Consider the following 523761-nt stretch of genomic DNA (forward strand, 5'->3'; position numbering starts at 1 on the left):
ATCTTTGAAAATGATAAAGGCAAAACATCATGTTCTACTAATAGAATTTTAACTTTAAATAGAGACTTCTAGGAGCTGAAGTTAAAATAGGAAACTTTGGGGACTTAAATTTCAGGATCAATTTGGTTACCTGGCAAGAAAAGGCACTAAGGTTTTTAATGCATCAGAGGATGGTAAACACAGGATATGTCCAGTGTGGATTCAAGCATTTAAAGTTGTGAGAGCCCAAGTTAAATTCCTGGTCCTGATGAGATGGCAACTTAAATCAGAAGGACATTTACTTTTAAACACCAAAAGAATGTATATAGATTGTATTATTGTTCCCAATTTTTCTCTTTCCTCCCTAAAAGAAGATTGTAATCCTGTGACTTGCCATGTGACTTGCAGTAGCACCTTCTCTATGGGAGGAATATACTTCCAATTCCACTTATATCAGGTTTCACTACATGACTTGTTTTAGTCAGTGAAATGTGACTAGAAGAAACACACAGGATGTCTGAGCAGAAGTTTTAAGTGCTATTACATAGTTCTGCCATAGTTCTCTTTTATGTTTGCCCCTAGAGTGACACATACCAAAGAAAATCTGCTCCTTCAGCCTGGATTCTGGAATAAAGGACACATCTGGAGCAGACTCTGAGACAATCCTCAGTTGATTTTTAGCACAAGCAAGAAGTAAATCTTTGTTGTTATAAGCACTAAGGCTTATAACAAAGTTTGTTACCCCAGTATAACCTAATGAAAGCTGACTAATAAAAAGTGATAACTTGAATAGCCATGCTTGCCACAGGAAAATATGAAATGAGAAAGAAGATGGGAGGAAAACATAAATTCTTGTGTCAGCAGCCCCACTCCCTCAGGCTGAGTGATTGATGAGCCTGGCAGTGGGCTCAGCCTCTGGTGCAGCATGCCCAGGTCAGTGATAGGTGGGTGGCTGACATGAGCAGCTCAGCTCTAGGTTGGGCCGCTCTCTGCCCTAGGCCTCTGGGGTTGCATACATAAAGACATAGCACTCAGAATATGCGCTTGACTATCCATGTGACATAGTCATCGAAGCTGCTATGAGAAAATATTTGAATCTCATGATCATTGTGTACGGGAAGTAAATGCATGAAAGTGGAATATTAATGTTCTTGGAAGGCTTCACAGGCAGCACTTTCTCAGCATCAAGTGGGGATTGCTCACTCTTGTCAAAGTGATGAGACCTCAGATTTTAGAAACCAGTAGGATTTTGACATATGTCAAAGAACATTTTGTAAAGGGCTGGATAGTAAATAGTTTAGGCTTTGCAAGCCGTACCATCTCTGTCACAATGATTTGACTCTCTACCATTGTACTGTGAAAGCAGTCATAAACTACATGTGATGAATCATTGTGGCTGTGTTCCAATGAAACTTGGTTTTTTTTTTTGGTTTTTTTTTTTAACAAAAACAGGTGACTGGCCAGGTTTGGCTTGCAGACCATGTGTTGCTGATTCTTGATCTAGTGAAAAAGAAAATAGAACATTGTTGTACCAACAATATCATAGTCAGCAGTTCGGTGTCAGTTAATGGGAAGTTGTTGTACACACCCCATTTAAAGAAACTTGAAATAACCATGCTCACTCAAGGAGCCATCATTACCATAAGTGGCATTACCCTGGGGAACTATCTGGAAAGTTTAACAGCAAACATTATGTCATCAAATCCATGAAGAGTCCAGATATCTTAGCATGGGTGATCCACAAACCTAATGCAGTTTGAGGACCCCCTCTAGAAGTGCCAACCAATGAGAGTACATGAAACATGCAGAGGCAACCATGAATACAGATTCTGAGAGCACAGAAAATACAAAAGTTGAGAAGTGAGTGTCTATAGAAATTCATTATTCTGCCTTGTATCACTGTGGAATATGCTCACTTAGTCCACACTTGGTTTGTCAGAAAGAACATTAGCTCTTAGTACATGTCAGGAGAGTAATTGTGAGTTGATTTAGGAAGGAAGCACTGGAACATGGAGTTATTTGCTGTATCTTGGCTTTTTTAAAATTTTACTGGAGAGGAAATATTTTTATGTCCCAAGAAAGGCTTTTTGCTTATTAGACAAGAAATGAGCTTAAATATTTTATATTCTTTCCCCCAAAGTCCGAAACATTTAAACATAAGTTTCTTGGGAGTTTTGGTATTTAAGTTTGTTGCAATCATGGATTGAACAGTCTCCTTGGCTTTTTTGCAAATCGTGCTGCTTTCAGAGGGTCAGAGTAGTGTTCTACAGCCTTGCTCTGTCACCGAGGCTGGAGTGCAGTTGTTTGATCATAGCTTATAGTAACCGTGAATTCCTGGCCTCAAGCAATCATCCCACCTGGGCCTACCAAAGTACTGTGATTACATGGTGAGCCACAGTGCTTGGCAGAGTTCTTAAACTAGGGAGCTTCAAGCTTTTGAGAACTACAGACTGATAGGCTTTAGAAATTCTATTAATTCTGGGGTTTGGCTCCTTAAAATGTACTTTAACCAATACTGCAGGGATTGTGGTACGGTGGTCATCGAAGCATGTGGCAACAAACACAAGGACACTGATCCCTTGGAACTGAATACAGGGCACTGGTGGTCTCCTTACTGTGCTACTGCTGCAGCTCTGGGGCAAAAATCTTACCTGTCAAGGCTGATGTCCAGGTTCTAAAAACGCCACAACGACAGTGCATAGTGCATATACCCCTGGTTTATTGATTGGATTTTATTATTTCCTACTGACCAGAGAATTTAAATTTAAGAGTACTGTTTTTAATTATGTGTGTATAACAAGTAACACAACCCATACCTATTTCATTTTAGTTTCTGAATATAAAATAGGGCATATTTTTCCTAATGTATGTTGCAATCAAACCAAAGATTTTTGTTGTTTCAGAGGAAATGCAAGTACCTCATGAGAAAAAACTTATTTGCTAATGTTATATTTTTGTCCAAGTTTTTATTTCATATGAAAAATAATTTTACCAAAACATAGAAATAAAACCTGGATCCCGCTGCCTTTCTTATGTTCTTAATTTCTAATGTTACCTCTTTGGGTTAGTATGACCCTTGAGTAGAGCAAGAATAATGACTTTGTATAACGGATATAATAGTATAAATTTGAAGATATCCAGAAAAGATATGACCTGGGAGTCATGTAATTCAGATAAAATTACATTCAAACCAACAATAGGTTCTATATAAATAAGAAATATGTATATAACACAATAAACTGAAGTCTAATTTATAGTTAATTAGTGATACTTTGGGCGATTTATGTAGAAGTTATATGTCTTGTATAGAAATGTAAAATCCACTATGACATTTACACGTGGAGGCATAGCAAAACCATCAGGAGACTTCGAATCAGATAAGTATTAGTCCACTTGCAGTTTTGCTAGTCACTGTCTGTGTGACTTTTCTCAGGTCAGCTGAACTTTCTGAGCTTCATCCTCCTCCTTTGTAAAGTAGGAAGAAAAATATCCATTTCATAAAGTTATTATAAAAAATAAATGGGACAATGTTTATAAAATATTAACATCACAGTGCTGAGAAAATTCAATTCCTTTACAAAATTTGACAACGTTCCTGAACTCTGAAGAGGAATATGTTTTTTGTTTCTCTATGAAGAAAATTTATTTTTTTTTAACTTTTATTTTGAGTTCAGGGATACATGTGCAGGTCTGTTATATAGGTAAAGTCGTGTCACAGGAGTTTGTTGTGGTGGATTATTTTGTCACCCAGGTATAAGCCTAGGACCTGTTAATTATCTTTGCTGAACCTCTCCCTCCTACCACCTTCCACCCTCTGGTAGGCCCCAGTGTCTGTTATTTCCTTCTTTGTGTTCATGAGTTCTCATCATTTAGCTCCCACTTATAAGGGAGAACATGAGGTATTTGGTTTTCTATTCTTGTGTTAGTTAGTTGGCTAAGAACAATGGCCTCCAGATCCATCAATGTTTCTGCAAAGGACATGATCTTGTTCTTTTTTATGGCTGCATAGTATTCCATGGTGTATATGTACTGCATTTTCTTTATCCAGTCTACCATTGATGGGCATTCAGGTTGATTTCACGTCTTTGCTATGTGAATAGTGCTGCAATGAACATATGTTTGCATGTGTCATATGGTAGAATGATTTATATTCCTTTGGCTACATGCCCAGTAATGGGATTGCTGAGTCAAATGGTAGTTCTGTTTTTAGCTCTTCAAGGATTCACCAAACTGTTTTCCACAATGGTTGAACTAATTTACACTCTCACCAACAGTGGATAAGCGTTCCTTTTTCTCCACAACCTTGCCAGCATCTGTTATTTTTTGGCTTTTTAATAATAGCCATTCTGACTGATATGAGATGGTATCTCACTGTGGTTTTGATTGGCATTTCTCTAATGATCAGTGATGTTGAGCTTTTTTTCATGTAGGCCACATGTATGTCGTGTTTTGGAAAGTGTCTGTTCCTATCCTTTGCCCCCCTTTTTTTTTTTTTTTTTTTGAGACAAAGTCTCACTCTGTTGCTCAGGCTGGAGTGCGGTGGTGTAATCTCAGCTCACTGAAACCTCTGCCTCCCGGATTCAAGCGATTCTCCTGGCTCAGCCTCCCAAGTAGCTGGGACTATAGGCACAAGCCACCACACCCATCTAATTTTTGTATTTTTAGTAGAGACGGGGTTTCACCATGTTGGCCAGGCTGGTCTCAAACTCCTGACCTTGTGATCCACCTGCCTCAGCCTCCCAAAGTGCAGGGATTACAGGTGCGAGCCACCACCCCCAGCCTGCCCATTTTTAAATGGGGTTGTTTTTCGCTTATAAATTTGTTTAAGTTCCTTATAAGTAATGGATATTAGGCCTTTGTTAGATGTATAGTTTGTAAATATTTTCTCCCATTCTGTAGGTTCTGTTTACTCTGTTGATAGTTTCTTTTGCTGTGCAGAAGGTCTTTAGTTTAACTAGATTCCATTTGTCAATTTTTGCTTTTGTTGCAATCGCTTTTGATGTCTTCATCATGAAATCTTTGCTTGTTCCTATGTCCAGAATGGTATTGCCTAGATTGTGTTACAGGGTTTTTATAGATTGGATTTTACATTTAAGTCTGTAACCTATCTTGAGTTGACTTTTGTATATGGTGTAAAGAAGAAGTGCAGTTTCAATCTTCTGCATGTGGCTAGCTAGTTATCACAGCACCATTTATTGAATAGGGGGGTCCTTTCCCCGTCGCTTGTTTTTGTCAGCTTTGTCGAAGATCAGATAGTTGCAGGTGTGTGACTTTATTTCTGGGCTCCTAATTCTGTTTCATTGGTCTATGTGTCTGTTTTTGTACCAGTACTATGCTGTTGTGATTACTGTAGCCCTGTAGTATAGTTTGAAGTCTGGTAGCATGATGCCTCCAACTTTGTTCTTTTAGCTTAGAATTGCCTTGGCTATTTGGGCTCTTTTTTGGTTCCATGTGAATTTTAAAATAGTTTTTTATAGTTCTGTAAAGAATGCCATTGATAGTTTGACAGGAATAGCACAGAATTTATAAATTGCTTTGGGCAGTGTTCTCATTTTAATGATATTGATTCTTCCTATCCATGAGCATGTAATATTTTCCCCTTTGACTTGTCTCTGATTTCTTTGAGCAGTGTTTTGTAGTTCTCCCTTTAGAGATCTTTCACCTCCCTGGTTAGCTGTATTCCTAGGTATTTTATACTTTTTGTGGCAATCATGAATGGGATTGCATTCTTGATTTGCCTCTCATCTTGACTGTTGGTGTATAGGAATGCTAGTGATTTTTGTACTTTGATTTTGTATTCTGAGACATTGCTGAAGTTGTTTCTCAGCTTAAGGAGTTTTGGGCTGAGACTATAGGGTTTTCTAGATATAGGATTATGTCATTTGTAAACAGGGATAACTTGACTTCCTCTCTTCATAGTTGGGTGCCCTTTCTTTCTTTCTCTTGCACAGCTGCTCTTGCCAGAACTGCCAATACTATGTTGCATAGGAGTGGTGAGAAAGGGCATCCTTGTTTTGTGCACGTTTTCAAAGGGAATCCTTCTACCTTTTGCCTATTTAGTTTGATGTTGGCTGTGGGTTTGTCAAAGATGACTCATTACTTTGAGGTATGGTCCTTCGATACCTAGTTTCTTGAGAGTTTTTAACATGAATTTTATCAAAAGCCTTTTCTGCATCTATTGAATTATGTGGTTTTTGTTTTTAGTTTTTATGTGATGGAGCACATTTATTTATTTTCATATGGGACCTTGCATCCCAGGAATAAAGCCCACTTGATTGTGATGGATAAGCTTTCTGATGTGCTTCTGGATTTGGTTTGCCAATATTTTGTTAGAGACTTCTGCATCAATGTTTATCAAGGATATTGGCCTGAAGTTTTCTTTTTTTTCAAATTGTGTCCCTGCAAGATTTTAGTATCAGGTTAATGCTGGCCTCATAGAGTGAGTTAGAGACGAGTGCTCCTCCTCAACTTTTTGGAATAGTTTCAGTAGGAATGGTTTCAGCTCTTCTTTGTACATCTGGTAGAATTTTGCTGTGAATCCATGGTCCTGGGCTTTTTGGGTTGGTAGGCTATTACTGATTCAATTTCAGAGCTCATTATTTGTCTGTTCAGGGAATCAATTTCTTCTTGGAGCAGTCTTGGGAGGGTGTATGTGCTCAGGAATGTATCCGTTTCTTCTAGATTTTCTAGTTTGTGTGCACAGAGGTGTTCAAAATATTCTCTGATGGATATTTGTATTTCTGTGGAGTCAGTGATAATATCCCCTTTATCATTTCCAATTTTGTTTATTTGGGTGTTCTCTCTTAGTTATTAGTTTAGCCAGTGGTCTATTGATTTTATTAATTTTTTCAAAAATCTAACTCTTGAATTTGTTGATATTTTGAATTTTTTTGTGTGACTCAATCTCCTTCAGTTTGGCTCAAATTTTGATTATTTCTTGCTTTTGCCAGCTTTGGGGTTGGTTTTCTCTTTGTTCTCTAGTTGTTTTAGTTGTGATGTTGCATTGTTAAGATATTTCTCTTTTTAATGTGGGTATTTAGTGCTATAAGTTTCCCTCTTAACACTGCCTTAGCTGTATCGTAGAGATTCTGGTATGTTGTATCTTTGTTCTCATTGGTTTCAAAGAGCTTCTTGAATTCTGTCTTAATTTCATTATTTACCCAAAAGTCAGTCAGGAGCATTTAATTCAATTTGCATGTAATTGCATGATTTTGAGCAATTTTCTTAGTCTTGATTTCTAATTTTATTGCACTGTGGTCTGAGACAGTGGTTGTTATAATTTCAGTACTTTTGAGTTTGTTGAAGAGTGTTTTACTTCCAATTACATAGTTGATTTTAGAATATGTGTCATGTGGTTAGAAGAAGAATGTATATTCTGTTGTTTTGGGGTGGACAGTTCTATAAATGTCTATCAGGTCCATTTGATCTAGTGCAGATTTCAGGTCCTGAATATATTTATTAATTTTCTGCCTTGGTGATCTGCCTAATACTGTCAGTGGGGCGTTGAAACCTCCCACTATTATTGTGTCAAAGTCTAAGTCTCTTTGAATGTGATACAGTTTGGATCTGTGTCCCAACCAAATCTCATGTTGAATTGTAGTCTCCAGTGTTTGCAGGTGGGGCCTAGTAAGAGGTGATTGGATCATGGGGGCAGATTTCTTATGAATGATTTAGCACCATCCTCTTGGTGTTGCTCTCATGATAATGAGTTCTTATGGCATCTAGTTGTTAAAAAGTGTGCAGCACCTCCCCTCACTCTCTCTCACTCTTGCTAATGGCATGTGAAATGCCTCACTTCCCCATTGCCTTCCACCATGATTAGAAGCTTCCTGAGGACTCCCCAGAAGCAGAAGCCACTATGCTTCCTGTACAGCCAGTGGAACCATGAACCAATTAAACCTCTTTTTGTTATAAATTACCCAGTCTCAAGTATTTCTTTATAGCAGTCTGAGAACAGACTAATACAGAAAATTGGAACTGAGGGGTGGGGCATTGCTATGAGGATACCTGAAGATGTTTAAGTGACTTTAGAGTTGTGTATGTAATGGGCAGAAGTTGGAAGAGTTTGGAGAGCTTAGAAGAAGACAAGAAGATGAGGGAAAGTTTGGAACTTCCTAGAGACTGGTTAATGGTTAAGACCAAAATGATGGTAGTGATATGGACAGTGAAGGCCAGGCTGATGAGGTCTCAGATGAAAATACGAACTTATTGGAAACTGGAGTAAGTGTCACTTTTGCTATGTCTTAGCAAAGAACTTGGCTGCGTTATGCCCCTGTCTAGGGATCTGTGGAATTTGGAACCTGTGAGTGATGGTTTAGGGTATCTGGTAGAAGAAATTTCTAAGCAGCAAAGCATTCAAGATGTAGCCTGGCTGCTTCTAACAACCTATGCTCATATGTGTGAACAAAGAAATGACCTAATGTTGGAACTTAAATGTAAAAGGGGAAGCAGAGCATAAAAGTTCATAAAATTTCCAATCTGGCCATGTGGTAGAAAAGAAAAGCCCATTTTTCAGGGGAGGAATTCAAGTAGGCTGCGTAAATTTGCATAAGTAAAGAGAAACCAAGCGATAAAAGCCAAGAGAATGGGGGAACCAACCTACTCAAGCCTCAGTAATGACAGACGCCCCTTCCCCCACCAAGCTCGAGCATCCCAGGTCAACTTCAGACTGCTGTGCTGGCAGCGAGAATTTCAAGCCAGTGGATCTTAGCTTGTTGGGCTCCATAGGAGTGGGATCCACTGAGCAAGACCACTCTGCTCCCTGGCTTCAGCCCTCTTTCCAGGGGAGTGAATGGTTCTGTCTTGCTGGTGTTCCAGGTGCCACTAGGGTATGAAAAAAAAAGCTTCACCTAGCTTGGAGTCTGCCCAAATGGCTGCCCAGTTTTGTGCTTGAAACTCAGGGCCCCAGTAGTATAGGCACCCAAGGGAATTTCCTAGTCTGCGGGTTGTGAAGACCATGGGAAAAGTGTGGTATTGGGGCCAGATAACACTGTCTGGCATGGCACAGTCCCTCATGGCGGCTTCCCTTGCCTAGAGGAGGAAGTTCCCCAACTCCTTGCACTTCCTGGGAGAGGCGATGCCCCACCCTGCTTCTGCTCATCCTCTGTGGGCTGCACTCACTGTCTAACCAGTCCCAGTGAGATGAACTTGGTACCTCAGTTGGAAATGCAGCAGTCACCCACCTTCTGCATTGGTCTCACTGGGAATCGCAGACCAGAGCTGTTCCTATTTGTCCATCTTGCCTGGGACCTTTTTGTATTATCTTTAAAGACTCATCTTTAGTTTGCTCAGCTTTCATGAATTCTGGAAACAAAAAGCATATCCCATTTAGAATCCTGCAACATAAACCCAATCTAAGCACATTATTGTTTTGTTTTTTATAAGTACTGTGTGTTCATTGTAGAAGAATTAAAACATGCAAACTAAGAAAGAAAGAATAAAAGCTATCTGAGAATGATGTTTTCCAGTTTCATCCATGTCCCTACAAAGGACATGAACTCATCATTTTTTGTGGCTGCATAGTATTCCATGGTGTATATGTGCCACATTTTCTTAATCCAGTCTATCGTTGTTGGACATTTGGGTTGGTTCCAACTCTTTGCTATTGTGAATAGTGCCGCAATAAACATACGTGTGCATGTGTCTTTATAGCAGCATGATTTGTAGTCCTTTGGGTATATACCCAGTAATGGGATGGCTGGGTCAAATGGTATTTCTAGTTCTAGATCCCTGAGGAATCGCCACACTGACTTCCACAATGGTTGAACTAGTTTACAGTCCCACCAACAGTGTAAAAGTGTTCCTATTTCTCCACATCCTCTCCAGCACCTGTTGTTTCCTGATTTTTTTAATGATGGCCATTCTAACTGGTGTGAGATGGTATCTCACTGTGGTTTTGATTTGCATTTCTCTGATGGCCAGTGATGATGAGCATTTCTTCATGTGTTTTTTGGCTGCATGGACTGTTGTGGGGTTGGGGGAGGGGGGAGGGACAGCATTAGGAGATATACCTAATGCTAAATGACGAGTTAATGGGTGCAGGAAATCAACATGGCACATGGATACATACGTAACAAACCTGCACATTGTGCACATGTACCCTAAAACCTAAAGTAAAATAATAAAAAAAAAACTATCTATTAAATCTACAAGTCAGAGATAATCATTGATTGCACTTTGTATAAAAATGTCTTTGCTACATTTTTTATTTGTATTTATACATAAAAACCCTTTAGTCACTCTAAAATAAATAATAACCATCTCTCTCAATCAACTGTACTTATATAATATAGGCATTATCTTTAGTTGTTTGCATATACAATAATTCACTTAACAACTCTATATTTTTAAGTATTTAGATCATTCCACTATTTTTGTTATTATTAAAATGCTGCAATTATAATCCCATTTATATAAAACTATTTCCTTCATTCGAATTCTTGTATATAGAAGTTTTTCCTGAATCCAAGCTCATTTAAAATCCATCATAAATTTCCATATAGAACTTTATTCTAATTTCTCCACTAGAGGCTTGTTTCTTTCTCTGCTTCTAAAACGTCATCTGTATACATGCAAACTCACTGTAGCTACCTTTGCAGACACGCAGCCCATAAACCTTGTTACTGTTAATGTTTCCCTAACATCCAACCTCCAATTCTATCAAGGTGTTTTTTTCTTTTAAACAATTGTAATTGTCCTAAAATAAAGTTTTTTTATAACTCATTTATTATTCAGACACTAATTGAGATTCTAATATGAGCAAGACATTATTGAAAATAGAGAAATTTAGTAACTCTCCACCCTCAGTCACAACTTACATGATTAGAACAAGGGTATAATGTTGGACGTTGGCAGGGTTCCTATGAAGGTAGATTTGCTCCTTTGAATATCACTCTAGTCTCAGAACTAAATCTCCATAATGGTCTCGGTTCTGGATATTACTCTGCCTGTCCTGTGTTGGACATCATGTTTTTACTCCCGAAACCTTTCCCCACTATTTGGTTCTAGCAGTTTTCATCCTGGCAGCTCCCAGAGATGCCCTACCTTGCCTAGCCCTCTGGCTGGCTTAGTCCCATTTTGAGCTGGCTTTTACTTCTTAATCCAGACCACTGTCTCACACTGAGAGATCTCCCACATATCTATATACATACTCCTTGGCTACATGGAACTTAGTTTTTATATTTCTATGCTAAGAATTGAAGTCTCAAGCTCTGGTGCAAATTCACACCTTCATTTATTCTTTCAGTACGTATTTACTGGATACCTACACTGTGCTTAGTGCCAGATGAACAGCAAAGCAAGGAGAGAAACAGATATGGCTCCTATCCTTGTAGAGCGTGCAGCCTTGAAGGGAAGGGATTCTGGCACCTCTCATTGCAGCACTTCTCCCAGGCATTTGTTAACAGAGATACAGATGTATCTATCATGCAATGTCAAATGTCATGAAGGGTATAAGCATATGTAACTGAAGAAGTATGGGTGTTCTGGAAGGAGATCTCTTCTGAATTGGGGATATCAACAGAGAATCTGATAATGATATTAAAGTTGATCTAGAATAGGTAAGATTCTTAATGGTAGAGTAGGAAAGAACATTTTCATTATCTCTCTAAGGAGTATTGATGAGAAAAACAAAATGAGAACATCTTTCCTAATTTTAACTCTTCCACTTTCTGGTCATCGATCCTTATTGGCCTGGTTTTGTCATCCGTAAGCTGGGTGAGTGATACTGCCCCGACATTCCACTATAGAGCTGTGAAGTCAAACCAAGATAATGTAATTGGATATATTTTTAAATTGTTCAGTGATCTACAAGCATAAGGAACATTTAAACATTCAGCGTTAGCATTCAGGTGTCAAGATATCAAATCATAATTAATAATTCTACCTGAAACTCATTTAAAGAAAATTCATCATAGGAAAATACAAGATACTTTCAGTGTAAGTTCAGCTATTATTTTGGCAAGTGATCTTTCAAGTTAGATTGAAGTTTTATGGAGTAATTTCATAAATTATATTACTAATTGCAGTAACTCTCATTAATGTATTGAGTACTCTGATAAATACCTTACATCAGTGGTCCTCAACCTGTTTGGCACCACAGGCCGGTTTTATGGAAGAAAATTTTTCCACAGGTGGGGGCGGTGTGAGGGGGAGGTTTTGGGATGAAGCTGTTTCAACTCAGAAAATCAGTCATTAGTTAGTTTCTCTTACGGTGCGTGCAATCTAGATCCCTCACATTACAATAGGGTTCTTGCTCTTATGAGAACTTAATGGTGGCCTGACAGGAGGTGAGGCTCAGGTGATATTGCTCCCTCACCTGCTGCTCATCTTCTGCTGTGCAGCCTGGGTCCTAACAAGCCTGATTACCTGTTCGTGGACTGGTTAGCAGTCCACTGCCTTGCGGTTGGGGACCCCGGGCTTACACGTATTATCTCATTAAATTCTCATCACAACACAGTTAAATAGAAACCACAGTCTTTTTATTTTACAGACAAGTATATTGAGTCTTAGCGAATTTGTGTGACTTGCCCAGTGTCACATGATTGTTAAGTGATATAACAAGGATTTAAACACAAAATTCTAAAACTCAGCAACCTATAACCACAAAAGTATATTACAAATAGTACTCCATCAAATAATTTACTTTTCAATTTTTAAGAGCTACTGTAATGATAGTGGTGGTGATAGTTGGTCTTTGTATTTTGGTGTGTTTTTGCAGTGGCTGCTACCAGTTTTTCCTTTCCATATTTAGTGCTACCTTCAGGAGCTCTTTCAAGGCAGGTCTGGTGGTGATGAATTCCCTTGGCATTTGCTTTTTTGAAAAAGATTTCATTTCTCCTTCCTTTATGAAACTTAGTTTGGCCAGATATGAAATTCTGGGTTGAAAATCTTTTCTTTAGGAATGTTGAGTATTGTCCCCCACTTTTATCTGTCTTGTAGGGTTTCTGCTGAGGGATCCTCTGTTAGTGTGATGGGCTTCCCCTTGTAGGTTACCTGGCCTTTCTCTCTGTCTGCCCTTAATATTTTTTCCTTCATTTCAACCTTGGAAAACCTGAAGATTATGTGTCCTGGGGTTGATCTTCTTATTGAGTATCTTAGTGCAGTTATCTGTATTTCCTGAATTTGAATGTTGGCCTGTCTTGTTAGATTGGGGAAGTTTCTCTGGATCATATCCTGAAGTGTGTTTTCCAATTTGGTTTCATTCTCCCCATCTCTTTCAGGTACTCCAATTAGTTGTAGTTTCAGTCTTTACATATACTCCCATAGTTCTTGGAGGTTTTGTTTATCCCTTTTCATTCTCTTTTCTGTAATTTTGTCTGCCTGCCTTATTTCAGCAAGATGGTCTTCAATCTCTGATATTATTTTTTCTGCTTGATCGATTTGCCTATTGACATTTGTGTATGCTTTATAAAGTTCTCATGTTGTATTTTTCAGCTCCGTCAGGTAATTTATGTTCCTTTCTAAACTGGTTATTCTAGTTAGCAGCTCCTGTAACCTTTTATCATGGTTCTTAGCTTCTTTGCATTGGGTTAGAACAACCTCATTTACCTCAGCGAAGTTTGTTATTACCCACCCTCTGAAGCCTACTTCCATCAATTTGTCCATCTCATCCTCTCTCCAGTTCTGTGCCCTTGCTGGAGAGGTGTTGCAATCACTTGCAGGAGAAGGGGCACTCTGGCCTTTTGGGTTTTCAGTGTTTTTTTGTTGGTTCTGTCTCTTCTTAATGAGTTTGTCTAGTTTCAGTCTTTGAGGCTACTGACACTTGGATGAGCTCCCTAGAGGAAGGGCAACAGCCAACACGGCAGCTGCTAGCTACCTAAGACACTAAGCGCCCCATGCGGGAAGGGCGGCAGCCATCGCTATGCCTCTAAGCCATGCTTTTCCCCTGCTGGAGCCAGGAAGGCTGGACAGTTTGGTTTCAAGGGGAATCATGGATCATCTTTCCTCAAGAGCACACTGGGTATAGCAGACAGTGGCCAGATTGCCTCTTCAGGCCAGACCCTGACCCTCCCTCCTTACTGGGTGAGGCCTCCTTGCCTTCTCATTTGGAGTTTCTTTTCTTTGAGAGTGATAAAAAATAGGCCCTCAATCTCTCCTAGTTTGTAAGAACTCTGCTAAGAAGTGTGCATTAGCCTGATGAAGTACTGTTTTTATGTGAGCTGACGTTTTTTTCTAGCTGACTTTAAGATTTTTTTCTCAAGCATTTCCCTTAGATAGTTTGGTAGATATATGCCTTGATGTTGTTCATTTTTTGTAGTATCTGGCATGCGTTCTCTGTATTTCTTGCATCTGGATATCTGTATTTCCACCAAGATTAGGGAAATTTTCTTGAATTATTCCCTCAAATGTGATTTCCAGATTGTTTACATTTTCTCCTTCTCTCTCAGAAATGCCAATAATTTGTAGGTATGGTTATTTTATATAACCCCAGATTTCTTGGAGACTTTGTTTCTTTTTTAAAATTCTTTTTTTTCTTTATTTTTGTCTGACTGAATTAGTTCAAAAGACTGATTCTTTAAGTTCTGAAATTCTTCTGCTTGATCTAGTTGATAAAACTTTCAATTGTATTTTAAAATTCTTTTTTTTTGGGGTGGAGGTGGGGATGGAGTCTCGCTCAATTGCCAGGCTGGAGTGCAGTGGCACGATTTTGGCTCACTGCAACCTCTACCTCCTGGGTTCAAGTGATTCTCCTGCCTCAGCCTCCTGAGTAGCTGGGACTACAGGCGCATGCCACCACACCCAGCTGATTTTTGTATTTTTAGTAGAGATGGGGTTTCAGCATGTTGACCAGGATGGTCTCGATCTCTTGACCTCATGATCTGCCTGCCTTGCCCTCCCAAAGTGCTGGGATTATAGGCATGAGCCACCATGCCCAGTCTAAAATTCTTCAAGTGACTGTTTCTGTTCTATAGCTCTGATTGATTTCTTTTTAAGGTGTTTACCTCTTCCTTTGTTTCTTGGATTCCTTTACAGGTTTCTTTGTGTTGGTTTTCAACCTTATCTTGAATCTCATTTAAGTTTCCTTGCAATCCATAATTTGAATTCCCCATCTGTCATCTCTGTGCCTCCACTTTGGCTAGAGATCACCACTGGAGAGCTAGAGTGAGCCTTTGTTGGTGCTACAACACTCAGAGTTTTCATGGTGGCAGAATTCTTATACTGGTTCCTTCTCATTTGGAAAGACTTGTATTGGGTTGTGTCTTTTGTCTTTGCTTCTGTAATCCTATGCACTTCTCTCAGCACATTTTTTATTGGGCTGTGTCATTTAAGCTACAAGCTAGTAGATGGTGTTTTCAGTTAAGAGTCAGCTGCTACATTAGCAATTGGATGTGACCTGATCTTTGTTTACTGTGAGGTGCTCTGTTGTTTCAGGTGATTGGCTAGACAGTAGAATGCCCAGTGTCCTAAGCTTCCTATTCCATGAAGGTGGCAGAACACAGCTGGGCAGAGCTGGTGCCCCTGGCTTACCCATGAATATCCCAATGGTGAGCACAAGCACCAGTCCTCAAGAGGGTGCTTGGGAGGAGCTACTGGTGAAGTGTGCTGATATCTCTGCAGGTGGATTGAGAAGGCTGCCCCAGCTCCCCATCCTAGATAGGCGGGAGCACAATCTATTTCCCTATCACATCCTGTTTTCCAGGGCTCGTGATTCCTAGTTCAGATGCACACTGTAGTCTATCTCCAGGCTGCAATGTGGTTGAGAGCCATGCAGAATGCCTGTTTAGTGACTCTCCATGGGAGTCATTCCAAGGTATAACCTCATCACTCAACCTGATACAGCTTTAAGGCTCACTGTTCTCCAGTGTGGCAGTACTGCTGCTTCCTGTAAAGAGAAGGCCCCATCTTTGGACCAGTGTGAGTAGGTGTTTGGTGTGGTGGTGTTGGCTGGTTGGGTCAGCCTCACCTCAGGCCCTGAGGTAAGTGGCTAGGGGACAGTAGAGTTGGAATGGGGTAGATAGTTCCCCCACTCCCAGGTCCCTAGATGACCTGATGTACAACATGTATGAGTCTTTCAGGGGCTGGACAATGGTCAGGTTAGCCCAGAATTCAGGCACTGGCTGTGGTGGGTAGGGGTCGGGCTGGCTCCCAGATCCCCAACCAAACTCTCAGGCAGGGGCTGGCCAACACATAGGTAGTGGAAGTCCAAAGGAATATCACAGGCCTTTGGGGGTTGGGTTCTCAGAAGGGTGAAATATTCAGGTGGGGGAAAGGTGGCTGTGCTCTGGGTCTTTCCCTGGAAAGGATGGGAACCCTCAGCTGGAGCAATGGAAACTGGTAGTTATGGGATGTGTGTGTGGGACCATTGCACTTCTCTCCCACCCAAACGCTACTGAACTTCATTTGGGAGCACACAAATGTGTCATGTTGTCTGTTACCTCTGGTAGTTTTGTCCCAGGGAAATGCAGTGCTGTGACCTACCACAGTGCTCAAGTGGGGGCAGGGTTGCTATGCTGGAAGCCCCAGCCAAACCTTGCTTGGTGAGGAGGAGCAGGGCAGTCCCACCACTCCTCCACACCACAACTGTGGCCTCTATCAAGGCTAGGGCAGCTGGCACTGGGCTGCCTGTTGGGCTCCCTATGGGCTTGAGTGGTGCCTCTGCAAAAACTGCAAGAGCCTCTCTGTGTCACTTTAGAGGCCCAGAGAGTTCGGGGGGTTCTCCCGTGCCCAGGATTGTGAGGGTCCATGTGGGAAGTCTGGATTCCCTGGGGGCTTTCACTCATTCAACCTTTTCCTGTGTTAGAGAGCTTCTCCTGGCTCCATGCCAGTCCTGGGTGTACAGCTACCTGGCTTTGCTCCTCTCTGTTCTCTGTGACGCCCCTGGCTTCCTTGGTGGATCCAGAAGTGATCTCTAATTTTCTTGAAGAACTACTCTTTACTAGCCACTTTGATTCCTCACTGTGAGAGCAGTGCACATTAGCTCCTTCTAGTCAGCTACCTTGAACCTCCTCTATTGATTTCAAGTGAAACTTCTTTTTTATTGCATACTGTTTCACAGATTTAATATTGTATTTCTGAGAAGATACTAATTATAGAAGTTTTCTTCATTGTTATTTTTTTCCTATTCCCTATATTATTACTGTTCTCTGAAAGTTTCTTTGTCCTTTTTTCCCTGTTTATTCTGGCATTTCATGCCTGAAGCTTTCCTCATGTATGGACTGACCCTCAGATACTGTTCAAATTTAGGAGTGAGGCACTCCAAAGCTGATAAGATCTTAGTATGAGTGCTAGTGTGAGTGCTTTTGTCTAGTTGGCTTCTCTGGGGAAAGACTGGCTGGGCTACTTCATGAAGGAAAACCCTGATTTATGATTTATAGAACTGTTTCTTTGGCCTGAGGGAGGAGTCCTCCAATCTCCTGTTTGGGAAATGTGAGCTTTATTGACAGCATTCCAGGACCCAAATTGGGAAAAAAGAAAGCAGGGTTCTATGATTCAAAATACAGACATTTACTTAGTCTGGCAGTGCATCATAGAGTACCACCATATCTATGTCTTGTGTCCCTGATTCAATCTCTTCACAGAGAATAAAGCCATTAGTTTTTGCCAGAGCCAATGAGGGTCGTGACAGGTAAACACTTGTATTAATTAAGCCGTGTTTTGTTGGAAGTTCAGTCAGTTCTCAGACAGTCTTCCCATCTCTGTACGCTATTAAGCAGTAGAAAAACTCCACATGTAGGAACCACAGAGAAGAAGCTGAGAATGGCAAGGCTAGCACAAGGGTGATTGTTTGGTTATGAGGATTGATTGATCTTTTTGGTTGAGTATGTTGGAAACTGAAAGGCAGAATGTGAGTAAACCAGCAGAAAATTAATTGCACCAACCTGGTTGGGAAGGGAAAGGGAACACAGAGTAGGTCTTGGTTAATGCTATGAACCAGTATCTATGAGAAGTGATTCAGTCAATGGGACACCACAGGAGTGCCTGTGGACCATGGCAGTGCTCCTAGACATCAAGGAAAAGATGTTTCAGGAAAGTGCTCCACGTTAGAATAGGATCTCAACCAGCAACTAGATGAACTAGATTAACTGTGAAACAGAATCCAGCCCCTGAGAGGAGGGGTAAGCTATGTCTCAGGAAGTACCCAACACCTCCAATCATGCCTGAGCCAGCTTAGCCAGCCCCATTAGAGTCCTGTGCTGTGAGGCTAAGAAGAGCCTAGTCACATTCATTGTGTTATTTATGATTTTGTTCCCATTTCTGGATAATGTGAGTTGGTGTCACCCTTAGGATTTATGAAAATGAAACAAAACAAAATGGTGATGTTCTGTTTGTTTGTTTTCCCAAATGCAAAAGGGCCTGCATTCTACCAACACAAGTATTCAGTCCAGAGCACTGTTGCTGGTGGCTGCTGGCTCTGCCCTGGAACCTCCATTACTCTGAGAAAGATAAAGGTTCTGTTCTTTGACCCAGCTGCCTGAGGCAGTGCTGCAGAATCAGAGGAGGGGTCTAGTAAAGAAAGAAATGTTGACCCCATTGAGCCAACTTACATGTAGTCAAGTAAACTTAGTTTCAATTGAGGGTATGCTCAATCTAGCTTATTCATTCCCAAACTGTCATTCAAATATATGTCTCTACTGCTTCCTCGTGAAGTAACTGTTATTGTAGGATCATATCACAAACAAGAGAATATTTTCCCTTGTTCTGATACCATAGAGAATGTCACAGTAGGGAAATAAATCAGCACAGGTATGGTGATTAGCCAGAAGACAGGTATGGAGAACAGACTGTAAGAATTTGAAATGAGTCAAGCTGACCTAAGTAAGAGTAATAAAATGGCTCAAAAGCTGCAGTCATTCTCTCTTAACTTTATGCCTAAGGCAACCAGGACTAATTTCCCTCTCTGCTCCTTGTCCCTTATTTTAAGATCTTATTCTAAATCTTTGCACTTCATGAAATGATGTGTTTAATAAAGACACAGGTACTTTTTATTTATCTGAATGAAAGAAATGAGGCTGCATTGGTATCAACAGAGAATTTTTTTAACAGAACATTTTTATATATCCATTAACATAGAGAGGCAAATAAAAATAGTGTAATGTTAAACTGTTTCCCCTCACATATTTTGGTTCAGAGACAAAAGGATATATTCTGTAGTGTTATTAGAAGGGATTTAGTAATGGCTGGAGGGGAGTATCTTTTATCTATGTAATAAAATATTTTAAAAGAGAACAATAATATAAAAAGACACTTGCTATTGAAAAATAGGAATACCTGTTATGTTATAAAATATATAGAAAATGTCAGCTATTGTTTTCAAAAATGTCATTCTGAAAAGCAAGCTTCCATGAAGGCATAAACATAAACAATTTTAAACCTTTAATTAAACAACATTTAAATGTTTAAACATAAACATAATTTAAAAAATTTATTCCTTTCATGAAGGCATAAACATAAACATAGCAATTTAAACAATTTTAAGCTTTTATTACAGCATAAACAATTTAAGTCAAATCTTAAATTGAATAGATTTTTCTCATTATGATAAATGTAACTAAGATACTTTTAGGTAATATATAGATGAGTTATCACTAATATATAGTGCAAGGCATCAGAAAGATTATAAAAATAATAACAGGTAAAAGTTGAAGCCATTTTTAAAAATGTAGACAGTATGTTGATACTGTGATACAGTATCAACACAGTAAGTGATATCTTCACAGTAAGTAAGTATCATCACAGTATGTGGTATCAACACAGCAAGTTGATACACTTCTTTAAAAATACCACAATTTACCAGAGACTTATCCATGAGAAATTGAAGGTCACTTGAGTCACTCCTGGTCAAGTAGACCAAAGCCTCTGCCCCATCAGCACCAGTGCCAAATTGACCACAATAATTTTTCTGTTTAAGACTCCAGGGAAACAGCACAGGATGCTACAACTTTCAACTAAAATTATGGAGTCCTGAAATGTTTTGGCAATTGGCCAAATACTGGTAAGTTCAGTGAAACATCCTAATTAATATGTGTTAGCTAAATGTTTACTTCTGTCAAACATGCAGTTACTAGAGCCAATGTGAACTTTTTGACAGGATGTTGAATAGGTCACTATTTTCCTATCTATATAGGAATTTATAAGGCAAAACTTCACCTATTGATACACTATAATAAGGAAGTGAATTGTTCCAAAAGAGTTTTTACATAAAATCTGAAGGTTAATGGTTAAACATCATTATTGACTATTCCATATAAAGCCTTTTACACACTTTTCTGCCACAGACGGCAGAATCTCAATCACAAAGTAAACATTTCTTGAAAATTCAGTGCTGCTGTTATGACTGTATTTATCAAAATGTCACTGCTGTAATGCCACATACAGAAGCCGATGTAGAATACAGGTCCATAAATAACCATGGAACACCACAGATCTAAAGTAATTCCTTCCTTAAATTTAGCTAATGAGCATATATTACTTTAATAATTATATATTTCTAAGATATTTCTTTTTTGAGAAATAAAAGAGCAGCATGCTTATATAGTGTTCATTTATTAAAGTATATACACATAGAACATACTGGGAACACATATGCTAAGATATTGTGGGGAATAATTCTGGAGGGTGGCAATTACTATATTATTTTCTGAAATAATTTTGATACTTTTAAATTTTTCCCAGGAAAATAATTTGCTCTTTTTAAAAAAGAAAAATTGGCCAGGCATGGTGGCTCACATCTGTAATATCAGAACTTTGGGAAGCCAAGGCAGGAGGATTGCTTGAGTCCAGGTATTCAAGCCAGCCTGTCAACATAGTAAGACCTTGTGTCTACGAAAATTCAAGAAAATTAGCCACATGTGGTGGTGTGTGCCAGTGGTCCCAGCTACTTGGGAGGCTGAGGCAGAAGGATCCCTTGAGCCCAGGAAGTCAAGGCTGCAGTAGGCCAAGGTGGTACCACTGCACTCCGGCCTGGATGACAGAGTGTCTCAATAAAAAAGAAAAAAGAAAAGAAAAGAAAAAGAAAGGAAGGAAGGAGGAAAGAAAGAAGAAAGAAAGAAAGAGAAAAGAAAGAAAGAAAGAAAGAAAGAAAGAAAGAAAGAAAGAAAGAAAGAAAGAAAGAAAGAAAGAGAGAAAGGAAAAAGAAAATTTGCCTTATTTCAGCCATTAAAAAAAAAAGTGAAACAAGACATGTTCGGTATCATGGCCAGCAGAAAAACATTGTGTGAATTAAATGCAGACGCTCTTTTCTCATCTTTGTCTCCTTTCTATTTTTTTGAGATGGAGTCTTGCTCTGTCACCCAGGCTGTAGTGCAGTGACACGGTCTCGTCTCACTGCAACCTCCACCTCCTGGGTTCAAGCACTTCTCCTGCCTCAGCCTCCTGAGTAGCTGGGATTACAGGAGCCCGCCACCATGCCTGGCTAATTTTTTTGTATTTTTAGTAGAGACAGTTTTCACCATATTGTCCAGGCTGGTCTTGAATTCCTGACCTTAGGTGATCTGCCTGTCTCAGCCTCCCAAAGTGCTGGGATTATAAGCGTGAACCACCGCGCCCAGCCTCCTTTCTTTTCATCTCCTTTCTCTTGACTCTTTACATTCATTCAGTCATTGATTCCAAAGTATTTGTAAAGCAGCTATTACGTTCCAAACACTGCCAGATTTTGGGTTTTAATGGTGAGTCAAAACATGGGTTCCTGTTCTCCTGAAGCTGACCAGTGGTGTGGAGTACAGGACTGTGGACAGATATTCACTAATTATCATGCACACTCCAAAATAAATGGAGAATGATGGCTATCCCATCTGAGGCTACAGGGCATGCCAGTAGCAAAGTGTAAAACACCCCATAGTTTGGAGGAAAATGCTGAGTCTGGTTAATAGCAGCTATAGCTAAGAATCACTGAGCAGATATCCGAAGCCCTTTTGGAGCCAGACATGGAACCAGGAGCTGCCTTCAGGCTTTAGCTTTAAAAATTATCACCAGGAAATAATAGTGATTTTGTATTCAGATTACTGAACCTAAACTTTAATGTTATATCTTCTTAGGGCTCATCTCTTTTTCGTTCTATTTTGGCACTTTTGGGGTTTTATTTTCTCCAGGTCTGTGATTATTCCTTATTATATGCTAGATAAGGGAATGTTATTTTACCAGTTCTCATTCCTTGTGTCTCAACATATGTGGAGTAGTAACATACATTTTTTTTTAAATTCTAGGATATAAACTCTAGATTACCAACCAACTCTGAACAGCTATTTTCCTTGCTGTCCTAAAAAGATAATGGGTTATATTTTCTGAACTAAAGTCTCTTGTTATTTCCTAAGTGCATAGCCAGTAATATATACTGATTTATAGGAATTCAGATGTTCAAAATAAGGAAGGAAAAGCGTTAAAGGTAGTGAGAAAGACAGATGTTGTCTTCATTTAATAGGATGAAATAAGTAAATGAGAAGATGAGTTTGTAAAGATTATGTAATAACTTAGTGGTGGAGGTGGTATTCAAACCCAGGCTTTTTGATTCCAAGTCCTGTGTTTTTTCTATAATGTATCTAAATCAATATTTAGAACTACGTTAATGTTGTATTTAAAATTTATGTAAATTAATTCAAGAATATGTGTATTTAATCTCTCTGAAGTTACATTTTGACAAAATTTTTCAATATTCTCTTCCTGCTGCACTGGCACTGCTTTTTCTGATCATAAATTTTTAAGTTGCCAATTTCAATTTTTATACTTGATTTGCAAAGAGATATTTGAATCATAAGCAGGATGAGTAAAGTTTCTGAAATAGCATTAAAGTGATGCTATTTTTCTGATTCTAGACATTCCCAAATAGTTGAATTATATTTAGACCAGAAGATGGCATAAGAGTTATAGCAATAGAAAATTATACACAATAGGATGGACTCCCTTAAAGGACTGCATTACAAACCAGAATCTACATTATATAATTCTCCTTTCTCATTAAAGAAAGCTTTTTTCCCTGTGCAAATTTCTCCTTCCTTTTAAATTACATAATGACTGCAGAAATAAACACCACACACACACACACACACACATACAAATTAAAGTTAAAAGTATCCAATCTCACAATCTAGAGACAGCTATCACCAACATCCTGGTGCCTGTGTATCCATGCTTTTTCCGATGCAATCAACCATATAAACTGCTCTACCAACTGCCACTTTCATTTAGCAACAGGTAATGGGTATTTGGGGGTTAAAAATGTTCTGTATGATCATTTAATGGCAGCATGGTGTTCCAGCGTAGCATGTACCATAATTTATTTCATCACTCCCTTACTGTTAGATAAGTAAGCTGTTTCCAGTGTTTTATTATGATACACAATCATGCAGTGATGATCCTTTTACATATATCTTTGCTCATATGTTTGACTAAGCAAAAATTCCTAGAATTTATCTTAGGAACAGAATGATTGGTCAGAAGATTGGAATTTTGAAGACTTTTCCAGGCATCATCAAATGGCTCTCTACAAAAGCCAATAATTTCTTTCCTTAGCAGTGTATGAAGGCCCCGCTCTCCCAACACCTACATCAGTCCTGCATATTATCCTGATACAATTTCTAGAAAGAATTTAACATGAAGTTTCTTTTTTAATTTTCAATGTTTGTGGGTACATAGTAGGTGTATATATTTGGGGTACATGAGATATTTTGATACAGGCATGCAAAGCAAAATAATCACATCATGGAGAAAGGGGTATCCAGCCCCTCAAGCATTTATCTATTGATTTGCAAACAATCAAATTACATTCCTTATTTTAAAATGTACAACTTATTATTGATTATAGTTACCCTGTTGTGCTATCAAATAGCAGGTCTTATTCATTCTATTTTTTTATACCCATTAACTATCTCCACCTCCTTCCCAGCCCCCAACTACCCCTTTTAGCCTATAGTAACCAACCTGCTACTCTCTATGTCATTGAGTTCAATTGTTTTGATTTTTAGATCCCACAAATGAGTGAAAACATGTAATGTTTGTCTTTCTGTCCCTGGCTTATTTCACTTAACATAATGATCTCCAGTTCCATCCATGTTATTGCAAATGACTGGATCTCATTCTTCTTTATGGCTGAATAGTACTCAATTATGTATATGTACATTTTCTTTGTTCATTCATCTGTTGAATGAACACAGGTTGCTTCCAGTTTTTAGCTATTGTTAACAGTGCTGCAACAAATATGGGAGTGCGGAGATCTCTTTGAGGTACTGATTTCCTTTCTTCTGAGTATATACCCAGCAGTGGAATTGCTGGATCATATGGTAGCTCAATTTTTAGTTTTTGAGGAACCTACAAGCTGTTCTCCATAATGGCTATACTAATTTACGTTCTCACCAACAGTTTACAGGGTTCCCTTTTCTCCACATCCTCGCCAACATTTGTTATTACTGTCTTTTCGGTATAAGCCACTTAACTGGGGTGAGATAACTCGTTGTTTTGATTTGCATTTCTCTGATGATCAATAATGTTGAGCACCTTCTCATATACTTGTTTGCTATTTGTGTGTCTTCTTTTCAGATGTCTATTCAAGTCTGTTGCCCCCCTTTTTTGATCAGATCATTAGATTTTTTTTCTATAGAGTTGTTTGAGCTCCTTATATATTGTGGTTATTAATCCCTTGTCAGATGGGTAGTTTGCAAATATTTTCTACCATTCTGTGGGTTGTCTCTTCACTTTGTTGATTATATCCTTTGCTGTGCAGAAGCTTTTTAACTTGATGTGATCCCATTTATCCATTGTTGCTTTGGTTGCCTGTGCTTATAGGATATTGTTTAAGAAATCTTTGTGAGGACAACGTTCTGGAGAGTTTCCCCAAAGTTTTCTTGTAGTAGTTTCGTAGTTTAAAGTCTTGGATTTAAGCCTTTAATCCATTTTGATTTGATTTTTGTATATGGTGAGAGATAGGGGTCTAGTTTCATTCTCCTGCATATGACTATCCAGTTTTCCCAGCACCATTTATTGAAGAGACTGTCTTTTCCCTCAGTGTATGTTATTGGCACCTTTGTTGAAAATGAGTTAACTGTAGGTATGTGGATTTGTTTCTGAGTTCTCTATCTGTTCCATTGGTCCATGTGTCTTTTTGTATGACAGTACCATGCTGTTTTGGTTATTATAGCTCTGTAGTATAATTAGAAGTCAGGTAATGTGATTCCTCCAGTTTTGTTCTTTTTGCTTAGGACAGCTTTGGCTATTCTGGATCTTTTCTGGTTCTATATAAATTTTAGAATTGTTTTCTCCATTTCTGTGAAGAATGACATTCACATTTTGATAGGGATTGCATTGAATCTGTAGATTGCTTTGGGCAGTATGAACATTTTGACAATATTGATTATTTCAATCCATGAACATGGAATATTTTTCCATTTTAGGTGTTCTCTTCAGTTTCTTTCATCAGTGTTTTATTGCTTTCCTTTCACTTCTGTTAAACCAAGTTCAGTCTAAACCTGCCTCCTTACATATTTTAAGTTTGGCCTAGAGGTTTCTCTGTACATCATGAACTATAACAAGTGGAGGTGTAAGTAGACCATAGCATACACTTGTGCCAATCACCGAATTTGGGCCCATCAAACGCTGTAACCAATCCAGCTGTTTCTGTACCTCGCTTCTATTTTCTGTACATCAGTTTCCTTTTTCCATCCATAAATCATCTTTCACCACATGGCTGCGCTGGAGTCTCAGAGCCTACTCTGACTTCAGAGGCTGCCTGATTCATGAATTGTTCATTGCTCAATTAAACTCCTTTAAATTTAATTTGGTTATAACACTTCTTTGGTGAAGTTAATTAATAGGTATATAATTTTGTGTGGCTATTGTAAATGGGATTACTTTTTAAATTTCTTTTTCACATTGTTAACTGTTGGCATATAGAAATGCTACTGATTTTTGTATGTTGATTTTGTATCCAGCAACTTTACTGAATTTGATTGTCAGTTTTAATAGTTTTTTTGTGGAGTCTTTATCATATCATCTGCGAACAAGGATAATTTAACATCTTCCTTTCTAATTTGGATGCCCTTTATATATTTCTCTTGTCTGATTGCTCTAGCTAGGACTTTCAGTACTATGTTGAATAACAGTTGTCTTAGTGGGCATCTTTGTCATGTTCCAGATCTTAGAGGAAAGGCTTTCAGTTTTTCCCCATTCAGTATGATACTAGCTGCGGATCTGTCATTGATGGCTTTTATTATGTTGAGGTATGTGCCTTCTGTCTCCAGTTTTTTGAGGATTTTTATCATGAAGGGATGCTGAATGTTATCAAATGCATGAAGTTTCTTATACAAGTTACATCTATACAGCTATACATAAAAATAGAAAAATATTTAAATTCTTCAAGAATTTTATTCACACAAGTGAATGAGTATTCTTATCGTTTAATAAAAACAACAAATACATGCTGGAACCCTATGTGTGTTATACTGAACATTTTCTGAAAGAAAGAATAAATGAATAAAAGAGATAGTAGTAGTAGCAACAATAACAATGTCACTTAGTATTTTCCAAGTGCTTACTATGAACCAAGCATTGTTCTAAAAGAATTAGAAGTAATTTAATTCCTATAATAAGGCAATTAACAGAAAAATTTTTCCAAAAAACACCCAAACTTTGCCTACTTGTGTTTATCTACTTATTTATCTAAGTATATATGTATCTATCTCTCTAGAAAAGAATTTTTCACATATTAAGGGATTGTTTCCTTGCCATCGAGGACAAAATACGAACTTGTAAGACCATATTTCATGCCTCAGTGGGCAGTATCCAATGTTGGGTGAATAATTCCATGATTGAAAGATTATATTCCATGCATGGAATCTGACTTTTCATGCTAAGGAAACAAGGTTCCATGTCTAGGAAAACCAACTTCCATGACCAAAATCTAAGTTCCATGTCTGGAATGTCAAGTTCTGCATTTGTATGGCCATGTTCCCTTTTTGGAATTTGTGATTCTGAACATGGAGTGTCAGTTCCCCTGCTTATATGGTCATATTCCATTCTTGGAGATGGAGATTGTATACCTTGAATGGCATATTCCAAAGATAATATTCCATGCTGGAGATTAAGATTTTATACATGAAGTGGCATGTTCCATACCTGAAAACACAGTTCTACAGTTGAGGGCCACATTCAACACCTGGAGATGTATGATGTCATACTGAGAAAGCCATATTTTATCCACAGACAGCCAAATTCCAAACATTTAGACTCAGATTCCATATTTAGGGATCAAGTGCTAAGACTAAAACATGTTGTTTCATTCCCAGAAGTACAGGTTAGGTATTTAGAAGTCCAGAGTTCAGATCTAGATGGCCAGGAACCATTTCTAGTGGGCCAAATGACATGCTTTGAGATTCAGGTTTCATCCAAGAACCTGAGGGTCCAAGCTTGGTAAAAGATACTTCACATATGTCATAACCTGTGGCATATCTGAAGGACTACTCCGTGCCTAGAAGACAAGGATCCATATGTAGAAGCTCAGGTTCTATACCTAGGTAAAGTGTGTATGCTTAGAGAGGCAGGATTTACTTCTGAAGAGACATTCCGTGTCTGAATAATCAGATTCTGTGCTTGGAGAGACAGGGTTGATATTTTTAAGGGCCACATTAAACACCTGGAAGGCCAATGTGCCTGCTTAGAGGGCTAGGTTTTATGCTGAAGATGATGGGGTCAAAGTTCTATGCCTTTAGGGCCACATCTCATGTGGAGGACCAGATTCTATGTTGTATGACCAAGTTCCATGCTTGGAGATTGAGATTTTATATATGACATATCAGATTTTGTGCCTGGGAGACTGGTTTCCATTTCTTAGAGTGGCAACATGTAAGGGGTCCCGTTAAGAGATCTGGGGCTAATCAAGGTAAGAGATATGACCACAAGATGCAGTAACACCCAATAAGCTTTATTGTGTGGTGCTTGGATAGGTTGGCATAGAGGGGAAGCCCCTACAGGATGAGTCCATCCAGAGGCTTATGGTGAGTGGGCCATCATCCAGAAAAGGTGGAGGCAAGGGAACCTCGGGTTAAGGGGATAGAAGAGGGAGCCTGTGTATCTAAGTGATGTTCATTCAGCAGCATAAAAGAGTGTCTCTGGGTCAGAAAACTCAGAAGGGCAGCAGCACTTTGGTGTCTTATAACCACAAGACTCTACCTTATCAATGGCTAGCAGATATTGGGTGTAGTTTCATGGAATATGCAAAGCAGGTTGGCCCTAAATGCCAAAATTCTGCTTGTTTTGGGAGCATTTTTTAAATAATTAAATGTGTGAAAATTTAAGTGTGAGATCAGTAGGCTTTTGAGCTAATGGTTCTCAACCAGCAGTGAAGAAATAACTTACGGACCAATACACAGAGGCCACCTTTGGCTCATTTATATAACACTGCATCTATAATTGAAATTCAGGTACCAACCATGTCTAGGTTGCCAGTTTCCACACTTGTAATATCAATGTTCCATGTTTGATAAATGAGAGTCTGCACACAAAGTGCCAGGCTGTATACTTGTAAGGCCACACATAGTTTGCCATGTGCCTTGCATGTGGAGTCATGTTCCATGCCTGGAATTTGAGACTTCATACTGGAGGCGCCAAGTTTCATGATCATAAGTTTCCATCTTTGGAGACTGAGATTCCACACATGAAGTGACATGTTCCATACCTCAAGGCACAGTTCTATAAATGGGGGGTCAAGTTCAATGTCTGGAGAACTACCTTCCCACACTCAAAAATTCAGGTTTTACCTATAGATGGCTAGTTTTGAACATGGAGAATTATATTCCATGTCTACAGTCAAATATCAAAACTGGAAGGCTTTATTTCAGACTTAGAAGTTTAGATCAGATATTTTAGGCCTAGATGATCAGATTCCATAGTTGTTGGGCTACATAACATCTCTTTAAATTTGGGTTCTACCACTAGAAGGCTATGTTTTAAGCCTGGAGAAAGAGACATCAAATTGGGTAGGAAGTCATGGTTTATCTCCAAGGTCTAATTCTATGGCTAGAGGCTCTGATTCACATCTTGAATTCCAGATTCCACATGAGATTCTAGAAGGAGTGATTCTATAGGAATGATTGTATGTGTGGAAAGGCAGGATTCACATTTGGATGGACTTTCCACGCCTATAAAGTCAGATTCTATACTTGAAGGGTCAGGACTCGCGTTTAAATAGCTACATTCAACACTTAGAGGACCAGTCTTCATCCTTAAAGGGCTGGGTTCCATTACAGGAAGTTTAGATTCTAAGAAAGTAAGGCTAAGTCTCAGTGGAGAACCAATTTTCATGCCTGATCTGGATTGCCATATTGCACAATTGTAAGACCTTGTTTCATGCTTGGAGACTGAGATTCCACACATGAAGCGCCACATACCATTCTTGTAGGCTCAGGCTTCATGCTTGGAGATTGAGATTTCACAATCTCTGGTTCACTGCCTAGAAAACCAGGTTCCACATCTTAGGGATACAACTTCTCTAACTAAAATGTCAGGCTCTGTGTCTTGAGTGCTAAGCTTCTCACATAGAGGCAATTTTCCATGCTTGAGGTTTAGGATTTTACAAATGGGATAAATGCTTGTAAGGCCAGGTTATATTCTTAGAGATTAAGATTCCACCTTTACAATACCATGTTCCATTCTCTATGTAGGGTCAGGTTCCATGCATGGAGGTAGAGTTTCCTCCCGTGAGATCCAGGTTCTTTGTTTGTAGGGCTAATTTTCATTTTCAAAGATTGAAATTTTACACATAGATATCAGGTCCCACACTTGTAATGTTAGGCTTTATGCATAGTATGATGGGTACAATGCCTGGGAAATCAGTTACCATGACTTGGCCAAAGACTATGATTGAAATGCCAAGTTCTGTGTCTGAAATATAAGGCTCCACACATGGGAGGCCAAGTTCCATATATGTAGGTTGAGGTTCTACCATGGAATGTCATTTTCCATGTGTGGATTTTGGGTACCCTCATAGGGAGTGTCAATTTCGTCCTTGTAGACCTAATTCCATGCTTAAAGAATGGATATTTAAAATGTGGGGTTCTAGGTTACATGCTTTTAGAGCAAGGTTCTATGCACAGAGATTGAAATTCCACAAGTTGATTGTCAGGATTCACGCTTGGAGATTGAGATTCTATGCATGGTGTACCAAGTATGATGCCTGGAATCTGTGTTGCATCTTTTATAGAGCCAAAGTCTATTACTGCAACACCAGTTTCCATGTTTGTAGTGCCACACATGTCATGCCATGTTCCATGCTTGTAGTCTGAAAGTTCACACATTGAGATCCAGATATCTTGTTTGAAGGGTTATGTTCAATACAGGGATCATGGCGATTCTGCATGTGAAGTGTCAGGTTTCTTGCTTTAGGGCCAAGTTTTATGTTTGAAGATTGATATTCCATACAGAAAGTTCCAGATTCCATATCTTAGAGACCAGTTTTCATCAATTGGACTGAAATAAACTATGTTAATGAGTGATGAGGAAATGTACATGCCAAGGTGCCATAATCCACACTTCTGCAGTCAAGTTTCATATTTGTATATTGAAAATCTACACATGGAGTGCCAGATCCTATCATTGTTGGTCCATGTTCCCCACATGAAACATTATATTCCAGACATGGTGAGAAATGTTGTGTGCATGCAGATTTAAAATCCATTTGGGTAGTAATAAGTTCCATGCTGGGAGACAAGTTTGTATGTCTTGGAGAGCCAAATTCTAGGAATCAAACCTCATGTTCCCTGTGTGGAATGACAGTTTTAAAATGTATGAAGCCAAGTTACATGTCTGGAGATTAAGATGCCAGGCATGAAGTACCATGTTGCATGCTTCCAACTTGATTATTTAAATTACACACATGGAATTCCAAGTTCCTTTTCTGGGGATGATGTTGACCATGCCTAGAGACCAATAGTCCATATATGACATGCCAATTTCCATGCTGCTAAGACCTGGTACCATTCTTGGAGATTGAAATTCCATATACTAAATGCTGTTTTCCATGCTTTTAGAAACAAGTCCATGCTTGGATGTTGAGAATGTATATGTGTGTTCAAAATTCCATGGCAGGGAATGAAGTTTCCTTGCCCTGGAAAGCTAATGGCTATACCTCACACCGCTGTTTAATGTCTAGAGTGCCAGGTTCCATTCAAATAAGACTAAGTTTCATGCTTGCAGTTTGAGATTATAGATATGGAGTGCCTGGTTCTATGCTCAATAAGCCAGGTAAAATGCTTATTGATATCAATTTCACATATAAAGTGCCAGTTTTCATTTTAATTGGGCAATGTTCCAACTGACCATTGGCATGGAATTTGAGATTTTAGACATGGAATTCCATGTGGATTTATATGGTTCTGGATCATGCTTGGAGATTGAGATTTCACACATAGAGTATCAGTATAATGCTTATAGGACATGATGCCATGTCTGGTGATTGAGATTTCAGACGTGGAGCTCCAAGTTGCATAATTTTAAGGCTAGGTTATATGCTTTGAGATTGAGATTTCACATGTGGAATGCCAGGTTAAATTCTTGTTGGGCCAGATTTCATGTGTGAAGATTGATATTCCACATATCATTGGAAGTGCCAAGCTTGTAGGACCAATTTCAATGCTTGGATATTGAGATAATATCCATGAAGCACAAAATATCACGCATAGTTGTACATAATGTAGTGCCAATTTACATAATTTGAGCATTAGGCTCCATGTTTTGAATGCCAGTTTCAGTACATGTAAGGCCATATCTGTCCCATGCATGGAGATTGAGATTCCACACATGGAATGCTAGATTCCATGCTTGTGGGTTCATGTTCCATCCTTGGATTTGATATTTCACACTAGAACTCCAGGTTCCTTTTTTTAAGGACATATACTATGCTCAGAGATTGAGACTCCTCACATAGAGAGCCAGATTCTTTGTTTTCAGTGCCAGCTTTTATGCTCAGAGATTTGAATTACACAAGTAGTATAACAGGTTCCATGTTTATAGCACTTGAGATTTAGATTCCTTACATTATATTGGACTGCCATAACAAAATATCACAGGCTGCATGGTTTAAACAACAGAAATTTATTTTCTCACAGTTCTGGAGGCTAGAAGTCCAAGATACGGTGCCAGCAAATTTGGCTTCCGGTTAGGGTTCTCTTCCTGGCTTACAGAAAACTACCTTCACACTGTGTCCTCCCATGACCTTTCCTCTGTATGCATGCAGGTAGAGAGTGATCTCTGGTGTCTTTTCCTCTTTTTACCCTGCTTATAAGGACACCAGTCCTATCGGATTACGACCCCACCCTATAATCTTCCTCAACCTCGATTACCTCCCTAAAGGCCCTATCTCCAAATACAGTCACATTGGGAGTTAGAGCCTTGACATATGAATTTGAGGGTGACATAATTTAGTCCATAACACATCCTGCACCAGGTATAATGCCTTGTAGGGCAGTTTCCATGTTTTGGAGAGTCAATGTCTAGGATTGAAATGCCAATTTCCATGACTCATATACTGGGTTTCAAGCTCATTTGGTCATGTTTCATGCTTGTAACCCGCACTGGAAGTGCCAGATTTCATTTGTAGGTCCAAACTCCATGCTTGGAAATTGAGATTCCACACATAGAATGCCAGCTTCTGTACTTGTATATTGGATATCCATACTTGGATATTGAGCCTCCATGCACAAAGTGCCAGGTTTTGTGCTTGTGTGGAGTTTCTGTCCTTGGAGATTGATTATATACATGGAATTCTAGGTTTCTTGCCAGGAAGACTGCATTCCTTATGTGGAGAGTCAAAATCTATGAGATAAATATAGATTTCCATGTCTTGGGTGTCAAGATACACACGTGATACATGTGAAGCCATCCTCTGTGCATTCACCTACTTGGACACTGAGATTAAATACATGGAATTCCAGGATCTGTGACTAGGAAACCAGTTTCCAAGTTCTGGGGAGTGTGTATGTACAGCTGAAATATGAAGTTATATACCTGGAGTATCATGTTTCATGCTTGTAGAGTCAAGTTCCATGCTTTGAAAATGACATTCTATGTATGAAGTGTCAAGTTCCAAGCTTGTAAAGTTAGGTTTTATGCATGAAATTTTAGAGTTTACACATTGCATGCTAGATTCTATGCTTGTTGGGCCAGTTTTTATGTTTGGGTATTGAGCATGCATATGTAGTGTAGAGTAGTCCCATGCTTGGGAGACATGAGACCATATCCTGGAGAGACAAATTTTATAACTCAGATGCAAGGTTCCAGTCTGAGGTAGCACACTTACCACAGGTAAGTTCATATCCCATACATGGGGATTTGGATTCCACACAGGTGTTGCCAAGTTGCATGTTTGTGGGGCCAAGTTCTTTGACTGAACATTGTGTTTCCACTAGTGGAGTGGCAAGTCCATGCTTGTAGAGTCAGGTGTCATACTCTGAGATGGAAATTCCACACGTCAGTTTTTATGATTATACTGCTAAATTCCATGTTTGGAGATTGAGATTACATATGTGTAGTGCAAAATTGGCGAGGTTTCGCATGTTGGATAGTCAACACATATTCTATACCTAGATGTCTATGAGCCACATGTAGAAGTCCTGGTTCCAGACCTAGAAGGCCAAATTCTATGCCTAGAGTAGTAGGATTTATATTTGAAGCTACTTTCTGTGTCTGGAAAGTCGGATGCTGTACTTAGAGGTCTACGTTCCATGACTGAATGGCCAGGAGGGACAGATTTCATGCTTAGAGGGCTGCTTTCCACTCCTGGAGATCTAAATTCATGCTTGTAAGGCTGAATCTTATGTGAAAAACCAAATTTTATGCTTGGAAAGGCATAATTTATACCTAAAAGACATAAATTAATGCCTTAAAAACCAGATCCATAATTTGTTGGTCAGATTCCATGCCTGAATGCCAGTTTTCACAAATGGATGACCATGCTTCATGCTGGGAAGGCTGGATTATGCATCTGAAAGTTTAGGCGTCATGCCTAGTGTGCCAAGTTCCATTCATGTACTAAGATTCCATAGCACAAAGGCAGGTTACATACTGCAGTGACTGCAGGGTCTCTTCCCATATCTAGAAGGACAGATTTTACACTTAGAAGGACAGAATGTATGCTTGGAGGAGCCAAGTCCACATATGTGGAGTGTGGTATATGACTGCATACAATTTTCCATGTGTAGAGGGTCCATTTTCACACTGAAGGATGGAAATGCATGGGGCCAAGTTTCATGCCCAGGTGGGAGTAGGGGGCTGTCATTCCATGCCTGCAGGACCAGATTCCATGCCTCAGAAACCAGGTTCCTATGAATGGAATGCTATTCGCGGGCTTGAAGGACCAAGTCTGAAGCATGGATTGCCTGGTATTGTGGTTAGAAGGCTAGGGCCCATGCTCCAAAATCAGGTAATCTAGCTACAACTGTATTCTAGCTGGGAAGGAGAGTTTACCTCCAAATTTATTGCTACAGAAATGGCCATTCTAATTACGACATTGAGGCTCTGTTTTGATGTAAGTGACCCAAAAAATGAGCAGAAAAACATATGAGGTCTGTCAGGTGTTTGTATGCAGTTGCACAGTTAAAAAGTGCCCACAATGAATAAATTTTAAGGAGACAGTGGAAGAAAAATATGGAATATTTTTGTTACATACTTCCAGTCATGACTGTTTGACTTAGTCATTAGACTGGCAATTACTGAGTGCTAACCATGAGTCAGGTGCTTTGCTAAGTCTATAGCTGCATTGTGTCATTTAGTTCCACAGGATAGGTTTGATTATTTGACAAACGAGAAAACTGTGACTCAGAAAGCATTTTACTGATTTTCCCAAAGTTTCCCAGCTGGTATACAGTAGAGCAAAGATATGAACTCTGTTACATTTAATGTATTTTAAACGATAATAGGTTATGTCTGCAGTGTTGAATGAGCCCAAAATGAAAAGTAGTTGGTGTTATTTCCCTTGCTGCACAGCAAGACACAGCTGCGTTTGTGGTATGATACCCATAACCTACATTTTGAACAGCAGAATAATCTTAAGTGGTATAAAAAAGAAATGGCATGTCAACTCCAGTAAGTATTCTTTCTAGCAGTAAAAAAACAAGTTCTATTCAACTTCAGAGGTATGAATTTATGGTATATATACATGTGATATTTATAATTAGTTCTTATAAGGCAGTTTTTATCCCTGAAGCACTTTATGAAATTAACTAATGAATCTTCATCATATCCTTTAGAGAGAGATAACTGTAGCCTATTTGCAAAGAACCTCTGTTATGGGGCTCAAGATGATTTATGAATACTATATACAACAATAAGCAGACTCAAGGCACTTCAGATACACACAAGCTGACATTGAGGATTTAGGATGCATTCATTCCCTAAGCAAATGTTTATTTAGTGTCATTACTATATAACCTAGGGGCTGATACCCGTAGGAGGTGAGACACTGTCTGCCTGGTTAAAGGCAGTGATCATGAGGGTGGGATGTTGTCTTTAGAAAAGACAACAAATCCCTGTTGACCTCTTTGATCCAAACATAAAATGACTCCGATGAGGGCAGTTTACCCAAGTGCAGAGACTTCTTCTTCCTTCTGCTCACATTTTCTAACCTGCAGAGTTTATTTCTGACTTGGATACGACTGCCTGGAATTTACAGTGCAATCCTCTGGTATTTGCATTTCTCATCGCTGGTGACGTTTCCCACTGCCACATCTCCCTGCTCATTTTCAGCCCTGTTCCAATCCCTAGCACCACCCTCAACTACAGTCTAAAAAGAATTAAACATCCCTAGCTCAGAGATCCAAGTTTTATTATTCCATCATCTGTCATGGTAGTCTAACACCAAAGTACTAATACTTTTCTTTTAACTATACTAGCGTCTTATCTTACTTGATGTTCCCTAGAAGCAGAGTCTGAAATGATTGGGCAAATAATTTATGGTCAAAATGCTCTCAGAAGAAACCAGTCAGGGAGCAAGAAAACCAGAATAGTACAGGAGTTTGAGCCATAGTTTAGGAATAAGTCTAGCCTCAGCCTGATCTCCTGACCCCAAGGGTGCAATTCTCATTCCAGAGGTAAGGGGAATATGTTACTAAAATATGTCTGTAGAAGTCAATTTTTGGATTGACTTCCCTCAAGGAGGGACCAGGTCCACAACTGAGATATCTCTAGGTAAGATGGTGCTCATCAGTAGAATGTTTGTCAGCAGCCAACACCTGCAGTACCTGGGGGACAGGTGCACTGGCCTGGCAAAGGGCGTCTGGGCAAAGCACCACCACCATTGGCTCCAGCCCACTTGGCACCACTCAGATTTATTTACTGCTTGTATTAAGTTTTCTCAATATACTCATAGCTTCTTCTGGTTTTGGTTTAGTCATAATTTCTGAGTAAAAATTACAAGATAAAGACTAGTGAGACAAACTACAGCCCTGCTGTTGCTATTGGTCCTGAAAAAGCAAGTGAAACTCATGATGACCTTTCTTTACCACTATTCTTTATTGCTTTCAATCTCAGTTCATATGTCTGATGGCCTAGGTGGCTTGCCTGCTGGCTGGCTGAGGCTCACATCCCTGAGGGTTCTGAGCCCTTGATTACCATGCCCTTATCAGGCCATAGTTGAATTTGCCCATTTTAATTGAAATTAAATTTAATTAAAATAAATTTAATAAAAATTAAATTTAATTAAAATTAAAATCTGTAAACGATATGTTGTAGGAGCAGTGGGTCCTCCCATCATCATGTGACCACTACTGTTCCTCTTTTACTATAAAGTGAGTCTCTCGGTCCAAGGCAATATCATATAGGATATCATTTTTTCTTAAAGCCAGTACTCTGGTGATGGTACTGGTTGAAGCACTATGGAAAGGGCAGGTTAACCCATATTTCTATCTCTTTTTCAGGGAAGAAGTGGTCCATGTAATCAAGTTGCTACCAGCTGTCTGATTCATCTCCTTAAAGGATAATCCCATATCAGGGGCTTAGGGGTGCCCTTTCTTATTGGTCAGATATTTAGCAGTGGCATTAGCTAGATCATCCCTGGTGAGAAGGTGCCTATACCTTTGGGCCCATGCATAGTCCCCATTTTTGAAACCACGCCTGCTCCATTGATGAGCACATTGCACAAGCACAGGGGTAGACAAGGACAGAGGTGACAGGCAAGAAATCTTATTCACCTGGCAGTTCAGTGCCTCATCTGCACTGAATGTTTTCTGGCAGACATTAATGTAGAATAAAGCTATTCACATTTTGTGCCCACTTCCCCAGGTATACCAAGGTGCCTTTTACTTAGACCTCATTGTCCCCAGTCTTCTTACGTTGCTTCTTCCAGGTCACTGATGAATCAGTGAAGCCATTTATCACTACCCATGATTCTATGTAAAGTCTTAACTCAGACCATTTTTCTTTCCACACAAATATATTCTGAGGTTCTCTATCAAAGAGCTCTGTTCTTTGGGAGGAGCTTACTTCACCACTGTCTTTTAGGGCCACCCATGTGTTAGGGTGCAGTTAATCATCAGTCCATTTTCAACCTGCAGAACATACTGGGCTAAACCAACTTTGAGCGAGGCCTGCATTTTTTCGTTCTCTGTCACCTGATCTTAGGGTGCCCTATAGACTATAGTGAGAGCTGAAGGAGAGGTATTGGTTCAAAAGTGCTGGATGTAGAAGGTATGACTCATCTGTTCTTCTAGATTACTCTTGCCTTCTAGACATACTGAAGCCCAATCCCAAATATTCCACCTTCCATTGAAGATGGATTTCTGCTGATCATATGACAGTGAGTCTGACAGAACTCAGTTCAGGGTAGATAGCTCAGGGTTTGTGGTCAACTAATGTCCCATAATCATGAGCTCACTATCCACTAAGGCCCATAAACATGCCAAAAGATGTTTTCTAATTCTTCATATAGTTCTCTGCTGCAGACAACATGGCCTGCATCCTGAACCTTAGGCATCTGTAATGTGATTCTCTTATTAGGCCTTGCTGGAAATTCCACACAGAAAGCTATACTACTGTGGAATCTGTTGGGTTATGTATTAGTCCTTTTTCACACTGCTGATAAAGACATACCTGAGACTGGGCAATTTACAAAAGAAAGAAGTTTAATGGACTTACAGTTCTGCATGGCTGAGGAAGCCTCACAATCATGGTTGGAGGCAAGGAGGAGCAAGTCACGTCTTACATGGATGGCAGCAGGCAAAGAGAGAGCTTGTACAGGGAAACTCCCCCTTACGGAACCATCAGATCTCAGAAGACTTATTCACTATCATGAGAACAGCACAGGAAAGACCTGCCCCCATGATTCAATTACCTCCCACTGGGTCCCTTCCACAATACAAGGGAATTCAAGATGAGATTTGGGTGGGGACATAGCCAAACTATATCAGATCATATGGCCCACTAGGCAGAGCTGCTTGTACCACAGCCTAAACCTGCTACAGAATACTTTCTTGCTCTGAATCCTACTTGAAACAGGTAGCCTTCCATATGACTTTATGAATGATTTGAAGCATTTCCACAAGCAATGTATGCTGCTTCCAAAACCCAAAGAAGCCTATTTAGTTGTGCTTCTTTCTTAGTTGTAGGGCGGACAAGGTAAAATAACAGGTCCTTCACTGTGAAAGAAGTGTTTGGCATATCCCACACTACTGACCCCTAAAAGTTTCTCCAATGTAACATGCTTCTCAAATGTTGCAGGGTTTAGCTCTCACCCTCTGGATTATGTGTCTTATCAGTGCATCTAGGGTACCTGCCAATTTATGTTCATTAATTTCAAATAAAATATCAGTAATATAATGGACTAACATTAAGGTCCATGGGATATTGAGATGATCCAGATGCTTTTGAATAATGTTGTAACAGATAACAGGAGAGCTAACTAGCACTGGAGCAAAACTGAGAATACATTGTCATCTACATCTTACTCACACCACATGGGAGTGTGAACAGTTTTTGCTCTTCCTTCTTGATGGCTGGAGGATGCATTTTCCAGATAAATAGCCACCTACCACGTACTAGAGACAGGAATATTTATCTCTTTTAGTAAAGACAGTACATTTGGCACAGATAGCTATTTGGCTAATTTTGCAGTATCTACGGCCATCGACTGTATTCAGTTCTTGCAGGGCCAACCTGATGAATTAAATGGGGATATGATGGAGTCTACCACTCCTATATCCTTTAAGTCATTGAAAGTGTCACTAATCCCTGCCATTCTACCCATAGTGTGATACTATTTTTTGTTTACTATTTTGAAAAGGGAAGTTTCAGGGGATTCCACTTGACCTTTCCTACTCCAGTAACTCTTGTTCCACAGGTGAAGGAACAAATGTGACAATTCAGCCAACTAAATATATTTCTTCCTATTTTACACTTATGAATGGGAAAAATGACCACTGGGTAGGTCTGTGGGCCCAGTGGACCAATTGGGTAATACACCCAAGACAGTACTCTACTTATTATGTGACCTCCATTGACTGCTGCTGTAATGTGGGAGGAGGGGCTTGTAGTGAGATTTAGGGTTTCCATGTGTTAGTGTCAGCTCAGACTCTATATCCAACAACCTTCAAAAACTATGGTATCTCCAGTGTACAATTACACAGTAAGTATCTGTAGGTCCCTTTAAGAGAATTATTGGGAGTTAATACTTGCTGTGGTATTGTGGGGCTCTTTCTTCAAGGTGGCTTAATTCCTCTTTTAATGATTAATTCTGAGAACTGTCTCAAGTCTGAAAACTGGCTGAGAGATGATGCCTTTCCTTTGGGCAGCTTGTGTTTTGTGGGAGTGTGTGTGTGTGTGTGTGTGTGTGTGTGTACAATTGGCTATCCATGTATCTTGCCTCTGAGAACACCATGTTTTATGAGCCATCTCCACAAATTCTCGAAGGCCAGGCCCCCTGGCCGCCATTCTGAACTTACTGCCCATAACAGTAATTATACTCTTCTTGTCTCTGGTAGTTACATGCTGTTGCCTGAGTTCTGCTATTCTGAGATCCATCATTCCCATTGTTATTAAGGAGCCCACTTCTGTAACAGTATCTTCCACTATCAACCTACAGGGGACAGCCACCATTGTGCTTGTCAGTGATTATAGAATCTCTCTCACCAGAATATTCCTTCTCGCCAAAAGAAATGTTCTTTGGCCTTTCCCAGGGAGTCAACTAGTGGATCTTCCAGTTTTACATAATAAATTTAGCACTCTCACTTCTCCAAAACTTTTGATCCCTATCAGGGGAACCCACCCCCAATATTTCAACATAGGTTCTTTCTATTTTCCGTAAGTGTCAGCTGGCTGAGAAATATAGCGAAAGAGGACAAAGAGAGGAATTTTACAGCTAGGCTGCCAGGGGTGACATCACGTATCGGTAGGACCGTGATGCCCACCTGAGCCTCAAACCAGCAATTTTTTTTAAGGGTTTCAAAAGGGGAGGGGTGTAAGAACAGAGAGTAGGTACAAAGATCACATGCTTCGAAGGGCAAAAAGCAGAACAAAGATCACATGCTTCTGAGGGAAGAGGACAAAGAGGAAAAGCAGAACTACTAATAAGGGTCCAACAAAGATCACAAGGCAAAGGACAAAAGCACAACTACTGATAAGGGTCCATGTTCAGTGGTGCACATATTGTCTTGATAAACATCTTAAACAACAGAAAACAGGGTTCAAGAGCAGAGAACTGGTCTGACCTCAAATTCACCAGGGTGGGTTGTTTTCCCCACCCTAATAAGCCTGAGGGTACTGCAGAGAACCGGTCTGACCACAAATTTACCAGGGCAGAGATTTTCCACACCTTAGTAAGCCTGAGGGTACTGCAGGAGACCAGGGCATATCTCAGCCCTTATCTCAACTGCGTAAGACAGACATTCCCAGAGCGGCCATTTATAGACCTCCCCCAAGGAACACATTCCTTTCCCAGGGCATTAATATTAATATTCCTTGCTAGGAAAAGAATTTAGTGATATCTTCCCTACTTGCACATTCGTTTATAGGCTCTCTGCAAGAATAAAAATATGGCTCTTTTTGCTCAACCCCACATGCAGTCAGACCTTATGGTTGTCTTTCCTTGTTCCCTAAAAATCGCTGTTATTCTGGTCTTTTTCAAGGTGCACTGATTTCATATTTTTCAAACACACATGTTTTACAATGAATTTGTACAGTTAACACAATTATCACAGTGGTCCTGAGGTGACGAACATCCTCAGCTTACAAAGGTAACAGGATTAAGAGATTAAAGTAAGACAGGCATAAGAAATTATAAAAGTATTATTTGGGAACTGATAAATGTCCCTATTAAAATGAAATCTTCACAATTTATGTTCCTCTGCCACGGCTCCAGCCAGTCCCTCCATTTGGGGTCCCTGACTTCCCACAACAGATCCCTGCCTAAACTGCCTGAGAGCATTCTTTTAAAATTTATTTACTTATTTATTTCATTAGTTAATTTAAAGATTTAGAGGGTAGCTGTGCAGGTGTGTTACATGGGTTTATTGTGTAATGCTGAGGTTTAGGCTTCTAATGATTCCATCACCCAAGTAGTAAACATGGTACCCAATAGGTAGTTTATCAACTCTCTCTCTTCTTTTAGAATCACCAGTGTTTATTGGCCCTATTTTTGTGTCCATGAGTACCTAGCATTTAGCCCCTACTTGTAAATGAGAACACATAGTATATGGTTTTATGTTTCTGTGTTTATTTATTTAGGATAATGGCCTCCAGCAGCCTTCATGTTGCTGCAAAACACATGATTTCATTATTTTTTATGGCTGTGTAGTACTCCATGGTGTATATATATCACATTTTTAAAATTCAGTCTACCATTCATGGACATCTCAGTTGATTCATGTCTTTGTTATTGTGAATAGTGCAGTGATGAATATATGAGTACATGTGTCTTTGGAATAAAATGGTTTATTTTCCTTTGGGCATATACCCAGTAGTTGAATTGCTGGTCAAATGGTAATTCTATTTTTAGTTCTTTGAAAAATATCCAAACTGCTTTCCACAGTGGCTGAATTAGTTTACATTCCCATCAATTGTATATAAGCTTCCTTTTTCTCCACAACTGTGCCAACATCTGTTATTTTTTAACTTTTTAATAATAGCCATTCTGACTGGTGTGAGATAGTATCTCACTGTGATTTTGATTTGCACCTCTCTCTCATTATTAGTGATGATGAGCATTTTTTCATATGCTTGTTATCTACTTGTATGTCTTCTTTTGAAAAGTGTCTGTTCTTGTCCTTTGCCTACTTCTTAATGGGGCGGTTTGTTTGTTTGTTTTATAAATTTGTTCAAGTCCCTAATAGATGCTGGATATTAGACTTCTGTTACATGCATATTTCTCCATTCTGTATGTTGTCTGTTTACTCTGTTGATAATTTCTTTTGCTGTGCAGAAGCTCTTTAGCTTAATTAAGTCCTGCTTGTCAATTTTCATTTTTGTTGCGTTTGCTTTTGAAGACTTAGTCATAAATTCTCTGCCTAGGCCTATGTCTACAAGAGTATTTCCTAGGTTTTCTTCCAGGATTTTTATAGTTTGAGGGCTTAAACCTCAAGGTTTAAACCTAAGCCCCAAGTCTTTAGTTCATCTTGATTTTTTATTTTTATATTTTTTTGAGACAGGGTCTTGCTCTGTCACCCAGGCTGGAATGCAGTGATGCTATCATGACTCACTGCAACCTCTATCCCTCAGGCTCAAGCGATCCTCCCACCTCGGCCTCCTGAGTAGCTAGGACCACAGGTGTGCATCACCATGCCTAGATATTTTGTTTGGTTTGTATTTTTAGTAGAGACAGGGCCTCACCATGTTGCCCAGGATGGTCTTGGATTCCTGAGCTTGAGAGATCCACTTGCCACAGCCTCCCAAAGTGCTGGATTACAGGTGTGAGCCACCTTGCCCAGCCTTTAGTTGATTTTTGTAGATGGTGAGAGGTAAGAATCCAGTTTCATCTTTTATGCACATGGTTAGCCGGTTTTCCCAGCACTATTTACTGAATAGAGTATCCTTTCCCCATTGTTTATTTTTGTCAATCTTGTCAAAGATCTGTTGGTTGTAAGTGTGTGGCTTTATTTCAAGGGTCTCTATTCTGTTCTGTTGGTCTATGTGTCTATTTCTGTATCACTGTTTTGGTTACTATAACCTGGTATAGTTGGAAGTTGAGTGATGTGATCCCCCTGGCTTTATCTGGCTTTATTCTTTTTTCTTAGGACTGCATTAGCTATTCAGCCTTTTTTTTTTTTTTTGGTTCTGTATGAAATTTAGAATAATTTTTCTAATTCCCTCAAAGTAGTCTTACTTACTACATTATCTGACTTCCTTAAAGAGCAGGACTTCAGGCTTCACATCAGGCCCCAGTATGGCAGGGCTCTAGTGTATGGAAAGAGAGAGGTAGCATCCAGGTTTCTGTGGACAGTTTATTGAATCTTGGACTCCATATGAAAATTCAGGTGCAGTACCAGATTCAGGAAAAGTACTCTGCCCCATGCCTGTGATGGTCTATCCAGTTCCCTTTACCAGGCTGTGTGCCAGTTCCCCAGCTGCTTTGGGTCTTTGCTACTGTCAGCTCAAATCTACATCCTGATAGGAACTTACTCTTCTCCCCATCTCCAAGCCCCACATGACCAACGCCTGGCTGCTGAGGCAGTATAGTGGTCTAATCTCAGTAGGACGGACTGGGGAGGGTGCACAAGTACCCCCAGAAAGAATGTGAGTGTGCCTCAGAGTAATTTGGAGGGTGCAGACTGAACTGGGAGGTGTGAATGAAAAGCAGGATGCAGGAGATTTTGTCAATATATGGAACTCTCCCGGTCTCCTGGTTGTTATGTCCTGGCAAAGGTCTCTAGAGCTACTCCTAATACACTTGCTTCTGGGATCATGCTTGGAAGCTTGGACAAAACTGTGGCCTACATAAATCCAGCAGAGATGGCAGAAGCGCTGTGGCTACAAGATCATCTAACTAGCATCAAGCCTCTTACAAACTGTATGATCTTGGGATTATTTAAATTTCTGAGGCTCAATTTTCTTGTGAATGAAATGGGGATAACAATAATACCTACCTCATAGCGGGAGAATGATAAATGAGTTCTGAGAAGGACATGTGATTCTAAAAGGCCCTGGCTCCATTTCAGAAATAAAAAATATCATTTTATCACTACTGTAAGAGTTCTTTGATGGATGCTATTTGAATGGGACTCAGAATATTGCCTCTTCCTACATTCCCCAGGGCTTTACTGAACTGTTGTGTTGGAAACCAATGCTCTCCCACCCCAATCCTGCCTCATATTAGTCTCTTTGGTTATGGCTGCCACCTCCTTCCTGGATCCCAGGTTCTGTCTGCTGGCCTCCACTCCCAGTGGGCAGATCTGGTTCTTAACTCCAGCCCCCTCTCAACTATCTCTCACTTCCTCTCAGTCTGCATTGGGTGGAAGTGGTCCCACCCCTGGAAGAAGTACAATGGAGTTTACTATGGTCTCTGTGCTTTGGAACTAATCACATTATGAAGCAAGAGCCAGCTTCAGAGCATAAGAGTCTTCAAAACCACCATGTCATTTCATTTATTCAGCTTCAATGCTTTAGAATATATTTGTACTGTATCGCTGTCTCATTTTGCAACTGAGTGTTATTTTCAAGCATGATTTGTTCATGTCACATAAAATGATAAATTTGTTCATTTAGAACTGCAAATTTAGTTATTCATGCTTTATGTAAGCAAATTAAATTTTTTTCTTTGGGATTCTTGACAATATTTAATATTATGTATTCTATCAAGGTGTTAAAAAGGGAATCTGAATTTTAAGAATCATAGTAAATTGCAAAACGGGTTTATTAATTTGGGGAGGAGAGGTGTTGCAGAAGAGGTGACATGTAAGCTGGGACTTGGAGGAAGAAGTCAAGTTCCCCAAGTGCAGATATGGGGTAGGGGAGAGCAGAGAGTTGGATATACTGGAGAGAAGATGGCGTGAGCAAAGGTGTGGGGAAGGGAAAGGATGGGGTTAGAATGAGACAAATCTACTGGTGCCCAGTTTGGAACACAGTCCAAACAAATGGCTAGAAAGGTATTATGGGGACACATCTATAGAAATCCTTTAATAATGCATTTTTGATGTATCCATGCTTCAGCCTTGTTGCTTCAGAGCAAATGAAATTGATTCATGTGTGATAATAAAACCATAGGTAATGTTATGGGGTGTTGATATACATGCCAAATCTTTTGAGGTTAGAGTCACAGTGGATCTATTGGAGAAAAGCAGACCCAAAATGAAAATTATTCTCTTCTTATTTATGACAAGTGCTATGGTATCATAATATGACCATCTATCTTAATGTGAAATGCTTAAAAAATAAATAACTGCAATATTTCTGATTATAAAATGTATGCAGTCATTTGTTGTAATTTTTAAATATGAAAAATATTTAGAAAGAAGGTCAAAAGTCACTTGAAATACTTTCATCCAGATGAAATGGCCATCAATGTTTTGCATTTTGGTGATCTTCCTTCCCAAAGTCTTGTGTGTGTGTGTGCGTGTGTGCATGTGAAGGTAAGTATATGTGCACATGTATGTGTGTGCATAGGCATGTATGAGCGTGTGTCTGGAAGGTGGGCTCATGGGGAGAGATGCAATCAGATTTTGCAGAGTCTTGAGAGCAACACAATGGATATTTGGGCTCAGTCTCAAGGTCAGTGATGGCCACTGAACATTTATGAGCAGAGTGAAAAATGAGATAGTATGTTCAAGATTGTTGCTCTGACTGTGACATTAATAGGGAAAGGAAATATGAGAGGTCAGGTATTTCAGGAGGAGGCTATAACTCTGGAGTTGAGGTACTCAGAGAGGTGAACTAGGGCAGAAATTCAGGCAGGTAGAGGGCTGTGCATCCCAGAACTATTTATGTGTTCAAATTCACAAGACCTTGTAGATGACCAGATTTGTGAGACATGAAGGGAATCAAAGATGATTCTTACTCTTCTTTAAAAATAAAAAGATGAAAATATTCATCAATGCGTGTCCTGTTCTCTTGCTCATATTGACAAGGCATTACAAAGAGATTTATAAAATTGCTTATTACATAAATTAATGATAATCAGCTTTACTGAGCAATCATTTTGAGCCAGAGGTCAGATATTTCATTTAATCCTCACAACTGTCCATGAAGTAAGTGCTATTATCACTCATTTTTACAGATTAAGAAATGAGGCACAGATAGGTTAAATGATTGACCTAAGGACACACAGTTCAGAAGTAAAAGAGCCTGTGCAAGACCTAATTCTCTCTCTCTCTCAAAATTTCACATTATAATGATGACTGTTATGGACTGGATTTTTCGCCACCCCACCACCCAAATTAGTTTGTTAAAATGAGGTTGCAAGGGTGGAGGTTTAATCCAATAAGGCTGGTATCCTGCCAAGAAAAGGAAGAGACACAAAAGCTCTCTCTCCACACACACATATAGAAAAGGTCATGTAAAGGCACAGCAAGAAGATAACTGTTTACAAGAGAGGAAGAGGGCCCCTGCCAGGAACCAAATCAGTTGACACCTTGATCTAGGACTTCCCAGCCTCCAGAACTGTGAGAAAATTAATTTCTGTTGTTTCAGCCCTCTAGTCTGTGATATTTTGTTATGGCAGCCTGAGCCAATTAATAGAATGCCTTCTAGTAGCAACAATCAAAGAGAATCCAGTGACGTTAGGGAATCCTTTTAAACCTAAAGCAAGTTTGCCAATTGGAAGATGAGCAGTTCACTTAAAAGAATTTTAAAAGTCCAACTTCTTAGATGTTAAGTATCAATGAAGGCTAGTAGAGCAGAACTTCATGATTACTTAGAAGTTTTTTTTTTATTTTTGAAATGATCAGTATTATGAATTTGTAAAGTGTTAATGCTTTTAAGCGAAAACTTTCTCCTTTCTTTTTTTTTTACAAAAGACAAATTTGAAGCTGGGAAGGAAATTGGAAGGAGGAAGTTACTGCTGTTGTTAAGCTCTGAGAATTTTCTCAAGTGTAATTCAGTCTGTAAATTGCTTTTGTAAACTAGATTCTTTGGAAAACGTTTGCAAAGATGTAAATAAAATGCTGTATTTTATATAGTACCTACACAGGATTGAATCTACTCACCTCAAGGGTGAACTATGATCCACAAGGACTAATTTTGTTCTTAAAAAATATTATAACAGGTTTATGTTGTTGGTTCTGAAATGTTTACTAGAAGAATAGCTGCATGAATAGAAGAATATGATTTCCAACTCGTGGAGTGTAAAGCAGCTTAATAAATCTAGTTTAAAAATCACTTTAAAATTGTTTCAAATAACCTTGGCTCACTCACAAGCTAAGTAACGTATTTTAGCTTTCAGGGGTTCTGTTTAGAGAAATTGTTAAGTGGTCCATCTGTTTTATATGTATTTCCCTAATTAGAAGCTAATTTGCACTGTTTAAGGGAAATGTCAAATGCATTACAGAAGTCCCTTTGCATATATAAAGGAGCAACCAAGAGCAGAAAATGGAAACCAGGGTGAAACTGAGTGCTTTTACCCTCTCGATAACTGCAGGCTTATGAAGAAAGTCATGACTACCACAACGCCTGCCAAGGTGAAGAGTGGGCACATTATGGCATTCACAGTATCATGCACCTGTCTCTCTTTACATCTCTTTGAGGTTAATAAAGTTCATGATACTGTACGCATAATGATGATCCTACTGTGCACGGGTTGCTGATTTATTCAACCAGTATTCACTGAGAGCTGGGACACAATGAACAAAACAGACAGGGGCTGCCCATAGAGTATTCGTGGCGAAATCTTCATCCATTATCATGAATCTCACGAAAGTCTTATGAAGTGGCTATTATTATCTGATCTTTAGAAATAAAATTAGGGCTTGGACAGGTTAAGTGACTTGCCCATGGCTCAGTGGCTGGCATGGCAAGGCTGGATGTGGCTCCCAAATCCTGCCCCTACTGCATTTCTTCCTAATGGTTCCCCAGGGTTTAGTAACAATCTTTAGGAATTTACTGTGAGATTCCTAAATGTCCCCATTAGTGTGAATAGGCCAAGTCTGAAATAAATTAGGCCTTTTTTTTTAGGACCTGGGCAAAACCCTTAGGGCCTCTATACAGAGTTGCCAGATCCTCTCTTCCATCTCCCTACATCTCCCTTAATTAAAAAAAAAAAGTAGATGCAAAATTATAATAGCTGTTTTCTGCATTTTCTGTGACATGGTAGCTTAATTCATCAAAGTTTAACCTTCCTTTTTGGGGGAGGCAGGGGTTCCTGTGCTTTGTTTCCCTAAGCACATCCTTAATTTGCCACTTGGTGACCCAGCCCTCAGCTCTGCCCACCTCTAGAAGCCGATGCTTACAAATCTTTCACCAGATTTTGAGGCCTCTCTGCTTTGTCTCTGTATCTTTTTAATCATCAATTCATGTAATTGGATGTTATGACAAGGAAGCAGCTAACATCATTCAATTTCTTACTCTGATGCCTATGTTCAGTATAAGATTTATTTGGCCTTTCCTTCCTTTGTTCATTCATTCCACATTTGAGTGCCTACCATGTGTGTAGCAACATACCAGGTACAAGATACAGATGAAAAATTGAGTTCCTACTCTGAAGCATCTCAGAGTTCAGACAGGCAGGCAGAGAAGATACTAAAAAATCATTTTTAAAAATATGATAAAGGACATGAAAGGGGTACGCAGAGAGTGCTATGGAAACGAGGAGGAGAAACCAATCCAGCCAGGGGGATTGGTGGGATTGGAGCAGGGAGGAGGCTCTTCTGCAGAGGAAAAGATGTCTGAGCTGATTCTTAAAAAGCCAACTAAGTGATGGGCCACATGATTAAGAAAGACACGTATTCTAGGCAGATAACGCCAAGGGCAACGGCCCAGGAGCATGGGAGAGCAGTGCACATCCAGGGATCTACAAGTAATGATAAATAGACACATTTTTTCTGTCATTATTTTTGTGCAGGGTTCTATGCTAAGTGTCTTGCATACATTATTTAACTGAATTCTCATCTAAACCCTGCGCAACAGGTACCATTCTTTTTTTTTTTTTTTTTTTGAGACGGGGTCTTGCTCTGTCGCCCAGGCTGGAGTGCAGTGGCGCAGTCTCGGCTCACTGCAAGCTCCGCCTCCCGGGTTCACGCCATTCTCCTGCCTCAGCCTCTCCGAGTAGCTGGGACTACAGGCGCCCGCCACTACGCCCGGCTAATTTTTTTGTATTTTTAGTAGAGACGGGGTTTCACCGTGGTCTCGATCTCCTGACCTCGTGATCCGCCCGCCTCGGCCTCCCAAAGTGCTGGGATTACAAGCGTGAGCCACCGCGCCCGGGCGGTACCATTCTTATTTCTATTTGAGAGTTGAGAAAAACAGAGGTTAAATAACATACCTTAGTGTTATCCAAAGATAATAAGAAGTTAGGCTGGGTTTTGAGCACCAGTCTTTTGAATATCATAATTTGCCTGCTCAACCACTCCATGCCACTCCAGTAATTCTGTGTGGCTAGAATGTTGAGGCTGGGAAGGAGGCAGGGAGAGAAAGGCAAGAGATGACACAGAAAAGGTGGTTTTAATTTAAAGGTTTCAGTGAGTCTCTGAAGGATTTTAAGCAGGTGTGTGCTATGCTTAGATGTGCATTTTAGAAGCCTCACTGTGGAAAGGATAAAGTACAGATGAGAAGAGAGCCAGATTGGAGACAGAGAAATCAGACAGGCAGCTGGGCACTGCTCCTGGTGAGAGATGACAGGTTTTTGGTTGCATATAGTGGCGATAGAGATGGAGAGGAGAGGAGTGATTCCAAAGATAACCCTTGCAACTGGTTAGAGAGAGGTGAGGATGGGATAGAGGTAGGGTGAAGGACAGTGAGGGAAGGAGTCCAAGATTATTTTGGGGTTTCTTTTTTGGATAAATTGGTGAAGGTTGATGTTATTCAACAAGTGATGGAGCATAAAATAATTAGGGAAAAATGATGAATTCCTTTTTAGACATGCTCAATTCAAAATGCCTAAGAAACGTTCATAAGAAGACGTGTACCAGTCAGACTGAAACATGAATCTACATAGTCATCAGCCTACACATGAAAAATCATGGGCTTGGGTAATATCAGTGTATGGAGGAAAGAAAGAGAGCAAGAATGGGAAGGGAGCAGATGAAGCAAGGGTACAATTTAGAAAATGTAACATCTAGAAGGCTAGAAGAATTAGGAGACTCCATGAAGATTAAGGAGAGTAGGAGGAACATGATCAGAAAGAAAAAGCAAGAGTTTCAAGAAGGAGGGGAAAATCTGGAGCATCAAGGACAATAGACAGCAATGTCTTGGTCATAGTGACCACCACTGCTTACCAGACCCCCATGTTCCAGACACCATACCCTACGGGGTACTTATGTGAAGTCTCTCTGTTCTTAACAACATGGTTGCAAAGCAGTGGTGCTGGTAGGGAAAACAGTGACTAACTGTTGAATACCTTCTCTGTGCCTACTGTTTACTAAGCTCTTTGCACACAATACCTCATTCTTGTTTTTACAGATGAGAAATTTTGCCTGTGATAAACATAAAGATAGGGAACACTAATTGTAACAACACATAGGGTTAAGGGAGGATACTAGGCACTGAGGATTTCTTTTCTTTCTTTTTCTTTTTTTTTTTTTTCAAGATGGAAGAGCTCTAAGTTGAGTAAGCCAGTGGCACACAGTGGCATAACAGAAAAATGTATCCTCAGGGTAAAATAGTTCATAGGAAGATCACCATTATTAGTTAATAATTTTGGCCCGTGGCACTTACTACTCCTGAGTCCTAATTTGGCCCTCTTCAGTTAGATAAATGGTCACACAGAATAGGCACTTATGGGGAGAAGTCTCTTTCTCTGTCCTGCCTCAGCCTTCACTGAAAACATCTGGTGTTACTCTTGTCTCACTGCATTAAAATTATCTATTAAAATAGTGTTTCCTTAAGTTGTGTATGTTCTGCAAAGGCAAGGCCAGTCCTTTGCATCATTTCCCCAGCTTGCCTGTCAGTTGCCTGGATTGAAGCAAGCAATCAATAAATGTCTGAAGAGAAATAAATGTTTTAAACAGCTATTTCCAATGACTTAACTATGGCCTTCTTTAACACTAGAAATTTAGATTGAATTTATCTGTCAGAATCCAAACATAAAAAACTAACTTTGACTAAGGTAAAACAGAAAAGAAATTTTTGGGAGATACTAGGTCTCTCAGAAAGTCGGCAGAAAGCCTCGAGATCAAGATTGGAGGACAGGGCTGCTGAAATCACAGAGTGCCATTATCCATTTGATTAATTCATCTTCAGGGCTCCCCTGGCACTGTGGCCACACTCAACACTACACTGTGAGTGTCTACTGCCATTAATAAACTTCCCTGCACATCCCTTGATTCAGATTTAAACACAGAAGCAAAGTGTCCTATCAGCTGAGCCTAGCTCTCAGCCTGTGCTCCAGCTACCAGAGAAGAGGGAGAGGGTCTTCTTCCTTTCCTTCAGAAGGGGTGAGTTCTGCCCCCAATCAGGAACCACACCATGGGGATAGGCACTTAAAGTGGAAGAGGATTTGGATCCTAAACTGCCAAGGCAACAAAAATGTCCACTAACCTGACTGAAAGGATTCTGAGTCATTACTCAAAAGGGAAGGATAACCTTCCCTAGAATTTAAGATATAAATAAAATAGATTCCCAGCTGTCTGAAATGGTTTAGATAATAGTTCTTCTACGAGGCAGAGATGGATTGAAATACAATATATTCCCACACAGCTATCATCTCCTGAAATGCTAGAAATATCTTCGTGTCAAAGTCTTATCATAGGAAGCCTGAGAGCTGGAATCTGGAATTACATTTCTATTTTTTTTAGGCCCTTGCTACAAAGAAGTTGCATTGCCTCCCTCAAGTCGGTTGTCTGCTGTTTGTGACTGATACTATGCACAGCAGTGCAGCATGTATGTTTCACAAAAATGTGTGAAAACTGCTTTCAAAAATTCATGCCGTCTAGATAAAAAGAAAACTATAAAAATATGTTTGGTTGCCACTTCGTAGAGCCTATTGAATTTGTCTGTGAATGTGACTCTAATTGCCATTGTTTCTACTAGAGCCTCTGTGAACATTACATTTCCATAAAAAGAGAAGTCAGTTAAAGCAGAATGTATTCCTGTGTTCACACAGGAATCATACTAATAAATAATGATCAGTTCATTGCTTAATAATTTATGTTTCTTCTTGATAGACCATTAGAGGAAATAAGCAAAGCCACAGGTACAGAAAATGTCATTCATTGTCAGTAAAGGGAAAAGGAATGTTTTTACTGAAGTGTTACAAACAGCTTCCTGCATTTGAATGGTGACTGCTGATTATTCTCCTGTTCTTCATTTATAATCAGAGAAAGTCTCCTTTATTAACTATTCTTGTTACCATGGGATTGGCATAAAAATATTACCACTTGTGTGGTTGAATTTGAGGGCTGAGGGACCCGCACAACTTGGGTTAGGGGGTCAGACTTAAACTGCACTTGTTGCAGAAAAATCTATTCAATTCTTCATCCAATGGCAGGAATAAACAACATGTTATTTTGATAAATTCAGTAACTTGATGTTAATGGTTGACAGCCCCTCTCCTTCTCGTGGTTTTTCTCCTTCAGTGATTTGAATGACCTGTGTCCATCTGTTGGGTTGACCAGTATGTTTTTTTAAAATGATTTTGTATTTATTTTGATGAACAGTTGTCAAAGAGAAGGGTCTATTCTCACAGTTCAGGTAAGGAGATTTGCAGTTAATGAGGAAAATACACATAAAGATGCCAGATGAATATTCCTAAAGCACAGCTCCAATCAATATCTCACCCCTGATTAAGTTTAATGTCTCTAACTCTTTACCTAATTAAGTCCAGAGTTCTATCCCCAGGCTTCACAGATTTTCATCCTATAGCCTCCACCTATTTTCTGAGATTTTATTCTACTTTTTTCCTGTACTGTATGTACAGCACAGTTAAGTTTGGTGATTCGTAATCCTTGCTGCACAACAGAATCACATGGAAATCTTCAAACAAACAAACATTAATCCACTGGGTCCACCATATACTAATTGAAAGTGAATTTGAGGATGAAGCACAGGCATCAGTTTGGTTTGTGTGTGTGTGTGTGTGTTTGTGCAGGGAGGGTTAGCTCCTTATTTTGGTTATCTATTGTTACAAATCCAACCACCTCAACACTTATTGGTATGAAACAGTATACATTTTATTATGCTCCCAATTCTGTGGGCCAACTGTTCTGACATGGCACCGCACTGGTAGTGTGGCTTTACTCCATGATGCCTGGGGTTTTGGCTGGGACAACTCACACGGCTAGGGATGTCTGCAAGAGCTGGAAGCTGGAGTCATTTGCAGGTTTCCTCATTGACATTTCTGCTGCTGAGGCTGGAATAATGCAAAGGCTCTGCTTAGCTAGACCTGTAAGGCAGGTGTCTACATATGCCTTTCCATATAGCTTGGGCTTCCTCAAAGCATGGTGGCTTAAGGTGGAAAAACTTCCTATATGGCAGTTCAAGAATCCAGGAGCAAATCCACTGTAAAAAGTGGAATTGCAAAGGCTTTTACGCACCTACCCTCAGAAAGCACATAGCATCACTTCTGTTCCATTTCATTCATTGTAGCAGTCACAATCCTTCAGATTTAAGGGGAGGGGACCCACTTCTCTATAGGAAGAATGTCAATGAATTTGTGGGCACATTTTAAAGTTACCACACACCCCGGGTGATTCCAATGTACAGGCAGAGTTGAGAACAATTGGATTCATTTTTTTTTTTTTTTGTAAGCACCCATCTGCAAAGGAGCAGTGGGACTTGGGTGAAGTGAACAAGACACCTAGGGTGCAAAATTTAAGAAAATCATTCTCAGGATCATGCAAGCACAGGATAGAGATTGAGGGCAAGTGCCTTCTTACATTCTGTGCTCAAGTGGCCCCACTTGCCACATCCTAGTCCTGACCCTACTACAGAGCAACTGTGTATGAATCATTAGGGTGAGGCGGACTTGGATTTCTGGACTAGACAGTAGTTTAGTATTGGGATTTGGAAAGCCCATGTAGGATCTGGGATTCTCTATGTTTACAGGAATCCCCAGTGGACTACTTCCAGCTTCCATGTGCTTTCCTGGTGCCATGGTTTGCTTAGGCTGTTCCTTCTCCCTGGAAGTGTTTTCCTTCTATTTCTATCAAGTATGGAGTATCCACTGATTTTTAAGGTCCATTTCATATACCACTTCTTTCATCAAGCTTTTATTGGTACCCACAGCCAGAGTGTAACCTGTCTCTCCTGAGAAACCCCTAGCACGTTTTATATGCCTTTAAGACACTCACATGTTGATCAGCATTTTGGTTGTGTATGGGCCTGTCTTATAGTAAGAATATGTTTACTTTTCTCCGAAAGCCACAAAATGGAGATCTGGATCCTCTTCACCCGTTCTCACTGGTAGAGGCAGAGTCTTGTTTAGACAAGGTTCCTTCTTTTTTGCCTTATCTTGCTCCCAGATAGCTCAGGTTTGTAACCAACACATACACATTTTAGATGCCCAATAAACTGGATCTCTCTCCTGATGAAAGGTGTGGTCAATTTCCTATTTTTACAGCCTTCGCAGAAGCCATCAAATATTGAATAATTACCCTGGTTTAAATGCTTAAACACAGATAAGGACTTCGTCTTTATTGTGACTTTGGAAAACTTCATGTCTGAACATTACCTAACAATCCTTGCCTCACAGCAAACGTTTCGAAGCCTACTCTAGGCAGAGTTCATAGCACCGCCTTTGTCAGCAGCACTGCCACAGGTAAGCCTCAGAACCCTCTGGGGTGAGACCAGCGTAACCATTTTACTGATGAGGAAAAGTGAGGCTTACAGGTTAAGTCCCTAGAGCGCAAGATAACACCGAATGGCTTAATCCCTACACCAAACCAGCTGCTCCTCGCTTGCTGTTATCCATGAACCCTGCCCCTGCCTTTGGGGAGGGTCGGGCAGACAGGCCACTGGGACCAAAAGCAAAGCAGGTAGAACCTCTCTGACTTCCTCCCTACTTATGGCATCCACTCAGGTGAGGCTGGGGGCGTCCTTACTTTGCGCTTTGGCTGCTCAGGACAAACGCCCTGCCATTCGTCCCTTCTCTCTGTCCGGACGCCCTCCTCCATCCCTGCATTTGGGGCCGTCGTGGGGCTGGCAGGGGTCCCAGGCTATCTCCAGCCTTGGCCGATGGCCGTGCTGGAGGCAGAGCCCGCTCCCCTCCGCGCGTTGCTAAGTGCGGGGATGACATGGATCCAGACGCCGTCAACCGCGGGAAGGGGGAGGCGAGAGTTGGAGCGCGTGGGAGCGCAGAGGCCGGAGGAGGGAGGAGGGACACCGAGCGCGGAGAGCGCGGAGGGAGGCGCGCGCGGGAGCGAACATCCTCCCGGATCCAGAGCCGGGCGGCGGCGAAGCAGCAGCTGCGGCCGCGCCCTTGCCAGAGCCCGTGCGTCCGCCTAGCCCCGCTCCGCCTGAGGCCGTCAGGGCTCCCGAGGATGGAGGATTCCCAGGAGACATCGCCGTCCTCCAACAACTCCTCGGAGGAGCTCAGCTCTGCTCTGCACCTGTCCAAGGGCATGTCGATCTTCCTCGACGTAAGTACAGATGGTGGAAGCTGGGCGGTTGCTTCCCAGCATCGTTCTTTTCCCGGAAAGGAAGGGGTTCGGCTCAGGTGCTGAACAGCCAATGCTTTGTCCCCAGAACACAGGCGAGAACTACCTCCTTTCCCTCTAGAGAACCACCGATGCAAATGCAGGAGGAACGACTGTCCCTTAACTTGCAGCTAGGGCTGTCCCAGACCTGCAGCTGTGGCTTAACACCCTTAAGAAAATTACAAAAGTTGGATTTTCCAACAGGCTGGGTTTCGTAGAAACACTATTGTAAATACAACAGGCAACATTTGAGTGCATAGGGCATTTCAAAGAGACACAAAGTGTGGGGGTGAGGTGGGGACAGTGTCCCAACTCATCTCTCTAATGCGCCCTATTCGCAGCCTTCACCCTCGTGGATGCTCTCAACCCAGCGAGGGAAGCAGCAGCGATTGAGATGCCCTCGTCATCCTCCCCCAGACCCCCTCGGAAAACAATTACTTTGAGCATATTTGTTTTTCTTTTTACAGCGGTGGGAAAGATCATTTTCATAATGGTTCTTTTTGTCACTGCCACCTCTTCTATTTTCCCTTTCTCTTCCCTGATATTCTCCTTCTCTGTACCCCTCCAAGTTCTAATTACTATTGTCGCCTCCATCAATTCTAGCTTTTAACTGTTTTCCCTTTGGTCCTATTTCTCACTTCAGTATCGACTGCCTGCCTTCATTACTCTGATCTTATCACATCCTTTCTTTTCCTTCTGTGCGGTTTCTTTTTCCCGTATGGTGTGGTTTCTATCTTTACAGCACTTTTATTTCTTATTTACTTCTCAATTTTGTTTTCCTCTCCTGCCTGCTGTTTCTGTTCTCTGTATTTTTCCCTCTGTTGCCTATCTCTTCTCTCTGCTTTGGGGTTTCTCTCAGCTGCTTGCCAGGCTCCGGGTCTCCCAGCCCCTCAGTTGTCACATTCATGCTGTTGCCGGAGGTCGTGTCTATCTCAGTGGGGACAATTCTGGCTGCTTCTTGTTTAGGAATGATAGAAAATGTCAAAGGACATGGAGGAGTGCTATGTCCTCTGTCCTCTACCCTTCTCTGAGTTATCTTTTCTTATTAAAATAAAAATGAGTGGGAGATGGGCCAGAAGCCAGATACATTTGTTTGTGGAGAGATGAAAATATGAGGAAATCAAATTATTAGTATCATAATGGTGAGGCAGAGATAAAGAGGATAGGAGGATGTGAGGTACTCTCCCAAGTTTATTTTGAATGGATTGGCTAGAATTGTTTTTAATTCTAGGGAAAGAAACTCCTATCAATAATTCAAACTGTTGCAAGGCAAATGATAGAAGCAAGGTTCAACTGTGTGTACTGGCGGCCTTCCCCCTTTATCACCTGGTGGCTCCAATTAGAGATCCAGGCATTCTGGGCTGGTCATCTCCTTCCCACCAAATCTCAGGTGTGGTCATTCCTATTCAGCTACCCAATCAGGTGGTTAAGTACCTTATCCTTCATGAGCATTTATCTCTGCGTGGCTTGGGTCAATCAGATGGTGTTATTGGTGCTCATGGCTTAACAGGCTTATCTTATTCAAGTTTTGCTGTTCAGGGCCATAAAGCACTTGAGGTAAGCTGGGAGAAGAGAAGGGCACCACAACATGCCTGAAAAGTCAGGGCCCCTGGAAATCATGTCAGTTATGAGGCTGACAATTAAGGGGCCATGGAGTTGATTCAAAGGGGACAAGTGGGGCCTCCATTCATTCTGACCTGATCTTCACTCTGTCCCCCATTGAGATCAAGTGCTTCCCTGTGCTTTTTAAAAAGCAGTTAACAAACCCCAGTGATAGTGTGGAGATGAATGGATTAAAACTATACAAATGGAAAACCATCCTCCTGACTCATACACCAGCCATTGCTTAAGTGTTCAACTGCAATGTTTTCGAAGAGAAAATTAAAATTTCATTTTTTATTATGTATGCATGATTGTTTCCAAGTCTGTAAACAAATAGCATCAGGTCCCTGTACTAAAGGAACTTGTAGTCTATGAATAGGGTGCTCTTGCCTTTTATATTTCAGAGATTTAAAAATAGAAATAGGAAACTGATTCCCTATGAGAGGTGTTGACATGCTTGTTTGTCAGTAAAATGCTAGAGTCTACAAAAAAAAACCTGCCATTGGATTTTGTCTCAAATGGAAGAGATTTTGTTTACACTTTTCTTTGAGTTATTTTGTGAAAAATCTAACACTGGTGAAATATGTGATGTGAAAAATGATTTGTTACTTAGGGATTTGTGAATTATTCATTTCTGGATCATACTGCTTTTAGCAAAATAAAATGTGAAATATACATGCATCACTTTATTTATTAGATTTAAAATATTCTAATGGCACTAGCAAGAAAGGTTACTTTTAAAATTCTCTTCATATTATAATAAATAGGTGATAGATATTACCTGTTCCAAACTGGAACAGGTAATTATCTGTGTGTCTTCTGTATCACACAGACAATTTCCAAATTTGAGGAAAACTTTGATTTGCAGTGCTTTTTATTGCAATGTCACTGGAATAATCAATCATTTAAGAAATGATGTAAACTGCTACTGAGAATACTATTAATGACATGATACATGACCAGCTGGTTAGAAACTAGAGACAGATTTTAACAAGAAAATCAGAGATAGATTTGCCACAACTGTTGACTTTTCCTTCCGCTTTCTCTCCAAATCAGCAATAGTAATTACTATGATACTTCCTTAGGCTGTTGTGAGTATGAAATAAGAGTTCATAGTTTAGAAAATGGAAACAAAGCAAAAAGTGTTGCATAAATTTGAAGTATTATGGTTATTTCAGTGCTCCACACTGAGTGCATTAAATAACAGTAACAGCAGCTAAATCCACAAACTGATGCAGGGACTATTTCTTCATAAATCTAATTTATAGAATTGTCTTGCTAGAATATGACAGAATTAAGTATCGGTTCATCATAAATACTCTTGAATACTGACGAGAGGCTTAGAAAACCTAGCACTGGTGCCAAGGTATGCCAGTGCATTGAGGCCGGAGCAAGCATTTGCATATGGCATGCCTGCCAGCCACAGGAGAGGGACTCAATTGGGTCCTGGCAACACAGAGGACCACGGGGATTATTATTGCTTTTCCTTTTACACCAATGGACTATCATTTCCCCGGTTGCTGCAATCCAGTTAACAGAAGAGGAGCTGTAGTTTGGAATACTAGTCCATGTAGCATGTGTCTCCTCTTTTGAGTCATTGCATTAATCAACTCCGCTACTGTGAAAAGGGAGAAAAACAAACCTTCAACTCATCCCCAAAAGCAAGAGAAATTCCCAAATGAAATTAGTTGCAACTTCATCCACCCAATGCCACTTTCCTTTCCCATCAGTTTTCTTTTGATTTTTAACTGGAAGGGAAGTGACTGTTCCCCACTTCACTGCTAAAGTGGGAATGAGGCTGGAAGGTTGTGAAGGGGATGAATGACTTTACTGCTTGTCTTCCCTTCCTTCTTTCGTCTAAGCATGCACACTCATGTACACTCTGAATGCAAGATACAGAGCATAGATGGTCAGGAACTTGGTGAAAACAAGAAATAGTTTCTTTTCACAAGGACACTTAATTCTGAAGCCCCGTATATGCTCATTTGTATGACGTGTGAGATGCACAGAGGAATGTCGAAGCCGAACGAGTCTTCCAGATGCAATGGTTCTGTGACTGAACTCTGTTATAGCCACACACCTCCCATCTCACCTCATTACACACACACACACACACACACACACTTGCTCATTTGCGTGAGATTGTCCAGTTCGGAGGATGGCAGCTAACCCCATCACTGTCTACCCTCATTGGCAAGGCAAATGTCACTCTTGTAGTTATAGGAAGCAGCAGAAATTGGGGAAAAAAATTTAATGCATGCTGGGCTTAATACCTAGGTGATGGATTGATAGGTGCAGCAAACCACCATAGCACACGTTTACCTATGTAACAACCCTACACATCCTGCACATGTACCCCGGAACTTAAAAAAATAAAAAAAAATTATTAAAAAAACACTTAGTCTTACTGTTATCATACATTAAAAATTGTTTTCCCACACTGGGCCTACCCTAGGCAAAATTGAGAAGATGAAAATATGTGCGCTGATTCCTTTTCTCCATCCATCTTTCAGTACCTGCTTCCCCTTATCCAGTTTCAGGGCAACCAGTGGCCTGGTAGTAAAACTACCTGCTGGAAGTCTGGGCCCACCCACCCTGGTAATGGGAGAGACTCCCATCTGACCCCAGGCAGTCTAATGATTGAGACACCTGGGGGACACCAGGCATTCTAATTGGAGAGACTCCCGCCGACCCTGCGTGGTGGGACTCCATGTTCTGTATTAGTCCTGAGTCCCTGCCTTATATTCTAGTTTCTCAGGAATCTACCAAGGGACTATTTCACCTCATTATCAAATCTTAACCTGATTCATGGTAGGAAGCACTTAGAAATACTAGTTCAGTAAATGATGATTGTGTCCATCTTTTAATGTTTCAAAGACAACATTTACATTTTAACACCTGCCTTCAATAACTTAAAGTGATGAACAAGGAATTTTACTTGAGGCCATCAAATAATATTTTTGAAATAAAGGAATCTATTTGATAATCTTTGAATTGTAGCAGAAACACAGTATTACCTGTCTTCAAATTTTAAGCCTGACCATAATATTTAAATTTATTTACCATCCGTCCAGTGGTAGCAACCTTAAGATCGGCTGACACAGATTATTCTGGTACCATAACATAATGAACTTGATTTTCATCCGCAGTACATTTTCTATTAGTCTGTGGGATCAGAGGCAAAATTTGCAGCAGAGACAGTTCTGTTCATATTTAATTACAAGAACTGTCTTAATAACAAAAGCTGCTGTTTTTATTTCATCTTTCAGAGGCTAAATGCTACTTGAGATTGTTCTTTATAAAATGAACAGAACAGAAGTCCTGGGTCCAACTCTGTGGTGTGTGATTATTCTATTCTAGTTACTTCAAAATCCGAGGACAAAATACAGCTTGAAATAGAATCTTAGAATGAATCAAAAGTAAGAAACAGGATGTGTTTCATGTCTCCCTGACTCTCAGCTGGGGCTCTATGGTTGCAGAGGACAGGAAGAAGCTGGTTGTGATAAGGGAATGAATCCTCAAAATCCCCTCTAGCAATTAACTCTATGGAGGAAAAATAATCTGGGTCTCATTTTGCTTTAAGCATAGCTCTTACTATTGAAAGCAGTCCTCCTGCAGTAATTACATTAATTTAGTAAAAAAGGAGGACCGTCTTCTTCTGCCTGCAAGTCTAGGTGATACCTACCTGTTGCTGGAAAAGTTTCATGGGTGAGATCTTTAATAGTAATACTAGTATCTTAAAACACATTGTGGCAATGATTAGATTTATCTATACCTCATTTCCGTGAAGTCGGCAGAATGAAAGGAGGATAATGTTTTTATAGTAGAAAGCAGTAAAACAGACAACTTGGGAATAAAAACGATTGCTCATGTTTCAAGCTGGCCAGCAAGAAGTGACGATCTAAATATAAGAATAGCTCTGGTTATTTAACTATAGCTACAAGTTACTTAGGGAAAAAAAATCATCCTTAAGGGCCCCTTCCAAGCAATTGAAATTTGTCTTTGCAATGTGCTAGTGGGGCATCCTCTTTGGTACTGTATATAACAGAGCTCTGTAGTATGTTATCCAGATTATTTTCTATTAGCATACCTATCAGGGCTAACTTCATTGCAGCTAGCAGGAAAAATAATGCAAACTGTTCTAAGATTGTTTTAAAAAATAATGTATTGGCTCCTGTAATGAAAAAGCAGAGATCATCTCATCAAGATTACTCAATCAGAGACTCAAGGAGTGCTATCTGGACCCAGTTTCTCCAACTCTCTGAACACTACTTTCCTGGATGTTGGTTCTTTCCAGGTTATATATTGTATTAGTTTCCTAGGGCTGCTCTAACAAACTACCACAATAGAATGTACTCTCCATGGTTCTGGAGGTGAGAAGGGCGAAATCAAGCTGCCAGCAGGGTGATGCTCCCTGGGAAGGCTCCAGAGGGGGAACTGTATCATGCTTCCTCTCTTGCTTCTGATGGCACCTGTCGGTACTTTGGCATCCTTGGCTTTCAGCTGCACCACGCCAATACCTGCTTCTTTGATCATATGGTCTCTGTCCTCTATCTCTGCATCTCTGAATTTCTCTCCTTGTAAGATCCCCAGTCATTGGACTTAGGGACCACCCAATCCAGTTATATTTTATATTAATGGGATTACATCAGCAAACCCTATTTCTTTTCTTTTTATAACTTAAAGTTTTATTTTAGATTCAGGAGGAATATGTGCAGATTTGTTACATGGGTATATTGCATGATGGTGAGATTTGGGGTACAAATGATTCCATCACCCATGTAGTGAGCATAATACTCAACAGTTAGTTTCTCAACTCTTCTCCCCAACCTCCCTCTTCCCTCTATTAGTCCCCAGTATATGTTGCTGCCATCTTTATGTTCATGTGTACCCAATGTTTAGCTCCCACTTATAAGTGAGAATATATGCAGTATTTGGTTTTCTGCTTCTGCATTAATTCACTCAGGATAATGGCCTCCAGTTGCATCCATGTTGCTGCAAAGGACATGATCTTGTTTTTTTTTTATGGCTGTGTAGCATTCCATGACGTATATGTACCACATTTTCTTTATCCAATTGACCACTGATGGGCACTTAAGTTGATTTAGCGTTTTTGCTATTGTGAATAATGCTGCAATGGACACATGAGTGCCATGTGTCTTTTTGGTACAATGATTTATTTACTTTTGGATATATACTCAGTAACGGGATTGCAGAGTCAAATGGTAGTTCTGTTTTAAGTTCTCTGAGAAATCTCCAAACTGCTTTCCACAGACTAAACTAATTTACATCCGCACCAACTGTGTATAGGCATTCCCTTTTCTCAGCAGCAGCTCCAGCATTTGGTTGTGTTTTTTTGACTTTCTGATAATAGCCATTCTGACTGGTGTGAGATGATAGCATATTGTGGTTTTGATTTGCATTTCTCTGATGATTAGTGATGTTGAGCATGTTTTCATATGTTTATTGGCCACTAGTATGTCTTCTTTTGAGAAGTGTCTGTTCATGTCTTTTGCCCACTTCTTAATGGGGTTCTTTTTTGTTTTTTGAAATACGATTTTTACAAATTCTGTGTATTAGTACTATGTTGAATGCATAGTTGGTGAATATTTTCTCCCATTCTTTAGATTCTCTGTTTACTCTGTTGATAGTTTATTTTCCTGTGCTCTAGCTCTTTAGTTTAATTAGGTCCCACTTGCCAATTTTTGTTTTTGTTGCAATCGCTTTTGAGAACTTAGTTATAACTTTTTTCTCAAGGCCAATTTTTTCTCAATGTCAAGAATGATATTTTCTAGGTTTTCTTATAGGATTTTAATAGTGTGAGGTCTTATATCTAAATTTTTAATCCATCTGGAGTTAATTTTTGTCTATAGTATTAGATAGTGCTCCAGTTTCATTCTTCTGCATGTCACCTACTAGCTATCCCAGTACCATTTATTGAATAGGGAATCCTTTCCCCATTATTTATTTTTGTTGATTTTGTTGAAGATCAGATGGCTGTAGGTGTACAGCTTTATTGCTGGGTTCTCTATTCTGTTTCATTTTTGTATCTTTTTTTTGTACCAGTACCATGCTGTTTTGTCTACTGTAGCCTTATTGTATAGTTTGAAGTCAGGTAATGTGATGCTTCCAGCTTTGTTCTTTTTGTTTAGAATTGCTTTGGCTATTCAGGCTCCATTTTGGTTCCATATGAATTTTAGAACAGTTTTTTCTAATTCTGTAAAAAATGACATTGGTAGTTTGATAGGAATAGTACTGAATGTATACAATGCTTTGGGTAGTATGGCCATTTTAACAATATTGATTCTTCCAATTCATGAGCATGGAATGTTTTTCCATTTGTTTCTGTCATCTATGATTTCTTTCAGCAGTGTTTTGTAGTTCTCCTTGTGGAAGTCTTTCACTTGTTTGGTTAAATGTATTCCTAGGTATTTTATTTTTTGTGTAGCTATTGTAAATGGGATTGCATTCTTGATTTGGCTCTCAGCTTGAATGCTATTGCTGCATAGAAATGCTACTGAGTTTTGAACCTTTATTTTGTATCCTGAAACTTTATCGAAGTCGTTTATCAGTCCCAGGAGGCTTTTGGTGTAGTCTTCAAGTTTTCTAGGTATAAGATTATATCATCAGTGAAGAGAGATCATTTGGCTTCTTATTTTGCTATTTGGATGCCTTTTATTTCTTTCTCTTGCCTGATTGCTCTGGCGAGGACTTCCAGTATTATGTTGAATAGGAGTGGTGAGAGTGGGCGTCCTTGTCTTGTTCCAGTTCCAGTTCTACTTCTAGCATTCAAGGAGATGCTTCCAGCTTTTGCCTGTTTAATATGATGTTGGCTGTGGGTTTGGCATAGATGGCTCTTGTTATTTTGAGGTATGTTCCTTCAATGCCTAGTTTGTTCAGAGTTTTTATCATGAAGGAAGGTTGGATTTTACCAAGGGCTTTTCCTCCCAAACCTCTATTTCCAGATAAAGTTACATTCATGGATACTGAGCATTAGGATTTCAACATTTGGTTTTGGAGGACACAATTGAACCTACAATATATCCAATAACAAAATGAATGACAGCAGTGCATTGCCTATATATTCCTAGGTTCAAAGTCAGCAGAAGGTAGAGTATGTCTCTCTCCTAACCACTCAAGCAAAACCATGGCCTGTCATTCACTGGCCCTAATGTGCTCATCCCTGAGCAGTCACCGTGACCAGAAGGATATGACACCATGTTTGTCAGATGTAAGTGCCCTGCCCAGCACTGGAGCACCTAGGCCAAGCATGTAGGAAAGGTTGGCTTTCCAGAAGAACATTAGAAATCATTACTAAAGAGTAATGGATACCAGATGGCCAAATAGTTCTTATACATCAAGACAATTTTAAATACGTCCAAGATAATATGATTAATAAAGTATAAATAAAGTAGATATAGCATAGACATGTGGTTACTCTTTACCCATGATGTATTATTTTTCTTTTATGTTTTGTTGAATCCCAGTTTTATTGAGGTATGATTGACTTACATTAATATGCACATATGTAAAGTGTAAACTTGAAGAGTTTTAACATATATGAAACCATTACCACATTCAAGATAATAACTATCTCTATCACCTGCAAAAGTTTTCTTACATCCTCTTGTAATCCACCCTCCCCTGCCCTGCCCATTCCTAGGAAACTTAATCTGTTTTCTGTCCCTATAGATTAGTTTGCATTTTTAAGAATTTTATATAAATGGAATTATGAGTAAGTATTCTTTTGCATCTAGGTTTTCTACTCAGCCTAGTTATTTTTGGTTCTATACAAGTTGTTGTGTGTATAAATAGCTCATTCATTTTTATTGCTCAGTAGTATTCTATTGTATGGCTATACCACAGTCGGTTTGTTCATTCATGGTTTGTTTATCCATGGACATTTGGGTCGTTTTCAGGTTTTAGATATTATAAAGAAAGATCTCAATTGGGAAATGCTTACTTAAAATTAGAATGTATTTTATTTAATTATGAATAAATTATGTGTAAGTGTAATGTTCACTGCAATATTTATTTAAAATGGTGATAAATTTTTTTCCTTTTTCCTTTCCAGATACTGAGGAGAGCAGACAAAAATGGTAAGACCAAAAATCTACAGTTTCTATTTATTAATCTTACATTTTATATTACCTTCTAAATAATAATCAGGAAAAAGGGGAGAGTCCTGGAAAATGACATATAAAATACTATCTTATTGTACTAGTGATCGTTTTAGATAAGTTTTAGGCCCTAAATATTCATAAGAAGTTGGCAGAAGGATTTACATTTGAAAGGAATGTTTATGCCTTTGAAGTGAGGAGCTCTGCCATACTTGGACTCTGCCTTTTCCTTTTCATGCATCAAAAAATAATTTTGTGGCAATAATAGCTTCTATTCATTGAGTGTCTACTGTGTGCCAGGCATTGGGCCAAGTGCTTTGTGCATATTATGTCCTAGAATTATTACAATACAAAGCTGAGACTGGACCCCAGGTCTGTATGACACGCAAGTCTGGACTCTCCACACTGAGCTTTATCGTGGCCTTGGGGATTTTACTGCACTCCCAGAGGGCTGGAAACCTGCATTGCTAGCTTTATCTCTATCCCATTGTTCCTGGCCACTGCTTTCCCATTTGAAGTGTATGCACTGGAAATGGTAATCTATAGCAACAGAAAAGTAGGAGATGGCAACCTCGAAGTAAAAACTTGCTCTGTTGATTTAATGATGACTGCACAACGTCTAATTATAAGTTGTCATAAGCAGTATGTTTTGACTCTATTATTCCACTAGAAACTTTGTCCCAGAGAACACCAAATAAAAGCTTGTTTTGTTTTTGTTTTTTTTTTTCTTTTTGCTGCTATACTGTAAGTACTACAGTAGAGGTATATTCTTGACAAGAATTTCTTGACAAATTTAGGATACAAAGGGTTCTTTCCCTTTTTTGAATCCCATTTCTTATCTATGGGGAGAGATTACAGGCAAAGTCCAGATCTGACAGTTTAAAGACATATGTTGTGGTCTATTTTACCCTTAAGCGGGCAGATCAAGAAAAGCTTGACTGACAAGACACACCTTTCTACACAAAAGATTATTAATCCAAGGAACAATGTAATAGCATCCCAAGTCCCAATAATATTTAATTGTGCTTGGCCATCAAAATATTTTCTCAGATTGTGTTGTGGTGATTGATATATTGTCAGTTCAAATGTGCTTTTTGTTCCCACTTGAAGCATTTCATTATTTTGCTTTTAGTTTTAGTTTTGGGGTTTTTTTTTTTTTTTTTTTTTTGAGACAGAATCTCACTCTGTCACCCAGGCTGGAGTGCAATGGTGGGATCTCGGCTTACTGCAACCTCTGTCTCCTGGGTTCAAGCAATTCTCCTTCCTCAGCCTCCTGAGTAGCTGGGAATACAGGCGCACGCCATCACACCCGGCTAATTTTTGTGTTTTTAGTAGTGACAGTGTTTCACCATGTTGGCCAGGCTGGACTCAAACTCCTGACCTCAAGTGATCCGCCCTCTTCAGCCTCCCAAAGTGCCAGGATTACAAGTGTGGGCTACTGCGCCTGGCCCATTTGATTACTTTTAAAGACAGAAATAATGATGGCATCATTTTGTCTTCTCATCTCATCCTTTGGTCTTTTGCCTGATATCCAGCCCCAGGGATGCCTGGTGTACAATTGAATAGCCCACCTGTCTCTATGCCACCTGCCTTGTATTTCAATAGTAGTCTCCAGCTCAGAAATGCTTTTGTTCCCTCTCCACCCAAGCTCCTAGTTTTCTCAGGCTATACTTTCATTTCCTAGACCCCAAAGCTCTGATTTAGGTCCACCCTTACCTTTGTATGTATTTCTCTTCTTTCCATCAGAATTAGCATAATCCACAGTCAGAATAAAAAGCACTGAACAAAACAATGCACATGATTCAATGGTTTATGATAACCTCAAATACCGTGCTGCATGAAGGGGTCACTTGCACTGGCAGACCCATGTCTCATATTTCCTCACCTGCCCCCGCTCTGCCTTCCTTACCACCTCTCCTAATGTCCATTCTAACATGCTGTCAGACTACCTGCCTTTCTGCTCTTACCTCTCAAAATCTTCCACACGTATCCTCCTCTGCAGCTGCTGAAGCACTCAGTTCCCCTGGGCACCCTCCATCTGCCACACTGTTATGTTACCCTGCTGTGACCTCCGCCTCCTATAACTTTCCACCCTCAGTCAGCTTGAGAACACTCACGCTTTGCTTACATCTCTGCTCAGAGACACCTTATCTGGGAAACCTCCCCCAGTTCCCTCAACAGGGCCCCACCCTCTCCCTGTGTTCTCAGCACAACTGGGCAAATTAGCACAATTGAGTGTTCTCAGCACTTTGGCACATATTGATTATTGTCCTTAAGGTGGAGACTGCTTGTTGGCTGGAGATTGTACTTCTCTAAGCCAAACATGCCTCTCTAAGGCAAGGAACATAAGTTACAAGTAGGTGGTATGCCCAGCCAGTACTAGATGATCAATAGACATTTGTTTAATGAATTAAGAAGAAAATACAGTATATATACTATTCAGCCTTAAAAGAAAGAAGAAATTCTGTCATTTGTGACAACATGAATGGAATTGGAGACCATTATGCTAAGTGAAATTAGCCAAACACAGAAAGACAAATACCTCTTATACTTCTATATCGAGCCTAAAACAATTGAACTCACAGAAGCAGGGGGTAGAATGGCGGCTACAGAGGCTGGGGAGTGAAAGGAATAGGGAGGTAATAGTTGAAGGGTACAAAGTCTCAGGAGGAATAAGTTTAATTTTTTTTGAGATCAATTGCACAGCATAGTGAATATAGCTAATCATTGAGTTCTGTACATTTTAGTATCACTGAGAGTAAATTTCTTCTAATGTTCTCATCACCAAGAAATCGCAAATATTTGAGGTGATAAGAGACATTAATTAGCTTAATCTTTCCACATTGTATTCAAAAATCATAACATCACTTTTTATCCCATAAATAAATACAACTATAATTTGTCAATTTGTGATAAAAAATAAAATAAAAAAGGATTGAGGATGTTCTGCTCCATTATTTCTCTCTCTTCTCTCTGTCCACTTTTCCCCCTGCCTTTCATCCCACCTTACTCTTCTCCCTCATTCTCAGTGTAAAGTTGAAGGGAAGCAGAGTCAGGCAGTTTGGGTTTGAACCACAAGTATGCCACCTAGGAACTTTATAAAGAGCATAGATAATGACATCTACCATGTCATGTGGTAATTATGAATAATAAATGAGGGACTATCCATAAACTTACTAGGCAAGTGCCTGGAATGTAGTAACAACTAAACACTTGCTCATTTTGCTGCTATTATGATTAATATTATCTCTATTGCTACTGAAAGCTTGAGCTGTTTTTTCTGCTGTGATGACTTGGCTATCTGAGATACTTTTTAACATTTTAGTTATTTCTATTTCAGTGGAGTTTAGTAGAAAAGAAAAATAAAGCTATTTACCTTATATGGAGTATTTGAAAGGGAAAAGGATAGTGGATAATCTAATGTAAATGAGAAGATACAAGCATATAAAAGTAAGCATCCTTCTGTACCATGTGTTCATGGCATTCTGTATTTGCAAATAGACAGCTGCTACATGTATTTGAGCTCTTGCTAACAGACCCTCATGTGATAGAATCCCTTGTGGACAGCATAATTGGTGACAGAATAACAAAAGGAAGAAGAGGCAATAGGCACTATAATTGTTCGCCTGCCCAGAGGACAGATTTAGCTTTTGGAATCTATCTGGCATCTGACAAAAAAGAGAAGCTGCTGGATAAATTGGGCGGGGTGGGAGGGATACACATTAGCGATTAGCTATAATAATGACATCTTGGAGAGATTTTTTTGGTTGGTTGTTTTTTTTAAATCATAGGCTAGGATCCTAAACATAAAGATAGCCCTCAGAGTAGGATTGCTTAGGAGAGATGCTAGTGCTTTGAGCCAAAGAGACCCAAATTCAAGTTTTTAGGAACATAAAACTTCTGAGAAAGCTTATTTACAGGTTGAATGAAAAAGGAAATGATACATGGGTATTTATACAATTTGCAAAAATATTTTTAAAATTTATATTTTATTTTAAAATATTTAATTGAGAAATAAAGGTCAAATATATTCAAGGTATATAATATGATGCTTAGATAAATGTATACATTGTGTAATTCTTATAATAATCAAATTAATTAAAACATTCATCACCACCCATCGTGTACATTAGAGCCCCAGAACTTGTTCATCTTATAACTGAAAGTTTGTACCCTTGACTATCATCTCCCATTTCCTCCACCCCCAGCCCATGGCACCCACTATTGTACTCTCTGCTTCTATGAGTTCAACTTTTTCAGATTCCACATGTAAGTGAGATTGCACAGTATTTGTTTTTGTGTGTGTGTGTGGGAGGGGGGCAAGAATATCTTTGAAATCTTAGTAAGAGGCAAAATGAAAAGCTTCGTAGTAGTGAATAGTACCATTGGATTCCTCTTGTTGATTTGCACTTGTTAAGGTCTGCTATCATTCTTGATCAGTAAGTAGGAAGGCTATATGGGTGGCACACTTGATCCCTGTTTAATCATTGTTCCCTCTAAGAGATTTTTATAGTTCTCCTCAGGCCTTTAGTCCAATCCAGCAGTCTGCACGTATTAAATTTGTGAGAGCAGAGATGGTGCCTATTTCACATACCCTCAGGTCCACCGTGGTGAGCAAAATGCCTGCTGCAACACAGACGTTCATAAATATTTGTGAATTATTTGTAAGAAATGCATAACCAACAATTTCACTGAAGAAATATAATCATATATATAATTTAATCAAACAAAGCACTGTTGTTATTTATCTGTTGTTTATTAATTAATAATGTTCGCTAAAATGTATGGAGGAGATATTACGAGCTGAGTCCTACCCTCTCTGATTTATATACATTGTCTTCAATCATTATGACAAGCCAACAGAATAAACAGTTTAGAGCAGTGGCGAGAATGTAGGCTTTGAGGTCACACAAGCCCATGCTTGGCTGCGCCTCCTTCTAGCTTTATGACCTTCAGCAAGTTGCTCAACTTCCCTGTGCCTCAGTTTCTGCATCTGCAAAGGAAGGATAATAATATTACTTCTCATAAAGTTGTTTTGAGAATTAAATGAGATTATGCCTCTGAAACACTTATCCTGATCTCACCTAGTGATAATTGCTCAATATTTTTAGCTATTTTTATTATTTTCCCTATTTTTTAAGTGAAACAAATGAAGCTCAGAGATGTCAGATGACTTTCTCCAGGTTACATTGTATGTTAACAGTAGCACAAGATTAGTGAACCCAGGTCTATTTCACTTCATATTTGGTGATTTTTTTTCACTTTGTTGTATATGCACCTATGTATGTATTTCAGACTACAAATATACAAATATAATTATAGTTAGAGCCTGAATTTTTATACATCTTGAATATGATGTTCTGGCGCTCCAATATGTGGTAGTTTAATTGATTTAATGCATTTGATGTTTCCTTGGTAGTCTGAATTATGAATGAATGACTAATACACCTCCAGAAAATAATGTTGGCAATGAAAATCCTAGCCTAAGAATAGTTGATGTAGTATTTATGTATTTAGAGATACTTTAAAGACTTCATTGGATTATGATCAATTCATTTAGAATTGATTATGTAAGAATTGGTAAGAGTCTTTCCAAACTGGTCACTTAAAGTTTGGTTTATTCTATTAACATGTAAAAATATGACCTTGAGTAGAAGCTGGAACAAAGGTTCGGTACATATGAGTATTTCCAATAAAGGCTGGGTCATCACCTAGCAACACTTCAGAGTCCCACAGAGTTCTGTGATTCTGTCTTTCGCACTTGGGAATAAGGCTGCCCTTTGATGTGAGCTACTCAATCAAGCATCACCACCCCACACTGGGCTCTCCAGACCCTCTTATCTTCTAATCGGGGCTCCTAGCTCTGAATAAAATGGAAAGATTAAGGGCTGGGCTCTAGAAATGAGTGACATTGACATAAGGCTCTGTATTTCATAATTCCTCATATTTTGCAAACATTTTTGGGAAAATAAGGAAACTGAGAATCAGATAACTTAAAGATTAGTGGGGTTCTCACATAGCTCTGTGCTCATATGTTAACTCTCAGGTACACGCAGATGCCTCAACTACACATCTACTAGCTCGAAAGTCAAAGCAAAGTCTATTAGAAGTGATTCATTTAAAAAAAATGCCCTAACAATGACCTTATTGAAAGAAATGGCTCCTCCACCACTGCAAAATATGTGGGAAAAACCCATGAGTGCAAGTTCTGACTGTAATGATTTTTTTAACAAAATAAAGAAAAATAAATTTTCTATTTTCATAGTATGACTTTTTTTTCTAAAATGCAAAGCACTTTCACACCCATAAATGTGTTACTTTTCTGTTAAAAGCAGAAAATGGAAAATTCTTATCTTTACATAGCTGGGTTTATCAGCTGCCACAGAAACAAACAGAAATTTCAGATTCACTTTCCTGAGCCCTCAAAATGGCTCCCATGGGCTGTCAAAGGCTCAAAAATCAGGTCCTGCTCCAATACCAGATCCTGGAGGGCACACAGCATAGACATCCCAAAACGTGGCTGCTACCTTAAGTGCTTTCTGTAATGGCAGTCTGTGGTTGTCATCCCAGCCTTCCTTTCCTTTCTGTTCCTGCAATTTAATCGTCTACTCTGCTCCATCTAGATCCCAGAGATATGTAGTATAATGGTTAAGCTTATATATGATTTTGCAGTCAGATTACCTGGGCTCAAATCCCCATTCCACTTACTGTGCAATTTGGGTAACTAAATTTCCCCACCTGTGAAATGGAAGTAAAGTCAATGCCTCTCTCGCAGACTTGTTGGAAAATTAAATAGATCATACACAGAAACTCTTGGAAAGGTGCCTGGCCCTTAGGAAGTTCTTAATAAGTATTATCTATTTCCATTGTTTCATCCTAATCCTTTTTTTTTTTTTTTTTTTTTTTTGAGATGGAGTCTCACTTTGTTGCCCAGGCTGGAGTGCAGTGGCGCAACCTCGGCTCACTGCAACCTCCACCTGCTGGGTTCAAGCAATTCTCCTGCCGCAGTTGCCTGAGTAGCTGGGACTACAGGCGTGTGCCACCATGCCGGCTAATTTTTTGTATTTTTAGTAGAGATGGGGTTTCACCATGCTGGTCAGGCTGGTCTCGAACTCCCGACCTCATGATCTGCCCACCTCAGCCTCCCAAAGTGCTGGGATTACAGGCGTGAGCCACCGCACCCGGCCTTTTCATCCTAATTCTTATTCTTATTTGGTGAGACTGTCAATCACAATGTCCTGGTGCTGAATTTTTCACATGGCAGCGCCCAGAGGTCTGTCCATGACCACCTTACTAAGACCCCAGAGCTGACTAGTGTTTGTTCTGCCTTTGCCCTGGTTATTCAGCTTTTCTTAGTGTTTGCAAACCAATAATCCTAGCTGAAATTCTCGTGTGTCTTGGAGTTGGTGCTTTGTGCCCAGCCACCTGACTTGCCCCTCTAGATGTGTCTCCATCTCAGGACAGGAACCAGCAACCAACCCTTGCTCCAACCAAAAGTTTCAGAGGCTTCCACAACTCTTCTCTTTCTCTAGTAATTCCACATCCAATCTATTAGCAGGCCCTGTTGGCTCCACTGTCAAAACATCTTCAAAGCCTAGTCACTTCTTGCTATTTCCAAATCTTCAACCCTAATTAAAGCCTCCTTAATCTGGCACTTAGCACACAGCAAAAATTTCCATATTAGAGCTATTGAAGACTTCAGAAAATCAGTGGCAAAGATGATAGAGATAAGAAAATGCATTTGATACTTTTGAATATATAAAGCAGACTTGGTAATTAATTGGAAGTGTTAAGTAAGAGAGATGAAGGCATTTACTGACGTGGACATTTGCAAGGTTGTGTGTGTTTCAGATTTCCAGTTTCTGACTTCAGTAACTAGATGGATAATGAGGCTATTAACTTCTTTATGGTTATGAAAGTGTCTTACATGTGAAAAGCTTGATTTTGTTGTAATATTGGTCACTTTTAGTTATGAGAGTTCTTCTGTGAATATCTGTTGATCTAGTAATAAGTGATATTTCTGTGTTTTTCTTAATATTCAGAATCACACCTAAGTTGTTAAAAAATACTGAAAAATGTAATAGCCTGTATATTATCAACTCTTTATGGCCATGAGAATATTGGTTTAGAATTTACAAGAAAATATTACAGTAATAACAGTAAATAATCTTATTAAAAGATTATTATGCTGTGCTAGGCATAATTTTATTTAATCTGTATAACAATATTGCAAGGAAGATACTGTCATCGTCCCAATTTTATTTATAAGTAATCTGAGACATAGGGAACTCATCCAAGGGTATGGAGTGAGTAAATAAGATTTGTATCCAGATTTTCTTCTAAACCAAAAGTCTTAGCACTTAACCAGGATGCTTCATTTGCTGTGGCTCATCTCTGTAGCAGAACTGTGCTGTTGAAATCTAGAAATACCAACATTTCCACATGGAGAATCCTAAATGATTCAGTGTAATTTTTAAAAAAAGACAAAAATATTTGAAATTATTTTGGCTATATTCCTGTTTTAAGGTGGCATGGTATGATGGAGAGTTGGAACTTTAGTCTGCCATTTGTTCATTCACTCATTCCTTTATTTGCTTAATATTTTGTGAGTGCTCCTTAAATGCCAGAGACTGTGCTAGATGGCGGGAATACAAAGACAAAAGAATACATTTACTTTAGCATACATTTACTTGGATGTGATCTTAGGCTAATTCATTAACCTCTCTGAGTTCATTTCTTCATTTTTTGAAAATAGGAATAATAAGAATTTGCAGGGCTACTGGGAAGAAAAAGCCAAGTAAATATAGTTAAAGTCCCAAGGATGTTGTTTAGAATATTGTGAGTAATTAAAACATGTCAGTTCCCCTTTGCCTTCACTAATTTCTTATAGGTCCTAAAGATATGATTTCTTCACTTGCAAACTAAGGAAGGCAGACTATAAAAAAACTGAGTCCTTACAAGATTTTACGTTACTAGGACAAATTACATACTTGTATAATAAAAGGAACTCACCTTTGATTTTTGCACATGGATTTGAGAAAACTTAGTCAATAAACTCTAAACTCTTAGAGATTTGAGGAGGGGTAAGGGGCATGGTGGTTGGGGACAACATTGTCCTCTGGGAGCTTAGCATCTTCTTGATAGATGAGTCATGCACACAGAAAAACTTGAATATTTTTCTTTTCTTTTTTCTTTTTTTTTTTTTGGAGACAGAGTCTTGCTCTATCTCCCAGGCTGGAACGCAGTGGTGCAATCTTGGCTCACCGCAACCTCCACCTCTCAGGTTCAAGAGATTCTCCTGCCTCCGCCTCCTGAGTAGCTGGAACTACAGGCACGTGCCACCACGACTGGCTAATTTTTTTTTTTTTTTTTTTTTTAGCAGAGACAGGGTTTCACTCTGTTAGCCAGGATGGTCTCGATCTCCTGACCTCATGATCCACCTGCCTCGGCCTCCCAAAGTACTGGGATTACAGGCATGAGCCACTGCGCCTGGCGAAAATTGATTAATTTTCAACATCAATGTCAACCGCACAATTCTGCTACAGCGAGGAGCTACAGCAAATGAAGCATCAATAATTTTCAATGCGTTCACAATGCAAGAGGCATCACTAAGCCAAATGAGTGAGAAAACACCCTAATGCACTAGAGGAGGAAGAGGTCTCTGGGATAGGATGGCCTAGGAAGGCTTATGGATTCATTGTCCTCAAATAAATCTCCAAAGATGAATAAAAATTCAGATAGCTAGCAGAAAAGAAAGATGATTATCAATTAGGACCAATTCAGTTTAAGTGACAAAAACCTAATTCAGATTAAAGTAAAACTGGGAAATTGTTGGCTCCTATAATTGAAAAACTCCCCAAATGATAAAGCTTTGAGTACAGCTTTATCTAGGTATTCAGAAATTACTCTCTTTATCTATCTCGTTTCTTATCTCTACATCTCAATTTTGGTTTGTGTCTGGTTAGTCTTCCTTTCAGGTAGGCTTTCTTACCGGGGGTGGCGAGATAGTACCTAGAACCCATCCCACCAGTTCAACACGTCAGAATAAAAAGAGAATTTCTCCTTTACATTAATTTTAGCAAAAATCTCAAGATTTTCTCTGATTTATCAACTAGTCACATGCCCATCCTTGAAGCAATAACTGAGGGTTTGGATGAAGTGGTTTTCTAGGCTTAGATTATATACACACCCCCAGAGAGGATGGGTACACCTCAAATAGAGTGGGAGAGAGAGCAGATGATCTCTCAAGCAAAAATCAGTGTTTCTACCAAAAGAAGAGAGAATAGATGTTGACCAGGCAAAATTAACAGATACTCCTCTTTTGGAGGATAAACTAGCTGAAAAAGCAGTGATTATCCAGTGAGAATGCAGGTATAGAGGAGGGGAAATGCAAGCAATTGGATTATGTATTGTACTCCTGTTTCTACCTCTAATGCCTGTGTTAAAATATTTAATTTTCATTTACCAGTGAAATTTGTCTACAAATGGAGTATTCTTCCCGTTGCTAATTTTGAATCTACATCCGCTACAAACTAAATATTCCTCCGACACATGTTTCATCTGTCATTCTACGAAAGCCTGAGTAAATAGAAGTGTTTTTTTCTTACTTTTCTCTTAGGCTCACATAAAATGTTATTGTTAATTCTCCATGGAAATGACATTCAACGGATTTTTTTCACTAAATTAGGAGCACATTCTCTCTAGCCACAAAAACTAATACACATTCATTCCCTCAGAATAAAGACAGTTTTTTTCATTTTCCCAGCACAATTCCAAGTGACAAAAATATTTTGATGTAACAAATGAGCTTTCCCCAAAAAGTATCTAAATATATGATGTGAAGTCAGTAAAGAGCCAAGCATTTGACTGAATTATTCATTTTTCTACCTGATAACTGAGCATTTGGTTGATTTTAAACCGAGAGCAGCTTTAATGACCCGCTTCCAGGAATGTGTCTCGGGAGGCGTGCTTTCTGGGACCTCATCTGAATCATTTAGCCTTGTCATATTTCAGTTTCCTTCCCCTCCTGAAAAGACAAATAAGAAGATGAAACTACTTCAAGAAATTATCGTGATGACTATAGTCAACAAAATTTAGACTAAAAGTGTCTCACAAGATAACAGGTCAAAATATACTTAATTGTGGCCGGGCGCGGTGGCTCACACCTGTAATCCCAGCACTTTGGGAGGCGTGGCAGGCGGATCAGGAGGTCAGGAGTTCGAGACCATCCTGGCTAACACGGTGAAACCCCGTCTCTACTAAAAATACAAAAAATTAGCCAGGGGCGGTGGCGGGTGCCTGTAATCCCAGGTACTCTGGAGGCTGAGGCAGGAGAATGGCATGAACCCGGGAGGCAGAGCTTGCAGTGAGCTGAGATCGGGCCACTGCACTCCAACCTGGGCAACAGAGCGAGACTCCATCTCTAAATAAATAAATAAATAAATGAAATTAAAAATATATATATATATATACACTTGTATAAGCAGTGACACATGAAATGAATTTCATTTTTCCAAATAATCTGTAAAATACATGGAGCCAGGGTAGAATGTCTAGAGTTAAGAAACTGAATCTGTTGAGTCTATTACTGAGTTAAATATATGTTATATTTCAATATCTAATATGAATAAGTATAACTAATTTTGCCATGTTGATAATATAGTCAGCTTTTAATATATTTTAATGTGTTAAAATATTTTAATGCTACATAATTTTCATATTTTATTATTATCATTATTATTTTAGAGACAAGGTCTCACTCTGTTACCCAGGCTGGAGTGCAAGTGGTGTAATCATAGCTCACTATAACCTTGAATTCCTGGGTTCAAGCAATCCTCCCTGTCAGCTTATTGAGTAGCTAGTACTATAGGTGCACACCACCACACCCAGCTAATTTATAAATTTTTTTTGTAGAGACAGGGTCTCACTATGTTGCCCAGGCTGGTCTCAAACTCCTGGCCTCAAGTGATCCTTCTGTCTTGGCCTCCCAAACTAATTTTTCGAAAAAGTTTTTATTTTAAAAGTTTTAGATTTACAGAAAAATTGTGAAGCTAGTGTACAGAGTTCCCATATAACCCGAAACCAAGTTTCCCTTGTTATTAAACACACTATAGTTAATTAGTGTGGTACATTTGTTGTAATTGATAAATCTATGTTGATAAATTATTTGTCAACTAAAGTCCACACTTTGTTCAGATTTTTCTTAGTTTTTGCCTAATACTCTTTTTCTGTTCCAAGATCACATCAAAGATACTGAGACTGCGTTCAGTCATTATGTCTCCTTAAGCTCCTCTTGGTTGAAACAGTTTCTCAGACTTTCTTTGATTTGATAATCTTGACAAGTTTCAAGGAGTACTAGGTCTGCTATTTTGTAGCATGCACTTCATTTGGGATTTGTCTGGTGTTTTTCTCTTAATTAGACTGGAATTATGTGTTTCAGAGAGAAAGACCACAAAGGTAAAATGCCATTATATCATATCAAGGATACATATGATCAATATGATTGAGGATGCTGATGTTGACATTGATGACCTGGCTGAGGTAGCATTTGCCAGCTTTCTCCACTGGAAAGTTTACTCTTTCACCTCTTTTCATACTTTACTCTGTAGGAAAGTCACTATGCCCAACCCACACCCAAGGAGAGGGGAGTTATGCTCTACCTCTTTGATGGCTGAGTGTCTCCATGAATTATTTAGAATCTTTCTGCATGGGAGATTTGTCTATTCTCTTATTTATTTATTTAACATTTATTCACAACATTATGGACACATGGATATTTATTGTATACTTTGGATTATAATCCAATATTACTCAATTTGTTTTGTTCTTCAAATTTTCCCTCTTTGGCCATTGGGAGCTCCTTTAGTTGACTCCTGTGTTCCTTTGACATACCCTCATAATTACGGGTGGCGGAGTTTTTACATTCTGGTATTAACAGAGGCTTCAGGCTCATCTTTTATAATCTCTACTCCAGTCCTAGAAAAAATTATTTCTCTGAGGAACTCAGGTCTTTTTTATCAGAGAATGTTATTAGAAACCAAGGTCTGGATAATTGTGCATTGTTACTGATGTGTCATCATTACTTCTAAGCCCTTTCAGCTAAGAAGCAAGGAAATACATATGTGTATACTAACCCATATATATGCACATATCTATAAATATTTCTGTATGTACCTGTAGGTATCTATACTGAGCTAAACATGAGTTTATATTAATGTCTCAGACTCTAATCCATTACCACATGGATCATTCTAGACTCCTATCTTTGCTTGCCCATATCCTGTTACTCAACAGTGAGAAAACTGGCTCCTAGCCTCAGCCACCTATTTACATAATTGTTTAATCCCAGTCTACATGTGTACCAGTATCAGAATGTTTAACTCATACCCTATGGAAAACAACTTCATCAACTACAGCACAGTCTTATATACAGTTTCTTTTGCCTTTAGCTTACAGACTTCACTATTTTACAGAGTTACTTAAGTTAGCACCACTCTCCCTCAATCCCTCCAGTGAGATTGTTTTGTACATTCCTAATACAGTTAAATTGTTTTGTCACATTCTGCATTCTATCCTGAGATTCCCTGAACTCTTAAATTATTTTTTAAGATTTTGCATGCATTAAAGTTCATTCTTTGCACAGTAAATTTCCATAGGTTTTGGCAAATGCATGTTATATATCAATCATAGCATGTCATACAAAATAGTTTACCCACCTTCAAAAGTCCTCTGTGCTTGTCCTATTCAACCCTCCCTCCAACCTCCCCAAACTCCTGACAACCACTGATCTTTTTGCTATCTTTATAAATTTGCCCTTTCCAAAAGATCATAAAATTGGAATCATATAGTGTGTAACATTTTCAGACTAGCTTCTTTCAGTTAGCAATATGGATTTAAGATTCATTCAAGCTTTTCCATGACTTCATAGCACAACTTTTTATCATTGTATATTTCATTGTGTGGATGTATCAGATTATTTTATCCATGTGTCTACCTCAGTTGAGCTACTTCAGTAGAGACATGAATAAAATAATTTGTTTCCCATTTTTTTGTGATTATGAATAAAGCTGTGATATACATTCACATGCAGGTTTTTAAGTGGAAAAAATTATCAAATGTTGGATAAATACCTAGGAATGTGATTGCTAGATAAGACTGTACCAAAATGTCTTCCAAAGTGGCTGTATTATTTTGCTTTTCTACCAGTAATGAATGTTTCCATTGCTCCACTTTCTAGCCAAAAATTGGTATTGTCAGTTTTTTTCAGGTTTTGTATCTCATTACTGTTTAAATTTTCAATTCCCTAATGACAATATGGAACATCTCAAATGCTTATTTGTCATCTGCATATCTTCTTTAGTATAGTGTCTGTTTAGATCTTTTGCTGATTTTTAGTTGGCTTTTGTTTTCTTACTGTTGAGTTTTAAGAGTTCTTTGTATATTATGGATACAAGTCCTTATTCAGGTATGTGTTTCGCAAATATTTTCTCCCAGACTGTGGCTTGTCTTTCATTCTCTTAACAGTTTCCCCTCCTCACAGAGCAAAAGTTTTTCATTTCGTGAAGTCCAATTTATTAATTTTTCTTTTATGATGTTGTATCTAAAAGCTCATCATTCAAATCACGGTCACTTAGATTTTCTCCTAATTTTTAATTTTAAATGTAGGTCTAATATCCATTTGAAGTTAATTTTTGCTATCTCAAAGGTGTTAGGTCTGTGTCTAGGTTAAATTTTCATACATGGATATCCAATAATTTATGCACTATTTGTTGAAAAGATGATCTATCCTTTCTTCATTGAAGTGCCTTTTTTCCTTTGTCAACAATCAGTTGACTATATTAGTGTGGGAATACTTCTGGACTCTGAATTCTGATCAGTTTATTTATGCATGTATTGTTTTGCAATACAACACTGGTTAAATTACTGTAGCTTTATAGTAAATCTTGCAATTGGGAAGTGTCCTCGAACTTTATTCTTCCTCTTCAGTATTGTGTTTCCTATTCTAGGTCTTTTTTTGAATCAATTTTTAAACACCACAGAGTACTTTCCTGGGATTTTGGTTGAGGTAACATTGAATCAATAGATTAAGTTGGGAAGGATTGACATCTTAATGATATTGAGTTTCCAACCCATGGACATCAGAGTATCTCATTTACTTACTTAGATCCTATTTAATTCCTTTCATCAGAGTTTTGTAGTTTTCTGCATTTAGAACTTTTACAATTTTGTTGGATCTGCACCAAACTATTTTTTAGCTTCGATTATAAATGGTATTGTTTTAAATTTCTAATTCCAATTGCTTATTGCTGAAATAAGTAAAGCGATTGACTTTTGTGTATTAACCTTGTACCATATGACTTTGGTATATTTGCTTTTTAACTCTAGGGTTTTTGTTTTGTGTTTTGCTAATTTGGGAGATTTTCTACATTGATAATTATGTCATTGTGAAGAAATATAATTTTGTTTCAACCTTCCCAATCTATAATATATAACCTTTATTTCTGCTTCTTGTCTTAGCAGCAGGTAGGACTTACTATATATTATTCAACAGGATTGGTGAAAAGGGATACTTCCTAGGATTTCTTCTCAATCTTAAGGAAAAAAACATCTGCTTTCCCACCATTAAGTATGATGTCAGCTATAGATTTTTTTTGTAGTTTTTTTTTTTTATCAAGTTGGAGAAGATTTTTTCTATTCCCAGTTTGCTGAGAGTTATTAATGGGTGTATGATTTTTCAAATGCATTTTCTTCATCAGTTGATATGATTTTTTCCTCTTTAGCCTGTTGATTTTGTGGATTACGTTGATTGATTCTTAAATATCAATTCAGCCTTCCATACCTGAATTAAATTCCACTTGATCTTGGTATGTAATTTTTAAGCATTGTTGGATTTGATTTGCTAATATTTTGTTGAGAATTTTTACATTTATGTTCATTAGCTATATTGCTCTGTTGTTTTCCTTTTTGTAATGTTTTTATTTGGTTTTGGTATTAGACTAATGCTAGCTTCATAGAATGAATTAGGGAGTGTTATTTATGCTTCAGTTTTCTGAAAAAGATTATGGAGAATCAGTATCATTTGTTGCTGACATGCTTGGTAGAATTTACCAGCAAAACCATTTGGTCTGTGCTTTATTTTTTGTAAGGTTATTAATAACTGATTATTTAATATATATCAACCTACAGAGATAAACTATTTCTCCTGGGCAGTTTTGTGTCTTTCAATGAATTGATCCATTTCAGGTAAATTATGAAATTATGGACATAGAGTTGTTCATAGTACTACTTTATTATCCTTTCAATGTTTGTGGGAACAACAATGATTAACTCTTCCTTCATTTTTGATATTGATAATGTGTGTTTTCTCTCATTTTTCTTGCTTAGGCTGATTAGAGGTTTGTCAAGTCTATCAGTCTTTTCAATCATATTTTACTTCTGTTTATTTTCTCTATTGTTTTCCTGTTACAAATTTCATTGATTTCTGCCCTAATTTTTATTATTTATTTTTTTCTGCTTATTTTGAATTAAATTATTTTTCTCTCTTTAGTGTCCTAAAGTCAAAGCTCAGATATTGATTTTGGATCTTTCTTCTTTTAACATTTCTTGCAGAGCAGTTCTGCTGACAATTAATTTGTTCAGTTTTATTTGTTTGAGAAGGACTTTATTTCACCATTACCTTTGAAGAGGTTATCTAGATTGTGATGTTTTCTTTCAATACTTTAAATATTTCACTACATATTCTTACTGCTTGCATTGTTTCTGACAAGAAGTCCACTGTAACTGCAATTCTTCTCCTTAGCCCTCTATAGCAGAGATGCTTGTTGTTTTCTTCTCCTTCTGTCTACATTTCCTCTTTGTCTTTGGTATGTTTCAGTTTGAATCTGATATACTCAGGTATGAGTTTGGTTTTGGGTGAGGGGAGATTTATCCTCTTTGGTACTCTCTGAGCTTCCTGGATCAGTGATTTGGTTTCTGTCATGAATTTTGTCTTGGCCATTATTATTTGAAATATTTCTTTTGCCCTGTACTCTCTTTCTTCTTCTGGTATTCCAATTACATGTAACACTTTTTCAAATTTCCCAGAGTTCTTGGATTTTTTTTTAATTCTCTTTTTGCTATGCATTGCTGTTTCAGAAAGTCCGTGTTTTAAAAGAATAATAATTTTAAATACTCACAAAAACTAGATTAAAATTGCCACAGGGGAGGAGAAATATTGACATTTCTATTGACCTATCCTCAAGTTCTTTCATTCTTTCTTCAGCTGCGTCAAGTCCACTGATAAGCCCAACAGAGGTATTTTTCATTTCTGTAACAGTTTTTATTTCTAGTATTTTTTCATTCTTTGTTAGAATTTTTATCTGTCTATTTACATTACCCATCTCTCCTTCCACATTGTGTACTTTTTTCCAGTAGAGCCAAATTAATCATAGTTATTTTAAATTTCTTGTTTCATAATTCTATGATTTGTGTCATATCTGAATCTGGTTCTAATGCGTGTTTTGTCTCTTCAGACTGTGCTTTTCCTTGCATTTTAGCATGATTTGTGAATATTTTTGTGTGTGAAAGCCAGGCATGATGTATTAGGTAATGGGAACTGAAATAAATAGGCCTCTAGTATGAGGATTTATGTCAATCTCATAGGATGGGCTGTGTTTAATGTTTGCTCTAGTGGTAGGGCCAGAAGCTTCAAATTCCTTTTGTGTCTTTTTGGTTTTTCTGTTGACTCTGACTTTCCCTAAGTACTCCCCCTCAAAAGGACTAAGTCTGGCAGCTCTTTCAGCTGTCATTCACCATTATCATACAGGAGTCCTTCTGTGGTGGTAAGGAGTGGGGAAGCAGACTTGATCTCTAAACTTATGATTAAATCCGAGTCTTTTTGTGGGCCTGTGTGCCTGGGCTGACACCTTTGCAGGTGTTTCTTAGCTGTCCATGCTCTTAGTTGAGGAAGAAAGGTTAGTATAAACTACAGTGAGAAAAATGCCTGTCCTCTCAGATGGGACAGGGCTCTGGTAAAGTCTTTGACCTGGAGAGTAGACCTTTTTTTATGGAGAACATTTGGGATATATTTCTTCATAACTCTTCCCCTTCCCCTGCCAGTGCCACAAAGGAATCTTTCTTACCTCCTCACTGTGAGAAACTGGTGAAGTTTCTGGAGGTAAAACCCACCAAAGTATGGAGGTTCCCCAAAGGCTGCACCCCCAGCAGTTTCTCCCTCTCATGCTCATCCACAATCACCCTCCAGCAATTCATCAAAACTACCATTAAAGGGTCCCTCTCAGTTTATGGCTACAGTAGCTTCTGTTCCAAATAAGCAGATCTTAGCTGTGATTCTCTGCTTTTACCTGTCTTTCCAGATTTAGGGTAGCAGTTTACCCTGACTTCAGTTGTCCAATGAGTTGAAGAAAAGTCATTGAATTTCAGGTTTTTCAGCTTTTTGTTGTTTTAAGGACAGGAATGATGACATCTAAGGCTTAATGTTGGAGCTAAAATCAGAAGAGGTATTTTATTTTCATTTATATATTGTTAGTAAGTTGTTTTGAAACAAATATATGACATGAAAAGATCAGAATGGGAGTAATTAAATTCAGTAATAACTTCAATGAGTTCATTTTGTTATAAGGATTCCATTATTATTATTGAACATGACGTTTTCATTTTGATAAACTATAATATTTGAAGTGTTCAAAAATGCTAAAGTAATACATAAGTGAAAAACCAGTGTTTTGAGAGCATAATCATTTTAAATGCTCACAAAAACAGGATTAAAATTGCTGTGGGGGAGGGGCAATACTCAGATCAGAGCTCTAGCTGTTGTCATGTTTGTGGATGCAGCTTGAAGGAGACATCAAATTAGTGTTTAAATAGTCTTTAAAAAAAAAAAAGAAGCACTAGTTTTAAGATTTACAAACCTGATTACCTAAAAAAAAGTCTGTCATTAAACATACCTTAAATACCCATTTTCTATGTGTACTCAATAAATATTTTTCAAGGAAGGGTAGAAAATGGAAATTAAAAACACATAAATGATCTTCACTTAGGAAGAGTGAACTAGTAAATCTATATCTACCATTGTTGAACTCTTATTATGTGCTAGGTGCTGTATTAAGTGTTTTCTATATAGCCTTTCTCTTAATCCTCTCAATAGCCAGGCATTTACAAAATCTGAAACTTAAAGGAGTTAGTTTGTCACTTCCAAAGTTCTTTCTGGACCCTTTTCTTCCTTGTTGTAGGCATTCTCCCTGGGAGAACTCACTCACTTCTAAGTCCTCAATTACTTGGTATTAGTAACTCCCAAGCATACACCTCAAGCCCCCATCCCCCACTGACTTTTCTAGACCCCTGTGATTCTACTACTGTGCACTAGATGCCTCCTTACTCCACAGGTACCCCTAATCTCAACATATCCAGAAGAACACTCTTTAGCTCACTCCATGCTTTTGCTCAGTGTTCTCTCTAGCAATGAATGATGATACCATCCATCTGTTGCTCAGTTTGGAAAGCAAGTCTCATCCTTGACTTACTTGCTCTCTCTCACCCATCACCTCTACCTGACCACCAATGTGTGGTGATTCTGTCTCTGCCACCTTTGATTTTTGCTGGACTTCTGCAATGCCCTGTCAACAGGTCTTCTCACAGCATTCCCCTCCACTCCATTCTACTTACTGCAACCACAGTAAGGTTTCCAAAATATGACTGTGGCTCCTGAGCACTCTTGGGGTAAATTAAAAACTGTTTATAATAATTTTGATGGTTTCTCATGTATTTCCTCTTCATATCTAACTCTGACTCCTCCTTCTATCCTCCAAATATATACCCTTTGGCTGAGTATACTGATTTTTCTTTTCAATTTCCAACCCAAGTCTTTTCTTGCCTCCTGGCCTTGTCATTTGCATTCCCTCTGCCTGGAGTACTCTTTCTCTTTAAAGATCTTCCTTCACTAACCCCTATTTTTCATCTGTGTCTCATCACAAGTGCCACTTCTTCTGGGAAACCTTCCCAATCCCTTTATAGCTGGACTTTCTTTTTTCTTTTTTCAAAATGCTCTCACATCGCCCTGTGTCTCGTAGAATCCCCCTTATTATATCGTACCATTTACTATGTCATAATTATAAGATCCATAAAAGCTTGTCTACCTAAAAGCTTGTCTACCTATGTTCTTAATATAAAACACAGTTTTTTGGCACATACTAGGACCTTGATAAACATTTGATGAAAGAATGGATAAAGTGCTCTACTAGCAAATGGCAAAACGTGTTAAAAACTCAAGATTTTTTTATCCCAAGACTGTGGTCTAAGCAACTGCACTCTGCTGCCTCCATCTCAAAAAATTATTGGAATTTGGAACATAAGGCCAGGATAATTTTTAAGTAAAGCAGAGGAGGGCCAACTATTTTCCGGATAAACTTGGACAAAGCATGTAATTCCAATTGAAAAAGCTGAAAAACCTGTACCCTTTGGTGGTAAAAGTTCAAATTTATTACCATAGGAAATCAGACCTCACAAGATTTGGCTATTCTGTGAGCCAAACAACTATAAATCAAAGGTTAACTCTGTTGTTCCATTTCAAAAGAAAATATCAACAGGAAAGTTGAAGTTTGAATAAAACGTTTCTAATAAAAATTTATAATTGCTTTATAAATACAGAATCATACTACAAGGGAATATTTTTCCCTTTCCTTTAAAAAATGTAATACTTTTGTTTAACATTAAGGCTCTAGTCTACAACTCTTCAAAAGTAACTCTTTGCAATTGCTTATTTAAAAGTGTGGCCACCTAAAGTGAAGTCTTTCAGGAATACTGCATGTGGTCTCAACAGGTTTTCAAAGCATAATTTCCACCCTTCAAGCCAAGACTATAAGCTAATGCTTCCTTTTTCTTTTTATATATTTTTTTCTAATAAGAGGATTTTTTTCTAAATAAAAGGCTTTTAGCCCCAGAGAATCATCAGAGCACTCATTAATCGATGCTTTTATTTGATAGAATGCACATAATTATAAAGCAGTATTACAGGGGCCCACCCTATCCACAGGGTGCACAGGCAACCCGAGTGCAGTAATAGTCTGTTTCCACTCACCTGAGAAATAGTAACCATTCACCAAGGAAAACATATTCCATCGTCAATATATACATATTACATTCACTACATATCATAGTGTTAGAGATGAAAATATCAGGTCGATTTCTGTTTTTTCTTTTTTCTTTCTTTTATTTTTTTTAATAGTACATGAAAAGGTCTTTTTCGCTCTTTAACCTCAGTCCAATTTGTGTCCAGTTTTTCAACCTGGCAATATATTTTTCATCAAAGCAAGGAGATATACAGTAGAAATACCACACTATGTCTTGTCTAGCATATCCATCAGGTTACATGGGGCTAAGTTTAAAACAGTCATATGAGGCATAAAACTACCTCACTCAAAAACAGAAACACAAAATTAGGCAATTGATGAGCCTGGGGATTGAACTTCATTTTGCAGTGGGTTGTTATGTCACCTGAATGGCTAAGCTGGGTTGGCCCGGGAGGACCCAGAAGATCAGGTCCCTGGATCTGTGCTTGATTCAGATCTGGATTTATTCTACCTCTAAGGCTGTGTCTGCCCAGTTAAATGTTGGCAAAAATTAACTGGAAAATTAGATTATTGTGCCTTTTGTGTTAAAAAGCAAAATGAAATACAATTTAAAACCTTCCAGGAGTATTTATATTTATATTTTTTGCAAATAAGGATTTTTTAAAAATGTTGTAGTCTGTAAGTCCTTATCTGAAAAAAATAAGGAATTCTATGATTAGGCTTATTTTATCCTTTATAATAAAAATTCAAATTTCTTGTCTACCCACCCCTCCATGCCCTCTGTGAGATTCTAATTCTCTGATGGGGCCTAGGAATCTGCATTTCAGCAGTGCTCCAGGCAATGTGTGGGCCATATTTTGGGGAAACAAAATGTTCTAGATGAATCTAGACGAGCTCATTCTATTAAATCAAATATTCTTCTACTCAAAGACAAATTCCACTTTGTTCAGTATAGAGTTGTTGGTAGAACTACGTTATAGGAGTTTCGTGACCCTGGACAAATTCCATCCTCCTTAAACCTCAGTTTTCTCATTGTAGATGGAAAGGATCTTACTATCATTTACAGTTATTTGGCAGCTTATCTGAGATAATTGAAAAACTAGCTCCCTGCACAGAGAGAAAGATGCTTCCCTCTCTTTTCTCGTCCATTCATTTCTCTAGGTTTGCTGCTGCTGCGTTTTGTACAAATCCTTTGCCTGTTATTAATGTGTTTCTTCCATCTCTGCTGATCTAGATTTTACCTGTTGTCCAAAGTCAGGTGTGAATGCTACTAAAACCCCTCAGGCCCTCAAGTGGAAAGAATCTTTTGTTACCCAAACTCCCATACAGTTAAAATACTTCTGTCTCTTATTGCATTAACCGTATTCTACTGTATAAAATACTTATAATGTCTGTATATATTATCTCTTTTATGATCTCTTTTATTATATGTTATCTCTCTGATTGGGTTTCACCTTTGTGCCCTACAGTAAGTAAAATGTCTTTGGCTTTAAAGGTACTCACTGATTTAAAGGGCATAGGAATGGACATAGTTTGTTAGACTATAATAACAACTCTGATATACATTTATTAAACACATCATATTTATCCTGCAATCTGCTAGGTCCTATCTGTGTTTGGTACCATGAAGGTAAAACATCTAAATAATTGACTCTGTGCTGAGCTCTTTATTTGGTTATGTGGACATCTTTCTTGTATGGCCTTTTAAATGGTTCATTAAATGTTAAATGTTTGTCATATGAATAAATGAACCAAAAAATACCTAGAACCTTGTAGACTTATATTTTATTACAGTGTACACATCTGTGTTCTGTGTCATATAAAGATATATTAAGTTATTTTTCTTTTTAACACCTTCAGCTGTTCTTTCTTTTTGAGTACATGTGTGTACATGCACAAGCGTTTGGGTGAAGTTTTATAAAGCAAAAGATAGAACAATGTACAAAATTAAAATAATTTGTGTCTCTTTGTTCTTGCCATTTCAGATGATGGAAAATTATCCTTTGAAGAATTCAAAGCATATTTTGCAGATGGTGTTCTCAGTGGAGAAGAATTACACGAGCTCTTCCATACCATTGATACACATAATACTAAGTAAGAAACTTTTTTATCACTGGATTCCATAAATGAGGCAGAGAGAGCGTGAATGCATTCATGTCCAGGAAGAAGAAAGGGAGGAACAATGTAGAGGGTATATTTTGCAATGTTTGCCTATGCTTAATTCTGAGATACATCTTTAGTAATTAAAACTGCTCTGAAAAATTGAATTTGAATCAGAAAATTAATGATCTTTTGTAGAAAGCTCCCCTAAAGTGTTTTTAGATTGTTCCCACTTTGCAGAATGTAAAGCCAAAGTATAAATTATAAATAAATATAGTTCTGCCATTAATTTAAAAAGTAGAATTTTGCCTTGTTATTGAGGCTTAATCTCAATTTGCTTTGTTTAAAAATTATTCTTAGGCCATTCTTACATTAACACAGTGAAAAGGAAGAATTGTAGCAGTTATCTGGACAATTCAGGTGTGCTGAATTCCAAATCACTGTTACCTGAGGACACAATTATCTCTGGAGAGCCAATGTATACGGTGATCCATTCTTTTACTTATTTTGCCTATATAAATCTCTCTTTTGTATTAGCATAACATTTCTGAAGTTTCTATTTATATTCTCACTATGCTTAAAAATATAAAATAATGAGGACTTTAGGGTATAGAGCAATAGAAATATGCTGCTTGTTTTGGGCAATTGAACCAAATCAGATTGTTTGTGACAGTCACAATTACAAAACCCTTATATGAAAAACCACCATTTCAGCCATGTCTTCAGACCTATCAGTGTGTCCATTGCTTGAAAAATCACTATCTTGCCTTAGGCAAAGTGTTGAGATGGCTCCAGGCAGTGAGCCAAGATGCCAAGAAAATGCTCTTGGGCTACATCTATAAACAGACATTTTTTTGAAGCTAACTATTAAGAAAAATTAAAAGATTAAATTCACTTTACTCAAGCAGTTGAATATTTTTCAAACAACCAATTTAGAAGTTTCTTGACTTCATTGGTGGGTTTCAAATTCTTCATCAAATGGCTTAAGTATTTTGTTGACAGAAACAGTATTCATGGGTAACTATACTCAACAATAACTCTAGCATATCAAGTCCATAGTAGGTATTGGTGGTACAACATGGAACCAGCTTACGGTTTTATGGAGAAATAGACCAATCAGCTGATCGTATCAATATAATTCATAAATGCTGTAATTGAGCTATGTACAGGACACTTTTGGACCATAAGTCCCAAAAGGGAGAAAATTTTAGCCCAATTTTATAGGCTCAGGGAACATTTACAGAAGCTGAGTCATTATGAGTGATTACAAATTCCTTAGGTAAAAAAAGGGGTGGGGAGAAGAATATTCTAATCAGAGGGAGAAGAATGAGAAAAGTCCTGGAAGAAGAAGGTGAAGAGCAGCAACAAGTAGTTTCTTACTACTAAAGTATCAGCTGGAAGGCTGAGAGTGAAAGATGAATCTGGAGAGGAAAGAAAGGACCAGATAAGATGGAATTTGCATTCTGTGTTTGCAAAAGTGCTTCAACTTTATCCTGAAGGCCAGGGAAAACTATTAAGGAACTTGAGCCAGGCTGCAACATCTTTATAGGTCATTGTGGATCTACTGAAGGACAGGCTTAAAGGGGTAATAGTTGACTCCTTAAATCGCTACTGGGGAAGAATGTTTATTTGTGAAAGAAAGAAAGCCATGTGGTACTTTACTGGGATATGATACTTTAAAGAATAAAAGAGCAGAGGCTCCCCTTGTGGCTTAGGTGTCCGACGTTGAGATGCTAATGCTTTGTTATGTATGCTGATTATTTCTTCCTCATTACAATTAGTATCGAAGTTTGGGTTTGGAATATTTATTGAAAGCCATAATAGTTCCAGAATTGGGTGTTATGAAGATTTTTAATATGTTACATTTAATTTATATTAATATTAATATTTATTCATATTAATGAAAAATAAAGTTTTCAATAGATCTTGTCAGCCTGTTTTGCTATTTTATTTATATAGTTATTAATTTGAATTATTTGGCATAGCTTTAAGACTACTAAATGTTAAAGAAGTATATGTAATGATTTATACAGTAAGTCTAAAGGAATAATTGTTACTATCAGTTTCTCTCATATGCATTAGTAACAACAAGTGTTTTCTGATCATAATGATGTTCAACTTTAATTTGGAGCTAAAGTGTATATTAGGTAGAGATTTCTGAATTATATTCATGAAATTCCTTTTTTTTTTTAAGAAGGGATATCAGTGTCAGTCTTTGATCTTTTACTGAGATTAATTCAAACGTTGGCACAGAAATTTTGGAGCTATATTTGAAGCAACTGATAACTTTTATCTTTGCATGATCCAAGTTTTAATTATTTTTACAAATGCACTATATATGCCAATTATTTTCTCCTTCTACTCGCCTTCTAAGAAGATAAGCTTTCCTCCAAATCCTGCCTCTGTTCATATCCCTGACCACTCTAATTTAATCAAGAGAACAGCCTGACCTGAAGGAGTCAGTCATACATAACCTGGACCAAAACAGTCAGACTCACTGTCTCACACTGTTTATGGTAGGCTGTGAAAGTCAGAGGCTATGAACATTTGCTGCTGAGGCCCCTGTGGCTACCCAGCTCCTTCCTTTCCTTATGTCTGGAGTTTTGACTTCACTTTGGAGTCCATTAAATTGGTATCTCCCTAATACACTGCATTTTCTTGAACTTGTTTAAGATTCTGTTCTTTGTGAAAGAATGTTCTAAGACAGTGTTACCCAATCACATTCCTGCCATCTCTAAAAATTCAAGTCTTTTTGCTACAAATATTATATTTGTCATGCTTGAGGAGTGACTTACCCACTTTGAGAATATTTGGAAAGAAAGAAGGAAAATAATAAGGACATATCTGGCTACTCAATTTTTTTCTTTTGTCTCATGAAAATACTCTTAAAATATTATACTTGATTATGAAAAGCAAATATTGTTCAGAAGCATAATTAGAGCTTGTGTCTATAGTGCAGTATAATTATTTTAAATATCAAAATTAAGTACATTATTCCTCATAAAATTACATTAAAAAAGCATCATGTAAACTTATAGACTTTAAAAGGTCATATTTTATAAGTTGCTTTTAAATGAACAAATGATAAATATACAGTAGTGTAATGATTTAAAAAAAAGTCTTAACAAAACAAAAATATATTGCCCTCTTCACACATGTTTAGATAGCAGTCATAATTCCCAAATCTAACTCTACTGGTTTTTCTCTTTTGTTTCAGTCATTTATTTCTTTAATCTTTCATTTTAAGAAATCAATATGTTCATTTGAGAAATTTCCTTAAGAGTATTTCACTGCAGCTTTTTTTTTTTCTTTTGTATGCCCTGGAATGACTTGGATCTCTTCAGTCAGGTTTTCTCTCAGGAATGCAAATAAATCCCATAAAAACAAACCCCGAATACGTTTAACCTCAAAATAACTATGCAAAGATTTCTGCAAAGATTTTTGTATATGAATATTACCAAGGTTGGAGATATTTCAGGTCTTAATCATAGAGAATGTTTTTAGTGCATTTCAAAACCAAACTACCTGTATCAACCACAGGTCCTTATATGCCAAGGAAAGTGTCTAGCAGTTGTAATCACCTTTCAAGACTGCCCAGGCACAAGCTTAAGCTCAATGCTCAGTATAATCTCATTCTAATGAGAATTCCATGAATCATCCTACTTGTTTGTTGCTGTATTAGAATCCTTGCGTAGTGACTGTTTGCCAGAAGTTACATTCCTAATCTATACATCCTGAAGATTTCATTCAGAGCAGCAACTTTAGAAGTGAAAAGAACCCTGAGTAAAAAAGTAAGAGAAATTTGAAGGCATGGGAAACCCAGCTTTCCATCACCTTTTAAATTATTAAATTGATAGATATTTTTCATTATGTTCAGACATTTGGAAAATTTTCCTGAGTTTTTCTTGCATATAGTAATTGATTGAGTGTAGAACAAAAGACCAGCTTCTTTCTGTGGATGGTACTTGGGATATTTTGCATGGCAAAGGAGAAGAAAGTCAAATATGTTTTTGTCATCAGGGCAAAGTATTACTGAAAACTTTGATTTTTCTCAACCTTTAAGAGAAGTGCATACAATTTAATATTCTGAAGTAACCTGAAGGATATCATGTCCACCTTATAAAACTTTCATAATTTCCCAGATTTTTGTCAAGCCTCATTTTAACTGTATTATTTCTGGGCCAAATATGCTTAGTCTTTCATTTTCTTTTAAAAAATTGTTAATCCCTCAATCATTTTAGTGAGCCTTATTGCACCCTTTCCAGACTCATTAAAGATGTTTTAAACTCATGTTTTTCTCTTATAAAGTTACTCTTCAGAAAAGATACTTAGAGCCCTTAAAATTTGTTTGTAAAAGAAACTAACCTAGCAAAAACTAAATCTATAGCTTGGTAGCTTACAAATTGGAACCATCACACCAGTTAAAGAGCAAGAATAAATAGAGGATAGATCATTAAGAGGAAACTTCCATGGTTCCTCAAAAGTGTTCTCATTCATCGGAAAGTTAGTCTGTCTACATTTTGCAGTTAACTATAGGAAACTATGATGAATTTAGCATAAATCCTTGTGATGTTAATTATAGCAGAAAAAGGGGAGAGATCCCCTGGAGACCAAAACCAATTTTCCCAGCACACTGCACTTTGGAGTTCCAGATTGTTAGGGTACACCAAATGGTAGACCAGATGGAAGTTTCACTTCTGTGTCAGAGAGTGAACATACAGAAAAGCATCCCAGGGCCCTCAGATGGGAGTCTGTGACTAGAGATAGATAACTGATATCTTCTGATCAAGTGTTCTTTATTCCAAGCTAAAACAATTTTTTGGGTGCTGAGCACTGGGATTTCAACCCAGTACTTGTTAAATCACTGAAGCACACCAGAGTGACAAAAATATCACCACCTACTGAAGGAGCATAGTCCATCTTGAGCTAGCTCTGAAAGTTTAAAAAGCTCTTTCTTAAACCAAACTGAAATCTGTCTCTCTTAACTTCTACTTGGTTCTGCTCTGTAGGGCCTTTCAGAATATGATTATTTTATGACAAGTCTTTCTAATATTTGAAGACAGTTTTCATGCGCCAATGAGATAAAGTCCCATAATAATTGGAAAGTAATGATTTCAAAGGATTTGTTTCAGATGGCAGAATTTTCCTCCTTTGGAAACAGAAAAAGTGCTTCACCTTGTATTTGTGCATGACAGATACATTCTAAAGCTTGATGAGTTAGGTGATGAAGCCACTTTCTTTCTTGAGTTATCTATTACATTGCTTAAGTGGACGTATGCTGTGGGCAGTAGAAAAAGAAGGAAGGGTCAGTGCTCATGGAATAGGCAGTAAGTTGTTCCAAAGAGCATGGAGCACAATCTGCATGACATTGCAACTACAAAGCTTATTGCAATTCCAATAGCGGACAAGAGAGATCTCCTGCTTAACACAGCTTATACCATCTTCAACTAAGCTGAAGTCTTGGAAAGCAGTACCAAGACTTAAGTTCCTGGAGAACAGAGCAGGCCACAGTCCCAGGTACTCAGCTAAGCAAGTGTGGTATGACTGAGAGACACACAGGAAGGAACAAGAGAAGAGAGAGAGATGGTGTGGCTATATGTCAAGAGAACAAAGTGAAGATCAAAGTCCAGAGTACATCAGACTAACATGCAATGAACAGACTGGGCTTGCCAGGCTTGGGTTTCAGCAATACAAATTTGGCTAAGGAGCCCTGGCAGAACTGTGCTCCAGGTATTCAGGCAAGCCCTGCACTGGCCATCAGTAAATTAGCAGAGAACACAGAGTCCAGCTAGAACTTCTTTCTATCCATGAACCAAGGCTTGGCTGTGGAAACTAGGCAGTGGGCTGATCTTTGTCCAGGCTTTAAGTAGCTTTCTTGGCATAAGTAGATACAGGCCAGCAGATGTATGCTGTTTTTGAGAGAGAGGCATGATTTTCAGAATGCTTTGCATGCCAGGTGAGGGATGGAGTCAGAGGAACCACAAAGCTGTAGAGAGAATAACATACTTTTGACAGATTTTTCTCAACTCCTCTTAGGCCCTAATTGAGAGAAGTCACAGCAGGGCAAATGATTTTGTAGTAGGCAAGAATTATTGGATGTGAGTGACAGAAACAAATTAAGCTGACTTAAGGAAATAATTGTCTGGCTCACAAGTCTTATAGGTCCAGAGACAGATTCTACATGTGCTGGAGGTAGCTACTCAAATGGTGTTGCTGAAAAATCTGTCTCCCATCATCTCTCACCTCTTCTTTTGCCTGTGTTAGCTGTTCTCTTGGGAGGGCCCTCTCGCTGAGAGGCCAAGATGGTTACTAGAAGCTCAAGGTTCATATTGCCACTGGCTTAGCAAACACTCAGAGAAACTGCTTTTATTTCCCAATAACTCTCAGCAATTCCTGGTTTTGAATTATGATAGCCTGGCTTAGATCTCATCCATATCCCTGGACAAATCACCATTTTCAAGAAAACATAATGCAAAATAGAACCAGGATGCTATTTCAGAATAAAGGTGAATAGATGCCAGGCAGGCAAAACTTGAGTCTCCCACAGATCAAATAACTGCTTATTCAGCCTCAAGGACTTCTCTTTACCCTCTCATATTTTAGAGGAAGATAATCTCCTTCCCCAAGAGGACAAGGGGCATGAAGTTTAAACTCCAGAGAGTTCTTACTAATTGTGGGATCAATCAGGAAAATCTGTAGCTATCTATAATGGAAAACACTGAAGTCAGGGAGAATTCTGTTGTCAGGCTTCCTGGTCCCACTGAACTGCCCAGGGTTCTATCCCCTGACACCCTCATCCTTCCTGACCATCTGATTGTTTCTATTCCCAGGAGTCCTGCTTTCCCATTCTCTTCCTACTAGAGCCATGCCTCTGATGCCCTTCTTTTCTCCTAATGGTCTTGACAGCTCTTTGTATCTTCAGCAACTTCCAAAACGTAGACTTTGTAACACCTGGTTTTCTTCTCCTTAGCCTTCCTCTGTAATCACCCCCTTAGTATAGATGTTCTGGGAAATTCTCACATATTGTGCTGTACTTATTTCTTGAGAATTTAAAAATTATGAAGAATTATGTACAAAGCTAAGAAACACTATTTGATTATATCCTATACAGGTGTACTTTTTACCACATTTTTAGAGGCTGAAAACGGAAGTCTTACACTTTTACCAGGACTCACTCTAAACTATTACTGGGCCTATGATTATTGATTCCATTTGGATATTAGAACTAACCTGTAGCCTTCGGATTTCCTTATCATTCACTGATTTTTAGGTCTACTTTTCACGTCAACAATTACTGAAACCCATTTGCTTGCTTTAACTGAAACCCATTTACTTGCTTTGAGAATCTTTGATAAGCTCACAAAGATGTGGAGAGAGAAAAAACCCAAAGTGGTTTTAAAACTCTTCTTTCCTAGGAAGGCATTTCACTGGCATCACTACCATCTCCTTCTAAATCAGGCCACTCCACAACCTGCAGTGTGGATTGGGGCACTGCATTCTTCCCTGGAGGAAGAGTGCAGAATTAACAAGCCAAATTCTGCCTCATAATTAAAAGATTAACAAAGTTTGGAGAATTTATAAAGGAAAGAATGTGAAAGGGATTTTTTCAAATGACATGGAAATGGTTTATTCTTAGTTATAATTTTTTGGAGAAAGAAAAACTGGTTCTAATTTTCTCTGACAAAAATGGTAGTCAAGTCAAATATTGTGTCAAGGCAGTTTCTATATAATTTCTAAAAATATTTAATTTCTAAAGGAAATGCTTAATTTCTAATTGAATAGGAAAATGCATTTATGAAGTGATTATGTACCAGGCAATTAACTTGCATCATCTTATTTAATCTTTAAAAAAAGCAAACAAACAAAATAAGAATGTATTGTCATTCATAGCCTACAGTTAAGCAATCTGATACAAAAAGTTAAATAACTTGTCCAAAGTTACACAAATATTATGATTAAGGGTCTGGGGTTTTCCCAGGTCTGCCTGAAAACGAAACCCAAGCTCTTTCCATTGCCATATCATCTCAATAAAATTTCATGTTTTTTGCTTTATATTTCATGTATCAGAAATCAAAATATTCCAAGGCAATTTTTAAAAATCACTTTCAGGTAATTTATCCTTGACGAAAAGATGGTTAATTCTCTCTAACAGTAGAATATATTTGATGTATACTATAGAGGTAATTGCTTTAATTGCTGCCTTTTTCTCTTCTCTTTTTATATCTGTTATGTAGGGTTTTTACAGTGTGGGAGTTGCTACAATGTAGAAATGTTATTCTTCTTTTCTGTGGACATTGTTTCCATTCTTTGCACATTTTCCCTCCCTCTATCCTACCTTTATACTTAGAAATCATCATCTACTTTTAGACTTACTTCCTGCCATCCTCCATCCCATCACTTTGCATTTGCCATATTTTCTCTATTGCTCTTCAGAGTACTCACAGAGTTTTACTGTTTCCTTTAATCGTTTGTATTAAGGGACTTTTCAAACTTTTTCATATCTTTTTTATATTTTCTTATCTAGAGAATTATTTTTCTGGTTTTCATCTATTCCTCCCCCCAAAAAAGCTTAAATTCTTTTTTTTAAATTTTACTTTAAGTTCTGGGATACATGTGCAGAATGTGCAGGTTTGTTACATGGGTATACATGTGCCATGGTGGTTTTCTGCACCTAGCATACATGTGTTTAAATTCTTTTTTAAACTTAATTGGACTCTTTCTTTCCATCAGCCATGAAAGAGTTGCCATTAGTGAAGTAAAATCAATTACTGCTCAAAATAAAAATTGTCTACTGAGGAAGCTAGATGAATGATTTATTCACATAAATACAGTTTTTTTTCTTTTTTTTCCCTATTTCATAAAAGTTATATTTCAAAATTTTAAGTACAATGAAGAATTTTCCAAATAATCAAAAACAGAGAAAAATTGCTGCTTGCAGCCATTTTACGAGCAATAATAAAAGAAGTTCTTCAGGCTGAAAGCAAGCAACCCTGGACAGTAATTCAAATCCACACAAAAAGAGATCATCAATAAAGGTAATTATATAAGAGATAGTATAAATTCATGTTTCTTCTTCTTCTCTTAACTGATTTAAAAAGCAATTGATTGTGTTGTCTATGATTTCTTTCAGCAGTGTTTTATAGTTTTCCTTGTAGAGATCTTTCACATCCTTGGTTAGGTATATTCCTAAGTATTTTATTTTATTTTTATTTTTTGGCAGCTATAGTGAAAGAGGTTGAGTTTTCTATTTGATTCTCAGCTTGGTCGCTGTTGGTGTATAGCAAAGCTATTGATTTGTGTACATTAATTTTGTATCCTGAAACTTTGCTGAATTCATTTATCAGTTCTAGTAGCTTTTTGGGTGAGCCTTTAGGGTTTTCTAGGTATACAATCTTATCATCAGCAAACAGTGACAGTTTGACTTCTCTTTACCAATTTGGATGCCCTTTATTTCTTTCTCTTTTCTGATTGTCCTGACTAGGACTTCCAGTAGTACTATGTTGAATAGCAGTGGTAATAGTGGGCATCTTTGTCTTGTTCCAGTTCTCAGGAGGAATGCTTTCCACTTTTCCCCATTCAGTATAGTGTTGGCTGTGGGTTTGTTGTAGATAGCTTTTATTACCTTAAAGTATGTTCTTTCTATGCTGATTTTGCTGAGGGTTTTAATCATAAAGGGATGCTGGATTTCTTTTTTTTTTTTTTTATACTTTAGGTTTTAGGGTACATGTGCACAATGTGCAGGTTTGTTACATATGTATCCATGTGCCGTGTTGGTTTGCTGCACCCATTAACTCGTCATTTAGCATTAGGTATATCTCCTAATGCTGTCCCTCCCCCATCCCCCCAACCCACAAATGCAGTTTTTTTCTTAAGTCATAAATATCCACCAGATGGATGAAATCAATGCAGTAAAATTGTAACCCCAATCTCTCTAAAATACATGGTGCTCACTTCGTGGACAGTTTTTTTCCTCCATTTCCAATGCCCCAACCAATTCTGTACATTTTTCTCAAGAATGGTCAGTTTAAGAGAACAGTTACAGTTGTTCTCCATGAATTCTTAAGATTTCAGAATTCTCAGCCAGGCACGGTGGCTCACGCCTGTAATCCCAGTACTTTGGAAGACTGAGGCAGGCGGATCACTTGAGATCAAGAGTTCGAGACCAGCCTGGCCAACATGGTGAAACCCCACCTCTACTAAAACTACAAAAATTAGCTGGGCATGGTGGCACGTGCCTGTAATCCCAGCTACTTAGGAGGCTAAGGCATGAGAATTGTTTGAACCCGGGAGGCGGTGGTTGCAGTGAGCTGAGATTGTGCACCACTGTACTCCAACCTAAGAGACAGAGTGAAACTGTGTCTCAAAAAAAAAAAAAGATTTCAGAATTTTAGAAATAAATGTAGATTACAAATAACCAAAAAGTCACTGCTTACTTTTGAAGTGCAGGTGTTTTCAAGAGCAATTTTTTAAGGAAACTATTTCCCCCACTGCTATAGTCTGAATGTATGTGTTTCTTGGAAATTTATATGTTGAAACTTAACATCCACAGTGATAGTATTAAAAGGGAGGGCCTTTGGCAAATGACTAGGTCATAAGGATTCCACCTTCATGAATGGGATGAGTGCCCTTATATAAAAGAGCCCTGAAGGAGCTTGTGTGTCCCTTCCACTTACGTAAGGATACATAGAAAGTGCCATTGATGAGTAACAAGCCCTGAATAAACACCAAATCTGTTGGTGTCTTAATCTTCGACTTAGCCTCTAGAACTGTGAGCAATAAATTTCTGTTGCTTATAAATTACCCAGTCTAAAGTATTTGTTAGAGAAGCCCAAAAGGACGAAGACACCCACAAACCAGATAATATAAACAGTACATAATTATTGTAAAAAGAGTTGAAAATATAGAAAATTAGAAGAAAGAGCATAAAATATCTGAAACCTCACAACCTTGAGATAATCACCAATAGCATTTGGTTACCATAGCTTTTAATGTGTGCATTCTATTTTAATCATGGAAAACTACTTGCTTTCAGATTTCTTTTCCTTTTCTACCCTCTATCCTTATACTATCCCCCATAACCAATCTTTATCACCTAAAGTGGTCTTGTGTATTTTTTTCTGTGTTTATGTAATCATATACACATCTGTATGTCTCATGAAAGCTTTCCCTTTCTTTATTAGTTTAAATTTTCTATTCTGCATTTTCATTGTAACATGGACTGCTCTCTACAGCACCTATATCATTTACAATTTTATATTTATTAGGGTGTTTACTTGATTGGGATTTACCGCTAGCCTAAATTCCACGAAGGCAGAGGTCATAACTATCTTGCTTTTCATTGATTCTCAGCATAGTGTTTAGCACATATTGCAAGCTCAATAAACATTTGAGATGATAAGAGATAAATTCCTGCTTCCTCAAATCTCATACTATGCACTTTGCCTGACTAGCCTTGCTCTTCTCCTTAGCATAGTAAAGTTTTCCAGGCATTAGAGGGCACTCAATGCCATAAAAAGCAGTATTGCTATGCAGAAAGAACTCAGACTTGCCAGGCTTGGGCTTATGTCCCTCCACTATCTGTCTATGAGGAGTTTGGGTGGTCATTTCCTTTCACTGGACCACAATTTCATTGGCTTTAAAAGAGAGCCAATGTAAGAACCCATTTTGTGGAATTTGGGACTAATATACAAATACTTGCCACGAAATAATAATAATAATTATTATTATTAAGATGTATTCACTAACCTTTCCTTTTCTTTTGGATCATTTGCTTTCTCCAAATTTCCGTAACTATAGTTTACACCTTCAAGAGGTACCATTTAATTATATAATATCTTCTGTTATGTTTGCTAATTGTTTCATTAGCATGTTAATCTTGTCTCCAAATATAATTGTAAATTCCTTTGAAGCAAGGACCATTGTTCTCTACTACTTCCAGCAATTGCTGTAATACATTCAATAAGTGCTTGGTTACTTGACTGATATAGAAAAAGGATACTTTCATTTGATGTAAGAAAGGCGTGCAAAAGTACATTGCTGGTGACTTTTAGAGTCTAGACCCTGCCTGACTGATCATAGAAAGAGTAATGCCATTAACAGATCTTATCAAACACAGAAGGAGAACTGATTCCTTTTGTTTGGGAGGAGGATAAATGATAAATTTGACTTTAGACTATCAGTTAAACTCAAGCACTTTTGAATGCTATTGCTATATTAAAATAGTTCTCTACTCTTGTGACTTAAAGGCCGTGAAATATAATTTTGGATGTAAATGTGGATTATTTTCATATTTTAACAGACACAAAATACGTTCAAATGAGGAGTTTCTTTTTCCTAATATAATTATTGGATCTTCGTTTATATGTTAAAAACAGTTTTCATTGCTTAAAAAGAAGCTCCAACATTGCTTAAAAAGCAGCTCCTGCTACACCGAATATTATATTTTCTGATCTCTTAAAAGGTTTCTCACTGGGAAAAATAGACTAAATAGCAAAAGCTTTTAGTAGTTAACTCAAAATATAAGAAGAAGAAAACTGGGCATGAGAATCGGCTGAACGTTATTGTTCTTGTCTCATTCACTAATGGGTTTAATGGTTTAATTTTATTTTAAGGTTTTCCTGGGAACTTATTTTTAGTTAACTTTAGATTAAAAATGGTAATTTAGAATAATTAGAAATCTACCTGTGGTGGGCCATAGGGTTTTGATCATTTACATAACTAACTTTTCCTCAATCTTCCACCATCCTCATTGCCGTCAGATTAAAATAAATTTTGTCTTCAGAGTGGCACAAAGAGTTTTTTTATTTTGTTTGAATTGTGAATAGTTTCCAAGTGAAAATTCAGTTTGTCAGATTTGACAACCATTATTCTAGTTGAGTTTGCAGCTTCCAAAAAATTAGTCATTTTTTCCCTAATTATTCATTTATTTATTCAACAAGCATTTATTAATCTGCAATGATATCATGTGCCATGTATTATGCATAAATGAATGAATATTACTTTATTTTTATGGGATGCAGACGTACTGATGGATAGAAAACTATTTTCCAAATATCTCATGAGGCTGATGTTTTGCCAAAATGAAGGCAATGGCTCATATTTACTATGATTGAAGAGCATAAGAAGCACTCTTGTTCTTTAATATTTCTATCTCTATGCTAGTCTTTAACTCAGGATCTTTGCAATAGTTAATTGTTGATAAAATGCACTTAACACATTTAAGTCATTATTTTTTTACAAAAATTAAACTGCCGAAAGTTATTCATGGGAAATTAACCTTTAAAAAATAGTTCCAAAAAGCCAGAGATGCCTGGGTACTGTGCTGATTGCAGGGAGGTCACCTGTGCTACTTTGGCCAAAGGCCAGCCATTGAGGAAATAATATAGAAGGGGCAGTGAAATCCCATTACAGTACATTTATCTGCCAGGGATAAGTTCCAAGACCCACAGTGGATGCTTAAAACTCCAGATAGAACGGAACCCTATGTATACTATGTTTTTTCCTATCTGATAACCAAGAGGGCTACTAAATGACTAATGGGCAGGTATTGTATACAGTGTGGTTACCTTGGACAAAGGGATGGTTTGCATCCTGGGTGCAACTGCAAAAGCTTTCTCCACACTATTTAGAACAGTGTGCAATTTAAAATTTATGAATTGTTTATTTCTAGGATTTTCCATTTAATATTTTTGGACCACAGTTGACTGCAAGTAACTGATACTATGAAAAGTGAAACCTTGGAGAAGCGAAAACTACTGTAATTGAAAAATGATTGATCAGGGTCCCTTCTGTGGATTCATCAAGAATCAAATAGGGACAATTACCATTTGACCTTTATTTTTAAAATACAAGTAGAAATAATAGAATTGTGTCTAGTGTCTCTGAGTCTCTTCCACTGGCTTCTCTCTCTCTCTGCCCTCTGTTGCTCTCTTGCTGTGATCCTTTTCCAAGCTTGAGCTTGACAAATCATTATGTCTGTACCAGACTCGTTTAAATTAGAATGGACTGTAAGAGGTTTCCAGTCATTGAGTTTTTGTTTTACTATTTAATCTAATTGTTTCTTTGCATTTCAACTTGTATTCCGAATTCCTCGCCCCAAATTTTTACCCTTTATATTTTACATTTCAAAATCTCTTTATTGTGCGTAGAGCTAATTGTGTCTATGTCCTGGTTGGCTCATAAAAATTCATAGGGATTGTGTCTTTAAAATAGAGCACAGTCAGAGAAACATATTCCAATGAAAAAATAAGGGTTTTTAAAAAATTAATTTTGTTGAATGTATGAAAAATTATTATCCTTGTATTTGATTGAAACTATTCACTAGGGTGAAGAAAGTACAGTAAGTCTTCACTTTACATCGTTGATAGGTTCTTGGAAACTGAGACTTTAAGTGAAACAATATATAACAAAACCAATTTTACCATAGGCTAACTGATGTAAATAAGAGTTAAGTTCCTATAGCATATTTCTAGTCATAAAAGCATCATAAAACCTCTAAATAAAGACCCAAAACATTTCTAATATTAAATATTGAAATAAGTGTGAGCTATATATACATTTAAGAAAGACTAATAAAAACAAATAAGACAATTATTTACCCACTTACTCCAGTTCAGGGTTGCAGGTGGCCAGAGCCTATTCTGGCAGTTCAGGCACCAAGTAGGCACCAGCCTTGGACAGGATGCTGTCCCATCACAGGGTGCATGCACACTCGCACCCATAGTCACTCAGACTGGGACCATTCAGATATGCCAGTGAACATAATGTGCACATCTTTGGAGGGGTAAGAGAAAATCTGAGTATCTGGAGAAAACTCACATAGACGTGGAGAGAACATACAAACTCCACACAAACAGTGGCCTCTGTGGGGAATCAATTTTTTCCCTTGTCTACGTTATAACAAAACAAAGTTGCGTGAAACAACTCTATTCAAAGATCTGCTATAATCTGTATTTCCAAACTCCTGACAGAAATCTCCCTTTCACAGTCAGCTGCTGTAATCTATATTTCCAATCCCATGTCAGAAATCTCCCTTTCACAGTCAGTCTACATAGGAAATTTCTGTCCTTGATTTGTTATTTAAAGTTGCTTGCACAAGATTTCTTAACCTGGGTAAAATCAACCCCTGGAAATTTAATATAAAATTAAATATAAAATGTTAGTGCATATTGCCTATTTTTATTTTGAGAAAAATAGGGAAGGGATGATTGATACATTTTATCAGACTTTCAGTGTTCTGTGCCAAAACAGCAAAGAACCACTACTCATCTTCTCTCTTAACTTCTAAATCAAATAATTAATCAACTTTTAATAAATCATTCTATATTTATCTTGCTATAACAAAAACAGTTTAAATATTGGAAGAGGCTACCACAAAAGGCTAGTGAAGTTTCTTAGGAATTCCTGGGAAGAGGATCCAGGAGATTAGGGAGAGAGGACACGGTTAAACTTGAACTCTGAAGTCAACCCAAGTCTAACTCAATTTGTGAAGTCAGTTGTGTATTGCCTATACAAACTGAGCTTGCTGTTCCTGGTGTTCTTCATGTGCAAGTTACTGTACCAGCTACTAGGGATATAGTGGTGGTAAACAAGGGATTTATAGTTTAGCAGAGAAAGTAGACAAGCAGTAACTTGATTAACTATGACAGGGAGGTATAGTGCTTTGAGGGGAACAGGGTGTGCTAACCTTATCATAACGGTTAGCCAGGACCTCTTAGAGAAGCCATAGAGTTTTACTAAGAAAAGGTATGAGTAAGGATGGAGATAGAGATGATGTTTTCAGCCAAAGAGAATAGCACATATGGAAGCCTGTAGACAGAGACAGTGTGGCATGTTAGAGAAGCTGAAGGGCATTCAGCATGAGCAGAGCACTGAATTGGGGTGGAGAGAGGCTAGAAAAGCCAAGAGGGGCCCTAACTGTAAAAGGCTTGAGAATCAGTAGGGTTATCAAATTTCTACCCTGAGGTCAGTGCCAAGCCATTGAAGGGTCTTAAACCTGGGAGTCACTGGATTAGGTTTATGTTTTCAAAAGATAGCTCTCCCCAAGGTGAAGATAATTGGTGGGAGAGGACAAATCTGGAGACAGCAAAACCAGGTAAGAGGTGCTTCACCTGTGCTTTAAAAAATGTTAGCTGGATTTTGAAAGATCTGAATCTCTAGTCTTTCTGATTTTGCCTAAATCTTTCTGATCTGGAAAGCTTTTGAATAAGAATTACCCTGATGCTGCAAAACAATAATAATAACAACAATAATAATGGTTAACATATATGGCTCAGTTTGCATAGGCAATACAGAATTGACTCACGGATTGAGTTAGACGTGACTTGACTTCAGAATTCAAATTTAACAGTCAGGGAGACTCCCTAATCTCCATAATAACATTTATGGATTACTAACAATAATAACGGTCAACGTAAAGTGCCAGACCTAAGTACTTTCCATTCATTAACTTACTTAATCTTTACAACAAATCTATGATTGACCGCATTTTGCACATAAGGAACCTGAGCCACAGTGAGATTGGGTCACTTTCTCAACATTGCCCAGAGAGTATGCACTAAGGCAAGCCACTCTGGCTCTTAACTGTTACTCTATGCAGCTTCTTACTAAATCCAACTTTGTCCACTGCCTTTGGAATCTGTCAGAGTGGTAATCTTCATTCTGTTTCTGAAGGCCCTGGCCGAGCAAATTTTTTATTGCTTTACTATCCTTCAGTATTAACTGGAGCTAATAATATTTTCTGGCAAGAAAATTATAAAAACTTATGAGCAAATTTTTAAAAGCAGTGTAGCCTGCTAGCCAGGGGAGGTGATATGTCAATATGTGAGGTTTGTTTGACTGGGGTTAGTAGTTCTTACCGTGCAGAACCACGTAAAGCACAGTCATTGCTCATTGCCGGCTCTTGGGTTAACAACAGGAAAATGGCGGTACCAGAGAAGCCAGACCATTCATTTAGTTCTCTGCACATTGTCCTAAGTCTTCTTTGGGGGGGGATGTTGCTGCTATTTGTGGTGGGGGGCACAGATATCTTCAATCAATAGAAATCAAATATTTCAGGAGGAAGAACAAAATGGTAGTGGTAAATCTATTAAAAAAAAAAAAAGTGACCAAGGCAGGGCGCAGTGGCTCACGCCTGTAATCCCAGCACTTTGGGAGGCCGAGGTGGGTGGATCACGAGGTCAGGAGATCGAAAGCATCCTGGCTAACATGGTGAAACCCCGTCTCTACTAAAAAATACAAAAAAAAAAAAAAAAATTAGCCGGGCATGGTGGCAGGCGCCTGTAGTCTCTGGTACTCGGGAGGCTGAAGCAGGAGAATGGCATGAACCCGGGAGGTGGAGCTTGCAGTGAGCCAAGATCGTGCCACTGAACTCCAGCCTGGGAGACAGAGCAAGACTCCGTCTCCAAAAAAAAAAAAGGGGGACCAAGTAGTTGAAGTAGTTCATTGGAAAATAGTGCATAGAAGTGACCTATCTTGGGCAGAGAGCCCTTCAAGATTAATATCTCCCTTTCTGAAGAGGCTTAGAAATGTGCACTCCAGTTGACAGGAGTTGCTTTTTCCCTCATTATGTCTTTAAGATGCAATGGTATCTTGTAAAATGGGTTTTCTTTGAAAACAGAGATTAACGTAGTATCGAGATGCATGAGGGTCAAAAGCAACTTCACATTTTTAATAATAGGAGAATATTGGAGGCCACTGAAGCTTGTGGGTATCACCTAAGAAAGGAAGATAAGAACTGCCATACCTGTTGGGGACTCTGCCTGCCTCTCTCCTCCTTAGTGTTTACTTCAGCAACAGTGAAAATGACCTGGGGATTTATTTTCAGGGACAACAAGGAAAGGGGGAACTGAGCATTCTGGGTTTCAGTATTGACAGAAAAGAATCCTCTGATGAAAAATGGGGAGGTGACAGCTCTGAGAATTACAGAAAAGCAATCTGAACCTTGGCATGAAAATGGCATGAGGAGGCATCTCAGGCCTGAGAAATAATTTGGAGGCTTTAATAGTCAGGAGCCCATGCAGTTCTCTAAAAGGTGGACCCTGCATTATCCTTAGCAAACTAACACAGGAACAGAAAACCAAATACTGCATGTTCTCATTTATAAGTGGGAGCAACATGATGAGAACACATGGACACATGGTGGGGAACAACATACACTGGGCCTGTGGGAGGGCGAGGGTGAGAGGAGAAAGAGCATGAGGAATAATAGCTAATGGATGCTGGGCTTAATGCCTGGGTGATGGGATAATCGGTGCAGTAAACTACCATGGAACACATTTACATATATAACAAACCTGTATATCCTGCACATGTACCCTTAAACTTAAAATAAAAGGTGGAAAATAATAATAATAAAAAGGTGGAGCCTGGGGAGTATTACATCATAGACCATTGGAAGCCTCCTAAAAGGTCCATCCACCTTCAACCTCAAAGGTCAACTTTCGTCCTTGGGCTTGAAGTTGTATACACTACAAATCTATATGCCTAACGAAAAGATGTGATGTTGCCTCTTTTTTGAAATTTTCCATTGTTTCTCATTCCTTAAAGATAGGTAGAGGGTAGGAGTGAGGGTTGGTTAAGCTGCATCTCACATGATAGAAGCTGTCTGCAGGGGAACATCATCAGCAGCTTTCAAGGACCTGGCTGTGTGGGTGGGCTTATTGGTTGCTGTGAGCTGTTTGTTTTATGTGGGCTGCCTGCTAGAGCAGCTTGTCTGCAGAGCTCCTTGCTCTTCAAATGAATGCTGGGCTGTCTGGCCTGCCATTGTGCACCATTAGAGTTTTGTGACCACACTCAGAGACTTTTCCAATGTAAGGCATTTTCTATAACAACACAAAGTGCCAAGAAAATGCTGTCATTTAGATGGCCAGAGATTTTTCTTTTGTTGTCTGTTTTAATGGATGTAGGAACATTATGCATGATTTTTATGGTATGTGCCTTGAGTTTCACTAAAGTTGCTAAGGCCTTTATGGGTATTGCTAATGGTACGTGATTATAAGTTCTAGAAAGGTTGCCTCAGAAAGTGGCAGGTAGGGATAGATGGAAACATGTAAGGTTTACTTCACTATTCTGTGTCCCTTTCACATTGTATTAGTCCATTTTCATACTGCTATGAAGAAATACCTGAGACTGGGTAATTTATAAAGAAAAATGAACTCACAGTTCCACATGGCTGGGGAGGCCTCCCAGTCATGGCAGAAGGCAAAGGAGGAGCAAAGGCACGTCCTACGTGGCAGCAGGCAAGAAAGTGTGTGCAGGGGAACTGTTCTTTATAAAACCATCAGATCTTGTGAGAATTATTCACTATCATGAAAACAGGAAGGGGAAAAACCCACTCCCGTGATTCAGTTACCTCCCACTGGATCCCTCCCATGGCACATGGGGATTATGGGAGCTACAATTCAAGAATTCAAGATGAGATTTGGGTGAGGACACAGCCAAACCGTATCACACACCATTTCTTTGGTTGAATAAGTGTATAATTGCTGGTCTCTTTTCCCCCATCATATATAAGACAGTTATGAGTAAACATCTCCCCTAGCAAAAGAAAGAGAAGGATCTTTTTATGCTTTCTCCTTCTGTTCTTTTTCTTTAAGTTCTGAAGCAACTATGATATGCAGGGTCATGAATAGAAGATCTTTAATATTGCTTAGCGTGTAGCAGAGAATGAATTCGTTGACTTTTCCTTGGCTCTATTGTCTATTGTTAGAGACAACTGACTATTATACGCTCATCCGCCAGAACAGCGAGACAAAGTGGGTGGCAAGACCCCAAAGATAATTCAACACTGAACTCTGAGATTTGCTTCATTTCGCTTAAACAGATATTTATTGAGCACTGGCTGCGGGCTAGAAACTGTGCAAATATAAAATCTAGCATCATTTTTGGACAGCAGTACTTCCTTTTAAGCTGGATGCTTCCTCTTGTATTTTTAGATCACTGACAATGTACATCAAGGAAAAGAAAAAATCCTTGCTTCTGACAGAGAACTTCTAGTCTAAATTCTTCATCTTGCATTTGAGGAAACTGAGTTCAGCAGAGCTAAGGGACTTCCCAAAATTATGACTGATGAATCCTAGCTTGGAACCCATGTCTCCTGAATCCATCCCTCCATCTTTCCTCTATTCTATACTGCTTTTTTCCTTACAGGTATAACAGATCATGAAACCCAGGTGGGTAGAAAAGGAAAATGGAACTTTTTTTTCCTGTAACTTAATTTCCATTTTAAGTCTTAATCCTACCAGATGTTAGAAATTTAATTTCAGTCAACTTGGGGTCACTTTCCTCCATGCCTTGGGATTGTATAAAAATCTGGGGTGTTACCTAGTGCAAAGTCATGAGAGAGGAGAGGCATCTCTTTCTCTCTGCTCAGTTCTCCATGATGCATCAGCAGGGGTGTCTTCATTCCCACTTGACCTTTGGTTAGTAGTTGAGGTAGGTCCCTGCACTTCCTCCTTTCTTCTTAACCTCCCGCCCTTTTCAAGTCTGCTAGCTCCCTCTGTGATGTTACCACTGCTCTCAGATCGTAAGGGTCCCTATAGTGTTTTCAAACCAGTCTCTAGTGCAAGTAATTCTTCAAAATTATCTCAGTCCTTCTGGCCAGACATACCATGCAGATGTGTCTGCTGCTCCCCACCAGGTTGATGGAAGAGAGCATTCTTTCTACCTGCAGATGGGTCACAGATCCTCCCTATTGTCAGATCCTACCTACTGTCCTTATGTCTAAACTTCTATAGGGCTCTCCCACCCACAACATCATTTCCACCACTGTTTTCATATTACAGGCTTGACCTACAGGGGAAAACAGCATAGATAACACCTTCTCCAGATGCACCTGAATCTAACCTCTCTTCACTTTCACTTTCTCTCTTTTGTTCTAGGGAATCTTTATCCAGTTGGGAGATGAAAAGGCTTGACTTAGTTATTACTGAGCTATGTTCTTCTAAATCTTTTCTCTTACACCTGGGTCTAGACTTTTTAAATTGAAAAGTTAAAAATTTGGCCCATTGTTTGAGTCAGAGTTCTCTAGAGAAACAGAAAAAATAGGATGTGTATCTATAAGAAGAGAGATTTATTGTAAGAAATTGGGTTACACGATTATGAAGTCTGGCAAGTTTAAAATCTGCAGGGTGGGTCATCAGGGTGAAGGCCAAGGAAGAACTGATGTTGCGGTTCAAGTCCAAAGGCAACCTGCTGGAAAATTCCCTGTTGCTAATGGAAGGTCAGTCTTTTTTCCTGGTAATGCCTTCAACTGATTGGATGAGGCTTGCCCACATTGTGGAGGGCAATCTACTTTGTCCATATTCCTTTGATTTAAATATTTACCTCATCCAAAACACCTTCACTGAAACAACCAGAATAATGTTTGACCACATGTGTGGGCACATTGACCAAGCCAAGCTGACACATAAAATTATCACATCCCTCTCCTGTCTGTTGCCTGCCTTGTCATTGCTTCTCTAAGATAACAGCAGCCTACTCAGTACAAGGAAATAATAGCAGGTGCCATGGGGTAAAAGCAGATGGAGAGAATTTGGTTTATATTTTTTAAAATACCTAGCATGCATAATTATATTATGTATTTATTTATTTTCACTTTTGCTAATTAGAACTACCCAGTATGCTACTTCATAAATATGTTTTCATTTTTGCAGAGGTTTTAATCTTTGGTTTTCCAAAAAAATAAAGCCTCTTAAAAATAGGTATTGGTTCATCTCCCATTGATTGCAGTATTTTGTATAAATAGACAGTAAGTTCCATTAATTGAAAATATTTCATTTTAAACCTCAAGGTACAACACAGTATTAAGTGAAAGCTATGCAACTTTCAAGTAGTATTTGTTGCCAGAAAAAAATTGAAGTGTAAATGCTTTCATTGAACTTGATTTTCAAAAAAACAATTTTTTGAGACTTGTATTTTTTGCCTTTATGCAAAATCAAAGGTCAGTAGTCAGGTAAAAATTATAGAAAAAATTTTCCAAAGTGAGGAATGGTTTTTGCTTTAAACAGCAGGTGGTTTTTCTTCTTTGAATATCATCTGTGTTCTTAATTTTAAAAGTAGATTTTCTCTGAGTGATTTTTGAAAGCCAACAAAGTAATACTTACATTTTCCTTTAAGTTGCTGGGAGACCACAGAGTTTTCTATCCTGAAGTGCCACCTGGTACATCTTAAATTATCTGAAGCAGAGCTCAAGCTGGGCTAAGGAACAAAAAGTGGCATATCCTTAATTACCACAAATGATACCTAATTACCTTCATGCCAGCTTTAATGTAATGCTGAACACAGCTGAGATGGTGTTTGATTTTAAAGTGAGTTACACAAGATTACCTTTCTGAACCAAACTGACTTTACCAATTTTGCCAACTTGCATTTTAATATTGCATTTCAGTAGGTACCCTTTTGGTCACTGGTATTTAATACTTTCCTAGGCTTCTTATGACAAAATAGCTTTTGGTTTAACATTGAAATTGCAGAAGTAATTATTTCACTGTGAATGTGCTTAAAGCTGCTCTTGATACTTCAAGTAGAAACAGAAAATAACATTTATTGCCATCAAAATGGAAATGCAGTAATTATGTCATAATAGATTGAATCTATGAACTTTGCTTGATCTCTGTTTAGATAAAACTACAATAGTTGTACAAGCCTCAAAAAGCTACCTTAGTAAGTGTTTTAGAGTTTTCTTATTGTAAGAGACTAGCTATGACTGGTCTGCAGTCTTTTGTAGCAAAAGATTTAAGATAGTGTATTAGTCCATTCTCATGCTGCTAATAAAGAAATACCCAAACTGGGTAATTTATAAAGAGGTTTAATGGATTCACAGTTCCACATGGCTGGGGAAGCCTCACAATCATGGCAGAAGGCAAAACAGGAGCAAGTCATGTCTTACATGGCATTAGGCAAGAAAGCATGTGCAGGGGAACTCCCCTTTATAAAACCATCAGATCACAAGACTATTCAATATCATGAGAACAGCATGGGAAAAAACCTGCCCCCAATGATTTAATTACCTCCCACCCTGGGTCCCTCCCATGACATGTGGGGATTATGGGAGCTACAACTCAAGATGAGATTTGGGTGGGGACACAGCCAAACCATATCATTCTGCCCTGGCCCCTCTCAAATCTAATGTTCCCACATTTTAAAACACAATGGTGCCCTTCCAACAGTCCCCCAAAGTCTTAACTCATTCCAGTATTAATTCAAAAGCTCAAGTCCAAAGTCTCATCTGAGACAAGTCCCTTCTACCTATGAGCCTGTAAAATCAAAAGCAAGTTAGTTACTTCCTAGATAAAATGGGGGTACAGGCATTGGGTAAGCATACCCATTCCAAATGGGAGAAATTGGCCAAAACAAAGGGGCCACGGGCCCCATGCAAGTTCAAATCCAATACAGCAGTCATTAAATCTTAAAGTTCCAAACTGATCTCCTTTGACTCTGTGTCTCACATCCAGGTCACACTGATCCAAGAAGTGGTTTCCCATGGTCTTGGGCAGCTCTGCCCCTGTAGTTTTGCAGGGTACAGCCCCCTCCCAGCTGCCTTCAGGGGCTGGCATTGTCTGTAGCTTTTCCGGGTGTACAGTGTAAGCTGTTGGTGGATTTACCATTCTGGGGTCTGGAGGATGGTGGCCCTCTTCTCACAGCTCCACTAGGCAGTGCCTCAGGTGGGGACTTTGTGTGGGGGCTACAACCCCACATTTTTCTTGTGCACTGCCCTAGCAGAAGTTCTCTATGAGGGCTTTGTTCCTGCAGCAAACTTCTGCCTAGACATCCAGGTGTTTTCATACCTCTTCTGAAATCTAGGCGGAGGATCCCAAACCTCAGTTCTTGACTTCTCTGTACCCACAGGCCCAACACCACATGTAAGCCACCAAGGCTTGGGGCTTGCACCTTCCAAAGCCATGGCCTGACCTGTATCTTGGCCCCTTTTAGCCACAGCTGGAGCAGCTAGGACACAGAACACTAAGTCCCTGGGCTGCACACAGCAGGGGCCTCTGGGTCCAGCCCACAGTACCATTTTTCCTCCTTGGCCTCTGGGCCTGTGATGGGAGGGGCTGCCACAAAATTCTCTGACATGCCCTGGAGACATTTTTCCCATTGTCTTGGTGATTAACATTTGGCTCCTTGTTACTTATGCAAATTTATGTAGCAGGCTTGAATTTCTCCCTAGAAAATGGGTTTTTCTTTTCTATTGCATTGTCAGGCTGCAAATTTTCCAAACTTTTATGCTTTGCTTCCTCTTGAATGCTTTGCTCCTTAGAAATTTCTTCCATCAGATACCCTAAATCATCTCTCTCAAGTTCAAAATTCCACATATCTCTAGGGCAGGGACAAAATGCCAGCAGTCTATTTGCTAAAGCATAATAAGAGTCACCTTCGCTACAGTTCCCAGCAAGTTCCTCATCTCCCTCTAAGACCCCCTCAGCCTGGACTTACTGTCCATATCACTATCAGTATTTTGAGAAAAGCCATTCAACAACTCTCTAGGAAGTTCCAAACTTTCCCACATTTTCCTGTCTTCCTCTGAGCCATCCAAACTCTTACAACTTCTGCCTGTTACCCAGTTCCAAAGTCACTTCCACATTTTTGGGTATCTTTACAGCAACACCCCACTACTGGGTACCAATTTATTGTGTTAGTCCATTTTCACACTACTGATAAAAAATACCCAAGACTGAGTAATTTATGAAGAAAAAGAGATTTAATGTACTCAGTTCCACATGGTTGGGGAGGCCTCGCAATCATGATAGAAGGCAAAGGAGGAGCAAAGGCACTTCTTACATGGTGGCAGGCAAGACAGCTTGTGCAGGGAACTGCCCTTTATAAAACCATCAGATTAGGCCAGGTGCAATGGCTCATGTCTGTAATCCCAGCACTTTGGGAGGCTGAGGTGGGCGGATCACTTGAGGTCAGGAGTTTGAGACTAGCTTGGCCAACATGGTGAAACCCTGTCTCTACTAAAACAAATACAAAAATAAGCTGGGTGTGGTGGCAGGAAAACTGCTTGAACCCAGGAGGTGGAGGTTGCAGTGAGCCAAGATCACACCACTGCACTCCAGTCTGGGTGACAAGAGTGAGACTCCATCTCAATCAATCAATCAATCAATCAATCAAATAATCAGATCTCATGAGACTTATTCACTACCACAAGAACAGAACACAAAAAACCACCCCCAATGATTCAATCACCTCCCACCCCATGTCCCTCCCATGACATACGGGGATTATGGAAGCTACAATTCAAGATAAGATTTGGATGGGGACACAGCTCAACCATATCAGACAGGAAATTTAGTTTTAAGTACATCCAGTAACAAGACTGCATCAATCTAATCAAGTACAGGCCTGGGTACAGTGGCTCATGCCTGTAATCCCAGTACTGTGGGAAGCCACAGAGGGGAGTCACTTGAAGCCACGAGTTCAAAACCAGACTGGGCAACATAGCAAGACCCTGTCTCTACAAAAATTAAGTAATTAGGTGAGCGCGGTGATGGGTGCCTGTAGTTCCAGCTACGTGGGAGGCTGAGGTGGGAGGATCACTTGAGCCCAGGAGTTCAGGACAGCAATGAGCTATGACTGGGCCACTGAACTCTATCCTGGACAACAGAGCAAAACCCTGTCTCAAAAAAGAAAAATGCTTTTTTTTTTTTTTTTTTCAGTTTTTGCCACGTTCTACTCATTTGTTCTACAATTGAGTGCTTCCTATATGCCAAACTGTCCAGATAAGGTTGACTTATAGGTTAATATAGCAGAATAATTTGAATTGTTATTTTTTAGATTTGCTATTATTATAGCAGAAGACCTAAAAAACTAGTTTTTTTATGTTTAAAGTTTCCAGTAATACTTTTTTTTTTGAGACAGAGTCTTGCTCTGTTGCCCAGGCAGGAGTGCAGTGGCGTGATCTCGGCTCACTGCAAGCTCTGCCTCCCAGATTCATGCCATTCTCCTGCCTCAGCCTCCCGAGTACAGTATTACTTATTTTTAACAAGACTATTAACAAAACGGCCATATTTGATCATTGTGTTTAGTTATAATTTCCATTTTTGTAATAAAATTATCTGCTTTTGCACTTGAACTCTTCAAAGCAGAAAGATAAGGGACTGTGGTCTAGCATTAATTTAATATGCCAGAATTGGTAAAAGGAAAGAATAATTCAATATACTCTGTCAAACAGTGTAGTCACCAATTAACTTCAAATCATTTAAATTACTTCTAGCTGTCAGCAAGGAAATTTCAAATCACTTAAACTTCTTCAAGTTGTCAGCAAGGAACAGAGAGAGAGAGATAAAAATGGAGATGTGGAAAATAGCTAGAGGGACAAAAGGAGCATAAATAAGGTGGAGGTAGGAAAAGACAATTACTTGTTTAATTTTAAGGCCCAGTTTCATAAATGCAAAATGATTCAACATGACTGATGAAGTTGATCTGGAAGAAGAAAAATTATCTTCTTTGATAGTAATGCCCCTTGATTGTCATCTCAGTAACTTAAAGATGGTCCTGTGCATAAAGGAGCACATTTTCCCACTAGGATATTGAGTAAGGAATCAGTAAAATTAATGAACAACAGAAAGAAGATTTAGGCTTGAAAAGATCTGGTGTAATGTCAGAGAGGCCTGGGGAACCAGCAGTTTGGAACAAATAGCAAATCCTGGAGAGACAGGGAAGATGAATCATGTAAAGTATTGTTTGTCATAAATACAGCGAGCTGATAAATGTGTAGCATGTGATGCAAGAACACCACGCAAATCAGAATGTATGCTTTATTGGACAGCTGAGAGGAAAGGGTACTGGATTAGTCACTAGGAAAACTAGGGTTTTGGTACTTTGTCTATATATCTTCTTACTGGGGTTTAAGCCTCTTTGTTTCCATTGAAATTATTACATTTCGTATGATATTGTGATATAATTAAAATATATAGTTGGTCTTTGTCCCTGGTTTCTGGCATAGAGCTTCTAAATGCCTTGGAATTTCCTGAGTGTTAGGGGTGAGAGGAGCATCTTTTGTTATGTATGGTAAGCCCCTTTCAACCATACCTGAGTTTATGCTAATAAGGTGAGTCTTGAAGGATGGGGCCTGGTTTGCCAGAGGAAACAACCAAGTGATTAGAGGGTCGGAACTTTCAGCCCAAACTCTCAACCTCCAGGGAGGATAGAGGGGCTAGAGATTGACTCAGTCACCAAGGGTCAATGATTTAATCAACTGCCTATGTAATGAGGACTCCATGAAAACACTAAATGATGGGGTTAAGACAGCATCCAGGTTTGTGAGCACATGCAGGTTCTGGGAAAGTAGTATACCCGAAGAGGGTATGGAAGCTCCATGCACCACTGCCCTCAATACCTTGTCTTGGGCATCTATTCCATTTGGCTGTTCCTGAGTTGTATCCTTTATAATAAACCAGTAATAGTAAGTAAAGTGTTTTCCTGAGTTCTGTGAATCATTCTAGCAAATTATCAAACCTGAGGAGGGAGGGAAGGATCCTCTGGACAGGACAGAAGTTGTGGGAAACCTGAGGACACTCTACCTGCAATTGGCATCTGCAGTGGGCTAGGGGCAGACTTGTGGACAAAGCCTATAACCTGTGGAGTTTGCCTAAACTCCCAGTATTAAGGGTCATAATTGAATTGTAGGACACTCAGTTGATATCCAGACTGTTGGAGAATTGCTTGATGTAAGGAAAAACCCCATACATTTGGTGTCCTAAGTATTTTGTGGGTATAGAAAAAAAAAGGGCATCTTTTATTTCCATTTTTAAATAAATTTTAGTTTTTAGAGCAGGTTTAGGTTCACAGCAAAATGGAGTGAAAGATACCGAGATTTCCCATATACCCCCTGCATCCACATATGCACATCCTGCCCCATTATTAACATCCCCATCAGAGAGTACTTTTGTCACAACTGATGAACCTACATTGACACATCATTATCTCCTCAAATCCAAAGTTTACATTAGAGCTTACTCTTCGTGTTGTACACTCTATGGTTTAGACAAATTTATAATAACATGTACCCATAATTAGAGTATCATAAAGAGTAATTTCACTGCCCTAAGTTCCTCTGTGGTCCACCTGTGCATCCCTCCCTACCCCCAACCCCATTTTGTTTTTAAATGTTTCTTTACTTCCCCAGTACACAGGCTCCAGTGTCACCTTCACTAAAATGAGTTAAAATGAATCAATATAATTTTGTTGTTGTTATTTTTAATTTTATTTAGAAAGTGGGTATTGTTTTTGAAGAGATGCATCAGTAGAAGCCTCTCCTCGATATGCTGCATGCTCACTCATTGGGATAAATACCTGATTTCACCTTATATGAATGCCCATTAAGAAGAGTGCAAGCTAACATCTGCAAAATTCCTACTTTGTACAAAGTACTGTTCTAAACATTCTATACTGTCACCTTCTTTAAAATTACCACCACTCATCGAGGCCCTGAGAAGTTCAGTAACTTGCCCATTATCACATCACTTGTCAAGGATGGATCAGGGATTACACCAGGACGTCATAGCTTCGAGGTTTATATTTCTCCATCATAATATTTTGTATATACACACTGGTTGTACCAGTGATAGGGACAGGAGGCAGAGTAATTCTAGGCAGAAGAGGCAGGTCCCTGACAAAACCCCACCCTCAAGCCAAAAGGCCTGAAACTGTGGCCCAAAATGAGAACCTACATTCTTGTTTTCCCGTTCAAATGTTGCCTTTTCCTAAACTACCCATGGCCCACCCTGCCTCCATCTTGTGCCTATAAAGACCCCAGACTCAGCCAGCAGAGAGGAGAAGCAGTGGGATATTGGGCTGGATATCAGACAGAAGTGGCTTGACTTCAGTGGGACAGCTTGACAGTGTAACTTTGGAGAAGAATCTAGCCAAAGACTGTCAGACTTCAGGGAAAGATTATGTGCCTGCCCTGTCCCCTTTTCAACTCCCCTTCCTGCTGAGAGCCACTTTCATCAGCAATAAAATCCCCTTCAATTTACTATCCTTCAATTCATTCATGCAACCTCATTTTTCCCGAACACTGGACAAGAGCTTGAGAGCCACAAGTGTGGATGCAAAAGGCTATCACACTGGCCCTTTGCCCTCGCTGGTGGAGGGCAGCCACCTCATGCGAAAAGGCAGAGGACCCACTGAGCTGTTAACAATTAAGCTGTCCTTGGATGCCAGAGCTGAAAGAGCACTGTAACACACCTTCTGGGGCTTCAGGGGTCAAAGGCAGCCCCCTTAAGGCTGCCATGGGGCCTGCATGGAGTTTGTTTCTGCTGGTGCCCAAAGCACTTGCCCTGGCTCCTGTAACCACTCACCTGCATGCTGCCTCCTGTGAGGGGTGGAGTGCAGCGGGTCTGAGTGAGTGGAGTTCACTCCTGCCAGTGCAGAAGCAGCCAGCTGGTTCCAGCACTCATGGACTCCAGTTCCTGCCTCTTTCTCTCATATGCTGTCTCCCACAAGGAGTTGAAAGCTGCAGGCTGGGTAAATGAGTCACCCCTGCAGTGAGTCCTGTGAATGGGTCAGGAAAATATCCTGCTTCACCAGCAATAAGTGGAATGTTAGAAGGAGCATATTTTGAGGGCTTCACATGTTTTCCCACTCATCCTAAACTTGGTTACACCCATTTTAAATAGAAAAAAACTGAAGTTGAGAATGATTGAGGAACTTGCTTAAATCTTTTTTTTTTATTTATAGCAGCTCACTAATACTTCTTAGAGTATTTTTTGATTTATTAGTGAGCTCCATTAGCAGCTCACTAATACTTCTTAGAGTATTTTTTTATTTAGTTGGAGAGAATACAATATTAAAATCTATACTCAATTTTATCTTTTCAACTTCATGTTTATAGAAAGACATTAGGAAACTAGTATTATTGCCAAACAACAGGGGTTTGGTCAAGGTCCAGCTGCTTGCTATGAAGAAAGCCAGTCATTGAGATGACAAATATTGCCAGGGAAGAAGGCTTTAAGGTGGGTGGTATCAGCCAGGAGATGGGAGATAAGTCTCAAATCTGTCTCCCTAACCCACTAAAAATAGGGATTTACATAGTGGGTAAGGAATGTAGCTACATAAGGGAAAACAGGAATTAGGGAGGAGTAAAGAAAAGGAATTGGTTAACAGGAAGCAGATCATTGGTTAGGCAATCATAAGGGATGAGGGGTTTAGTGTCTTGCTGTCTAGATGCTATTATCTGGTGAGTTTCAGGTCCTTGATACTGTCTGGGAGGCCTGAAGGTTGGTTTCCTGACAAAGGAACTCAGATAAGACAAATGTAAGTTTCAAGCTTTATGATGGGGAGCGTCAATTTCTATATTTATTCAAAAAATCTTGAACATTAGTTCTATTGGAAAATTGGGCTGGTTTTAGTCCCCCCCTTTCTATTATTGGTTCATCAATCATGGGGAATCTTGGTGTTGATCTTTTGGCTGCTTACTGCTGAGAAAGGGAGTGCTGGGATAATGATGAGGAATGAAAACGCTATGTCTGTAATTGAAGTACTCATGAGTACCTGGTCAGCATTGGGCTTGTTGGAGCACTGTGATCTGGGTGCTTTCATTAACGGTTTTAGAACAACATTTTAAGCCACATTTAAATATAAGACTAAGCATGATGTGTAAAACCAAGATAATTAATAACGTAGATGACCCAACTTTAAAAATACCAGGGAATCCTGAAAACCTGTCCCCTAATCCAGGTCTGTTCTCTTTTACATGTTATAACTGGGAGACTTGCTGTCTTATCCTTCAATATGTACTCCTACTTCAACTGATGTATTAATGTAGGTACAGCAAGATGAATTGGCAATTACATATATCCCTGCCTTGTTCAGTGAGCAAATACTCCAAAGCTATTTGGTTATCTAAAACTACTCTAGCCAAGGAGTCTAGAGACTTTTTTTGGGCAACAATAGCAGTCACTGTTTCACTTGCTATAATCCACAGGGTAATGGAGAGCTTTCTAAGTACATGTTAATGAGCTGCTACTCCCCACCATGGGAGTGTAACGAAAAAATATCTGGTTCTGTCAAGAATGCTCCCAGGCAAATACCCCTTGGGGACACCCTAATTGAGATCTCTCTCCAAGAGTCCTCTAGTTACCCTGGAGAATAATTTCAAAGAACTAGTCCAATGTCTGACCGAGCTCTCATTGTCTACTGTAAAAGGGGTGACAGAGTATCCTAATAGACATTGCCCTTTGTCTCCTTTCCTAGGCATCTATACGCCCAAGGCCTATTATCTTGTTTGCAAACAAACATGTAGCCCTCAGGAGCACACGTCACTGTATCTTGGGTAGAAGCAGTCATTCAGGCTATCTTTTCTAACCAGAGATCAGTTAGATTATTACCAAATCCAGAAAAAGCCAAGCCTGCCCAAAAGTCTTCCTGATTCCTTATATCCTGATCAAATGGAGTTCTGTCCGGTTCACCATCAAAGAAAAAAAGTGCTTGCCTTTTTATTTATTTATTTTAGGAAGAGTAAGGAATAGCCTTTCTGGGATGACAAATAGAAACAGGAGGTCTTCCTGGTCCCTGAAAGGGTCCATGTAAGGCATACTCATTACACTATTCTTTTAGGAGTCTTTGGATGTTCAAATGTGCAGATAGAGACATGCAAAAAGTTATGAACTGGTTGGATTAAGGACTCATTATGGTCCAGAACAGATTGGAACTTTGGGTCACATATCCAGCAGTGGGATAAGGTTGCTTATGAAGCAATAGCTTGTGAAATATGAATTAGTGAATTATCCTTCCATCTATAATCAGAAAGGATCTAGAGAACAATAACAGTCTGGAAAGCACATGTTCCTTTATGATTTCTTATGTAAGGTCTTTGGCTGGACTTTGAATATTAATTTAAAGTTGTAGGAGGGCTCACAATACCATGACTGTTTCCTCTGGAGAGATATTTGAGGGACTAGTTTTACCCAATTTTGGTGAATCCATGGCTTAACTTGTCAGGTGAGTGGGTGGTCAGTTGTGGTCACTGTTGGTCTTCAGCCTGGTGGGATTTCCAGGTTTTCAGCAGGACTTGGTCCCTCAGTTTCAAATAGTAGAAAGGCACATTGGTAGGGACCTGGAGCCTATTGGAAGCAAACTTAGATGGACTAGTTAATATATTTTCTATTTGTTTTATGTATGTTTGGGGGTGGGTAAAATCTTCAAGTGATAGGGAGTCCGGGGGTAAGAGAAATGGTTCCTGTTACTTAGGATGCACATTCTCCTGACCTTACTCCAAGCATAATGGAAACACAGTTACCACCCCTAGATTGCAGAGCTTGAGGAATCTTCTGGAATTAAATACAAAGTAAACATTTGGCAAAATCTAGACTAGTTTTGGCGACTCTGTTCAAGGTAACAGTTTCAGTCACTTGTTAACACATTTTCAAATTTTTTAAAGGGAGGAGGAATAACTGGTTTCCAATCTACTGACTTCATTACCATAGTAACAAATGTATTGTTCATATAGGTAGCAGAATGCATAGAATTTTTCTTTTTTTAAAAAAAGTGTATTTAATTTTTAAAAACTAAGTCTGAGTCTGAGAAATGATATCCCAAAGTCTAATCCAATCACCCTCAAAGCACCCCAGAGCTAGAAAGGATTTCAAAGGAGGATACAAACAAGATCAGCTTTTAACATTAGGCAAAGATCCATGGGTAACCTTCTTTAAACAATAACAAAAAGAGCTTACTAAAGTTGATACTTAAATATCTGAAGTAATGGAATAGTTCATATAGTTCAATAGTAATGGAACAGAAATTGAATAATCTAAACATTTTAAATCCACTCATGATTTTTATTTGGAACGTGTTTTGGTCTGATCAATGCACATGAGTGTGTTATTGTGGAAATTCTTTTGAAAACAAGACTTTAAAAGAACTACAGGTCTATCCAGCATCCCTAGGTCTGCCTGTACCCTTACCTCTAGCCTATACTTTGACCCAGAGTGCTGACAAAGTGCAGCACTTGCTACCATGCACGTACCAAGGTAGCTTAGTAAAACTGCCTCCTAAAGATGATCACCTCCCTTGTAAGATGACCGATTTCCTCTGAACTAAGTAAAGCGGCAACTTTTAGAAGGAACAAAAGACTTAATGAAACAGAAAGTTGTCTAATCTCTAAAGGTCTTAAAAGTAGGACTTGCCATAACTAATTAAGTGCTGACAACAGAAGAAATTCCAACTCCAGCAAAAGGAAGGATACACTATTGTGAAAGCATTCCCTAGGGTAAGCACAAAATAAACTTTTTATCAGAAAATATTTCATAAATTTTTACTTTTTTTTCAGAGCAGGAGTGGAGGTTTATTTAAAAAGGCTTTAGAACAGGAAAGAAAGGAAGGTACACCTGGAAGAGACCCAAGCGGGTGACTTGAAGAACAAGTGCCTAAATTTCTATGTTTTTACTGTATGTTTGGGTAACATAAGGCATCTAAGAGTATTAAATAAATATTACTCCTATTTGGCACATGGATACAAAGAATATTATGATACTATATATAATTATCTATCCCACTCCTACAGAAAACAATGCTCAGACACAGTGCGAAACAGCCAAGTTATATTTTGAGAACTAAAACAGATGCCACTTCTAATTCAAAACTAAGAAGAAAAACTGTATATTGTAGAACAAAGGCTTTTCCCTTGTGAAATTAATTTTAGTGGCTAACCTCTCAAAAATTTGTAAATGTATGACTTTGTAAAATGTTTTACTCAATATGCTTAACTAGTATATATATGCTTTTTAATGTGAAACACAGGAACATAATTTCTATCAGCAAGGTTAAAAATGTAATTAAAGAAAAAGAAATCAAATTTAACATAAAAGATGGGCAATAGAGAAATGTCATTTTAACCTTGATACCAAGCTACAATTCTTCCTCGGTCAACCTCTCCTATATTATATCAGATATTCAATTTATTTTCAATCTTTCATGAAATTGGACCTCTTACTCATTTAAAGAGTAGGAGAATTTACAATAATTAGTGAAAATTATTCAATTCTCATACATTAGTTATTTGCCTTTGTGGATATAAAGTTGTGACTCAGTACTTTATCAAAATATAGGTTTATGAAAATATTGGGAATATAAGATTGAAATTTAACAATTACATTTTTAGAACTAAACTGAGAATTTTTATTTTAAGCATGAAGCATAATTGTTATAGAACATCTTCTGAAACATCACTTGATTTTCAATAAAAACAACTTCACACAATGCAGAAACTATAATGTATCATCCTGCAACAATATCTTTACTTGTCAATCCTAATCTAAAATGTAGACAACAATGAAAATCTCCTTTAATAAATTCATAAAGTCTTATTTTTAACCACTACTGCTCTGTAGCAATAATTGAAGTCCCAATATGAGCACTGAGAATGTGATAATAAATTATCAAAGGCTGTATCAATCTTTAAATAAAGACACTGAAGCCTCTCGCCAACTGGCATCAGAGGTAGTAAGTACATAAGAGAAATGTGAGTAATCCAAGGAAGTCCCCTGAAATCAGCAGTACCATCTGCCACAATTTAAAACATTAAGTGTAAAACTCTTCTAATTATTGTATAGAAGTTCTATTTCACACTTAATATTGTTAAAATATTTGCAAACTTGTAAAATTCTCTATATAAAGGGTTTTGAACTTCAGCTAAACACTTCCTCATTGCCAGAAAAACATTTCTAATGAAAGAAAGAGAGTATATCCATGAATATCTGAGACTGAAGAATAAATTACTTCTTATGGTCATAGCCAATTACAATACAAGATAAAAAATTCCCAATTTGAAGAAAAAAAAAAACCAGCAAATGTAATTCCTCAGAAAGACCCCTGGAAGGACCAAACTTCTCTAGATTCCAAAGAATATTGGGGCCAAACAGCATTACAAAAGAATATCATTTTCTTTCATTCCATTGGCTTGTAACTATATTCAGACCAGTTTTGAAGAATGCACCCAAGTGGAGGCATTCCTACATCAAATCCTGTGTTTCCTTGATCACATTGACACACACACACATAAGCAAATAAACAATTACCAAAATACAATCTAACTGCAGCAGTGACTAACAAGCCACAAGAGTTCAAACTCAAACAGTTGGGATGTTTTTTACTCTCATGCCAGTCAATTGAGCTTTTCCAACCTGCAAAAAATGGAAATTCCTTTGGAATTCTCCAGATTGAGGAGTAGCTCCCACTGTCTAGTACCCATAAAAGACACTCACCTTTATGGATACAGATGTCAAATTTCAAAGCCTGTCCTACTTAAATAATCCCAAGAATATGATTGGGGCCAGCAGCAGTGAGGGAAGAGAGAGAAACACAAACCCACCTCTGGACGAATATAGCTGGGCAGCTGCTGGGAGGGTTTCCAGATCTCTCTAGCCTATGGCCACTGAGCCACAAGCACTGCAATCCAAGTCACAGCACCAGAATTTTATTGCTGAATGCCTGGGTGTTGGCCAAGCTGTGGTTTCTCACTGTATCGAAAGCTATCCATTGAAACAATGAGTATTGCTAGGGAAGAAGGTTTTAATGTGGATGATGTCAGCAAGGAGATGGGAGATAAGTCTCAAATCCACCTGACTAAATTTAGAGTTTTATAGAGGGGGGAAAGAATGTAACTACGTGTGGGAAAACAGGAATTAGGGAGGGATAAGGAAGAGGAGCAGGTCAACAAGAAGCAAGTGGTTGGTTAGTCAGTCATGATGGTTGAGGGGTCTAGTGTCTCCCCATCTGGATGCAGGGATCTGGTGAATTTCAGTTACTTGATGCTATCTGAGAGGCCTGATAGTTGGTTTTCTGACAAAGGAACTCAGGTAAGACAAATGTAAGTTTCAAGCTTTATGATGGGGAGGGTCAATTTCTATATTTATCCAAAAAATTATAAACATTAGTTCTGTGGGAAAATTGAGCTGGTTTCAGCACGATTCAGCCAATTGAAACAGAGCTCACCATTTTTTCTAATGTAATAAATACATATTTAATATATCTTTTTTTACTTTTTCAAATTTACAGTAATCCTAAAATAAGGATAGTATTATTTGAAGCTGAGAAAAACATAGGTACACGTAGATTATTACTGCACCAAAATGTTTACAGGGAAATATTCTCTCCTGAAGCCAAACTCCCACAGCAACTTTACAAGTGAGCCTCAGAGCAAGGAAATAACTTCGTTAAGACCATGCAGCTAGAGGACAAGAGTTGGGATTCAAACCTGATAAATCTGACTTTGAAAATTTCACTACCGGCCACCCACCAATTGTTCTCAACTTTTCGTGCATGTTAAAATAATCTGGGACCTTAAAAAATATCACTAGGCCAAGGCTGTACCCAGAAACAATTAAATGAGAATTCTCAGGAGGGTCATGGCCCTGGCATCAGTGTTTTTCTGTTTCTTTTTTTTTTTTTTTTTTAACGTTCTAGGTGATTCTAATGGGCAGCCAGTTTTGAGAATCACTGCACAATGACTCATCGCTATTCCTGGTACACTCCTAACTCCTAGAAGGCAACTGTATTTAAGAAGTATTTATAGAGCTCTAAAAATGATGCCAATACATTAAAAAACGTATTATCCATGTGTTCAAGAGCTTACTAAACCAGTATGAAGATAACAGATGTATTTATCAGCTAAATAACAATACAAGGTTGTGCTGTGTTGGTTGATTTGAAGACAAATGCTGTAGAACCTAGGGTTTCAAGGATAGATTTAGGACATCCTCAGATTACCATGCTAGTTTTTCTGCATAAGTATGTATTCAGTTCCAAGACTGATTGATGGATAGATGAATAAAGAGATTATTCATAGCTTTTGTCAGATTCTCAGTATGACCATTGATGCAGAAAAGGCTAAGAATTACTGCTGAGGATTCAGAAGAGGGAAAGCTGCAGATGATGCAGTGGTCAGAGAGATAATTGCAAAGAAGACAGAACACATGCAGGGCTTTGAAGGAGCCCAATATGATGATACGAGAGGAAGGAAGGAAGATCCAGAGTGGAGCAGGAATAAAGCTATGGAGGCAAAAATATTCCCCTAGTTTTAGGGTATTGTGAAGGAAGGTTAGCCTTGAGGCTCCTTGGGAAATTTGTAAGTTAAATGTCAGGGGTGATTTTTTCTTCCTTCCAGAGCACTCACTAATTAATAGATTGCTTTTATAAGACTGTGAGTGAAAGGCTCAGTGCACTAAGAAGATGCTCTAAGAAGACAGAAGGCACTTCTACAGATTGCTTTATTCTCTATTCAATATAACATTTGGTGACAGTCAAGTATCACCTCCAGTGGCTCCTCTGATTTCTGTGATGAGGACTTTATTACAAGTATTTCCATGTCCAAGGAGAATTAAAGGCATCCTCTACAATGTCTCCCTTGTCCATCTTAGGAGGGACAGCCAAGGAGAGGTTGACCCACAGGCAAGCTCTGTAAATAGGGACTTCTGTCTCTCAAGGTAACCTGATGTGACTGGTAGGGATGACACATAATTCCACATTTCCCTTCCTCTTTTGAGCTTCTTTCAAAGAAGCATGCATGGAAAATTTCATTGACATAGGGCAAGATATAAATATTAAAGAGCATCTCATGCATTTATTATCTTTACCTTGTCATATATATAAATTATCACTAGAAATAGAATAGGCTAGGCTTTGCAACACTGTCCTGTCCTCTCCTGATGAAAAGTAACCAATTCCATATGGTTAAGAGTAAAGGAAATGCTGTCACATGGCAAATGAACAGGAGTCTCTTACCCCTTTAGTCTGCTGAAGCATAATTATCTAAGTGTCTCTTGGAATAAGAGCTACCACTTTAGTGGATACTAATTATGTTTTAAGCACTGGGCTAAAGACATTGAATACATTCGATTATTTGGTCTTCACAAACCATGTTGTGAAAAAAATATTATTAACCTTAATTTCTACTTGAGGGAATTCTGGCTTAGAAATGTAAGTAACCTGCCTAAGATCACATATCTGGTAAATGGTAGAGCCAGGGCAAACCCAGATCTCTTGATTCTCTGCCGCTACAGGACACAGCCTTCTGGTACAGATTTAAGTTCAAGTTTGAAACATGATAGTAATACCTTGAGAATAAGATGTCATCTAATAGCGATGAATGGAGGATGTATTGGAGAGGGAATTGCCTGGGCTTAGGAGGAATAGTTAGGAACACACTAATGTAGTACTCTTTTCCGTATCAGATGCTTTTCAATTAGTTTGGAAGTGACCTGTTTTAACAGTTATATTCATTCAATAGAGATTCTATAAATTATGGTAGGAAACAATGTAGCTATTAAAAACAATGAAGCAATACTCTATATGGATAAAGATGTCTGAGATATGTTTTCAAGTAAATCAAACAAAATATAGAATATCCTGTACAGTTTTCTACTTTCTGATGAAATGGATATATGCATAAATTCATTAGTAAATATAAAAATAGTCATGGAAAGACACACATGAAACTGGAAATAATAGCTGTCCTTGTGTGGCCAGGTAATGAAGTGGGAGGGAAACAGAAGTTTCATTGGAGATACCTTTTTACCTTTTGGATGTTAGGCAATGCACATGTATTACCCATTTAAACACAGAGGTATTCTACCTATATGATGACACAGATGGAGTTCTCAATGGCAAGGTTGATACTTGAAATAAACTTACAAATTTTAGTTTTAGAAACCTTAGTAAAATGAGGTATTTTATGAAGCAAACCAATGACGTAAGTTCATTTATTGGTCCTGAAGGGACATATGCAGGCTATTGAAGGAATATATTGTTCAGCATATGTACACAGACTTTTGTACTTGTTTATGTTTAAATTAATATGTTTTTTCTTTGAGACTGAATTTTTAAAATATAAGATCACTAACAAGCCATATTTTGAGGTGATAAATTAATAAGTAGATTGGAAGAAATTCTATTGAATGTTGGAAATATAAAGTATATGAAAAGTCTAAAATGTTTTTACAAAGTATTCCCTTATTTTCCCATCCCCAACTCACATACAAAGTTCAGAATACCAGAAAACTTGCTATGACTACATGAGAAAACTGAAATAGATACCAAGTGTTTTGTTCCCACACAGTAATCTTCCTTCTCTTTCACTTATAATTAACATTTTACATTTTTAAACTTTATATATTGCTTAATTTTTGCAAAATCTTCCCCTTCCAGTAACATCAGTATATGTAAACCACAGAAAAATCGATTGTCCCCCTTTGTCCATCTCAAGCGCTTGAATGGATTTTGGTGAAAACCCAATACTGATTTGAAAGAAGAAGAAAAAAAAGAATGTACATTTCGCTCCCAATCTTCCTCTGCTATATTGAGCAATTTTCTGGTATGTTTCTACTTGCCTTTCTTATACTTTCTGCCTGGTGACAAAGACTGATTTCTCAAAAGCAAACCAATATTTGAAATAAGTCCACAACATTAGGTTTTAGAATACTAGTAGAAAGATCAAGCATGCATTTTATGAGGCATGCCAGATTCAGAATTATGCAAAACAATTTTTCACTGCATAAAAATAAAAGTATAAACATGCCCTAAACCCATCATTTTTCCTATTCTCTAACGTAACATTCTTATTTCTCTGAGTTCTTTTCAATTTTTCAAAAGATTAAGACATTTTTAGTCATAACAACCTTTCTTAAATTAGGACAATTTTCTGTTGCTTTTGTATACTCACAAAAATATGTGCATGAGTTTTCTGAAATTTAAACCCACTTATTTTGTGGAACCCCCTTATTAGCAAAAACTATATATGCCAAAACAAGCCATTTTATACAGAAATCCCACTAAGTAATAAGGAGATGAGAGAGTATTATTATATTTAATACTTTCTTTACATTATTTCCTATGTTTTTAAAATCTAGAATTATTTCTTTTTTTAGTTAAAATTGGGCTAAATTGGATTTTCTAAAATCCAATTATTTTAAGAGATCAGACAATGGAGACTACTTACTAATGGCAGAACAAGAAGCAGTTCTACCAGAAATAGAAGCCAATTTTTTTTCCATATTGTGCTAATGTTTCTGACACAACCCACATTTCTTGGAAAGAAATTCTGAAAATTAAAACAGAAGTATTAGAACCCATTTGAACTGTAGCAGCTATTTATATTGGTGTGACTCAAAGTGCGGGTAGCAGACTGATGCTAGTCCTCAAAGTGTTACTTGTTCATATTGAGATAGGAAGAAAACTTGAGTTATTTAGAAACTTTTATAGCAATTTGATATTGCTACAACATCCAAGCACACAATTTAGTAATTAGTTTTTATACTTTTCAACAAAAATATCAATCTGGCAGGAATTGGAAATGTAAAAATCTTATTCTTTACCACAGAGAGTCTGAGAAGCACTGCTCTGGAGAACATTTGTGAGACTCTGGAAGAGTTTCAGGTGGAGAAGGAAATGGATAAGAAACAACTCTCTGGTGGAAAAAAAAAGGAGGAAGGAAGGAAGGAAAGAAGGAAGGGAGAGAGGGAGCAAGGGGGAGGAAGAGAGGGGAAAAGATGGACAGAGGGAGGGACTTAAACTACTCAGCAACAGACACAAATGAACACAGTAGAAGACTGGAAATGTATGACCCATGTGAGGGAAAGATTAATTTTCCCCTTGATAGTGTTCTCATTGATTGTGAATTCTCTGTTTAAGTCAGCCTCTTTCCAGCCTCAGGTGACAGAACCCAACTCAATATAGCATAAACAGAATGAGATAACCCACTAACTTGCATAAGTGGAGACTCTTGGTATAAAGCTTGTCACAGGGATTCTAAAGATTTGGGGTCATTATTATTATTTATTCATTTATGCTGTCCCACTCCTTCTCCTACCCCTCTCTCCCATCATTTCTTTGTCAGGATTGTCCTATACTGTTTTACTGTAGTTGGGATTCTACCATATAGTGGGGAAGAGGGGATAGCTTTTGATGGCGCATGGCTTATGTCATCTTACCTTAGCCACTTCAGAGGTAAGGGGGAGCCTAAGAGAGCAGACATAAAATACCCAAGGAGTACTCTAACAGCCCCACTTATGCAGTGTGCTCAATTTTGTACCATTTCTCACAGCCAAGGAGAGAGGAGAATACATCTATGCACATGTCTGTGGCCAGGGTGGGTTAGACTGGAGTAGAGCACAAATGGAGAACTATGATCAGTAGCCCCACCGGAAGCACATTTTTAAGGGCAAGTTCCCCAGCGACAGGGAGATGTTCCCCAGCGATGGAGAGATGATGTTATAGAAGAATGGAAGAAGGGCTGAGCAGAACAAGCATGGAATCCAACAAATATGAGAAGGAGCAGGTGGTAGAAGACATAAGAAAAAATTCAATCAGGAAAATGAAAAGGGAAGAAGTGCTCATCCCCAGCAGCTTGAAAAAAATAAGACGATATGTTTTTCCAATTCCGTTTTCTCTCTCATACATGAGGTACTTGTTTATATATGAAAATAGTCTGACCCTAATTTGCCCCAGAATTAGAGAGGTTCAGAGTCTTGCTTACGGGACCTCCTATAGACTGGACTCCTATAGACTCCTGATAGAGGGGTGTGTGATGATCACTATACCCTCTGTAAGACAGACTTCAAGCCAACTGGGTGCCAAATGCTCTCTGATACAAGTCTCCATAGCCCTATATATATTTAGGCTCTGACCCACTCAGGGTTCTAGGAATAATTGTGGTCTTAAGCAGAAGGGATTTGAAGAGCACTATGTTGACAGCCTTACCTTATGTATCATCTTGCTTCTGACAACTGAGTATTTGTCTTGATTATAGGAACCAGTCTCCACTTCTAACCTGGTATGGCTTTCTAAGCTCACTGCACAGTTCAAGCCCCTATTTAATAACCCATACAATATCCTTGTTCCTCTAGAAGCAAGGCCTGTGTTTGTGCTAGGCCCTAGTGCTCAGATATGGGCTCAGTACTCTGGTGACTGAAACAATTGGCCCCTGCCTATTGGGCTATCAGAATAACATCTGTTTCTGATATCCCTTTGGTTGCATCTATTATGTCACCACATTCTTCTAGGTTAAATTCACCCAGTTCATAGAGCTCAACTCAGTTTAGTTGGTATCTGCAGCACCTGATCTATTGCAGGAGGCACATCTATTTCTAGGTTAGTGTTTCCTACAATCTTTACTGTCCCTTTGCTGTTAACCTGATTTTTATATGACCAATTACAAATATAATTCATGGAATTAAGAACAACTCAAAAATATCTGCAAGGTCAGATATTTGATCATTCTTCTAATCTCCCAATTCTGCATCTGTTGATTTCCATTGATGCCATTCTGTTTAGTGTGCCAGAACCAGCTCAACACATTTGCCCTGTTGATAATGGAAACATAATCTGCTCAAATTATCTTTATGAATTGAGAGATTATAATATTACTTTGTAAAATGGAGAACATAATGATGGCTGAGCATATTTGTTACTTGCTAGTCTGCCAATAAACCAATGGGTACATCTACTTCCATCAGAGTAGCTCAGCATGTTGCTTATTGGGTCAGATTCTCCTGCCTCAAATACCATTGTAAATGTCTTTGTAAGCCCCAATTAACACTTTTAGGCTATTAAGGGATGTAGCAGTGTTTAGCAGACTATTTTGCTGACCGAAAAAGATTCTTCTGCACTGGTAATATTCAGACTGATGGGTGAAGAAGAGAAAACTCAGTAAAACATGAGTTAGGACTCAGAATTTAAAGATTCATAATTAGGTTCACAGTGTATGGAAATTTTAGTTTTGAAGCAAAGGAAGCTAAAAATAAACTTAAATATAATCAGGAAAAGCAAAGGAGGAGTTTAAAACAGTGGTTTTTTAGTAAAAAGTCACAATCCTTTGTTCTTATTTATAAATTGAAGTGATACTGGTCATTAGAGAAATACAAATCAACGCCAGTTAGAATGGCAATCATTAAACAGTCAGGAAACAAAAGATGCTGGAGAGGATTTGGAGAAATAGGATCACCTTTACGCTGTTGGTGGGAGTGTAAATTAGTTCAACCATTGTGGAAGACAGTGTGTGATTCCTCAAGGATCCAGAACCAGAAATATCATTTGACCCAGCAATCTGATTACTGGGTATATACTGAAAGGATTATAATTCATTCTACTATAAAGGTACGTGAACCATGTATGTTTATTGCAACACTGTTCACAATAGCCAAGACTTGGAACCAACCCAAATGCCCATCAATGATAGACTGGATAAAGAAAACGTGGCACATACACACCAAGGAATACAATGCAGCCATTAAAAAGGATGAGTTCATGTCCTTCGCAGTGACATGGATGAAGCTGGAAATCATCATTCTTAGCAAACTAACACAGGAACAGAAAACCAAATACTGCATGTTCTCACTCATAAGCGAGAAAGAGAAACAAGGAGAACACATGGACACAGGGAGGGGAACATCACACACCAGGGCCTGTTGGGGGATGTCCTTTGCAGGGACATGGATGAAGCTAGAAATCATCATTCTCAGCAAACTAACACAAGAACAGAAAACCAAACACTGCATGTTCTCACTCATAAGTGAGAAGGAGAAATAAGGAGAACACATGGACACAGGGAGGGGAACATCACACACTAGGGCCTGTTGGGGGATGGGGGACTAGGGGAGGGATAGCATTAGAAGAAATACCTAATGTAGACAATGGGTTGATGGGTGCAGCAAACCACCATGGCATGTGTATACCTATGTAACAAACCCACATGTTCTGCACATGTATCTCAGAACTTAAAGTATAATAAAATAAATAAATAAACTGTAGTGATAAAGACAGCAAATCTGTAGAAAAACACTTCAAAGACAGACAACTAAGAATATTAACCTGAATGCAAAATTGTTTTGAGATCGTACTCTAGAATTGAGAGTTGGCATATAAAAGGGGGGTACTAGGAGGATTCTAAATGCCCAGCAGATATCAGACTGCATATCCCAAATATTTTTTATTTTCCTGATCAGTAAACATATTTCTTAGAAATTTGGATCATCAGAACTTGGAGTGCCCAATACAGAATAAAGTCAAAACAACTTTGACTGCCCCTAAGGATTGTAAATGAATGGCGTTAAATTGTATATGTTGTGGCTTTTTGCAAAATTGAGAGTCTGGTCCAAACTGACATATCAAATGCAATTTGTACCAAATAAGTGCATAGGAAATTAAATAATAAGAACAGAATAACTATGAAACTTACATTTTATGCTTCATACCTCTTACTTTTCCTGATGTCTTCTCTTTTTAATCACAATGTTTATTTTATTTTTCCCATTATGGATGAAACCTAATGATTAGAGAAAACAAAGATATGTGAAATTATAAAGACAGAAGAGCAAACCCACTGGAAGCCCTAGCATCCAGAAGCAATGTGGCCCACTGTTGGCTATTGCTGTTCATTTCTTCTGAGCCTTTAAAAATACATGTTTTCATCATTGTATATATGCCTTGATACGGTTTGGTTGTGTCCTCACCCAAATCTCATCTTGAATTGTAATCCTCATAATCCTGATGTGTCATAGGAGGTAATTGAATCATGGTGGTGGTTTCCCCTATGCTGTTCTCATGATAGTGAGTGAGCCCTCATGAGATCTGATGGTTTTATAAACATCTGGCATTTCCCCTGCTGGCACTCATTCTCTATCCTGTTGCCCTGTGAAGAGGTGCCTTCTGCCATGACTGCAAGTTTCCTGAGGCCTCCCTAGCCATGTGGAACTGTGATTCTATTAAATCTCTTTTGTTTATAAATTACCAGTCTCCGGTATTTCCTTATAGCAATGTGAGAAAGGACTAATGCATACTATTTTTAATCTGGCATAATATTTACATAACTTTTAAACATAGCTTTACCAAGTTATTGACAACCCTTTAGATACATTTTAATGATTTTATAATGATACATAATTTACCTAGGTATTCATCTAATGAGCATTATTTTGTTTTCACTCTTTTCAGTATTGTCAGTCAGGCTAGGATTAACATCTTCGTTCTTTACTCTTCTTTGGCATCTAGCTGAGAATGCATTCTTGTATAACAACCCACAACAATATGTTTACTATGTAACTAGCATTCATCTTTCCATTTAGCTTTTTTTTATAAATTTGATGGCATCACTAAAATGGAGTTTCTTGCTGTAAACATAAGAAGCAGCAGGAAAATGTTGCATGCTATCAGATGTACATTAGGCTTATCCATGGATTAGTATTCTTTTTAAAATTCTGTATTACTAAAGAATGGACATATATATCACAGTAAGAAATGAATTCTACTAGAATTCATCCATGTAAGCCTTCTGCAACAGTGTTTTACTACCCACCACTAACAACGTAGCACAAAAACAGCTGAATAAAGGAATATTTGAAGCCACAAACACTGTAGTATTTTACAAACTTTGTCTCTTATTAAGGAACAAGTAGAACTAATGTCATGCAGATTATTCTAAACTGCTATGTTGTATGGTATATTCCAAGTAATTCCATTTTCAATAATGGATTAGGGCTGTTCATTCTTTTGGAAATTCAAAATAAATCTCATTATGAAGCTGCAAATCATTCTGAGGAAAACAAATATAAAACCAAGATGAACTTTTATGTCCTTTTCAAGTCTGAACTGCTATGAAAACACTACGATTAGGAAATGACATGTTTTAATGACCAAAATGATTTCAATGATGCTATTAAAAATTTCTAAGCTATCTAATCTGAATCTAATACATTTTCAAGTTTTGTTGGTTTTTACCTCAGAATCTTTCACATCTATTCTTTTCTATCATTCCTAGACTTCTGAACTGTTACTGATCAAACTCCCTTATTAGGTATTGCTTTGTAGCTTGCAATCCAGATATAGGTATATAGATTTATTTGTTTATCAATTATACAAATGCACCACTGTAGTAACATTTATACGTTGTAAAATTATACAATGATAAATGAAAAACATTTAATAGTAAATATAAATACAAACAGAAGTTCAAATATTTCTTCTTGCCCATTCAGTAGCTGGCCTTGTATGCCACTTGGGTTATATTCCCCACTCTGAGAACTGGCCTGGACTGTAACTTGCAAACTGTTCTCTTGCCCCCTTTCTCACCCTTTTTGTGTCTGATACAGTTTGGCTCTATATCCCCACTCAAATCTCATGTTGAATTATAATCCCCAATGTTGGGAGAGAAACCTGGGGAGAGGTGATTGGATCATGGGGGTGGATTTCCCTCTTGCTGTTCTTGTGATTTTGAGTGAGTTTTCATAAGATCTGATTGTTTGAAATTGTGTAGCACTTCCCCCTTCACTCTCTCTCTTTCTCCTGCTCCTGCCATATAAGATGTGTTTGCTTCCTGTTTCCCTTCTACCATAATTGTAAGTTTCCTGGGGCCTCTCCAGCCATGCATCCTGTATAGCCTGCAAAACCTTGAGTCAATTAAATCTGTTTTCTTTATAAATTATGCAGTCTCAGGTAGTTCTTTATAGCAATCCCAGAATGGATCAATACCGAAAATTGGTAAGAGAGAAGTGGCACATTGCTATAAAGATAACTGAAAATGTGGAAGCAACTTTGGAGCTGAGTAATGGGCAGAGGTTGGAACTGTTTGGAGGGCTCAGGAGAAGACAGGAAGATGAGGGAAAGTGGGACTTGTTAAATGGTTGTTACCAAAATTTCCATAGTGATATGGGCAGTGAAGTCCAGGCTGAGGTGGCTTCAGATGGAGATGGGAACTGGAGTAAAGGTCATTCTCGCTATACTTTAGCCAAGTTACTGGCAGCATTGTGCCTCTGTTCTCAGGATCTGTGGAACTTTGAATTTGAGAGAGATGATTTGGGATATCTGGCGGAAGAAATTTCTAAGCAGCAAAGCATTCAAGATGTGGCCTGGTTGCTTCTAACACCATATGCTCATATATGTGAACAAAGAGGTTATCTGAAATTGAAACATATTTAAAAGGGAAGCAGAGCATAAAAGTTTAGAAAATTCTCAGCCCGTCCATGTGGTAGAAAAGAAAAAACCCATTTTCTGGTGAGGAATTCAACACTGCAGGAATTTGCATAAGTACAGAGGAGCTGAATGTTAACAGGCAACACAATGGGGAAAATGCCTCCAGGGCATTTCAGAGACCTTTGTGGCAGCCCCTCCCATCATAGGCCTGGAGGCCTAGGAGGGAAAAATCATTTCATGGACAAGGCCTAGGGCCCTGCTGCTCTGTGCAGCCTCAGGACATGGAGCCCTGCATCAAGGTCACAGCTGCTCCAGCTCCAGCCACGGTTAAAAGGGACCAAGGTACAGCTCTCGTTGTTGCTTCAGAGGGTGCAAGCCCTAAGCCTTGGCACCTTCTACATGGTGTTGAGCCTATAGGTGTGCAGAAGGCAAGAGCTGAGGGTTGGGAGCTTCTGCCTAGATTTCAGAGGATGAATGGAAATGCCTAGATATCCACTCAGAAGTCTGCTGCAGGGGTAGAACCCTCATGGAGAATCTCTGCTAGGGCAGAGCAGAGAGGAAATGTGTGGTTGGAGCCTCCACATAGAGTCCCCACTGGGGCACTGCCTACTGGAGCTGTGAGAAGAGGGCCATCATCCTCCAGACCCCAGAATGGTAAATCCACTGACAAGTTTCACTGTGTAACTGGGAAAGCCGCAAATACTCAATGCTAGCCCATAAAAGCAGCTACAGGGGCTGGACCCTACAGAACCACAGGGCTGAAGCTGTCCAAGGCCTTGGGAGGCCACCCCTCACATCAGTGTGGCCTGGACGTGAGATATGGATTCAAAGGAGATTATTTGGGAGCTTAAAGATTTAATAACTGCCCCGCTGAAGTTCAAACTTGCGTGGGACCTGTAGCCCTTTTTGTGTTGGCCAATTTCTCCTTTTTGGAATAGGAGTATTTAGGCAGTGCCTGTACCCCCGTTGTATCTTGGAAGTAACTAATTTGTTTTTGATTTTACAGGCTCAGAGGTGGAAGGGACTTGCCTTGTCTCAGATGAGACTTTGGACTTGGACATTTGAGTTAATGCTGAAATGAGTTAAGACTTGGGGGACTGTTAGAAGGGATGATAGAATTTTGCAATGGTCGAAGGACATGAGATTTGGGAGGCATAGGGGAGGAACGATATGGTTTGGCTTTGTGTCTCCACCCAAATCTCATGTTGAATTTCTAATCCCCAGTGTTGGGGAGGGACCTGGTGGGACGTGATTGGGTCATGGGGGCTTATTTCCTTCTTGCTGTTCTTGTGATAGTGAGTAAGGTCTCACAAGATCTGGTTCTTTGAAAGTGTGTAGCACTTCCCTCTTCACTCTCTCTCTCTTTCTCCTGCTCCCACCATGTAAGAGGTGTTTGCTTCCCCTTTGCCTTCTGCCATGATTGTAAGTTTCCTGAGTCCTCCCCAGCCATGCTTTCTGACAGTCTGTGGAATCATTAACCGATTAAACCTCTTTTCTTTATAAATTACCCATTCTTAGGTAGTTCTTTATAGCAATGTGAGAACAGACTAATACATTATCCAACCTCAACCCATCTGTCAGTGGCCTGTTTAAAGTGCAAATATGACCATGTTATTCACCTTTTAAAAAGTATTCTATAATTCCAGATTGACAGAAAGGTAAAGTAGAAACATCTTAGGTTATCATATGAGGCCTTTCATTGTCTAGTTCCATTCTCTTATTATTGATCTATGTTCTAACTAAAAAAACTACTCGGTTTTCTGAAATTGAATGCTCTTCATACTTTTAATTTTTATTACAGTGTTTCTTTTAACAAGAATGTGCTTCCTTTGGCTGCCTCCTCTACTACTATTCAGAGATTTAGCTCACCAATTTAACGTTTGAGATGTAGCTTGACAATTTTATCTTCTATGATATATTTCTGGACACCTTTTGCCAATTCTCTATTTCCCTCATAACAACTATTTTATTGCATTAAAATTGTTTATGTGCTGTATGAGTCTACCTCTAAGTTGAGATTCTAGAGACAAGTAATCTGACAGATTCATCTTTGTAGATATTGTAACCTCATACATCTGTGGCAGTTAGAATAATGCCTGGCACATAGCAATAAATGTTTGTGGAATTAATGAATGAATGGGAGTCCATACCAAAATTACTGGAGAAGACTTAACATATTCTACCTGGTGGCAAGTATTACTTTGCAAAAATATTCATTTAGTTATGGAGATATAATGTATCTAAGATCAAGTATTTAGTGTCTAGAATGAAATACCGAGTATAAAATAACTTTTAAAAATGAGTGACAGAGTTCATAAAAGTACCCAATGTTTGGAATGTTTATACCAATGCCTCTCCTGGTTAGCAAACCTGGCTACTACTTAAAGGACAACTGGATTAGGAAGAATATTTGCATTGAGCATTGACATGTGACAACTATATAAAGTCAAGATTTTCAGTTAACTAAACTAATATTTTCCGTTGCTCTTTAATAGCCTTCAGCATCTTTACAAGGTTGAGTTCTATTTCTATTTCATTTAAACTTTTTAAAACGTATGAATTACTGTGAAATTTTTAGGAAATTCCCATTTAGCATTTGCTAATATGATCATTTTTCTCCTTTAAGTTATCGTGTAATAAGTTATATTGATTTATTACCTGATATTGAACCATCTGCATTCCTGTACCATACCTTTCTTGGTAAAGGACATTATTCTTCTGATAGTCATGTATTATATTTGCTAACATTTCATCTTGATGTTTTGCATTTGCCTTCATAAGAGTAATAGGTTTATATCATTGATGAGTAATGTAATTTCTTATTTTGTTTTAGAAATCATATGAAATAAGCATTGAATCAAACTTACCTTAAAGGTTGAATTTAGGAAGGAAATTCTAGCATTTCTATCAAGTCAGGACTTATGATAGCTAACATTCATCAAGTGCTTATTTTCTGCCAATTACAGTTCAGTGCTTTATGTATTCATTTAAACCCTACAGCATCCCATGAACCAGAAATTATAATTACTGTCTTCATCTTGGGGCAGACGAATTGAGACACAGAGATGTAAAGTAGCCAGAGTCATATAGAAGGTAAATTGCAGAGTCAGGATTTGAACTCAGGCATTCTGGATCCAGAGCCTACATTCTTTACCAATATGCATTCTTTTCCCCATCATGTTGCAGAGGAAAACATAAATCTCAGGAATTATTTGTCTGAAGAATCTGACATAATCATTGTTAATTGACCTAAGACTATTTAAATAATGTAGAATTTATAAGAGAAATACCCTAACTACATACCATCAATTAATAATATAGATTGGAGACTAACTGTGTTTAACTATTTAAAAACATAGTTAAAAATATTACCAAAGTAATAACATTTTTTTTTGTTTCATCTTTTCAGTAATCTTGACACAGAAGAGCTATGTGGTAAGTGTTTCTTTAAGATCAGTCAAACCCATTACTTGCTTAAGAAGGAAAACGAGTATTGTCTGATATATATGAACCTTGGAATTAATGCTGTATATTAGGAGTTCAAAAAAAAAAGGAAAAATTAATCGAGATCTCAAGGGATTTATCTTTATCCATGAATTTTGCTCAAGCATGTATTTCACTCCAGAAAGAGTTGGGCCTCATTAGTTTGTTTACAGAAGAAGAATTGTTGTTACAATCAGTACATTAGTTTCACAAAAGCAAATTCTCCACAAGTTTGAATATATTTTTAAATTGATGTTTAATACAACTTCATTATTCTCTGCATGATATATTGTGCAGAGCCTTTTGTTACTATCTTACAAAGCTGTCTTCTTGAAATGTAAAAATAACTTTGTCTCATACCTGCCTAAACCATTCTGGAGTTGTAAATGTCACTTGCAAAACAAGTGATTCAATGGGGACAGATACATCTTTACAAATGCCTGGTTTAATAGCCTCTTCATTTATTTTCTTCATCTTTATGGTTAGAACAGTAGTTAAAGATTAGAAATATGGAAAGGTAAAATTTTAAAATTTTATTATTCTATGAAAAAATAGAACATTATGAGACTATTCAATTTGAAACAGCTATCTTTCTTTGAATACTGGAAGGTTTAATGTTTTATGTTTTAAGATAAATGTTTAAGATAATACTTTTATTTAAGTTCAATCTTATTGTCTAGGCTGCTGAAAACATTTTTGGTAGTTAGAGTTGAGTTTTGTCTGAGAACTCCTCATTGAAACTATCAGCACTTCCTGAACATCTTCTAATTCTTACAGTTTCAGAATTTACCAAAACCATAAAAAAGGCCATTTTCTTATATTCAGGAGTGGTTATTTTCCATTTCATCAAAGTGGTAGAGCAACACCAAAAGATGTTTTACGAGAACAAAATATCAGAATACAGGGTTTCAAGGCAAAAACTGAACAAAATGAGCATAATCTCCAACCACGACCTTTCAAATTTTCCAATGATTGTAATAAAACTCATGCTTCTTATCCTAGCATAGTGTCCATCTCAGGTTCAGGGAGGAAAATCCAATTGAAATTCAAGATATGTTTATGGAGGAGCAAGGTACTCCGGTACCAAAGCAGGTCATGCTTTTGTTAGTTATGAAATACCAACAGGGAAAATCATGCCATTCTTTCAGACACAGTCAGATGGTAGCATTGTGCACACATGGTTAAGTACCTGAAAGTGACCATATGGACCATTGCCGTGAGGCTTTATGATGAATAGCAGTCACCATAAAGGCCAAGTTGTGGTCCACTCTCATCTATGTGCACGCAGTCCTGGTTAGTGAAGTGAAAAGATAAAATGGAGAACACAAGATTATCTTGATAATTTCACTAAGGTGGCAGACCCACTTCCCTAAAATATCTAGCTATGTCAGGCCAAAGTAATTATTTCTGCAAATCATTCATTTCTATCTATTTTTTGTTTTTTACTTAACTTTGCCTGGGTAGGCCACAGCTGATAACAAAGCAAACTGTTATAAGGGCTTTTAAGATAAAAACACTAAGTGGTTCTTCTTTATTTGCTATGCTGCCTGCCTGTTGTCATTAAGGAATATTGTGTTATCCTCTATTTTCCCTTAAAAGTACTTCAAGTTCTACAGTGAGAACTCATGGACACAGGAAGGGGAACATCACACTCCGGGGACTGTTGTGGGGTAGGGGGAGGGGGGAGGGACAGCATTAGGAGATATACCTAATGCTAAATGACGAGTTAATGGGTGCAGCAAAACAACATGGCACATGGATACATATGTAACAAACCTGCACATTGTGCACATGTACCCTAAAACCTAAAGTATAATAAATTAAAAAAAAAGTACTTCAAGTTCTAAAGTATGATAGCATATCTCCACTTACTCCTCTGCTGAAAAAAAATTTTAAAAATCTGCCTTTTTTCTATAATGGAACTAGATTAGGTCCCTATCCTGTATTTATGGAAAAAGCTTTGGCTATGATTTTCCCCCTATAGCTTTAGTTAGGGAACTGGTATGTGGGGCTTTAATGCAACAGGAATTGTTCTGTGTGTTTTAAATCCAGTGATTGTATTCACAGTCATGTGTTATAATCCTCCCCCTCTCTGTTCAAGAATATGCATTTTAATCTCCAGAGTGTCATTTCATTTCTCATTATTTTGTGAATATAAAGTAAATATTTAAGTTGGATTCTAATCAAAGCCAAATGCTTCAGTGTTAGCAAGTGAAATATGTCAATTCACACCCGGCACAAATTCCCCCTTGTGCGTGGGAGGGGCAGAACTTGATTGGCATGAAAAGTAGATTTCATATGTTCTTTCCTAGAAGCCAATTAAAAGTTGCAGGTATGTAAAACTTTAATTCTGAGGTTTTTACTTAATTTGTCAGTTACTAAGTTAAGGACCTAGAATTTAAAATATTTATTTTGAAAAAAATGTCTTTGTAAGTTTAATTGTGAAAGTAATACATAACTACTATTTTTAAAATTTGACAGAATTATGTAGGCGTATAAGCTAATATGTCAATCCTCTCTGCCACTCATTGTCATCCCCAGTACTGAGCTTTACTATTTACTTGGAACATATTCTTCCAGACATTATTATGTGTATATTGACATTGACATATATGTATAAGTGTTGTTGTTGCTTTTTCCAACAGTGAGATTATACTATATGATTAGTGCAATTGCATCCCATTCTCCTTCATTTTATTTAAAGGCTGCATAGTGTCTCATGTACCTTAATTTTTTTCAATCAAGTTCCGTTTAATGGATTTTCAATTTGAATCCAACTTTCCATGGGAAAAACAGGACTGAAATAAATATTCTCATATACATTATTCTCACACTCATGTTCAAGTAATTCTGGATGGTAGATTCCCAAACATGTAATTCCTCAATCAAGGTTTCTCTAAGGTGCACACCCACCAGCAGTGTATAGAAGTGCCAAAATTATCCACTCTTCACATACAATTGTGAAGGCCTTCCTAAATGCGTTTTTTTTTTTTTTTTGCCATATCTTATCACGACCAGTCGATACATAACTCAGTTTTAATTAGGCAATTGTGTTTGAACTCTGGCATTAAAGCTTTGATTTTGTATTTCTACCACAATTAGCTCTAATCTAAAGCATTCAGGAGTATAATTACTACCTTTCCTGGCCCTACCCTGTTTATGACTGTTTTCATAACCTTACTCATTTTTACTGAACCGTTTTGCAGATCTTGAAGTTGGTAGTTAAGAATAGGTAGTTGAAATATTTATAGATGGGTGAAGAATAATTGCAATGAATGTGCTTGATCTGAAAGCCTTTCTGTAAGAAAGCTTTGTGAGCAAGGTTGAATATATTTAATAGTGTAATGTCTCATCTAGTCGGCTGTTATCTACCAAATATTAAACTATTTTAAAAGTTATATGAAGTCTATAAATAAGATGGATAAAAACTGGGGGTACGGGGGCCGGGCGTGGTGGCTCACGCCTGTAATCCCAGCACTTTGGGAGGCTGAGGTGGGTGGAACACGAGATCAGGAGATCGAGACCATGGTGAAACCCCGTCTCTATTAAAAATACAAAAAAAAAAAAAAAATTAGCTGGGCGTGGTGGCGGGCACCTGTAGTCCCAGCTACTCTGGAGGCTGAGGCAGGAGAATGGCATGAATCCGGGAGGCGGAGCTTGCAGTGAGCTGAGATCACGCCACTGCACTCCAGCCTGGGCGACAGAGCAAGACTCTGTCTCAAAAAAAGTAATAATAATAAAATAAATAAAATAAAATAAAAAAAACTGAGCGTATGGGAAACTCCAGAATAAAAGCTTATTCCCTTCATACCCAAGGTTCCTTTCAGTAGCTGTGCACTAAGCACCCAGGCTGCAGAGATTGGCAGAGCCCGGACAGTGCTCAGAGACCTATGCCAGCAAGCCTGGGTGCTGGGAAATCAGAAGGCTCTATGCCCTCCTCCAGACTGCTGTGTCCTCCTCCAGTGGCACATGTCACTGATGATTGAGATGTAAGAGAGTTTGAGTGTCGCTTATCTGCATCCCCTCAAAATAGTCCACATTTCTAGATCTGACTGACCTCCCTATTCAGAACATGCGGGTTTTAACACTCTCTCTCATCTCAATTACTTTCTTTTCTACCTAGTCTACTACTTGAGAAATTCTAACTGCTTGAGAAGTTTAGATGAGGCTCATCTAAACTCATGAGAATACTTTGTGAGACCAATTTCCGCTGAGACTTTTGTGGCAGCTGTGGGTCCTTTGCTTCTGACAGAATTATTAAGCTGACCTGAAAACTCAACAACTTGAAAGACTAAGGTGCAGGATAGAAAAACAAAACAAAACTGTAGTTTGGTAATGCAACACCACTGATTAAGTACAGAAAGGCAGGGAGAAACTAATTTGTTGTTAGCATTTTAGTAGAGAAGATGGCACACTGGATATCCATGAGAATATAGCCTGCTTCTTGACAGATAACAGGCCTACTACATCTGCTTATAAACTGTGCTCTACTTTTTCATCATACCTAATGTTCAGACTCTACTTTTCAATGATACTTCACTTAAACTGATGAGGATTGGTTTTCACACATTTCCGTAAGTGCAATATAACTCTATTTTGCTTAAGTTCCTGAAACCCACATACAGGTTTCAACAAAATAGGTCTTTTCTTCAGGAAGTTCTTCTAGTTACCAAAGGAAAAGAATTTTAAGGAATCAATATTTGTTCCAAATCATTCTTTCTAATGCCATGACTTAGACAACATACATTTGCCCTACTCACACTGGTATTGTGATTCAAATGAGAAACATCAGTCACAAACGTGAGAAACTTGGAATAGAACTTTAGTCCAAGCTCAGCCACTTCCAAAGATGTCACTATCCTTCCTTCCTGCCTGCCACGTCTTGGAGTTTGCAGATCTGCTGAAATTCTGGACTCCACCGCTCATTCCACTTCAAAGCTTTGGTATGGCTCATAGTCCTAGTTGTGTGATGAAATCCCTCCTGGCAATTGATGCCTCCCTTCTCTCTTGATGGTGTCACCAACATTCCCAAATCATCCTTAGTGCATCCCTTCCTTTTCTGATAGGAAAATTTGAGGATGTCACTCTCCTTTTCAAAATTGTTCCATGGCTTCCCATTGCCCATAGTGGTCTCGAATTTACTCTGCATCATAATCTCCTAGGGAACCTCGCCCTCAACCCAAAGATTGTGATTTACTAGATGAGACCTTCTCAGTTATCTTCATGTCTAACAAGTACCCTAGAGTAGTGTTTCTCAAACTTAAATAAGCCTACAAATCACCTGGGGGTCTTATTAAAATGCAGATTGTGATTCAACAGGACTGGAAGTGGGCCTGAGACACTAAGTTCTAACAAGCTCCTAGGTGAAACTAATGCTGCTGGTCCACAAAACAAACTTTGAACAGAGAGGTACTAGAGGATTCTGACGCAGGTGGTCAAAAACACTTACCTAGACTTGAGGATCAAAGAGCATTTGGCAAGGATTGTTTCCAACACATACAGCTTTGTCTCCCATCACTTTTAGGATTTGTTTCCTTGCTGCCTCTGATTCTCAAATATGTTCCAGCCCTGTTCTTTATGTCTTGGCAGTGCTGAACTACACATACTCCTGCAAACATGACAGGAAAACTGCTGCTTCCATGCCTTTCCTCTGAGTATCCAGCAGGTTAAGCCCTATTCATCTGTTAACTGAGCCATTGGTGGTGTTTCTCCTATGAAGCCCTCTCTGACTCACCCAGGCAGACTTGGGCATTCTTTTTCTTTCTTTTTTTTTTTTTTTTTTCAAAGACAGGACCTCGTTCTGTCACCCAGGCTGGAGTGCAGTGGCACAATCTCGGCTCACTGCAACCTTGGTCTCCCTGGTTCAAGTTCAAGCAATTCTCCTGCCTTATCCTCTATTTGGATTGCACCTTGTATCTGGGCCCTTGAACCATTGTCTTTAACAATGATTAGGTGTATTGCAGTTGTTCCTTGGAATGTTTATCTCTCGTCTCTGACTGTAGGGTTTCTGTCTTTTCACCTTTGTATTCCAAGCTCCTACAATAGCACCTAGCACATAAAAGGCCCTAAGTAAAGGTTTGTTAGGCCACAGAATGAGTAAGTGAACACTCGCTATGATGAAGTGGAGGGGAGTTATCTCTCTTTATCTATGTTGGATGTGTCTGGCTCTTTCAACTAACTTCCCTCTTTGAGTTTATTGGAGCCCCCTTGCCTTGACTGCCTGACCCATATCCCTCAGTGAATAAGTTATAAAAGAGCCTTAGTGACACTGAGCTGCACCACCTCAAAATAACCCTTACACTTAGATTTCCAACTTAAGCTCCTATCCACGACTTAAGTATTGTAATTCTCTTCCTTCTCAGTCATTTTCTTTACTATCTAGTGATTGTTCTATTTTTCTAACTTGGAGAGTTGAGACGAATAAATGGATGAATGAAGGACAGAAAGAATGAAGTCTAGATAGGTGTCAGCTCTGAAGCTTCTAGTCATTGTTTTTCTTATATGCTTTATCAGCATATGTCAGCATCTGTGTGCATAGGTCCAATTTCAAAGTGGAAAGACAACTTAAATTCTCTCCAGGAACCTCTACTAATTAAGCCAAATGTCTGTGAATGAAATATTTATTTTAAAAAGTGGCTTTACTCTCTCTCTCTCTCTCTCTATGTATATATATAAGAAAATATAAGAAAATTGGAGCACCAGCCTAGTGCATCCTATATATATCTATATATCCTATATATATCTATATATACATATATATATACACATAGATATATAGAGAGAGAGAGACTTGCTTTTTTAGCATCAATTTTTTTGTTTTCACTTTCTTTTTTTTCTTTGTTTTTTTTTTTTTTTTTTTTTTTTTAAGAGACAATGTCTCATCTGTAGCCCAGGCTGGAGTGCAGTGGCACTATCACGGCTCACTGCAGCCTCGACTTCCCAGGCTCAAGCAATCCTCCCACCTCAGCCTCCCAAGTAGCTGGGATCAGAGGCACATACCACCATGCTGTGTGGCTCAGGCTGGTCACGAATTCCTGGGCTCAAGTGATCCTTCTGCCTTGGCTTCCCAAAATACTGAGATTATAGGCATGAGCTTTCATGCCCAGCCTGTTTTCACTTTATATTTTTGTCTATTTGCATTTAAAAACCCTGTCACAATCCTCTTTGAGGCATTATATATACAAGTTTTTAAATAAAAATGAAGTAACAGCTTCACTTTTTGGCATTTTTCTTATGCTTTTTGCTTGTTTCAACATAGTATAGACTCGGTTCTGATATTCATTATTTTTCCAACTTATGAATATTCTACAGCCACATTAACTGCTTGCTGGCTGATGAAGAGTGTTCATTTGTTATAAATAATTGCACAAATAAAGTTAAACATATTTGTCAACCTTATCAAAAAGTCAACATTATAACCACAAATTAAAATGTTATTTTGAAGCAGGTATTTAAGGAGTAAATATTTTATTTATCTTCCAACTAATCACTTTCTAAAGAATCTTTATAAGGGATAGTTTACACCGCATTGTTTTTAAGGAATGCATTTTACTTTTTGTCAAAAATATGTTATTTGTTTTTAACCTAAGTGTATACAGACTGTATTTTGACAACCATGATCTGGAATTGATTTAGTGCTCACCTGTGTTTATTTTCTTCTCAAAAGAAGTCTGTACATTAACTAATATATCAGTCAATGGCACTTTCCAGTTGTTATTAATATCAGTATGAACAAATATTTCCTAGAGTATTAAATAAATTAATCAAGGCGGTTTCCATCAAACATGCTGAAATGTATTCCCATAATCTCAAGTGGCTTATATGTGATTATATTTATCATTTCAATTCAGTTCCACAAATACTGTGGCACATTAAAGAGAGATGGCAATAAACTACAGTTCATCCAAGGAAGGGTTCAGAGGAATGGTGAGGACTATTCATGTTTTAGTGTCTGAAAACCCTAGATCTTCTCAATATATAAATTTATGTTAAGCTAGTTTGCTTTCATTATAGAAATATATAGATTTCTATAAGTAAATATAAGATTTTGCATTTATATATATTTCAACTTACTAGTTTAGGATCAGTTCATGTTCCATACTTTTAATTTCAATCATAAATCCACTATATTATTTATTCCTAGCAACTGAAAAAAGTGATAGACTTTACTTTTCTCTGCCCAAATTGTTGGAAAAAAAAAAAAGATTGTGACAGGGACAGTTACATAGAAGGTGCCACAGAAGACCCTCTCATGTTTTGCATCACTGACTCTTAACCTTGAAAAGAGCTTACCTTCCTTAAATGTTTCCTCCAAGAAACAATAAAATGTAGGTTAACTTTTTTTCTAAAATTACTATCCCAGTGAGATCTATAATACTATGTTGTCAAAAACAATTTTTTATTGAAACATCCTTGTCAGTAGATCCAGATTCATTTTTCCCTACTTTTGTAGGAAGGAACATTTCTTCAAGGATAATGGTAATCATTCAGATTTCCTTTTCTTTTTTCTTGATGTCTTAGTGAAATGAGCAGATTGTCACCTTATTTAGTCTTATTTGGAAACCTTCCAGTTTTCACTTATAGCTGACATTTTGTTTTACTCATTTAAGGAGTAAATCATTAGTTGATTTTTTTGTTTTGTGTTTACCTAAACTCAAATATGAATTTATTTCAATATTTTCATTTTTCAGAATATTTTTCTCAGCACTTGGGCGAGTATGAGAATGTACTAGCAGCACTTGAAGACCTGAATCTTTCCATCCTGAAGGCAATGGGCAAAACAAAGAAAGTAAGAAAATGTTAATGTTTATTTTCTATAAAAATCTCTTCTATGCATTGGGAGCCAAGATGGCCGAATAGGAACAGCTCCGGTCTCCAGCTCCCAGCCCCAGCGACACAGAAGACGGATGATTTCTGCATTTCTGCTTGAGGTACCGGTTTCATCTCACTAGGGAGTGCCTAACAGTGGGTGCAGGACAGTCGGTGAAGCGCACTGTGCGCGAGCCGAAGCAGGGCGAGGCATTACCTCACTCGGGAAGCGCAAGGGGTCAGGGAGTTCCCTTTCCTAGTCAAAGAAAGGGGAAACAGACGGCACCTGGAATATCGGGTCAGTCCCACCCCAATACTGCGCTTTTCCAACGGGCCTGGAAAATGGCACACTAGGAGATTGTGTCCCGCACCTGGCTCGGAGGGTCCTATGCCCACGGAGTCTCGCTGGTTGCTAGCACACCAGTCTGAGATCAAGCTGCAAGGCGGCAGCGAGGCTGGGGGAGGGGCACCCGCCATTGCCCAGGCTTGCTTAGGTAAACAAAGCAGCCAGGAAGCTCGAACTGGGTGGAGCCCACCACAGCTCAAGGAGGCCTGCCTGCCTCTATAGGCTCCACCTCTGGGGGCAGGGCACAGACAAACAAAAACTCAGCAAGAACCTCCACAGACTTAAAGGTCCCTGTCTGACTGACAGCTTTGAAGAGAGTAGTGGTTCTCCCAGCACGCAGCTGGAGATCTGAGAACGGACAGACTGCCTCCTAAAGTGGGTCCCTCACCCCTGAGCAGCCTAACTGGGAGGCACCCCCCCAGTAGGGACAGACTGACACCTCATTCAGCCGGGTACTCCTCTGAGACAAAACTTTCAGACGAACTATCAGACAGCTGAATTTGTGGTCTCACGAAAATCCGCTGTTCTGCAGCCACCGCTGCTGACACCCAGCCAAACAGGGTCTGGAGTGGACCTCTAGTAAACTCCAACAGACCTGCAGCTGAGGGTCCTGTCTGGTAGAAGGAAAACTAACAAACAGAAAGGACATCCACACCAAAAACCCATCTGTACATCACCATCATCAAAGACCAAAAGTAGATAAAACCACAAAGATGGGGAAAAAACAGAACAAAAAAACTGGAAACTCTAAAAAACAGAGCACCTCTCCTCCTCCAAAGGAACGCAGTTCCTCACCAGCAACGGAACAAAGCTGGATGGAGGATGACTTTGATGAGTTGAGAGAAGAAGGCTTCAGACGATCAAACTACTCTGAGCTACGAGAGGAAATTCAAAACAATAGCAAAGAAGTTAAAAACTTTGAAAAAATATTAGAAGAATGGATAACTAGAATAACCAATGGAGAGAAGGGCTTAAAGGAGCTGATGGAGCTGAAAGCCAAGTTTCGAGAACTACGCGAAGATTGCAGAAGCCTCAGTAGCAGATGCGATCAACTGGAAGAAAGGGTATCGCAGATGGAAGATGAAATGAATGAAATGAAGAGAGAAGGGAAGTTTAGAGAAAAAAGAATAAAAAGAAATGAACAAAGCCTCCGAGAAATTTGGGACTATGTGAAAAGACCAAACCTACGTCTAATTGGTGTACCTGAAAATGATGGGGAGAACGGAACCAAGTTGGAAAACACTCTGCAAGATATTATCCAGGAGAACTTCCCCAATCTAGCAAGGCAGGCCAGCATTCAGATTCAGGAAATACAGAGAATGCCACAAAGATACTCCTCGAGAAGGGCAACTCCAAGACACATAATTGTCAGATTCACCAAAGTTGAAATGAAGGAAAAAATGTTAAGGGCAGCCAGAGAGAAAGGTCGGGTTACCCAAAAAGGGAAGCCCATCAGACTAACAGCTGATCTCTCAGCAGAAACTCTACAAGCCAGAAGAGAGTGGGGGCCGATATTCAACATTCTTAAAGAAAAGAATTTTCAACCCAGAATTTGCTACCCCGCCAAACTAAGCTTCATAAGTGAAGGAGAAATAAAATACTTTACAGACAAGCAAACGCTGAGTGATTTTGTCACCACCAGGCCTGCCCTAAAAGAGCTCCTGAAGGAAGCACTAAACATGGAAAGGAACAACCGGTACCAGCCACTGCAAAAACATGCCAAATTGTAAAGACCATCGAGGCTAGGAAGAAACAATAGCAACTAACGAGCAAAATAACCAACTAACATCATAATGACAGGATCAGATTCACACATAACAATATTAACGTTAAATGTAAATGGGCTATATGCTCCAATCAAAAGACACAGACTGGCAAACTGGATAAGGAGTCAGGACCCATCAGTGTGCTGTATTCAGGAAACCCATCTCACGTGCAGAGACACACATAGACTCAAAATAAAGGGATGGAGGAAGATCTATCAAGCAACTGGAAAACAAAAAAAGGCAGGGGTTGCAATCCTAGTCTCTGATAAAATAGACTTTAAACCAACAAAGATCAAAAGAGACAAAGAAGGCCATTACATAATGGTAAAGGGATCAATTCAACAAGAAGAGCTAACTATCCTAAATATATATGCACCCAACACAGGAGCACCCAGATTCATAAAGCAAGTCCTCAGTGACCTACAAAGGGACTTAAACTCCCACACAATAATAATGGGAGATTTTAACACCCCACTGTCAACATTAGACAGATCAACGAGACAGAAAGTTAACAAGGATATCCAGGAATTGAACTCAGCTCTACATAAAGTGGACCTAATAGACATCTACAGAACTCTCCACCCCAAGTCAACAGAATATACATTTTTTTCAGCACCACACCACACCTATTCCAAAATTGACCACATAGTTGGAAGTAAAGCTCTCCTCAGCAAATGTAAAAGAACAGAAATTATAACAAACTGTCTCTCAGACCACAGTGCAATCAAACTAGAACTCAGGATTAAGAAATTCACTCAAAACCGCTCAACTACATGGAAACTGAACAACCTGCTCCTGAATGACTATTGGGTACATAATGAAATGAAGGCAGAAATAAAGATGTTCTTTGAAACCAACGAGAACAAAGATACAACATACCAGAATCTCTGGGACACATTCAAAGCAGTGTGTAGAGGGAAATTTATAGCACTAAATGCCCACAAGAGAAAGCAGGAAAGATCCAAAATTGACACCCTAACATCACAATTAAAAGAACTAGAAAAGCAAGAGCAAACACATTCAAAAGCTAGCAGAAGGCTAGAAATAACTAAAATCAGAGCAGAACTGAAGGAAATAGAGACACAAAAAACCCTTCAAAAAATTAATGAATCCAGGAGCTGGTTTTTTGAAAAGATCAACAAAATTGATGGACCGCTAGCAAGACTAATAAAGAAGAAAAGAGAGAAGAATCAAATAGATGCAATAAAAAACGAAAAAGGGGATATCACCACCGATCCCACAGAAATACAATCTACCATCAGAGAATACTACAAACACCTCTATGCAAATAAACTAGAAAATCTAGAAGAAATGGATAAATTCCTTGACAAATACACCCTCCCAAGACTAAACCAGGAAGAAGTTGAATCTCTGAATAGACCAATAACAGGTTCTGAAATTGTGGCAATAATCAATAGCTTACCAACCAAAAAGAGTCCAGGACCTGACGGATTCACAGCTGAATTCTACCAGAGGTACAAGGAGGAACTGGTACCATTCCTTCTGAAACTATTCCAATCGATAGAAAAAGAGGGAATCCTCCCTAACACATTTTATGAAGCCAGCATCGTCCTGATACCAAAACCTGGCAGAGACATAACCAAAAAAGAGAATTTCAGACCAATATCCTTGATGAACATTGATGCAAAAATCCTCAATAAAATACTGGCAAACCGAATCCAGCAGCACATCAAAAAGCTTATCCACCATGATCAAGTGGGCTTCATCCCTGGGATGCAAGGCTGGTTCAACATACGCAAATCAATAAATGTAATCCAGCATATAAACAGAACCAAAGACAAAAACCACATGATTATCTCAATAGATGCAGAAAAGGCCTTTGACAAAATTCAACAACCCTTCATGCTAAAAACTCTCAATAAGTTAGGTATTGATGGGACGTATCTCAAGATAATAAGAGCTATCTATGACAAACCCACAGCCAATATCATACTGAATGGGCAAAAACTGGAAGCATTCCCTCTGAAAACTGGCACAAGACAGGGATGCCCTCTCTCACCGCTCCTATTCAACATAGTGCTGGAAGTTCTGGCCAGAGCAATCAGGCAGGAGAAGGAAATAAAGGGTATTCAACTAGGAAAAGAGGAAGTCAAATTGTCCCTGTTTGCAGATGACATGATTGTATATCTAGAAAACCCCATTGTCTCAGCCCAAAATCTCCTTCAGCTGATTAGCAACTTCAGCAAAGTCTCAGGATACAAAATTAATGTACAAAAATCACAAGCATTCTTGTACACCAATAACAGACAAACAGAGAGCCAAATCATGAGTGAACTCCCATTCACAATTGCTTCAAAGAGAATAAAATACCTAGGAATCCAACTTACAAGGGATGTGAAGGACCTCTTCAAGGAGAACTACAAACCACTGCTCAATGAAATAAAAGAGGATACAAACAAATGGAAGAACATTCCATGCTCATGGGTTGGAAGAATCAATATCGTGAAAATGGCCATACTGCCCAAGGTCATTTATAGATTCAATGCCATCCCCATCAAGCTACCAATGACTTTCTTCACAGAATTGGAAAAAACTACTTTAAAGTTCATATGGAACCAAAAAAGAGCCCGCATCGCCAAGTCAATCCTAAGCCAAAAGAACAAAGCTGGAGGCATCACGCTACCTGACTTCAAACTATACTACAAGGCTACAGTAACCAAAACAGCATGGTACTGGTACCACAACAGAGACATAGATCAATGGAACAGAACAGAGCCCTCAGAAATGACGCCACATAGCTACAACTATCTGATCTTTGACAAACCTGACAAAAACAAGAAATGGGGAAAGTATTCCCTATTTAATAAATGGTGCTGGGAAAACTGGCTAGCCATATGTGGAAAGCTGAAACTGGATCCCTTCCTTACACCTTATACAAAAATTAATTCAAGATGGATTAAAGACTTATATGTTAGACCTAAAACCATTAAAATCCTGCAAGAAAACCTAGGCAATACCATTCAGGACATAGGCGTGGGCAAGGACTTCATGTCTAAAACACCAAAAGCAATGGCAACAAAAGCCAAAATCGACAAATGGGATCTCATTAAACTAAAGAGCTTCTGCACAGCAAAAGAAACTATCATCAGAGTGAACAGGCAACCTACAGAATGGGAGAAAATTTTTGCAACCTACTCATCTGACAAAGGGCTAATATCCAGAATCTACAATGAACTCAAACAAATTGACAAGAAAAAAACAAACAACCCCATCAAAAAGTGGGCAGAGGACATGAACAGACACTTCTCAAAAGAAGACATTTATGCAGCCAAAAAACACATGAAGAAATGCTCATCATCACTGGCCATCAGAGAAATGCAAATCAAAACCACAGTGAGATACCATCTCACACCAGTTAGAATGGCCATCATTAAAAAATCAGGAAACAACAGGTGCTGGAGAGGATGTGGAGAAATAGGAACACTTTTACACTGTTGGTGGGACTGTAAACTAGTTCAACCATTGTGGAAGTCAGTGTGGCGATTCCTCAGGGATCTCGAACTAGAAATACCATTTGACCCAGCCATCCCATTACTGGGTATATACCCAAAGGACTATAAATCATGCTGCTATAAAGACACATGCACACGTATGTTTATTGCGGCACTATTCACAATAGCAAAGAGTTGGAACCAACCCAAATGTCCAACAACGATAGACTGGATTAAGAAAATGTGGCACATATACACCATGGAATACTATGCAGCCATAAAAAATGATGAGTTCGTGTCCTTTGTAGGGACATGGATGAAACTGGAAAACATCATTCTCAGTAAACTATCGCAAGGACAAAAAACCAAACACCGCATGTTCTCACTCATAGGTGGGAATTGAACAATGAGAACTCATGGACACAGGAAGGGGAACATCACACTCCGGGGACTGTTGTGGGGTGGGGGGAGGGGGGAGGGACAGCATTAGGAGATACACCTAATGCTAAATGACGAGTTAATGGGTGCAGGAAATCAACATGGCACATGGATACATATGTAACAAGCCTGCACATTCTGCACATGTACCCTAAAACCCTAAAGTATAATAAAAAAAAATAAAAATAAAAAAAAATAAAAAAAAAAAATCTCTTCTTTGAAAAAGATTTTTCTTGAAAATCATACCTATTTTCAAGTATAGATTCTTTATTATCACTGATAGTTTATTTTTCTTCATATTAAATGAGATATGTTATTCATTTGTAACATAATTATAAACACTATATGCCTAAGACTGTGCTTTGTGTTGAGGATACAAAGATACAAAGAGCTGTTAGAATAGCTCTCAGCCTGGTGGTGATACAAGTGTGTAAACTAAGTAGTATGTTTTCGATCTTGTCCCTCCCCAAATCCCATGTTGAATTGTAATCCCTAGTGTTGGAGGTGGGGCCCGGTGGGAGCTGATTGGATCTTGGATCACCATTCCCATGGTGCTGTTCTCCTGATGCTGAATGAGTGAGTTATCATGCGATCTGGTTGTTTAAAAGTGTATGGCGCCTCCTCCGCCGCTCTCCTTCCTCCTCTGGCCATGTGACATGCCTTGCTTCTCCTTTGCCTTCCACCATGATTGAAAGCTCCCTGAGGCCTCCCCAGAAACAGAAGCCACTATGCTTCCTGTACAGGCTGCAGAACTGTGAGCCAATTAAACCTCCTTTCTTTATAAATTACCCAGCCTCAGGTATTTCTTTATAGCAATGAGGGAACTGACTAATACACTAAGCATTACGGTATAGCCCAATAAGAAGCACAAGATAAGACATCTAATTCATGCTGGAGATGAGATGACACCTGAACACTTAGAGATAAAGGAAGTTGGTAGAGCTGGACAAAGGAGACCTAAACACAGGGAAGAGCACGTGCAGAGGCTCTGAGTCAAGAGGGTCACAGGACACTCTAGGAAATGAAGCTGGACAGTAAGGATAAAGTACCAAAGAGTGGCATGATGTAAGATGAAACTGGAGCTAGGGAGGGCCCACATCTTTCATGATGTCAGCAAAGCTAAGGATTTAGGCCTGTATCCTAAGTGCAAATAAATCAGCAAATAATTTATGCAGAAATAAAAACAAAAAAACTCATGCAGTCTTTCAAAAAGACCATACAAGAATTAACTTAGGATTGGGGTGGATAATATAGAGGAATAGGATCAGAAAGATGAGTCAGTAGGCTAGTTCATTAGTCTGGGTAAGAAATGTTGATATTTGGAAAACAATAAAGACTCAACTGAATTTTGAAAACTAAAGTTCAGAAAGTCCCCTAAAACTTCAAGGAAAACAGAAAATATAAGAAAATTGGAGCACCAGCCTAGTGTATCCTATATCCAAATAACAAATTCCAAAAAGAGAGAAAAAAAAAGGAAAGCAGGTAAAAAGTGGAATCAGAATACATTTTCTTTAGACCTCTTCAGGAATATTTGGAAACTGTATAATAACTTCATCCCTTGGAAACTTCTCTCCAGAAATGGCCATTAAAAATTTATCTGCTTTGTGTGTCTAGCTTCTTCTTGCTCTTCAAGTCTCATCTTAAATACCATGGCCTCAGAAAGGTCTTCTCTGACCGCTCTATCTAAAAACAAGAAAAGGTCATCTCAATCAGAGTAGATCATCTGTTCCTTGCTGGCAATTTATCATAATCAGTGAGTAACTGTGCAATGTTTTCGTTGTTGTTTATTTGTTGTCTGTAAAGAGAGAGAAGGGCAGTGACTGTTTTTTGGATTTTTTAAGATTTTTTTGTTTTGTTTTTGGTTTACCATGTTTACTCTGAACCTAGCACAGGACCTGACAATTAAAATCACACTCAAAAAATTTATTGATGGATTAAATTAATTGATTGGTTAAATGAACACACACATAGTTCCAAAAGCTAAATACTTTTGCTCCTAAAAGAAAAATTGCTCCTAAGTTAATTTAAGAAGCTTCCAGAATGCCTCTAATAGGAAGAAAAAAACAAGTTATATATTCTTCCTTATTTCCTCAGAAATATGCACTAAAATCATGTTGTTTTCCTTGTATTAAGACAATGAGATTTTGTGGGATTTAAATTGAGGTCAACCTGTTGTTTTGGTTTCTTAAGTTACAAAATCTTTTTCTTGGCACCGACCCTTAAAAACGCATCTGATTCATATTATACTGTTTAACCAAGAAAAACATATGTCTCTGATTTAAATTAAAAAGGAAAAAGAAAAAAAAGAAATAGTCAAAATTAAAATTAGAAAAAGCCCGTTTGTGTAATAGCTCAAAGATGAGTAAAATGCAAGAGTTTTGACGTTTCTCAAGCCACTGTTGAATAGACATTTTCTCCACACTGTCTAGCACATGGACCCTTCAGAATGAGAAATCTAGCATTTTTCTCTATATTTCTACACAGATAAAAAGTCCTGTCTCAGTAGGAAGATCTGATTGTTCTAGGCTTTTATGAAAAATGAAATACAAGCCTTTTGTGATCTATCTTGACTGGCAGTACCTCTGTTTGCAGTGTCAGAGAATGGATAAAATGGGATTTAGCTGCCTACCTTAAACTCCAGGAAGTGACTCAGGACAGATACAATCTGTCATTATTTTCCCTCCTCCTCCTTCTCCCTTGACCCCAGCCTTTTGTCAGATCCTCAAAGGCTACATGGATTATTTTACTTTGCTTGTTATTCTGGAACAAAACACCATAGGTCAAATTCCACATGGCCATTTGAAAGTCCCAAAGGTAACTAAAACCAGAACCCTCTGTCTGAATTTGGAATGTCTCACACACACACACACAAAAATAGCTTTGTCAATTAGTTTTTCTTCTTTCTACAGGGTAGAGGTGATAAGCTAACTTGCAGCATTAGTATGTGAAGTGCTTGTAATCTCAAAGCAAATGTAGAATTCTGATGCTACAGCTGAATTCATCATGTGCTATGTTATATAAACACAAATGGGATTTCCTGTTTATTAGTAGGGCTTAAAAGGAGATTATCATAAGCTAAAGTGAAGAATGGCATTCTTAAAATAATTATTTAGGGTTTGTTAGTTATCTTACTGAGTGCAGCTGTGAAATTTTCCAAAATTAAAATGTATATATATTTTTTTCTTCTGACAGTTATTTTTCAAACAAACACACCCTACAATACATTTTCAACAATTTTAAGAAAGAAATAGACTTAAATCCTAGCACTGCCGGGCCTCTGCCTCTCTCATACTCTCCTACATCTGTCTTCAGGATCTGTTGATTCTCTCTTTAGCATCTACAGATCCCTTTATCTCAATCTTTTCATCTCTCCTCTCTCTCTAGTTTTTTTATGTTGAGCATCTGGGCCTCCCAGGGCTCCATAGTCCTTTCACTAAAGATCACAATCATTTTATTTGAGTCTTACTGTGAAAAAGATGAAATAGCAATAGGACACAGAATTTCTATTTGGGACAAACATCATTACTATAATTTTATGTAGGACTTATTATTAAAATTTTCCCTTGTTTTAGGCAAAATATCCAAGCTGAAATGATACCATATGTGGCATAGTAAAATACCCTTGTAGGCTTATAGAAGGCAAGCATTTTAATTATTCATTACAGTTTCATTGCAATCCTTTAAGTATTCAATCCTTAAGTATTTAAAAATAAAATGAAAAAATTATTCTTGGACTTCAGAGCAACCAAAAAAAAAAAAAAAACACCTTTTAAACTGTTTATTTGACATCTTCTTTTTTCCTTGAAATTATCTGCCAAAATGGGTCTGCTTAGGGAAGAGGAAGTAGAGACTAGGAGGATGGAAAATAAGAGAGAAGTGTCTTGAGGTTGCAAGTTTGGTTGAATAGGACAGAAGCCCTGAGTCAGGCCCAAGCCTTGGAATCCTCCATGCAGCCCTGGCCAGACTTCTGCCCAACACCTGGCAAAGGGGACCTCAACGCCTCTGGAAAGGTTGCTCAATGAAGCAAGGAGGAACATGTTCTCTCATAGCAGACCCAAGTTATCCTGAAGGACTCTACAGTACCTACTTCCTGGACAGAGAAACCTCCATCTCTAACTGGGTAAGGTAGAGATAGAACTGAGATGAGAACCCTAACCCTTCTAATTCATGTGAGCATGACTTTGGGTGTAATTTAAAGGTGATAAAAAACCACTTTGAGTTTATTGATAGAGTTCACACAGTGGTGTAGATGATTAGTTCAGGCAAAGATCATCAACAAGGTGGTGGCTAAGGTGGATATGCTAGGAGGATGGAGGATACAGTACATAGTAATGTCTGGGCAGGCTCAAGACTTGCATTGGCACCTACCTGGCAATCATGTCACTGGTTCTTTCTAGCCATTGCTGCAGCCCCACCAGACTCTTGGTGACTGATCTGACTTCTCTGAGCCAAGTTGCCAGACGATGCCTAATGACTCTTCTTTCTTGCCAGGCTAGGGCTTCCGTGGCTATGATCAAAAAGAGGATGAAGAATAGCTGTCAATGCCAACTAGCATTCATATAGCACCTTGGAGTTTTCAACATGTTTTAACATACAGTATTTCAGTTACTCTTCATCACATCTTAGTAAGGAATGTTAGGCAAAAGTTAATATACACATTTCAAAAATGAGGAAACTGAGTCACAATGTAGCTAGTTGATTTATCAATATCCTAAAGATAATGAGATTTAAACCAAGTGATTCTCATTTAATTTTTTTTATTTAAGGTTTATGTCGTTCCATATGAACATGCTATAAATATGCAGCTGTAGGTTCTATCATGACACAAAACATTTCTGGTATTAGGTACCTTTGGTCTTTGAAACAATCAAAGTCTTTAGAGTTCAGCTGTGGCTCAGCAAAGGCATAAAGATTTTTAGCTTCTCTGTCAGAAATATTTTCAGTTTTGCTTTTGACAAATGAATAAGTAGGTGTCCAGAGCTTAGTGTAATATGTGAAGAAAATGTGAAAGAAATTATAGACAGAAGCAGATGATAATTAAATGCTGAAATCATAATTAAATCCTGAAATCAAAAGATGAAGGTGCATAAGCAAAGTTCTAGGCAAGGAAGTGCATATTTTTTATTATAGTTTGTTGTCATTAGAGAAATGAACTTAAATTAGAAAATAAGAGAAGTTACATACCTATGTCAAACAATGGATATTTAGCTTTTTACTTACTAGAATGAAATATATCCAAAGGAAAGGCTACTGTACTTGAGAGAATTAAGCAAAAATATTGGTCTTCTGGGCTCTGGATGAATTTATAAAGGATCCGAAAGCATTCCAATAGAAGTCCTACTGATTTTTTTTTTTTCAGATAGGTAACTGTACTATTTCTTGGTTGACACTTAAAATGCCATGTTTACTATTTGCTAAATACTTATAATGTACTCAGTTTTGTGTCAGAGCTCACTATTCTGTTCCCGTGGTAAACTGTCTTTTGTAGTATTAAGTATTATTAACACGTTATCTTAATTCTTGTATACTTAGATATATTTGAAAATGTAAAAGTGCAGGTCTTCTCTGTTCTCTCTCTTTTTTGTTTTTGTTTTTTGTTTGTTTGTTTGTTTTGTTTTTTTGGTGGAGACAGGGTTTCACTATGTTGCCCAGGCTGGTTTCAAACTCCTGAGCTCAGGTGATCCATCCACTTTAGCCTTCCAAAGTGCTGGGATTACAGGCGAGAGCCACAGCGCCTGGCCTGATTGTTCTTCTTTAGCAGAGATTTTTGCCCTTAGTTTGCCATGTTTGCATAAGTTTTATAATTGTTTTTTTCAATTCTGGGAAAAACTTTTATTGGAATTTTCATTAAATTTATAAAGTAATTTTGAGAGAATTGTCATCTTGGTAATATTTTTCCTTCCCATGAAGGCACAAATATATTTTTTCATTTATTCAAGCTTCTTTTTATGTCTCATTAAATATTTTTATGATACCTCATATAGATTCAAAACATTTCTTGTTAAATCAGTTCATATATATTTTATATTTTTATTGTTTTATAAATGGCCACCCTCTCTAACTTCCTAACATAATGGTGGTGGTATATTGGAAAATGATTAATTTTTGTATACACATTTGGTAACTAGATTAGCTACCATCTTGAGTAGCTGTTCTGTCCGTGACATGCCATTTATCATCCTTTACTGATATTACAGCTTGAACATCGAGAGCCTCTGCACCGTAAGAAACAACCCACCTAATCTCTCTTTTAGGGAAGTTGACCAATCTGTATATAGTCTTTAATGCCCTATCTTCTCCCATCTTTTTTATCTGAACTTTGAAGCTATACTTTACACCTATTGTTGTTACATAAGATTTCAAATTCTACTTCATTACCACAAGGCAGTAATAAACTATGACTTATACTTTAGAATCTTGTGTCTGAAAGGAACAAGATCATTTTCCACAAAACCAAACATAGTTTTAAAAAGCTTGAGTAGCAAAATTCCATAAATACAAACATGTAAAACATTAGCCGATTCTTACATATTTTTAACAGAAAAGACACAAACAAGTAAGTAAATAATGTATTTAATTAATTGGCAGTACATTGATATAGGCCAGAAATAAACTTGATGTTCAGAAAAGGGAGAGGTCAGTGCTCACTGAGTAATCAGATAAAACATCAGGGAGAAGGTGAGACTCAAATGAGTCTCAAAGAATGGGCAATTTTAACAAAGGAAAAATAGAAGAGAAGAACCTGCAGATAATGACCCTACTTTGACTTTTTAAGGAGGCAGCTATGAAGCCTAGTTCCATCAGAGGCCCTCTTTCATGTCCAGAAGAGGCTGTAGTTTACAGATGGAGGGGTCAGGTCGTGCTGACTGCAGTTGGTATTTCACCTTATTTACAGTTTCTCGAATGAATGTATAAATAGCAAACTGCGATCTTGCAAATAATCTTGAATCAAGGGGACTTAAAAAAAAAACTTAACAGATTGCTAGAGCTGTGGTAGGTAGAAGCTCCAGGTCAACTGCTGGTGTACCCCAAAGCCACAGAGGTCCCTATTAGTAATCATTTTTTTCATGACTGTTTTCTATTTTCAGACAGTCCTACCAATCCTTCCTCCCCATCCCAACCAGAAATAAGATACAGTGATAAATTATTTTTATTTTGTTTCACGTACCTATAATTTCAAATAGCCATTTTTTTTCCTTTGTAGGGATTTTCTTCTATTTATCTTACTTAGATTGCTAGCGGGAACATTTATTCCTAATAGAAAGTGGGAGTTAATTTTCTGCCTAATGAAAGGATGAGTACAAAGTACACTGTTCTATTTAAAAAGAAAAGCTGTTTTATTTTGCCCAAAAATATAGTTCTGAACTACAGTTGCCTGAGTGAATGTACAGCCCCATTTCTGAAGAACTGAACTTTGAAATTCTAAAAGCTAGATAAGGGAGAGAAGTTAATGCAGATATTCATGGGGGATAAACAGCACAGCATGTGATTCCTTCTGTCACGAGAATTAAATTTAATATGACTCATTTCTTTTGCCTGAAGTGGAAAAGTGCAGAAGGAGAGATTAAAAATTGGTCTGTGTTGTGTTTCTCAGATCTGATAGGCATCAGTTATTATCATGTTGAAGTTGTTCTTTCCCATTTTTATTTACAAAGAGGAAATACTAAATATTGCAAACCAGAAATACTAAATGTGAGAATTAATTAGTTTTGGCAAAGTCCTTATTTTCAAAATAAGTACATCCAAAAGAATGTACTTTCAAAAAGAAAATGAATATGTGCAAAAAAAGCTATTATAGGTGCTTCCTCTTGGCTGCAGGACAAAAGAGCTCAGGGCCACATGGTATTGTGTGACATCCCTTTGGAATGATTTATCCCGTGACCTGTCAGTTGTGTAATAACACATGGAATGTAGCTCTAACAGCCATGCAGGGTTACTGAATTGACTGAGATCTCTGGGAAACTTTCCTACAATTTCTTTGGATTTCAGTTTGAATTTCTGTTATGGATCATACTCACTTTTTAGGACTATCAATTATGCCACAAGCAGCCTAGTTTGTGACAGTATGGGAAGGAGATGTTTTCATCAGTTGTACATCTAGGTTTCAGAATACTGGCTGTGTATTATTACTCTGTAAGACTGAATGTCCATCTGGGAGACCACTTAGCTTTATTTTATGAACCAAAATAATAAAAATAATAATGTAATAGCATAGCTAACATCTATGGAGCCATTACCAGCTTCCAGGTACAATGCTAAGTACTTTTATTTTAGTAATGTATTTTATCCTAATCTTCTTGGGGCAGATTCAGTGATTATCGCTGTAAGTGTAATAGGAAACGAAGACAAAAAATGCCAGCTAATTCCCTCAAGGTCACACAGCTGAGATGTGGATAGCGATCTTAAGTTGATTCCCATGAATTGCTTTCTAGTCCTCCTTGGCACGAAGTTATTATAGTTTCTAGTCAATTTCTTGAGAAGATGACAAAAATTATGGCTGAGAAGACAGAAAATATACTGAAGGATTTGTTAATTGTAATCGTTATCTACTGCTCAAGTTTCTGTGGGTCAGGAATCCAAGGGTGGCTTAAGTGGGTGATTCCTATTCAGAGATTATCATGAGATTGTAGTCATTTTAAGGTCCTTGAGGAGTTGCTTTTGAGCTCACTCACATGGCTGCTGACACACTCCAAGGAAATAGAGTCAGCTATGTGGCTTCCATTTGTCACCACATGGGCCTCTCCATAGGGCTGTGCCTATGACATAGTAGCTGCCTTTCTCTAAAGAAGTGATTGTAAAAAGAGAGAGGAGCTGGGCGCGGTGGCTCACGCCTGTAATCCCAGCACTTTGGGAGGCCAAAGTGGGTGGATCACTTCTGCCATATTCTATTCACCAGAAGCCAGTCAATAAGTCCAGCCCACACTCAGTGGGAGGGGAATTAAACTCCACTTGTGTGTATATATCTTTAAAACTACCATAGTGGTCAACTTTTAAATTTGTGTGCGTGAGTGTGTGTGTGTGTGTGTGTGTGTGTGGTGGAGTGGTGGAAGAAAATCTTTATCTGTTTTTTTGCTCCATTTATATCTACCCCATTAAAAGAAATCAAATTGATTTTTGAAACTCTGACATACATGCCTATCCCTTATATTAGCTGAATGCTTCTAATATGGTTTGGCTGTGCCCTCACCCAAAATCTCACTTTGAATTGTAATCCCTACAATCCCCATAATCCCCGAGTGTCAAGGATGGGACCAGGTGGAGGTAATGGGATCATAGGGACTGTTTCCCTCATGCTGTTCTCATGATAGTGAATATGTCTCAGGCGATCTGATGGTTTTATAAGCGTCTGGCATTTCCCCTTCTTGCACTCCACCCTGCCACCCTGTGCATAAGGTACCTGATTGTCCTTTGCCTTCTACCGTGATTGTAAGTTTCCTGAGGCCTCCCCAGCAATGTGGAACTGTGAGTCAATTAAATGTCTTTTCTTTATAAATGACCTAATCTTGGGTATTTCTTCATAGCAATGTGAGAACAGACTAATACAGTAAAAATTCTGAAAGATAATGAGAATCAATTATGTTTTATCTTTAGAACTAAGCCACATATACAAGTGTATATATAATGAATATATATCAATAGAGCCAAAACATATATAGCAAGATGAAAAATACATTTTCCTGAGTTTGAGTTAATATTAAATATGGTCACTCTAAAACAAGTTTTTAAAGAAGTATTTTTAAACTATCAGCTTTCAAACAAAGAGGGTTCCAGATTTTAATGTCTGAAAATCCATGTCCCTGAAAAACAACTCAGTTTATTCACTGGTTCAGCAGAAATTCCATTCTAGGAAATGAAAGGAATCTAAGTTTTGCAACACAATGCCCTCAAGAGTCTCACCATAAAGCAAAATGGGTAATTTAGGACTATCTGCCATCCAAAACTTTAAGTAGATTTCATAAGAAAGGTTTAAACAACATGTGGTAAGACTAATAAATAGGAAAGCATCACTTTGTCCAGTAAATCTGGAAAGTTATCATGGAGTAAACAGTATTGAAGATAAACTTCAAAGAGTGGAAGGTTTATGGCTAAAGATTGCTGGGAAATAGTGAGAATGAAAGTCACTTCAAGGACAAGAAGTAATAGAAACAAAAGTGTGAGAAACACAATGCATTTTCATAGAAATTTGGGGAATACAGAGTGTTTGAAGCATTAAGCAATTTTGGACATAGTGAGTGTCCAGGCTGACAGGCAAATTGGCTGAGAAATTTAGCATTTAATCATTAAGCAGCAGAGGTATATTGGAAGTTTTTGAATAATGGAAATAAAGAAAGTTGGTCACATGAGGGTCAGTTAGGAAAGCTTTACTTCTCTCATATCTACTTATTTGCTTCCCAACTGTCACCTCTAAAATGAGGATAATGTTTAGTCATCATATTGATCTTTATTGTTTGTTTGTAAGTTTCCTACTTACATAATATGTAGCTATTCTACATGTTATGTCATTTTGTGTATATTTATATATATATTATCCTAGGTATTTCTATGAATTCTGAAGTGTTTTCCACAATTTTCAACAAGTATTACCTATTCCCATACAGAAAAAAATGTAATAGAACCAAGAATTTTTCTCATTTTAAAAAATGTCATTCTTGGGTGGGCGTGGTGGTTCACGCCTGTAATCCCAGCACTTTGGGAGGCTGAGGCGGGTGGATCACGAGGTCAGGAAATCGAGACCACGGTGAAACCCCGTCTCTACTAAATATACAAAAAATTAGCTGGGCGCGGTGGTGGGCGCCTGTAGTCCCAGCTACTCGGAGAAGCTGAGGCAGGAAAATGGTGTGAACCCAGGAGGCGGAGCTTGCAGTGAGCTGAGATCGCGCCACTGCACTCCAGCCTGGGCAACAGAGCGAGACTCCGTCTCAAAAAAAAAAAAAAAAATGTCATTCTTGATCTGATTCTTTCTTTGGTTGTTGACAGTCACAGAAGGAATTAAGAAAGACAAAGTTTAGGTTATTAGTACTGAATGCTGTCCTAGTCAAGATTTTTTTTCTTATTTTTTCCTTTTTTTTTTTTTTAGATAGGCTTTCACTCCTGCTGGGCAGGCTGGAGTGCAGTGGTGGGATCTCAGCTCATTGCAACCTCCACCTCCCAGGTTCAAGCGATTCTCCTGCCTCAGCCTCCCAAGTGGCTGGGACCACAGGAACACACCACTGTGCCTGGCTAATTTTTGTATTTTTAGTAGAGATGGGGTTTCACCATATTGCCCAGGCTGGTCTCGAACTCCTGGGCTCAAGCAATCCAACTGCCTTGGCCTCCCACATTGCTAGGATTACAGGCGTGAGCCACCACATCCAGCCTCAAGTATACTTTTATACTTGATAAAGTTTTATGTTTATCCAAACATAGCAGCTAAAGGCCAAGAATTTTTGGTTTATAATGATAGGCAAAATGGCAATTTTGCAAAATGTTCAGAAAATATTTGTAAGTATTTTTCTTGGTTTTCTCAGGAGCATCAGAAGACATAGCTTATCACTCTCTTCCTTACATGGTCATGTAGTTTTTCTATATTACTTTGAATATCAGCATTTCAATGACATAAAATTGAGGTGGGTGAGGGGTTAATGCATAGGTTTTTTCTCTATTGTGGGAGAGAAATGTGCCTTGATTTTCTTCATCGTTCAGTCAAATATGAGCATTAATAGCTATCTAACTATAACAAACATTGTTAATTTCCATTTTCATAAAAAACATTGGCTAAGTATCACATCCATCAAATTTTCTTTGTAACATATACAATATTTAAAATGATATTTTAACAGTAAATAAATATTTTAAATGAAAAAGAAATGACCTATGTGAGTATTAACCCCCCAAAAGGTGATTGTCATATTTGTACCCCCTTTAGATCTTTGTTGCCTTGTGCTCTTTGCTTTATCCTCTACCATCAAGTCAGTCACCTACTCCTAATGATTTTGTCCTTAATGTTGCTCACGTCCATCTTCTTCCCTCCCAACCCACTGTCTGGGCCACATGAGGCAGAGCCTCCTTGACTCGCACAGGGATTCCTTGTCACAGCACCGAAGTCATTATTTTTCATCCAGTGTTGTCTATAGACCATGCTGCATCCTGCTGAATGAGACGCCTTTCCAAAAAATAAGACTGTCCCTCACCTCCTTAAAACCTTACATTGGCTCCTCATTGACCTCAGGACAAAGTCTAGACTCTTTGCCTAGAGCACACAGGCCCACCCAAATCTGAGCCTTCCCTGCTCATCTGGTACCCTCCCCATCTCTCTAGTTCCACCTCTTGCCAGTCCTTACTGGATGATTTTCTCTCCAGCTATACTCAGCCATTTGCACTTCTCTGAGTTCCCCACCATCTCCGTCTCCCAACTGGATCTTGCCATATAGTAGTCCTTCCTTGTGGATGATATCACTCTGCCCTCCCTAGGTCCTTCCTCAGGGCTCCTCCAGTTACCTACTTGCTCTTCATCTGGCTGGTCCTCTAATATTCCTGGTGATACTACGGGACTTAGCTTAACTGTCACTTCCCCTAGGAAGCCTTTCTTGATCCTCCAAGCAGGGTGTTGGTGGGGGTAGAGGGGATATTAGGTGTTTTCAAACCACCTTTTGCACATCCCCATGGTAGCTCCTTTTACTTTTTACTTGTCTGTCATCCCAACTGTCTTGAAGTGTCTTCTCTCTCACTATATCCCTGACAACTACTAGTTAAGGCACTCAGTTAATTTTTAAAAATATATATCGGCTCCCAGGGGAGCTGCGGATGTGCTGAAGACCACTGATGATCATGAATCAATCACCTGGAAAGGAAGAGGGACTTGGCAACCACAATCCAATTCTGGACAGATGGACAGCCCAGATGGGTGTCCCTTCCAAGGGACTAGGGAGAACATGAAAAGGGAGCAGATTTCCAGAATACACATCCCCAGACTGTTTCTAAAATTTGGAATGATTGCTCGTCCAGAGCAACACAATACTCTTTCTGAACTCATGGGGTGAAAACTGTCTATCTCCATCCTGCCTGAATTCCAGCAGTGCAGGAGGCAATAAGGGCCCCCTGCAATGGGCCAGTTGGATTTTATGGCCAGCTGGGGAGATCTGGGAAAAAGAAAGAGATTAGCAGTTTTAATCCTAGTGCTCATACAGTTTTGTATTTTGTAAAGAATGCTATTTTTTTTAAAAAATTATAGGTCAACATCAACTATTCTCGTGGTTGGATTTTTTTCTTCAGTTCATTATGTTGAACTTGCCTTTTAAATGATTTTGCCTATGACACATCTTTAGTTCATGATCTACTCTGACATTTTGAGAGCTGTAACCAAGATTATAATGTGGCAGGACATGATAGGCATAGGTGAGTAATATTTTTAGAATTTCTTAGAAACAGAAGCTGATTTTCATGCTGATAACCTAAAAAGCAAGGAGGAGAAATAGACACATATAGCATAAATATCATATAAAGTGGAAAAATATTTAATTGTATATTTGTAACAGTTCCAGACACATTTTTTCTCACATAAATATTTTTAATAATGGTTATGCTAAACAGAGACCAATTCTTCCTTAATATATAAGGAAATACATGATATTAGAAGAATAAAACTATTTTTACTTCCTTGTTAATTCTGCCTTTGAGTTCTGCATCGGTCATTTATATACACTAAAATATGGAAAACTACATCTCACTCCCCAAACTATACAAATCAGAATATGTGGGATAAATGGAGAGATGTCTCCAGAAATAACAATTTCATACTTAGGAAAAACTTGATATGATTCCTAGCTCTGCTACTTGCTAGCATATGCCCAAGTTAATCTTTTTGCCTTCATTTCTTTCATTGTCAGATGTTGGGAGGATAAAATGATATAATGCATGTAGGGGGTCTAGTACTGCAAGTGCCCATAATAGGCACAATATAGGCATAATAGTCATGGGACTAGTTATCTTTCTACTTCCAAGGTCATTCTCAAGTTTCATACTTTGTTATTGGAAACAATTGCTAAACATGTGGCTTGGTGCTTTATATGGATATGATGGATTCTTTCTTAAAACAACAACCAAAATATTTTATTTCTATAAGGTAGAGGGGAGAATTCAACAGAGCAGCTAACTAATAATCTAAGTAAAAATTTGGAATGTTGACCCTTCAGAGAAAATTTTAACTGTCAGAATTTGACATCCTGATTTTTTTTAGATAAACAGATAATAAGTGTAAATGCTTCATGAGACTTCCCTTCATTTTAAGGATATACATTTCAGCTGATCTATGAAAACCAAATCAATAGTTTCATGAAGCACAGGGGCTTGCTTCTGGGAGAACTTCAGTCTGGTGAATGCATAGAGATGCATGTATTTCCCTGAGTGATTAACTAAGCTGCTGCTTATGGGCACAGACACATATGATTGCATAGAGGCACAAATGTCTGTTAACAGAATTATCAAAACTAAACAGAAATTAATGCATAAAAATATAAAGGAACAACTAAAAGGGAAGCACAGCACCTAGTCAGCCATCTCCTTGTTAATATGATGAAAACAGATCATCTGCAGTGACAGAACATATACTCCTACAACACTCTTGGAAGCACAAAGGAGGTATGTGAGACCTAGCTACCAAAACTATAAATAACTCCAGGAGCAGAACTCAGTGTCTCTGAATCCCAGAGAAAGAAAACAGAAAAAGTAGTCTCAACACTGAGGAAGCATAGAAATCTTTTGAAAAGCAAAAAAGAAACAAACCAAAGGCATGTATGTACAGAGCAGGTGCCACCTCAATTCAGTTTAATAGACTCAAAAAGCACCTACCGTGTTCAGAGTGTTGCCATGTGCTAGTAACCACAAGGAATATAATAGGAAACAAAAATTAGCCTCTGCTCTCCAATCAAATAATATAATAACAGCATTTTCTACTGTCTTGATCATTTTCTTGCGGGTTTATTTTTCAGCTGATAGAAAAAGTGATTATGTATTTGATAAAGAGAAACAGATTAGGAAATTCTGTGAAACCCCCTTCCTTGCCCCATAAAGTTAAATGAAAATTAGTCAGACTTGTGGCCTCTTTTCAAAGAGAGGAGTGCTGAGTGGAATTGGCCTGTGGCCATAGGAGAAGTATTCCACAGAGAAGTATTCTGTGCAATAGATCTGTGGCAGTAGCTGAAAGGGACTGTTTTCCTTCCTTTAATTCTAACTTTCTACTCCCTTTTATGTTTTCTCATGCAAATCAGAGGCACAATTAAAGCTCAATGAGCTGATGTCAGTAGGAGAATAATTTTTTCAAGTTACTCATTTTAGAACAAGTTTTATGCAAAGTCTGTATTTTATGCAGCCTAAGAGACATTCTGTAGATGAGTCTTAAGAATTTACCTCACACCCGTAATAGGTGTACTTATTCTTGTCGGGTGCTGTGTCATACCATGCATCCGTAAGTTGACGCAGAGGCTCATAAAAACAGCACTTACTAAAGCCTCCCTTAGCTATCCTCCACCTTATCCAGAGAAGCTTCTTCTTTTGGAAAATCAAGCAAAACAACTAAGCTAAGATATGCTTAAAAAGTTTGAAAAGAAAGCTGTAAGGAAATACAAGAGGAAGAGTTGTTAGATATGAGTTCTAAATTTCTTTTCAAAGAATTAATATGTTGGCCGGGCGCGCGGTGGTTCAAGCCTGTAATCCCAGCACTTTGGGAGGCCGAGGCGGGTGGATCACAAGGTCAGGAGATCCAGACCATCCTGGCTAACACAGTGAAACCCCATCTCTACTACAAATACAAAAAAATTAGCCAGGTGTCGTGGCAGGCGCCTGTAGTCCTAGCTACTCGGGAGGCTGAGGCAGAAGAATGGCGGGAACCCGGGAGGCGGAGCTTGCAGTGAGCCGAGATCGCGCCACTGCACTCTAGCCTGGGCGACAGAGCGAGACTCCATCTCAAAAAAAAACTAATATGTCAGTATGTTCAATTCTCTGCCTTCTACTTTTAAACTTAACTTCCTCGTAAAGCAATCTTTTTCGATTATCTACTCCACCCTGACTCATCCTGATTACCTACTCCACCCTGACTCATCCTGATTACCTACTCCACCCTGACTCATTCTGATTACCTACTCCACTCTAACTCATTCGGACCACCTGCTCCACCCTAACTCATTCTGATTACCTGCTACCTGCTCTGCCCTGACTCCCGCCAAAGCACTCACCCCTTCATTCTCTTTAAATTAGCCAATCAGAATTAGTTTAGCCTGTGCTGTCTAACCCTAGCCAATAGGGGAACTGTGTCCGGAATTGGTGGGTTCTTGGTCTCACTGACTTCAAGAATGAAGCCGTGGACGCTCATGGTGAATGTTACAGTTCTTAAGGCAGCGCGTCTGGAGTTGTTCGTTCTTCCCGGTGGGCTCGTGGTCTCGCTGGCTTCAGGAGTGAAGCTGCAGACCTTCGCAGTGAGTGTTACAGCTCATAAAAGCAGTGTGGAACCCAAAGACTGAGCAGTAGCAAGATTTATTGCAAAGAGCAAAAGAACAAAGCTTCCACAGCGTGGAAGGGGACCCGAGTGGGTTGCCACTGTTGGCTCGGGCAGCCTGCTTTTATTCTCTTATCTGGACCCACCCACGTCCTGCTGATTGGTATTTAATTATTATTTTAAAAATAATAATTAAAAAAAGAATTTAGCAGGTAGAAAGCAGCAATAAAATTTTCTACTTCAATTTCAAGCCAAATTATTGGTCTGTTTTGACAGGGCACTGATTGGTGCTTTTACCATCCCTGAGCTAGACATAAAAGTCTTCTACCTCCCCATCAGATCAGTTAGTTACAGAGTATGGACACAAAGGTTCTCCAAGGCCCCACGGGAGCAGCCAGACACAGAGTGTCGATTGGTGCATCCACAAACCTCGAGCTAGACACAGGGTGCTGATTGGTGTGTTTACAATCCCTGAGCTAGACATAAAGGTTCTCCACATCTCCACCAGACTCAGGAGCCCAGCTGGCTTAACCCAGTGGATCCTGCACCGTGGCTGCAGATGGAGCTGCCTGCCAGTCCCGCGCTGCGCGCTCGCACTCCTCAGCCCTTGGGTGGTTGATGGGACTGGGCGCTGTGGAGCAGGGGGTGGCGCTCGTCCGGAAGGCTCGGGCCGCACAGGAGCCCATGGAGGGGGTGGGAGGCTCAGGCATGGTGGGCTGCAGGTCCCGAGCCCTGCTCCGCGGGAAGACAGCTAAGGTCCGGTGAGAAATCGAGCACAGCGCCGGTGGGTCAGCACTGCTGGGGGACCCAGCACACCCTCCGCAGCCGCTGGCCCGGGCGCCAAGCCGCTCACTGCCCAGGGCCGGCAGGGCCAGCCGGCCGCTCCGAGTGCACCGCCCACCAAGCCCACGCCCACCCGGAACCCCAGCTGGCCCGCAAGCGCCGCGTGCAGCCCCGGTTCCCGCTCGCGCCTCTCCCTCCACACTCCCTGCAAGCTGAGGGAGCCGGCTCCTGCCTTGGCCAGCCCAGAAAGGGGCTCCCCCAGTGCAGCGGTGGGCTGAAGGGCTCCTCAAGTGCCACCAAAGTGGGAGCCCAGGCAGAGGAGGCACCGAGAGCGAGTGAGGGCTGTGAGTACTGTCAGCATGCTGTCACCTCTCAGAACGACATAGCAGCAGGGGCGACGTGGGTCAGGGATAAGAACCCCTTGCCCTCCCTTCTCCAAGTGTGCGCTCACCATTGTTCCTTCTATGTAGAAGTTCCTTGCTTTGATGAGAAAAAGAAAAATTTTTTTTTTTTTTTGAGACGGAGTCTCGCTCTGCCGCCCAGGCTGGAGTGCAGTGGCGCAATCTCGGCTCACTGCAAGCTCCGCCTCCCAGGTTCGCGCCATTCTCCTGCCTCAGCCTCTCCGAGTAGCTGGGACTACAGGCGCCCGCCACCACGCCCGGCTAGTTTTTTGTATTGTTAGTAGAGACGGGGTTTCACCGTGGTCTCGATCTCCTGACCTCGTGATCCGCCCGCCTCGGCCTCCCAAAGTGCTGGGATTACAAGCGTGAGCCACCGTGCCCGGCAGAAAAAGAAAATTTTAAAAATAATAATTAAAAAAAGAATTTAGCAGGTAGAAAGCAGCAATAAAATTTTCTACTTCAATTTCAAGCCAAATTATTGGCAACTCTTCCTCTTCTGTTCCCACAATCCTTAAGAGGATCCTTTGAGGGGCACAGATTTACTATAGGTCCACCACTTATCTGCGATTCCAAAATCCAAAAACTTCTGAAAATGGAATGTTTTGGTTTTGTTGTTGTTGTTTGGTAAACTTAGCACTAAAATCCATTGTGTAGCAAAACCTATTTTAATATTACGAATTTTGCTGCAAAACTACCAATATGGTCATTACAGGGTACTGCTCTAGACCCTGCTGTGGGTATTATATAATTACATGACATATGCTAGGTATTACCTCTCTAGACTCTGAAAAATTCTGAACTTTGAAAGGTATCTGGCTCAATGGTTTCAATAAAAAATTAAGATGGCTACATCATATATGTTATGGAAATGGATGTTCTAATTATTTTTTCAGACTATCAGATTGCATGCTTCAGCAATGCTGAAATGTAATACTATCTTATGTTTAAAAAACAAAGTAAAACAAAAAACTGTCAATTCTTTGAAAAGTTTATTGCATTTCAAAGAGCAGTCAAATAATATGCATAGACAAGTGAAAATTGACCCCTAGTGGTCTGGGGAAAATGTAAATGAATTTATTAACCTTTCAAAAATGACACTTTAGGAGACTCAACTGATAATGCTCATGGCAAGTGTGTTGGCATGAAATGAATGAAGAATGCCTTCATCTGTAGGCTTAATTTACTAAGAGAAATCAGGACTTACCTCCTGTAAGTCACTGTTGGCAGATGGTTTAAATGGCTGTGAGAGTAATCATTTGATTTAAAGAATAATTCCTTTTTATGTTTTACTATTGCTACAGAATAAGATTATCATCTCTTTATAAGCTTTTTATCCTCTGTCATTTTCTGTAGTAGTTTTCCTACTTATAGCCTGTATCTTCTTTGGAGGTAATATGACCTCAAATTTGTTCCTTGCATATAGAACATCTCTTTAATCAAATTACAGTTAAGAAAAGCCCATGATTACACACCTCACTATCAGGCTGCATTTTGAGTGATAGTGGAAAAATGAACTACCAAGCCTGGCTGCTCCCATAAGAATAAGTTCAGATAGGAAGGAAGTCAAGGCTCACCCCAATGCTCTCTCTCAAGTCTCACCTCTCCTCTTCCATCACTACCACCACTCAGTGCCCCAAATTCAAATTTAAAATATTGCCTTGTCTTTAGACTTGGAGTAGCACAACTTTTGTATTTAAATCAATATTGTCCCATTTCACTGAGATTAGATATCACATTAACCATTTGGGAATCTAAAACCACAGGACCCTAAAAAATTCACAAATTTGATATTTGGGGCCACCTAGAACTGACAGTCTCCAGAAGGCCTAAAACTTCAACAGAAGTAGCAGCTCCAAGTGAGTTTGAAGCCTAGTTGCTGCTTGGACTGTGCTTCCTGTTCCAATACCCCTGTCTTCTTCTCTTGCCTGGCTCATTGCATCTTCCAAAATGCCCAGTATCTCATACCCATCTGTCCTTTTCACACCTGATTCAGTGTAATTATTGAGAAAGAGATAGCTACTATTTATTGAGCATAATACATGATGACCACAGTGCATACATTATCTCAATTAGTCTTTTAGCCCAACTGCACTGAGTCACTCTCACAGTCAGGCACCTGGTACATGGTAGGTACTCAAGCTACTTTCCTCAGCTCTCTCTTCACCTTCCTAATAGTTCATTTGTCTTATCCCAACTGAGATTCGTTCATCCGGCACAAGTATTTATGGAATACTGTGTCTGCTCAAATCCTCTAGAAAGCAGAAGCCAAGTGCAAGAGACGTGTTGGGAGAAATGACCTTGGAAGGTAAAGGGGAGAGGGAACAGGAGCAGTGGGAAGATCCTTCAGGCTGCCCTGCAGGTCTGGCACCTGTGAAAAGAGGAAGAAATGGAAGTTGGGCTGGCAGAGAGCCTCTGACAAGGTTTTGGCTATGCCAATGGGACGCCCGAGGGCAAAGATTGCTCATAAGAGGAGTCCCCCCAGACTTACACCATCCTTAGTCCTTGGCAAGGAATACTGGAGAGAATGTGGCTTCAGCATGAACACTGCCGATCCCCAAGGTGTGGCAGCTGGAGATGGGCAGTTAAGTATGCTTAAAACAGTTTCTCGGCCGGGCGCGGTGGCTCACGTCTGTAATCCCAGCACTTTGGGAGGCCGAGGCGGGTGAATCACGAGGTCAAGAGATCGAGACCACGGTGAAACCCCGTCTCTACTAAAAATACGAAAAATTAGCCGGGCGCGGTGGCGGGTGCCTGTAGTCCCAGCTACTCCGGAGGCTGAGGCAGGAGAATGGCGTGAACCCGGGAGACGGAGCTTGCAGTGAGCCAAGATCGCGCCACTGTACTCCAGCCTAGGCAGACAGAGCGAGACTCCGTCTCAAAAAAAAAAAAACAAAAAAAAAAACAAAACATTTCTCTCTGTGGTACCTCGGTGACTGCCATAGTGTATACCAGGATGTGATTTGAGGAACATGGACAAAAATTCAAGAATCTGTGAAAATTCACCTTTAAAGATCCACTTCTCTTACTCTCAAAGGTTTTTCAGTCTTTAAGAGTCTCGTCTTTACAAGTTTTTAAAAGTAAATATCCCTGGGAATAGAAAGATCTAAAGTCCTAGTTACTAAGTAACTTAGCAGAGGGTAGTTAAAAGCTCACTAAGAGTAAAGAGATGGAACCCAAAATTTATTTGAGCTGGAGCCAAGTTTAGAAACTGTGGAACAGAGAGATGTGCAGAAAGAGATAGTGATGCACCAAAAACTAATTGCCTAGGTTTAGCTCTGCCGTAGTTTAAAATATGTTGATGCTCAAATCTTGTCCCTCATGTATGTGATATTGTACAGTACATTTGATTTTTGTATGTGTTTATTATACCTTGCTTTGATTCAGAAATGTTTACAATGCTTCCTTCATAAGAAACTGATAATTCAGGTGCGTGCTTGTTTCTTATACCAGCATGAAGCTAAACATAATAGTTTGAAACTATTGAAAATGTTGAGACATAATAGTTCTGAAAATAATATTTTCAGAATATTCTGGGACCTTAACTGGACAGTATGTAAGAAGGAAGGAAACATTCCTTCCTCCCTACAGTCTGATACACTAGTGAGAATAATAAGCATTACTAAACCAACAATGAGCACTCAGTGGGGAGCCTTGAAGGGTACCTTAGTGTTTAACACGGTGCTGTAAAGACATGAACCTTTCCCCTGCCTTTCTCTATCAGTAAACTTAGTGTTGCTGCATTTTCCTTATTAGAATTATTTTCATTTCATTAATAAAATAGGCAGTTGCTCAAGAGTAGAGCAGCTGACCTTAGTCTTTATATACCAATATGGGATGATTCAAGGGTCACGTGAAATGTCAAGCTATACACAACAGAACAAGCATAATTCTGTGTACTCTGAATCTTCCCACATTGATCACTTTTGAGGCCAGATAGTAACAAGAGAAGGGTAGAGTAGGCATGACAGAATTGCTTCACCAATGGAACAAAGAGGAAAAATGGTTCTTTTCTTCTCCTTCAACTCTAGATGAACCAGTGAACACAGACTTAGCCAGTTCCAGGATGGAAACTGAGCCCCATGTTCTCATTTCATATGTTTGAGAAAACAAACACAAAAGGGTTAATAGACTTGCCTAAAATCATAGTATGAGTTAATGGCAAAGCCCATAATCCAGTGTAGAATCTTATCCTCTATAAGGGTAGAAAAATATTATTCAGAATTGGGTAGAATTAGTTCTTTTCCTTCCAATCACTAAACTGTTAACACAAGGCCTCTTGGGAGCATAATTAAGACTATCACTGTAACCTTCCAGGTACAGGATTCTTTATCTGTTGCCATGGCAAAGGAGCAAAATCTAAGTCCCTGATTAAAATGAAGGCTTTTGTAAGAAATAATCAAGATCCCTGTCAGGGTTTCATCACGGTCTTATACTCTTTCTCATTTTTTATATGACCCCAAGCCTGGGGCTCAAAGTACCTACTTGAAATTTCTTTTTGTTGTTTGTATAATAACTGAATTAGTTTTGCTCCACCAGTTTCTTGATGATTTTTCAGTAAGATAAAGGTACTTTAATCCGTCTAAATATTTGAACATTTTTATTTCAGTGGTAAAAAATAGACTGAGGCAGAGTGAAGTTATAAATTAGAATCTAAAAATTTACCTTTCAACATTAATATTTTTTAGTGCTCCAATATAATACACAGAAAACCTATCTCAAATATAAAAGAGGAATATAAAATTATTAATTAAATAACTGGCAGCCTGGAGATATTCATTCCAGCATAGGCTTTGATAAATCTTTTCCTGAAGGCAGTTAAACCTTTTTGAGAAAAACCTTCTGAGGCTGATATGATTTAAGTCTCTCTGTTAAAAAAAAAAAAAAAATTGGTGTTTAGAAATTATGCTGCCTTTTTGCTACTCGCAGCTTAAATAGAAATTCAGCTGCAATTTAGATGATGTTTCCTTTCCTTTTTTAATTGCTGGTTTTCAGCTCTGAAAAGCTTTCCTTCCAGCAGTGCCCTCAAGGGCACAGTTTTATAATCAAGAGACTTTGCCCCTTGCAGCCTCATGAGACTAGAGACTAGAACCCGCTGTTTCTCTCCAGGTATGTTTAACACAGACCTGGGAACAATCAAAAAGCTTTTCGTGTTTTGTGCTTTAAACATCTTTTGATAAGAGGCTGCAGGAAAAGAACACCTGTATTCTAGTCTAGCTGAGGAGCGCTATGTGGTCTTCAGCAAGTCTCCTTAATTTATCCGGGCTTCCTTTTGAAAATGAGGAATTTGTATTCAGTGGTTCCTTCTAGCTCTATGTCTTTGGTGGATTTGCTGATTGCCTGTGAAATGTGGATAGTACGACCATTTGACCCTGAATTTTGTTTTTCGCTTCAACAGACTATGTACACTCTCTTCTTGTCATTAACTGAATAGTATCGGTCTCTCACACTAACTTGAGCCTTGTAGTTATATACATTTAATGGAGGAATGAGAATGTTCCTTCATTAGCAAACCCTATCTATATTAGTGTTTGGCTAAAACCTCGTTTGCACGCTCTTTATGGTTTTGTGTGTGTGTGTGTGTGTGTTAATGTTACATAAGTATTTGTTGAAGCATTTTAATCTATATTGCAAAAGGATGTTTTATTTCCTTCTTTAATGTACTTTGCACAGTTATATTTACAAAGGAACATTCTATAAATAGTATAGGTACTAATCCACATATTTTATTCTTTCTCTTAAAAATAAGAAAAGCCTGTTTTTTGAAACTTTTCAGATTGTTCTGTTATGAAACATCACTACTGGCTGGGTGTGGTGGTTCACACCTGTAATCCCAGCACTTTGAGAGGCTGAGGAGGGCGGATCACTTGAGGTCAGGAGTTTGAGACCAGCCTGGACAACAGGGTGAAACCCTGCCTCTAGTAAAAATACAAAAATTAGCCGAGCACAATGGCACATGCCTGTAGTCCCAACTATTCGGGAGGCTGAGGTAGGAGAATCACTTGAACCCAGGAGGCAGAAGTTGCAGTGAGCCAAGATCCACTGCCACTGCACTCTAGCCTGGGCGACAGAGTGAGACTCTAAAAAAACAAACAAACAAACAAACAAATATTACTATTAAGTTACATATGTAGAAAAGGAGTCAATTGAATTACGTTGTACTTACTAATGCAAAGGGGCTCTCTGTCTCTCTTCATGTGTGTATAACACACACATAAATTATATATATAATGTACATGTACACAAATTTTAGTTTATATTCTGTAAATGTTCAAGTTTATCAATAAACAAATATAAATTAAATTGACAATAAAGTATACTTCTATCAATTAAAAATGTTTAAAATAATAATGCCAATTGTTCAAAAACACAGGAAAATGAAGACTCTTAAACATGATAATGAGACTTTAAATTAGTACTACCTGTAGGAGGGCAAATTTAGTGACCTTCTACCTGCAGGAGGGCAAATGTGAGAAAACATGTCACACATTTTCAATTTAGGTATTATTCTACCTAGTAATTTCATTTCTAGAACATTAACTCGGAAATAATTTAGTATGTATACAAGGAATATTCACCATATAAATGTTAATACTAAGAAAAATTAGACAACTATCTTTAATTTATATTCAACAATATGAGATTGATGAATAAATTATAAATATAATAAAATATACTATTTGGCTATTAAAAACTATATCATATGTGAATACAATTGACTTGGAAAGATGCGTGTATTTTTATGTGCAAATAACTGATTTAAAATGTACGTGTAGTTGGTTTTGAAAAAACAATATATTATAGATATTTCAATAGCTTTATTGTTATAATTTATATACCATAAAATTAACAAAGTGTAAGCATACAATTAAATATTTTTATTAAATTTATAGTTATACAAAAACCACTGCAATCCCATTTTAGAACAATTTTTAAAAAATATTTTATATTGCCAATCTGCATTTTCTAATTTATAACATTGCTACTTCAAATGTGAAAGTTATCTATATTTTTAATTTAAAATTTTCATATAGCTTTATCTGCAGAAAAAAACATGTCACATGTCTTTTCAACCACTTTAGTCTTTAATTGTAGGTTTGTTATAATAAAAGTCAGTAGAGTTTTAAGGTAGTTAGTAAAACCAGTTGCTTTTTATTTGTTAATTTTTTCTGTGGATCAATGATTGCTTACTCATGAACAAAAAAGTCAAAACTTACCTGTTAGCTATCTAACTTTAGGCAGATTACTTTATCTCTTATGACAGGTTTGGGAGGTCCAAATAAATGAATCCATAGAAAATACTTAGCAACTTCTGTTTATAGCAGTTTGGGGGGGGATTCTTTCAACAATTCTGTTGCTGAAACAAACTAAAAATAATGGATAGAATATATTTTTACATTTCTGAAATGTATCCAAGCCCTGGCAAGAAAGCAAAGACTTCTCAGAGACCAAAATCTAAGTGAAAGAGGGAACACAAAGAACTAAGCAGTGCAGGGAAGCGGCTTTAACTCATTGACCTTACATTTCAGTTTTGAAAACTTTCAGCACTGGGGCAAGAGAAAGCATAGCCACCAGCACCCCACAAGGTAAAGATTCTGATAACATCCTTCTGCAAAAACTTGGAACCCAAAAGCCTTTACTCTTCCTCGAAAGGAAAGTTACCCCTAGTGATCCAGGGCACCAAATAAACAAAGGGGAAAAGAAGTCTGCCCTGAGAATTTATAACTACAAGCCAGCCCTCATGTAAATGTGCAGGCCAAATCCAAACTTCCTGGGTGGAGGGGAAAGCCTCAAGCTAAGAATGTAATTTAAAATTATTCCAAGATGATGGTGCTCCCAGATACTGGACAAAAGCAAAATCAAATTCTCTCTTAATCTAGATCTGGTATAATTTCCACAGATTAATCCTGCAAAGAATATGTACTGAAAGCAAAAAAAAAAAAAAAAACCTCAAAACATACTTCAGACAGTATTAAAAGACTCTATATATTGAAATCATCAGCTAAATAATAAGTATGTTAATGTATTTATATAAATATATGTGGGATTAAAAATAGGAGAAATGAGCAAGACATAAAAAAGACAAAACAAATTTGAGAAAGCACAAAAAGATTTGCTAAACATTTTAAAAATACAATAATTGAAATGAAAACATCAGGAAACTAGTTTTACAACTGATTAAATAGAGTAGAGAATTAGTGAACTAGAGGACACAACTGAAGATACTACAGAGAATGTGACTTAGAGAGATAAAGATCTAGAAAATAGAAAAGAAGTTAAGAGACCTGGAAGATTGAGTGGGAAGGTCCAATATACCTCTAATCAAATTTCCAAAAGAATTAATGAGAAAATTAGCAGAGAAGGCAAATAATAAAAAAATTGTATATCTACAAACCAACAATAGTTGGAACATGTATAGAAACCTAATTTATGATGGATCTGGCAAAAATGTATAGAAATCTTACTTGTGATAGAGCTGACATGACATATCAGTGCCAAAAAAAATACTGGACTGTTCAATAAATGGTGCTAGAAAAATGACTTATCTATATGAAAACAAAAGAGTTAAATTCTGAATCCATACACAAAAATCAATCCCAGTTTAAGACTTATATGTGTAAAAACTTAAGAGTTTTAGTACAGAAGAAAATAGTTTAATGACTAAAGAAGGATTTCTTAAAAAAGATACAAAATATAAACTATACCTTTAGAACATAGTATGGCATAACTTTCACTTTATTAAGTTGTATATCAAAAGACAGCACCTACAAATTGAAAAAACAGACAAACCAAGAGAATTTGCAAAACTTAACTACCAAGGGCTAGTGTTAAAAACATTTAAACAAATGCTATAAATCAATAAGGAAAAATTAGAGTACATAATAGCAAATGATTTGGCAAAATACAGGAACAGGAACTTCAAAAAGAAGCCAGGGAAAGTCCAATGTAGCCTATGAAGAATTACTGAAACTCTTGTTTGCAGAGAGTTGTAATGTACAGTGTTGGGCAATTGTGACTTATCTTAAGCCAAGTTAGTGCAGTGGTTCAAGGGGTCCATGCAGATAATTTAGCACTTGTACCTAGAGTTTAAGTGTCTGGTGGAAGACAGAAGAGCAGGGCTGCACAGTTAATAGCCACAGGTTCATAGGTAGTTGGAACAAGGATTCATACGTATTGTTTTAGCTGTGGATTTCAAGAAAGGAAAGAAAGAAAAAAAATTGCAGATTAATTGTTCTATTATTTTCTAAGGTTTTACTATATTGCATCTGGGTGCTGATTTCATCTGTGCTGCTGGGCATCTGCTGTGATTTCTGACTCTGAAGAGTCACACCTTTGTTTAATACTGGAAAACTATCAGCAATTGTCTCTTTTCTGTTCTCTTTGTTCACCTCTTAGAACTCCTTATATATAAGTTAAATACTCTCAGTCTCTTCTCTGTCACTTCTATTTCATATTGTTCACCTCTCTGCTTCAGGCTGGATAATTACTTCAGATTAATATTCTAGTTCCTAATTATTCTTCATCTGTATCTAATCTATTTCACATATCCATTGGATGTTTATTTTTTGGAGGTTCTTACTGCCTCTTTTGAAACCTGTCCGGTTTCTTGCTATAGTCTCTCACTCCTTTCTCCTGTTTTCCATTACCCTTTTTATGTCTTTGAACATCTGAAGCATATTACTGCGACTCTTTTTCATGATACTTTTTTTCTTTGTGTGATATGGATATGTGCGGATAGATTGGCATTTTTCCACTATTAGTTTATACTTGGCTGATTAAATCATTGGGGATTTGATGTATTTCTTTACGGAGAATATGTTTTTGTTTATGCCAGCTGCCTCAAGATACTACCAATACAGAACTGAGGTGAGTTAATCTCTCAGTTTTGGGCTTCCCTGAATATGCAGGTATAGGAGTTCGAACCTCAGACTGTTGAGTGGACTGAATCTTGATTTTAGGTTTTCAAGAGAGAGTTTTGCACTCAGAGTTAAGACTGAGAAAACTTATTTGTCATCTTCCTTTGTTCGTGCATAGAGTTTTTTTTCCAGCTCTCTTTTAGTAAAAATGTGGTCCTTTGAGTGTTCCAGCTTCAACCCCCTACCTTGACTCATCCTCTGTTCTTCCAAAAGTTGTTAAAATCTGGAACTTAAGAGTCTCTAGTTAAAGAAAATGCCTGCAGTAGAGCAAGGCCTTCAATGTAAGATTACCAGTCAGTCTCTTTCTCTGCCTCCTGTTCATTGTTGACACTCTTGGTTTTCTCTTATGTTCTTAGAAGCTTTGCTGTACATTCAAATAATATTTGCCACACTTTACCTTTTATAGTGCATTCTATAGAAGGAGTATTTTAGGATATTTAACTAATCCTAATGCCAAAATTGGAACTTTCAGGAATTTTCTTTAATGTAAATATTACCTTCCAATGTATCAATAAGATATGCAGAACTAATTTTAAGTAGTCTGTATAGTCATCTAGAAACCTTTTTTAGAAAGGAGTATGCAGGTAGATTTGAATAATCCACTTTTCCTTACATATGATATATGTATATATGTGTCTTCTCACTTTATTGCTCTGGCTGGAGTTCAGTGGTGCAAACATGGCTCACTGCAGCCTCGACCTCCTGGACTCAAGCGATCATCCTATCTTAGCCTCCTGAGTAGCTGAGACCACAGGCACATGCCACCATGCCTGGCTAATTTCCCATATCATATATATTTTTAATAATGAAAATTTGAGGGTCTTTACTTCTTATAATCCACCCAATTTTATGTGTGTGTGTGTGTGTGTGTGCGTGTGTGTGTGTGTGTGTGTGTGAGAGAGAGAGACAGAGAGAGAGAGAGAGAACTAGTAGACTGCATTGTTTTAGGTAGCTAATACTATGAACTCTTGACTTATTCTTCCGGATGACCATTAAGATTCCAGTTAGCTTGTGAGCCTGTCTAGATACCCCTAAAATGCCAGGAGACCTTGACACAGACTCAATGCTAAGAAAGGCAAGCCCAGGCTATGATTTCAGGCTATAGCCAGTCTCTTATATTACCCAGTCATTTTCTTGAACATATGTGAGAAATAGTCAGTTCTGTCTTTCAATCCTGACTTCTAAATGTGGGATATAGAACACAATAAAGTTACAGGTACAGACAGATCATCCACACCCCTTGCTTTCAGTCACGGGCCATATTGAAATGTAATAAAAAATACAATATATTTCACTAATTCTAGGATACATATGTTTCCTTTTTCTGACAGCTATGAAATTGGGATATATCTATCAATTGATGGTGCATAAAAGTTAACTGGTGACATTGTTATTTCCTTGTGGTATATAAAATACCAAAATAGTGGTGCATCTTATAATTAATGGCACTTTATATTTGATGAAGTATAGCATTTTGGTTTTTAAGTCCCACTGGAAAAAAAGTGTCTTACCTGTTTGTTATTCCGAGCAAGTTATCTATTCCCAAAGGTTATTTTTTCCTGAATAAAAAATTACCAGAATATTTTGGTATTCTTTCATAGTGAGCCACAAGGGAAAATTAAATCCAGAAATGTGTCAGTTTTCACATATTTATAAACTACTATTTTCCATACACTATGCTGTTTACAAATGCTTATAATATTTTAATGTTCAATTATTCTTCTGTCACAAAATTTGTTTAGATCAAAAGCAAGGATAATTTGCCTTTGAAAGCAGAGAGATCATATATGATATTTTGAAAAATGTATTTGTGTCTGACAAATTTAGTAACTTAGGCCTATTAACTCAACATATTATAGGACTGTGGTTAAAATAGAACTATCCATCTGACACATATACTGTTTAGGAATAGTAACATTACAAATGAATGTTATCCTTTGAGTATCATTTATGTCAACTTTGTCTCATGTCTATTCCACAAGCTTAAAAATGATATTCAAAGAAAAGTGTGTGAGCAATAAGGTGGAAAGCAGTGTATTTATGGAGAAGAAATTTTGGTGATATTTTATCATCAATATCAACAAATATAAATTGAATCCAATTTATGTACGAACATAGTTCTGTGCTCTTCATACTTAAAAACGTAACATTTGGTTCTATGTTACACTCCAGAAAAACGCACACTAGCAGTTGAGAAGATGGCATATAAGAGGTGACAAAAATTACTAATTTGGAAGTGTTTACAGATTTTCTTGTCCTACTGCCTGCCAAAGAGTCCTGTATTTTACAGTCCCTATCTGTCTACTCCACAGCTCCTCAAACATATGAAGATAGTATATTTCTACTAGACTGGTTCCTACACATACCTTAACCTTTTTATTGTAAAACAAAACAAAAAGGAAAGCCACACAAATCAAATGTAGAACTTCACGATCAATAAGGCAAACACTCTTGAATCCATCACCAAGATTTTAGAAACCTGACCTACCAGTTACCCCAGAAGTCTTTCCACATGCTCTGTCCCAATTATGATTCCTTCTTCCCCTGAAAATAACTACCAATGGATCCTTCTAGTAGTCGCTTCCTTGTGTTTTATTATGGTTTTATTACACAGATTTTCATCTCCAGAAACTGTAGTTAAATTGTACTCATTTTCTCTCTATTGCATTTCTTTTAATTTATAGGCTATTTTGCAATCCCTTTTATTTATATATTTTTACAGTTTATCCGTTACAGAGCCCAGAGACATGCTTATGCTCATGGTTTAGGCTTTACTGATTGCCAATCATGGTACAAGTAAGCACGTTCTTCTGAACTCTATTTTTGCTAGAAATTGTCAGCTAAATCCAGAAGCTAATTTGACAAAACTATAGTGGATAGTGTGTTCTCCTGTCAAGGATCACATCTTTTAGTTGTTTTTATTTTTTAGGTTGGCAGCCTTTGATACTCAGTGACTGAAATAGTGATCAGCAAACTCCAGCCATTGGCCAAATTCTGCCAGTCATATATTTTATATGGTCTATGAACATAGTCCAACTAATTCAGTATTATCTATGACTGCTTTCATGTGATCTCTTGTTCACAAAGTCTAAAATATTTACTGTCTAGGCCTCTACAAAAAAAAAAAAAAATGTTGCCTGGATCTGGTCTAGATCACCAGCATTTATGTTGAAGTCTCCCTGGTTGTTTTGGTTGTCTGCAGCTCATTTTCTAAGATTCCTGAGGAAGGGCTCATAGGAACAATATTACCTGAGTTTTAGCATGTTCACGATTTTTGGGGACGCTTTATACTTAAAAGACAATTTTTCCTGATACAAAATTCTTGGCTCTATTTTAAATATCTTAAAATATGTTACTACATTTTTTTTCTGGAATAAAAGTGTTGGTTTTGGAAAACCTTGCGGTAATCTAGATTTTATTTTGTTTTGTTTTTTACCCCATAAGTCATTTGCTCTATATGTCTCCATGCATGAATTCTTGCTTTGTCTTTTAAAGTCCAGCAATTTTACTAAAATATGTCTTGATGTGTTTGGTCTGAGTCGATATTCTCATATATATGGCATACTTTCAGTATTTAATATCAAATAATTTTATTTTAGGAAAACATTCTTGAATAATAGTTTCTAGTGTTATTTTCCTTTGTTAGTTTCTATACTTCTTTAGAAATTCTATTATCAGTATATTGTATGTTCTTTGTATATTCAACATTTGTCACTTCCTCTCAAATCCCTTTTATTTGTTTTCTTTGTTACTTTTGATTTTAAAAGCTTTCTTTCCTTTCATTTTCTCTTATTAAGGTATTACATGTAATGTTTATTTGTTTTTATGTTCCTTCTAATTTTGACTTAATTTTGGAAATAATACTTTTCTTCGATTACTAATTCTTTTCTGAATCCTATCACTTCATTTCTGAGTTAATCTAACTCTGATTTATATTTTTGTTCATTTCTTGAAATTTTTTTCTTAATATTTTCCAGCTTATTTTTAAATACTTGGTTGCACTTGGGTCTGTTTTGTCATCTTGTCTTTCTGGTATGCTTTCATTGTCTGCAGGGATGTTACTGTGCTTCTCATTTTTCTTTTTCTTATTATAACCTTGTATAGGATTTGACCTTAATATTTTTTTCTGCTTTTAAGAATTCAGTTTTCCTGAATTTTTTCAAAGGAAGTTGTGTTCAAAATTGTTTTTCTAACTTCACAGGGCTTCCTCTTAAGTGGTTTGTCTTATAGTACTGAAAAAATAAGGCAGCTTTTCTTCCAAGGCTTTCTGGCTCTGTTTCTCTCCCCAACTTTTTATCTGAATCTCCCTTTTTATTTCCTGTCTCTGTGACCATCCCTCTCAGTTTTGAGTCCACTCCTAGCTAATTCCTCAGTGTAGGTCCCTCCTGACATAGCCTTTGGAGTGACTGATTTTAAGAGTTCACAGGTGCTACACAGTTCTAATCCCTTTAGGCCTTACTAAGATTTTTGTGCTCTCTCATTTTTGTACTCAACCACTTTTGGATAAAATGACTGCCAGTTTCAGTTGCTATTCTCAAATTAGCCATTGTTATTCTAGTGAACATTTGTTGGCTACTTTGGAGTCCTCTTGCTCTCAGGTTTGTCTCATAACCCGTTGTGTTGCTTTGTTTCTGCCTACACATCCAGCAACATCATGCAATGCACCTCTTGTGGCTGTCAGTGATTTTGTCCTTACCCACCTGCAATTGTAGGTTGATGATGACACCTTGTCATCTAGTTTTGTTGCATTCATTGTCTATTGGAGCTTTTTGTTGTTGCTGTTTTCTAGTTGTTTGCACTGTTTTTATGTGAAGATTCCAAGGGTTTTATAAACTATGCCACCAACATGGCCATCTTCCCCACATTCTCCTGTTATTATTTTCTGGTTTCTACCCAACTGTGATACAGAACAAGAACTGGGCCTAGATGAGTAAAACCAGACTCATACAAATTTGAGGAGAAAGGAAGAAATCTTAGCTAATATACATATAAAGATATAGGAGAGAAAGGAAGAAAGAGGAGTAAAATCAAAGACTAAGAAAGAATTTTGGAAAGCTTCTGGAAAACAAGATGTTCTATAGGAGGATATGGCTCATAGAATTCAGAGGAGATAGAGGGGAATGCAAGAAGTACTGTTTATAAATTGTATCTGATTGTATCTATTATAAATTGTATCTAATTTACTAATTTACTATACTTCAGGAGAATCAAGTCAAGAATGGAAAAATTTTTGATAAATTTTGCACTTGAACTCTACGTATTAAACTTGACACTCCTCAAACACCAAATTCCATGGGTCACAGCTTCAATCTGGTAACAAGTATGTATATAAAAGGTGTACGTTTTTGAATAAGCAAGGTAGAAGATATGCAGTAGAAAATATGTGTCAAAAATAACTCAGGAAAATTAATATTTGTGGAGAGCCTGCTATGTGCCAAATACTAGCTACATATTTGTCCTAGCAATAATTCTGAGGTGAACTATTATCATGGCAAACAAACCCATGTCTTGTGAAGTTTGAGCCAATGATCTGTCCATTACACTTTATAATATCCTTTCTCCAATGGGTTAATAGCAATAATGAACATTTATCAAAAATTATGAGCTAGACACCCTACTGTGTGTGCCACATGCTGTATTTAATTTTAATACTCGCAACAAACTTATGATAACTATTCTTATCCGCACTTAAGGAAATAGGGATTTAGAAAGGTTGAATACTTTCCAAAGTTCACACAGCTGTCAAGTGGCACACACACTTAAGTGTGACTGTCTTCAGAGCCAGCTTCTTAACCACCACATTATGTTATTAGACACCTATGAATGTGACCTGGGTCCTCATCTAGTAGTTAATCTCAGATTTGGGCTGACTCTCTAGATGTCCCCATCCTCATACCCATGTGCATTTTCCTAAAATTCCCAAAGTTTGAAGAGGATTACTTCCCAGCAGAATGGGATTGTCCTTTAGGCAAAGACATCCAAGTAGTCTTATGTTCTTGTTAGGGTCTCCTGATATGAGACAGAGCAATAGGAGGAGCCAGAGGAAAGAATCCTACACAAAATAAGTTCTTGAGGACTTTAAGATGAGCCCTTTAAAGTGGAGTTTGTCAATGTAAAGGTCTTAATATAATTCATCTCTAAAGTATCTACTTATTTCAAACTACAGAATATCTGGTTAAGAAAGGGCTCAGAATTTATTTCAATTTATTAATTGTTTAATAACATTTAATCCAAAATTATAATTTTGTCTCCTCTTTCACTAATCTGAGAATCTATCATTTCCTTAATCCTTGGGAATCTGTAGTCTGAAATTATTTTGATATCTTGTTTTTTGCCATCTAAGGTTTACAAAGACTAGCTGGAATTAACCTCTGTCCATTATTAGGACAAGTAAGAGCCAGTTCTTTATTTTTCTATTTTTATAAGGCTTAAATTTCATATAGTGGTCTCCCAGTTTGGAAAAAAAATGTGCCATTTAAAATAAAAGCCTGAGAATATTTAAAAGAAGTGGGACATAGATAATCTGTGTAACCCACTTAGTATTTTAAAAAGTAATAATTGTGGATAGAGTAGAAAAGAGCAAACGACAACCTTATCTTTGTAAAGTTATTTTTTTTTTTCTGTTATAGAAGCTGTTGCAGATGTCTTACACAAGAATGGCGAGAGCTGCAGGGAGTTAATCCAAAAGACAGTCAGAAGCAGTGCCCCTTGCTAAATGTGATTGTTATCTGACCTCATAAACAAGAATACGCTAACCCTAGATGTCACTGACTTGATTGATTTCCAAACAGGGAAGACTGATGCTCTGATTTTCCTAATTAACTGAGATGATTCCATCAACCTGATGGGCAGAGCTTCCTTACTGAGAAATGATGTGAAAATTAAGATGCACAGACAGTTTTCTAAGAAACCTGATTCAAAGCACTATGCTTCCAATGCTAGGATTTTTGCTCAAATGAATTCTAGCCCTGTTCCAGCTCCACCAAAGGAAATATGTAGATTGAAATGTTTACATTTTGGCTTTCCGCAGACAAAAATGGAGGTATTAGTACTACTTTGTTCACAATTTCCACTTAATGATTTGTGTAACTAATAATTATCAATGACATGAATGAACATTATTAGGATCTGAGAAGTATAACGTTAGCTTTTATTTTCCCATATCCTTTCTGATAGACACGGAGGATTAAACTGTGTTTGAAAAAAAAAAAAGAAGCAAAATCTGAATAATGAGTATAATCTGTACATTTTTAAACTACTTTATTTTGTCTGTAGGAGTTCTTTCTGCCAGTCTCTCAAATACAGGTTCTGCTTAAAGGAATACATGCCTTATGCCAACATACCAGTCTTTTGGGGAATTAGGAATGCAAAAAATCTCTTTTTGTACCTTCGCTACCAACACATTTGTTGAGAATTAAAAGGGCCAGGCTTTGACATTTTCCAGCTTGTTATCTATTTAATTTTCCATCTGCTTCTTTTGCCACTGCCTTCCAAAGGAACATCTGCTGCATATCTGAGAAAAGGGAAGGAAGATTGGATCTGTGCCACCCGGGTCTGCAGTCTCAAACCTTGAGATCCAGAATAAGGGAAGGGAAGGAGACTAACAAATGGTCCAGAAAATAAAATGAGGACAAACAGTCTGTTAGAACAACGCTGTATTTTTCTTTATTGCAGAGCCCACATGACTGGGCAAGCCGGGTGGCAACGTCTACAACCAGCAAGGGCTGGATGCAGGGGGAGGCAGCTGGTGACTAGCCAGTGGCAAGAGCACTTCCCAGAGCTTGGACACTCCCTCTGCTGCCTGACTCTCCATGTGGGACCCGGTTTCTCACACATTTCTTAAGCATTTATGGGGCAGCTGCTATGAGGCAGTTTTGTTCTGAGTACTCTGGAGGCAGAGATGAATAAGACATAATCCCTGTGCTTAAAGAGCTAGCCTAAAATGGGGAAGATAGACAAATGAACAACAGATCACAATATCACAATGAAAAATTCTATATCCTATGAAAAATTCTATATCCTAGGTGGGGAAGAAATGCCACAGAAATACATAGAAGTGGAAAGATGTATTCCTAATCCTGTGAAGAGAAGTGGTGGTTCAAGGAGAGGAACATCTGTACAGAGACAGTGTTACAAGCTGAGTCTGGAAGGATAAGTAGGAATATTAGAAAACAAGTTTTTTTTTTCTCCTTATCAATGAGGGGTAGTATAAAACAGTAAACCTTCATGATTGATTCAAAAAACTTAATCCCCCAAACCTTAAACCCACCCACCACCCCTCTGAATGTCAAGGCATCAACACTTATATCAAAGAAATGTATCAACCAACTGGGTTCTGCCACTTTTCAGTGTTACCTACAGAGTCACTAGTAAGGTTATTAAACTCTCATCAGAGTGAGATAAGAGGGTTAACCTAATCATAACTTTCTGATTTGCTGTGGTGGGGAAATGATGAGTGGCCAGTTGTCTGACTTTAACTTTTCTTAATTATCTAGCTTTAACATCATCAAAATATTTGTATGTAAGATCACAATAGCAAATGCAATAAATTCTTAGAGTTAGGAGTGTATCTGCAAACCATCAGGTATGAACGAACCTCTACTCCACCGTAAGGGATACAGAAATAAAAGACATGACCTTTCTGTCAAAGAAGCTGAAACCTAATTGCAATGACTGGAATGTTTAAAATGGCTAACTATAATTTTTTAATCTCTTTTCTATAATTCTGACATGACAAATATTTAACATTTAAATGAGAAAAGAGTAAGGACAATGCTATGCTTTATTGCTCAGTAAATGTTTGCTTTCTTCATTTTTCAATGCAGTCTACAAATAAGTATAAAACTTTTTATCATTTGCTTTATATTAGTCATAGTATATACTGAGATGCAAAAATAGTTGGCATAATCCCTGACTTTGCAATTATATTTTATCTTCATTTTAATAAATTTTATTTTTTAAAATATCCATTGGTGATATGGAAATAACTGTGGGAAAAGACTCAAACACATCTTTTTTTCTATCATCACATTTTCTTTCAACCTCAAAGAAAAGCCTTCCTCAATTTTAAAAACTCAGAGAGAATTTTTTGAAGTTTTTTTTAACAAATAAATAGCAAGCTATGAGATCAAATTAAATATTTGGAATATTTTTAGCTTGACTTAACTCACCCAAAACTCTTAAGATTATTATAAGCATGTAATGGTTATGTTTAGTTTATGGTTAGTTTCTTAAATGGAGTTTAAAGTCATTGCAATTTTTAATTTTTAAATAGGACTATTATATATGGTAGATGTATTGGTCAGGGTTTTCTAAAGGGACAAAACTAATAGGATAGATGTTTATATGAAGGGAGTTTATTAAGGATAATTGATTCACACCACACGATCACACAGTAAAGTCCCACATAGGCTGTCTGCAAGTTGAGGAGCAAGGAAGCCAGTGGTGGATCAGTCTGAGTCCCAAAACCTCAGAAGTAGGGAAGCCAACAGTCCTGATGGCCCCTGGCAAACTACTGGTGTAAGTCCAAGAGTCCAAAAGCCGAAGAACTTGGAGTCTGATATTTGAGGGCAAGAAGCATCCAGCAAAGAAGAAAGATGAAGGCCAGAAGACTCAGCAAGTCTGCTCTTCCATCTTCTCCTGCCTGCTTTATTCTAGCCACGCTGGCAGCTGTAGTAGTTGGTACCACCCAGATTGAGGGTGGGTCTGCCCCTCCTAGTCCACTGACTCAAATGTTAATCTTCTTGGGCAACACCCTCACAGACACACCCAAGGACAATACTTTGCATCCTTCAATCAATCAAGTTTACACTCAATATTAACCATCTCAGTAGATAAGAAAATTTCCTGTGTTGTTCACCTGTAATGAATGGGCTTAAAAAGAGGCTGATGACTGAAACTTTTTACTATTTCGAATTGAGAAAGAAATGAGATTTTCTATGCTATTACATTATTCTTCTATTAGAAAAACTTCCAAAGTAAATTATATCAGGAGGCCATAGTCCAATTCTTCCTGAATTAAAGTTGATAGAAGCACAGAATATTTTTGAGTTGGAATGTATGCCAGAGTTACTTAGTGATTATAAGTGGGAAAACTGAGAACCAGGAAGGTTAAATACCTAAATCTTATTTGTTTGGGTTTATAACTATGCCCTAAGCTTCTCCAGCATATCAGGATTCGTGGTATTATGTTATCACCGTCAGTCGTTTTGTGTTTTGTCTTTTCAGCCACAAAAAAATTTTGTTTAGGGACAGAGACAAATAAATCTTTTCCTTGGCTGAACTTGAATATATCATTTCCACTCAAGACTCTAGAAAATCGGATTTCACTGGCTGGTCCCATGACCTGAAAGAGTGGCCCTGTCACCATCTTATTCCACACCAACCTGGGTTTTCGTTGTTGGTTCTCCCTGAGACTTTAGGAAGATAAGCACAGCAGGTGGTACCATCCACAGCTCACCCATCTACCTTGAGTAAGCTTGGCAAGTACACTTATTCAGTCTGCAGTGACCTCTGCAGTCACCCTGGGGCTGTTTCAGTGAATGCTGCTTTTGTAGCTCAGATGTTGTCCTAGAAATTAATTGTCAATGAGCCTCAGGTAAAGTTACTGAGGGAGAGACATAAGCAGATTTAGTAAACTGTTTAAATATTCCAAGCTTAACATTTTCTGAATTTTAAATAACTACACATAATTTTCTTTGTCTTCAGCATAATACGGATCAAGCATGATAAATATATCAGCAGTGAATTAAGCCAATTGCTGAAACATGTCTGCACTTTGTTGGTAATAGAGAAAATATATGATGGTGTGGTCAACATTCAAATGAGACATAGAACAAACCCTGAGTTACTCACATTCTGATATTTTTCCCCCCCGCCGGATATATATTTTTTCTTTTCTACAGATGTCTATTTTGCAACTCTGCTGGTTTTGTCCTTTTTCTTAATCTTGAGGCAGGTACATTGGGAGGCAAGATATTCCAGTCATTTCTGCAGCTTTTTTATTCATCTCCTGGTGGGTGAATGAGAGCGATGCTGTAGCCTCCAGGGCTCAACAGATCTTTTCCCTTCTCTCCACCCTTTCTTTCTAGGATCAATCTGGGATTGATGGGTACATGGTAAAAGAAAAAAAAAATCTTGGGTGTTTTTTTCTACCATACTTCTAATTGCATTTGTTTTGTCACCCTTAGGACTACCAAGAAGCCTCCAATTTGGAACAATTCGTAACTCGATTTTTATTGAAGGAAACCCTGAATCAGCTGCAGTCTCTCCAGAATTCCCTGGAATGTGCCATGGAAACTACTGAGGAGCAAACCCGTCAAGAAAGGCAATTTACATGTTTTCTTCTGATGTCTGTTTAGTGACTCTATGTTCATGAAAAAACAATTGAGAGGCATTGTACTTATACTAGTGAAAACTAAAAACGAGAATTGATATATTTAAAAAGAATGACAGTGACCTCCACTGGTTGCTTGCCTTATTATTTGCCTCTAAAAAGACCATTCCACTTTTTCTTTTACTGTCAGTCATTTAGTCAACTATATATATATATACACACACATATATATACACGTATATATATACACTATATATATACACATATATATACACGTATATATACACTATATATATATACACATGTGTATATGTGTGTGTGTATGTATATATATATATATATATATATTTCTTTCTTTTTTTGAGATGGAGTCTTACTTTGTTACCCAGGCTTGAGTGCAGTGGCACGATCTTGGCTCACTGCAAACTCTGCCTCCCGGGTTCAAGCAATTCTTGTGCCTCAGCCTCCCAAGTAGGTGGGATTACAGGGGCACACCACCACGTCCAGCTAATTTATTGTATTTTTTAGTAGAGACGGGGTTTCACTATGTTGATCAGGCTGATCTTGAACTCCTAACCTCAGGCGATCCGCCCACCTTGGCCTCCCAAAGTGCTGGGATTACAGGTGGGAGCCACTGAGCCCAGCCGAGTCAACAAATTTTAAGTGAAAATTTAGTAGATGGAGAAGACTTTGAAGTATTATGAATAATACAAAGATACATTTAACATAATGTCAATCCTTAAGGAAGCCTAAGTCTATCATATAAATAAGACATGAACGCAAAAACTATACTGCAAGGAACAAAGTGATAATAAATACCATAGAGAAGAGGAAATACATTGCCAATTGTTTTCAGAATAGTAGAAGATTAAATATGGATAGAGGGATGGAAGGATGAGAAAGTCAATTTCATGGAATTTCTCTATTTGAGCTTGTTTTGCAAAATCAAGAGATCAGTGAAAAAGCCTGATGGGAAGACAAGACTTGAACTGGACCTGTAGGATGAATTTGAATGGCAGAATGAGAGTCTCTCTAGAGGGATTCGTCTCACCCACCTCCTGTTACCCACCTCTCATCTGGCTCACTTCTCTTTGATTGTCTGGTCACTGATTGGACAGTAATTTCTCTGGGAAGCCTTCACTGCTCATTCATACCTCCCACTTCATTACCATGTATTCCTATAGTGCCTTCTATTTATATCTACTTATTTCAGGCCCTTCCTTGTTAATTTGGTGTAATTTTGAAAATGTGGAAATGATGGGAAAGACCCTTACAGACTACATGAACCTGGATATACTGGGGAGACCTGAGAATTCAGTAAGCCTAATTATTTCAGGAAATGGAGAAAAGTGAATGATGGAAATTATTTCAAAATTCAATGCCACCAATAGGTATCACTGAGAAAATAAGTAGTCATATTGCAATAGCTATATAAATAAAGGCACTAATGCTTAAGAGAAACTTATACTAAAAATATGCAGGGCAGACAGCAAGGTAATCCCAGTCAACAGTTGATATTTTTCTGAGTTGTCATTGCTTATACCTTGCAAGCTAGAGAAGCTTGCAAAACTCTTGCTCCTGGGGCATATTTTGGCAGATGTGTTACTTTAAACTTATAGATGTGCTTTATCTAACTTTCACATCTTAAATTAGAGAGAAGGAAATAGCAAGTTTTCTGAACAGGCTGATAATAGACTACCCTGTAGGACTACTTTTCCTGAAGAAATTAACTGATACATAATTATTAGGACATCTCCAAAATAGTGGAATTTTCAACCATGTGTTTACAATGTCAAAATGAGTGAGCACCACCAAATTCTAACAAAAAAGCCTGTAATTCCAGAATCTAATGAGCCCATGCAGCTGATTATCACAGGGAAGTACTCTTCAGCGGATCTGTGAAGCGTTCTCTACATCATAAACTTCCTGTTTTCACTGCATTGGGTGATTCCATACCAAATGGCAAAGTATAACAATTCACTTCAGAAAAGCAAAACCCACCTCCTCAGTTTTGAGCAGGGGATAACTGAATGTCTTGAAGCACAGTGAAATTGATTTCATGTTCTTAATGAGAAAAATGAGGCCTCCTGTGTTGTCTCTTTTGTTTCAACTTTCTGGAAATAAAATGGGAACTCCCTTTTTAGAACCAGTCATCTGCTACCTGAGAAGAGGCTTGAAAAAGTGCTCTACTCCCCTTCTTCACCTGTGCTTTTGTTTTTTTCTACAGTCATCCCCTGAAAACTTGTGTTCTGTGTTTACCACCATGCCGTGAATGTTTAATGAACAACTGTTCTTTGTGTTAGGCCACTGGCTAGCCTTGAACTCTTGTGACTGCTGCCAGCAGCTGCCTAGCAGCTGTGCTTGATGAGAAGGAGCATGACAATATAGACTTTAAGGAAAGTAGAAGGCACTAGAGGATTAATGAACCTTTTACTTCTGGATTTCTCAGTCAAAAACAGCTTGAAATAATGGGAAATGTTACACATCTGACTGCAGTTTAAGGGGTGCTGTTGTATGGCATTTGACTAAGACACCCAGTAATGACCAAATCCCACCCCAAATCTGTGATACTCCCCCTGAGAGGTTTATAAAGAAATGCATAAACAAGCAAACAGAAAATAAGGTACCACTATGGATTTATGCCCGTAATATCTGATGAACCAGACTGAAGCACGTGAATTATGCCCAAACCTAAAGGGGCTGTGTCTCCTCTCCCAAGGCTATATCTTCCTATCAGCTGGCCATCGAAAGTGAGGAGAGCCCTGGGACCTTCATCAGTGAGGAAAAGATAGAGAGAGAAACACTATACCTTTCCTATGATGTCAATCAAGAGACCAGTGAAAAAGCCTGATGGGAAGACAAGACTTGAACTGGAACTTTAGGATGAATTTGAATGGCAGAATGAGATTCTCTCTAGAGGGATCCATCTCACCCATCTCATGTTACCCATCTCTCATCTGGCTCACTTCTCCTCATCTGTCTGGTCACTGATTGGACAGTACTTTCTCTGGGAAGCCTTCACTGCTCATTTATACTTCCCACTTCATTACCATGTATTCCCATAGTGCCCTCTATTTGTATCTACTTATCTCAGCCCCTTCCTTGTTTATCTCCCCCATTAGACATTGAGTTTTTAAATGGCAGAGACTTTGCATAAGTCCCCTCTACTTACTACAACTGCATGGTAAACATATGAAAGTGAATGAATGAAAGGAATTCTAGGTGAAAGGAACGCTACAGAGGAGCAGTTGGTGAGGACCCAGAACACTGAGGAGACCAAGCTAACAGTCATCTGGGGTTCAGAAAGATCTTAAAAGCTAGACAGATGCAAACAAAAATTCACCAGTTTTGTGTTTGTTTGTTTGTTTTGAGACAAAGTCTCACTCTGTCCCCCAGGCTGGAGTGCAGTGATGCAATCTCAGTTCACTGCAACTTCCGCTTCCCAGTTCAAGCAATTCTCCTGTCTTAGCCTCCCGAGTAACTGGGACTACAGTCATCTGCCACCACGCCCAGCTAATTTTTGTATTTTTAGTAGAGAAGAGGTTTTACCATATTGGCCAGGCTAGACTCGAACTCCTGACCTCAGGTGATCTACCCGCCTCGGCCTCCAAAGTGTGGGATTACAGGCTTGAGCCACCGCGCCCGGCCAATTCATCAGTTTATGTTATAAAGGAAGATTTTGTGATGGCCTTCACAGTCAAGAGTTGCAACCTGCAGGTCAGGCACGGTGGCTCACACCTGTAATTCCACACTCTGGGAGGCTAAGGCAGGTGGATCACCTGAGGTCAGGAGTTCGAGACCAGCCTGGCCAACATGATGAAACCCTTCTCTACTCAAAATACAAAAAAATTAGCCAGGCATGGTGGCAGGTATCTATAATCCCAGCTACTCTGGAGGCTGAGGCAGAAGAATCACTTGAACCCAGGAGGTGGAGGTTGCAGTAAGCAGAGATCGCGCCACTACACTCCACCCTGGGCAACAAGAGCGAAACTTCATCTCAAAAAAAAAAAAAAAGAGTTGCAACCTGCAGGTATCATTAAAATCTCCAGGCTTGTGATAATTTGCTTTCCCTTCAGCATCAACATTACTTTGGGATTTAATATTTGTGAAACCTAGGGATACAAAGACTCTTTGGAATATAGCAAATTTAGGGAAGTCAACTATTCCATCTATCAGCCCCAGGGGAGAATCACACAGTATCATTCATCCGGCAGTAATGAGGTAGACATGTCATGTTGGGCAAAATGTCTGTGTCTATTCATGTAAAAATGGGTATTTGAGAGAGAAAGGATGTGTACAGCTGGAATGCCACAGAGGTGGAATTTTCAGATGGCATGCTACAACACTCTTTGTATCTGCCCTGGCAAACTGACTAAATGTGAATTACATTAATTCCATGTGTTCAGAAAGTACGTAATAGCTAATGACAAGAATAATAAGTATGTTATATGGAAGTTTCCCCCTAGGGGTCCCCTATTCTCTTACATAAAACTCTCTTCCTCACAAATTAAATTTCTGGGAATACAGTTTTCATTATATGTGGATTTCCTTTTTATAATGGAATCTGCAAGTTTGCTCTATTTCCCACAGTTTTTCTATATCCAGGAACGTAATTAATTCCTTCTTGACTTGAAAGTTATTTTTCTCCTTTTGATAGTTGTCTATTATAGAAGTGAGGAAAAGCTTTAATTTCACATACAGGTGGTTATAAAAGATTAGACAGCTTAGATTTCCTTAGGTTGAACGTAGAGAAGGATTGCTCTAATCACCTACTCCCCTGACCACCAAAGCTGCCAAAAACTTGGATTTTTTTTTTTTTTTTGAGATGGAGTCTCACTCTGTCGCCCATGATGGAGTACAGGGGCACAATCTCTGCTCACTGCAACCTCCGCCTCCCAGGTTCAAGCAGTTCTCCTGCCTCAGCCTCCCAAGTAGCTGGGATTACAGGTGCCTGCCACCGTGCCCAGCTAATTTTTGTATTTTTAGTAGAGATGGGATTTCACCATGTTGGCCAAGCTGGTCTCGAACTCCTGACCTCAGGTGATCTGCCTGCCTCAGCCTCCCAAAGTGCTGGGATTACAGGCGTGAGCCACCATGCTTGACCAAAAACTTGGATTTTTTTATACCATAGAAAAATTCATAGGGAGATTTAGTTAAAGATTGAAGATTAAACGTATGATTTCTTTTGCTCTCTCTCTAAACCCTTCAAAACATGACATTAAAAGCACCTGGATAAAAGGAGGCATTAACCTGCAAAAATAAGAATAGAAGAAGAGCCAAAGGGACAGAAACTTGGAAGGTGGAGAGAAGGTGAATCTAGTGGAAATTGATTTAGAAGCTCTGAGAAAGCTGAAACTGAAGCAGGCAATGTAAGAAGCCAAGATACAATATATTTGATATCATAGAACCTCAGAAAAGCTAAAGACTTGGCTGTACCATGTGGAACTGAAAATGACGATGAAGGTAGGGCTGATATATTGTTGGAAGCTCCACCCAGTGCTATATAGTGACTGCTCCTACCCGATCCTTGAAGAACCCCAGACATAAGCTGTCTGGAGAAGGTGAGCATATATATACCTGGCACAGCTGATAGGGCACAATACTAACAAAGGAGACACTAACTGAAAGTCACCATATTGAAGAGTGAGATGTAAAATCTCCTTCATATATTGTACTCCCAGAGTACTAACAACAGGGCTCAGACCCTCCAGTTGGGGCATGCTTCTTTGAGGGATCTGATTAATCCCAGAGAAAAGACTTAACAATGCCAATGGTCAGGGTTCCCTGAAGAATAGGCCCAGCCAGGCCACTGTACAGTGAAGACTGCAAGTTGGCAATCCCTGCCACAAACAAAGAGGTTCCAGTCAGACTCGTAGTTCCTCCTTCTAAAATGTATGGGGTCAACCAAAAGGACAAGTCAAACACAAGAAAAGAAACTTGGAAGAAACAGATAATCCAGAGAGCAGACAAAAAATTTCAAAAGAAAGTTTTCAATACCTTCAAAAACTAAATAAAAGATATTGCATTTATGAATTAAGGATAGAATGCTTTAAAAATAATATTCAAAGCACACAAAAGAGGTCTTGGAAATTATGATTGCAAAAATTACATTCTCTGAGGAAGGTTGAAATATAAACGTGTGAGGAAATCTCCACAAAGAGGTGAAATATAAGAAATAAGGAAACTAGAGGCTCAGTCCAAGAGGTCTACTGTTTGTAAAATAGCAATTCCAGAAAGAGAACAAAGCAGAAAAATTATCAAAGGAAGAATTTAAGAAAAATAGTCAGAATTGGAATATATGTGTCCAGTTTGATAGAACAGATCAAGAGCTCGTTATAATGCTAATAAAAGTCCAACACAAAACACACCATTATGAAGTTTCACAATACTGGAAACAAAGACAAGTGTCTAAAAACTCCCAGAGAGAAAAACCAGGCCATATGCAAATAATCAAGAAAACACTAGATTTTTCACTAGTGACTCTGGGAGATAGAACACAATGGAGCAAATTTTTCAAAACAGTTGGCAATCTAGAAATCTGTATTCCATAAAACCATCAATAAAGTAAGGAAGATGTTTATTCATGCAATGTTTCAAGAATTTTACCTTTCATTATGCACCTTTTCTTATGAAGCAATTAGGGGATATTTTCCACCAAAACAAAGGAGTCAGGTAAGAAAAAAATGAAATCTAGTAAAAGGGGGATCAGAGGTCATCCAACACAGGAGAAAGGCTAAAGGAATCTTCCCTAGCTGATAGATAATGAAGATTTTTGGATGAGTACATTAATCTTAGATTTGTCTTAAACACAGAAGGTTATATCTTACACACAAGGGATTATATCTCCTATAAAGAAATCTTGTTGGAGGCAGCTTAAGTATTATGTCCTTACAGATTTATCATAGACACTCTTTCTTTTTCATATATTAAGTGCATATTAATATAATAAACTATTGCCAAGTCTGCCTCATAGACCAAGATGTTTGTTGGAGATCCAGCTACCATGTTCACATTCCAACCAGGAAAGAAGATTAAGAAAAGACAAAAGGGCTCCCTTCTAGCTGAATCTGTACTTTTAAGCAGCCTTCCTGGAAATTCCTTACAGCATTTCCATTTGTATATCATTGGCCTGAGCTTTTCATATTGTGAAGTTAATAGATAAAGCCTAAAACTAAAAATTAAAGACATAGCAATTTAAGCATGTTATATACTGATAATTTAGAAGGTGTTTACTTTCATATCAGTATATAACATATACTGTATATAGTATATAACATATACTATATATAGTATATAACATATACTGTATATAGTATATAACATATACTGTATATAATATATATTTTAACATATACTACTTTCATATCATAACATATACTGATATGAAAGCAAACACCTGCTAGAAAGTGTTGCCTTTTTGAGAGAGGAGTGGGAATATGATATGGGGGTGAAAGCAGGGAGCTCCTGTTTCTTGAAATAAGATTTATAGAATCATTTGACTCCTAAAAATATGTGGATGTATAGCTTTGATCCAAAAAATTAAAAACTGAATTACAGAAAAAGTCCATAAGTGTTTTCAAATTAAACAAAATACAATAGCTGCATACACATGTTTTTCCACTGGAAGTTGACCAACAAAGGAAAAAAGCCTACCTTAAATTACAATTTTTACTCAGAATTTTAAGAATAAAGAAAGCTCAGAATTCTCTTTCTTAGGTTCACATACTATAGTACCAAATTACGTTGGGTTTCTAGAGCATTTACAAGCAGTCATTCTCATAAGTTTTCATTTTGCTGCACTATAAAACCTTTATGACTGACGCATGAAGATCTCTTCCCTGAAGGAAGAGACTGAAGCACTAACATTAAGGTTAAATGTTCTCTGTTGATCAAGGCAAGGGCCAGCCAAGCCAGAAGTTCTGTCGATTCAATGGCCTGGAAAACGATCAAGCCGCCGAGTCCAGAGACACAACAGCTTCTCCCCAAACAGCCCTCAGTTTAATGTCAGCGGTCCAGGTAACATACCCTTCATTTGTTTTTCTTTGTCAAAGTCTATTTATCTTGCGTTTTCCAATTGATTATTTTAACAAACAACAGATAAGACAATAGTAATGGAAAACTTTCCTTATACCAAGTAAGTTTGAGACAGAAGCAGTGAAGAGTGTAGGGTATGAAGAACTGGTGAGCCTAAAATCAGCATGGTCAAAATCCTAGCAGTTGTGCCTGGAAAGCACACAGAGAGATAGTGAATAGGGAAGGCAGTAGCTCCATCAGCTAACATCTAAAAGCCTTGATGTCTATAAGGACTCCCCATCATCTTGAAATAAAGGGACTCTACCCTAATATGCTCTAGATCTCCAAGCCTCCCTAAGCCTATCCTAAGTTCATTTGAGGAAAGGATCCTTGTTTTCATGATAGGATTAGTCATAGCTGGTGTTTTTGAAGTTTGTAATGTGATGTAAGATTTACTGGGCCAAACCATACTCATAATTGTTAGGTTATTAAATTTTAACTGTGTCACCATTTTAAAATCAATTTGAAATATGCAAACTCATGTTGCTAAATATTGGAGTAATTTTTATAAAGCATGCATATATACATGCACATATGTCACTTGAACATGTCATTTTAACAAAAATGAGTCTTTAAATATCTAATATTCAGAAAATCAAGGTATAAGCTATATTCTATATTTTCACCAACTGTACTTGAAAGATTTCAGAGTATTTTCATGAATAAAGCCTTATTTTATCTTGACACCTGATAAAATAGATGTTAATTTCCCTATTTCTCCATTTCACAGGTAAGGAAACAAGCCTGGGAAGTTAAGTGATTTGTCCAAGGTCATATGGAATATTAGTCCATTTTTATTGTGAAGCAACCTTAAAATCTTGATGGTTACACCTGTAGATACTTGTTTTTCTCTCTCATGAGTCTATGGTTGGTGATTTGGGCAATTTCAGTTGAATGTGGTTCCAGGCTGTATGTAGGCTGAGTTCGACCCCACTCCTCATGTAGCCTCCTTCTGGAATAAGCAACAACTGGAGCATTTTCTTCTCCTAGTGGGTGTCAGAAGCACATGCAGCCAGCCCAAAATTATACACGCATATTAAAAACCATTGTTTTATGTACTGTGTGCATCTTGTCTGGTACCTCTCCATTGGCCAAACAAATCACATGTCAAGCACGGTAACAATGGGAAGGGAAATGTGCTTCATTCACTATAATAGGAGATACTGCAAAGTTGTGGTGCAAGGGTATATACAGATACTTCTATAGCAGGAAAAAAGTGAAGAATTGGGAAAAATAATACGATCTACCACATGCGACTAGAAAATGACAATGCTAAGCTCCTGAGGTAACATATAGATTGTTCTTTCCATTTTAACCATTTAGAAAATAGTCCAAAATATCTTTCCCTGGGTCTTTGATGTGACAGCCACCTTAAATTATTTTGGGAACAACCTAGATTAGAAATATTGTATTAGAATTTAAAAAAACATAAATTTTCTTAGTATATTTATAATATTTTCTCCAATCAGCCCTTTTCTTTTCTCTCTCTCTCTCTTTTTTTTTTTTTGTAGCCACTTCTTTGTGGCAGTGCCAATGCTCATTTTTACATCATAATTTGGGGCTTTGAAAGGTGCTTCCTCCAAGAAGGCAGGTGGAGAAGTAAATTCTGATGACATCACTCTCCCTTTATAATTTAGGTCTTGTCTTTATTGCATTCAAAGCTAACACAAGGCTTTATAGTCTTGAATTCAATCACATTCTGATTTCAAGAAATATTAAACAATACTACTTCAGCAAATGCCTATGAAAACATTTTTATTAAGCTACAATCAGTATATACAAATATGCCAGGATGTTTGTGCACGGGCTCAGATCATAACTCTTCTCTTTGCATGATAACGTTAATAAAAACAATAATAGTAGCAGAACTTCTATAATGTTTAACTTGGTGCTAGATACACACACACACACACACACACTACATACCAACAAATACATATGTATGTATATATCATATATATGAATATAGATCAACAGGCTCGTCTGTACTCTTAACCACTATGCCATGATTATAGTCCATGTATATATACTCAAGTTAGATCCTGGGAAAGGAGACACCAACTATCTTGCCCTTATGCTTTTTTTTGATCGTAGCAATTTACACCTTGCTATGGTCAGGGGTATGATTTCACTGGCTCTTGCCACTGCCCTACAAGTAAGTTTAGAATTGTTGATTGATGCTTTCCTGTTTGCAAAAGAAAACCAACTACATCATGGGGTTTTATAAATGGCTCAGCAGGATCTTTTCTTTGAATATCAAAGGCCAAATAGGCAATTACATAAAAAACAGGCCTGCGGAAGTGAACCCCCGGGATGCATGGATCTATGGAAATCAATACCTTAGAAAGCACTCGTGAATACATTTAAAAAAATGACCAGTCAGTGACACTGCATCTTTCCTTCAGGGTTGAAGGAAAGCTCTGATATAACCAAGCATTTCTTCTCTGTCTAAAGTTTAACATATTGCCCTCATGATTCCCCCTGGCCCCAGGCTTATTAGAAGAAGACAACCAGTGGATGACCCAGATAAATAGACTCCAGAAATTAATTGATAGACTGGAAAAGAAGGTAGGTGCTTTCTTTTCTTTATTCTCTCTTCCACTCTTCAAGATATTCTTACCCAATATTCCTCATTGCTTTATATCCATGACTGCCCCATAGATAGAATAACAGCCAGGATCCCAGTGATTCTATGAATGGCTGCTTAGTAGTTATTTGAGGTTTTTGTTGTTATTGTTAAATACAGAAGCTTACATTAATTCTCCCCCTACCTCCCACTCCCAATTATATTTAAAATAGGATGTGGAGTTGAGAGTTAAATAAATCTACTGCACTGCCTGGCTCTTACATTTTCAAATGAACTAGGTGACAGTGTGCTTGAATGATGCTAATGACAGCTCTTAGGGATAAGATGTTGAAGGGATAACAACTTATTAAGGGATAAGTTGAAGTCTTGGGAATGTTTCAAATTAATTCAGGAAAATGGCAGTGCTATCTACTAAAAGATGAGATTCCACACTCAACTTCTGGAAATTAGCACATTAACTGATGGTTTTGTTATTAAAACTATCTAAGCAAGCAAGTTAGAAAGTGATGAAGAGTTCTTTAGAACTATATTTTATGTTCGTAGTTATTGTATTTTTATTGATTTAGTACCACGTAGTCCTGTTATTGTAGTGATATTCTCCTTAAACATCTTTGATAGGAGAGACAACTTTTGTCAATTAGTAAGAAAAAAATGTGTTTTCTGCGCATGTCAGGCACCAAGGGAGAAACATTTATGTTTCTCACTGACTTTGAAGAAAACAATTGTCTATGTATAAAACTAAGCTATTCTACTAAAAAGACAGAGCAAGAGAGATAACAGACTTTTTAAAATTATACGGTGGCACAGAATGGGATTCATAGTTCATGGTCAGTAAGTATTTTAATGACTGCCCGAGACATGTTAAAGGAATGGATCAGATGTTAAAATCTATCCATGCTCACCTGATGGGTTGATCACTGTGACCTGGGGTGCGCAGGAAGGACTTTGTGTGGCAGGAAGAGTTCAATTGGGGCCTTAAAAATGGTGACTTAATTAAAAATTTTATCGCAAACAATAGAAATCATTTCTCTAATAAAAAAGAGAGTTTTCTGGAAGAATATGGAAGTACTCACAGAATCAACAGATAGTCCAGAGGTCTGAATTTGGAAAAGTCAGAAGACAAGATAACCCTAGAGATCTAAATAGCAAGAAATACTCAACAATCTCTGAAGTTACCTCCACTGGAATAAATGAGTTCCTACTATTTCCAGTCTGCTGGCCTTCTGTTCAAAATTCTGCTTCCCAGAAGGAAGAGTCTGGTTGGTCATGGTAGGGTTGCATTGCTGGCCTCCTGGATAGGGGAGGGGGAAAAGTCTTGATAACAATCCTAGAGCACAGTACAGAAAGAAGAGATAATTCAATGAAAAGAAAATGTATTGTCATTAAAGTTGGAATAAACACTGATCAGCTAACAAACTAACAAGGAAACTAATATTTGCTATGGAGAAGTAAAATTTCAGTAGAGGGTAGCTGGAAAGGGCATTCAGGTAAGGTGATGGCATGAATAAGGTGATGGCATCTGCGAGGTTCAGTAGATTGGCCTGGTTAAGAGTCTTACATGTAGGGAAGTAGTGACAAATAAGGTTGTATGGACAGAAGAGGGCCAGATTATGGATAGCCTCAAATAATAGTCTGGGGAATTTGGACTTGGAAACAACAGAAGGCATTTATTATTTTTTAACAGCTAAGTGACAAGCCAAAAAAAATCCTTTAGATAGGAAATTGGGCAGCAAGATGCAAAGTGAATTAAAACAAATGCAAAATGGGTTAAAACAAGAAAAATGAGGCTCAGAGACACTAGAGCCAGCTCAGAAAATGGCATTGAAGAGCAGGTTTGTGAAACTGAACCCAGTGAAGTCAGGTATGATACGAGATGGGCCTATATTAAGCTAATGAGTGAGAAGAAAATGGCGGATTTGAAACACTTGAAGTGAAATTAACAGCACTATTGAATGGGTTAAGGACAGGGGGAGCTCAAATAAGAACCTGAGGATTGGAGGCTGTGTTTCTGAAACAATTAATTACACCATTAACAGAAAAGGAAGAAACACATGAGAGAGAATTTGTGAGGTAAGGTGAGAAGGTGAACTAGTGTTTTTGATGTGTGAATTTCAAGGTACAATGGGACACTTAGGCAGAAATGCCTAGTTAAATGTTAGTAGGAGAGAAGTCAGGCCAACAGGTTAAGATCTTTAGACTTATCTCCACAAGATGAACCCTCATGTCCTGAGGATGGGTAAGGTCTCTGAAAAGGAGATTCTGTGCAAGAGCCAAGTTAAGAGGAAACAACCTTGTAGAGTTCTTGTCCCTCTGCCATGGTGCCTTTATTTGTTAAATTTATATTGAACACTTACTGGAGCAAATACCTAAACTACTAGCTTGCTGCAAATCAACTTTCCTCCTTTCTTATTTTATTGATATGTGAGCTGAAACTAAAAAGATTTGTAGGAAAAATAATGGCTATGGAAATTAATTTTCCAATATTGGAAGATCAAATCCAGGACCTCTATTTGCAAACTAAAGCTTGTTAAAACGTAAGGATTCAGTTGCTAAATAAGTCCAGATTCATTTAAAGAATACAAATACCTCTTTTAAAAGTGGTTTTGAAATTTTGGACCAAACTGTCTTTATTTGGTATCTGAAATTTTTATAGTTATTTTTAAAGGAATGGCTCGAACTTATTTCATGCCTTTTTTTCTAACTTTAAATCAAAGTATTGTCACATTTCTTTTTTTTCTAGACTTTTTTTCTCCCTCCCTTCCTATAAAAGGGTTTCATTTTGAGGACAGTACCTAAGAGGTTTGCTAAAAGTACAATGTGATGGTTTTCAGCATGGGGCTCCAGCTGTGTGGAGCTCAGTGTGAGCTGTCTTAATGAATGGAGAAGCAGTGCAAGTTCAGTTTTCTTCTACAACTTATTCTGTACTGTGCTGATTAGGTTTTTAGAGAAAAACTACCCAGTTGCCAAACAGTGGCTGAGTATGTCATTTCACTGCTGAGTACCTTGTCTCCTGTAGTTGTTAACACTAGTTTTGATCTTCCCATTAAAAGGAAGTGTACCTGCAGTGGAACATATGTTATCTTTTCTCTGCATTAAGTATTTATGATAAATTCTTCCTGCACTGAAACCAAGCCCTATTCTATGCATGTAGGGGAATATAACACTTAGCAATTTCTATAAATAGGTTCCTTCAGGTATTCCTTGTATCCATTTCAGCCTCCATGAGAATTTATAGGGATATACTGAGGTTATGTCTTGTGTTTTGCTTGATCCTGTAGAAAACACCTTTAGTGGCTGGGTGCAGTGGCTCATGCCTGTAATCCCAGCACTTTGGGAGGCCGAGGCAAGTGGATCACCTGAGGTCAGGAGTTCGAGAACAGCCTGGCCAACATGGCAAAACCCCATTTCTACTAAAAATACAAAAATTAGCCAGGCGTGGTGGTGTGCGCCTGTAATCCCAGCTACTTGGGAGGCTGAGGCAGGAGAATCGCTTGAACCCCGGAGGCGGAGGTGGCAGTGAGCCGAGATCATGCCACTTCACTCCAGCCTGAGCGAAAGAGTAAAACTCCATCTCAAAAAAATAAAATAAAATAAAATAAATAAAAATAAAAAACAAACAAAAAAAACCCCCACCTTTAATGTTAAACAAAATAACAACAAGGACAACAATAAAAGCTCTTCATTCTTCATTAAGTCCTTAGTGTATCATCAAATCACAGGACATTCTCATTTGAAAGGATGTAATTCAGGATGTCACACTCATACAGCTTGTTTTAAGTTTTTCATACCTTAGATCAGGAGAGGTAGAACTGAAAAATGTACCTTAGTTAGTGTCAGGGAAATAGTGGTCAAGGAGATTACTAGGTTACAGTTTCTATCTGTGGAGTACTTTTTAGTTTTCAATTCACATCTATATACATTACATATAATTTTGCCTTCATGGAAAAGCTATGATTTAGACAGGGCATTCATTCAGCCATTCATTTATTCAACATTTATTGAGTACCTACTGTGTGTCAGGTACTATTCCAGCAGTGGAAATACAGCAGTGATGAAAAGAATATCCTTGGTCTTTGAAGAGACAGACAAAAAAAACCAACAAATCCATGAAACAGGATAATATCAGATAATGGAAAGTGCTATAAAGAAAAAGTAAAGCAATATAATACAGATAGGGAGTTGAAAACTCCAAATGAGTGGTCTGGAAGGTCTCTCTAATAAGGTGATATTCGAGTTGAGATGTGAAAGACAAGAAGAAGCCAGCTATGTAAAGATTTAGGGATAGAGAATTTACAGCAAAGCAGGAAAAGTGAACCCCACAGAAGTTAAATACCTTGCCGAAACTTCCACCACAAAAGAACAGCACATCTAGAGCAACATAGCTCTATTATTAACAGGCATATGTTATTTCAGATAGTCTGGATTTCTACAGTTTTCAATTTACTTCTTATCTATTTGAAGGAGTTATTCTACATAATCCTCATTGGAAACAATGCTAGGATAGCCATTCATAGAATGAAGTTCTCAGAGATGAAGCAGTAGGTTTCACTGGGGACATTAGGACATTAGCATTATTCGTTGGTCATCACAGAAGACATTAAGGTCTTAATTCTCAAAAGAAGATATATAAAGGGCCAACAAACATATGAAAAAATGCCCAACATCACCAATGATCAGGGAAATGTAAATCAAAACCACAATGTGATACTACCTTACTCCTGCAAGAAAGGCCATAATCAAAAAATTAAAAAATAATAGATGTTGGCATGGATGTGGTGAACAGGGAACACTTCTACACTGCTGGTGGGAATGTAAACAAGTACAACCACTATGGAAAATAGTGTGGAGATTCCTTAAAGAACTAGAAGTATAACTACCATTTGATCCAGCAATTCCACTACTGGGTATCTACCCAGAGGAAAAGAAGTCATTATACAAAAAAGATACTTGCACACACATGTTTATAGCAGCACAATTTTCAGTTGCAAAAATGTGGAACCAACCCAAATGCCCATCAATCAATGAGTCAATAAAGAAATTATGGTGCGTATGTACGATGGAATACTACTCAGCCATAAAAAGGAATGAATTAATGGCATTTGTAGCAACCTGGATGGGATTGGAGACTATTATTCCAAGTGAAGTAACTCAGGAATGGACAACCAACCAAACATTCTATATTCTCACTCATAAGTGGGAGCTAAGCTATGAGGATGCAAAGGCATAAGAATGACACAGTAGACTTTGGGGACTCAGGAGAAAAGGGTGGTAGGGAGATGAGGGATAAAAGACTACAAATCAGGTTCAGTGTATACTGTTCAGGTGATGGGTGCACCAAAATCTCACAAATCACCACTGAAGAACTTACCTGTACAAGCAAATACCACCTGTTCCCCAAAAACCTATGGAAATAAAAAAAACCTTTTTTTAAGACTTCAAGGTCTTTATAGTTCTTCACCTTTAGCAAATATCAATTGTATTTTCATTTATTCTTTAATTCACTTCCTATTTAATAAAGAAAAATTAACACTGGGGTATAAATGTATTGTAACAATAGACTAATGTTTATAATGATGTCCCAAGAAATGTAGAAATGTGGCAATACTCATTCGTAGCAAAATAAAGCAGACTGTTAGGCTTAGTCATTCTGTTTCCTCTTCTTTCGTTACCTTCCTACCCTTTCCCTCTCTGTTTTAATGTACCCCTCTTATCCACTTTGCTCTCTAATGGCATCCAAGAAGTAAATTTAAAGCAATACTTTGAACACGTCTAAAACAGCTTCTTACAATTGATAAATGAGTACAAAGAGTCTTTACTGGAACAGCTGAGTTTTAAAAAATCAGTATTATTTCATCCTTAAGATAATGAGGTTCTTTTGGTTCAATGTTAGCCATGAGAGAACTATGATTTGAATATATGGCATTTTTTAAAATGATATAATTTTTTTCTTTTCTGCCATTTCTTCTTCTTATTGAAGGATCTCAAACTTGAACCACTGGAAGAAGAAATTATTGAAGGGCATACTAAATCTGTGAGTATTTTTATCGGGTAAAAATGTTAGAAATATATTCTTTAAAAACAATTTCTTCAAAAATTAGTTATCTCAATGAAAAATTGAAAAACTAAGTAGTCATATTTCATTTTATAGGATTCAGTAGTGTTGTTTCTACATTGTGATTTGTGTAAACCTAATACCTACTTCACAGTTTTTGCAAAAGTACCTGGCATGTAATAGGTGCAAAATGAAAACTTTATACATGTATAAATCAATGAGTTATTGAATAATTGAAGGAATATGACCGGCAGAGAAGGGCAACATTTAAGTTGTATCATAAACACATTTTGTAAATCCTGCTATGTTGTACACTGGATATACCTGAGCTGAAACCTGGTTCTGTTCATTATTATATTTTCAGCATTTAGCCTAGGGCCAGGCACATTGAAAATGCTCAGAAATAATTTTTCAAATAATAAATTGATGCAAAAGGGAACATTTGTATCCCTAGGGACAAGATGTCCATCCAGAGTGGCAGCAGCTTTTGGAAACAGAAGAAAAATGGACAAAGGGATCCTAAAAAGTACATTAAGATGCAACAAAAAGAAGTTAGCAAATAATTAAAAGCAGTATATATCAAGCTTTATTATTTACTTTATGTTGAGGCAAACATGCATAGTACATTGTTTCAGGAAGTTGGATGTTTATATTTACATTTAGTGAAAATTTGGATTTTAAAATCTTGGGTAACTAGGAGAAAAATCATTTTTTAATACCTTAGATGTATTATATACTTTATAGATGTCAGATGATTGGTCACACATTTATATGAAACCAAGATAGGAAATAACCTTTCATCTCTGAATTGTGCACAAGCACTGAAATGAAGGCGAGATCCACCTATGTGTAAGGCTCCTGCCCATCTGTCCAAACTCATAATCCAAAGGGATTCTTCAGAGGAAGCTTTGTGGGAGTCTCAGAAAAGTTTAATCATGGCTGCTACTGTTAGAATCCTATAGTTATGAATACTTTCCCCCGATAAGCTAGATTTGTCACTGTATGTCTATTAGTTTTATCCCTCCAGAGACAGGGATGTAGTCTGTGTTAATTCATCAAGACTCCAACATTTTAAAATGGTAGACTTTCATGGGAAAGTGAGAGGAGAGGGGTGTTGAGCACATATACATGCTAAGAATCGCGGATTTGTGCAGTCCCAGAGGCACAGGAATTGTTAACCTTGTGATCATGCATCTCTTATCTTCTCATAGGTTTGCATAGAGGAAAAACTATACTCCAGATAAAGGAAAAACAAATATAACTTATCTAATGTTGTGAGAGATAATTGCCTATTCTTAAATAATTTTCTAATGTGAGATTATTTTCTCTCTCTAGCTGTGAGGAGGAAAAATTGTCTAAGGATTGTTTGTGAAAGGAGGCAGCTATTCCAATGGCAGGTCCCTGAGCGGCCAAAGCCAAGGCCAATTTTAAAAGATCAACACACGTAACATTACTAATTAAGTAGTGCATAGAAGTACTTTAAACAAATAAGACTGAAGAAGGTCGTTCAGCTCTCAATATTGTTTAAAAGCAGGAAAGGATATTCCCTATTTCCAGCTATATATAGAGGTATAACAATTATGCTCTTTGGGAATAGACATATAGTAAAGATTTGAATTGGTTTGTTTTTTCAGAAGTAACAATAAGATATTTGTCATTAAAAGTTGTATTTTTTTATTAATGGTAGTAAGTGCATTACTATAAATTCCTGTAAAACCTCCTATATTCAGAATGACCAATATCATTTTTCACTGTTATTTCATAACTAGTGCTCTAGTGCTCATAATTCCATCCTACTATGTGTTAAATGATCTATTCTGATGCCCAAAACCAGTTTTAGAATTTATTGAGTAGAGAGGTATTTTTCCTTTTCCATTAGTGAATGCATGAGAACTTGGAAAAATAAATTCTATGACAGAAAGCAAAGAATAAATTTGTATTACACTTGGTTTTTGAAATGCTAATCTTTACTGATCCTTTGCTATGTGCCAAGTGTTGTACTAAACACATACATAACTCACTTAATCCTCACAATAGCCAAATGAGGTAGTGCTATCCTCAGACTCATTTTATCAATGACAAAATTAAGGTTTAAAGGAGTTTACCTACCATAGCTGAACCCCTGCAGTTCAACCCCAGACCTATGCTCATCACCATGCTCTAACATTTTTAGCCCAAGTGTTTAGTGGATTTCTAGCCTGTAAAGTAGAATTGCTCTTTGCTAGTGAGGTTGTGGATGAATGGATGATTGTTTTGTGAGATTCCCTACCATAAGAGCAGAGCAGATTGTCTGGCAGGCTTGTTTAAGCACACAGCAAAAGTCCTGAACCCTAGCAACTGCCATCTCTAGTTTTCTGGGCAATGAGCCATTACATAATGATGAGTCCAGGATATGATTTCTTTTTTTAAGTCTATTTTTTTTTCTCAGCCCAGAGTAAGAGATGTAACACTTATTTAGTACCTGTCATGGAAAGGATCCTTATACACACTATTCTATTTAGTCCTCCCAAGACTTTGTGATATAAGTACCACTGTTCTAATTTTATGTATCAGAAGACAAACTGAGAAAGAATTAAGTAACTTGTTAAAGGCCACATAGGAAAAGTGAAGCTAATTCTTTTCACTTTATATGCCTGCTCTTGAAGAAGAAGGAAGAAAAGAAAAAGAGGACAGGATGGTGGAGACAGATGAAAGAGCACCTAACAATTATGCAGTGCTGTTGAGTTTCCAGGGCCACCTCAAATCCTTTCCTGGAATAAATAGTTTATTAAGAGAATTCTAAGATTAGTCAATGGCTAAAAGCAAAAGCATCTTTAATGTGTTTGTTCCACAAATAACTTGATCACCAACTATGTTCCCGGCCTGGAGATAGGGTCTGGAAATAAAGTGGTGAATATTATAGGCTAGAAAACAAACTAGAAGGAAATTATGAAGAATCTACAATAAAATATGATGAGGATTATTATAGGAAAGTACCGATTTGCACAATAAGGGAACACAACTCAATTTAGGAGATCAAGGAATACTTCCAAAATGACATAATATTTAAGATGAAATCATAAAAAATAAATAGAAGTTTTTTAAAAAAATGCTTATATATTTCTTACTACATTGAATGATTCTAACACTGCACTGAAAGAACACTAAAGTGCCAGATCAAAATATTTAAATGTTCCAAATGATTTATAACAAGCATATTATAAAGATGTGCCTGTATGGCACTTCTTACCAAAAGAGTACTGGAGTAAGATGATCATTTTCCAGATATTTTCTTCATTCAAAGGTTTTTAAAAAGTCATGATAATTTTAAACAACATTTGAGCACGTTCTTGTGCTTTTCAAAAACTCAGACTTTTCTTCAGCACATTGTTGTTGTAATACACTAAAATAGCTTATCATACAATGAGTCTACGAACCTAGTATCTTTTTCTGCCTCTCTACACTCATATAAAACCGACGGGTAATATCTTATGAAGTCATTCCATTCTGTCATACATTCCTAAGGGTTTGGGGGCTATTGTCAAGTAATATAACAGAGACTATCAAAATATAAGTCTTGTTCTACAATGGCTGTTAAGAGAGTCAGTGAGAGCATACAAGAAAGGCTATGGTATCTCTGAAGACATATTTGAAACACAACTGTAAATGTACTTAAAACATGTCTCTGTGTCCCAAGACTAAAAAAGATGACATTTCTTTAAATGTTCCAAGAAATCAAAGGCTGATGCAACATAATCTAATGTCACTGGCAAATACTATCCTGTGAACTGAGACTGGCCTTTCATACTTACACAGCACTATTTAGTCCAAGACATTCCAAATTTCCAGCCATACTTCCATTGTAACAAAATTTCTATAAGGTAAATGATAAATGATATACTACTACTCCTATAATAGAGAAACAAAAATGTAGCACCATGAAAGGATATTCAACCATGACAGAGTGCTCTGAGCTAACTATATCTTGGGATCCCACATTTTAGTAAGCTTCAGGCTATGTATTTGACATAAGAGACACATAGAAATATTAACAAGATAGTAGGACTCCTGTTCCACCTCTCCCAAACCCCATATCCTACAATTTGTCTCGGCCTAGCCGGAACAGAAAATTTAAGCATTTTTATTGGATTTCGGAAAATCTACTTTAAATTAACTATTATTTAAAAAGCTCCGCTTGTCAGAATAGTCACCAAACTTAGGCAGATTATCTGGGGCTCTTTAAATGGATTTCTTTGTGTAACTATCTTAGGAAAAGAGGGGGAAAAGATACATCTGGTTTGGGTTGCAAAGTTGGACATTGCAACCCAATCTAGGAAGCCGAGAGCTCAATTTTTCCAACTCATACATCAATGTACATAAGTGAATGAATCAGTTAGGTATTGCTAACATAATAATGCACCCCCAAATTCAGTGGCTTAACACAATAACCACAATTTTGCAGGTAGGCAATTTAGGCTGGGATCAACTGGCTGGTTCTTATGGTCTCCCATGGGCTCCTTGTATCTCTAGTAAGCTGTATGTTAGCTTTGCTGATCTTGGCTGAGCTTTCTCACATGTCTAGGAGCTCAACTGTGCTCTATGTGGTTTTTAATCCTCTAATATAGGGGTTGGCAAACTACAGCATACCTCTTATTTTTGTTCATAAGATTTTATTGTAACACAGCCACACTCATTTGTTTATGTGTGGGCTGTGGCTGCTTTCACACGACAATAGCAGAGTTGACTAGCTGCAAAAGGAGCCATGTGGCACAGAAAGCCTAAATAAAATACTTAGTACCCGTCCATTTACAGAAAATGTTTGCTGGCCCCTGCTGTAGCAGGTCTTGTTCATATGGTAATCTCAGAGATCCAAGAGAAAGAGTGGAAATCCACAGGCTTCTTAGGGCCTGAATTTGAAACTGGTGCACTGTCAGTTCTGCCACGTTGATTGGCCAGAGCAGGTTAGAAAGCCAAACCAGATCCAAGGGAAGGGAAAATAGAACCCGTGTCTTGAGGAGAGGAGCTAAAAAGTCAAATTAGTCAAAGGGCATGAGTTCAGGGGGGTAGTGAAGGATTCTGGTTATTTTTACAATCCATCCCACTTGATCACGTAAGAATTGCCTTTAGACGAAAAGAATTATGATGGAATAGGTGGATGTATTTATATATCTCATTAGGAAAGCCCATGAGCTTTCCTAATTATCTGAGTTAGTAATCACAAATGTCCAACCAAGAGGTCCCTGCAGATTTTTGTGAAAAGGATATATCCATCATTATTTTGGTAGAAATTAACTCTACTTAGTTATTAATACTAAAACCATGTGCTTTGGTTAGTCCAACAAAAGTAGGAATATTTGTTGAATATACTGAATACCTAACCTCTAAAATATCATTGGTATTCAACGAATAGTAGCTATTGACATGAAATGAGAAACCCATTGGAATAGAAAACAGTAGACCAGGGGTTTAATTCTAGCTCTCATGCTACATAGCTGGTATTATTGTGGAAGTTATTTTTCTCATATTCTAGATCATCCTTACCTTGTTTTGTTTTTGTTTATGCACTTTTATGATTCACGCCAATCCTTACTTTGATTTGCACTTTTATACTTTCGCTACCAATTCTTGAAAAGAACTAATGTTGATATCTAAAATTCCATGAGAAGCCCACAGGTGGGTCTTGAGGGAAGCCTTGAAACTACAATTGCTATAATGCTAATAGGATTTGTTACAGGAAACAGTTGGCATCCAATCCAGTGTGATCCGTTAAAAACAAGCACCATCTGATGCCATTACCTTTTGAACAGGGCCTATTGTAAGTAGTTAATGTGTTTGACAACTCTGTAATATTTGATATACCTTTGGAAATGCATGAGTTACTCATTTTTTTGAAATCTGGTTGTTTGTAATGATTGTCACTTATGTCAAATACCACAAAATATTCAAGAACTTGGAGCTGTGCAATGAACAATAAGACTTCTCTTTAAAAATTGGTAAGTTGTTATAGGGAAGTGATCCCAGCTCTGCCTGCACAATAGAGACACTTAGGGAGGTTTTAAAAATAGCAGTGCCTGGGCCCCACTCCCAGAGATTTTGATATAAATATAAAGATAATTTTAAAACTTCTCGAGTCATTGAGAATCACTGCTTTTAAAGGGAAACACGTCATTGTAAAGAACACTTTGTTTAGCTTCTGGGACTAGAGGCAAGGAAAATATCTTGCCTAGATTACAGCCTTTATGCAGTTTTATACTTGGAATAGTCATGGCCTTCCTTGGTCATATTTTTGGATGACAATCATCTGTTTTTGTGAGGAGGAATGGGATGGGCAGTAGGAGTCAGCTTAAATCAGGCTCCGTGACAGCCAACGCAGTGACCCTCACCCCTTCCTTGGCAGCACATCATGCTTGTGCAGCGGCAGATGTCTGTGATAGAAGAGGACCTGGAAGAATTCCAACTTGCTCTGAAACACTACGTGGAGAGTGCTTCATCTCAAAGTGGATGTTTGCGGTAAGTGCTCCTACTCCCGCACCTTAGGCCTTTGGCAGCCCGGGAATGCAGTGAAGGCATTTTTCACTTTAGACAAGGCTGGGGGTCTAGAAGACAGATATCTGAGAATCCTCACATTAAGTTATACAGAGCTTTCCACCTGGGTGATGCCGTTTGCTGTCTTTAACTGAATGTTTTCTCTTTAATCTTTAAACCCTGTGTTGTTTGATCATTAGGGGCACCAAGTAAAATGAAATGGAGAGAACAACTTGAATGAAGAGACTGAATTTCAAATAAGTTGAAATTCTCTTTTGCATCCAGGCAGCCCGCACTCTGATTCAAAATCATCTCTGGTAGATGAGGCCCCAACTCTAGGACATCTAGCTGTGATTGCTCCCTTGGCAGTGCGCCCTGTGGCCTAATGACCATTTCAGCCATTAGGAAATTGCAGGCATCCCTGAAGTCAAGATTTCAGGCCTTGGTCATTAAAAGAAAATGAAGCAGCAGCAGATCTTTTCTTTCCTCTTTCCATGGGTTACCACCCAGCTCAGGCTTCAGATATCTCAAGCTACTAAAATATACTATTCCTCATCTTCAGTTCTTTCACTCCAACCAGTTCAATAAACAGTTACTAAAATAATTTTCTGGAAACAATTATCATAGAATTCCCTTAACTGGGAACCTAAAGTGACTCTCTAATGAGTCTCTTATCAAAGGCTAGACATTTGTCCTGACTCTATATTTAATCCTACTGACAGACCCAGGAATCCATATCACTACTATTATTTGTTCTCCCTCATCTAAACACTCTGCCTCGGTGATGCACAGATAGAATTTCTGGTATAATCTGTTTGTTCCCCACTCTGCCTCAGACCTGGCTACTCTTCCTCTCAGAAATGTGCACCCAGCTGCAAGTCTCTGCCAGCCCATGCACTGCCTCAAGTTCAGAGCCCAGGTCCAAATTCATCTGCTTTTAGAAAACTTCCACAACCAAGTCTAACCCTACCTTATGAGCTTGCTTAAACTATATTTCATAAGGCTCTTCAAATATTGCTTTGGGAAGGTTTTTAGAAAATGTGTGTGTGTTTGTGTATGTGTGTGTACGTGTGTGCATAAACAGATACTTCATGTCTCTGGGTGTTTTGCTTTTCCTCTCGGTGTTCAATTAATTATATTTTATTCATACCCCAGCAGAATATTTCTCTAGCTAAGAAGTCTGGCTCTGGAAATAAACATGGGATTTTACTAGCTTTGTGGTTTTGAGAAAGACCCTCACTGGCTCTAAGCCTTAGTTTTCTCCTCAAGAGGCTCATGAGATGGTTGGGAGGATTAAGTGAGACAGTCCGTATGCAGTGCTCAGCACAATGCTTCCCATCCACTGAAGATGTGAGCTGAAGTCACTATTGCGTTTACTATTGTTTCCCGGTTGTCTGGGTGGCTGACCTCCTCTGTAGAGTATGAGTACAGTACTTCCTCAGTGCCACTAACAGCTCATCATCCTCCAGTAGTGCCTTTGTAATAAGAACACAGGAAATGCTGTGTTTCCATGATTATTTTTATTATTCTATTTCACACCAGACTCAGAGGGCACAAATCAAAACCCCATTTTAGTCCTTTTTACTTCAGTGACTCAAGACTTGCAAAGGTGGGAATATGTGTAGTTTTTAAGAGCCCACTCATTTGAAAATAAAATTGAATATTTAAAAATGCAGGGTGCAGTGGCTCACGCCTATAATCCCAGCACTTTGGGAGGCCAAGGCAGGCAGATCACGAAGTCAGGAGGTCGAGACCAGACTGACCAACGTGATGAAACCCCGTCTCTACCAAAAATACAAAAATTGGCTGGGCATGGTGGCATGTGCCTGTAATCCCAGCTACTCAGGAGGCTGAGGCAGGAGAATCGCTTGAACCCTGGTGGCAGAGGTTGCAGTGAGCCGAGATCGCGCTACTGCACCCCAGCCTGGACGACAGAGCGAGACTGTTTCAAAAAAGAAAAAAAGAAAAATGCAAGCAGAACCTATATATACACCATTCACAGTGTAAACTTCCCAAAATAGAGCTCAGTAAACTCTTTTTAATGAGGATATAGAAAAGATAAAGTCTATTTCAGTGTATTACAATCTCCAGGGATTGATTGCATGTTTTATATTTATAAAAAAGACACATAAGTTTATTTTTTAGGTTCAGAAACACTAATGGGTGTTGGGAAAATGACCTCAAGCTACTAGAACAGCCCCAGGGAAAGGGAAACAGGCTGTGGGGGAGTGAGAGAGTGGATAGATTTGTGCTGCCTGCTGCAAATTCCATTCTCTCAATAACCACAATAAATTGCTCCATCAGCTACTGCTGTGAAGTAGAGGAAAGGAGAGCATCTTTTTCCTGTTAGATTCTCAGCCTCTCTGTTGCCTTTGCAAGACTGGTTTGTTTCATACAGTTCTTTGTTCACTTCTTATTGCTGATTTTTTCAGCTAATTTCTTTTACTGGAATTATCAAAATGTAGACTACATCAGATGGAATGAGCATCAGGGAATCACTACACCCATATGGAATATACATGGTATAGATGTTACGCCAGTGTGCCTGTCTACATTCAATTTTTCAGTTGTACCAGTTAATCAGATTCAATTTTCTACCTGTATCAATTGATAATCAAATGCCACTGATGCCATCAGTTGTGCTCCAATGCACCCAGCACAATTGCCTAGTGCTCGGCTGAGAAAATAAATCTCTGTGAATGTCAGAGGTTCTGTTCTCCTATGATGTTTAACTTAGTCTCATCATGATTAGACACAAAATACTGCCATAAAATAAAATAGATATTATTAAGGACTAACAATATCAGGCATTTTGCACCTATTTTCGTATTTATTTATTTTTGAGACAGGATCTGGCTCTGTTGCCCAGGCTGGAGTGCAGTGGCACAATCATGGCTCACTGCAGCCTCAACTTCTTGGGCTCAGGCAACCCTCCCACCACAGCCCCCAGAGTAGCTGGGGCCACAGGCACATGCCACCATGTCTGGCTACTTTTTAAAAATTTTGTACAGATGGGGTTATGCCATGTTGCCCTGGCTGGTCTTGAACCCCCGGTCTCAAGCGATCCTCTTGCCTTGGCCTCCAAAAGTGCTGAGATTACAGGCTTGAGCCACTGTGCCTGTCCTCTTATCTTCACAGCAATAATCAAGAGGCATATATTACATCCAGCTTAGAAGGAACTGGCTCAGATGGATTAAAAAAAACTTATTAAAGTTTGTCTGACTCTAAAACCAGTGTTTAATCCTTCTTGTCAATATTTGTTCATCCTTAGAGTTTCCTGGATTTTCTGTGGTTAACCAGGGGTAGAATAGACAAGTTCTCTCCTGTTCCAATTACAACAACGTCTGGCTTTCTTAAATTCTGGCCACTGAATTAGAGGTTTTGCCCTATAATTTTTTTGATTAGGAAACTCCGAAGTATGGGGAGTGACAGAGGTTTTGTTTTAGTAGTCAAATGAGTTTTTAAAAAGTTGTTAGTGAAAAACTCAAGCAGATTATGTGGACTCATGTTTGTAACATATACACACATATTGTTTGATACAACACATACACACACTATTCTTCACTTATTTTGTAATCATGAGGGCTCATTAATCCCCATTTTTGTCATAAGGAGGTACCAATTGAATATAAGTGGTATACACGGTATGTTCTCAAAACCATTCTTGACACCAGAGAACAAGAGAATAGTTTTGCTTTCAAGGATCTTAGACTCCAGTTGGGAAAACAGGATGCTCATTTATGAAGGTAGAGCACAATTAAAATCATGTTCATGGCCTAAAATTTCATGGTCGTTAAATAGAACAAAATGATTTCTAAAGTCACTCAGCTACGAAATTCGAGAATTTGAATATATTCAAAACTCCATGTCAAGGGCCTAAGGAATATGAATGTAGGATTACATTGTAAGAATCAACTCTGAGACATCCTTAAGAAATAATGGTGGCACATTGAATCATTAATCATTTATCAGTATTTATTTATTTATTTTTGAGACAGTGTCTCACACTGTTGCCCAGGCTGAAGTGCAGTGGTGCAATCTCAGCTCACTGCAGCCTCAACCTCCCAGGCTCAAGTGATTCTCTCACCTCAGCCTCCCAAGTAGCTGGGAGTACAGGTGCATGCCACCATGCCTGGCTAATTTATTTATTAATTTTTGAGATGGAGTCTTGCTCTGTCACCCAGGCTGGAGTGCAGTGGTGTGGTCTTGGCTCACTGCAACCTCCACCTCCCAGGTTCAAGCAATTCTCCTGCCTCAGCCTCCAAGTAGCTGGGACTACAGGTGCATGCTGCCACACCCAGCTAATTTTTTGTATTTTAGTGGAGACGGGGTTTCACCCTGTTGCCCAGGCTGGTCGCGAACTCCTGACTTTGTGATCCACCCGCCTCAGTCTCCAAAAGTGCTGGAATTACAGGCATGAGCCACCGTGCCGGGCCATTTTTGTATTGCTTATAGAGACAGGGTTTCATCATGTTGCCCTGGATGGTCTTGAACTCCTGGACTCAAGCGATCCACCCACCTCGGCCTCCCAAAGTATTGGGATAACAGGAGTGAGCCACCATGCCCAGCCTCATTAATCAGTAATTATATAGATGAAATAAATTGGTGACCCACAGCTTGGTATGGAGAAATGTGAGGACTGGCCCTCTTGCCATGTCTTTTCTTCATTGGTTAGGCCTTGCTTGTGACTTAAAGTAGGACATGCACATGGGGAAGGAAGAGGCCAAGAGGGAAAGTCCCGTCCATTATGGGCAGTTTCCTCATTTAAAATCTTTAATCCCACTTGTTCCTGAGCCACATCCATTTCCCCTAGAAACCATTTCACTGACACATTTTCAAGCATCCAGGAATATTCAAGTTCTCCCAAAGCTCAAGGTTGAAGCTTTTAGGGCCTGCATCCAAAGACAGCTTAGCCAAAGAACTCTTGCTTTAGCCAATGAGTGTTGTGTCACAGGAAGTATGAAGATTTCAAGGAGAAAGACACAGGCTGTTTTGGGTGAGTAGAATCACATAAGAAACAAATCACAGGTGTGTTGTTGTGCAGTTTTACATTTACAAATAATTGAAAGCTAATCATTCAAGCCCTAAGCCTTTAACAACTGCTGACAAATCTTTCTAAAAATTATTTCACAATTGGACTTTTCTTGCTGTCTCAGTGTGATCATTGTGTGTCATTATCTATACAGTATAGTCTCAAATATCAATGTCCTTAAATGTCATTGCCCCATATTGGTCTTTTTGGCCCTTAACTGAAAGTACCCATTCTGTAAAGCAATTCCGGTAAGCACTTTCACCCATGTGCCTTTGAGACAGAATCTGCACTTTCATCACTGCATCTGCTTCTTGTCAGTCACCTTTATTAGGTTTCCTAACTCTTTGTCAGAGTACAGCTTTTGGAGGCAAAAATGCCTAAGTTCAAAGTCTGATTTACTCACTAGCAGCTGTGATGACCATGGACAAGACATTTCGTCTCTCCATTCCTCAGTTTCCTTATCTGTAAACAATGGAGAAATAAATACACAAAGATGACAACAGCACCTTCCGGAATCAAACAGGAATGCTTGCAACTGCAATCTAGAGTAAGCACAGTAACAGTCACTTATATCATAAGTACATTTATTATTCTCAAAAAGAAGTCAGAGGCAACAATCTCAAGGTTCTTCTACAGCTTAATGCTGTCATCAAAGATCCCAGGTCTGTCTTTCAGATGCACCTTCTGGCTCTTCACCAGATGGCCCAGTCAGGAAGAAAAAGGGAGAACCAACAAGCTCTCCTCTCATGTCTGATCCTGAAGATGCAAATGTTTTCCCAGAGTCCCTGCTTCCCAGCATACTTCCCCTTGCATCTCACTGGCCAGAATTCAAGTCACATAGTCATTGCTGGCCACTGGGAAGGCTAGGAAACAAGTGTCCAGCAGAGAGGAGTAAGGTTATCAGCGTATTCTCAGTCCAACACTGACTGGTACATTGGGTGTATTGCAAACTGAACAGTGGCAGAGTCATGTTAGTAAGAGGAGAGTACTATTTGGGGAGGCAATGGACAGTGTAGCCACATGACCCCCAAAGTAACTGTGAAGGTAAAATGGCTTATCTATGGAAAATACTTAAATTAGACCCTGGAACATAGCAATACATGTAGAAATCATCACCACCACCACTATTAATACTTATATTATTAGCTTGCTGCTTCTCATTGCTTTAATAGATATGTACATTTTCCCTCCATTTCTTTTCTGGTTTTCTTCCCACCCCATTCCTTTTGTTTCTGTTAGCTTTGCTTCTTAGCTTTGACACCATTAAGGCTTAGCTTTCATAGCTACTCACCCAATGAAAGTGATACTTTCCTTTTAGCTATTGGGCTAACAACTAATTAAACACACACACACACACACACACACACAGACACACACACACACACACAGAATAAGCCAAGTACTGAGTTAAGAATTCTACATGTAACTTTTTTTTTTTTTTCCAGAAAGAGTCTCGCTCTGTTGCCCAGGCTGGAGTGCAGTGGCTTGATCTTGGCTCACTGCAACCTTCACCTCCCTGGTTCAAGAGATTCTCCTGCCTCAGCCTCCTGAGTAGCTGAGATTATAGGCACGTGCCACTGTGCCCAGCTAATTTTTGTATTTTTAGTAGAAACAGGGTTTCACCATGTTGGCCAGGCTGGCCTTGAACTCCTGACCTCAAGTGATCCACCCACCTTGGCCTCCCAAAGTGCTGGGATTACAGGTGTGAGTCACTGTGCCCGGCCTTACATGTAACACTTTAATTCTCAAAGTATTGTTATCATTATTGCATAGATAAGGAAACCAAGGTTGAGTATTGGGATCAAGGTGGCACAGCTAATAAATGGTGGATGGTGGAAGGTCTGCTGGGCTATACTTTAAATCACTGCCATTTCATACTGTGATGTCCTCCTTTTTACTCCTTCAAAAGCTTTAGCATTATGCTAAAATTTTATGAATTTCTTATCTTATGGTCTTATGGCTAGCCTGGAAAATGAAAGGTTCAAATAGCAGAATAAGTGGGCTTTTAATGTAATAAGTATACAAATGAATTAGTTTTCAGGAAGCAGTTGATGAAGAGCTTGAAATACAAGGCTGAGTATTTTAAACTTTATCCTAAAGAAAATAGATATGGATTGTAATTTCGTCCAGTATACTGTTGAAGGTTATGTTTGGGGATTACGTCCCTTTGAAACTATGATGAAAGCTATAGATTCTCTTCCTAGGAAAACATATATATGCATATTAATTTGCAGAACATTTCTGGGATTTTAGTGAACCCCCAAAGAGCACATTCATGAACTCCTGAGATTAGAAAATCACAAATTCCACCTTCCATTCAATTCTTATGATTCCATAGTAAACCTTTCTCCAGAAAATCTGAAGTTGAGCTAAAAACAATATTTGCTGCATCATACCTTAATGAACCAAACTAGATAAACAACTGAAAAAAAAACAAGCAGAACTAAAGAAAAAAAAATTAAAACTTCTGTGTGTAGTTACTGCCACCTGCTGGTCACACTTAGGTGAATCCTAAATCTGCATTAATCAACTATTTTACTGGTAAGTTATTTGTTCTCTTACTGGTAAGTTTACTGGTAAGTTCTTTGTTAACCCAAAAGCCTTATTGTTTTTCTAACCCCTCGTTTTGATTTCTAATATGAATATATTATGAACCATTAGGCTGAACAATCTGTATTTTTGTAATTCAGTTTTTTTTTTGTTTTTTTTTTTTTTTTGAGACGGAGTCTCGCTCTGTCGCCCAGGCTGGAGTGCAGTGGCGCAATCTCGGCTCACTGCAAGCTCCGCCTCCCGGGTTCACGCCATTCTCCTGCCTCAGCCTCTCCGAGTAGCTGGGACTACAGGCGCCTGCCACCACGCCCGGCTAATTTTTTGTATTTTTAGTAGAGACGGGGTTTCATCATGGTCTCGATCTCCTGACCTCATGATCCGCCCGCCTCGGCCTCCCAAAGTGCTGGGATTACAAGCGTGAGCCACCGCGCCCGGCCGTAATTCAGTTTTTAAAGGCATCTTTATTTTTGTCTCCCACTCTTTAAGTTTACGAATCTGTCTCTATTCTTTTGTTTCAAAATTAATTTGGGTCTTCATCATTTCTTACCTATTCTATTTCACTGTCTTTCCAGCTGTTCTTTCTACTTTATAATACCCTCCATACAATACCCACTGTGCCATCGGAAGGATCTTCTAAAATATAGCCCTAGCCACGTCACTGTCCCTGCTTTAAATCCTTCAGTGACTCCTCATTGCTACAGGATTAAATTTGCAGTCACCTCAACCTATGTCTTCAGCCAGCCTACTTTCTTCACTCCTTCAAAATATTATGTACACTTTTTCCTCCTTCGGGCTAGTCAAAGGACCAGAAGGAACAAATTTGTCTCACCCAAATTGGAAAAGAAATTTAAAAGGAAAACAAACAAAAAACCCTTGCAATTATGGCCAGAATGTGGACTCTCAAACTTCATCCAGAGACAATGTTGAGCAGTTTGTGTGTGTGAGAGTGTGTGTGTGTGTGTGTGTGTGTGTGTGTGTGTGTCAGAGGGAGAGAAAGTTTGAGAGAGAGGGAGAAAGAGAAAAAAGAGAAAGAGGGAGAGAGCCATTAGGTATTGGCAAACTAGGAGTCAGTTGTATAGCAGTAGTGTGGTCCAAGTGACTCAATGGCATAGAGCAGGAACCACACAAAATCTGTCAATACAGGAATGTTGTAAGGCTAAGAATTTGGCAGAGGTATGGTGGTTGATAGGGCCAATCCTAACAGCTACATTTGAGGGCAAAGGCAGGTAACATGCACTCACATTTTTCTGGGCCTAGCACAACAGATGCTCAATAAACCTTTTTGAATGAATGAACACAATTTTGCAAAAGTTACATTTGTGATGTCTGCAATATACTGACACTGTTTTCATGATGCAAAACCAGAAAACTTAAAAAAAAAAAAAAAAAAAACCACTTATGCCTAACAGACATATTTAGAATAAATAAATTCTTGACAAATCTGTTTGATTTTCATGCAGGCACCTTAGATTGTTTCTTCTATTAATGGGTAAGATTGTTTCATACTACATATGGATGTTAGAAAAGTTAGCTTGCATCTTTAATTTCCAGTAGCTAATTATGCCTTTTATTTTCCATTTCAGTATTTCTATACAGAAGCTTTCAAATGAATCTCGCTACATGATCTATGAGTTCTGGGAGAATAGTAGTGTATGGAATAGGTAAGTTGTGAGCAAGCCTGATTTTATGTGAAGTCAGGAAGGTGGCAATATGCATGATGTAATTTTAGGATTTGTAGGAAAGCTCCATTCTCTTTTACCTTACCTTAAAACCTGTCCCATTTGCCCATTATTGTGAATTCTACACACTTTAAAAAATGTATTTAATGGCTTAGAAACCACTTCTCTCTTGAAGTACAAATACTTTTGGTAATGATCCCACTTTGAGTCTTACCATTTTACTGATGTTTTCAGATAAGAAGATATAGATGGGGGTATAAGTGTCTAAAGCTGGTGAGGGTAGTGGTGGGGGTGGAGACAAAGGATGGAAAAAAGTGAGGTGGGAAAAAAAAAGCTTTATCTCCTAATTTTTCATAGGATAGTCTACGCAGTTATTTTATTTTACAATAAAACTACATATAATTTTTAGTCATTGCAGCCCAATACCTTCTAAATGTCTTTAAACACTAAAAATAAAGTGGAAATTCAAGACATTGTCAAAAATTCAAAACAAATCAGCTTCTTTAAAAATTAAAGTAATTACTAATAGAAAACAAACATATAATTTTAAAATGGAATGAAAGAAATGTTTGCTCTTCTGAGGGTATATAACAATTCCTGACAGTTTAAAATGGTACAGAGAAGATAGCTCTCTAAATAAGTCCATGTTTAGGGTGTTAAATATGGTGATGGAAGTAACAGAATACCTGGAAATTCAGTTGATCCATGTTTCACCTAAAAGTTTTATTTTTGTGGCAATTTTGAAGGCACTTTGTGCTATAAGGAAGGCAAAATGACACCAACAGTATTTCAGCCATAGAAGGAAACAGGGTAACTTATTCGACTCTGTGCTTCCAGGCCAACACTTTCAGATAGTTTTTTAGATGTATTTTTATTATCTAGAAATGTAAAATATACAGTCTGTCTTATTATCTATCCTGTTTTTAAACACTCTTTAACAGCTACAATATTCTTTTTTATTTAAATTTGGTGCAATAAAATCTACTTCTTATTTTATCCTCTAAAAAAGTAATGTTCTCCTGGTTTAAAACCTTTTTTAAAAAGTTTCTGATGACAATTATTAAATTACTCCTGAGTCATTTTTGAAAGCTGAACAACCATTAAAAGAAGCTTGTATCCAGGAGCTTATTTAATCCAAATCATCCCAAACTTTGCCATCTGGATCAAATTTGATCTTTGCTGTAGTCGGGAAGATTGTAAATAAAAATGCACAGCCTTAACCTATAATTATTTTTACAGCCACCTTCAGACAAATTATAGCAAGACATTCCAAAGAAGTAATGTGGATTTCTTGGAAACTCCAGAACTCACATCTACAATGCTAGTTCCTGGTAATTATCCTGGGTTTACAATGCTTCTATGTCCTTTTGTATTTTTGTTTTGTTTGTTTGTTTCTTAAAAGATAGTATACTCTTTCCTTCTATATTTTATCAATGGTACTCTCTTATTTCTTTATATATCTTATGATTTGAGAGTGGGGGGGAAGAAATAAGAGATCTATATATTTGTTCTGTTTTGTCCTTAGTTGACCCTATTTGTATTCCCAGCTATATTGAACCATTAGTCATTTGCTAATCATATTAACAAACTTGAAGTACCACCAAATCATGTTTCAAAAAATTATTCAAATATTTTATCATATTGTAATTTAGTGTACTGGATACAATTTGTTCATCTGCCCATCCAATTACTGATTAAACATATATTTACTGAGTATTAATATGTGCTAGGCACCAGGGGTTTAGCCTATTTACTGGTACTGATTGAGCTCCATTTCTGAACAAGCATTGTGTTGGGAGCTACAGAGGGTACAAACTAAAAGCAAAATCCCTACCCATAAAGTGCTTTCTGTCCAGCTTGACAGACACATTTGCAAAGACAAATTTTAGCAGAAAAAAAAACCCAGCTAAGGGCATAAAATAGCTGTCACCATTAGAGATAATACATGTTTTGTGGACTTGGAGAACTGATTACTTCTTTAATAGTTTTTAAGAAAATGACTATTGAGCTAGTCCTTAAAAGATGAGATGTGGAAAAGTAAAGATGGAGAGGAAGGGTACTTTGGTAAATTTGGACATGAACAAATGCAAGAAGTGTGAATGTGCTTTATTGGTGCAAAGGTGTCACTAAGGCATAAAACTTACAGTACAAGTGGAGATAGACGAGAGAGTAAGAAGTGAGGTTGAGAATGTCATAATGAGGCTTTTGAACAGCAACCTGGAGTAATTTAAAGTTTTGAGAGGGACGGTGACATGTTCTAATCAGTAATAACTGACAGGAGGGAGAAAGGTGGATGTCATGGAGAGGAGAGAGATTAACCAATTAGGGCAATAATCTAGGCCAGGGAAGAAAAAAAAAAACCTGAACCAGGAAATAGCCAGAGAGTTTGGGACTCCAGTTGCAGATGTAATTTTCAGGAGTTAACCACAGCAAGATGATGGTTGAAGCCTGGGATTGGTAAGAAAGTATGTAGGTAAGAACAAAATATCTAAGAGAAGCTTGGGGAGATGCCTTTCTTTAAAAGGTTGGTAGAAGGAGAAAAACCTCCTTAAGATGAAGGGAAACCAATCAGAGATAGGAGAACCATAGCAGTGGAGTGTCAAGGAAACCAAAAGAGTAAAATGCAAAGATACAGTGCTCCTGGGGATGAGTGGGGGATGTATAGTGTTATAAATGGGAGGAAGGCTGGGCGCGGTGGCTCATGCCTGTAATCCCAGCACTTTGGGAGGCTGAGGTGGGCGGATCACAAGGCCAGGAGCTCGAAACCAGCCTGACCAACATGGTGAAACCCCTCCTCTACTAAAAACACAAAAAGTAGCTGGGCGTGGTGGGGCATGCCTGTAATCCTAGCTACTCAGGAGGCTGAGGCAGGAGAATTGTTTGAACCTGGGAGGCAGAGGGTTGCAGTGAGCCAAGATTGCACCACTGCACTCCAGACTGGGCGACAGAGTGAGACTCCATGTCAAAAAACAATAATAATAAAATAAAATAAAATAAAATGGGAGAAAAATCTTAGAATACAACTTCTGTAAATATGACTGCTGCAGGCTCTGTACATAGAATGGAGGAAAGTGAGATCCACATTTTATTTATCTTCACATTCCCTACCCTATTACAGTATTACTATAGTACAGTATATAGCAAAAAGAAATTATTTCCTAGATGAAGGAATGAATAGGACTTTGGCATCATCATAAATATATTGGTCTTCGGTCAAAATTGCCATGAAGTCCTGACACTTGTAATTTTTGTGTCTGCCATCACACCCATTTCCATCTCTCCCAAACCAATGTGGAAAGAAAGGAACAAAGCTTGTTCTTATTGGTGTCTTGAGTCTTTCCAGGACAGAAACAGCCTGAACAAAAATAGAGTAGGAAAAGAGGACAGAACAGGAGGCTACTGAATTATCAGTGAGGCGAAAAATGCTATAGCAAGAATTGATAATGTGGAATAATCTGATAGTTTTCTGACCCAACTTTATCATTATCTTGAATTATTTTCTAGACAGTACTAGTGTCATTGGCACATGCATTATATTACTCTTTCTCTCTTAGAGCATTTCCTAACTTAGAAAGAAAAACTGACTACAGGTAAAACTGGATCAATTCTTGTTCTGTGAATCCAAGTTCAATACAATTTAATGCCTTTTAATTGCTGCCCAATTTGTATTAATCTCATATTACATTTAATTTCAACAATGATTACTGGAATTTCGTAGAACAAGAGGAAAAGTTAGGCTTGATTTCTGACACAATTTTAAAACCTACAACGTTTTGACATTTATTGGGACATCCCACCTTATTATTATTATTTTTTTTTTTGAGACGGAATCTTTCTCTGTCCCCCAGGCTGGAGTGCAGTGGCGCGATCTCGGCTCACTGCAAGCTCCGCCTCCCAGGTTCACGCCATTCTCCTGCCTCAGCCTCCGGAGCAGCTGGGACTACAGGCGCCCGCCAACACGCCCGGCTAATTTTTTGTATTTTTAGTAGAGACGGGGTTTCACCGTGTTAGCCAGGATGGTCTCGATCTCCTGACCTCGTGATCCGCCCACCTCGGCCTCCCAAAGTGCTGGGATTACAGGCTTGAGCCACCGCGCCCGGCCGGGACATCCCACCTTATTTTAAAGTTTTATCACTGTGACAGCAGGCCTATTCCAGTAAGCGGAAGTTAGCATATAAATATTATTGATGGGTTTTAATGGCCATATAACTTCTAATACTATTTTTAAAAACCAGTTTTGTACATTTTGTGTTATAATGGTTATGAAGATTAAAAATAAAAATAATTAGCTGGGCGGTATGGCTCACGCCTGTAATCCCAGCACTTTGGGAGGCGAAGGTGGGCAGATGACCTGAGGACAGGAGATCGAGACCAGTGGCCAATATGGTGAAATCCTCTCTTTACTAAAAAATACAAAAACTCAGCCAGGCATGGTGGCGCATACCTGTAATCCCAGCTACTTGGTAGGCTGATGCAAGAGAATCACTTGAACCTGGGAGGCAGAGGTTGCAGTGAACTGATTTTGTGCCAGTACACTCCAGCCTGGGTGACAGAACGAGACTGTCTCAAAATAAACAAATAAATAAGTAAATAAATAAATAAATAATTAGCTGCACATATTTATACCTAAAATTAAAATCTGAAAGAAAAAAAGCAGATATTACATTTAAAAACACAGTATGAGTAAGTTTGTATTTCTAATTTTACTCACAAATTATGATTTCTGGTAAGATTGCTTTTTATGATTAAGACTACTAAGTGGTTTACCTAAGATATATCTAAAGTAATTAAGCAACTAAGCCAGACTGCATCCAGATATGAAAATACACACTATAATATATTCCAATGACCTCTGAAGTATAAAATCATTCAAATGAAGCATACTGGAATATGGCAGCCCAAACCACCCAGACAAAAGGAGTACATAAACTTGGTCTGTGGAGCAGAATGTCCATTGGCAATAAGAGAAAAGCCTATGGTTATAAGAAAACAGGATACTAAAAAAAAAGATCCTATTGCCAGCAAATTACTTGAACAGCTTTGAAAGCAAATTTCAATCCTTTCCATTTATCTGTTTCTCACAGCATTCCACCAATCATATACATCTTTGCCATTGGTTTGTTTTCAGGATATCTATATTCACTGGGATAAACATTTATAATTTTAACATACAGATACACTAAAATATTATTTATAACCTATCTACTTGCTTATACCCAATATTTATGAGATCCTATTGTATAAATATATGGTATTTATAAATATCATGTATAAATATATGTATAATAAATTACACATGTATTTATATGTATATTATATATTATACATAAGATGCATATATTTATAAATATATTATGTGTATACATATGCATATGTATTATATGTATATATGTATATATTATATGTATATGCATATGTATAAATATATGGTATTTCTACATATAGGATTTCATAAATATTGGGTATATAAATACTATATATATATATATATATATATATAAATAAAACTACTAACTACTGCCAGTGTTGGGTAGATTCTAATAAGAACAATAGCATGATTCTGTCTTCAGGGCATTTATAATCTTGTTGCCAAAACAAGTTCTATTCACATAGAACAAAAAATTTTAGACTGCAACAAAGTGCCAAAAGATATGGTACAAATAACAAGTGCATAGGAAGAGTTCAATCTTGCCTCAAATAGTCAGGAAATGGTGACTAGAAAGATAAGTTATTATACAGACTAAAGGTAAGGGGAATGGTCTCTTTAGAAATAATTTGCACCTTGAATGTTCTTTGCCCTATAAGTTATTTTCATTATTTTAGAAAATGTTTTTCTCTTTTCAGCTTCATGGTGGATCCTGAACAACAACTAGATGTTCCTAGACATTTTCTTTAGGGTTCCAAGTGCAAAACAGGTGTTCTTATCTAAAATGTCAATTAGAAAATTATCTGTGGTTGTTAATCTACTGTATATTTTTGTTTGGTATATTTACTAAGTGCACTCTTTCAAAACTTATTCTGTAACTTTATCATTCATGTGAATTTTAGCTCAATTTCCAAAGTTCACTAATATTCTCAATATTTAATGCTAAATGCTTTGCTACATTGTAATTCACCTAAAACCTTTTAGTGACAAAATCCTAATATGTGGAAAAAAGCATATGCATAAAGGAATAATATTGTGAAAATGAATTTGTTATGATAAAGAAAAAATAAAGTGGAAACTTTTAGAGTATTACTTCATAGGGCAGATTTTGTAAACTGTCGTATACTGTAAAGGGTTAAATCAGCGTTTTGTGATTTTTAAGTAACAGATTTTCTGTGAGTGAAGTTTATTCTTCAACAATGTCTACTCCATCCCCAAGCCAATTCACAGCCCTATGACTACTATCTTTGCATTAGTTAAAAAGTTAGTATATAGGCATCAAACAACCTTGGCTGTAACCTATAGAATCTCTATCCATGTATCAGGTTATAGACTGGTTTTTCAAAAGTGAACAATCTTGTGATAAGTTGGAGTACCATTTAGTAATACAGCAACATTGTGTCATTTATTAGCATCATAATTCCTTGGTATGTAAGTTAAATACATCAAGAAAGAAGAGACTATTGCTCTGGAAAAATGTGGTTCAAGTTTTATGCCATATAGTTTTGGTATGCGATACAGACAGCTAACTTTTCTTATGAAAAATACATATTTGCATGTAAACAATTATTTCAAAATACTTGAAAAATAAAATTTTAACCCAAATGAATAAATAAGAAATATAAAACAAGCACAAAACCTTAGGGAAGTCATAAAATAGTAGGGAAAGTATTAGAAGACATCTGTTTTCCAATTTCAACACTAGAATGACTAAAACTATCTACCTATAGAACTATCTGTAGATAGTATACTATCTATACTCTGCTCAACAAACTCAGAAATTAAATATTTTTAATAATAAAAATCTGTTCTGGTTATAAACCCTGCTAACGAAAATACAATACATATAAAAATGTATAGCCATGTTATTTTCTAGTATAAATTCCTTTGAAACCATAAGTCTTTGGGGAAAAATATAAGGTAAAATTTTCTTGTTTTTCCCCCTTTGAAAAACTCAGGAAAAAAGGAAGATTGAACTAATAAAATTTTATTTCTTAAATATAAATTTGACCTAAAATATTTTCTCAAACTAATTCATGAAACAGCAACTTTTACCAATACCTTTGTATACTCTCAGTTCTCATTCAGTATAAATAAAATTTTAAAATCCTTTCCTAGTTCTATTAGAAATAAGTAGTAAAATTTGATATATTATACATATACACGTGTGTGTGTGTGTGTGTGTGTGTGTGTATTTGTGTGCCTCTGGTCAACTCTAAGGATGACAGACACTGTGTAACAACACCTGGGTCAACTCTTTTAATTTATATACAAAGCAAAGAACAACACTAATGGAGATATACAATGATTATTCAAACAAGCTATATATATGTACAAAGGCAAATAGACACATAACAAAACAGTCTCTGCAGACTGATTGTATATAGTAAGAAAAGATCAAAAGACTTTAAAACCTAAATGACTTTTGACATACAAACTCTTCTTGAGAATGTTTGTTGTAAATGGTTTCAAAAATACAAATTATAGCCAATCAAAACATTACTTTGGTTGGTCCATTTAAGTATCCAATTCAAAAAGCATATCAAATCTTTTGGGTACTAGGCAGTTTCCAAAGTAGCATGGTAGTATTACTTGTTAAAAGGGTTCTGTTTTCAGTAATAGTACTAAGTGGAAGGGGTCTGCAGATTCCAAATTGGAATAAGCTCTATCATATTCTGAAACAAGAATTAGAATGACTTGAGAATGGGCAAATAGTAAAGCAAACCAATATAATTATATGGTCATTCTGACCCCAGCTCTTATACAAATTATACATGTATTTTTGTGTATGTTTGTGAGAGTTGTATCTATGTGAATGTGTGTAAGTGTGTATTCACATACACGTATATACTGGAACCTATAGTAGAAAAGGAAACTAGTAGGGCCAAAAAAAAAAAGAAAAAACTGGGACCTAAGTATAAATATCTCATTTTAAAGTAAACAATAAGTTTATAGTTAACGCAGATTTTTTTCTATTTAAAAACCCATTTTCCTAAAGAACAAAGTAGTAAAATAAAAAAAATTAAAAAAATAAAAAAATTAAAAAAAGAGGTCACTAAAAGACGAAGATGGGAAACGTAACATGGAATACAAGCTTGAATCTGGGAAACAAGCTCAAAAAACAGTGAAAAAAAACGTACTGGTTTAGGAGTTCAAAATTCAGTGAAACAAACTTTTTGCCAATAGACCTAGGGATCTGAGAAATAGAATTAGGGAGAGTTTACACTTACCTATATATCAGCAGATTTTTCTGGAAGAAACCCTTTTTTTTTTTTTTTTTTTTTTTAAACAACAGTAACATCCAGAGTGACAAATTGCAGGAGATTTAATGTATAAAATTTCTAGGCATTAAAAGCTTAAACCCAAAAATTCTTCATCCATATATAAGAAATTATAGAATTAAAACTTAATGTATGTCGATTATTTTCAAATGTCTAAATTCTTTTGGAAATAAAAATATCAGTTTTACTTTTAAATTGCTCAATTTCTGCTATTCATATGGTCTGATTAGTGACATAAGTAGCAGCTGTTTTTCATCTTCAGTTTCATTCACTACCATTGTTTCCAAATTATCAATCTCTGCTAGTAATTATGAATTTAAGACCATATTATTATCAAAAACCTAGAGACCAATCATATATCTGAAAAGAAATACCCATTAAAAATTCTCCCTCCTGTTTATTGAGAACTATGCATTGAATATTCTGAATCATTCTAAGCCTCTGGAGAGACTGTAATGATCCATTCATGAGCTGGTATGAAATCAGTGGGAAGCAGAACAACAAAAGCAACTTTAACAGCAACAAGAAATTATGTACCATATATACACTGTAGCAAATATTTTATATTTGAGAGTCTTTACAGCTTACATTTCCATTCCATTATTACAAGTGATGAAAAACAAAAAATTGCAAGTAGTATGCAAATTATAAATATACAGTCTTCCCACTTCACTAACCAAATTCCTACTTTCCAGTGTTACTTCCCAATTTATGCAGGAAACCTCCTGCAAAGCTGAAACTGATTAGAAAATTCTTTATAGTTTAAAATAGCTCTTTTTCATTTTTAGAGAAGTCAAATAGCCAACCATCAAAATTAAGAATAAATTGAATTGTCACAGTCCATTACAGTTATTGTTGCTAGATCCACCTCATTTGCAGATGTCCAAACTGTAAAATGAATAATTCTTTATCTTCAAATTCATCTGTTCTTAAAATGCTACTTAAAACTTTGGTTGTTTTCCTGTAATATAAAAGAAAAAGTTAATTTATCAATTGATTGAATACAATTTTTACTAATTAGTTTATCAAACCAAATACTGTGAACGTACCAGGTGTTTACAGATTTAAATGCATGTTACCATAGAAACTATTAAAGTAACTAGAACTGTCAAATAACAAAACGGCTCATGTTTTTAAAATATGTGTAATTCATTTTAAAATATATTAAACTGTATTCCAAACCTGTTGTTCTGTTTCTGTGGCACCTAGCTTTAAAATATGTATTAATGTGTAAATCAAAAGTAAAATGAATTCTAATGTACAAGTTTGTTTTAAAAAGTGTATGTCAAGCTTTTATTTACACAATAAAATGTTATTAAGGATAGAAAGTCTACAAATGAAAAAGTGACTATAGTTTATATAGCACTGAAGTTTACATTTATTCTTACAGACCATGGATTACATATCCCAAAGGTCTTTGAACCGGTGGGAAAGTTGAAATATCAAGTACATTTTTTCTTATTTAATATTCATGTATGAGAAGTACTATAAAAAATTTTAATCCCTGCTTTAATTAACTTTAAAAAGAATTGGCTAGAGATCTAAAGTTAGGGAGTTTAAGAAATATTAACATAAACTATGAACAACATAATTAAAAATTCTAATTTGAGGAAAAAAATACTATGAATTCCAAAGAATTAGAATACCAAAAATGGAAATAGGAGGTAGTAGTGTATATCTCCCATTCGAACTGTTCTCAGTATACCTATATTCTGAATCTCATTTCAGAAGAGTCCTAGCTGCCTTTACCTATATAAAGGTATTTACAAAAACTCTAATAGGAAGTTAAATTCCAGTCAAATGTAAGTAGAGACCACAAAGAATGGGAATCATTTACTAAGAGCATAATGAGAGAAAGGTATCATACTCAGTAATCTCATGCATTGTTTTATTAATCCTGACAGCCAGAGATTACCATCCTTATCAGCAATTGCAAAACTAAGGTTCAGTGAGGTTAAGTGACTTGTCCAAGTTCGAACTACCAGTACATAGAATGCAGCTACAATTTGAAGCCATGTCTGATGACAAAATCCATGTCCTTTCCAATGAATATCCTAAGAGATGCATGTATGTATTTATTATGTGTATTTATTTAGATGGAATTTGATAAGGTAACACAGAAATATAAAGGGCTAAGAATAGCAAAGACATGTTAAAGAAAAATACATGAGATGATTTGTTATAATGTATAAAAAGACTAATTGAACAGAATGGATAGCCCATTAACAGACCATGCATATATTGCCACAAAGATGTCAGAGAAGTCCCCTTTCAATAAATATTTTTAAAATGACTGGATATCTATGTAGAAACAGGTAAAACTTGACGCCCACCTCACATCATAGAGTAAAATTAATTCCAGGTGGACAATATAATTTAATTGAAAAAATAAAACTTTTAGAGTATGAGATAATATTTTCATGACCTTTCAATTAAAAATATTTCTTAAAGGCCGGGCGCGGTGGCTCAAGCCTGTAATCCCAGCACTTTGGGAGGCCGAGGCGGGTGGATCACGAGGTCAGGACATTGAGACCACGGTGAAACCCCGTCTCTACTAAAAATACAAAAAATTAGCCGGGCATGTTGGCGGGCGCCTGTAGTCCCAGCTACTCCGGAGGCTGAGGCAGGAGAATGGCGTGAACCCGGGAGGCAGAGCTTGCAGTGAGCCGAGATTGCGCCACTGCACTCCAGCCTGGGCAACAGAGCGAGACTCCGTATCAAAAAAAAAAAAAAATTTCTTAAACAAAATACAGCTATTCCATTCTACTTTTTGGACAGAGTTACTTTATAATAATTGGTTATATTATATCTTTAGATTTTTGTAGTTTTCTGAATTACTTATATCTTATAATAAGGAAGGTTAAAAATCTAGAGGTAGAGTCTGATGAAAATGTTAAAGAAAAATATTTTGTAATATCATATTACAATACAAACTTAGAAAACTACTTACTGGTTTTTGCAGTACAATGGGATGATCGGGCAGAAAGTCTGGTTTTTTTCTGCAGATGGAAACACTTGAGAGCTTCAACAGGAAATCTCTGCTGTATTTAATTCTCTCTGTAGATATTAAACATCAAATGTAATGTTATGAAATGTAGAGCTGTCTAGATCACTTTTTGGTTCATTTCTTTCTGGATGTTCTCTATTCATTATATAAAATGATGAGTCGTGTGTCTATGCAAAAGAGAAGGAGAAAAAAGGCTTTGAAAAGCATCTACTGCCTCCAATTCTCCTTTTACATAGAAAGAAAACCAAGTAACCAAGGAAAAATGAAAGAAATATAATTAGGAAAATGGGAAATGCATGGCTTTTTTCATCTGGTTATTCAGGTCTAGTAAAATGATGTTGTATAAAATATAACCACAGTAATAACTTTTGGGCAATTCAGATCCTGCCAAAATGTTACTTTAATGAGCCTATCAAGTCTCAATCAATACTAAAAACTTAACACAATAAAAATAAATTCAAGAAACGTTTATTGTACATCTTACTATGTATCAGGAACTGTGCTAGGTAATAATGAATAGGACCCAAGATAGGGCCCCTATCTTCAAGGAGAACAATGTTTCAAATATCTTCAGATTTCAAATCAGAAATGATTACCAGAAACGATCACCAAGACAGATTATATGCTGTCCCAGAAGACAATGGAATAATATTTTTAATGTGCTAAAAGAAAAGAACAGTAACCCAGAATTTCATGTCCAGTGGGGGGGAAAAAAAACCCTCAGAAATGCATGTGAAGGAAAGACATTTTCAGATAAAGTAAAACTGAAAAAATTCATCACTAGCAGATGTGATCTTCAAGAAATGCTAAAGGAAGTTCTACAGGCTGAAGGGAATTATACTAGATGGAAACTTTACTGTTCAGAAATAAAGAGCAAAAGAGATGGTAAATAGGTGGGTAAGTGTAACAGATTCCTTTTTTTCTCTAAGTTTTATTTTAAGAAATATGTATTACTGTTAAAAGCAAAAGCAGCCACAGATAATATATAGATGAAGGGTGTGGCTATGTTTCAATACATTTTTATTTATAAAAACAGGAATTGGTCTGTAAGCCATAATTTACTGACCCCCTAAACATTACATTAAAGACTACAAATTGACAGAGTGGATTTAAAAAATAAGAAGACCCTATTATATGCTGTCTGCAAGAGACACATATTAAATATAAAGGCATATAAGTTGAAAGTAAATGGATATAAAAAGATATACATGCAAAGACTAGGAATAAGAAGGGTTGAATTACTATCCTTACGTCCCATCAACTAACAGGTAACAATTATCACTGTTACATCGAGGAAAAATTAACTTACCAGAAATTTTGGGTCTGGCTTCTTTCATTTAACATTTTTGAGGTTCATCCTTAATCTGGAACATTCTATGTAGCCAAACCACCAATCAAGTGTGAGAACAGAATAAAGATATTTTCAAATATGCAAACTCAAAGAATTCACCAACCCAGTACCCTTTTTTCACGAAACTCCTGGAGAATGTACTTGAGCAAAATGAGGACATAAATCAATAAACAAGAAAACATAAAACTCAAGAAATGGAGGTAAGTGAAGTCAGGGAAAATAGCCAAGTAGAGAACTCTAAAAGTCTTTTACTCCACAAAAACAACAAGTAAGCTCATAAAAACTGTCAGAATCAACCTTCTCAGAACTCTGGACTCTAACCCAAAGCCTGTAAAAACCAAGGGAATACTTAGTGAAGAAAAAAAAAAAAAATAGCTAAATTTGGGAAAAATTTTGTGGCATTTAACTTACCTGGGACCATCCCCCAGATAGGCCATGGCCTTGAAGACAACAGCCCTCATTACTTTCATAGGTTCCCAGAACTGGAGGGAGTGGTACAGACTTTATTCTCAAAAAATTATGATTATTTGTTTTGACCTTTCTGGTAGTTCCCTGAGGAACCATCTTGAGAAGCTTGCCTGTACTTCACACCTAACTAAGAATTCTCCTAGCATTAAAGCTGCTGCCCAAAATCCATTTGTCCAAACATTTACAGGAAAATGTATCAGTTGCTTCCACCTGAGACAAGGGATAACAATTGGAGCAAACATTAGGTATACCAAAAAGTTTCGGAGGAAAAACTGAAAAAACAAGATGCTTTGAGGAAGAAGGGCACTGAAAGAATCCCAAATATTCTTTCTAGAAGCCCACATGCATGTCAAAGCTAGACTCATGTTCACAGAAAAACTTGAGAAGATCCTAAGCACTCACTCCTGGCTGACTTTCAGATTCCTACCAAGCAGGAAATGAAGGTGAAGGCAGAATTGAGGTAATACCTCAAAATACATAGAGGCCTTATGCAAAGGCTGAAAGAGGGGCTTCTTTGTTTTTCGGTTTGGTATGGTTCTAGCCATTGAAGGCAATTATGTCAAATCACTAGCTGACCACTAAGATAACAGAACAGAGACTTCCGTGGTCATGCATGACAATCAATATGGATTTTACAATATTAGTTTGGAAAAGTCACTAAGCTAACAACAACTACTACAACAAAGAGCAACAACAAACCCAAGGGAAGGAAGAAAATCTGATTTCCAGAGCAGCCACATTTATAACATTCAAAATGTCCAGTTCTCAACCACCACAACAAAAATTATAAATCATGCAAAGAATGAAGAAAGTATGGGCTCATTCACTGGAAAAAAAGAAATAGAAATTTTCAGCAAGGAAGCCAAGACACTGAATTTACTTGAGAAAGGCTTTCAATAAACTATTTTAAATATGCTCAAAGAGCTAAAGAAAATTACGAGAAGAGTGTCTCATTAAATAGAGAACATCAATAAAGAGATGGAACTTATAAGAAGAAGCCAGATAGAAATTATTGAGAAGTACAATAACGGAAATGACAAATTCACGAGAGGGTTTCAACAGCAGATTTGAGCAGGCAGAAGAAAGAATTAGCAAATTTAAAAGTAATTCAATTAACATTATTCAGTCTGAGGAGCAGAAAGAAAAAAGAATAAAGAAAATGAACAGAGCCTAAGACACTTATGGATTACCATCAAGCATACCAACAAATACATAATGGGAGTCCCAGGAGAAGAGAGAGAAGAAGGGGAAGAAATGATATTTGAAGAAATCGTGGAATAAAATTTCCAAAATTTAACAACAAAAAAAGAATCTATACATCTAAGAAGTTCAACAAACTACAAATAGAATGCAGACAACCCCCAACTTATGATCGTTTGACTTACAATTGTTTGACTTTATGATGATGTAAAAGCAATTAAAGGTTTCAGACTTTAAGCACTGGTGATTCTCTGACCAAAGACTCTCTGGGCCAAAGACTCTCATACCAACATATTATATTTTCAACTTATGATGGGTTTATCGGGAAGTAATCCCACCATAAATTAAGGAGCACCTATCTGTATACTAAAAGAGATTCTTCACACATAGATACATCATAATCAATCTGTCAAAGTCAATGAAAATCTTGAGGTCAGAAAGACAGCAGCAATTCATCACTTACAAGGGATTCTCTATCAGATAAACAGCTGATTTCTCATCAGAAACTATGGAGGTCAGAAGTCATGCGATGACTATTTAAAGTGCTGAAATCAAAAACGTGTCAATCGAAAAATCTATATCTGACAAAAGCTCCTTCAAAAATGAAGCAGAAATGGAGACATTCACAGATAACCAAATACTGACAGAGTTTACCACTTGTAAACTTGTCTTACAAGAAATGCTAAAGGGAATCCTTCAGACTTAAAGGATAGTACACAACTAAAATCCACATGAGGAAATAAAGAACACCAGTAAATGTAACTACACGGGTAAATATAAAAGCATCAATAAATTTTCAGTATGAAATTCATCATTTTTCTCCCATGTGATTAAAAGACAAGTGCATAAAAATGCATAATTATAAATCTAGGTTGATAGATTACAGAATGTGTAAAGATGTAATTTATGACAACAACAACATAAAGGTGACTTTAGAGATATATATAGGAGCAATGTTTTATATAACATTGGAACTAAGTTGATATTAATTCAAACTAGTTTGTTATATATTAAATTAATACCCAACACAGCAACTAGGAACACAAAATATAGTAAAGCAAACTAAAAGGAAACAAAAATAGTACACTAAAAATATCTGTTAAACACAAAAAACAGTAATGGAGGAATTAAGTAACAAAAAAAGACATATAGAAGATAAATAGCAAAATGGGAGGATTAAGTCCTTTTTTATCAGTTAATTACATTAAATGCAAATGTACTAAACTTTTCAATTATTATAAAAGGCAGAGATTGGTAGAATGAATTTTTAAAAATCATCTAAGTATATTCTGTCTACAAGAGACTTATTTTGGATCCAATGACAAAAATAAGTTGAAACTGAAAGACTGTAAAAGATATTCAATTCAAGCAGTAACCAAAAGAGAGCTGAAGTGAGTATACTAACATTAGACAAAAATAGACATTAAGACAAAAATTGTTATAAGAGACAATGGACATTTATACCATGATAAAACATCAATTCATCAAGAAGATATAAGAATTATAAGCACATATATACCCAACAACAGAAAGAAAAACACAGAATTAAGCACAGAAATGGACATTTTGACATTAATAACTGGAGACTACAATATCCCATTCTCAATATTGGATAGGAAAACTTAACAGAAGTTCAACAAGGAAGCAGAATATGAACACTACAACCCAACTAACCTAATTACATACATACAACACTTTACCCAACAACAGCAGAATATACATTCTTCTGAAGCACACATGGAACCACAGCACGCATGTTCCACACACATGGAACATTCTCCAGGATGAACTCATATGTTAGGCCACAAAAGAGTCTCAATAAATTTAAAAAAGATTCAAATCATACAAAGTATGCCATATGACCACATTGAAATAAAACTAGAAATCAAAACCAGAAGTAAACTGGAAAATTCACAAATATGTGTAAATTAAAACACACTCTTATATAGCCAATGCATCAAAGAATAAACAACAGGGGACTTAGAAAATACGTGACAAATGAAAACAAAGTCACAACGTATCAACATTTATGAGATGCAGCAAAAACAGTGTTCAGATCATAGTTTATAGCTATAAATGTCTATATTAAAAAAGAAGAAATAATTCAATATCTAACATTACACATGAAGGAATTAGGAGAAAAGAGCAAACTAAATCAAATACTAGAAAAAATGAAGTAAATAATAAAGATCAGAGTGAAGAGAAATGAAATTGAGAATATAAAAACAACAGAGAAAATCAGCAAAGTCAAAAGTTGGTTATTTGAAAAGATAAAAACTAACAAACCTTTACCAAGACTGATTAGGAAAAAATGACTCAAATTACTAAAATCATAAACAACAACGGTCTTGCATCCTGCAACTTTGTTGAATTTTTTTTATTAGCTCTAATAGTTTATGTGAATTCCCTAGGATCTTCTATATATACAGATGCTTCTCAACTTACAATGGAGTTATATCCTAATAAACCTATTATAAGTTAAAAATAGCAAAAGATGAAAATGCATGGCTGACTAGGAGTGGCATCTTGCTGATGCTGCCCAGCATCATAAGAAAAGTACAGTTTCCACTGAACAGATATTGTTTTTGAACTAGCATAAAATCAAAAACTCACAGGTCAAACCATCCTAATTGGGGAACATCTGTATAGAACTGTGTTCTCTGTGAATAGAGATGCTTTTACTTCATCTTTCCCAATTTAAATACCATTTATTATTTTTCTTGCCTAATTGCCATGGCTAGAACTTTCAACACAATATTGAATAAAAACAGTGAAAGTGGGCACCCTTATCTTGTTCTTGATGGCGTGTTGTGCTTTGTCAAATGCTTTTTCTTCAATTGAGATGGTCATGTGTTTTCCCCTGAGTCCTGTTAATGTGGTGTATTATTACTGATTTTGATATGTTGACTCACCCTTGCATTCTTGAGATTAATCCCACTTGGACATGGTATATAATCTTTTTACTATGTTGATAATAAAAAGTTGTTAGTATTTTATTGAGAATTTTTGTATCTATATTTGAAGGGATATTGGCTATAGTTTTCTTTTCTTCTGATGTCTTTGGCTTTGGGTATCAGAATAATACTGGCCTCACTGGAAGTGTTACCCCTCTTCATTTTTTGGGTAATAGTTTGAGGATTAGTGTTAATTGTTCTTTAAATGTTTAGTAGAATTTACTGGTGAGAAGCAATCTAGTCCTGAACTTTTCTTTGTTGGGAGGTTTTTAATTACTGATTCAATCTTCTTACTTGCTATAGGTTTGTTCAGATTTTCTATTTCTTCTTGAGTTAGTTTTGGTAAATTCTGTGTTCCTAATAATTTTTTTATTTTATCTAGGTTATCTAGTTTTTGGCATACAACTAACTGTTCATAATATTCTCATAATATTTTTCATTTTCATAAATTCATAGTAATGTCCCCCATGAAATAAATTTATTTTATATATAATCAATGAATAATAAAAAGATTCCATTTACAATAGCATCAAAAATAATACAGTACTTAGGAATAAATTTAAGCAAGGAGGTACATGACTTGTACACTGAAAACTGTAAAATATTGCTAAAAGAAGTTAAAGAATACCTAAATGGGAAGATTTCTTATATTTATGGATTGTCAGATTTAATATTGTTAAGTTGGCAATATTCCTCTCGAAGTGATCTATAAATTCAATGCCATCCCTATCAAATTTCTAATGGTCTCTTCTGCAGAAATGGAAACGTTGATCTTAAAATATCAAGTGGAATTGCAAAGACCCCTAAATAGCCAAAACAATTTGGAAAAAGAACAAAGTTGGAAGACTTACACTTCCCAATTTTAACAGTTACTACAAAGTTATAGTAATCAAAAAAGTGTGGTACTGACATAAGGGCAGGCATATAAAACAAGAGAACAGAATTAAGAGTCCAGGAATAAACACATTAAACACATACACCTATAGTCAACTGATTTTCAACAAAGGTGCCAAGTCCATTCAATGAAAAAAGAATAGCCTGTTTTACAAATTATGATGGGATAAGTGGACACCCACATGACAAACAATGAAGTTGGACTTTTATTTCCCATCATATATAAAAATTAACTCAAAATAGATCAAATACCTAAATGCAAGAGCTAAAACTATAAAACTCTTAGAAGGAAACAGCGGTAAATCTTAATGACCTTAGATTTGGCAATTATTTGTTAGATATGACACCAAAAACATGAGAAACAAAAGGAAAAATAGTTAAAATTCATCAAAGCTAAAAAATTTGTGCATTAAAACACGCTATCAAGAGAATAACACAAGCTCCAGTAGAGAATGAAAAGACAACATATATATATGCACACTGGAAGGAGAACGGTCGCAGGAAGGAGAATAATAGATAAGAGTCTAATATTCAGAAGTCTTGCAACTCAATAACAAAACAACTCAGTAACAAACAACCCAGTTAAAATATTGTTAAACAACTTGAATAAAGCATTTATCCAAAAAAGAAATAGAAATAGCCAACAAGCACAAGAAAAAACAGTATCATAATCATAAGAAAATGCAGATCAAAACCACAATGAGATACCACTTATCACCCACTAGGATTGCTTATAATAAAAAGAGATAATAATAGCAAGAATATTGAGAGGTTGGAAATCCTAGTACCTTGCAACTAAGAATGTAAAATGGTAGAACTGCTGTGAAAAACAAATTTGGCAGTTCCTTAAAATGTTAAACACAGAGCTACCAATGATCCAGCAAGTCGGCTCCTAGGTATATGCCTGAGAGAAATGAAAACAAGTGTTGAAACAAAAACTTGTACGCAAATGTCCTCAGCAATATTATTCACAATAGCCAAAAACTGAAAACAACTCAAATGTGCATCAGTTGAGAAATGGATAACAAAATGTGGCATAATCCACACAATGGAATATTATTTAGTCATAAAAAGGAATAAACTACTAATAGTGCTAAAACATGATGAACCTTGAAAACCTTATGGAAAGTGATAGAAGCCAGACACAAAAGGTCACATGTTGTTCACAAGAGAAAGGTAAATGTGATGGATGTCTCAATTACCCTTATTTGATCATTACACATTGTACATAGTTATGAAAATATCATGTGCCCTCAATTATTTTAATTGATATAAAATATGTACAGCTATTATATATCAATTTTAAAAATAAATTGAAAAAAAGTGACATATTATATAATTCCATTTATATGATATGACCAGATAGCTAAATCCAAAGAGACAGAAATAGATTAGTGTCTACCACACGGCCTAAGCAGAGAGAAGAGAAAGCAGTAACAGCTTAATGAGTATGAGGTTTCTTTCTAGGGTGATAAAAATGTTCTGAAATTGGTAGTATTGTTGCACAACATTGTGAATGTACTAAAAGCCATTTAATTGTACATTTTAAAATGGTTAAAATGGTGACTGGGTGAACTCCATTTCAATTTTTTAAAAAAGAAGCCAAAGGATTATAAAGGGATATCCCAAGATAATAGCAAAAGTCCACTCCAGAAAAATAGCTGCACACTAGAACTAAAGAACAACTAGTCCATATTGGAATAGGATAATGGAGTATTCTGAAAGGAATGTCCCATGTAAGGAAAAAAGAACTGATATACTTGAGCATAAATAGTATAAACAAGTGTGACAGAGTTGTTGGAGCATTTTAGTAAAAGAGTTAACAATAGATAACATAGAAAAATAAGGCAAACATTCGCTTTAGAAAAAATAATAAATTGCCTGAAAGGGAGATATGCATCTATTGGCTAAGAAGTTATATTTTACATAGTCATAGTAGTATAAAGAGTGAGTAACACTTTAATTGAAACTTGTGAAATACCTATGTGGTGGGGAGATGAAAGGGTGAAGAAGTGAAGGAAATGATGTGAAAGACATAAGTTCTCATTTACCAAGATAAAACATCAATATAAAGTTTTCAAAAATTGAGAAATTTGGAAATAATTGTATTTAGAAATATGAGGATAAATATTAGAAGAAAAAAATTAATGGTCTTGTCATACTTCAAATTTTTAAACTACATACATTAATTGACAAAAATTTGGAAACTAAAATCATTTTATTTTATTTTTAAAATAGCTAGTGTGGGAGAGACTATTGGTTCTCCCCTAGAGCAGTTCTTTCTTTTTGCTTCAGTAATAGAATTAACTGTATTGCTAAAGACTATGTTTTCCAATCCACCCTGCCAGTAGGCACAGTATGACCAAGTTCTGGCAATGTGATGTAAGTGGAAGTACTATGTGCAACTTCTGGGTCATACTCTTAAGGCAAACTTCCTTTCCCCTTTCCTCCTTCCTAATGGCTGTACAGGAACATGATGGCAGGAGCAGAGGCAGTTATCTTGGGACCATGAGATGGAAGCCATGTGTTGAGGATGGCATAGCAATAAGATAACAGAACAGTGGGAAAATAGAAACTTCACAGGGCAAAATCATTACAACAGTTCAGAATTTTACATGATATAGAAAATCTAGTAATAAACTCCTATCTTGTTTAAGCCATTGTGTTCTGGTCTCTCCTTGAAAGCAGTCAAAGTGGTAGCCTGATTCATATAGATAGAAATCAATCTAAAAATATATAATAAAATTTCATATAAGTTTGCATCTAAGCGATAAAGTAATATTAACTTTATATGAATGCTAAGACATTCAATGATAAAATTGGGAATTATGATAAAATTTTACCTTTTTTAACTGGAGACTGATGTTGCTGTTGCTCATTAAGACCTTGAGAAAAGGCTTGCATTCCATTCATCTTACACTGTTAAACATGAAGAAAATAAACTTTTTAACTCAGGTTTTAAAATTTTATATAATTAGTTTAACTACCCCAAAATATTTTCCTAATAATAAATGCATTTAGTGAGAGCTAAGTAATAAGCAATCATTATAAGTCTGCTTATTTAAAATGAGCAACAAAAACATCTTTCAAAATATGTTCACATATATCTACAGTTTTTCTGGCATTATTATAATTATTGTTGAAAAGGAATATAAAACTAAAGATGAATTTTATTGTCCTAAACATAAATAATTCCATAGCCATTAAAAGTATTTTTTCTTGACAAAAATGCCATTCAGAAAAAAAATTTAATTGATGAAAACAACACATTTTTATTCACAAAAATTCTGCAATAATACTATTTACTTTTTTAATTTCTGAAGTAGAGACTGATGTCACTTTATAAGCCCATGGACTGTTTCACCTAATGCCTTGGAAATAAGAGAAATAAGAAAAATTGATGTATCCAATGAGACAAAGAAAATCAGAAACATTGGCAGAGCTCTATGTCTTGAAGAGAGACGCCTTAGTGCAGAGTTTTTCCAGTCTCACTTGCAAGACCATCTTTATTATAAGATTGGCTAAGCTAATCTGATGATATTTTTAAAATCCATTTTTACCTAAATCCTTTTCTTCTGATCCCATGCTCACCAAGACATACTCAGATTCAATTTAGCTTTCCATAAATCTCCCTAGAAGTAAACAATATGCCAGTTGTACCAGTAAGAGGAACCCAGAACACAAGACATCAAGATTTCTCATTATAAAATAATTGGTGTTCTGATTTTATAAATCAGTTTTACAAACTTAGTTAATACTATCTACCCCTGAGAGATTATCTCCTCTTGTGCTGACAAAAATCAGTTTGCAAACCATCCCTGAATTAAGGTAAATCATGAAGGTAGGTTTCTTTGGAGACATCGATCCTTAAAAATAAATATCTCTGCTCCATCAATCATTGTATTGACAAGTTGTAAGCCATTCCTTAAATTTCTGTGAATGCTAACTACTCCACCTAAAGGCAGTAGGACTAATTATCTAATGCTATGACACAATAAAGTCTACGGAGATAATTCTACACTATTGAAACAAGAATGTCATCAGAAAAAAAATCAAGTTTTAGTAGAGCTTTTTAAGTAGAGATAGAAAAAATGGAAAATGCCTAAGATTTGGGTTCTCCAAAGTTCTTCCAGACTGTTGTATTTAATTAACTATAAAATGGTATTCTAAAAATTAAAAAAAAAAAACGATTTCTTACCTCTGGATATTTTAGCAGATGCACATTTCACTAAGTGTGTAACATCAACTTAAATGCAAGATCTAAAATCAAACTTGAAGGTAAAATTGTACTTTGTCATGGATGTACATATTAAAAACTTAAAATACTGATTATTTCAAATAATAGCATGTAAAAAGTACACCTACAAAAAGTTTTATACAGTGATTATCTATATGTTATCTCATTTAATTATAATCCTATAAGGAATAAGGCAAGTGTTATGATCACTATGTTATAGGTAAGGAAAATCAGACCAGAAGAGTTTGGTGACCAAGCCAAAAGTACACAGATAAGAAACAGCTGAGCTAGGTTTTGAAACTCAAGGCTACTATGTAAATTTGTGAAGTATATGCATCTAAAGGGTTACCATTCACCACATAAATGTTGTATATTTTCTAGCAGATAGCAGCAAAGTATCTTACTCAAAAAAAAAAAACTTGTATTTTTCTATAATTTTTCATTCCTCTTCTAATTCTTGCAAAGGTGCCAAATGGGTAGTAGTGGATCTGTTGAACTCATTCATTTAACAAACACAGAGTGCCTATGACATGACAAGCACTGTGCTTTGTGTAAGGAAACACAAAGATGAACATGACATTCCAGTATCTGTTCTCAGAGACTCACAAACTAAAAGGCAGAAAAATAAAAGAGCAAATCATAATAAAATTTGAGAAGCTCTGTAATAAAGATATGCAGAAAGTACAATAAAAGGACTGGGTCAGGGTATCAAACTTGGCTTAGAAATGCCAGGAAAGGCTTTACATAGGAGATGATGCTTATACTGACTCTTGAAGGATCAGTAGGAGTTAGCCTGGCAAACTAGTGAAAAATTAATGTTTATGGAATAAAGGAATAGCCTTGTACTGAAGAGCATAGGAAAATATGGCTAGTTCAGGGAATGGAAAAGGTTAAACAGAGGAGTAAAGCAGGATAAGCATCAAGTTTCTTATAATTTTACTCAAATCAAGTGCTCTTTGCAATGGCACAGTTCCCCAATATGCATGCCCAGATTTTCTATTTAGACTTTTTGTATTTTTTTGAGACAGTGCCTTGCTCTGTCACCCAGGCTGGAGCGCAGTACCACGATCATAGGTCACTGTAACCTTGAACTCCTGAGCTCAAGTCATCCTCCCAACTCAGCCTCCTGAGGAGCTAGGACTACAGGCATATACCACCATACCCAGCTACTTTTCAAGTTTTTGTAGAGACAAGATCTTCCTACATTGCCCAGGCTGGTCTCATACTCCTGGGCTCAGGTGATCCTCCCACTTCAGCCTTCCAAAGTGCTAGGACTACAAGTGTGAGCACCCCACCTGGCCCTTTTATATTCTATAGCAAGAATGTTCCCGGCCTCTGTCACTCGTCTTAAACAAATGTATACCACTGAGATCAGGAAAGAGAATAAGAAGAGACAAATGCATATCACTCTCCATTCCTAGAATGAAAAGTTAAAGTGTGAGATTTCTAGGCAATATCAAAAGACAAAAGGTAAACACGAAAAAAATTACAATTCGTATCTTAAATGGTTTCACCTAAAAGAGCTCCCAGGAAACAATTTTTTAAAAAATAAAAAAGCCTATAGAAGAGAATGGGCAAAGGGCAAGAAATGGTTACGCAGAGGAGAGGAAATCCAAATGACTCTGAAACAGATCAAAGTTAGCCACAAATTCTTGATACTCTTCTCATCACGAGGTAAATTCTGTGTCTCCTTCACTTAAATCTTGGCAAAATCTATGACTGTTCCTACCAATATACATTTCAGAAGTGACACAGTGCTAGCTAGTTTCCAGTCCCAGATATTAAGAGACTGTCAACTTCTATCTCATGTCCCTTTGACATTAGTCTTGGAACCCACATGTAGTGTTGTAAGAAGCCCAAGCCACTTGGAAACGCCATTTGTAGGTGCTCATTTCAGTTCATAGTACCAGCTGAGCTCCAAGCCAATGGCCAGTATTAATTGACAGCCAGGTGAGTGAGCCATTTTTATCATCCAGTCCAGTCAAGCCTTTAAGTGATTCCTGTCCTCGATGCTATCTGACTGCAACTACATGACTATACTAAGGTGAGATAGGGCCAGCTGAGTCCAGTCATCCCAGAAGACCATGAAAGATAAAAATAAGCTATTGTTTTAAGCCAAAATTTTCAAATACTTTGTTATGAAGAAATAATGAAAAACAGGTTAAAGGAAGTTGTTTATAAAGAAAGATAATACCAGACAGAGCCATGGATTTACACAAAGAAATAAAAAGTTCTGGAAAGGCAATAAATGAAAGTAAAACAAAATTCTTTCTTTTAGTTTTTAAAGTTAAAAGATAACACAGAAAGAAAAAAAAACATTAGTAATGATTGTGTGTTTACAGTCCAAACAAAAGTAAAATTATCATCATAATAAGCACAAGAATGTAAGGGTGGTCTCTACAAAAAAAGTTACTAGATCTAATAATTGAGTTTAACAAAATCACTATACAAAATCAATTATTTTTCTAAACCCTAGCAACCAATCAGTAAAATTTAAAATTTACAAAAAATACCATTTACAATAGTATCGAAATATCTGAAACACTTATAAATTTTATAAATGATGTTCAAAAGCCCTATGCTGGAAAATACAAAGAATCAAGGGATATGTCATGTTAATAGATCATAAGATGTCAATTATTCCCATATTAATCTATAAATTCAATCAAAATGCCAATAGACGTTTTGTAGAAAATGACAAGCTCACTTAAAATTTATATGCAAATACAAAAGACCTAGAATTGTAAAGATAAATTTTAGAAACAAAGATAGTGACCTTTCACAACCTGGTTTCAAGACATCATAAAGCTACAGTAGACTATAAAGTGTAATATTGACATAAAGATAGACATAAATCAACAGAACATAATAGTTTTGAAATAAATTAATGCATGTATGATATATTGATTTTTCAATAAACTTTTGCAGTTCAATAATAAAAAGACAAACAACCCAAATAATAGAAACAGGCAAAAAGATATGAACAGACACTCCACCAAAAAAAAATTTTTTAAAGAAAGAAAAAGGGAAAGAAAAATACAGATGTCAAAGAAGTTCATGATAAGATGCCAAATGTCACTAAGCATTAGGAAAATGTTAATTTAAACACAAGGAGATACCACTACTCACACACTAAAATGGCTAAAAATAAAAAGATTGACCATATTAATGTCAGTAAGGCTGTGAAGCATCTGGAGCTCCCTCATATTATGGATGAGAAGGTAAAATGGCACAACCACTTTGGAAAACAACATTTTATGATATCTTATAATGCTAAACAAACTTACTATATGATCTATCAATTCCACTCCTGGGTAGTATCTGTATTTCCACACAAAGATTTGTACATGATAGTCTATAGTATCATTATTCATAATATCCAAAAACTAGATACAATCCAATGTTTGTCAACTGATCAATAAACAAACTTGCATATTTAAAGTAGGACACTATTCCACATTAAAAAAAAACCAACTACTGATATATACAACATGAAAGGATCTCATAAACATAATGCTGAGCAAAAGAACCCAGCACCAAGGAATACACATTATATTTTTCATTTATATGAAACTCTAGAACAGTAAAAACTAACTTATCTATCATTAAAAGAAGGAGATCAGTGGATGTATGGGGCAGGAAGGAGGGCAAGGGGTTAGTGTTAAGTGTAAGCGGTAAATTATTGCAAGGGGATATAAGGACATTTTGGAGGAAGATGGAAGATTTTCATTGTGGGGTTCATTACATAGGATAAATATTTCTCAAAACTCATTGAACAAATGAGTTCACTTTACTATATGTAAATTATACCTCAATAAAGGTGGTTTGAAAATATATCAAGTATCTCTAACATAGGTTCTAATAGAGTTTGCACTATAATTGAAGCAGCAGACAAAACTGTACATTTAGAAGTAATTTAATGCATAATTTGATTTTTCTCTATAAAACTGCAATGTTAACATTAATTTTTTACATATAAAGTGAAAGAAGGTCAGTGGTTCCAAAAAGTAATGAATATTACTGTTGTATTTAATTAGGGAACTGTTAGCTGCTAGAACAAATAAAACATTTCTATGACTTATAGAAAACTCATAATAAAGCCAGAGTAATTAAGACATCATGATATTGATTATACAGAGATACAAAAACGATCACTAGAACAGAATAAAGAGCCCAGAACAGATATATCTATATGAAAAATTATTATATAATTAAAATTCCACTATAAATCAGTGTGGAAAGGATGAATTATTCAATAAATTATGCTTTACAACCGGTTGCTTATAGGAGAAAAACTAGATTTCTATCCTACACCATCCAAAAAATCACCTTGAGGTAGACTACACACCTAAATATGAAAGCAAAACTTCAAAGCTTTTGGAAGAATATATAGAAAATATGTTTTAATTTTGGAAATGGGAAGACTTCTTAAAAGTGAAATCCTAAAGAAAAACATTGATAATATCACTACATTAATATTTAAAACTTTTAAACAAAAAATGCCACACAAAAAATGACTCTCTAACAGACCATATTCCTGGAGAAGAAAATATTTTTATGCACATAAGAAAAACAATTAGAATCCAGAACATATTTTAAAGGCATATAAATCAAAAATAATAAAATCCAGGAAAAATGGGATAATAACATGAATTGGCAATTCACAAAAGAGGAAATCCAAATGGTCAAACTAAACATACGAAAAGATGCTCTACTTCACAAGTAATAGAAAATTAAAAATTAAAACCAACCTAAATATATAATTTCTCATGCACTGTCTCACCCAATGTTCAAATCTGACAATAGCAAGGTGAGGACATAGAAAAATCAGAGCCCCTGTTCATACAAATTGCTTTGAAGAGTAATTTGGCAGTATCTAAAAGTTGAAATTAAGAATACTTAGTAACTCTACTCTAATTTTATGCCACAGAAAACTTCTCAAACATGTAAAAATGAAACATATAGATGGCAGTCACAATAGCATTTATTATAATATAGAAACAAGTGCCCATCAACAGAAAATAGAAAAAAAATGTGGTATAGTCACATATATTAAAAGATTGTTCTATATCAGTTCATATTTAACTGCTTTATTCATTGTAAAGTTGCCTAGTATTCTATTTACAAATATACTTATGGTTGTGCATGCATAGTCTATTCCTGGATAAGAAATAGTACCTAGAGGCCAGGCACAGTGGCTCACGCCTGTAATCCCAACACTTTGGGAGGCCGAGGCAGGCAGATCACCTGAGGTTGGAAGCTCAAGACTAGCCTGGCCAATATGGTGAAACCCCATCTGTACTAAAAGTAAAAAATTTTTTTACTAAAAGTAAAAAAATTAGCTGGGCGTCGTGGCGGGTGCCTATAATCCCAGCTACTCAGGAGGCTGAAGCAGGAGAATCGCTTGAACCCTGGAGGTGGAGGTTGCAGTGAGTCGAGATTGTGCCATTGCACTCCAGCTTGGGCAACAAGAGTGAAACTCCATCTCAAACACAAAACAAAACAAAAAAAAAGACAGAGAGAGAAAGAAATAGTATCTAGGTAAGAAACTGGTACAATGCATCTGGATAAGAAACTGGTGCAATGCTTACTTCTGATCAGAGAAAATAGGAGACTGGGACAGAGATTGGAGGGAAACTTTTCAATAAACGTCATTTTGTATATTTTGAATTTCAAACTTTGTGACTAATTTACTTAGTCAAAAAATTAAAATTTGTAATAAAATATTAAAGCAAAGATGACAAATCCTATTTACATAAAACAAATAAAACAATTCTATTTATCATAGCAAAAGTACAAATATATTCATGGAAAAAATAAATTAAGGATAGTTATCTATGGGCAGGATGGGAAGGAAATACGATGGTAGAAGCACATATATAGAGTTTGTAACTATATGTGAAGTTGTTTTTCTTTAAACTTTTTTAAAGCAAATATAGCAAAATGTTTAGACTTAATGCTGGGTGACAGATAAATGGGTGTTACATTATCTTTAACATATGTACATAAATTTTTATAAAGTATATAAAGCATAGTATCTGGCACATAATAGCCATCTAACACATTACTTTCCAATCTATAATATTTCTTTTTGTTATAATTTCTAAGACTTACTCTGCTAACTCCACTTTGTATGCACTGAGTGTTGCATGGATATTCATTTTGAAAGTTGAAAGGGAACACTGCTCCTGTTAGGAGAGGAAGAAAACAATTTTATGTATCTATTATTTCAATAAATAATATAATCAACTAAAAAGCTTAAGTATCCAAGATATTCTTGGCACTGTTTTGAAATGTGTTCTGACAGTTCATTTATTCAACATTCATCCAGTCTTACGAAATGTCAGATGCTGTGTTGAAAGGATGGGCATACAAACATGAAAAGAGTTCAGAGATAAGAGTTCACAGTCTATTTTAAAAGACAAGTTCATATATAATGATTATAATACAATTTGATAAGCAGTACGCTTATTGAGAGATTTAGAGAAAGTACTAGGGCAAGTAGAATAGGTTTGGGGTATCACATAGGTTTCACAACATGAAGTAATTAAATCTGAATCTGAATCTAAAAGAAAAAGTAGTGATTCCTTTAGGGATCTGAGATGGCCAGAGAGTATGTAAGCATGTTAAGAAACACCAAAATTAATTTGTGATTTACTAGACTTTTCTGCCTAATAATTCCCTACTCTGCTGTCTGGATCTTAAGAAGGTACAACTAAATAAGATACCAGGGCTACCTGCCCACCTTGCATCCCCTCTCATTCTCATTCTTCCATGTAACAACCTTGGAGAGAAATCAGTGAAAAATTGGATCTGCAGAGATGAAGGGGGGTGGGAGTTGCTGGAAAAAGTCTGGTCACAGAAAAGAGCTGCTGCAATTGTTTTACATTCTTTCCTTTAGGATAAAATTTGAGACTTGACCCTACACAATCGCTTCCACTGCACCAGAAGTATACAGAATCAGCATTACTCAGCTATGGTCCCAGAAGATCCATTAATTTCATTTATCTGACATAAGTCACAGGCATATTGACAGCAAACATAACCAAAGTGGAGATGATCATCTTCCTTGAAGGATCCAATGATGGGAAAATGAACACAGGATAGAAACTGGTGCCACTTCTACCTTTTTTGCTTCATTTGTAAACTCAATAAAGTATCTGTATTTTCCTGTTTCTAAGTAGTAACTTAATTCAGCTGAATACATAGACTAAGAAAAAGTTCAAAAAGTTATATGTGTATCACCTAAAGTAGACACAGAAGCCATTCTAGCAACAAGTAATGAACAGAATTAAAAGACTAATATTCCAATTTAGAAGTTAAATACCAGGTATTTCAGGAATTTCTCCAAAAGAATAGCTTCATGAGCAAAAGAAAAACATTTTAGAATGTTTAAAATAGATATTTCGAAATTAGACCTGTTCTAGTTCAAACACAGTCATAACCTCTATCAGAGCACAAGTATGACACAACTACTACAGAACCTTTAAGATTTATGCTAATCTTTTTTTTGGCATTTAGTTATGTACTTATTCTTTTAAAAGGTTAAATTCTTTCTCCAGCATGATTGTCCTGCAGTGACCATAGTCACAGGGCACAATTTGTACTGGGAGTATCACTGACCAGAAGCCAGAAGCCTACAAAAATGAGACATGAAAAAAACCACACGCACAAAAAGTTACTTTCAGTCAAGGGTTATTCTTCCTACCTTTGTTGGCCTGGTAGACTACAGATTGGTAGGTAATTAAGAATCTTTTTCCTTTAGTAATACTTATAAACTCTTAGTTTTCATTATTTCTTAAAATATCCACCTGAAACAATTACTTTATATATTATTTAGCTTTTCAAATACTAATTAGTCATTAATACATTAATATTTAAAGAACTGTACAATCTATTACTCACCTGGGGGAGAAGTCAGATGACGAACAGGTCTTGCTGGTTGAAGCGGTTTACCAATTAATTTTTTGGTTTCCATTGTCACAAAGACCTTGAGGTTCCATACTAGAAGAAGAAAAAATACATTTTTATCTTTTGGACAAAATAATCAAGATGCTTTACATATATACAAATAACCACATCTTTTTTTAAGATGACTATTTTACAAGTTAAAGTGGAAAACACAAACACAAAAAAGTATTTAATATGCAATACTCAGACTCCTTTTATAGCGTTTGTCACAGTTAAACATTCCCTCTTTGACACATTTTCTTTAACTTTACTGACTCTGTATTTCTGTTTTTCTTTTCTTTTGAGGCAGAGTCTCACTCTGTCACCCAGGCTGGACTGCAGTGGCACAATCATAGCTCACTTCAACTTAAAGCTCCTGGGCTCAAGAGATCCTCCTGCCTTAGCCTTCCAAATAGCTGGGATTACAGGCATGAACTACCATGCCCGGCTAATATATTTTTTTAAAGATGGGGTCTCACTATGTTGCCCCGGCTATGTTCTTTTGGTTTGTTTCCTATTTCTTCGATTGTCTCTTCTAACTTCCTTAGCTGATTCCTCTTCTTCTATCTTTCTTCCGAATTTGGCTTTGGTCTTCTTAGCTAAAACTCATCTACGTTCATGGCTGCAACTTCCTATCTACACGATAAATATGCCCTAATTTATACTTCCAGAATCCACTTCTCTTTTAAACTCCAGTTCTATTTTTCTAATTGTCTAATAATATTTCAATTTATATATTATCACAGGTACCTCAAATTCAACATATCTAAAATCTAATTAATAACTTTAACTCCTGTATTCCTTTAAAGTCATCACCAACTCCCTTGGACCACACTTGGTAAAACTGCCTTCAATTTGACGGGCTAAATTACAGCCTCTGATTCCAAAATCAGTCTTTAATTTCTGTTCATGATACTTCCAAAATATTAATGTTATTTTGTTTCACCATATATTTGGACATTCAGGTGGTCTATAGTTCCCTCACTATCTCTGCTGCTCTTCTTCCAAACAGCTATTTATCTGTCAAGACCAAGATCAAGCTCTTGCCACTTCCTTGGAAAATATCCCCCTCTCTCAACAGGTAAGGTTAAATAAAATAGTCTACATGAAGTTCTCTAATAATAAAATAATAATAGCAATAACAATAATTCCTCCTTCCTTACATTCCTCCTCCACTTGTCTCTACTGTATTTTATCAGTTTTTCTAAAGTATATCATAGTAAATATATTACATGTCTACTTGATTGGACTATCAGTTGAGGCCACAAAAACCAGACCTCATTTATTTTTGTATTCCAGTATCTGCAACACAGATTAAATAAACTCTATAAACATTAAGTACCTCATCACTGCAACTAAAATCTGACACCTGTATGGGACACAAGATTTCCAAATTTTGATGCCCATCAAGACAAACTCAAAAATAAAAGTCCACTTGATTTTGCACCTGCTTATCCAGAAATAATTGTAACCATATGATATTAAGCAAATCATAAGTCTAAGTGCCTATTTCACCAAGTATAAGATAGAGTTAGTAATCCTTTAAGTTCCCAGAAATGTTTTATCCTATTTTTAAAATATCTTTGGACATGTATAATTCAAATGTTAAAATTATAAACTTATAAACAACCTCTCAAAATTAGGAATGATAACTAAGTACCCAAAAGTTACTATTTGGAGATAAGCCAGCAAATACTTCAAGTTAATATCAACCCAGCTTTGTAATGTGTCTGTTAACTAGTATTTCAACGTGGCAATTAACAACCTCTAAACAAAACTAATGCTCTCTGTACTTTTTGCGCAATACAATTGGATATAACAAGATGAAAAACAGTTATAAGCACAAATAGAAAAAATACTTCAAATAAATAGTTATTAATATTTTCTATGTGGAAGAGTATATTTAAAATAAGGACCAAAAAGCAACCTAATATACATTGCTTTATTTGATGTGTATCCTAGCTGTTTTAGTTAAGACCCCAATACTAGCCTGTAGTAACTTTCCATCCTGTTCTCCATATGAAACTAGTGAATCAGAATACAATAGAATAGAGTACTTTGGCACACACTTCGTTGTTTTTCACTGCTCAGCTGAAATTTAGTTGTAGGTTGTTAAATCTTTTCCAATCGCTGAGCAAGGCAAATCCACAGTATTTAAACTAGGGATTTTCAAGAGTTGGGGATTACAGAACTCCATTATATGACTTTGCAACACAAGTAAATAAACAAAAAATAAAAGCTCTTTTGGTGCCACCTACCCTTCAATTTACAGTAGGAAAGATACAGCAATGGCTCCCTGTATATAAATCCACATCAGTTAAGGAAATTAGAAAAGATGGTGTCATTCAGTACTCTGTTTAATATTTTTTTTAAAGTAAACTATGCCTGCAGGGAAACACTGACATTATAGGGGACAAGTTTGGGATTACAATGCATACTACATTCCACCATCATGTTATTAATGAAAAAGGTTAAGTATTTATAAAAAGTAATTATTATTGTAAAACTGATTCACGAGATTATAATTAAGGCAGAACTCCATAAACCAAAACCTAATTCTCAGTTTAGTTAAAAATAATAAAGACTTAACAGCACTACAAAGTCATTATACAAAATAAATTCAATCTTAAACTCTAATGCCTGCTTCAGCCATGGAATGTAGAGATCAAAAAATTTCCCTTGAAACTACTGGTACTACCTAGAGTAGGCATGTATGATATCAACTATTCAAAGCACAGTTACAAAATAAACAGAATTCTGTCTACAACATTGGGTAGCAAGTAGTGGGCCTATCATAAGGTTGTAAAACATAAATTTTAAAATGTAAATGTATAGTTTTGTGGTATAAATGTTTTTTAAAGGATATTTTGATCCAATGTCTCCAAAAAACTTTGTTAATACATGCTGAGAAATGGTTGCTGAATAGTTTTTTTCAAGATCACACGCACTTAACAAATCATCTTTAAAGACCAAGTTGTATGAATAGAATATTGGTAAATCAGTTAGTTATTTACAGTTGCTATTCTACATCTGGCAATACTAACTATATCTTAGATTCCTTTTCTGTTTTAAAAATTTACCTAAGTAGGAATCTTCAGGCCTTATCAGTCCTGATATTATCAATAAACCTAGAATTGTCTAAAATACAATGGGATAATAAGCAGATATACTGACCACTTTGGCCAAAATCTTATTAATCTTATTTTTTAATTAAGATGCCATTTTTAAGGTCCTACTACATACTAAATATAATTTCATTTAATTTTGAGCCATACATGAACTGTGGGAGAAAATTATTATTAGTCCCACTTTACAGATAAGAAACCTGAGGCTCAGAAAAATAAGAGACATGCCCAAGTCCACACAGCTACTAAGTGCTAGATATTAGGATTTGACTACAAAGTTCACACCTTTATATCAAAACTTGCCTATTTGTTACATAAAAGAAAGATATCTGACTGTCCATTTATTATATGAGGACACTGCGTGTATAGATTTAAAAATTAATGTGAAAAGTAACATTTATTTATAAGGCCATGCAGAATAAATTGGTATATGCTAATAATACCCATTTCCTCAATTTACCATTTTTCTTAGAACACTAAATAAATTAGGGAGTACTGTGCTTTCCTCACACTACAGACATGGTATACTGCCATACTAACCATAGATCACAGCATATGAAATATACTATGCACTGTTTTTAGAAGCTGAGTACTATACTTAAACTCCAATATAAATTCTAGTCTTGTTTGGAAAGTACTGATGCTTCCGCTGCCGTTGAGAAATAAGATCATATGAAGTGAAATGATGAAATGAAAAGACCATATTTGAATTTACCTTGTGTATATTTCCCATATGATAACCAGATAAAATTTCATCTCAATTTCCAACTTCAAAACATTACAAAGTTAGGATTCCTTGAAACCCAATACTGCTTGTAAGTAAACTGCTCACACTGACTAAATGATAGATGAAGAGAAACATACAGGAAACATCGGGGAGTAAGAAATAAAACACCTATGACTCAAGTGGTGAAAGACATTTCACGTTCCACCTATCTGGTTGCACTATTAAGGAAAAATTAAAACGAAAATATCAAAAAACTAGAAGCTAGGAGAGTTCCAACATATCTTGCATTTCATGCCTTCTCTTTATAACTAACTTATTTATTTATTTATTTATTTTTGGTCTATTTGAGGGATTTCTCAAAACAAACACAATTTAACATTCAGATGGGCTAAAGCTGTCCAGGTAATAAGTGTCTGTGATTACTTTAGTCATGTAACTGTCCTTTCCGTAGCTTTGACTAAAACACCAACAACGAAAACCTTGTGCCACCGGGTGTAGGGGGCAAATCGTCTTGAAAGCCTCCCACCGCCTGGCACCAGGTGCTGGGGCAGAGCCAAGGGGAGCTGTGTACTTAGCTCCTTTTTTGGCGATGGCTTTGGTCTCGACCACTTGCCCCTCCGTCGGGCTGCCCCGGCCCCCTACACTTTCCTTCCCCTCATCTGACGCGCTCGCTCCCATCCCACTCCCATTCAGGGTCCACAGGGTACTAAAGGGGCCCTGAGAGATTTCTCGACCCACCTCAGAGCTTCTCTCCCTCGCCCCAACTTTCCCGGGGTCGGGCCTGGGAGACGGCGCCCACTCGCCTCCTCCACACCACGGGGCCCGACTTCCGTCCCCCAGTGTCGCTCATCCTCCCCAGCCACTTACCGACTCAAGATCCACGAGGATTTCGGGGCAGCAGCGTCGCCGCGCTCAGCCCAGACGCGGAGGCCGAGCGCCCTGCTGCCCGTCGGGGAACGGCTCCTGCCGCTGGTCCGCTGGCTGACCGGGGTGGTGGCGCCAGGGGGCGGGGGGCGGGGGCGGGGGGCGGGGGGCGGGGCGGGCCCAGGGCGGGCGCGGGGCGTGGCCTCGGGCGCGGATCCTCGAGAGCAGCCGCACGCCCGCCGGGGTAGAACCGTTAAAAGGGTGGCGCGCGCTTCCCCGGGAGAGCTGGGCGCTTGGGGTTGGAGCGGCGCCGGCGGGAGCTGGTCGTCTAGGGCAGGAGGCCGCGAGTTAGGCGCTGACAGGCTAGCCCTCGACGGGGCGCGCCCGCGTGAACGGCCTTGGGGGCCCCAGACAGTGGCCCTGCTTGTGCGAAGACTGCGAAACGCCAGGCGGGCCGCCTGCTGGGGGCTTGGCGGCGGGTTCCAGGCAGCGTCTGTGAGGGAGGCCGCCTCTGTGAGGGAGGCCGCCTCTGTGAGGGAGGCCGCCGTCGTGCTGACGACTGAGTCCACCCCACTCCTGTCCCCCGTCAGAGCTGCTGGCAGGCCCTGCTTTCCCCTTGGTGCATTTAGTGGGTGCCGGGATTCGGGTTGGCAGGGAGGAAGATGTTTGAGACATGGTTTACCTCAGACCAGGGATGCAGCGTTTCACACAGACTGCCATCCTGAAAGGAACAAAATGAATTAAGGCAACTCTATCCGAATCATTTCTTTTTAATCTTCACCTTCAATCCTTTTGCTAATTTTTCATTATCTTTGAGTGTCCCCAGAGGGGGACTGTCTGCTTGTACTGAGGGACGTGGAGGTGGCAGCCCCTCACGTCCCCAAGCACCAAAAGGACAGCTGAAAATGCACTGGCAAACACTGAACGGTTTTAAGTGGGGCACTATCAGGATTTACCATTTTGTAAGGTATAAAGTTTCACAGGCACTTCCATGTATAGTTAAGTTATTGCTAGCTGTCTCCTTGAGAAATGGCTTCCAGAAACACTCCTATTATCCACTGAGACAACTCGCCTGGCATCAGAGACCTAGGGTCCAGGGTCAGAGATGGGTCATGATAAAAGGGCATCCCTTGGGGTGAGGCACCAGAAGTCTGCACAGTGGAATCAATATATTCCAACCACCAGATGTAGAAAACTTTAAGTGCATCATCTAGTCACAACAGTTTTCTTCTTCAGGAATATACTTAACAATGCAGCGTGTATAATTTTATATACATCTTACAATAAAATTATTTTGCACATATTACTGTATGAAGTCAGTAGAAACTATTGTGACAAAAATGTAAATTGGAAGAATTCCAATTCAGATATTAGTGAGTTATTGAGAGGAAGAGAGAAATTAGAGTAGAATAGACAGCCTCCTTGATTTTTTGATAATTGAGGAAGAAAAGTGAACCATATAAACATATCAAAACTTTTCAAAATGTCTTATTGATATGACAAAATATTGGCATCTACAAGGATAATCTAGAATTCATACCTTTACAACAAGAACTTGACAACAAATAGGTTAATGACTTTCAGCAACTTAAAGGTTAGTCACTGCCTGAGAAAACTTGAAGTGCCCTGAAATCACAGAGTTCACATAAGAACCTCATGATGAGTTTCCCCAAATTTAGCAATACTAAAAATTAACATTACTACCAATAACAAATTGTGAAACTGCAATAACTTTTTAAGCTTTAAATAACAAAAAATACATGTTGACTAATTTTGCTTTGAAAAGAATACCACATTATTCATTATCACCAGGGAAAGTGCATTACAAAATTACTGTCAAATGATGAGGCAATACAAAAAATGAAAACTAAAAATATAGGAAAAACATAGCAATGGTTCAGGTAGTTAATTTAAAATATCATTTTACTGAATTTCTAAAATATTTGTGGTATTTGTCATCTTTTTAAAAATCTGTAATTTGTTGTCACTGACTTTCTTATTCTAAGTAAATATTTACTTTGGTCACCGCCCCCCCATCCCTGCTTCCTGCCCTGCCCCGGCCACTCAAAGAATTGGAGAATGGATTGAGAAAAAGCAACGGTGGAAATAGATATCCCAGTTAGAAGGATAATAATTTATAATGTGTCTTACTACTTATAAGTAGAGGTTTTATTTAAACTTATATTTTCATATTTTATTTAACTCCACTTTCACAGTACCTAGAACTACACACACACACATACAAACTGGTTACTTGACCTCATGGTATGTGCTGTCTAGTGAGGGTGCAGATATGCAGACAATTTCAACTCAGTAAGTTAATTGTTAAATCTGGGTGGTGCCACTGAAAGCCTAGCAACTCAGAAAGCTGAAGAGGTAGCATTATCTAATGTTTACCAAATGATTTCCTTGCCAACCTCCTGCCAATAGTCGCCTTTTATTCATTTATTCCTCAAACATTTACGAAACATTTTATGAAGGATACACTAACAAACACACAACACAGATGCTCATAATTATTGTAGGAATGTGTTAAAACAGTGGTCCCCAACATTGTTAGCACCAGGGGCTGGTTTCGTGGAAGACTGGAAGGGTGGGGTATGGTTTTGGGATGAAACTGTTTCACCTTAGATCATCAGGCATTAAATTCTTATAAGGAGCACACGACCTAGATCCCTCGCGTGTGCAGTTTACAATAGGGTTCACACTCCTGTGGGCCGCTGTTGATCTGACAGGTAGCAGAGCTCAGGCAGTAATGCCAGCAATGGGGAGGGGCTGTAAATGCAGATGAAGCTTCAGTCACTCACCTGCCACTCACCTCCTGCTGTGTGGCCTGTTTCCTAACAGGCCAATGACCAGTACCAGTCTGGGGTCTGGGGGAGGGCAGTGGTTAGAAACCCCTGTGTTAAAAGCTGTAATAATGACTTAGTTTCATTCAGCTCAGTTCAGCTCAGCAAAAGAGTTGTGAAGACCTATGTTTATGTACTAGAAACTGAGGATACAAAGACAAACTGAAATACGACGAGAAAGGCTGATACACACTGAGGGTACAAAGAAAAACTGAAATATGATGAGAAAGGCTGATGCAAAATTAGCAAGAAGAGAACGCTAGCTTAATAATAGTGCCTGTATACGAAATAGAAGATAGTATATGTAGTAGAAATGTTTATGTGGAATAAAAGAAGGACTACATGGAAAGGCATAATTCTATTGAATGGTAGGAGGGTGGAGAAGAGACATCACGAAAGGGTTCACAGGGGAGGTAATGCCTGAGCAGGATTTTTAAGGATAAAACATTTACCCACTTAGAAAAGGGTATTCCTTGCAGGTGAAAGAACAAGCCCAGAGATATACAGGAATAGAGCAGCAGCCAATATAAGAAAACATCAGTAATTCAGTACTGCAGAAACACAAAATACAAGAGACTGCCTGGTAGTGACTTGATATTAGGCTAATAAAAGATGAAGTGTCTTTTATCTCCTTTATAAGGATATGGAGAGACACTGAAGGATTTTAGTTTGGGTTTAATAGTATTCTATGACCATTTGGAAAAAAATTACTTAAATGACATGAAATATGGATTGGGAAGCAGAGTAGGCGTCAGGCAAGACAAGAAGAGAGGCAGAGGAGTCAGTTCAGAGGTTTACAGTAATCCAGGCAATGTTTATTGAGAGCCCTAAGTAAAGGTAGATGGTGACCATAAAGAAAGAAAAGTACACATAGCTGAGACAATAAGGAAAACTGCTAACAGTGTAGAGTGTGAGAATGAAAAGTGGAAAATAGTGATGCCAGTTATTGACTTGGGCACCCAGAGGGATATAGGAAAAAAATAAAAAAGATACTGTGATTTGCCTGAGGAGGCACAAAAGAATGGGATCTAGATTGTAGGTGAAGGGAAGGGACAAAAGCAAGAATAGGTGAAGTAGAGATTATCCAATATAAGTGGAAGGGGTCTACTGTGGAAAGCAGTAGGACTTTCAAAGTTTGAGATAGCATTTCTGGGGAATGTTCACCTGAAAACAGGTGAACACTGTTGAGGAGACAGTTAAGGTGAAGATCAGAAATTTATAAAGGCATTTACCTGCGTGGTTGTGAGAGTCATTGGCAAATAAAGGAAGGGATGGTAAATTGAAATAATAATAAACCTGAAGTCCTCACAGAGTGAGACTTCTAGACAGAAGAGGTATATTTTCGAAGAGGTGTATTTTCAGACAGTGGGATAACTGAGTGTGAGAGTTGAGATGGAGTGGTTCTGAGTATAACCACTCAGCATGCCACTGTAGAGATGAATATCAGAAGTGAAGGGAAAATAAAGGTCATTAGACTTGACGAAGAACTGTGAGTCCAGACTACAGTATTAGATAAACCATTCACATTGACATTTAAATCAGTGGCATGTGATAAGAATAAAAACCAGGTACTGAAGTCTGCATTGGTGAGGACGGAGTTAAAGGAGATCTGTGGATGGCAGACGGTAGGTAGAGGGGAAGTTTATAAAGGAGTTTGGCAGGTATATAGGAAGAAACCAGAAAAAAAAGAAAAAAAAAAAAAAAAAACATGGCCTTACATAAGCTAAGGAATTCTCCGTTTCCTAAACTCTTTCTTGAGGCTTAATAACTAATAAAAATTTAATGCATTTTGGCCGGGTGCAGTGGCTCACGCCTGTAATCCCAGCACTTTGGGAGGCCGAGACGGGTGGATCACGAGGTCAGGAGATTGAGACCGTCCTGGCTAACACAGTGAAACCCCGTCTCTACTAAAAGTACAAAAAGATTAGCTGGCCATGTTGGCGGGTGCCTGTAGTCCTAGTTACTCAGGAGGCTGAGGCAGGAGAATGCCATGAACCTGGGAGGCAGAGCTTGCAGTGAGCCAAGATTGCGCCACTGCACTCCAGCCTGGGCAACAGAGTGAGACTCCTTCTCAAAAAAAAAAAAATAATAATAAAATAAAATAATTTAAAAGAAATAAAAAATTTAATGCATTTTCAAGATTATTTAAATGTCCAATATTTTAAGCCAAAGGTATATCTCATATGGAAATATGAGATACTGAGGCAAGGTTTTTCAGAAAAATTTATTGGAATACTGGGAACTTTTCCATAACTCTGTATATCCTACCATTATTAGCTACACATATGAACAGGCCACTCAGGGCATTCAAAATTTCATGAGAGCAATGTGTGCGATCACTTCCTATTTAGTAAGTTACCTTAAATAACTCTTAGTTACAAAATTGAAAAGACTGTTAGATCAAAGACTCTCCTTCACTGTATTACAAACTAGACTTACTTCTTAAATCTTTAGCCTGATCTGATCCTTACTCTGTGAGGCCGTCTCCAAAAGAAAACAAATAGGCTCTTTATTTTTCTGTTTTTAATCTAATATTCCACTTCAAGTCAAACATATGCATGTTTAGCAAAATATAAAGAACATAGTATTTATTTAAATGTGTAACTGAATATGTAAACAAATTTTAAAATTAAAAGCTTGTACAAATTTTTATTAGCGTTTTGTGCTAATAAACAATCATTTTCATAAATATTGCTATTACAAGAAAAATACAATTATGTTATTTAAAGCTCATCACGTCAATTTCCTCATATTTAATAGAAAATACTTCTGACTGGGTGCATACGGCTTTAATCCCAGCAGCACTTTGGGAGGCCGAGGCAGGCGGATTGCTTAAGCTCAGGAGTTCCATTCCAGCCTGGGCAAGATGGCAAAACCACTTATCTACAAATACAGAAAAAAAAAAAGAAAAAACTATCCGGGCATGGTGGTGCACCTGTAGTCCCGGTTATTCAGGGGGTCAAAGTGGAAGGACTTCTTGAGTCCCAGAGATCGAGACTGCAGTGATCGAGAGGTTGAGGCTGCAGTCTGCCCTGAGATTCTGCTTCTGCACTCCAGCCTGGCTGACAGAGTGAGACCTTTTTTCAAAAAAATAAAAAAAATAAAAAAAAAAGAAAGAAAGAAAAAAGAAAATATTTTTACTTAGCCTTCCTATAATTTTATGCTAATTATAAAAAAGAAAATACATGTAATATTTTGCTACATAAACCAAAATGCTCTAAAGTTAATGTAGTTGGATATAATATCAAATTCATTAAAAATTTTAAATTATGCTTTTGAAATGACTATTTGGGGCAAATATTTTCCAATAATTCTCTTTCTACAGATGACCTACAGACAATGAACAGCAGGGGGCACAAAAATCAAAAGTTTTTCACTACAGAGTAAAACAATAAAACCTTATGTAGTGGAAAGCAGACACATTTCAGAAGCAGACAGACTGATTCTAGCTGGCTTCCTCACATATAAGCTAAGTGACCTTTAATTATTGAATCTGTCTTAGCCTCTTCAATGGCAGAATCATAACTGTGACAGATTAAATGTTAACATACATAAGGTGGCTACATAAACACTAGGGCTTTTGTCTTCGTTGCTTATTACATATGTATGTATGAGCATACCACAAACATACATACACTGAATAAATGAAAACTTAGATTTTATAGCAATTTATGCAGATCATAAACAGGGAAATGGCTGTAGAGGTTTATCATACATATGAGTGCAAGTATAGCCATATCAAAACTAAACAAAAGCTAAACAAAAGGTGTACCAATATCTCACAAATCACCACTAAGGAACTTACTCATGTAACCAAATACCACCTGTACCCCAATAACTTATGGGAAAAAATAAAATAAAATAAATCACAGCATTTTTCTGTATGTGAAAATATGAATGCCAAAGTGGATATAAACGTGATATTTTCCACATGGTGTAGTACAGTGTTTCTTCTTCTCCAGGTGTGATCCAGGAAAAATCTCCAATAGAATCATGAGAGAGTGATTGTTTTGAATGCAGATTCCTGTCCTACTCAGCATCTACTTTTTCAGATCTGTGGGAGTAGCTGTTCAATTTCCTTTGGTAAAACAGAAACAAGAATGCTGTACTTGCTTCCTAGGTTCTTGTAAATACTTAAACAGCATGTACTGTGATGTTAGCACTCTACTTGGCACATGTCAAGGTTCCTTTTTTTCTTCTAAAATAACATATATGTACTCACAAATGACTTATTCAAGAATACCTGGTCATGGTGCCATTTTTTTCTCTTCTTTTCTAAGAAGAACTAAGGCAATTTTTGCTACTTTGAACAGCAAGGGATAAACACATCATTCCTTTTCTGATTCATGGCTATGGTGTATTCTTTCAAATAACCTCTTCCCAGTTATTTTCTATGTTCCCTAGGCACCGGAAGACATGCTGTACTTAAAAAAACAAAACAAAACAAAATAACAAAAGACAACAGCTTTTACACTGTTGATGGGACTGTAAACTAGTTCAACTATTGTGGAAGTCAGTGTGGTGATTCCTCAGGGATCTAGAACTAGAAATACCATTTGACCCAGCCATCCCATTACTGGGTATATACCCAAAGGACTATAAATCATGCTGCTATAAAGACACATGCACACGTATGTTTACTGCAGCACTATTCACAATAGCAAAGACTTGGAGCCAATCCAAATGTCCAACAATGATAGACTGGATGAAGAAAATGTGGCACATACACACCATGGAATACTACGCAGCCATAAAAAATGATGAGTTCATGTCCTTTGTAGGGACATGGATGAAACTGGAAACCATCATTCTCAGTAAACTATCACAGGGACAAAAAACCAAACACTGCATGTTCTCACTCATAGGTGAGAATTGAACAATGAGAACACATGGACACAGGAAGGGGAACATCACACTCCGGGGACTGTTGTGGGGTAGGGGGAGGGGGGAGGGACAGCATTAGGAGATATACCTAATGCTAAATGACGAGTTAATGGGTGCAGCACACCAACATGGCACATGGATACATATGTAACAAACCTGCACATTGTGCACATGTACCCTAAAACTTAAAGTATAATAATAATTTAAAAAATTTTACATGCAAAAAAAGTCTCATAAATTTGAATTTAATTAATTAAAAATTTTAGGTAACTCACCTAGGACTAAGCTTAAATATATATTCTCTGACTTTAAAGCTTAAGGTTTTATCAATGACAGTCATTGGTTTGGATTTTAATAAACTTATTTTAAAACTTTTCAAGAGTCAAAATGAAAATTAACAAATATTGATGTAATCATCATATACTACTCATCTATTCATCAAGAGAAAACTTACTTTCCAACAATCTAGTTCAAAAATAAAGTAAAAATAATTTCTCTCTCGTCACCCAGAGATAACCACTCTTAATATTTTTGGTTTATTTTCCTTAGTTTTTTCAGTATGTACACATAAAATACATTTTCTAAAATGTGGATCATATTCTATGTATCAATTTGTGAGCCATTTCCAATTCAATAGATGAAATTTTTCATCATATTCTTGATTGCCTGCTATTTCACTGTATAGGTGTGCCATAATTTATTTCACCAATCCCATGTTATTGGATTATTGGACTATATCTTTACTCTTTATTATAAACAGAAAATTGGCAATACCTTTAGGATAAATTCTTAGAAAGAGAATTACTAGATAAAAGAATATGTGGTGTGTGTGTGTTTCCAATGTCCTCAGCATTACAGGGGTATTATTGCACTTTCTACTTCTTTGTTAATATGGTAAGTGAAAAATAGTATCTCTTTGTTTTAACTTACATTCTTCAAATATTAGAAAATTGGGAGCTGGGTGTGGTGACTCACACCTGTAATCCCAGCACTTTCGGGGGACGAGGTGGGCATATCGCTTGAGCTTAGGAGTTCCAGACCAGCCTAGGCAACATAGCGAAACCCCATCTCTACACAAAATACAAAAAAAAAAAAAAAAAAAAAATAGCCCGGCATAGTGGTGCACGCTGTGATCCCAGCTGCTTGGAAGGCTGAGGTGGGAGGATGGCTTGAACCAGGGGAGTGGAAGCTGCAGTGAGCCGAGATCACACCACTGCACTCCAGCCTGGGTGACAGAATGAGACCCTGTCTAAAAAAACAGAAAAATCAAAAAACAGTTTATGACCTATTGTAGTTATTTTGTGAATTGCTTTTTCATACTGTTAGTCCCTTCCGATATTACAGTTTTTCTACTATTTTGAAAAAAGCTTCACCAGTTTGTCTTTTGGCTTTGCTTATGGCTTTTTATCATACAGAAGTATTTTGGGGATTTTTTTGTTGTGGTTTCATTGTATCAATCCTTTCCTATATAATTTCTTCTTTTAGGTTCTACTTAGAACGTTTTTTTCTTAACCCAAGGTTATACAAATACTTACCTATACATTCTGGTACAAAATATAAAGTACATATTCAAGTGTATATAAGAATTTAAAATCGCAATTCATTCAACCATTTATTCATTCCTGCATATTCATTCATGTATATTGAGCACATGTACACCAAGAACTGTTCTAAGTGGTAATAAAGCTGTGAACAAGACTACCAGGGTTCTTGCTCTCATAAAGTTACTATTCCAGAAGGAATATGACATAGCATATAATTTAATGTGAGCTTTCCAGTCAATGAGGGAAAGAATGGATTATTCAATATACAATGCTGTTACAACTAGTTATTTTTTAGGAAAAGAAGTAAGATTATTTTATACCTAACATCAAGTGTATTACAAATGGATTTAAAAACTATATTTTAAAAATAAAACCATTTGAAAACAGTACAAAAAACGTAAATGAATATTATATAAAAAAAAGGTACATTCCTAAACATGAAAACTTTACAGCAAGATTTCAAGGCAACTCTGGAAGTGACATTATTTTTAATGGAATAAAACAAGGTAATTTTTGAGCAATAATCTTTATTAGTGTATTTTTAAAGGTACATATAATCCTGAGCTACAGCATTTATACATTTGTCATTTACTCTTTGAAGTGTACATGTATTTTGCTTCAAATTCTGTGATGAGTACGTTTTTATACTAATCAGTAACATAAATAATTTAAAATATTAGTCTTATCTCTGGAATCACCAATCAATTTACTCAGATGATCTCACTGTCTAATTCTACTACATTTAAAGACTGTAGAACATTTGTGATTAAGCAATTTCTTTTTCAAAACTGCAAAGATGGGCAGTGCAAGAGCTGATTCCATAAATTTCAATGAATTCTTAGAAAACTATGTTGTTCTTTATCTCTGATCTATTTTCTTGAATAATTTGGGTAATTATCTGATCAGTTACCTTTGAGAAGAATAGTAAAAGTACCTCTAATCTCAACATTTTAGCTACTGTAAAATGTCATAAGCTTCCTTCAAATATAAGTAGTACATAATTACCTCAATAAGAAAAATTTACCATGATCTAAGGAAAAGGGGCACAACCCAATGTAAATATATCTTTGAATAAATGGTTAAGTATTATAAAACATGTGAAATACTTCCTCCAGCCTCTATAAAGGAATGCATAGAGCTGATAAACATTAAATTCCATAAATCCAGACCAGATCTTTTATAAATGGTAAATAAAAAGACAAAAATGAAAGACAAAAGTCCTGTGATCTTTGAGAAAAGACATTTACCCAACATCTCCAACTGTGGACAAATAAATATTCATTCTTGTATTTTAAATTACTACCAAAATATTTTATCTTTCTACAAACAACAAAAAACAAGCATACAGTATCTAGAAATTTTTTTTTCCTCTGACAAGAATGTCAAGTCTTTGAAGGTGCACTAAATTTTTTTTTTTTTCCTGAATAAGGTCACTATAATCTTAGGTTAAAGTTACAGTAAGCAGTTCAAGCAAAATGCATATTGCTTAGGTTTTAAGCAAGCAATTTTGATACTGTTTAATTAAAATGTAAATATAAATGTGAAACTATTGTAGAAATATTTATAAACACTTAGGAATACTCACGTATCAGCAAGTAATGAAATAACTTATTTAAAAATAATAAAAGGGTGAGAGTAAATGTAATGTTTGGTAACAAATCCAAAAATATCTATAAGAGATGTAAAAGAACACGAAAAGGCTTTATTATTCAAAATTTGAAAACCTAGCAGCAAAACAATTTGCATATAATATAGTGCAATGAGTATTTGTTCATAAAAGACTCCCAAAGTCTTGAAACGATTATACATAAACCAGAATGGAATCCATTAGGATAAATAATTTAAAGATGTCCAGAGTAGCTTACCAAGAACTGCTAGACACTCTCACCTGCATTACTGAATCATAAACAAGCTTATGCAAAACTGTGTTCTGGATAACTGACTCTTATGGCTCCCCAATAACAAGCTCGGATAAGGCAGATCAATCCTAGGAGATAAGCAATTGCCCAAGAAACATAGGTTGTTCGAAATCGCCTTGCAAAATCTTGGGTGCCAACCTAAAGTAAAAAGCAATATAAAAACAAAATATTAGAAACTTTAAGAAAATATCTGCTTAGAGAACTTTTATCAGCTTACATGTGATTGTTATGAAATATACCCCCAGACTGAATACACAAAGTCCTTATAAGAGTAGGTGTATCTGTTGACTGCAACTGATAGACCATACTGCTACTTGTAGTAACTATGAATGTTATGAAGTAAACAAAAAAGCACACTAAACTATATTATCTCTACAAGGAATTTAATCTATGTAACTTCTTACTATCATGGGACACAATAGGACATTGCTAATAAGAGACTAGTTGTACTGACAAAGGAGCATGGAAATGGCAGCAAAAGAGATTATCTTCCTCTTCTGGCATAATCCCCATGCTAACTGCTTAGCTCCAGTCTCCTCTAAAAACAAGCCATCCTCATATTGTAATAAATCTCTGCTTGATTTGGATAAAGAGAAGAGTGGTTTTTTTAGATCTCTGTAGCTGAATGAATGTTGCTTTGAATAATAAGATACCCCATAGCTATACAAAATTAGTTCTGGCACTGAATTTTTAAAAAATGGGCTTTTGCTAAATAGATGATAAAATCCCCAACAGTAAGGACTTTTGGAGGTACAAAGACACCATTTCACTTGGATGGGCGAGTTCAATCAAAAAGAGGTCCATGGATGGGGTTTCTGATTGCTCATAATCATTCAGAAGCTTCTAGTGCTGGCATGCCAAGGATGCAGCATCTTCATGGATCCCTGAAGGTTGTCCCAGGCCTCATTATTGACTACTGATAAAGTTGAGAGGACAGAATTCTAACATCAAAGTGTAACACTCACAGTTAACCCAACTCCAATGAAAATACATATCATTCCAATGGTAATGTATGCACAGCAGCGTCTTCGTGGAAGTGCACTACCCACTGAGGAGCTGCAAATTCATGAAAGCAAAAGAGAACATTAAGTATGTACATAAAAATTCTCTATTTCATTTTTGTGAGTTCTTATCTATGGCTTTAGTAATATATACTTTTTATTCATTGCTTCAACTTTATAGACAAGAACATGCATTAAACATGTCATTTTTAATGGGTGACAAAATCGTTCAGGGTGAATTTGTCATATTATTGTGGCTTTAAACAAAGTTCAAGCCTTGGTCATTGATAATATCCACAGAAATCCACTGTAGTACCTACTAATCTCCCAAGATAAAAGTTTATTTCCAAAGAATCTACTTCAGAATGGAAGAAGCTATCTTACAAATAGCATTTGATTTTTTTACACTTAAAACAGTATGTGTTCATGTAAAAAATTTAGAAAGTAGAATAAAAAGGAAAGAAACAATGAAGAAAAAGGAAAAGAAAAAATTACCTATAATCTCAATATCATAAAACAGTCACTCAGTATTTTTGAATACTTTCCTCTAGCCAATTTTGTACCTTACCAATACATAGCATGAACTTTTTCCCATAATATTATCAAACTAAAATTCTGATGGATGAATATAACGTAATTAACCAATTTTCTACTATTGTACATTAAAGTATGTTCATTATTATACATAATGCCAACAAAGTATCATTTAAAAGCATTATGCTTATTTTTAATCATTCTTAAGATTTTTAAATTTAGAATTAGGATTACAAATTAAAGGGATAAACTTTTTGAATTGTTTTTAACACATACTGCTAAAAACCCCCTACTGTGCTACTCAATTGAAATTCCAAATCTAATAGTATTAACCCCCTCCGTTTCTAATTGTGGTAATTTTCAAAATGATGTAAGTTATAGCAGAGATCTGTAGCCAAATTAGCACTTTCTTCTCTGTCTTAACATACATATATTTATTACTATATACCATATGCAAGGCATCATGTTAGTGAATGACACAGAAGTATGATTCATCTTTGTGTGGCCAGTGTCAAGATTATGCCTAACACATGATAACCTCTCAAAGAATGTCTGATGAATAAGTAAAATACAGAAATTCATCACTTACTAGGCATGATTTAGAAACATGTGATTCCAAATAGGTTAATTTTGCATACAAAATTATTTCCTTTAATTTCCAAATCTTTTTGAAAAATTGATGAAATTTGTTGCAAATATACATCGTAAATTTTCCTGGGTACTTGAGCCCAAACACAAACATCTGGATGACCTGGGGACCACCATTAATTACTATATTGTACAGCTTGCTATCTAGAGTTACTAGGGCATGTAGGATTCATTGCTTTTACGTAACATTTAGCCCTAGTCTATTTTTGGTTTTAATTTCTATGCATCCACTGGTGGTTTTTCCTGCCTTATACATCACAGCTGGTTGTTGCTTCTTATCACTGCCTATGCATCTGCCTTTGGCAGTTTGTAATATACCATTCATTAGAAGCCAACTAAGCTTATTCGAATTATGTATTGAATAAGTCAAAAGTTTCTAAGTGAATATTAGAGCAGCTTTTCTGTGAGCCAAGAGAATACACTTTAGTACATTAATTTCAGTGCATGAATTCTGCTTAGAAAACCTGTGCTCTCTTTTCATCACTCAAATTAAATAGTCACTACATCTGAGAAATCTTCTCAGAAAAAAATAACCTACTGCTACTCCACAACTCAAGTGCCATCTCCTCACAGGATAAGGCAATGACCAACAAGCACTTACTAATGATAAAATCTCTTACACATTTAGTACATATGTGGTATCTACATGCAATATATATTACTGGTACAAAAACAGACACACAGATCAATTGAACAGAATAGAAAACCCAGAAATAAGGCCACACACTTACAAACGTACAACTATCTGATCTTCAACAAACCTGACAAAAACAAGCAATGGGGAAAGGATTCCCTATTCAATCAATTGTGCTGGAATAACTGGCTAGCCATATGCAGAACATTGAAACTGGACTCCTTCCTCATACCAAATTTAAAAATTAACTCAAGATGGATTAAAGACTTAAGTGTAAACTCTAAAACTGTAACAACCCTGGAAGACAACCTAGGTAATGCCATTCTGAACGTAGGAACAGGCAAAGATTTCATGATGATGACACCAAAAGAAACTGCAACAAAAGCAAAAATAGACAAATGATATCTAATTAAACTGAAGAGCTTTTGCACATCAAAGGAAACTATCAACAGGGTGAACAGACAACCTACAGAATGGGAGAAAAATTTTGCAAACTATGCATCTGACAAAGGTCTGATATCCAGCATCTATGAGAACTTAAACAAGAAAAAAAAAAAACCCAGCGCATTAAAAAGTGGGCAAAGGACATGAACAGACACTTTTCAAAAGGAGATATACATGCAGCCAACAATTCTATGAAAAGAAGCTAAAAATCACTGATCATTAGAGAAATGCAAATAAAAACCACAATGAGATACCATCTCCCACCAGTCAGAATTAATACTATTAAAAAGTCAAAAAATAACAGATGCTGGTGAGGTTGTAGAGAGAAAGGAACATAACATTCAGAAATTCAGAATACAGAAGTTTAAAAATAAGTTTATTTTTCTAGCAGATAAAACTTAAAGGTAAATGTACAGCCTAGGGTTGGTAGTCAGCTCTACTCCCTGATTCACTGGTATTGCCAAACTCTACACAGGTAACAACATTCCCGCCAGTTGGCTTTTCCACTCAATTCAAAGAGGAGAGAGAAAATGAAGACAGGCAATTTTGTCTTTAAGGAGAGTATCAGAAAACTGTACTCATCACTTTTGTTCAAATTCCATTGGTCCTTACTTAAACATGGCCACACTATCTGCAAGACAGGCTAGGAAATCCATCTCTAGCTGGGTGGCTAGTCAAATTCAGAGGTCTACTAATAAAAGGAAGGAGAAAACAGTAGTCTGTTATTTTAATTGATATTAACATTACATTTTAATGTTGGCTAGTGTTTGCCTGGTATGTCTTTTCCTTTGGTTAGTGATTCATGGTTGTATCTTTTTCTATCCTTATACGATCATTCTATGTTCTAATATTCATGTGTTCCTTCTTCAAATTGTATATAGCCGTTCTTACATCTAGTCTTACCATTTCTGTTAAGTTTTACTAGCAAGATTAGTCTAATGATATACATGGACTATTTCTGACATCTTATTTTGGCTTTCTACTATTCCTGTATTTTCTGCTTTTCTACCTTTACTTCCAGACTTCTTTTATATTGACCATGACTCTTTTATTTCATTTTCCTCTTATTGTTCTGAAAGTTTTACAATTTATTTCATTCATATGGCAGTTGCAATTAAAATTTTAACTTATATACCTTTTAAAAACTAAAGTCAATTATTAAATCCATCTTCCTGATAAATACAAAGATTTTAGAAAGTTTTAACACCAAACATTCCACTAGCATCTTAATGCTATTGTTTTCCAATATTTGAGTTTTATTGTATTTTTGTTTCTCAAAATTTATTAGCATTAATATAATTGGTACTGTCATTTTTGCTATTTTATACAGTCAATGTTTCTGGTGAATTGTTACAATTTCTTGGTTTACCTTTCCTTCCTGCATTGCAGAAATTTCTTCTGGAATATTTGTTCATATTCCCTAGTTCATCATTTAGCAGTTTTTTTTTTTAGTAAGGGTACCAGGATGGTAGATACCCTGGGTTTTGTTTGTTTGTAAGTTTGTTGGTTTTGCTTTTGAAAATATACTTATTTTACCTTCATTATTCTTTGATGGTTTAGATACATGTATAATACCAGTTTGACAATTAATTTCTCTTAGTATTTTTGATGTGTTTTAAAACTTGTTTTCTGGCTTCTATTTTTGCTGTTGAGACATTTGCTGACAGAACTGTTATCTTTTTCTTATTGAAAATACGCCTTTTGTCTCTCTGCTTTTAATTACCTTCTATTTCTCTTAGGTTTTCTACAATTTCACTGTAACACATTTACTTATCCTGCTTGGATTTCATTGTTCTTTTTGAATATAAAAATTCGTATCTTTCATAGATCTGAAAATTCTTTGAGATTATCTCCTAAAATGGCATATCCCATTCTTTATTTGTTCCTTCCAGATCAGATATATAATAGGCATCTTAATAATATACTTTCTCTTAATCTTACATTCATCTTTGTCTCTCTATGCTAGATTCTGGGTAATTCACTTACCTCTATCTTCCAATTCACAACTTTAGTCTTCACCTTTAGCTGATCTGTTCTTTAAACCATATGTGCATTTTAATTTCTGTAATAATTTCTAGAAGTTCTATTGTTTCTTTTTATATCTATCTGGTTATTTTTTGCAAATTTCTATTTGAGACAATTATAGATTCACAAGCAGTTGTAATAAATAACACAGAAAAATACCATGTACCCTTTGCCCTATTTCCCCCATAGTAAATCTTGCAAATTATAATACAATATTATAAACAGGATATTAACATTCATATAATCCACCAATATTCAGATTTCTCAGGTATATGAGTATGGATTTGTCTTTAATTTTATGCAATTTTATCATGTTTAGGTTCATGTATCTATTGCCACAGCTAAAATAGAGAACAGCCTATCACTGTAAGGATCCTTTTATAACTACACCCTCCTTTCTGCCCATCCTGCACCCTGTGCCTGCCACACCACCATTAATCTGTTCTCTATTTCTACAATTTTGTCATTTGAAAAATGTTACATAAATGAAATCTTACTGCAGGTAACCTTGTATGGCTAGTTTTTTTTTTTTTACTCAGCATAAATTCAATTCATCCAAGCTGTTGCACGTGTCAAATTTGCTACAAACACTCATATATACATTTTTGTGAGTACCTGGTAATTTTTAAATAGTCTTATATGTTTTCTCTTATTTTTATTTTAAAACATCCTAGGCATAGTTTTAACATACTCCACATTTAATAATTATAAATCTGAAGTTTTTAGAAGTCTAATTATGCTGTTTGTTGCCAATGTTGATTATGCTTCTGGAATCTTGTTTCTCCTATGACTAGTAACTTTTGTTGAAAACTTATTTTGGCAGATCTCAATATAAAAAAATTTTAGCATGCATAGTTGGGGGTGCTTTCCTACACACAGAACTTTCATTTGCTTTTCTCAGGCTCCCTAGACTGATACTAACCCTAAACTTTAAGTCAGTTTCTGGAACTAGGTTTTCCTAGATCACATAAGTGATATAAAAATGTAAACCTAAATTCACTCTTCTTATAAATTTTTTCCTTTGCAATCTTCCTTTTCTGGTTGATTTCTTTTTCCTGACTCACTCTTTTCCAGGGGAAGAGTACTTTAAGCACTTTATTGGGAGGAGGCAGTATTCCAACCCCTCTACCTTGTGTGAGGCCAACGCCTTCTCTTTCATTCTTCCAAGGCTCTAGATCCCTAGTATTGGCATATACCTTCAGGATAGTCCTGGTTGTCACTTCATCTTCATTTTTGGTCCCTGGGGATTTTCTTAACTGTCATATGAGCTGAGCTATGCATTTAAAAGAATGATTTTTACAGTTAATTGGTTTTTTATATTACTGCATGTGAAAGTCAAGGGCATACACAAAAATGTGGACAGTGAATCTCCAAGCTGAAAGGACCATTTAATGCTCTCAAACATCTAACTATTCGCTCTTCAAATTATTAATCTTTCGCTTCATAAAAACACCTTATGAAACACTAGGATTATGAAGAACACCGGGAAAATGCTAGTGTAGCTAGTGCTATAGGAATTTATAAGGGGAAAAGGTGGCAAACAATGTTCTTTACATTACAATATTCAGACAAGGCAGCCAGGGATGGCTTTATCACACAAGACTTAAGGATAGGTTAAAATGTGAATAGATGGGGGAGTAAGTCATTTCAGCTGATTACATTAGAATTGTTCAGGTGTGAAAAGAAAATTTGTTCAAGGAATAAGCAGCAGAATAACCTTTCTGCCACAGAATGTTTCTACAGATGAATAGTAGAAGCAAGGGATGTTTCAGCTAATTTTTTAGGTTAAATAGGTGTTTTCTAGGTAGACAAGGGTGAGGAAAGGAGTAGCCAGGCCATTCTAGGTCTAGCAGGATAAGACTCAGGAACAGAAGAAAGAAACTGCATAGTATGTTTGTGGAAGTAGAAGTGCAATTTGTTGGGGCTAGGAAATAACTAGGTTGTGTGTGTAGAGATAGAAGAAAACAAAGATATCACTAGAAAAGTTAGGCAAAGACTAAAAGAAGTTTGGAGTTTGATTCTGGATTTTAGGCAATGGGCTGATAGTAAACCATATGGTACGTTTATGCCAATAAGTAAAAGAAGTCCTCAGAATAATTTATATGAAACTAAATATAGAAACCTAAAATAACAATGGAAATTGTACCTCTTCGGGTTGTGCAGCATACAACTTGCACAACTGTATGCCATGGCTAAGAAATTGGGAGCCACTGAAAGATTTGATGCCAGAGAATCTAAAATGATGTATGCATTTAGGAACTACTACTCTAGTAAATGAATAGATAATTGCAGTATTGGAGGTCAAGAGATAAATTAGAAAACCAGGCCGGGCGCGGTGGCTCACTCTTGTAATCCCTTTGGGGAGGGATCTTACTTTGGGAGGCCGAGGCGGGCAGATCACGAGGTCAGGAGATCGAGACCACGGTGAAACCCCGTCTCTACTAAAAATACAAAAAATTAGCCGGGCGTGGTGGCGGGCGCTTGTAGTCCCAGCTACTCGGAGGCTGATGCAGGAGGATGGCGTGAACCCAGGAGGCAGAGCTTGCAGTGAGCCGAGATTGCGCCACTGCACTCCAGCCTGGGCGACAGAGCGAGACTCCGTCTCAAAAAAAAAAAAAAAGAAAACCAATGCAATAGTCCTGGTGAGAGATGCTGAATACATGAACTGAACTAGAAATCATGAGAATAAGAGGACAGAATTAAAACGTCAAGGGACATAATTGATAGGATATTACCTATCAATTATGGAGAATGATGAAAAATACACTAATATTTCTTGGTTGGTCAGTTGGACAGACAGGATAACATTCATTAAAATAATATATTCTTTTTCTAGAAATAACGTAGGGGGTGTGAAAAAGAAAAACAATATATTTATCAATACACATGGGAGATTGGTTTGCAGAGTAAGGTGGGAATGTTGGGTCAGGTTGTGCTTGAAATGACCATGAGATATCAAGTTGAAATAACTCTAGGCTAGATAGTGAATAGAGATAGTATATTTACATCTGAAGCTCCAAAGAAATATCTGGGGTCATTTAATGGCATCTAAATGAGACAGGAACATAAGAGAAAACCCAGATAAAGTGCGGTCAAGTTCCAACTTCGGAAAATAGCAAAATTTAACAGCTTGGAAGAGAAAATAAAGCCAACGAAGAAGAGTTGTGAGAAGTAGGAGAAACTCAGGAGAAAGCAGTATCTGGAAACCAAGAAAACAAACTTTAAGGAAAAGAAACCATTGTATTAGTCAGGGTTCTCCAGAAAGCCAGAACCAATAGGAGATAGATGATAGATGATAGATAGATGATAGATAGATAGATAGATAGATAGATAGATAGATAGATAGATAGATAAGCTAGATAAAAGGCAATTTATTAAGGAAATTGGCTACTGTGATTATTGAGGCTGAGAAATCTTGCAACAGGGGATCTGTAAGATGGAGACCCTGGACTTTTGGTAGTGTGGCTCAGTCTAAGTCCAAAAGCCTCAGAATCAGGGAAGCCAATGGTGTAATTCTCAGTCTGAGGAGGAAGGTCTGAGGAGCTGAGGGACCACTGGTGTACGTCCCAGAGTCCAAAGGCCAGAGAGCCTGGAGTTCTGATGTTCAAGGGCAGGAAAAGAGTGTCCAAGTTCCAGAAGAGTGAAAATCGCCTTTCCACTGCTTTTTTTTTTTTTTTCTATTGGGCCCCCAGCCAGTTGGATGGTGTCCACTCACATTGAGGGCAGATCTTCTCCATTCAGTCCACTGTCTCCTCTAGAACACCCTCTCAGACATAACCAGAAATAATGCCTTACCATTTCTTTAGATATTCCTTAATCCAGTAAAGTTGACACCTAAAATTAATCAGCACACCCAGGATGATCAATAGTATCAAATGCTACAGAGAAAACAAGCAGGATGAGAATCAAAATATTGGAATTTATTATTGGGATGTGAATTTCATTAGAGCAAATTCAGTGGCCCACTGGGGATGGATAGCTAATTGTGCCTTACTCCAGAAAGAATGGGGTGCAATAATCAAATGAAGATATAAGCCTTGGAAAGAAGAGACCTGCATCCCTCTGAGAAGAGGAAATGAAGTGAGCATGGATAAAGACAGGTTTACGAATATGAAGTACAAAAATGAGAGAATTCACAGATAGCCTCAATTATTTCAGAGATAGGAGGCAATTCATTGGATGAGACTTGGAGAGTTGGGGGTACTGAGGTGGGGGTTTAGGAGGAATAGTGATATCTGGAGATAGCTGTTTTGGGAAACGGGAAGTCAATCAAGGACACTCAGGAATATAGATCAATTTAGATAAATTACAAAGCTATACATTTATAAAGAACTGATCAATACAGAATTTTTTCAACTCTCAGTTATCTTGGTGAAGGAAGGGAGAAGCCATGGCTATATTGATCCAAGATTGCTGCTTTGAAAAGCAGATAGATGGAATGATGATTAACCAATCTAGCAAACCTACTATTCTATATCTAATATGTTGAAAATGAATTTATCATCTTCTGCCAGACACATTTCTTCTAGATCCTGCATTTCCTGTCTCAGTGAATGGTTCTACAGCCTCTCAGAAATAGGGTCATTCCTGATCCCAATCTCTCTCTCTCTCAACCCTTCACATTCAGTCCTATCCATTCCATTTCCTTACTAGTACATCTATACTTTGTACCTTTGCACAGGTAGCTCCTTCCACAGTGTATTATCCCACCCTCTTTTTCACACAATTCTCACTCATCTTTTATAACTTAGTTCATATATTACTCCCTCCTGAAAACCTTCACTCATGATCCCTTTCCCTCTAATCTGGATTAGGGACTCTTCAAAGCAGAGCATTCTGGTCATACCTCTTTCAAAGCACTTGAAACTTTATGGTAATTAACTATTCTCCCCACTATGCCCACAAGATTAAATTCCTTGAAGGCAAGATTGTATCTTTTATTTCAAGCAACCAGTACTTAGCACAGAATTGTTTGTTGAATTAATGAATAATTATAAAATATAACACTAGACGGCAAAATAAGAGATAACACTTGAGAATAAGTCCACTATTGTTTAAAATGGCAGGAGGTGATTCACAAAAGAGTACATCAGTGATGTAAAAGAAATGATATTCAATGATAATTGTCATGGATTAAATCAATGTCTCTACTAGTCATAGGTCCATTATAACATCTGCATGGAAACATAGTCCAAACTGTATTTCAGAATGCTACAAGTACACCTTCAGTCTGGCAGTGGCCACAAGCCACCTAATTAAAACAACGACATCACCTTTAGCTACCATAGTACCAGCTACCATTCGAGTAAGAAACAGCAATATGGGAAAATGCCCCTCAGTCTTTGGAGCTCTAGGGGAAGCTTTCCCCATACATTTTGTGAGATAAAAGCACATAACACACTTGTTTCATAGTAATAAATTTACCAACTTCTGTAACTTAAAACTAATTTTAGGATATTTGTGTTTAAAGAAAAAAATTCTGTCTCAGAATCTTACTCCATCAGATGACCCATCATTTTGTTATGAAGGAAAACATTCAAAAAGAAAATAAATCTAGATACCAGCTAGGAGTGTTCACGTGGTAACAGTATTTGCACTCAAATAAGTAATGAATGCTCCAAGTCCTCCCATGTTTAGCATATGACTCCGATTCTACAAACCTTCCTCTTAGAATAATGTTTAAGCCGATTTATTCCATGTGAATTTCTATGTAAGTTGTTCCCTAAGTAGTTGATACAAATTCTTCTTCATATTAATATACTGTCTTGTGGTATTTTAACAAATCACGGAGTATTCAGACATTCAATACTTCTTTATTAGTAGTAAAAATACTGCCATTGTACGAAAATAATTAACCAAGCAAGTCCCTTGAGCAAAATCCTTAACCTCTCTTAACAGTTGCTGATTTGTAAAATTACAAAAATAATCCCTGTATTACAGGATTGCTGTAAAGATTACAGCTAGTATATATGTATATATAAAGCAACTATCACTCTGCTTAGCACACAGTCTGCTAACCACAGAGGTCTCTGCCAGGCCAGGTGCGGTGGCTCATGCCTGTATTCTCAGCACTTTGGGAGGATGAGACGGGTGAATCACCCGAGGTCAGGAGTTCGAGACCAGCCTGGCCAAAATGGTGAAACCCCACCTCTACTAAAAATACAAAAATTAGCCAGGCGTGGTGGCGTACACCTGTAGTCCCAGCTACTTGAGAGGCTGAGGCAGGAGAACTGCTTGAACCCAGGAGGTGGAGGTTGCAGTAAGCTGAGATCGTGCCACTGCACTGCAGCCTGGGCAAGAGTGAGACTCTGTCTCAAAAAAAAAAAAAAAAAAAAAAAGTCTCTGCCTTTTCTTCTCTATAAGATCTTTATTTCCATTTTAATGTTCTTGGTGAATATATTTGCAATTTAATTTTGTACATTTTTGTGAAAACACACATAATACCCAGAAATATGTATCATCCATATGCATATTCACATACTTTTGAGGGGGGAGTATGGGTGTGTCCCTCAAGTACTATATTATTTTGTGCATGTATTAAGGGTTTATCCACTTTGCTTCTCCATGTACAGACTTCTATTGGATTCAGTAAGGAATTAGAATGACTAATTTCACAAATAAAAAAACTATCTTTATAAGCTAAAATATGCTGTAAAGTTATTCTTACAGAGCTATATTTAGTTGAAATCAGATCTAGCAGAGATGGAGATATTTTGCTACACATATGCTACTTTTCAAATACTTTTTAATTACTTTCTCCTATAAACCATTCTTGGGATTTCTCAACTCTCAATGTAGATAAGGTATTTATATCATACTAAGGATCACACAAATTAAAATATGAATATTATTTCACACCTCTTATTTTCAATAATAAAAATTGAATTGTCTAAGCATTCCAGTTTAATTTACTTTGCTTCAGTTATAGTTAACATATATAAGAGGATAACAATAATTTTTTAAATTGTAATTTTATTATCAAAATAGATGCTGTGCAGAAAAGAGTTAACACAGCAGGCCTGCGACTGCTATGCTTAGAAAGCCCTGCTTGTAAGGTTGGCCCTTAGCTGGCATCTAGAAATTTAGATTTGGGGAAAATTCCCATCATTCCCTAACTGGTAAGAGTGGCTTATTATGTATAAATTGTTTGTGTAAACAGTATGGTTTATGCTAAACATAAATTCCATTCAAACAGGAATTTGGAATTTTGGTGTGTGCTAGGTAGGAGGTGTCTGTGTAACCAGCTCCAATAGAAACCTTGGGTACTAAGTCTCTAATGAGCCTCCTGGTAGACAACACAGTACATGCATGGTAATAATTCACTGCTGGGGTACTTCACTGGGAGGGGCCTCTTGGAATCTTGTCCCTAGTTTCCTCCAAACTTTGCTCCATCTGCCTTTTCCCTTTGCTGATTCTGCTTTGCATACTTTTGCTATAATAAATCATATCTGTGAGTACAACTATATATTAATTTCTATCAGTCCCTGTAGAAAACCAAGGAAACTTGGTGTAGTCTTGGGACCCCCAACACAGATGCCATAAAATGTCTTTAATCAAAATATCTTCTATTATTTTTCATTTTATATTGTCAGATTATTTTCATTAGGTACATCATTTAGGAATAGAGAGAAATAGGCTAAATAGTTAAGATAGACAAATAATTATATAAACGTTGCCATCAGTAATAATCTTATTAGGCAGGAGATGAAAAAGGCCAACAATCACCTAATTATGAAGTCCAGAACAATTTGAGTTTTCTCCTAGATTACAGCCCATTTTATAAATGTAAATTTTAGACTATTTGTAACAGATTATAATCTCCTAACCAGGTTACTGATAATTTTAGCAATTTCACTTTCTTATAATAGAAATTGATTTCCCTTTAGAGGATGATAATCAAGCCTAATCATTTTAATTTCAAAATGGGATATATTTGTTTTAGGATGTCTTTTTCGTCTTAAAAAGCATAAATATATTGGCATGCATTCACTCCACAGCATGTCTTAAAATCAAAATCTACCTAAGTGAAAATTCTGAACTCTTCAAATTTGTCTCAAGTATTTCTCAATAGTATTTCCAATGGTAGGGAACTTACATTTTTTTGCAGTGTGGGCATTTTGCCAGAGTGTTGAACCTCAGTTCCATCCACTGTAAAATAAATAAAGACAGGAATTGAAAAGAAAAACAACTGAAAACTATCCAATCTGATAAGACATTTCTTTTACTTTAAATGTCGTCAGGGATCACAACAGAAGCAATCACCTTCTCACGGTTACATGAGCTTTTCCCTCCAACACTTCTCTCCCTCTCTTAAAATACAGTTTGGGATCCTCCTCTGAAATAGTTCCCATGACTTTTCCAATGCTCTGACGCAATCTAGGTTTGCTTTACATGAATACTGAATGTAATACCATAACTGGGGTCATCTTGTTCAGTAAGTCTCAGTTCACTTCCAACGAATACAAACATATTTCATATACCATCAAAGTTATTTTTCTTTTAAGTCTTGCGAGCTGGACTTTTAAATACTTGAATATTTAGATTCATTACTAAAATTAAACTGTTTATTCTACTTATGTGAGAAAGTCACCAAGTACATCAACTAAAAAGTCGGGAACTGTTTCCTGTTCTGTCATTGCTTATACACTATAACAAAAACACACTGCTTAGTACAATTTTCTTCCCTGTAAATCTAAGTAATAAATGTGCTACCTTCCTCATGAATGTTATTCAGATACTTGAAATGACTTACTGGTTGTAGATAGTCTTTGAAGGAATATGCAATATAAATTTAAAGTAAATCTTTATCCCATGAAATACATTTTGTTAAATGACTTTCTAACAATCTTCTTCTATCTTGTTTGCTTTTCTATATACTTCCTTATAAAGGTATATTTCCTTGATAGTTTTGAGAAAATTTCTTTAAGTACTTTGGCAGTTTATCATCAAAACAACTTTTTATTAAAATTAAGTTTCATTTGGGAATCTAGGCCACCAATTTTTCTTTTCAGAAGGCTCAAATTCTAGATACAGGGGTTTCAATAACTTACGGATATTCAGATGTTTTCCACACAATAGAAGATACCTTTTAGAAAATATCTAATGCATAATTTTTTCTTTTATGATTAGATTTAAGAAAAGAAAATACAAATTTGGGTTTTCTAAACTCCTTTCTCTTCATTTTTATTTCAAATCTCATGAAATTTAGTTAACCTTGTTATGATCTCTCTTAGTCACAACAGGAACATGTAGTCCCAAGATAAATAAAAGAGAAATAAAACTTTATATGAATGTTCACCCTCTTTACAAAATGATTATTTTTAAACATCTGCAAATGTCAAACCAAGGGCACTTATTTTTCAAGCAAGACTGAATATTTCTCTCATTACTTATAATGAGATAATTACCTATAATATCAATTTGTAACAAGTTAATTTATTTTAAAACTGCTCTTAAAGAAAAAATTCTTGAGTTAATGTGCTAAACAGATATTAATATAGATTTCTACAGAAATTGGTACAGAACATTAAGCAGTGGAAGAATATAGAACTATTACTAAGTGCTTTTTTATGTTTCTGTTATAGGCTTAGGATAATTACTGAACTTGTAATGTCATTTCAAATGTTATTTATAAATAAAAAATTTAAGTTTTTCATAGTTAAAAGAAGCAAACTGGTTTGAGAAGGTAATTATGAAACCTTTGAGTCAAGAGTAACTTAAAATCCAAGACTTCAGGCTAACAGACTAACATAGGAATTTCAGTATTTTAGATGACGCCTAAGGAGATTGTTTAGTCCAATGTTATCATTTTATAGTGTTCTTCATTTTAGCACAAATTATGCATGATAAAATCAATGATAACTGACAAACAGTGGGGACTTTATTCTGTAATTAATGTATTACATCGCCAGCAACCTACCACATCTGGTTTTGTTGTTATCTGCAAGTACTCACTTAAATGGAGCAACCTAATAACAAAAAGCATCTATTATTAGAATAATTTTCTTATAATTTATTCAATTGAATCCCAAACCTATGCTTTGGAAAAGAAGTCGACTTAGTACTGTTCTGTCATCTAAAATATGGCCTCTGGATTCTTAAAATTTTATTGCCAGACCTTGAAGTCTCATTAGACCAAAAAAAAAAAAAAATCTTAATTATATCAGCAAGATTAAAAGCAACTTCTCTAAAACCCAATCATTTTTAGTAGAGATCTTCTAAAATTTGACTTATTTCTAACTATGCTATAACATGTAATGGATAAATTGAGTTTCCCCAAGATATATTTTGCAACTAATCTTAGAAGATTTGTAAAAAAAAAAAAAAAGCTATATTGCTTAAAACTAATTATTTAATTTTATAGTATCTTACTGAGATAGATAGATAGACAGACAGACAGACAGACAGATAGATACAATAGGCAACTGGTAACACTTTGAAATATGTTCAAGTTAAAACTATTATCCCTCTCTGCTATGGCACCCATTTGTCCCTAGACACAAATGAAAAAAATCTGACCCTGCCTGAAGGTACTAAATTGGCCCACTTCAGGGCAAAGTGAGAACTAAGTTGTGTTCACTTTTATTAAAGAACAACAACCCTCAGTCAATGTTGATTAACAAAGTATCTGGATATGCCTTTCACCAGCAACAGAGACCATGGGCCCTATAGAAATGTAATAGTAAACTCTGCTGTTCAGTTGTGTTAAGAAACTTCTTTGCATTCATGGAGAACTAGCTAAAGGCTTTATAAGTCAATTCATTCTGCTAGGAAATTATTTTTCAAACAATGCCCTTCAAATCACCACTCCGGCTAGATGATCTCAAAATGGTTTGGAGGGTAAAAAATGTTTGGACATACGGTCGGGCGCGGTGGCTCACGCCTGTAATCCCAGCACTTTGGGAGGCCGAGGCCGGCGGATCGCAAGGTCAGGAGATCGAGACCATCCTAGTTAACACGGTGAAACCCCGTCTCTACTAAAAATACAAAAAATTAGCCGGGCGCAGTGGCGGGCGCCTGTAGTCCCAGCTACTCGGGGGGCTGAGGCAGGAGAATGGCGTGAACCCGGGAGGCGGAGCTTGCAGTGAGCCGAGATTGCGCCACTGCACTCTGGGCTGGGCGAAAGAGGGAGACCCCGTCTCAAAAAAAAAAAAAAAAGGTTTGGACATACAACATAAAAACTCCCTCTTAAATATATACAACGGTGTATTCTAAAACTGCTAAAGAATATCCTATTTTAAATTCTGTTTAATTTTTTAATCCTAGCAATTCCCAATGAACATGGAACTCTTTACTCACAAACACCTGTTATTAACCTATAAAATAAATGTGCCATTGAATACACTTTGGAAAAGGCAAATCTAGCTTTTCTAAATTTATCCATGGTCCCAGCTAGGCTGTGGTATGAATAGTGTAAATATTGTGAATTCCTAGAAAATTTAACCTTACCATTATAGCACTGGTATATTAAACGATGTTACTATAAACAGAAGGATGCTGTGAGAATATGGAGAAGCTAGTCTTTAGCTTGCATATTACTTTAGCAATTGTGTTTTTTTCTGGGGGTAAAATATCAAAATTAAATTATTTTTAAGTATAAATTTTTTTAAATTATAAAACCCTTGTCACATACAATAGTTCTTTTATCTTAATCTTTGAGAGAATTCTCTCAGGAGAGAGAGCTCATTATTTCAGGAAAAGCATTTCCTATGTGATCTTTTCAATAAAATATCTTGAGTGTTTTGTCACAGGTCATGTTTTCTTTTCTTTGACTCTAGAAAACTCGGAGCTAAGATTCAGCCTAATTTTATCAACTGTATTAGACTAAATATTAGCATACTTATATTATGCATGACTTCAGGTTATTTTTGTCTGCCCTACTTATTATTTTTCCTTATTTTTTTCACTTTTGATTTTCAATCATATTGAACTTAGTGTATCTTTGTAACTTATCTCAATTGCTTTTAGCTTTGCAAGCTAAGTTTAAAACAAAGTAGGAAATGAGTAAGTGAATTAACCTAATAATTAACAGTGTGAAGGGCACATAACATATTATGAAGAATATAAGATTATTCAAGATCTGCATAACAATAAGGAGAAGGCTGCAAGAACTTTGTAGTCAGTGTATTCTTCATAATACTGAGCATCTCTCATTAATCCAAAACTCTCAAAAGTAACCAATACCTCTCCTATAGGTGTACACAGTGTTCCCCTAATCATCAAAAACTTTATTTTCTATAAAATTTTGAAATCATCTTTAAATACTGTATTTTAATCCAAAACATCTTTTCTTGCTAAAGAATTAAAGTTTTAAATCATAATAACTCTGCTAATATGGTAATATGATTCACTTGCCTGCACTGAATGTTAAGTAAGGAAGAGCCAGCTTTAGAAGTTAGTCTCTGAAAGAGCCAGCTTTAGAAGTAAGTCTCTGGCTTGCATATTACTTTAGTAATTTTCTTCTTGGGGAAAAATATCTAAATGTACAAATTACTTTTTAAAATAATAAAAACCATGGCACATACATATCTATCTAAACTCTCAATTTAGATCATTCTCTAGAATTCATTGCCAGATGATTCTAAAAATTAAATATAAACACTTATAACAATTGTTTTTTTGATTTTTCTTTTCGCCTCATTCCCTTTTCTACCCTATTAGTACAGTCAATTCTCTCTCAAATTCTTTATGCTATTCTTGACTATCATCATCACTTTGCTGAAAAATAAAAGCCGAAATTCTAGTCTTGTGTTTTTTCAGGCTTGTCTCTTTGCTATCCATTCCTCTCCTATTAGGTTAGAAAATTTCATGAAAGCAGAGACTGTGCTTCCTGTTCACCACTGTTTCCCTAGCACCTTGCTCAGTGCCTGGTACACACTCAATATATATAATTGAAAAAATAAAATCATTCCTTTTGTAATGTGCTACAAGGATTATCCATGGCAAATATTTGGAATAGAAAACATAACAGGAAAGAATGCAAGGTAGCTATGGAAGGGAGATCTCCGGAAGTAGGTTGAAACAAATCTATACTGAAGATTTTAAAATTGTGTTACTTTCAAAAGTTTGTTCACATATGAAAAAGAAAATAACAAATATGCTTTATATATTTAATTTAGTTAATTCATTTAATATCTATTGGTAACTATAGAGTGCATTAGCTTATATTAAATCAGTATATACTGATTTTTATCTATTTATTTTAGAGATAGGGTCTCGTTCTATCACCCAGGCTGGAATGCAGTGGTATGAACATAGCTCGCTGCAACCTCCAACTCCTGGGCTCAGGTAATCCTCCCACCTCAATCTCCTGAGTAGCTAGGACTATAGGTACCTGCCACTACCCCTGGCTAATTTTTAAATGTTTTTGCAGAGGTGGGGTCTCTCTGTGTTGCCCAGGCTAGTCTCAAACTCCTGGCCTCAAGCGAGCCTCCCATCTTGGTCTCTCAAAGCATTGGAATATCAAGCATGAGCCACCATGCCCAGCCTATAGTGACTCTTTAAAAAGAAAGTTATTACCTATCCCCACCAAGTATATTTTCTAATTTACGTACTTAGTCACTGATTTAATCAATAAAATACAAATGTAACAAAGGAGACGTATGCTACTAAATCAGAAAAATCCTAGCAATTCTGGTTAAATATAGTAAATTGAATAAATGCATCCATTTCCATTTTTTTCCCAAACCTGACTAAAATAATAGTAAATGAATTTTGAAATGTATAATACCATAAGGATAAAAAAAGAGGGAATATGACTTCAAATTTTTGGACAATGGAAAGCAGATGGACTTTGCAACTCACTTAGTGAAAGGGATGTTGAAACTTAACTATCTATAGAGAGACAAGCCAATGACGGCAGGCTGCTTCACACTGAAAGACCCAGAATAGACCCTATACTTTTAAAGGTGGAGATTGGGGTAAGGATAAAGCAGGAGTATCACAATCCCAAGCTCACTGCAGCATTATTCATTAAAACCAAGATATGGAAACAACCCAAATCTCCATTGACAGATGAACGGATAAAGAAATTGTGGTATATGCATACAATGAACTATTATTTGGCCTTAAAAAGAAGCGAATTTTGCCATTTGTAACAACATGTATTAACCTGGAAGATATTATGCTAAGTGAAATAAGCCTGACACAGGAAGACAAACACATGCCTGTATGTGGAAATGTAAAATAATTTAATTCATAGAAGCAGAGAGTAGAACGGTGGTTGCCAGGCATTGAGGTGGGTAAGGAAAGGGGAGATTTTAGTCAAAGAGTACAAAGTCTCCGTTAGGCAGGCTGAATAATTTCTGAAGATCGAATGTACAGTATAGTGACTATAGTTAACAATACTGTATTATATACTTGAAATTTACTAAGAAGGTAGATCTTTAGTGTTCTCACCACAAAGACACACACACACACATACACACACGGTAACTATATGAGGTAATCAAAATGTTAATTAACTTGATTGTGGTAATCATTTCACAATATAGACGTATATCAAAACATTAAGCTGTACACCTCAAATGTACAATTTCTGTTGGTCAAATATAACCCAATAAAGCTGGGAAAAAGACAGAAGTATTGATTGCAAATTTTCACAAAACCAGAAAACCACCCTTCCCCAATACATTAAGAGAAGAATGATTTATTCTGTAGAGAAATTGGACTACAGAGCTTGTGGACCAGGAACACCAGGCACAGAAGAAGGCACGAATAAAAAGTCATTCTAAAAACAAAGGATTTAAATTAATGTCTATTGTCTCAAAAGTGCGTAAGAGCTTCACCCCTATTACCTCTCTTAGCTCCTAAAAGGCTGTCTCTTAGGCATATCTCCTACAAGAGATTAGAGGCTCTTTCCCCAGAGAAATCTGCCCTAAAGAAAAAAAGACCAATTGATACTAATAGTTGACAGCTTTACAAAGAAAGAAGAGGAGGAGGAGGAGGAGGAGGAAGAGGATAAGGAGGAGTGGAAGGAGGGAGAGAAGGAGGGAGAGGACGAGGAGGAGAAAGTTTTCACCTATCCCCTGCCTGCATACATAGACTCCAATCAGTGACTTGCTCTCAAATATAAACTTCTGCATAAAACTTCTATCAGAAGAAATGCCAATAGAAAAAGTAGTGAGAAAACAGAGATAAGGCATAAAGAAGAACAATACCTCACAAAAAATGTAATTAATAGCTTCAGAAAGATGTTTGAAATGCTTGTTCTTTGGTGCCATAAAGAAATAGCACTTGAACATAAATTTAATTTTCTCAGCAAGGCCATTTTTATGCTTTCTGCAGAAAGGGTACACTTGCCAGCAGTTTTGCCACAAGAGTACACTGAACAAAAGAGACAGGGTCATTTATAACCTGATGCGTCTACCTTACTGCTGTGTCTGGTTTCTATTGGCTGGAACAGGACTTCACATTCTGTATTTGTCTTAATGGGCTAGCAACTTAGAACTTTCTAAAAGAGGCAAAGGCAAAGGAGAACAAAGGAAGGAGGAAGTAACTTGTGGAATTCTGAGAAAGGTAAAAACACCTTCAAATAAGAAGAGGGACAGGCTATGACCAAATGCTTGCTTGGACCAGTATAAACATGCCAGGGCAAATATTTAGGCTAAATTGTGGGAGCTAAGAACATAAAGTACATTGATTTCTTTATTACAGTTAGCAGATATTTAAGAATGTTAGCACAGATCTTTGAATAAATTTTGCTTCTAAGAAAAGTTACTATTTACTCCTAATTAGATGGAGAGGAAAGTCTTTGAAGAGGAATCTCTACTTTACCTTTTGCAAAGATGGCATGAAAAAGGAATGCTATTAAAAAATTGAAGACAAAGGCTCCTAGAAATTAAAAATTAAGTTAGATCATCTGAAATTAAAATTTTAAATTAAGATGAGGAGATACAATGAAGTTTCCCACTAAATAATATGAAAAAACAAAATTAAAAACAAAAAAATGGAATGGACAATAACAGGGCCCACTGAATATCCAAATGAGGAGTTCCAAAAGACCCTCACGAAGACACAGCCTCATGAAATTTCATAACACTGAAGAAAATGAAAGAGGAAAAAGAAGAAAAAATATGTCATATCAAAAGGATCAGGTATCACAATAGCAGTTGATCTTCTCATCAACAATGGAACAAAGACTTTAAATTTCTGAAAGGTGACAGCTGGCAACCTAGAATTGCACATCTAGACAAATTATAATGTGAATGTAAGATCAGATTAAAAACCACTTAAGAGAAAAAGAGCTCAAATATAATATTTCCCTGCATCTTTTCATAGAAAGCAAAGAGTAGATGTGCTCCACCAAAATGAAGGAATAAACCAAGAACTCTGAGGATGGCATGGGATCCAACACAGGAAAGAGGTAAAAGGAATTTTCATGATGATGGTGAAGGGAAGGATGACAACTATGTAGCAGGAAGACTAAATAATAGATTCCTTGATGCATTTAACTATAGTAATAGGTATTTTATAGTTCTACAAAAGAATATGATAAGAATGAATGATTTACACATAGAAAATTAAATCCAAAGGAGGGGGCAATTATTTATAAGTCCAAGAAAATGTTAAAATGCATACACAAGAAAAATGTACCACATTGCTTGGTTCAGCTGTGAACAAAATTTACCTAATCATAAAAATTATAAACACTAAGTATTAATTAAACAAAATGTTGCAATTCTACTGGGAGTGTGAAAGCAAGGAAAGGAATATGAGTGGGAGGGCAGTATGAGTGCTAAGTTCTCATCTTGCAGTTTACTATTTAGTGGGTAATGTCTAAAATTGCTTAATCAAATAGAAAAAGGATAAGCAAGCAATTTAAACACATAGAACTCTGGCCAACATTGTGTAACCCCATCTCTACTAAAAACACAAAAATCAGCCAGGTATGGTGGGGTGCAACTATAGTCCCAGCTGCTTGGGAGGCTGTGGCAGGAGAATTGCTTGAGCCCGGGAGGCAGGGGTTGCAGTGAGCTGAGATCATGCCACTGTACTCCAGCCTGGGCGACACAGTGAGACTTCATCTCAAAAAATAAATAAATAAATAAAAATTTAAAAATTATAAAAAATAAACACATAGAAGTGACCATCAATAAAGCAGCTGAAAGAGGTGAAAGCATTTTGGGAACAGTAACTGGGGGTCAGCTAGATGAGAAGATTGCAGTCCCATTTGACATTTAGAACTATATACATAAAGTTCTTTAATAAAAGTAAAATTACAAATAAAAAAAGCAAACCACTTATATTTTCTTAAGCTCATTCATGTCTTAGTGACAGCAGGTTTTGTTTAGACTCCCATGTATATACTCTGATAAATATTTTTCACATTCAAGTTCTAAAGAAAATCTTTTGTCTCCTATATGGGCTGAACAATAAAAGAAAACCTGTCCTTATCCTTCCTGACAGGGTAAGTTAATCATGAATTTAACTTTAAAAAAAATCAAACTAAGTTTAAGTTAGAAGTAGTAAAACAAAAACTTCTATAACTTTTGCTCATATCAAATTACTTATACTTTCTTATTCTTTATCTAATGGTTTTATCTAATTATGGGTAACAGTGTTAATTCCCTTTGCTCCAAGAATAATTTATAAAAGTCAGAAAATTTTTGATAAATTATGATTCAAATTTTTCCTGAATCTAGAAGCCATGAAGCAAATCTACTGCATGAGATTGTGCACTTTGACCTCTGCTGAGCAGGTGAGAGCAGGGCTAAGACTCAGCTGCTCACCAAGCCAAGATACTCATGGAACTAAGCCTGGGCACGATTTCTCATTGGCCTACATAGAGAGGATCCTTTTTGCAATTGGACTTATCAGAGGACGTACCTTTTATCTAGTTCACAGAAGATGCTCTATATCCTAGCTGCACTTCTGACTGTCTGCCTAAATAAGGCTCTATTTTAATATTTTGATTAATTTGCATTTGGACAAAACTATAAGACTATGAGCAGTGGTCTAATCTGTAAGATCATGACCTGTATTTACAGATTAATGACAAATGTCCAGTAACTTACCAGGAATGTGTTTCCACAGTGCCCACACACGACCCTTGTACCTTCTGGTTGGATTGGCAATGCAGGTTGAGCTGGTTGTTCTTCAGAAATAAGCATTACTGGGCCAAGGTTAATTATCCGTCTACTGTGAAAAGAGAAAGGAAACAACTTCACTATCCCACAAATGGACTAAGAGCAAAACCTGCAACATATGGCCAAAAATATGAAATGTGTTATACTTGTTTTATAAATTAAGTGAATTAAATGTCAAGCTGGAGGTGAAACTACAAAGAGTAGCAACAGTCAGTTTTTCAAAAGCAAAATGTGAGTCTTTCTGTACTTGGGATAGAAACAATATATTATAGCATTGGTCCTAATCAATGGCAACCATTTAACTGTCATTTCCAAGTTTTTGTAAGTTCAAATCAGAAAACAGTTGCTACTTACACTTCCCTATCTAGGAAGCCAACTTGAGTTTGGTAGAAGACTGACTAAGTTAAAAATATTCTATATCAACAAAAATTTCTGTGCCACGAAGGCACCGAAGGGCTGGGTTACAACCAAATTTCTCTGAGCAGTGTGATATTCCTTGATGTGTATTTAATCAGAGATGAAAGCAAACAGGATCCTGCTTTCATTTCTATTCTCTAGTCTATCATTGGATAGGGCTGTACATGATTCATGTAATGGTCAAAAAGCCAGAGAGATCACAGAAAAAAAAACACAAGTAAGGCCTTTATATACTTGTATCTGGGGACATCCATAATGGTACTGGGCATGAGCGAATAATTCCAGAATTTATTGCACATATACATTCAGCAGAGATTAGTATAACATACAGTGAGATACACAAAAATAACTAAAACACTTGCAGGTGAAGATTAATTATATCAAAAGTAAACTAAGTGATTACTTTTTTTTTTTTTTAAGAGATGGGCCAGGCATGGTGGCTCATGCCTGTAATCCCAGCACTTTGGGATCACTTGAACCCAGGAGTTCAAGAACAGCCCGGGCAACATGGTGAAACCCTGTCTCTACAAAAAAAAAAAAAAAATACAAAAAATTAGCTGGGAGTGGTGGTGTGTGTTTGTAGTCCCAGCTACTCAGGACGAGGCTATAGTGGGAAGGCTTATGGTGCAGAAGGTAGAAGTCACAGTGAACCAACTCTTTGAGACTCTTCCCGTTGAGACTCTGTCTCAAAAAAAAAAAAAAAAAAGAGAGAGAGAGAAACAGATGGGGTCTCACCCTGTTGCCCAGGCTGGAGTGCAGAGGCACAATCATAGCTCACTGCAGGCTTTAATCCCTAGGCCCAAATGATACTCCTGCCTCAGTCTCCCAAGTAACTGGGAATATAGGTGCATGCTGTCACACCTGACTAATTTTTTGTAGACACGGAGTCTCACTATGTTGCTCAGTTTGGTCTCAAACTACCAGCTTCACGTGATCCTCCCACCTCAGCCTCCCAAATTGCTAGGAATACAGGCATGAACCACTGGCCTGACCTCATTATTTTTAAATAAGTTCAATGAGTTATTGATTTATTATAGTGCATTAAGTACTTACATAACACAAAGAAAACATTCATTGCTCATTTAAGAATATTATATCCTACAACTATCTATGACTAAGTTCAAACCAAGCTTGTCATTCCTTTAACAAAAAAAAAATCTAGATTCTGGAATGACTTTGAAAACAAAGACTCTTTCTGGAACAAAGCCTGGCACATGAAGAACCTTTAGTAAATACTTGTTGAATGAACAAATGAATGAATCAATGAATTAATCTTTATCTCTTACCAGTTGGGTCTTGGGCATCCTATTCGCCGAGATGTGTCCTTACAAATGAGAAGACAATTACAAGGGCATCTAACATATTTCTTCCCTGTTGGGGGGTTTTTGATTGGCTGGATAAGGGAAGAAAATGCAAACACAACAATTAACCAAAGTACAGATTGTCAAAGTTTGTTTGTGTTTAAAAAGGAAAGGATTCCATTAAAACTAATGAAATATATTGCTTTTGTAACTTAAGGTTTTATTTTATGATTTTTCTATAAAACATGTAAAGTCAAGTATTCATGCTTTGTGGTCCTTCAAGACACAATAATCACTGGCTGACTTTTTTTTAGACTTTTCTAAAGAGAAAAAAAAAAGTCAAAGATAAAATTAACATTTAATTGCAGATTTTGAGAGATCAAAATGTAATATATAAAGCCTAACTATGAAAGAAATATATTTCATCTAAACCAGTGTATGCTTTACCAGTTTATTACTTGAAACTATAAAAATATTGCTGAAAATTTAGTTGCTCCCCAAAGCTCAATTTTTAAAAAAGGAAAAGTGTTATTCAATATTTTAAACCTTCCTAAATTACTATCAACTAAATTGAATAAAATGTCAAACTATTTGTAAACACTTTGGCACAGATGCTAGTAATAAATGCATAATCACAAAAGCCCAGAAAAACAATAGTGACATCCTACAGACATAAAATAACTTTAAATAATTATCCACATAAATAGGGCAAAGTTTACATCTGTAATCAAGTTTAGTACACAATATTTTCATTTTAGCGAAAACTAGAATGAATGTAGTTGTGATGTGGATAGATATTGAAAGTATTTATACATAACTGCCATGCTCAGTCTAGTTTTTGAAAGTAAAAAGCCAAAAGGCATTATATTTAAATTCACCATGAAATTCTCTTAATAGGATTAGCTTTAAACACAGGGAGGTATCCTATGATGAAAGAGAGACAGAAGAAAAGACAGGAAAAAAGATTACCATATTTGTATCCAGCCCACATATACTTTTAAGTAACATTATCGAAGTACTTCCTTTAGGAATAAAATGTCAAATAACAATTTATATTTTTACTAATGGAAATCTCCACTTACTGTAGCTTCATTGCAAACTGTGCACTTAACCACATGCTGGTGAAGCTTGCCATCCAAATTGATTAGTGATTGGCACACACGGCAGTTTATTACTGGAATACCACTGGCGTCTGGACTGGCAATGGCTGTATATGGAGGTGGGAGCTCCGCTGAAAAGATATTAGTCACTGAATCAGTGTCTTAGAGAAATTACTATGGCTGGTTTGAATATAGAGGCAATATAAGTAAAGAAGAAACGATCAAGATTTTCCCACATTCTTTTATTTGTTTTTCAAAGCTAGCCAATTTATCTTACTTTTAGAGCACAAACATCCATGAGACTTATCAAGTAAAATAATTCTTAACTCTGATAAAATCTAACTCATGTTTGCCTAGGTCTATCCCAATAACCCAGTTTCCTTTTACTAATCTATACTCAAAATGTCACTCCATTCCTATTAGTAAATTCATACAGTCTCTAACAGGAGAGTGGTAATTTATGCCTACAATAAAAATCTTACACAAGTGATCTGATTCCCAGGAAATAAAAATGGTCGATGAAAGCAAAGTTTTAAAATTGCTTATCCATACATATAAATTATGTAGCTGTCATGCTCTGTCTTTATATTGGAACCAGTTATAATGACTGCTGGCTATGACAAGAATAAAACAAGGTTTTGGAAGAAGTCAAGAAGAAACAAAAATGAACCTAAGAAAACTAAACTTCTCAGCATGGAACAAAAATGGGAACCATGCTAATTTCAGACACAAAACAAAAATAAAGTAAATATAACAATTTTTAGTCTCAAAATTTACCTACCATTAAAAATGTAAGAAATGCATCAAAGTGTTTATGAGTAAAGAAATGTAGTATGTGGGATTAAAAACTTCAAAAACCATAACAACGACAACCACAAAAAGAATGGGGAACCAGATGAAACAAGAGTAGCAAAATGTTGATAACTGATGAATATAATGACATGGAAGGTCATATTTTCAACTACTTTTGGGTATGTTTGAAAATTCCCATAATACAAAGACACACACACAGTGTTTTTTGAGAGTCCTAAGGTTGACTCAGTGAGTGAAGGGTGGAGGCCTACTTTCAAATTCAAGTATCTACGAGAAGTGTATATTTGTTACAAAAGTCTGAGAAAAGGAATCTTGATATACTACTCTGGAATGGGATTTCTGAAGGAGACTGCCTAACCCCTTTCTGTAACTATCTCAACTACAGGGATAGAAGACTTTTCCAAGGTAAAGTTTTGTCTTGGGACATTTAGAAAGGGCCACACTCTAACACATGATTGAAGCACAAAAGAGAACTGGTATCTCAAGAGGCTTCTGTAACACTATAAAATATAATCACAATAGCTAATCATAATAAGAGCTATTTTTGAAATAAAGGTTTTCTATCCACTGTATTGGGTTCTAGACTTTGTGATATTTTAAAAAGAATTAGAGCATAAAACATTTTGGTATGTTTAAAATACACATATTTCCACCTGATCCTTGGGTTATGATATAGGATTTTTTTCAGACTGCTAAGGATTAGCAACAAGTGGTATTTGTTCAAATGATTCATAAGACAAATTTCTGCAGCAGCCAAGGCTCTGAAAGAAGCCATTTGAAATGACGATATGCTCACATTTCTGGGAGGCTTATAACAGAACACTGCCAAACACTGAAATTCAAAAGAAGCTGTACATATCTTAAATTATAAAAATAATTTTAAATCCGTGAAAAGAATTTGAGCGTGATCCAGAGTGACCTGTAATGTATTAATCAAGAAGAAAAAAACACATTAAAGAAACAATGAGTCAACAATATACTTAAGGTGTTGCAATTTGCAGATTACTTTGTCAGATCTCAGTAAAGACATTATTCTTGGGGAAAGAATATGTACCTCACTAGAAATTCAAGACACACTGCCTGGTATATGATAATGAATATTATTTTAATAATTATTTGCAGTAGCATTATTAATAAAAGTTGCTTCCTCTCTGGCCTTTTCCTTGAGTTGTACAGTAACATTACGTAGTTCTCTTGTAATCCCACGTCTCTATCTTACACAGTATGATAGAAAGGAAACTTAAATGCAAGACAGTTTTATAAAGAAAACAAGGGCATTATGGGGAGAGGAGGTGAAATATCGCTACACTACATAAAAGGACACAAACCCATACATTCCTCAGCTTTGCTCAAAGAAATCTCCTAAGAAAATTTCAGAGGGTGATGTTAACAATCATTAAAAGGGCATTAGAGCCAGTAAAACCCTGTGAATTTTTCTTCTAAGATTTGTACTACATAATTTTTAATCTGCCAAAAAAAGAAAAAAAACGCCTTCAGTGACAGAAATATGCTCAAATCTACTCTTCTGGAGGCTTGGGAAGTGGAGGAACATGGACAGAACAACGAGTGAGGATTATAAATCTAATGTAAGAGAGACCATAAGCTCCACGAGGCCAGGGGCACATCTGGTTTGTCCACAGCTACTTCACCAGCGCTTGTCATAATGCCTGATCTATGACAATGCTTACTAAATGTTTATTCAATGGTTGAATGAATTAATAAATCAGCGAGTCACTAAAACTTATTAGACATATCTATTTCTCTTGGAAAAATAACACCAAGTATTAGGTTGGTGCAAAAGTAACTGCGGTTTTTGCTACGACTTTCAAATGGCAAAAACCGCAATTACTTCTGCACCAACCTAATATATTAACCCTACTCTCCTTGCAGAGGAGCTAAGGTTCTAGCAGGGGAGTGCAGCTTGATGGAAAACAAGGCCTTCTTTTATATAGAAGACTACTCTCTCCAAATAATGCACTGAGAGAGGTGAAGTAGTCAGGGGACACTGGCCTGGCCCACCAGATAAATGGAATCAATCCAAGAGATCAATAGAATGACAGATGCTGCAGCCTAACTGCCACAATAAACAGTGCTTCCTGGCCTTTCATTTCAATGTTCTATCCATTACTTCAGCCTTAAACTGATTTAGACAGATATTTCTTGTACTTTTGGCCTTTCCCTATCACTCAGATTTTACCTCAATGAGGGAAGCATTTACTTGTAGCTCCATCTCCTCTTATATGGGACTTGTAATTCTGGAGATTCCACAGTTAGTAAACCTACAATAATTGGATTAAGATTATTAATTTAAATGATTAATAATTAGATTATTATAGATTAAACCTATAATAATTAAATTAACTTAGATTTATTCATTTTGTCTCTTTTCACTTTGGCATAATCACAGCTCAGTACAGCCTTGAACTCCTGGGCTTAAGTGATCTTCTCACCTCAGCTTCCTCAGTAGCTGGAAATACAGGTATGCACCACCATGCCTATATTTTCACTTTAAAACAACAGATCACCACTATCCTACCTATTTAAAATTTCCGCACTACATTTAAAAAGTCCACTGTAATCTCAGAACTTAGGATCATTAGATATTGAAAGTCACAAAAATTCCTCAGTTTGGAAAAGTCTTACTTGTTATCTAAACAATGGTCATTTTTCTCCATGGGGTTTGCCTAAATTAAAAAGCTTTTTTCCTCCATGTGAGCAGTATTTGTTAGGCCAGTAGTCCTTAATCCTAAAAAAAAAAAACTCCCTCAAAGCTCCAGAATAGAACAATGTTAGAAATTCAAACAATCTTTGGAATTATGAAGTCTAATTTCTTTATTTTACAAAGGAGAAAACAAACCCAGAAATTCTGACTTTTTAAGGGTTATACAGAACTTCAGCAAAGCCCAGAGCTGACTCCTGTTCTGGAGATCTCTCCACAATAACAGCTGTCTCCTTTAATAAATAATGATTTAATATAGGGAAAATATTTAAGTACCAATGGGGGGATTTTTCTAGGAACAAGCAAACATCTGATAATGTAGATTTCTGGAGAGTAAAATCTTGGTTAAAGAGAATTAAGAAGAAGAGGAGAAGGAAGAATCGGGGTGGGGAGGAATTAGAATATATTTTAAAAAGATAAATCATTTCACAGTAAAAACTTCAGAGAAAAACGGATTTATAAAAGAGAGAGAATGATAGTTTATGGATCACAAGGCACACATAATGATCTTTCTAAAACACTCAAAAGGAAGCGTTATATTCTGCAAACCCACAAGTGATCAGATTACATTTCCCAACACAAACATTTACCTAATTTATCTATTTTATGCCAAATAGCCCCTCCATCTTGCTAATTCATCCTGGTGTATTAATCCATATTTCATTTTTTCTCAGATACATCCTCCAGTATTTTAAAGATTGAAATTGTTTTGTTGGATTGCTCTGACCTTTATTATCTCAATTACTCCTTTATACGTCTCCTCAATGACAATATTTGGCAGTTTAATTCACTTACTACATTAGCATCCTCTATATGCAGCCCTTCAGGCTCTTGACAAAGATGTTATATCAAAATTGAAAATGACGTCAGCTTAAAATGAGAGATATTTTACGATTATAAGAGGAGCAAGAAAAGTATAAAAGGGTAGCCTTTGAGGAAAGCCTGGCTTTTTTCTCCTCTAATTTTCATTGCAAGGATTTATTTTCCCTAGTATCTTTGTGCAAAATGTAGGTTAGGGACAGACTTAGCTTGGCCACTATGGGTTAGCTGCTTTTAGTGTCAAACTTCTCCAGTTCAGTTCAATACAGAGCAAAGGAAGACCACTTCCTGCTCCTCCCCATCTTTGAAACCAAAGAAAACTATTTTAGGAGACTCAAGTTCTCCCAGAACAATGACATTCTCGGAACAATTCATCTGGCTGAAGACAGGTTGAAAAGGAAATGTGCTAGTTATCAGGTTACTGACCCTCAGTTCCAAATCCACCTTTACTCTCTTTTGTGATGCTGGAGCTGGAACTCTGCAAACCACATTTTGGTTTTGTCAGCTGGCTCCAGGTTATGTTCTTAATAGGAGGTGATATTGGGAGGCTGCAAGGCTGGAGGAGGAATAAGGGACTTATTCCTTCTATTTGTTACCTGTTTACTCCCAATCTGCTTGCTCTTTCTCTGAACATCACCCTAGGAGTATTACTTCACCCTGGTAATGGTAGTTCTTTCCTCTGGGAACACTGAAGTCAGTTTATAGTTTTCAACATTTGCCAGAACCAGCTTCCTTTTGTAGACCCCCACGCCAAATAGCCAGTGCTCCTTCCCAAGGAAGGAGTTCAGAGAGTTTCTCCAGAGTTCAGAGACACCAGCAGAAGCTGGCCAGTGCTTCTTCAGAAGTCATATTTCAGTTCTGCAGGACCCCTCCTCTAAGTTACTAAGTTTTAATAAGTCCAATCTCTTCCCTTTGTTCCCTCAGCCCTAGTGGTGGCAGTTGCTTCTTGCTACCTCCTTGATACCTTAGAGTAATATGTTTACCTTACAGTTACCTAGTTAGTAACTTTATACTTGGTTAATGATTCTTTATATTAAACTCTATTGTGTGGTTTCTATCTTCTGACCAATACTGACTGATATAGAAATTCATATCAGAAGTGATCTCAGGAAACAATTCCTCAAAGATGGAATTGGAGAAATGGTTTGGTCAACTTGAGCTTAAATGCTATGCCAAACTCCTTACCAATGGGAAATGGGATGGTAGTAATCTATGACCCATGGTGCCATCCTGATGAATCAGATTATCCCCAGTAGTTGATTGTGATGTTTTTGGCTCCTTCACTTGAGCATTATGGTAGTAATAATTATTATATGGACTATGATGTGGATGGATCCTTATGAATGCACTGGGCCTCTACAGACAGAAAATGAGAAGCTCCGGTCTTTACATTCTCAGCTAAAGTCATGGTTAGAGAACCAGAGAATGTCTATCTTAACCTTAAAAGTATCACTTATTTCTAATAAACAAAGAATTTATTGCTGGAAATCAAACAGAAATATTAATTGTGCAAATTGCAAAATTATAACATCAAGTAATTCCACAGCCTTACTAGGTAAATCAACAGCCTTATCAAGTTTCTCATTGAAAGTTGGGGCATTGATTGCAAAGAAGTGGAACTCTAAAACTTGGAATGAGAACATCTGATTGTACCCAAACAGAGCTGCAAATCTTAAACTCCTGAGTCACTCTGAACCTCCACTGCAAGTGGAAAATATCTTTCCCTCTTGTGCCTAAGCCTTCCCTTACTGGAAAACTCTGTGATGCCTCTGCCTGAGGCAGTTGCCTTACAAAGGGATGGCCATTCTTCTTAAAATCCACCCTCAAGCCCCTTGTCTCAAGATCCATAACTAAGGTCAAATCTCAACATGTTTCAGAAGGGCAAATACAAAGTCTTCTAATTCAGTAAGAGGCAGCTTCTACATAAAATAATTGCAACATTTTGATAATATGTATTTCCAGAAACCTGGAGAGTACTTGTGAAGTTGGATCCTAAGGGTGTTAAACCAAAGAGAATAAAACACAGTAATGAATTGAGCGAGATTTTCTGGATTCAATGTTTGTTTTAAAGCTAGAAGTAGCTTTAAGCATTTACTTAATTGGTTGATGAGACTTGGTTTTACATTTAGTGAGGTTGAGATGCTAGAATATCCCTAGCATAATGCAGGAAACGCAATCAAAGGCATACAGAGTTAGGAATGTTGAAGTGGATTTATCATATGAAACCTGCATATTCAAACCTCACTACATCCCCTGAGAAGGGCCAGAGCATACTCCCTTCACTAAGGCATCAATAAATACATTATTTAGAGGAGCACATGCATCCTGCTGTGGTTTCTCTCCAATGCAGACCAGACATTACAGTATGAGATGACCCCATTGAGATGTGCTGCCTCATTTCAATGGGGATGATGAAATCCTGGAGTAACAGGCCAAATGGCAGCAATTAAACACTGAATACAGGTGGGTGCATTTATTGCAAGAAGAAGTAGTGGATATTACAATATTTTGAGCCACAGCACTTTTGGCAGTGGCTAACTGAAATTAGCCTAGGATTGAAATGGATGGGTTACCTGCAAAGATGTTGCTTGGTTGTATATCTTAGAAAAAACTCTAGGTATTTTAACCAGCAACCCAATTTTGGTAGCCACAAGAGAGAGTCATAATCTTTCAACCAGTTTCCACCAAAAGTAGGCTCAGCATGTACTGTAAATCTTCCTTCAAACTTTCTGCAAAGAGACCTGAGGCTATTTACAAGGCTATTTACAAGACTGTGTACTGGGGAAAGGAAAATACCAAGATGGTTCAGCAATTACTAGAAACTGGTGGTTAAACAGTGCTAATTCCAGAGGGACTCAAAGCGGCTATCAAGTGATAGATGATGTCTTAGCCCAGATTCAACTCACAGTGGTCCCAGTAGATATGGGGATCCACTCTGAAGTTATTTTATTAGTTATGAATATACAATTGGAACAACTATTCTTGGCAACCAGTAAAATTGCTAACTTTGTTCCCTGGCCCATAAGTTAATATAGGAATGGCCAAGTGGCAGTCCCTGGAACTGATACCAAAAGCAACACCACATCCCTGGGGAAATTTCAGAGATTGATGCCACTAGGAAAGACCTGTTAAGATGCAAGGATGGTGATACCCATCACATCTTCACTCCACTTGCTTATTATCTAAATTTGACTGCTGCTTCGTAACTGAAGAGATGCGATAAGGCTGCTGTATGAGCTCTAATGCCAGAGAAAGTCAAGAGTCTTTAGAATCAATATTTATTTTTTTAGGTAGGTGTTGAGAGATATCTAGTGAATAAATCCCTTAAATTCTACTGTTTATCTGTGGCCCATGGATTAATGGAATTTTATTTTAAAGTACAGAAATTACGGCTGGGCGCAGTGGCTCATGCCTATAATCCCAGCACTTTGGGAGACTGAGGTAGACAGATCAAGAGGTCAGCAGTTAAGAGACAAGCTTGGCCAACATGATGAAACCCCGTCTCTACTAAAAATACAAAAATTAGCCAGGAGTGGTGGTGCACACCTGTAATCCTAGCTACTCGGGAGGCTGAGGCAGGAGAATCACTTGAACCCAGGAGGCGGAAGTTGCAGTGAGCCAAGATCGTGCTATTGCACTCCAGCCTGGGCTACAGAGCAAGACTCTGTCACAAAAAAAGAAAAAAAAAAAAAAATTACTAAAGAAATCTAGGAATTAAACCATTAAAATGGCACCCCCACTGTAGCAAGCAGGGGTTACAGCCATGGAGTTCTTCCCTTTGTCATATGGATGTTTCTAATGAGGACAAAGATCTGACCACATGCTCTGCTGGATCACTTCTGTCTTTTGTTCCCACATTCCTCCAGCATCCTGTAAAACTTTCAGTCCCTAAGTGACTTCGTCATCACCATCATGACATCCTTCCTTATTTTCTCAGGCTATCATTCATTCATACAATCGATATTTGTTAAGTGCCTAAATGTAAAAGTTCATAGGCAAGGGACTATAGTAGAGCTCCCTGATGAGACAGGAATCCTATCTCCCTCCTTGTCTCTCCCTATGGGATCATATGCATAGATAAGTATTAAGATATGTAGTGCAAATGCTTTGGGAGACCGAGGCAGGCAGATCACAAGGTCAGGAGATCGAGACCATCCTGGCTAACACGGTGAAATCCCATCTCTACTAAAAATACAAAAAATTAGCCGGGCGTGGTGGCGGGTGCCTTGTAGTCCCAGCTACTTGGGAAGCTGAGGTAGGAGAATGGCGTGAACCCGGGAGGCAGAGCTTGCAGTGAGCCGAGATCGTGCCACTGAACGCCAGCCTGGGTGACAGAGCAAGACTCCGTCTCAAAAAAACAAAAACAAAAACAAAAAGATATATAGTACAAATGTGAGGTATTGTTTTGGGAACATATATATTCCAGCAACAGAAATTAGAAAAGACTGCTTGAAAGAAAGGAGCCTCAGCAAATGTGTAGAATTTGAATGTTATAATTTTAAGAATCCCTTTCCTACTCATCTACCTATAGGAAGTAAAAAGTAGATCTCATTCACGCCATTGCACTACAGACTGGGCGACAGAGCAAGACTCCATCTCAAAAAAAAAAGTAGATCTCATTTGGAAAAGACTATAAATGGCTAACAAGTGTATGAGGCAATGAGCATGGTCTTAGGGAAAAGTGTATAGATAGTAATAGATCTCCCATCTCAAAACAGGATTCTTCCTATTAATATCTTTAGAGGCTGGAGTAATCAAGCAGGATGAAATAACACATGCAACTGCAAGGACCTATACAGAGATGTGCGGACACAGTCTAAAAAAATGGCTTTGTTAACATGTTTGAGGTACTAATCCAAGACAAACTTCACAAATACCAATAATATAATGTAGCCAAAGTTTAATGTATTTATTACATATTAAATTTTTATTAGTAATATATTGGCATGGCTCAAAAATCAAAATCATGTAAAAAGGCATATACTCAGAATTGTTACTCCAACCCTTATGCCCACTTGTCAAGTCTTACTTCAGAGATTTCCACTTACGTTATTATTATGTATCCTTTTAGTATTCCTTGAGTGTAGCACAGGTAATATACACATATACATATTCTCATTTATTCCATCATTCTTACAAAAGAGAGTATGACTTATAAACTATTCTTCATCTCATTGTTTTTTCATTTTACAGTGTATCTTTCCATAACTGTATATAGAGTTTAATCATTTCTTTTCCAGCATCATGTTGTTCCATTCTATGGATATGACATGGCCTATTATGGTGGTTTTACAAAATAGCCACAACTTCTTTGGCACTCCTCCCATTGAGAGGTGAAGTCTTTGTACCTTGAATCTGGGTGATTTGTAACTGCTTTGACAAATAGACGATGGCAGAAATGACATTATATTTGCCTTTTGAAGCTGGGTCATAAAAGACCACATGGCTTCCACTTAGGTCATCCTGTATCCAGGCATGTCTGATAGTTTTAATAATGACCTATGTCCTCATTAAGGGATGGTAGCAAATCCAAACATGACTTTTGCTGAGCCTGGCAAGGTATTTTATATAGAGAACTAGAACATGACAACCAAATTCTATAAACTTGGAAAATGCTTTTGTTACAAAACTTTAAAATAACTTTATATTAGTTTGTAAAATCCATACAGCTAATAGAAATCAATGTTTATTGGGATATGTCCAATGGTCTAAAAGGTGTCTGAAAATCTCACTTTAAGTCTACTCACTATCATTTCTCTATATTGTTTCTCCTCTGGATGGTCAGTCTTAGCACTTAATCTGTCAAACAATAAAATGTCATATTGTAACATGCCTTCTTCCAAATTCTCCCCCTGTAGAAATCACATGTTAAAAATGTCAAAAAATTCAGGGCTTTCTTGTACACTGTTTTAAAATCCATATTACAGATTGACCAAGCCTAAATATCTCAAAATATGAAAGGAAGAAAAATTTTGCCATTGCCTTTAGAAGTAAATGCTTAGAATAAAATGCCCTAATCAATCATGCAGCGCACACATGTAAATATATTCTACAGAGAAATAAAACAGTGCATGCTAGTTGGGCTTCTAATTTTTAAAAGAGTCATGTAACATCCTTAATCTTCAATATACTATCTTTCCCATTTCTAAAAGCATACTGGAAGGAATAGCTATTTAGGTGAAAGAGGGACACTGGAAGTAAAAGAGTGAGATAAGAAAGGATAACAAGCATCTACATTTTAAATTTATATAAATATTTTCCTAAGTATGTCCAGCTTCCTAAGAACAATATAAAAGCCAAAGGAAACATAATGGACCACTCCTTGGATAAATGTGGGAAACTGAGGCCCTGAGATGTAAAGTAACGATTCCAAGGCCAAACAGTTAGTAACTGGCGGAGATAAATAGCCTCAGGTCTCCCAAGCCAAACACTACGGGTGGCAGACCTTCTCTGGACTCTAAAGGGAGTTAGTTACACAATACTTGCACAATGCACCTGAAGTCCAGAAAAAGGACTCATGCTTTTTGCTTTTTTCACATTTGATTGTTGTGGTTTTTACAGAAGAAAAGAAACTCACTTTACAACAGCAACTGGAAAAGAAAAAATCTAGAAAAGTTCAAAAGCAACATAAACTCCTTTGCACACCCCCACTACCACCAAAAATTTTTCTAAAAAAGCATAGAAACACTCATAAAATAACAGAAAACTGCAGGAAGAATGTGTTCCTTTTCAGGAGCTACTGTGGGATGCCATTCCCAATTTATTCAATACCTCTCACTCATTAAACATGAAGCACAGGCCAGGTGCCCAGTGGCTCATGCCTGTAATCCAAGCACTTTGGGAGGCCAAAGTGGGTGGATCATTTGAGGTCAGGAGCTTGAGACCAGCCTGGCCAACATGGTGAAACCCCACCTCTACTAAAAATACAAAAATTAGTCAAGCGTGGTGGCAGCACCTGTAGTCTCAGCACTTGGGAGGCTGAGGTAGGAGAATCGCTTGAACCTGGGAGGTAGGGGTTGCAGTGAGCCAAGATCACGCCACTGCACTCCAGCCTGAGCAACAGAGTGAGAGTCTGTCTCAAAAAAAAAAAAAAAAGAAAGAAAGAAACACAGAACACCTGAGCACAAAGGTGTATTCAGGGTTACCTGCTTTTTCCAAATGGAAGTATTACAATTTCCATTTAGATCACTTCCCAGACAGCTGCTTATTGCCCTCAAAGATAGTTATGAACATCCATCCTGTTAACTTTCTTCTCCAATATCTATATCCATCTAGCTAACATTTGTATGCATTTGGCAAACCTTCCAAAATTTTAACAGAATGCTCTACCCTACAGGTTTTACATTCCTGAAGAGTCTGCATAGTCCTTGGAAACAAACAGGAAATTGAGAGCATCGTCTCCCACTCCAGGAAAATGCTACTGTACATTTAATAAATAATTGTTGAATGAAATTTGCTCTCCAACCCCAAGTTTTCTCAGACCTCAAATTTGTACAACAAACTGCCTAATTCACATTTCTAACTGAATAACTAAAGGTATTCCAAACTCCACATGTCCAAAACAGAATAGTGATTTCCACTGTCTTTCTCCCACCTCCCACACACATGGCCAACTCTTCCTCCTGTTTGCCTGTCTCAGATATAACCTTGTACCTACTTAGTTGGGTCATTTTTGGAGATCTGTGATTCCTTTCTTTTCACTGACTCAACCCATCAGCAAGTCCTGTTTAAAATACATCCTGACACCAACCACACCTCAGTGCTTCCATCACCTGTACCCTGGTTTAGATCACCACCCCCTGTTGCCTCTTCAGCTCTAACAGCATCCTGATTAGTGTCATGTCTCGTTAGTCTGTTCTCTTCCACATGCCAACCAAGGGTGATTTTTTTTAAAAAGTAAAGTGTTTTCATGTCTCTCCTTTGCTCCAACCTCTCCATAGCTTCTCATTATCCTCAGGACATAATCCCTTCTTCAGCAGGTGGAATAGAAAATCTCCCCTGAGCTTCCCTCATTTACACTTCGCACCTCCTCTACCTCTTCTGCTGTCCTCTAAGTTACCATGCTCTAACCCACTGTCCCTTGTTTTTGTTTATTTATTTATTTATTTATTTATTTTTGAGACAGAGTCTCACTCTGTTGTGCAGGCTGGAGTACAATGGCACAATCGCAGCTCACTGCAGCCTCAAGCTCCTGGGCTCAAGAGATCCTCCAGCATCAGGCTCATGAGTAGCTGGGACTACAGGCATGAGCTGCAGCGCCCAGCCTCCTCCTTGTTTTTAAAATAGCAAGTGTTATACTTGCTGTTCCCGTTGCCTGGAGCACTCTTTCGGTAAATCTTCCAAAGGCTGATCCAACTCATGTTTCAGGTCTCTCGGTGATTGCTATCTCTGAGTTGTCTTTCCTGGACACTCATCTCAAACATTTGCCATCCAAACAGTTACTCTCCACCCTCATAGGTTGCTTTATTTTCTTCACCCTCTGAAATTATAATGCTTACTGTATGTATCTCTCACAGTAATGTAAGCTCCCCAGCATCTGGAATACTGTAATAGGCATTCAAATATTTGAAAGGATGACTGAATGAAACATTTCTTGATTAATATTTTAAAGATGCTCAGTATAGACAGAAGGAAATGTGGGCATTATAAAACAGAATAAAAGAATCCTTGAGCCTGATGCCTACAGAATAATGAAAAAAAGACTATAACAGCAAATGAGCTCACCACCATACTGGAAAGCTAGAAGCAGATCTATTTCACCAATGTGTGGGCTCTATTTTTCCTTGATGAGGATGTGGCCTCAGTGAAGCAAATTTTGATTCAAGAACCATTTTGAAAAAAAATTCCTTAAATGGAGCATTAGCATTAGCATAACACAACAGGCTTCTCATATTCGCCAAGGCCCTGCTTGCTCAGTATCACAGCAGGTGAACACTCTACTGGGGCTGGTGGGAGCTTCAGGAAGCTGCTCTCAAATATCCTGCATCCTTTTCTCCTCATTGGGACAATCTGGCTTCCAGTGGGTTTCCGAATCCTTGGCAAGTAAAGTGAGAATTTAATCTAGTCTTACAATGGGTTGTGCATGTGGTAAGGGTCCCTGGATCTGTGTCATCTCTTCCTGCCAATCCACAGACAACCTTATACTCTGCAAGTATGCAGGGAGGCTCAGAAATTTAAAAGACTGCCAAAATGTATTCAATCTCTCTAATTCAGTAAAAGTCTAGCCTAGTGTAGAACATAGTTAAAAATGAACTGAGACCTTACCTAACTTTAAGACACTATCTCTAACCTTAGATTTCTCCAGGTATAGGACATGAGAGTCACTAAAAATAAACCTATTTACTGTAGGATTTCTAAGAAAGCATAAGAGTACATATTAAATAATATGTCTCAAAACCAGGAGTCAATTTATTTTATTTTTCTACTCACTGAAAACATTTCCTCAAGCAATTTCAAGTTTACATGTTTTTTTAAAGGTGAAAAGGATATGGCAATGTCTTCTAAAACACAATTATGACAATTATGCTTCATAGAAAACCTAAATGAGTTTCAGGGTAAAGGAATATTAACCTTTTCATTTATGTTAAGCTGCTTTGAGGTCAGTTTGCAATTAAAATAAAGGTATATTGGAACATTACATTAGATGGAAATAGATAATTCTTCAATTCTTTAAAAAGAGCTTGAATATAAACAAATATAAACAACTGTCACTAAAGTCCCTAATGATCTCCATGACACTAACTTTAAAAGACATTTTTGGTCCTTATCATTTTTGCTCTTTCTTAAACTTTTGCATGAAGACTCCTTTCTTGAAGTATTTTCTTGCTCTTGACTCTGTGATATTATCATCTCCTGGTTTTTGTCCCACCTTGCTGGCAGCTACATTCACCTTCCTCTCCCTAGTTATTAAACATGAGGGTTTTTCAAAGCTTTGTCCAGGCTTTCTCCTTTTCTTAGATTACTCTTTCTCCCTAGGTTTTCTCATATGGAGCACTTCAAAGTTTTTCACACTGTGATACACAGAGAAAATGACAATATGTGTATGATATCTTAGAACTAGAGGTCTCTGGGCCTGGTGTGGTTGCTCATGTCTGTAATCCTGGCACTTTGGGAGGCCAAGGCAGGCAAATTACTTGAGCCCAGGAGTTTGACACCAGCCTGGGCAACCTGGTGAAACCTCATCTGTATAAAAAATACAAAAAAATTAGACGAGTGTGGTGGCTACTCAGGAGACTGAGGTGGGAGGATTATTTGGGCCTGAGAGGTCAAGACTGCAGTGAGCTATGAGTATACCACTGCACTCCAGCCTGAGCAACAGAGTGAGAACCTGTCTCAAGAAAAAAAAAAAAAACAACTGGAGGCCGGCCTGAAGGCTTTAATCACTACCTTAGCACATGTATGTTCCATCACAGCACATACTATGGTAGGGCCCTGGGAAGTTCTGAATCAACATCCATGTATTTAGCTATCACCAATATGCAAATAACACACAATTTTATATATTCAGCCCAGGCCCCGTTTCTTAGTCCTAAGAAACGAGGACTAAGAAGAGATACGACAACCGGATCTACACTACAGGTCCCATTTGGCCACAAATGGGATCTGTAGATCCAATTGTCACATCTCTTCTTGGATATTTGAAAGCATCTGAAATACATCATGTCTAAAACTAAGTTCATTATCTGTGTTCCCCAAAACTCGGCCCTCTTCTGGTGTTCTCCGTCTTCTGGTGTTCTGGTAATCACACCACGACGTTGTATAGCCAGAATTCTAGGAGATACCCTTGCCACTTCTCCCTCACTTCCGTGTGCAATCCATCATCAAGCCCTGTTCAATCCCCCTCCTTAACATCATCCCTCATCTCTCCATCTCTACCACCACCTGAGTCTAAGCTACTGAAATAGTTCAGTTAAATTGCCCGAATTATTACAATAATCAAGGAAGTCATCTATCCTTGTCTACTCTAGCCAATCCTCTAATTCACTCTCTAATTTATAGAGTGGTTTACAAACTAATAATAAAGATTTAATCCAGTCATCCCTTTGCTTATGGCAATATTCCTTAACATGACCAACAATATCCTGGATGGGCTGATTCATATTCATTATTCTGGTCATCTGTTGCTGCAGAACAAGTTGGCCACATGTGGTTGTAGTAAGAATTTGGCTAAGGCTGGAGTCATGTGAAGGCTCAATTGAGCTTGGCATCCAAGATGGCATCTCCCTTCACATGTCTGAGGGCTGGTCAGGCATCTTTCTCTCTACGAGGCTAGTTTCAGGTTCCATAAAGCATGGCAGTCTCAGGGTGTTCCACTTGTTACATGACAAGTTACTTTCCCCAGAGTGTACTTTACAAAAGACCAAGATAAAAGCTGTAAAACCTCTTCTGACCTACCCTCCAAAGTCATTCAGCATATTTTCTACCTTATTCTAGAGGTCAAAATCAAGTCATGGCATCAGCCCAGATTCAAGGGGAGGAAACTGAATATCAGAAGACATAGTTCTTTGAAGGGGAAAGAGAGTCTTGGGAGAATATTCACCATACCTATCTCTCCAATCCCATTTTGCAGTGCATTTCCTATTGCTGTTTCCATTTTAGCCACGTTGGCCTTCCTTAAGTTCCTTGTATTTGTCATACTCCACCCTGCTGATGGCTTTGCCAATACTGCTTTCTTTGCCTATAATGGTCTTCCAGTCCACTTTTTGCCAAGTTAACTCTTGCTCAACTTTCAGATCTCATTCAAGCATCACAAAAGCCTTCCCCGACTCCCTCAACAAAATTAAATATTAATTTATGCTCTCAAGGTATTGCATATATTTCCAGCACTGTCTTCATCACCATTGCATTTTGCATTTGTTTGTGTGATTACATAATTTATTTCTCAATACCCCCACTACACTGGAAGAGGAGCCATGTCTATTTTTCCTCTCCTACCACAAATTTGGCTGGTACTCAAATATTTATTTGCTGAATAGTAAAATAAATAAACTAAGTAAATCAAACTGTCTGCCTCTGTATAACAAATTATTATTTTCCCTTTATGAATTATAGTGAAGCATATAATCCCATTTCCATATTCAATACATAATGAGACAATCCCAGATGTAAACAATTTCCACAGAAAAAATCTTATAAATTCAAAGGTCATATTCTTTTGTTATATCCTAACTACAAAATTAGCAGATGTATAAAGGAATCAATTAATACATCAAAACTGTGTAAATTTTGTGGTATTTCTTCCCATCTCCTTTCAGATGAGCCTAAAACTCTCTTTAATTTTAATTTCTATACCTAAACAAAAACTGGCAAGTATATTAAATGAAGCACTGTAAGCAGGAGAGAAGCGATTTCCTATGCATGAATCCAATACTGACAGTAGAGAACACTAGACACACTCCAATTAGAAACCAACATGGATTGTTACACAGACCACAGATGATTTTTGTTGTGCTAAAACTAAACACACAATACTAACTGCTCCCTGCTACATTATTAATAATCTGTCTAGAAATAAATACTCCACCAACTTTCAACCTGAAATGGACTATCTCATCTTGCAGGTGGGAACTAACATTCCTGTACTTTAGAAGGTCAAAGAAAGAGAAAAGGTTGGATTGGAGAAAATATTCACTAGTTATAGCTTTTAACTTCTTTTTTTAAAAAATAAAAGTCTGCATAATTATAAATGGGATCATGAACTAAAATTCATTATCAGAAAGTGCATTCTATTTCTGATCGAATTCCAACTGTCAACCCTAATGGTTTTCAACTACCAAAAACATCTGATCTAGTGATACAATTTTTTTTACAATCTGAAATAATTCAGCCATGTATTTATTCATTCTTTCTCCCTAATACAATATAGGCTTCATGAGGGTATGGGATTGATCACTCTTGTTCCCCTAGAGCAGTGTATGGTACATTGTGCTTCCCAATAAATTAATAAATGAATGAATAGTGGTGGTCTTCCAGAATTAGATCTTGTGTGTTACTCATAATATTTATTACAATGTTTGTTACTTATGATGAAAAATATGCTGTCAAAATGCAAATAAAATGCTTTTACCTCTCATTTATGCTTCTTCCTTAGTAGGTGTTATGTCACATGAAATTAAGAGTTTCTCTAATCATCTAACCTGTCTCATTCACCAATTAAGAAAAAATGTATTCTACCATAACGCAGAAGAAGCTTCTTGCTAAGTCATTGAATTTCTCTGGTTGTTAAAAGTTTTCTACAATGATACTATTTTTTCTCAGTGGCTGAACTGGAACTTATACCTGTGTAGTTTGAGCAATCTTATTAGATTAAACAAATATATGGAAAATAATAAAGATGTCTACAAGCAGGTCCCTGAGTGTAACCATTTTTAAAAAATAATTTATCCACTAGTTGAGGGCACGAAAATAGGTTATAGGACAATTACTTAAACTGAAACTTTGTCTCCTAATAAACTGTCATTTTGCCATAAAAGGCTGACTCGAAGTTGAAACATTCATTAGTGAGTGTTTAAGTCTATTCTACATAATACGATTTAGATAACAGTAAAATATTCCTATCATATTGGCCCATTAGAGGAAATTCTCTTGCCTGGTGTCCTTTGATACAAGTTTAATGCTGACCAACAAACATGACCTGTAGGTTTTCTGTGGGCAAGTCTCTGTACCTTATTTCTCAAGCCATGGCTCACACTGAATTATTTACAGCTAAACATGTTTTTCTTTTGTTTTGCTTCTTGTTAAGTATGGATTAAGATCTAGATAGTTGATTTTGAACTTATAAAATGTTAAATAGAAATTTTAAATACTAAACAAGTTCAACCTGCTCTACGTCACCTCTAATTCTAGACTTGAACTTAAAAAGTTGTATTACAAGAAACATTACCTACTTATATTTTCAAAATCATTAACTTTTGCTTCCTTGGGTTTTTAAACTTTGCTCATATTCAGTCAAAAAAATAGGGAGATGCACTTAAGGAACATTTGCAAGTGCCATTTTGGCCAATCTTTTCACTAACCTAAGTGGTTTTTTTTAAGTCTTGCCTTCCATTTTCTTGTAACACCTGACTCCACCTTATTTATTTACTATAGTAATCAACTAAAAGGCTTAGAACAACGATCGATTTTTAAATAAATCAGATAGTATGGTAAATAGATTCCATATTTCTCCAGATCCCATTGCATTTAATCTTTTTTTATTCTTCTTGAGAAAAAAAATAGAAATATATGTAGTATTAATTTGGGTTACTTTTTACAAGTTAATTTCAATCTCACCCAGATATGTATTAAAAATATTCTATCTTCCCTTCTATCAGAAGTAAGGTCCTTCCTTCTCATTCACAATTACATCTAACACATACTCCTTGAAAGTAGGAGTTAAAAGGAAGGGCAAGAATTTCAGACATATTAGGAATATTGATTAACTGTATTCGTTTTGGGTATGGCAATTCACTGAGTGAACACAGCACTGTTGGGTGAATGGTAGCAGAAGCATATTGTTCAAGCTAAAGCCCTTTCAAGGACAGATGCCAAGGTGAGCAATACTCCTGGTTTCTCAGCAACGGAAAAGGATTTGTGAATGATTGTGAAAGATTTGCACCACTTTCTAGCTGCGCTTAGGGGCTGCTCTGAAAACAGCTAAGCAGAGCTTGGGAAATTCATGTCACATCCTGTAGCCTTGGGTAAGAAGTAGTGAAATACAAACACACACACACACCCCATCACCACCACCACCACCACCACCATCACCACCACCACCACAAAAGCCCTGCGGAGAAGCTATCAGGCAGGGGGGCTCGCCTGGGAAGACACAGTCATCATCTTTCCTCAGCCCAAGCGAGAGGCTCACCTCCACCTCCAAGCTAGAGCTCCGAGGTCTTTATCCTTCTGGGCGTTTCCTTGCAAAGTAGAGGGATCTACGCTGGCCTTACCTCTGGGGCTGCTTTCTTGCAAGTACGGTGGGGCGGTGGGGGTGACATTTCCGGAATGGGATGCTGACAGCAGAGGCGAGCGTTCGTCCACCCCATCAGCAGCCATGACTGCGGCAGCGGCGGGGCCTGGGGAGGCCGAGCCGGGGTTGCGGCCTCGGCGGAGTGGTGGCTGCTGCCGCTGTAGCTGCTGCTGCTGCCGCCTCCGGGAGGGCCCGGGATGTGTCACAAGGCAGGAGGCGGGGGGAGGGGAGGGTGCAGGACCGGGAGGCGGGGGAAGGGAAGCGCGCTGGGAGGCATGGCTGGGGGAGGGGAGGGGAGGGAGAAAGAACCCGCAGAGTGGGAGGAGCGGGAGTGGAGGAGCGGGAGCCCAGCCAGCCAGAGAAAAGTGGAACAAATTAGGACCAACTGGGAAACGCGAGGAAAGGAAGATGCCAAGTAACTGAAAGGGGGTCGAGAGTAAATGGGATGGAGGGGGACAAGTCCTTTTTTCTAGGAAAAACGGATAAAAAGCAGCCTGAAAGGGGCTAGCGAAGAGGAAAGGCCTGTGACTTGATTACAAGAAAACTGGAGCAAAAGCAGATTATCAAGTTTATCTCCCCTAAGGAGGAGGAGGGACTGACTCTTTGCTGTCAAACTTTGCAGCAGTTATATAAAGAAAACATCTTCCTGGGGTTATCAATTCCTTCTCTAGGGGTGTTTTGTAGGAAATCAGTTTTCAACATCTGTTATCTAAGAGAAAGTAGATCTTTGCGGAAGTGTCAGCATTCCCTACTTTTCCTGATTGATTTTTTTTAACAACAGGAATGTTGGCCTGACCGGTTTGGAACTCTGGTAACAGCACCTTTTTGGAACTATGCAGTGTGTTGCCTTTTACAGGTTTCATTTTACAAAATAGGTTGTCATCTTAGTTTTGATTTTGTAGCCTATTGTCCCTGACACATATACAATAAGTAGGTTTATGAATAACGTCAAACAACGAAAAGCAAGTTTCTTGAGACAAAAGTTTTAAAATAATCGTTTACTTGTAAAACAGAGTTAAAACACAAAGAACCCTAAGCACTGACAAAGATTCTTTGCTTGGTCAAAGAAGTAAGGTTTCTGAATCTTCTGCTGCGCCCATCTGCACTTCCATATAAAATCCAGTTTTATCAAAGAACCCTACTAACTTAATTTAGCAAGAAGCCCCATTCTCAATATTGATATTTGATCAGGTTCCTCATCTTCCAGCATCCCCCGTGTGAGGCCTGAACTCCTGTTCTGTCTTCAGCAAGAATCCTGTTTGCTTGGTTTAGTCAGAATCCCACTTATCCCTGATATTTCCTTGGTAATTTTCCATCTACTGCCCCTGTCCTGCATGCTTCTAGGCTATAAATTCCCACTTGTCCATGCTGTATTCAGAATTGAGCCTAATCTCTTCTTCAACATGGCAAAACCCTGCTGCCATGGTCCCTATAGCCCTAAATACAGTCTTCCTTACCATGCTTTGACAAGAATCACTGAATAACTTTTTTCTTTAAAAACACAGTTCTTGCCATGTTTTATATGTTTTTCTTTTCTTTTTTCTTTGGTGGTTTGTCATATTATCCAAAAGTAGTTTACATGAATATGAAAACAAATTAAAGTTTTGAGGCCAGGCGTGGTGGCTCACGCCTGTAATCCCAGCACTTTGGGAGGCCAAGGTGGGCGGATCACCTGAGGTCAGGAGTTCCAGATCAGCCTAACCAACATGGAGAAACCCCATCTCTACTAAAAATACAAAATTAGCCAGGCGTGGTGGCGCATGCCTGTAATCTCAGCTACTGGGGAGGCTGAGGCAGGAGAATCACTTGAATGCGGGAGGCGGAGGTAGAGGTGAGCTGAGATCGTGCCATTGCACTCCAGCCTGGGCAACAAGAGTGAAACTCCGTCTCAAAAAAAAAAAAAAAATTAAAGTTTTGAACATGTCCGAATAAAAATGCAATAGAAAAATAGTAATGATCTAGGATGATAATTTTTCTGCAATAATTTTGAGTCACTCAAAAGAAACATTTATTACTCATTTACTAAGTCTAAAAGATAACTACGACATGATCTCAGTCCTCAAGATGCCTGAGAGAGTCAAAAACAAGTGGAAAATGAGGCTAGCTGTAGATTTCAGTGAGCATGAGGTAAAGCAGAAGTTAGACATATGAAACTATGTTTCAAACTACATTAGGAAGGATCCTCACTCTGCTTTCTAAAGATACATTCTTTCTTCCAGAAAAATCCACTTAGGCATCAGCTGGAAATCCTAAGGGGAAATCAAATAATGATGTTTTCACCTGGGCAGCATCTTTTGCGGGTCAGTAGCATCAGGATACAATACAACATAAGGATCCCTATATGATACAAGGGCACTTCTAGGTCTCCAGGAACCTGGAAAGTACAGAATCAAGATGTAGCACTTCTTGCAAAAGTGCCTGTAATTTACAAAAATGAACAGCAGTGTTTTTATAACTGCAGCCTGGAGACTATTGAGTTAAAGAAAATTATAAGAAAAATCAACAAAATCTTATTACTATAGTATTCTGTCATGTTACCTGTCACACTCCATTGTGACAACTCCAGCCCCAACCAAATTTCTGAGGTCAGAAACCTATCTATCTTATTTATAACTAGATCTCCAGTATCCAGCACAATGCTTGGCACATTAGTAAACACTCGATATTTGTCAAATAAACAATTGAGTGAATGAACAAATATACACAGTCCCAGAATCTTACTAAAACAAAATGTTTGACACAAAAAGATTAAGAACATTTCTTGGCTTTTTGATGAAGATGACAGTTTTGCCATCTGACTGATCAATTTTTTTTATTCCATCATACCTCTACAACTGTCTTCTTTTCTGCCCATGTAGTGATCAGTATAAAGGTTTTTTGTTGTTGTTGTTCATTTTTTTCTTTACTTCATTATATGGTTTCTCTACTGCAGAACTCATTTGAGGCTCATGACAGTTACTCTTCTTACACTACAAAAGGTAGTAGATATACTGAGATTATATTTGCATCAATCTCAACTTCCACAAAAAGCAAAAGGCTTTTATGAGATGAGTACCACTTCATTCTAGTTTAAAGATCATACTATGGTTTATGGTTTCTCAATAGTTGTTGAATAATACTCATCAATCCAAAGTATTTTTGTGATTATGATTATGATACTTTGCCATCTCTATTCATGAGATGAGCTAATGTGTCTATTGGAATAAAAATACTCTATAAACAGATAATATGTGAGATGTACTTAAGCTGCTGTTTCAGTGATCTACTACTAACAAACCATACCAATACTCAGTGGCTTAAAACAACATAAGTTGTTATTTTCTGTGATTCTCTAGTTGATTGGGTGGCAATTCTGTCAGACTTGCCTCAACATTCAGGCAGTAGCATTCAGCTGGCAGGTTTGCTGGGGACTAGGCTCAGCTGGGAAATTTGGGCTCACTGGGCAATTCTCTTCATGTAGTCTTTATTCCAGACTTCTTCATATACCTCGTATTCTCAGAACACTATTCTAAGAGGATGATGGTGGAAGGTAAGAGACCCCTAAGATCTAGGCTCTGGTTCTCAAACGTCGCTTCTTATCACATTCTCCCACCATCAATAGCTTTTTCAGCCTGCCTCCTGCTTGGAAAAAAATGAGCACCTAGAGGCCTCTTCATGATCAAAGGAAGTCACAAGGCTGGTGGAGGAACAGATTCCATCACTTCAAGTGAAGAGTAGCAATGTCACATTGCAAAGGGGTGTGGAACACAGCAAGGCATGATCCATTGGATGCTATTATATAACAATCTACCACAGTCTGCCCACTGGTCATGTGGTTCACGTCCCCCTCACAGGCAAACTACACTTATCCACTCCCAACACCCCGAAGTCTAGTTTAGTCACTAAAGTCAACTTTATGTATCTTTCACCTAAATCCAATCCAGGTGCAGTCAAAATTCCTGGGGGATAACTCCACAGGTCCAGCTCCTTGGGCACAGCATCTGTTAATCCAGAGACCTGTGAACTAAAAGGACGATGCATGTGCCCTTCTTCTCTTCCAGCCATCTCAATCCCCAACATTTAAGAGTGGAACAAGAACAGGATAACAACTGACAGAAGAAGGGGGAGGGGGCATTCTAAATAGAAGGTACATAGAATACGCGGGACCACAGAATTCTGAAATCCACTTGGGCCCATGTCACCAGCTCTTTTGACCCGAGAGGCATGGAATGCTTACTTATTAGGGCACAGTCAGCCTCTGTTGTTACACCTTTTCCTCATCTGTTCCTATCTTTGGCTCTTGGCCCTTCCCACCAAGTCTGGTCTTTTTCATAAGAAATGGCTCCTGTTTGCAGCTGCATAGCTTTCTCAGCCTGCCTCCCCGCAAAGAAAGTTGGGAACCCAGAGGCTTCTTTTCATTTTGAACTGCCTCTGTCCCTTTTAATCCAAATTGACACAACTTCCTTAGAAATGTGTAGGCTTTTCCGATGAATATGAATGGGGTTTACCTCATGCCCACAAAGCCACAAACATAATTTTTTTTTGAGACAGGTATTTCTCTATGTTTGGGTCACATTTGAGGCCCTTCAAATTCTTAGATGCTCCCTTGTCTATTTAAGGAAGTCGTCAAGTCACTGCTTGAGTCTTTCAGAGGTCTTCAGGGAGGGTTTTACAGCCATATCCCTGATTTGAACTTTATTCTGAGGCCATTTCTTACATCGAGAATCTGTTGCTGGATGAAAGACTGTTTTAAGCCCCCTATATTTCCTCTAAATTCAATTGCAAACTGAAAGTTCCTACTTTAGTTCATTTCTGTGGTTGGCAAAATAATGCCTCCCCAAAGATGTCCATGCTCTAATCCCCGGAACCAGTAAATATTTTACCTTACTTAGCAAAACAGATGTTGCAGATATGATTACAGGGTGCAGACCTTCAGATGGGAAGATTATCCTGGATGATCCATGTGAGCCAAACCTAATTATGAGTCTTTAAAAGCTGAGAACCTTTCTCAGCTGTAGTCAGAGATATTCACAGGAGAGATTTAAAGTGAGAAAAGGACTCAGACTACCATTGCTGGCTTGAGGATGGAGGAAGGGATCAAGGAGTATGGGTATGCTCAAGAAGGTGGGAAAGACTTTCAGTTAACAGCAACAAGGACGTACAAATGTTAGTCCTAGACCACAAAGAAATGGATTCTGCAAACAACCCCAAAGAGCAAAGAAATAGATCTTCCCCTAGAACTTCTAGAAAGGGACATAGCCCTGCTGACACCTTGATTTTAGCCCTATAAGAGCCATGATAAACTTCTGACTTACAGAACTACAAAATATTAAATTTGTATTAAGCTGCAAAATTTGTGGTAATTTTTATGGTGTCGACAGAAAATGAAAACTTTCTCTTAAAATACCTTATTTAACACAGCTGAAAGAAGCTAGTTGTCGCTTTTAATTTTCTACATGGAAATTACTTTAGTGAAATCAACAAGTTCATTAGGAACATTTTCTATTTTCTAAGTTACCACAGGCAACAGTTAATTGGTCCACCTCTGTTTTTTTAGTCTCCAATAGCAATTTCCTCCCTACTCTTCTAGTTTCACATACTCCTCCTCAGTATTGTTCTGTGCCTGGCCCTAAAGACAATGCCATATACTTGGGGTTTTGTTACAGCAATATCAATTTGCTACATTTATCTATTGCTTTGTACTTTCAGTGCCAACTTCTATTGGATTTATCTGTTGCTTTCTACTTTTAGTACAATGTTCTGTTTTATTTATCTATTGCTTTATAAGAATCACCATCCTAAAAGTGGATTGTCAATGTACTGTATTTTTTTTTAATAATTATTAGGGTTAATCAGGTAGTTTTCTGCCAAGTCTCACCTGCACCCACTTAGGCCAATACATTCAGCTGGTGGATCAGCTGGGGACTGATCTCAGCCAATAAATCTGGTTGGCTGAACCTCTCTTTCCAAATGCAATTTCACTGTGAGTTTCTTCATTGCATGACAGTCTCAGGGTAGGGTCCTTGGAGGCCAAAGGCAGTTGCTGCAAGGCCTCATTAAGTCCAAGGTTTTGGAACGCACATGACTGCATCTGCCACATTCTATTGGTCAGAGAAAGTGACATGGACAGTGTATATTGAAGCAGGCAGGGAGATAAATTCAGTCTCTTGATGGAAGATGTGGCTATGTCACATGCAAAAGGGCACAGATGCAGAAAGGTGTGATTCATTGGGGGCCTCATATAGTGATCTAGTCCAGCTACAAACATGTCATTTAAGAAAAACATAGAGAATGACAGAGGAGAGGTCTGTATGGAACGCTATGCTTTTGGAAGGAAGTTTAATATGAAATTCTGAAGTCAATATGAGAAGTATATTTTCCAGCAGACAGAGTAATAATCCTGAGAGAATAAGGCCATATTCAGGAATTTTAAAGGGCACAACATTTTGCAGAAATAATAGAGGAAAGTTGAAGGCTTAACTGCAGTCACAGAAGAGCCCAGGGAAGAAGAGAAGGGGCTAGAGCCAGTCAACAGCCCACAGCAGCAGTAGAGAAGCCTAGTGAAAGTTAAGGTATAGGCGTGGAATAGAACTAGAAGAGATCCTGTTTCCATGTATTATTTCCAAACACTTCGGGGAAAAGGCAAGACCACATGGTTTCCTCCCAGGTGAGCAGTTCTTCAGAAAGAGGCATCATGGGAGTTCTGTTAGTGTTGATGTTGCAAGAAAACTTAAGAAGTCAAACCTACAGACTTTGTGGTCCTGAGTTCCAGCCTTTTGTGTTCTTGCCAATCCTTTAAATACCCATTCAAATGCCAGAGTTGAAATTATGTTTTCCCCTACTATATTTGCATGACTTTTTTTTAACATGATAACATCATTTTAAAATAGTTTTATTTTATAAACTATGCACATATACATGAGCAGAGACTACTTGTTTCTTTGTAGCATCTAGCGCAGCACCACATACATATGTGGTGCTCAGTAAAGGTTTTTTTTTTTCAAGTAATTAGTCCTAGGTTGCCTCTTATTGTCTCAGTTTCATCAGCAAAATTGAAGTAGCTGTCCTGCATCTCACAGGATGCAGTAAAATAAAATAAAAGCTCTGCAAACAATTCCAAAAAAGAAAATAATGGAATGAAAAAGAGTGAAATGCAAAGTTCAATAGAGTACATGTAACTTGAAGTTGTATGAAACTTTCCCTGTTATACAAAACATAGCTAGGATCCAAAAATGGGGATGGAACCCCATATACTAAATCAGCAGAACTAGCCCCTCAATAACCACGATTACCTTAGTCCATATAAACAGGAGAATAGGAAGGAGGTAAACGGGAATTATTGAAGTCATGACTTTTGGCTTGGGAGGCACTGCTATGGCTTGCTCCTGCCCCTCTCCAAAAAGCCAAGTGAGACAGACTCTAAGGGAGTCACTGGCAAAGTCTGGGGGTGTCTGAAAAAAAGGAAAATCAGCACCTAATTTTCTAGTTATACATTAGGTTAGGACATAGGCTAATCAATCTTCTGAAAGTCTATGTGAACAGGAAAAAAAAAACAAAACAACTCGAGAATGATGGCAGGGCACACAGAGAGGCCTGTGGTTCAGCTCAGCTATCACTTCTGCTTTGATGAGAGCATATAAGTTTCTGGTCGGCAAAGTGAGCACCACAAAAAATAGCTGCACTTATGCCATCATGCTGACACCAACAAAAAAAGCTAACTCCTGGGTGAAATAACCAGCGACAAGAGCCCATGGAGTATGCCAGTAAATGCAAGGGCCTTGGAGGGTTAGATGAGGTGAAGCAGGACGCTGTGGATTGGGAAGGCTTTGAAATAACTCATATTTGTGTCTCCTCTATAAATCCAGTATTTGAGTGCCTGCCATTGAGAGGGCATTGTCAATGGACAGTCATTATTGGCCCAGCAATTAATGTCAAACACAGGAAAGAAGACTTCACTAGTGGCCCAATGAATCTTTCTGATTCCTCCTTGTGTCCACTCACTGGAGAAGCTAGAATATCCAAGAGGGAAGAAGAAGCTGAGAACCAGAGGCAAAATATATTGTCCCCAATGTAGGTAATGGGAAAGAAAAAGAAGACCATATCCTCCTTGCCTGTGTTAGGTCCCTCAAGCCACAATGCTAGAAGTTAGCCACAAAGAGAAAATCTTCAATTTGCATAGGAAATTTGATTTTTAGACAAAGTGTTTGTTTTGTTTTGCTTTTGTTTTTGGCAGGGTCTCACTCTGTCACGCAGGTTGCAGTGCAGTGGCATGATCTCAGCTCACTGCAACCTCCCCCACCCCACCCCTGGGTTCAAGTGATCCACCCACCTCAGGATCCTGAATAGCTGGGACTAGAGGCTGTGTGACACCACACCTGGCTAACTATTTTTGTATTTTTAGTAGAGATGGGGGTCTCACCATGTTGCCCAGGCTGGTCTGGCACTCCTAAGCAATCCACCTGCCTTAGCCTCCCAAAGTGCTGGGATTACAGGTGTGAGCCACTTCACCTGGCTCACTGAAATGGACTGGGAAATTATAGAATTTTCCCAAGATGTGATAATGTGATAAGATATCTGCTACAGGAGGTAAGGGGAATTTAAAATGGCCTTGTTAGTGGCAGTATTTGGAGAAAACTATAAACATTTCTGATTTATACTTCTACAAGTTCGACTTATTTAATAATCTACAGAGAGAGGGAGAGAGAACGAGAGAGAGAGAGAGATGACTGTTACCTTAAATTCATGTTCCCCTTGATTTAAACATTTTTAACAAGTATTTGGTACTAAATGCTGGGGTTACAAGTTGGGATAATATCGAGACAAATCATTCCTTCCTACCATGGAGATAAACACAATTGTAAGAAGAAGTTGGGAAGATTACCAACATACATTGAAAATGTGACCACTTATCACCATTGTAACAAATTATTTTGGTCAAAAACACTTTTTGATGTTTCCAGACCCTACACAGCTAGCTTGGTGTGTAATTAAGCATTATCATTACTGCCTTGAAGGATCACTGTCAGGTACATTCACTGTCTCAAACAAGTTTCTCTGAAAAATGTGTGTGTGTGTGTGTGTGTGTGTGTGTGTGTGTGTGTGTCTTAGGGTTAAAACAGTTTTTTGTTTTGTTTTGAGACAGAGTTTCGCTCTGTCACCAAGGCTGGAGTGCAATGGCGCGATCTCGGCTCACTGCAAACTCTGCCTCCAGGGCCGGGCGTGGTGGCTCACGCCTGTAATCCCAGCACTTTGGGAGGCTGAGGTGGGTGGATCACAAGGTCAGGAGATCGAGACCATCCTGGCTAACATGGTGAAACCCCGTCTCTACTAAAAATACAAAAAATTAGCTGGGCATGGTGGCAGGCGCCTGTAGTCCCAGCTACTTGGGAGGCTGAGGCAGGAGAATGGTGTGAACCTGGGAGGCAGAGCTTGCAGTGAGCCAAGGTCATGCCACTGCACTCCAGCCTGGGCTACAAAGCGAAACTCTGTCTCAAAAGAAAAAAAAAAAAAAACTCTTCCTCACCTCCCAAGTAGCTGGGACTACAGACTCGTGCCACCACGCCCGGCTAATTTTTTGTATTTTTAGTAGAGAAGGGGTTTCACCGTGTTAGCCAGGATGGTCTTGATCTCCTGACTTTGTGATCTGCCTGCCTCAGCCTCCCAAAGTGCTGGGATTACAGGCGTGAGCCACCGCGCCCGGCAAAACAGTTTTTTAAAAGTGAGTTCTTTTTCTTCATTAAAACATTTATTTAACCTTTGAACAGTGTATTTTTCCTACTAACAAAATTTGGTTTTGATGTATTACTCTTATCACTTAATCGCTTTGCTAGTGTTTCCAAATTAATGATCTCAACTAGAATAGTATTCCAAAAGGTTATTAGTTTAACTCAGTATATTCTCAGGATCTTTGGATAAATCTTAAAAAGAAAGCCTAGGAAAAAGCAGTATTAGTTGAGGTGATGCAAAATAGGTTTAGTGACTCTTTGCTTTTTTAATAAACAGGGTAAATATACTTGAGACTGAATTGTGTGCCCCTCCCCTTGCCATTCACACCTTAAAGCCTAATCTGCAATGTGACTATATTTGGAGACAGGACATTTAGGAGGTAATTAAGGTTAATGAGGTTATAAGAATGGGGCCCTAATCTGGTAGAATAAATGTTCTTAGAAGAAGAGACACAAAAAGCTTGTTCACTGGCTCGCTGTCTGCACAAGCATGCATCGTGGAAAGGCCACCAGCAAGTCGAGAAGAAAACTCTCACCAGAAACCAAACCCTGCTGGACATAGATCTTGGGCTTGGAGCCTCCAGAACTGTGGGAAAATTAATTTCTGACCTTTAAACTATGAAGTCTGTGGTATTATTTTGTAGCAACCCTAGCTGACCAATGACCAATATAATCTGTAAATAATAAGATTACTTAAAAAAAATCCATTTAGCCCTTGGACACACACACGTGCACACACACACACACTTCAAAGAGAAATCTATTTGAGACCATAGAATCAGTTGATACATGTAAAAGTAACTTTAGGATGAGAAACTTCCCTTTCCTATGGTTTCAGAAACCAATTGGGTAAGAAACATAACTATTATCTATTTGGAAATTGGTATTTCCAGCACTTCCTCCAGTGAGATACAGAATCACATTCTCATTTATTTTATGCTTTTGATTCCATCTTGTCTGACTGTATGGCCTTTAAGTCAACCATCCCAGTTTATTTAACCAGTCTCCTATTTTTCAATGTTTCGGAATTTTTATAATATTTTACTATTCATTCATTTGGCAAATGTTTACTGAGCACCTTCTAGGTGCCTGGCACTATTTAAAGAGATACAAAATTCCTGACATCACAACACAGGAAGATAAGCAAAATTGAATTTACCAAGGATGTATATCAGATGGAGATAAATATTATGGAAGGAAATAGGAAAGGTGGGTGGAGGGGGCACATTGCTTTTTACATGGAGGGAATAGGATCAGCTTCACTGACAGTGAAGCAGAAATGTGGACGGCAAATAGCAAAGCCCTGAAGAGGAAGCATGTTTGGTTCGTATAGGAACAGCGACGAAGTCTGTGTAGACCGATGAAAGGGAGCACGGAGAGAAGGGGTAGAAAGTAGATATTAGACCAGAGGAGTTTGTCATGGACTGTGATGGGGTAGATCACGTGGAGCCAGTGGGGCTTTTCCTCTGAGATGAGAAAACTATAGAGCTCTTAAAGGCTTTTGAAGAGTGACCTTATTTGACATAAGTTTTAAAAGGATTACAATGACTACTATGTGAAAATTGGATTATAGGTAACAAAGGAGTGGAGGTTGAAAGAGGGATCAGATTCTGGACATATTGTGAAGCTAGCTCTAACATGATTTGCTCATCGATGTGATGTAGACTATGAAAGAAATCTTTGAATCCTTTTCTGATTATTTATTCTTGATAATTTTTTTGAATTGGAAGCCTAGATCAAAGACTATACACATTTAAAAGTCTTTCAGATATATATTGTCAAATTGTCCTCTGAAACCTGAAAAAAACATTTTTACCTATTTTTTTTTGAGACAGTGAGACTGTCTATTTCTCAGCAGCATAGGAAAACAACATGGTATTATCATTATTTTTAATATTGACAGTTTAATAGGGAAATAGTTTTTGTATCTTAGTTTTATCCTTAATGATTCTGAATATTTAATATTTTTATTGGTCAATGGTATTGGCCATTTTTTTTTCCACTAGGGAGTTTGTCTATTTATCATTTAATATTTTTAATTATAATTCTTACTTAAAATTTTACTTACTTATTTATAAAATCCATTCTCTTTTCCTCCTGGAAACCCAGATAAACTACATTTCTCAGCCATTCTTGCACTTAGGGGTAGTCATATGCCCAAATTCTGGGTAGTGGAATGTCAGTGGAAGTGATGTAGACTTCTTGTAGACCATGTAGGCCATGAAAACCTCCCTTGTATGATCCTCCACACTCTTTTCTACTCAAAGCTAAGTGGAAAGAAAGAACCCCAAAGGAGCCCACAGGAGTCACATGGTGAAAATGGCACAAGAAGGGAGGATCTTGGCAAACTAAATCACTACTTATAGGAGAGTTGCCCACTAAGAACACCGGTTTTTAAGTGTTGTAAGAAATATACTTTACTGTGTTAAGTCACTGAGATTTCAGGGTTTATCAATTACAGCAGCAGGTGTATTTCCTAACTGTTAAAGAAATATATTGAAAGAACTGTAAGAATTTCTTTTTTCTTTTTTTTTTTTTTTGAGACGGAGTCTCGCTCTGTCGCCCAGGCTGGAGTGCAGTGGCGCAATCTCGGCTCACTGCAAGCTCCGCCTCCCGGGTTCACGCCATTCTCCTGCCTCAGCCTCTCCGAGTAGCTGGGACTACAGGCGCCCGCCACCACGCCCGGCTAATTTTTTGTATTTTTAGTAGAGACGGGGTTTCACCGTGGTTTCGATCTACTGACCTCGTGATCCGCCCGCCTCGGCCTCCCAAAGTGCTGGGATTACAAGCATGAGCCACCGCGCCCGGCCCTTAGAATTTCTTTACCTTCATAAATTCAATACGTGGACCTTTTGCTCTATGGAGAAATGTAAAACGTTCTTCTTTGACTGGATGGACACTGATCTATGTTTCCTGGTACTGAGAGACTGACCCACTCCTTTTACTTCTTTCTTTAAGCAAACAGTTCCAAGAACAGAAGGTAATGGAGTCAAACAGGTCAAATCACTCTCGCTGTCACTCTCATGTTCTCTCTCACAGATACCTCTTGTCTAAAGGATTGCAATACCTGCCTGACCAAAGCAGACAAACTGGCAACATTGTTAATTTGTCATAGAAAGCCTCTTTGTTTCCTGTTTTCCAGAAAATACTCTCTTTGGATATTCTCCCTGCTGCAACAGCCTGTATGAAGTGCCCAACACCTGCAGTCTCAGACAACTTTTGAAAGTTATAAACCTGTAATAAATAAGGCAAAAATTTTTTCCTAGTTTGTAGTTTCTCTTTCAATGTTTTGTGTGTTTAAAACATTCTTACTATGTGCTGTCTCTGTATATAATCTTTCTTTAGATTCTCTGTGATTTACAGCCCATGAAATGTCAAACTGTCTTCTTTTCTGATAGAAGTCCTGTCCTCATTCTTTCTTGGTTCATGTTAAGCCCAGAGTACATGATACTCTTAAATTAAATGGCATTCAGATGTGTGCCATTCTACTCATTGTTCTTTCACCTTTAGTGAAAGCGTGGGTAGAGTGTTGTTTCCCACTTGGTTCCTCTCACACCTGTTGAACATTCACACTGAAGGCTGCTCTCCCTCTTTGGTCATCTGACAGTTGATATGCCTCATGTCACTCAGTCTTTCTGAGGGATACCGCCTTGTTTGCCTGGACAGCTTGTTACCAGCCTCACTTGTCACATATTCTCACTGATCTCACCAATCACCCTAGCCACATTAGTCAACACTAACTAGTCAGACTAGCTAAACTGATCCTACTCAGCTGTCTCTAACATTGGCCTGCATAATTGGTGGGGATTTTAATTTACCAACTACATATATACATATATTACCATTAGGAAGATGTAGTAGTTGCCGATTGCTGCCACAACAAATTACCCACAAACTTAGTGGCTTGAAACAATGCAAATTTGTCTTATAATTCTGAAGGTCAGAAGTCCAAAATGGTTAACCTTGGTCACTGGGTTAAAATCAAGCAGTCAGCAATTCGCATTCCTTTGTGGGAGATCTAGTGGGGAATCCATTTTCTTACTTTTTCTGGCTTCAAGAGACCATTAGCATTCCTTGCCTCCTGGCTGACTCCCTCCTCCATCTTCAAAGCCAACAATGAAGCATCTTCAAATCTCTGACTCTGACTCTCTTGCTTTCTCATTTCACTTATAAGGACCCTTGTGATTATTTACATGGATAATCCAAGAAAACCTTTTCATCTCAGTATCTTTAACTTAATCTCATCTGCAAAGTCCCTTTTGCAACACGCTGTAGTTTGAATGTGTCCGCCAAAGTTCATATGCTAAAACTTAATCACCAATGTGATGGTATTTCAGAGGTGACTCAGTCATGGGGGCAGAGTCCTCATGAATGGGATTAGGGCCCTTATAAAAGGGTTAGAGAGAGTGGGTTCATCCCTTTTTTGCCCTTCGGTTCCATCTGCCACATGAGGACACAGCATCTGTTCCCTTCAGAGTATGCTATAACAGGGTGCCATCTTGCAAGCAGAGAATGACCCTCACTGGTCACCGATTTGGCTGGCACCTTGATCTTGGACTTTACAGCATCCAAAACTGTGAGAAATAAATTTGTTTGTAAATAACACGGTCACAAATATTTTGTTATAGCAGCACAAATGAACTAAGACACTATGTAAGGTAGCATATTCACAGGTTCCGGGGTTTAGAATGTGGACATCTTTGGTAGACCTTTATTCTACTTACCACAGAAAGATTTATCCACACAATAACACAAAGGCAAGCCCCTTCCATGGTTTTTCTATTACTCTTAAATTAGTCTAGTCATGAACTATTCAGTGCATATTTCTCATACAAAAATCTCAACTCTTCTTAATTTTTTGCTTAATTAATATGAGTTGGTTAATATAAAGCTTTAAAAATTTAGAAGAAAGTAAAATATAGGCCAGGCATGAGGGCTTATGCCTGTAATCCCAGTACTTTGGGAGGCCAAGGTGGGAGGACCACTAGAGGCCAGAGGTTTGAGACAGCCCAGACAACATAGGAGACAAAAAACTTAAAGATTAAGCCGAGGGCAATGGCTCACGCCAGTAATCCCAGCACCTTGGAAGGCCAGGGTGGGCGGCACACATGTGTCCATGTGTTCTTATTGTTCAATTCCCACCTATAAGCGAGAACATGCGTACACCTACTAGGTCTTAAGCCTTGATTGTTCAGTCCTATCATGTGCACCAGGGAGAGGATGAGAGCTAGTGTAAAAGCTGGACTCAGAGAAGAGCTGACCTTCCATATAGAAATGGGAACCTATTGGATGACAAAAGTAAAATGTAAGGGACATAGGGGATGGGAGGTAGAAGATAAGAAAGATGAGAAGAAAGGGAGGGAGAACAATATAATTAGATATTTATACCAGGGAAACAAAAGCATGACTAGAAAGGCAGAGGAGGGGTGAGCCAGAAATGCAATGTCGTATGTATGTGCATACAATTTATAATGCGAAAGATGCTTTGTATGTAGATTCTCACTTCAGAGTAAACCTGTGTAATAAATAAGTGGGACAGATAATACTACTGAGCCATATGATATCCAACCCTCAATGTCTTATCTCATGAAACATCTCCACAGGTTTATACCCAGTTATACCACAGTTGAGACTGGTTTTGCTAAAGGTATCCTAGGAAATAATAATTGGTTTGAAAGGGAAAGGTGGGGTATCAAAAGTAAGCAGAATACATAGAATTTATTTAAGTATAGGGCAGGCTGTTACAGGGGTTGGTTAGCACTGTCCAAATGGTCAGGAAAAACTGTAGGGTGTTCCATATCAAATCCATACCCAAGGGCACCTAATCTAGCTGTGGAGGTACAGTGGCAAGGTTATCTAGGAAGAACTGAAATTCAAACCAGAAGAGCACTGAACCAGCTGATGAAGAATTAGAAGCCAATAATTAGAGGCCCAGGCCTAACCTGTGGAGAAAGGGTTAGCGTGGGCTCCACAGGTTGTTGGGTATTAGTGAAGTAGATTTAAATTCAAGGAAGAGCACAAGAGTTAGCAGCAGAAATCAGAGCTGAGGGTTGGTGTGGCAGACACCCAGGCACATGTAGACTGGGAAAATATGGGGGAAAGCTGTGGCTTGGAGGACACAAGTTGATAAGCTCAGAATTCCTAAGCAGAGGCCAGATGATATCCTGACCATGGCCCTGGTGGATACGTTTTTTGTTTTGTTTTTTAAAAAAATATATTTTGTCTTACTTATTTTTTTACACAGGTTTACAGGTTTGCCCTGGTCAAAAATGGGAGAGATGCAAAGCTGAGCCAACTGGGGAAGCTAAGGATTTTCATACTTTCTTTATATCTCAAGTGAAAAAGTTTGACAATAAATTGGGTTATCTTTGATAACAATACTAGCTAACACATTTTAATGAGGACTTACTACATTTTGTGAATCATCCCAATTTATCCTCAAAGCAATCCTTGAAACAAACACTACTAGTATATACATTTTACTGAGGTAGACACTGAAACACTCATTATGTTACTAGCCTTAAGTATTGAAATTGGAAACCCAATCCAAAACATCTGGTCCCAAATCCTTTCTTTTAAAACGTGTCTGCCTCTCATATAGAGATTGCTTATGTTGAGAAGTATGAAGCCATACACAGATGGTGGTAGTTATGATAATCCTTTAATAATTAATTTTTAGTCAGAGTCTGCAAAAATGTATCTCGTTGAATTCTATTAGGATGCTCTGCTCTTGAATCTGAAAATTAGGCTGTTCACTTTTATCATTTCCTCAATTCTACACTATTCCTCTTCCTCCTTATCCTTCTACCAAGGCTATTTGCAGCTGGTCATTTATCTTAGCTGCCTTCCATCTCTTTGTTTTATTCTCCCAAAGGTTTTTACCTATTATTTGAATCATTTATTCCAGTCTCTTCATATGAGCCATTAACATAATGAGATTCTTATCTTCACTGAAGACACAACTTTAAAAAAAAAACCTCATAATTAAATTGGAGTAGATATAATACAATTAATTTTTTTTCCTTTCTCGGGTAAATTATACATATGTTGTATTTTGGTAGTCTGCATTATAATCTCTATTTTTAAACAATAGAGAATTTTACTTTTGGTTTTAAAATTTGAAAAGGAAAATAGTCACTGTTCTAATAATTTCACGCACTACTGTAATAGTTGTCAAGAGTAAACATAAAAATTTTAGTTACTGTTGCCTTACAATAACCTTTTAACTTGATAGTAATGTTTCACATTTTCCTTTGTCATAACAAAGGAAATAATATCCTGACCATGGCTGATCAAATAATTGTAAATTTTCTGATGCAGTTTTTCTAGTCAAAACTATCTTTTTTTTGGTCAAAACTATCTTTTAAAGATTTTTTAGGAATATAGAATTTCTGTCAGAAATTGATGTTTAGGAAATCACTTTGATCAGCCCACTAATGGTGGGCTGATAACCTTGCCACTGTACCTCCACAGCTAGATTAGGTGCCCTTGGGTACGGATTTGATCTGGAACACACTACAGTTTTCCTGACCATTTGGACAGTGCTAACGAACCCCTGTAACAGCCTGCCCTATACTTTCTGGGCACTGATATTAGAAGGTGGGGAAACAGAAGTCAGAAAATTATTCATCATGAGTAAAGGAAAAATACATTTTTTTTCCTCTGACAAGGAGATAAGATTGAGAAAGAAAGAAAGAATTGAAGAGAGAGCAACCAAAAAGAAAGAAAAAGAGGAGCTAGAAAGACTAGTAATTTGTGTGAACCAGCAGTAACAAGATAGAAAATAGAATAGAAAAACATCCCTTTAATTATCCACAAAGCAAAAACTACACAAAAATTACCATAATAAAACAGTGTACTAGCTAAGACTCTCCTAACAAAATATTCAAACTATAAAAGAACATTTAAAAGGGCCAGAACAACTGCATAGATGAGGAAGTAAGTTTAAGGATGATAAGAAGGTTGGAAGAAATTGGAGTTCTGATGAGGGTATGACCATAAAGAGGCAGTACAAGGGAGTTTCTTTAAGGTGATGGAACATTTTTGTGCCCTGATTTTGGGATGGTTACACAAATCTATACATGTAGTAAATTGTATAAAACACACAAAAAGAATGCTTGTAAAACTGGTGAAATCCAAATAGTCTATGGCTAATAGTATTGCATCAGGGGCAGTTTCCTCTGTGCGTATGTGTGTGTGTGTGTGTGTGCGTGCGCACGCAAGCGCATGTGCAGGTGTTTTAATTTTCAATTCAGGGGGTACATGTGCAGGTTTGTTAGATGAGTATACTGTGTAATGCTAAGGTTTGGGTTTCTAGTGAACCCATCACTCAAATAGTGAACATAGTACTCAACAGTCTCTTATCCCTTGCCCCCTTCTTCCCCCCTTTTTGGAGTCCCCAGGGTCAATTGTTTCCATCTTTATGTCCAAGCATACCTATTGTTTAGCTCACATTTGTAAGTGAGAACATGGGTATTTAATTTTCTGTTTCTATATTAATTCACTCAGGATAATGGCTTTCAGCTGCATCCATGTTATTGCAAAGGACATAATTTTATTTATTTATTTTTTTATGGCAGCATAGCTGGTTGAAGAGTATAAAGGAACCCTATTTTTTTGGCAACTTCTAAGTGAGCCTAAAATAAATCAAAACATAAAGTTTTCCAAAAAAGGCACATGCTAAATGACTCATGTATCAACGAAGAAATCAAAAGAGAAATTAGTACTTTGAATTGGAAAAAACACAACATACCAAAATTTGTGGAATGCGCTAAAGCAATCCTCCAATAAAAAATTATCCCATGAAACTGTCTGTATTAGAAAGAAGAAAAGTTTCAAGTCAACAGCCTCAGCTTCCATTTTAAAAAACCAGAAACAAAAGAGCAAATAAAACCTAAATTTAGCAAAGGAAAGGAAATAATAAATCTGAGAGAACTGATGTGTTCAGAGGGAGCATGGCTTTGACATCTTAACTTCAAACTTTAGCCTTCAGAATTATAAAATAATACATTTCTATTGTTTTAAGCCACCCATATTTTGATACTTTGTTACTGCAGGCCAAGGAAACTAATACAGCTTGTAAGGATCACGCTGCTGCTGTTTCTATTATAATATTTATATTAAGTGGATTTATTAACAGTGGTCACATTTGAGGACTGGAGTTAGAAAAAGGAGTTCTTAATTCACATACATATTTTATTTAAAAATAATGTTATTTTAAGAATAAATATTTAAGTAAATTATATATGGTAAAATAGCTTCATGCTGTATTTTAAGGATAACTTAAATACTAAAAAATTAAAGTAACTTCTATGCAAGGATAAGAGTGTAACTGTAGAATAAGTAAATAAGAGCAGTACTAACCAGTCAAATGAGTATAACTAAAATTTTAACACTGTTAAAAATGACATAATCTTTTCACTATTTTCTATTTGAGAATTTACAACTTTTGCTGAAAAAGTAAATCAAATATTTTAATTTGTAGCTTGTGATTAGATAATACATTTTTCTTTAAAAAAACTAAGGAAGTAAAGGTGGAAATCTTTGATGTGTTTTTGTTTTCCCTTTCCCAGTGCTTTTCATTCTTAATTCTACTCTCCATCTTACTCAGAACAGGCACCACTAATTACCCAATTTCAGTATAATCAAAATGCTAGAAGGAAATAAAGTACCTTAATGACATGTCTTAAGCCTTCCAAACCTTGATAGCGTAAACCAAAAAGCATCCGAGACAGGACTCAATCAATTCAGAATTTTATTTTGCCAAGCTTAAGGATATGCCCGGAAGAAAACACAAATCCACAGGAACAGTCTATGGTTCATACCTTTTTAGAAAGATGATTTTGAGGGCTTCAGTATTTAAAGGGGGAAAGCAGGCTGGAGGGGAAAGAGAGAGGATATGGTCCCATTACTGACTCCATATGTTGCAAGAGAAAAGGAGCAGGTTGGGAAATAGTCAATTAGGTAATCCTCTCATGCTCAATAAATTGGCACTTTACATAAGGTGAACATAGAGTACCTACCTATGGAGATATCTGACCTTTTATCTGTAGCTATTAGCTTAGGAACAAAAGCAAGCAGTTTCTTGCATGACTCAGCATTCAGCTTACTTTTTTCCTTTTGGCATAGTGAATTGGGGTCCTGAGATTTTTTTTTCCACAATGGGAGAATCATAATGACAAATTTATAAATATAAAATTTTTCTTATCCTTTGTGAAATTCTTCATTTAAATTCCTAAAATTTTACGAGATTAAAATACATTTAGTAACAATCAACTTTTTTAATACAAAGATTCTAGAAAAGCTTAAGGTACATTATTAGCTATGGTCATTCATTCTGTCTTGAAGAAGTTTAATAGAAATGCTTTTTTCAGCACCGAACTGGGATCTTCAGGACCATCCTTCCCTCCTTTCCTCTCTCCCTCTCTTCCTTCCTTCTTTTTCTCTTGTTCATTCTTCCTCTTTTTCTGAGGGGTTGGAGTAGAAGGATAGGCATATACAATTGTGAGGTCTGGAATCTACTTCATATAAGGACAAGGAGCAACTCTGGATAAAAAGAGAGTAATATACATGTTTTATTTGCCTGCAACTTGTGGGAAAGAGCATCAGAAGGCAGGAGAGGGACTTGGAAGGGGAAGTGAGAGAACATTGAAGATAAATCCCACTTCTTCTGTGGTTTTTTACTAGGGTGGATACTCATGTACTGACAAGCAAGTATCATCTTTAGCAGACTCTACCTGAGATAATGATCTGCTTTTATTTGTCACTGATTTTACTTTCCACAGGGTATCAGGATGAGGAACCTTCAAATAATGCATCACATTTAATCTCTTGGTGGCAAAGATAGCATAGAGGTGGCACATAGCATCTGTGGTACAGGTAGGAAGGAGATTGCTAACCCTTGTTCAAGATGACATTGATAGGCAAATAGCCAAGAATATGCTTTTCTCTTGGAAGTGCCTACTCCACTTACTCTGAAAGGCTGACTCCTCACGATTCATTCAGATCTCTGCCTACATGTTACCTTCTCAGGTAGATCATCCCTGAACAGATTCCCACCCCCATCCCATATACCTTATTATTCTGTTGCAGTACTCTATTGGTTTCCTACATAGTACTTAAATTAATTTGTGCTTGTCCATTTTTTTGTTTACTTACATATTGACTAATACATTTATTTACTTGTTTGTTACAAGTAAATAATGTCTTTATAAGAGGAATATGCCTTTTTAGCTCTCCAACATTTGCCCAGTGTTTATCGCAGTACCTGGAGCATAGCAGTTCCTCAATAAATATCTGTGGAAAGAAGGAATAATTTAAAATTTAAATTTAAAAAATCCAAACATGAGGCTGTAATTCTTATTGTGATTCTCAAAGATCCTGATTACTTGGTTGGGATTTTGATGGAGAAGCAGAAAGAGAGACAACATGTATTTCTGCCTCCAGATTAAGTAAATATTGTAGAAGAAGGAAAACAATTATTTCATTTACTACACCTAGCGTGCATATTTGGTACCTCTTAATATTAAAATAGTTCCTGCTATCTCTTATATTTGTAATACTCCTCATGTTTATCTATTGCAAGTATATATTAGTACTTATGGTATTTCAAGAAATAGGTAGCACAGGAGATCCAATGAGATGCAAGACAAATCTGCCTCCTTCCTAAAACTGAAGAGATGTTAGTAAACGCTGACTTGGAGTTTTTTCATAATGGCATCTTAAATTGTATTTTTTTATACATGTTTTTTTGGCATACTTAGATACAAAGACTATTCTTCACTTCCATAAACAATTATGCTTTCTCCTATTTTTTTTTTGAAATCTGTGTCTTTTTGGCTTGTGTTTTCTTACCTTTGGTAGAAACATGGATATCAAAACAGTTTACCTTTAATTTCACTATAAAAAATAACAACTGTTCAAATGCATGTAATCAGCAACTGACATTTGGCCTCAGTGATGAGGCAACAACAGAGAACAGAACTTGGGAACCTGCAGAAGACATGCACCAAATAAAGGGCACACTACCCCTGCTACTCTATAATTTAAATGTTTGTCAGAGCTCACATTTTCAAGAGAACTAGAAGTCTAGATTTCTTTTAACATGAAATGATCTGATTTTTAAAATGTTTGGGGGCTAAATTAAAAAACCAACAAAGCATATGTGGCAACACTGTAGTAACAGGTCAACAAATATTAAGACCAGATTTAGCTCTCAAGATGGCTGTTTTCTCCATCCTACAGGGTACTTTTCATTTTCAGCAGAGAAAAACTTTGACCACTAACACTTGGGAATATTTAAGGGGAATAATGACTGTCTTGCCAGTTCCTTTCATAGACCATAACAGGAACTTAATAAATAGTAGTTGAGTGGACACACCGAATGCGTAAGTCATTCACACGTCGTTACTGTGGTTCAAGAATTAGAACAATTTAGTGTATATGAAGAGAGAAAATTGGACAACAAAAATTATTTACATATTTTGTAACCATAACAGTTAACAACTTCAAGCACTTTCTCTGTGCTAGGTACCATGCAAACACTTTTATAAGGATCACTCCACCAATTCCTTATAATGATTCTATGTAGTAAGACTATAGCTGTCCTTTAACTTATCCAGAGCTGGTAAGCTGCAGAGTTAATAAGAAAAAGAGATATAAAATAATTCTGACACCAAGGCCCATGTCTTAATTGTTACTATTTTATGTAAATATGTATTGAGGAACAACAAGCCCACAATAAATACCTAAGAAACAGGCAGTGTTTTGTTTTGAAAGATGACCATGGTTTTCAAGTAGGTCATATAAAAGGACAGAAAATGGAAAATGAGAAATTTTGAAAACCATGGGACCTATGGAGAAATTGTAGGTTCAGAAAGAAAACACAAGGACTCAGAATAAGATGGACTTGCCCTAAGGAAAATCAATGAAAAGCTGAGTGCTCAGGATCAGGAAAAATGCTGTGTAGGGTAGTTATTTCCAATCCTGGCTGCATATTAGAGTCATTTTGGGGGGCTTTTTAAAAAGCATCTGTGTGCTTGGTCCCAGCAGCAGACTTTTTTTGAGGGGAGAGAGACCAGGACTTCAGTAAAGACTAACCAATACAAACACTTCAGATGATTCTTAAGTGCAGTCAGATTAAAATTTCTGCTTTAAATTACCCAGTAACATACAAACTGAACTCCTAAGGCTCTACAAAGTTGCCTCAAATTCTCCGAAGAGTGGGCAGGATTCCATGCTACTCATTCCCTTCAATCTCATTGGTTCATTTTTATCTGTTTCATATACCAGACTTCTGCATAAGATTTCACTTGAAAAAATAGTTCTGCATTAAAAATAATTCAAAATAGGTTTTTAATTTTCCCATTTCTCTCGGTTTATAATAGGTAATTGACATAAAGGGGCAAATACAGTGACTTCCACAAAACATGTTGACCTCAAGAACACGTTATGGTAGCTTCGGTCAGAGACCAGGTAGATACGTATGAGGTTGATGGCACTGGAAACTAGAATGCTGCTTCAGTGTCACCCATGTTCTCCATAAATGTCCTAATCAGTAGTGGCCCTGAGATAACAGAAAAGAGATTATGAAAATGTATTATCTTTCCAATCTTTGAAACTTCTTTCAACTCTGTAAAGTTGCAGTGGATACTGAGCACCAATTTGCCATTAAGTTTCACACATAGGATTCTTTCCTGATGCCACAGAAGTTTTTAGAGAAAAGTAAAAGAAAGAAATATATCATGAAAGAAGAAGAAAAATAACTTAGCAAAAAGAATTTGGAAATGGGAAAATAGAAAACAAAACAGAGATTTTAAAATACTGCAACTGAAAATATTTGAAGAAAGTGTAATACAATATAAATTAAGAGACAGGCTAGAAAATTGAAAGTCCAAAAGATAAAGTTATATAAAATAGTTCCTTTCATTTACTGATATCCAATTAGTGCAGAGTTTGCCATTGGGTAAAACATCATCACAGAGACAAGATCTGTCTTCTAATTACCATGAGCTGGTTTGATGTTACAGTTGAAAAATATTGAGGATAAATTATAGGACAATACTTCCATAATTGTATAATTTTAAGGCTGAAAGTGACTTTAAGTGTTATTTTATCTGCCTTTATTATCCCTAAGTAGTCATCTAGTTCATGCTTGATTAAAATGTTTATTAAATGGCTTCTATGGGCTAAGCATAATATTAAGTAATGAGGACCCAAAGGCAAACGAGACAGATCTAGTTATTCTATGTTTCATTATATTTAAGTTCATGAAACAGATAGAAGGCAAGTAAAAGTATTAAAAGGGGGAATAAATAAGGTGCTTCCAATAGAGAATGAATGGTTAAGAACTGTGATTAATTCTAGACAGGGCGGTCAAGGGGTGATGGTGTATAAATATTTCCAGTGTTGAGAAAGCTCTATTTCCAGAAGCACTCCATTCCTTGAGGAAAAGAAAGTATGGAAGTTCAAGGCACTGAAGTCCAGAAAGGCTGAAATAGATTATATCAGGTGTGGTGTGCGATGAGACTGGAATGGGCCTTCAGAAGCGTATTAAGAAGTATACATTTTATTGAGAACCTACTTAAGTTGAAACTCCTAAGTTGACTTGAATTTTATAAAGTTCTTATTGTGTTATAAAGAATAAACTGGAGAGAAGCATGTTTTCATAATATAGGTGAGAAATGATTCAGGCTTGGACTTAGCGTGGTGCTAGTGGAACTAAGGGTAAGTGGATTGATTTGAAACGTATTTAGAAACTAAGACTTAATTATTTGTTGATATTAAAGAGTAAGGGAAAAAAAGTAGTCAAGAATTACATCAAGGTTTCCAACATGAGCAAGTAAAAGGACAGTAGTGCCACTTATTGGCTGATTGGTTGTAGTTTATTACATATTAATTATATCTCAGTAAAACTGTTTTTAGAAAGCCAAAAGGAGATTCTGTTAGACAGTAATAAGTGACAGTGATAGAGCAGGCAAAGTGATTGACAGTTCCTTGCAGTAGATGATATGAATGTGGTGGATACCATTATGTAGGTTATTAGATAAGGCATCTCTGATGAAGTGAAACACAAATTTTGATCTTAATAACAAAAAGTCAGTTTTACAAAATTTCAGGAATGTTTTTCCCAAGTCAAGGAAGCACCTACTGAAAAACTTTGGTGACAGCAGGAAATCTGATTTTTGTAAACACAGAAAAAAAAAATAAATATGGCTAAAGCTCTAGGACTCGGAGTAAATGGGATCAGAGATGAATCCAGAATATACGGGGCTGTCTGGGGTGTAGAGTGGTGCCATGTACTAAGATTTCAAAAAGAAGCCTGGAAACACATAAATTTTATTTTAAAAGAACAAAAGACTAAACAAACCAAAAACCCAGAAAACCAACTTAATTGTGTGAGCCAATTCCCATAATAAATCTCCTCTTACATATCTATTTATATTCCTTTAGTTCTGTTTATCTGGAGAATCTTAATACACACTAGAACTTGAGAGAAAGGTCCAGTCGGCACATAGATGTGGTAATTGAAGAATGGGATGAAGTTGGCAGAAAGTATGTAGAGTGAAAATGAGCCTGAGCCAGAGCCCTAGGGAACTCAGCAAATTTCAGGAAGAGGTAGAAGAGTCAATAAGGAGCATCCAGAACCAAAGGAGATAAAAAGGAAGAGGGTGTATCATAGAAGCCAAGGGAGGAGCAGGCAACACCCAATTTAACAAGGCCATCTCAGATGGCGTTGACTGTTATGGAGAGAAATCAAGCAGGTTAAACAAGAAACTAAGACAGCTGGGTGGGAAGAGCACATTGTGTTTTTGTAGAAGTGTGGACAGAAGGGAGAGTCAATCATGCAAATATTGCAGTAAATAGTGTCAAATATTGCTGAGAAGTTAAGCAAGATAAGGGCTAAAAAGTGACAGCTATTTTGTGTGATGGGAAAATATGCAGCGGTTAAAAATGTTTTTGACGGGAGGCTGAGGCAGGAGAATGGCGTGAACCCGGGAGGCGGAGCTTGCAGTGAGCTGAGATCGCGCCATTGCACTCCAGCCTGGGGGACAGAGCAAGACTCCGTCTCAAAAAAAAAAAAAAAAAAAAAAAAAAAAATGTTTTTGAAAAATAATTGACTTGGCGAAATGTCTATAACTGCAAGTGAATGAAGCAGAAATTTATATATAGTATTATTCTAAATTTGAATAGTAATTTAATTGACCAGAAGGAAATATACTATTTTCAGGGTCTCTCTACATGGTGGGATCATAGGTGAAACAGTCTGGCTCTTTGTCCCCACCCAAATCTCATCTTAATTGTAATTCAAATTGTAATGCCCACATGTTGGGGGAAGAACCTCGTGGGAGGTGATTAGACCATGGGGGTAGTTCCCCCATGCTGTTCTCATTATAGTGAGTGAGTTCTCATGAGACCTGATGGTTTTATAAGGGGCTTTCCCCCTCTTTGCTTTGCACTCTCTCTCCTGTCACCTTGTGACATAATTGTAAGTTTCCTGAGGCCTTCCCAGCCATGCAGAACTGTGTCAATTAAACCTCTTTTCCTTATAAATTACCCAGTCTTGGGTATTTCGTTATAGCAGCATGAGAATGTTCTAATACAACAGGTAACATTTATCATCATCTATATACTTCTCAAAATTTCTCTGGAAATGTTTAATTTATAAAAGTAAAATAGCTTTTTAATATAATTAATGTTAAAAAACATAAAGAAGTAAGTAACTATCCAAAAAGCTGCCACCCAGATATAAGTACTATTAATGTTTTGGCAACATCCAAATTTTTTTTCTACACATATTCTGGATAGCATTTATTGAGCATTCACAATGTATAATGCATTGTGCTGAGAAGTCTTGTAAATGTGTAAGATTTTATAATCTAATACTATGCTGCTATTGACCCGAGATACTGCATTTCTAACAAGTTCCCAGGTAATGCCAGTGCTGTTTTTCTGAAGGCCATACTTTTCAATAAAAATGTTGTACATTAAAATATTGTTATACAGAGGTCTGTGAAGGGGAAAACAGTGCAGGGAGCGGAAAGAAAAAAGGAGACTTGGGCTTTCCTTTCCTTGAGAATCAATTGTCGGATGCTTAGAATCCATTATGTTACATTAAAGCTCAATTGGGAGAAATAAGTAGTTAATTGTGGTCTCATAATATATTGGGGATAAATCCACTATGAAGGCAGACTACTTCCTCATTTGAAAGGTAGCAAAATTGAAAAACTTTAGTTAGAGTCCTTCCCATGTGCATATTCCATTCTTCACTTAGTGTTTTAATACCTGTTTCTTGCCTTTTCTACATCCATCCCATAGCATGTAAAGTATAATTATCTTCATTGTTGTATTTCCTAAATCATCAGTATTTGTTATAATTTCCTCTTTGACCCAAAGGTTATTTAAGAACATTAAAAAAATTCCAAGTATGTGATTTTTCAGGGTTGAAAATTATTATTTTCTAGGGTTTTTTTTTTTTTTTTTTGTAATGTGGTCATGAGTGCTTTCTAGAAATATATTAAAGTTTTCTCTACCTTTGAGTATAAAATCATTTAGAAATGCTTCAGGATAATTTGAAGAGAATGCAAAAATAAGTTAGAAAAGTAATATATGTATTACACACACATTTTAACTATTTAACTACCTTTTATCTCTTAACTTTCCATTTACTTGATTTATCAAAGGCTGTAACTGTGCTGGGTTGGTGGCTCTCATTTGTAATCTCGGTGCTTTGGGAGGCCGAGGCAGGAGGATTACTTGAGCCTAGGAGTCGGAGACTGCAGTGAGCTATGATGTTGCCACTGCATTCCACCCTAGGCTACAAAGCAAGACCGTCTTGTCTCTAAAAAAAGAAATCATAAATGTTGAAGTCATAGTCCAACATATTTTTTTGCTATATTCTCTTTAATAATACATACAGAAGGATTACTCAGTAAATTTTAAATACATAAAATGTACCAATTTAAATGTACATGTTTTTAAATAGATATATATCGATGTACATAAGTAAAACTATCACCCACATCAAGCTCTGGAACATATTTTATATATTAATGTCATATTATTTACCATATAGTTTGTTAAATATTACATCCTATATTGTATGTTTTACAAAAAATGTCTTATGTTTAGATTTTGTTTAATAAAAATGTTGCTATTTCTATGATTTATAGTTTCCATTATCTTTAAACTCTTTGATCCTTTGTTTAATACAAATGTATCTCAGGTTAGAGATTGATTTTTGACCCAATTTCAATTGTAACAGGGCTATTTAACCAATTTATAGGTCACCTGTACTGTCAATCTACTTTTTGCTAATTTTAATGTCTTTTTGCTATTTTTCTTTTGCTATGTTTTTTTTTTTACCACTTCTTTTCCAAATATTGGAATGTATATATTCTATTTTTGTAGTTAACACTTATTTCCACGTCAAATTTACTTAGATAAACTATATGATGCAGTAACTACTGTTTTTCCCCATGCGTCATGGACAGAAAATGAGGATGTATCCACTCCCTCCCAAACCAGTGATTGGAAGTTTCTTTACAGTATCAGTAGTAACGTTATGGATAGACTTGTTATTTTTTTCCTGCTATACTTAAAAATAAGGGAAATAAAACTGTATTGTTTTCCAATTTTGTCAGAATTGACATTTAGAATGTTATTTGTCAAATCTACAGTGACAAAGCCCTTTTACTTAGGTTTAGCTTAAGAACATGCACATTTGTATCTACAATACTACATGCTAAAAATAAAACAGTATTTGTTCAATATATTGAACATGTGTTATGCCCTTCCAGTTTAAATGTAAACTGAAATGTTATACCCAGCTTATGTTTCTATTTTTGTATTTAGTTTTAATGCCCTATACATAACAATTTAAATTTAATGCTCCTTAACTAGTTTTAATGCATACCATTAATTCTTTCATACAATTGCCTCCCTATTCTTATTTTAATTCAGTTTCTCTGTTAGCTGCAGTAAATCGTCCAGCAAAATTTTCAGGGAAGTTTCTTGGTTGATATACTTTCCTAACCCCTGTATATCTAAGAATGTCTTCCGGTTTCCTTTGTAAAGAAATGATAACTTGGCAAAGTATATAATTCTTGGCTCAAGATTATTTTCCCTTAACACTCTAGATATTGTTCCACTGTCTTCTGGCATTTAGAATTGCAGGAAAAAAATCTGAGGTTAGCCTGACTTTTGCCCCTTTGTAAGTAACCTGCTTTCTCTGACTGGATGCTTGTAAAATGTTTTGTCTTTGAAATTCAAAAACGTCACGGATACGTCTAGATGTTGCTTTCTTTTCATTAAATTCTAAAGGTATCCTGTGAGCCTTTTCCATTCGTAGATCTAGTTCGTTCTTCAATTCTGGTAAATTTTTTCAATTAGATCCTTAATTATTGTTTCAGCTCCACTTGCTCTGTCCTCAGTTTCAGGTATTCCTATTATGCATAGATTGTATCTCCTGGACCGGCCCTCTAGATCTCTCTTTTTCTCCTCTTATCTTAATTTCTTTTCCCCTTTTCTCTATATTTTGTGACAATTTGTCGTTTTGCACTTACTTCAGTAATTCGACTTTGTGGCCAATCCAGCGTGCACCCTTCTGTTAACTCTCTCAACTTCCTGGTATTTTCCAAGCGCTCTAATATTACCCTCTTTATCCTCGCGCATAGGTGTTTAAGCTCCTGTATTATATAATTCTCAATCCTTCTTATATCTTGTTTCCATCTCTATATCTGTTTCAAGAGGAGGCATTCTCTCGATTACTTAGCGCTGTTCCTTTCTTCTGAGGGGCGGTATTATGACCTTGGAGACAATAAACATAATTTAATTCCACACACCCCCAAACAGCCCAAAGATTCCCATTGATAATTATCGACGGCTTTATTAAAATGCTTTATTTTTCTTTCTTACCTTTTCAGTTGCTTTTCTTAGAAACAGGGACCAAAATCAAAGATTAAAGGAGGTCCTCTGAAACACATAATGAAATAGACGTTGAAAACTATTCCCGTTACGTCATTTCTGCGCGCCTCACGTCAGGGCCAAGAGCCTAGCGCGTAGCTTTATGGCTGACTGGGCTCTAGCGCTCTAGCCAATTCCGAGGCTGCAAATTTCGCTTCTCCGCTCGCAGTCTGGTTCCTCCCCTGCCGCCCCGCCCATCACAGCAGGGTCACGGTAGTGCGCACGCGCAGCACCCCATTCAAGTTTCTCCTTTTTGCAGTGGCTTGGCTTAGATCCGGTACCGCCTTGAAGGCGGGGCTGGGTCCCAGCCGTAGCCAATGGAACCCCGGGTGAGGGTTGAGGGGTGGAAGGTGCCTACTAGCCGGTGTAGGTTTCTTCTAGCGCGTGTGCTGGGCTACCTGGTCGTCATGGAGGCGGTTTTGACCGAAGAGCTTGATGAGGAAGAGCAGCTGGTGAGAAGGCATCGCAAAGAGAAGAAGGAGTTGCAAGGTGAGGCGGAAGGAAGTGGGAATCTGGAAGCCGCCGCGACTGGGGGAAGGGCGCGTGGCGGGTCGATTCTGGGGAATCTTAAGGCGTGACTTATCTGGATCACCCTAGACTTCCCCTAGTAGCAAGTGGCCTCTTCTCTCCCGCCTTCCCTGCCCCGGCGGCCCTTTAATTCCCCGACCTTCAGAGGCTTCCCCTTCCGAGGCCTGCCGCGTGCCTCCTACCCCGCGCCGCCGCCGGGGTGCAGGTGTCTGAAAATACCTAGAAGCCGCCGTCTTGGTCTGCTCCCAAATCCACTATGCCTCCCTTTTCTATACCTGCCCCAGTTACCGATACTTGTCCCTAATGGGTGTATTTTGAATGGACTCGCCTCAGTTTAGGAGGTTCAGAAAGGATACCTGAAAGATTTAAATCTTGCTACAGTCAGGTTTTTTTCCTTCTCCTGTCTCACCAAACAACCGAAACATATTCAAGATTTTGTTAATGAAGTTGTTTTTTTTTTTGGTCTCAGCTTCATCTGGGCCCTTCTCTCTCTGTAGCTGTTATGTGGTGACTCTTTCTTCCATAATTACTTTTTCTATACCCTTCTCTCCTTACCGTCCCCTTATTGGTTCCTGTTTCTCATCTCCTTTTACTCCTGCGTGTCTGACTTAATGATTGTAATGGCTTTTCAGCCAAAATTCAGGGCATGAAGAATGCTGTTCCCAAGAATGACAAGAAGAGGAGGAAGCAACTCACCGAAGATGTGGCCAAGTTGGAAAAAGAAATGGAACAGAAACATAGAGAGGAACTGGAGCAATTGAAGCTGACTACTAAGGAGAATAAGGTATGTGAAATAAATGTTTGTCTTTGCCTACACCATTTGAAAACAGCTGTCAACTTCTGTTAAATGTTAAACTGCTTTTTTTTTTTTTGAGACGATGTCTTGCTCTGTCGCCCAGGCTAGAGTGCAGTGGCACGATCTTGGCTCACTGCAAGCTCCGCCTCCCAGGTTCACGCCATTCTCTTGCCTCAGCCTCCCAAGTAGCTGGGACTACAGGCGCCCGCCACTACGCCCGGCTAATTTTTTGTATTTTTAGTAGAGACGGGGTTTCACCATGTTAGCCAAGACGATGTTGACCTCCTGACCTTGTGATCCACCTGCCTCGGCCTCCCAGAGTGCTGGGATTACAGGCGTGAGCCACCGTGCCCGGCCCTGTTAGACTGCTTATTATCTCAAATCATAAAATTGGTAGGGAAATGAAATCACTTAGTTATGCTCATACATCACTTCTCATTAATGTTTTTGTGACCAAGTTTACAGGGCAGTGTGTTTTTATAAGGGAGATCAGCAAAGAAACTGCTATACTTCTTTACCTATTTACTTGCCCAAAAGATGAAGCTTCACCAAATGAAAGTTGGAAGACCAGGCATCTGATCCCAGAATTGCGACTGAATGGGATTGTAACCTGAGAAAGGTTACTTAATCTTTCTGAGCTCAAATTTTCCCACATATATGATACGATACAAGTATTTCTGCTCTCTAAGCACAGGTTTTTGTAAGAATCAAGAAAGTGAACGTGAAGTCATTTTTAAGTTATAAAAGTGCTTTATTAACAAGTTGTAATGAATGAAATTTTACTGATGTTTCTTGGGTAAGTTGGAGCATCCTAACTTTCATAATTTTAACTAATAGTTATTTTATCGTTGGATCTAATATATATGTGTCAAATGCTTTGGTTTATATGTATTATCTCATTTAACCTCAGTAACACACTGTGAGGTATAACCTATGAAGTAAGTGTACATAATCCCATTTTTCAAGTGGGAAACAGGGTTAGAGAGATTAAGAACTTTGTCCAGGAGTCGTAACAGCTCTTGATTGCCAAAGCCAGAATTCCAAATGAGAACTATCTTACTCCAGGAAATGAATACTGAATTCTGTTACAGCTTTGTATAGTGTGGTATTTGTTGTATGGGTTTTGGATGTGAAGGGTCATATAGACTCCGCAACCTCACTCCATCTTTGATAGAAAGTTCTTATGTCTATGCAAAATCTTATCTGCAGTACTTAAATTTTGGTTGATTTTTGGTTTGCTGTTGACAAGTACAGCTTGTCTGTGCTATTTACAATGGTCCTTACATTAAATATAGTCTAAATTTCTTTAACTTTGTTAGTTACCAAGTTTCCAACTTTCCTTGCCCTTAATATACTTCATCTCCAGGTAACAAGGCGTATATGATACTCCAGGCGTTAAATTGTGTTGTGACAATTGTGGTGTTCCCAATTGTCTCCCCATCTTTTCTATTAGTGAGATAGTTTTGTTTGCTCCCTCAGACCTTTCAGTTTTGAGGTTTCTTTCCCAGGTTTCCAAGGACAAAAATGTTTGATTCATAAGCTACATGGAGTCCTACTGTTAAAACACAAACTCGCATTCTACTTTGAACTATTTATCTTTTTCATTAATTTAAATTGGTTTTCTTTTCTGAATACTACCAAAAACTAATGCCATTGCTTTTTTGTTTTTCAGATGCATCTGTTTTATCTTGCCTATTTTCAATATAGATGTTTGTAAATTTTAGCAGATTCCTCTGAAGAATCATAAGACTCCTAATTTCACTATAGTTGATAGCCACTCTTTGAAGTCTCTATCTGATTTTGATATTTTGATCATTTGGGACATAGACTTTGGAGACTTCTGTCTCTGTGTATTAAAGGCCTTGAGTTGTTTTATGTATGTGTTATACTAAAAACTGGCTTAACTTATAGTTGCAGTAATACTAGCTACTCATCCTTACAGTCAAAAGTCTAGCATCTTTTTTTTTACTCTAGCAAACACACACTAGCTATTTAGGATTGATTGTAATATCAAGTGATATTATAAATTAAATATATTTTCTGCCTGCAGTTATCAGTTTGTAGGTGGAAAAGGGTAGGGTAGGAAAAGCTCAACTTGCTACTAGGGTCAAGGATTAGTACTCATCAGGTTCTGGCTAATTAAGATGGAAAAAGGCTTCTGCTGCCAGTTGGGGTTATGCAGGTAATAATGAACTGAGCCAGCACAGGACCTTTATCTTATACGTACTGGCAATAGTCAGAGAAAAGAAGAGTGGAGTGCTAAATGAGTTGGCACTTACAGGAAGTACAGTACTGCATTTAGATTAATGGAGTAGGCATTCTAAGAAGGAAGGAAAGCATGCAGGGATGAGCATGATCTTTGAAAGAAACTTCTTGGGAACTTGTCAAATTCTTCCATAAAAATAGAAACAGACAAAACCATATTATCTAATACAGTGTCTATTGCTGTTATTCAAATTTGAAATGTGGGATTAGATATATTTATGATTTTCAGGAATTTAATTTAATAAGTATTTTACATTGACTTGTTAATGCTTTTTGTTTCCTTCAGATAGATTCTGTTGCTGTTAACATTTCAAACTTGGTGCTTGAGAATCAGCCACCTCGGATATCAAAAGCACAAAAGAGACGGGTATGAAAGTCATGTCACCAAGTATATAAGTTAGTGCTGTGTGTTCAATACTATCTTGGGTACTATCTTAGATCTTGTTATAGGAAGAGAATGAAAAAAAAATGATGCAGTTCCTTGTCTAGGCACTTGAACTAACATTTATTAAGCACCTGCTGTGTGTCACATACTATGCTAAGCTGCTTATAAGACATCTCATTTAGTCCTGACAATAATCCTGTGAAGTAGGATTTCTTATCCCCATTTTATGGAGAAGAAAATGATCCTAAGAGAATATAAAATAACGTATTCAGGTGGCAGCTCTCATAGGAGAGCAAAGCTGGGAGTGGGAGTGCAAAGTAGTTTTTTTTACAAATATATTATCCCAGACTTAAAAATTCAGAATGTGGGCCCAGGGGATTCTGATGCACAACCCTGGCCAAGAACTAGACCATTGGGTGAGAAATAAGGATTTGAACCTAGAAGTTAACATGTGTAGGTATACAAAATTCTTAGAGAATTATGTAGGTATCTGTATAATGGTTAATTATGAAAATTTAGAGAAGGGAAAGTTCATTATGCTAATAATGGGTTGGAATTTGAAAGAAATATTATTTAGATAGGATATTCCAAATAGGAGGAACAGCATGCACAAAAACAAATGTGGGGGTGATATACTGCATTATTCAACAGCTATAAGGAAACTGATTTATTGGAAGTAGCTAGTTCATATCAGCATTATGGAAATGAGATTAGATAGGTAAGTCCCTTTGAATTTGAAAAAGAAAAATGATTAAATTCAGTCTTTTTAGTTGCGAGTATTATTAACACTTGATGTTTTCTATGGTTTTAAATGCATATTTTTAAACTCATTTTGCATCTTATGACATAGTATGTAATTTAGTAGAGCATGGAGTTTAGTGTCAAACAGATGAGGTTTTAATTTCATTTACTGTTATACTTTGGGTACGGTTCTTCTTTAAGCCTCAGTTTCACATCTATAAAATGGGGGCAAATTATAGCTACTTCATAAGCTAATTCATTGTGAATATTAAATACTGTACTATTTCCAAAGCCTTTAACACAAGGCCTGGAGAACTAATGGGTCAACAAATGATAGTATTGTTTCTATATTAAGTAGTACATAGTATGCCTCTTAAAATGAAACCTAAAAGCAATGTCTTTTTCTATGTTAAGTAGTGCATACTATGCCTCTTAAAAAATTGAACCTAAAAGCAGTGTCTTTTTGTTTGAAAGTTGATGAAATGCACATAGTCAGACATTTCTCATTCTTGTATAGAATTTTATTCTTGAGTAAATATAATTGTGAATTTTGTAGATTCATAAAATTTAGATCTCATGGAATCTTGGAGATTGCTTATGATATGCATTCTTTTGTGATGATCTCACAATTGTCGTCTAGCTTCTATAGATCAAAAAGGAAGGGCAGAATTTTTGCATGCCAGTAGCATAACAAAATATTGGAATTACGTCTACTTAGTAATTGAAACATCTTATAATAGCCTATTTAATTCTGGAAAACCTAAGGGCATCTTTATCAAAACTTGTTCCTCCCCAGCTGGACCTCTGACAACAAAACAAACAAAACGAAAACTCCCTTACCTTTCTTGAAAATTTGGTTACTTTTTCCCTAAGATACTGCACAACTGGAATTAATACCTTTGTCAGTTATACTCTCAAACCAGTTAGTATCTTTTATAGTCAGCTGCTTTAACACTTGGCAGAAAAAATGCCCAAGTAATGTTTTTACAGGGTTATATTAATGGGATTTTAGAACAGAAAGCATTGAACGTTTATAATGCTTAAGAAAATGGAACCTGAAGTCAGGATGCACAATCGGGTGTTAGATTATTTGGAACCTCCTTTTTTGCCAGAAGCACCAAGGAATGAAAAGTCATTTAATTAATGATGTTTATCTTTGGGAAAGATACAACTCTGGAAGAGAAATGTGATAAAACTTTATCAAGATTTATTTTAAGAATATCATGGAATATTGTATAGCATCTCTCTTATTTTTAGTCTAGAAAAACAGTGTTTTATTCAAAGAACTTAGAAGCTTTTTGATATGATAGGAAGAGTCTAAAATAGAACTTAGAAGAGCTGGGTTTCAAAAATACGGAATTTGAGGGCTGGAATGAGATTGAATTCAATTTCTGTATTTTCCAATGAGAAAGCAGAGACCCAGTTTATCTCAATTGTACACTAAAAGTTTGATACAAACCCAGGACTGGTGTCCAGCTCTTATTATTCCCTTTGAATCTTCTTTGTTATATTACTATATCAACATGACTCTAGTTTTATTGACAATATATTTATGATTTACATGCTATTTTCATCTTTTATACGTTTTTGTTAGAACTTATTAGTGCCATTCTATCTCCAGTACTATAGCTGTAGAAACCAAAGTGCCTAGTGCTCTTGGGAAACTATATATTGCTGGAAAAAGAATTCAGTGTATTTCTTACCTAGTGCCCTGAAAAGGAAACTCAATTGCTTTGTTCTAATGAAGCAAAGCATGAAGGGAAAAAACAAAATGATTAGAATTAGTATTTTAGAGACTTAAAACAGTTTTGCAGATAGGATAAAGTGCCACTCTTTCAGTAAATAGTACATGACATCATTAACTCCAGCTCCCATCTGCTCCAACTTTTATTCTGATTCAGGTGCCTGGATAGAAGGAGCTCTCTGTGTTGTCCTTGGTCCCTGCTCTGCTCTTACCAGCTGTATGGCCTTTGGAAATCTTTCTGCGTGCTGTTTCCTCAGAAGAGGAAAATGAGGGGTTTTGGATTAGATGATATCTAAGGTGCTTATTCTTCCTTTCCCCTCTGAAACTTTTTTAGTCTTTTATAAAGTAATAGTGCCATCTTGTGTTTTAAGATTTTATGCCTCTGTGATCCACAGTTCTAGGTACACAGTGAAATAAATTTGTTCCTATTACTTATATAAACCTTAAATAGGCTATGTTTTATTAGGGAGATATTACTGCTTTTGATTCAGGTAACTTAGAAATCACTTTAGGTTCATCTAGCATGGCACATAACAGGCAAGTAGTACAGGTACATGACAATAAGTTTAATTGAAACTTGCCTTCCCATTCACTTTTGTTCCAAGGAGGAATTAGAGCTAGCGTTATGGAAGTCTTTACCTTTTCCTATTCTTGGCTTACCAAATCCTTCCTGTAACTTATTATTAATGCCAAAATTTATATAACTTAGTTTTTATTCTTAAATTATAAAGCAGTTTCCCCTTGAGTGTACAAACAAAATATATGGTAGAGAATTAGAAAGATGCAGAAAAACATACAGACATACACACACACACATACACCCCAAAATAAAACTTATTTTGGAATCCCGTCATCCAGAGAAAAGCACTATAAATATTTTGTGTATATTGTAGTTTCTTTTTAGTCCTATGTTAAGTATAGACCTACTGTATATTAACTATATGCCTATGCTTTTTGCCTCCAATTTCATCTCTTGACACTTTTCTCTGGCACTGTAGCTCTATGAACTGTTTTTAGCTATGAAACATATAGTGCTTTCTGGCTTTTGATCATTACTAGTCCATCTGTTAGGAATTTTTTTCCTTTCTTCTTCCCCAACCTTCCCTATACACCTCCTGTCTATTCTTCATGTTACGAATCTCTCATTTCCCTCATCCCACTCCATCCTTGCATATGTTTCCATGGGAGGAGCTCATCAGACATTTGCATAAGGAAAGCAAATTGTAGAATGTAACATATGGTACCATTTTTATTAAGAATTTATACATATTTTCAAGAGTATACCATATTTATTAAAATGAATGGAAAAACAATCTAGAAGGATGCATACCAAACCTCTGGAGCAAGCACTGGGATGGCAGTGGTGTTAGGGGGAGCTTGAGTCTCTCTCTTATATTTTAATTTTTTTTTTTACAAAATATTTGTTAATTAAATGTATGTGTATACAGACATTTTAAAAAGTTTGATAAAAAGGGTGTCTGCCTGTACCCTTCTAAAGGCTGTGTCATATTAACGTGTTACTGGTGGACTGATAAGAAGCCTGGATTAGCCTGGGCTTTAATATAATAATAATGTGCTTTAAGGCCTAGGATAACTCAGTCTTAAGAGAATACTTTGAAATCAGTAAGTACAGTTTTTGGAAACTTGGCATGTAGCTTTTAAGTAGACTTAGGGCTTTCTTAATGTCCAGTATAGAGCAAGGTGCTGGAAACACACAGATGAGTAAGAGAGTAAGGAGCTCACCTTGTAGAAAATTCTTGAGATGATCAATGTGATAGTGCTTGTGTGAGAAGGGAGAAAAAACACCGGAAAGTTTTGAGACCTTTACATTTCCATTCCCTTAATACATTGAGAATTAGTCCAAATTATTATGAATTAACTTTCATGCATTCTCCTTTTCTTAGGAAAAGAAAGCTGCATTGGAAAAGGAGCGAGAAGAACGGATAGCTGAAGCTGAAATTGAAAACTTAACAGGAGCCAGACATATGGAAAGTGAGAAACTTGCTCAAATATTGGGAGCTAGACAGTTAGAAATTAAACAGATTCCATCTGATGGCCACTGTATGTATAGAGCCATTGAAGATCAACTGAAAGAAAAGGACTGTGCTCTGACTGTGGTTGCCTTGAGAAGTCAGACCGCTGAGTATATGCAAAGCCATGTGGAAGACTTTCTGCCATTTTTAACAAACCCTAATACAGGAGATATGTATACTCGAGGTAATTTATTTTTCTTTACTATGTTTTATTGTTGCTTTGTTGTAGTTGTTTTTAAATAAAGTGCTTCCCAGCACTGAGCGTAAGAAGAACCCAGACGATCCTTATGAGGAAAAAACATCACAAGATTTAGGCAGAATTATTTTCTGTAATTTTAATAGATGTTGGTATATTTTTCTCTATTAAGATTTCTTAATTACTTAGTTATTTTGTAATTATAATATGTTAATCATTTTATGTAAGATAGAAATAGGAATAAGATTAATCATTTTTGAAAAAAATGTAAGTTCGTATTTGACAAAGTGAAGTATCGAGGAAGGTAAGCTTCAGGAAGTATATATAGGGTCTGAAGACCATAAGGAGAGAATGACTAGGAAAACCATTTCCTTCTTTTATCTTATAATTTGGGAACTTTACTTTTATTCACAATAAGCTATAATTAGGAAGATTAGTGTTCAAGTAAAACAAATGAGTTAATAACCTGCTTTATTCTATACAATACTTTCACAGTTAAGATAAACTATTTATGAGGAAGTAAAAAAGTACACAATTAGCAGATGAGGAAGAGAGCAAGTAAAAATCTGAATAGGTTTTGGGGGAGTAATGAATGGAATAGAGGACTATTAGTCCTTGAGAGAAGATGGCAGGTTTGGCAGTATCCATTGGGAACAAGTCATATGGCCAGAATGGGTTGGAGAGAGAAAGGTTAAAGTTGACTTTCCTTTAGTGGAGTCTGTCCTCCATGGAGGAAAGGTAGAGAGTGATGCAGAATTGATAAGAATGAGCACTGGCAGTCAAGTGTGTGTATGGCTTAAGGTATCTGTTTATAGATCTTTAGTGTGTATGGCTTAAGGTATCTGTTGATAGATCTCAAGAATGACTTAAGCATATCTAATTATGTAGCGAATTAATTTCCCATAGATGTCATATTGGAAATGTTAACTTATCTCTTGCTGTTTTAGGTCATTGCTGTTTTCTAAATAAACAGAATTTGCTATGGGACATAAAACACATTTTTCCATATATTTTGATATATGCATAGGCAATGTAATAAACGAGTCTTCTGTCATTTATCTCCCAAATTATTACTAAATCATTGAGACTCCCCAGTTGCTCTAGTTGTAGGGCAAAGAGGAAGTGGCAGTTCAGTATGCTGAGTCAGAGAAAAACACAAAAGACTTAATTAATTATCTCCATTTATTCAACCAATATTAATTGAAGGGCGCTGTGTGCCAAGCACTATTCTAGGCACTGTTCAGAACAGTGAGGATTTAACAGGGTATGAGACAAACACATGAGACATATTTTTCTTTTAGATGCCCATAATTTCTTTCCCTCCATCTCTGTAGTAAGGATAATTGTTTTCCATTTTAACATACTGTATAAAAAGTTGTATGCACAAAATATACCCATTGTAAATTTAGTGAGTAGGTCTTTTACTTCTCAGGGCTGATCTGAAAAGCCTTTTCCTTGGTTAGAACTGATACTTACGCAAATAATGTAAGTGCTTCCAAAATAACAAGTGGAGGCACTGTTTGATGCTAGCTCTGGGGAAGGAATTTAATTCATCTGTACTTTTACTCGAATTCTCTTCGTATATTTCCCAGAGTCTTACAGTAAACCTGATTATACAGGAACTACATTTTTTTTTTTGTCTTTCATGGTATTCCTTTGGATGCAGGTTTGGGCTTAAATCACATGTCAAGATAGTGAATGTGGTGGCAATTTTGGGGGTCAATGCTTGGGGTAGAGTGAGGTAGGTTTGTTATATAGGGAGGGTATCTGGGCCTCCGACGGAAGAAGAAAAGCAGAAATGGACTGCTTTGTTCTTGGATGGAAATGTGGTAGAAAGTTGGGGTGAATTAAGTTTGGACCTGGGAGTTAGATTAGATTCTGGAGGATACTGGTAAAGAAGGAGAATGTTCATAACTTGGGCATTTTTGTCAGGAATTGTGGGAACTATAAAAGGGATTTTGTAATATGAGTTACAAAAATTATTAAGTGCTGTATTCTGACCTATTCTCTACAGAAGAGTTTCAGAAGTACTGTGATGATATTGTAAACACAGCTGCATGGGGAGGTCAGCTTGAGGTAAGTTTATAGTTATTCATAGCGATTGTGGGTTGTTAAATTATTTCTAAATCCCTTCTGTAGTTTTTAGATGTTTCTCAGCTAATCCTAATTTCTCTTTGAAGATTCCTTTTCTTTATATATTTGCTATTCTCAACTGACAAAGAAATAGGGAGTTAACATGATTAGGTCTGTGATTAAAGTATGTATGTTGAGGGATTGAAACGATATTACATTTTAAATAGCTCAGTGTTAGATCTGTGTGTTGGAAATAAATATGTGTAAGTCTTTTCATTGTGATAGTAGTATTGGCAATACATTGATTTTCTGGACTTAGGAAAGTGAAAATTTTACTGAAGTAAAATAAAATTTAGCCTAGTAGCTCAGCTGATCAAAGTCACTATTGGAAAAATATCTTTTTTACATCAGAAATGGAAAAAAAAATTATATGAAATTATGGGCCAAATCCTACCACAATATATATATTAAAATCGTATTTTGAATTCCTAATTGATAGTGACTTACTTGAAAGCAGTAGTTGGTGCATTAAATTCATATGTAAGAAAACAGTATGTTCAGTCACTTACAGGAAGTTATCAAGATTACTTTTTAGCTCTAATTTTAAAAAAAACTTACTGTTAACTTTGTTTTGTTTAAAAAAAAAAAAAAAAAAAAAACAGTTAAGTAGGCCAGATGGTGATGAAGCAGCCTGGGTATTAAACAGGATAAGAAAGAAAGTCCTGGGTTCAGGTCCTGGCATTTTCTTCTGCCCCTCTGTTTTGTGGCCACAGGAGAGTCAGCCATCCTCCCAAGCTTGAGTTTCTTGATTACTATATGGCCATAATAAACCCTCTCTGTGTACTCAGTTGAGCATTTTTGAGCTTAAGTAAGGCAGAGAGTACCTGCATAAAAGTTTGTAAGCTGAAGTGCCAGATGGATGAACCTAGGCAGTACAATTAGTAATATATAATGATGATTAATCGTCATGAATAGTCTGTGCCTCTAAATAATTCACTTTAAGAACTGCTTCATTTGAAGATGCAACATGAATGTTGCCCCAAAATCTTTTTCTTAGTAGTGCTGTGTATGTGCATTTCCACCAGAGGGAACTGTATCCATTAGTTTTGTATGCCTCTGAAACTCAGGAAAAGTTCATAGTAGCTTTGTTACTACATTAGGAATAGTTAAAAATGCTTGAACTTTCTTAAAAGGATCATTCATATGAGTATTAGAGATTAAATCAAGAAATTAAGAAAAGCCTTTTAAAACATCTTTTGAAGGACACTTACACATTTTTTTCATCTGTGAATTCATTTGAAGTAAGAGTTGCAGTTTTCACAGTAAATTTAAGTTATTAAAGAGAAAATCATTCTATGATTTCTGAAGTTAGAAGGCATAGTAGGATTTCCAGAGTTTGATTCACATCCTCTATTCTATGCTAGTTTCTTAAAAATGATATTTTAGGTATAAGAAAAATGTGCTTCAAAGGAACGTTTTCAATTTACCGCCATGCAGCAGAGTGCTTTCCATATTTTTGAAGTAATTTCTTACATTCTTTCAAAACCTCAGAAAGGAGTATGTTCATCAATGGAATGTTCTTGTAATGGGGCAAGTACATATCCCATAGTGCCCCCATAGATCAGAGCATTATGATTTTTATTTTCTTTCTGAGACAGAGTCTCACTCTGTCACCCAGGCTGGAGTGCAGTGGTGCTATCCATCATTGTTCACTGCAGTCTCAATCTTCTAGGCTTAAGCTTTCCTCCCACTCCTGAGTAGCTGGAACTACAGGCATGCACCACCATGCGTGGCTAATTTTTGTATTTTTTGTAGAAACGGGGTCTCCCTGTGTTGCCCAGGCTGGTCTCGAACTCCTGAGTTCAAGTGACTTTGACAAGTCTTGTAACCCTTTTTTTTTTTTGCCTCAGATTCTAGTACCTATCCCATAAAGTTATCAAGAGGATTAAACGAATTAATACACATTAAGTACTTAAAGTCCTTGAGTGCTTGGTCATATGTCTTTTTTTTTTTGTTTGTTTGAAACAGGGTCTCACTCTGTCACCCCAGTTGGAGTACAGTGGCGTGATCTTGGCTCACTGCAACCTCTGCCTCCTGGGCTCAAATGATCCATCGTGCCCGGTTAATTTTTGTATTTTTTTGTAGAGACACGGTTTTACCATGTTGCCCAGGCTGGTCTCGAATGCCTGGACTCAAGGTATCTGCCTGCCTTGGCCTCCCAAAGTGCTGGAATTATAGGTGTGAGCCACTGTGCCTGGCCGGTAATCGTAATAAGTCTTTAAAAATGTTAGCATTAAGGTTCATTATTCACCATTATTCATCTGGCTTTAGGCTCTAATTTTATATTGTATGGTATGAAATTACTTAAAATTGTATATTTTAATCAAATAGAAATTCATTGATAGGGCAGATACATATACGTATCTCATTCTACTCTTTGAAAATTATAGAACAGTGGTTGTCAACAGTATTTGTAGATTAGAATCATCTGAAAAACTTTAAAAAAATATCTTGTTCTTCCCCCCTGCCCGTTTTCTCACATTGTAATTTATTTGGTCTGGTGCTTGAGCAATGGTATTTAAACATTTTTTTTGTTATGAACATTTTCAAGCGTATTCAAAAGTAGACTAGTATAATATACCTAGTCTACTCATTGCCCCTCTTCATTAACTGTGGCATTGATATTTTTTACAAAGCTTTTGTGCAGGCAGGGCTTGAGCAGTCTCTGCATTTGATTTAGTAAATACCAGTTGAGCATCCCTAATCTGAAAATTTGAAATCCGAAATGCTCCCACATCAAATTTTTTGAGGGCTGACATCACAAGTGGAAAATTCTGCACTTGACTTTATATGACAGGTCACAGTTCAAAACTTAGTTTCATGCACAAAGTTATTTAAAATATTGTATAAAATTACCTTCATGATGTGTGTGTAAGATATGTATGAAACATGAATGAATTTTGTGTTTAGATTTGAGTCCCATCCTCATGAGATCTCATGTAGTATATGCAAATATTCCCAAATCTGAAAAAATTCAAAATCTAAAACAATTCTGGTTCCAGGCATTTAGGATAAGGGATATTCAACCTGTATTATATTTATTTATTCAACAGATATTTAAGTGCCCAGTATATACCAGGCTCTCTGTGTACAGTGGTGAACACAGCATATCCCTGCTCTGACTGGTTGCCCGTTCACACATACTTGAATGTGATTTACATTTTTATTTTCTTTACTCATACTTTTTTTCTTCCTATAGCTAAGAGCTCTGTCTCACATTTTACAAACACCAATAGAGATAATACAGGCAGATTCTCCTCCCATTATAGTTGGCGAAGAATATTCAAAAAAACCACTAATACTTGTGTAAGTACCTAGACATTTTTACTGTTTTATTTTTCACAATTAATACAAAAAGGAATATAAAAAAATTTAGATTATATGTGTTAAAATATGTGACTTAGATAATTTTTTAAACCTCAAGCGATTTATTTTTGTGTGTGAGTTAAGAATAAAGTCATTTCTAAAGGTTATAAAATTTTAGGACTAGTTTGTATACTGCCCTGGTTTGACATTAGTAATGCTAAAAGTTTCAACAAGTATTAAAAGTTGAAATACATTCATGTTGCCTGTTTATTCCTTTGATTTATTTTTCTTTATTTTATGAAAATATCTTACATGATTTAGAAATCTCTTCTGAAATACAGCATGCAGGGTTTGCTATTGGCTTTAGTATTTTTTAGCTAAACCTATTAAGATGGTCATCAATGGCTAGTTGACAATTTAAGCTTATTGAACCCTCAGCATCTCAGCCTTTTCATTTTACCACCAGTGATTGGACCAGATCTTGCTGACTGCTGCCACTTTTCAAATGGTGTTGAACTCTTAGTTAATATGTCCACGTAGTCTATTGAGTGATACCCATGTGGACTGAGTCATTCAGAATCATTGGTTTTTATATATATATAATAAGCATATATATATATAAATTGTTTTCATCAAAACTACTCATTTCTTTTTTTTTTTTTAATTTCAGATATATGAGACATGCATATGGCTTAGGAGAACATTATAATTCGGTTACACGGTTGGTAAACATAGTTACTGAAAATTGCAGCTAATTTATACAGTGTTGTACAATTATGTTTTAATACAGTGTGCTGAACTGAGTATTTCTACCAAGTGTTGGGTTGTTCTAAATGCTACTGAAAAACACAACTACCTTAAATCAGTTTTATGGCAAAGCTACTAACAGGTGTTTTTAGAAATATGTCAGAGATAAACTTTAACCAGTGTCTTCTTAGTGGAATTTTAAAAATTTGTTAAGTTCATTGTAGAGAACATCATTCATAGACCAAGATGGTCCCCTATTAGCTGATATTTTCATTTATGTAAGATCCTGGACATTCTGTTTTGTGTTGGAACAAATTTTCAATGTTTTTAATTCTCCCTTTTCTGCCTATTCCTAAAAACTTTCAAAATAACCATTTCAATGTAATTTGTCTTAAAGAAGTTTACCCAATATCTTTGTCATTGCAATAATGTAGTATGGTGATGGTCAATTTAATTATTGCTTATAAAATGAACTTGATTGCAGTAACCATGGTATTGATGATATTAATGCAGTGGAGCTTTATTATTAATATATATAGCCTTATCAAAGCATAGCTAAGAAGCTTGCTTTAATAATTAAGAATTTAAAAATATTTATTTAGATGGGATTCAGTTGTTTAAAGAAGTGAGATAAATTCAAAGGTAAATAGGTATTCTCTGTCAAATTTAAATCTCTAAAGAACTAGAGATTAGTTTTTTATTTGTGTATAACTTAAAAAAGACCTAATGGATTACTGTCTTTTTAATGCATTTGTTATTCTTTGGTATTTTTTAAGCATGGGACTGGAGTTAGTACCATCATCTCTTGATTCTTTCATAACTACACATTTTTATATTTCCTTTTGTGTTTTCTACTTTGCTTTCCTTGAAGGAACAAGCATTTTATGGCCTTTACCTTGTGCAGTTTTAGGGAGTAGCAGTGTAAAATGTCCAAGACCACGTTTACTTGAAATTCTTCCTCTTTTCTGATTTGTCTTACCAGGTATTTCCGTTCTTGCTTCATTCTCTAGGATTTGAAGAAAACTTTTGCCACTTATTTTATTAGCCTTATTAATGTCACCTTTCCTTCAACTCAAATATTTGAGAAATTTTATGTTATATATATGAATGAAGTTGAAAGCTACTGTTTGGAAGCTAAGACTTGTATACAGTAGTTTTGTGTATGAATGGTTGTTCTAGCTCAGATTTCAGGTTACTCACAACAGTATTCTTTCTAAGAGGATATATACAAACGTCTCCATAATTTATGTAAGGAAATATTATGAAAATGAGACTTTTTTAGTTTGATGTATGTTTCCCAAACTAGAGATAAAACTAGTAAGATTTAGTATCATTTATAACATTTGAATTTTTGCTCCATGAGTACAACTAATTTTTATAAGTAAATATTGGGTTTATATGAAAAATGGGGTGTCAGTCTTTTCACACGCCCAGCAGGTAACAATGTGGGAAGCTGGCAGGGTCATTGATAGCAAGTAAGTACTTCCTGAAGGCTTTCCAGTTCAGAAGATTACAAGCCATTCTGCCTGCCAAACAAATTATGTTCTGAAGATGCCTGTTTTGTAACCCTCGATGTGAATTTTGTGGTGTCTGAAATTTACAAAAGAATGAAATTGAAATTATAAAACACTAAATGCTTTGGGTTTATTTTGAAGTAATCTGTTACTTTAAAATTAAAATGTCAGCGTTAGGAAGTCATAAAACAAGATATTATGAAACCCAGTATTATAAATGTTATCTACATCTAAAATATTCTAAAATAACTTATTGGCAGCTTTATTCTTTTTTTCCTTACAAGATTTAGAATCTTTTTGGTTATATGTCTATTTTTCAATTTTGTTATATTTTTAATTTAAGTGGCCAATGTGGTTATGAACAAGATTTGTATGGTCAGCTTCTGTTCTTTACTAAAACTTCAGATAAATATCATTTTAGCTATAACCTAAAAAAGTGTTTAAATAAAATGACAGATGTTAATTTAAAAGCAGCATATGCTAATTTACTTTTCCATATGATGATGGTCTAATGGAAGTTACATATGCTTTCTTTTGTCCTAACTCTGAAAAGTATATGTCAGAGTTCTGGAATATGTCTTTAGCCAAGAATTTTATTCACTTAAATTTGTTTACAACTTGTGTAAAGCAAAAAAGAATGTGTGTAACTATAGTGAACAGCATAGTTTTGCTTATATTACGTGATGTTTGCCAAAAAAAGAATAAAAGATGAATGAATTAAATCAACATTTGTTTGCTTGAATTGTCATTCTTTAACAATTCGAGAATTTAGAAGTGGAGAAAACTCATTTTGCTTTAGAATTTTATCCAGCCTTTACTTTGTCTTCACATATAATTGAAAATAATGCAATCACAGATGCTTACATTTTAAGGGATTTCAAATAAATATATGAGCATAGCTTATGCCCCAGAGTAGAGGGAAATAAAGTAATTGCCATTTAAGCTATAGTTCTTAGAAATCAGGTAGAATCTTAGAACCTTTTAGAATAATGAATGTTTATTTAGGGTAAGTGAATTTGAAAAATATTTTAAGACCTATAGATGTTAAAATAAAGAATAAACATTTGTGTGCAAGACTGTAGAGCAGTAAGAAGGAAGTTTGTGCAAATTAATGTTTTCACACAATTGTTAATATAGTGCCTTCTTGGTACAGGTTCTTATGAAGTAGCTGAAGGACTAGATCAGTTGATTTTCTGAGAATTTATTTGGTGATTTCATGCTTTTTTTTTTAAACTTTTATTGAACAGATGAAACTTTTTCTCTGCCTGTTCTGTTATCACAAACATTGATTGTTTCCTCCTGTCTTAAGTCTTTATCTTAGAGCTCATGAGGTTTTAATTCTTAACACATGGGTCTTTTAACCCACCATTGTTCTCTCCCGCTTAAGGTCTTGGAACTACCATTCAGAATTGAATGTTTCACCCAACCTGCTTTACCCAGCTTCCTTGTCTTTCTAGTCTCAGTTTACATATTAATAGCACCTACTGAGACAACCCTCCTCAGACTCCTCCCAATCATGTTTCTTTCTAACACCTACACACTTGTAATCACTTACTTGAATTTAGTTGTTTTTCATCTATTTTTTTCCATGGTGTGTTAAGTGCTTAGAAACAAGAATTTCTTGTTCACTGATCTTAAAATACCTAGCACATTGCCTGGCCTGTCCGCATTGCGTGCTTAAAAAATGTTTGTTGATAGTCTTAGAATTTATCAGTTGAGAGGATAGGATATGAGTAAGAAGTTGCATTAGGTTAACAGACTGCTGGGAATAGAGAGATGGATATGATTTAGAATTGTGCTTGCTCACAAAAGGCTTGCTTTTTAATTTACCTTGCCCTTGGATGAATTCTTCAAGTCTTTTGGTCAGTTGAAGGGAGAAAGGGAACCCAAGAGAGCTTTCATTTTTCTTAACTTCCAATAGTAATGTTTCAGCTAATTTACCTTCACATACCAATTAGGGTAATGTCTGATTTTAATAAATCTACACAAATATAAGAATCCTATAAAATAAGTGTACAGTTCAAAAAAATTAAAACCTTTGTTAATATACTGACCATGAAGAAGTTTTATAGTTGTCTTATTTCAGTATAATCAGGATGACTAGTATGACATACTGAAACAAATCGCTGCCTTTCTATAAGGCTGCTGAATTTTTATTTCTGTGAATAGGGATGATATATAATCTAGCTCTTTTTTGTCACTCTTGTATTCACAAAAAAGTCTTATTTATTGTTTATAATTTTAACCAAATTAGCATTAACATGGGGATCAATAACCTCAGTGCATGAGTTGATGAACAAAAAAAAGACCTCACTTTAAAAAGTAAATTACATGAGTTTTTTAAATTTTTCATTTCATTTTATTTCTTAATTTTCTATTTTAGATTTAAAGGGTGCATGTGCAGGTTTGTTACATGGGTATATTTTATAATGCTGGAATGTGTGTTTTTATGGAACCTGTCACCTAAATAGTGAACATTGTACCCAATAGGTAGTTTATTAACCTCCCCCACCCTTTTGGAGTCCCCACTGTCTGTTATTTCCATCTTTATGTCCACGTGTATCCATTGTTTAGCTCTCACTTTATAAGCGAGAACATGTGGTATTTGATTTTCTGTTTCTGTGTTAATTCACTTAGATAATGGCTTCTAGCTACATCCATGTTGCTGCAAAGGACATGATTTCATTCTTTTTTATAGCTGCATAGTACTCCATGTTGTCTATGTACCACATTTTCTTTAATCTACCAGTGATAGGCACTCAGGTTGATTCCATGACTTTGCTGTTGTGAATAGTGCTTTGATAAACATGAGTGTAGATGTTTTTTTGATAGAATGATTTCTTTTCCTTTGAGTAGATAACCACTAGTGGGATTGCTGGATTGAATGGTAGTTACATCTTTAGTTCTTTGGGAAATCTCCGTGCTGTTTTCCGCAGGGGTTGAACTAATTTACATTCCCACCAACAATGTATAAGTGTTCCCTTTTCTCCATATCTTTGGCAATTTCTGTTAATTTTTGGCTTTTTAATAATACCCATTCTGACTGGTGTGAGATGGTATCTCATTGTAGTTTTAATTTGCAGTTAAGTAAGGGTTTTTTTCACTTTGCCAAATCCTTATGGAAAAATTGCTGTTTTTGAGTCAGGCATTTCCCCTACCCCCCACCCACCCCTACTCTTGTGACTGACATTGGAAAGGCCTTAATATACCTAGATCAGAGATTTTCATCAGTGGCACTATTAACATTTTGAATTGGATAATTCTTTGTTGTGGCATTGTAAGATGTTTAGCAGCGGCATCTCCTTTCTAAGTACCTGTATCCCCTTCCAAAGTTGTAAGAACAAAAAATGTCTCCCTGGGAACAAAATTGCCCCCAGTTGAGAACCACTTACTAAATCATAAGTTTTATTGCTAATGAGGTTGGAAAGTTCTAAAGAAAACCATTTAGATCACAAATTGGACACATTAGGCAGTTAGTCATCTACTTTACATGACTTTAGCAACTGCCTAATGCCAAACTTACATGAATCCCCTTTGAAAAAGCTGAATGGACCTTAACTTTTTTTCCTGTCTCTTAACCACTAAAATGTGTTTATTTGGCATTTGGGATTACTAGTGGTAGCATTCAGGATAGACTAAGTTGTGCTATGGTAACAACTCAAAAATCTTAGAGTCACATAGCAACATGGGAGTGTTTCTTGTATTGTTACATTTTGCAAGTTGGCCGAGGGCCCTGCTCCATAATTTTGTACTGTAGGACCCAAACTATTCAAGCTGTCACCATCTTAAACTTTATTAGAAGAGAGCATTCTGGAGGATCTCCCTCCAGCAAGTAAATTCTGTGGCTTAGAAGAAACATCTCATTTCCATTCATTGTCGGAATTAGTCACATGGCTTCACCTAAGTAGGAAAGTGCCTAGAAGTGCAGTCCTACCCTGTGTCCTGAAGGCAGGGAGCTGGAATATTTGGTGAACATTACTAAGCATTATTACATGTACTGGAAATCGTGGTCTTTGGGTTCAGACTTATCATTTCAGTCTTGACCCTGGCGCTTATTGACTAACCTTTCAGAGCTCCTGTTTACTTATGTAAAATAGGAATAATAATGTTTTCCTAGTAGGAGAACTATAAAGATAAGTAGGAATGTTTAGATAATATATATAGCATGTTCTATATAATTTATGGTATTTATGAGAATAATTATTATTTTACAGGTTGGTTTTTGGTGTATTGTATGCCACCTAAATGGGAGGCAGAAATGTGATAGGCTACTAATCTCTTTTGGAAAAGTGGGATTGTCAAGGTGATTTATAAAGCAGAGCCTTGGAATGCTAGAATGAGAGGCCGTTTCACTGTTGCTCTTAGAATTAAGCATGTAGGAATTTAGCACGTAGTAACTTGTAGGACATTATGAGACCATTATGAGACCAAGAAAGTATCTGATATAATAAGGTAAACATTCTAATAGTATTTCTGTTTTGCTTTCTACTGAATATCTCAAACTTTGATATTTATATTCTGTTTAGGATTTAGCTGTCAAGATTCTTGATTGACATAGAGGTTGTCAGGTTTGGTTTTGATATTCTTAAACTCTTTTGGTATTGTGGGTGAATTAATGTGAATTAAGAAAACACCTTTCCTAAGCTCCACAAAGAATATTCAAGTGCTTTAAAGAACTATTTTGTGTATGTTGTAATATATTTACAAAGCTTGTTTTAATTATTGCTAACGAATGACACCCTTTGCACATGGACCTATTTATTTAAACTTGTAATTTTGAATATATATATATATATTTGTTTTGTTTTGTTTTGTTTTCTTTCTTCCTGTCCTCCCCCTGACTCAAAACAGTCTGGATTTGATCTCTACCATGTCACTGAAACTGCTTCTAAGAGTAGTACCAGGAACTGCTAACTTATCCTTAACTTACTGGAAATCTCTGCTGCCTTTAGCACTGTGGACTACACCCTCCTTGAAATTATCTTTTTTCCATAATACTACTTGTGATGTTTGAAATTGAGTGTCAACTTGATTGGATTGAAGGATGCAAAGTATTGTTCCTAGGTGTGTCTCTGAGGGTGTTGCCAAAGAAGATTAACATTTGAGTCAGTGGACTGGGAGAGACAGACCCACCCTCAATCTGGGTGGGCACAATCTAATCAGCTGCCAGCATGGCTAGAATAAAGCAGGCAGAAGAAAGTGGAATGAGCAGACTTGCTGAGTCTTCTGGCCTTCATCTTTCTCCTGTGCTGGATGCTTCCTGCCCTCGAACATCAGACTTCATTGAGCATTGGGACTCTTGGACTTACCCTAGTGATTTGCCAGGGGCTCTTGGGCCTTCAGCTAAAAACTGAAGGCTGCACTGTTGGCTTCCCTACTTTTGAGGTTTTGGGACTCGGATTGGCTTCCCTACTCCTCACCTTGCAGATGGCCTATTGTGGGACTTCACCTTATAATGGTGTGAGTCAATACTCCTTAATAAACTCCCCTTCATATATATATATCTATCCTATTGGTTCTGCCCCTCTAGGGAACCCTGACTAATATACCACTCTTTGCTAAATGGTTCCTCCTCCTTAGGTGCTATTCTGTTCTGAGCCTCTTCCCCTGACTGTCCTTTAGGATGTTATCCTTGACCCTCTTTTTCACACTTACGTCAGAGCTTCCAAACTGCTGGACTGAATGTGGCTCAGAGACATACTTTGTTAGACCTGTGTAGTGATTTAAAGAAAAAAAAAAAAAAAAGATGTGAGGTAGTTGGTAGCATTTAAGGGGAGATTTCACCAAAAATTCGTATTTCCAGCTTCTTAAAAAAAGTTAGAAGGGCTGTGTCTACACTGAGCCAGGATTTCCTTGTGGCAGCACTCAGCAAGAAGTGAGCAGTGGCTGGAGGTTTCAAACAGGGTTTCACCCACCACCATCTCCACCTGGTCTGCTAACTTAAATTTCTTATGTCAGTCAAAAATGCCTAGTTCCAGCTGGGCATGGTGGCTCACGCCTGTAATCCTAGCACTTTGGGAGGCAAAGCCAGTGGGTCATCTGAGGTCAGTAGTTCGAGACCAGCCTGGCCAACATGGAGAAATCCTGTCTCTACTAAAAATACAAAATTAGCCGGGCCTGGTGGTGCATGCCTGTAATCCCAGCTACTCGGGAGGCTGAGGCAGGAAAATCGCTTGAATTCAGGAGGCAGAGGTTGCATGCAGTAAGCAGAGATTACACTGCAGCCTGGGGGACAGAGCAAGACTGCCTCAAAGAAAAAAAAAAGAAAAGCAAGCCTAGTTTCCAAGCCAAAATCTTGGCATTATCTTATCCTCCTTTTTGGTTTATTCCCTACTTTATTAGACTTTGTAGATGTTTAGCTATCTTACTGGTCTTAGTTTATCTCAGTGTTCTATTTTGTAATCTATTCATTGCTACTTTTTGTTTTGATTGGCTACTTCTGTTTTCTGTGTTTAATACTTGGTAAAGCTTCCCCAAAATATAAAAATATGTATGTGTATTTGTGTATGTGATTTTAAGTAGAATATTGAGAGATTCCTCTAGCCTAGTGGTAATTAAATGCTGGTCTGTAAACTGATCCCATTGGCAACATAACAACATTTAGTATAAGATAGTGAGATTTTCATAAAGCAAATTTAATCAATTTAAGAAACATATGTATATGTCATCCTCTTTCAACAGAAGGGTTTAAAATGTCCTTACTTTTATGAATTTATGGTGGCAGTAGTTGAGAGTGAATAAAAGAAAAGTCCTTACTTGACAAAATTAAGACTTTGTAACTGTATTTCTTACAAATCTCTTTCTGTTTTAAAGTCTGTGAACCAGTAATTTATTTCCAGCCATGTAGCCAGTTTAAGCATCTCTTGTATAACATCTTCAATGGATCTTTATTTAGCCCCTCATTTGAACTTCTCTAACAAGAGTGTACTCAGATATCTAAGCAATAAGTTGAAGTAGTGATGGATAAAGAAGAGTATAGTGGCAAGAAAGTGGCATCAGGGAGACATCTTTGGCACAGTGGGCACATGTTAGCACCTTAGATCAGCCTCGGGTAGTGCTTGCACACTTGAGATTTGTTAACAGAAAGTGGAACTCTTAATTTAAATGTGTATATGAGATTGTACAAAAGCAAACCACTACCTTTTACTGAGCTCTTACTGTGTGCCAGGCCGTGTGCTAAATGCTTTAAATATCTGGCTTACTTATGCCTCACGGAAAGCAGGGGTTGCTATTTTCATCCCTATTTTTTAGAGAATGAAAATGAGACTTGAAGAGGTTGAGAATGAATAACTTGCTTAAGCTACATAGCCAGTAAGTGACTCTAGAAGGTAGGCTAGAGAATCCAAAGGCTAGTCACATAGCTAGTAAGTGACTCTAGAAGGTAGGCTTTGAGAATCCTAAGCCCTTTAAATCAAACCTTCCATTTCCATATTTAAAAAGAAAACTAACCAAGAGAAACCCAGTACCCTTCCTTATTACAGGACAGAATTTCTACAGCAGTTTTCAAGTACATGAAGCATCTGATCATGTTTGAAACTTTTACCCCAAGTCTCAGACCACATTTTAAATCACAAAATAAGCTTGCCAAAACAAATGAAGTAAGTGCATTGGTTTCTGCCATAACCTGTGTTTATCAACTGTTTTTCATGCATTTTTCCAACTTCCAAAATTTTTAATTTGTCATGGGCTCTTGTCGTATTAAGAATTAGCTATATTATTTTGTATTATAGAGTGTTAAGAAATGAAACAACTCTTCTCTGTTAATAAAATTAATGATTGTTTCAACTTTAGGGTCCTTGAGTTCCTAGGATGCTATATATTTTAGCATTCTTACAGCACTTTATACTTCCAGAATAGTTTGTAATCATTAGTTAGCTGTTTCCCACACAATCTCTGTGGAACAGATTGGCATTCTTTCTTGTTATTTTACTGATGAGAAGAGAGATAGATACAGGCAATTTGACTGACTTTCTAAATTTACACAATAAGTCAGTAACCGTCTGGATTAACATTCAACTTTAGATTCCTAGTTTTTTGTTGAGTTCACAGGCTGATGCTGTCTCAAAAAGCTGGTGATTTTTTCAATTTGCCTGCCAAATGGATTGATTTCGGGTTGCTGGGAAAGCTCTAGATTCTGACATTCCATGAGGCTAGCCTATACGGCACAGAGATCAGCAACCCTTTCATTTTCAGCTGGTGTCCATAAGGAGTGTGTTTAAGATGGTGAAAACTGAAAAGTCTGAAAGAGCAAACTCCACCTCTTTTTCTGAATCTGTCTTTCCTAGATTCTCATTGTCTTAATAAACCTAGACCTGTGTCACAGCTGTACCCTGCTAAATATTACACAACTCTCATCTCTCCACATCCTAAATTGTGGCTTATCTAATGCTCCTACAAAGAGACCAGATTCTAGTCACAGTCTTACCCAGGTTATACCTATCACTTTATCTCCATCACCTGGAATAGTACAGAAGCCATCCCTGCCTCTGGTCTTACTCCCTTAAACCGTTCTTTTATGCTACTAAAGTGAACTGCCACAAATGCAAATCTCACTACCACTTTCCTGTATCGTTTATCTTTTTGATTTTTATTTTTTGTATATTCTGATGTTTTGACATCTTAAAAAACCTTTCTGGCTGAGGAGGGGCTGCTCCTACTGGGGTTAGTTGGTTCTTAGAGATAGCAAAGGGCAGGTGCAGCCAGGAGCATGGCTTTGATATGCAAACTAACCAGTCCTAAGCCAGACCTCCTCTGTCTGACCCATACACCCCAGGAGACAATATTCCTTTGCTTTAATCATCCTAGGGCCAGGTACCAGACCACTGGGAACCACCTCTAAATCCCAAAACCCACAGAATTATTCACACTGGCCAGTCCTAAACTGTTTACCCTTTCCTGCTTTGTATTTTCCACAAGAACTCCAATAAAGGCTCTGGCCTAGACTTTTTTTTTTTTTTTTTTCAGACAGAGTCTTGCTCTGTCACCCAGGCTGGAGTGCAGTGGTGTGATCTCGGCTCACTGCAAGCTCTGCCTTCTGGGTTCATGCCATTCTCCTGCCTCAGCCTCCCGAGTAGCTGGGACTATGGGCGCCTGCCACCACGTCTGGCTAATTTTTTTGTATTTTTAGTAGAGGCGGGGTTTCACCATGTTAGCCAGGATGGTCTCGATCTCCTGACCTCGTGATCTGCCCGCCTTGGCCTCCCAAAGTGCCAGGATTACAGGTGTGAGCCACCGTGCCTAGCCCTCTGGCCTAGACTTTCTACCCTTGCTACTCTCTTCTACCTCCTGACAGTCCCCAGTCCTTTCCCATGTGGCCCTGCCTTCTGTTTCTAGGGATTCGAGTATAAATTTCCTTCATAACAATCACTTCTTAATCACTCGATTAAAACAAATTCTGGGTATATTTTAATATACTTTCTAACCTAATCCTTATGATGGCTTCCTATTCCCATAGGATGAAGTCTCCTTATTACGGCATTTAAAAGAGGTCTTTCATGACAGGTCCTATTTACTCCTCCAGAGTCACCTCCCATCACTCCTTTCTTTAGATATATGCACTAGAATCAATTGTTTATACTCTCCATGGTCCTGTGTATTTCATGCCCCTGAACCTTTTCTTCATGCTTTTATTTAAATGCTTTTCCACTTCACATTTACTTCATCATCTGGTTAGCTCTTTTTAATCCATTATGACTGGACCCAGCAGTCAATAGCAGGAAATCTTCCTTGAACCAACTGATCAGACTCTTTGCCACTTTGTGTACCGTCACTTCTGCTAGATCTTCTCTTTTGGCTTCTCTGCATTTTAGGGAAGGCATAACACTGGGCACAAAAGTAACAACCCTATATAGAGGGCTTAACCAGCTCCCATAGTTATATAAGGTCAAATTCCTGTAATAAAACCCATGTTCTATACAATTCCTAATGGTTTGTATTGTTATTATTTTTTATTAAATCTTGATGTACAATTTGCTGCTACTAAGCCATGTAGTAGGAGCTTTGGAACCGAGCTTGAGTGTAAGTTAGAAGGGCCTTGAGGAGACTGTTAACAGGAGCCTAATGTCACTTCAGGAAGCTATTGGTGAAGGTTTAAACAAGGTGAGAGATATTATTGGAAGCTGGAAGAAAGGTGACCTTGTGACATAGTAGCAGAAATTTTAGCAATGCTGGAAATTTATTTTCCATGAAACAGTGGAAAATAAGTATAGCTCAACTGGATGATCTCACTAAAGAGATTTCTAGGCAATGTCAAAGGTGCTATCTGGATTCTTCTAGCCCCTATAGCAAAAGACAAAAGGAGAAAGGCATGCAAGATAAAAAAATTGTTCGATATAAAGGAGCCACAACTTGTTGGGTTTGAAAAATACTTTTTTTCATTCCTAACCTCTCCAGACAGTGAATGATGCCAAAATTAAGCAATCTGTTCCAGACAGAGCCAATCCAGGGAACTCTCAGTAAAATGATGAAGATGAAAAGGCATGGCTATAAAAGGCTTTGTTAAGAACAGGAAGGTTAAATACGCTGTCTTACCAACAAACAATAGGGCCCCTAAAAATCTTAAGGATAATGTCTCACGGCAGTTTCACGTGGGAACCCGAGATAGAGGTGGGCCATCCGAAAGAGATTTGTGGGTGTGGTTTTTGTCTGATGGAGTGAATTATAAACTGTTTTAAAAGAAACCCATGAAGTTTTTAAAGGATTTGCATCAGGTTGGATTGAGAAGGACAATAAAATGAAAAGATAAACCTTCATGCACTGTTAGTTGGAGTGTAAAATGGTGCAGCCACTATGGAAAAGTCTGGCAGTGCCTCAAAAGACTAAACATAGAGGTACTGTATGACCCAACATATTCCACCCCTAAGTATATACCCAAGAGAATGAAAACATGTCCACATAAAAAATTGTACACAGATGGTGTTTATAGCAGCATTATTTGTAATAACCAAAAAGTAGAAACAATGCAAATGCCCATCAGCTGATGAGTGGAAATGTGAACTGTGATGTATTCATACAATGGAATATTATTTGACAATAAAAATAAATGGAGTGCCAGTACATGCTGTAACATGGATAAGCCTTTGTATTAGTCTGTTTTGGCAGTTCTATAAAGAAATACCTGAGACTGGGTAATTTATAAATAAAAGGGGTTTAATTGGCTCAGAGTTCTGCAGGTTGTAAAGTAAGTGTAGCAGCTTCTGCTTCTGCGGAGGCCTCAGGAAGCTTCCAGTCATGGTGTAAGGCAAAAGTGGAGCAAGGCACATTTCACATGGCTGGAGCAGGAGGGAGTCAGGGGAGGTGCCACCACTTTTAAACAAACAGATCTCACAATAACTCACTATCATGAGGACAGTACCAAGAGGGAAATCTGCCCCCATGATCCAATCACCTCTCAACAGGTCCCACCTCCAACACTGGGGATTACAATTTGATATGAGATTTGGGTGGGGACACATATCCAAAGCATCTCAGCCTTGAAAACATGCTAAGTAAAGTAAGCCTGTCACAAAAGTCCACATATTATATAAATTCATCTATATAAAATCCCTAGAATAGGCAAATCTATACAGATAAGTAGATTTGTATTTGCCTAGGGTTGGGGTGGATGGGAGGAATGGAAAGTGACTGTTAAAGGCTTCAGACTTTCTTTTGGGGATGATGAAAATATTCGAAAATGGATTATGGTGGTAGTTACACAAGTTGGTGAATATCCTAAGGACCATCGACTTGTATACTTTAAATGATGAATTAATGGTATGTGAGTTTTATCTCAATAAGGCTGTTATCAAAAAAGAATTAAAATAAGAGGCCCTTGGCACCTTGAACTTCTATGGGCGGGAAGCAGACTGAGGAAACTACTTGGCAAACATGGGCTACATTTTATGGAAAAGGAAAGAAATTCAAGAGGATGGAATCAAGAGCCCAAACAGGGGAACCAAAAGCTAATCCCAGGCAGTACATGTGGGCGGGGTGCAGTGGCTCACTCCTGTAATCCCAGCACTTTGGGAGGCTGAGGCGTGTGGATCACTTGAGGTCAGGAGTTCAAGACCAGCCTGGCCAACATGGCGAAAGCTTGTCTCTACTAAAAATACAAAAATTAGCCAGGCATGGCGGCACATTCCTGTAATCTCAGCTACTCGGGAGGCTGAGGCAGGAGAATTGCTTGAACCCAGGAGGGAGAGGTTGCAGTGAGCTGAGATTGTGCCACTGCACTCCAGCCTGGGTGAAAGAGTAAGACTCCATCTCAAAAACAAAAAACAAAAAAAATGACAACCTTGTGCCTCATTTGATTTCAGAATTGCTATGAACCTGTGGCTACTTTGTTCCTCTGATTTTTCCTTCTTTTTTTGAATGGGACTAACTATTGCCTGCCCTTTATTTTTCCTATGTTGTATTCTAGGTATGTGTGGACAGATAACTTGTCTCTTTAGTTGATAGGTCTTCAGGTCAAGATGAACTGCACTCAAGCTGAACGAAAGGAACTGCCTCAGAGGAGCTTCATCTACCTTTGTACCTAACTTAAATGACAAGATCTTTGAACCTGATGTTCTAAATAGATGAAACTTTTGGGGAAGGGGACTTTGCAGGAAGAGTGTCTGTTTTGCATATGGGAAGAATGTAAACAGCTCATGGCTACAGGGTGGATTGTGGTGGGTTTTAAAACATGTCCACAAATTTTTGGTCACTTGCCTTCAAGAGGCAGAGTCTAATTTGTCTTCCTTTGAATATGAGCTCGTTTCTGTCACTTGGTTCTAATGAATAAAATGTGGTAGAGGTGATTCTGTATGACTTCTGAAGCAAGGTCATGAAAGTAATACAGCTTCCACTCCACTTTCTCTCTTGGGATGCTCAACCTTCAAACCAAGCCACCATGTTGGGAGGAAGTCCAAGCCACATTGGAGAGGCTACATGTAGAGGCTGACCACCCTAAGGCCCTAGCCAATAAGAAGTATCTACCACCAGATGTGGGTTAGTAAACCTTTAGATGGTTTCTGCAGCAGACTTTGAGCTGCTATAGCTGTCACTAAGAGAACTATAGGAAAGCCCTGCCCAGATTAAGATTTGTCAATAAAGGCTGGGCGTGGTGGCTCACACTTGTAATCCCAGCACTTTGGGAGGCTGACGCAGGCGGATCACGAGGTCAGGAGACCAAGACCATCCTGGCTAGCACAGTGAAACCCCGTCTCCTAAAAATACAAAAAATTAGCCGGGCATGGTGGTGGGCGCCTGTAGTCCCAGCTACTCGGGAGGCTGAGGCAGGAGAATGGCATGAACCCGGGAGGCAGAGTTTGCAGTGAGCCGAGATTGCACCACTGCACTCTAGCCTGGGTTACAGAGCGAGACTCTGTCTCAAAAAAAAAAAAAAGATTTGTCAATAAAATAAATGTTTTAGGCCATTAAGATGTGTGGTGGTTTGTTTCCCAGTGATAGATAACTGGAACAGGCAGTATGAATAGGACTGATTATATATTGGAAGTAAGGGAGAAGAAAGACTCAAAAATGTTAACCAGGTTTTCTAGGTTCAGCAGATTAACAGAAAGCAGTATCAGATTGTATTGGTTTGTTTACCCACTTAAAGCAGTAACAAATTTCTAGGGTTTGGACAGTGTCATCTGGGATGCTAGCCACCGAATAGTTACTTAAGAGGTGATGATGGTCATGGATTTTTTTTTTTAAACAAAGCCTTGTGATCAGTTTGTTTGGATAGTAACAGCTTTATTATTCTTAGGAAACAAATAATATCAAAGTAAAGAAGACGAAGCATAGGTTTGGAAGAGGGAAGGCAAACAGCAGTGATTAAGAAGCTGAAAAATTATCTTTCTAGCAACTGAAAGTCACTATTGGCATCTCTTGATTTACTGTTATGATATTGATATTCATTATAATCCCTTTAAAAATTTAATGATCCTTTTTAGAATTCTGGCACTTGATTTTACTCTCTTACTGGAAGAGGTCTTGTCTCTAATAGCATTCTCTCAGTGAGGCCTTTCCTGGTCATCCTATTTAAAATTGTAAACTTATCATTTCCCACACTCCCTATTTCTCTTTTCTGCTTAGTTTTTTCCCCTTGGCATCAAATCACCATCTAACATAGTAGATTTACTTATCTGATTGCTTTTCTTCCCCTACTAGAATGGAATTTCCTTGAGAACAGAAATTTGTATCTTTTTCATTCACTCCTGCAACAGTGTTGACTATGTAGTAGGTGCTCAGTAAATATTTGTTGAATAAATAAATAAAGTGATTTCTGAATGCCAAAGGAAGGATTGATTTCTGTTCAGATCACTTTCAGTGCAGAATGTATTTTATAATGTTCAAGTTTTTGGAAATCCACATCTAAGTGTGTCACATGCATGTGTAATCCTAATGCCTCTAAGACTCATCCTATCTGGGTGCTAATGGGGTTGTGATAATAATCAAATGTTACTGGCCACAGCTCCCCTCCCTCTCCTTTTTGTCACCATTTTAATCTTTTATTTGGAAATTTTTAAACATAGGCAGAAATAACAAGACTAATATAATGAATGCTGATATGGTTTGGATTTGTGTTCCCTCCAAAATCTCATGTTCAATTATAATCCCCAGTGTTGGAGACTGGGCCTGGTGGGAGGTGATTGGATCCTGGGGGTGGAGTTCTCATGAATGCATTAGCATCCCCTCAGTGCTGTTCTCCTGCTAGTGAGTGAGTGAGTTATCCTGAGATCTGGTTGTTTAAGTGTGTAGCACCTCCTTCCTGTCTTCCTCCAGCTCTGGCCGTGTGAAGTGCTGGCTCCCCCTTTGCCTTCCACCATTATTGTAGGTTTCCTTAGGGTTCCCCAGAAGCTGAGCAGATGCCAGCAACATGCTTCCTGTATAGCCTGCAGAACTGTGAGCCAATTAAACCTCTTTTCTTTATAAATTACCCAGTCTCAGGTATTTCTTTTTAGCAGTGCGAGAATGGACTAACACAAACCCCTATGTGTCTATTACTCAGTGTTAGTAATTATCAACATTTTGTCAATCTTGTTTGATCAGTTTCTTCCACCCACTTTCCCCCCGGATTATTTTAAAGAAAACTCAAGATATCATTTTATTTCACTTGAACATTTCAGTATGCATTTCTGAATGTTAAGCACATTTAAAATAAATACTACCACCATACCATTTTCACATGTAACAGAATTAATTTCTCTCATCTAATAGCCCATGAACAAATTTCCCTGAGATGTTTGTATTCAACTGAAGATTCAAATACAGTCCGGACATTGCATTTAGCTGTTATTTGCCCTAAGTTTCACTTACATCATAACAGTTTTCCCTCCTTTTTATTAATGTCTTTCATTTGTTGGTGAAACCTTGTGACATTGGACCAGGGACCAGTCCTGTAGAATCTTCCATATTATAGATTTGACTGAGTGTTTCCCTATAATGAACTTAACTTATTCTCTAGTTCTGTTTTTTTGTAAATAGTAGTTAGATCTTGAAGCCATGATTAGATTCAGATTTAATTTTTGGGCAGGAACATTTCATAGGTGGTGCTGCTGTGTACTTTTTAATTCATTACTTCATAAGGCTTATAATGTGATTGTCTCAATTTTATTGATGCTAAAATGATTAGTGAGTTATTAACCTGATCACTTGTTTATAAAGTTCCTCATCAACCTTTCATCTAATACTTTTAGTCTCCAATTATGATTTTTGCATAGCTCTATTATTTTATTAGAATTTGTAAAAATTGTGATTAGTTATTTTTTCTTTCTCATTTATTAGTTTCAATTCTTGTGAATAATAACTTTATTATTAAGTTATATTTAAGTGCAGTTTGTACTGGAAGAGCAGAATAAATGCTTATATTTTTTCCTTTATCAATTTTCAGACTGAGTTGGTGCACTAGTAATTCCCAGGGTGAGTAAGGTTTCTTTTTAAAAAATCCCATTATGAACTCAGATTTTAATGTGTTTTGATTTCAGTCTACTCTAGATTATTTTTTTCTGATCCTTAATATTTTCTATCTTAGACTAGTGGGAGCTCCTAGAAGTTCAATTCTGTGTCCTCATTAATCTCTGATAACTTCAACATCGCAGGCATAAGCTATCTTAGGCTTACATTATACATTTCCTGCCCCAAACCTGGACCATCTACTTTCCCTTCATATCTTTCACATAGGAAAATAATCTAATGCTTCCCCCCTTCAACCTGGTGGATCTCAGAATGTTCTTGTTTCTATGACACACCAATTCTGTAATTAGAGGTTCTAAAGCTGTATAATAAAGAACTCTAATCTCTAATGGTTACCTTCTTTGTTTTCTACTTCTTTTCCAAGATCATGACTGAGAGATTGTTAATAAAAGCATTGAGTGGTGGTAAAAATACGAAGATCATTACTTTGAATGGGAAGAAGATGACAAAGATGCCCTCAGCATTAGGAAAACTGCCTGGCCTGAAGACTCTAGTCCTTCAGAATAACCTAATCCCCAAAGTGTGTCCAGAGTTACACAAGTTGACCCAGGTGAGGAACAGTGTTTTCTTGTTGTTGTTTGGTATTGAAGATGGAAAACAGGAAGAGAGAAAAAATGGGTAAGAGACAGAACAATAACACTTCGATCTATGGAGACTTAGGTCTCTGGAGACTTAATGTGGAGTGTTGCTAGAGAGGCATCAGAAGGCTTTCTCCCTTAGGGAATTCCATGTGGTAGGGAGAGATGTTTCAATTTATTCATGTGCTCTTTGGCCCATGTCTGGAGTCAGGGGACTAGGTCTCTGCCACACCCATCTTTCTAGAGGCTGTCATCTGGAAAGGGGTTGGAAACCTCTGGTCGTCTACCTTGGGGGCTCACATCTGGAAGTAGTTTTGAGGAGCCAGGAGATGCTGTTCACCCTGGGGACTGTCCTGAAGCTTTTGCATTTAGAACGAAGAGACATTTAGGATGTAGCAAGGGAGTTCCTTTTCAATTTCCTAGGGCAGGCTGAAACTTTGAAATGGAGTGTTGGCAGGGAATAGGAAGGAGGGGACATTTATTTCTCCTGAAATAGTCTTTAAAGGAAGGTTAATATTTTAAATAAAAAATACTCTGTTTTAAAGAGCAATAGTTGACATGAATGAATCCCAGATGCTTGTGTTAAACCTTTCTGCCTAACAATGTGAAACTCTAGCTGCCAAAAATCTTGAGGTTGAGAGAAGGCAAGGGATATTAACTTTTGTAATTTTCTTTTTGTTCACTGCTGAATTGTCATCAGCACAGGAAGAACCTATAAGCAGCTAAGGCGTTATAGCTCATTAATTTTGAGTTTACAGTTCCAAAAAATAAATCTGTATTTTCTTACTTTCACCCTACCTCATTTCCTTTTAGGTTTAAGAAACTGAGTTTGTAATCTGTAGTTGTATCTTTATAAGAAATAGGGTAACTTTTACAAAGTCCTTCCTTCATTAGTAATTGCAGAAAGTACACTTGTAGTTACAAGACAACAAGGACTTGGAATTTTTTAATAGGAAAGAGGAGTTTCTTTGCAAAAGAATTTGGGACTTGACTGAGTCATGAACCTATTCTCTCCCTCTATTTGAATTTATTTCCATTAAAGTAATACTAACCATTGGTTACAGAGAATTAAATATTACAAAAAGCTTATAGCAAGAAGCTATCTTCTATCCCACTTCCCCTCATCCTCAATCCTGATCTCCATATATAACCACTTTTAACTCATCTATTTTATTGATTTGTCTATTTTTGGCATCATTTTTCTTCATCTTCTAGATATAGTTATATTAATATATCTATTGTATATTGGTCCACATGTGGAATTAGGGGATTAGGTCTACAGGTATCTTTTACATGTAATGTTACTACACCTTTATTTCTTCCTTCATCAACTGCAGTCTCTTTTGACTCACCACTTCATAAGATGACAGTGTCAGCCTCTGTAATCCGCCTTCAGCTGTCTTTTCCTCTCCCCCCTCACAAACTCTGAAGTTTTTACTTTTATAAGACTTATAGCTTTTATATCCTATTCAGTTATAACCATAATTAAATATTTGTTTTGTGTCTTGGGTAACTCTGAACTTCTAAAAATATATATTACTAATAAATAAATATTCACATGGAGTCAATTAATCTATGATTATATTTTCTTTCTTACATGCAATTTTTGTTCCCTTGGAGTTTCTAATAACCTTTCCTTTGTTCTTATGCCTTAGCTTTATGGTGGCCTCGTTTTATTTCAAACCATATTATTTTTTTCTGTCAAATGTACTTTTCCTTGAGAGACTTCCCTCCAAGACCCTCCATCCTCTGCCCCACTCTAAGTTGACTGCTATCTAGGTTTGCTAGATACTGTCAGCCAAAGACATTCCCTTTGTTGCTCTCTTCAGTTGGACCCACTGTTTCCTGTATCCTGTATTTTCCTTTCTTAGCTTGCTCTCTTAGTTTTTCAGGAGTCTTGAGAAATCATCCTAGTCTGGGTATGTGGTAGTTAAATTGTTTGATCCCTTGCATATCTGAAAATGTCTGTATTCTTGTCTCACACTTGGTTAATAGTTTGTTTAGTAAAAAGTTACACATTCCAAGATATATTTCCATAGGAAAAAGCCCCAAGAGTCTGATTATCATTACATTGTCTTCTTCTTTTGGCTCCCTTTATTACTTGCCCTCTCATTCTTCTAGTTAGGGGTAACCTACATGTTGACTTCTGTTTGTTCACTCTCAGTTCCTTCACCAGGGAGCTGGCTCAGCCCAGTGCTTATTTTTAAAGAGGAAATTACACCATTAAGAATTCAACCGATTTGCGACTAGGCTGCTTATAGTCTATTCTATCTTTAAAGTAGTTTAAAAGTCAGATTCAGGCCAATGGCATTATGTTTAGCTGTTCATGAGCTAGCAGTTTTTCTTATATAGGGTCTTGGAGAAATTGTGGAGTTTTGGGGAAAAAAAAACAATTTTCCCTATGTAATGGGAGTTCTAGAAGCATGCTAGATAAAATGTGCTAGAAACCCTCAAAGAATGGTTGTAGATTATCATAGAGTTCAGATATACAGCTCCATCCCTCTCACAGTTGGTAATAAAGGGCAGATGGCCCGATGCAGTGGCTCACACCTGTAATCCCAGCAGTATGGGAGGCCAAGGCGGGCAGATTGATTGGGCTCAGTAGTTTGAAACTGGCCTCGGCAACATAGTGAGACCTCATCTCTACAAAAAAATAACAATTAAAAATTAGCCAGGCACAGTGGCACGTTCCTCTGGTCCCAGAGGATTGCCTGAGCCCGGAATGTGGGAGGTTGCAGTGAACTGAGATTGTGCCACTGCACTCCAGCCTGGGCTGCAGAGTGATTCTGTCTCAAAAAAAAAAAAAAAAAAAAAAAGGAAAGGCAGATGAAGGTTTCACAGAAAGAGACAGCTTAGAGAATTGAAAAGGAGAGTTTAGAAGTGCTGGCACAACTTAACTGGTTCAGCAGTTACCAGCTATATACAAGGCACTTAGTTTCTTTGGGGCTCAATTTCTGCCTTCATTTATTTAATCCACAAATAAGCAATGAGGACCATCTGTGTCTCAGGCACTCAGAACTGGTGATTCAGTGAGGAGCAAAACAGATGGAAATCTCTGCCCTCATAGAGTTTATGTTTTAGTTAGGAGTGATGTAAGAAACAAGCAAAATAGGGCGTGAGGCAGTGATTAGTGTTAAGGCGAACAATAAAGCAGAGAGAAGGTGCAGGGCATATTGTGACATTCAGCTGACCTGACTGATGCCACAGAGTGTCTTGTGGGCTTTGTAACTTGGTGATGTGTATGTCAAAATTCGGTGATTGGCCAGGCGCAGTGGCTCACGCTTGTAATCCCAGCACTTTGGGAGGCCTAGGCGGGTGGATCACGAGGTCAGGAGATCGAGACCATGGTGAAACCCTGTCTCTACTAAAAATACAAAAAAATTAGCCAGGCGTGGTGGCGGGCGCCTGTAATCCCGGCTACTCGGAGAGGCTGAGGCAGGAGAATGGCGTGAACCTGGGAGGCGGAGCTTGCAGTGAGCCGAGATTGCGCCACTGCACTCTAGCCTGAGCGACAGAGCAAGACTCCATCTCAAAAAAAAAAAAAAAAATTCGGTGATTATAATTCTTATTCTAACAGTTTTCTCTAAAATTCTCTTGTACTTTTAAAGTTAATTTGAACTCTTTCTTATGTTGCTATAGTCATACCCTTTATCAATGTTTAAAGCTACCCATCTACCTATGACTTTTGTTTCATTTTGTTTTATGTCTACAGTGTTTATCTTTTGAAGTAGGCTTTTATCATCATACGAAGTCCAGTTTGCCCTAATATACTGATTTTTTGGTCATATTTCCCACAGAATGCAAAGTATTAACATAGTCTTGATTTTTTTTTTAAGTTCCTAGAACAAAAACACTACCTTTAAATTTCTTTACTCATAAAATGCTAACAGAATAACAACATCAACCATTTACTGGGAGCCAAGCATAGTATCAGGAGCTTATCATTTTCTACAACTTGCAAGGAAGTTATTACCCTCATACTGTTAATAAAATTTATGGTTCAGGAAGAGGTTAAATTACTTGCTAAAGGTCACTCAACCAGTAAATATAAAATGAGGTCTCCTTGGAGGTTGCTTTCAGCTCTATTGTGTTATTATTCTATATATTTAGTGTGAAATTTATCTGGGTATGGTGTTCAATTTATAGTTCTTAAAAACTGAGTTGCCTAAAGATGGCTGCTTTGAACACTACATGCATTGTCCCCTCCTCCCATTTGTTTGCATATTTTTTTTCTTTTAAGAAACGGGTCTTGCTCTGTCGCCCACGCTGGAGTCTACTGGTGTGATCATAGCTCACTGCAGCCTCGAACTCCTGTGCTCAAGTGATCCTCCTACTTCAGCTTCCCAAGTAGTTGCAGCTACAGGCGTGTGCCACTACCCCTGGCTAATTAAAAAAATTTTTTTTGTTTGGAGACAGGGTCTCACTTTGTCATCCAGGCTGGCCTTGAACTCCTGGCTTCAAGCAATCCTCCCACCTCAACCTCCCAAAGTGCTGGGATTACATGTGTGAGCCACCCCACCTAGTCCATAGTGATTCTTGTATGATTATTATTATTATTGTTATTATTATTATTTTTGAGACAGAGTCTTGCTCTGTCACCCAGGCTGGAGTGCAGTGGCATGATCTCGGCTCACTGCAACCTCCGCCTCCCAGGTTCAAGTGATTCTCCTTCCTCAGCCTCCTGAGTAGCTGGGATTACAGGCGCCTGCCACCATGCCTGGCTAATTTTTTTGTAGAGATGGGGTTTCGCCATGTTAGCCAGGCTGGTCTTGAACTCCTGACCTCAGATGATCTGCCCACCTTGGCCTCCCAAAGTGCTGGGATTACAGGCATGAGCCACCGCACTTGGCCCATAGTGATTCTTTTAACAAATATTTACCATTCATTTTCTTGCATCTATGCCGTTCCTAAGGATATAGATGTGTACAAAGTGTGGTCCCTGCCTTCATATTTGGGGATTAAATTAAATGTTTATATATTTAAAGCTCCATGGCTGGCATGTAGAAGCTTTAAATACATTTTAGCTATTATGATTAGTGTTACCATTATGATATGACGAGCAACAATGATAAAATGAGGGGGTAGGGGTTCTTTAGTAAAGAACCTACTTTAGATCCTACTTCCATTTTTCTTTGCTAATTTAACTAGTGAAGCTCTGGAAAATTTCAATCACTTCTAATGACAATGAAAAAATGGGTTAATGTCCTATAATTTATGGTGAATGCATTTGGACTGTGGCTCTTGAAGTATGGGGATGTCAACAATTTTCAGAGAAGCACTTTATGAATTTTGAGGGCAAAGATCTTGTCTCATCCCTATTGCTTTTTACTTCCTAACTCATATAATGTCAACATGAGTGAAATGGAAGTAATTTTCAAAGTCCTGCCTAACCAAACACACGTAGGAACAAAGGTGCCTCATAGGTAAAACAAATAGCCATCATCTCTAATTGTGTGCAGCATTGTTGACATGCATCATAAAGTCAATGGCAGTGTGGCAAAATTCCCCTTAGGCTGCTCACATGTGCAGCTGACCAGGACAAAGATATGGTCTGCCATAGCTTTTTATTTGGCCATAAACAATTGACAGTAAATAAGACCAACTCTAACCAGATTTGAGTAGTTTATAAACTTACTAATTGTGTCCTTAATCTCTCCTTTTCATACTTTTGCTGTCCTTAATGACCTTTAACCCAATCAACTTCATTCATTCATACATTAAACAACTAGTTAGTGTGTCTGCAGTGGAGTAGGCACTCTCCTCAGTGGTAGCAGTACACAAAGGAACAAAATCATTCATATATCCCTAATAGGTTTAGTGGGGAAAGTTAATGAAACATCCAAATAAGTGTATTATTACAATTGTGAAATATTACACTTGTGCTGTAGGAGAATTGTGAAAAGTGCTGTAAAGGAGAATTGTGTTGTACTATGAGTCTCTAGTCAGGCAAGTCTTGTGCTATGAGAGTCTCTAGTCAGAGAAGTCAGAGAAGGTGATTGTGAAAACGTGCAACTGAGCTAAGATCTAAAGCAAGCTTGTCCAACCCGTGGCCCACGGGCCACATGAGGCCCAGGACAGCTTTGAATGTGGCCCAACTCAAATTCATAAATGTTTTTAAAACATTATGAGATGTTTTTGTTATTTATTTATTTATTTTTAAGCTCATCAGCTATCATTAGTGTTAGTGTATTTCATGTGAGGCCCAAGATAATTCTTCTTCCAGTGTGGCCCAGGGAAGCCAAAGAATCAGACATCCCTGATAAGGAACAAATTATGCAGAGGAAGAGGAAAGGAATGACCATGAGCAGAGACTTCCCGTAACTCTTCCTCCTTGGGCATTCTGGTCTCACTTTCTAACCCAAGCAGAACAGAGAAGATCCCTGTCATTTATACTGTTTGTCAGCATCAAGCCTTTCTCTTCTCCTGTTCCATCCACGGAAAATCTCTTCTTTTTCCATCAGTTAGGTAATGCCTCCTATTTCCTAAGCCTGGCTATCAAAACAGGGATTCATTATCCTGTTTTGTTGTGTCCTGTCCTGGTAAAAGGGCACATAGTACCTCCTCTCCAGGAACCGTTCATGTCTCCTTTGCCTCCGCTTTCATGCGGAGGCGTGTATTAGGTCTCTTGAACCCCTGCTGGAAATCCAGCTTCTGTCTCTGCTGGCAGGCATCTAGAAAAGACCCAGCCCTCTTCTTTCCTTCACCAGTGATGTGGAACAACTGATATACTCTATCTGTAGACCTGCCTTGACTCATCTGAAAAGTAGGCCTCGTCATTCTTAGCTCCTAAAGTTGCCATCACTGTTATCTACCTAATATAGGATGCCTTATCCATATTGTTTACATAGAAAATTTTAGCCGAACCTTCATTCAAACTTCCAAACACTTAAGATTTTACATTTTAGTTGAGTGTCATTTTAATTGAATGTTAAGATTTTACATTTTAATTGAATTCTAATAATTTGAAACTCTTGTCCTTCCTTCTTATTCTTTCCTTATGAAGTTTTTGATGGGATATTAAAAGGCAATGCCTTGATAATCTTCTTATGTTAATGCCAGTAGAGAATCCTTATTATATTTCTTGACATTGAGCTTAACTTTGGGATTTAAGGGGCCAGCAGTAAGAGGTTGTGGGGATCTCCATGAAATATCTAGAGATTAGATAACATGCTGGCCCATGGAAACTTCCCCTCAATTTCTAGTGAAATTATAATTGTTTTGAGAAATATGACTTTGTTAGGAAGTTACTGCAAAATTAAATAGTAGCTTTGAAATTGGCAGTTATTCATATAAATAAATTCCTTCAGGAAGAGCTGGACTCAGAAGCAGTTTGGCAGTTGTATTAAACAGTGGTTTTAAGGATGCCACAGATTTCTTTAAAAAAGGCATTGATAAGAATTAGCAGATTGAACCATAAATTGAACCTCCTTCCATACGTTGACCATACATATGCTAATTCAAAATTGTAAAATCCAGTTATTATTCCCTCATTAATTTGATTCGATTACCTTTACAAAATAGTTTACAGAACCTGACACGTATATTATATACTATTTGATTATAGTAAATGTGAATATTCACTCTTCTTAAGGAAGTTAAAGATTCACTCTTCTTAAGGAAGTTAAGTAGTTCAAACATATTTATACATCTTATAGGCAAATAATCTAATAGTTTATTCCAAAATGGTATAACCATGATTTAGTTTAGGAAGACAGTCTTCCAGATAAAGATGGACATTTGAGAATTTTTTTTAATACAAAAGGTTTTATCTGGCCAGGTGCAGTGGCTCACGCCTGTAATCTAAGCACTTGGGGAGGCTGAGGTGGTGGGGATCACCTGAGGTCAGAAGTTCGAGACCAGTCTGACCAACATGGTGAAACCCTGTCTCTACTAAAAATACAAAATTAGCTAGGTGTGGTGGCACATGCCTGTAAACCCAGCTACTTGGGAGGCTGAGGCAGGAGAATCACTTGAACCTGGGAGGTGGAGGTTTCAGTGAGCCGAGATTGTGCCATTGCACACCAGCCTGAGTAATAAGAGCAAAACTCCATCTCAAATAAAAGGCCGGGGAGTGGGGGAGTTTATCTAAGTTAGTCAAAACCAAGTAATTAAAATATATAATAAGTAGCATAGAGTTTTCTAGTGATAATTAATAGCTACAAGCATGGAATAATTAAATATTAAGAGAGGCTGTCTGGTCCAAGTTCTAGGCCTACATATGATATGCACTACATTGAATTGAATATAGGGGTTAGTGAGAATGAGCAGGCTTGAATAAAGAAAGCATGCAACTCATTAGAAGGAAATAAATAAAGCTGGGCAAATAAGAACAGATTAAGCTCAAAAGATATTTGATTTTGAAAATAAAAACTGATGTGGAGCCATAATAACTATTCCATAGTTTGAGTTTTTACAGAGATGATCTAAGCAGGCATCATTCAACTAATATTTATTGAGCAACTATTATATTCCAGATATTGTTCTTTGAATGCTAGATGAATCACACAGAGACCCTGTCATTGGTAAATTTCCTATTTAATAGTAGAGGTAAAATATACATGTGAATCATGGAATCAACAGAAATGCCCATCAATGATAGGCTGGATAAAGAAAATGTGGTACATATATACCATGGAATACTATGCGGTCATTAAAAAATGAGATTATGGGCCGGGCACAGTGGCTCATGCCTGTAATCCCAGCACTTTGGGAGGCCAAGGTGGGTGGATCACGAGGTCAGAAGTTCAAGACCAGCCTGGCCAAGATGGTGAAACCCCATCTGTATTAAAAATACAAAAAATTAGCTGGGCACAATGGCAGGCGCCTGTAATCCCAGCTACTCGGGAGGCTGAGGCAGGAGAATTGCTTGAACTCAGAGAGTGGAGGTTGTAGTGAGCTGAGATCGTGCCACTGCACTCCAGCCTGGGTGACAAAGTGAGACTCCATCTCAAAAAAAAAAAAAAAGAAAAAGAAAAATGAGATTATGTCCTTTCCAGGGACATGGATAGAGTTGAAGGCCATTATTCTTAGCAAACTAACGCAGGCATGGAAAACCAAATACCACATGTTGTCACTTATAAGTGGCAGCTAAATGATAAGAACGCATGGACACGTAGAGGGGAATAACACACACTGGGGCCTATCAGAGAGTGGAAGCTGAGAGGAGAGAGAGGAGCAGGAAAAATACCTAATGGCTACTAGGTTTGGTACCTGGGTGACAAAATAATCTGTGCAACAAACCCCCATGACACAAGTTTACCTATGTAACAAACCTGAACATGTATGTACCCCTGAACTTAAAAGTGAAAAAAATAAAAAATATATACAAGTCATTATAATATATATAATAATAATTGATAATAGAAAGTACACTGTGCTATGCAAATGCAAAAGGAAGATGCCTTCATGGGGAAGATGGTAAATCTCAAGGGGAAGCATTAAGCACAAAAATCTGTTATAATTATTGGAGAACCAAGATATTGTTAGTATTTAATGAAAACAGAATCCTGAAACACATTATTGCTGCAGAAACAATAAAGAATTTTTATCCAGCAAAATTAACAGTCCTTCTGTGGCCATTTTTCTCATTCCGTGAAAATGTCATTCAGAAGTGGCTGTGACCTGGGACCTCAAAGCCGTGATCACTCTGCATGTACCTGTGCTCCAGACCCAGCTCTGCAGCTGCTCTGCATGCACTTGCACCTCTGACAGTGGCATCTCTGTGGCCCAAACACGCCCATGTGCTGGACCTACCACCAAGGGGCATCCCCTTGGCCCCAACTTCCCCCAATAGAAGGAAAAGAGATAAGCAGCACTGCAGCACCTTTTACTGCCAAGGACCCCAATATATGCAAATCAATCAATGTGATACAACACATTAACAAAACGAAAGAAAAAAACCCAGATCATTATCACAATAGATGCAGAAAAAGCATTTGACAAAGTTCAGCATCCATTCATGATGAAAGCTCTCAACAAAATAGGTATAAAAGGAATTTACCTTAACACAATATAGGCCATATATGAGACTCCCACAACTAACATCATAGTCAGTGGGGAAAAGCTGCAAGCTTTTTCTGTAATATCTGGTACAAGGAAAGAATACTTACTTTCTCTACTTTTCAACATAGTACTGGAAGTCCTAGTCAACAAATAAGGAAAAAGAAAGGCAACCAAATCAGAAAATAAATAATGTTATCTCTGTTTGCAAATGACATGATCATGTACGTAGAATAGTCTGAAGACTCAGACTCAATAAAAAACCTGTTAGAACTAATTAATGAATTCAGTCAAGTTGCAGGTTATAAAATAAACATACTAAAAATCAATCATATTTCTATATACAAGGAATAAAGTATCTGAAAAGGGAATTAAAAAATCAATCCATTTACAATAGCAATAAAAATAATAAAGTACTCACAAACAACCAAACAGGTCAAAGATTTATACATGAAAAATTATAAGACATTAATAAAGGAAGTTGAAAAAGATACATGTAAATGGAAAGACATCCCTTCTTCATAGATAGGAAGAATTAATATTGTTAAAATGTCCATATTACTGGAAGTGATCTCCATATTCAGTGCAGTTCCTATCAAAATCCTAATGGTATTCTTCACAAAAATAGAAAAAACAATTTTAAAATACATATGGAACTACAAAACAACCTGAATAGCCAAAACAATATTGAGCAAAGACATGAAAGCTAGAGGCGTCATACCTCCTGATTTCAAAATATATTACAAAGCCACAGTAATCAAAACAGTGTGGCTTAGGCATAAAAACAGACACATAGACCAATGGGACAGAATAGAGAGCCCAGAAATAAATCCACATATGTATGATCAACTAACGTTTGAAAAGGGTGCCAAGAACACACATTGGGGAAAGGATAGTGTCTTCAATAAATGTTGGGAAAATTAGATATCCACATGGAAAAGAATTAAATTGGACCTTTATGGTATACAAAAATCAACTTAAAATGGATTAAAGACTTTAATGTAACACTTGAAACTGAAACTACTAAAAGGAAATATAGGGAAAAACTTCTTGACATTGGTCTGGACAATGATTTTTTGGACATGGTGCCAAAAACAAAGGCAACGATAGCAAAAATGGTAAAATGGATAATTTAAAACTAAAAACCTGCACAGCAAAGGAAACAATCATCAGAATAAAATGACATCCTACAGAATGGGAGAAAATATTTGCAAAGCATATATATGATAAGTCGTTAAAATACAAAATATATAAGGAACTCATGCAACTCAATAGCAAGAAACAAACAAATAACCTGATTTAAAAATGGGTAAAAGGGCCAATAGGAGGATCATTTGAGACCAGGAATTCAAGACCAACCTACACAACATTGCAAGACTTGTCTCAAAAAAAAAAAAAAAAAAAAAAGCTAAAGGACCTAAATAGCCATTTTTCAAAAGAAGACATGTAAATAGCCAATAGGTATATGAAAAGGTACTCAGCTTCACTAATCATCAATGAAATGCAAAGCAAAACAAAAGTGAAATATTACTTTACACATGTTAGAATGGCTGTTATCAGAAAGAAAAAAGCAAGTATTCACAAGGATGTGGAGAAAAGGAAATGTTTGTACATCGTTGGTAGGAATGTAAGTTGGTACAGTCATTATGGAAAGCAGTAAGAAGATTCCTCAAAAAATTAATAGTAGTATGATCCAGCAATCCCACTCTGGGTATATATCCAAAGCAAATGAAATCAGTATGTTGAAGAGGTATCTGCACTCCCATGTTCATTGCAGCATTATTCACAATAGCTAAGATATGGGAACAACCAAAATGTCCATCAATGGACAAATGAATGAAGAAAATGTTCGTGTGTGTCTGTGTGTTTGTGTGTGTGTGTGTGTGTATATATATATATATATATATGCACATATGTCATGTAATGCCTAACAGCATTTCAGTTAACGATGAACCACATATATGACAGTGGTCCCATAAGATTATACGGTATTCTCACTGTACCTTTTCTATGTTTAGATACTTTCTGATACGCAAATACTTACCATTATGCTACAATTGCCTTTAGTATTCAGTACAGTAACATACTGTATTGCATAGGTTTTTAGCCTAAGAGCAATAGACTATACCATATAGCATAGTAGGCTTATAGTAGGTGCATAGTAGGCTTATACCATCTAGGTTGGTGTAAGTACTATGATGTTCACACAATGACAAAATTGCCTAACGATGCATTTCTTAGAATGTGTCCCCATAGTAAAGTGACACATGACTGTATATGCATTGGAATATTACTTAGATTTAGAAAAGAAAATTCTATCATTTGCAGCAACGTGGATGAGCCTGGCAGACATTATACTAAGTGAAATAAACCAGATGCAGAAAGACAGATACTACATGATTTCATTTATACATGGAATATAAAAGTGTCAGACTCAGAATCAGAGAGTAGAATGGTGGCTACAAGGGTCTAGGGAGAGGGAGATAAGGGGAGATGTAGGTCAAAGGGTACAAAGTTTCAGTTATGTAAGATAAATAAGTTTTGGAGAGCTAATGCACAATGATGTGACTATAGTTAATATTGTATAGTATACTTGAAATTTGCTCAAGGGGTAGATCTGAAGTGTTCTGATCATACATACACACACAGAGAAGTTACAAGAAACAGTTTGAGATAAATGGGTGGGAAAGCTGTTAAATAATAGGATGAGATTTTCTTTTGCAGGCCATCTATTTTATTCAGAGGTTGAAAACACATGCCTCCAGGCAGGTAACATATGAGAAAAAGGGACCAGGAAGGAACTGTGGCAAACTGGTAGCTCATACATGCATAGTCAATAGTGACAGTCCAGCCAGTCCCCAGCACTGGTGGATTTTTGTCACAGCAGGATTGTATATTTAAAGGTTCTGTGGAAAGAAATACTATTTTTAAAATACTGTGTTTATTAGTCATACCAGTTTCTGAGCTAAGAGTTTAGGCTTAATTCAGCAAATGGGATGCATTGTTCTCTACGTACTAAAGTATGCAGGAATATTTCTTTAAACTTTTCCAGTCTAAATGTTTCTTAAATTTTTGCCCAAACATCTGGGAAGAAGTACCAGTCTCTTAGTTTCTATCAGATATCTCCCTTTTTGCAATTTGTAAATCAAAGTGATTTTCTAAATTCAGTCAAATAGGAGAGGAAAATAGAATTGCTGTTGGTAACTGTGCCTCCTAACTATGGTTAGCAAGTTCTGAGGGTGAAACAAAGCTGACCCTGGAGTTGCTCCTTGGCACTGCCAGCAAGGCTGCTTTGGGTTCCTTGCCCGTGGTTGACCCTGCACATGGAGATCCTGCCGATCCCACTCATATTTACAGGTGTCACTCCTGCAGGTAAGCCTAACATACATGGCTCTTCACCGTGAGCCAGGTAGTAAATATATGTGTGTAATTTAATCATGGTTTATAACCTATTAAATTTAATATCCCATGCCTAATAAAAGAGTTCTAGTGAATTTAGAAATATTTGAAAAAATGAGTTAGAAATTAAGAAAATAAGCAGGTTTTAAATTTGAAAACTAGTGAAGTGTCAATATGTATGTATGTGTGTATGCGTGTGTGTGTATCAGGTGTTTACTGCATTTCTAGCACCAGGTATGGCTAACATTTTGCCCCACAGTATTTTCCTGGGCCTAAAAGATTATCATTTAATAATATCTGCTGTTTGCCTGCCACTTTATTAAACTGTCTCTAATCCTTAAGACAACCTTAAGAAGTAAATGCCAGTATCCCCATTTTTATAAAGAAATAGAGGCTTAGGAATTTGAGTGACTTGCCCAAGATCACATATCCAGTACATTGCATAGCAAACAGCCTGTGTTTTGCCTACTGCACAATACAGACTCAAGAATGTGTACATGATAGGACAGGATATTTAAAATGAGAATTTCATGTATTCCATTTCATTTTGTGAGCATGTGTATGTGTGTGAGCATATGTGTCTGTATACATATATACATATATTTGTATTATGTGCATATATATGATCATTCTGAGCAATAGTAAATTCTTTTTAAAGATACGCAGTGCATTGCTGAAGACAGTGGAGGGTAGAAGTTAGGAATATAGGCCATAGAATGAACCTAGGTCGTTTCACCATAAATCATAGCCTGGACTTCAGATCCCTTTTCTGTAAGATCAGGGTTATTGCGAGGTCCACATTAGGCAATGTTCAGCTTGGCACAGTGTTTCATATATTTGGCACTTAATTTAAATTTAAATATTAGTCATTAGTATTGTGATTAATAGATTAATCAGTATATTTTCTCCTTAAATTTCTTGTCGTCTTCTCTCTTACTTATTAAAAATATCAGTATACATTGAACCTAGATTCTATAATCCAAAGGCATCAATGGACATTGAGATGCTTGCCTCATATCCAAGATGTAAGAGAAAGTGCACATGCCTATTTTAAGGCAGGCCACAGATAGGCTATAACTTTCAGGTATGAGTGGGTCAATACAATCAAACAAATCAAATCAAATTTAGTAAGAGCATAGACAGACAGTATTTGGAGCAAGTATACAAAGACATAGAAAAGACTATCTACAGGGAGGTTGGAAACATTTAGGATATACTGGGTAGAGAAATTATAGGTTCATCTTTTGGGCAGCTGTTTAGATATAATCTAGTAGGATTGAATAAAGGAAATTTAAGTCACAATACATCCATTCTTTGCATCTTTTGCTATGTAATGCTATAGGCAGGCAGTAATGAGTACTAGGTTGATTGCAATGAGATAGAACGGAAAAAGGTACATCTAAAAGGATTTTTAAGACTAAAACTTGGTGGCAGATTGAATTTAGGTGGAGGGAGAGAAAGATGTTCTAGGTAGCTCCAATGTTTGACCACCATAGGTTTATGAGAAGTGGGAGAAGCAGATCTAGTTTGTCCAGGGAGCATTGTCCAGTTTAATACTTTGAATTTAGAGTGATCCACTGGAGTTATCTTAGATGCCAAAACTAACAAGATCCACTTTTTTTTTTTTAACAGGGATAAATGTAAATTCCTATATTTAGGTTAAGAAATGAATTCAATTGCACAAGTCCAGGATGTGGGATATCTGCTTGACAGTTAGCTTAGGGGTTTTTATTGGCCACAGACAAAACTAATTATGCATCAACAATGTGCCTTGTTGCTGAAAGAGTACATGCCATGTTAGGCTGCATAATAGAAGTGTTGTCATCCACCTGAGGGAGACCCGTGGTCCCACTAGCATATGTGCTATGAGAGCTGATTTCCTGTCTCACCATAGGCTCCATCTTTTCAGAGATGGGTGCTCACAAAAATTAGAGAGTGGTCAGTATGGTCAGGGGTCTGGAAATTATGTCCTGAGGGAAATAGTTAAGGGAAAATGGAACAAATTTAGAGGGAATATGATAGCAATCTTCAAAAATTTGAAAGATCGTTATGTGAGAGAGAAGGAATGCAAATATTTATTATGATTGCTGTGAGAAAAATTGGGTAGAAATTTCAGAGAGCCTAAATATTAAAAAATTAAATATAGATAGCTAGTTCTTCCTAATAAGATAAAAGTGCTACCCATTACTGGGTGTGCTCATGGGGAAGGTATGTTAATTGCCCATCTGCATTCTGTATGTTGGTCTAGGTGACTTGTAAAATTTCCTTCTAGGCCAGGTGTGGTGGCTCATGCCTGTAATCCCAGCACTTTGGGAGGCTGAGGCAGGCGGATCATTTGAAGCCAGGGGTTCGAGACCAGCCTGGCCAACATGGCAAAAATCCCATCTCTACTAAAAATAAAAATAAAAAAATAGCCAGGCGTGGTGGCATATACCTACTACTTGGGAAGCTGAGACATGAGAATCACTTGAACCCAGGATGCAGAGGTTGCAGTGAGCCGAGATCGTGCCACTGCCCTCCAGCCTGGGGGACAGAGTGAGACTGTCTCAAAAAAAAAAAAAATTATTCTAATTGTAAGTTACGATAATTCCCTGGTTTATGGGTCTATGAGTAGCAATGGTGTCTTTCCATCTATAACCATACCAATTTCCAAGGGAGAGAGAATACCAATAGAACTTCATTCTACATGTAATTACTGAGAGATGCAAGCTTTAAAGCTTATCAAATAGTTGTCTGTCATATGACTAAAGCCTTCCTTCAGGAACTACACATACCATAGAGAATGTTACTAATGAAACACTGCCTACACTCTTTCTGGATATCTGCTATTTCTGCAGTTCTTTGTTAGTAAAACACCATTTGAAACAATGTTGTCAAAGCATTCCAAATATCTTACATCAAACGTCATCTTCTCAGAGACTACTTCTCTAATAACCCAATCTAGTCCTGAGTTACTTTCTATTGCATTATCCTGTTTTCTTTTTTCATATTTAAGACTAACTACTAACACACTATTTGTTTACTTATTTGTTGTCTGACTCACCTCCCAACATAGAAGCATTGTAGAGAGGGATCTTGTGTGTCTTGTTCACTCTTCCTCTAGCATTCAGAAATAGTACCATCATAGACATATCTTAAACATAATTGAATTAATGAAACATCTAGGTTGGGGCTTGAGGTGTTTCTCAAAGGTAACTCAATCCTTGCTACAGTGTTTCTGGACCTTTCCATATAATTTAAGTAATCTACACTGAAGCGCTGATGTATTTGCCATGGTGACAGAGTATAAATGCTACTACCTAGTCTTTAAGAGACATTTATGAATTTAAAGGAAATCAGTGAATCTTCCTTTGGTTATCCTATGCTATGAAGAATATTCCCAGTCCCACTCACTTCAACTTAGTTTTGACTTTGAAATCCTTTACAAGTTGAGGTTTTTATGTGAACCCTCTTCCTCTTCTCCAAGCTACATTCTTGGTTGCAGAGCTCAGAATTTCACATGGTAGCTTTTTCCAGTCAAAGGACCATGTGGTTAATGCATTATCCAGATAAAATGTCTTTTCCTAGATCATCTATCCATTTTACAATATCTTGGGAGCTAAGTTGGATGAGATAATCAACTGTGGTTGTCAGTCACCCTACTACATTCCCCTAGATTGCCTTTCTTTTTTTATTTTTTTAAATTTTATTATTATTATACTTTAAGTTTTAGGGTACATGTGCACAACGTGCAGGTTTGTTACATATGTATACATGTGCCATGTTGGTGTGCTGCACCCATTAACTCGTCATTTAGCATTAGGTATATCTCCTAATGCTATCCCCCCCCCCCCCCCACCCCACGTCAGTCCCCGGTGTGTGATGTTCCCCTTCCTATGTCCATGTGTTCTAATTGTTCAATTCCCACCCATTAAGAAAATCAGGATACAGTGAATTTACTGAGGCAAAGAAGTCAGGTTACTGTTCCGAAGCTCAAATTGCCTTAACGTACAAGCTGTCATTTTTACAAATCCATGAAAAAAGAGTAAGGAAATTGGTTCTTGAATAATATGGTCATGCCATTTTAAACTCTTTGTTTTTTCTCTTTTTGTTAAAAGAATGAAGAAAATATACTTAAATTACTCATAGTCCCACCACCAAGAAAAGATATTTTTCATTTGATTCAAATACATTCATTATTTATATTTGCCTTAATAATGAACATGTCATTTAATATTCTGCATCTTTTACTTAATATTATATAAGAAGCATTTTCTTATGATTCTACATCACCCTCATGATAATAATTATTTTTTTATTTTATTTTTTATATATATATATTTTTTTAATTTTATTATTATTACACTTTAAGTTTTAGGGTACATGTGCACAATGTGCAGGTTTGTTACATATGTATACATGTGCCATGCTGGTGTGCTGCACCCATTAACTCGTCATTTAACATTAGGTATATCTCCTAATGCTATCCCTCCCCCCTCCCCCCACCCCACAACAGTCCCCGGAGTGTGATGTTCCCCTTCCTGTGTCCATGTGTTCTCATTGTTGAATTCCCACCTATGAGTGAGAACATATGGTGTCTGGTTTTTTGTCCTTGCAATAATTTGCTGAGAATGATGGTTTCCAGTTTCATCCATGTCCCTACAACGGACATGAACTCATCATTTTTTATGGCTGCATAGTATTCCATGGTGTATATGTGCCACATTTTCTTAATCCAGTCTATCGTTGTTGGACATTTGGGTTGGTTCCAAGTCTTTGCTATTGTGAATAGTGCTGCAGTAAACATATGTGTGTATGTGTCTTTCTAGCAGCATGATTTATAATCCTTTGGGTATATACCCAGTAACTGGATTGCTGGATCAAATGGTATTTCTAGTTCCAGATCCCTGAGGAATCGCCACACTGACTTCCACAATGGTTGACCTAGTTTACAGTCCCACCAACAGTGTAAAAGTGTTCCTATTTCTCCATATCCTCTCCAGCACCTGTTGTTTCCTGACTTTTTAATGATCACCATTCTAACTGGTGTGAGATGGTATCTCATTGTGGTTTTGATTTGCATTTCTCTGATGGTCAGTGATGATGAGCATATTTTCATGTGTTTTTTGGCTGCATAAATGTCTTCTTTTGAGAAGTGTCTGTTCATATCCTTCGCCCAACCCCTTGATGGGGTTGTTTGTTTTTTTCTTGTAAATTTGTTTGAGTTCATTATAGATTCTGGATATTAGCCCTTTGTCAGATGAGTAGGTTGCGAAAATTTTCTCCCATTTTCTAGGTTGCCTGTTCACTCTGATGGTAGTTTCTTTTGCTGTGCAGAAGCTCTTTAGTTTAATTAGATCCCATTTGCCAATTTTGGCTTTTGTTGCCATTGCTTTTGGTGTTTTAGACGTGAAGTACTTGCCCATGCCTATGTCCTGAATGGTATTGCCTAGGTTTTCTTCTAGGGTTTTTATGGTTTTAGGTCTAACATGTAAGTCTTTAATCCATCTTGAATTAATTTTTGTATAAGGTGTAAGGAAGTGATCCAGTTTCAGCTTTCTACATATGGCTAGCCAGTTTTCCCAGCACCATTTATTAAATAAGGAATCCTTTCCCCATTTCTTGTTTTTGTCAGGTTTGTCAAAGATCAGATGGTTGTAGATATGCGGTGTTATTTCTGAGGGCTCTGTTCTGTTCCATTGGTCTATATCTCTGTTTTGGTACCAGTACCATGCTGTTTTGGTTACTGTAGTCTTGTAGTATAGTTTGAAGTCAGGTAGCGTGAGGATTGACTTGGCAATGCGGGCTCTTTTTTGGTTCCATATGAACTTTAAAGTAGTTTTTTCCAGTTCTGTGAAGAAAGTCATTGGTAGCTTGATGGGGATGGCATTGAATCTATACATTACCTTGGGCAGTATGGCCATTTTCACAATGTTGATTCTTCCTGCCCATGAGCATGAAATGTTCTTCCATTTGTTTGTATCCTCTTTTATTTCATTGAGCAGTGGTTTGTAGTTCTCCTTGCCTTTCAGAGTGACTTTTTCCTTTTCCTCAAACCTCCTAATCTCCTCCTCTCAGCAGATGACTTTGTTTCATATTTCTGTGAGAAAACATACACCATCCTTCAGGAACTCTCTCATCTTTTCATCACTAATTCATCTACTTATCTGATCCTCACTCACCCTTTCCTACCTTCCTTCCTACTACCCTTGATGAAGAGCCCTTACTCTTATCTAAGGCCAGCACCCACTTGTACTTTGTACCTGTCTCATCTTCTAAAGGATTTTGGTTCTGTGAGTGTCCCCATATTTAAGGCATGAGTTTCTAATCCCTACAGAGTTATTTCCATCAGCACATAAATAAGCTATACTATCATTTATCTTGGGGTTAGGGGGGAAACTCCAGCTTCTTCTTCATTGTCTAGTTTCCCTTCATAGCAAAAGTTCTTACACGAATTGTCTATTAGTCATTGTCTTTGCTTTCTCACATTTTCTGCACAGCCCACTTCAATCAGACTTTCTTCCCCAACACTTCACCCCTATTTTCAAGGTCACTAATCACTTTCCGATTGCTAAATCCAGTGGTTATTTCGATGCTTTTATTTAGCCTTCCCCTGGGATATGTCCCAAATTTTCCTTTTTAAAATACTTTTTGTTTCTTTTGCTTTTGCCTTGGATTCTGTTACACTATATATCTTGGAAATCCTGAAACATAGATTTTTGTAATATTGAGGCATTTCTCTCAGAAGAAACCTGTCCAGGAGTGAGGGAATCTGGACAGGGCAGGGAAAGAACCTGGATAAAGAGGTGGTTCCAGGAGAAATGTAGTCTCAGCCCAATCCTTTCAGAGCTTTGGGGCATGCCCTGCAGCACAGAGGCAAAGGGGTTGGGCCGTTATGTCCTGGCATCTGTCATGGTGTAGCGGCTGTCTGGGAGGATGGAGCAGAGGCACAACCTTCCAGGTAAAGCCCTTCCTTGCAGTTAAGGGAAATTCTTCTAAGAAGGATGCAGGAGAAAGTCCTCCCGGGATAAATTCATGGTAGCTGCGGATGGAGCACTACTCAGCTGTGGGATGTGGTGTACCAGATGCTTTAAATGGCCTATCTTTCCCTTCCACTTCAGCCACTTCTCAGTCAGTTCCTCTGCTGGGCTTGCATTCTCATCTCTTATAGTCCCACATGATGCCTTTTACTTACTGAAGGCTCACAAATTTATTCTGTGCTCTTGATTACTCCGGAGAACCCTAGAATTACATTTACAACTCCTACTTGACATTTTCGTTTAAAGATCTAAAAGCCTTCTTAATTTTAACGGGGATAAAACTAAACTCTTGCTTCCTTGTCCCTCCTCCAAACCTGCCCTTGTCACAGTTTCCCCATCTCAGGTGCTCAAGTTCCAAAGTTAGGTGCTATTCATGATTCTTCTATTTATCTTACATCATACAACATTCTGGCTCTTCATCCAAAGCATATCCCAAACCCATCCACGTCTCTCCAGGTCCACCACCCACTACCTAGCTAAAGCCATTGCCTCTTGCCTGCACCACTGCAGTATTGCCTCTGCGTTCTCTTTGTGTTTCACTTCTTGCTGCCCCTGCAGATTCTGCTATACAGATGCCAGGATGATCCTGTTAAAACACATGTCAAATAATGTTACACATATGCTTAAAACCCTACAGTCATTTCTCACTGAGCTTAGAGTAAAATCCCAACCCCTTACGCTAGTTTATGAAACCATATGTAATCTGGCCCAAGTATACCTTTCCAACCTCTTTTTTGCTGAGTGTTCCTCTATCTACAGTGCTCAGCCACATCAGCTGCATCTCCTGGCCTCCTCAACCACACCAAGAATGTGCCTCCATTGGGGTCTTTATTTTGACAGTTTCTTCTTCCTTATTGTCACTCAGATCTCAGTCTATATAGCAACTTCTAAGACAGGTTCTCCTGATCAACAAATCACTTTCTCCTCACTCTTTAAATTGTCTCTAGAACACTTAATACTGTCTGTTATTCTTGTATTAATTTGTTTAGCCACTTAGTCATTGGATGGTTGCTTTCTTACTGTTTAAGTGCCTTGAGGGCAAAGATGTTACATGTCTTATGCATGCAATGAATTTTTTTTTTTTTTTTTAAGACGGAGTCTTGCTCTGTCGCCCAGGCTGGAGTGCAGTGGCGCAGTCTTGGCTCACTGCAAGCTCCACCTCCCAGGTTCACGCCATTCTCCTGCCTCAGCCTCTCCTAGTAGCTGGGACTACAGGCGCCCGCCACCAGGCCTGGCTAATTTTTTTTTTGTATTTTTAGTAGAGACGGGGTTTCACTGTGGTCTCGATCTCCTGACCTTGTGATCCGCCCGCCTTGGCCTCCCAAAGTGCTGGGATTACAAGCGTGAGCCACCGCGCCCGGCCGAATATTTTTTAATGAGTGAATAAATGAATGGTGACCCACCTACTTTAAGAGATATGTATTCACTTAGAATATGTGCAGTTTAGACTGCATTTTTAAAACTGTTTGTTTATGGATATATTTCTAAGCATCAAAAAACCCACAAAAAAACAAAAACTAAACCAAAACTGAAACCCACCCTGCTTTACAGTCAAGATTGATTATAATCTGTGATTTTCCTTTGACATATGATGAAATCTAGTTACTATGTATCTTCATATCTCTGGGCCAGACCCTTATATTCTGTAAAACTCAATGACAAAAATATATCTAACTCATATGTAAGAACTTACCACATAACATGCAAAATGAGTACTGTACAGTATATGCCCTTAGAAATACACAGAAAAGCATTGATAGTGTGGGACATTACAAGCTGTTTCTTGTTTACTTTAAAAATATATGTTACCATCCCTTTTTTTAGGTGATAATTCACCATGAGTCTCATACTTCTGCACATTCTGTAAACAGAGGCACTGACTGGCTTTATTTTGGACCAATTTTTCCAGTATAATTACATAGCAGATAACCTTGGAAATTAGAAATAGTGTCTCCCTCTGGACCGAAGGGCAGGCATGGTTACTGCCCATCATAAAAGATTCAGGGTCCCTAAACTCATTGTTCCTGTTCAGTAACACAGCCTACTTCACGTCTAGGTATCTCTTTGTGTTCTTTGCATTTTCAGTGCAAAAATAGTAATATTCTGGACACTGCTATTGCTCTAAGTAATAAACGGTCCCTTGTATCTTTCCCAGGGGTCTCATGTTTTCTACCAGCATTCACGAAACTGTGGCAGGTTCACTTGTTAGCTTGTAAACTGGGTAAAATCTTGGACTTTTCACAATGCCTGACACATTCTTGCGTATCTCACCAGTCCTCAGAGAGATTTTCTTGGGCTCTCAGTACTCCTAGGCTGCTGTGCATGTTTCACTAAATTTAGGCAAAAGAATGAAATCTACCTTGTTTTGGAAGAGACTGCAAATAGTCACTTTGATAGGCAAATAATGGAGCCCCAAAGATGCCCACACCTAATCTCCCAATCCTCTGGAATGTGTTAGGTTATATGACAAAGGGGAATTAAGGGTGCAGCCAGAAGTAAGGTGGATAGTCAGCTAACCTGGAGAATGGGAGGTTACCCTAGATTATCCAAGTGGACCCAGTGTAATTATGAGGTTTTTAAATGTTGAAGAGTCAGCATTAGTGTGATATGATTTGAAAAAGACTTAACCATCCATTGCTGGCTTTAAAGGGGAAAGTGGGGCGTATAAGCCAAGGAATGGAGGCTGACTCTGAAAGTTAGGAAAGGCAAGCAAACAGATCATCCCCTGGAGTTTCCAGAAAGGAGCACCAGCTTGATTTTAGTCAGTGAGACTGTTTCTGATTTCTGATCTCCAGAAATATACGATAAATTTGTGTTGTTCTAAGCCACAAAGTTTGTGATAATTTTTTATAGCAGTTATAGGAAACCAATACAGTTACAGACTCTGGATAAAATAGCTACATGAATGTATTTTAACTTCACATTTACAATAGAAGAAGGCCTCCAACATGGTAGTAGATGTATTATACTATTATAAATTAGGATAATGGTAATTCTCAGACAAAAGTACATATGCAAGTGAAACCTTTACCATGAATTCTTAGGATGAGAAATTTCATTTTAATATCAATGTATATTTCTTTGTATTAATTTAAATCATTGTCTTACATCCATAACAAGTACTAGGTGACATTTAAATATAAATTGTGGGCCGGGCACGGTGGCTCACGCTTGTAATCCCAGCACTTTGGGAGGCCGAGGCGGGCGGATCACGAGGTCAGGAGATCGAGACCACGGTGAAACCCCGTCTCTACTAAAAATACAAAAAAATTAGCCGGGCGTGGTGGCGGGCGCCTGTAGTCCCAGCTACTCGGAGAGGCTGAGGCAGGAGAATGGCGTGAACCCGGGAGGCGGAGCTTGCAGTGAGCCGAGATTGCGCCACTGCACTCCAGCCTGGGCGACAGAGCGAGACTCCGTCTCAAAAAAAAAAAAAAAAAAAAAAAAAAAAAAAAAAAAAAAAATAAATAAATAAATAAATATAAATTGTGAATGGCTTAAATTTTCTTCTTAAATTTTTTGGTTTTATGTAAATTCATTAGTTTGTTAAAACTTCCAAGATTCCTTTTATTTGGCCCTTACTATTAAAATTCTAAAGTATGCAATTGGTAATTAAACCTGAATAGTAAATTATGTTTGGGAGTAAAGTAAAAGACTCTTTGTATTTTGGAAAGTACAATTAGATTTTACAACAAAGAATATTACTATACTTTTGGGAACAATCTGTATCACGGATTTATTGGATTACAACATCAAGGAGGAACTTTTTAACTCCCCTTATGTGCAGTTCTTCCTAGGCCTGACCAATCTGTTCTCTGTAGGACAGATAACTGTAGGGTAGATCTTTTCTACCCTCATTATACCATTTCAATAGTTTCTTTTCTAAATTTTGTGATCACACAGAGTGACATCAAAGTTAAAGGCCCGCCCCCGCCAGGCTGTATACATGTAATAGAGTAGTCTTATGGCCTAGCTCATTTGGGAGTAGTATGTCAGGAGGACCTCAGATATTTGGCTGTGTTTCTGTTTTCAGTAACTTAGTTCCTTTGCTGAGTGTTTAATAGTTTGATTCTATAGGTCACAAGGTTCGGATACTCTTAAGTTGTTCAAATGATTTATAAATGGATTATTGGTTGTGGTTTTACATATCCTTGGGATGGTTTGTAATATAATTTTAATGAACTTAAATGCTCTAATTAAAAATTAAATTGTGCTTTAATTAACATAAAGTGAACATGAAGCTCAAATGAACTTTATTTATAAAGATAACTTTAGATATAACTGAAATAATTGTTTAAAAATATTTTGAAGTTTTCTTAGGTTACATAGATCTGAGCAAGGGGGCTTAAATTATTTCTTTTTTTCATTTGAAGTTGGATAATATATGAGTCCATTAAACCTCTATATGTTTGCAGTTGACAACACTAAATCTGGGAAACAACCTTTTAGAAGAAGTTCCGGAAGAGATGAAATATCTTACATCTCTGAAGAATCTCCATTTATCTGGAAATAGGATCTGTAGATTTGCACCTGGAGCCTGTGGTAATTTAATCAACAAGAAAGAACATTATAGCATCAAATTTAATCTCTCATATTTAATAATATGAGACTGAAATGAAAATGAATTTTGCATGTTTAATCTTTTTTTTGTTGGAGATATTTACATACTACTCTTGAAATATAGGAGGAGACAACACTTTAAAAAAGTATTGTATCATATGTTTATTTACATGTAGACCTAAGAAAATAAGTAAGCATCAGTGTTAATGAATTTTCCCATTTGTAGAATCAGTATAAAGTCAGATCGTGAATCTGGGGACCCTTTTCCTGAGCCAGAAATAATTTTATTGGAAAATCAAATCAAGTAAAGCTCTACCGTAGCTTTTTTCTTTTCACTTTTTATTCTGTCTTAGATATTAAGTCACACTTTTTGATCAAGATGCTAAATTTAAATCAATTTGGGGGGAATTTTAAAGAAAAGATATGAGATCCAATAAGCATTTTTTTCTTTCTTTTTCCCATTAACTAATAATTTCTCCATTCAAGATGACGCTATTCTTATTTGATATTCCTAGAGTGGGCTTAAGGACAAACGTATGACAAAGAGATCTAGATGGCTTTTATGGCTTTATCAACTAATGTAAGGTACTTCACCACTTTCTGTGTTGGTCCTTAGTAGTATAAATTTCTCTGAACTTTTGAGGCATGGGTGCTATATATAATCATTGTCATCTTCACACAGAATTTATTAATGACATTACTGCATGCAGCAATAAATCAAGGGTTATATTTGGCAAATAGCACAAGTAGACTCTCGTACTGTCTTTTTAAAGGTACTTTAAAATCTTAGGTCATATATCTTGGAAAAATATTCTTTTCCAAAATAATAGATGTAACAAACAATTATTGATACTTGGACACATTATATATGCTAAGCCACAGACCAGAGTTCACTTACAATTTACCTTGGAAGAAAACAGTTTACACTAAAAAAGTTAAGGTCATGCAAATCAATAGATAATAATATTTTATGACCTATACTGAGGGGACAGATTTAAGTGCAACCTGATATACATAAACAATGTTGAGCATACTAATTTATACTAATTAAGGCTCTATAAGGAATTTTTTATCATGTTGCCTTTAAATTTGAGATGTTAGGTATATATATATATATCTTTATCTATATCTATCTGGATATATTTTATATACATATATAAAATTTGGAGTGCTCTTGAATGTCTTTAGTTTGTATATTTCTTTTTAAAAAAATTGTTTTTTAATTGACAGATAACAATTGTACATACTCATGGAGTACATAGTGATATTTTGATACATATAATATATAGTGATCAGATCAGGGTAATTGGCATAGCCATCATTCCAAACACTTATTTCTTTGAGTTGGGAATATTCTTGACTTGGGGTTATTGAACTTTGAAAATCCCATGTGATTGACCTAAGTTATGTTCTATGTCATGTCCTGATGATTCAAGGTCAGAAGTAGTTTGATGTCAGGGAGTTTAATGCTGCCCAGCATGGGTCTGAATAACCTTGTTGCATTACATGACCCTGTTTCCCTGACCAGAGCAGATTGATCAGGGCTGGAGTTGGGTCCCAAGCTAAGCTTGTCATATTTTCTCTTTCTTGGGAATTGTGATAGAGTCTAAAACAGTTTAATTGGTTTGAGATAATTACATGACCTGAGGCAGAGATTGCAAACTGGTGGCCCATGGGCTGAAGCTGGTTCATAAATAAGTTGATTCTATTTTTTTGGCCTTTAAAAATCTTTGAATTAAGTGCCCATGTTTTCAAATCAGGAGAGTTCACATAGAAGTTTGGATCTCTGGCTCTTTTTAAAAATCTGTTTTAAAAAAGAAAGATTTAGCAACACTGCAGTTGCATTCCCATATGACAATTGCCAGAGCTGGCTGAATGGTGGTGGCCCTGTCTGACATGGCATGGGATTATCATTTTGATTCCTGTGGACATGTGAGTTTAAAGGCTCTGTCTTCCCTGTCAATGAACATTCAAATTCAGAAGTTGTGATATGGTTATGAGTACATAGAAAAATAGAGCAAACAAGCCGGGCGCGGTGGCTCACGCTTGTAATCCCAGCACTTTGGGAGGCCGAGGTGGGCGGATCACGAGGTCAGGAGATCGAGACCACGGTGAAACCTCGTCTCTACTAAAAATACAAAAAACAATTAGCCGGGCGTGGTGGCGGGCGCCTGTAGTCCCAGCTACTCGGAGAGGCTGAGGCAGGAGAATGGCGTGAACCCGGGAGGCGGAGCTTGCAGTGAGCCGAGATTGCAAAAAAAAAAAAAAAAAAAAATAGAGCAAACATGTTCAAAAGAGAGAATGGAGGGAGGAAAGAGAGCGGGTAAGATATTATAAATATGAAAATGAGAGAAGCTGTAATGAAGAACTAAATTATATTTTCTGCAGAGATATTCAGACAGTACATTCTTAGGTTCTGGGTGCCTTTTAGCTTCTGATTCGTTTTTGATGAGCCTGGTTGCATCCTCATTCCACAGGCACAGTGACTTAGATTTGTAACTTTGTGATTAAATTACTCCTTTTTGCTTGAGCTAGTTTAAGAGGGTTTCTGTTACCACCACCAAAAGAGCCTTGGCCAAGGCAAGAACCGGAAGGAAAACAAAGGTATGTAGAAAAGTAGAAAAGTGACTAAAAATTATCTAACAGATGGCTAAAGTGACTAAAATTATTTTCTAACAGATTCCTTACAAAATTTAATCCTGCTTAATCTGAACAACAATCATCTTACGCAGCTTCCTCAAGAAGTCAGCAGGTAATTTTGTTTATAGCAAGACTTGGTTAACAGTCGCGCCCCTCCTTTTTCCCCACTGTGTCATTTGAAAGCGTTATGTCTAGCATAAGTCCCTGTGGGATTTATACATAGCAAAGAGGGATCTGAAGGACTGAGGCAAGCCACTAATTTTAAGCAGATGATTCCTTAAACACTTCAGAGAAATGAGAAACAGCATGATAATCTTAGTGTAAACATTGGGCTTTGAAACATAAAGTTCTAAAACTGATGGTCTCATTGATTTCCCAACTCTGAGGTTCTTGGAGCTTGGTTAGCCACAGAATTGGGCACATTAAATGTTATTTTGCATGTGTATTGTAAACCATTTTGAGCTTGATGGAAAACGTAATGTAAAAACTAAGGATTTAAAACTGCAATGTCATTTTCGTTTTTAAAAACCCCGTATTTTATTGTCATTAACAAAAAAAAAAAAAAAAAAAAAAAAAGCTGTTTTTCCTTATCCTGCATATCTGCACAGACAGAATGCCTTTCTGGAGCCAGCTGAGAGCCTTATCCTTCTGTAGGCAAAACACGCTCTTGGGCTTTTCCTCTGACAGATGGAGACAGAACTCTGTTCAGGTTTACTTTGGAGGCTCCCTTTATTGCCTGTTGAGCAGAAACAGATGTGTCACAGAGCAAGAGCATCCAGAGTTTTAAAAGAGAATACAAAACTTTGAACAGTCCTCAACACGGGGCTTTCTGCAGCACCTAACATCTATTCCAATTTACTTGTATATACCTCTAGCCAATGCGTTATTTTTTCCAAATATATTTTTATAAGGAAAGCAATATTTTAAGTCAGAGCAACTAGAAAAGAATTGAATCAATCTAATTTCTATAGAAGATAAATATTTGCAGCAATGAAAATGCCATGCTAATAGTTGTCTGCTTGCTTTTTTACAAATTCAGCTTATCAATCGATGTATATATTGACGATGATATAATTTTAAAAATAACTTGGGAGATCTCATGAATGAGGTTCAGTGCATATCTCCGTGCAACTAGATTTATGCCTTCGGGTCAGTAATTTAACTACTTTGAACTGCTGCTTTCTCATCTCTAAAGAAAGGATTTTGAATAGATGAACCTCAAAGTTTTTGCCGCTATAACACGTTATGATTTCACAATTTCATACACTTATCTCTGTTTGGAATACAAATTACAGTATTCAAGGAATCATATAAATCTAAGGGAATATGTTAGAAAGATGAAAGAATGCTTTCACTGAAAAAGGTAGGATTGCAAAGTGTATAGGTCTGTTCCGTTTTATAGTTAACTCTGGGTTGTCTATATTCTGGCCATATCCTACTAGATATCAATTAATTGGTCATCTCTCTAGGTAGAATTCCATTTTCTGAGCCTGGGAAAGTTTCTTCACTTTCCTATATCTTAACATCTTCATCTGCAAAATGGGGATGATGATAGTATTTTCAGAAAATAAATTGGACTGTTTTGACAGTTAAGCGAATTCATACAATATATTTAGGGTTGAGTTTGGGACATAAAAGGTATTAGGATTGAGTAAGTGCTCAATGGATGTCAGCTTTTATTATTATTGGTTGTTATTTTTATTCTAGCTTCTTTCCGTTCCCTTTGTTCACTCATTTCCAGAGACAAAAGAATGACTTCTCAGTGGATTTGGGCAAAGCATTGAGCATGTGTAGTTTGGCATTCTCCTCTTGCCCTGCCGTGAAGTAAGCAGCAGCCTCAGCAGGAAAGGCTGTGAAGGGGTGGTATATTTAATACAGAGGAGGGCTAGCAGGGACTCAGAGTGATCATGTCAGCTCTGTGCTGATGTTTGATTTCCTTCTCTCTAAATCCCATATCTTATTTCTCAATTTATTTAGAACTTAGGAGAGGGAAAAAGGAGTTTTGTTTTTGGCTCATTTAAACTACAGAATATCAGTTCATGGACTTGGAGTCAAATTTGGCCAGGTAAGAGTTTTACACCTAAACAACTCTGTCATGGACAGCGCTGCACAGGCACAGGAAGAGGACAGCATGGGCATCCTGGTGACAGAATGAGTCTGGAAGACAGAGGGAGAGAGAGCAAGGGACTAAGTCGACAGGCTCAGTTCTTTCTCCAAATTCGTCAATCAGTGAAGTTGTTCTTCAATCTCCTGGGGAAGACAGATGTCAGGGAGAAGCTGCAAGTGTATCTTCTGTAGATTTTCTTTGGAAAAGTAGAACATCTCCCTGCTTGGTGGAATCAGGAACGATGGCAGATATTTGTTTCCCTCCTCTTTACTCACACAAATGAATGATGGACAAATGAACAATAGGATCTGAGCTCATTTTATTGCCTTGAAATAACAAAAAGTTAAAACCAACTCCCATGATATAGTAAATCAGAGTAGAATCAATAAAAATGATTATAAAAATGATTAATGAAGAAAATTCCCCATCCCTTTCCCCACAGGACCTGCTCCACACATTTTTACTCCATTTCAGTGCTGAGTTGTCCTTCTTTGACCCTTTATACTGCAAAGAACTTCACTTCCTATTATCCTGACAAATTTGAGTTCCCTCAATTCCCTTCTTTTCAGCATCTTTCTCTCCATGTTCTATTTCTTTCCTCTCGCTCTGTCTTCCTTGTCATCTCTCTCTAAAGTGCCGTGTCTTTTGCTTTTGCTTCCTGTGTAACATATTGTAAATTCTCTTCTGTCTTCTCCATTCTACTTTAGATCATTTTCAAAAGTCGTTACTGTCCTTTACATAGTCAAATATAATGGCCTTTTTCTTCTGCTGAATAAAAATTACATAAAACTATTCAATGCATTTTGTATTATTCAATGCATTTTGACAAATGTACACACACCAATAACATGTAGAACATTTTCTTCAGCCCGGAAATTTCCCCATACACCCTTCCAGTGAATTCTTACCTCTCATAAGCAATCAATATTCTGATTTCTGTCTTCTTTACAAATTAGTTTTACCAATCCTAGAACTAAATAAATGGAATCATATAATATATACATTTTTGTGTCTGTCTTCTTTTGCTTAGCATATTTTTTGAGACTCATATAACTGTTGCATTTATTAGTAGTTCATTGGTTTGTTTTTTGTTTTTTTGTTTTTTTTTTTGAGACAGAGTCTGGCCCTACTCACCCAGGCTGGAGTGCAATGGCGCAATCGTGGCTCACTGCAACCTTCGCCTTCCGGGTTCAAGTGATTCTCATGCCTCAGCCTCCCGAGTAGCTGGTATTACAGGTGCCTGCCACCACGCCCAGCTAATTTTTGTATTTTTAGTAGAGATGGGGTTTCAACATATCTGCCAGGCTGGTCTCGAACTCCTGACCTCAAGTGATCTGCCTGCCTCAGCCTCCCAAAGTGTTGGGATTACAGGTGTGAGCCACCATGCCTGGCAGTTTTTGTTTATTTGAGTAGCATTTCATTGCGTGAATATGCCCTAAATTATTTGTCTTTTCTCCTATTGATGTATATTTGGGTTATTTCCAGTTTAGGGCTATTATGAATTAAGGTACAATAAACATTATTGTACAAATTTTTTTGTAAACTTGTTTAATTTCATTTTCATTTAAATTTCTAGGAGTAAAACAAATTTATTTCTCATTGTCCTGGAAGTTGGGAAGTGAAGACCAAGGTGCTGGCAGATGTGATGTCTGGTGAGGGTCCACTTCCTGGTTCATAGAGTGGCACCTTTCTCACTGTGTCCTCACATGGTAGAAGGGGCAAGGAGCTCTCTGGGGCCTTTTGTAAGGACATTAATTACATTTATGAGGTTTACCCCATCATCATGACCTAATCATCTCCCAAAGGCCCCATCTTGTAATACCATCACATTGGAGGTTAGATTTTAACGTATGAATTTTGAAGAGACACAAATACTCAGACCATAGCCCTATCATTTCTCCAATACCATACGATCTTGATTGCTGTAGCTGCATTGTAAGTTTTGAAATCAGGTAATGTGAGTCTTTTGATTTTATTCTTTTTTTTTTTATTATACTTTAGGGTTTTAGGGTACATGTGCACAATGTGCAGGTTTGTTACATATGTATCCATGTGCCATGTTGATTTCCTGCACCCATTAACTCGTCATTTAGCGTTAGGTGTATCTCCTAATGCTGTCCCTCCCCCCTCCCTTGATTTTATTCTTTATCATAGTTTGGCTATTCTAGGTCCTTTCAATTTCCATATAAATTTTAAAATTGATTTGTCTTTTTTTTTTTTTTAAGATGGAGGTCTCACTGTGTTTCCCAGGCTGGTCTTAAACTCCTGGGCTCAAGCAATCCTTCCACCTTGGCCTCCCAAAGTTATGGGTTTACAGCCATGAGCCACAGCACCCAGCCCAAATCAAGTCTTATACAAAAAAAGCTGTCAAAATTTGTATTTGAATCTATTACTGAATCTATAGATCAATATTAAAAAGTTGATATCTTAGCAATATTTTTCTTTTCTATACCTGAATATATCTCTACTTTTATTTAAAGCCCCTTTACATTCTCTCATTCATAATTTATAGTTTTCAGTGTAGGGGTCCCTCATGTCTTTGTTATATGTACTCTTAACTATTTCATGAAGGGTTTTTTATACATTACTATAAATGGAAATCTTAAACTTTTATTTTCCAATTGTTTGTGGCTGCAATGTGGAGATACAATAGATTTTTTAAATATTGACTTTGTAGTTTGTGACTTGGTGTTATTTCTGCTTGTTTTGTTTGTTAGTTTGGATGATCTCTCTTTAACATTTAAACTTTTGACCATCTCTTTAATTTTGAAATTTTCTTCTCTCACACCTTCAGAGATTCCTTGCTAATCTGGTTCTTCTTCTACTTCTGTGTTCATAACTTTGCTGGGTGCCTTTAATTTTTAATGGTCAGCTGTTTATATTTCTCAAGAATATTTCCATTGGCTTCCTCTCTCTTCTCTCTGCTCATTTTCTTTTGTTGTTTTTCCTATCAATCCCAGGTATTCATATGGCTTCTACTATGTATGGAGAAATCTGTAGAATCCTCATAATTCCCTTTGCTAGCACTGATGACTTCCTAACCTCCAGTCTTCCATTTTCAACTGCCTAAAAATTTAGTTCCCTCATTCTTACATTACTTCAATCGTAACACACTTCAACCTTGAGATCATTACATGTTTTCACTCTTAGCTTTGCAAACAGACACACCTGCGTTAGAATTTTGACATTGTTACCTACTAGATAGGTAACTTGGGGAATTTATTTACTGCCTCTAATGCTGTATTTTCCTCACTTTTAAAATAAGAGTAGTAATTCCAACCTCAGAGTTATGTTGATGATTAAATTTAATGCACAGGCATGTAGTTGTGCTTAGTAATGTTAATTCCCTTCTGCTTCCTTATTCGTAATATTTTTCTTAGCTTACTATTCCCTCTTATTGCCCTATTTTATAAGTTCTTTTATTCAGGGCCAAATTCAAAATGTCAGTTCTTTAGAAAAACTTGCAATATGCTTCAGGAACCATATCTGCAATTACAGACTCAAATTTCCTTAACCTTTTTCTCCTTAGCCAATGGCATTTGCCGTTCTGTTTATGGCTCTATTTAATATCTCCTAAACCATGGCATCCAAAAGGGCAGAATTTGTGGCTGATTCATCTTTGAACTTCCACAGCAATTGAACAGTACTCGTATCTATTTGGTACTAGGTATATTTATGTCTATGTATGCTTATGCCTGTACCTGTGTTGATCTGTATACATAGGTATGTCCATGTTCCCCTTGTCCTCTAGCTTTCTCTTGGGTATGGCCAATGTATACGTATAAAGAAAGGAAATAGAATTTTCTTTTTCTTAAATCTAGGTTTTGATTACCTAACATACTTTTAACATAAACCATCTGATTACAAAATATCTTTAAAAATTAAATTTCAGCAAAAACTTCTTATACTTATGATTCACAACAGTTGTAAACACTTGACTGAAGTAAGCTCAGAAGAGCTACAAAAATTAAATTGACACATGGCTTCTGCTAAGTTGGGCCTATATAGTGGACTCTGTTATTCTTGTGAGTTTCATTCATATACTTTGGTGTTTTTTTTTTTTTTAGATTAAAAAGTCTTACTTATGTGAGTGTAAATTATAACCAACTAGCCAGCATTCCTAGAGAACTTTGTTTTCTTGAGAATCTTGTTGAACTTCAACTTAACTACAATCAGCTGATATACATACCTGAAGAGATTAAATTCTTGAAGAAACTTCAGAAGCTTTTGCTAGCCAGAAACAACGTTGGAGTTTTGCCAGAGGTGAGCAAAACATGGAACCACAGTATTTTGCTGTTGGAGAAGAACTCAACATGATGGGAGGTGGTTATAGATTAGATTTGGGTATCTGAGTATAAGCCACCACTTGCTTTCTCTCAGATTAAATGTAGTCAGTTCCCAAATCCCTATGACAGAGGAAGGCTATAATTTGAATTATCCCACATAGCTAGGGCTGCCAGATTTAGTAAATACAAATACAGAATGCTCACTGAAATTTGAATTCCAGGTAAGTAATGATTAAATTTTTTACTATAAGTATGTTGCAAATATTGCATGGAATAGACTAAAAAACCTATTTATTGTTTGGTATTTCTTTCTTTCTTTTTTTTTTTCGAGGCAGAGTCTCCCTCTGTTGCCTAGGCTGGAGTGCAGTGGCACGATCTTGGCTCACTGCAACCTCCACATCCCGGGTTCAAGTGATTCTCCTGCCTCAGCCTCCTGAGTAGCTGGGATTACAGGCAGACACCACCACGCCTGGCTAATTTTTGTAATTTAGTAGAGACGGGGCTTCACCATGTTGGTTAGGCTGGTCTCAAACTCCTGACCTCGTGATCTGCCCGCCTGGGCCTTCCAAAGTGCTGGGATTATAGGCGTGAGCCACCGTACCCAGCATTGATATTTCAATTTAAGTGAGCATTATGTATTTTATCTGGTAACAATGTATACAGAACAAAATACAAGTTCATTTTGGCTTTGGAATATGTACTGGCTGTCCTCCTTTTTTCCTTCATATTCACTCTCTATCCTGCCTTGTGCTTGGGAGACTGACCTGTGTGGGCAGCAGTGAACTCCTTTGTCCTCTGGTTTCCTCTTGGATATGGCAGATGAGAGGCACTAGCAGGAAGTGACAGGGCAGGAGGATAGCAAGGATAGTTGATGGTATTCAACTACTTGAATTGTGGGTTGGCTGTGTGCCTTTCTGGAAGGTCACAACTAGTGAACTAGTAACATATTTACATAGATAGATAGATAGATAGATAGATAGATAACAGGATAGCTAACGGGATTTATTAGGGGAATTGGCACACATAATTATGGAGACTGAGAAGTCCTACAGCAGGCTACCTGCAAGCTGAAGACCCTGGAGTGCTGGTAGTGTGGCTGAGTCCAACTCTGAAAGCCTCAGAACCAGGGAAGCAAATGGTGTAATTCTCAGTTGGAGGTCAAAGAGTCTAAAGGCTGGAGAGCCCAGCGTTCTGAGGTCCAAGGGCAGAAGAAGAAGTGTCCTAGCTCCAGGTGAGAGAGGAAATTACATTTTTTTTTTCATCCAAGTCACTAACTGATAGGATGGTGCCCAGCAACACTGAACACATATCTTTCCCACCCCTTCTACTGACTCACCCATCTCCTCTAGAAACAACCTCACACAGACACACCCAAAATAAAGCTTTACCAGCATTCTAGGTATTCCTTAATCCAGTCAAGTTGACACCTAAAATTAACCATCACACTAGACTTCTTATAGTTCTATCCCAAACAACTGTTTGCTCTTAATGGAACATCATTTGTTCCAAATAACTCAAAGAATCTCAGCTTAAACTTCACTTTTTCCAGGAAGCCTTTCCTGACCTCCTAATACCAAATTTTCCACATATCACTGTTTCCTTAGCCCTTTATGACACTTCTCATTCTCATAGCACAACTTTGTCCTTGCCTATTTGTGAGTTTTTAAACCTTCATTGAATACTTGTGAGGGGTATACATATGCAAAAATTAGAAAAAGAGAGCAACAAATATCAACAGCAATAATAGTGGCAGTCATGGCAGCAAAAACAAACAAATGAAAATGCAAGAGTCAACAGCAACGGAAGTAATACTATGAAGTGTTTTCAAGTAGGGTGGGAAGCCCTTATAACATGAGATATTGAAGGAACACATTGGAGTCTGAAAATCTCTACAGCTAAAACAATACAAAGGAGAGTATCATGGCAATGGAAGACTATGTAGGACTTAAGAAGAGGACTCCCTTCAAGGATTTGCTGCCTAGCTGCAGGGAATGGGGATTGCAGACAGCCTCTAGCTGTTAGCTCTTTCAGGGTCTGCCACTTTTCTTGCTCAAGATCATGCTCTTCCTAAAGCATTCTGCATCTTGTGACCAAACAAGGCGGAGATATAAAGGCTTGGCCATTTCTTCCTGATAAAGAAAAATTTGGATAGGCAATAGCCCTCTGGAGCTCCCCACCCACCTTAATAAGATCCTATTGTGTCTGAATCCCACCCCAACTTCCCCATCTGCTCAGTCCTGCTTCCTGACCCTGCCTTTTACAGGGGTGATCCCTAATAAACATTTAGCACCCCAAATTCCATCTCAGCATCTGCTTCCAGAGAATGAAACCTGTGATAACATGTGATAAAATTGAAGAGGAAGAGTATTGGCATGACTAAAGAGGCATATCATCCGTAGGTACAGGTATGATCATCAATATATGAGTGATGTTTTAGAAATACCACTGTAAGTGGTTGGGACTGTTTAGTAAGTCATACCTGTATTTTTCAATTTTTAGAAAGTTTTTTTTTAATGTTTCTACTTAAAAAGAAATACTACTTATCCTTTGCTTGCTAGTAGAAATACCAGAACCCAGATGCATTATAACAACCGTGTGGTTACTACGGTAATGAACAGTTACATTGGGTACATAGATAGAGGCAGTAACAGATTTTATTTCTTTTATAAGGAAAGGGTTGTGTTAGCACAGGGCTAAGCAAAAGATAGATGCTTAATACATCCTGGTGGAATTTTTAATAGAGACAATATTCCAGGATTACTCTGTTTTCTGTTTCTCAAAGTCTTTCTATTTTAATAATTGACAATGTCTATTGAGTGCTCACTACATAGTAGGCCTTTAGTAAGCACTTTCAGATTTGTAACTCACTTAATCCATTCAACAACCATATGACTTAAGGGCTTCTATTAGCATTTTCATTTTACAAATGAAGAAATTGAAGTACAAAGCAATTAAGAAATTTGCCCATAGTTATACTACCTGCCAGAGGTGAGATTTGAATCTAGATGTAGTGTAACTCAGAGTGGCCATGTTATGTTGCCCTGGAGTGGTCAGAGGAAATGAAGAATTCAAAGATAGCTGGCAGTCCAGGATATGGGGGTCTGCTTGGGAAGATGTGCTGAAGAATTGGTCAGTACAGTGATTAGAAAAGATGGCCACCTTCATCATGTTGGAGCTTTAAAAAAATTTATGATTTTTCTTATGATTTTAAATATTAGATTTAAAAAATTTCTCTCTTCTGTTTTCTGACACAGGAACTTTGTGATCTTAAAAAACTAAGAATCCTAGACATAGCTGGAAATATTCAGATTTTCCATCAAAAGTAAGTAGAGTCAACTTCCATTATAATTGAAAAATAATTTTGTTTATGCTATCGGGAATAGAAAAATATGGGCAGACAGTAAAACCTGTAGTAATTGGAACCTTAAATTATACAAATGACTCAAAGATTTGCTTTTAGAATTTCAAAACCTGTTCTCTCCTGTTTCTTTCTTTGTGTTCTGCGCCTGCTGAATTTGTTTGAACTAAGTGAACTCTGATTGCTATCATAAATATTTTAATATATCAGCTATGATTAATTTTTTGGTTATTATACACTGCTTTTGGTCACCTTTGGCTTTTTGAAAATATTACTTTCCGGAGCATAAATTTTTATCCCTTGTAATTAATCCAAAGGTGACACTTTTGTTAGTCATCTTTAGGCCATAAACAATGAAAAATGCACTTTTTTCTCATTTGAAAATGAATTTTGACCTCATTTTATTTCAAATACGGAGAAACCGTTTGTCTTGGCAACTCCTAACTTTTGAGAAAGAAATGTCAGTTTTTCCTATTGCATTTTTATATCCAATTGAACATGCTTAAACATTCATGGTAATAATGAGAAGTCCATCTATCCAGAAGGTATTCGATGAATAGTTGTTGACCCATTATTTTTCCTGATTTATCCACTCTAAATTGAGGTTTCAGTCTTTTTTTTTTTTTACCTCCTAGAGCAATATTTTATACTGAAGGTAATTCAAATATAAAAAAATGAGTGTAAAGTCTATGTTTTAGAAAAAAGTATACAGTTTTTAAATTGTGGCAAAATATACACAACATAAAATTTACCATTTTAATCATTTCTACTTGTATAGTCCAAGGTACTACGTACTTTCACATTGTTGCACAACCATCAGCATCATCCATCTCTAGAACCTGTTCATCTTCTCCAGCTGAAATTCTGTATCCATTCAACTGTAACTCCCCATTCCCTTTGTACACCTATTTTAGAAGTTCCTATAAATACTTTGAAATAAGATCTTTACCCCCTCCATGGCAACCACAAATCTACTATATGTCTCTGAATTTGACTACTCTAGGTACCCTAGGTACCAGATAAGTGGAACCAGATATTTGTCCTTTTACCACTGACTTATTTCACTTAGTAAAATATGACTAACATTAATTTATCTTATACCATGTGTCAGAGTTTCTTTCCTTTTTAAGGCTGAATGATATTCAGTTGTATGTATATACCACATTTTGTCTATCCACAGGTATCTGCCCACCTGTGGGACCTTGGGCTGTTTTCTCATTTTGGCTATTGCTGCAATGAGCATGGGTTTACAAATATTTGTTCTTTGTCTGCTTTCAGTTCCACTGGGAATATACTTAGATGAAATTGTTGAATCATATGGTAATTCTATGTTTAATTTTTTAAGGAATCACCACAGTGTTTCCAAAAATGTGCAGATTTGAATGTTTAGTAAAAATTGGATATTGTTAATATTGACCTTGAAAATGCGACATGGTTTTATTTACCCTCTGTGTCTTAATTTAACTCTCTATGTCCTGTGATGCCTTCTGGTGCCACTTCTTCTATGGTACCCCTGGAGCCACTGCTACTTCTATGGTATCTTCTGGTGCCACTTTTTCTATGGTATGCTTGAGCAACATAATGGAGTAATTCATTTCAAGTCTTTCTCGCTTTTGGATGGTAAGCTTCCAGAGAAAGAATACTCTTTTTTTCCTCTATACCTGCAGTGTCTTGAATTTTAACTCAATAAATATTTGTTAAATGAATAAATCTAACTAACGTTCTTAAATTTCATTTATTATTCACCTTTCACCCTAGTGGTCTGTTAATTGACTGTTTCTTCTATGAAGTGATTCTGTACTTAACAATTTTGATAAAACATAATTACTTAGGTCCCAATAATTTGGAGTAATTTTGACAGGTCTGAGTTGGTTTCATCTGTGAAGTACCTATTTCAGGAATTTCTATAAACACTCTAACATAAGATGATCTGCAAACTCATCTGGGCTTTGGCCCAACCATTTCAAATTATTTTGGTTCAACTGATTCAAAATCAAAGTTTCCCACATTAAAAATATGGCACAACTGGTGGACCTAGAGGAGAAATGACTGACTCTAGGTCACACTATGATTATCAGTGAAAGAGAGTAAGTTTCAAAGTAATGGTAGAGAACATTCAAAACAATTAAGCCATGCTTTTTGTGAAACAGAGTAGCGTAGAAATGAATAACGTAGACTTTGGAGTCATATACACATGGGTTTAAAGCATTAATTTCCTATTTTCTAAATTTGTAATCTCAAACAAATTGCTTCATTTCTCAGAGTTGCTATTTCTTCATCTAGATAATGACAATATTAAAACCACTAACCTCATAAGGTTGTTATGTCAAATAGTGATTATGAAGCATTTTGTGCACAGTTGGTTTCCAGGAATGGAAGCTATTATACGTTGTGTATAAAATATATACCAATAGTGAAATACTAATAAGTAATATATAATTATAGCAATCGTCTACTCTCTACTGGTGATTATAGGAAGCATTAACCTTGTGAAGTACATTTTTAAAAACCTTTTTTAACTATGAGAATATTCAAACATACATAAAAACAGACAGAAAAGCAAAATAAAGCTCTGTGTACTCATTACTTTTAAGTGTACTCTTAACTCAAAGATTTGAAACTGCATTGTGCATAAGTGCCTTTGAGTAGTTTATTTTACTGCCTTATAACTACTTTTTGAAATAGGTATTTATTTAAGAGTGTTTTGCTATTTTAGGCCGGGCGCGGTGGTTCACGCCTGTAATCCCAGCACTTCGAGAGGCCGAGGCGGGCGGATCACGAGGTCAGGAGATCGAGACCATCCTGGCTAACACGGTGAAACCCCATCTCTACTAATAATACAAAAAAAAAAAAAAAATTAGCCGGGCATGGTAGCGGGCGCCTGTAGTCCCAGCTACTCGGGAGGCTGAGGCAGGAGAATGGCGTGAACCTGGGAGGCGGAGCTTGCAGTGAGCCAAGATAGCGCCACTGCAGTCCGGCCTGGGCGACAGAGCGAGACTCTGTCTCAAAAAAAAAAAAAAAAAAGAGTGTTTTGCTATTTTATGATTTAAATAAATTTGGTGTGCAATTTAGAAAATGCAATTTTTTTCAGAACAGTATTTTTTTTTTGAAATTCACATGGCATTTGAACATTTGAAACTGTATTTTCACCAGGACTTTTGTATAAGAATATACATTAAATGGAAATTTACAGTAAAAAATGGGACTGTTATAAATATTTGTTCATATATGTTGGATCAAAAGAGTTTCTGTGTTATTTAGTTATTAAGAAAAAATCTGGCATGACCACATAGTGAATTAATTGTTTCAGAAATAGCCAGGTATGGTAGCTCACGGCTGCAATCCCAGCATTTTGGGAGGCTGTGGCGGGAGGATTGATTTTGATTCCATGAGTTCAAGATCAGCCTGGACAACATGGTGAAACCTCTATCTCTACAAAACAAACAAACCACCAAAAAAATTAGCTGGGTGTGGTGGCACACCCTGTGGTCCCAGTTACTTGAGGTGAAAGTATGACTCAAGCCTGGGAAGTAGAGGTTGCAGTAAGCAGCCTGGGCAACACAGTGACACCCTGTCTTAAAAAAAAAAAAAAAAAAGAAATATCTGGGTTCTTTTATGACATGTAGTCAGATCTGCTACAGGAGAGACTTTAGTTTCTCTCCTTACCTCTTTTTTCCTTTATTTTAACTTAAAAAAATTAAATTAAAACTTAAAAATTTTGTAAGTTATACAACTTCTGCATGTTTCTTAAAATGTCAAGCAAAACAAAAGTATGGAATAAAAATAAAAGTTTCGGCCGGGTGCAGTGGCTCATGCCTGTAATCCCAGCACTTTGGGAGGCCGAGGCAGGTGGATCACAAGGTCAGGAGATCGAGACCATCCTGGCTAACACAGTTAAACCCCATCTCTACTAAAAATACAAAAAAAATTAGAAGAGCGTCGGGGCGGGTGCCTGTAGTCCCAGCTACTCGGGAGGCTGAGGCAGGAGAATGGCGTGAACCCGGGAGGCGGAGCTTGCAGTGAGCCGAGATTGCACCACTGCACTCCAGCCTGGGCGACGGAGCGAGACTCCGTCTGAAAAAAAAAAGAAAGTTTCCGTTCCAGGACCTCTTCATGTGTGTTTTTAGAAAAGCCTGTTAAAACATTTTTTTCACACGATACTATGTCTGGATTGGTTTTATTATATTTAATTTCCCAGTATGATTTTTCTTTTTAAAAAATGACCATCTGGCCGGGCACGGTGGCTTACGCCTGTAATCCTAGCACTTTGAGAGGCCGAGGTGGGTGGATCACCTCAGGTCAGGAGTTGGCAACCAGCCTGACCAACATGGAGAAACTCTGTCTCTACTAAAAATACAAAATTGGCCGGGAGTAGTGGCGCATGCCTGTAATCTCAGTTACTTGGGAGGCTGAGGCCAGAGAATCGCTTGAACCCAGAAGGCAGAGGTTGCGGTGAGCCAAGATCATCGTGCCATTGCACTCCAGCTTGGGCAACAAAAGCGAAACTCCGTCTCAAAAAAAAAAAAAAGTACTATCCAAGTATTCTCCATAAGGCGTTATCAATATATCAATAGCAGAAAGATCAGCGAGAGAAAGCAAAACTCTGGGGGCTATTTTGATCCCCTATCATTGCACAATTTTAGAACATTCTCAGTTTTCTCACATACAATTTTTTGATACTTAATTCCTGTCTGAGACATACCAAATTATTTATTGTATTAGTTTGCAAGTGTCCTTTGCTTCTTGAAGGAATGGGTATTAAGATTTAAGATGTTGTCTTCATTTATCCTTTTGTAAGTAGCATTTTTCTGGTAATTCATTCATTGTAGAAAATAAGTAAATAAGTATAGAAAGAGTAAAATGTAAGGTGTCTTTAAGTTTACCTTCCAGAGATAACACTTTATTGTTTTCTTCAAGAATCTCATTTTTATATTCTCATTAAAAAAATTCAATGTATACTGCATAAAGAAATACGTGTCTTGCTTTGTCATTTTCACTTAACATTATATATTAAGCACTTTCCTTAAATGAATATTCTTCAATATGTGATTTTTAATCATTGGGTGTTCTTCTACCTTTTCTTTATCATATGTCCACTTTTTCTGACATTTTTATTTATTGCTGGAATTAGAATTGGATTTTTTTGTCTTTTCAGGCTTTTGCATTTCTTTTTTTTTAAATTTTATTATTATACTTTAGGTTTTAGGGTACATGTGCACAATGTGCAGGTTTGCTACATATGTATCCATGTGCCATGTTGGTTTGCTGCACCCATTAACTCGTCATTCAGCATTAGGTATATCTCCTAATGCTGTCCCTCCCCGCTCCCCCCACCCCACAACAGTCTCCGGAGTGTGATGTTCCCCTTCCTGTGTCCATGAGTTCTCATTGTTCAATTCCCACCTAGGAGTGAGAACATGCGGTGTTTGGTTTTTTGTCCTTGTGATAGTTTACTGAGAATGATGTTTTCCAGTTTCATCCATGTCCCTACAAAGGACATGAACTCATCATTTTTTATGGCTGCGTAGTATAGAATTGGATTTTGAATGAACAAGCCTTTGAAAAAAACGATGATCTGAAATAAAATGTCTTTTGTTTGTATCTGTCTGTCAGAGAGTAACATATCTGAAGTATGGCCTTTAGTGGACACTGGACAATCTATGGCAACACTGTTGGTTGTTCAGTTAGTGCAGGAAACAGTGATGCTTGTTTTATTAGTTTCCTGAGGCTGCTATAGCAAAATATCACAAACTGGGGCTTAAAGGACATGTGTTTGTTTTCTCTTCTTAGAAAGATACCAATCCTTGGATTGTGGCCCACTCTAATCCAGTATGACCTCATTTTAACTAGTTACATCTGCAAAGACTCTGTTTCCAAATAAAGTCACATTCTGAGGTTCAGGGTGGGTATGAATCTTGGAGGACACTATTTAACCCATTATACTTTGATAGAACATTGAGTTTATTACTCTATTTAGCATCTGCAAGGGCAATTGATATAAACCTCCTTGATGAGGTTTATACGACATTCCAATTCCATAAACAATTACAGAGTACCTTCTCTGCAGCCAAGCTCTCTTCTAATCTGGGGAAGCAAGTGAAGAAATATGGATGTTGCTGTATAGAAACCTTGGAATTTGTGTTTGAAGAAATCTCTAAACATTGAAGTGGAACCTGGAGATATCATAAGAACAAGATAAATCTGTGATTTTTAATGACGGACAGAAATTTAAAATTAGAAAAATCAAAGAAACTGGCATGAATTAGCATGAACAAAGATGCAACTCAGGTAGGTGGTAATTTCATTGTTGAGTTCAAAATACTAAGGGGAAAGTGACCTGTTGCCTTCATAACTTTTGATGATGGGGAAAGAAAAAACATTATTATTTGCTGCTGAAGGGTTTTGGATAGGCTATCAACGTGGGATTTCTGGGAAGAGAGGATTACTAGTATCTTTCTTTAGGTCAGAAAACTCAGTCTATGAAGTAGTTGTGATTCAGTCTTTTCAACAGATAAAAAAGTAAATTATTGAAATTTTATAGTTCCTTTGAAACAGTTTTTATTTTAATCTTTTAGTCACAGGTCTTCTTTCTCTGGCTCCTCTTTCCCTCAGGAGCCCAGTTATTTTTCAAACTGCAATCATTTGAAGAAAAAGATGACCTGACAAGAGCAAGAAAAAGTTTTAATGATCATCACCAGGGAGCATCATGAGTTTTGTGTTTGATGTGAAGTTTATAACAAAATATCATATATAAAACATTGCAGACCAAATAGAAAACTTCACATTTCAATAAACTCTTAGTTAGAATCCTCCATTAGCAATCTATCTAACAACCTGTACTATTATGACTACTTTTCAAATTCACAAATGGAGTTCAAAGTTATCTTTCTGGATGAATACTTTGCCATTATCTAAAAATTTGCAAGTTATCAAATCTATTTGTTATTGAATAATTCCTTGAAGAAGACAGATTTGGTATCATTATTCCTGTTTGGAGCTGAGGATATTGAGGATCCAGAGTAGTTTGTCTGCAGCAGCGACCCTCAAACTTGAATGTGCATCAGAATCCCCTGGATGCCTTCTTAAAACCCAGAAGGCTGGGCCCTCCTTCTAGGATTTCTGAGTCAGTAGGTTGGGGATCCCATGGGTTTGCATTTCTGTCATGTTCTTGGATAATGCTGATGCTGTAAGTCTGGGAACTACACTTGGAAAACTATTGGCCTGAATGATGGAACAGTGACAGAGCTTGAACTTGCGCTCAAGACTTTTGGCTACACTCTCAGGACTCCTCCTGCCTCTGAGGAATCCATTCTTTGTCTCAGGTTGGCAGTCTCTGTCATGCTATACAAATAAGGCATTTCTTTGAGCTCACTGGGAGTTTGGGTTCTGAGAATTTCACTGTGTCCTTGACTAAAATGATATTCAAGGAACATTCTTTGGACAATAGAATTCTTGTATACTCTGAAAAATATTTCACATAGAAACTAGGATTTTGGTATGTGAACACAAGGAATGCCTATATAGTTGGAGGCTGAGTTTTATATGTTGTTTAATTCGGTTGGCCTTACTTCTTTTTAGCCACACTGTGGATGTACTTGGTGCATATATGCCACTGACAAAACTTCTTAAACATTTATTCATCAGCCAATCTAAAATTGGAGAGATTTTTTAGCATGTGAATTTAACACTAAATTTTATTTTGGAGAAATTTGAGGAAGGCCAAATCTTTACCATGTTACTTTCGTTTCTGAGTTTTGTCTTTTTAAAGTTCACCCTTTGCATTGGGTGGTTATAGTTTGGGAGTGAAACTCAAGTGTAGCTAAAACATTTACAAGGATAAAGATAAATGTGACAACTTATGAGAAAGTGCTTTACTAAGAGTAGACACTTAAGAAATGTGCTTAAAAATATGTAAATTATACCCAATGCTACATTTTCTACAGTCACTGCTTTCTTGCAGTTTCAAATTCATGATATTAACATTCATGTGAATCTGTAGCTTCCATAAACACATTCTGTGTCAGAGTTAAGAATCTTAAGTATTTGTATATCCCTAAGGTTTGTAAGCACTTACTGTTTTTATAAGAAAAAAAAAATAAAGCGGGAAAGCCTCATGCAATGTTGTCATGAGAAAAAGTATACTTGGACTATTTACGGGAAATCATAGTTATAGCACCTATTCCATTTCATCAATGCCCCTTTTTTCCTTCAAGAATTCCTTAGGGTTATCATAAATAAAATTTGAGAATACTGAAAGCAGTTTCCCTTTTACAGTATGAGAAACACAGAAGGAAAAAAAAATGGAAGCAACTTTCCCAGAAATACAAATCATTTGAATAGTGAGGAGAAGATTTGAATCCATTTTTCTCAAACAAAAATTAAATTTGCCTAGCTTAACAATGTACCCATTGTGTGATCTTGGACAGGTAACTCCATACTCTATGTCTCACTTTTTTCCTCTTTAAGTTGGGGATATTAATAACACTTGTATCATCACATTGTTAGGAAAGTGTCTCACATAACAGTTGGTGGTCAGTAATGATAGAATGAATGAATAATTAAATGAGATAATGCATATAAATTCTTATTAGTGTTTGGCACATGACAGATATTGAATGTTATTTTCTCGTCATTTTAAGGTTTGGTCTGAGATACCTGCCCCTCAATCCACCCTAAATTTAGGGTTGTCTCTGAAGGCTTTCAAAGCCATGAGATCACCTGAATGGTTCTAACTTGTAACTGTTACTGTAACCAACTGATCTGTACCCAAGGGTGTATGTACAAGGGTGGCTGGTTTCAGCAGTGCACTCTGCTTCCTATTCCCCATGTTGTCTTTGCCCCTCTTCCAGGTTATTTTCCTCTGCAGATTCCTTTACATTCTTTAGGCTTACCTTCCTTGGGCAACAAAGCAGAACCAATAAACTATCTCCCTGAGGGGGGTCTCCTTTCCCTGGCTCCTTGCCTTTGGTTTTCTGTTTATTTCTGTCTTACCCTTTCCCTCTCCCTTGTGGCTCATTCGGTTTGTTTGCCAGACCAGATTCCTGTGGAAATAGGACCTCTCATTACTGAATTCCCTTTTTCTTAGACACTTCACTTAACTTGTTGCTTACTACTTATCCTGATGTCTCTTCTTTTCTTGGATATTTTTAATTTAAAAGAATTTCTCTTTTTATAGCCAATGATGAATTATTTTGATCCACACCAGTCTAAGCATGTCTTGCTATGGTGTCCTTGGTTCCAGACACATGCCTGATATCTAGCATGGTACATACCCTGGTTTACTGTCACTCTCTGTCTGTTACTTGTCTAATTCAAATACTACCAGTATCTTTTGTTAGTACATAAATATTTTTTGTGCTTAATACAAAGTCAAGTGAAGAAAGCCATTTTATTTTTGGATAATTCTCATTTCCAAATGAACTCATCTGCCTTCAATAGAATGATTTCCATATATGAGCAGTAACACAAATATGTGCACATACAGACAAGCATTCCTAGGGAGACCATTTAGTTTTGCATTAATAGAAATATTTCTGTGAAATTGATTGAACACTTGGAGAATGTCCATTTCAAACTTAAACATGTCCATGATCAAAAATGTCCTTAAATGGTCTAGAAAGTGCAATACAATTGTGGGCAAGAAACTCTTTAGGAAAGTGAAATTGTGGTTTGCCTTGTATCAAAACTCCTATCAAAACTTTTGAAACTCTTTTGCAAGATGGTAGAAAATAGCCTAAAAGTTTAAAAGTGATACACAGGGAAATGTCCATTAAGCTGTGCTCAAGAACATCCCTGAATATCTCCACAATCTAGTGATTTCCTTGAAACTATCCACTTTGCTCAAATAGCCATGAGAAATTCCAGTTGGCTACCTCATCCCCATTGTTGTTTTCCCTCTTTTGATTAGCAGCATTAGAGATCCACTTTATTCTTGTTCCCATATGAATAGTTGATTTTCTCTGTTTAATGTTAAGGAAAAGTATACCCTATTCTTGAAGCTCATTAAATGCCTCTCTAAAATTTGACCTTGATTTTAAAATAGTATATATTTTTTTCTTTGTCAATGCTGCCTTCAGTGGCTCAGTTTGTTAGGAGCCATACATTTAAAACAACATTCACTGACCTTTTAAAAAATGGGACACAAGCCAATGCTTTTCTAATGGAAACCCCTTGTGGGTTCTGTGGTTTTATGTAAGTGATGTAAGCTTAGCTAATATAGAATTAGTGAGTTCCAAAACTTGACTAAATGCTTTCCCTGTCACTACTTTTATGAGAATGAGATCATGTTTTCTGCTGTTTCTTATATGGGGGTCAGTGAAGAAGAGGGTGTTGAATTATATGTTATTGCTTCTTTCACCATTGTAATTCTAAAATTTCATGGGGTAGACTTTTTGAAATGAAAAGCAGAGAGAAAAAAATTATGAAATATTATCCTCGATGCAATGGTGATTTTGTTCAAATTCTTGTTTTAAAAATTGAGGGCCCAATTAAGTTAGGGAATACAACTATCTTTCTCTTTTTAGTTAACTTACATAATTTGATTTCTGACTTTCTACTTCTGTATGTGATTTTATTAGAATTAAAGATAGGCTGCTCCTGAATGCCTATAAAATGTAAGTGCTGCAGAGGACCCTGTTTCACATGGTATAGTGGTTGGTGAACAGCATTTCACCAACCACTATCGCTACCTACCCTTGGAAATTTTATTCTTCTAGCCAAGTACCTAATGAAAGTGATTCAGGAGATAAAGGGGATGCCTTGCTTAGCTTCAAAATGGATATCCTCAAATTTCAGCAATATTTACCTCTCATCTCTCTTGTTGAGAGGTAGGAAGGACAGGATCATAAAATCAGAGAGTTGGAACTTCTGTGTTTTTAGTCTTGCAGTAAAAGTGGAGTTCAAATGATTTCAAAATCAGGGCCAATATTTTTCAGAATGTAAACTTTAAAAAAATTAAAAATATTATAAAGAGAGACTGATTGAAATCAAATGTGGCTCTCGTACAGGCTGTTTAAGCATTGATTTTCATTTAGATGATTTCTCTCTCTCTCCCTTCCATCTCCAAGTAATCTCTATGGAGGTCGGGGTTTTTGTCCCTTTCACTGATGTATTCCAAACTTATAACAGTGCTTGGCACAGAGTAGGCACCCAATAAATAATTGCAGAAGGGATGGGTAGACGGATAGATTGATGGGTGGGTGGATGTGGATTTTACATAACAAACATGATTGCTTTGCTTTTCTGAAAAATCAAAACTAATTTGTGACAATTAATAATAAAGTTGTTTTAAGGCAGTGGAGTTCAACCACGGAAGATTTAGCCTTCCCTCCATGTCCCAGGGATATTTGACAATGTCTGGAGATATTTTTGGTTGTGAAAACTGAGGAGTGATACTGCTGGCATCTAGTGAGTAGAAGCCAGAGATCCTGCTAAATGTTCCATAATGCATAGGACAGTCCTCTATAACAAAGTATTACCTGGCCCAAAATGTCCATGTTGAGAATGAGAAACTAGTTTACATTTCCACCTAGTTGATTTAAGGGATTGACTCTTTATGTTCTCCAGGCCTTAATCCTAATAAAATATATCTTTATCAAATAGATTTTAGAGTGTATGAGAATCAGCAATGTGCTTGTTAAAATGTTGATCCCTGGGCTCCATGCTCATATATTGTAAACTATCGCTAATAATGCTTTGGCTTTGAAGTTTATTTTTTTCTCATATGAATATTGCTATATTGTATATAAATATATAATATATAATATATAAACATATAATATATAAACATATAATGTATATTATATATAAACATATATTATATATTTTGATTCACGTTTACATGATATATCTATTTTCACTGCCTACTTTCAACCTTTTTATATCCTTGTATTTTAGATGTATCTTTTATAAATACCATATAATACTTCATTTAAAAAAATCCATCTGACTATTCTTTTTTTCTCTTTGTTTGAGACGAGGTCTTGCTATTTTGCCCAGGCTGGTCTTGAGCTCCTGAGCTTAAGCTATCTTCCCACTTCAGCCTCCTGAGTAGTTGGGACTACAAGCATGTGCCACTTTGCCCAGCCTGCTGTGTATATTTAATTTGTTCTACTTGTTCTGTACTCCTTTTCTCTTTTTTCTTTTGAAATAATTGGATACTTTTTAATGACACATTTTTAAAAATCTTAGGAAGTTTTATATCATTTTACTATTCCTATTTTAAAATTTATTTTATTTTAGGTTCTGGGGTACATGCGCAGAATGTGCAGGTTTGTTACATAGGTAAACCTGTGCCATGGTGGTTTGCTGCACCTGTCAATCCATCACCTAGGTATTAAAACCTGCATGCATAAGCTATTTGTTCTGATGTTCTCCCCACTTTGCCCCCCCAACAGGCCTTGGTGTGTATTGTTCCGTTCCCTGTGTCCATGTATTCTCATTGTTCAGCTCCCACATGTGAGTGAGAACATGTGGTGTTTGGTTTTCCGTTCTCGGGTTAATTTGCTGAGTATGATGGCTTCCAGCTTCATCCGTGTCCCTGCAAAGGACATGATCTCATGCCTTTTTATGGCTGCATACTATTCCATGGTGTATATGTACCATTTTTTTTTGTTATACTTTAAGGTTTAGGGTACATGTGCACAATGTGCAGGTTAGTTACATATGTATACATGTGCCATGTTGGTGTGCTGCACCCATTAACTCATCATTTAACATTAGGTATATCTCCTAATGCTATCCCTCCCCTGCTCCCCCCACCCCACATCAGGCCCTGGTGTGTGATGTTCCCCTTCCTGTGTCCATGTGTTCTCATTGTTCAATTCTCACCTGTGAGTGAGAACATGCAATGTTTGGTTTTTTGTCCTTGCGATAGTTTGCTGAGAATGATGGTTTCCAGCTTCATCCATGTCCCTACAAAGGACATGAACTCATCATTTTTTATGGCTGCATAGTATTCCATGGTGTATATGTGCCACATTTTCTTAATCCAGTCTATCATTGTTGGACATTTGGGTTGGTTCCAAGTCTTTGCTATTGTGAATAGTGCCGCAATAAACATATGTGTGTATGTGTCTTTCTAGCAGCATGATTTATAATCCTTTGGGTATATACCCAGTAACCGGATTGCTGGATCAAATGGTATTTCTAGTTCTAGATCCCTGAGGAATCGCCACACTGACTTCCACAATGGTTGAACTAGTTTACAGTCCCACCAACAGTGTAAAAGTGTTCCTATTTCTCCACATCCTCTCCAGCACCTGTTGTTTCCTGACTTTTTAATGATCGCCATTCTAACTGGTGTGAGATGGTATCTCATTGTGGTTTTGATTTGCATTTCTCTGATGGTCAGTGATGATGAGCATATTTTCATGTGTCTTTTGGCTGCATAAATGTCTTCTTTTGAGAAATGTCTGTTCATATCCTTTGCCCACTTTTTGATGGGGTTGTTTGTTTTTTTCTTATAAATTTGTTTGAGTTCATTGTAGATTCTGGATATTAGCCCTTTGTCAGATGAGTAGATTGCAAAAATTTTCTCCCATTCTGTAGGTTGCCTGTTCACTCTGATGGTAGTTTCTTTTGCTGTGCAGAAGCTCTTTAGTTTAATTAGATCTCATTTGTCAATTTTGGCTTTTGTTGCCATTGCTTTTGGTGTTTTAGACATGGAGTCCTTGCCCATGCCTATGTCCTGAATGGTATTGCCTAGGTTTTCTTCTAGGGTTTTTATGGTTTTAGGTCTAACATGTAAGTCTTTAATCCATCTTGAATTAGTTTTTGGATAAGGTGTAAGGAAGCGATCCAGTTTCAGCTTTCTCCATATGGCCAGCCAGTTTTCCCAGCACCATTTATTAAATAAGGAATCCTTTCCCCATTTCTTGTTTTTGTCAGGTTTGTCAAAGATCAGATGGTTATAGATGTGTGGTGTTATTTCTGAGGGCTCTGTTCTGTTCCATTAGTCTATATCTCTGCTTTGGTACCAGTACCATGCTGTTTTGGTTATTGTAGCCTTGTAGTATAGTTTGAAGTCAGGTAGCGTGATGCCTCTGGCTTTGTTCTTTTGGCTTAGGATTGACTTGGCAATGCGGGCTCTTTTTTGGTTCCATATGAACTTTAAAGTAGTTTTTTCCAGTTCTGTGAAGAAAGTCATTGGTAGCTTGATGGGGATGGCATTGAATCTATACATTACCTTGGGCAGTATGGCCATTTTCATGCTATTGATTCTTCCTACCCATGAGCATGGAATGTTCTTCCATTTGTTTGTATCCTCTTTTGTTTCATTGAGCAGTGGTTTGTAGTTCTCCTTGAAGAGGTCCTTCATGTCCCTTGTAAGTTGGATTCCTAGGTATTTTATTCTCTTTGAAGCAATTGTGAATGGGAGTTCACTCATGAGTTAGCTCTCTGTTTGTCTATTATTGGTGTATAAGAATGCTTGTGATTTTTGCACATTGGTTTTGTATCCTGAGACTTTGCTGAAGTTGCCTATCAGCTCAAGGAGATTTTGGGCTGAGACGATGGGGTTTTCTAGATATACAGTCATGTCATCTGCAAACAGGAACAATTTGAGTTCCTCTTTTCCTAATTGCATACCCTTTATTTCCTTCTCCTGCCTGATTGCCCTGGCCAGAACTTCCAACCCTATGTTGAATAGGAGTGGTGAGAGAGGGCATCCCTGTCTTGTACCAGTTTTCAAAGGGAATGCTTCCAGTTTTTGCCCATTCAGTAATATTGGCTGTGGGTTTGTCATAGATAGCTCTTATTATTTTGAGATACGTCCCATCAATACCTAATTTATTGAGAGTTTTTAGCATGAAGGGTTGTTGAATTTTGTCAAAGGCCTTTTCTGCATCTATTGAGATAATCATGTGGTTTTTGTCATTGGTTCTGTTTATGTGTTGGATCATGTTTATTGATTTGCGTATGTTGAGCCAGGCTTGCATCCCAGGGATGAAGCCCATTTGATCATGACGGATAAGCTTTTTGATGTGCTGCTGGATTCAGTTTGCCAGTATGTTATTGAGGATTTTTGCATCGATGTTCATCAGGGATATCGGTCTAAAATTCTCTTTTTTTGTTGTGTCTCTGCAAGGCTTTGGTATTAGGATAATGCTGGCCTCATAAAATGAGTTAGGGAGGATTCCCTCTTTTTCTATTGATTGGAATAGTTTCAAAGGAATGGTACCAGCTCCTCTTTGTACCTCTGGTAGAATTCGGCTGTGAATCCATCTGGTCCTGGACTTTTTTGGTTGGTAAACTATTGATTATTGCCTCAATTTCAGAGCCCGTTATTGGTCTATTCAGAAATTCAGCTTCTTCCTGGTTTAGTCTTGGAATGGTGTATGTGTCGAGGAATTTACTCATTTCTTCTAGATTTTCTAGTTTATTTGCGTAGAGGTGTTTATAGTATTCTCTGATGGTAGTTTGTATTTCTGTGGGATCAGTGGTGATATCCCCTTTTTCATTTTTTATTGTGTCTATTTGATTCTTCTCTCTTTTTTTCTTTATTAGTCTTGTTAGTGGTCTATCAATTTTGTTGATCTTTTCAAAAAACCAGCTCCTGGATTCATTGATTTTTTGAAGGGTTTTTCGTGTCTCTATTTCCTTCAGTTCTGCTCTGATCTTGGTTATTTCTTGCCTTCTGCTAGCTTTTGAGTGTGTTTGCTCTTGCTTCTCTAGTTCTTTTAATTGTGATGTTAGGGCTTCCATTTTAGATCTTTCCTGCTTTCTCTTGTGGGCATTTAGTGCTATAAATTTCCCTCTACACACTGCTTTGAATGTGTCCCAGAGATTCTGGTATGTTGTGTCTTTGTTCTCATGGGTTTCAAAGAACATCTTTATTTCTGCCTTCATTTCGTTATGTACCCAGTAGTCATTCAGGAGCAGGTTGTTCAGTTTCCATGTAGTTGAGTGGTTTTGAGTGAGTTTCTTAATCCTGAGTTCTAGTTTGATTGCACTGTGGTCTGAGAGACAGTTTGTTTTAATTTCTGTCTTTTACATTTGCTGAGGAGAGCTTTACTTCCAACTATGTATGTACCACATTTTTTTAATCTAGTCTATCATTGATGGGAGTTTGGGTTGGTTCCAAGTCTTTGCTATTGTGAATAGTGCTGCAATAAGCATATGTATACATGTATCTTTATAATAGAATGATTTATATCCCTTTGGGTGTTATACCCAGTAATGGGATTACTGGGTCAAATGGTATTTCTGGTTCTAGATCATTGAGGAATCACCACACTGTTTTCCACAGTGGTTGAACTAATTTACATTCCCACCAACAGTGTGAAAGTGTTCTTATTTCTCTGCAGCCTTGCCAGGATCTGTTGTTTTTTGACTTTTTAATAATTGCCATTCTGACTTTTGTGGGATGGTATCTCATTGTGGTTTTGATTTGCATTTCTCTAATGATCAGTGATGTTGAGCTTTTTTTTTTGTATGTTCCTTGGCCACATAAATGTCTTCTTTTGAGAAGTGTCTGTTCATGTCCTTTGCCCACTTTTTGATGTTTATTTTTCTTGCAAATTTGCTTAAGTTCCTTGTAAATTCTGAATATTAGACCTTTGTCAGATGGGTAGTTTGCAAAAATTTTTTCCTATTCTGTAGGTTGCCTGTTTGCTCTGGTGATAGTTTCTTTTGCTGTGCATAAACTCTTTAATTAGATCCCATTTGTCTATTTTTGCTTTTGTTGCCGTTGCTTTTGGTGATTTCATCATAATATCTGTGCCCATGCTTATTTTCTGAATAGTATTGCCTAGGTTTTCTTCTAGGGTTTTTATGGTTTTGGGTTTTATATTTAAGTCTTCAATCGATCTTGAGTTAATTTTTGTATAAGCTGTAAGGAAGGGGTGCAGTTTCAGTTTTCCACATATGGCTAGCCAGTTTTCCTAGCACCATTTATTAAATAGGGAATACTTTCCCCATTGCTTGTTTTGTCAGGTTTGTTGAAGATCAGATGGTTGTAGATTTGAGGTCTTATTTCTGAGATGTCTATTCTGTTCCCTTGGTCTAAGTGTCTGTTTTGTTACCAGTACCATGCTGTTTTGGTTACTGTAGCCTTGTAGTATAGTTTGAAGTCAGATAGCGTGATACCTACAATTTTGTTCTTTTTGCTTAGGATTGTCTTGGCTATTAGAATTCTTTTTTGTTTCCATACAAATTTTAAAGTAGTTTGTTCTAATTCTGTGAAGAATGTCAATGGTAGTTTGATGGGTATAGCATTGAATCTATAAATTACTTTGGATAGTATGGCCATTTTACAATATTGATTCTTCCTATCCACAAGGATGGAGTGTTTTTCCATTTTTTTGTTTTCTCTCTTATTTCCTTAAGCAGTGGTTTGTGAGTGTGCACAGTAACCAGCTAGCATCATGATGACATTATTAAATTCGCACATAACAATATTAACCTCAAAAGTAAATGGGCTAAATGCCCCAATAAAAGACACAGACTGACAAATTAGATAAAGTGCCAAGACCCATCAGTGTGCTGTATTCAAGAGACGCATCTCATGTGCCAAGACACACATAGGCTCAAAATAAAGGGATGGAAGAAAATTTACCAAGCAAATGGCAAGCAGATAAAAGCAGAGGTTGCAATTGTAGTTTCTAATAAAACAGACTTTAAACCAACAAAAATCAAAAAAGACAAGGGCAGTATATAATGGTAAAGGGATCAACAAGAAGAGCTAACTATCCTAAATATATATGCACCCAGTACAGGAGGACCCAGATTTGTAAAGCAAGTTCTTAGAGAACTACAAAGACACTTAGACTCCCACACAATAATAGTAGAAGACTTTAACTCCCCACTGTCGATATTAGACAGATCATTGAGACAGAAAATTAACAAGGATATTCAGGACTTGAACTCAACTCTGGATCAAGTGGACCTGATAGATATCTACAAAACTCTCCACCCCCAAACAACAGAATATACAGTCTTCTCAGTGCCACATGGTACTTACTCTAAAATTGATCAAATAATTGGAAGTAAAGCACTCCTCAGCAAATTGCAAAATAACTGAAATCATAACAGTCTCTCAGACCCCTGTGCAATCAAATTAGAACTCAAGATTAAGAAACTTACTCAAAACCACACAACTACATGGAACTTGAACAACCTCCTCCTGAATGACTCCTGAGTAAATAATGAAATTAAGGCAGAAATCAAAATGTTCTTTGGAAACAATGAGAACAAAGAGACAATGTACCAGAATCTCTGGGATGCAGCTAAAGCAGTGATAAGAGGGAAATTATAGTACTAAATGCCCACATAAGAGAGCTAGAAAGATCTCAAATTGACACCCTAACATCACAACTAAAAGAACTAGAGAAGCAAGAGCAAACAAATCCAAAAGCTAGGAGAAGACAGGAAATAACTAAGATCAGAGCAGAACTGAAGGAGATAGAGACATGAAAAATCCTTCAAAAAAAGTTAATGAATCCAGGAGCTGGTCTTTTGAAAAAATTAATAAAATAGATAGACCGCTGGCTACACTAATAAAGAAGAAAAGGGAGAAGACTCAAATAGGCACAATGAAAACTACAAAGGGCATATCGCCACTGACCCCAAAGAAATAGAAACAACCATCAGAGAATACTGTAAATACCTCTTTGCAAATAAACTAGAAAATCTAGAAGAAATGGATAAATTCCTGGACACATACACCCTCCCAAGACTAAACCAGGAAGAAGTCAAATCCTTGAATAGACCAATAACAAGTTCTGAAATTGAGGCAGTAATAAATAACCTACCAACCAAAAAAAAAAAAAAGCCCAGGATCGTATGGATTCACAGCTGAATTCTACCAGAAGTACAAAGAGGAGTTGGTACCATTCCTTCTGAAACTATTCCAAATAATTCAAAAGGAGACACTCCTCCCTAACTCATTTTATGAAGCCAGCATCATTCTGATACCAAAACCTGGCAGACACATAAAAGAAAAAGAAAACTTCAGGCCAATATCTCTGATGAGTATTGATGCAAAAATCCCCAATAAAATACTGGCAAACTGAAATCAACAGCACATCACAAAGCTTATCCACCATGGTCAAGTGGTCTTCATCCCTGGGATGCAAGGCTGGTTCAACATATGCAAATCAATAAATATAATTCATCACATAAATAGAACCAAGGACAAAAACCCCATGATTATCTCAATAGATGCAGATAGTCTTCGATAAAATTCAATATCCCTTCATGTTAAAAACTCTCAATAGGCCAGGCGCGGTGGCTCACGCTTGTAATCCCAGCACTTTGGGAGGCCGAGGTGGGCAGATCATGAGGTCAGGAGATCGAGACCACGGTGAAACCCCCGTCTCTACTAAAAATACAAAAAATCAGCCGGGCGTGGTGGCGGGCGCCTGTAGTCCCAGCTACTCGGAGAGGCTGAGCCAGGAGAATGGCATGAACCCGGGAGGCAGAGCTTGCAGTGAGCCGAGATTGCGCCACTGCACTCCAGCCTGGGTGACAGAGCGAGACTCTGTCTCAAAAAAAAAAAAAAAAAAAAAAAACTCTCAATAAACTAGGTATTAATGGAACATATCTCAAAATAATAAGAACTATTTGTGACAAACCCGCAGCCAATATCACATGGAATGGGGAAAAGCTGGAAGCATTTCCTTTGGAAACTGGCACGAGACAATCATGCATTCTCTCACCACTCCTATTCAATGTAGTATTGGAAGTTCTGGCCAGGGCAATCAGGTAAGAGAAAGAAATAAAGGGTTTTCAAATATGAAAAAGGAAATCAAATTGTCTCTGTTTGCAGATGACATGATCTTATATCCAGAAAACCCCATCGTCTCAACCCAAGAGATCCTTAAGCTGATAAGCAACATCAGCAAAGTCTCAGGATAGAAAATCAATGTGCAAACAAATCACAAGCATTCCTATACACCAACAGTAGATAAGCAGAGAGCCAAATCATGAATGAACTTCCATTCACAATTACTGCAAAGAGATTAAAATATGTAGGAATACAGCTAACAAAGAATGTGAAGGACCTTTTCAAGGAGAACCATTTTTCTATTATTTTAACTGACGACCCTAAAAATTAAAAAAATTATTGTGTGCTTTATGAAAAGTATTTATTTGATACTTATTCTCTCCTCTTAGACAATTCAAAACTTTCTATTACATACCTCCATCTTTTTAAAAAAATTTTAAGCAACACATAATAATTGTACATATTTGTGGGGTGCAGAGTGAGATTTTTATACATACATACAATGAGTAATGATTGAATCAGAGTAATTAGCATATCCATTACCTCAAATATTCATCATTTCTTTGTGTTGGAAACATTCAACAACCTATCTATTTGAAATTCATCTATTTGAAAACATACAATAAATTATTAACTATAGTCACCCTACAGTGCTATAGAATACTAGAACACTAGAACTTATTTCACCTTTCTAGCTGTAATTTTGTATTTGTTAACTAACTTTTTCCTCACCTCTTCCCTACTCTTCCCAGCCTCTAATAACCACTATTCTACTCTCTACTTCTATGAACTCAACATTTTTATCTCACACGTGAGTGATAACATGCGGTATTTATCTTTCTGTGCCTGACTTATTTTACTTAACATAATGTCCTCCAAGTTCATCCATATTGCCTGGAATAACAGGATTTCATTCTTTTTTATGACTAAATAATATTCTTTTTGTGAATATATCTATATCTATATCTATATATCTATATCTATCTATCTATATATATGCAACATTTTCCTTATTCCTTAATCTTTTGCTGGATACTTAGGTTGACTACATATTATACTGCTGTAAACATGGGGATGCAGATGTTTCTTTGATATACTGATTTCTTTTCCTTTGGAAATACTCAGTAGTGGTATTGCTAGATCATATGGTAGTTCTATTCATAGACTTTTGAGGAAACTTCATACTGTTTTTCATAATGGATGTACTAATTTATGTTCCCATCTACAGTGTATGAGTTTTCTTTGTGTCTTCACCAGCATTTATTTGTTTTTATTTGTTTCTATTTGTTACAACAAATTCAAACTTTTGGACAAGAGCCATTCCAACTGGGATGAGATATGTCTTACTGTGGTTTAGATTTGCATTTTCCTGGATGATTAGTGATATTGGACCTGTTTTTCAGATACTTGTTGGCCATTTGTGTGTCTTCATTTGAGAAATGTCTATTCAGATCCTTCGCCAATTTTTAAATCAAATTATTTGGGGTTTCCTTTTGCTCTTGAGTTGGGTTCTTGTTTATTCTCTATATTAATCACTTGTAGGATGAATGGCTTGGAAATATTTTCTGCCTTTCTACAAGTTATCTCTTCACTCAGTTGATTGTTTCCTTTAATATGCAGAAACTTTTAAGTTTGATATAATCATGTCCGTTTTTGCTTTTGTTGTCTGTGGTTTTGAGTATTTTTTTATTCTCTTTTTAAAAAAATTATTCTTTCTATTTTGATTTTGAGTCTTACCCACAAAATCTTTGCCCGCACTAATTCCTGAATTATTTCCCTTATGTTTTCTTGCAGTAGTTCTATAGTTTCAGGTCTTACATTTAAGTCTTTAATTCATCTTGAGTTGATTTTTGTTTATGGTGGAAGACATGAGTCTAGTTTCAATCTTCTGTGTATGGATATTCAATTTTCCCAGCACCATTTTTTGAAGAGGCTCTCCTTTCAGTGTATGTTCCTGGCACCTTTGTCAAAAATCAGTTGACTGTAAATATATGGATTTATTTCTGGGTTCTCTATTCTGTTCCATTGGTCTAAGTGTCTTTTTTAAACCAGTTCTGTGCTGTTTTGGTTACTATAGTTTTGTGGTATATTTTGAATTCAGGTAGTTTGATGACTCTAGGTTTGTTCTTTTTGCTCAGAATTGCTTTGGTTCTTGGGGGTCTTGTGTGGTTCCATATAAATTTTGGAATTACTTTCTCTGTTTCTGTAAAGAGTGTCATTGGTATTTTGATAGGGATTGCTTCAAGTCTGTAGATTGCTTTGTGTAATATAATCACTTTAACATTATGAATTCTGACATTAGAAAACACACTTCACCTCTCTAATGTGACCTTTCTCACAGGTGTGACTCCTTCAGCTTCCCATGTGGCACCCACAGAAACATGAACCTATGAATGGACTGTCCCCAAAGAAGTAGGACCCACTAATGCAGATCCTGTATGTCTAGCTAAGATGTATTATTCTGCTGTGGATCCCACTAAAGATATATTCACTGGGCTTATTGGACCAATGAAAATAAGCAAGAAAGGAAGTTTACATGCAAATTGGAGACAGAAAGATTTAGACAGGGAGTTCTATTTGTTTCCTACAGTATTTAATGAGAATGAGAGTTTACTCCTGGAAGATAATATCAGAATGTTTACAACTGCACCTGATCAGGTGGATAAGGAAGATGAAGACTTTCAGGAATCTAATAAAATACACTGGACTTTTAATGTTGAATGCCTTACAGCTGATCATTACACAGGCAGCATGAAGCAAAAATATACTGGGAACCAATGCAGGCGGCAGTCTGAGGATTCCACCTTCTACCTGGGAGAGAGGACATACTATATCGCAGCAGTGGAGGTGGAATGGGATTATTCCCCACAAAGGGAGTGGGAAAAGGAGCTGCATCATTTACAAGAGCAGAATGTTTCAAATGCATTTTTAGAAAAGGGAGAGTTTTACTTAGGCTCAAAGTACAAGAAATTGTGTGTCAGCAGTGTACTGATAGCACGTTCTGTGTTCCAGTGGAGAGAAAAGCTGAAGAAGAACATCTGGGAATTCTAGGTCCAGAACTTCATGCAGATGTTAGAGATAAAGTGAAAATTATCTTTAAAAACATGACCACAAGGCCCTACTCAGTACATGCCCATGGGGTACAAATGGAGAGTTCTACAGTTATTCCAGCATTACCAGGTGAAACTCTCACTTACCTATGGAAAATCCCAGAAAGACCTGGAGCTGGAACAGAGGATTCTGCTTGTATTCCATGGGCTTACTATTCAACTGTGGATCAAGTTAAGGACCTCTACAGTGGATTAATTGGCCCCCTGATTGTTTGTCGAAGACATTACTTGAAAGTATTCAATCGCAGAAAGAAACTGTAATTTGCCCTTCTGTTTCTAGTTTTCGATGAGAACGAATCTTTGTACTTAGATGACAACATCAAAACATACTCTGATCACCCCAAGAAAGTAAACAAAGATGATGAGGAATTCATAGAAAGCAATAAAATGCATGCTATTAATGGAAGAATGTTTGGAAACCTACAAGGCCTCACAATGCACGTGGGAGATGAAGTCAATGGGTGATGAAATAGACTTACACACTGTACATTTTAACGGCCATAGCTTCTAATACAAGCACAGGGGCGTTTATAGTTCTGATGTCTTTGACATTTTCCCTGGAACATACCAAACCCTAGAAATGTTTCCAAGAACACCTGGAATTTGGTCACTCCACTGCCATGTGACTGACCACATTCATGCTGGAATGGAAACCACTTACACCGTTCTACAAAATGAAGACTCCAAGTCTGGCTGAATGAAATAAATTGGTGATAAGTGGAAAAAAGAGAAAAAACAATGATTCATAACAATGTATGTGAAAGTGTAAAATAGAATGTTACTTTGGAATGACTATAAACATTAAAAGAAGACTGGAAACGTACAACTTTGTGCATTTGTGGGGGAAAACTATTCATTTTTTGCAAATGGAAAGATCAACAGACTATATAATGACACATGACTGACACTTGTACACTAGGTAATAAAATGGATTCATAGTCTAATCATATCACCACTATTAGGGTTTTATAAAACTGCATTTAAAAAAAGATCTATGACCAGATATTCTCCTGGGTGCTCCTCAAAGGAACACCATTAAGGTACATTGAAATGTTTTCAATCATTGCCTTCCCATTGATCCTTCTAACATGCTGTTGACATCACACCTAATATTCAGAGGGAATGGGCAAGGTATGAGGGAATGAAATAAAAAATAAAATAAATAGAATGATGCAAATCTGAGTTTTGTGAACCCCTGAAGGAATGTTGTAAAGGACGTTATCTGGAACTGGAAAAAAGCACAGTTGAGAGAAAATTCTATAGATTAAATCCTGGTAAGGATAAACATTGCCATTAGAAGAAAAGCTTCAAAATAGACCTGTGGCAGATGTCCCATAAGTAGAATTTCTGCCCAGCCTTAACTGCATTCAGAGGATAATATCAATGAACTAAACTCGAACCAAAAATTTTTTAAACAAAAAGTTATAAATGAAGACACATGGTTGTGAATACAATGATATATTTCTTTATTTTCACATACACTCTAGCTAAAAGAGCAAGAGTACACATCAACAAAAAATGGAAACAAGGCTTTGGCTGAAAAAAACATGCATTTGACAAATCATGTTAATAGCTAGACAAGAAGAAAATTAGCTTTGTAAACTTCTACTTCATTTGATTCAGAAAAACAGAGCATGAGTTTTCTTAAAGCAACAAGAAAAGGAATAAAAAAAATGAGGTTTGAAATTTTTTACCACGGCAAAACGTTAACATCTTTCTCAAAAACATAGAGAAATCTGGAAAAATCAAGAAGATAAAATTCTGGACCAGTTAGCGACATTCTTTCAAGCATACTTGTAAAATGTTTCCTTAAAGTGTTCTTGGGATGAAAATGATTGTCATGTCTCCAACAACAGTGAACTGATGTTGTTCCTTGGAATAAAAGTCAATCCCCACCTTAAAAACAAAACAAAACAAAACAACAACAAAAACAACATGAATTCTTCCAACCCATGAACATGAGATGTCTTTCCATTTTTGTGTGTGCCCTCTTTAATTTCTTTTAGCAGTATTTTGTAGGTATCATTTTGGAAATCTTTCACCTTTTTGGGTAAATTTATTTTTAGCTTTAAAAATTTTTTGTAGCTACTGTAAATGGGATGAATTTTTTCTTGATGAATTATTTATTACTGGTGTATAGAATCACTACTGATTTTTGTTTGGTTGATTTTGTATCCTGCAACTTTATTGAATTTGTTAATTAGTTCAGACAGGTTTTTTGGTGGAATCTTCAGTTTTTTTTTTTTTTTTAATGTATAAGATCATGTCATCTGCAAATAGAGACAATTTGACTTCCTGTTTCTTAATTTCATTCCTTACAATTTCTTTGTCTTGCCTAATTACTCTCTTAGGAACTCCAGTACTGACATGGTTTGGCTCTGTGTCTCCACCCAAATCTCATGTTGAATTGTAATCTCCAATGTTGGGGGAGGGACCTGGTGGGAGGTGATTGGATTATGGGTGCAGATTTACCCCATACTGTTCTTGTGATAGTGAGTTCTCATGAGATCTGGTTGTTTAAAAATGCACAGCACTTCCCCCTTTGCTCTCTCTCCTGCTGACCATGTGAAGATGTGCCTTGCTTCCCCTTCATCTTCTTCCATGATTGTTAAGTTTACTGAGGCCTCTCCAGCCATGCCTCATGTACAGCCTGTGGAACCAGGAGTCAATTAAACCTCTTTTCTTCATAAATTACCCAGTCTCAGGCAGTTCTTTATAGCAGTGTGAGAATGGAGTAATACAAGTATTATACTATGTTGAATAAGAGGGGTAAAAAATAGGCATCCTTGTCTTGCTCCAGATTTCAGAGGAAAAGCGTTTTTCTTTTCCCTGCTGAAAGCTTTTCCATACTCACTATGATTTTACGGTGGGTTTATCATATACGGCCTTTACTATGTTTAGGCATATTCCTTTAATACCCAACTTGTTGAGAGTTTTTATCATGACAAGGTGTAGAATTTTATCAAATCCATTTTCTGCCTCTATTGAGATGATCATATGATTTCTACCCTTCATTCTGTTGATGTGATGTATTATATATTTACTTATTAGCATATATTGAACCATCCTTGAATCCTGGCCTAAATCCACTTGATCATGGTGTGTAATCATTTTGATATACTTGTGGATTCCATTTGCTACTATTTTGTTAAGGTTTTTGCATCTATGTTCATCAAGGTTATTCATCTGTAGTTTTTCTTGTTGTTGTGTCCTTTTGTGGTTTCGGTATAAGGGAAATGCTGGCCTTGAAGAATGAATTAGGAAGAATTTCCTCCTTTCTTTTTGGAATGGTTTGAGAAAAGTGGGTGTTAGTTTCTTAAAAGTTTGATAGAATTTAGCAGTGAAGTTATGCAGTCCTGGGCTTTTTTGTTTGTTTATTTTGGGAGACTTATTACTGATTCAATCTCATTACTCATTACTGATCTGTTTAGGTTTTCTATTTCTTCCTGGTTCAACCTTGTTAAATTATATGTGTGCAGAAATTCATCTATTTTTCTCTAGGTTTTCCAATTTTTTGGCATATAGTCGTTGATAATAATCTCTAATGTTCCTTTGCGTTCTGTGTTATTAATGTGTCTCCTTTTTCATTTCTAATTTTATGTATTTGAATCATCTCTCTCTTTTTAGTCTAATGCCATGTTGATTTAGTTTATGTTTTCAAACAACTTTTTAAATTTGCTTTTTATTCTCTATTTTATTTCTGCTCTAATTTTGTTTCTTTCTTTCTACTAATTTTGGGTTTAATTTGTTCTTGCTTTTCTAGATCCTTGAGGTGCATTGTCAGATTGTTTATTTAAAATCTTTCTAATTTTTGTTGTAGGTATTCATTGCTATAAACTTCCCTCTTAGTAATGCTTTTACTATATTTAATAGGTTTTGGTATGCAGTGTTTCTGTTTTCATTTGTTTCAAGAAATTTAAAAATTTTCTCCTTAATTTCTTTATTCACCATTGGTGACTCAGGAGCACATTGTTTCACTTTCATGTGTCTGTACAGTTTCCACAGTTCCTCTTGTTATTGATTCACTGTTTTATTCTATTGTGATCTGAATGATACTTATGATTTTGATTTTTAAAAATTTGTTGAGACTTGTTTTATGTCCTAACATATGGTTTATCCTGGAGAATGTTCCATGTGCTGGGGAGAAGAATGTGTATTCTGCAGCTGTTGGATGACATGTTTTATAAATGTCTGTTAGGTCCATTTGATTTTGTAGTGCAGTTTAAGTCTGATGTTTCTTCACTGATTTTCTGTCTGGATACTCTGTCCAATGCTGAGAGTGGAGTGTTGAGTCCCCAACTATTATTGTACTAGGGTCTATCTCTCCCTTTAATTCTTCTGATACTTGCTTTATATATCTGGCTGTTCCAGTGTTCGGTGCATATACATTTACATATGTCATATCTTCTTACTGAATTAATCCCTTTATCATTATATAATGACCTTCTTTGTTCCTTTTTATATTTTTTGACTTGAAGTCTATTTGATCTAATGTAAGTATAGTTACTCCTGCTCACTTTTGTTTTCCATTTGTGTGGAACATCTTTTCCCATCCCTTCACTTTCAGTCTATGTGTGTTGTTGCAGGTAAGTGAGTTTTTTGTAGGCAGAATATAGTTGGGTCTTATGTTTTTATCCATTCAGCCTGTTTAAATCTTTTAATTGAGAAAATTTAAACTGTTTATATTCAATATTGTTATTGATGGTGAGTACTTACTTATCTTTTTGCATCTTATCTCCCTCCACATCTGTTTTCCATTCTTTTGTCTCCCTGTGTTTAATTCTAGATATGTTCTCCTGATATATTTTACAAATTTAATACTTTTTTCTTCAGCTTTGTCTACATGTTGTCAAACCTACCCATTAGATTATATATTTCAGTTTTATTTATTGTTACAATTTCTTGTTCTTTTTCAAATCTACTATGTTACTTTTTACACTTTTCATTTATCTCCTGAAAATCTTCAACTTGGCTTTTATTTTCCAGATCATGTTAAGTGTACTTAAGTGGTTGTCTTTTTTGTATTATATAGATCTCAGCTCAGATATCAACTCCTCAGGAGAGCTTTTCCTCACAACTCAGTCAAAATAGCCTCTACTCTATGACATCAAATTTTAAATTTTTCTTTATGGCACTTACACTGTAATAAGTATATGTTTAGATTTGTTTACTTGCTTATTGTTTTTATGTACCCACCCTCCATTTTTTTAGCCTCCATAGAATGCAAGTTTCCATGAGAACAGCATCTTTGCCTGTTTATTAATTGCTATATTTTATTGCCAAGAGCAGTCCTTGGCAAATAATAAGCATACATAATAAGCAACAATACACATTGTTGAATGAATGAATGACTGATTAGCTTTATCATAGCCATTGTCTGATTTCCCTACACTTCATCTAATGTTCAGAAGTTACAAACTTTGGGAGGGTCTCAAAAATCTTCTTTGACCTTGATGTCAGAACTTGTCTCCATCTTGATCCTACTTCTCTCAGCTTCCACTTTATTTGCTTGCTTTTATATTGCTTTCCTGTTCCACTTATTTTTCAGAAGACTTTGTGTTCTTTCTTCTAAGACCACTTTAAGGTAAATCTCTTTAATAGCTGCATTACTTTTCTATTATAGTTATATTTCCTTTTAAATTTTATCAGGTAGTTAAAATTATATAAACCCCTAAAAATCCTTACTGCTATGGCTGCCAAGTTTAGAAAAAAATTAAAAGATTATAGTTTTAAAATCAATATTTTTTTCTATATTTTGAGCTCTAATTTTATTGGCCACACTTTCCATATCTTCTATTATAAATCACAAAGTTCTTAGAGGATAATAGAATATATATTAAAATACAAGCCAAATCAAAAATAAAAATCCAGCTCTTGACTGAGAAGGTATCTCAAGAGACTTCCAAAGCTTCCTGTATAAAATTTCAGGGAATTTCAGAATATTTTATTTGTTGTCAGCAGTTTGAGGATGAGGCAAGGCAATCAATTTTTTTATTATTCTTAAGATTTTTATGAAGTGGGATCAAATAAATTTCTAGAAAACTGCCTACAACTTTATAAATGTTAGCTTTCTCTTGCTTTTTTCTCCAAGTGCCCATATACAGAAAATCACATCGTAAATTGGGATTGTGGAGAAGGTATTGTGAGATAGGTACAGTAATTAGAGGCAGTAAATATGAAAGGTTCTAGAGGGTAAAAACTAACTTCTGTGTCAAGAAGACAGCTACCCAAAGGTGTCAGGAAACTAGGCTCAGAAAATAGCTCATTCTTTTGTTAGAGCCAGGACCACTTTCCTTTAGGAAAAGCTGGCAAAGAAATTCCATGGCCTATAATTCTGATGATTAAGGTCAGAACCTTCAAAGATGGCCAAAGTCCATTGTAGAAGGCTACTCTTCAGTCGGGGATATACTCAGAATGGTTAGCTATGGTTTCATCTATCTAGGTCACAGATGTTTGCTGGAAACAGTAATATGCCAAGAAAGGATATGTAAAGTTGCTGTACAAAAACAAACAATGGTTAATAATATTTTTGGAAAACTACGCTGGTTTTGTGCTAAACACTTTAAATAGTATCCTTTAATTTTCATTATAGTTTCATGAGCTAGGAACTATTACCATTTCCATCTTACAGATGATAAAACTGAGGCTTTCAGAAAAGATTAAGGTACTTTTCTCAATTTCAGAGCTGAAATTCAAACCTGGGTTGCTTCAAAACCCAAAATACTCTTAATTACTAGTAGTGATTTATATAAACATATTATGCCTGATTATCATGTATTGTTCTTGACTGTTCGTCGATATTGCATGTTCTTTTAATTGTTGAGGAAGACTTGGCTGAGTTGAACTAGCCAGAGAAAGGACTGATCTGTGAAGTCCTTCCTTGCTGCTACATACCTCCCTAACTCCTATAGGCTCACTTTAGAAAATAGAAGTCAAGATTCCTATGAAGGTTCATTTGAAATGGGAAGTTGGTGAATAGACATTTTGTGCCTGGTAATTAGGAGGAACAATTGGCAACATCTGTAGTTCCCCCCAAAAAGGAAAATTTTGCCTAATTTTTGAGAGGAAGGAAGGATATTCTCTGGCACCATATCTTAAAGTCTTTGCTGGCATTCCTGTAGTCCAGGATAAGATGGGAATGTCAAAGAAATTTCAGGTGTGGTTTTATAGGAGGATACATTAAAGAAAAAGCAGAGCTGAAAGTCAAGGAAATAATTCCAAACAGAAGGCACTGGGTTAGTAAAAGACTCAGGCAACTTAGCTGTGCAGGGGATGTCATGCAACTGAATCACAAAGGGTGACACACTAGGTGACCCTCAGAAAAGCTGATCATGTCACTGTGGGGAGACCGTGAGGTTTTTGTTATTGTAGTTGCTTGTTTCAGAATGCAAAAGTTTTGCTTACTTTCCCTTTCTTATACTTGTAAGAAGGGAGTTAGTGCTAATATATTAAAATAATCTGGTGGCAAGATTTCTCAGATGGTTTGGTGCGTATTTGGACCTCAGACTTTTTTCTATGTGCATCTCTGTCACGAGAATTATAGCTGATTCAAGTCTCATGCACAACTCTAATAAAGACATGCAGTTAATGGGTTTTCTATTTTTGTGTAATAGATATATTGTAATTTTTTTCATTAATGGAAGAAGTATGATGGGTGAAAACATCAGACAGAGTCTGGAATCAGACAAACTTGGGTTTTAATTCTGACTCTGACACTACTTATGGTTGACGTTTTATGATTCTTACAGATAACAGCTATTGCAAGAGATCCCTGAGTTGGCTGTAGAAGAAGGCAGGTTTTTCTTGGTAGATTTCTTTACAAATTAGCTTTCCCAGGGAAATCTACTGAGCAAGATTTTGTAGTAACCTCTTTTTTAGGTCATAATAGAGTGAAGGGCAGCCAGAGTGCTGACTTGGTTGGGGCAGCATTGTGTAGTAGAAAACACATGAATTTTCATGCACTGCATATGAATTCCAGTTTTGCAACTTTCTAACTGTGTGACTGCAGGAAAATTTTAATTGAACTTGAACTTTAATTCCTTTATCTAAAAAATGGGATAATAATACAAATGATACTGTCTACCATGAGGATTGACTGAGCTAACAGATATAAATCACCAGAAACATAGCAAGTACTTTGTATATTACACTAGTTCTAATTCCTGTCTTCCCTTGTCACCATCAAAGCACCAGCATTTTCCTCCACTTCATACACACTATTACAGTGGTGTAGGACTGCCACCATAATGTCAGGACCTTAGACAAATTGTGCTAGAAGGTGGTATTGTTGCTTTCTCGCCACTCTTTTTTCCTTAGGCTACCCTACATATATGGGAGTCCTCTGGGGCAATCTAACCTGGACAATGAGAGAACAGATGGGAGGAGGGGGTTGTAAAATAAACTGGAAAAAAAAAAAACCTATGAATACCTGAAAACCCTAATATTAGCAATTTTGAAAAACTTTATGGCAGGAAGAGGAATTATAATTTATATTCCTTGATCAAAGATATGCTCTGTAAAGCAAGAAGAAAACAAAATCAAACATATAGCTTGTGCTAAATATTAGCGTGGAAAAGGGCACTTTATGAAATTGTGTTATGGGATACATATACAATTGTTACTCAATTATTCACTATTTTAGAGTGCAAGTTCCACTGAAAGTGCCCTGGGGAATGGCAAGTAGAATCAGTCCAGTACTACCTGTCCTCATATAAAAATAACAAGATTTATGCCTCCACAGAGGAAGCTCAAGACTGCCAACCAAACGCTGTGATTCAACAAAGGTTCTGCCCCTGGTCGTTTTCAGACACAGAGCTGGTTGTGCCTTTGCCCACTTTGCTTGCTGGATAGTCACAGTTTTTAGTTACAGTTTTTGCCCCACTCCCTGTTGGGCTGTGATACTTCTTCAAAGATTTAGAGATTTGGAGGGTAAAGAAAGCAAGAGGAGGGCACCAAGCTGAAAACTCAGTGAGTACTACAAGAGCAGCAAAATAAGGACTGCTTCTAGGGAGAGCTGTCGTAGTCTGTTCTTATGCTGTTAATAAAGACATACCCGAGACTGGGTAATTATAAAGGAAAGAAATTTAATTGAGTCACAGTTCCATATGGTTGGGGAGGCCTCACAATCATGGCGGAAGGCAAGGAGGAACAAGTCATATTTTGTTTGGCTGCAGGGAAGGGAGAACTTGTGCAGGGGTACTCCTTTTTATAAAACCATCAGATCTCGTGAGACTTATTCACTATCAGGAGAACAGCCCGGGAAAGACCCGCCCCTATGATTCAATATCCTTCCACTGGCTCCCTCTGACAACACATGGAGATTGTGGGAGCTACAATTCAAGATTGGATTTGAATGGGGACACAGCCAAACCATATCAAGGGGAGAAACTGGAAGGCTCATGGAACGCTTTCAGCACTAATATATACAAGGAAGTGAGATGTGAAACATCCAGTGTTTTGCTCGTAAATGTTTAACACAATCAGCTCCCTGGGGTGCCAGAGTGGAACCCTTGTTTGTAGCATCTGCTAATTCCCATAATGTAAGTACTCCTACCATGGCCTGTTTCAAGCTACCGATATCATGTCACTAAAAGCCATGTTGGACATTGATGCTCAGAACTGGCTCTTCTGTGTTGGTGCCAGTCAGCACACCAGTGATAGTAGCCTTAGCACCACTGACTGAGACAGGGAGGATATGCTAGAGAATTTTAAGAGACGATGTTCCTTTTTTGGTGACAGAAATTCTTAAAATATTAGCTTTACTACTTTATTAACTGTATGACTTTCTGTAGAGATCCTTAAATTCCCCAAGTCTCAGTTTCCTTATTTATTAATATATGTATTTGATATACATTTTCTGAGTGTCTTTTGTATGCCAGGAACTTTTGTAGGCATCTGGATACAGAGGCGAATAATACAAATTCCCTGCCCTCTTGGAGCTTATAATCTAGTAGGGAAGATTGATAATACACAGGTAAACAAATTTAAGGTAGTGTCATGAAGAAAACGCTTAGGGCATTGTAAGCCCAGGAGGGGAGGTTTTGTCTGTTTGGGGCACTGCTGTGTCCTCAGTGCTTATGACATTGTAAGAATGATTCAGAGTATAAATGAAGGCTCTGGTACTCTAATTAGGGCTTTTGGAAAAGGCTGAAGGGCCGAAACAGGACCAGAGATATGTGATTGATATACAAGAACAAATGTGGCAGGTGCTGTTGGGTAGCTGCTGACACCCCCATCTCCAGCCCTCCTCTCCTGAACTACTTCCAGTGGGAGTGGTCATGTGTCACAGTTCTGGCTAGGGAAAAATAAATGGAAATATTTTGGGTGGGATTTCCAGGAAAGCTTTTGTTTTTCCTATAAATTGGACAGACTTTATCTCTTGCCACTTGGTCTTTTCTTGTTTGTGTTGCCTGAATTTTGATTGAGAATTAGCAGCCATTTGGGACTGTAAAGTGCAAGCACAAAGACAACAACCTACCTGTTAAGCAGGATGGACCTCTGGCAGCAGCATTGCACAGCCTTACTACTCCTGGCCTGCTCAACTTGTGACACTTGTTACATGAGATAAATGACACTCTATGTGTTGTCTGTTTTTTTGTTTTTTGTGTTTTTTTTGCAATTAATATAGCAAGCCAGGCCATAAAAATATAGAAAGAATAATGAATACTAAATAAGTCATATAAAACAGCAGAATTTAAGAAACATTGCTCAAAAAATGTTGCTCTTAATATCATAATGACTCAAGTAATAAAGAATCATTACATACTTTTGAGCCCTTATTCTGTGCTTTATAATAGGAATCATAATAATGTGAGTGATTCCAGAGTCAAATACAAAAAACAAATTGTGAATTTAAAATCTTGGGACTAACGTTAATAGCTATCAGTTCACACTTCATCAACAATTTAGACACTTATATTTCAAAACAGGAAGCAACAAAATGCTTGGAAAAAGATCCATGACTTTATAAAATATTGTCCTTTTTAGCTGGAGGCCATAATCCTAAGCAAACTAACCCAGGAACAGAAAACTAAATACTGCATGTTCTTACTTATAAGTAGGAGCTAAACATCGAATACACATGGACGCAAAGTAGGGAACAACAGACACAGGGGCCTATTTGAGGGTAGCAAGTGGGAAGAGGGAGAGGATTAAAAAACTCTCTATCAAGTTCTATGATTATTACCTGGGTGTTGAAATAATCTGTATACCAACCTCCATGAAATGCAATTTGCCTATATAACAAATCTGCACATGTACCCTTGAACCTAAAATAAAAGTTAAATTTAGAAAATATTATCTTTTTGGTATAGAAATTTCAATATAGAAGCAAATTACTGAAGAGTTTCCTGACACAAAGGAGCATGAGTACATGTACATATGTGTGTATGTAATTTTTTTTAAGTAGTTAATTCTGAGGCTCTAAGGAATATAACAAAAACAGAAGGTATGAAGAAAAAGAATTTGGGTTTTATGTTCCTGTAGCTGAATCGTGTTTCTCAACCATTTTCACATTATTGTTTCCCTTCACCCAGGACAATTTTTAGACTTTATTCCTCTAATAACCTCCTCCTACCCCCCAGGAAATTTTAGTATTAGAGTTATTCCATGTATACATTTATATTGTCAGAGTTGAGCTTTGGAGGATCATAAACAATTACAATATCTAAGATTTTTTCACCTCCCCCATAAACCGATTTTTACATCGTTGGGGATGATGTCACCCGCTCCCGCTCCCCGATTAAAATTCGTAAGCTGAACCAGCACTGAACTTGAAAAAATATTTCTTACTTTTTTACCTCATGGGCCAGATATGTGGGAGAGTTTTCAAACTTCTGAGAAAATCTTAGAATCAGCACAGATGTTGTTACAGCTTTCTTGAAACTCTTGAAATATTTTTAGCCCTGGGAAAGTCGTATCCACGTTGGGAGGCTGTATTTTCAGTCTTTTGAGCAAGTACAGGAGGAATCTGTCTCCTTGTATTCTCATTCTCAAATGTGTCTTCGGAAAATTTACAGATTGGTAATCAGAATCAGGGTGATGTAAATTTAATGATTCCTGGAAAAACTTTTAAAAATGTCTTTTCACTGTAGATTATTTGGAAAATATAGGTAAGCAAACAAAAGCCAAATTACCCATGGTCTGACCAAGGAGGTGTGAACAACATATTGGCTTATTTCTTTACTATTTTTCCACTTTAAAAATGTGTATGTGAGTGTGAGGGCATGTATACACATGTACATGGAGGTTTTTTTTTAAAAGTGGAATATTCAGACATGTTAATGTGTTTGTATTATTAGTATTATTCATACATATTAATGTATTATTCATACATGCTGTGTAATGTATCTTTACATTTTATTGTAAACATTTCCCCATGGTTTAGAGTATTTTCCTACATCACTATTTCTACTGGCTATTTAGCCTTGATATATGTATATAATTAAACAGTCTCCTATTTTTTTGGCAGGTAGGATTCTTCACACTTCTTACCACAATAAAAATGCTTCCATAAAGTTCAGTGTGGCTACTCTTTGTACATACCATTAGTTATTCCCTTAGGAAATATATCTAGAAGTGTAATTGCTATCTCAAAAATTATGCACACTTCTACTGATTTGATAAATATTGTTAAATTATGCTTCAGGAAACTTCTATGAGTCAATATTTCCAAGTTTTCTAATTGGTTATTATTTATCACTTCTTTTTCTTGCTGTATGTAAGCAATTCTTTACATATTTCTTTGAAGATATTAATTATACTAATTATTTTATAGTCCTGTTTTATCAGCTCTATTCCTCTGGTATAAACTTTTTATTTATTTTTATTTTTTGAGACTGAATTTCACTTTTGTTGCCCAGGCTGGAGTGCAATGGCGTGATCTCAGCTCACCGCAGCCTCCACCTCCTGGGTTCAAGCAATTATCCTGCCTCAGCCTCCCGAGTAGCTGGGACTACAGGCATGCACCACCACACTCGGCTAATTTTGTATTTTTAGTAGAGACAGTGTTTCTCCATGTTGCTCAGGCTGGTCTCGAATTCCTGACCTCGTGATCAGCCCGCCTCAGCCTCCCAAAGTGCTGGGATTACAGGCATGAGCCACTGTGCCTGGCCGTAAACTCTTTCATCTATTATCCTGAATGGTGTTGGCGTTCAAAGATTATTAGATGATTGCATCATTTTTTAAATTTCAGCTTATTTTAGAATTCTGGGCACAGGAGATTCCCTGAAAGACTTATGGCTGTTTTTTCAGTTCACTTTATAGAGAGGAAAAATGTCTGACAGATTGCTTTGGTCAGTGAGTGTGTGGAAGCAAGTATAATGCATTCTGATTCTTCTCTGGTGTTGCCAGCTACTCACGGCTCCATTTTATCTCTCTCTGTTCAAAGCACATCTCCTAACTAGGCTATAGTTGCATGGGATGTAGGGGAAGAGGGTGAGGGATAGGAGGAATAGTGTGGCTATGGGGTAGAGTAGGTGGTTTAGTCCACAGAGCTGCTTGGTCCTGAGAGGGCATAGTAATCCCTCTGTCTATTGTTTCCTGATCCCATTATTCTCTGAAGGACTCTACTACCTCTGTGTTTTGAATTGCCTTAATTATTTTTGGTGAAAGCTCTTACTTGGGCTTCCATATTCATCCTGGGTCAATGCTTCCTTCCTCATTTGATACTCTCTACATGTGGTTTCTGTTCCTGTAAGAATTTATCTTCCTGTATTTAAGTGGCTATTTATGTATTATTTTAAAAGTTATCCTCTTATCATTTCTAAGTTTTGGCATGGGAGAGAGAGACAGTATGCCTAGTTTTACCGTCTTAAAACTGAAAGTACTTGTATCAATTTACTAATACACTTGCAGTATATATAAACACCTTTACCTTTGTCTGGTAGAGATTAATGGAAGCAAAGTAATTGTCTCAATCCATCTGGGCTGCTAGAACAAAATACCTTAGACTGGGTAATTTATAAACAACAGAAATTGTTTATACATTTGGGATGTTTAAGATCAAGGTGCCAACAGATTTGGTGTCTGTTCAGGGCTTGCGCTCTGCTTCCAAGATAGGACCTTCTAGCTATGTCCTTATGTGGTAGAAGGGTAGACAAGATTCCTTGGGAATCTTTTATAAGGACACTAATCTCATTCATGAGGGCTCAACCCTCACAAACTAATGATCTCCCAAAGGCCCTACCTTGATACTATCATATTGGGGATTGTTTCAACATACGAATTTTCGGGGGACACAAACATTCAGACCATAGCAATAATGAAAAAAGAAAAAACAAAAGCTGATCCTAGCAAGGCCTTTTTATTGAAAGAGAGCAAGAAACATGACTTGCCTACTTTAGACAATGAACTACATGTTAGTGTAGTAACTTATTTTTCTACAATGCCTTGAAGTTATTTAAACATCCCTCATTTGATCTTCACAATTCAATGAGATGGATATTATTACTTCTATTTCTAAGATGAGAAACAGGCTCAGGTACTCTAAATAATATGTTCATAGAGGCTGTGTGGAAGAAATGAATTAAATCCTTTCCCCAGCCTGTAAGTCCAGTGCTTTGTCTAATTTACTATTAAGTACAGATAAAGTTATATGAAAAGCTAAAAAACAGTATTCTTTTGGTTAAAATAGTGACTTAAAGGAAGGTGAAGAAAAGCATTCAAGAACCCCTTGAAATATATAGTCTAATACAGAAGAACAAAAATATACTAAGCGAAATTAAAGGTGCTATGCCTTTGAGAGGCTTTATTTAAAACCACACTAGGCCTGGTATGGAAACCAAGCCATAAGCTTCAACTGACATTCTTTCTGCAGTCCCCATCATGATCTGACCACTCAAGTTTTAATTTCCTGTCAGATAAGATAAATGGAAGACAAGATCTCACAATTAGGTTTCCAACTATAAACAGCCTTCACGAAATCTTTGAATATCTATCGTCTAGTTCAGTGCTATGAGTTGTTGCTTGGTCTGAATACATTTTAAAATGGAATTCCTTAGTTTAAATTGTAGACTATTCCAGGACAGAGGTTGGGAGCTTTCACATCTTTGGTATTCCCTAGGGAAAGTGCCTTTTGTAGAGTCTGGTTACTGCTCATTCCAGCTTTTCTTTGTAACTAGTGCTGCAAGGTTCACAAGTATGGTTGAAAGAACATCTCTAGGTATACGGCTCTCCTATCCAGTGGAGAGGTGCTAACTATATAACTGGCTTTTAAAACCTGAAATGACTGTTTTTAAGTAATAAATGACTAAGGATTGGGAGTCTTAGATTGAGAGAAGAGAGAAGTAGAGTTTGACATTTTGCAAAGGATAATTCACTAAAACATACCCATGAAGGTTATTTGGAGCAATTTAGAAATATTGGAGTGACTTATCTATCTGCCAAAGGTGGAGCAGGAGAATTCTATGACATGTTGAAATTGCTGTGCATATTTTCTTTCGGTTCTTTGGTTGGAACATAAATGGAGTTTAATTAAAGTTACACAGGGAGGAGTAGGGAAAATCTCATGGGGACTCAAACAGGAGATATGGTAAGGCTGGGCAGAGCTCAGAGGTACTGGAGTTGGCATGTGATTCTCAGTTCAAGGAGGAGCTGGAATCCTCAGCTGCGTGAACATTTAAGTCATCATACCTGTTACACTTAAATGCAGCGTATCTTAGCGATGTTCCAAATGCTTCTTCTGCTTATACCTTTTTTCTACTCCTTTATAACTTCAATGTGCACATAGCCCACTCTAAACTCTCCAGTCCCTGACATAATACCTGTTCTATTTCAGGTTCCAGAACTAAATGTCAAATTATTTCCATATTTCTTGGTTTGAATTCCTGAAGAGTATATGATTAGGCCAACCCTTTTGCGGCTAGGTGATTGAATCAGAGTTTGTGGCCAGGCTATATTGGCTTTCTTTGGCTCAAGAGTCAAGCTCTTCTTCAGTTAGTTCAGTTCCCAAGCAGTAGAATTATATGGTGTAAATCTGCAGATGACGGGGTCTCTGGGTGGGTGGTTGCACTTAGAAAGGGGGACATCAAAGGAGTAGGAAAAGTTTGATGGTCCTATTGTATGTTGAATGGTATTCTTGACTAATTTTTAACTATCTTGAAAAGGACTAAGTTCTGAGTAAGACATGACACCACTGGAGTTTTTTTTTGAGCAGAGGAGTGATATAATTGGACATGCTTTAAAGGACTACTTTAGATGCTCTCTGGAGATGATCACTATTCACATTTTGGCGTATTTCCTTCTTCTCCAGTGTAACAATATTTCTTTTACCGAATCTTTTCTTTTCTTTCATGTATGATTACTTAACATTTTTTAGGTATCTCTATTACAGAATATATTTCGTGGCATCCTCTATTTCAGCTGCAATTGCTGTCACATTTCCATTGCCTCTTTCCTTAGTAGTTTCTTTGGCTTATGGTTTCAGGCACCATCCCTCCTATATATATATATATATATTTTGTTTGTTTGTTTGTTTGTTTGTTTGTTTGTTTTTGTGACAGTCTCACTCTGTCACCAGGCTGGAGTGCAGTGGTGCAATCTCAGTTCACTGCAACCTCCACCTCCTGGGTTCAAGCGATTCCCCTGCCTCAGCCTCCTGAGTAGCTGGGACTACAGGCATGTGCCACCATGCCCATTTAATTTTTAATTTTTATTTTTGTATTTTAGTAGAGATGGGGTTTCACCATGTTGGCCAGGATGTTCTCAATCTCCTGACCTTGTAATCTGCCCACCTAGGCCTCCCAAAGTGCTGGGATTACAGGCATGAGCCACTGTGCCCAGCCTCTAGGATATATTTTAAATAGACGTATTAGGGTCTGCTAGAGAAACAGAACCAACAGGATATCTCTCTCTCTTTCTCTCTCAACATATTTATTATAATAAATTGGCTTACATGATTATGGGTTTGAGCAGTCTCACTTCACTAACTGCTGTATACAAGCTGAAGGCCCAGGAAAGCCAGTGGTATCCTTCCAGTTCAATCATGAAGGCCTTAGAATCAGGAGAGCTGATGGCATAAGCCTCAGTCCCAGTATAGGAGAAAACTGATGTCCTAGTTCAGTCAGACAGAGTGAATTCTCCCTCCCTCCACCTTTTTGTTCTAGTCATGCCCTCAACAGATTGGATAATGCCCAATCACACTGGGGAGGGCAATCTGCTTCATTCAGTTCATCAATTCCCTAATTTCATCTAGAAACACCCTCAAGGCACACCAAGAAATAATGTTTAGCCAAATATCTGGATATGCCATGGCCTAGTGAAGTTGACACATAAAATTAATCATTACAGTAAATAAGTTGAAATATATTTGAAATATTATTATATGTTCTGTTTAATTTATTTACTTATGTTTATATTTAGTTAACTGTGTGGTCATTTTATTAAAAATAGGTAATTCTAGTCTTTTTTGGGGGGAGGAATCAGATCTGAATTACTGTGTTTGTAATTACAATATCCTTTAATCAAGGATTGATTGATTAGCACATAAAGAATGTACAGTTTAGAACCATAGATGGCAATTTTAAATGGATCATCTCAAAATTATGCTGCACATGTTTATATGTATTTGAACATCAAGTCATTCAGGAATAGTATTCTAAAAAAGGGTAAATTATCAGAGTTTTAGGAGAAATTTTGGTATTCTCTATTAATTTATTTGTGAAGGTATTCTAGGAAAGATGTGACAATCAATTACTGTACTTTTTCATCTCATCTGATCTTAGATATGATCTCAGGCAAATATTCAATAGACCATTCTATTTTACTTTATTTGTATCAAATATGATAAGCATCAACTATATATATATTGAAATATGTTTAAGAAGAAGTATAGTTCTACATAATTATATACATTCACTTTAATATAATAAGCAAAAATGACTCTTGATGCCAATAGTATTAGGCTCCTATATAGGTATGAATGAGCACTGTTCTGAAACACTGCTGCACATGGTACTCAACAAACGATAACAAATCTATTTGGAATGTGGAAAATTTTCTTTTCAAAAGCAGAAAGCGAACAAGGGGAAATGGAAACGAATAGTATCAGCTATTCTGGAGAAATAAAAGTCTGTAGGTTCTAGCAGTAGAATTGTAGGGTTAAAAACCTGTATTTCTTTCTCTTTTTATCTCAGTTTCTTTCCAGACCTCCTAGGTTTTATTCTCTAACACTAAATGTTTTCTGCTTTTCAACTCCAGTTCTTGTGCTATATGTTTATCGGATTTCTGTGATGGATAAAATGTGATGATATATGATAGATGACAGAGTAATAGTTGGAAAGGGTCCAGGCCTAGCGTTCTATTTCATTTCTGTTTGCAACAGCTGAAAACTTGTGTGCTACAATTGATATGGCCCCTCCTCTTTCTGGGCCACTTAAAACAACTGCTTTGATAACTTGTTCTGAGTTATCTTTTATTCTTTGTAATTAACTTAGATGACTTTCTTCCTAATAGAAGGAAGAGCTTCAGGGGCAATCCAATAAAAAGGAAAATTTTCCTAAATTTTCAGACAGTACAATTAATATGTAAAATTGAGGCAAATATTTTGTTAGCTTTTTGCTTTTATCTTCTGTTTCCCTTTGTCATGTACTAGACAACATTAGGCTGGTGCTCACAAGTTTTATAGACTCCTGGTAAAGATGACGAAAGTCCCTGAAAAATGTTTGCAAAATGGTATCCTCTGATGTAAGTCTTTACATTTCAAGGAACATTCAGAAATTTCAGGGTGTATGTGATTCAAGACATGAGAGATTTGGCAGCTCAGTCCTTTCACATTATTTGAAGGGACCTTAGGAACTGGCTTCTAGCAACAGATCTTTCCTTAACTGGTGTCACTAGGAAGCAGGACTACCTGAGAGATGACCCTGGGACAAGATTGGCAGGGGGCCATGGCAGTTTCATTCCTGGATGTTTACGTGTACACGATTTTCAGTACCCTGAATGCTTTTTCTTCTCCTGTATGATTTCTCCTTGATTTTTAAGGTTCAGATGAAACATTTTCCCCATGTAAACTTGACAGAGTTCTTGTAATTCACCTAGGTTTTATATTCTGCATCTGTAAACAGAAGCTAATAATATCCTCTTCACTGAGGATTAAATGAGAATAGGATTGAACTGAGGTCTAGCTAACTCCAAAGTCATTGCACTTAAATAGCGTATTAGGCCATTCTTGCATTGCTGTAAATAAATACCTGAACCTGCGTAATTTATAAAGAAAAGTGGTTTTATTGGCTTGCAGTTCAGCAGGGTGTACAGGAAGCATAGTGGCTTCTGCTTCTGGAGAGGCCTCAGAAAGCTTTCAATTGTGGTGGAAGGCAAAGGGGGAGCGGGTTGTCTCACATGGCAGGAGCAGAAGCAAGAGAGAGAGAGCAAGAGAGAAAGGGCAACATACTTTTAAACAACCAGTGTCATGAGAACTCACCATAATGAGAACAGCACCAAGGGAGATGGTGCTAAACCATTCATGAGAAGCATCTGCATGATCCAGTCACCTCCCACCAAGTCCCACCTCCAACATTGGGGATTACAATTCTACATGAGATTTGGGCAGAGACACAGATTCATAACATATCAAACATAATGCTCAAGATATTTTAAGCTACTACCCACTTTATTTTTTCCTATTCTACCATTTGTATAGCAAACATTCTTTCTAAAGATACCCTTATTATCTTCATTGGTCTTTTGACCCTAGGCATTCACTACCTTTTATTGATAAATATTGTTTTTTGGTATGGATAATCAAGCATTTATTGAAAAATATTTATTGAACCACATTTATGTATTAAACTTATGCTAGATCAGGAGATACAAAGAATAAGAAATCGTTCTTATGAAGGGACTCAAAGACAATGTGACATGGCCTTGTAAAAAGTAACATTGAATTGTAAATTGGGATATTACAGTGCAATGTGGTATGTGTAGGTCTATTGAAACTAGGGTTTTCTGTTTCCAACAGAATGTTAAGGTTTTGAAAGCAGGAATCAGTCTTCTACTTCATTCAACTTTTCATTATTTTTAGCCCAGTGTCCTGTTCTTAGTAGGTGTTGGGATTTATCAATATATTTATTGATTTGCTTTAGTAAAATAGAAGCACTCTATTATATATTAGTTACTTGTTGCTGTATAACACATTACCCCAAAATTTAGCTGCTTAAAGCATCAGAGATTTGTTATTTCACACAGGTTCTGAGGATTAGGAATCTGAGAGTATCTGAACTGGATGGTTCTAGCTCAGGGTCTCTCGTGAACTGTAATCAAGTTGTCAGCTGGAATTGCAGTCAACTGAAGGCTTGACTGGAGCTGGAGGATCTGCTTCCAAGATGGCTTACTCACATGGCTTTTGGCAGAAAACCCCAGATTCTTAGCATGTGGGCTTCTCAACAGAGCTACCCGAATATTCTTACATCATGGCAGCTGGCTTCCCCCAGAGTAAGTGACTCACAAAGAAGAGAGAATAAGCAGGAATTGCAATGCCTTTTATGGTCTAATCTCTGAAGTTGTACACATCACTTCTGCTTTATTCTATTCATTAGAAGTGAGTCACTAAGTCCAGTACACACTCAAGGGGAGGAGAATTAGGCTCTACCTCTTAAAGGAGCAGTAACAAATAATTTGTGGATATATCTTTAAGTTACCACAGTACACTAACAGCACAAAATGTACTCTATCATTATTTTCTTTTTGAGCTTTGTAGGCTGAGGGCGAAACTTCAGAAAATAGAAAGATGAAGGCAGGGAAAATAAAGAGGGACTGGGAGAATGCACAGGGTAGTTTAGAGGGAATGAGGGTCTGGCCTAGGGCAAAGAATCTACACAACCTGGGGATGTTATGTTCTGATGTCTTAGGTATTCATAAGAAGGGAGCTAAAGAGAATGACAGTAAGAGATGGAAGTGGGGAAAGAATGAAGAAGAACAAAATAACTGAGAGAAAACAAGGATAATTGTGTAGAAAGTGAAAGGGCAAGAGAAGAAAATAAAATAAAATACCTCTAGGAAAAAACTCTGGAATCAGTCAAAAGCTGTTGCCCAGTTATGAAGCAAATAAGCCCACTGGAACTGTTCAAAGGGGCTATTTTCTAAAATCTTTATTGTATAGTATCTGAGTATGACTATTTGAGACATTTTTATGGTGATTCAGGTGCCAATGCTGAAAAGAATGAATTAAGATTCAAGAGTAGAACAATTTATAATTATTTTAAAGAAAATAAATGGAGAAAAAAAGATAAGAATTGCTAGAAGTTTTTTTGTATAAAAGATTTAGAAATAAAGCTGTTATCAGAGACAATAATTATATAACTGAAGAGTCATTGCTGGGCAAATTATGAACACATTTAGGCTATGAAAAGTGAAATATAAATGTGTGATGAAACCAAGGCAAGGTGGAATTAAAATTCCATCCTTCCTCATTCCCCTCCTAATTACTTAGTGGGGAGAAAGTATTGAAGTCATTTCATCTTTTTGACATACAGATATAGAGAAATTTCATTATAATCTTGTGGCATGTTCAGATATCAGAGATACAACATGTGGAACTGATATAACATACATGCAAACTAAGTGGTCAGATAGATTTACTGCTTTAGTTGTGTAGGTCAATTACACAAAGACAATTTATATGACCAGGATATTATTTAGAAGGAAAAGAGATAAGACTCATACAAATAAACTGGCAAGACTTAGTTAAGTATCAAGAGAGACATTGTAGGGTTTAGACAATGCAGAGTTAATAGGAAGAGGAGTACCTTAGAAACATCAATAGGAGAAAGAAGCAATTGATGAATGGAATTAGGCATATGATTTAACTTGGCAGCAATGGTCCTCATGAGAAGGGTGTGTCCGAAATAAGGAAAGTTCAAGGGATGTAACTAGACTGTTAAAAAGCAGAGTACAGACTTTAAAGATAGTCAGTGGAGGCCCAAAATGGGGATTTTTGTCTTACTCTTAAGCATTAACTCACCTAAGAGGGAAGAATGATCTTTTACATAAAATATGAAAAAATAAAAGACTATCAGCTTTGATATTGACAGGCACATTTTTCTTCACATCAGGGGGCCTATTTTTGGTCTATTTTCCAACATTTAAATGAAGAAAGGGTTTTCTAGTATTTCTTTTGGTTATAAAAATAGTTTTCTGAATTGGAAAATTTAGGAAAATATAAAAGTGCATAAAAATAAATTACAACTATACAACCCATTGACAACTGTTAATATTTTAGCACATTTCTATGTTTTGTTTTAATATTTATGATTTAAAAGATATTTTTTAAAAACAGTTTTGCATACTGCTTACTTTACTCAATATCATATCAGGACAATTTTGTCATTAAAAATCTCTTGTAAAAAAAAATCTCTTGTAAATATCATTAAATTTATTACCTTTTAATTTTTGAATAAATTTTAAGGGGTATAAAATATTTAATCCTAATATTTACTAAAACATTATAATACAAAATAGAAAATAAATGATACATATTTAAATTATTAATGGTTGAAACTGTTGACTACCTACTGTGATAATAACAGGTAATACTAATTATTCTGCCACAGGAACTGTTCTAAGTACTTTGTATGGATTACATCATTTAACAATCATATTAACCATTATGAGGAACCTATAATTATTATTCCCATTTTACTTAAAGAGGTTTAGTAATGTGGCTCAAGTTCTCACAGCTAGTAAGTATGGAGCTGAAATCCAAACAAGGCAATTTGACTCCCAAGTCCATCTTTCTAAATCTATACATTTTGCATTATATGTTTAAGCCTTGCATTAGGAACTGGAGATAGAATGATAAGGAAACCATAGAGGGTCTGCTCTTTCTGAGCTGTAGTGTGTAGAGAAACAATTGTTACCAAATAATTAACATTTTAAATGTATAATTACAAACTGAAATCAGCACACTAAACGAAAGGAACATAGATCCATAATAGACAACAGGAGCCTGACTAAGTAAGTAACCTGGGGAAGGCTTCCTGGAGGAGGTGACACAAGCTGACAGCTGAAGAATGAACAACAATCAGTGAGGTAAAGGGGAAAGATACATTCCAGACAGAAGGAATAGCATGCGGAAAGGCCCTAGGGCGAGAGGGAACATGAATGTTCAGAAAACTGGAAGAAATTCAGTGTGACTGAGGCTCACAGATTGTATGGGAGCAGGCCGTGGCCCAGGAATGTAGGGCATGCTAAGGATTTTGAACTTTAAGGACAATGAAAATTTCCTAGTTTTATGTAGGTGATGACACAATCAGATTTATTTTGAAAAGATCTTTCCATCTGAAGAATGACAGACATACTGGAGGGAGGCCAGAGGGAATGTGGGGTGGATTTCTGGTAGACTTTTGCTGAAGTCAAATAAGAAATGAAGATAACTTGGTTTAAGGTAGTGGCAGGAAAGGTGGAAAGACCTGAACATATTTAAGAGATATTTAACATGTAAATTTGAAAATGGTGATGGAGTTAGTATGTTTTCTATGGGCTGAGATAGACAATACTAGAAGAAGACCAAAATTTAGGAGGGCAGATCATGAGTTCAATCTTGGAAACAGTGAGTTTGACATGTGAATATTTTGAGTATGTAGTTGCCTATTGAGTGTGGAGCCAGAGTCTTTGCCATAGAGATTTAATCAATTTGATGAATGTGGGTAAAAAAAAAGAAGAAGATAAAGTGAAAAGAGAATGTAGTGGGCTCTGGGGAGCACTATTTCATGACTGGGCAAAGAATTATGAGTTAGCAAGGAAAATTTGGTTCGAAGAGCATGTTAACTAGATTGGAATTGTTGGCAACCACTGAGGGTATACTGGAAGTTGGTGATGATGAATTTATGGTGATTCTTGTCTTCTCTGAGGTGTGACTCTGCAAACAGCACCACAGAGGCAAGGAAGCCTGGTGGCAAGAATGACCCGGAAAGGTTTTGTAAGATATGTGAAATGAGAAGGTTGAGTGTCAGAGGATTCAGGCATATGATAGCATAATTTACCATTCATTTTTTTTAAACATAGTAAAGGGTTTTTTTTTTTTTTTAAAACTTAGGCTTGGCGCGTGTCTCACACCTGTAACCTCAGCACTTTCGGAGGTCGAATTGGGTGAATCGCTTGAGCTCGGGAGTTCGAGACCTGGGCAATATGGTGAAACCCCATCTCTGCCAAAAATGCAAAAAATTAGCTGGGCGTGGTGGCACGTGCCTGTAGTCCCAGCTACTTGGGAGGCTGAGGTGGGAGGATAGCTTGAGCCCAGGAGGTGGAGGCTGCAGTGAGCTGAGATCGTACCACTCTGGGTGACAGAGTAAAACCCCACCCACCCATCCCCCCTCCCCAAATTTAAATAATTCTGAGAAATACCTTTTATGCATAAACATTTGTCTCTTTTAAATATTCCTTTTGAAAAAATTCCTATAGGAATTATTCAAAGAGTAAGAGTAATTTTCAGCCTTTTAAATGACATTGCCAATGTTTCCAGATTCCCCTAATCTTGTTTGCATGGGGGCAGTGGCTGTTCTAATTTTTATTCTTTGTGTTTTGACAGGCTAAAAGAATGTATCCTTCAAATTCTTCTTTCTTACTCTCTTTCAGCTGCTGTGTCATGAGTAATTTTCTTTGGTTAAGGTGCATATCTCATGCACATATGAGAAAGTCTTCATGTTGCTTTGGAACAACAAAGAAAACTTTCTGGTTATTGAATCTTTGGGTCATAAGCACTTCCCCTCTCAAACCACTAAAGATCTTACTCCATTTTGTTGTGATGTTTTATGATATGGACAAAACTGAGACCAAATTGTTCTAAGAAGAGGGAAATGCAAAGGCCCCAAGGTGGAGACTGCTTGGGAAGAAAGCCAATGTTACCACAGTGGAGAGAGACAAGAGAGAAGTGGAGAAAGAGTGAGAGAGCAGGTACTGGGAGATGAGGCCGAAGAGATAGTGCAGAATCCAAATCATAACCAAGTCTTGAAGCCAGGGTGAGGAGTGTGCATTTCATTTTGAGTGAGATGAGAAACCACTGGGTGGTTGTAAGAGGGGGAGTGATATGGTGTGGTTTGCATTGTAAAGCAATTGCATGGTTAGGGTTGGCACACACAGGCAGGGTGGAAGTAGAGTCCTCTTCGGGCTACTGGTTCTCAGGTAGTTCAAGGGCAGAAATGGGGTCTAAAGCAGGCATGAAGTGAGGACTGTGCGGTGACACAAATAAGCCCTCCCAGATCAGTTATTTCTATGCTGATGTTTAAATGGAAAAGCCTGAAGAGGACTCTCCCTTTGGCTTTAAGGCCTAGGGTACAAAAGGCAGGGCAGGGCCTGGGCTTGGGGGCCTTCAACTGCTTCTCCCTGACTAGAATGAGGAAGGTCTCAGCGTCTGTCTGTCTCTCTCTCTCTCTCTCTCTCTGTGTGTGTGTGCGTGTGTGTGTGTGTGTATGTTTATAGCCTGGGAATTTAGTTATCTATTTCCCTCCAGGCTTGGCTCTTAACCTCTTTTCTTCAACTCCCTCTAAGGATCTTCTCTTGGGTATTCAGCAGATACTGAAGGATTATGACTCTAGGTCACTTTCTGACTATTTTCCCTCCCTTTGATGCAGGGTGTGTGAGACAGGGGTTCCCAGCACAGATATTTTTGGCTTTCTTATGTTCAAATGATATTATCAGCCTAATTGCTCCACAACTCTGATTAGATATCAAATTTATCATACAGTTTCTTGAATTTCCCATTGGTCACAAATAGTATTAATATCCTTTTTTAGAGTTATTAGTTAAATCTAATTTTTGGATGCCTTAGCCCCCACACTGGAATCTTATCCCCCCTCCTCGAAACTTGACCTTAAGCCTATTTAGAAATCCCAGTTCTCACTAAAGAGTAACCCTGTGAATTTTGAGATGCTTTGAAGAATGCACCGGGATTTGTCATACCCTACTTATTGGTTCTATTTTTGAGTCCATGTGAAATCTCAGCTTCCTCCCTCACCCCCAGTTTACTTTATAAATGCTCCTGCTAATCTAGCCCCCTTCTGATCTCCCTCATTACTTTAGGCTAGTCTGAAGCAACAGAAGGACTTGCTAAATTTGCATATTCTTCCTGAGGCCTTGAGCTTTGTGGGAACAATTATAAAAATTAACCAAGTCTGGAGAAGAAAGCCTTCGCAAATCTTGAGTGTGCAGGGAGAAGCGAATGTGTCTGGGGTTTCTGAGAAGCTATTTGTTTATTCATAAATCATTTATTGAACATCAGCTCTGTACTAGGCATTGAATTTTGAGCTTGCATTAGTCACATAAGTCATAGTGTTTAAAGAGACCAAAGCCTGATAGATGAAGATAGACTTTTCAACAATGATTGTCTCAGAGTATTTATAGGTAATATGATTAATTTATATACCAGGCCCAATGAGGAGACAAGGAAACATTTGATAGAGGCTGGAGAAGCTTAGAGGGGTGACATTTTAGTTTTGAAGAGATGACCCAGGTGTAGGATGAGTTAAAAGGGTATGGCATGAGTCATAACTGTGAGATAAGATACAGGCCTGTCATAGATCTCTAAGTACCTCTGAAAGCTTAAAAGGGTAAAGATGGGGCTTACTAGGATATATGGTTGGAGAGTCAGCCAAGGAGAGCCAAGTATGACATATGAGGGCTTTGAATTTATCCTATGGACAAAAGAGAGCCTTGAAAGGTTTTAAGCAAGGTTGTTATATGACCAAATTTTCCTTTCCGAAAACCATTTCTTCAGCAAAAGTTTGCGCTGAGATGAATTCAAGTACCATTGCAACAACTCACATAAGACAAAGGCCTCCAATGAAGGTGGGGTGGGTAGTGGGTGTGGCCAGGAGTAGGAGAAGATTTTGTGGGGGTGATGAGGAGGTGGATGGGATGGAGGGTGGAAAGAGAGGTTTCCAAAAGTTTTAAGAAGGTAGAATTGACAGGACATGGTGAGAGACTTGAAGTGGGTGATGAGAAAAAGGAAAAAGCGTAATTTGGGGGAAACATGAATTTAGGCTTAGGATTTAGAACTTTAGGTGCCTGTGGAACTTCCAGTTGGAGAGGTCCATTGGACAGCCAAATATTTGAGACCATTACTCAAGAAGGCAGTTGACACAGACATCTTAGCCTCAAAGTTCCTTGAATCCTTCATTTTAAGGAGCTTCCTCAGTCTTCACTTCAGCAAACCATATCTACAGTCAAATCCGAATCCTGACATCACCTTCATATGCTCTAAATTTGAAGAATTAAGGTCTGGTATGGCAATGTGACCACTGGTTCCTTCTATGTTCAAGCTATCTTATTGCTTTATATCCGTATCTTTTCACTTAATGACTCAGTGACATGAAGTCACTCAATGAGTCATTAAGTCAAAGTCATTGAGACTTCATGTCTTGCCACGTCTTCTTTTCTCCTAGTCCATCAGAGCTGGTATTGTTATTCCTTCCTGTAACCAGTCTAGACTGAAAAGGAGCAGTCCTGCCCTTTAATATTTAGTACACACAACATGCTCATTCTTTTACTTTCTGACATACTTATGTTGCAAACTCTTTATGTTGGATCTGGGAAGCTGAATGCTAAAGGGAAGCACATAATTGTGCAGACAGGGGCCACCACTAACATGTAGATTACAGTGGTTCCCTCAGCACTTCTGTATAATATATTTCTGTCCAGGTTCCTTTACTGAAAACTGTGGGACATTTCAAACCTTCACTGCTTTCTTCCTGTCTCCATTCACACTGATACCCTGCCTCCAAACTCAACTGACATATGGTCTTATTCTCTGCTTCCAACAGTTGAAGGGACTATGTCTGACTCCTTCAACTATCCAGTGTCTTCAAACTTATCCAGGGGTTCACTTAAATGCCTTTTCCTCTTGTCACAAAGGAGAAGATAATTAAAAGATATTAATATTCTAAGATCATTCTGTGTCCTTCACCTGCTCATTTCTGTTTTACTTATTCCTTCTTTCTCCTTTACATTAATCTCTCTGTATTGGTTTTTTCTTAGAGGACTGTGAGTTTAGTATAAATTATGGAATGATATCCTTTAGGACAAAAAAGGAAAGAATGGTGGATATATAGAATGAAGCACAAGGAATAACCCTTCTCATTTCAGCACACTGCGTACTGACTTAGAGCTGCCATTGGGTTCAACTCTCTAGGTTGTACCCTTGAGATGGTTAACACAGGAAACTGAATTAAGAAAGTTAGAATGTCTGTTTTGAGACCAGGACTCAAGGTGATACCAACATAGACTTGAGCTTTGTATTTTATTTAAACATCTGCCTATGTTGTGTAAGCTTTCCTGTACTTTTGAAACCTAATGACATGATATCCCAGATGTTTAAAATCAATTATTTTTAATTTGTTGCATGCTTGCTACGTTTCAAATTCTGGGCTCAAATTATGGAAATATTTCTAATTTTCCTATAAATGTTGTGAGATGCAGTGGTGTGGAGCCACTTCACCCAGGCTCACAAAAGCTAATTTTGCACATCCCTTCCCAAACTCTGTGTTCAGTGACTTGAATCAGCTATAGCAGGAGGATTTACACTGTAGAGTCAACACTCACTGCAAATTGAGGCTTTTTATTTCTTCATTTCAAGACCTGGTTTACCAGCATACTACTTAAGATAGGTCATATGTCCCCATTTTACAGCTGAAATTTAGGTTCAGAGAAATAACTCCCTAAATTAGGTTAACTGTGAAAGCTACATGGGTTTTTGGGAAGCAAGGCAAGATATTCTGTAAGAAAGTAAGACATTGTCTTTTCTCTTCTTTTCTCTTCTTATTCTCTTCTTAATCTTTTCTTTTTCTACTGAAGTTGTAGAGTGCAATTGGTAGACTTTCTCCATAGAAATTTAAATATCCTTGTGACCTGTATATCTTCCATCTTCTGTTTTTTTTTTTTTTTTTTTTTTTTTTTTTGTGAGACAGAGTCTCACTGTTGCCCAGGCTGGAGTGCAGTGGCACAATCTCGGCTCAGTGCAACCTCCATCTCTGGGTTCAAAGGATTCTCCTGCCTCAGCCTCCTGAGTAGCTGGGATTATGGGCATGCACCACCACACCTGGCTAATTTTTGTATTTTTAGTAATATTTTCATGGTCCCTAATAAGTTATAATGTGAACATTTTGATGTTCTTATATTTCTTTGACTTTCCTCATTAAACGTAAATGGATCATAAGACAGTCTTTGAGATCTAGAGGTTGGTGTATGTTAGGATATTTTTTGTTATGCTTGGTTTCCTAATAAATACATTTGCAAAATGTTCCCAACACTCAATGTATTAATGCTTATTCTATTACTAACCAGTTCTATAACCCTAAACAAGTTTTCTTAGTTGTTCAGGATGGGGATATGACCAGTGACCCCTAAGGTCATGGCCATTCATGCCACCATTAAAATTCTTGTGCTTCTGGTAAGTAGAATATGCCCCAGTGTGCCCCTAAATTACTTTATTTAGGACTTAAATCCACATTAGTATTTACTGTGGATTTTTAGTCCTAAATAAAGTAATTTCAGTTTAATTTTATTAAAGGTGTAGCTTTAGAGGTAGTTTCATTATTTTGTTGCACAATAAGATTTTTATTTTGTTTGAAAAGTTTCAGGATCTGAAGCTGAGGGAATTCTACTGTGAGGGAAACCCACTGTTCCTGCAGCAGCCAGTGATTTCTACACAATGGGAGAACGTCTGGAGTCTACAGGTGAAGACTTACCTCATTCACTCAAGTCTTCAAACTAAAGCCACAATTTAAATTTTAAAGCGTTTTCTTTTAAAACATTCTTGCCAAGCCAGCAAATGATTAATGTAATCCTAGTCCATTGGCAATGTGGATCCTATACATAATCTTTTTGACTTGCTTATAGAATCCAGTGAAATCCTAGGTCACTCTGATTCCCAGAGTGACTTAATTCAGAGAAATGGAAATATTTTGTAGGATGAATAAAAGAGAGAAATTCATTTTCACTTTAGCCTTTTCAGTATTATTTAAAGATGTATCGGCCGGGCGCGGTGGCTCACGCTTGTAATCCCAGCACTTTGGGAGGCCGAGGCGGGCGGATCACGAGGTCAGGAGATCGAGACTACGGTGAAACCCCGTCTCTACTAAAAATACAAAAAATTAGCCGGGCGTGGTGGCGGGTACCTGTAGTCCCAGCTACTCGGAGAGGCTGAGGCAGGAGAATGGCGTGAACCCGGGAGGCAGAGCTTGCAGTGAGCCGAGATTGCGCCACTGCACTCCAGCCTGGGCGACAGAGCGAGACTCCGTCTCAAAAAAAAAAAAAAAAAAGATGTATTGATTTATTCTTAGTGTAGTCTTTACCTCTTCCACTCCCTTTTTACTTGTCTCTCTCCCTAGTGGATAAATGAATATGATCCAGAAACTATGTTCACTTCAGCAAAACAGGTTAATGGTATTAAAAGAAGGAAGAGGAAAGCATATTACAGAACTCTTTGGCAATAGACAAGTCAGAGATCACAGATCCTCCCACATTTGACTATGATTCTTCATCAAGAATTTAGATTTCTGAGATCCATTTGGGTCTGTAGATAATGTGCAGGACTGTCATAAGACTTTTAGGATTTGTATGGGATCAACTTTCCTGGCTGCAGGAAACATCCAATCTTGTCCAGTGGCTTACTTTTTTTTTTTAAATTAAATTATTCTATGAATAATACCTGTTTATTACAGAAAACAATAACATACAGATAAGCAATGGAGAAAATCAAGATTTCTTATACTGACTTTTAAAAAGTTTCTTACTACAAAAGTAATACAAGCTCCTGTAGAGAAATTAGGGGAAAAAAAGCCAACAGAAGTTAATAAAAATACTAAGAAATCAAATTAATACTCTATGACATTTATTCTTTTAGAAATTTTTATGCATTCAAAATATTTTTGTAATTAAAGATGAGTTCAAACTCTGTACACTATATAGAGTTGTTTTTCCACTCAGTTATTGTGAATAGCTTTCCAATCAATAAAACAAAACAAAATAAAACTAGACCATGACGTCTTTTTTGATGAATACATGGTATTCTGTATATGATGATATCATAATATTTTTAACTACTTCTCCACTGTTGGATGTTTAAATTATTAATAATTTTCTGGCCTTTTAGCCTTTATAAACAAAGATACAAGGCTGGGCACAGTGTCTCATGCCTGAAGCCCCAGCAATCTGAGAGGTCATGGCAGGATGATTGCTTGCGCCTGGGAGTTTGAGACCATCTCTACAAAATTTTAAAAACCTTAGCCAGGCATGGCGGTGTGTGCCTGTGGTCTCAGCTACTCAGGAGGCTGAGGTGAGAGATTCCTTGAGCCCAGTAGGTTGAATCTGTAATGAGTCGGGTTCGTGCTACTGCACTCCAGCCTGGGTGACAGAGCAGGATCCTGTCTCAAAAAACCGCCCCAAAGTCAAAAAGCAACAACAACAAAAAGCAAAGGGACAGTGACCATTCTCATAGTAAATTTTTAGTTCCTGTGTATATTACCCCTAAAAATGTAACTGCTGCGCCAAAGAACTGACATCTTGTAAAGTTCGATTTACTTTTTTCAGATTCCCTTTCACAGAATATTTTCACAAACAGCGTTATTTCTTACTCTTCTGTAACAGAAAAACATCTCATTTGAAATTTAATAGTAAATAATTTGAGTAACTGTCGTATTTGATTTTTTATTCCTTTATAAGTTATTTTTCTCCTTTCATCAATCATTTCAGTATGATAATAGTAGCTAACACCTATTTTATGCCTATTATGGACAAGGTACTCTTCTAAGCACTTAACAGGAATAAACTAATTTAGTCCTCTACTAACCCTAGAAAGATAGGTATCATTATTGACCACTTTTTATAGATATAGACATGGAGATTTAGGGAGGTCAAATAACTTATCTGAGGTCACAGAGCTACTAACTGTTGGGACAATGATGCCGCCTTAAGCAGTTGGGTTCCAGACTCCCAGCTGCAATATTGGTTCAGAAAGGGGATATAGGGAGCTGAGGGAAATGGAGACAGGGTTGTCCTGGGTTGGAGGAGGTTCTGGTTTGTGGAGGAGGCTGAATTAGCAGTTAACCCAATCTGGTAGCTGTCTTACAGGGAGCCTTCGAGGACAAGAACCTTGTCTGTGAGGGCGGTGAATGAGAGAGAAATTGTTCTAATTTTCAGAACTGTTGGGTCCAGGAGCACAAAAGTTAATTTTTACAATATGTTTAGTGGAAGTAGCTATCTATGTCTGTAATATGTAAATGATTTGGGTAGTTTTAAGAGTATCTCTAAGAATTTTTCTCATAAAAGTGACTTAAATTGATTGGTACTTAAAGTAAGAGTTATTTCTACTGGGCATTTAGTCAATGTTACTGATTAAAGTACTTGCTGTGTCAAAGAATTCTAGGAACTATGATATGGGTTATGCCTTGGTAAAGATTTTAAAACTTTACCTCACCTCAGAGATTTATGAAGTAAAATTTAATGCTAATAACTATATTATAGAAAAATATTAGCCAGAATATACTGCATTAGGAGATGCCAGGCTAAATGGTTTACCGTTTTTATGTAATTTAATTCTCCAAACTATTTGTGTAGATGCCAGGCTAAATGGTTTACCATTTTTATGTAATTTAATTCTCCAAACTCTTTGTGATAGTATTGGAAAAAATCCCAATTTTACAGATGAGGTGTTCAAGACCAGGGAAGTTAAGGGTTCACCCAAATATGATCACACAGCAAATAAGTCATAGAGCCAGAGTTTACACCTATGCATGTATTTGTCTCAGACTTCGAATTTTTGCTCTTGATGCTACGTTTTGGTGCTTATCATACACATAGTAACACATGAGTATACAATAGTTCCAAAATGTATCACTCCTAGGATTCATATTTGTTTTTACATTTTATATTTTTCATATTATATAATTTTTATATGTATAATTTAATAACTCAAAAATTATATGTAAGGAAAATGTAGGGCATATAAAATTAATTTTATTTATGATGAATTATAATATAATTAACTTATAAATATTCTAAGAAAATAGCATATAAGCGATCTAAAAGGAGCAATTTGAATATTTTGAAATATTTTTATAGACCACTTTGGTCTATAAAAGATTTCTTGACTTTTAAATAACACTGGAATTAGACCATCATTAAATTGTATACTCTCAAAAATTGCATTGAATGCATCTCTAAGAGATGTCCTAAAAGATACTATTGGTCATGCCAATAGTATTTTATTTTATATATACTCACATTTCCAAGTAAGAACTTTATATTTTAATGGTGTATGCTATCCTTCCAAAGTAACACATTGACAATAAGTAAAAGAAAAATATAAATAATAGGTGATGTTAAGAGCTGTCAGATATACTGAGTGCAACAAACATGTTTGGGTCCAGAAATCATAAATGGAAAAAGTGATCTATATGAACCTATTTTTAGGTCCCTTGTATTTCAGCAAATGCTTCTATCATCTGCTATTTTGGATAGTGAATCCTTATCCATGAGTTTTCTACAGCTTTATAATAAGACTTGGCCATTGAATTCATGTAGCTAAAAGCCTACCTATAAAATCAATATTTCTTTAAGAATCACAAGCTATGATCTGCTTAAGTAGTTGGAGAAAGGGTGAAAATAAACATCTGATTTAGGTACCCTGGTAATATTAGTGTGAAAGCATGACCTCAGTCACGCAACCACCCAGGAGAATGAGCTTAAGTGGGTAGGAGGTTGTGCTGTTGAAGGATCAGACAAATAAGGAATCCATGCTCAGGGCTGTTTACTGTATAAAGGCAGCTTTCTCGGGTGCTTGTTTATTGGGAGGGATAGGATAATAGGAAATGGACACAGCAGTTTATAAGATTTTGCTATTATTTTTTAAGTTTTTAAAGAATTTAATTTCTTTAAAATTAAATTAAATTAAATTTCAAATTAAATTTAAAATTAAATTAAATTAATTTCATGCACTTAGGTGAATGCATGAAAGATTATGTGTGTATATATGTATTTTCAAAAATTCCTATCCAAGCTTTATGTGGACTGTTTCAATACTACTGGGAAATCTTTCACTTTTGTCAGGAAAAAAAAGTACCAAATAAATCATCCCCAAACACTATTAAAATTTCAAGCAGTGTTTGTGTAACATTTATACAGGACTTCCATGCTACTGACAAAAACAATGGAGAAAATTTAATGGATTCAGGCAAATGTTTATTTATTTTCTTTGCTTGGTCAGCGAAGATTTAATTTTATGCATTATGTAATATATTTTTATTAAGATGATAGCCCTAGTGAAAGGCAACTTCCATTTTCTTACTTCCTCCTTTTATTATTTAGTATTTTATTATTATTATTGCAAGTCAATTTTCTGAACATATCTAGGTAGTTAGGTTTAACTAAGATTAAATTCAGATATTTGGTTCATAGAAATCATTGCTTTTTTGATGGCATTATTCAGGTTCTCAGTGCAGCAAGGAATTTAGACCAGTGCTTCTCAAATTTCAATATGCATATAGATTACCTGAGGAACTAGTTAAACTGCAGATTTTGATTCAGTAGGTCTGGAGTGTGTCTGACATTCTGCATATCTAATAAGCTCCCATGTGATGCAGTCTGTGAACCACAGTTTAAGTAGTTAGGATTTAGACCTTAGTGAATATGACAAAATTCATTTTTGAATCCAGTCTGAATGTTTGTACAGTCTTTGCTTATTGTAATGAGAGGTGCCAGATTTAAACCTAAACTGTATCTAACTTTATAATATATGTAATGCAAATGTATTATGACTTGGATTCCTATATGTAAGAGATGTAGAAATACGATAATGTAAGAAACTTATTGTTCTTATATTGATGAAAACCAAACTTATTTGCAATGCCAGTCATTTACAACACAATTCATTAGATACACTGCAGAATCTTAATTTAACAGAATCTAGATAATAAGCTATACACTTTATCTAGTGAAATGGAAATCAATGTAATGTAACATAGTTTTGAAAACAATCTGAGGAACTGTATTTTTTTTTTCAATTTAGGAAATAACATCAAGATTTGTAATGAATCAGCTAGCAGAAAATAACCCTTTCCTAATGGATGGCATAGAACAGTACCCACAAGTCAGGAGCATGATCTCTCAGGGAAAAACATGTGCAATATGTGGACAGTACTTTATAACCGTATGGCTGGAATGTGTTCGATTTGTTCCTCCACCAAAGGTAAATGATGCTTTTTGTGCGAATATGAACGTAATACCGATTCCTATCCTTTGTTCTTATCTAAATCAGTTAATACTAACTAGATTTGTAGCTATGATTGGCTTATAGGATAGTATACTGTAAATTTTGGATAGACAAATTTGGATAAGTATCTGTAATAATCATCATCACCCATTCTATTTGCATTCATAGACTCCCAAATTTATCAAAATACATGCATTCTAGCAAAATTTCATGAAAGTTGAAAGTATTTAATCAGTAAATCCCTTTTGTTCATGAATATTAATAGTAAAACCAGAGCTAAATTCTTCTCAGAAGAAGAATTGGTCAGTAGTCTGTCGTGGAATTCTTGGTGTAGAAAAGGTGAATGTGCTGGCTAGTTTATATCATGATGGTGTTCTAGAACACTAAATATGCATGAATGTGCACCTGCAACATTATGTTACCCAGGAGTTGTGAATCCCAGGGCAGTTAACATAGCCCATAAAGCATGTTCTAGACCAGAGCTCAGCAAACTCCTTTTTCTCTAAGCGGCAAGATAGTAAATATTTTAGGCTTTGTAGACAGTGAGATCTGTGTGACTACTGCTTGACTCTCCTTTGTAGCATGAATGCAGCTCTAGATAATATGTAAATGAGTGTAGCTGTGTTCTAATAAAACTTTACTTGTAAATTTAAATTTCATATAATGTTAACATATCATGAAATATTATTTTATTTTGATTTTTTTTCAACCATTTAAAAATGTGAAAACCTTTCTTAGCTTACAAGTCTTATGAAAACAGGAGGTAGGTCAAATTTGGTCCGGGGACCATAGTTTTCCCACACCTGTTCTAGACTATCCAACATTTGCTTTTAATACCAGAATTCCTTTCTGCTCTTGGTGAGCCCTTGGCCTTCCTTGGGCTAGCATAGTATAATATTGGGGGATAATTTTAAATAAATTAATAAAAACAGCTGCAGTTTCTGCCATTCTGAAAATTATCATCTAGTGAAGGAGACAAACAAATAAGTAAACACAAATGTAACATAAATTGTGACTAACATGACATAAAAGAATGGTATATTAATTTGCTAGGGCTGACATAACGAAGTACTACAAACTAGGTGGCTTAAAACAAGAGAAATTTAGGCTGGGTGCGGTGGCTCACACCTGTAATCCCAGCACTTTGTGAGGTCGAGGCAGGTGGATCACCTGAGGTCAGGAGTTTGAGACTAGCCTGGCCAATAAGATAAAATCACATCTCTACTAAAAATACAAAAATTACCTGGGTGTGGTGGTGGGCACCTCTAATCCCAGCTTCTTGGGAGACTGAGACAGGAGAATCACTTGAACCTGGGAGGCAGAGATTGTAGTGAACTGAGATTGCACCACTGCACTCCAACCTAGGCAACAGAGTGAGACTCTGTCTAAAAAAAAAAAAAAAAAAACAAAAACAAAACAAACAAATAAAAAAAACCAAGAGAAATTTATTGTCTTACAGTTGTAGAGGCCAGAAGTTTAAAATCAGGTGTCATTTAATTTGATCATCTTGGTAAAGGCTGTATTTCCAAACAAGGTGACTTTCGGGGGCACTGGATGTTAGGACTTCAACATATGAATTTTGCCAGAAACACAATTCAGCCCACAACCAATGGGTTTCACAAGGAAGAGTATCAGGGAAGCCCTTCTTTAAATCTGGGATAAGGGAAGTCTTCACAGAGGAAAGGATATTTTAAATGACACCTCAAAGGTAAAGAAGGTCAGGCAGAATTGTGGAAGAGTGTTTCCAGGAAACTCTTCCAGTAGGAACAGTGTGTATTAATGGGAAATCACTTTTTGATTTGAGGAACTGAAAAATGGTTCAGTGTGATTAGAAAGTATTAATTGACTAGGAGAGTTGAGATAGGCAGGAGTTAGATCACAAAATACCACGTAGTTTACATTAGGAATTTGGCTTCTAGTTAATGTGTGATGAGACACATTTGAGGAATTTTAAATAAAAGAGTGGTATGTCCTAATTTACATTTTAAAAAGATAACATCTGCATAGAGAATGAATTAGAGGGCAAGGAAGTGAGATTAGGCAGTAGGCTATTTGCACTAGACCAGCTGAGAGATGATGATCGCAGTGGCAGTGGAGGGAAATTATGGATTGAAGATGCATCTTGGAGAAAGAAGTGGTAAGACGTAGATTTCCAGGTTTTTTGGCCTACAGAACTGTGTAAAGCAGATTTTTTTCTTTTCTTTTTTTTTTTTTTTTTTTACTAAAATAGGGAAGACTAAGGGAGAAGTCGGTTAGGTTTGTTGGGGAGAGATAGAAGTTCTGTTTTTGCACATGGTTAAGTATGAGACTTCTGCAAAATCTGGGAGCCTGAGCAACCCGGAAGCTATAGACTCCTATCTAGTCTGTTAGGCGTGCTGGGAAGTCTAGGACTCGTTGTTAGCTGTGAGTGTGTGTGTGGGTGGGTGGGAAGATTTTGGTAGGGAACTAGATATATGACCTCTAACATCATCTCTATCTCTAAAGAGTTTGATTCTAAGTCCTGTTGTTCGAGTGATTTAGGGTATCATTATGCTCCAGTAGTCTTTGTGCCAATAAAGGATCTGAGTTGTGAATATGCTTATACCTATCTTTTTTTTTTTTTTTTTCTTCCAAGACAAAGTCTGGCTCTGTCACCCAGCCTAAAGTGCAGTGGTGGTGATCTTGGTTCACTGCAACCTCCATCTCCCATGTTCAAGCAATTCTCCTGCCTCGGCCTCTCAAGTAGCTGGGATTACAGGTGGCCACCACCACACCTGGCTTTTCTTTGTGTGTGTATTTTTAGTAGAGATGGGGTTTTACCATGTTGGCCAGGCTTGTCTCGAACTCCTGATCTCAGGTGGTCTGCCTGCCTTGGCCTCCCAAAGTGCTGGGATTACAAGCATAAGCCACTGCGTCCAGCCTCAGTGTATCTTATCACCAGCCACTCACCAAATTTACCAAAGAATCTTTTAAAAAATACAGATTATCCTACCCTAGACCTACTAAATCAGAGTCTGTAACAGTAGGATCCTGAGCATCCACATTTTCATAAAGATTTCTAGCCGGGCGCGGTGGCTCATGCCTGTAATCCCAGCACTTTTGGAGGTCGAGGCTGGCGGATCACGAGGTCAGGAGATCGAGACCATCCTGGCTAACACAGTGAAACCCCATCTCTACTAAAAAAAATACAAAAAATTAGCAGAGCGTGGTGGCGGGCGCCTGTAGTCCCGGCTACTCGGGAGGCTGAGGCAGGAGAATGGTGTGAACCCAGGAAGAGCAGCTTGCAGTGAGCCGAGATCGCGCCACTGCACTCCAGCCTGGGCGACAGAGCAAGACTCTGTCTCAAAAAAAAAAAAAAAGATTTCTGGTTGATTTTCATGTGCAGTCAGGCCTGGGAATCTCTGCTCTCCCTGTTTAGGGCTGTCCCAGTACCACAGGGAAATGGCTGTGTCTTACACACATTAGTAAGCAAGGCCTATGTGGTTTCTTACACGTAACAAAAAGTTGAATATTAAAAAGTTGAATGAATATTCATTGGTTGAATATATGAATTAATGAATTGTTAGTGACAAAGGTGTAGTATAGCGAATAGTGAAAAAAGAAAAGGAGGTGTTGGTGAAGGAGTAAATCCACTGTGGAGCACTGGAAGATGACAAACACCTTAATATGGCCTCTACGCTGGGGAGATTTCTTACTATGGCTGCCTTCAGGCACACTGTAGAGTTTGCTCTGTCAGTCTGCTTCTTGGACCCTATGCTGAAAGTCTTTCACTTTACTCCACTGTAAGCGGAAAAAAGGCTCCTGCATACAAGTATGCCATGTTCCCAAGAATCTCCAGAGCCTGGATTAGGCCTTTCGCCTTTCACAGCCCATGGCCTCCCCAGGGACAATCGATGAGTGCATGTGAATGCTGATAATGTATTCTTACTAGCATTATTAGTTGTTTCATAAGTTTACATTTCTAACTCCTGGATGAGATCATCACCACTTATGTTCAGAGATACATTATCTTTCTCAAAACTGTAATTGTGAAACTTTCTTTCATGAACTTCACTATATGTGGTGTTCATCATGAGGTTCAACAAGGAGAACTTTTTTTCCACCAACTTTTTAGTTTGAGAAATTGGAAAACAGCACATAACTTGAATGAATAATACAACGAACATTTGTATACCCTTTACCTAGAGTTGCTGATTTTTAATATTTTTTTTCCATTGGCCTTATCTCTTACTATTTTTTGCCTTTAAGGATGCATCTTGTCCAAAACAAATTTGATATTGACACAAGCCAAGAATGTAGCCTACCTACAAAGATTGTATTATTACTTTCTAGGGCAAAAATAGAAGAATAGATTTGAATTATAAAAAATGTGAATGAATGAATGAATGGATAAATAAATCTATCCTTCATACCAAGTAGAGAGATTTTATCAAGAGTTACAATGGATAACACAATATATGAACCAGAAAACATGTAGGTTATTTTAGCTATACTAACCCACGCTTAGGACGTGGAGGCTCACATTACTGGCCTGTTTACTTTCCAAGAAGCAGAGTATAGATTTTACAACAGCCACTTTACGTAGTTCATTTACAATCCTGTAGAATGAAATCCGGCAACAGTCATCGGAGTTCACATCACCTGATGTAAATACACATCACCTGATGTAAATACACATCACCTGATGCCAGGTATTCACGTCACCTGATGTCAGGTATTTACTCTGAACTAGCTCTGTGGATCCTGATAGACAGCCTGATAGACAGGATCCACAGAGCTAGTCCAGAGTAAAAGATCTAAGTCAGCTGTGGTCGTGGTGTAGAGCTACTACAATGTTTCTCACAATGTCCTTTACCAGAGTTTTTGACACTGCCAAGTATTGTAAAATGTTGCATGTGAATTGGGAGACTAAAAGGAAGTCTAGAAGTGTTTTCCTCTTGATCCAGTCATGTACAAATTATGTTTTACTAGACATAACCATGTGTACTTAAGACCAAAAAATAAAAGCGGAAGAATCTAATCAGAGAAATCATTCTCAACTCAGTTACATGTATATTGGGCTCTAGTGTAGTGGTTGCCTATAAAAGTTCTTTATGAATAAGAAACAGTGATTTAAGTTGTTCAGTTTTTCAATACCTTAATGCTCTTGCTATGGAAATGTCTTTGTCAAAGTTGAGTTGGCGTTTATATCAGAAAGCTTTGAAGTCTTCATGACATTTAGCAAAATTTGTAGTAATCGATTTACTTGGTGTTGGTGTCTGTCTCTACCATTGAATACTAAGCTCAAGGAATTCAAGAACCATTTTGGTTTTGTTCACCTTTATATAGAGAGAGCTTCTGACAATACCTGATAAAATTGTATTTCTACAGGATGATAAATCAGATCTGGATTTGAATACCAGCTCCTCCTTTAATTAGTTTATCAACATAGTACATCTCTATGTATCATAAGAAAATCTGGCAAAGGTGCTGCCAAGGAGGGCTAATGTTAGGATTTTTAAAAGCTCAGAATCTAGAACTAACCAGGTAGCCAAAGAGAACATTAAAATAGTGGTTGAGCAGGAATTTGAAAGTTAAAACCAACTGGACCTTAAATACAAAGAGAAAAGAGGGCTCATCGGTGGGAAAATGAGGATAGAAATGTATGTTGGTCCTCAAGATGGGAGTAAATATGTAATCTTGATCACACATGTAGCTATATGTGAATTGTTCACATTATCATCTGGAATGGATTGTTATATTCAAGAGACATTTAATGAGTACAGCATGTCAGATTACTTGGAAACAGTTTTCAAAACATCCTGCTTTCCACTGGTGATGTTCTGAACACCTTGGACAAGTTGCCATGTTTATTGTGCTCTGACAGATTCCCTCTCAAAACCATCTGATGTGCTGCTACTCTTATTTCATGTCTCTTTTTCAGAAACTACAACCTAATACAAGCAACAACAGCCAGAATTTATTTGGTACTGAGTGTGTGTCTGGTGCTCTGCTAAATATGTCACCTGGAATACCTCAATTAATATCCAAAATAACCCCCTGACACCAGTAAGAAATCCCAGGCAAGGAGAAACCAAGTAATTTTGCCAGTCTGAGAAAGCTGCCAAGTAGAGGACATGGGCAGGGAACTCATACATGTTATTCCTGATCCTTAACCAGAGAGTCTGGGCTATGTTTCCTGTGTTTTCCAACCTAGTTATTCCCCATTTACTTCAGCTGAACTTAAGACATTTATGTTAAAGATCCTTCTTCTGTTGTCATTTATTTATCCACTGAAACTTATTTATTTTTTTCTAACTATGTGTCAGGTTATTTGCCAGGGCTGGGAATACAGAACTCTGATCCTCGAGAAACTCACATATTCCCAGGAGAAGTGGGATAATAAGGATTGGAATCTGACAAGTTAAGTTTGATGTCCAGCCCTACCACTTGCCACCTGTGTCCTCTTACTTTCCTCTTCAAGGCTAAGCTTCCTCATCTGTCAAATGGCAATAATAATAATACCCATCACACAGAACTGTGGTTAGGGATCATGAGGTAATGCATAAACAGTGCTTAGTACAGTGGGTGCTCAACAAAGGTAGCATATAGTAGGTGCTTAATAAGTATATTTTTTTATGTGTGTGTGTTTTGTAAACCAAGGCTTTCAGACAAGAAAGAGAATGATTGCATTCTTGTGATAAGTAGATGTGAAGCTGCACAGGATGCTGTGAGAAGAAGGCATCGCCAGTAAATGGGATAGTCCCTGGTTTAACCCTGGTGCCTACCACAGTGATTGTGTTTGGAGAATCCATAATAAATGTTATTTTAAGAGGCATTTCTTAGAAATGTGCTTTGAAGGCTAGGGAGGCATTTAGAATAGATAAAGAACTAGTGGATAAGTGTTTCAGGCTAGGCAGTTTCCTGTGCAGAGGTAATATTGTGCAAATATAAATTGCACAATGAGTACAGGGAAGTCACGGAAGGTGAGGTATGAGAGATGAAGTTGGAGAGAACAGCAGTGTGAGGTTACAGTGACTCTTTTGTGTGAAGTTTGAGCTTAATTCAAAAGCTAGTGTGTAAGTTGCTAGGGCTGTATAACAAAGTATCACAGACTGCGTGGCTTACACAACAGTAACTGATTTATTAACAGTTCTGGAGGCTAGAAGTCTGAGAGCAGGGTGCCAGAAGGGGTTGGCTTCTCCTGCAGCCTCTCTTTTTGGCCTCTACATGGCTGGTTCTTTCCTGTGTCTTCACATGGTGTTCCTTTGGTACGTGTCTGTGTCCAAATTTCCTCTTCTCATAAGAATGTCAGTCATATTGGATTACAGCTCACTTTACTTGACTTCATTTTAACCTAAGTACCATTTTAAAGACCCTATCTCCAAATACAGTGACATTCAGAGATGCTGGGGTTTAAGACATATGGATTTTTGGGTGACACAGTTTAGCCCGTAACAGCTACTTAGAGTTGTTGAAATAGTGGGGTATGATGACATTTTTGCTTGACAAAGAGAGGCTAGACCTGGTGATGTGGATTTAAACATTGTTTATAGAAGTGAGACACTCGAAGCCCTGGGAATGAAGATTACCTAAGGAGATCTACCCAGTAGGGTGAGAAGACCAGAAGGACAGAACCTTGGAGGGCAATATTATTAAAAGGTGGCAAAAGCAGGAGTCAGCAAATGAGAATGAAAAGAAACAATCAGGGACAGAAGGGCAAAACAGGGAGAGTGGCACAAATTCTTCAGCTATAAAACACAGATGCACAATAAACAGGGCTTTCTTGCTTTTTCTTCCACTGAACTTAGCTTTTATTTGGGCCCCCATTCTACTGGAAAGTTTACCTAGTTAATTCAAGGCTTATGTGGTAATTTTAGGATTTCCTAAGTCATTTCAGATTTTATCTTGATCACTTAGAATTTCCTTCCCCTCCTTTCTGCCTATATTATCTAATTCTTGGAGTTTTTAAGTAGTGTCATGGTATTAGGAGGTAGGAGCCATATGTTCTGCCAATGTCCTGTTTCATGTGGGCATCCTCTGGTGTATGATCTTCCTATTTAGATCGAAGCTCCATGGTGGTGTCTACTTCCCATTGGTCATGCTTCTTCTTCCATGTACCCCGTGTCTTCTTGTTCTGATGTTGAAGTCCCTTTTGCTTGCTGGTTCTCTTTCAGCCACTTCTACACTATTCTCTGGGCATAAGAAAATTTTGGCTGCTCTCTTACTCTAATATGGGCTCAAGAATGAGCTGACTAAAGACACCAAGTTGACAGATCCAGGGCTGAGGAGAAGAAACAGCACTGAAAAATCAAAAGAGGAAGGTGGTGTCCTTTGTGTCATTAAGTGGCAGGGCTGGAAGCAGGTTGCATCGATAAGAAGCCTGATGGGGCCAGGCGTGGTGGCTCACGCCTGTAGTCCCAGCATTTTGGGACGCTGAGGTGGGCGGATCACCTGAGGTCAGGAATTTGAGACCAGCCTGACCAACATGGTGAAACCTCGTCTCTACTAAAAACACAAAAAAATTAGCCAGACATGGTGGTGGGCACCTGTAATCCCAGCTACTCGGGAGACTGAGGAGGCAGGAGAATCACTTGAACCCAGGAGGCAGAGGTTGTAGTGAACCGAGATCACGCCATTGCACTTGCACTGCAGCCTGGGCAACAAGAGTGAAACTATGTCTCAATAAATAAATAAATAAATAAATAAATAAATAAATAAATAAATAAAAAGAAAAGCCTGATAAGAATACAGAAGTGAAGCCAGCAAGTCTTGACTAATCTGCAAGAAATGTAGCTGTAAAAGGTAGGAGTGCTATAGAATATTCTTTGGAGGGTGAGGAAGGCTTGAAGAAAGATTTTGAAAATGGGAAGATATGTGCATGGTGGTAGGCTGTGGAAAGAGCTAGTAAAGAGGATTTAAAATTAGTCTGTCTTGTACACCAATTCAGGAAGAGTTTAATGCTGTGATTAGGTACTACTACTTTAAAAAATTAATAGAATTTTTAATAGAATTTGTTACTGCATGATGAGCCTTATCTGTTCCATCATGTTAAGAGAATGAGTAAACCAAGAAGAGGAGATATGAAAGGTTTTAAACAACTAGAAGATGGGTAATGGTGGTGCTTTTCCACTTACAAAATGCTTTTCACATATTTTTTTCTTTCAACATCTTTACTGAGTTCTTACTATACACAAGGTACTGTGCTAAGCTCTCTGGATCCAGAGGTGAATAAGATGCGGTTCATGCTATTGAGGAGATGACAGACTATTAAAATGTAACGTTAGAAGCATTGTCATAAAGCATTATATACCCATGCTATGGAGTCATAGACAGAACAAAAACTACTTTGGTGGAGGCTTAAAGGTAACTTTCCCAGGGGGTGACATTTAAGTAATAGAGTTTCTGGCCCTCATATTAACTTTGTGACTTGGTTTTCATTGTCTCTATTCACAGTTGAGGTAACTAAGACTAAGCAAAGTTAAGTAGTTTGTTCACAAATTTCAAATCTATCAAATAATAGAATTAGGACTTTAGCTTACATGACACCTCCTGATACCACCTTCTGTCTCTTTTTTCCTGCACTAGAACATGCATATTTTCATTTTGAATCATAAGAGAAAGTGCAGATAAATTTATTGATTGATGATGATACAATTACTCCCAATAGCTATCTTTGTATATTTGAAACACTGTCATGTGAAAGAGAGATGAGGCTTTTCTTCTGTCGACTTGCAGAGTAGAAAATAGAACCACTGGCCATTCAGGTCAGATAGATAGAACTTTCTTACAGGATTTTAAACACAGACACACACACACAGACACACACACACACACACAAACACACACACAGACACACACAAACACACACACACACAGGTTAGCATCAATCATCACTGAGGAAACGAGCTTAGAAGCAAGAGTAGGAAAATAAGGAGATTTGATATCTATATAATTTCACTTTAAAAATTAGAATACATTTTTATGAATTAAATATGTCTGAGGGCATTATAAAAACAGCAACATAATGGCATAAGAACATAGCATGGATTAAAAACATAATGGTTAAAAGAGAAACCCATTAACTAGGATCTGCACCCTTTGAATGTCCTAGCTAATGGCAGAAAATGTTCAAATATTGAAAAAAGACAATTTCAGATTGAAAAAGCACATTGAGTGCCAGGAAGAGCAAACAAGAACAAATCCATACATAGACACATTTTGGTAAAACTATATACCACCAAAGTTGAACTATTAAGAACTAAAGATGAAATGTTAAGAAAAGAGAGATCATCTACAAAGCAGCAGCAATGAACTGACATCAGATTTCTCAGTGACAGTAATAGATGCCAGAAAAAGCAATGGCATACTATTTTCAAAGCACTAAGGGAAAATAACTCAAAATGTAGACTTATATGTGTAGATACATTGATAGGCAAAAGCCATGGGAGCGTCAGAAAATTATAACAAGAAAAATTTTTTAAAGGAAAATTGTTTTGCTTTTAAAAACCATTGATTCTAGCCTTATTAAAATCATTAAACTAATAATATTTAGTAAGTATATGATAGTAAAAAGTATATGACAATGGAATTAGAATAAGTGTATACAGTTTGTTAATCATGCTAAATAAATTTAAGGATGCTTAAAATATTTAAAGATTGATAAAGAAAATTGAGATTTGAATATATATTACTAGATGTTAGCAATTAAACAAAATTTAAATGCTGTTCATAGGTTCCTTGTTTCCAGAGTTGAAACAGAGTGAAAACATGCACAGAATACTTGGGGATGATAATCAGATTAAGCACACTGGTAAACAATTGCTTTTATATATCTCTAAATTTTTACTTTAAGTAGACAGCAATTATACAAAAAAATTTTTTTTTTTTTTGCCTGGAAGTCTCTCTTTCTGTTAAAATTTTTTAAATTTGTTAATTGTCTCTTCAGAAACTAAACTTAGAGACTGCTGACCTTTAGAGCAAATACTTTATCAGGAAGGGAGAACATATTTGATAATGCCAACGTCTGGTTGCCCCTGTTGTGCTTTACACAATGTTCTGCTTCTTATGGGGTTTACACTCAAAGGAGGGAGACACTGGATGATAAATGGGTCTTTATTCTCAACATAAAACACAGAACAATAAAATATCAAGTTGTAATTGCTTCTATTCAGGTGAATGTAAAATTATGTCATGCTTGCTTTATGAAATAATGAGATGAGGATTGGAAAATAGTCAAACAATTTTATTCAGTCTCAAATATCAACCTTGATCATAATTCATCCAGATGCTTTTGTCTTTTTCTAAATGCTATAGTTCTGCCATCAAAGTTGAGTTAGTCCTTAGCAATTACAAAATGATCAATAATTTCAACGTAGTTGATATTTCAATATTAGCTCCTAATGATATAAATCTTTGAAACAGCAACAAAAAATTATCCTTTTTAGTCACTACTAACTTTGTCTGTATTTGAACAATGACCTAGACCTAACCTAGTCTCATAAAATTCTTTCCAAACACTTGAGTGATCCTGTGCCCAAGATATGCATTTAATAGTTTTCATTTCTTATAGTTTCGTTAGTTGAACTTAACATTTCCCCAGATTCCTTTAAAGTTGAATAGTTTAGGGAGGGAATGGTTTGGAACATGAACTCTCAACCCTGTATTAAATGATGTAATGTAATTAAAACTACCCTCAAAAGAGATTAGGCTGAGTAAATCTCCCTATAAATGAGTGAAAACGTTCATCTACTTTATGAAAATAAATGAAAATTTGTAACTTTAATTCCTTTTTTATGACAAGCTGCCAGTAATGAAACATAAGATTACATTTAATAATTTTACTCATTACTTATAAAGTAAAATCTTACCTTATAGTAAAAAGTTATTACTGTTAAGATACCACTGACATTCATTTATGAAACTGATCATTTCAACCAGTCAACTGTGAAAATGAATGTAGGTTTTAAAACATTTATGCCGTGGTTAGTCAATTTAATGTACATTAGGTACTAAGAGGATCAGAAAGCATCACATTTCTAATTCTAAACAGCCATGAAAGTCATAAGTATTGTTTAGAAAAATTAAAATTGATATATATATTTCTTATTGTTTTATTCCAAAAATAGCAAAACAATTAGAGTATAAATGAGCTCATACACTGTGTCTTGATTACTTTTACTCCTATGAGAACTCCTCGAATACTCTTACCCTTTCGGAGAACTCTCCCTTTTGTTCTCAAACTGCTGGATACAGTCACAGTAGTATTCTGTATCTATAATTTTTTTTCTTCTAAATAATCTTACATTTTATTCAGCTTTAGTTTAGTTTTCTGAAGCTGTATGCCATCAAAATGTTGAAAATTCCTTGTGAAATTCAGAGGATATTGATTATGCAGGGGGTGCTGTGGGAGAGCAGGACCACTGTGTGGGGAGAGAATGCTGCTTAGCTGGCTGGCTGGCTGGAACATGACGGGATTTTCTTTGTGGTTTCTGTTCTTGTCACAGTCCAAATTGCCCTAAGGGTGGAATGACCATATATGTATCATTTAAGTCAACGTGCTTTTGAGAGTAAAAGTGGATTTTATTAATAGCTGTAAAAACAACAGGAAACCAGGACTGTCCTTGGCAAATCCCAATGTATGGTTACCCTTGCTAAATGGAGTAGTTAACTTCAGAGCAGTGCTCATGTCACTTATCACTGTGGCATGGCAGTGATAAATTATATTTAGTCATTCCATAAATTTTTGAGGGCCTGCTTTAAGCAGGGAACTGAATGCTAAGTACCATGAGAATAAGTAGGGGACCTAGTCTGTCCCAAATGGTTTAAAATTTGAGTTTAAATGCTAAAGAGGTAAAAGATATTAGCAATAAAATCTAGATCTTAAATGAGTGATAGAGACCAATTGCTTTAGGATTCAAAGTGGAAGATGAGATCACTGTAGGTTGTCTGGTTTGGGAAGTGCCTAGAAAGACAGGACTTGTATATAGCCTTGAAATAGGTGGAATTCAGATACATGGAGAAGAAAGTAAAGAGGATGTTTTAGGAGAAGAGAATGGTAGGGAGGAGAATAAATCATGTTCATAGGGCAGTGAATCAGTTAGGTTGGTCTGTGGATAGGAGTGGCAGGAGGAGACATTATTAAAAAGTTGAGGTCACATGCCATGAACCTGTCAAAGGATTAGATTAAGTAAGGGGTTTGAACTTGATCTTGTTTGGAAATGAAACCCTACTGAACATGTGGGGGAAAACCGGTGAGATATATATATGTGTGTGTGTGTGTGTGTGTGTGTGTTTTAGAAAAAGTCACTTGGCAATAGGGTGCTGGCTTAATTGAAGTTTGAAGAGAAGAGAAGCTGAAGATAAGAGGCTAGTTAGAGTGGTTGCCTACTGTGGGTGTAAGGTGTGGTGGTGGAAAGGCAAGGAAGGTAAGTATCATAAGGAAGGAAGGACAATATAAATTGTTGATTGACTGAGCATGGGAAACCTCTGAGGGGTGTGAAGGAGAAGGAGTCCAGAGGGAGCTGGTTTGGGAGGCAAGACCCCAAGTTTTATCTTAGACATGTTGAGTTTCAAGTGATGCCTGGATAATTCAAGTGAATATGTTTAACCCTCAGTTGGAGACAGACTGGCATAGAAAAGAAATATACTTCTTCAGTATGTTATTTGAAAACATGTGCACTTTCCAACAACTGTTCATTCTTCTAAACCATTCTGTAGTTGCTATTAAACTATAACAGAAATCTTCGTTAATGAAAGAGCCTGGGAATCATACAATGACTAACACTAATCTATAATTTAGTGAACTTAGATTCTAATCTTGTCTCTACCTTGAAATATGAGGCCTAAGGTAAGTCATCTACCTTCTTACTATATCAGGACTAATTTCCTCATTTGGACAATGAAGGGATTAGACCAGTCTCTTCTAGCATGAAAATGTGTTGATTCCATAAGCAGGGAGGGCTGCCATTGTTATGCTTTTCAAGTCCTGCTAATTTGGAACATGATAACAGTATTAGTTTTCCATTGAAGCTGTTAACAAATTCCCCAAAGCTTGGTGACTTGGCAGAAATGTATTTTTTTTTTTTGTTACAGTCAAGTAGATCAGAAATTCAACATGGGTCTCACTGGGCAAAAATCAAGGTTTTGTGGGCTGGGTTTCCTTCTGGAGGCTCCTGGGGAGAACCATTTTCTGGCCCTTGACAGCTTCTAGAGGCCCCCCATATCCATTGGCTCATGATTCCTTTCTTCCATCTTCAAAGTCAGTATTGGCAGATCTAGGCCTTCTCATATCACCTCACTTGGACCTTCTCTTTTATCTCCCTCTTCCACTTTAACAACTCTTGTGATTACATGGCTCCCACCTAGATAGTCCAGGATAACTTCCTTATATCAAGGTCCTTAATTTAACCCAACCTACAATGTCCCTTTTGCTATGTGAGGTGACATGCATATTCATGGATTTCAGGAATTAGGATGTGGACATCTTTGGGAGGACATTATTTTGCCTACCGAGATACCTTTTCCTGAGAAAACAAGAAACCGTCTTATGCTCTTTTTCTATTCCTTGTGCTTCATATAATATTGAAATCTTATCCAAACTTTTTACTGTGCCCTATAAATATATGTTGCAATAATTTTTAATTTCTCAAAGTTTAAAATATGGCAGTGATGGTTACCAATTATGTTGAATGATTTTTAAAAATTTCTCAATTCTACCATTCAACAAACATAAAACTTAGCAAAGAGTAATATTTGAATTTAAAGTGGAAAACTACTTTTTAAAAAACATGTAGAGAATATAATCATGTGTTTGTTTGCTTTAGAAAATAATGCAAATATTAATGAGTGAAAAAGTAAACTGTATTATAGCGTTTCACTTTTTAAAGCTTTTTGCTAAAATGATATTTTTTCAAAATAAAAGCATATATAATCACAGACCAACTCCTTTTCCTATTCACTGACCTTGGCTTGACAGAAAGGATATTTCATTGAGTGTTTTGATTTCTATCTATAAACAATGACAAAAGCAGTATTTGTCTTTGACAAAATCATGAGGTTTTGTTAATTGAGGTTTGTGAAGAGAGGTCCTCTATAACAGGAAGTGTCTTTATTCCTTTGTAACATGCTCATTTCAAACGGACATATTTCGTACCAGTAGAAATAGTTGCAATAATGCCACAAACAGAAATACAAATTTAAAAGGGCAGCAAGTGGTAAGGTGGTACGAGAATTTCATGTTATGCAAACATTCCTAGAGATGATGAATCTAGATGGAAAAGTGTAATACCAAGGAATTATGCTGAATTGTTTTTCTCAGTTAAATTTCTAGAAAACAATTCATAGCCCTGAAAAATGTTGTATAAGAAATAGAAACTATTAAGTTAGAGAATAATCACCTTCAAAGTTTCATGTTTACTATAAAACTAACAATGGGCATTTATATATAGACTTCTAAAAATCTCACCAAAATATTCATTTTATTCTAATTAACTAAACAATGTTTCCCCCAAGAAGGGGAAAGAGGGACACAGACACTTTGCATTCCTGCTTGCAGTACGAGCCAACCTAAACTCTGCCCATGCAATGTCCTAATGACACAAGGGAAATGGCTAAAACCACACTGGAAATAGAAAATGCCTTTAATACTTTCTATTATAAACTTTTCACCTCATGAATAAACTGGACAAAGCAAATCAGATGTCGAACTTGTTTCCTTAGTTTATATTTGTTTCTTTCTCTAACTTCCTCCTCTTGGTTCTTGGCTCTATTAATTGTTCAGGTTTCTTAAAGAGGAGCTGAGGAAAATGTATGTAGCATGGGTTATTTTCAATAGTTCTTTAGTTCTAGCTGAGATATGTTACAGAAGTAGGCAGGATTAACTGGTTGGGTGAGATGGTTGTCTAGTATATGGAAAAGGAAAAGACCGTATTTAGCCTGTCTTTTGCCATTTGTTCTCCAACCACAATTTCATCACTTAATCATTATAATCTAGTTAGGGAATCAATATTATATCTCATATAGTAGATTTAAAATATTATATGTGTCTTTCAAAAATACTTATGAAATCTTTTTATTTCTGGACTAATGTATTGTTGATATCCCATGATTTAACATTTTATGGTCTATTTATAGTTTATACTGTATTGTTTCTCCAATACAATGTGCACATTCTTGAATTTATGCTGTCATAGTTCACCCTCCCCAAAATGTCCTTTTGGTTTCTCTCCAGGCAGACACATTCTAGTCAACCTTCAAAACCCAGCTCACCTTTTTCTGATATTGTGAAATCTTGCTTAATATGCAGCCTATGGTGTCTCCTTTCTCTGCACTCATATAGAACCTATGTTTGGGCTGAGCCATATGTTTCTATTTGTGTGTGTGTGTATGACTATTGTCTTTCCAACTAGATGCTAAGATTCTTAGAGGCAGGGATTGTTTGCTGGATATCTTTGTAGCCTGACACTTTGCCTAATGTGCAGATTTTAGGTAACTTATAATTTGTCAGGACTCTTGGTTGCAAATTAAAGAAACCCAACTCATATACCAACTTAAGCAATGAAGAAGGTCCAGGGATAAATCTGGCTGAAGATTTTGTCATGTCCAAACTAGGTTTCCAAATTTATCATCAGGAATCTGTCCTTTTTTAATTATCTCTGCATTCCTTTGTTTTGGCTTTGTTTTCCAGTGGCTGCTGCCTATATTGTGTCTTTTGGGAGTAAAGGGAGAGCTTCCCTTCTCTCAATAGATGCAGAGAATGTCCTGGGGCTGACGTTCATTGGCTTCCTTGAACTGTCTTGCCTTAAGTGCTTACCCCAGACTAGTCACCGTTGTCAGAGGGAAGGAATTGAGTCATTGCCTACGCCTGAGTTACATGGTCATATATTGAGCCAGGGAGTGAAAAAAGTTGCTCTCTCACTCCCCCAGCATATGCACTGAGATTGGAAGAGTGGTAGTTGCCCAAAGGAAAAACAGGGCTTTTGTGCCAGCACAATGGGAAATGGATCCCAGATAGGAAAAACTAAGACATCCACTGAGGAGTTCAGAGCCTGTTTGATTCATCAATCAGAACCTGATTGATGAGTTAATATCTCTGTAGGAAAGAAGTTAGGTTTGTAGATATTCTGTACCATTTTTCACCTTTATCCAAAATATTTTACGGTTAGGATAGTGCTGTGTATCCTCTAAGTGCTTCACAGCCACTGTTGGAGGTGGGTGTGAAGGGGATATGACTTATGACTTTGGCTCCATGCTGATATATCACCAGGGTTAGAAGGCTGTTACTCTCTCAAGGATGGATCAATAACTGTGCTTACCTGTCTGAACCTTTCAATGGGATCTCAGAGTTCTTTTGTGGAAGAGTGAACAGATCAGCAATCAAATCTCTCATTGTGGGTTGTGATGGTGTTGGCCAAATGGTTTCATGGTAAAACTAAGTAGCGTTATCAACCAGTTAAATATTTCCCAGTTACCAGTTTTGGAAATCTTTTGGATTCTCTCACTGAGAGCTATGTTGATTTCAGAAGATGATTATAAAACATAGAAATGGTAAGCTTTTGAGCTTACCATTATTTCAAACATAAATGGTCAATATATGTACACTAAATTGGCTAACAGGGTTTTGACTGCTTATTTTGTACACTAAGAAGTGAGAATAGAAATATTTGAAGTACAAAAATTTAATTCATGTATTAGGCAACTTGCCTGAGACCCAGCCAGTGAAGATCTTAATGAATAGTGCAGACAGTGAACAAAGAATTTTAGGAAGATTAATTTCCATGGGAACCGTGTGCTGGACAGGTAAAACCAAGATGCCCATTAAGAAGTTCAGTACATATTTGCTGATTGATCAATTTAATACCCCTGAAGGACAAAAGTCAGGTTCATGTAGATTCTGTATCATTTTTTCACCTTCATTTCAAACACTTTATGGTTAGACTACATAATGATATGTTTGAATTAAAGCATACATAATCTTTCATCATTTGGATTTTGTTTAGCATTTGAGTATGACTTTATTAGCTAGTTAAGTTTGTGTTTTTATGTGTGAGAAAGGAGCAAATCAAGCATAAATAGAAGAGTGCGTCCTTTAGAAATCAATGTTCTGAAACCTCTGAGAAAGCAAATATTTATTTTAATGAAAAATGTTTATTGAACACTGCCTAAATTTTATTTTTAATCTTTACTTTTTAGGACTGGAAGATAAGCAAGAATCTGCAGCTGGTGCCTCTCCAAGTATTAATTTGTTCTTACAAATGTTTTACTCAACGTGACCCTAACCTCTTTGGAATTGCTCAGGTGTAGAACAGGTGAGGTGCTCATTCATAGCCTCACTCAACTTGCCCTGTCAGCTCTGCATACACAGATTATGCCCTACTTAAGATACCATGCTGTACCTGTTCTCTTTGTCAACACATTAAATAAAGGAAGAAAAATAATTCCATTATAATGTTCCCAATCTAAGCACTACAATCTGCCTTTAGCTTGCTTAGATTCTAGGTGTGCTTTTTTTGGCTTAAAAAGGTAAAAAAAAAAAATGGAAAAATAAAGATTTGTGTGGCAAGTGAGTTATTTTTTCCTGCTGTTTTATGACTACCACTCCCCTTTTTCTAGGTGAATATTAAGAGACTTGATGGGGAAAAGTATTTATCTTATGAATGTTTTGCAATTGAAAAGGAATCACTGTTTTGTGCTAGATAGTCGTATTACATTTGTGTGATTTCATTTGAGGCACTAATATCTACTGACCTTCACAGAAAAAATGAGTAGAAGCCCGGAAACTCAGGTTAGGTAACCCCTAATATCACTTTGTGACTGTTTTTAATTTTTTTTTCTCGTTTTAAAAAAACTTTTTACATGACAAACTGCCGAGGCAGTAGTGCAGAAATGAGAACTGTGCTTATTTTCTTTGAAGGACAACAGAAAAGTAGAAAAATAAGTTATGAAAATATGTGGTATGCTTTGCATAGACCAGTGGTTCTTGGAATTGTGTTCTATTCAGCACCATCCACATCAGTTGAGAACGTGTTAGAAATACAAATTATCTGGCTCCACTCCAGAACCACTGAATTGGAAACTTTGGGAGTGTGGCCCAGAAATTGCTATTTTAACAAACCCTCCACGTGATCTCTTTGCATGATCTAGTTTGAGAACCACAGGATAGACTTAGATAAAGCTGCTGCATGTTTAGAAAAGTGAGAAATGTCATCATAATTTTATATTTAAACCCCACCAGAAATCTATTTCTTCTTGTCACTACGTATGGTCCTTCTGGTGGAAAGCTGAGTGGAGTCTCTCATCTTCCAGGTAGTTATTATCAGGTTACCTTCCTAGCAAGGCCTTTTATGAGTTTAATTCAGGTTCTTTATGCATCAGAGTTGCCTCTGAGAAATGAAATCAATGGAGCACAGCAAAGAGATCCTCAAACCAGAGAGCAAAGTTCGGGCCCCACTGAGACAGAGATGGGGCCTCAAGGTAACTTTCTAAAGGCTCCATTAACCAAGAATGCATTTTAAACAAAAATAAAAAACCAAGTACAAATGAGCTCATCAAAAATGCATTACAGGTGTAAAGTATGTATGCTTATTTTGAGGGAAAATTGCTCAGTAAATTGATTTTGATTAGGGATTTCTTATAACCTAAGCTGTTGAAAAAGTTTTTGTTTTTTTTCTTTATTTCTTCTTAAAAAAAACAACAACACTGAGATACATGTGCAGACCATGCAGATTTGTTACATAGGTATATGGGTGCCATGGTGGTTTGCTGCTCCTATTGACCCATCCTCTAAGTTCCCTCCCGTCATCCCCTACCCCTCAACAGGTTCTGGTGTGTAATGTTCCCCTCTCTGTATCCATGTGTTCTCAACATTCAACTCCCACGTATGAGTGAGAACATGTGGTGTTTGGTTTTCTGTTCCTGTGCTAGTTTGCTGAGGATGATGGCTTCCAGCTTCATACAAGTGCCTGCAAAGGACATGATCTCATTCATTTTTTGTGGCTGCATAGTATTACATGGTGTATATGTACCACATTTTCTTTATCCATTCTATCATTGATGGGCATTTTGGTTGGTTCCATGTCTTTGCTATTGTAAATAGTGCTGCAATAAACATATGTGTGCATATGTCTTTATAGTAGAATGATTTATAATCCTTTGGGTATATACCCAGTAATGGGATTGCTGGGTCAAATCGTATTTCTGGTTCTAGATCTTTGAGGAACCGCCACACTGTCTTCCAGAATGGTTGAACTAATTTACACTCCCACCAACAGTGGAATGCTCACCAACAGTGTAAAAGCATTCCCATTTCTCCACAGCCTTACCAGCATCTATTTTTTCCTGACTTTTTAATAATCACCATTCTAAGTGGAGTGAGATTATCTCATTGTGGTTTTGATTTGCATTTCTCTGATGATCAGTGATATTGAGCTTTTTCTTCATATGTTTTTTGGCCACATAAATGTCTTCTTTTGAGAAGCATCTGTTCATATCCTTTGCCCACTTTTTGATGGGGTTGTTGGTCTTTGTCTTGCAAATTTGTTTAAGTTCCTTGTAAATTCTGGATATTAGACATTTGTCAGATGGGTCGATTGCAAAATTTTGGTCCCATTCTGTTGGTTGCCTGTTCACTCTGATAATAGTTTCTTTTGCTGTGCTTCTAGAAGCTCTTTAGTTTAATTTGATCCCGTTTGTCAATTCTGCCTTTTGTTGCAATAGCTTATGCCATTTTGTCATGAAGTCTTTGCCCATGCCTATGTCCTGAATGGTATTGCCTAGGTTTTCTTCTAGGGTTTTTATGGTTTTAGGTCTTACATTACCTTTAATCCATCTTGAGTTAATTTTTGTATAAGGTGTAAGGAAGGGGTCCAGTTTCAGTGTTCTGCATATGGCTAGCCAGTTTTCCCACCACCATTTACTGAATAGGAGATCTTGCCCCATTGCTTGTTTTTTTCAGGTTTGTCGAAGATCAGATGGTTGTAGATGTGTGGTATTATTTCTGAGGCCTCTGTTCTGTGCCATTGGTCTATCTGTCTGTTTTGGTACCAGTACAATGCTGTTTTGATTACTGTAGCCTTGTAGTATAGTTTGAAGTCAGGTAGCATGATGCCTGCAGCTTTGTTCTTTTTGCTTAGGATTGTCTTGGCTGTACAGGGTCTTCTGTGATTCCATATGAAATTAAAATATATATATTTTTAATTCTGTGAAGAAAGTCAATGGTAGTTTGATGAGAATAGCATCAAATCTATAAATTACTTTGGGCAGTATGGCCATTTTCATGATATTGATTCTTCCTATTCCTGAGGATGGAATGTTTTTCCATTTGTTTGTGTCCTCTCTTATTTCCTTGAGCAATGGTTTGTAGTTCTCTTTGAAAAGGACTTTCACGTCCCTTGTAAGTTGTATTCCAAGGTATTTTATTTTCTTTGTAGCAGTTGTGAATGGGAGTTCACTCATGATTTGGTTCTCTGCTTGTCTATTATTGGTGTATAGGAATGCTTGTGATTTTTGTGCATTGATTTTGTATCCTGAGGCTGCTGAAGTTGCTTTTCAGTTCAAGAAGTTGGGCTGAGATGATGGGGTTTTCTAAATATAAAATCATATCTTCTGCAAACAGAGACAACTTGACTTCCTCTCTTCCTATTTGAATACCCTTTATTTTTTTCTCTTGCCTGATTGCCCTGGCCAGAACTTCCAATACTATGTTGAATAGGAGGGGTGAGAGAAGGCATCCTTGTACCAGTTTTCAAAGGGAATGCTTCCAGCTCTTGCCCATTCAATATGATATTTACTGTGGGTTTGACTTATTATTTTTAGATATGTTCCATCAATACCTAGTTTATTGGGAATTTTTAACATGAAGGATGTTGAATTTTATCAAAGGCCTTTTCTGCATATATTGAGATAGTCATGTGTTTTTTTGTCATTGGTTCTGTTTATGTGATGGATTACATTTATTGATTTGTGTATGTTGAACCAGCCTTGCAACCCAGGGATGAAGCTGACTTGATCATGGTGGATAAATTTTTTGATGTGCTATTGGATTCAGTTTGCCAGTATTTTACTGAGGATTTTCACATCGATGTTCATCAGGTTTCTTTTTTTTTTGTTGTGTCTCTTCCTGGTTTTGGTATCAGGATGATGCTGGCTTCATAAAATGAGGGAGGAGTCCCTCCTTTTGAATTATTTGGAATAGTTTCAGAAGGAATTGTACCAGCTCCTCTTTGTATTTATGGTAGATTTCAGCTGTGAATCCATCTCGTCCTGGACTTTTTTTTGCCAGTAGACTATTAATTACTGCTTCAGTTTCAGAACTTGTTATTGGCCTATTCAGGGATTCGACTTCTTTCTGGTTTAGTCTTAGTAAGGTGTATATGTTCAGGAATTTATCCATTTCTTCTAGATTTTCTAGTTTATTTGTGTAGAGGTATTTATAGGATTCTCTGATGGTAGTTTGTATTTCTGTGGGGTCAGTGGTGATATCCCCTTTATCGTTTTTATTGTGTCTATTTGATTCTTTTCTCTCTTCTTCTTTATTAGTCTAGCTAGCAGTTTATTTGTTTTTTTAATTTTTTCAAAAAACCAGCTCCTGGATTCATTTATTTTTTGGAGGGTTTTTCGTGTCTCTAACTCCTTCAATTCTGCTCTGATCTTAGTTTTTCCTTGTCTTGTGCTAGCTTTTGGATTAGTTTGCTCTTGCTTCTCTAGCTCTTTTAATTGTGATGTTAGGATGCTGATTTGAGATCTTTCTAGCTATCTGGTGTGGGCATTTAGTGTTATAAATTTCCCTCTTAACACTGCTTTAGACCCAGAGATTCTGGTATGTTGTCTTCTCATTCTCATTGGTTTCAGAGAACTGATGGGCTTCCCTTTGTAAAGTGCCCTGACCTTTCTCTATGGCTGCCCTTTACAGTTTTTCCTTTGACCTTAGAGAATCTGATGATTATGTGTCTTTGGATTAATCTTCTCATGGAGTATCTCGATGGTTTTCTCTGTATTTCCTGAATTTGCAAGTTGGCCTGTCTTGCTAGGTTGGGGAAGTTCTCCTGGATAATATTCTGAAGTGTGTTTCCCTGCTTGTTTCCATTCTCCCTGTCTCCTTCTGGTACTCCAATCAATCGTAGGTTCGGTCTTTTAAAGAAATCTCATTATTTCTTGGAGGCTTTGTTCATTCCTTTTTATTCTTTTTTTCTCTATTCTTGCCTGCATGTCTTATTTCAGTAAGGTGGTCTTCAAACTCTGATAGCCTTTCTTCTGCTTGGTTGATTTGGCTGTTGATACTTGTGTATGCTTTAAGAAATTCATGTGCTGTGTTTTTTTAGCTCCATCAGGTCCTTTATGTTCCTCTCTAAACTGGTTATTCTAGTTAGTAATTACTCTAACCTTTTATCAAGATTCTTAGCTTCTTTGCATTGGGTTAGAACATGCTTCTTTAGCTCATTGTTGTTTTTTATTACCCATCTTCTGAAGTCTACTTCTGTCAATTCTTCCATCTGATCCTCCGTCTAGTTCTGTGCCCTTGATGGAGAGACGTTGCAATCATTTGAAGGGGAAGAGACACTCTGATCTTTTGGGTTTTCAGCATTTTTTCATCGATTCTCATCTTCATGAGTTTGTCTAGTTTCAGTCTTTGAGGCTGCTGACCCTCGTATAGGGTTTTTTGTGGGGGACTTACTGTTGTTGTTGATGCTGTTGTTGTCACTTTCTGCTTGTTTTCTTTCAATAGTCAGGACCCTTTTCTGTAGGGCTGCTGCAGTTGGCTGGGGGTTCACTTCAGGCCTTATCATCTGATTTGCTCCCATGCCTGGAGATGTCACTCAAGGAGCCTGGAGAGCAGCAAAGATGGGTGTCTCCTCCTTCTTCTGGGACCTCTGACCTCGAGAGGCCCCAACCCCTGATGCCAGTAGGATTGCTCCTGTATAGGGTGTCTGACAAACCCTGTTGGGGGGTCTCACCCAGTTGGGTGGCACAGGGAGCAGGACTAATTTAACAAAGCACTTTGTCCCTTGGTGGAGAGGGTGTGTTTTGCTGGGGGGAAACCCACTTCCCTAGGTTGCCTGGATTCCTCAGAATGACCAGGAGGAGAGACTAAGTCAGCTGGTGCTTAGAGACTGCAGCCACCTCTCCCCCTAGGAGCTCAGGCCCAGGGAGATCCGAATTCTGTCCCTGAGCCTCTGGCTGGAGTTATTGGAGATTCTGCAGGGAAGCCCTACCCACTGAGGAAGGATGGGTCAGGGTTAGACCTGAAGAGGCACTCTGGCCACAGACTGACACAGCCAGTGTGTTGGGCTGTGGGGACAAGACTTGGGACCAAGCCATCCAGCCTCCCTGGCTCCAGCAGGGGAAAAAACGCAGCCTGGAGCTATAGAAATGGGTGTCGCCTTTCCCTTGCCTAGGGAGCTTAGCATGTTGGGCAGTTGTGAGTCCTAGTGCTGGCTGCTGCCTCTTCCCCAAGGAGCTCAAATGGCTTAGACAGCAGGCAGTGGCAGCAGGTGCTGGTTGCTCCTCCTCCTGGGAGTTTGTTAGGCTTGAACAGATTCCAGCTGAGAGGCTATAAGAATCTGCAAGTTCCGGGGTTGGGATGCTAGGTCCCAGTGGCATGGGTTTGCAAGTGGGATCTTCTGATCTGTGGGTTGCACGGTTCCTTGGAAAAAGCACAGTTTCCCCAGCTGAGGAGCACGCTCACTCACTGCCTCCCTTCTCTGGTGGGAGGGGATTGCCCTTCCCCGTGTGGCTATCAGGTGGGCCGCTGCAGCACACTGCTCTGCCTTCTCTCCGTGGGTCATGCCAGCCTTCTAGTCAATTTTGATGAGAGAACCTGGATACCTTGGTTGCCGGTGAAGGATTCACATGCTTATTATGTTTTTTTTTTTTTTTTTTTTTGATGGGAGCTTCTGAACCATGCTGCTTCTAGTAAGCCATCTTGGCCCTGCCCCCAGAAAAGTGTTTTTTTTTTTTTTTTTTACTATTTTAACCCCATGATCTCAGCTACAATGTATGTGCTGTCTTGGTCTTGGGGAGAAAATTTTATCCATCCATCTATCTCAGGTGACACAAAAGAAAATGTTGGCTCCCTAACTTCTCCTTTCTACTCCTGTCCTTGTCATATTCCAAGGTACTGCAACCTGGTTTCTGCTCCTCCATGTCATGGCAACTGGCATTTCAGAGGTCATCAGGTGACTTACTGCCAGTCCAGGTGCTCCTCCTCTGGCTGGTACTCCATGGAAGGTTGGGCTTAATTGGCTGTCTCTTGCTTCTTGGAACTACATGCCTGAGGTCCATTCCTTTTCCCCATCCCTTTAACAGAATCCTCTTCTATATTTCTGTCAAAACCATGTGTTGCAGAGGATTCTGTACTCAGTCTCAGTTTCTTCTCTTTGAGTGCTTTTTCTTTATCATATGAATCTCTACTCTCACCAGTTTCATTTAGCTTCATTTACCACACCTCGGTGGGTAGTGTCTAAATCTGTTTCTCCATTTTAACCTATGTTTCCAAGCTTCTCAATTTCAAGACATCTAAAATAGAACCTCAAATGACTTCCAGACATTTATTTCCTAATAGTGGTAGTCCTGAAAATAACCCAGACAACAAGGAACATGAAAAGAGATATTTTCTGAAGAAAAACTAATGAGAGTTTCTAATGTTATTTAGGAGATTTTAGAAGCTTTATCAAATGAAAAAATGGAGTCCAGTTTCATTTAAAATTTTCTCAGTAATCTCCACTAATAAATACGTTAAGAATGAAAACAATGCTTTTTAACATGAAAGTCTTAAAAAAGCTAATATACATAACAGCTTCTTATGATTACCTCTTCTTCATATATTGTTGTTTTCCCATTTATTCACTTATTAGATGAATATTAATGAGGGGCCTATCTACCAGGCACTGTTCTAATGATATGGCGTGAACAAAACTGGCAGGGCCCTTGCTTTCATAAAACTTACTTTCTAATGTAGGGAGACAAACAATAAACAATGGGCTAACAATATAATGATAAGTACTTTGGTGAAGTAAAAGAGGATCCAGAAGATAGAGAATTATGGGAATACTTTTTATTGAGGGCCTGAATCAGACAAGGTAATATTTGATCAGAGATCTGAAGCAAGTGAATGAATGAGTCCTATGGATATAATGGATAGGAACCAGTTGAATATTTGAAAAGCTAAAAGCCCAGGCTAAATGTGTGCTAAAAAAATTCATGACTCTGATGTCAGGAAATTTAGTGTTACTGGTTGCATGGTCATGTATCTAGTGTTACCATAGTAACCAGACTCTGGAAGAATGCATCTGATTCTGCCCTGTGGGGTCAACTCATGTTCTGAATCACTGATTAATTAAATTAGAAACTTGAGCATTTCTTCATGTGTTTTTTGGCTGCATAAATGTCTTCTTTTGAGAAGTGTCTGTTCATGTCCTCTGCCCATCATCACTGGCCATCAGAGAAATGCAAATCAAAACCACAGTGAGATACCATCTCACACCAGTTAGAATGGCCATCATTAAAAAATCAGGAAACAATAGGTGCTGGAGAGGATGTGGAGAAATAGGAACACTTTTACACTGTTGGTGGGACTGTAAACTAGTTCAACCATTGTGGAAGTCAGTGTGGCGATTCCTCAGGGATCTCGAACTAGAAATACCATTTGACCCAGCCATCCCATTACTGGGTATATACCCAAAGGACTATAAATCATGCTGCTATAAAGACACATGCACACGTATGTTTATTGCAGCACTATTCACAATAGCAAAGAGTTGGAACCAACCCAAATGTCCAACAACGATAGACTGGATTAAGAAAATGTGGCACATATACACCATGGAATACTATGCAGCCATAAAAAATGATGAGTTCGTGTCCTTTGTAGGGACATGGATGAAACTGGAAAACATCATTCTCAGTAAACTATCGCAAGGACAAAAAACCAAACACCGCATGTTCTCACTCATAGGTGGGAATTGAACAATGAGAACTCATGGACACAGGAAGGGGAACATCACACTCCGGGGACTGTTGTGGGGTAGGGGGAGGGGGGAGGGACAGCATTAGGAGATACACTTAATGCTAAATGACGAGTTAATGGGTGCAGGAAATCAACATGGCACATGGATACATATGTAACAAACCTGCACATTGTGCACATGTACCCTAAAACCCTAAAGTATAATAAAAAAAAAAATAAAAAAAAATAAAAATAAATTAGAAACTTAATCAATCTCACTCCACATATACATGTATGTGTATGTGTATGAGAGCGTGGTTATCTTGTCAATCTATAGTCCATCTGAAGCTCTCTTTTTGGGATCTGAAACTGCAAAATATTTTCTAACAATTACAACCAACTTTCTTTTATTCTGATGAAGTTAAAGCAACTGGAGAAATAACTTCTAGCGAATTATCTAGCTTCAATTTTTCTCCTTTTTTGTCTCTTCTGTGGCTGCTCTTTGGAATTTTTGTTTTTCACTTGCATTTGCCTCAGAGAATAAAAAAGAGAAACTCAAGTTTCTTTTACTGTATATTATAAACTGTTAACATCTATGTTGTGGGGGAGTAGCTTCAAACAGAAGAATATATATTATTTTAGGATTATTAATGAATTCTATTTATGTCCTCAGTTATTAAGAGTAATTCAAGTGTGGTCTCTGATTATTTATATTTGTGTATCTTATTTGTAAATGCAATCCAAATTGATTTTCTCCATTTAATTACTCAATATTACTAACAACTTTTCACAATGGTGTTAGTTGAATTCAGTGGATAAAGAGTTGCTAAATCTAGCTAAAGTGTTGATATTATTTTTCTATAATCAAAGCAATAAACCATTATGTATATTAGCTATTTTAGGACTTTTATGTTAAAAAGCATTGTTTTCTTTCTTAATGTATTTATTAATGGAGATTACCAAGAAAGTTTGTAATGAAGCTGAATTTAATTTTTTTATTTGATGAAGCTTCTCACATCTCCAGAATAGCATTTGAAACTCTCATTGGTATTTCTTCATAAAATATCTCTGCATGTTCCTTGTTGTCTAAGTTATTTTCTAGACTGCAGCTATTTGAAAATAAGTGGCTGGAAGTCACTTGCTCTTGCTAAAGAACTGTTTTGCCTCGTGGCCTTGAGAATGTCCCTAAGCAGCTTAAGCTGCAAATATACTGCTGGTACTTTGGGAGCCTTCTGTAGGCCACAAGGCTCCAAATTGCATGAAGTCTCCTGACCTGAAGTTCAAAAGGGATCTGGAGACTCATAGAGCAGCCATGGCACACCAGAATTAAAGAAGGGACTTTTAAAAGGTCCTTGTCTCATTAGAGTCAGTGCCCTGAGGGGCCAGAGAAATCACCTGAGGTGATGGGAGACATGTGCCTTGTTTCTAGATGCATGGTTGGAGTGAGTGAAGATGGTTAATACGGCAGCACGGTAGTAAACATAGGTGTTGGCGAGTGAGAAAATGAGCTATGAAAACTAAAAGAGCAAGGCTGCTTTAGAAGGTGGGATGGGGAAGGCAAAGGATCTATAATCATAGATTCAGGCCATCCACGGGCAGCTGAGAGTTCTGACACATTGAAAGGTAAGTGTTTGGGCCTTAAGAAGTGAGATGGGGCTTATTAATATCACTGCAGACTAAAGGTGAGCAAGCTGGTCAGCATTAAGCCTGGATCATGAGTTTCAGGCAGACAGCCTGGGGCAGGGGCTGCATGGGCCAGGAGCTTCACAATGGCCACTTTATGGGAAGTTACTGGCTTTTATTCTTGGAAGTAATTTGATACATATTTGGAGAGAGAGGAAGAAAGTGAGTGTATTGGAAAGTAGGGAAGCTGGATCATGGCCATCACTCCCCTAGTAAAACTAGAAAAAGCCTCCAGTCACTTTAATTATAACTAAAGGGTGTGATTTCTTTCTGGTGTGACTGAAGAAACCAGGGGTTTCTTGTGGTTTATTATTTTATCTTTCCAAATAGAGGACAAAAAAGTGCATTTAAAATGTTTTAAAATTGACCAATTAAAATGCCTCATTCAAGTAATTAACACTGGTTTGAAAAAGAAAGTACTACTTCAAAGAATAAAATATCCATATCTCACCAAAAGATTTTCATTTTATGTTTCTAAGTGCTCATCCAACAAATATTTATTGCTACTTCTCATAAGGAAGACATTATCCAAACTTAGGAGTGGACAGACAAAGCCTCAGACAGCTTTTATCTGTCCCTAGCACAATGACCAGAAAGGGCTTCCTTTAAAATGTCAGACCAAGCTCTTCCCTGCTTGAATCCTGCCAGTCTCTCTCTCCATATGCTATTTCCTCTTTCTGGATAACTGTTCCCTCAGATGTTCTGGCTTATTTCCCCACAACCTTTAGGAAGTCCCTCCCTGGCCACCCTATTTAAAATTATGATGCCCACCCCAACATGCACAAAGGCCTTTCCCTTATCTTTCTCCCTCATCACCTTCTATTTCGCTCTACTATTTACTTACTTATTTATTTATTGTCTGTCTTCCTCCACTATAGTGTAAATTCCATGAGGGCAGGGCATGAATTTTTCCCTCTAACATTTTATTATGAAAATTCTCAAACATACAGAAAAGTTGGAAGAACTTTGCAATGAACACCCATATACTCATCACCTAGATTCTAAAATTAACGTTTACTATATTTGCCTTATTAAATATCTATTTATTCCTCTATTCAGTCATCAGTCTTCTTATTTTTTACGCATTTTGACGTAAGTTGTAAACATCAGTATATTTCCCTTCTAGTATTTCAGTGTGCATATCACTAACTAGAGTTAAATACTTATCTTTTTATCTTTTTTACATGAACATTCTTATGCGCAAATTTACAAGACTTTGGCAAATACATTCCCAAACCTTTATGAAGATATGGAGCATTGTCACCACCCCAAAAAATGTTCTCATTTTCCCTGTAAGGTTGCTGGATTTTACAAATAAAAATATAGAATGCCCTGGTAAATATGAATGTTAGCAAACAGTGGATACACTCTTATATAGTAATGTCATAAATATTGCACAGGGCACATTTGTACTAAAAAATTCTTTGTTTATCTGAAATTCAAAATTAATCTGGCAACGCTGCTTTCTGGTAAATTCCATGCTGCCCCTTCACCCCCGGCAAACAACCATTTTTCTGATATTTTTTTCCATCATAGATTTTGCCTGTTGTAGAACTTCCTATAAAAGGAATCAAACAATATGTATTCTTTTCTGCAAGGCTTTTCTTCACTTAGTATAATGGTTTCAAGATTCATCCATATTGTTGCATATATCACGAGTGTGTTCCTTTTTGTTACTGGATAGTATTCCATAACATAACTGTGATACACTTTGCTCATCCATTCTCCAACTTGGGCTTGTCCAATTTTTGTTTAATATGAGTAAGCTGCTATGAACCAAAGCATACGTAGAAACATTTGTTAGCTGCCAGTTATGTTCTAGACAAAGTCAAAACTCCTTGACATCTCTCACAGGCACTTTGTGGTTTAGCTTTTCTTACCTCTTCTCTGGTCTCACCTCTTGTCACTCTTTCCTTAGGCTCACTTTCCTCCCAACTGTCTTCCTTTCAGTGCTCTGAAGCTCCCATGCTATTCCCACCTGGGGACTTCTCTATGCTATTCCCTCTAATTGGAAAACAGTTTCTTCCAGATGGTTCCTGGCACGTTTTGCTCCTATTCCTGTATTTACCACAGTGGGACCAGAAGCAAGTTTCCTCACTTCTCAGGGCCTTTATCAGTGACCTCTCTACCTGTAACATAAAAAATAGTCCCTTTTCAGGGGGTTATTATAAAGATTAAACGAATCAATTTATGAAAAGCACATAGCCTAACATCACAGTATGTGTTCAGTCAATGTTTGTAATAGATGTCATGGAGGACCTTGAATTTCTAGAAGCTTATGCTTTATGTATACTCAATACTACAGAACAGGGAATGGCTAAAGGTGATGGCAACAGCACGGAAAATGAATTAAGAGGGTATAATCAAGCAAGGAGGAAAAAGACCAAATTGAGTTTATAAGACTAGTCTGCATGAGTACACTAAATGACAATTGAGTTTATGGCAGTGGGAACTGAACATGAGATAGATTTAGAAGACCTTTATTTGAGAAATAGAACTAACTTACTATGCATCAAAGAGCAAAGTGGGTGGAGACATGAATAGCTGGAAACTTTCCATCTTATCTGGGTTTTATTTGGGTATTTGTAAGAATGTGGGTGACAAGTAGCAAGGTAAGAGATTTGGAAAGGGGGCCTGGATATGGTGGAAAAGGATGAGTTTGATTTTATGATAGACGTGGGAAATTAAGGATGCTAACTGGACATTAGTGGAAATGCTCAGCAGGCCATTGGAAAGAAAAATATAAGCAAAGGCATGGATTCTGATGAGGAATGAATTATATTCTTATATCATCAGATGACTACGATTTCATTGCTGTTCTACAAATTTAAGTCCTCTTTTAGACTAGTCTTATATGGGGTTTTAACAAGTGCACAATTAACTTATTTCCTTAGATGTTGTAGTCTCAGATAGCAAAGATACAGGGACATGTACAGAAGGCTCTTGTAATGGGGAGAAGGCCAAAATCACACACGGGGAGCCTGTTGTAAAGTCAGAAGGCACACTCTTGGAAAGGGATCACTTAATAAGGTCTGGCTGTGTCAGCGATGAAATGCTTTTCTTTTCCTTTCTTTTCTTTCCTTTTCTTTTCTTTTCTTCTGAAGGATTAAGAGTCTGACACTTTGAATCACTGTGTTTCAATTTGCAGCTTCTGGTGGATTATTTTAAATTCTAAAACTGTAAGAAAAAAAATGGAGCCAGTAGGTTCGGTTTCTGATCTCCAGGCAGGAGGCAAATACTGTATGACATAGGGAACTCTGTGTGTATGTGTGTATGTGCGTGTGTGTGTGTGTGTGCCCGCACATGTGAGCATTGTCTTTTGTCCCTGTTTTGTTTCTTTACCATGGCTAGGCAGGAACTGGAGATCAGAGAATTATTTGACATTACTACAATGGCTTTCCTTTGATATAATAAGAATTTCATAGTCATAGTGATGGGTCTTTGTGTCATTTTTTAGAAAAGTAGGTATATGAAATCTTCATCTATTATTTTGTATAATTTTGTTAGTGTGTAGTATAACAAAAACTACCTAAGATTTTCAAGCTCACAAGTTATTTTAGGACCAGAATGACTAATTAAGAAAAACAAAATGAATCTGAAATTAAGTTTTTCTCTGAATGTATTTTTAAAGTACATATGCAATAAATAAAGGACTACTTTCCTGATAGAAATTTTTATGGAACTCAAGTCTTTCAATGTAAGCATTTTCAGATTTATTTCTAATCAAATCCATTTATTTCTAACCAAAATATGCTATTTTATTTCCCATAATATAGGGTCTCTATTATGAATGAGAATTCTAATACTCTATGTTTTTAGAGCAATATTTAGAGAAACTCAGAGAATCTGTGATGAAAAGATATCAAGTATTTTACTGCTGATTCCACACTTAACTTTCCACGAAAGGGATACATTATTGTTAAAAACAAAAAAAGTCCTTTTCCACTACAACATACTACGTTCCTTACAATATTAAGTATATTCCCTTTTATATTTTACCAGTAGATTTTCCAGGGCATGTGCCCCATAACCAGTTTTTTGGGTTAAACATGTCTTGCTGAATTTCAGAGGCATCTAAAAAAATCACATTGGTTTGATTTGGGGAAATCAGAGTGCCAGAATTCTTGAATAGGTAACAAGGAGTGGGGAGACCTAGTGATGATGTTTTCAGACATCCTAAATTGGCCTATTTCATGGAGTTAGTGTTTGTTGACAGAACATCTACAAGGCTCAAAGCATTGTATAAAAGAATCAGGCACTGCCTATGCCTAACAGGCTTGTAATACACCTCTATGAAGCTTCAGTCTAAACAAAATGTTGCTTTTACTGGGGGAAAAGCATTTAGAGAATATAAATGATTGAATGAGTTGATCTCTTGGGGCTCCTGTGATTCCAATAAAGGCTATGCATTTTTGAAAGCTGGTGATTACTGACAAATAAAGACTTGACAATTCTAGCTAAGAATGTGCTTAATGTTCATCAAGAGAATTGAATTATATTGGGAATACTTCCAAGTTGATGGAGAATGCCTTGGGTTTTAAAGATGCTTCCACAGTCCTGCTTGATTGTATTTAAATTGTGCTTTTTGATATCCTGGTGAGACCCTAATGAAAAAGAGACCATCAAACAGCAGATAATTTATTTCAGCCTAGTTAAGATTCATTGGATTGAGGCTTGCAATAATGCAAAACAGGATAAGTGCAGAAGAGGAGAAGAGGAAACATCAGGAGAAAAAGGAGAGAAGTAGGTCACTGAAGAGACAGCGTGGAAGAACAGTAGACAGCTTTTCCCTTAGAAAATGTGGGAGAGGGGCGGGGCGCAGTGGCTCATGCCTGTAATCCCAGCACTTTGGGAGGCCGAGGCAGGCGGATCACCTGAGGTCAGGAGTTGGAGACCAGCCTGACCAACATGGCGAAACGCAGTCTCTACTAAAAATTCAAAAATTAGCTGGGCATGGTGGCACACACCTGTAATCCTAGCTACTTGGGAGGCTGAGACAGGAGAATCACTTGAACCTGGGAGGCGGAGGTTGTAGTGAGTGGAGATTGTGCCACCGCACTCCAGCCTGGGCTAGAGCGGGATTCTGTCTCAAAAAAAAAAAAAAAAAAAAAGAAAAAAAAGAAAAAGAAAAAGAAAATATAGGAGAGGGGCGTGGAACCTGAAATCTCACCTTTCAGACAAGTATGTTCTTGAAAGCTGAAAAGGTAAAGCAACTTGTCCCAAACTACACCTAAAACTCTCAGATACCTCTGTTTTAGTTCAATGTGTTTTATTTTCAGTCCACCTATGCTTTGGTCATAGAGTCCTCCAGAAAGCCAGAATTGCTACAACAATCTTTTGAATTTCGTTGTTGCTACAGACCTGCTATTTTTAGACATGTGAATGAGTTACTGTCTTCCAGCCCCCAGAACAACCTTCCATTCTCTTTTACTGCCTTCACTCTGTCCTTGGGCTCTTCTCTTCTCCAAAAATCTTAAGGATGATATTCTAATCTGGGTTTCCAGAAACATCTGCTTATTCCAAATTGATCAGGGGCAGAGGTAGAAAACTGAAACAAGAATAGATTTAACACTGGTTTATGTGAATCTTGAAATCATTTTCCTAATCAACTTAGTTTAATTTCTTTTTCACTAGTATAATCCTCAGTTCTCTGAAAGTTCTGGTATCTGTTTTTTTCATGCCCTTCAATGGATGACTACCATCTTTCTGGGTGTGAAATGTTGGTTAGGAATACATTTGGGAGCTCACAAGTTCTATAACTTGATCAGCTTTAAGCAAGTCTATTGTACACATCACAAACTTTTCTTTTTAATTCTGCTCAACATGTTAAAGCTGTTATTTTTCAGGGTGGCCCACCAAACCCTTCATTAATTAGTGTGTGCATTAGGAAGCTCTTCTAGGTCTCTTAAGAAGTAGAGTAGCTGCCTACCAGTTAGCCATTACTAAAGCAATGACACATAGTCACTGTTATTGCATTCATTAAAATTGGGTGGCCCTTCTTTTTTTTTTTTTAATAGAAGTGGGGCACAGAGACTTGGTAGTGAAAGACACCTGTCTCTGCCTTCTTTTCAGCTTCATAAAATACTTGCTCCATTCTCAAGTCCCATGAGGGAATTCAGAAATTAAATGTTGAAGTATGTGATGCTGTTAAATAAAACAGCCAAACACAAATGAAAACCCTATATTTTTTTCAAATGGGAAAATTGAAAATAATCTTCTCATTCAATGAATAGGCTTGTCATTGTTGCGAAACAGTCATTGTTTCTTTCTCTTTCTCTTTCTCTTTCTCTCCTTCCTTCCTTCCTTCCTTCCTTCCTTCCTTCCTTCCTTCCTTCCTTCCTTCCTTCCTTCCTTCCTTCCTTCCTTCCTTCCTTCCTTCCTTCCTTCCTTCCTTCCTTTCCTTCGTTCCTTCCCTCCTTTCTTTCTCTCTCTCTCTCTCTCTTTCTTTCATTTTCTTTTTTTGAGGCAGGGTTTTCCTCTGTCACCCAGGCTGGAGTGCAGTGGTGTGATCGTGGCTCACTGCAACCTCTACCTCCTGGGCTCAAGTTATCCTCCCACTTCAGCCTCCTGACTAGCTGAGATTACAGGCATGAGCGACCATGCGAGGCTAATTTTTAAAAAATTTTTTTATAGAAAGTGGGTTTTGCCATGTTGCTCAGGTTGGCCTTGAACACCTGGGCTCAAGCAATCCTTTCATCTCAGCCTCCCAAAGTGTTGGGATTACTGGTGTGAGCCACCATGCCCAGCCCAAGTGCCTGAATTTCTGCAGAGTGGAATTATGTCTCAACTCTGGTCATTGAGGGCTTAGTCCCTAAAGTCCTAAAAATAAACAGCAAGAGAAAAAGGAGAACTAGAGGAGATGGAAAGAAATATTACTGGAGGTACATTCTCACTCATATTTAGGACTGACTTTAAAGAGTCTGGCATGCAGTTTCTAATAAATTATCCATGTTCATATCTTTACTCATTTAGATCAAGACGAAAAGAAAAATCAGAATTCCCACCAGTCTAGGAACGTTGTGAAACAGTGTAAGCTATGAAATATTTATGAGAGATTTTGGGTGAAGGGGAGTCTGGGGGAAGAGAAAACTGCAAAAGGTCTGGGAGCCACAGAAATATTCGGTAATTGAAAATTATTGTCTGGGGATTTTAAAAGTATACCTAAAAAAGATTAGTTCTTTAAAAGGACTGATTTCAAACTGATGTTTAAAATATATGTATTTCTCACAAACTCAGGAAATACTTCCAACAATCATTGATTAATAACTCTTGAGCCATATCTGAGTTGATATATTACCAGTTTTAATGCCAAGTTTACTTAATTTAACCATCTTTGACCATTAGGCCATGGGACTCTAGTTTGTGATTTCTATAATATACTCATATAACAAATAGATTAAATGGGGTCAGAGTAAAATCTCTCCTAAAAGCTACTTGGGATTCTTAACCTAATTTCTCTTGACATTTCTGGAAGTGAACAAAAGCTGCCCTATTCATTACTTTCTGAAAATTTTACTTACATGCATAACTTTATGAACTATAAATCTCTCACCTCTTCGAAAAGCCCTCAAGACAGAAGCTATGTAATGTATCTGGAATAGACACTGGTCCCCAATTAATACAGATACAAAATTTGTAACCAAATATTTATATCTTAATTTGTGTTTTGGGAAAATTTCTTTTCCAAAAGAAAAGCATAGATATTCTTAACTGCATGAAAAAGAAAATAGAAAGCTCTAACCTAAATAGAATGAAAAGCAATTTGAGGCTGGTAATTGAGAAAGTCTCAAGCTTCATATTTCCAGCTTTGCTCACTTATCCCTCCCTTTCTGCCAAAGTTTTCAGGAAATAATAGAGTTAGGAGAAGGTCTGGGAAGTCCAAAGTCCATCTGAGTAATTTCATAATTAAACCCTTCCGATATGTTTCTTTAATAAAGGTAGGTAAGGACAGCAGATACCCAATGCCCTCATGTTGTCGAGTGTGCATCATTTTAATGAGACAAAATGAGATGAGCTGATGTAGTAGGTTACAGAAAATATTACCATCAACATTCATCACTGATATAAATTCAATAACTTCTGTGCAGATAAAAACCTCACAAATTTTATCCAGTGTTCTTAATTGTTCATTATTGACTTCACAGCCACTAGATGACACTGTTGCTTTAAGAGTTAGTGCAAGAAGAGCCATTAATGCTGTAAAAGTTACACAGGACCACTATTGTAATCAACATATCATTTATAGTTTAAATGTGAGTGTCTGATTTCCCAATTCTGAAACTCAACTAATACTGATGGTCAATATTATTACAAATAGTTCTGACATTACTATTTACTACATAAAATTTATATATGTGCAGAATAAAACAAACAACTACAGCCTCTACTCCCAGGGCCATTCATCACCACACCAATGTCTAATATTTATCAATTGCTTACTCTCTAACAACATTTGTGCTTTGTACTTTAGGTAAATTATTTCATTTAATCCTTCTGTCAACCAAACTTGCAGAAGATTACAAAGCTAAGAAGTGGCAGAACTGGAATTCAAACCCCATTTGACTATTACTACTACCCGCTATCATTGACAGATGTGCTCCCTGGTAACACAGCAAGCTGGTGGCCAGGAGTAGAACATACCCTGAACTCTGTTATGGTATTTCCAATCCAATTCACTACACCAAAATCCACAGGATGCCCATTTAAATTTGTGTGTCTGATAAATGACTTTTTTACTGTATGTCTCATGCAAAACTGTGAATTTCAGATAAACAATAACGTCATTTATTTTTTGTGTAAGTATATTCCAAATATTGTGTGGGACATAGCTACACTATAATTTTTTCTTGTGTATCTGAAATTCAAATTTAACTAGATTTCCTATATTTTTATTTGCTAAATCTGGCAATGCTTAGCTATTACTCCAGTTAAGTTGGGGCAGTTTAACAAAAAACTCAATTTCTTTCCTTTCTATTTCAGATTCTCTCCTTTCTCGATACTTCTCCCTGAGAAATATATATTTGTCTTTTTAAAGGATGCTCCTGTAATCAGTGCCCTTTATCCTTTTACTTCTTACCTCTTTCCAGACTTGCTCCATCTGGCATCAGCATGCCTGCCTCATTTTCACTCTTTTTCTCTCTACCATGACTTTTCCTCCTCTATAAACATGATTAGAGATTTCTACCTTTAAAAACCTCAAGCTTTAACTGCACTCTATTTGATTATACTTCTTAAATGCATATCCCCCATTTCCTTATCACTCATTCACTCTTCAACTGCAATCTGGTTTCTGCACCCAACATTGTAATAAAGCTCCTTTTCCAAAGGTCACTCAGCAACTTTCTAATTGCTAAATTCCAGACTTTTCTAAGCCCTCATCTTTGTTTTCTCTGTATTTGATATTGTTAAATCTCTAATCCCATACTTCACTCTATTGGTATTATTTCCTAGGGTTTAATCATCACCTTATTGTGGTGGATTCCAAGATTCCCATTCTTATCTCTCCTGCAATAATGTTCATAGTATCACCATATATGTAGTCACATGCAAAAATTTCTCTTTGACATTTTTGGACCCCCCAATTTTTGCTATATTATGTTGTTTTTACCACTGCTGTATTCTTGAATCTTTCCTTTTGATTTTCAATCTAATAACAATATAAACAAAAGTAAAAGGAGCCTGTAAAGGAATTAAAAATTCATAGGAGAGACATTATATTCCTTTTTATTTTCTATTTCGCTTTCCTTATCTGGTGATCATCCTGGAGCTGGCAGGAATAAAAGGCATATTCTTGGGTGGGATTCTTTATTTTTCTTCATTATGAATAAGTTGATGAGCTCTCTGCCTTCCACTGGTTGTCATTTGACAGTGCTCATGAAAATGGAGGTGGGATATGAAAATAACTTTTTATTCTATAGCTAAAGTGGCTCATCAGGTTCAGAAATAGCTTTATTGATGTACATGATATAGCCACTTCTGTTACATTCACTTTTTTGTGCATTATCTACACAAGATTTGATTAGAACATGGGAAAGGTTATATATATATACATATAATTTGCCTTATTACTAATATCAAGAATACATTCAAAAAGGGCACTTTAGACCTTGAACTCTTAAGTCTTTGGTCCTCGGTTTTAAAGACTCCTACAATCCCAGTTATGTTAAGTATCTTGAAGTATATCTCTCCCTCATTCTTGAGTCTTCCTTGGGTATGGAAGCTATGTCAAAAAATTCTGATCATCCTGCATAATTTTTAAAGCAACTATTAAGACAGTGACTCCAAATAATAAGTTTTATAGGGTAGAAGACCTATATTGGATGTATATATTTAATTAGATGGATATTTTATTTTAAATACTAGTTAGTAGAGAGACCATAAAAATAATTCCTTCTCTATGGACATCTACAAGGATTGATAGGCATAAGTACTATGTGCTACTAAGCATATTTATTACTTCTTATTTTGGCCCTAGTTTTAAGTGCAATAAAATCTTGTTTTTAATAGATTATATATACCCAGAGTCAATTTCTTAAAAATGATATATAGATGAGGCCGGGTGTGGTGGCTTACGCCTGTAATCTCAGCACTTAGGGAGGCTGAGGCAGGTGGATCACGAGGTCTGGAGATCGAGACTACCCTGGCTAACACCATGAAACCCCATCTCTACTAAAAATACAAAAAATTAGCCAGGCGTGGTGGCAGGTGCCTGTAGTCCCAGCTACTCTGCAGGCTGAGGCAGGAGAATGGCGTGAACCCAGGAGGCGGAGCTCACAGTGAGCAGAGATCATGATCGCCCCACTGCACTCCAGGCTGGGCGACAGAGAGAGACTCTCTCTCTCTCTCTCTCTCTATATATATATATATACACACACACACATATATGTGTGTGTGTGTGTGTGTGTGTGTGAAAATATTTCTGCTAGCTCTCATAAGAAATTGCCTTAGATTAAAAATTCCTAGATCAGTAATGATAGAGTCACACTATGTTGTGGTTACATCCACTAATGCCTGCGGCAGGTATGGGTCTATGCAAACTTTCTTACTGAACGTAATGCTTCAGAATTCCTCTCCACTCTGCATTTCAGTATTTCAATTCAATAACTAATTCATCTTTGTTGACATAGGATTGACACAGATGGATTTGAGTTGTTTTTCAAGGGGCTAAGTAGACAGGTTTGAAAGGGACTACAAACTGGGTAAGACTGTCCATCCCAGGAGAAAAGGAAAACATTTCATTCAAATTGAATAATGGTGAGAAGTAAGACATATATGGTATTATTCCTTTACGTTTTTAATGTATTAAGGCATATTAAAAACAACTCAAAACTACTGAAAGACTTAAACATTATCCAAATTATCTTAGCAACTAATGAAATTTATGGAAGCTAACAACTAGCATCTATCAGCACCTCTCCTGTGTGCCAAGCACTGTCCTTGGTACTCTACTTATCTAAATTCTTCCCTCAAAGACCTTGAAAAGTTGGCATTGAGTTTTGGCTTTGGTGGGATTGAATTTCAGCTTTGCTTGCCAATGTTCTGGTTGGTTGTCTGGTTCCATATTACAACACTTCAAATATTTATTTTTTGTTATGCTCCTTTTGACATGAATAAAAAGTAAAGTTCCATAAGGATTGGTTTATCTATTCTAGTATATGTATTTTACTGCTAGTAATATAGTGAATATGGTACACAATATCATCCCAATCTGTGTGCAATGTAAACTGTGAAACATCTAGAGTAAATTTCAATAGTGTTACTAATTAATGGGGAGAATGAGAACTCTGGAACTATTCCCTATGTGCTATTTCTTGAAGTGAAAGAAATGCTTTGTGGAAGGTCTAAAAAGTTTCTTAAAATTTTGCATTTTCAACAAACCAAAATGGCTTATAAGCTTATTCTGCATCTTCCAATAAATGAGAAGCTTATAATTATTCACTGTCCCTTTTCCTATTATAGTACTTTGACCTCCACTGTCTGAGTTATACTTGGGCATTCAATTTGACTTCCTGAGACACATAAGCTTGAGCACAGCAAATTTCTGAATATTATTATGTGCTGTTTGTGAACAAGTCATTAGTGGTAGCCCATATTTAAATTAGGTTTTCAGTTGTGGAATGAAAACTAGCAAGTGAAAACAAGCACAAAAGAAAAATATATTCCCTGGCTTTAAGATCCTGGGAAAGCATGAATGCTCTAAATTCTTACTGGAAATTCAATTGATCCAGAAAACTAGACATCAGTAAGTGTTGTGGAAGTCAACACATAACAGTGTTGAGACCCCCAAAAGATGAGTTTATTATAAGTCCAGGGCCATGTAAAATGGTGACCCAGAAGAGCCTCATTGGCACATAGAAAAAATACTGTCCAATAAAAATGACATCATTAGCAATGATCCTTTGACACTTGGACCCTAATAATTCTACTTCTAAGGAAACAATCAGAAATCTAGATAAAGATTTATTCTCCGAGATGTCTACCCTAGTGTTATCTGTAATAATAATAAAAATTGTAAGTAACCAGTTTCTACTTCTTGGGTAGGTGAACTGTGGTACATTTTTGTGAAGAAATATTGTGCAGTCATTAAAAATGATATTCTCTAAGAGTTTTTGATGATATGACAAATGCTTATGATATAAATCTCAGTGAAATAAAAAATTACATGTATAGTAATGCCTCAACTACTTAAAGAAAGATATCTCACATTAAAAAGCTAGAACAAACTATACCAACATTTAAATCAACAGTGTGATTATGGAACATATTTTCTTTATCTTTTGAAACACTTTTCTGTACTTTCTCAAATCATCTGCTTTATAACAGTAATTTGATTATTTAATAATCAGAGAAATGAAGAAAAATATTGAGAAATATAAATAGCTTCTGAATTCTTATCAAAGTGTGTTGTGCATTTTGCTCTATTGATCCTTAACACAAAGAATACAAAGCCATGAAGCTTGACAGTAAAAGCAAATTTTTAAAGTCAACTTTAAAAGTTGAGTTTTAATTTCTAAATAATATACATGAGAGTTGTTTGGTTATTTTTGAACTTTGCACACTTACTCATATTTCTATGGACACAATAATTGTCTTGAAAAACATTCTTTGTTGCAAGGAAGAGGGAGCCCTAAAAATAATTATAAGCCCTCCATCTTAGAATAATCCCCTACTTTGCACATAAAAAGCTGCGTGACCGTATCTTAGAAGTGCTATAAAAATGATTTTCACATTGCTTGTGTCCTTTTAATTAGGAATGACCTTTTGGTACTATTTCAACTTTAAGAGATTTAATGAGGCTAACATTATAAGATAGAGGCTAGTTTTGAATTTTCTCTAGTTTTGAAATTTCCCCCTACATGTCAAACACTATTTGGCAGTGTTCAGTAAATATTTTTTGGACTTATCGTTTTGGAACAATATAGGCTGTATGGAGTATTTTAGTCATTTTTCTTCTGAGTAACACAATAGTTTTGAATATTCCATTTTTTTCTCTGCAATTATTATCTCTTCCAGGTGGGAACTCTCTATCCAGGGACAGAGTCTAATGAAGTTTTTAGACAAACTTCAGTATCTTTTAATAGAAGTAATATATTGAAAAGTTACATGACTGCTGAAAACGTAACATTTGATTTCAGTAATTAGTTTGATATGAGCTCTCCATATCTTTTTGGACAGCATGAAAAATTCCATTTGATTGTTCTCAAATAATGCCTACTAAGGAATAAATTTTGATATGAAGTACAGGGACTTGTAACTATGTCTGGCTTTCATTTTTCATGAATGATTTTAATTAAGGCCTATATACAGCATTCATAATCAATTTTTTAGTAATGCCATGGAGTAAATTGTATTCCTCCAAAATTCATATGTTAAAGCCCTAGCCCCCAGTGTGATGGAATCTAAAGACAGGGCCTCTGGGAGGCAGTTAGGTTTGGATAAGGTCATGAGAGTAGGGTCATCATGGTGGCAATGATACCCTTATAAAGGAAGCACCAGAGAGCTTTCTTCCTGTTTCTCTCTGCCATGTCAGAATGCAGAGAAACAGTGGCTTTCTGCAAACCAGTAAGAGAGCCTTCACCAGGGAGCTGAATCAGGTGACACTTTGATCTGGAACTTCTCAGCCTCCAAAACTATGAGTGATAAATTCTTGTTTAAGCCACCCAGTCAATACTATTTTGTTATAACCACCTCAGCTGATTAGTACAGATAACAAAGTTTGGAGGAATAGCTAACATTATAAGCGAAAAGCATAATTATCAGTATTGATAATAACAGAATCAGATTAAAAATATTTTGATACAATGAACTAATTGGCTAGATTCAATATATCAGAAAAAGTTTAATACAAAATGTTGTGCTTAAATTTTTATAAAAACCTCCTACATAAAAAATATAGAGAATATATCACTTAAACAGTGGTGGATTTGCAAAAAGTTAAAATTTAATTGTGTGGTAATGTTTATGCTGTTAAAGTCAGAACACAGCTAAAAATTGTGTTAAATTTTGGTATCACATTCTAAAGTGAAAATTGGCAAGCTGTAGCAGGTCATAGTGAGGGTGATCATAATGTTGGACAGTTTAAAAGCCATATTGTATAATAGATAGCTTCCATCTCTAGCCAGTTTTGAGTAATTGGGACTAGATTTACCCTCCTGCTTGAAACAAATAAAAATAACCTGATACAATATATAAAACGATGCTGTCAAGATTTTGGACATCAGTCAGTAGAGGACTGATCTTGGAAAGATGGAAAGTAAACAAAACAAGCATTAAGATTGTCCCGTCCCATCTTCTTTTAGAAAAGTTTGCAACCATGGTGCCAAAGAGTAGGGGTGGAGGATAACTCAGGAGGAGGCTGGCAGTCTTCATAGGTTGAAGAGAAGGAGCTGAGTCTGGAGACTCCAAAGCAGCTAGATTTCACATGGCAGAGTACCAGAGAGAGGAAGAGACACACTGACTCAGAAATCTGCACATGCAGAATGTTCAACTAAGTAATGATCAGCACATGAATGAGAGGAACCTACCGACACTGGGGAATGGTTAAAATGAGTAATCTTAGGAACTCACATAGTTTCCACGTTTTATCACAGTTCATGTTTCCATTAGCCAGAGTAAAAAAAATCTCACAATCCACAGACAAAGAAGTAGCAAGATGGTAGATTTAAACCCAACCACATAAATAATTACATTAAGTGTAAATGGTCTAAATAAAGCACAGGTCATCACATTGGACTAAAACAGCAAGAGCCAACTGTATACCACTTAAAAGAAACCTGCATTAAATATAAAAACATAAATAAAAGTAAAAAGATGAAAAATATATTATGAATAACTGAAGGAACTTAGTATGTGTAGTTGCAAAATGAGATACAAAAGAGAGACAGAATCATAATCTTCCAATATATACATATTTCCTTTAGCATAGAGGTTAATGTTTCTAGAAATAGGATTGCTAAAGCAAGTTACAGACACACAATTATGTAGTCGTTAGGGAGGTGAATTTCCTACATGTGTATTGGGTAAATCTCTTTTTAAGCATCTTCAAGTCTTCTTAAGCCATGATAAAGCCATAATTTATTTTACTTATTGTTTATCGGTTGTTAGTCAGAAATGAGAAAAGGCTTTTATTAATCCTCAATTATTTTTTACTGCTTTCGCCTTTGCCTTGCCTTTTCTTCTCTTCCTTTCTCCTCTTCCTTTTCTTCTTCTTTTCCTTTTTCTTCTTTCTCCTTTTCTTCTTCCTTTTTCTCCTTCTCCCCTCTTTCCCTCTTTTCTTTCTTTTTTTATGATTTCTTTGAAAATGTCTTATATTATTGTAAAATGTGTTTGAATATATAAGTGATTCTTTCCCTAGGCATTTTTTTTTTCTTGCTGCTTTTTTGTGTTTGTTTGTTTTTGAGAGAGGATCTTGCTCTGTTGCCCAGGCTGGAATGCAGTGGCATGATCACAGCTCACTGCAGCCCTGACCTCCTGAGTTCAAGTGATCCTCCTGCCTCAGCCTCTTGAGTAGCTGGGACCACAGGCATGAGCCACCATGCCCAGCTAAATTTTTCAATTATTATTATTATTATTGTTATTATTATTATTTTGTAGAGATGAGGTCTCACTATGTTTCCTAGACTGGTCTCAAACTCTTGTGCTCAAGTTATCCTCCCACCCCTGCCTCCCAAAGTGCTAGGATTATAGGTATGAGCCACTGCACCTGGCCCCTAGGCATTTTGTGACTTCACTTGATTTATGTTCTTTTGGCCACTATTATGTATCAAAATAGATTACAGAATATGAAATAATAGCAGAAAGAAAAAAACACACTAAAGAAACTATTGGAAAGTTCTATTTAATCCAAAGAAAGCAAAGTAAGACATGTTGGCAATCATTGTTGAGAACAGAGAACTTTGCTCACTCTCCTGTACTGGTTGGCCTATCATGAGAAAAATATTAATGGCACTGTTCAGGACTGTAATTAACTTATATATGTGCATCCATATTTGAATGTAAGAGTATTTTTGAAATAAACAGCACCATAGAATATCCGAACTCTTTAGAGGGTTATACTAAATTAATTAGGCCTGAAGCTAAAGAACTAATTATGTGTTATGTGTCATTGGGATTGGGCTCTTAAGTAGCAGATTTTGCCTCAATAATTGGGGAAAAAAAGTTCTAACAATTACAATGTTAGAAAATTGGAATAGGTTATTTTTCTAAGCCTTTTAATTTTAGAAATTGGAAGAATTAAAACAGAGGTTGGATTCAGGGATGTGCCTATATGAAACTTTGGGTAAATTTTAAAAAAAAGTACTCTGTTTGGTAGACTTGATACAAATTACGCACTTTGTGTGGACGTATCCCTGTGCCAGCTATGTGGCTTGGTGGGTAGAGTATGGCCTTCCTTAGTATCAGCCTTCGTTTTCCCTCTCAGATGGGAGCCTTTTACAGTGTCTTCTTAGAAATGCTGTAGATCAACTTCCTGAGGTAGGTATGAGTTTGGGGTTGATAACTTCCAATGTCTGATCTATACTTTTCATTGTAACCTCGATATAAATCAGTGTCTTAGGTGTCCCAGTCTCCACAGAGACCACATTCAAAGAAGCCTCATGTCAAAACCAAAAGTATTGTGACAGAATTTCACTCTTTACTAATGTCTCTCAGAAACTATTAAATGTGATTCAGTTTATAACCTGCACAGCATTTCTCAAAAGTCTGTTTCTTCACTTGAGCCTGGCCAAATTCCCTCACACTTCATAATTGCCCCAGAGATCCTCACATGCCAACCCTCTACAAATTCTCTCTGAAGCCCCAACCCATGAGAGTGTCTATCTATCCTTTGTCTCCTTTGTTTCTTCCGCATTTCCCATCTGGTTTTTCTTCTCTTCATGCTCCAGATTTTATAATATTAGAAAAAAGAACTGTGTTGAAAAAAGAACTTTCCTTAGATTGTGAGAGAACTGGGAGAAGTTGAGCAAACAAAGATAAAATCTCATCTTATTTTTCTCCTAGAATGTTTATTCTCATTTTCTCTCCACCTGGTTATCTGAATCTTTAACAGCACAACCTGGAAACCAGGATGAGATAGACTAAATGATTTTCGGGTACTTTTGGATGAACATTTATATGTTAATACTTACTGAGTGAATCCAATGTCTGCAGCTCCTTCTGCTAAATTCTAAAAAAGAAGCAAAGCAATTTATGTGAATAATCCCTACTCAAAAGGAATGTACAATCTCATGAGTCAGACTGGATAAAAATCACATGAAATAGATTTAAAGGAGGAAAACCAATAAACAGTGAAAATGACTACAGCTCTATACACAAAAATACACTGAGAGTTACCTGAATGTTCATTACACAGCATAAACAAAACTGTGGAGAAACCAGGGAAAGTTTCGTGGAAGAGGTAAACATTGAGTAAATGTTTAGAAGATGTAAAATACCACGTAACTAAGGACATTAATTTAGAAACAGACTAGTGCACCTGTAATCCCAGCCGCTCCGGAGGCTGAAGCAGGAGAATCGCTTGAACCTGGGAGGTGGAGGTTGTAGTGAGCCGAGATTGTGCCATTGCACTCCAGTCTGGGAGTTAAGAGCGAGACTCTGTCTTAAAAAAAAAAAAAAACAGAAAAGTAATGGCCAGGAGATCATGAGTATACTCACCTGCTGCAACAGAATCTCAGCAGGCTGAAATACTTTTGTTTTTCCCCGCAAAGGGAATGCCACTCTCCATCCTCTGAGCTCCCGTATGACTTATTGGGTGATTTGACTGTTACTTATCACATTCTGCCTTGAGTTAGTTATACATGTTTTGATTTTCTTCATTAAATGGTAACTCCTAGAATACAGAGGTACTATCTACTCCTTTCCCTTCCCTTTTCTGTAGCACTTCACACAGAGTCTAGCAAATTATCATTGTTTAATAAAAACTTGCTGAATTAGAGTTAATGAGAAGCTAGTGAGTAGAAGGTGGGTAGGGGTGCAGAGAAGGACTGCACTGTTTCCACTAATGAGTTTAAGTTTGATATGGGAGATAACTGAAATTCAAACATATCAGTGATGTAATCAAAATGAGATTTTACAAAAAATCTTTCTGTTAATCCACGTATGAAGTAGAAGATAACAAGTTCATCTTTTTATTTGTATAGGTATTGTCCCAGATGTTTAGAAAGAGATATTCCATATAGATGGTACATAGTGTTGAACTGTAAGCTACTTTTAGTCATTGAAACTTTTGAATGTATACACTTAGCCTTCTTGAATTTTACAGGCTGTTCAAGTTACTCTGAGAATCTTATGTGTGTGAATAAATTTCTTCATAATGTTTTTTCTTTCGTTCTGGCATTGCTGATTATAAATAGGAGTGATCCATGCTTTGGTTTGGCATGTTTTAAGTAATATGTATGCACATGGAAATTGAAAAAAAATCTGGAATTGGAATTCCAGATTTAAGCTTCAAAAAAGATTTTTAGGAAAGGTTTATTCTAATTTTAAGAAATTTTTAAATTGAGAGACTTCAGAACTATTTTATTAATTTCTACCCTCTTTTGGTCTTGAATGGTTTTAGAACAATTGCTGGTGCTATATGATTTAGGTACTTCTATTTACCTTCAATTCATAAAATCCTGTTCTTGTGGATTTTTTGTTACTGGAATTTAACACAAATTTAAAAATGATTGAAATTACACAGATGATAGATGTTGATTGGTGATTTCAGTTAAGCTTTCTATTATTTTTCTCATATTGTTAACATACATTAGAATTTATGACCTAGATAGGATTTGAAAAAAAATCTTGTGTTTATTTTTATTATAAAGGTAATACATAATCAGTGTATGTATAGCTTCTGAATTTCTTTGGGTATATAATAAATGGAGTATATAAAACAAAAGTAAAGATTGCTTTTTGTGAAGGAAAACCAATAATTTGTTTCAAGCATGAATTTACAATTATTTGGTGAGTTCATCTCTCATACCAAGAGGATAGGATTAAAATGCTACAACTTGGTCTCTAAATGGGGCTCTCTCTACAGGCCCCAAACCTAAACTATTGAATGGTTTAGAAATTTAATATAATGTAAAAACAGTTGGACAAACAAAGCAGTTTCTATTTTGTAAGTATAAATAAAGTACCCCCCAACCCTGCTGTGTCTCTTCCTTGGATTTAAAAAGAAAGGTATTTTTGCACAGACACAAAGCTAGAGATGTCATCTTTAGAAGATGGAGAGCAACTCTTCACTTTAATTTAAAAACAATGGGAAAAAGTGCAGCAGGCGACCTTAGAAGTAGCTAAGGGATCCAAGTAGTTTGTTATTATAAAGGCTTCCAGAAATCAGATTTCTGTTCTCCAAACAAATGGGCATTAAGAAGGACTCAGCAAACTATATACATGGTATTCTTTTCTTTGACTACACAATTTTAGTTAGTATATTGCCTTTTTGGTTTAATTCCAATGGCACAGTTCATAGATTTAAGTTTTTTTTTTTCTTTTGGAGGCTAAGCAAAATGATCATAAAATAAAAATCTTTGACAGTCTGTTCTATTATAAAATGTAACACCCCTTCTTAAAAAGAGAACACCTACCCCCAAAAGTTATACAAAAAGAAGGCAGCACCATAAAAAAAGCTAAGGATACTTCAGACAATAGTTTGAATCATATGACATTCCTCAGTAAATTTCAGTTACAATAGAATGAATTATAGGACTTAGAGAAACCATCAGAGAAAACTGAATGAACAGTTTCAGAGACAGGGAAGATCTCCTGTCACAAATATGTGCTCATTGTGATACTTACTTTCT

The 523761-nt window shown here is 37.2% G+C and overlaps 5 protein-coding genes and 1 long non-coding RNA gene across 10 annotated transcripts; 3 read left to right on the forward strand and 3 right to left on the reverse strand.

Moving 5' to 3' along the window:
- Positions 1 to 55295: 55295 nt before the first annotated feature.
- On the forward strand, positions 55296 to 231819 carry NECAB1 (N-terminal EF-hand calcium binding protein 1). Its single transcript, XM_032760018.2, has 13 exons — positions 55296 to 55532; positions 65266 to 65290; positions 88362 to 88470; positions 138785 to 138810; positions 147549 to 147646; positions 192424 to 192560; positions 200464 to 200585; positions 203134 to 203210; positions 209207 to 209260; positions 215658 to 215770; positions 224951 to 225028; positions 226286 to 226377; positions 230891 to 231819. The coding sequence occupies exons 1-13, from the start codon at positions 55434 to 55436 to the stop codon at positions 230917 to 230919; spliced, it is 1059 nt and encodes a 352-aa protein (XP_032615909.2). The 5' UTR covers positions 55296 to 55433; the 3' UTR covers positions 230920 to 231819.
- A 2197-nt stretch (positions 231820 to 234016) lies between these two features.
- Positions 234017 to 260378, reverse strand: CUNH8orf88 (chromosome unknown C8orf88 homolog). The gene is made up of 6 exons (XM_032760019.2): positions 260254 to 260378; positions 255490 to 255588; positions 253699 to 253772; positions 246191 to 246266; positions 236424 to 236530; positions 234017 to 234434 (listed from the first exon to the last, which is right to left on the reverse strand). The coding sequence occupies exons 2-6, from the start codon at positions 255560 to 255562 to the stop codon at positions 234411 to 234413; spliced, it is 354 nt and encodes a 117-aa protein (XP_032615910.2). The 5' UTR covers positions 255563 to 255588; positions 260254 to 260378; the 3' UTR covers positions 234017 to 234410.
- An 8722-nt stretch (positions 260379 to 269100) lies between these two features.
- PIP4P2 (phosphatidylinositol-4,5-bisphosphate 4-phosphatase 2) lies at positions 269101 to 317212 on the reverse strand. 2 transcript variants are annotated; one of them, XM_058444444.1, is made up of 8 exons: positions 316915 to 317212; positions 297619 to 297767; positions 296522 to 296628; positions 294747 to 294870; positions 284828 to 284880; positions 272412 to 272502; positions 271416 to 271584; positions 269101 to 269232 (listed from the first exon to the last, which is right to left on the reverse strand). In XM_058444444.1, exons 1-7 carry the CDS (start codon positions 317018 to 317020, stop codon positions 271441 to 271443), a joined length of 774 nt encoding a protein of 257 aa, XP_058300427.1. In that variant the 5' UTR covers positions 317021 to 317212; the 3' UTR covers positions 269101 to 269232; positions 271416 to 271440. The 2 variants fall into 2 exon arrangements, with proteins under 2 accessions (XP_058300427.1, XP_032615912.1); XM_032760021.2 differs by lacking the exon at positions 269101 to 269232 and having other exon boundaries at positions 269279 to 271584.
- Positions 317213 to 336375: 19163 nt separating this feature from the next.
- Positions 336376 to 346812, reverse strand: LOC116813407 (uncharacterized). Of its 3 annotated transcripts, XR_009214929.1 has the most exons (6): positions 346553 to 346812; positions 346201 to 346444; positions 344280 to 344477; positions 340074 to 340202; positions 337796 to 337933; positions 336376 to 337183 (listed from the first exon to the last, which is right to left on the reverse strand). It is a non-coding gene; the product is annotated as an uncharacterized LOC116813407 (long non-coding RNA). The 3 variants fall into 3 exon arrangements; XR_009214930.1 differs by lacking the exon at positions 340074 to 340202; XR_004370969.2 differs by lacking the exons at positions 340074 to 340202; positions 344280 to 344477.
- Positions 346813 to 346911: 99 nt separating this feature from the next.
- On the forward strand, positions 346912 to 363714 carry OTUD6B (OTU deubiquitinase 6B). 2 transcript variants are annotated; one of them, XM_032760022.2, is made up of 7 exons: positions 346912 to 347089; positions 347761 to 347912; positions 350476 to 350556; positions 354964 to 355276; positions 357303 to 357364; positions 360621 to 360727; positions 361398 to 363714. In XM_032760022.2, the coding sequence occupies exons 1-7, from the start codon at positions 346918 to 346920 to the stop codon at positions 361480 to 361482; spliced, it is 972 nt and encodes a 323-aa protein (XP_032615913.1). In that variant the 5' UTR covers positions 346912 to 346917; the 3' UTR covers positions 361483 to 363714. The 2 variants fall into 2 exon arrangements, with proteins under 2 accessions (XP_032615913.1, XP_058300056.1); XM_058444073.1 differs by lacking the exons at positions 346912 to 347089; positions 347761 to 347912 and adding an exon at positions 353217 to 353356 and having other exon boundaries at positions 350475 to 350556; positions 361398 to 363272.
- Positions 361423 to 493294, forward strand: LRRC69 (leucine rich repeat containing 69). Its single transcript, XM_058444074.1, has 10 exons — positions 361423 to 361448; positions 379289 to 379474; positions 404332 to 404458; positions 407156 to 407228; positions 413291 to 413486; positions 416764 to 416824; positions 425634 to 425641; positions 469259 to 469360; positions 474691 to 474870; positions 493045 to 493294. The coding sequence occupies exons 2-10, from the start codon at positions 379292 to 379294 to the stop codon at positions 493153 to 493155; spliced, it is 1041 nt and encodes a 346-aa protein (XP_058300057.1). The 5' UTR covers positions 361423 to 361448; positions 379289 to 379291; the 3' UTR covers positions 493156 to 493294.
- Positions 493295 to 523761: the final 30467 nt, after the last annotated feature.

Source organism: Hylobates moloch, unplaced genomic scaffold (genome assembly GCF_009828535.3).
Source record: "Hylobates moloch isolate HMO894 unplaced genomic scaffold, HMol_V3 SCAFFOLD_9, whole genome shotgun sequence".
Classification (NCBI taxonomy): domain Eukaryota; kingdom Metazoa; phylum Chordata; class Mammalia; order Primates; family Hylobatidae; genus Hylobates; species Hylobates moloch.

What these genes read in the sequence shown, in the direction of transcription:
- OTUD6B (XM_032760022.2), top strand. Translation starts at nt 346,918, where the DNA reads ATGGAACCCCGGGTGAGGGTTGAGGGGTGGAAGGTGCCTACTAGCCGG. An exon ending in AGGAGATATGTATACTCGAG is followed by an intron (nt 355,277 to 357,302) that starts GTAATTTATTTT and finishes TATTCTCTACAG; the next exon opens with AAGAGTTTCAGAAGTACTGT. An exon ending in AAAAAACCACTAATACTTGT is followed by an intron (nt 360,728 to 361,397) that starts GTAAGTACCTAG and finishes TTTTAATTTCAG; the next exon opens with ATATATGAGACATGCATATG.
- LRRC69 (XM_058444074.1), top strand. Translation starts at nt 379,292, where the DNA reads ATGACTGAGAGATTGTTAATAAAAGCATTGAGTGGTGGTAAAAATACG. An exon ending in ACGTTGGAGTTTTGCCAGAG is followed by an intron (nt 413,487 to 416,763) that starts GTGAGCAAAACA and finishes TTTCTGACACAG; the next exon opens with GAACTTTGTGATCTTAAAAA. An exon ending in AGAACGTCTGGAGTCTACAG is followed by an intron (nt 469,361 to 474,690) that starts GTGAAGACTTAC and finishes TTTTCAATTTAG; the next exon opens with GAAATAACATCAAGATTTGT.
- CUNH8orf88 (XM_032760019.2), bottom strand. Translation starts at nt 255,562, where the DNA reads ATGGAAACCAAAAAATTAATTGGTAAACCGCTTCAACCAGCAAGACCT. An exon ending in TCAGTCTCCAGTTAAAAAAG is followed by an intron (nt 236,531 to 246,190) that starts GTAAAATTTTAT and finishes TAATATCTACAG; the next exon opens with AGAGAATTAAATACAGCAGA. An exon ending in CCATTGTACTGCAAAAACCA is followed by an intron (nt 234,435 to 236,423) that starts GTAAGTAGTTTT and finishes TTTATATTACAG; the next exon opens with GAAAACAACCAAAGTTTTAA.
- NECAB1 (XM_032760018.2), top strand. Translation starts at nt 55,434, where the DNA reads ATGGAGGATTCCCAGGAGACATCGCCGTCCTCCAACAACTCCTCGGAG. An exon ending in CAATGGGCAAAACAAAGAAA is followed by an intron (nt 147,647 to 192,423) that starts GTAAGAAAATGT and finishes TGTCACCCTTAG; the next exon opens with GACTACCAAGAAGCCTCCAA. An exon ending in TTGAAGGGCATACTAAATCT is followed by an intron (nt 209,261 to 215,657) that starts GTGAGTATTTTT and finishes CTTCCTTGGCAG; the next exon opens with CACATCATGCTTGTGCAGCG.
- PIP4P2 (XM_058444444.1), bottom strand. Translation starts at nt 317,020, where the DNA reads ATGGCTGCTGATGGGGTGGACGAACGCTCGCCTCTGCTGTCAGCATCC. An exon ending in GCAAGAAAGCAGCCCCAGAG is followed by an intron (nt 297,768 to 316,914) that starts GTAAGGCCAGCG and finishes ATATCTTTTCAG; the next exon opens with CGGAGCTCCCACCTCCATAT. An exon ending in TCATTGGAGTTGGGTTAACT is followed by an intron (nt 271,585 to 272,411) that starts GTGAGTGTTACA and finishes TTTTTACTTTAG; the next exon opens with GTTGGCACCCAAGATTTTGC.